The sequence below is a fragment of the Strigops habroptila genome, chromosome 3 (assembly GCF_004027225.2).
Source record: "Strigops habroptila isolate Jane chromosome 3, bStrHab1.2.pri, whole genome shotgun sequence".
NCBI lineage: Eukaryota > Metazoa > Chordata > Aves > Psittaciformes > Psittacidae > Strigops > Strigops habroptila.
The window spans coordinates 6648012-7224727 of NC_044279.2; the positions used below are offsets into that span (position 1 = coordinate 6648012).

General features: G+C 43.7%; 10 protein-coding genes and 3 long non-coding RNA genes across 35 annotated transcripts in view; 7 read left to right on the plus strand and 6 right to left on the minus strand.

Moving 5' to 3' along the window:
• Nucleotides 1-9069: 9069 nt before the first annotated feature.
• UPF2 (UPF2 regulator of nonsense mediated mRNA decay) lies at nucleotides 9070-73899 on the minus strand. Of its 2 annotated transcripts, XM_030480461.1 has the most exons (22): nucleotides 73764-73899; nucleotides 66990-67369; nucleotides 65397-66176; nucleotides 60839-60999; nucleotides 59636-59833; nucleotides 57547-57696; nucleotides 49299-49402; nucleotides 48716-48801; nucleotides 42065-42173; nucleotides 40705-40818; nucleotides 39661-39777; nucleotides 33688-33873; nucleotides 32970-33173; nucleotides 32110-32385; nucleotides 31130-31313; nucleotides 27977-28116; nucleotides 25326-25430; nucleotides 24308-24406; nucleotides 23402-23569; nucleotides 18039-18180; nucleotides 14212-14332; nucleotides 9070-10381 (listed from the first exon to the last, which is right to left on the minus strand). In XM_030480461.1, exons 2-22 carry the CDS (start codon nucleotides 67349-67351, stop codon nucleotides 10372-10374), a joined length of 3816 nt encoding a protein of 1271 aa, XP_030336321.1. In that variant the 5' UTR covers nucleotides 67352-67369; nucleotides 73764-73899; the 3' UTR covers nucleotides 9070-10371. The 2 variants fall into 2 exon arrangements, with proteins under 2 accessions (XP_030336321.1, XP_030336322.1); XM_030480462.1 differs by lacking the exons at nucleotides 9070-10381; nucleotides 14212-14332; nucleotides 18039-18180; ... (1 more) ...; nucleotides 24308-24406; nucleotides 25326-25430 and adding an exon at nucleotides 26729-26836.
• LOC115605677 lies at nucleotides 62529-64408 on the minus strand. Its single transcript, XR_003990686.1, has 2 exons — nucleotides 63461-64408; nucleotides 62529-62999 (listed from the first exon to the last, which is right to left on the minus strand). It is a non-coding gene; the product is annotated as an uncharacterized LOC115605677 (long non-coding RNA).
• A 7009-nt stretch (nucleotides 73900-80908) lies between the features above and the next one.
• DHTKD1 (dehydrogenase E1 and transketolase domain containing 1) lies at nucleotides 80909-98757 on the plus strand. The gene is made up of 17 exons (XM_030480464.1): nucleotides 80909-81086; nucleotides 83658-83813; nucleotides 84636-84847; nucleotides 86647-86841; nucleotides 87150-87419; nucleotides 88203-88374; nucleotides 89074-89272; nucleotides 90102-90414; nucleotides 91589-91673; nucleotides 92351-92490; nucleotides 92878-93028; nucleotides 93951-94057; nucleotides 95023-95187; nucleotides 95562-95644; nucleotides 96729-96898; nucleotides 97406-97491; nucleotides 98218-98757. The coding sequence occupies exons 1-17, from the start codon at nucleotides 80930-80932 to the stop codon at nucleotides 98317-98319; spliced, it is 2763 nt and encodes a 920-aa protein (XP_030336324.1). The 5' UTR covers nucleotides 80909-80929; the 3' UTR covers nucleotides 98320-98757.
• Nucleotides 98758-100320: 1563 nt separating this feature from the next.
• Nucleotides 100321-117453, plus strand: SEC61A2 (SEC61 translocon subunit alpha 2). Of its 5 annotated transcripts, none has more exons than XM_030480466.2 (12): nucleotides 100321-100672; nucleotides 101760-101827; nucleotides 105692-105757; nucleotides 107586-107664; nucleotides 110041-110172; nucleotides 110317-110426; nucleotides 111042-111195; nucleotides 112582-112742; nucleotides 114005-114202; nucleotides 114723-114914; nucleotides 115051-115127; nucleotides 116369-117447. In XM_030480466.2, the coding sequence occupies exons 1-12, from the start codon at nucleotides 100666-100668 to the stop codon at nucleotides 116553-116555; spliced, it is 1431 nt and encodes a 476-aa protein (XP_030336326.1). In that variant the 5' UTR covers nucleotides 100321-100665; the 3' UTR covers nucleotides 116556-117447. The 5 variants fall into 5 exon arrangements, with proteins under 5 accessions (XP_030336326.1, XP_032775720.1, XP_030336325.1 ...); XM_032919829.1 differs by lacking the exon at nucleotides 101760-101827 and adding an exon at nucleotides 101867-101961; XM_030480468.1 differs by lacking the exon at nucleotides 100321-100672 and adding an exon at nucleotides 104681-104823 and having other exon boundaries at nucleotides 101777-101827.
• Nucleotides 117454-118435: 982 nt separating this feature from the next.
• On the minus strand, nucleotides 118436-132311 carry NUDT5 (nudix hydrolase 5). Of its 3 annotated transcripts, XM_030480472.2 has the most exons (11): nucleotides 132162-132311; nucleotides 130351-130452; nucleotides 128103-128211; nucleotides 124123-124190; nucleotides 122954-123006; nucleotides 121856-121963; nucleotides 121227-121322; nucleotides 120194-120295; nucleotides 119781-119789; nucleotides 119024-119077; nucleotides 118436-118758 (listed from the first exon to the last, which is right to left on the minus strand). In XM_030480472.2, exons 3-11 carry the CDS (start codon nucleotides 128163-128165, stop codon nucleotides 118652-118654), a joined length of 660 nt encoding a protein of 219 aa, XP_030336332.1. In that variant the 5' UTR covers nucleotides 128166-128211; nucleotides 130351-130452; nucleotides 132162-132311; the 3' UTR covers nucleotides 118436-118651. The 3 variants fall into 3 exon arrangements, with proteins under 3 accessions (XP_030336332.1, XP_030336333.1, XP_030336334.1); XM_030480473.1 differs by lacking the exons at nucleotides 130351-130452; nucleotides 132162-132311 and having other exon boundaries at nucleotides 128103-128296; XM_030480474.1 differs by lacking the exons at nucleotides 118436-118758; nucleotides 130351-130452; nucleotides 132162-132311 and having other exon boundaries at nucleotides 119050-119077; nucleotides 119727-119789.
• Nucleotides 132312-132331: 20 nt separating this feature from the next.
• On the plus strand, nucleotides 132332-172845 carry CDC123 (cell division cycle 123). Of its 3 annotated transcripts, XM_030480469.1 has the most exons (13): nucleotides 132332-132489; nucleotides 133387-133458; nucleotides 136633-136687; nucleotides 137485-137517; nucleotides 141612-141707; nucleotides 142657-142763; nucleotides 150733-150781; nucleotides 152790-152865; nucleotides 155971-156093; nucleotides 159941-159969; nucleotides 165515-165643; nucleotides 167440-167577; nucleotides 168350-172845. In XM_030480469.1, the coding sequence occupies exons 1-13, from the start codon at nucleotides 132416-132418 to the stop codon at nucleotides 168374-168376; spliced, it is 1008 nt and encodes a 335-aa protein (XP_030336329.1). In that variant the 5' UTR covers nucleotides 132332-132415; the 3' UTR covers nucleotides 168377-172845. The 3 variants fall into 3 exon arrangements, with proteins under 3 accessions (XP_030336329.1, XP_030336331.1, XP_030336330.1); XM_030480471.1 differs by lacking the exon at nucleotides 155971-156093 and having other exon boundaries at nucleotides 132335-132489; XM_030480470.1 differs by lacking the exon at nucleotides 133387-133458 and having other exon boundaries at nucleotides 132337-132489.
• A 4019-nt stretch (nucleotides 172846-176864) lies between these two features.
• Nucleotides 176865-195785, minus strand: LOC115605684. Its single transcript, XR_003990689.1, has 3 exons — nucleotides 195773-195785; nucleotides 195053-195055; nucleotides 176865-176963 (listed from the first exon to the last, which is right to left on the minus strand). It is a non-coding gene; the product is annotated as an uncharacterized LOC115605684 (long non-coding RNA).
• Nucleotides 195786-198579: 2794 nt separating this feature from the next.
• Nucleotides 198580-200337, plus strand: LOC115605683. Its single transcript, XR_003990688.1, has 2 exons — nucleotides 198580-199678; nucleotides 200138-200337. It is a non-coding gene; the product is annotated as an uncharacterized LOC115605683 (long non-coding RNA).
• Nucleotides 200338-200881: 544 nt separating this feature from the next.
• Nucleotides 200882-426092, plus strand: CAMK1D (calcium/calmodulin dependent protein kinase ID). Of its 3 annotated transcripts, none has more exons than XM_030479852.1 (11): nucleotides 200882-201722; nucleotides 298672-298803; nucleotides 336289-336363; nucleotides 378852-378990; nucleotides 382206-382332; nucleotides 390978-391053; nucleotides 400588-400700; nucleotides 402781-402859; nucleotides 412619-412706; nucleotides 414079-414217; nucleotides 417931-426092. In XM_030479852.1, exons 1-11 carry the CDS (start codon nucleotides 201631-201633, stop codon nucleotides 418050-418052), a joined length of 1182 nt encoding a protein of 393 aa, XP_030335712.1. In that variant the 5' UTR covers nucleotides 200882-201630; the 3' UTR covers nucleotides 418053-426092. The 3 variants fall into 3 exon arrangements, with proteins under 3 accessions (XP_030335712.1, XP_030335713.1, XP_030335714.1); XM_030479853.1 differs by having other exon boundaries at nucleotides 200884-201722; nucleotides 422055-426092; XM_030479854.1 differs by having other exon boundaries at nucleotides 200885-201722; nucleotides 422081-426092.
• Nucleotides 426093-443005: 16913 nt separating this feature from the next.
• On the minus strand, nucleotides 443006-483747 carry CCDC3 (coiled-coil domain containing 3). Its single transcript, XM_030480684.1, is given in 5 exon segments — nucleotides 443006-445312; nucleotides 445314-445354; nucleotides 445356-445601; nucleotides 481894-482068; nucleotides 483347-483747. Coding segments are annotated over 5 exon segments (966 nt in total). The 3' UTR covers nucleotides 443006-445209.
• A 27351-nt stretch (nucleotides 483748-511098) lies between these two features.
• OPTN (optineurin) lies at nucleotides 511099-531346 on the plus strand. 10 transcript variants are annotated; one of them, XM_030479999.1, is made up of 14 exons: nucleotides 511099-511362; nucleotides 512140-512319; nucleotides 514104-514306; nucleotides 516944-517102; nucleotides 518467-518543; nucleotides 520646-520780; nucleotides 521900-521981; nucleotides 525551-525666; nucleotides 526320-526469; nucleotides 527508-527601; nucleotides 527915-528073; nucleotides 528768-528898; nucleotides 529822-529901; nucleotides 530140-530350. In XM_030479999.1, exons 2-14 carry the CDS (start codon nucleotides 512154-512156, stop codon nucleotides 530259-530261), a joined length of 1674 nt encoding a protein of 557 aa, XP_030335859.1. In that variant the 5' UTR covers nucleotides 511099-511362; nucleotides 512140-512153; the 3' UTR covers nucleotides 530262-530350. The 10 variants fall into 10 exon arrangements, with proteins under 10 accessions (XP_030335859.1, XP_030335861.1, XP_030335864.1 ...); XM_030480001.1 differs by having other exon boundaries at nucleotides 520649-520780; XM_030480004.1 differs by having other exon boundaries at nucleotides 512140-512307.
• A 4752-nt stretch (nucleotides 531347-536098) lies between these two features.
• MCM10 (minichromosome maintenance 10 replication initiation factor) lies at nucleotides 536099-556058 on the plus strand. Its single transcript, XM_030480498.1, has 20 exons — nucleotides 536099-536144; nucleotides 537644-537695; nucleotides 538443-538766; nucleotides 539547-539651; nucleotides 540227-540361; nucleotides 540852-541026; nucleotides 541802-541967; nucleotides 542802-542969; nucleotides 544352-544468; nucleotides 545807-546006; nucleotides 547000-547100; nucleotides 548112-548213; nucleotides 548318-548435; nucleotides 549371-549602; nucleotides 551123-551282; nucleotides 551894-552012; nucleotides 553000-553113; nucleotides 553860-554005; nucleotides 554191-554233; nucleotides 554605-556058. The coding sequence occupies exons 2-20, from the start codon at nucleotides 537689-537691 to the stop codon at nucleotides 554686-554688; spliced, it is 2616 nt and encodes an 871-aa protein (XP_030336358.1). The 5' UTR covers nucleotides 536099-536144; nucleotides 537644-537688; the 3' UTR covers nucleotides 554689-556058.
• Nucleotides 556059-563084: 7026 nt separating this feature from the next.
• The window catches only part of PHYH (phytanoyl-CoA 2-hydroxylase), a 17585-nt gene continuing 3953 nt past the window's right edge, over nucleotides 563085-576716 (minus strand). Inside the window, exons 1-9 of one of the 3 annotated variants that reach the window (XM_030480163.1) lie at nucleotides 575063-575248; nucleotides 572306-572361; nucleotides 571660-571770; nucleotides 571376-571541; nucleotides 570594-570675; nucleotides 568503-568681; nucleotides 567633-567782; nucleotides 566170-566301; nucleotides 563085-564107 (exon numbers count right to left, since the gene is read on the minus strand). In XM_030480163.1, coding sequence (XP_030336023.1) covers nucleotides 564054-564107; nucleotides 566170-566301; nucleotides 567633-567782; nucleotides 568503-568681; nucleotides 570594-570675; nucleotides 571376-571541; nucleotides 571660-571770; nucleotides 572306-572361; nucleotides 575063-575149 — 1017 coding nt within the window. In that variant the 5' untranslated portion in view covers nucleotides 575150-575248 and the 3' untranslated portion in view covers nucleotides 563085-564053. Of the gene's footprint in view, nucleotides 564108-566169; nucleotides 566302-567632; nucleotides 567783-568499; nucleotides 568682-570593; nucleotides 570676-571375; nucleotides 571542-571659; nucleotides 571771-572305; nucleotides 572362-575062; nucleotides 575284-576716 lie in introns of those variants that run through there. The other 2 variants (XM_030480160.1, XM_030480162.1) reach the window with 2 other exon arrangements.

Here is a 576716-nt window from a genome sequence, read left to right on the forward strand (position 1 = left end):
ACCAGTTAGACGAGAGGAAGCCTTGAATTCATCACTTCTTTGTGCACCGCTCCAGCTGCACAGGGTCTTGCTCCCAGATAGTCCCTGCATCACGTAGAGGCAAAGGCATCTTCATCACATCGTTGACTCCCGACTATAAATATCTTTTCCCCTGAGGTAAGGAGGGTCCTTTGGATGGAGCCAAACCCTTCCAAGGGAACACAAGCTTCTCTTGTGTGTGTTGTTTTTGTTTGGTCTCTTTTTTGTCTCCTCAGAACGGGGATTTCTCTTCCCATGTGAGTGGCTCCTCCCAAAGCAGGAAATGCCTTCCCTGGAAAGTCATCGGCGCATCCCTGGCTTCTTCACCGCATGGTCAGATGTGTCCTTACCTCGAGGGATCCGCAAGAAAGATTAGTTTTGTTAATAGGGATAGTCATTAGTTCTCAGCCTTAGGATTTTACCTGCTGCTACTTGCAATCAGCAAAATAAAGTAACCCAGAAGCAGCTTCAGGATTCAAGAGGCCTGAGGACAGCAGCTAAACCAGCTGTCAGGCTTGAAGGGGCACCTTGGCTTCAATTTCTCTTTTGTTTGTGAGTCTTTGCACCTGCCCCTGAGCTTCAATGAATGTTTCATGAATGATTCAGGAATCCCAAAGTCATCCCGAGAGGTCCCCAAAGCTGCTCAGGTGCTGCTATCGCAGGGTTGGGTGTCTGTATAACAAAGAAATGCAGCAGTTACAGTGTCCTCATGAGGGACAAACAAAGCCCAATTTTTTGGGGGTTTGGATTTTTTCTCCCTCGTTGTTTTTAAAAGAAAAGTATAATTCCTTCTCCAATAAAGAACTCGAGAAAAACAAGTGCGTATGTCGAACATTTGAATTTAAAAGAAACTAAATACACAAAATCCTTTGTGTAACCATTACATGGGGGTGCAGCTCCCAGCTCCAAAGCCTGTGCTACGGCCAGGGAAGGATCCTGTGTCCATCACCGCTATTCACTTTAGCCCCTCCACATGTGACTGCTGCACCCACTGTGGTGTCTCCACCAACCCTGCATCAGTGTCACCTCGGCTGCCCAGCTCTCAAACCAGCCCTTCCACCAGCTCAGCCCCTCCATGTGCGGCAGCAGCACCTCAGCAGCAGCACACCCCATAGTGGAGAAGGCAACAAGTGTCTCACCTTATCTGTTCTGAAATTCTCCTTACTTGCTAGCTGACAGCCCCACTGGGGCTATGAGGAACCTGGTTGGGTCAGGAGGTGCAGCTAAATGGTGTTTTCATTGCATAGAGAATTGCTATCTGCCTTCCACAGCCAGCCCCAAGGCACTGCTGTAATGCAGGAGCCAGAACATCCTTCCTCTCCGCTTCCTGGTCTGCAAGTGGAGTTACTAAAAAAGCATCTGGCCAGGAGACCAAGGAGACAGGGCTGGCAACAGACAAGGGGTGTTTCACTCAGGGACCAGCCAGACCTGGGAGAAGACCAGTTCAGTGGTTACCGCTGAACATCACATACAGAATCACAGACTGGTTTGTGTTGGAAGGGACCTTAAAGCTCACCCAGTTCCAACCCCCTGCCACGGGCAGGGACACCTTCCACTAGAGCAGGTTGCTCCAAGCCCCTGTGTCCAACCTGGCCTTGAACACTGCCAGGGATGGGGCAGCCACAGCTTCTCTGGGCACCCTGTGCCAGCGCCTCAGCACCCTCACAGGGAAGAGCTTCCTTATATCTAACCTAAATCTCCCCTGTTTAAGTTTTCTGTGCATCAATGCACAAAACTATGCCCAAGCTCTCCCACGAAGTGCACATCCACTTCCCAGCATCACCACGCTCCTGTCAAAGCCTCTCATGGACCCCAGAGCAGGTCCCATCTCCTTGATCCATGGCTTCTTCAGCCAGGCAGCAACAAGGAAGCCTTATGTTACTCAGGGCAGCACAAGCATCCTTCATGAACCTGGAGAGCCAGCATGGAGCCACACGGAGCTCCAGAGCTCTGGGCACACTCATGCTCAATGGCAGCTCTCACACCACCCTGCTCTTATCACCACCCATGGTTTCCCGTGCAGGTCGCTTCCCTCTCTGATTCAGCCTCGGAGCTCTCTCCTAACGGGATCACTCATTTCCTCAGAGGTTTGGAGAGGTCGGCGTCACCATCAGATGTTCCTGATGTACTTTTTCCCATCATTCCAGCGGAAGCTCTGCACTCTTAGAGCTGTTGTTATTGTAAGCACCAGAAAACTATGCAACTTTTTATCTGTCCTCTGCTTGCTTACCCATGCCATGAGGAAGGGCAAAGGCTGCGCTTCCCAGCCGGGAACCAAGGACAATGATGTCAAATCAAGTAACAAAGAGCAGCGATGAGCTTGACCTTTGGGCAGCCAGTCTCATGCACTGATCCTGAATCACCCTTCCTCTCCCCACACCACACCTACCGCTCCGGAGCACGCACTTGCCAGCCCAGGAATAAAGCCAGAACCTGGAAGCTCAGACTCACACGTGCAATGAGCTGTTCGTGCTCTGATTGAAGATAAGCCACACGTTGTACTGATGCTGAGGGTGGGATGACACCAGAAGGAAAAGAGATTCAAAGAAGCTGTCACAGCAGGAGGGAGATTATTTCGTCATCTTTAAGCATCTATTAGGAAACAGCTGTCAGCACATCTCTAGTTCCAATATACAAGCCAGCACAAAGGGTAGAGGATCAACAGGGTCTTCAGGCTTCATGACACAAACTTCATTACTGTAGAACATTTCCTGCCTCCTAAATGGATTTAGTTTGCCTGATTAGGTTTCATTTTTATTTATGGCATGAGTTTTCCAGCGTGCTCAATCCCAGAGAATGGCTTCTGCGTGCCCAGCGCAGCGGTTCCTGGTACATCCTGCAATAAACCCCTGGGCTCTTGGCCGTGCCGAGAGCAGCGACCTTCCTCTGCAGCAGTGATGCTTCCTCTGAACCCAAACCTGGTTTGGTTTTACATTAGGCAAGACTCACAGCCAGTAGTAAACCTGCAGTTTCATGGGGCATGGGATTTGGAACCAACCTGAATAATAAACCACAATTATGCCTCTTGGGTGTTACAGTAAGAAAGGGAGAGTTTGTCTAAGTGCTGCTGTTGGGTCCGCTTTCCACTGGAAAGGAAAGGCTGCTGCAGGAGGAATGAGGAACCTGTGTCTGCCTGGAACAGCTCCGGAATTCCCAGACAGAAGTGGCCTGATCCTCCCATCCAGGCCCACTGCTGGGCCTTCCTCCCAGGAGAGGGCTTTTCCTGCCCGGAGCCCGAGGAGGAAGCCGGAGCCGCTGTCGCCACATGAGAAGCTTCTCAAGAGCAGGGATAAGACAAGCCAAAGCCACCTCTGAGCTGCCTGTCACTGCTCTTTTACCTGGGCTTCATTTCCGTCCCTCCAGGGATGCAGTTTAATAACCACTTACTGGATTAATACAGATCAAAAATCAAGCAAAATCAAGTCTCTCATTACCACTGCTTCAGTGTTCCTTCTCCTGCAGCGAGCTGACTGTGGTCAGAGCAACCCAATTCATGTGCTCACGTGTATTTAGAGACATTTCATGCCCCAGCGTACCCTGTCTGAGCCTCTGCTACCACAGAGAAGGGGACAGGTCTGCCCCAAACCCCATATTGTATCTGCCCATCCCACACAGACACTTCGGGTCTCACCTCTACTTGCCTCAGGCACCCAGATGAAGGCACCTGAATTTTGCTGCCATGCACAGATGGGACATGCTGTTCCCACTGCCACAACAGAGACCTCACCCATGACACCCGGGCACAGCAGCTGAACTCACCCTAAAGGAGAGACCTAGAAGCTCCTGAGGCTTCACCGATCCCATCTCCAGCAACTGTAGCTGGACTCGGACGCCTCACACACATCCCAGCCAGTGTCCACACTCAGGCACTCATGAGAGACGAGAAGGAGCACCTGAGCAACTCTGCGTCTCTGTGAGGCTCTCTAGGTACCAGGGAGCTTGTTTTTAGTGGAACCAGCATGACACAACACATCACACTCTGCAGCATCACTCCCTGCCTGGCCACAGCACCTTTGGTGGTGCTGCCATGGAGCTTTCTGCATTTTAAGGTCTTTTTCCAGTTCAAATTCCTATTTTGAGGAAGAGCAGTGCACAGGGGGAGTCTCCTCATGCACACAGAGCTCAAATTCCAGCGTCTGGGAAGGAGATTTGCAGTCTCGACTATGTAAGTGGGAGGATACAAACTCCTACAAGCTCTGTCTGCCCTGAAGTGAGGCTCCTCACCTCTGCCACTGCAGGATGCTGATAGCGATAGAAGAGCAGGGATGACTGATCAACCCTCAGATGGTGCAGCTGGCCTAGGACCAGGCAGCACTAAGAGCTTTAGCAGTACAGCCTCTTAGATGCAAAGATCCCAGCCTGCAGTAGTGCCTGGAAGGGGAGTGCTAGAAATCCCCAAGGATTTCACATCATGTAGATAAACTCCAAGTTCATATTTTTTCCCAAAACTTCAATAACTTACATGAAACGGATGGAGCAGAGCACGCAGCCAGGTCCCTGCCACAGCCATGCGACCCAAAATAGACACCCGCTGGCTTCCTCCTTGTGCTGCTGACATTGGACTTCAGAGGAGAAAAGCATCACTGGCATCCGAGATCATTCCCAGGTCTCTCTCATGAGCATTAGGGCTGTGAAACACATGAATGAGTGGACAACAGGAGTGCCTTTCCCAAGGCAACCCTGAGGTGCTACCACGAAACTGCAAAAAATCCCAAACCAAAACAATTAAAGGGTAAAATACAAGCAAGTTTTCAAGCTCCTGGGCTGCCAACCAGCACTTGCTCCCAGCAGTAAATGTCAAAGAACAACTAAAAGTCGTCAAACCCCAAATTTCTTCCTCCTTTTTAAGTGTCTTGACCATTTTTTAATAGCCTGATGGCTTGGATCCAGGTAATGGAGGGAAGGAAGGAAGGAGTCTTTTAACAAAACACTGTTTGTTCTTCCAACAACGGTCATAAACACAAAGTGTTTTAATGGCACAATCATACCCCAACAATAATAACTTAAAAGCGAAGTTTATAGTCTGAACAATACAAGTAAATGTTTTGACGTTTACTCACTTGTTTGATTCTTGCCCAAATAGTTTCCTACTCCCAGTACGCTGGGATCTCCTCAGGAGGGGCTGGAAAAAGCCTATTTATAGTTGAGTTTGGAGAAGAGACAGTGAAGTGTCGTCTCGGACGAGCATCTTCAGTGCAGCAGAACGGGATGTGGCTGAGGAAAAACCTCAGGGTGGAAAAAGTCTGTGATGAAGCTCAAAAGGAAAGGGAGAAAAAGGGAACAAAATAATGGATTTATTAGGGGGCAAAAGCAGGCTCATGGCATAGTTATTATTGTATTTATTTTGATAATAGTCATTCACCTGGCTGAGGTATGGGGTCTTAAAACTACAGCACCACTGTGGGGGGACTATAGTGATTAGTGAGTTTATTTACTCACTTTTTCATTTCCCTACCTTCAGGTTACCTCCTGGCATTAAAGCACAACAACCATTTTGGTAATGAGTGTGTGGCCACCAGCAGCTCAGTGACACGGGTGGGACAGGGCTTGGAGCAACCTGCTCTAGTGGAAGGTGTCCCTGCCTGTGGGCAGGGGGTTGGAACTAGATGAGCTTTAAGGTCCCTTCCAACCCAAACCACTCTGTGATGCTCTGACCCAGCTCGGGCAGTGCTGACACTGCTGCTGATCCTTCCAGCGCCGCAGGTCTTTCAGGTTGAACATGCACTATGGACTATTAACTGCTCACCCTTGGCCACAGCCCTTCCGAGTCGGATCTGTGGGATGGGCTGGGAAGAGCTGCACTGCCATCCCGCAGAGCCCATCCGGGGCTATTTCCAAAGTCAGCACTTTGGAGCAGCGCTGCATTTACTTAAGGCAAACGTATTCCCATGTAAAGTGAAAGCTGCATCAGCAAACTGCCAGAGCCGAACGCGGCAGCTCCTCACGGCTCTCCCCGTGCTGCTCCACCAAGCACACAGCGCTGGAAAGGGCAAATGAAAGAACATGAAAACTTGAGCAAATCAGGCAATTTCCACAATACAGATGGGGTTTGCTAAGCCTTAATAGACATCAATTTACATTATGAGTGTGTGCTGCAGTGTATGTGCAGCGATGTGTTTGTATATAGTATTTTTAGCTCCATAACAGAAGCAGCACAATGGGCTTCTTTCTCCCAAGGCCTGGAAAGTTAATAAAATTATAGCAAGTGAAAACTCAGCAATTCAGCAAAAAGAGAAAAAGATTTCACGCTTTCTTCTTTAATCACGTTACAGCATTGCAGGGTAGAGGAAGATGGTTGATAGCACCAGCAAGATGTTGCCTGTGAGTGCTGGCATTCCTGGGTCAACTTTCTGATTTCAGAGCTCCCCAGCCACTGCATGCTGGAGCAAGAATGAACACAGTGCCTCAGCCCAAACAGGCTGTCAAATGATGTGCCATAAAATGGTTTGGGTTGGAAGGGACCTTAAAGCTCATCCAGCTCCAACCCCCTGCCACGGGCAGGGACACCTTCCACTAGAGCAGGTTGCTCCAAGCCCCTGTGTCCAACCTGGCCTTGAACACTGCCAGGGATGGGGCACCCACAGCTTCTCTGGGCACCCTGTGCCAGCGCCTCAGCACCCTCACAGGGAAGAATTTCATCCTAATATCAGTCTCCCCTCTTTCAGGTTAAAGCCATTCCTCCTTGTCCTGTCACTACATGTCCTTGTAAAATGTCCCTCTCCAAATTTCTTGTAGGCTGCCTTTAGACACTGGAGCTGCTCTAAGGTCTCACTGGAGCCTTCTCTTCCCCAGGCTGAACCCCAGCTCTCTCTGCCTTTCCTCACAGGAGAGGTGCTCCAGCCTCTGGGATGTCCCAGGGTGCATCTTACCAGATCCCATGGACTTGCATATGTTCAGGTTCCTCAGGTAGTCACAAACGTGATCTCCTACAATGGGAGAGTCTTCATTCCCCCAGTCCCTGCCTTAAACTTGAGAGATACAGAAAGAGATATTACCATCAAAAACTGAAGCAAGAAAATCACTGAGTACAATCATGCAGCACATTCTCTGGTTGTCATCAGGACAGCTCGAGCCTCAGAGCAGTGAAGACGCAATTGCAAATGCCTGGACCTGATTTTAGTCCAAATTCTTTCCAAAGGACGATAAGATAACAGAGATCTTTTATGCAATCAAGGACATGGAACAATTTCTCCTTCATCTATGTACATTTTCCCAGATTTAACTACTTCCATGCAGGCTCAGGAGTGCTGCTTTGGAATTAGTCTTTGCAAGAGTGCCTTGTTTTTGGACTTCAGCCTGAAGTCAGGGAAATCCCCAGCTGACCCCAAACTATTTTCAGCAAATAATTATAATAAAGATATTCCCATTGATCCAAATTCCAGCCAAGGTATTAGACTGACACATACAAAACAGGGATAATGTTTCATTTTTATGCAGTTATTCAATTTGGATAAGTTAAATGCTTTTGAAACTAAGCAGCATATTAAGAAAAGGAAGTTGACTTCAGTTTGAACCCCAATTAGATGCTTAATTCACCATGAGGAATTGGTGAGCATTAATCATCGGGGAAGGGAAATTAGATTTGACTGATGGATAATGGTTGTATTCCTGTAGAAGACATTCCTGGAGCAGCTCAGAGTTACAAATGTGATTAATAAATGTACCAAAGAAATTTAACATGGAAAAAAATGGTATGAAAAGAATCACACAAGACCTGAAACGAAGAGCTGGTCTTCCTATGACATACTGTGCATTCCATAGCCATGGCATGGAGAGTGCCTCCTCCAAGCACAGAGACAACCACACCTGGAGATGGTTGTGGAAACGTGGGGGTTTAGGGATACTCCCTTACAGAATGAGATCTGGCAGAATCCAGAGGAACACATCTACATGTGATGGTTTAAGAGCTTCGAGCCACGCTCTGCAGACTGGAAGGTGTCTACCACCAGCATGAGCAGCAAGATCCTCGGGCAAAACGTGCTCCAGCAATTCCAGTGCTTCTCAATCCCGGGCTGCTGGTACAGCATGGTAACAACAGGAGCAGACAAAGCTGCACCTGCAGTTTTTCCAATCTCAGTGCTCAGTTCTGCGATTAAAGAACACAACTTTAAGTAGGCATCATAGAATCAACTAGGTTTGAAAAGACCTTTAAGATCAAGTCTAACCTTTATGCCAGCACTGCCATTTTTTTAATGCTTTCAGGGATGGTGGCTCCACCACTGCCCTGGGCAGCCTGTTCTCAAAGCCTGATCACCCTCTAGATGAAGCCATTTTTCCCAATATCCAATCTAAACCCTCCCTGGTGCAGCTTAAGGCTGTTTCCTCTTACCTATCACTTATTACCTGGGAGAAAAGACCTGCCACCTCCTCACTCCATCCTCCTTTCAGGTAGTTGTAGAGAGCGGTAAGGTCCCCCCACATTGCTCATGTATGCTCTAAAAGCCTTGACTCCTCTTTGAAGCATCACTCCTTGATTGAACCCCTCATCAGGCCAATTTGCTGGTTCAGTTCACCACATGGCTGCACAACACAAAGGGGGCAACACGAGGCTGTGGCAGATGAGGTGCTGTCGATGTCCCATCTTTCAGAGCCACTGTGTGCATGGAACAGCTTATGTTACAGGAAACAATGATCCCAGTTTCACAACTCCTTGCTAGACATCAAGAAAATCTTGCATTTACTGAGCACGCTTCAACTGTTGGGGCAGGAATCCTCCTGCCATAGAATCACAGAATGGTTTGGGTTGGAAAGGACCTTAAGACCATCCAGTTCCAACCCCCTGCCATGGACAGGGACACCTCACACTAAACCATGTCACCCAAGGCTCTGTCCAACCTGGCCTTGAACACTGCCAGGGATGGAGCATTTAGCACTTCTTTGGGCAACCTGTTCCAGCGCCTCAGCACCCTCATAGTAAAGAACTTCTTCCTTATATCTGTTTTTATGTTGCCTGTATGAAGCACTGTCCAAGCTACAGCCCCACTATAAACCACAAACTCTCCAAATCATCACTACAGAAGACCAACATCAACGTAAAGAGGCAGACACCAGTTGTAAAGTACAACACTTTATTGCAGCATTGGCAAAGGTCAGATTTCTGAAGCTGGTGAAGATCGGGCAGCATTTCTGTATGAAATGTTACAATTTTACAAGTCTCTCTTCCTACATGCAGAAACCAAAAACAGTGGTAAAAAGGATTTTAAAAGAGCTAGAAAAAAAGAATTAGTAACATACAGATGAGCTCCTTAACTCAATTAACTACCTCTACCTGAAAGCAAACAAAAACCTACGCTAATAAATAACAGATTGTCAGAAACAGACCAAGAAACCTCATTTCTACTTAGAAAAAAATAAAAATTCTACTTGTTTCCAGACTTAAATCTTTTTTTTTTTTTTTTTAACTTTTCTTTTTTGTTGTTTGTTTCAATAGACACAGAGGCTTATCAACCCATGAAGATCAACAAAATACCTGGATCCACCCCCTGACATCCTCCTGTTATGCTGACTGGCACGGTTTGGTTTTCAATGATACATACAATGGGCTCAACTACATCCCTGTCCTCAGGCTGGTGTCAGGCTGTTCCAAGCAGTACAAGTCAACACCCTTGTGTTCATCAACTTCATGTTCTATTTTAAACCTCAACAGACATTTTACCTCCTTGGCTCTGAAGTTTTTCACCCCTCCCCACCCCTTCTTTCTTACTCATCTGGCAGCAAAAGACCATTTCTTAACCACCAACTTTCTTGCTGAGGAGTGTTTGATAAGAAGTTTTCCTCCGTGTCAGGGTTTCCTTTTAGACCTTACTGTTTGCTCTATGTTTTTCTACTGTAGCTTTGCAGCCCCCAAAGAAAATCCTTCCAACACAAAGCACTCGATTCGGAGATAACGCAACTTAAGTCAAGTTTAGAACTCTGTTCTCCCACATATTGAGCTGGCAAAAGACCTTTTCAGTTCCAGTGTAATCCAGCTGAATTTCGGGTTGATCTTTGTTTTCACCGAGCTGCTCGCTGGTCAAGTTAACCATCTCCTTCATTTACTTCTGCTCTCATGAGAAGATTAACCCTCAAGGTGGCTCCTGTAACAAAAAGCTTTTTTTGGTTTTTTTTTATATATTTTATTTTTATTTTTGGTAGGCCATGACTGGAAGCTTCCACTTGTTCCATGAGGGTTTGGGGGGGAAGAGGGGAGGCGGTTGTTCTGCCCCACGGCCCCAGCCTGTCCCAGGTTTCGATTCTGAACGCTCTAGACTGACATGCTGAGATGTGTCCACTGCTCTCATTTAATCGCTGGAGGACTCCACTATCCACAACATCAGAGATACAGGACCTAATGAAATGACACTTGCTGCTGGATCAACGTCTCCTAAGAAGAAAAAGGAGAAGAAAAGAAATAGGTTAACATCAGATATCCAGCACCATGTGGGGATCCCTTTCAAACTGGTGTTCTATGATTCTAGAACTCATGACTTCTCTCTTTTGTTTTCGTTTTAAAGAATATGAGAGGTCATTGACAGCTAAAGATTGTGAAAGCTGCACGATGAACTAAGAGATGGATCTGTCACTTCAAGACAGTGCCATGTCAACGCTAAAGAATGTCTAGTTTGAGTAGATGGCAATGACAGTCTACAACAATAAGCCAGACTGAGGCTAACAGAGAAACTGGATTTATGCTGCCCAAGACTTCTGGTGTACCAGTAAAAAGTGAATTCAAAGCTTCAAAATATAATATTGGTCAACACGTCAAGTACATAGCAGGTGATGCATAAAGTGTGTTTGTCCAGTAGCTGAAACAGGAAGTCATGTTAAATTCACATTTTTCCTTATTATCCATACTCTGATTTTCCAGCATTAATGCAATACTCTATTATAAGAATATTTAACTAATAAAATCCTAGCATCCTGTTATTACCTTTCTGCTTCATTTTTCTTTATTAAAAGGGATAAAGAAGTCAGATGCAAATAGGAGAACTAAAATTACCAATTAATTGAGTATGATTTAGTTCGTCAGCTTACATCTATATCCCAATGGGCCTTTTGACGCAGACAGGTCCCTCTTTCTTCACTATGCTTTGAGAACAGCAGTGAGTTTTGAGGTCAGTGCTTTTAACAAGGAGAGCTTTAACAAGATAATGAACTCCTTGGTAAGGCCTGTTCTCCACAGACAGGCTTCTCACTGCAGTTCTTTTTTCTTTCTTGGCAATCAAGGTTTTTAAATAGATTTCATAAAATGTGGTTTCATTTCACTTTATAAGCAAGCCATTTATATCAATGCTCTATAAACAAAGGAAAAACACCTTTTTATGAAGTGAGACGCTGTTCTCCAGGACTGTAAAGAATATTTTCATGTCAATCTCATCACTGAAAAGAATTACTTTTGTGAATGTTGTGTTTCCTGGAGGTATCAGTTTAACAGCTCCACAGCCAAAGTCCTCTGTTAGTGCACAAATGCTACAAAACTGGAAGCAAGAGTGAAAACTGTTGCCTTCCCAGCTCTGTTGAAGCAAATCGAGGAACCCTACTTTTAATGGGCTCACAGTAAGTTATCTTTAAGGCCAATCAGCCTTAAATGTATGAGTCCCAAAAAGAATCTCCTCCTTGCAGGATTAGCAGGTCTTAAAACCTGAGGCTATACAAGCAGGTGATTACAAACAGCAGTAAACTTCATTTTCTGATCCAGCATTTTGCACATGCTAAATAACAAGAAATCTGACCAAGCCTGTAAATCTCCCTGCATGTAATTCAACACAGAAAAAGGACATTAATAGATAAAAAATAAACACTGCAAAAGATTTCTCTCTAGTTTTTTTAACAAAATGCATTCTGTATAGCCACAGCCACTACTTCATTCTTCCACTTATGGTGGGTTTATCATAGGCAAAGGAGGCAACACTTCTGTGGGGTTTTTTGGGGGTTTGTTTTGGTTTAACACCCCATCAGACTAAAACAGAATCACAGAAAACTTTAGGTTCCAAGAGCCCTCTGGAGGTCACAAGGTCCAAATCACAAAGCAAGATGCAGTTGTTCCAAGGCCAAAACCATACAAGAACACAACACTGCCTTCATCACTTTCTGAATCACCTGTTATGATAGGTAGATTTGGATTTAACTTCCTAAAAGATATTTGAAACATGGTGCTTAGGACATGTTTAGCAGCACAAGAGTTGTTGGTTTGTGCATTACAATGGAATCAACTGGGAGATGTAGTTGCTCAGATGATTCCTAACCTCAGGAAATTTAGAATAAAAAGTTGCATACCTTAAAGAAAGTAACATACATCATTACTTCCAATAAGTTTGAGTTACTACTGCGAGAAAACAACATATCTTCTTCATATACAAGGAAGAAACAACACAACACAGCTCACTCATCATATAAGTGATAACACCTGTAATTATACAAACTGGTTCTATCATGTAGGAAAGGGAAAACTTCTCCCAACAGATACTAAAATTAACAGCTCAGTTCCTATTTGCTCTTAGCAAATAGGAAGATACTCTAGTGTCCTCAGAGCCTGTGGGGTAACTTCTTCACTAAAACATAAGGGAAGTCTGGGCAGGGACTGCAGCTCACGCTTCAAAGTCAGAAGACAATCTTCAATATAGCCTGTAAATCAGAAGCTGTAAAATGTAGGTGACAGACAATCCACTCCAGATAAATATTACCTCTGCTAAAATACCTTTCAGAGTTAAGAAAAGTACCATACCCTCAATACAGGCTAAGATGGCTCAACTGAGGCATGACTGCATGCCTGAGCAGTGCAGTATACAACAAATAAATATGCCTGCTAAAACAAACTTCCTGCTCCCTGCTCTAAAGAGCTTACAGATTAAAAGGAACAAAGAGCAAATTACATAAAACAAAACTACATCAGAATTGCAAGCGCATGGCACAGCTATTTGAACAAGCAAACACTACTTAAACTGTTCACTGGACAATGTCTGACCTAGCTTACAGGGAACAGTTTAAGTCAAGTCCTAAATTATATTTCCCCTGAAACATTTGAAAACAAAAAGCTTTCAAAAGAACTGCATTGAAAAAACCAATCTGCAAATATCACATCTAGTGTTCTGGCTGCTGTACATAAGGAGTAACTGCAGTGCTCTCCTTGTACAGGTTACAAGGCTTTTGGGAAAGTCGACATGAAGACAACTGCATAGTTATTTCTGAAACACCTGCAAGTATTACAGCAACTGAGTGTAACTGAATAGTTTGTACTTCTGCAACAGTGGTATGAAAAAGCTAAGTGGACAGCACTCTCATTTTATCGAGTTACATCTGGTTAATACTTATTTTAAACTGCAGAATGTTTTCAAAAGAGGCATTGGTTTTGTTTGTACCCTATGTGTATGGATCTCAGTGGACTGAATGATCATCAGGAAGGTATAAAATGACTATAAGAATGTACCACAAAGTAGTAAAGAAGTTGCCAATGCTACTGTAGCATAGGATTAGCACATTAACTTATTTGTAGTTGACAAAGACAGATCCATTAGTAGGTAAACTCTCCCTTCAGAGCTGCTGCTCCACCTCCAAAATCAACTTGCAAAGAAAAAAGAAACATGAAAGCAGTCTGTGTTCCACCTGAAACCATTTATTCAAATTCGTGCTGCAGGGCTAATTTAATGGTTTATTTGCAAGCTTACTCTGAGTGAGAAGAGACACACAGATATATTAAAGCTGTAGAATGTCTATTAGGCAATCTGGAATGGCTCTTTTCATGTTAATACTGGTTTTGGTATGCTCTTGCACACCATAAATCTAAGGTTCTCCTCCCCCCTCCTCACCTTTACTATATTTACTTTCCATTCAGGGCTTCAAATACAGAGGTACAGCTCTCAAATTCACCAAACTGAAGCAGCACAACGGGAATTTCTCTGGATACTCAAAAATATCCTCTCCCCCTCTCACAGAGAAAGCAGGATTTGCATCTTTTCCTCTATAAAAAGGTTCAGATGCTACCAGCCATTTCACAACTGAAAAAATAATCCTCTGGCTTCCAAACCTCACTCCAGGAGGTATTTACAGACACTGTGTTAGAAGCACAAACCACCGCTCAGTGTTTTAACTGAATGCTTTAGAGAGGAACCTACTAACAACCGCACTTGCACTACACAGATCATTATCGGTTTCCATTATGAAGGTAATTACTTACTTAGAACCAGAATTACCACAGTTAAAGGAAGATTGTCCTACCTCCCACCAGTCTTAAAGATTAGATCCGCATTAGGTGCTCCCTTCGGATGCTGGTACCGAGGCCGCCGTTCACGATTAGTATTTGCTGGAGCTGGACGCTGTGCCAGAGACTGCAACATTTCTGTAATGTCATACAGAACAAAGGGAAATACATTTTCTATGCATGAGGAATTTACACAAGCACATTTCGCTGCCATAAAAAGACACCTTGGTTACCCTTTGCTATGCTTCAGGAATAAACACATATGCTTATGCGGAATAGACACTCCTCAGTTTATTCCACAACAGCTAATTTTGGAAGAGTTACTAAATTGCATAGACAGCTTTGACAAATCCAAACTACCCCATACGATGAACTTGCATTTCCAGGTGTTCTCTGGAACAGAGAGAACTGCCAGTGATGGTTTTCATCACAGGTGCTTAAGAAAGGGGCTGTGACCTTTTCTTTCTAAAGATACCAGCCACCTCTTTCTTTATCAATGATCAGGGACAAAGCTGCTCAGCAGTAAGAGAAACCACAACATTAAACTACCCTGAAATAGTAACACCTGGACAATGTTGCTGCCAAGTAAAGACTCAGCAAGAAACCTGCCCTAAAATTAGGCATTGAGAAGTCAGTTATTTAAGCCTAAGATATCCATAATAGGATCCTGTTGCAGAGAAGGCAGGCATCTGAAGATGTGACTCAGCTGACCTACATTACACTGTCCTATGGATGAGATTTTTCACTTTAGGATCAGTTGGGAAGAAATAGGTGGGTGCAGAAAGAAGCCTACGCTACCCAGTTGAGCTCTGGACATCTAATTTTTGGGCAGTTTAAGCTAGGCAAGTATTGTATTTTGGCATTTAGTAAGACTTCATTTCTAAAATTTGATGTAATGATAAAAATGGTTCTTTATCAGGCCAAGTTACTGGTTATTAAGCACCCCCTGTAATTACAAACACAGCACAGGAACCTCCATGTAACCCTTTGCCCATATGTTAGTGCATCTAATGAAAGTATTTCTGACAGTCCACCTGTGCAAGAATCTACATTACTCAGCAAAGAGACAGATGGAATCAATGAAGAGGAAAAGCAGAATGAACTGTTAAACAGATTACATTTGAAAGTCTGCTCTGTCTGGTTCTCTAATCTCTGGTAATCTCATTGGAGACACATACCCATCATCTGCTAGAAATGAATTCCACTACTCTCACAATGACTTGCAGAACTAGAGACTCCAATGAGATTCTCTGGCCACTTACAAAATGCACACAAAGTTTTTGTAAGTTATCCACCCAATCTTTAAGAAAACTGGGAATCTATGAATGACTTAATAGACAATATTGGTGTCAACAGTTAATAAACAGTGTATTGACGCTCTGTATACTCCCCTTTCAACACCTGGAAAAGGCAAAGCAAGCCCTTCCAACACACTGCCAGTCCAGTTTTGTAAACATCATGAAATACCATCCTTCAAAACAATTCTGTATGCCAGGGGAGATCTCTGTTGGCAATGACAAGACTCAGGAAGAAAATAAGAAGAGTTTACGGTTCATTGCCAGCCAGGTGCAATGAAGCAGTAAGCATGTGCCTGCCTGTCTCCTCTGTTTTCCAGACTGCAGGTGAAAGAAAATAGCAGGGTTTGTGAAAAGTCAGTAACTGAGAAGTTGAGTAATGGAGAAGATAACAGAAGGAAGACACGGCAAGGGAGCACGATGTATTAGCCAGGCTGAAGATACGTCCCCCATCTTTGGTTTTACTGAAGAAAATAATCATCTACACAGAAAAATACTAGTCTAAATAAGTCACTCAGTTTCTAGTATTTCTTTAAACTAAAAATGTTTGCAATGCTAATAAACATTGCTGAAGTATTAAATAACTGATACTACTTTGAGTGAATTTTCACCTATCAGCTACATTGTGCTGATGAAAAGAAACCCCAACCCAAATGTCTGTGCAAATGGTAGGACAACTCTAAGGCATTGTTCCAGAAATTGAGATTTCTTCCTTCCTTTGTAACTTCAAAGCTTTAACCAGAAATTCAAACCCAACTCTTTCTTTCAATGGGTACGTGCCAACTACAGGCAAGCAACAGTGAACTGCACAAAATAGAAATTAAAAACAGTTTCAAAGAGGAATGTAATCTGGCATGTTTAATTTAACCTGATTAAATGGCTCATCTTAGTTTTGTTTTACTGTGTATATTATCCCCATTACTAAAAAACAATCAACAGCTATTTTAAAAATGGATGTCAATGATGGGAAACCCTATTTCTTCCATGTTGATTTTCCTCCTATTTTGATGCTTTAGACGCAGCACCTGGAAAATCTATGAGAAAGTTAAAAAAAAAATCAATGGTTTCTTTGCAAGCTGACTTGTTATCAATTGGGATCAGCTGCCTGATTCACTTCTCTTGGACAAAACCAGTGTGATCCTTTTTTTGGATAAGAAGCACAATTGCTCACAATAAAATCTTATATTAAACGAACTAATTTTAAAGATACCAAAAAGGCAGAAAAACCCAAATGCCCTGACCAGCAGAAGTATCAGAAATATCATTAAATAAGGAAAACCCACAAAAAGCCTGAGAAAAGCACTGAAATGTCTAATTCTAGAGTCTACTATTTCTTTTCCTTTTTCACAAGTGGGCTTTATTAGAGGGGAGTGTCTCAGAAAAAGATGTTTTTAAGCTGATTACGATGTTTAATACTAAGAATATATGGTGTTACCATTTCAGAGCTCTGTAGACACTCTGGAAAAAGACTCCTATTTACAAATACAAGTTTAGTTCTTGTACTATCCAAGTTCTGAAAGGCGTGTTAGATTCCATAGTGGTTTTAGACTTAGAGCTGTTTTAATTTAAATTTCCCATTTCTTGATGAATAATGACCTTTCACTAAATATCTTAAATGAGATTCCTGCTAATGAACTACTTATACTGTAATTGCCACCTGACTGCAACATCTTTACCAAAACACAGAGCAGTATCTTTGGAGATGTTAAATGGAAATGCTAAGGTAAGAGCTGAATACCATCGGTTTTATTGGTCTGGCTTTTGTTTACTATCTGAGTAAGCCAAAGTTGAGACTGAAAAACAGAAAAAAGACAAAACAAACCACCCCACAACCAAACACACCAAGTGCACCAACCAGTTTAGGGCTGTATAATCTGTGGTATTAACTGTTTGCTTCAATCTGTCCAGGTTCCAAAATGCCTGACTTACCTACCTTTAAAAATCAAATTAGGTCACATGAATTTGTATGAAACCTTCATTCTGTTAATATATTCTTGTGCTCCAGATTTGTAGCACTCCTAGAACCTTTAGCAATAGGAAGCAGTGGCAGTTTTTATTTCTCAGGTGAAGGTTACTTCTTAGTATTCGCAAGTCTTACCAAGACTAATGAAGATTCTAAATACTATTAATATCTCAAATACCTATAAGTATCTAAAAAGCAGAGCTTAAGTTGCACAGAATTAATTCCTCTTGTATCCTACTCAATTGTCTTGCAGCAATGGAGACAATGCCACGAACATCAGATTAATTTTGTGTTATCTCATTTTTAAGGTAACAACCTCCCTTTTCCCCCTTTCCCAAAATAAATGGAAATGCTGAAATTTGAGGGCCACTTGAAAACTCAATTTCGTGGAAGAGCTATAAAAACTTTTCAAGTACAGAGACAAGGGTATAAGTAATGAATGACTTAAACTAAACCACAGGTTTTCCATGAAGTATTACAAATCAATAGTCAGAACTTGAACCACTAATTATCACAAATCATATTTTCTGTAGGTCCACAAAAGTTCCTCTGAAAATAAAGACTAAATACTTGGTGATGTTCTTACCCTGGTAGTCCTCTTGTTCTTGCCGTTCATTGATATCCAGAGTGAGCTTTTTCATCCTCATTCTCTCCTCCTGTTCAGCTTGCTGTTGGTTCCAATGGTTTGCAGCGAGTTGGGAAGACATTGGTACATTTAGGATCTTAAACTGCAAGTGGAAATAAGCTTTTAAGTGCCCATCGCATTAAAAAACACAACCACAAAACAATCCAAAATACATGGAGGTTATGGTATTTCCAGGTTATTGTGATGATCAGATCTCAGTTTCTGATAGTACTTTCTACACAAGTTTCTACTGGAAAGCGCGTTGTTTGTTGGTTTAAAACTCTATTTCACATAAGGAAGCACGAGAAAATACAAGATATCCAGCCCCCCGAAAAACACAGAGAACATACAAAAGGCTGATGCACTGCTAAGGCAAAACACTATTATATGCAGTATTTACAGGTAAAAAAGCTAACTTTCACCAGGAACATATAGCTATATGTTTTATTTCTTATATTCATAAAAGCCAATGCCCTCAGAGTGAATTACACTGGTCTTGAGATAAAAGCACCGTAGCTGGTTCAGAAAGTTGCATCACCCTCCAAAGGTCTTTACCTTCCAAAGAGATGAAACCCCTGAGCAGAGTTTCTACCATTAACCCTTGTGATAACAGAGGAGAAGCGTTCCAAGCATTTCAGATATCCCACAGAATTCCTTGGCTGCTAATTTTCCTTTTAGGAATGATTCCATCTCCACAGTGCTTATTAGTCTGGAGATAAGCATGGTGTCAAATTTAACCTTTTTCTCCTCCCCCACACCCAAACATCCACACTATACATTCAACACATTATCTGATTTGCCATAAGCTACATGAAAGGTAAGCCTGGTTCTACTCCTACTCTCTGCAAAACGTAGCTGAGAATTTCAGAGAGGAGTAGGGGAAATGCTTTCTTTTTCCCCAGACTCAGAAAATCCAAGATTTTCTTTCCATAGTATTTTGGCTTTAATTGTTCCAAAAACAAGAAGATAATCTTATTTGCAACTGAAATAAAAGTTTTCAGAACCCCCTTAATGCTAAAGTTAGTGAACACATTTAGAAAAATGCAACTTCTTCCTTCAACTGCATGTCCACTAGAAATAAATATTTCCATGCTCTAAGTAGGGTAATGCATTTAAGGATAATCACTCAATATTCCATGTACTACTCTGAATCCTGCTGCTTGTTCTTCTCATCTGAGATCTATTTCCATTGAAATAAAAGCAGAGCCGATTTCTAAGTGTTCTTTTCTTCTACACTGTCAAAAACTGCAGACAGATACACAAGCAAACCCTCTACTGAGAAGGTTTATAGTAAAAGCAAAATCCTCGCTGCGTATGGTTAGTGTTTAACTCAATGATTAGTAAGAAATTTCAAGGTATCTATTATATAGTAGTGCCCCACTAGCAGCAGATGAATGATGAGCATAAGACACCACTGAAATTCCTAAAAGGAAAATTTCAGACCCACCATCTGAAAAAAAACTGTGTCTGAAACAGTTAAGACAGACTTTTGTGAAGACTTGAGATAACCCTGGGTACAGGAAGCCCTATGAATTAGAAGATTTATCTAGATGAGACAAATCAGGCAAAAGATTAATTTTTTTGGGGGGGGTGTGTATAAAAGCATATTATATTGAACATAAACACAAACTTGTTATTAAGGTGTGCGTGGAAGAATAAAAATGAAAGTTCCTGAAATTCCAACAGGAAAGCAAGCTTTAGTTACTTATTCCTGAGCATTCTATGCATGTTCCCAGATCTTGCCAAATGAGCTTTACACAAGCTACACAAATAACTAACCCATTAGCAGCATTTCATGATAAAAATAATTCCTTAGCTTCACCATGAAGCTCCTAATCCATCTTAATATGTACTTTATATCTGTTCTATGGATTTATCAGCTTAATGGGATTGGTAAGTGTTTTCAGACAGGATGCTTAAAGTAGAAAAAAGAAAGCTGAAATATAGAAGGGTGCACATAAAGAACAGATACAAAACCCAGTGATTAACAATACCACTGAGTCACTACCTCAAGGCAATCGCACAGATACTACTTGAAGTCAAATCGCTGATGACAATTACTGAAGGATGGGATGATTACTGAGCTAATGAAACATTTCTGATTTGCAAATAGTGAAGAGGTATATGAAACCCTCTTACAAAATCTGAGATGGGGACATAAGGACTTCACTTACAAGATGGCAAACTGAAGAAAGATCAAAAATGATCATTCAGATGACTAGATTACAGATTTCATAAACACGTCACAGAGAGAAAGGATTTCATATTCAAGGGCAGACATGACCATTCCATGGATATTACTGGCCTTTCATCAAACGTTGCTAAAAGTCTTTCAAATGAAAGGACATCTTTTGCCTTAGGTATTAACCAAATTTCTTGACACTAGGTGACTTTATTGGCTAAATCTCACCTTAGTTCACACCTACCTCTATTTTCAAAACCATCAAATAGCATGCGACAGACCTCAGCTCTCATCCCTCATGATGGCAGTATTTCTTTATTTCCCCTTGCTCTCTTAGGCTTGTGGATAAATCATGATGCCATAGTCTAATCTCCTGTAACCATATTCAGTTCTACTGCTACTAGTTTTATAAGTTCTGTCATACAACTTCTTTCTATGGGGTGAAAAAACCCAGTTATCTATTGCAAGACACTGGTCTACCCACTGTCCTTCCTACTGCCTGTTTTTGTACATCGCAGTGTGACAAGAAAGATAAAATATGGTGTCCTTGTTGCTATCAGCCTGCAATGACTGTAATTCAGGTTGTATGATGCTGGCAAATAGCAGTCAGTTGTTTTTGTGTTGCTTAAAAGCACTCTAGTTGTCAATGCTCCACTAAAACCTGGCTGAACACTGGCACATGAACCGAGTGCTTAGTGACTGGACCTTAGCTACCTTCCTACCTCTGGAAGGAAGCACAGCATCTTCCATTTGCACCAGTGAGTTCTTTCTTACAGTGAACGTTTCTAGTTTCAGCAGCACCACTGACAAAGCGCACAGAGACCAAACCAATTGCTAACACAGCAAGCTGATGTCATCGTGAGGTGGTGATGCTTATCATTGCAGTGACTCTGCAGATGAGAAGTTCCTTAGAGCCTTCCAGGGTCCTTCTGACTGTTCTTAAAAAGCTGAAAGTTTACAGCTACAGCTTAACAGTGAAGTACGAGTCCATCCCTTCAAACCTCTGCGCACGTTCTGCTCATGCAGATAGAAAATAAAAGTACTTTAAGAAGCAATAATTATTTTCTTTTCAACTCCACCTCTTCTTTCTGCTCATTTTTTTATTAAAACTGACTACTAAGACCTTTTTTTTCCCCTGAATACAGAACTACAGACAAAGAAGCCTTTCACTGACTCAAGAACTGAAGTTGTCTATAAAGCAACTGTTTTCTACATTTCTAGAAACACTGAGAGGAGTTTTGGCAGGAAGAGCCTACTCCCAAAACCAAATATTGGGGGAGGAACAGGGAAAACTCCTGAACAAGTTCTGCTTTCTTTGTAAGCCACATGTTGGCAATATTTTCCCCTCACACAGAAAATGAAGATACTAAAATTCTTGGTAGCTACAGCTACTCCCAGTAAATTATCCTGAAAAAGCTGAACACCTTTTTTGAATAGCATTCTCTCAAATCTCTCCTCAGCCAAACAATAACAGTTAAAATTCCCCACTCAAAACTTCTGTAGAACTTCGTATTCAACATTCAAGTTCCAGGAAAACAGAATAACCTAACAAATAATCATCGCTACTAAATGCAAGCATGTATGTGCCCACTCAAGTAAATATTGCCACTTAACGCTTTCAAAGCTCTTGCTTAGCACAGCACACACTCACTAGTTCAAGTGTTTTGAGATGAGACCATCTCACCTTCTACATGGTATTTTTGAAGCGCCTTTCATGTGCAGGAAGAGAAAGACTCTACTTCATGTTTATACACCTCAACTGTTACACTACTGTCACAATTTAGGCAATACGGCAAACCAAAGTACTGACATGGATCAAAACACTTGAAAGGTACAGATGCAGGGAATGAAACAATTCTTTGGGTTTGCTTTCCATATAAGCTAAATCATTCATTTTCATCACCAATTTATACGACCAAAATGAAAAGGTTTCTTTAAAACACCTAAACCATGAGGAGAAATGCATCTGGAATGCATTAGGTATTGATTTGTATACTATGCATTTGCTGACCTAGGAAAACTCAAATATCTACTGGAGAAAAGAGCCAAGACAAATATATAGCTTGGCTGCATGAAGCAAAGGGCTTATTTGTTTTATCAACATGATTTACATTTGAGTTTCTCTGAGAGATTCACCCAGCGCATTCTGGAATAGTCCCCTAAAAATCTTCAGAAACAACTACTTCCTTTGCAAGTTGAACCAATTCAGCCAAGAGGCAGTTACTTGGGAAATAATGGAATTTACCAAACACCATACAGCTTGACTTGAAGCTGCAAGTGTTTTCAGAAAAATCTGTAGAATTTTAAAGGTTCTGGAATATTCCTTTTTTTCCTCCTACTCTTTTCAACATTCAGTGGCAGTCCAGCAACCGCAGCCAGACATCTTCCACAACTATATTTCAAATCTATGTAAGACATACCTTTGTCCTACTGGTGTAAATGCCAAACATAATTAGTAATAGCATAATTTAACCACAGAACTTTTTCTACATGATTTGTATTAACAACCAAGAATTCCAAGAAACTATATATGGTATTTTCTATTTATCTATTATTATTTATTTATTATCTATATATTTATTTTCTATTTATCAAATCTATTTTCTACATGATTTCTATTAACAACCAAGAATTCCAAGAAACTATATATGGTATTTCTATTTATGCTGTTTTCTATATATTTTGGTATATTCTATTCCAAGAAACTATATATGGTATTTACTATTTATCTATATACGGTATTTTCTATTTATTATTCTATTTATTTATATATAGTATTTTCTATTTATCAATATAAAATATTTTATATTTATTTCTATATTTCTATTTATTTTCTATTTATCTATCGATCATCAAACTATATATGGTATTTTCTATTTATCCAAGAAACTATACATGGTATTTTCTATTTATCTATTTCTATCTATTTCTATTCTATTTATACATGGTATTATCTATTTCTATTTAACTATTATCTATCAAGAAACTATATATGGTATTTTCTATTTATCAAAATTAAGTTGTTTGTATCCCCTCCTGAAAAAAGGACGAAGAAATCAAAAATCCTGTGACTTCCAGTCACAGAGTGTGACTTTCAAAAGAGGTTTTGTTTATTTAAACAATACCTTACGTAAAACCTTACCTGCTGTTTGTTGCCTTTTCTTGTTAACATGACAAATGGCATTGTGTCCCCAGACTCGGACTCTCCTTCCCCACCTCCAAGTGGGGGACCCTTCTTGAGCTGACTTTTCAGATGGAGAGGAATAGCAACATCCAGCTGATGTACTTTAACAGATTCACCACTCCGTTGCTGTTATAAAAAACCAAAAGAAGTAAATTCTATAGATGATCAGATGCTAAACATGCCAGTCAGTCTGGTAACATTCGTGTTTTCATTACTGAGAAAAGGTTTAACCTTCCAGGAAAACAATGTAATATATAAAAACATGTATTTGGCTTTATTACATTTTCCTTTTGTTTCCTTGTTTGTGAAGAAGAAAGTTACAGGGACAGAATACTTCAAATGTTAAAGGAATTTTGGATAATGACCTTTTAAAGAAAGAAACCTAAAGAACTCATTAGACACACTTGAGAATGGACATTCTATATTCAAATGGGGTTTTTGTAGCATTTTATTCATGTATTCCTCATCCAGGGCTTGCTGTACTCAAATATTTACCAGATGCGACTGAAAGAAAACTAAAAGGACTTAAAGGTTATGTGCATTTAAATGCAGCTATAATTTAAACATGTTAAAACCTAGGCATGGATAGTCTAGGTTTTAACATCCAAGCACTGCATAGTATCTGATGCAGTTATTCATCCAGTAAAATATGTCGGCATGTCATATATTCACTGGGCAAATACAATTAACAGCTATTTTACTAAAAGCTACTTATCCAAATATGTCAATTGCAGAGAAGAGGCCACAATTAAGAGAAAAATCCATGTTCTTTAATATGGTAAGATAAGCATTAATCCTTTATTTACTTAAATACAGTTAGCTGGACATCAAATTATATTAACTTAAGAAAATAGGTATTTATACCTGAAGATTTTCCAGCATCATTTTATCCAATGCCTGAATGAAGTCCTCATCTTCTGCACAAGGGACATGCTTAAGTCCTCCTCCTTTAATCATTACCTCCTATTGCAATGGGAAAAAAACCCACTTTTACTACATTAGTTTCAGAAATGAATATTCAGGCTAGAAGTAAGTGGAAAAAATATCCTTATTGCTTCCCTGCCACACATAATCAAAAGCTTGAAACAAAAATTGCTAAAGAAGTAGTTGTCAGCCTGGATTATTTCCTTGAAGAAGTATTTTCTGATGTTTATTGCACCAATTACGACAAAGGCTGGCCACTCATATTTTGATCTACAAGTGTATGTGTATAGAACCATATGTACACATCCTAGATATGGCAACAATGCAAAGAAAAGCCTCTATCCCTACCACGACTAACTTAATTTTTCCATTAAGTTCATAAAGTTAGGTGGTCTTTTCAAGACAAATACTATCCTTCCAGATTTGGAAAGCACAACATGACAATAAAAATGTTTAAACACATTGTTCTATACTTTCATTACTTTTCAACTGCAATTCAGGCTCAACCAGATGGCTTCTTTTGCTACAGATGTTACAATCTGCCAATCCCAAATTCACATTTTAGGAATTCTGCGCTTCTTGGTTTGTCTCCTTTTCAGTTTGAGACCTAGTGGAGTGTAACTAGTTTACCTTGTTGTACCATATCAGTTTGCTACCACTGCTGGCATTGCAAAACCACCATTTATGCAATCTTTTTCCAGCCTAGCTACCTGTGAAAGTGCACAGTCCTGCGAAAACATGTTGTGGTAGAAGTTGACAACATAAATATTTTCAGAAGGTAATAATGGTAGTCTGCAAAACCAAAAATAAGCTCTAAAATGTATTTGAAAGTACAGCAGGGAGTGTTCCCTCTGTGTTTTCCCAGATATGTTATGAGCAGAACTGGCAAAAAATACTCAGTATAAGGAAACCCAAAGATGCAAAATTCAATATGCTTATCCAAAGCTACCACACATACTGTATTCTCCTCATCAGTTTCATTTTCCTTATTGGAGTCTGTAAGATAATCTGTGTTTTCTTCCTCCTCTTCTTCACCTTCTTCTTCCTCATTGTCTGAGCCCTCCTGAAATATTAAATGAACAACTTATGACTATTTTAAACCAGAAAAGACCACTTGCATCCCATTCCTCATACACATTCTCTGTACCTTTCTCCCCGTCCAAACTTGTTTAGTTCGGTTCAGTCTTTGTAAACTTGTTTACGTTTTGTAGTTAATGTTTCAGTCTGACCTCACTGGCCTTTATCTGGCATTTTCACAAACATACAGCAGAAAACTGGGAGTAGTGGCTGATACTCCAGATGGTTGTGCTGCCACTCAGAGGGAACTCAGCAAGCTGGAGGAATGGATTAACAAGAATTCCTGAAATCCTGCATTTGAGGAGCGATATAGCACAGGCTGGAGGCTGCCCATCTGGAAAGCAGTTTGCAGAGAAGAACCTGTGTCCTAGTGGACAACAAACTGACCAAGAACCACCAAGGCACGCTTGCAGCAAAGGCAGCTGACTGCATCCTGCACTGCACTAAGAGTATGTGTTGTTGACAGGTCAAAGGAGGTTACCCTGCCTGCTCAGCACTCAGCACTGGCAAGACACTTCTAGAGTCCTGCACTCAGTTCTGGGTTCCCCAGTACAAGACAGACGTGGACATACTGGAGCAAGTCCAGCCATAGGCCATGAAGATGATTAAGGGATTGGAGCACCTATCACAGGAGGAGGAGCTGAGAGAGATGGCCGCGTTTAGTGTGAGGAACAGAAGGCTCAGGGTGGGGGGAGATCTTCTAAATGTGTATAACACCTGAAGGGAGGGAGCAAAGAAGAGGGAGTTGGTCTCTTCTCAGTGGTGACACAAAGGCAATGGACACAAGTTGAAAAATTTCATTTAAATGTAATTAAAAAAAAGCCTTTTTACTGTGATGGTGGTTTACCACTGCAGCAGATTGCCCAGAAAGGAGCCTCCATCCTCAGAGATATTCAAACCTTGATTGGACTTGGCAACCTGATGTGGATGGCCCTGCTTTGAGCAAGGAAGGCTGGATAACGTGATCTCCAGAGGTCCCTTTTCCACCCCCCAGCATTTATGATTCTAATGATACTATTAATTTGTGGGTAAAGGCTAAAAGCCAGCAAAATTAAGGAACATGAATGCTGAGAAGAACAGACCGGACAAAACCAACCAGCCCAAGCATAAGGAGAAAAAGTGTTTCCTATTTCCTTGATGAACTGATTTTCTCATAACACAACCATTATCGCATCAACTTTGCTGTGTCACAGTGACAAAGTAGAATTTCTATGTACATGTCTTTCTTTTATTGGCTCCAGCATTTCTGATAGAAAATATTATTGGCACAGTAAACAAGGAAGGTTGTTATGCTCCATAAATCTTTTGTTTATTCATATTACACAGGCATACTCTGAATATCTGTTCTTTTTCCTGCACGACTGCTTTGACATCTAGTCAATACATTTGCTCCTACAACAGATAAAGAAAATTACCTGAGTGTTTTCATGCCAAAAAACTGAAGGCATCTCTTTATCGAAAGGCTTAAATGCGTCTATGCAAATGTACGGAGCGTGGGGTACAAACAAGAGGAGTTAGAGACATGTGCCATCTTACTGGCATCATGGAGACATGGTGGGATGGCTCCTATGCCTGGAGTGTGGGAATGGAAGGATACAAGCTCTTCAGGACATACAGAGAAGGAAGACAAGGAAGGAGTGTTTCCCTCTATGCCAATGACCAGCTGGAAGGGATGGAGTTGTGCCTGGGGATGGATAAGGAGCAACCAAGAGTTTATGGGTCAGGATTAACGGGAGGGCAAGGACAGGGGACATAATAGTGAGGCCACCCAACCAGGAAGACTGAGCACATGAGGCCATCTACAGACACATAGGAGCAGCCTCATGCCCAGAAGATGCCACAAAGATCCGCAGAAGGCTGGAGCACCTCTCCTACAAAGACAGGCTGAGAGAGCTGGGCTTGTTCAGCCTGGAGAAGAGAAGGCTCCAGAAAGACCTTAGAGCAGCTACAGTGCCCAGAGGTGGCCTACAAGCAATTTGGAGAGGGGCTTTTTATAAGGGCATGTAGTGACAGAACAAGGGGGAATGGCTTTAAGCTGACTGAGGGGAGATCTAGATGAGGTATTAAGAAGTTCTTCCCTGTGAGGGTGCTGAGGCGCTGGCACAGGGTGCCCAGAGAAGCTGTGGCTGCCCCATCCCTGGCAGTGTTCAAGGCCAGGTTGGACACAGGGGCTTGGAGCAACCTGCTCTAGTGGAAGGTGTCCCTGCCCGTGGTGGGGGGTGGTGGAGCTAGATGAGCTTTGACACTCTTTCCAACCCAAATCATTCTATCATCCCGAGAATCACATTCCCTGAGCAAAGTCGTCAGGTTTAAGCTTCTGACATAAGTTCTAGGGAATAAGCCTCAGATACTCTGTAATCAGTTTTCCATATTTACAAAACTGGGATGGAAATATCCTCAGAGTACTGACTGGGTTGTGCATACCCACATTTCACCTCCTAACTCAGTGACATAAAAGGTATTCAGGAAGTGGTGTTATCAATATTTTGATCACCCATTTTTATGTAAGGCAAGGTAAATGATTAAGTTCACCTCTTCTTCTGGTTCATTTACTTCACTTTCATTTCCAGATTGTTCCTCTGTCTCTGCTCCACCTTCTTCCTCCTCTTCATCCTCTTCCAGATTCTCTCCTTCTGTAATGGAGTCTTTGGAATCTTTGTCATTCACAATTCCTGAAATTTGAAAAACAAGAATTAGAAGAATGAGAACATTAGAACTCACATAACCACTCAAGTTATATGTGGAAGATGACCTCAAAAGTCCATTTTTACTGAACACTAAAACTTCCAATGGTCATAATGTTCGATTCCCTAATGAAATGTTTTCTATATAGTTACCTTACTTGTAAAGGGTAATAATTTCCTTGCCAGAAAAGGAGGAAAACATTCTATAGAATGTTTAAAATCGCCCACAGAACAAGCAGCAAGAAGCTGCTCTGTGTAAACTGCTTCAAAAACATCCCCAAACTAAACGTGCAACCTTACTGACACATGCACTGAAATAGGAGCACTAAACTACAGATGCTTTACAAAACTAGCAGAACTCAGAAGACATCAACCTCCTGCAGTCTTTGTTCTAGTACTTCACGCTGCTGTCAAATAACAGTTTTGAAACCACTATATTCTCAGCCTGTGATGACTTTCTGACTCTTTTCTAACGCTCTAAGGCTACACTTGAACCTCTGAGGATGTAGGTGCCTATATGAAGTCTTTAGGAAATCAGGTTCTATTCCAGAAGTATTATTGAATGTGCTCATCCTACTTGTAGACAGGACTGTCAGTTCTTTCATTGTGCTTTAGTTCATCTTGCAGTCTTCCTTATTGACCTGCTTGCCACCTCTGTCCCTCAAGACATATTAGCTTACTCTGCAAAGTACAAAGTGTAGCTCTCCTAAACCTCTGCTTTTGTTCAGTAAGGTATTCTTCACTAAAACCTTTATCTATCCCATTCACAGAGTAGTGAAAAGTAAGTTTAAGCTTCCTTCAGGGCTTTAGTGTTCAATTTAGTCTCCTAAACACACTTTCTCCTCCATACTCCAGAGGTTTCAAAGCATTGTTTTTACCTCCCCTATTTTAAACACTGTGCACTTCAACATATGTGCTGCTCCACAATTATGCAAGATTCTTTTGAATCATTATATTCTCAGCAGTACAAAATCACCAGAGCAGCACAGGAACCAACAGTCAGTCCCCAGTGCAAGTTCTGCAGGCAACAAACCACTGTTCTGCCTAGAATTACACTTCTGACTGACAAAGAGCAGAGCACATCATGGTCTTTAGCACAATACCTTCTCAGTGTTACCATCCATGGGCCAAGGAACTGTGGGGACAAACTGATCAAGAACTGGGGGTTTCCCAGGGCTTTTGTTGAAGTATTAAACACTTATTTCCTTCAGATATGCTTGTACCTATCATCATAACCTTCAAAGATCAGAAAGGTAGATGAGGATCTTCCCGAGATCACCTTCAAACAGTCCCAATAGGAGGACTAGGAACTATTGCACCTTAAACTGATGTTTGACAGCAAGACAGTAATATCAGTATCAAGAAGAGCAACACACTTGGGGGTGGATGGACATGACACAACCCCCTACAGTAAAGGCTGTACCGTTGATGGGCTTTGCTTGCGCCAAAACACACACAGTAAGATGTTCTCCAACACTTTCTCACATTTAGGAACCACATATCTCCCCCTTAACTACACCAAATCCAACTGCTGTAGTGGTGGTAAAGTTCTTATGATTTGTAGGAAGTGCTGAGATCTTTCAGAAGATTATTACTTCATGTAACCACTTGTAAATTACTTCATTATTATTTTGAGAGCATAAAAGCTACTAATTTATGTCACACCATAAGGAAATTTTAATCTGCATTTGAGTTACTACATAGGTAATTTTAAGGCACGTCAATTAAATGAAGAGCATATTAACAAAATAAATTCCTCCTACACAGAAGTTGCAATGTTTTACCTGGCAATGACGTGTCCTTATCCCACTGGATTAAAGGATTATTCTTAAAAGTTGAACTTGTGTAACTAGCTTAAGTGCTATTAAGGCTCTAATTTACACAAAGTGCAAAATTTACACATAAAATCTTTTCATGAACAAGCTTGTCTTCAAATAAAAATGAAAGCTTAGAAAACAACTCCATTTATTGAGAAATGAGCACAACAGTATCCAAAAATTGGTAAGAACTGGTATGTACAAAACGTTTAAAGGTTAAGATGATAGTACTTTTAGATACACGCTAACCAGCATCTTGTCAACTGAGCTGTCCTGCAACACCAACCTTTTTCCTCCTGAAATTAACTGGTTTTTAACACAGCAAGATATATATATATAAATATATATAAATATATATATGTATATAAAAAAAATCCTGTAATCTTAGCAGGAACTACAAGCCAGCACCCAACCTAGCTGACATATATTTTAAGAAGAAAAACCCCACTTTAATAATCCAACCAAAGCTCTAATTCATAAAAGGTAAATTATCCTCTGGCCGCTACTGAAATGTAAAGCCCATCCAAAATTATTCCAAAGGAAGTGTAAGGCTCTGACAGTAAGCAAAAAGTACCTGACAGTGTTTTAAAAGCAAAACATGTTCCACCTTTTGTTTTAGTCTTACACTAATGCTTACTTTGACACAGCAACTTTAGTCAAGCAGAGCTGGAGAAAGAACACAGAGTTGCAAGCAACTAATCTACCAAAATGACCAAGCTGTTTCTACCAGTACTTACCAACCAACAGGCTGCAGTGACCAAGTGTGCAGATACTCCCTGCTTTTCATATTACAGCATGCTTCCTAAGTTCTTTTGATGAAATATAGTTTTCTTCCTCATCATTTGCACCATACTAATCCATATATTTATATACGCATACACTCCTCTTCAAATACTACTATATTACATGTAAACTATATATATACACCATATACTACTACTACTATATTAATAGTATTCATATTGACTTCTTTTTGAACACTCAATCACTTTAGAGTTATGGAGATTCCATATGACCTCTATGGTGATCAGAAAAATGCAAAGCAGTTACAAAACTCTTTCTGTCATGAGAATAAAAAGATCATATCATGAGAATAGCAACAGTCATCATCATACAAAAGAGAATTTTAAGACATATTTAAGGAATTGTCAAGAAGGCCTCATTGCCTTTGCACATTTTCTTACCTAACTTTATTAAGAATTCTCTTTCCAAGTCTTGCACCTGTCTGACAGCTTCTTCCAGAGAATTGCAGAGCTTTATCTTTGGTCTCAGCAGTTCCAGTGTATCACTGATCATATAGTCTATGTCTATAGGAAACGGGTGGTCTTTTGTCCAAACATCCAGACTTTTTTTCCACCAAACATACCGCTAGAATACAAAATATTCAAATAGATTACACCCACACTGGCATTTATAAACTATTTAACTTAAGAAGTTTGTAATGCCTGGCCATGTTCGTAGTATAGGAAATGCAAAAGACTTTACATTGCTACTCTCCTATTTCATGCAACTATTAGATATTTTAGTATCACTAAACACTGTTTGATAACACTGGGTATCATAAACGAAGAATCTGCTCCTTTCATCATAACAACTGTTAAAAGTATGAAGACGAAGCAAAAAAACCCACTGAAAAGTAAGTACCTTCTAAGGGTAGATGCTTTCTATGAGAGATGAGCACTTCATCAGCCAGCTTCCAATTCAATTTTCAAGAAAATTAATTCCCCCAAAGGCATTTGCTTTTGCTCTAATGGTGCAGAACTTAATGCCATGTTCATAGAGTCCAGGAGTCCCCAGCTCCATTCCTGCAAAGCTGCTTTCTAAGTAGTCAGTGCCAGGCGATTTTGTTGCATGGAGCTTTCTCCATCCCAACTGGAAGACTTGTTACTTATCTTTGCTGGGACTCATAAGGTTTCAGCCCATCTGAGACTCCGTGAAGGGGGGAACCTAAACCCTTCAGTGAATAAACTGCTACCCCAGTGTTCTGCAAGTTAGTTGGAACAACAACATCTACATATAACTGAACATATATATCACTTTAAAAGAAAACTGACAGACAGGATTCTGAAAATTATAGTGCTAGAAAACAATGAGAGAAATATATAACATTGCATTAGCTTCTTAAAGAAATCTACAGAACTACATAAAATTTAGTTCAGAATACCTGAAAATATACAAGGAAGCAATCAAGTTTTCGTTTGCTGGATCCTCTGTCAAAATACTGCCCACAGGTATCGAGGATAGTACACACTAGTCTGATTCTGAAAAGATGCTCTGGAGGGTCCAGTGGACTAGGACTACCATCAGGGTTCACACCAAATGATGTGAAAGAATAGAGAGTTCGAAATATTACAGCCGATTCCACCATTCGATAATTATAAAGCTCCCCCAAGAACTTGGCACTGCTGATCCGCCGCTGGTTAAACTTTGGCTGGTTCACCTTTATCAAAAAAAGGACAAAAAATTCACTTTATCATGCAGACACAACAGAATCTTTGTAACAGGTTTGTTGTTTGGTGAAGAAAAAAGCAGTATAAAAAATTTGGTAGGAATTCATTATAATAAAAGGTGATTATTTATGGCTACATACTTCACACAACTAAAAAGTAGATATGAACGCAGGTCAACTTGTAGTTATTAGAAAGTTCAACTACATTTAGCATAAACTCTTAAACCTGTGATGATTTTTCACTGTCCAGAGAATTCTTGTAACATCTATCAAAATATGGACTAGTCTCCAAAGTTAACTGAAGTTGCATGAATCTGACTGCACTGTGAAAGAATAAATTGTGTGCCCTTACTACGATAAGGGGGGGCAAAACAACTGTCCTAGTAATTTTTACAGTTTGTTGGACTTTGGGGTTTTTTAATTTAAAGTAACCTACATAAAGTAAACAACTGAGGTAGAAAAGTCAGACAAAAATCCAAAATCCTAGGATTCCTTTCTTTCAGCAAGGTTGTTTCACTCTTTTCCTTTCAACATAAGGTGATAAGTACAGCTTAATGAGAAAGTTGGTTGGTTACCTCCATTCCTAGTCGAATATCCTCTAGCACTCCATCCACCACGTGAATTCCAACATCTTCCTGATAAAGGACCAACCCTGCTAAGAGGTTGGCTACACAGTGAATACTATTATATTTCACATTCCAGATGTTGATCATACAGCATATAACATAGTCTTTTACTTCTGTGTCCTGCCAAGGCAACTTGCGCATCTGTCTCAGGACCTAAACCAAATTTAAAGACAAGCAAAATATGAAAACACTCACTGTCATTCCCAGTCTCTCACTGTTGGGATGAAATCCCTGTAAGCACTGGCAAGTAACCTCATTCTCTTTGTCAAGCATTCTCCAGATCTGCAGTAGCTACAGAAAACTTTATATAGGTAACCCAACTACTGTCCTCTAACTACTAATTAAGCTGTCCAAATGCGTTCCATAATTTCCTTGCTCTTACAGGATTTAACTATAGTCTTGTCTCTTACTATGAACACAAGATATTTAGCACAAGACTCTCATTTCATTCCCTATTTATTCAGCACCTAATGCTCTGGAGAATGTAGGCCCATGACTGGAGCTTCCATGCATTACAATAAAAGAAATGAAACTATCTTAACAATCAGGGATACAAAAATGATCCCTCTTCCTTGTAATTAAAACTGATAACTCTCCCCAAACCCTTCAGAAGTTAGTACTACATCATTTCCATCAGATCTGTATTAAAGATTTCAAAAGAATTTACCTTCTCTGTGGTGACCTTGGAGAGATCCTTGTAAAGGAGCTTACGAATATATTCCTGCAAAGGAGGACGTTTTTTCTTCACAGTTTTTTCAGCCGGAGGGGGGTTACAGTAGTAATAGGCATTTTCTACCATTGTAACGTAGCGTGCATCAAGATGCATGGCTTGTTTCTTTCTCATCATTTGTTCCTGGAAATAAATACAAATGATCATTTTAAAATACAGATGCCATACTACATTTTCAAGCCAAAGGCTTTTACAGTTACATCTAGGATAAAGGAAACACGAAAGGTTAGAAAGAAGGAAGTTAAAAGCTTGAGTAGAGAGAAGAAAGGACAAAGCATATGGTTCTGTGTTGCTATTTTCAAGGTCATTTTTCTTTACAACCCCTGTTTTTATAATGGTTCACTTGTGGTGAAAAAGGTTCCAGAAAAGCACTTAAAGTTTAACTTGAAATCTAAATGTTACTGTTTAGATAAATGGTTAATAAGATTACGGGCAACTCTGTTCAAAACAGGATTTTATTTAACTGAAATAGCTGAAATCCTGATGTCTTGACACAAGCATATAGTGAATCATCGCAGGAGCAGCAATCTACTCTTTACATCAGCATGCAACTCCAGAGAGTTTATGTTTTTGTTTCAACATGAATTTTCAGTGGTTTAGGCAATGGCATTTCCCTTATTACATGCTCCATTGTTGCTGTTTACCCAAGCAGAACAGACTGCAGGAAAAATCAGCATTTCAGGAAAAACATCACACAAGTAAAAGGTTACTACATCAACACTAATTACTGTGCTTCATTGTCAGGATTGTCCTAACTTTCCTCATGGAATACAATCTTTTCTCCAGACTTCATTTTGGATATGTACTTTATTATTTTGTGGGTTTTAAAACTGTCTGGTATCTAAAAATGCTGTACAACAGTAGCAGTTTTAAGCTGCTGATTCTTACAGTAAAAAGATGATGAGCTTATAAAAGAATTTTTTATATGCATTTGTGTGTATTCATATAATTCTGTAAATTGCATTAAAACTTTACGTACATCATATGATTCCGTGTCTTCTGAATCAGTTTAAGGTGGTCCAACAGAAAAAGAAACTGCACTGGTTTAGACTTTATTTAATAGAGGTTGGCTACACAGTAATTTACAGCATCAAACAGATGAACAACAGTGACATGGAAGTAATGTTTTATCACTGCACACAAAATGTTAGGATATCATAGAATCACAGAATGGTTTGGGTTGGAAAGGACCTTAAGACCATCCAGTTCCAAACCCCCTGCCATGGGCAGGGACACCTCACAATAAACCATGTTGCCCAAGGCTCTGTCCAACCTGGCCTTAAACATCGCCAGGGATGGAACATTTACAACTTCCTTGGACAACCCATTCCAGTGCTTCACCACCCTCACTGTAAAGAACTTCTTCCTTATATCTAATCTAAACTTCCCCTCTTTAAGTTTGAACCCATTACCCCTTGTTCTATCGCTACAGTCCCTGATGCAGAGTCCCTCTCCAGCATCCTTACAGGCCCCCTTCAGATACCGGAACCTGCTCTGAGGTCTCCACGCAGCTTCTCTTCTCCAGGCTGAACAGCCCCAACTCTCTCAGCCTGACTTCATACAGGAGGCGCTCCAGCCCCTGATCACCCTTGTGGCCTCCTCTGGACTTGCTCCAACAGCTCCATGTCCTTTTTATGTTGAGGACACCAGAACTGTACACAGTGCTCCAAGTGAGGTCTCACAAGAACAGAGTAGAGGGGCAGAATCACCTCCTTCAACCTGCTGGTCACACTTCTTTTAATGCGGCCCAGGATATACGTTCATGCAGTGCAGTAAACTCATGTAAAGTGTCTAAACCTCCGATCACTGGTGAAGCAGCATGATTTTTTCATGCTGGTGGACTTTCACTCAATTTGAATAATTTGAAGTTTCTTTTACAAAGCAGTGGTTCAGCTCAACTGAAATGTAAATGTACTCAAACAGCTCCTGAACCCTGAGTTTCAGCTGCTAATTCAATGACGAAGAGTAGTTTTGTGTAGCATAGTAACCCAACAAATAACGTCATTTTCCTCCTAGATGGCATGAATCTATTACCAGGAAAGTCTCACTCTGACACCAAGCCTAAGGCACTTCATTTTAACCTTTTCCATGACACAAATAGCCTCCCCCTTGATTCCATAACTGAGACTGTTCCTTTCCAAATGGCAAATTTCTGTCAAGTACTAGCGAGTTTACGTACAGGTGCTTAACAGATACACAGCACTTAACAATCGAGTACGTAAATTATTTGATGGGGGGGGGGGAAATCCCAACACAAACAGTTCCAAAAGCTCACCATGTCATATATGTTAATATTGCCTTTGTAAGTTTTACACCTTTTCTAGATGCATCAGGAGAAAATACATCTTTGCTACCCTAGTGACATCATGTTTTACTATAAACTAAGACAATTAAGTGGGGCAAAGTAAAGCATAACAGAATATGGCAAAAGGGCTTGCACGTAAAATTTACCCCCTCTGAAAACTACATAATTCGTATATTTCCCTGTTAAAAGCTGCATGTTATACTGTACATAATGGGTTATAATTACGTTTCTTCCCAGAAGAGACAACATGTACTACCCCAAGACTCAAAATCACTGTAATTTATTATTTTTTGAGCAATCCCAATTATATATCCTAACTCTAAGTAGATGGTACTGGTACTAGTCTTAATCTCCACTAAAAGTCATCAATATTTTAAACAACTGTGTGTATTTCAATCCTTTTTCACTTAAGACATCAAGTAGAGAGGCAGGAAAGAGAAACCATAGCAATAGACTGTCTAGAACAACAAAAACCTTGACACATTTCAGAAGGAAAAAAAGCAAGATTTGCAGTCTAAAGCACTTTAACCTTTAACAACTTTGGGTCTTCATTTTACTAAGCTGAAATGAAGATTCACAAAGGTAAAGCATTACACTTGAAGATTAAGTTTCTGGTTTTCCTTTGATAAAAAGAGATCACAGACAACATTAAAATGTCCAAGTTAAAAAAGTAAAAGGGTTTAGAATCACAGAATGGTTTGGGTTGGAAAAGACCTTAAGATCATCTAGTTCCAACCCCCTGCCATGGGCAGGGACACCTCACAATAGACCATGTCACCCAAGGCTCTGTCCAACCTGGCCTTAACACTGCCAGGGATGGAGCATTCACAACTTCCTTGGGCAACACATTCCAGTGCCTCACCACCCTCAGAGCAAAGAACTTCTTCCTTACATCTAACCTAAACTTCCTGTTTAAATTTGAACCCAAGTTTGTTGATTTGTTTTGTTTTTTCTTGGTAAAAAAAAACTCTCTCAAGTAGCACATACTGCAGATACATCTCATCTGGGGAGAATGAGGAGGTACTCCCCTGGTTAGCACCATTGCTTCCTCCCCCCCACACCAATGTGCATTGCAAGAAATAGAACTTTTGCAAAGCAGCAGAATGTGTTCATTAGATGTTTCTTTACTGCTAAGCTTGAAGCACCTCTTACAGAACTGCTTTACTACTTAATTTTCCCTTAATTACTTTTCAAATGAATTCTTAGCTTTCTTCCACACCAGGAAAAGCAGTATTGTCTCTAATAGGAGACAAAGAGCCTGCTTGGCATCTTATTACATACTATATCATCAGTATGTATTAAGACAAATAATTATTTGGAAGATCAACAGGCCTTAATCGTACCCCTAAGAGTCATTAGTGAGATCAGCTTGACATTTACTTAGATTTGTACTACAAGATCTTAATTAGCTTGCTTTGGGAGCAATCTTTGCTATAGTTCACACTAACTGGTACCATAAGGCTATGATCCAATTGGTGTAAGACTATTTAAGTCAAAATTAATCGCTATAGTTTTTGTAGGGCAACATTAGAAGATGTAGCTATTAAGATGCCTGTAGAATATAAATCTATATAGCCAATTTTACATCTTAACCAATAGATATTCCAAACTTATGTGCCATCTCTCTTCTCCTGGTTCCTCAATGCATAAGAAAAAGACTACTCATACAAAACCTTGTGAAGTTTTAAGCCTCGGTTATCGAAACAGTGGTTGTGGTTTCTCTTGCACTTCACAGTTAAATCATATTTAGTGCTCATCCAGCAGGTTTCAGCAATACAGCAAACAATTGGTGGGTTTGTAGGGCATAGAACCAAAAGCAGCCAGTTACAAAATGCAGCTTTGGTAAAGGTATTTCATTTTTCCTGACTTCTAAAAAGTTTTATCAACTACCAAAAAAAAAAAAGGCAGCAATGAGTAAAGTGTCTTTTAAAGATAATGGAACAGTGTTTTCAGGGGAAAAATACTTGGTTATGGAAAGGAACATATTTAACAAATAAAACCCATCAGCTGGCAAACCTTTAGAAAATTGAGACATTCAAACCTTTCAAGACACAAAGTACACTGCAATGAAAAGCATGAGCCAAGAACTTGCAGTTAATTTGCCCATCTATCTTTCTTCTTGTGACTAAACCACCACAACAAATGCTGTGACATTCAAAGAGGTTCAGAAAGAGACATCATTTTGAAGGAAAGAAATGGTACAACAACATAACCAAGTGCGCAACAACTGCTTCTCCATTAACTCTAGAGCATGTGAAGAAAGACTATAGATTCAAGAGAAAGACCTGTCAGGAGTAAGCCTGTGCTTTGGTAAGAAAGGAGATAAATACAGCAGAGACAGTGATATTTCACAGCTTACGGGCTCTGATTTTAGGAAGAGGTTCTAAACATTTAAATTGCTCCCTTCCAGAAGGGTAAACTATGTCCATCTTCTCCCCCAAATGCACAGACTTTCTTTAGCGCGGACGCAGACATCTCTATTCTTCCCACAGTACGCAGGTTTGAAGGGAACATCAAAACATCTAGTCAGGCTCCTAATACAATAACACAGTCTATTAGTTGGTCTGTTTCTGCTTAAGCTGCTTTTAATCTAATGCCATTTCCTATTGCTAGTATCCATCTTTGAAGGACTTCTTCAATCATGTGGGACTCAGTCTCTTGCCTTGGACACATGAGTTTTAGGCTAGTTTCAAGCCAGTAAACGTATTATTCAGGGCTCAAATTCACACACTAAAAAAGACCCAAAGATAACCCTTGTTATTTTTGAATCTAGACTTACAGATACCACTTCTACTCTTACCTGAATTACCAATCTCTGTTTCTAAAAGCTATTTCTCTAGTGTCTTCATAAACTTCTCCTTCAAATTTGGAACCCCAGATCATTACACAGGGCACAGAAACCGCCTCTTTCACAACTGTCTTCACCTTGAGTTGAAATATCTTATCTCCAGCTCCATTCACTACCATTTTTCCCCTCAAATAGCATTTCAGGCATGTTCAAGTACAGCTATTATATTCTTTCAACCTCATCCTCTAGTTTTGCCCTATCTCCAAATTATTGGTAGTTCAAAAGCAATAGTTTTTTGCTTCAGAGATTTAATTCTTTATATTTTCTTTTAAGTCATGAACAGATTTATAGATCAACTGGAGCTCTCCAGAATACTTTCAAATAGCTGTTCTCACAGGAGGTGCAATCTCAGAGCTGAGACAACCCTGAACAGGCTGTAAATAACGAGATGATACAAGTCCAGAGGATTACAAACAAAAGGCTGATAGCACCAAAGCAGCCTAGGACTTGAACATAGTCCACCAGCCCATCATTCCACAATGAGGAGGTGAGATTTCAGGCTAACCGATTCATTGTCTTCCCATACTTGTCTCTGTTTTTATTAAAGTATCAAGAACTTTATCCTCCCTGAGCACTCAAGATAAAACCTAATGCTAGTTTTCATTACTAGTGCTTGAACATTGTAACTGACAGTTGAGATATTAATCACAATCATCATTATGGTGAGACCACATCACAAAGCCAGAAAATCAAAGTAACCACTGATTTAATTCGGTGCATGACACCGTCCCCCGTAAGATGTCAGGTTTTCTCTTACCAGAAGAACACTGGTTCTTAAGTGAGATTCTGGTGATCTGAAGAGGAATCTTCCACAGGTTTCCAGCAGAGTACATGCCATTTCAATATGGTGATGAGAAAAGTCTGACAGAAGCATCTGGTATATGTTTATATAAAAATACAGCATGTTAAACATCTTTTTCAACTGCAGAAAACAAGGAGTTACATCTACCAGACATTACACTACCATGGTGTTCCATATTCTTTAAGGAAAAAAAGATGCAAATTGGTTTCATTGATCAGATGTTAACAAAAATCTAAGTATTTCTCATTAAAAAAGTATTGTAAGAACGGTCTAGGAGGCAAATTAAGGCTCCAAAAACCTGAAAAGCAGGATGCTTCCTAAGCCTAGCATGAAGAGACCACGATATTAAAACAAACTCTTATCATCTATCTCATACCCCTTCCAACTCTGTCACATCTGCTTTAAAATTCCTGCTGCTAGACTGGAAAACCACCCAATAATACTGCACAAGGACACAATAATCTCAGTGCACATCTAAATTTAGTTGCATTAAGTTAAGCAGAAACTGAAAATTAATAGAGCTTTGCACTTTTCAGTATTTTATAGATGGGAGAAAAACAGACAGATAATCAGATAATCTTTTTAAGAGTTCAGCTTCGATACCTGAGTCAACAAACAGAAACTACTCCCAAAGGAAGTGACCTTAACCCATGAGTCTTCAACCACCTTTATAAAACACGCTTTTATCCTTTAGAACCCATTTTTAATCTGGGACTTGACATCAAAGCTAAGCTTGAATGTTTATCAGCATGCAAATCAAGATGATATGCCTGGAGATTAATGCTTTCCAAAGCTTTGGTTTGTTCCTCAACGAACAAAAGCACCTGCTAAAATGGCATATAAGCCTCTCCTTGCATCACTGAAAAGCTTTCCACCCCTAACGCCTCCCTCTTACTGTTCTGCTCTCTGTAAAAACATTAATTGTAACCAACATAATGAAATCTTTGCAATGTATAGCACATCAGTAAGTAGCAACGTCTCTACCATCACAACACTAACCTTCAAGCAGTGGAGAGTATCGTTTTTGGAGAACATCTTAAACTTGGTAAGCTCACCAATGAATCTCACAGTTTTATTCTTTGTTTCAATGTTGATCTGGTCCTTTTTTCTTACCTAAAAAAAGCATTTAAACTTAGGCTCTTAAAAATACCTACCTCTTAGACATTACTTCAACCCAAATGTGTGTCATAAGCTTAGGGATTCGGCAATGTTTGTTATTTGTTTAGTTCCTTATGCTTTACCTTTAGCTACCACCAGGTTTCCTAAAAGTCTTTCTACAACCTTGTTTCTTCAGAAGCTTTCCAATTTCTTTCCCCATACCCCCACTCCCCCCAAAACCACCCACCACACATCGACCCGGCCAATCCCTTTTACCACAGTGAAGCAGTGGTTATGTATTGTAGATTCTACATTTTTAGAATCATTAAGTAGTCTTTAAATGAATAGGACCACCTAGTCCCTAAGGAAATATTAAACATTGACAGCTTTTGCAAGTCAGGTTTAATAAAGGCCAGACTTCCCCCTAACTCCCCTTTCCTTTTTTTTGCTTTTAAAATTACTGATATCCAGTATAACTTTACTAACAAAGTACAAATCTATGTCTAAACATAACCCACAAAATACAAACCTGTATTTCTCCTCAACAGAAATAGCTTTTCCTGAGTACAGTTAACTTCAGATAGTTAGACTTCAGGCTTTAAGTAAGCAATTCATACACATTTTAAATGTCAATATTAGAAAGAAAATCACCACAGTGATGATTCCTTCACTGGTTTCCAAGTTCTATGGCATGTTTTTATGCCATATAAAACTTGGAAACAGTTTTATATGGCATCATCACTGTGCACCATAACCGATTCGATTAATAAACATAGAACAAAGTGAAAGAAACAACACTGAAAAATACATTTGTGAGGAAAACGTTGGTTGATGAAAACTGTAAAAAATAACTGAATTAAGCACTACATTACAATAGTAAGCACTAGATTACAACAGTAACCTTGTAACGGGGAATGTGTTGTTGGAGTAAGTCAGTTCTCATTTTAAATGCAAGTTATTAATTCACAGAAAACTCTAACACAGCTGGAGCACAGTTTAATTTTTGCTATTTGTTTTAGCTGTTGTACAGCTCATTTTGATATATATACAAATATATATGGTAAGTTGTAAAACAATTTTGTTTTTAAATGGATAAATCCAGTATTTGAGAACAAATCCACTCAGATGATAGAAAAATATTCACCAAATTTCAGAATTAGCACCTCCACAATATCAAATGTTATTTATTCCCCAAAGGATGGCTGTTATCAGACTGTTATCATTAATTTGAATGCAAAACCACTAAATCAACAGAACATACATGAAATCTGAAATCCCCTTTCAGCATGGAACAAAGATCCTCTGCTACATCAGACATACAGGGATGCAATGTGGCGACCAGCCTTGCATAGAACGGTAGCAAATCCAACCTGCAACAAAGGAGATTGTAAGAATAGACAAGTAATTCATAGACAAAACTGTATTTATGGCTGTAAGTATGGTTACCCTTTTACTTGTGAAAGGAATGAATGTGCATATACCAACAGAACTACTACTACATGCAATTTCATGGGCTCACGCTTCCAACTGCAGTATCATGTAAAAACAGCAATACAAGAAGGTAGGTTACCCCATCCTACTGGAATCCTTCACAGCTCATTTCCTTTCAAAACTACTGCCTCGGGTGAAACACCAAACACCATCTCAGCTATGGAATTTGACCTTTAAGAAATTACCAGATACAAACAGAATCCTGATCCCTCTCAATAAGGAAAACGAAGAATTCTTACAGACAACTCCATTTGCTATTGCTTTTATTTCTCTTCTCTGAGTACCAGCAGACATAACCAGGAAGGTAAGAACATCTTTATTTTTAAGGCAGTGAACTTCTAAGTGAATGGAGTAGTTATTAAATAAACCAAAGCTCAGCAGATGTGTTGTGGCAACCCTTTTCCCCAAACCTCAGCTGATACTCCCACAAATTGTAATCTCTCAAAGTTTTCTATAGAACTTCCCTTATTTTCTTTCCTCCTTGCTTGATTACATGCCTTCACACCCATTTCATAGTATCACTTTTCCCTTAGGGAATTTTGGTGGGCAATTTGTGTTCTCCTTAGGTTAGACTTTGTTTCTTTCCATCAAAGACTATCTGGTTGTAGAGATGGGATAAATGCCCTTAAACCCAGTTTGTGGCATCATGTAACAGGACACAGAATATAACACAACTGCTTTGCATAAATGTGCAGGTATTGCTTTTAAATGCAGAGAAACCAACCGCACTCTGAGGCCTCATAATATCATTTAACAAATTGAAGAAGGTGTTTCTGGTTTACTTTCAGAGCCTGAATAAATGCTGTAAACAGATGAACCATAGAACAAGTTTTAAGTGGAGAAAAACGTCTTAAATTTGCATGCTACAAGTGAGAAATTGCCTGTAAGGGAAAAACGGATCTTGAATTTACACTTTATGAAGGATTAAGGTTTTCCTTACTACAAGGGAAAAGAAAATAAGAAAAAAAGGAAAAGAAGAAATCTAAAAGCACAGATTTTAGATTTACATAGATCTTGCTCTGGCACAAAGTAAAACCAGAAAATCAAGTCAAAACCAAAGCACACATGACTGCCTCCCCTCTCCTTTCTACGGCTATGTTACTACAGCAGATTTCCAAGGTCTTTAATATCCACTCACAGCAAGAGGGCTAATTATGTATTTAATTTGCAGATCAGAAGCATCAGAATACACTGCCTGAAAGAGGCACAGCTAAGCAGCCTCCTCATAATCCCTAAAACTCCTGGTAAAACATTACAGGTATCCCAGTTACCTATTTAACCTTTTTCATTCTCTCTTGTTAATCGATAACTGAAGCAGTATTTACATTTTTCAAGGCTGCTGGAACACACAGTCAAGGCTGACTAGCCACAGCAAATTACTATGATGTTATTAAGCATTTAGCCATAAACTTGCGGAGAAGTGAAAGTCTCATTACTTCACACACACAAACAAAAGCTAAACTAGAGCAAGGACTTGGGCTGAATTGAGGGGATTTCTGCACGGCACCTCTTTTAAGACAAGTAGCAGAAAGCTTATGCTGAACAAGTACCTGCCTGCTGAGAGCTAATAATTTCATCTCTGTAAACTGAACATACCCGGGGGGAAATTAAAGTCTTAGAGCACATTGTCGTTATTCCCTCACAGAACACAAAAGGTTTCTTCATGGGGATGAATACTAAGATTGCGTGTTTTGAAATAGGTGAAATATAATAAGGAAAAGCCTTGGGTCAATTACTGTGAAATTGGCAATTGGAGATGGAATCCGTTCCCTTTCACAGGGGAGACAAGAATTCCTGTTCAGAAGTGGAGAGATTGCAGTACCAGTGGCACCATCTACTGGTACCTGCATTACGGCTAATCCATGTTTTCTGTTTTCTCCAAAAGCATTTCTTTTTCTTGAGAAGTGGGGCAGAAATTAACTAAGGCGACCACAAACCCCACAGTGTTGTTTTCTCTTCCTGCTCTTCTATGTTATGAAGCAAGACCTAGGATAACTATCACAGTAAAAGAACATTACTTCTGACCATTGTCATTTTGACCACATACCTTGGGTTGTAATCTAGTCGACTGGATCACACAGACTGCACCTCAGTGAAATATTTAAGAGCACATCTTTTAAAACCCAAAACCCTAAAGCTTAGCTCAGTTAAAATCCTAACTGCAAACTCCCTAGAACGGGTATACCCAAAATTTTATACCTAGGAGTGAAGGAGGCATCTTGGACATTTATTAACTGGGATTCTACCAGAAAGACAGCTTAAAAAATGAGGCAACAGAGCAAGAACTCCTGCCTCACAAGCAAATCCAAATCCAGATAAATGCAGTGTATTCTCTGGGCCTGAACGCGTACAAAGTGCCACCCACACTGCTCAGCGAGAAGAGAATGATGCTGTGGAAGTGGCATGCTACCGGATAAGCACTGTTTGCTTTTGTTTCTTAGCTGTGGCATGAACTCCTTGATCTCAAGCACATCTCTGAGTTTTATCATTGAATGAGACAGGCCACTGAAACACTGGTAAGTTCAGCTGAACAAAAAGGACCTTGGTACGGAGGATTCTCAGGATATAGAGCTGAAAGAAAGTAGCTATATAGGAGGTTTACAACTTCTGAGTTCAAATGCTCAGAATTATTTAACACTCAACAAGCAGCCAATTTCAGAATTAAGAACAACCAATGATAATGCTAAAAATTTCTGCATGATGGACAACAGATCTCTTGCTAAATAAAAGTGCAACTTCACCATAGATGGGGATGGCAAAAAACACATCAGAAGCCACAACAGCCCCTATCTGCTGTTTAGCATTTGTCTAGAATTGTTTAGAATTTAAGGCCTAAGAAGAGATTTTAAACTGCTCATACTGCAGTTGAAAAAATTCAGCAAAATTGCAGTATGCAGCTAAATAGATTTATGTGTATCTGTACAGGAAGATAATGCAGTTCGATAGCAAAGAAAGCTGTGAGCAGTATGGCTTAAATCACTGCCCTGTCACTTCAGTGCAAACTACATAGTCCTGAATTATAAGGCTAACGTTTAGTTTTAAACCAATTTTCCAATGCAAACCTGAAAGCCACTCGTATACTAGCAGTGAAAAAAAATCTTTTTAACAGGCTTTCTGTTGAGTTGGAGGTTTAGATCACAGATGGAGATGTAAATGCAATCCATTCATAAGTATTCAGCAGAGCAGTGCAATGATGTTGTATTCTAACACTAATCCACAGTTGGCTGAGGAAAACACATCCTCTTTTGTCAAATTAAGTTTTCTGTCTCTGTATTTGTTCCAATCAATCCAACTCTAGCGAGAGTAAGAAACTCCCCAGCAATACTGCATGATGATTTTGACTCTACAGTGTCTGCATCACTCCTCAAGCACGAAACCAGTTTTGTACTTTCTTGGTAAAATCGTTGTGCCTCCACATTTCCTAAAACTTTTCTCTCAGGAGAAGAAAGAGAACTTACTCTGTTACTGAAATACCTTATTGCGGCTGGTAACATAATAGCTAGACTTCAACACCATTATCTGATATGCTTGGAGACTAAATGTGTTTGGAAAATGTACTGCTTTATCTATATCCTACAAGGACACTGTTCCTCTGAACGTTTCACAAAAGAACCCCAAAAAAACCTCCTAAAGAACATAACCACAAAAAGCTTTCTTCTCCCATGGTATCCTGGAGAGAGACTGCAGAAACTCCTGGAATTTATAGTAAAAACTAGGATGCAACAACAATAATGGAAGGTAAAGGCACATCATTATGGCTCAGTGAAGAGATACACAAAGCAAACCCGTTGTTAATGCAGAGTATACAAAGCTTAGAAGCAGAGTTTTATAATTTCCTAAATCAATTTGTAGCATTTTATAGCAACCATTAGTACCATGTGCCATATATACACCTGGAGTTTTTCCTACAAGGATTATAAATGGTGATTTCAAGACAGAAAGCAGAACTGCTCCTTTATCAAGTGCAGTAATAAAGCTAATGTAAATATTAGGATAGATTGCCCTTTAAAATCATGTGCATCTATGGGCAATTCAGCTGGTACTTCCATTGCAACTGTTTGTGGCTCAGAACAAGAAGCTCAGTCAACAACCTGCTTCTCCTGCTTAGTAGCCCAGAGATGGGCATTGCTACTGCAGACAAAAGAACAGGCAGATAAATATAACTGAACTTAAGATCTTACACCTGGAAGCTGGAGTATTTACTAGTCCAGTAGGTCTCAGAGCAGAAAAAGATACTAAAAATAGAATTGTACATGAAATATCAATATTTCTTAATAGTAATAATTAATATTTAGAAGAACAACCATGAGCTGAGCCATTCGCTTCAGTATTAGTTCCAACTATTAAGAGAACAGAACTGTCATGAAGACAGTAGCTCCTTGAGCCAGCCACACCATCTATACTAGTCCGAGTTCCTACAGAAAAACTGTTCTAAACTGTTATTCTTCTTAAAACGAATTTGTAGGATAATGGAACTACCATTGGGAAGACAATAAATCAGTGGCAATGTGAAGACTATATGTGTTTCTAGGAACTTACATGTTCCTAGTATAGCCTGATCAAAGACACATCTTTTTATTACTACTACAAAACACTGGGAATTTAACTTTTGCTTTCATGGTATCTGTGAAAAGACACTGCTGAATTTACAAGCCATCACGTTGTTCTTTGAAAGCATCTTTTTTGCTGTGCAGAATGTCAGCAAGTTCCTTCAAGCCATTACCATATAGTACACTTTAGTGGATTACACGAAGAAGATCATGCATCCTCAAAGAGGTTCCAAGAGTTTATGATCAATTTGAACAATCTGGAATCTACAACACCAAGAAGAAATACAGAGCAGTGGTAAAAATATTACTGTATGTTCACAGAGCAGCCAACAAGCCACTTCTATTTTGCAAAATGGAAATCCATGGAAAACTCTCTATTACGGTAGAGATGGAGACAAAAGTCTAAGTCATCTGCTGATTTACATTGCTGTAGATGTTCTAGGCTATGAAAAATGTTCTTAAACTGTGTTTTGATGCATTTCATGATTACCATTTCTATTTATCAGCCTGTTGGTATTTCCTCTACATCATAAGATTGGGCTGAAGAGCACCTTGTTAGATGTAACACAGAAGATACTCAACTGCCTGCCTCCTCTGTCAGTAATTCATATTTCAGGCAAAATCAGGCCTCTGTCAAAGTCTCCAAAGACTGAGGTGTCAAAACCATAATTTTTTAGAGAAAAGAATACATAAAGAGAAAGATTATGTGCACTTCTAGTTGCAAAAGCTAGTATCAACGCAGAGTCAGGTTAATGCATACAGTCAGCAAACAAGCCACCATTTATATTCAGCAAAGAGAGTAAGGTTATTAGCACAGCAGATGCTTATTACAGATGGGATGTAGAAATAAGCTAGATTTAAGGTTGAAAACACAGTGCAAGAAGTGATTAAAAGTAATGAAAACAAAACACCAGAGCCTGTTTATTCTAAGCAGTCTACAGAAGCCTTGAGAAAAAACAGACACTCTAACCATATTTCCCCCCCAGTGTTAAAAGGAATGGAATCAAAGTGGTGTGAACTCTTAACAGGAAATCCAAAATGATGATGAAACACTGAAACTAAAAGCAGCATCAAAACAACCTCTCAGAAGAAACAGGGTAAGGTGGAGCAAGAAAAGCGACTCCCTCATAATTGCATCTATTTAAATGGTGCCTCTTTAAGGTACAAGTTTACCAGTGAGGAAAGAAATATCTTATTCTTCCCATGAATTTAAAAGTTTTATTTCAATATCTGCACTCATTTTTGTAAGCAAGGCTCTTTTCCTAAGTGTAGGGACCTCACACAAAGAGGGACAAGGAGAAATAGCAAAACTCTACACGGACAGATCTACATGGACACAAGAGGACAGGCTGCCGCTCTTGCTTTCTCTAAACCAGCTGGCCTAGAACCAGCTCTGCTCCAGAAGATATGTATTATAATAGCTATGTACTATATCAGAATTAACATATCACAAGAAATCCTCCTTCCTGAACTGCATTGTGCTCTAACTATTCACAGGCTCTTATACAAAAGAAGAGCAAGTTCTCCTGAACAAAATACATCCTCCTCCTTTGCTATAAGGTAAGTTTCGTTGTTGTTTTCATGGTAAAAAAAAGGTCATGAAAAGATTAACTATAAACACACAAGTACCAGATGAGAGAAACTAATTATTAAAAATAGAAATTATTACAGAAAATTTACACTGCTATGGCAGAATATTGTGGGGAATTGCTTGATCATTAATGCTTAAATCACTCCAGAAGTGCACCTCAGAAATGAACAAATGCAACTTGGAATATACACTGGTTTTCAGTAACTTAAACAGTTAAAAACCATATACACACATTAAATAACCAAAGGGTGGATCCAGCTTGTTCTCCTTCAGTTCTTACCTTTGCCTAGGAACTATGAAAAGTGCTCGTACGAGTTTTCTTCTGTTGGCTTTTGTATTCATATTCATGCAAAAATCCATTGCTGCCTGTAAAGAGGAAAGTCGATGGAATACTTCACCTCTCATGCAGTGGGTTTTTATTTAAAGCAATATAGCATGCTTTTGAAAAGCATCTTTTACAGAGCTATTCCTGCTTTATGAACCGCTATAAAGAAAAACCTTCATTTTTGTCTAGAACTGACATAGCTACAAAACAAGTCCAGTTGATTCTTTGGATCAACGCAAGGAAGCAAGCAGCTTCAGACAGATGGGGAGTAATTTGTCAGGGAGTAATGAGAGGAAAATAGGAAAAAGCCAAGTCTACTTCTAAAACAAACTAGCACATAAGAAAACAGGCAAACAAAATCAGTATCACATGGTATTTTGGCAATTACTGATTAAGTGAGGGAAAATAAGGTTTCCTCCAAAGTAATTACTTTAAACATAGTTCAGCTCCTACCAGACTCAAAAGCTTCAAGTCTTTACTTCCAATCTATTTGATCTAGCATTATAATTTTAAGAGTGGATAAAAATGAAAACTATACCTTGTCTATGAGGTCTCTGTTGACACAGTTTGGAAGCTGCTGAAGGAAAGCATCTACTATAAGTTTTAAATGAGATCCAGTACTGGCTTCTTCATCCTCTTGTTCTAACAAAGTGAAATAAACAAGCAGCACACATCTTTAAGCGATGAAATATTATGATTTATGATCATATCCCCCAAATACAGTGCGTTTGTAATGTTTAGTTGTTACATACTTATTCACAGATTCAAACATATATAGAGATATAATAAGGATGAATATAAAATCTCTTTTTTAATGAAAGAATAAAAATCCATTGATTGCCTATGCTGACAAAAGTAAGAAGTATCATCTTTAAAACTTGTCTTCCCATTCAAGAAGTTCCTACCTCCTAATTTATACTGTCAGGAGCAACAACAAATCTATATTCCTAGAAAACGATGGTAATTTCTTTAGATGATAAAAGGAGGACCACAAGAAGACCCAAACATGGGGGAAAACAAACTAAACCACCTTAATGAAACTGTGAATTCTACATTTTCTGTATGTTTGTCCTGCAGGAGAAGCAAAATTTTTGATCAAAAGCATCCATTAAGGCTATTCTTTTAACCAGTGTGTTCTGGACATCTTTTCACTTTAGGCTGTAAAAGCTAGAGGCCGACCCAATTCCTTCAGCAGTGCTGAAACCAGAGCCTAGAACCATGAAGCAACAAGGATGGAGGGCTGATCACGCAGCAATTGCATGGCAAGTGACAACTTGTTTTTCAAGCAGATGCTTCTGTGTAATTTGCAACACAGGAAGCAGCAACAGTGACCTGTATCTACCCATTGAGTCCCTAACAATACTCAAGTAGAAGACGGCAGGACAACTGTACCACTGGAATTCAGCTTTTCTGATGCTAGCTATGAAGACCTCACCAGAGCAATGCCCCTACAGTTATCCTCTAATTGCAAAGTTTGTGCTATACTTAAACAAATTTTCCAGGTTTCCTTGGCCAAAGCAACACAGAAGAATGCTGCTTCCTGAAAAAAGAACATGATGAAGCTTGGTTTTCTTTCAGTTCGAGGATGCCCAGAAGTAACAGGAATAACTAAGAAGCATTTAAAAGGAAAACAGACTTCATGTAGCAGAAATCACACCCAAGCAAACTACAAATAGCCAACACCAGCTAAATTCACTATGTCTTTAAAGGCTGCATGGTAAGATAAACCAGCATGAAGACTGAAGGTCTGTTTTCAAGTTGCTGAAAGGCAAAGAGGTAACTGAGATGCTACACAGCAGGACCAACTTCTTTCTTGGTTTTGGAAACTGCTAGGGGCAGGGGTTGAGCTTAGGTAGAGAAATGCTAAAAACTACTCCAAGAAGCACTGCTAGCTACCCAGCCTTGAAGGTGGTAGAGATCAAAGCAGATGGCATCACCTCTTCCTTCTCTTGCACAGGCAACTAGAAGTCAGAAGAACAAGAGAGAAGGGTTCACTAAGAAAGGAGTGAAAAAAAAAAAGGAGCTGTTCCAGATGCTCAACAAAAGAGGACCATGAAGTTTTAAATGCTTAATGGAACCCTGACTCTCTCATCACCCATATGCTCAGAGCTCACTAGGATGCATACAACAGCTCAAACAAGACAATTTTTAGCAGCAAATCTCATTTTAATACATTCTTCCATTTAGGTATTTACAGCCACACCTTCATGTCTGCCTCTAATGTTCTTCTATCTTCCCCTTTCTTCCTTTACAGCAATTAGTTGTCTCACCTCAATCTTGTATGCAAAATGACTCAATGCTCTTGAAATCAATTTAAAGAAGTCTTTGACATTTCAGTCACTATTTAAGGCAATCTTTCAAGAGTCCCTGCTATCACATTGAATTTCAACAGTTCCCAAATGTATCTCCTCTTTCACTAGTCCTCTCCTTCGCTGAGGGCCAAAGATATTTTCACATTGTATTTCTTTCTCATCACAGTATGTGGATCCTTTGTAAGTGGAAAGGCTGTTTTGTAGTACCTACAGCAGGTACAGGAAATGAAATGGTCAGGGTTTCCAAGCATGCAATTCATGTGAAAAAAATCAGTTAATTTCTTGCTTTGCACTTCAATCCTCTTGAGTTCCAGTCTTTCATCATCAGCACATTTTAAAACTGCATTACCTCTTTTAAAAATTCACTACAAGTAGTAATGTACAACAATTAGTTAGACTATTTGCAATGGTCTATCTGGGTGCAGATCAAATCATGCAGCATAATCACTGTAGGGACTGAAAGAAAAATTACCTTTTCTTTTTAAACACCTTTATATTCACCAGAAATGAAGGCAATGCTGCAGTTTCCAGGGAGCAGAACTGAGAAAGCATCAGAAGACACCAAGGACTTACTGAAGTTGTTCTCCTGCAACAATTGGTGCCAACCATCTTCTGCTTCACCAAAAATAGTTGTTTGTCTTCCCCCCTCCCTACTCACATACCTTCTGTGAAAGCCCTGGCTCCTTTCATGTCAATATCATCTTTTAAATTTTACCAAACTATAACCTTGCAGAAGGCTTTCTCCTGGAAACCCCACTCTGCCTGAAAGTTTCAGTCTATTTTGTATAGTATCACCCAGACAATGGAAATAACCAAAGTGCTTTTGTAATGCCTGGAGCTATTCCTCTGTGAGACGAGGTTCTGAAATGAATTTGATGATGCAGGAGCCCTCACATTCTGATGGTACAAACTAAGACTATGAGCAAATAGTTGACTGGATCCCCCTCTCTGCATAACACTTGGCATAAGCATAGTGTTAAACATCTTGTTGAAGGAAAACCTTCAACATATGTGAAGGTTTGTGTGTTCTGATATGTGTTCAGAATCTAGTCTCACAAGTCAAAAAAAGATTTCTTAATTAATATTTTTAGATCTGCTTTTAAATTCCTGCTCTTCTGATAGGAACTCTGCTAGCTCTGTAAACAGGGTAGCAACATTAACAGGGTTGTCTTCATACTCACTTCTACACATCATTTCTGCTGCTGACCAACCTTACACAAACAGGCACTAGGTATGTATTAACATCAGATGACTCCTGCTCCCGGTACCCTTGATGGCTTCCACCCTGGCCATTCCTTACTTAACATCTTTGTCTCCATTCACACAGCTTCATGTTTCACATTTTATCTTCTCTTTTAAAAACAACCTCAAAACTCACTTCTTTCAGCATGTTTGCGGTGACTATTTGCAGCTCCGGTGCTATCTGCTCCCTCTCTCTTCCCTGAGCATATTGAAAATAAGAAAATTAAGATTCACTCAAAGTTAACACAATAGAGAAACAAAATAAATAACCTTTACCTAAATTCCTCATAAACAAACCTCTTCGACTAACTGTATCATGTAAAACTTTTATATGGCATACCTTAAACTTAGCTGATTATAGTCTCTGACCTTTAAGAACTAAGTGTAGAAACAAGCACTGCACTGCTGTGAAGGATGCTACACCGGGGAGACCTGCTTTGAAAACACACATGTTGGAAAACTGTCTTGTCTCCCTCACACTGGGCTTGTTCAGCCTGGAAAGGAGAAGGCTCCAGGGAGCAGCTTCCAGTGTCTAAAGGGCCAACAAGAAATGTGGAGAGGGACATTTTACAACAACAAGTAGTGACAGGACAAGGGAGAATGGTTTTAAACTGACAGAGGGGAGATTTAGATTAGACATTAGGAAGAAATTCTTTTACTATGAGGGTGCTGGGGTGCTGGCACAGGGTGCCCAGAGAAGCTGTGGCTGCCCCATCCCTGGCAGTGTTCAAGGCCAGGTTGGACACAGGGGCTTGGAGCAACCTGCTCTAGTGGAAGGTGTCCCTGCCTGTGGCAGGGGGTTGGAACTGGATGAGCTTTAAGGCCCCTTCCAACCCAAACCAGTCTGGGATTCTATGATTCTATATTTGGACAGGGAGCAAAGACTGAAGTGACAGAAGGAGATGCAGAAGTTACAAAAGATATGCAGTACCCACTATCTGACTGGATTGTCTACCCTATTTATCCTGTTTCCTGCTCTGTGATTTACTTATTCCCTCTGCCAATGAAATCCACACTACCAAATTATCAATAATAGTTCAAGCTACTTTTCTTCATCTTGGACCTTATGGGCTTTCTGAGCAACTTGATGCAGTTGAAGGCGTCCCTGCTCATTGCAGGGGGGGTTGGACTAGATGAGCTTTAGAAGTCCCTTCCAACTCAAACCATTCTGATTCTGTGATCTAGGTCCCTGCTATACCTCATGCATCCTTCCTTTCTACACTCAAGGTCCATGCCAACCCAGGGACACTCTGTTTTATGTCTGTAATAGTGTCATAATGCAGTGGTTTCGTTCTTCACTGGCTTTGCACAAAACATTACTACTAATTTACCTCAAGCACAGATGCACAAAAAGATCAGTACATATGAAGAAAAGCTAAAGCTATATTTTGTAGCTGAAGGACACCCAGTTTTCCTAATTTCAAACCTAAGGGAATTTTACTTAAGAAAAAGGCTGGAAAAAAGGAAATCTTCCCGTTCATTAGATAGAAACCCATCACAGAACTTGAAACAACACCTAAATTAACATTTTTGTCAATTCTGTGTATCTGGTGTTGCCAACTAGGGCTGTTCAGAATTACACACACCCCAAAACAATCACTGTGTTTCGCTGTATGTTTCAACAAAAGTAATGCTCCCATGCTGCTAATTTACAGCCCAGTTTTCCAGCACGACAAGGAATTACCAATTGTATCTATTTGAATTTCCATCCTTAATTTCTGAAGCTACTTGCCAGTATCAAAGCAATCTGACAAAGGTATAGAATTCTCAAAGACACTAAAGTCTCCACCTGTCCCACAAAAAATAAACTAATGAGCAAAGACAAGCAGGAAGCTTGTCTTTGAAAAAGCCTACAGGGTGAGCCAAATGAAATCACCTTCACAAGGTAGAGAGTAAAAGGGTTTCATAAAGGGCTGGCTGTTTAATGAGACAAAATAAACCTCATTCTGACATATTTTAGATTAACTTTCAGATGAGAGTATGTTTAATGCTTAGTCAACAGCTCATTTAAAACCAGAAACTAGTATTGATTGTTAATATATGATGATGAAACCTTCTACCATCAAGAGCATGACCATCAATGCCCTCTGAGCTACTGTACACACTCAAACTGGTATTGCCTCCCAGTGAGCTACAGCTATAGAGAGGCTGCACCTTCTATGTCTGATCTCATCTCCTGTTACTCCTTCCTCACTCATGCAGGATCTCACTCTCACGTTATTTGCTTTGTCTCTATACTTGGAATAATCTGCATCCTCTTCCCAAGTCAAGAATCCCTTCCAAAAAAATCAAGAAGGAAATACCCCCATTCCTGTAGATGTCTATTGACAAACTTTTTTGGCCTATCTAGCAGGCTGTGAGCAATCCAGAATGAACTGCTCTTTTTCCCTTCGATTCCAAGAGAACATCCATGTGTACTACCCTTACAGATAGCTGGAACCAAGCTCTTTGCTGGTTTTCTCAAGATCTCTGACCAGAGTATAACAACTCACTGAAGGTGAACATCCTGCAATTAAAACTTCACATCTTACCCAGCTGAATGAGCTGATGGTAACTCAGAGAATAAAGTAAATAAATGGAAGGGAAAATTCATTCCAAAGGGGATATGGCTTTTTCCATTCCATGCCTGGATAAACAAAGGAAAAACCTAAGAAAATACGTGATAGCATTATCCTGACTGTTTTCTTTCCAGGACAAGTTTGAAACAGTCTGACTCCAGAGCTCTCTAATTTCTTTGAACTCGTGAGGTGTCACACACCAGCACAGTTCCAAGATTAAGTTCAGCTCAACTAATTTTCAGTACACGAGAATCATCCAATTTGAAGATCCATATGCCCTAACTAATCCCTATGGTCAACTGAGACTGATACATTGAGGATTTGTTCAAGCCACTCAATGCTCAGACCCACAGCTCCATGCATCAGCTTGGTTCAATGAACCCATGCTTTAAACACCAACATAGAGTCTTTGCCAGGGCCTGAGCTTCTTTGCTTTCATATGAACTTCATGGCTTGAAGTTCTGGCTTTAACTTCTTAGCTTTTAAAGCACAATGCTTGAAGCACAAGCAACAGGATTATGCTCACCAAAGAGGAGGGGCTGGTAGGAAATGTGATGTGCAAGGGCAGCTTTAGCTGCAGGGACCATAAAATGCTGGAGTTTTTGATGCTTAGGGCAGTAAGGAAGGCATGCAGCAAGCTCACCACCCCGGATTTCAGGAGAGCAGGCTTTGGTCTCTTCAGGTATCTGCCCGGTAGAGTATCAGGGGATAAAGCCCTGGAGGGAAGAAGGGCCCAAGAAAGCTGGATAATATTCAAGGATCACCTCCTCCAAGCTCAGAAGTGACACAGCTCAACAAAGAGGAAGCCAGGCAAAAATGCCAGGAGGCCTGCATGGATGAACAAGGAGCTCTTGGACAAACTCCAACACAAAAAGGAAGCCTACAGAAGGTGGAAGCCAGGACAGATAGCCTGGGAGGAATACAGAGAAATTGAGCAGACACATCTGGTTAGGAAAGCCAAAGCCCTGACAGAATTAAATCTGGCTAGGAACATCAAGGGCAACAAGAAAAGCTTCTATAGGTGTGTCATTGATAAAAGGAAGACTAGGAGAAATTTGGGCCCTCTCCAGAAGGAAAGAGGACACCTGGATACCTGGGACATGGAGACTGCTGAGGTACTCAACAACCTTTTTGCCTCAGCCTTCACCAACAAGTGATCCAGCCACACCACTCGTGTTGCAGAAGGCAAGGGCAGGGACGGGGAGAATGAAGAACCATCCACTGTAGAAGATCGGGTTCAAGACCATCTAAGGAACCTGAAGGTGCACAAGTCTATGGGATGTGATGAGATGCATCCAGGGGTCCTGAGTGAACTGGCAGATGAAGTGGCTAAGCTGCTATCCACCATATTTGGGAAGTCATGGCAGTCTGGTGAAGTTCCTGCTGACTGGAAAAGGGGAAACATAACCCCCACTTTTAAAAAGGGGAAAAAGGAAGACCTGGGGAACTACAGGCCAGCCAGTCTCATCTTGGTTTCCTCCTGGAAACTAGGCTGAAGTGCATGGAAAATAGGGAAGTGGTTGGTGACAGGCAACATGGCTTCACTAAGGGCAAGTCATGCCTGACAAATCTGGTGGCTTTCTATGATGGGGTTATGGCTTTGGTGGATAAGGGAAGAGCAACTGACATCATCTACCTGGACTTGTGCAAAGCATCTGACACTGTCCCACATGACATCCTTGTCTCTAAACTGAAGAGATGTGGATTTGACGGACAGACCACTAAGGGATAAGGAATAGGCTGGATGATTGACCACTCAAAGAGTTGTGGTCAATGCCTCAATGTCCAAGTGGAGACCAGTGATGAGCAGTGAAAACCATTCAATGATTCTATGATGATGACATCAGGAATTTCCTAGATCAGGCAGTATTTTCAGTTTTAAGCCACAGAATCTCCAGCCGGTGGACTCCAAATGTGACTTTTTTCCCCCACATTCTAGACCCAGAATAAGTTTCCTGCTTCAGAAATGAAAGAAAAGCATCTGCACTGGTCCCTGGAAATGCAAAGCAGCAAAACCACTGTGTATTACAAACTAAGCTCAAAGACAGTGCCTCACTTGCTCCTCTGAATTTGGCTTTTAACACCTGATGCTGCTTTTCCCACTATTCATTACCACTAAAAGAAAAACTTGTGATTCATAAGAATTCTTAAGAAAGATTTTTCTGGTTCCCCTGGTAAAACTAACACAGCCAGATTTCCACAGGTTCTATTTGCAGCCCTTTATGCACAATCAGAGGTCAGAATTCTTAAATCCTGCTCTGTAAAGCCATAAGACAAAGGCAGAGCTGAATCTTGCACTTCAAGAGAAGTTTAAACCAGAAAATATTTTATTAGCACCCTAAGCACATGTGATGAGAAAATCATTTATGCACTGAAGTCTCATTCTTCTTCCTAGTCACTTTTCAGACCTCTGCCTTCACGTGTGATTATCTTTAAAAGCTAAAGGAATCAGTAACTGTCACTACAGAAACCTCCATATAATACTTTTTACTTGTTTCTGAATGTCTTGTTACAAATGCTTTTTTGACCACAATCCTAACAGCTTCTAGCTACTAGTTTCGTAAATAAATCATTCTTCTTCCTGAAGTTTAGCTACTGACTAAAAACCATCAAGCTTAAAAAACAACCCCAAACCAGAAAACAACAAATAATTCCTAAAGCCAATTCTTTTTACCTTGCTCATCAAGAAGCTTTTTTGTAAGATCTTCTGCCTCATCTCCACAGTCTAACTCCAGGGGATCATCATTAATATCCAGGTTCTCCAGTTCCAACTCCAAATCCTCGCTCCCAGGTGCTTCCTTATTATCTTTGGCATCTTTTGAATCTATTTAAAAGGTAAGTAGAAATATTAAATCATTAAATAAATGCAGGCATGATTAGAATACAGGAAGACTCACGTTGCTAAACCTGTGTCTCTACTCTCTTAGTCTTGTTAAAAGGAAACAGGCAAAGAATATCTACTTCTTGAGACCAGACTCTGTCATCTGGTAGGTCTCAGTGGTTTGAGATCTTTCATATAGCTTTACTCCTATACCTGTGTCCTGGGTTCAGCTAAACCACAACAGCCTGAAAACTGCAAACATTTACCTACACCGGGGTCTGTTAAGGATTGCCAAGAATTCTTAGTGCTTTGGTTTGCTCTGAACTATATTTAGTACATCTTCAATGGATGACATTCATACATTCAAATGGAAGAAGATATGCAGAAATGTAGCAATTTAAGTCCAAAAGTGCTTAAAATGGATAGCCAGGCCATCACATGGGAAGTGCAAGCAAAGAGAACTTGCATACTAGGAAGGTCAGATAGAAAAACATAACCTCCAAAATAGTATCACAAATGTTATTCAGAAATTGCCATTTTCAAAGATAAACCCCCTCAGTTAATGTTTGCACTGCATATTCTTCATAGCTCAACTGAAAACAAAACTAACCAAGCACAGCAAACAAAGCTTTTACACAGACTGAGCAAAAAAGGCAAAAAACAGAACAGGAGAAAGATACTGATGAAGTAATGTGTTATATAGAAGGTCAAATAAAAATCCTATTTTCCTTGAAAACTAATAACCTGTGAATCTCTAGATGAAGATTCAGAAAGGAAGAGCTAATGTTTTGCTTGGACCACAATACTGGGCCACCACAGAGCATTTTTTTCAAGAGATTACCATCCACAGCATTTTGTTACTCTTCCAGGCCTCCTTCAAACCTCATTTGCAGACTATGCTTTATTAAAAAATAGCATTTAAGGCAAACAACCTACAAAAATGTGACAACTTCTAAACAGCGCACACATCATATGGAAATAGTAGACTCACAAAGCAGGCAACTTGGTTAGAATCAGAGACTAAGCTGCTCTGGAATGGACCCTGGTGAGGTCTCTAGCTCAATCTTTTGCTCCAAGTGGATGAGCAATGTATTCACACCAAATTTCTGAGGTTTTTTTTTTGCAGTTGTCTTGAAAAATCTATTAAAACAGAGATTCCAATCTCCTGGAGCAAGCTGCTTCAACACCTTCTTATCAGAATTTAGAAATCAGAAAGAAGGCCATGAGCTACAAAGTTTAAATTCCATTCACACCCAACACTGACCTACTGCACATGTAGTAGACAATCGTGTAGCCTGTGTCTTCGTTGGCATTTCCTCAATGCCAAAACACTGCTCTGATGCAAATATGCATCTCCTGTTACACTGAGAGCCAGTGATGGTGAAGGTTATTTTTATCCCACTATAACTAAAGTCTACCAATGCCTGGTTGTGAACCTGTGTCCAAAGTGAGGAACCCTCCAGACCTTTAAATCTATTGGAACTTTACACTGACACACAGTTAGACACCATGAACGGTTTAGTGGAAAACACAGAATGAACACTAATGTCTTTCAAAGATGATAAACTTTCAGGTTTCTCACAGCAAGGTTAATATTTACTCACATTGGTTAATCTCCAATTATTTTAAACTTCAACTTCTATCAATATTAAAATGCACTGACTTTTTGTCTTCTTTAAACTAGCTGTAACCACTGACAATGCACCCTGCACTGATGAAAGCATCAGAAGATAACGTTTGAAATAAGGTGCAAATGCTGTAATTCCTAAAGCAGGTTATATCCCAGACACAATACCTATCCTACAGTTTCTTCCCTAAAAATTCATCCAAACTGGTGTACTGACTTGATCACCACAACTTATTTCACTAGAGACTCATTACTTCCATCAAATTTGCATATCTGTTAGACAAGACATCTTAAATACTCATTGAAGCATCCTACCTCTTGATTCATCTTTGCCAGAATCCTTACTCTGGGAACATTTTTCATTATCCTTAAATAAAATTGCTGGTACAAAAGCCTTTAAGTCGATGAGATTCTCATAGAAGTTTCTGGCATCTTCGTCTTCCCAGATACCCCCTTCCAAGTCATATTCTCCAGGCTTTCCTGGTGTGAAAATATCAATGCCAGGTCCATGTTCTGCAAAAACAGTGAAACCACGAGAAAGTTACTTACACAAATTTCTGATCTTCTAAAGGGAGGCACTTTAAAGATTAAAACTAAAATGCTTTTAGAACCATTTATTACCACCACTAGTTTCAACTGAAATATTGCAATGTGTACTTTAAAATGCTTTTAACTACCCAATTGTAATATTAGATGCATCGATGAGTTATCTTAAAACTGTAAATTTTACATTGGTAGAAAACACAGTATCAGGGTAAAAGTCAAATCAAGTCAGTCAAGCGAACTCTAGCAGCACATTATGTGGCTTTAGAAAGGAAAGCTGTAACAGGCTTTAACCACATTAGCATAGAAAGTAATCACTGAGTGTGATGAACTGCACCCCATGGTATTGTAAGAACAGAAGTTTAAAAATAATAATTTTAAATTCAGGGGCGTTCAAGAAATAAACTTCCTTTTAAGCTCAAGATCACTTCAGACAAAAGGTGCACTCAACAACATCTCTGAATCTAGAATGCGAGAGTTATTAAGGCACTGAACAACTCTGCCAGTTAAAAGCTGCACTTCTCTGGAGGTCTGAGAGCCACCTAGTGATATATCTGGCTTAACAAAATGTTCCTGCTCATAACATCATGACCCAAAGTAACTTCAAACCCATTTTTGAATATCAGATTTTAAAACTCTAACATATACAGGCCTTTAAATATTTAAAAATGCATTAAATTAAATGGAATTGATTAGGCCAAAATAATTTTCCATTTATTCCTATATTACCTGAAACAAATCTAAAGGGATATTATTTAAGTTACTGTAATTACATGGCATATACAAAAGTTATGGTTACATGTTAGGTTTAATTACTTTAAAATAATAATGTAATATTCATTCATTGATATCCTCAAAGGGGAAAGCCTAACTAAAAAGAAACCAATGGAAAGAACACACCAGTAAGAGGGTTTGGTTGGCTTTCCCACCACATCCAAGCCCAGCATTCCCTACTTGCTTTAGAAGATGGCCTACCCTCAGGTGCTGGTTTCTCTTGGGGAAGGTCAGGCATATTTTCATCCAGAAGATCAGCCAGAGATTGAGAGTTTGCCAAGAGCTTCTGATAGGACATTGCAAACTCCTCATATTGCTTGTGTCGATCTTCACTCAGCTCTCCTTTGGAGTGAAGGATGCGCCTACAAAATCAAAGTTACAGTAAGGCAACCTTTCTTCTTAAAATCAACTTGAGTTATGTGGAACTACTACCGATTTCTGTGAGCAGAGCTAACCTTCCCTCTTTGTGAGAATTCTACTTTAGACCACGGTAGCAAAAATTGGAGCAAGACAATTTTGTCTTCCAAACAACCATATTGAATTACTGACTTCAGTACCATTGAATTCAGTACACTTACAGAAGCTCTAACTTCGGTGTCCAACAAGGAAAAAGTAACTTATTTTGCCATGATTATCCCGTAATAGTCCTGCACTATGAAGAGACTTTTCATATTAAAACATTCAACTTAGATGAAAGCTGGATAAAAGTTGCTTGACATCTGTAACAACACATTTCCATCATGTTCGAATGATTCAGTGGGCAGTCATTGCCAGGAGGCTCAGACAACTTGTGTGTTAAAAGCAGCCTGTTCATTCCCCAACAAATCAAGTTATTTCAAGGCTTTCAGTCCAAATGAAGAGCAGTTTGGGGTTTTTTTCCACTTGCTCTGTGTTTTCTTTAATGAAAACATCCATACTTATTTTATATTTCATTTTTAAAAGTGAAATCTGTTCTCAAAAGCAACTTGCATTTGAAGGAACATAATCACTGCTGACACACAATAAAGTACAACTCAGTTTTCTTACCAAACTACAATTAAGGCCATCTTGGATTTTAAACAAAAACATCAAGAACCTTCAGTAGTTTGAACCAAATATACAGAACAAGGTAATCTTTACTAGTACAAAGCCTGCCACAGAAGACTGATTAAAGGCTGTTATCCTTGATTTTGGGATAACTAAGAATAAGCCGGTTGCCCATTACCAATGTTCCAGTTTGTCCTCATCTTGGGCTCCTACTACTGCATAGGTACAAATAAGCTCAGATCAAACATGGGTTTTCAGAAGAGAAAGTTTTTCAAAGGACAGAATGAGCTTGTCTAGCAAGATTCCAATGTGGTTTAGAGTAGCTTGAATAATGCTGGTAACATTGGACTAACCAGCTGTAATGGTTAGTCCACTAATGCACCCTGCACTGAGATGAAAGCATCAGAAGTAGTTTGAAATAGGGTGCAAGTGTCCTAATTCCTAAAGCAGGTTGTATCATTACATTACCTTTAGGCTTTTATTAAGCAATAAGTATACTACCGTGTTCTTGCCAAAAACCCCAAACATTTTATGGCATAAAACTTCCAGATTAGTTTAAGCAATGTGTTGACGGATATCAATCTTGGCTTTTGCCAGTGCCAGGTTGACTGTAAAACAGAAATCATCTTTATACACAACACATTCACAGGGCAAGCAACAAAATCCCTTATACCTGCTCAGAACCAAAACTTGGCACAGATGTGTTGCTAGAGGGCAAGAAGCTAAAGTTCTGTTTCTTGTCCCTCTTACAAAAACACACCTGTGTAACACGTATCACCTGCTCCTGCAAAGTAGAGCAAGAAAAATTAACTAATCAAATAACCCCTGACAATTTCTGAAGCGCAGGAGTTCGGTTTGGATTCAGGAAACATGTAAAGTGCCAATTCACAGCCTTTCCATGGACACAGCTATCCATTGCATACTTACTATGAGTTTAAAATGGAACAGCAGCCTCAAACAGGAGCACTGAAGCTGTGATATTATTAAAAAAAATCAAAAAAGCAAGGTGCTGTAACAACAGTACAAGAGCTTCAGTTCTCAGTTTCGGTTCCCAAAAGACGAGTGGTAACAAATTCAAGGAAGCTAAAGCATCCTGAGCAGATTTGAAAAGCACAATTGATTTTTTAATACGATGAAAAGTACAGCACATGGTACTTGTTTTACTGCCTGTCTCTTCAGAACTCCATGCAGTGTCACAACGCAAGTTCAGCACATTTTAAAAGCATCCTTAATTTAGACCGAAGCAGTTTTCTTTCATATCTAACACTCATTTTTGAAAACTCCCAGAATTTTGGAATTGAGTGGTTCCTTCCAGTGACATAGCCTGCACAGTTTGCTGTGCCCTTCAGCTGTGTAACCAAAAGACCACCAGGTTTTGTCGTCAAAGCATAACTCAAGGTAGTTTCCCCAATTATCCACTTGCAGAAACCCTTGTGTCTAATAATGCTTTTATTTTACCTAAATGATTCAGCAGATAACATAGTACTGAAGCACTGTTGAGGTTAGAATCATATCATAGAACGGTTTGGGTTGGAAGGGACCTTAAAGCTCACCCAGTTCCAACCCCCTGTCACGGGCAGGGACACCTTCCACTAGAGCAGGTTGCTCCAAGCCCCTGTGTCCAACCTGGCCTTGAACACTGCCAGGGATGGGGCAGCCACAGCTTCTCTGGGCACCCTGTGCCAGCGCCTCAGCACCCTTATAGTTAGCATATTAATTTTCAACTAATTCAACCAACCTGTACAGCTTCTTTCACACTCTCCTGACACAGATAAATTCAAGAGGTATTTACTTGACAAAAATATTGTAACCTAAACATATGAAATTGTTGATGCACAGGAAGGAACAGTTTGCTCCCCGTTCACTTCATTAGTTCTGGAATAACAGTGGGAATAAAAGCTGTGGCTATCAAAGTAGATCAGGTTTCAAATATACAGAGGACTCTTTTTTCCCAATAGGATTATCACTTTTTCTTTTCTCTTTTTAAAACAAACAAAACCAACTACCCCAAACAACCAAAAAATAGCCAACAAAGAAACAAAACGCAAGCAACCAATCAAACACACAATCACAGTTTAGGAATATTTCAATAGCATTCACAGACTTCTTACTAGGCAAGTTTCAGCACTGCACTTCCATAGCTGCATATGCCAAGTATCTGTTACAGACATGCTGTAAGCAAATAGAATTAGGCAAGAAATGTTGTTGATATCTTGTTTCTTTAACAAAACTTATTCCCCAACTTTTATTAAACAGTAAACACCTTAGGATTCAGATAAATAATAATAGGATTATCTTAATCCAGTGATAAATGATAGTTCTTCACATTCCTACTCCAAAACGAAGCTTTACACCCAGCTGATAGGGAGAATTCAGATAAGGTGCATGAAGAGGTCTCTAGTCTGATTTGCCCAAAGCAGGCTCAGTGATGAGATCATACTAGGCTCAGGGCTCTATCCAGTCATTTTTATCAAGCGTGCAAGTAAACATTAACATGTATTTCCCTCTCCCAGATCACTTATATTCTTTCTTCATGGTTTCTTAACATTCTTCCTATGTCTTGGAAATCTTTTCCACTTTATTTCCTACTATACAAACTTTGTAACGCTCACTCAATGACATCCCAGCCAGAACCAATACGCCCAGAACCAATCATAATTGTGTATACAAGTATAAAAGTTTCTATTCATTAACTTAAAAAAACACTCCAACCAAACAACTAAGTCAACAACACACTTTAAAGATATTTGCTTCAATATCTTTTATATATGCTTTAATATCAGAAATAATAGTAACTCCCAAGTCAGTTGGTGGTCCTGTGAAATACACCACTTAACTGACTGAGAGCGGACAGGACTGCAGGACAATACCTGTCAGCACAATGGATCTAAGTTCAAAGCCTTGGTTTGGGAACATCAAAAGTTAATGTATTCCACACATACATTTGGCTCTGGATTGATGTTCAGTTTTTTAGTTGAAACCTGGGCCTACACACACAGTAACATGTTCATTTCTATCTGCCTGGAATGCTTCCAAAAGGATTTAAGAATGACCGTGTTTCAAGACCAGCAGTTGGGTTTAGGCTGGCTCCAATGACGACGACTCAGGATGCTTTAAAGAAAGGCAAATGATTATTAAACAATGGCATAACGGTAGAAATTACTCAGATCTCAAAGGTTTGTATACTCATACCCTTCAATATTAGTATTTCATATAGACATTTAAGAGGATTTGAATCAAACTGTCTACAACCCCCAACATTTTAATATATATGAATTTGCCCACACTAAAAGGTAAGGGATACCTAGTTAATCTAACCTCGTTTTGCCTCCATACTGGTACACTAACAAAAACCAAGCTAAAGCCATCGTGGCATATGCTCCGTGTGGGTAGAAAGGGAGAAATCAGATTGTGCCAACTGGGAAAGGACAGTACCAGCTGGGGAAGGTGCGTTATTCTCCAGCTGCTAAGGGAAGATCATGAAATTAATAGAGTTAAGAGAATTAAAGCTAAGGAACAGTCTCCTTTTTCTTTAAAGATATTGAAAGAGTCTCTTTGGGTTTTGCTTTTTAAGTATTCAGAGCAAATTTATAACTTTTTCTTAGATACACTGCAGAATATACTTCTACACACCATTAACAGACTTTGTTTGCAAACACTGCAACAAATCTGGGCATTTCATAAACAAGCTACTTTTTTTCTCCATAAATAAAAAGCAACATTCAAGTGTCACCTGTTTTGTCTTTCAATATTTTGTAGCTCCCTGTGGTCCCTTTTCAGGTGTTTGGTCAAAGATGTAAAGTATTCCTTCAACAAATTCTGGAAGGGCTGTTGTTTCTCTGGGCTAATTATCTCACTAGGAGGAAAGCTCAAGTTAAACTTCTCTGCAACAGTTTTGACCTTCCTTGGTACCAAACCAGCAATGTCATCTCCACAGTGCCGACAAAAGCTGATAACCACAGAAACGTGAGTGTGGGATTCTCGATCAGCATTAATAATGTTTTTAAGCTGCTCATAGATTAAAGACAGACCTTCCTTGTCAGTGAAAATCCCAACTATTGTCAATTCGGCAATGAAACGCAGATCAGTTCTTAACTTGGTAATGTTGGGAGTTTTCTCTTCTTTCCTTGCTTCAAAATGTTTTTTCCAAGCCTGAAGTAACGAAGGAGCAAAATCAGCATAGCGCTGGTGAAAGAGGGAACACAAGTGCACGGCGCAGTTCACGTCTGATATTTTCAGTTTGGCTTCCACAATAGAAGCTACTGCTTCTGCAATGTATTTGCTTAAATTCAGGCTATTAAAGTCATGGGACAAGGAGTCCCTTTGTTGCTCTGTAATGGTTTTGAGCTTCTTAACAAAAGCTGTGTTCTTCTTCAGGCTGGAATCCAGTCTGCTGAAGAAGTTCTCCTCAGGGCGGTTGTCTGGTGCATTCTGGTTTTTGCTGCGAAGCTCTTTCCTCGCCTGATGGCGCTCCCAAGCCTCCTGATGGAGCTGATGGGCTTCCTCTTTTTCTCTAAGAGAAATAAAAGTGAGTCATTTTCATTCCAGAACCTGATTTCAGGTTAAGAGTTCAAAGGAAAAAAAGGCTTAGTTGTAAACCTTCCGGTAGTTCTGAACACAATTTCCCCTTAATAGTCTGGTTTTAAATATTTAACAAGTTAATCCTAGAAAGCTAAAGCACCTGCTAAATAAACTGTTTCATGTTTTTGCTTGTAACAAAGGGAAATTTATCAAGTATTTCTATGCAGAACATATTCATCCCAACAAACTTTAAGATACAAACATAAAACTCCATTTACTCCAGACAAAGATGAAGTTTACAGAAGAGGACAACAACCTTTCTCCAGGTTACTGAATTACGCAGTGAAGGGAAATCTTTTATTCCCAGACTACTGAAAATCTTAAGTAGGTGAAATACATCTGTCCCAGCTGGAATTTGGCTACGACATTGCCTGACTCTTAGAAAATGATGTATTTCAAATGTAAGAATATCCAGAAATTGGCTTTATTGGTCTAAAGATGCTACCTTCAACACTGTAGTACCTTCTGATAACATACTAAGAAACAGTGTCTTGGTAATAGGGTCCCTCCTAACTGGCCTACAGAGATATCTAATCCCCATATTAGAGACCAAAGTAAGACAGGTTAGAGGTGAAAACTCAGAACTATGTGGAAGTCACAAAGCATACTTAGAATTTATGTAGAATTTATAACGCTATATACACTTTATTGTGAGTCAAACAGTTCATCTTTTATAATCCCACCCACAACCCCGACAGCAGGACAACAGCACTGAGCACAATGAAACTGTTAAAAGACAACTTACTTCAGCTGAGCAGCTGCTTCTTCTTGTTTCTTTTTCTCTTCCTCCTCTTGTTTCTTTTTCTCCTCTTCTTCAAGTTTCTTTTTTTCTTCTTCTTCTTTCTTCTTTTGTTCTTCTTCTGCCTTTACTTTATCTTCCTCTTTTTTCTTCCGCTCCTTGTCTTCCTTTTTTCTTTTATCCTCTTCCAGTTTTTTCTTTTTGTCATCAGGAACCTTTAGAGTCTCTCTCTTCATGCCAACCTTGACATCTTCTTTTGGCTTCTCCCTGGTGCTCACTGGTCGCCTTTCAGTAAATTCTTTTTCTTTATTATTTAAGGGAGATTCTTTTTCTTCCATATTTGGGGGCTTTTTGCGCTCAGCTGGCATCGTGTTACCCAGGCAAGCCTGCAGAACCACAGGAAAAGAAGCACTTTTAACTTATTGTTTATATATATTAGTCTCTTCCACAGCCCACTCACTCTCGCTTGGCTCCTAAGATAACTCAAAAATGTCTGACTTAAAAGAATAAAATACAGGTTTCAGGTAAGTTTTCTTGAGCTAAAGAATGGACATGCTTGAGAGGTGGGCTGATACCAACCTTATGAAGTTTAACCAAGCCAAGTGCAAGGTCCTACACCTGGGTCGGGGCAATCCCAGGCACTGCTACAGGTTGGGCGGAGAAGAGATTCAGAGCAGCCCTGCAGAGAAGGACTTGGGGGTGTTGGTTGATGAGAAGCTTAATATGAGTCAGCTTCAGTGTGTGCTTGCAGCCCAGAAAGCCAACCGTATCCTGGGCTGCACCAAAAGAAGAGTGACCAGCAGGTCAAAGGAGGTGATCCTGCCCCTCTACTCTGCTCTCATGAGACCTCACTTGGAGCACTGTGTACAGTTCTGGTGTCCTCAACATAAAAAGGACATGGAGCTGTTGGAGTGAGCCCAGAGGAGGCCACGAGGATGATCAGGGGCTGGAGCACCTCCCGTATGAAGACAGGCTGAGAGAGTTGGGGCTGTTCAGCCTGGAGAAGAGAAGCCACGTGGAGACCTCAAAGCAGCTTCCAGTATTTGAAGGGGACCTATAAGGATGCTGGGGAGGGACTCCTCCTTAGGGACTGTAGAGGTAGGACAAGGGGTAATGGCTTCAAACTTAGGGGAAGTTTAGATTAGATATAAGGAAGTTGTTCTTTACAGTGAGGGTGGTGAGGCACTGGAACGGATTGCCCAAGGAAGCTGGGAATGCTCCATTCCAGGCAGTGTCCAAGGCCAGGTTGGACAGAGCCTTGGACAACATGGTTTAGTGTCAGGTGTCCCTGCCCATGGCAGGGGCGTTGGAACTAGATGATTTTAAGGTCCTTTCCAACCCAAACCATTCTATGATTCTATGACCTAGAACACATAAAAATTAATCATTTTGCCAGTGTTATATTTTCAGCATGAATTGTGACGTAAAAGCACCTGAAGTTTCTACAACCAGGGGAATACAAGATCTCGTGAACAGAATTCCATCTGACAAAATATCCAAGGCTGACGAAAGCATATGCACCTGAACCTCACTGACCTTCCCACACATCTCCTGAGATTGCTCCCCCTTCCATTACCTCTACTTTGGATCACAGGACAGTGCACATTAGACAGGACCTCAAGTGGTTTAACCCCCTGCTGAAAGTAGGGTCAGCCATGAGGTCAGACAAGATTGCTCCAGGCTTGAAAACTGATCTGGTTTCAGCTGAGATAGTGTTAATTTTCCTCCTAGTAGTAGCTGGTACAGTGCTGTGCTTTGATTTAGTCTGAGAATAAAGTGATAACACACCAGTGTTTTAGTTGTTGGTAATTAGTGCTTACTCTAAGTTAAGGACTTTTCAGTCTCTCATGCTCTGCCAGTGAGGAAGAGCAGAAGCTGGGAGGAAGCAGAAACAAGACACCTGACCCAAACTAGCCAAAGGGATATTCCACACCCTGCTTGGGAACGAGCTGGGCACAGGTCAGCAGATGGTGAGCAACTGTACTGAGCATCACTTGCCTCTCTTGGGTTGTATTCCTCTCTATTTTCTTTTATTATGATTATCTTTTATTTTATATCCATTATTAAACTGTTCTTATCTTAACCCACAGGTTTTACCTTTTTTCCCCTGATTCTCCTCCCCATCCCACTGGGAAGAGCGGGGAGTGAGTGAGCAGCTGCCTGGTACTTAGTTGCCAGTTGGGGTTAAATCACAACAGAACTGCCAAGGAAGGAGACTGCAGCACCTCTCCGGCCAACCTGCTCCAGTGCCTGACTCTCCTCACTGTGACAAGGCATCATCTTGATCCCCTCTTTTCTGACCCCTCCCAAGATCTCCCAATCACCTCAAACACTCTTACATACATCCCAAGTACCAGCTGGCAGAGCACACTGTGCTAAGATGTACACAAAAACCTCCCTGCCAGCAGAATGAATGGAAATAAAAGCAGAAAGGCTACAATTATCAGGAGTTATCAAAGGCTCCAGTTTATATCTCTTTCTACTCAACCAATGTTCTTCTGAGAACTTGTAGGAGCTAATTTAGCATCTTTGTGGTTTCTACCCATCTAAGCCTTAGTTTCGTTTGGCTCAGGATATAAATGACAACATAAAGTGACCAACAAAGGGTAGAATCACAGAACAATTTAGATAAATTGAAGGGAACTGTGCAGGTCACCTAGTTCAAGCCCTTGCTCAAAGCAGGCCCAATTAAATCAGGGGTTTGGCTGGCTAAGTTCTGAGTATCTCCAAGGACAGAGATGTAACAGCCCTCTCTGTGCCCCTGTTCCAGAACCTCAATAACCACACTGTGAAAAAACTTTTCCTAATACCATGCTGGTATTTGCTATGCCCCGTCTTGTGTCAGTTTCTTTCCATCTTATCTCTGTACAGCTTTGACCAGAATCCAGCTCCATCCTCTCCATTCTCTCCCATTAGGTTTTTGTAGACAGTAATAAGATCTTCTGCTCTCACGGATTAAGAACCCCAGTTCTCCAAGTCTCCTAATGATCTTGGTGGCCCTCCAATGGACTTCTCCAGCATGTCAATGCCTTTCTCAGAACAGAGAATCCACAACTGGATGTGGTGTCCAGATGTGGGTTTGTAAGTACCAACAGAGGGGAAGACTCACCTTTCCCAACCTGCTGGGTAACTCTGGTTACTACAGCCTAGAATGCAGCTGGCCTTAATGCAAAGGCATTCTGCTGACTCATGTCCAGGACCAGAGAGGGACAGACAGGACTGAAAGAGGCAGTTACCACCACCTAAACCTTATTTACTGAAGGCTAAATCAAGTTCTATTTGTAGAAACCAACCTAATGTAGAGCACTTCTAGGATTATTTTTAACTATTTTGAAAGCTATTTCTAGATAAGACATCACACTAAAGAATATCTCTGTTTCTAAGTATTCTACATTCCCTTCCCTATCTCCCAAGCAATAAAACAGCAGATTCATACACCAACTATTCCATATGGAATGCTGGGTTACAAATTTTAAGATGCTTGTCCAGGTCTTCTGAAGAAAAAACTGTTTGCATAACTTCACAGGATATTCAGATACGGACACTGAGAACTTACCACTGGGAAACCTACTCAGGACTTGGCCTCTGACAGCAATTGGCAACGGCACCAATGAAGAAATGTTTCTGACACTGATTTATGGAAGCAAGACTAATCAAATCAGCATTGCTTAAACAAGCACTGGCAATTTTGGCTCCTTAATGCATGTCTGCAACTAAAAAACTTCACAGCTCAACATCTCAGAACTACTTGGATTTCAAAAACACTGATCTACACCATCTGAAAGCAGTGTTGTTATGCAATCAGTACTTACGGAATTGACAAAACCCAGTAAGCTAAGCAGCTCCCCAAATTCCTTCATATTAAAGGTCTGAACTAATTTTTCTATCTCTGTAGGCCAGTTAGGTGGGACCTGTTCCTCACAGATCCATCTGGGAGGTGCAAATCCTCTACATGTTCTGTTTCAAATTCAACAATAACTATTTATTAGTCTTTTCTCACTACAAATCCACATTGGAAATTCCATCAGTTTGAGATATCTAAACTCTCTTTCCCAGCATTTCTAACAAAATGGGTTTGAAAGGAAAGCTTTTAGCATTCAGAGTATCTTACTAGTAAGATTAAGTCCATGAGAACACTGCATGAGACTCTCTAATAATGGTATTAAAATGTCTTTCACCAAGAAATCTATTAAACAAACAAAAAATTAAGACATTTATTAAAAAACCAATAATTTTAGATTCTAAAAGACAATAAATTGGGAGTAAAGTTCAAAAGAGAAGCAAAGGAGAAAAGGGTTGATGGATTAAAAGAATGCTGGAAAGGCATGTCACAATTCCAATGCTCCAGCTTTTATCTTTGTCCCTCACCTGTTGTTAGTAAGGAAATTCTATTACAATTTGGAAACACCAAAACTAAACCAAATATCCAGCTACACATGTAACTTCTAACAGCATGGTCACTCACTAAAACCATTACAGTACTCAAACTCTTACTATATTTAGGAACTCGGAATTCTGTTTTAAAGACCTATCTGACATTTGCTTGTATAAAAGCAAAACAGAGAAGAGGGGATAAACAGAAAAGGGATGGAGCATAATCGGGTACCTTGTGATTTCCACCACAAGGCAGTATTATCTACGTCTCCCTCATGAACACTGGTGACCAAAACCACCCCAACAGTCTAGTTTATAATAGATTTCTGTCCCGTATCAGAGAATGCCAATGTTACAATGCTGCTCACTACCTGCTACGTACACAGCTCCTTATCTCACAAAGCCTTCTGATAAGGCTGCCAGCTCATTTATGTGTACCCACCACGGATGGCAGGAGGTGCAGTTGCTGCCTCCAAACTATACACAGGCTGGTTCACTGGGCAGCACAGGAGTGTTGGCCAACAGCACGGCCAGAACACAAGTGTCCACTGAACCGACGCCGTCGCCCTTCCCTCAGCAAGAACAGTAACTTAAGCCCTTGGTACTTTGCCTCAGCTGTCAGTTATCATAAGATCTGCAGAACATTTAGACCTTCAAAGCATCTGCTGAATTTGGCTGAAACTGGCTAAAAGGTTCAAAAGTTGTGGGAAGCAGATTAAAATAGGAACAAACAGGCAGCAGGCTTGCCTGGGTCTTACTTCCATAGGCAATAAGGCTGAAGATACACAGTTTGGGCCAGATTAAGGAATGGTAAGGAAACATTAAGAGAAACTTCAGAATTAAGAGAACTTGTATTTAATAGCTAATGTTTATGTGAACGCAATGACAAAAAGGCACAATGATGACATGAACTTCATAAGGCAGTAGAGAGGAAGAAGAGGCACTCACAGCTGAAAACGAGAAAGGACAGAGAAGAGACACAAGACAGGGGTCCATATTCATTTGGACTCTTGGCAGTCCATTTCCATAGTGACATTCAGATGCCTTCACACTCTTATCTTCTTGATTTCATCACTTACACATACTGTTTTCCCAGAGAAAACAGTTTCTCTTGATTTTTCACTATTTGACCTACCTTAACTCAATCTTAGTTAAGAAATCTTTTATTGCTCCTGAATTTCACCTTCTTTGATTTTGAAAAACTGATTGGACTGGGTTAATGAAACTCTAGGCTCAGAAACTTAAGAAACAGGTCTTGCAATACAGGCAATGTTTCAGAGAAAAACCCATCTACGTATTTACTCTAAAAGAAACCAAAGATTCATATGAAGTATTCAGCATTATTAATCTAAACACCATTCAGAATAAAAGGACAACTATCAACACCTTGGCCTGGCATGCTTAAATCCCCTCAAATCAATAAAAACAGCTTATTGTCACAGACAATAAACCAGAATCTCAATCCTTGCAAAAACAAGTATGGGAGGGAGAAATTAAACTAAGCACACTGAGATTTTTCACATTCTTTTTTTACTGCTACTGGAAATTAAATCAATCACATAAACATTCCTTTATATAGCTACAAAAGAGATGAAATAAAGAATGTAGGCAAGATGTCCCACTTCTGACCAGCTGAAAAACCTCAAAGAGCAACAAACTGCTCCATTGCTAGAAACTACACCACTAGAAAAACAAAAATCCCAAGGACTGAAATGCAATTAAGGTTTCTCTTAAAGTAAGGGAAGGAGTATAAGAAAAATACCACGGTCAATCAGCAGTAAACAAACTTAACCACAAGTTTTGAAAGATGAGACACGGAGCAGGGCAGGAAATTATAGTGCAGGGCAAAGAGCCCCCTCTCCACAGTGCCCAACCAGCCAGGCAGTTTTACTTTCGTTACGTCTCAGAGAAGGTGTTTTGCTGTCAAATCCGCAGGAGCACGCTTCCCACTGGGGCAGAGGCCTACAGGCAAATCACTGACTGTATGCGGGGCAAAACACTTCCCAGCTCACAGCTCGCCCCTCATGCCAGCCCGCACCCGCGGGCTCCCCCACAACCCGGGCACCCCCCGGGCTCTGCCCTCCTGGGACAAACAGCCACCGGTCCCTGCCACCGCCTCCCGGTCCGCTGCGGGTACTCCCGCCCTCGCCCGCCTTCCTCCTCCTTCTCCTCCTCCTCACCCTCACGGCCCCTCCGCCCCGGGACGCCTCCGCCCCGCGGCACCCTCGCCCCGCACCGCCCCGCGGCACCCTCGCCCCGCACCGCCTCACGGCCCCCGCCTCCGACAGGCCCCTGCGCCCTTCCCCCGCCTTCCCCGGGCCCTGTTCCCCACAACGCCAGGGCACGGCCCCACCCTCCGGGCCGCCCTCCCCGAGCGGCCGGTGCCCCCCGCCCCAGGCCCGCTACCTGCGCCCGGCGCGGACATGGGCCCGGCCTCCGGGGAGCGACACCTCCTCCGCCCGCCGCGGCCCCTCCCGGCGCGAGAGGCCCCTTCGCTCCTCTCCCCTCACGACGCCCGCCGCGCTCCCTGCCGGGATGCCCGCCGCGCTGCCTGACCGACAGCAGCGCCCCGACCGAGAATGGAACGCTCGCCCCGCGACGCCCAGGCGAGAAAGGAAGAACGGAGATGCTGGACCGCGCTGTCGCTACGGCTCTGGACGGCTCGGAGAGCGGCGCTTCATGACTAGCGGGAGTCAGGCAGCGCAGCAGGCAGCCCGTGCCGGGGTCCTGGCGGCTGGCGGCGCTGCTCGGGTTACCGGGAGGCGGCGGAAGTGGCGGGAGGGGGCGGCTCGGCGCGGGCTGGGGCTGCTCAGGGGCAGCGGGGCGAGGTAGAACCATAAGGTAGAAGGAAAAGACCTTCAAGATCATCGAGTCCAACCGTTCCCCCAACACTGCCAAGTCCACCATTAAACCATGTCCCCAAGCGCCACATCTACATGTCTTTTAAATACCTCCAGGGATGGTGACTCCAGCACTGCCCTGGGCAGCCTGTTCCAATGCCTGGGCACCCTCTCTGTGAAGAAATTCTTCCTAATATCCAGTCTAAACCTCCCCTGGTGCGGCTTGAGGGCATTTCCTCTGGTCCTATCACTTGTTACTTGGGAGAAGAGACCGACCGCACCTCACTCCATCCTCCTTTCAGTTGTAGAGAGCGATAAGGTGCCACCTGAACCTTCTTTTCTCCAGACTAAACCCCCCCAGGTCCCTCAGCCATTCCTCATCACACTTGTGCTCCAGGCCCTGCACCAGCTCCGGTGCCCTTCTCTGGCCCCACTCCAGCACCTCAATGTCTCTCTTGTAGCGAGGGGCCCAGAACACAGTGGCATAATAATGTGTTATACATAATTGGTGATTCAACGGCTGTCAACTGTTGTGTTTTGCCGTGTGAATCTGGTATCTGCGCTTCATTCTGTTCAATCAGTATTCTTGTCGGCAACCAAAGGCATTTTACAATGGTAAATTTAGTTAAAAACCTCATGGTTTATGTGAAGTGCTCACAGCTGGAGCATCCAAGCACGGTGCCAGCTGTTGGGCAGCTCCAGAGCCTCCCAAGTTGGAAAACGCTGTCACAACACAGAATTTCAGAGTGAGAATCTGATATTTATTTTACATTTAGAATCCAGATTCTGGCAGAAGCTCTTTTCTTTGGCATGGGAAGGCATTTATACCCCTCTAGACATACAATGAGCACACATGACTATTTATTTTTAGCAGGGTCTGTTGTGATAGGACAAGGGGTGGTGGTTTTAAACTAAAAGAGGGGAGATTCAGGCTGGATGTGAGGAAAAAATCTTTTACAATGAGGGTGGTAAAACACCGGCACAGGTTGCCCAGAGAGGTGGTGGATGTGCCACCCCTGGAGGCATTCAAGGCCAGGCTGGACGTGGTTCTGAACAACGTGATGTAGTTGAAGATGTCCATGATCATTGCAGGGGGGTTGGACTAGATGAGCTTTGAAGGTCCCTTCCAACCCAAACCATTCTATGGTTCTATGATGAACAGTGACAGCAGGCACCGGGCTGGGTGTGTGTGATGAGATTATTCAGCTGTTGAAGCCATGTTTTCTTCAGAGGCAAGAGTCAGCCCAAATGTAAGACTCTGTTTACTGATGCAGAGTTTTAGGTATTCTCTGCCAACTGGTACAGGACCAGACAGATTTTTTCCTCAGGAAAGCGCTCTCCTCGCTGTTGTTTAATGTCATCACTCATTTTGCCAACACATCCAAAAATCACTTTCTAGAAAAGTTTGAAAGGATGAAGTCATGCTTGTTATTGACACAGATCATTTAGGTGTCCCTACTGCACAAAGATTTCATCTACTTGCCAAAATATATTGAGTCATTGGGCTGATTAAACTGATTCATTAGTGAAGATTCATGTGCTAAACTCATAAAAAGGGGGGTTAAATGGGGAGAGGAACTCCATACTAGTGTTGGTGCTGTATTTTCCAAAGGCACCAGTCCTGCAGCCTGTCAATGGATGCCTTTGACTTATTCTTTTTTGGGGATTGGTTTGAAAAGGTGGGCTCAGCATTATATTAGGCTTAAGTACAAGTTCCGGTGGCATTGTATCAAGAAATACTGGCTTATTTTCTTTTGAAGCATGATACTGCTGCCTTTCCCAATGTGAATAAAATGTGCTACCACTACAGTTTTGAAAGGAAACAAAATCTTCTGTATTTGTACCACGTTAGATATTAGGAAGAAGTTTACTGTGAGGGTGCTGAGGCGCTGGCACAGGGTGCCCAGAGAAGCTGTGGCTGCCCCATCCCTGGCAGTGTTCAAGGCCAGGTTGGACACAGGGGCTTGGAGCAACCTGCTCTAGTGGAAGGTGTCCCCGCCCATGGCAGGAGGTTGGAACTGGATGAGCTTTAATGTCCCTTCCAACCCAAACCATTCTGTGATTCTGTGATTCCCACACAGTATGACTGTGTTGGAACTGCTTTGTAAAGACCATGCAAGTAAACCTTGTTTTACCTTTGTCTGATAGCTTGGAAAACTTTTCCTTAAAGTACCTGTTTCATTTGTGTATGTACCTATTGAGTTTTTCTACCAACATACCAAAATCAAAACCAGGTAGGTCTCACTTCCTCAGTCTTGGTTATAAAGCATGTCTGTCCTTTTTTTAATTCCTGAAGCTCTTCCTCCCAGATTTTTCTGTATGTTTGCTCAAATGCTGGCACCAAACATGCACACAGCATGCAAAGAAGAATCACTGTTGTGCCAAATACTGGCCTAATGTAAAATCTGTAGGTGTTCTCAGTATTTCCTTGTAGCCAAATCCAGAAAATGATCTTTTTTGCAAAGTAAGCTGAAATTCACATCACTTTTTTAGACCAATCTGTTTTATTCCCATGATTTTTGAGATTATTTATAGTCACTGTTTCCTAGAAAGGAGCTACACTTTGATGCATATACTCTTTCAAGGTGCACAACCTTGTGTCTTCCTGTTGCATTTGCTTATATCCAGTCCACATTGACACTCAGACCAAGGTAACCTCCCTTCACCACATAACTCCATCTGACAGACTTTGTCAGGACTTTATCTGTGGGCAGTTTTTTCAGGCTGATGTAACTACTGAAGTGTCAAGGACTATAATCCTTTTAGAAATACTCCCAGCTGATAATGATATTCTATTTAAAATATTCACAAAATCATAGAATCCCAGACTGGTTTGGGTTGGAAGGGACCTTAAAGCTCATCCAGTTCCAACCCCCTGCCATGGACAGAGACACTTTCCACTAGAGCAGGTTGCTCCAAGCCCCTGTGTCCAACCTGGCCTTGAACACTGCCAGGGATTGGGCAGCCACAGCTTCTCTGGGCACCCTGCGCCAGCGCCTCAGCACCCTCACAGGGAAGAGCTTCTTAATACCTAATCTAGATCTCCCCTCTGTCATCTTAAAGCCATTTCCCCTTGTCCTGTCCCTACAGACCCTTGTAAAAAAGCCCCTCTCCAGATTTCTCATCAGCTCCTTTAGGCACTGAAAGCTTCTCTAAGTTCTCCTTGGAGCCTTCTCTTCTCCTGGTTGAACCAGCCCAGCTCTCTCAGCCTGTCTCCAGAGCAGAGCTGCTCCAGCCCCCTGGTTCTTTTCGTGGCCTCTTCTGGACTCGCTCCAACAGCTCCACATCCCTCTTGTGTTGTTGCCCTCAAAGCTGGATGCATAACTGCATGGAGGATCTCACAAGACCAGAGTAGAAGGGGAGAATCCCCTCCCTTCACCTGCTGGTCACACTTCTTGCAATGCAGCCCAGAATATGGTTGGATTTCTGGGCTGCAAGTGCACACTGCTGGGTCCTGTGGAGTATTACAAGTTTAGATCTGCTAGGTAGTCTGCCACATACTATTTAGTAGGTACAACCTTGATTTTGAAGCATATCTTGTTTTTTTCTTAGCCAGAACATCAGGTAATACTGAATCAACCTCACGTGAGAGTCTTGTCTAGGATATACTCTCTGTCCCAGAGGAGTCAGGCCAGGAGAGTCCCCTTGCAGAGCCAGAGCATATGCCCTTAGCAGCGTTGTTTCTGCTGGCACAGGTGCCACTTTCTCACATTTAGACACAAACCAAAGTCAACAAAACCTTTTATTGACCTAGATATAGTTACAGCAAGGCTTTTGCCACGTGTTATCACGTCCTACGCATGATGATTTTTCTGGCAGAAGTCTGAAAAGTACTTTAGATCTTTACTAACTTAATTTTGAATCACAGAAACGAAACCAAGAAGTTGACTTAATGAGATATATATTCTATAAACCCATTCTTAGGCTTGATGAAACTAGTTATTGCACCCGTATATACAAATAGCCCGCTACTACTCTGAGATTCACATTGTGTGACTGAAGCATCTCATTTAGTCCTTTGTGACTTTGGGAGATTTTTAATGTTTAAACCTACTCCTATCAGTGTTAATTGGGAAACATTCAGCTACCTATCTGCTTTAAAGCAAACCCACATTGATACCTGCTATTTGGCTGCTATTTGCTTAAGAGCTTTGGAAATGTATTTCATCATCATGCGATCTGCCTGCAACATTTGTCTTTTTCCCCAAGCACAGAATGGAGATATTTAACTGTAGCACTTTTTCTGCCTCTCTACTGTGAACTCCACAAAATCGTGTAATGTTGCAACTTTCTTTTCAAGGTTCCTTTGCTCTAAAATGCTTTGAAAACAATCAGTGTTTGAAGCCACAGTTCTACTACACTTTATTCTGTTGGCCACGTGTCAACTGTCCTGTATCCTTTTGTTTTCTTTGCAGCATTAAAGGTCATTAACTTTTCTTTTTCTCCCAAATTGACTCTTATAAATATCCATAAAACTGACCATACAGGCCTCAAGGAACACAAGTGGCCCCTCTGCAAGAACTGTGAATATCATAAAATCCCTGGCCAACCGAGTTGTCATAACCAATTCAGTTGTGAAATCCAGTTCTGCCTGTTCCAAAAGCATATAACCATGGTTTGATTTGGAGGAAAAATACTCTTTGAATTCCCTGTTATGAAGGCAGTCTATGAAGTAGGCTCATGAGCACAACCAAGCCTATGGAAAGGCAACTTGCTGATGTTCCTCCTGCTTCTCAGGCCTGCATTCACACGGTTTACAGAACCACAGGATGGTTGGGGTCGGAAGGGTCCTCCAGAAGGCATCTGGTCCAACCCCACTGCTCAAGCAGGGCCACCTACAGCCAGTTGCCCTGGACCATGTCCACACAGCTTTTGAGTATCTCCAAGGATGGAGACTCCACAAACCTCCCCGGGCAACTTGTGCCAGTGCTCGGTCACCCTCACAGTGACAAAGTGTTTCCTGATGTTCAGAGGGAACCTCCAGAGTTTGTGCCCATGGCCTCTATCCTGTCACTGGGCACCAGTGGAAAGAGTGCCCCCTTCATCCTCTTTGTGCCCTCCCTTCAGGTATTTATACACATTGATAAGATCCCCATGAGCCTTCTCTTCTTCAGGCTGAACAGTCCCAGCTCTCCCAACCCTTCCTCATGTGTGAGGTGCTGCAATCTCTTCAGCATCTTCATGGCCCTTCATTGGACTCTCTGCACTATGTCCGTGTCCATCTTTTACTCAGAACTGGATGCAGGTGAAGCAGCTGTGGCCTCACCAGTGCTGAGTAGAGAGGACCTGCTGGCAATACTTTAATGCAGCCCAGGATACCATTTGCCTCCTTTGCATCAAGAGCACATTGCTGGCTCCTGTTCAACCTGGTGTCCACCAGGACCCCCAGCATGTCCTGGTGAATGGGGTTGTTCCTCCCGAGGCACAGGACTTTGCGCTTCTTTTTGAACTCCACGATACTGCTCTTGGCCTATTTCTCCAGCCTGTTGAGATCCTTCTGGATGGCAGCAAGAGGGATACCCTTTCATGTATCAGCCACTCCTCCCAGTTTTGTTTCATCTGCAGACTCTGAGGGTACACTTTGCTCCATCATGCAGATCATTAATGAAGATGTTAAACAGGACTGGACCCACTACAGACCCTTGGGGAACACTGCTAGTTTCTAGCGTCCAACTAGACTTTGCATCACTGATCACCACTCCCTGGGCACAGCCATTCAGCCAGTTTTCAATCCACCTCACTGTTTGCTCATCCAACCCACACCTCCCTAGGTTGTCTATGAGGATCTTATAGGAGACAGTGTCAAAAGTCTTACTGAAGCACAGGTGGCCAATATCCACTGCTCTCCCCTCATCTACCAGGCCAATCACTTTGTTCTAGAAGTTTATCCTTGACCAGTTGGTCAAGCATGGTGAGGCCATGCTGGCTATTCTGGTGACTTTCTGGCCCTTCATGGTCCTCATGGGGTTGTTCAGCCTGGCGAAGGCTCCAGAGACATGTTAGAGCAGCTTCCAGTACCTAAAGTGGCTGACAAGAAACCTGGAGAGAGGCTTTTCTACAAGGGCATGTAGGGATAGGACAAGGTGGAATGGCTTTAACCTGACAAAGGGAGATTTAGATTAGACGTTAGGAAGAAATTCTTTACACCGAGGCACTGGCACAGGTTGCCTCGAGAAGCTGCCCGTGGCAGGGGGTTGGAACTGAATGAGCTTTAAGGTCCCTTCCAACCCAAACCAGTCTGTGATTCTATGACTCAATGACACTGATTCATGTGTTTGGAAATGGTTTGCAGCCACCTGAAATCTTTAAATGGAGCTTTTTGATTTTGTTAAAACTTTGTTTCTCTATAACTCATGTCTCTTTTTGGTAGATTTTCCAGAGAAGGTGAGGTCAATATGTCTTTTCCCAGTCTAACCTCAGCCCAGCATACCATACAGAGAGGATTAAGCTGTGACACATTTCAGGACAGTCTGTTTAATAGAAAGTTGAGACACTTTCAATGGGACATGCTGGAATACGCTCCTGAAGGTGCCGAAAGGCTCCAAGCAGCACCTGCTCAGCCGGAGCTGGAGGACGGGCTCACGGACCGGCCCCTCAGGGGCCACCACAGGCTCCCGCCCGCCCGCGGCCGCCTCGGCCACCTCAGGGTGCGGGCGCGGGGCGGGAAGCGGCGGCCCCACCTCCGGCAGGGGCGGTGGCGGCGGCGGGGCCGGCGGTTGGCGGAGGGCGGCCATGGCGGCGGCGGCGGGGGCTGTGCGGGGCGCTCTGTGGCGGGGCGGCCTGAGGCGCTGGTACCGCACCGAGCGCGGTGTCTACGGCTACAAGCCAAGGAAGGCAGTGAGCAGGCGGTCGGCGGAGCTGCGCGGCGCCGGGGCGAGCGGCAGAGCAGGTCGGACATCCCCCCAGCCCCCTTCCCACCGGGTGCTGCTCGTCCCGCCGCGGCTCGGAGGGAGCTGGGTCCCCGCGGGGCGGTTCGGGTTCCGCTGGGCAGCCCCTTGCTGCCCGCAGAGGCTGAGGGGCCCCAGCTCCGAGGGCGTTGAAGCTTCGGTATGAGGCGCTTTGTACTTCGGGGGGCTGAGGGCGGCGCGGATCTGCTCCGCGAAGCCGCTTGCGGTGGTTCCCCGGGAGGCGGGGTGATGGCGTGCCCAGCGCCAGCGGCTGAAGTGACTGCGAGTGCACCCGCTGCGGAGTTATCTCAGTGATGGGCTCCTGTGGAGCTTAACTGCTCATGGAAGTATCCGTGCCATGCGCCTGTGGTTTTCCTTGTCTATATTAATAGAATCACAGACTGGTTTGGGTTGGAAGGGACCTTAAAGCTCATCCAGTTCCAACCCCTGCCATGAGCAGGGACACCTTCCACTAGAACAGGTTGCTCCAAGCCCCTGTGTCCAACCTGGCCTTGAACGCTGCCAGGGATGGAGCAGCCACAGCTTCTCTGGGCAACCTGTGCCAGTGTCTCACCAACCTCACAGTGAAAAACTTCTTCCTTATATCTAACCTTAATCTCTCCTCTTCCAATTTAAAGCCATTCCCCCTTGTCCTGTCCCTACATGCCCTTGTAAAAAGTCCCTCTCCATCTTTTCTGTCAGCTCCTCTAGGTACTGGAAGCTGCTCCAAGGTCTCCCTGAAGCCTTCCCTTCTCCAGGCTGAACAAGCCCAACTCTCTTAGCCTGTCTCTATAGCAGAGGTGCTCAAGCCATCTGAGGTGCTTTATCTAGCTGAGTACAGCTAACTGTGTCCTGTAGCAATAACTTTGATGCTTTCAGCTCAGTTTTATAGTGCAGAAAAGTGATCTCAAGCAGAAAACTCTCTGAGGTAGGACTGTCATCGCTGCATTAACACCTCAGGATACTCTGGTAGGAATTAAGCCCGTTGCACACAAGTAGGAATGAAACCAGTTTGTTAGCTCCTGGACATCGAGTCCCATCACTAAGCATCTTCTTTGTTAAGCATGGAAAGGGTTAATATATTGTAATATTACTTTTTTTTTTTAATTGCTTTAAAGGGCTTTCTTGCTGAGATGTTAAGGTCTGTTCTTGGCATGTGGGAGATATAAAGTTCCTGTTCTTACGCTGTAGAACCTGTTAGGGAAAAGGACCAGTTTTGAACAGACTGACTGTGTGAATGTAATAGCTGGAGCAGAGTGCCAGCAACCGGAATACGAATATCAGAGAAATAACTTTGTCTCAGAAATTGTATTGGCTTGGAAAATTAAAGTCTTCAGACCCAAATACAGTCAGCGCATATCTTCATCGGCATGCAAAAAACCCCCACATTAGAAATGCTTTATTAACTGGTTCATATCATTGATTTGTAGCAGATTCTTACTATTATTGGTGTACAGTTTATTGATCTGGTCTGTGGCATGTGCTCAGTGACAGCAGTGTTGTGAGCCTGACCTTTCAGCTGGTTGACTTTTGCGTATGTCAGTGGTGTTCTTGACGTTGACGTGAAATGGCTGCAAGTGTGTGTTGCTGGTGTGTGTTGAAAAAGATGTTCACAAGTTAAGAGTTTTTAGTATGTCTGGCTCAGCACATGAATGTGCTGTTGGGTGGTGGCTCCTGCAGACACAGGCTTTTTTTGTTGTTTGAATTCATAGGACCTGACTTATTGTTAAGTCCTTATCCTCCTGTCAGCAAGGAACAGGGAAGCCTAAGTGGTGTGATGGAGTTGCCTGAGGAAAGAAGACTTTGCACACTGGTAGTGTGCCATTCTCCAGTTGGATCTACCTGTTGTAAAGAGATTCAAAGCAAAAGTTTCTTACGGATATTCATATGAAGACAGGCTGAGAGAGCTGGGCTTGTTCAACCTGAAGAAGGGAAGGCTTCAGGGAGACCTTAGAGCAGCTTCCTGTGCCTAAAGGGGCTGACAAGAAATCTGTAGAGGGGCTTTTTACAAGGGCATGTAGAGATGGGACAAGGAGGAATGGCTTTAAACTGGAAGAGGGGAGATCAAGGTTAGATATAAGGAAGTTCTTCCCTGTGAGGGTGCTGAGGCGCTGGCACAGGGTGCCCAGAGAAGCTGTGGCTGCCCCATCCCTGGCAGTGTTCAAGGCCAGGTTGGACACAGGGGCTTGGAGCAACCTGCTCTAGTGGAAGGTGTCCCTGCCCATGGCAGGGGGTTGAAACTGGATGAGCTTTAAGGTCCCTTCCAATCCAAACCACTCAGTGATTCTATGATATGATTCTATGAAAATGGAGTAGTTTTGCATATGTTTACAGGAGCCTAACTATGAGGGAAATCTAGAGTGCACTTGCTTGAAAACTGGATGGGTGAGCAGATTTAGCAGTTTGATGATGGGAGCTGTTGTAGGGTGATAAGGTGAAACCTGCTTAGAAAAACTGTCTTTGCAGCCAGAATCTTGATGATTATCAGTGGACAGAACACTCCTGTGTTGGTGCCATAAATGGATGACATGTGAGCACGTGTGTGGTACTGTTCTGCTTTCTTTTTGTTTCAGTTGACCATGCTCTTGCTCGTTTAATAACCGCATATGCTGAACATGGCCACAAGGCAGCCAAAATAAACCCACTGTTTGCTGGCCAAGCTGTTATGAACACGGTACCCGAAATCCAGGAATTGGCTGATGGTCTTCAGGGGCCTCTCATTACTACAGGTACGTCTGTGGCCTTAGCACAGCAAATTCTCTCCAGGGATGATTTATTGAGAGGCTGTAGCCTCTGCAGAAGAGCCAAATATTGAGTGGTGGTTCAATCAGTAATGAACTGTTGGACTGAAAATTGTTAACTTCAGCTTATTTATATGTTGCAGAAATGGTGTAATGAGTGGCTACCTTCTAGCATCTTTGGAAATCATGAAAATTCTTTCTTGTTCTTACGACTCCTGAGGTTACACATTAATTTCTTGTGTTGCTGTAACTTTCTGTGATTTACCATAATACTTAACACAGTAGTGAAGCTGTTGGGGCTCTGGGGCAGAAGTCAAGACTTGTCTTTTCTTGGCTCTCTTAGACTCTCGCTGTGGCCTTGAACAAAGGAGGGTCTCTTTCTGTGCTTTATTTTCTCCATCTGCAAAACAGGTGCTTATGTCCTTGTGAAGCAGCTGGCTTGGAGCTCATGTCTCTGAGACACTAGATACTGAGTGCTGTACTGACTCACACAAACAGGGACTTTGTGTCATTCATGGTAAACTCTTTCAGAAAGGCATTTTCAGCACTTATAATAATATCTTACTCATAAATAAGCATAATTTAGCTCATAAGTTTGAGTAACTTACTCATAAATAAGCAAAAGACCCTCATCTAAATAACACTGAAATGTGCATATAAAATAATTTGAGTTTTGTTTTTAAATGGAGGAAAGGAGACAAGACCTTAATTTGTACACTCAAAATGTTAATGTCATTGCAGGACAACAGTTAAGGTCTCAGTGCTTCTCCCTCCTTCCCTGAAGAGCTATAAACACTTATTTCTCATCAGGGCTTCTAAACATGGGAAAAGAAGAGGCTTCCCTAGAGGATGTGTTGGCTTACCTGGACCATATATTCTGTGGGCATATTTCCATAGAAACAAGCCAGCTTCCAACTTTGGAAGAGAGAGAATGGTTTGCTAAAAGGTTTGAAGAGCTAAAACAAGAATCATTTACACCTGAAGAGAAGAAACATTTGTGCAAAATGATGTTGGAGTCCCAGGTACCTTGTTCACTACTATTGAATTGTAATAGTTGTGGAGTCTGTCATGAACCCTTTATTGCTCCAGCCATTATTCATGCAGGAAGAGAACAATCACTGTCTTGAAAGGCTTTGACAGTGTGTTCAAGAGGAGAAGTACAAGGTTTTGCTTGGAGAAGTGCTGTACACAAATGCAGGAATCTCAGTGGAGGTTGTTGCTGTAGCTGCTTAGCACCCATTATTGAAACAAGCAGTGACACCTTTTGGTTTGTATTGATTATTTTGGAAATTATTTCTAGGAAAATATTTCCAGCCAGTTCCAAACCCAAAAGGCTTTTAGAACTAATTAGAACATACATTGTGTGTAATATGGATTCTTCTAACATATGGTCTTTATCATCCAGAGACACAAATAATGACCCTCCAAACCCATGAGTAATCAGTCTTCAAAAGCGAGATTCTCTTAGGCTGATGTGACAGCTTATATTAACTGCTACTGCTGGGAAGCGAAGGTTGGGCAGAGCTCTGTGACATTTTGTGCTTTGATGTAGCTGTTCTGTTTTCCTGTCACCCTCATGATGATCTGTTAGACTACCTTTAAAGTCTGATGTCTCTTAAGGTTTTGGGAGAACAAAACAGAGTTGGACTGAGGCGTTAGCCATATAGCACTGGGAAATATGCTGCTTTTCTGCAAAGGAGCAGCCTTTGTTCAATGCATTCTGTAGGGAAGTGAAAGATTTATGTGCTTGCAAAATGTTTAGAGAAAATTTATTCCAATACTTCTGTACTGTGAAAATTTTTCTTCCCCCCCCCCCCCCTTTCCTCCCTGTGTTATCCAGAAGGATGGAAAGGTAGAAGAGCAGGATCTGTGAAGGTGTCCCTGTTTGCAGTTTTCTGAGTGGAAGGAGTGTTAAATGTAATATTTACCAATGACTAAACAGAAGTACATGGCACATTTTGTATTTTTCTTGCCTCTTTGGCAGTTGGAGGAATTTGAGGGTGACGCAGGAGGTTGAAATTGGGATCTTGATGAGCCCTGTTTTGATTTCAGTATGACCAGAACTATACTTAAAGTGTAGAATTTAACCTTGACAGGAAAAACTGCTTCTATGTGTGATTAGTTCTGTATACATTATTCCTTAGAACTAAATGTTGCTTAACTAGAAGGTGTTGAGCAGTTGGCTCACATCTTTGGCTGTGGCTCAGTCTTTGCTTACAGGCTTCGTTTATTTTCAGTCTTCAGTTGCAAAACACTGCAGACACTTCCAGTGCTTCCAAAACTTTGTCACTTAGGGAGCTGTCTAGGGGTAGATGAGTGGAGTGAAGTGAGAGGAAGATGATGTAAACATAGATTGGTTTCTTTTCCTTCTCTCAAGCATTCTTCGACTTGTGTACTAAGGACTGTGTCTAACAGTAATCAAATGGAATGTTGTGCTTCCCAGCACTTTGCATCTCAGGATAGTTAAGGTCTATACTGTAAAAGAACACCATTCCTTAATTTCCACCTAAAATAGGTAAACTATCAAGGAATTTGTAAATTGCTCTGGTGATGTGTTTCTTCATGCATCCCCTTCCGTGTTAGATAGAGAAAGTTTGGTCCTCAATCCGACATTTTTCTGCTCAAGAGGAGAGAAATGCTGATTTCTTGTAGTCATCCTGACTTCTGTTCTTAGGCTGTGTGGGTGGAGAACGAGCTGAGACTTTCTAGGGGAGTGCTTAGGTTTGAATGCCTTAAAGGTACAAACATTAGATTTCAATTTTACAAACAGAGGTCTGCTGCTTAAAATAACCTAATGCTGAATCTCTCCTGGTTTTAATAGGAGTTTGATCACTTCTTAGCCACAAAGTTTGCCACAGTGAAGCGTTACGGTGGTGAAGGAGCAGAGAGCATGATGGGTTTCTTCCACGAGTTGTTCAAGATGTGCGCATACAGCGGGGTGACAGATATCATTCTTGGAATGCCTCATCGTGGAAGACTTAATCTTCTCACAGGTTTGCTTCAGCTTCCACCTGAGGTAAAGATTTATAATCTCATTGGCAGTTGTTTTATGTCTGGTTTATTTGCAATAAAATAAAACTCCAGAAGTTTGTCACGTTTCAAATGCTGGAGCAATAAAAAGGTTACCTGCGTGGAGTGTTTTCCCCTCCTGGCAGCACTTCAGCCAAATGTCTGCAGGAGACTGTTAAAAGAACTCTAATGAAGGGGTTTATGTGCTCTTACCAGAAGCATCCTGCAATTTCAGGAGTAGGTTCTGTAAATGCTTTTCTTTCAGTGTGTCAATGAATCTGAAAAGGCGTTTTAACCAAATTTGTTTCCATGCAGCTCATGTTCCGGAAGATGCGTGGTTTGAGTGAGTTCCCAGAGAATTCAGCAGCCATTGGGGACGTTCTCTCCCACCTGACATCTTCTGTAGATCTTGACTTCGGTTCCCACAGGCCTGTGCACGTCACCTTGCTGCCTAACCCCTCACACTTAGAAGCCATCAATCCAGTGGCCGTGGGCAAGACACGAGGAAGGCAACAGACTCTGCTCGATGGAGATTACTCCCCGGAGAGCTCTGCACAGCCTGGAGACAAAGTTATTTGCCTGCAGGTATTTTACTTACAATTTGTAACTGATCTTTGTAAGACGTGAAAGGAAGTGGTGGATATAGAAATATGAAACAAAAGTGATTTAATGTAGAGTATCAAAAACTGGGATCTTCTTTGTGGAGAAAGAGGGGGGCGAGGAAGATTTCCAGGTGATATATGTGATGACACTGGCATTTAAACAGTTCTAGGTTTTCTGAAGAACTGATTCTGCTACCTTCCTTTATTTTAAGGATACTCTGCATTGAGAGCCACGTGTGCCTTTCCTCACAGACCACTTTTGCATTTAAACCACCACTGTTAACTGCCTTTTAAATTAAATGGGAGAAGAGCTATCAACAGTTGGGAGCAGGTATTAGTCCCAGTTCACCAGCATTTAACTTTCAAGCGAAGCGTGTAGCAAATGCTGTGGTGACTGCCTCCCTTCTGTTCTGTGGTCAGTGACTTGCTACTGACTGCTGCAGCTTTGCTATAGCCGTGATACTTGCAGTCATCTATACACTGGTGGGGCAGTTATAACAGATTATAGGTCAGTTCCAGGCAGGGATTACATCAGGCAGTCATGTACAGATGTTGGCTGCTACGAGCTTGTGTTAGTGATAAGACTAAATAAACTCTCAAATCATTAAAATGGAAGTCTGAAAGGGATTAAGAAGTGCATCCAGCTGAAACTGTGTCTGTTCTACCTACTCAACTTAAAAGGTCTGTCTTCATGAGTTATGGTTTTGATTTTGCTATTCCCCCAGTGTTTTCTAATGAGATATTTCCATCTTCTTCCCTAATGTAGGTTCATGGTGACGCTGCCTTCTCTGGGCAAGGGATTGTTCCTGAAACACTGACCCTCTCTAATCTACCACATTTCAGAGTTGGTGGGAGCATCCACTTGATTGTTAATAACCAGCTGGGCTATACCACTCCTCCAGAGAGAGGAAGATCATCTCTGTACTGTAGTGATATTGGTATGTATCAGAGTCATAGAATCATCATAGAATCCCAGACTGGTTTGGGTTGGAAGGGACCTTAAAGCTCATCCAGTTCCAACCCAGACCTGCCACGGGCAGGGACACCTTCCACTAGAGCAGGTTGCTCCAAGCCCCTGTGTCCACCCTGGCCTTGAACACTGCCAGGGATGGGGCAGCCACAGCTTCTCTGGGTACCCTGTGCCAGCGCCTCAGCACCCTCACAGGGAAGAATTTCTTCCTAATGTCTAATTTAAATCTACCCTCTTCTTGTTTAAAGCCATTCCCCCGTGTCCTATTTCTACATGCCCTTGTCAAAAGTTCCTCTCCAGCTTTGAATTCATAGTAGTGATAGCTTAGGATAAGAAGGAAACAAAACTCCCATTCCCCACATAGTCCGTGCAGATTAATAAGATGCAGGAACTGTGTAGAGAAAGTCCTTGGGGAATTTAGTGCTGGTAAAAAAGTTGTGCTCAAACTATCACAAGTACAACAGTTTGGACTATTTGCACTTTCTCTTGGGGAAGACTCTTACAGCTTATCCTAGCTCTTGTCACAGAGAGCATCTTTTGTAGATTTGTTTGTGTCAAATACAGTCGCATGAGTTGTCAGTAGTTTTTGGCACAGTATGTGTGTGTTTGCTTTCTTTGGAAGGGGTTGGGTGCAACTACTGTTGTTATGTTTTGATTCCCTGGGCAGGTAAAATTGTTGGATGTGCAGTTATCCATGTGAACGGGGATGATCCTGAAGAAGTTGTCCGTGCCACGCGACTGGCTGTCGAGTACCAACGCCAGTTCCGCAGGGACGTGATAGTCGACTTGCTGTGCTACAGGCAGTGGGGCCACAATGAACTTGATGAGCCGTTCTTCACCAACCCCAGCATGTACAGAATCATCAGGTAAGGGCAACACTACCTGATGGGAACCCAAAACTCACCTGTGTCTACACCTGCTACTGCAATAGGAGTCTCTGTAGAATGAAGATCCTTTGCCTTCCTGACAAGTCTTTAGGTGGAGTTACACTGTCAGCAGCCCTTGGCTAAGGTGTGAGTTCTTGAATATGCAGCTTGCTGCCTCTTGGGGAACAGTCTTGCACATAGCCCTTGGATTTCAAATTCATGATCGCTAGTAATCAGAAGGCAAAGATGTCTTGTGTGTGCCATTATCTTCTGTGTAGATAATGTGGAAGAAGGAGCAGGAAGCCAGTATGATGTTTGACTCATCTTCGCCTGGTTCTGCTGGTTCCGATGGGGACTCATCTTTACAAGCATTTAAATGTATTCAGGTTCCATCCTTATCCCCAGAGAAAAATACACATGAAAATTTACTGGCCAATGAATTCTGGTGTTTTAGGTGAAGCATTTATGGGACGGATGGCTTGATTCTCAGCTAATACTGAAATCCTACTATCAATTGTCTGGAGAAAATATGCATAATAGCACAGAGTCAGTCTAACTGGGAGGGTTTGTTTGACTTCCTTTTACCTGTAACTGTGAACTACAGGCACTTTTTAAAATAAAGGACTGTAAAGCACACGCCCAGGAGAGAATTGATATCTTTCTGGAACTGCCAGGAAAGCAGATTTGATGCAAATGAGTATAATGCACCAGGACATACTTTATTTTAGTTTTCCACAGTACATGGCAGTAGTAAGATGGTATTTCCTTGTTCTGCAGCGATGCTGTTTTCGGGCTCAATGTCTATGCAGTTTGCTTCCCTCCCTCACAGATCCCGTAAGAGTATCCCGGACACGTACGCAGAACACCTCATAGCTGCTGGGCTCATGACTGAGGTCGAAGTGTCTGAGATAAAGACTACATACTACTCTAAACTGAATGATCATCTCACCAACACGACTTCGTATAGTCCACCTCCTACCAACCTGCAGGCTGAATGGAAGGGCTTAGTTGAGCCTTCTGCTAAAATCACCACTTGGGACACAGGGATGCCTGTACCTCTGCTGCAGTTTATTGGAGCCAAGTCTGTAGAGGTGCCTGAAGAACTCCAGATGCACAGCCATCTTCTGAAGACCTACGCACAGGTCGGGAGAGCATAATGATGCTTCTAGTCCCAATGCTCAGAAATACAACCTGTTATAGGAAAAACTCTAAACACTGCAAGGCTGCCAGTTGGAGAATAGCATAGTATTCTTTAGGCAAAACAGCTTGCTCTCTTTTTGAAGCTGAGATTATGCCGTTTTCCCTCTGGTTTTGAAGACATACATGTGCTCTCCTCCAGATCTGTCCTTATACTTCTGTTATGTCAACAATATTTGGTTGCAATGAAGAAAAAATCTTATAGAAAACACAGTTTATTATTCTTACAAATAACAGAAACTATTAGGATCAGTTACTATCATTTATATAGTTATCTAGTTCATGTATATAGTTATCTAGTTGAAGATGTCCCTGCTTACTGCAGGGGGGTTGGACTAGATGAACTTTAAAGGTCCCTTCCAACCCAAACCATTCTATGTTGTTATGATTCTCTGATTTTATGATGTACTCTAAGATAATAACGAGTGCTTTGTGAGAGAATGAATCAGGAACTTGGTTATGGTGTACACAGTTTCTAAAGCCAGTAGTGAGTGTTTGTTTTGTATACATAAACATAAGCATAAGCACGTGGCCAAGTTTGACAGGCAGGGTTTGATAGCTTCTCAGTGGGTGTGCAGGAACTGGATTGGTTTGGGGCTGTGAACATTTCCCTTTGATAGGTGCTGACCACATGTAGGTGTCTGGTTGGCAGCCACAGAGAGGCCATGAGTTGGGTATTTCAGACAACTGATGTTCTTACAATTGTGTGCCTGCAGTTCTGCAGGGCAGAACAGGGCAGAATTCTGGAGTCTGAAATACTTAGGCCTGGTGTCTTTCCTCACTGCTAAACAGACAAACCAAAAGTCTGTCAAGAGTATACTCTCTGCTGAGATTTCTGATAGTTTCAAACTAAGATCTCATTTGTCAGTCCACAGTGTGTTGACTGGTGAGTGAACACGGGAGTCATCAATGGCTCTGTGGTCTTCAGGGCAACCTGCTGCAGGATGAGCTGAACTAAGCCTGTGTGTATGCCATTCCTAAGGTGGCTGCAGGAACATAGCATTTCTCCCTATAGGATGTTCTTTCTTTCCTAGCTTCTCATATTGATCTGTGTCACCAGAAGAGCTACAGGTGGAAAAAGGCAATAGAGTAACTTTTGTGTGTTGTTTACTTGTTTAGTCAAGAGTTCAGAAAATGGAGGAAGGAAAAAAGCTGGATTGGGCAACGGCTGAAACTTTAGCGTTTGGATCTCTGCTGTGCCAAGGTAAGAGACATCTAGACAGCAGGCCATAAAATACTTGTGCTTTGGTGTCAGTAAAGCCTAACATTACACTTCTTAGCTTGTTCTAAGTCTAAAGATTGATATGATTGATATAAATTTGGCAATTAGCATTTGCATGGTAGTAAGAGAAGGTAAATATGAATCCTCTATGTCACTAATTATGGATTGAGTACTAAATGTCTTAAAGAATTGTTGCTGTCCCCCCAAAACTCCCCGAAACCATCTATGTGTAGAGCTAAGGACATGAGAAATGCAGCTGACATCAGTGGGGCCTCTCAGATACTTCTAGAGGGTGTTTCATGCTGCTATTTCTTTTCCCTCTGCTCTAGCCTGAATTCTTGTCTCCATTTACGTATGATACAGAATACATACTTTTTGCAGTTTGCTTCAGTAAATTGAACCATTTACCACAAAATAGTTCATGGCTGCAGAGAGGACAAAAGAGAAGTGTCTGAGCATCTCTGTAGGCACACCCCATATCTTGGGAGTTGGAGCTGCTGCTGGATAAGAATTCCATCTCGGATTTGAGGTTGCTGCTGAGGGGAAATCAAACAAGAGACATAGCAAGAGAAGTGATGTTTTAGAAGTGGGGACTTGTTCTGAGTGTTTTCTTTTTACATGACTTGCTAATCCAGTGTTTTGTTTTATTGCTTGGCAAGGGTTTAATGTCAGACTAAGTGGACAAGATGTTGGCAGAGGAACCTTCAGCCAACGCCACGCGATGCTGGTCTGCCAAGAGACAGATGACACCTACATTCCCCTGAATCATATGTCCCCAGACCAGAAAGGTTTCCTAGAGGTAGGTTCTGTGGTCCACATGACAACCTGCTTCAAGTTATGCTGAAAGAGAATGTGTATTTCAAAGCTGCTGAGACATGGGTAGGTAGCCTGTATATTCTGGCAACCCGCAGATAGAGAGAGTAAAAACTGTCAGGTCTCCCCCATTCTTTGTAGTTATCCTCTTCACAAATTTAACAAGAGGTTTTGCTTCTCCTTGGGAGATCAGCTCTTATTCTTTTCCCCTCAGTGTCTTCATACAAAAGCAAAACCAAGAGGTGACCATCAGTTGCCTTTTAGGAGTGCATGTCCTCGGTGTGCCTAGCACTGATGTGCCTGCTTCCAAAGGTTCCTAACCTGGGGTTGTCTTCTTCCTCACCCACCCCTCCCAACAATTTCCTTTTGTTAGGTGAGTAACAGTCCCTTGTCTGAAGAAGCTGTGCTTGGTTTTGAATATGGAATGAGTATTGAGAGCCCTAAGTTACTGCCAATTTGGGAAGCTCAATTTGGAGACTTCTTTAATGGAGCCCAGATAATATTTGACACTTTCATCTCTGGAGGTGAGTGGACAAGGAGCTAATGTATTTAAAAATCATTTATTAAGCACATTTTTAGAAAATCCTTCATCTTTAAAGTAAAAGGGCAACATGTTGAGAAAAGAATTCTGTTTTCTCAAAAAGTCTTGTGAGCTTGTGCGTCCTGACTTCTGTGCAGCTGTTCTCTGAAGACAATCCATCTAAAATGAAAATCACCCACCCTTGGCAGAGACACTCCTTCCAAAAGGACAGTTGATTATACTAACAGCCTTTATTTCCCCCCCCCCCCCCCCCCGCTTTATTTTACTGTGTGTTTATTGTTGGTAGGTTTTTAGGCTGAACCTTTCCTTCAGGAGGCATCTGAAAAATTCCTGAAGCAATACAGAAGGAAAATAGTGATTATTTAAAACAAACCAACCCCACAATAATGCCTTACAACCAGCCTCTGAGTTCGACTCTAGCATGTTTTCTGAGTGCTCAGATAAAAGATCTCTCTGAGCTGGAACATGCTGAGAAGATGCAAAGGTGTTTCTGGAGTGGGATACTTGTACGTAAGTGCCCAGAGTTCTGGCATCTAGCCTCAGATAGGCATCTGCACTCCCTCTGTAATCACAGATGGAAACTCCGAGGGCCTCTTAGCCCGCCCGCCCTCGCCACATGTTTGGGGCTGGGATGAGTTATCTTCTGGGTTTGAGTGTAATCCCTGAAGTAGCTCAGTCTTCTGGAAGCCCAAAGTTACATGATAATTTCAGGTCATCTTATGTGTGCTGTTTCACTGTTGGGAATCCCATGGCAAAATGCCAGCAGCGTGCTTCAGGCTTGTATCTGATGATGTGGAAATTAGCTGTTCTTTTTTCCTGAGTAGTTTATGCAAATTTATGTGTGTTTTGTGGCTGTATGTTCTGTGGAAATCATGTTTTCCTTCCTCCTCATTGTGTGTTTTTAGGTGAGGCCAAATGGCTTCTGCAGAGTGGGATAGTGATTCTTCTTCCCCACGGCTATGATGGTGCAGGCCCTGAGCACTCATCCTGCCGGATGGAACGGTTCCTTCAGGTACCCCACCACAGCTCTCAGGTTCACATATCCCCCATCACAGCACTGGCAATCAATGCTCTGTGAGTCTTGCTGCAAAATGTCCCGTTCCTGATGTATCTGCTGGTGACATCAGAAGGTGGTGGCATACGAGGGTCATACCGTCATGGTGAGATAAGAACAGACTGGGCTGAAAGTGGAGGAACAGGAACTGTGATGGGAAGATGTAGGTCTAGATGTGATGAGGAAGCAGCTTTGGTGTGTTGCAACATGAGGTTTCCTAACATGAGATCTGCATAGTGCTTGCAGAGGTGCTGTGCCCTCTGCAGACAGCCCTAGTGCCACATGTGTCAGTACTGCCCAGTGTCCTTGTTCTAATTGCTGCTCCTCAGCAATGTCACTGTTCCACAGAGTCCCGTAGCAAGACAATTGCTGAACTGCAACCAGCAGACCTCTGATGAGCTCTTCTGATAGAAAACATTCTGGGGGTTGGCATCAGAAACAGGCAGTGACCCTTTTGAGCAACCACTTACAGATCATACAAACAGATGCTGGACACTATTAAATATCAGTCAGTAAACCTGTGGCACATTAAAAAAAAAAGCCCAACTAAATATCCACCGTTGTGCCCTTGTGACTACAGTACCTAAATGAAATCCTTCTCATCTGAGTAATGGCTTAAGGAGGGGTTGAGCATGTTTAGAGGAATGCTGCTGTTCTGAGGAAGAAGTCATGACCTCACCACTGTTATGAAGACTGTCATGCCCTGGTTACAGTGAGCTGGAAGGAGGCAGTTCAGATACAGTTAAATGCTAAAGCCATTTCTTCTCTGAAGTTGTTCTTCCCTTGCAATCAGTGTCTGAGTTGGGATATTTGCTCTTTAACCCTAATGCTAGTCAGTGTGCCTTACGTGCCTGGATTCTCTCTTGTGTATTTGGCTCACTGCTTGCTTCTTGACAAGGTATCGCTGTGTTCCCCTTGTACAGATGTGTGACAGCTCAGAAGAGGGAGTCGATGGGGACCAGGTCAACATGTCAGTTGTGCATCCCACCACCCCAGCACAGTATTTCCATTTACTCCGGCGGCAAATGGTCCGAAACTTCAGGAAACCTCTCATTGTTGCTTCTCCTAAAGTGTTACTCAGGCTTCCTGTAAGCTGAAAACTTTCTTTTAATTTTGTTTTACCTCTTCTCCTTCCTCCTCTTCGGTGTTCTCTTCCATTTTGTTCTCCCTCTGTGTGTTCCCATCTCTGTTTTGGGGTCAGATCAATGGGATTTTGCCTGTTTGGGGCTGGATAGGCTTAGCATTAAAGCTGGGTGGAGGTGAGCCAGAAGTAAGGTTGACTCTAAATCTGATGGTGTTCTTGGGAATCTTATCATCTCACCTTTCATCAGTGGCAATAGGAGGGAGAGGGAAGACACTATCTTTTGTACTTAACAAAACCCTGTCTCGGTATCCTCTCCCCAACTGTGGCCTGAGGGAAAAGGCAGCAAGATTGGGTAACTTCCAGCTCTCCCCCATGCAGGCTGCTGTATCGAGTTTTGAAGAAATGGCTCCGAGGACAACATTCAAACCTGTCATTGGTGACTCCTCAGTAGATCCTAAAAGGTAGCTGTACTTCCGTAGAGGAAAAGCTCAGAAAGGATGTCCTTTCCCTTTGTCCTACCTAACAGCTCAAGTTTGAAGTGCTATGAAAGAGGTGACTTAGGGGGAAAATATTGCTTTACAGGGGGTGACTTAGTTTTACTTGTTTCTCTCCTTTTCTTCTGCTCACTTGTTGGTAGTTACCATATCTGTCTGCACAATAGTAAGGTGTCCTGGCTTTCAGCCCTTGCTGCCGCAGAGTTGTGACCACAGTTCTTAATCAGATGGTGCTGTTCCTTGCCATGTCCATTAGCTGACAGTCACTGGGAACAGCTGTGATGTGAGGAAGAGGTGCAGAATTCTTGTTGTGATGTTGGAATACCCGGGCTGATGAAGTGAAGTGAAGGCAATAATAACGTTTGCCTGTGCATTTCCCTTCAGATATTAGAGAATCCTGTTCACAGTGGGCAGTTGTGGCCTTTGGGCTTTTTTTTACCTCCTAAGGTTCTTACCTGGTCCTTGTCCCAGGTACCCAAGTACCCAAGTCTGACAGCATCCCTCATGTTTGCATCCTCAGCCACAGCCAAAAGGCTGGAAGTGTCTTAGTGTCTTGGGTTTTTTAAGTGGGATGGTGAGGTTTATCTCCTTGCTTTTGTCCAGTAAGGTCAGGCAGCCAGGACCTCTCCCATTGCTGGAGGGTATTGTGTGTCTCCAGCAGGCATGGAAGAGAATTGTCCTCTGGAGATACTTCTCTCCCTCTGGTTTGTTCTCTACAGAGAGCACATAGATGAGTAGCTTGAACTGGGTGGCTAATTTTTAGATTGTTAAAGCTAAGAGAGAGAAATCCCATTGTAAGGTAACTTTCTCAGGATTACTGACAAAACAGGACCTCCAGGCTCTGCCATACTGTGCCCAAAGGTTTGTTGGCCAACTGTTGGAGGGGAGTGGGAGGGAGGGGAAGGCAAAGAAAAGATGGTCTAGGGTAGCAATTTAGTTTCGTAAAGTTGTCTTTAAGGTTTGGCTGGTTGTTTTTATTGATAGAGTGAAACTGTTCTGCATAGAGTATCTGTAAAACGCTAAACTTGGAAACATTCTTACTTCCCTTTAGTGTCACCCGTGTGGTGCTCTGTTCTGGTAAGCACTACTATGCTTTGGTGAAGCAGAGAGAGACACTAGGACAGAAACAGCACAACGTGGCTATTCTGAGACTTGAAGAACTGTGTCCTTTCCCCCTGGAAGCTCTACAGCAAGAGCTGAGGAAATACAGCCGTGCAAAAGGTCAGCCAGGTGGTTACCGTTGTGTTTCTAGACTCTTCGAAGCACTGAACTAAATCTGTTGCCTGCCTTTTAGGATGAAGAGTTGTAGTGGTTCTTACGTCTTTGGTCTTTCCTCCCATACATCTAGCGTTTCTGAACTGAGATAATAGAGATATTTACCACTTGTGCTAAAAATACTTGTCATTATCTTCCATAAAGCACTACCAAAAATCCAGGGGAACGATTTTGGGCAGGTTTCGCATTGGTCTTTGCAATCCAGTCCTTTAAGTAGCTTTTGAAAATGGCAGTAGAAAAGCAGACTATATCCACGCTATACCCTACTGGTGGACTTTTGGTTTGACTTCAGCAAGCTGTGACCTGCAAGGGAATTTAATCTGGCAATCCTTCATTGCAGAGATAGAGCCAAAACAAAAAAGGCAGAGGTGCTACAAAAGACAAAGCTGTTCTTCTTGAGCTGCTCAAAAGATAAATCTGAGTGTTTGTAATGTACCCTCATCCTTCCTTTAGCCTTCATCTGGAGTCAGGAAGAACCAGAGAACATGGGCCCATGGTCCTTTGTGTCACCACGGTTTGAAAAGCAGCTGGGGCTTAAGGTAAGATGTCCCCATGGTGTTTTAGTTTTTAAAAGGAAGTTGGAAGTTCTCCTTGAGTGGAAAATTCTGTGGTGCTTAAACAAAAAAACTAATCCTGATGCCTAAACCAAATGTGTGTTCTAATTTAAGCTACTTCTAGAATCACAGAAGGGTTTGGGTTGAAATGGACCTTAAAGCTCATCCAGTTCCAACCCCTGCCACGGGCAGGGACACCTTCCACTAGAGCAGGTTGCTCCAAGCCCCTGTGTCCAACCTGGCCTTGAGCACTGCCAGGGATGGGGCAGCCACAGCTTCTCTGGGCACCCTGTGCCAGTGCCTCAGCACCCTCACAGGGAAGAACTTCTTTCTAATATCCAATCTAAGTCTCTTCTCTGTCAGTTTACTTATGCTCTTTGTAGCACCATTTAGTGGTGGTGAGCAGGACTGGAGCTTTCCTTTACCTGGTGTTTAGTCAAAGTAGACGGGATGATAAAATATCCCAGGTAGGAAACAACATGCTTGAAATGAGTAGGAGGAGAATCCAAAGCTGCCATTTGCTCTGGCACACTCTGCACTGCAGTGTTCTTGGAGCTATGATCTTTAGGAGATGCAGGAAAACTTCCTACATTACTTCCAGCTGGGACTGCCCAGTATCTGACAGCAGATAGCACCGTAGCATCAGAGGACCTCGAGATGCGATCCAGTGTTTGTGCTTCATTAATCATTCCCTCCCGACTCAAATTGCAGCTCCGCCTGGTGAGCAGACCTCCTTTACCAGCCCCAGCAGTTGGCATTGGAACCCTGCACCACCAGCAGCAGGAAGACATCCTTACAAAGACATTTAACTAAGTCTTCAGTGGGCAGACAACTCCTGTGTCAGTCATGGTTGGTGCCTCCTCTGTGAAGAACAAAAGCCAGACCCTTAAGACTCTTTAGTTCTCCAAAATGCAAAGAAGAAATAGAAGAAGTTTGGTGATAATGAAGCAGTTTTTTCACACAGAGGCAGAGCTAAAGCTGAGAGGTGGTGCCTGTTACTGTAGATACTTCTCTCTCTTGTAGTATTTCCTACAACTATCTTTTGAAAGTTTAAATAAAATACGAATAATCCAGTCCAGGGGGCAGCTGGCTGAGCTTGACTGTAAAACACCTTGTGTCACATTGCTTATTTGCACTTGATGGTTTCCTGGGAAGGTGCATGAGTGGAAACAGTTGCTGTTTCCACAGAAGTGTTAGTGCTGTTTGGTTCAATAAATGCTTCCCCGTGCCTGGGAGTGAGACATTTCTCTAGCAGAGTGTTGTGGATTTTCTCATTTCGTTTCCTGGGGCCCAGGAATGAAATCTGGGCATAGCTGATGGGTGTGCGAGTGGTTGGAGCAGGATTCCTGCGGGGTCGTTGCTGGATGGCTCTGGAAGGCTTCAGGCACCACTGTTTTTCTCACCTGGAGAAGCAGTGCTTTCACATCAAGTTTGCAGGGCTGAAGGCAGGCTGCAGGGATCGTGCCATGTCTTAGAACCATGTTTCGTAGAGGCAAAAGTAGAGGCTTGAAGAGAGACACTACCTCCTATCTGAGAAGTTCTTCACAGCATGGATGTGCCATGGAGCCCCCAGGGATGCCATCGGGAGGGAGAGCTTCAGTGCAGCTCTCCTTGGTGTTGCCGTTGCAGATTGCCTGCAGAACACTGCTCTTCCATGATGGCTAACTGCTACCAGGAGCAAGACAAAGCACGTCCTGAGTTAGGGGTTAACTCTGTTTCTCCCACTCATGTAGGACACGCACGGGGCAGTTTTCTGCCTGTGCACCACGCTCTGCTCTGCATGTGACTGCGCTCTCCCTGCATGAGCGATGAATTACTTGTGCAAAATAGCATTTTTGAAAAGAGAAGCAGAAATTGTGCAAGCTTCAGATGAGAGTGTGCCTGACAATGGGTTCTGTTCCCTGGGTGTGCAGGAAACACCACTGAGGGAAGTGCCAGGCCAAACGGTGCACAAGGTGGGTAAGTGGGTAACTGAGCAGGTCCCAGTCCTTGGACAGGGGAGTTTTGTGGACCATTGGCACAAGCAGAAGTGGAGTTTTACATGCTGTTAGATAGCAGGGAAGCTAACTAGGCAGAGAAGAAGTGTTCCAGCAGTTGTGCAGTGGGGGGTGTCAGGATTTGCAGAGAGACGTGTGAGACTGGAAGAAAAAAAGGGAAGGAATGAGATGTTAGGTTGAGCAGTTCATTAAGGACAGCAGTAACTCTTGGTGATAGGGAGAAAACACATCAGGAAAACAAATTTTTTGTAGCATCCCAGACTGGTTTGTGTTGGAAGGGACCTTAAAGCGCATCCAGTTCCAACCCCCTGCCACGGGCAGGGACACCTTCCACTAGAGCAGGTTGCTCCAAGCCCCTGTGTCCAACCTGGCCTTGAACACTGCGAGGGATGGGCAGCCACAGCTTCTCTGGGCACCCTGTGCCTGTGTCTCAACAACACCAAGGAAATCTACGCAGACCCCCTGAGGACTGATAAGATCCGAGCACGGCTGCAGTTCAGAGTGAGGAGGAGATGGTTTCCTCCTTCCAGACAGCCAAAACGCACCCGGAGTTGGTCGGGCGTGGGTGAGGCGGGGCAGGGGCTGTGTGAGGCGGTGCCGGGCGCTGTGAGGCGGTGCCCGGGCGGTGTGAGGCGGTGCCCGGGCGGTGTGAGGCGGGGCAGGGGCTGTGTGAGGCGGTGCCCGGCGCTGTGAGGCGGTGCCCGGGCGGTGTGAGGCGGGGCAGGGGCTGTGTGAGGCGGTGCCAGGCGCCGTGTGAGGCGGTGCCCGGGCGCTGTGAGGCCGCTCCCCCTCCCCGCTCTCGGAGCACTCTGGGAGCGCTGCCGCCAGCGGGTCCTTCGCCATCGTGGCTGTCCTCCGGCAGCCTGATCCGCCCGGTGCCAGTGATCGCTCCCCCCTCCGCGGGTCCCGCTCCCCTCACCTCGGGGTCCGCAGCGGGGCGGCTCTCGGCGAGCCCGTGCCGGGGGCGATACCGCTTTTCCCCGCCGCACCGGCAGCGCCGTCCCCGCCGGGCAGCGATAGTCGTCCGGAGCGATGCCTGCGCGCCAGGGGGTTGGGCCCTGCGCCGGCGGCACGTGACGGCGCCGGCCGGCGGCGGAGCGGAGCGGAGCAGCGGCGGCCACAGCGGCGCTGACAGCGGAGGGGAGCGGCCGGCCCCGCCGCCATGGGCAGTGAGTACGGGCGGCCCGCGGGAGCCGGCCCCGGCCTGCGCGGCAGCGGCTTTGGGCAGCGGGGACGCTGCCTGCGGGAGGGGAGGACGCGGCCGGCCGCCGGCCCGGCGTGCGTGAGGGGCAGCGGGAGCGGGGCAGCCTCCCCCCGGGCAGGTGTTGTGCTGCCGGGCGCAGGGAGACCAGGGACCGCTCGGTGTGGGTTGGTTTGTCCCTCTGGCCTCCGTGTTTCAGCATGGGAGCCGCCTGCTGCGGGGCGGCGTGCGGGTTGTGATGAGCTGTGCGGCGGCTTGGTGTAAATACAGGAGAAATATATCACCGCGACATGTGAAAGTAAACGTGACATTTGGACTAAAATGTTGATAAATTTGGCTTATAGTATAATAAATGCGTTTTCTTCGAAGATAGGCTGGTGGTTACTTGCTGTGGCTGTCTGAATGTGTTGGGGCTGGGAATAACGTGCCTGTTTTGGAGGACAGATTCCCCACCAAACGCAGGAAAAAGAGCTCGAACTGTTGAGCTTTTCTGTGATGTTAAAGAGCAAACTGTCGGAAGAGATGTACCAAAAATTACAACAAAATCCCCCAGAGACCAGAATAAGAGTTGCAGTGATTTAAATCATGATTCCTAAACATACTTTAGTGATTGAATTATTTTCTCAGCTGAATACTGCTGTATAACACAAGATACTCATCTCTCCATGGATGCTTTTTGATGTCGGTCTGCTTTGCTTCTGTGTTTAACCAGCACAGGCTGATACTGGGTCATTTATTTTTAGGTGGAATACAATTTAGTTCACTTCTGGTGGTGTGTACAGTGCCACATCTGAAATGATTCCAGCTGTGGAAAGAAGAATAGACTAAATTGATTAGAACAAGAATTTTCTTTCAGATTTATTCCCTGTTTTCAGCTGTTTTAAGAAGAAGCCATTAGTTTTCAGACACCGAATTAGAGTGTGTGTTGATGAAATAATTCACTTACTTTATATTTTATCCTAGAAGTTAAATAAAGTAGTATGAAGATTTCTAAATTCATAAAGGTTCATTAATGTATTTTTCTCTCTTTTCTGTGTGTGTGTCTCCTGGAACAGTAAAATTTTTAGAAGTTATTAAGCCGTTCTGTGCAGTGTTACCCGAAATCCAGAAACCGGAGAGAAAAGTGAGTGCCACGTTATGTTCTGCCTTTACTGGTTCACAGATACTGTGATACTCGAGTCCATGCTCCAGTATAAATACAGACAGTGGGCCCTAAAGTAGGACATATTCCTTAGAGGAGGGGAAATCCATGTCAAGGTAAAAGATTACCATGATGAGGAATTCTTAACAGCCTTCTGATAAGTTGTTCCACTTGGTAATTACACTATTTGAAGTCTCATCTCTAGACGGAGTTGTTTAGTTTCAGCTTCATATGTTTAGATCTATTTTAATATACTAGAACACAGTTTTCAAGCTTTTGTTTTTTTTCCTGTGGATGCCACTGTTGGCTTTGAGTACCGGTCACAACTCTGGGCTATATGAACTGGCTTCTGTATTAGTTTGAAAAGGTTTGTGCTGTAATTCAGGAGCCACAGATTTAGTTCTTCCTTTTCCACAGAATATTTTCTACTCCCATAGCCGTGATTCATCCTGATGAAGTGGGGAAGTGATATGTGATATAGTGCAGGTAGTTGCTCCCTGTGCACCTACTGGATGTGACACTTTTCTTGGTTCTGAAATCAGGGAACTGTGTTCACTGGCAGCTGATCTCTGTTCCCTTAGCCCTAGAAATGCCTCCCATTCCTCAGCACATTTTCTAGAGTAAAATTAGTGAATTTCTACAGATCAGAAAGAGACCTGCCTTGTGAAAAAACCCCACCCCATAACCACTGCTCTTTACTTTCAAAACTCAAGCAAGCACGTACCGTTTAGGTGGCAAAGGTTCTCATTGGAGTAACAGATTTGACTGGCATGAAAATTCCTTCAGAGCTAAATGTTGATTTTTATATTCTTGAAAAGAAAATGCACATCTGGGAACGTGGCACCATCTGAGGGAATCTTCTTTGGTGAATGAGAGGTTCCTAAAGGTTAGGACTGGATGCAGAGGTGTTTGTGTCAGTAAGCATAGCTGAGCCTGCTGGATTGAATGGAGAAGATGCAGTTAAAAACTGCTGGTTATTCCCTTCTGGAATTGATTTTTAGAAAGATTGGGATTTATTCCCTGGCTCTTTGCTCCATCTGTCCTTCCTTGTCACTTTCCAGCATCTTTCCCACTTGGGACAGGTTCCCAAACTAATTTTTTAGGTCAAAGTCATCTTCGGAGCCGTAATCTCCAGAGCTAAGATTTGGATGCTCCAGATCTGGGTAGGGGAGGTATCATCTTTGTTTTCTCAGTGATGAACCGTAGTGCAATCTCCTGGTGCTGATTTATGGCCTATCTGGGATTAGCTGATCACATCCATCCCATTTTTGTCTGGTGAAGTGGATGGGAAGAGGAAGCCAAGGCAAATCTGCAGATACTGATGTTTCTGTAAAGCTCACTGACGGTTGTGATTTTTCTCTTGCTTTTGGTTTCTTTTTTCCTCCTCCCTTTCTCTTTGCCAGAGAGGAACAGGGGCTCAATCTGTCCATGTCCTCCAAGAGCAGATGAAGGATGCCCAGAGAGGTGCCAAGATTCTTGTCCTCTCTATTTGGGTCACTTTGTCTTTATTACTATCTAGGTCGCTGTCTGGGCAATGGCTGCCAGTTGCCAGCTTTGTACAGATTTGAAGTGAAATATAACTGGGAGCATCCTTCTGACACTGAAGAGCCCTTTGGGCATCTTAAGTTCTGTTCCTTGCTCACGTGTAGTTTATCAAGGGAGTTAGGTCATTCTATCTGACTAATTCTTTGTTACTTACTGTTTTCTTGCAAGCTGGCACTGGCAGGCATCATTAGGAATGGTTGCAGTGGATTGGTTAAGGCCAGGACAAGAAATGAAGATAAAACAGAAAAAGAAATCTATTTTCTCTACACTGTATCAGTTCTAGGAAGAAAATTAGCTCTATGCCAGCCAACACCAGGGCATTAAGCGAAGGTGGGGTTTTAATTCAGTTGGGCTCTCACTGAGAGATGTTTTCTGTAAGTGGGGGGTGTTGCTTTTGTGTTTTGGCTGACTAGATGAAGAGAAGCAATTGCTACTTTGTAGTTAGTGGTACCAGTTCACATTGCCCTCATAAGCACAGATTTTTCTAAGTAGAACACACTGTTCAGAACACCAAGAAGATGGTGCTTAAGTCCCTTCCATTTCCCAAGTTACAAGAAAAATGTCAGAGGAATAAAATGTCCAAAGAATCTGATCAGATGATGAAATGTACCAGCCCTGTGCTTGTTACCACTTGTGCCTGCAATGTTTTGGTACCAGTCTGTATTTTGTTGTTCCTGGCGTATGGATTCAGCTGCCTCCTGGGTTGTTTTTTTTCCAATCTTTTTGAATCAGAGAGACTGTTTTCCTTGTGAGTAACTGTGATTTGGGTGATGCAGAATCTCTCTAACGCTCATACTCAATGCACTTACAGAGAGAGCCAGGGCAGTTGTAGAGCTTGAATGATGCCCTGGGCGCTGAGGTTAACTGTGGGGCTGCAGAGATCCTTTGGTGAAGTGGTTTTCTTTTTACAAGTCTCTACTTAAAATCTGAATTGTAAAATTCAAACAGCACTTTGTAAAGTGGGTCAGCACTGTGCAAAGTCGAACACAAGATACTGTCTGGGTTTATTTGCTGCTGTCACTATTTGTCTTTTTTTATCTTTGTACTCCTGTATTTTTAGCATCTGGCCTCTTTTAAAAGAGCGAGGCTGTATCAGTAAATAAATTGAATTGGGGGATTATTTTGCTTCAAAGTAAGTGCATGATTTAATTTATCAAGATACTGACTATTACGGGGGTTTCTCTTGCTTTGAGAAGCTGTGCTGCTGCATCAGTTTGCAGTTTCTCATTTGTAGGTGTTCAGCACCAATAAAACCAGGCACTAATCCTTCTTCTTGTTACTTCTCTCCAGGCAGGTTCAGTGGTTGGAGGCAGAAAGCTGCTATTTCTGCTGTGTCTGTCTTACCTGTTAGTTCATGTCACGTTCTAGTAGCTGCTGTACTCTTGCCTCCAGTGAGCACACTTACCCCAGTGTTTCTGGTCCATGGAGGAGAGGTGGGAACTTGAAGATAACGCAGCATCTTAGTGCTCTCTGGTCTCTTCAAGAGCATTTCTTTCCACCTCATGCTTTGAGTAATCCTCTGGTTCACATTTAAATCTTGTGATTCTTCTCTTGCACCCAGCACTAGTTATAGTTGCCTCAAATGTCGTGATCCTGAGATTCTCTTCAATGTATTAATGACTAATGATCCTTGATCTGACATCCTTTTAAAAGTAATATATAATCTGCATCAATAAAAGCATTTTGGAGGGGAAAAAAAGAGTAAAAATGATTTTATGGTCTGTGTTCATGAAGATAATGGTGATTTTAAGCTTCCTCTAACACCCTTTGAAGAACTTAATTCTAAGCATTTTGAATGGCTACCCGAACCTCCTGATTCTTCTGGTTCTTCTCCCTTGTCTTCACAGCAGTTAAATCTCTTCAAAAAATTTATAGTGCTTTAAGTTTAATAACTTCCAGCCTTACAAAGCAGTGCCTCCAACCTGTTGAAGCCTAGAGCACTAATCACAGAACATAAAGGGGGTTTTGCATTAATCTTTCATGCTTTTGTCTGTGTTTTTAGCCATGCTGTTGCTTTTCTGTAAATACCTACTGTATTACAATCCTGTATAAAATACATTCTACTGACTGACTCTCTGTCTGCCAGAGCCCAGGTTTCTCTGGCTACACAGAAGCCCAAGACTGTCTCTATAAAATCTGAAATCATGCTAAATTCTAATGAGGGATGATGCTTCTGGTTCAATAGCTTTGCATTTAATTAAATTAATTTCATTAATGTCATTAATTTCACTGCGCATTGTTTCTGCACAGTGAAAATTCTACATGCAGCGAACACGTTAACCTCTATGATCTGTTCTGTAGATCCAGTTCAGAGAGAAGGTGCTATGGACAGCCATCACGCTCTTCATTTTCTTAGTATGCTGCCAGGTGGGTGTCGATGTTTCCTCTGTTCAGACACTGCGTGTTCTGTACGTATCAGATAGAACACTAAAAGGGTGAGAAGTTCGTGTTTCATGTTTACCTCCTAACGTCAGTTACGTGGTTTTATGATGAAATACATAAAGTTCAGTTAAACCTGATTCTCTGAAATAGTCATTATTATGGATTACGTATGTTTTCACAAACTAATTCTTTCTATTTAGTCTGAAATACATCATGGTTTTTCTTCTTATATGAAGGCTTCTATCAGATGAGGATACTGGCTGCAGGGTCAACAGCCGCGCTGATTACACGCTGAGCAGGATAAGCAAACTGAGCAATTTTATGTCTTTTTTTACCCTCTGCTCATAGCTAAATTGAAATTTTAGCAGTGTTGAGTGAAACAGAATTGGCCTTTTCCCTGATTCCTCTTGAACAAGCAGATGGGTTGCAAAGATTGCAGGAAAATGTTTTTCTGAGGTCTTTAACTTGACATTCAGAACTTGTTTTTTTTGGTGAATGTACTGGCAAAGACATTAGCTAACCCTTCCAAAACAGAGCTCTTTGTAAACATTTGCATGATCTTTATTACTCATAGTTGCAGGAGTTCCTAGAACCTGTACCTGGGTTGTAAACAGATAGTGTTGTTTTGCTGGGTTTTATTCAGAACCTGTGTGTTACTTGATACATAGTTTTTTAGAGCTTGGAGACCTCTTAGACTGAACTGTGTTTTATACTTATATTTTTATACTTAAAATGAACTGTTCATCTTCAGAATCAGGCTCTTCAGGTTATATTTATCAACTTACCCATTCCAGACTCTGGAGCAGTAGTTTAATAAGTATTGTTTACAACGCTAAAGGACTGTTGAAAGGCTAAAACCCAGCTCTTGTACTGACCTATGTTTTTAGAAGGAGGACGTGGGAATGATACCAGAGCTAGAACAACATGTAGTTTATCTGTTTCCTACCTGCTGGAGATGTGCATCATTAAGATTTTGAATGTATACAAAATATTACAGTAATTGAATAAGGGAATTGGATGGTACAGACTAGAGTTTTCAGGAATTAATCTATAAGCTTCCCTGGGTTCCTGGTCTGCTGCTTTTGTGATGCAGAAGAGTTGTAAAGAGCTCAAAATCCCTCAGGATTGACACAGGGAATGTTGGAGGGTTTGTATAAACTTGGCTAACTTTAACAGTTCCGCGTGGGATATTTTAAAACACATCCCCAGCTGTGGAATGTGAATGTTTAAACTTGCTGGAAGAAGGTATTTACGTCGTAATTTATGTTCTATCTTTAATTTGTATGGAAAGTAAATTCTATTTAGGACAGTTTAAAAGAAAGAATTAAAACTCTGCTTGCTTCTGTCATCTCCAAGATGTTTTGCTACAGTTCTCTCTCTCTTTATTTGAAACTCAAATTTGCTGCGAAGATCTGGTGAAATAAGTAATGGACTATTATCTAATGTTTTCCCCTGTTCTGTGGATGATCTGTGGTGGGTAACTGATTTTATGCTTTTTCTGTTCTTTTTGGGAGTGTTAGTATTCCAGAATCATGTCAGGCATTTACATGTTCAACTGCTGGAATCTGGTTTATGGGCACTGATTCTTTCTAGGGGTTTCTGCTTTTTCCTGTAGAAGGGTCTTAGTTTAGTCCTCTGAGTCATACCCCAGTTGGGGGATTAAAATAGATGGTGTCAGTACCTCTGGTTTAATTAAAAAGAATTGAAATAAATGATTCCAAAGAGTGTAGAAGTTGAATTGTTATGCACTAAGAGTTCGGGATTAATGCATGCTGGCTTTGTGTATGTTTAATACTCTTGTGTGCTTTGACAGATACCTTTGTTTGGAATCATGTCATCAGATTCTGCAGATCCATTCTATTGGATGCGAGTCATTCTTGCGTCAAACAGAGGTTAGTAGATTATTCCTTCCTCTCTTTTTATTGCTATAAACAGAGCAGGAGATAAATGGTTGGCTGTTAAATTTCATACAACCCAGATGTCACGTTGAAACTCTTTGTAAAGTTCTTAACAGAGACGTGATTAAAACTGACTGATCCTCGAAGAGTTCTTCATCTTAGGGATGGGGTTTCCTTTGACATGCAGATGAGATTAATCTTGATTCTGAAGTTCTGGGATAATTCTCTTTTGAATTGTAGAGCAGCCTCTTTCTGATTAGTATATGGAATACAGGGAATCTTCTGCCCCACCACTTACAAGCAGCACTAATGTGCAGTATGAGAGTGTGGGCTAGAAAATACCTCGTGTGTGCAAGTCAGTTGTGCCTCGTGGTATTTCGACAGCATTGTATGTGAGTAGTTTTATAGGTGAGAAAGTTAAGGGCAGAGATGGTGAGGCTGATAGTTTAGCAAAGTCAAACTGACTTACTTTAGAATAGACAAGTGATTCTCAACTAAGTGTATAAGAAGTTGTAGACTAATGCTAGAAGTGTAAAGCTCAGATGGGTGATCTCACATGTGACTCTAAATAGGGACACTGACCTCATATGTATCATGGAAATTGCTGGAACTAAGAAAATCAGTGGAACTCCCTAATGTGAAGGTACAAATTATTTAGGAATGGCTAATTTGGTCACACCAGTGAAGATAGCACATGAAGGTAAATAAGTTTACTTGCTTCAAACTCTGCTGCAGAATTTACATATAAAACTCTGTGTCTCACTAGCAGATACTGAATAAGCTGGTCATTACCCAGACAGAAGACTAGAGAGACTGGGAAAGCGCTAAAAGCAGGAGTGGGAAGGTTACTAAGTCAACTGGCTAGATGTCATTGGAGGATGTGAGGTAAAAGCTGAAGTTTTTGACATCCTCATTTTCTTGCTGTTGGAGAAGTTGAGATTTCCTTGAGAGATGACGTGATATTTAAGGTGGTACCGAACAGTGTGTAGGCTCTGGGTGCAAGCAGGAAAGAACCAAACTATAATAATGACTTTAATGGCTTCACATTTTACATTTTGCAAACAGGGAAAACACACATAATAAAAAGAGAGGAAATAATTGTGCAATAATGCTTAAACTTTTGAAAAGATAGAGCTGAAATGAGGACTCTGCCCTGAACTAAAGGTAGTTAGGCAGAAATGAAAAGAAGACTCCAGACTATAGGGGAAACCCCTATTGTTTTGGACAACAAAAACCCCTTTGTTGAATTCAGATGACTTATTAAAGGCTCTTCAGGAAATGAAGCTATTGAGGGATAAGACGGAGGACCTAATGGCTTAAGTGCTGGTTGAAAAGCTCAGAAGAAATGCCCGCACACATCTGTCAAGTGCCACAAACTGAATATTGCACAGTGCTGATCTGCCATGCCTCAAAGGATACAGTGGAACTAAAAAACACTCAGGGAAAGGCATCAGGGAGAATCTGAGGTAGATATTAATCTATAGAAAGAGATCCTAAAAAAAATAAGGATTCTTTGCCATGAAATGTGCGTATCCCAAATGTCTTCATCTCTGGAAAAAAGTGGCTAGGGAATGGATAGTCACTTTTTTCCTTCTACTGTAAGAGGGAAGGGGCAGCCCCTGCTCTTATTAGGCAGCACAAGTCACTCAGTTCCTGAATAAATGACTGGCAGAAGTCACCAGAAGTAGTTTCTGAGTAAATGACTGATCCATAGGAAAAGCCTGATACCTCCTCCCAGAGAAGGGGCCACTTCAGAGGTGGGGTGAGAGGACAGAGAAGCTGCTGAGCTGGTCAGCTGTGCATATACTGTTCCTTGATAGGATATGCCAAAAAGCTGAGCTTCGGTGTACGTTGACCTCTAGTGTTAGCATGGTTCCACAGGAGTATTTGGGGTGAAAAGCTACACAGGTTTTTCATGCTGCCTTCAAAATGACAGATCTTAGCACAGCAGCCTTCTTTTGTGAGGAGATTACAGTCTTTGCTTTGATCATACCTGCGTTGGAATATGTATGTTGGAAACATTATGAAAAATGTTCCTTATAGCTCAGAAACCTTTCACCAGACCTAATATCCTCAGAGTAGAATTCTTCAGGAGAGATGCTTGAATGGCAATTAGAATCATGGAGTCACAGAATCAACTAGGTTGGAAAAGACCTTTAAGATCATCAAGTCCAACCATTACCCCAGGGCTGCCAAGACCAGCACTAAACCTATCACTGTTTTTGAACGCTTCCAGGGACAGTGATTCCACCACTGCCCTGGGCAGCCTGTTCCAATGCCCGACCACCCTCTTGGTGAAGAGATTGTTCCTAATATCCAATTGTGTTAATATCCTAATGTGTAATTGTGTTACTTTTTCCTCTTGTTCAGGTACTTTGATGGAATTAGGTATCTCTCCCATTGTGACATCTGGTTTGATCATGCAGCTGCTGGCTGGAGCGAAGATCATCGAAGTTGGTGACACTCCAAAAGACAGAGCCCTGTTCAACGGAGCTCAGAAGTGTAAGCACTGTTCCAATGAAAAGCTGTGAGCACGTTTTTACTCTGGGGAAAGCAGCCTGCCTAAGGGACGGTAGCTCTGAGATTTCTTTGGTAGGTGATTGCAGCAAAGGATTTTTAAAGGATTTGCTTTCTCTCTTGTTTTAGTATTTGGGATGATTATTACCATTGGGCAAGCCATTGTGTATGTTATGACTGGAATGTATGGAGATCCTGCTGAAATGGGTGCTGGAATTTGTCTTCTTATTATAATTCAGGTTTGTAATGAGCTATTTTGTGTGTAACTGAGACTGGTTGGATACAGTATAGCTGGAAAGAAAAATCCTTTTTATGTCTGGTTGCCTTTTAGTTATTTCTTTTTAAGGCTGTAAACCATCACCCTTTGTACCTATCTGTATATGAGAAATCCTAAATATTCCATAAAGAGGAGAAAGCTGGGATAGTAAATATCAAAACTGTTTCAGATAGGACTGGCTGTTTAATTCAAGGTATAGGAATTAGTAGACTTTGAAGCAGTAGCTGCTGTTCAGTACCATGAAGGACTTCTCACTGAACAGCACAGATGCAGCTTTGAGACGTTACCCTGTAGAGCAAAGCAGTAAATGCCCAAAATTCAGTACTTTTTTGGAAAAGAAGTGCTTTCTGAGTAATCTGTTTGCAAGTGTCTGTGTTGAACAGTCACGGGGACCGTTGCCAGGTGAGATGTGCAGGCGTTTGTACGTGAGAGGGCAGAAATACTGCAGGAATGATGTATAGATGAAAACTTCCTCAGCACTCTCCAACATGATGAAAATACAGAAGCAGGGAGTTAGTACATAATTCTTGACTGGATTTACTCTTCTTTCTGCTCAGTTCTGTTCCTTTTCCCACAGCTATTTGTTGCTGGTTTGATCGTGTTGCTGTTAGATGAGTTGCTACAGAAAGGCTATGGCTTGGGATCTGGTATTTCCCTGTTTATTGCTACCAATATCTGTGAAACCATTGTCTGGAAGGCCTTTAGTCCCACTACCATCAACACTGGCAGAGGTACGTGTGCCATTACAGTTAGTTACAACATGTTTCGGTGGACGTGTACTACGCAGAAACTATCAGGTGTTTTTCTGATGGCTATTACAAAAAAAATGTTTTAATGTATGATGGTGGTTATTAGGCTGAGAGAGCTGGGCTGGTTCAGCCTGGAGAAGAGAAGGCTCTGCAGGGACCTTAGAGCAGCATCCAGTGCCTAAAGGGGCCAACAAAAAAAGCTAAAGAGGGGCTTTTGACAAGGGCAGGTAGTGATAGGACAAGGGGGAATGGCTTTAACTTGCCAGAGGGGAGATTTAGGTTAGACATTAGGAAGAAACTTTTCCCTGTGAGGGTGCTGAGGCGCTGGCACAGGGTGCCCAGAGAAGCTGTGGCTGCCCCATCCCTGGCAGTGTTCAAGGCCAGGTTGGACACAGGGGCTTGGAGCAACCTGCTCTAGTGGAAGGTGTCCCTGCTCGTGGCAGGGGGTTGGAACTGGATGAGCTTTAAGGTCCCTTCCAACCCAAACCAGTCTATGGTTACCTTCTAAAGTCAGTTGTCTAACATTGAAGATCAAAATTGGTCTGACGTATATGAAGATGAATAAACAACCTACAAGTTTTCCTTTGCTGATTGAATTGCAGCAGTTAAAGTGGGACTTGAAGCCCCTTGACTGAAGATTTTTGGATTTCCAAACTGAATTAGTCTTGTTTTAGTATCATTTAGTCCCTAGAAACAGAGAAGATAAGAAATACTGTGTTCAGAGGAGCTGGTTATGACCCAACTGTTGCTTGTGACTATAGTAGACTTTTATATTTGATGCCTCCAAACTACATTGAATTGGTTTGATTCTTCAGACACTACCAGCTCTTCATTCCTCAGCCAGTCATTGTCAGCATCTGGTTGTCCTGAGACCCTGGAAATTAGCAATACCAAGTGAAGATACAGCCTGTCGTATCAAGGAGCTGACTAGTTTAATACATTTGGAATCCCGAGCCATCCTTTGAGTTTGCTTTCATTTTCACCTTAGTAGTTTTGTTGTATTTTATTACTCCTTTTCTAAAGCTATTTTCCTCATTGTTTATTATATCCTTCTAATCATTCTCCTGCCCCAGCAAAGAAAGGAAAAGTGTATTTATTCTTTCATGTGTGTGACTTGGTTTGGTTGGTTGGTTGGTTTGGGGGGTTTGTTTGTTTTAACCAGGAATAATGTTTTGGTAGCTTATTCTACATTCCATAAGCTAAACCAGACTCCTGTATTGTGATATGTTTGTTGAAACAGGATTTATGTCCTATTGTATCTGATTTTACATGTGTCATTGTTAAAATTTCCAAACCAAAGATGCTATTTTTTTAAGGTGTTTTTTAAATTACAGATTAAAATTCCTTTTACTCTTTTGTTTTGCGCAGGGACAGAGTTTGAGGGGGCTGTGATTGCCTTATTTCACCTTCTGGCTACACGAACTGACAAGGTCCGGGCTTTGCGGGAAGCCTTTTACCGACAGAATCTGCCCAATCTGATGAACCTGATTGCTACAGTGTTTGTATTTGCTGTAGTCATCTATTTCCAGGTAAAATGAGCAACTCCTCAGAGTAGCTCTGCAGCTGCAGAGGTGCGAGTGCACAGACCCTAAACACTGGGGGGAAATGCACAAGTTCAAGTCGAGTCTCAGCTTTGAGCAGTGAACTCTCTTTCTTTCAGTACTGTTGTTCAGTAACGTTCCTCTGGGACAGTGCTGCTGTTAAATTCTATAGCCCACATTCCATTAAATGCCATACACACTATGAGGGTATTTTCATTAAGAATGGCTTCTGGAGTTGCAGTAGTTGTGTCACACAAATATGCTTGATACTCATCGGTGACTTGGAAGAATACTCTTGGACAGAGAGTGAAGAACCCTCCTGCTTTGGGGTGGGTATGTATGGATTTACTCTAGAAAACAACCATGTAATCAGTGCAGAGCTGAGTGGTTTTCCCCTCAGTTTCCTGAAATACTTCACTAGCATTAAATTTAGTTCTTTAAAATTTAAGTATTAACTGTTTATGTTTAAGTTTATGTTTAAGTTTATGTTTAAGTTTATGTTTAAGTTTATGTTTAAGTTTATGTTTAAGTTTATGTTTAAGTTTATGTTTAAGTTTATGTTTAAGTTTATGTTTAAGTTTATGTTTAAGTTTATGTTTAAGTTTATGTTTAAGTTTATGTTTAAGTTTATGTTTAAGTTTATGTTTATGTTTAAGTTTATGTTTAAGTTTATGTTTATGTTTAAGTTTATGTTTAAGTTTATGTATCAAGTATTTAAGTATAAACTTAAAAGTGTAAGTATTTACTAAAATGGACACTAAAGCAGGATATGATGATTTGTTTGTGTGTGTGGCTAAAACGTGATTTATTATTCTTCTTTTTAAGCTGTTGAGTCAGTGCTGGCAGGAAAAAAAACTTGGATTATCTGGTTTTCAAACCCATGTGGCTTTTCTTGGGGTCTACTCAGCCAGGAGCCTGCCCCAGAGGAATGGGGCTTACCACACAAATCCTGCTCATCACTGGCTGCTTAAGTTAAAGTCTTTTATCGAGCCCTATTCTATAAAGTGTATGTTAAAGGGATGGCATTTAGCAGGTGAGAGATTATGTACAAAGAACATAATAAAACCAAGCAGTAACACAACTCCTTAAAATTTGGAATCCAGGCTGCAGAAAACCTCTTGAGTTTCACTGTCTCAGACCTTGCACTCCTTGTTTATCCAGCCAGAAGCCTCTGGTCAGGAAGGGCTTTTTGGCACATGAGGAACACCTTCTGTGCTGGAAATAAACCTGCGTTTGTGTTCTTTCCATAGGGCTTTCGTGTTGATTTACCCATCAAGTCTGCACGCTACCGGGGACAGTACAGTAGCTATCCTATCAAGCTCTTCTATACCTCCAACATTCCCATCATTCTGCAGTCTGCCTTAGTTTCAAACCTCTATGTCATTTCCCAGATGTTGTCTGTTCGTTTTAGTGGCAACTTCTTGGTGAACTTACTAGGACAGTGGGCAGTAAGTAATTTACTACTAATTTTAACTGTTTGTACGTATTACTTCATTGTGAAACTGGTGTTTAAGCAGCAGAAAGCTGGAATACTTCGAACATCTGTATATAAAAGCTCTTTCAAACATTGAAGAGGAATTCCTCTGAAGGTACAGGGTAATACTTTACACTGAGTGAGGGGAGATTCAGATTAGATAGGAGGAAGAAGCTCTTCCCTGTGAGGGTGCTGAGGCGCTGGCACAGGGTGCCCAAAGAAGCTGTGGCTGCCCCATCCCTGGCAGTGTTCAAGGCCAGGTTGGACACAGGGGCTTGGAGCAACCTGCTCTAGTGGAAGGTGTCCCTGCCCGTGGCAGGGGGTGGGAACTGGGTGAGCTTTAAGGTCCCTTCCAACCGAAACCATTTAGTGATAGGAATGTCAGAGGTTTGTGAGGAATCTCATAGAATACCAGGTTGGAATGACCTCAAGAATCATCTCTTCCAACCTTTCTTGGCAAAATAACTGATTTCCTGTTTCTTCCCCTCTCACAGGACGTCAGTGGTGGTGGCCCTGCTCGCTCTTACCCTGTTGGTGGCCTCTGCTACTACTTGTCCCCCCCTGAATCCATGGGTGCAATATTTGAGGATCCTGTCCATGTCATAGTTTATATCATATTTATGTTGGGATCCTGCGCGTTCTTCTCCAAGACTTGGATTGAGGTGTCTGGCTCATCAGCGAAAGACGTAGGTGTTGTGATAAACCTGCCGAGATGTCTTCATTTAGACCTGCCTGGCTACTCACTCATCAGTTACTCCTCTGACTAAATATCAGGTGACTATGAAACACTGCAGCACTTCCATAAAACTCTGTTTTTTGCAGGTTGCCAAGCAACTCAAAGAGCAGCAAATGGTGATGAGAGGCCACAGGGACACTTCAATGGTTCATGAGCTGAACAGGTAAGGAAATGGTGACTTCCAACGGGGTGCTCGAGGGTGCTGTCAGCTAGAGCAGGTGGTGTTGGAGACATCAGAGACCTCTTTGCACTGCACTTGTTCAGGTTCTTCCCTTTCAGCTGTTCCGAGTAACACACGTTTATAGCAGTAATAAGAAGTTTACCTGTAGTGCCTCTTATGTCAGTGGCATAATGAGGGAATTTGGCTTGAATCTCTTCTGTGTTTGTACAAGGAACATTCCTTGCATTTTACAGGTGTTTAATTCACCATTGCTGAACTAAGCTGGTGCTACAAAAGTGGTATTTTACACAGTACACAAAGCCTGCAGATCTGTATGGAAATGTAAATGTATCCCTACGTGTTTCAGTCAGAGCAGTTATCCTGCTCCTGTAACCTAGAGGTTACATGGGAATTCTCCATACACATATGCTAGCCTGTGCAGTGAAAAGCTTTGCCAGTGTTCACTTATTCTCACAGGTTTCCTGTTGGTGAATATTTATTTTAGTCTCTACTTTGTGCAACTATGGAAAATGGCTCATGGCAGAGTTCCATTTGCAGTGCTAAATTGCATAGAATCACGGAATGGTTTGGATTGGAAGGGAGCTTAAGATCATCCAGTTCCAACCCCCTGCCATGGGCAGGGACACCTTCCACTAGAGCAGGTTGCTCCAAGCCCCTGTGTCCAACCTGGCCTTGAACACTGCCAGGGATGGGGCAGCCACAGCTTCTCTGGGCACCCTGTGCCAGCGCCTCAGCACCCTCACAGGGAAGAGCTTCTGCCTAATACCTAATCCAAATCTCCCCTCTGCCAGTTCAAAGCCATTCCCCCTTGTCCTATCTCTACATGCACTTGTAAACAGCCCCTCTCCAGGTTTCCTGTAGCCCCTTTAGGCACTGGAGCTGCTCTAAGGTCTCCCCTTAAGGAGCCTTCTCTTCTCCAGGCTGCCCCAGCCCAGCTCTCAGCCTGGCTCCAGAGCAGAGCTGCTCCAGCCCTCGCAGCATCTTCCTGGCCTCCTCTGGACTCGCTCCAACAGCTCCACGTCCTTGTGATGTTGGGAGCCTCAGAGCTGGGCGCAGGACTGCAGGGGGGGTCTCATGAAAGCTGAGCAGAGGAGGAGAATCCCCTCCCTCAACTTTTGTTGCTGAATATTCCAGTTGGTTGGTTTAGTAGCAGATGCATTGTTAGAGCCCTTGGGTGAAGATTTATGATGCTGAATACTTTCTTCTCTTTCCCTGTGGTGCAGGTATATCCCCACAGCTGCTGCATTTGGTGGATTGTGCATTGGTGCCCTTTCAGTACTGGCTGACTTCCTGGGCGCCATCGGCTCGGGCACTGGCATCCTGCTGGCAGTCACTATTATTTATCAGTACTTTGAAATATTTGTAAAAGAACAGGCTGAGGTTGGAGGAGTAGGTGCATTATTTTTCTAGATGTCCAAATATTTCATGGTTCGTGTGGAAAGGGAAAGTATTTTGACAACATTGCATCATTTAATCCAATAATGCTATTTTCTTTTGACTTGTTTTCAAGTGCTGCGTGGCCCATTCCTGCCCATGGGCACCCAGCAACGCCTGTGAGCAGCGTTAGTACCGGCTGCCTTAAGAATCAAGTTTACATTATCTTGTTTAAGTATTATCTAGTGTTGCCTGTGATGCTGGAAATCAATTCATCTACCTTGCTGTCCAGACGCTGCAGTGAGATGCTCAAATGTATCAGTTTGGTGTCAGTAAACACTTTTTGCACACAGCAATCAAATGTTAACTTTATTTCCCTGTCCTTAAGAGGAGGATAAAAAAGAGCTGAATTCAACTTGCCACGAATGTATCTGGAGCTTGTATTTCGTGTTATTTTTTTATACTTTTTTAACTTGCATTTCCCCATCACCGAACTGGGTGCTCCTTCCTTTGCGCTGTCTCCACCCGGGCACCTCTCTCTTAGAGCTCTAAGGGTGGACAATCAGATGTTTTACCAGAGACTGATCCACATCTCACCCGGGAGCCGGTTCTGGGGTGGGTTTGCTGCATCACAGGGCCCCGGGGTGCTGGGTTCCTGCCTTGCTGTGAGGGGGACAGTGTGGTGGCAGCTGCTGTCCCAGCGCTAAGTCAGCCCCGTCGTTTCATTTCAACATGTACTCGTGCGAGCTGTGCCACTGAAACTTCACGTCCACTTTGCTTCCGTGAGTCTAAAGAACAAGGCCTGGTTCCTCAAGCAGTGTTCAGGGGAGGGAAAGGGGGAAGGAGGAGTTCCTGCTGCAGATCTTTGTCGCGCTTTACAGCGGCAATGTACAACTGTAAACGTTAGACAATAAACTTATTTAATTAAGCTCTCTCCTGTGTCTCATCCGTGCGAGATGTGATTCAGCTGCAGGTTCTGATCGCTTCTAACATGCTTTGGTAGTGAGGGGGGGCTGGAAGGCTCCTTTTTTTCCCTCTTCATCCTTGTTCTAGAATATAATTCTGATCGGTTTTTAGCAGCTTTAATTAAAATCAAGCCTCGAGATTCCTCCCCTTCAAATCACTGAGCTTTTCTGCTTGGCTGTAACTAATCCCTTTTTCACTTTGATTTCACATTTTGATTTCTTCTGTCTTCTCTCATACTTAACTTGAAAGTAACTTCATTGTTTGTTATGACAGGAAAAGCTTCAGCAAGTTTTCTGCTTCATTTCTAAGGCAGAAAAGTCTTCCTAATTATGCATGCTCACCCAGCTTCATTTCAGAGCAAGACTTTGATATGAGGATATGTTTATTACAGCTCTTAGATCCTGTCCTTTAAGCAATGGCAGTGGTTTGCCTAACTGGGAGCAGTCAGCTGTGCACAGATGCACTGAAGATTCACCCCGAAGTAATGGGAGGGAATGGGCAGACACATGTGTGTGGCACATAGAGCTGCCAGATGCATAAGTTCATGCCTCAAACAGAGCCCCGTGGCTGGGTCTTGCACCTTGGGATGTTGTGTTGGTGCCAGAGTTGTGATTTTTGTAGCTAAACCAACCAATTTTCTCTTTCTGGATAGTTTAGTTACAACTGGGACAAAGAAGCAACACCCTCAGGTCTAAAGCATAAAAGGAAGCTCCTGAAATGGCAGTTTCAAACACTGCAGCCAGAGTGTGAACCTGTGTCCCCACGCTGATGCTCCTGGCATGGAGGAATCACCAATGGTGGTTTTGCTGCTGGTGTGTGGGGACAAGGGATGAGGAAGATGGGTGCTGTTCCTGCCCCACCTCAGGTTAACAGGGAGTGGTACAACATCAACTACAGTCACTTGAGCACCTTCCTTACGCTGCAGTGACACAGTGAGGGATGAGCTGCTCTGAAAATTAAACAGCATTTTTATTGCCATTATTCAGCCCAGGCCTGAGAGCCTGAGCAGTTAAAGGGACGCTTTTTGTTAGTTACATAATTCCAGATAAAAATACCAGAATCATTCCTACAAATACTTTTGCTCTACGAGTAAAGCAAAGGACCTGTATTACAAGGAGAGTCAGACTTCCGAGCCACCCGAACGGGGCAGCTTCCAACTGCATTTCTCACTTCATAAAAGGGACTTGAAGTGGTTTTTCTGTTGCATGCTTGAGGGCCAATGCATAGGTGTAAACCCTGGCATCCACTGCCAGGTGCTCTTCTGCTACCAGCTCTGGAAAGAAAGAAAAATACAATTATGAGATTGTTTAAACCCCTCCTCTGCAGCAATGCAACTCCTTCACTACAACAAAGCTGTACAGCGTTACAGACATGCGTTCTCCATGCCAGCACCTGATGCTGTCACTAGCTCTGCCCTGGCTGAGTCTCTCACAGCTTTTTAAGACAGAGTTTTCTCAGATGAGAAAGGCCATGAGGAGCTGTGAGGAGGGAAGCTAAAGCTTTCTCAAAGTGCCTTTAACATGTCAGCAAGCTCTTACCATCAATTCTTTGCAGTAGGTCGTTCTTTGGAATTGAAATAACTTCCACAAATTCTAGGAGAGAACAAAAGTGTTACACGCCTTTAAATTCGCAAACAGTACAGGAAGTTACCTCAGTGTCCTGTTCCTTACAGTTTAGAAGGGAAAACCAACTGACTTCATGCTCATCAGCATCCAAAAGCTGTTGAGCCTTTACATATTGCCAAAAGGCTGGTTAAATGGGGGAAGGCAGGGGCTGGGGTCATTAAAAAACAGGTTTGGCAGAAAGAAACTGGGAAAAAGAGTGTAGCTGACAGCCATGGAGGGTCAGAACCCTTCTGAAGGGAGACCTTCTCCCTTCTAGAAATGGGAAACATGCTGCAGTAGATTGTTGTTTGGTTTCTACAGGTACAGCAATGGATTATAGATGCATTTGAAGACCAAAACAGCACAAAGAGTTTGTTCTCAATGAGTATGTGTTGGCTTACTCCTCCCCTGTCCACCTGAATTCACTGTCTTTGGGGCTTCCTCTACACCTACTGTGGATTCAGTAATTTGTATGTCCTGAGATACTGGTGCTATAGGTGCAATGCTTGAGAGAACTGATGCAATAGTGCCGCATGTCTAGGACAAAGTCAGTCTCATGCATGTTTGATTAGGGCCAGGAGATGACCAAGCCCAAATAAAAACCAGTTTTAACTGACATGTTCTCAGTAAAACCTGCCCTACGCAGCTCACTCTTGACCTTGCTGCCAATGGGAGCAGTTACCCAACGTACCTCCATCATCTGCAAGGAAAGTAAGAAAAAGTACTAAGTTAAGGGTTTCAACATACATAGAGCTTACAACTAGAAAGCATTCTGATAGCTGACTGTGAGTGACACTGGAGTTACTTCCAAGGTCAAGCCACAACTAAGAGGAATATCAAGGTTCACAGGTGCTTATGGCCCCCACTGAAGTGTGGCACCCAGATTTCTCATTGTGGGTTTCCCAACACCTGAACATCGAGGCCTCCCCAGGGAGTTCAGCAAAGAAACACAGGTCTGCCTATCTAGACTGCAGGATATGATTTAAAGGCTGTCCAGCATCTACATCAGGTGGGACAGATGTCCCTGCAGTGGTAGGGACAGTTCTTTCAAACCCATCCTTTTGTTACCCTCTTGAATTTTCACACAAATGGCACAAAACTCACCCAGTTTTTGCTTAGGTCTCGTGTTCTCAGCATCATCCCCGTTAATGGTGACGCTCACAATGTGCGTGGTGCTGTTTGACAAACCCGGGTCCAAGCAGAGAGCTGCCAACAAGCACATGCAGAAGTTAAGTTGTCAAAAGCACAAGTCAGGCACCTTGACTTTTTACCAAAAGCTTTCACGGAAGTGCATCTGATACAGTAGGAGAACATGTATTTGGCATATGTTCAGGCTGGAAGGGTTGTGAAAAGTTTGTCTTCACAGGTTTCTGTGCTTTCAGAGCTTTTACAGATCCCTTGTAAGACTTGTTTTCCACAGCTGGGTTTACTTGCCATCCCACAGGCTGCAGGTTAAACTGGGAACTACAATTCCCGTATAGACTTCCTCAGTTGAGTCTAATCTGTCTCCATCTCAGTCCCCAGTGTGTTGTATCTGGTAATCAAGAGCCAAGTCTCAACTATAATGACATTTACTTGAAACCCTAGGGAAGCTGCCTCACCTTTCTACCTTCTTAAGTTTTATTTGTGATCCTCATTTTGTCTTCATTTTGCTTTGGATTGGCAACAATCACATTCCAAAGGATCTCTGGATTTACTCCAATTATTCTCTCCTTTCTGGCTGCAGAACCTGAGCGCTGTCAGCTCCCCACAGCAGCACGAGGTGACCTCCACTCAGGCTGCATCACGTAGCTATTATTTCATACCTAAGTTCACAAAAGCTGTTCACATGAAGTCCAGCAATTTAGACCTTCCTACTAAAATGCTAAATAACAGCTTGAACAATTGGGGTTTGTGTCAAAGATCTTAATTAACAGCAAGGTTTTCCCCTATAGACATCAAACTGTCACTTCAGTCCTGCATGATAACAGGAATCCAGCTACTGCCTCAGCAAGGACCAGCCATGGGATACTGCTCCCTGCTCATCTGTGTAGAGTTTCCTGCTCAGCCCTTTTTCTTTTAGAGCATTGCAGACATTCAGAGTACCCGTCAAAGGCAGAATTAGCTTTGGGTGGGAAATAAAAGAGAAAGCAAAGACCTGGAGTACATTCAATGACCTCCCCCTTGTACCCTGTTTCTTCCTCCAGCTCTCGCAACGCAGCGCTTTCTGCAGTCTCATTTTCCTCAATGAGGCCTGTGAGATAAATAACACACAGGAACAACTGAGAGCAAGCACTTGACCACAACACCCATCCCAGGTCGAATCCAGCCTTAGGGAAGAGGTGAAACATCCTCACTACACTACTTTTACAGAGGGATAAAACTGAAGCATTAGGCAGGATTCCAGCTCCTGGATTCATCAGGCTGCTGCCCACGTCTTCAGCTGATTGTCTACAGAAGCCTTCCCAGGCTGATTATCTGCCACCTTCCCAGGAAACAGCATTAATATCCTCATGAGGGAAAGAAGCCAAATGCTTTGACTCTTAAGGAGTGGAGGGAAATGCAATATTCTACCAGACTGCTGTGCAAAATGTCTCCAATCTGCTAAAACGAGCCCATTTTGCATCCTTCATCACCAAATATTCCTATTTGGGAATAGCACACTGAGCTACAGAGCTCACCACGGTTTTCCAGTTAGAGCTGCTTCATTGAGACTGACACTCCAAGCACATCTAAACACACTTAGCTGTCAGCTTTCTGTGGCATCCTAATGCTCCAACCACTTACCTGCAGGAAATTCCAAGCAATAGCCATTAATTGGGGGCCTGAACTGCTTCACGAGGACAATGCAGTCGTAGTGGAGGGTTCTCTGTAGCACCGCTATCACTGCGACACCTACGAATAGCCACGGAAGACACAAGGACATAGAATGAGAGCACAGCAGAAAGTACTTGGTGCTAGATCTGGAAAGGAGCACAAGCACTGTTACTCTGGGCATTAAACGTTTAGATGCCTGCTCCAGAATGCTGAGCTATGGATTTAACCTCATTCTATCAAGCATGGTGAGAGATAAAAGCCCAAAATGGGATCTTCAAACAGCAAACGAGCCACATGTACCAAGCAAGACTGACTCAGCCCACCAGTACCCAGTGAAGTGCTCTCTTGCCTGCAGATTGTTTGAGAGCCAATGCATGGAACTCCCCTACTCATTCCCTTCATGGCTAAATCATCTCCCAAAAAGAACTGTATCCCAAGCCCCTCACAGCAGGCCCTATTCACCAGGCTGTGAGCTTCTCTCTGCCAGGGCACCCAGGACATCTTTGAAATTGTTCCACTGTTCTAAAGGGAATAAAATGATCTTGGGAAAACACTCCTACCAGTAAGGTTCTGGCTCTTCAACACTGACATTTTTGCATTTCGTTAGCTCAGAGGTATGGCAAACACTGCTCAGCTATTTGTTCCACATCTTCATTCATTCATAGAATTACAGAGTGGTTTGTGTTGGAAGGGACCTGAAAACTCATCCAGTTCCAACCCCTGCCACGGGCAGGGACACCTTCCACTAGAGCAGGTTGCTCCAAGCCCCTGTGTCCAACCTGGCCTTGAACACTGCCAGGGATGGGGCAGCCACAGCTTCTCTGGGCACCCCGTGCCAGCACCTCAGCACCCTCACAGGGAGGAACTTCTTCCTTATATCTAACCTTAATTTCCCCTCTTTCAGTTTAAAGCCATTCCCCCTTGTCCTGTCACTACTTGCCCTTGTAAAAATCCCCCCTCCAGCTTTCTTTTCAGCCCCTTTAAGCACTGGAAGCTGCTTTAAGGTCTGTGAGTTTATCACAAGATCTTTCCCAGGAAAAAATGCAAACAAAAGCACCAATGTCTTACCATCAGCTGAGACCCCCTTTTTGTTGCTAGTACGCTTTACAGTTTCCCAAGTTCTGTTTAACACAGAGGAAAGAACAAATGAATATGTAAGTTGTCTTCTACCCTTGATTGATACTTTCATTTAGAAGCAAAATAAACCATCACACAGTGAGGCCCTATAAGCAAGCAGTCAGCCTTAGGCAGGCCCTGGCACATACTGGCACTGTAAAATGTCTGTAGTATAATTTTGATCAGCCTATTTAAAGGAGGGAGAGAGAAAATAGTTGATTAGGGATTGTTTAAGATCACTAAAAATAAAGGGAAGATATGAGTGATTGTCACAAAACAGGCAAGTCTTGTACAAGTGATCCTGGAAAAGTGCAAAAATAAAGCAATTCATACATAAAACATGTCAGATTTGTAACAAAAGCATGTGCATTTTATCTTTTATCCTGCTTTTACATAAGGTTTATATAGTATAAATATGCTTAGCTTGGTTACGTGAGCGCACAAGGAGCACACAGGCAGGGAAGACCAAAGCTTCTCTCTCAAAGTAAGCGATGGGATGAGCAAAACCCCCCAAATCCACCAGCAATAAAAATCCTTTCACAAACACTCCAATCTTGGCTATTTTTTACAAGGCTTCTGTGCTGATCAATTGGGAGGCACTGGAGAAGTCCAGCAGCAGAGAATCTAACACATCGAGGGATGTAAAACCACATTGTCACACCTAGAAAAATACAGCAGAACTAAGGCATGCCAAAGGATTGGACAGGCATGATAATACATGAGAGGACAGTCATTTGTCAGTAGTACCAGCACCATGAGCAGGAGAAAAGGAGCCTCAGTGAAGAACCAAAAAAGCCATGGGGCAGACTCTGGCCATCACAGTCTAGTTGTGTGGCTAGAACTTGCTTCTGCCCAGTTGCAAGGCACTGGAAATGCCAAGTAAACCAGAGTCCAGTGTGCCCAGAAGGATTTAGGAGGCCAGTTCAATCCCACATGCCAGCACTTCTGCTAGAGTAAGAGGTTTTTTCATCCAAACAGTACAAACTCTAAAGGAATTGGAGAGTGAACAACTCTCATCTTGTGTTGAGTAACAGGTTTGGAATGCTCCTGTTCTCCAGCCTGGGGCTAGGCTGTGTGATTGGGAACAGTACAGGAATCTGAAATGCCAGAGAGGCAGTTACCTGGTTTTACCAAAGGGATCAGTGTAAGTTGTTTCTTCAAGCTTCAACCATTTTCTTTCTGCAATTACCTGAAATACACAATTTTATTTGGTTAAATACATTATAAGATTAATCCCAATTTAGGAACTAAAGGGAGAAACAACGCGTCTATTTTTGGATGCTTTTGAGGACAAACTCTCAGCAGTGGAATACCTGCAGGAACATGCAACAACACTCCTGCAGCTAATCCAGAAACAACACATTTACTCCAAGTTCTTGAATAGGAACAGAAGATAAGCCCAGTAACTTCTCTTAAAGTGACTTTATAAGCAAGTTTCAATGAATTCACTGGGATTTTATGCACTGGAAAGTCCTCATCTTTTTTAGAAGGCCTTTGCAAAGGTCATGTTTCAAATGAAAAAGGGTGACTGGTCTGCACAGACTTCAGCTACGCTGGTGATCATGACTGCCCACTTCTCAGAGAGCATGGCCTATGCCTGAGCATGCAAGACTGAAAACCAAACTGTTCTGAAACGTTTCTTGCTGTGATTTCAGACCGTGGCCTTGTGGAACTGCTGTTTTCTGTAAGCAGTGATGCACACCTGCCCTTTCAGCATTTCTGAGCTGCTGATTGAGAGTTTGGCATTAATGTTATTACAAAGTGTCTTTTCTGAGCTAAATGAGTTTATTTGCCCTGGGTATTAGCCCAGCAAATTACTCCTTTTAATGTAACTTGTATTTTAAGGTTTGCTGAAGGTATGGGCAGACAGGATGGTCTGTAGAATCTTGTATCAAGTTGGCCATAGGTCTGACCACAGAAACCAGAAGGAAACAGGAAGATGAACAAAGCACTTCCCATTATCTAATGAGACACATTGCTGACAGCAACGGGGCAAGTGTAAGCAAGGGGAAACTTCATCAAGTTCAAGAAGGGCAAGTGCAAGGTCCTGCACCGGGGTCAGGGCAATCCCAAGCACAGATACAGGCTGGGCAGAGAATAGACTGAGAGCAGCCACGAGGAGAAGGACTTGGGGGTGCTGGTTGACGAGAAGCTCAACATGACCAACGATGTGCACTTGCAGCCCTGAAACTAACCGTGTCCTGGGCTGCATCCCAAGAAGCGTGAGCAGCAGGTCAAGGGAGGGGATTCTCCCCCTCTACTCTGCTCTCATGAGACCCCTCCTGCAGTCCTGTGCCCAGCAATGAGGCCCCCAAGACAAGAAGGACATGGAGCTGTTGGAGTGAGCCCAGAGGAGGCTCCAGCTGCTCTGAGGGCTGGAGCAGCTCTGCTCTGGAGCCAGGCTGAGAGAGCTGGGCTGGTTCAGCCTGGAGAAGAGAAGGCTCCTTAAGGGGAGACCTTAGAGCAGCTCCAGTGCCTAAAGGGGCTGACAAAAGAGCTGGAGAGGGGCTGTTTACAAAAACTAGTGACAGGATAAGGGGGAATGGCTTTAAACTGACAGAGGGGAGATTCAGATTAGATAGGAGGAAGAAACTTTTCCCTGTGAGGGTGCTGAGGCGCTGGCACAGGGTGCCCAGAGAAGCTGTGGCTGCCCCATCCCTGGCAGTGTTCAAGGCCAGGTTGGACACAGGGGCTTGGAGCAACCTGCTCTAGTGGAAGGTGTCCCTGCCCGTGGCAGGGGTTGGGACTGGATGAGCTTTAAGGTCCCTTCCAACCTAAACTGTTCTATGATTTGATGATTCTATGAAATGAGGATCTGGAAAAAAACCCCAAAACATAAAATTGTAGCAAAGGATGAAGTCTGAGAGGCCATTCACGTGGCTGGCAGACTGGAATGCTCTAGCGCAGGTCAGGAGCTAATAGGGCCTGTGTGGCCATGCAGATCTTGAACTTGAAAGTGAGAGATTCACCAACTGAAAAAAGAATGTAGAGAAACAAAATGTAACCTATGATGCAGCTCTAATTAGGGTGCACAGGCACAGCACAGCACCAGTTGGGAGCAGGAGTCAAACCAGAAGCGATTCAAGTATCCAGGAAATTATAAATGAGCTGGATGAACTCATGTAATGTGCTCTTCGGAAGAACTATTTGCCAGGCAATTGAAGTAACAGTAGCACTCCCATGGTTGCAAACCTGCCACACGTGTTTTACATGTAGGAGTTTTGGCATTTCTTTTGGAAAGCATAATATTTCCATGTAACAGGAATTGGAAAAGGAGAGCTCTGTGTTCTCGAAAAGGCCTACTAATGGCTTTGTGGTCACAAAACCAGCAGGAAAGGAGATAAAAGATATTGTGCTCCTTACAGAGACAAGAAATAATTCAGTTTGGAAGCATTTAGGTGTACTTTAAATAGCTCCTATGTCAGTGCAGAACTAGAGTACAGGAAGATCCAGAAGAAAAATAGATGAAAATCATGTTCCAGTGGTTGTCCAAAGAGAGGAATACACTTCAGTGAAGTAAACACAAATGTTTTGTGTTCATGAATGTCTTTAAACATTGCAGAGAACACAAAGAGATAGATTACAGGTGGTCCCATATCGCTGCAGCATTCAACAGAACTGGAGGATCATTCCCCCTGTCACCAAGTTATTGCTAAGCAGAAAGGGGGAAATGGCTGCAGTCAGAACAACATCATTGTCCCCAGGAATCTTCAGGGAAAAAGCAATCCCTGGTCTGTAAGAAACGAGACCTGTCCACACTCCAAAAAGACAGAAGAAAAATAAAAAGTAGGGTACAAAAGAAGCAACATCAAACAAAATGCCTTGGTTTCAATCAGGTATTCCTAAGTACAGCTTTTAGCCTGCCACAGAGCTCCCAGAAACAGGAAGAACAAAATCAGCTCCACTTTGATGGAAGAAGATATTCCAACATCAGACCATGCAGCTACTGAAGAGTTACAGAACCACTTTCAATACAAGGGCCACTGGCAGAGGCATGGTTAATACTTTCCTGTATTAATTCCACAGAATGACCGAACAAATTAAATAGCTTAAAATAATAAAAGCTAATTCCAAACTTCCAATGACACCAGGGAGTACAACATTCCCAAGGAGAGGAACTAAGAGGCATTATGAAAAAAAGAGGATAAAATTAAAATGTTGCCTGCAAAAACACAGGTCTTTATAGAAAACCCCAAAAGCTTAGAAGGATTAAACCCCTTATGCTTGAGAAATGTTCACATTAAACAACCATCCCATGGGAAGAGCCATAAACAGACTCCAACACCACAAGTCTCTTGTCTCCTGAAAAGTTTTTTACCTTGAAACCTAGAGAAATTACAAGACTGGGTGTTCATTCCAAGGAAGGAATGCTGGATAAAAGAAACTACATTCATGTTACAGCAACAGCGTGATGCTGTTGCCACTTTAACACCAAAGGTTAACTTCTAAGAATCTACTCAAAGGAGAAGAGAAACAAATAGAGGCAGTTTAAATGAGGGTGCTCCTAATAAACACCCAGGATTACCTCCAAATTCCTTCCTTGGGACTTAATATCTTCTGATTCTGTGAAGATGTGAGCACAATATTATTTGAAAGCTCTTACTACCTCCTTACTAATGTCTTTAAAGAGCAATTCTCTAAATTCAAACCCTTGCAGAAAGCATCAAAGAAGGTACAATCCTAAATGTGAAGGCAACTCCTAGTTGCCTTCATCATCTTGAAGGAATGGAAACCAAGGCTGAGCATCATGATCCACCGATGGTACAGTCTCTCAGAGGTATCAGCATTACTACCGAACTCTGCAAACAGCCTGGACAGACAACACAAGAAACAACTGCAAAGTCCCCCCTGAAAAGCAGCTTAAAATAATGCAACACTGTAGATTCCTCTTTCCCCACTGATAATTGTTGATTATTTCAACAAAGAGAAATGCCACCCTCTTTGAAACTCTCTGCCCATCAGGAAGAAGTGTTTTGTCTATTGAACAGATTCTTACAAGCACACAGCATCTATAGCATTTCTTACTCTGCAGTCACCGAACTCTGCTCAGTCTCAAATCGTCATTTAACAACAGAACGTGCCAAAGCCAAGCGTGTTGTACCTCTTCCTTCAGGACGAACTGTCTAGCAGGTTTTGGAACTTCTGTGGATGTCTCAGCTGCCATTTTCAGGAACGTCAGGCCTTTCCCCTCCTGAGCAAAGTCCAGGTTACTATAAAACAAAGTCAATATTTGCTTTCAGAGAAAAGTTAAAAGGTTCTGCATTCTAAATTAACAAATAAAACTTGCTGGAGAAAGTTAGGGACATGTGATGGCAAGTCAGTTCAGTTTTCAGCTCCACCTGATGGTTTCAGAGTCGAATAATTCAAGGAGAAGCAGAAGTTTGGGTCAGGGCCCTGACTTACATAGTTGTAACAGTCCAATCAGCTGCCAAGCGGCTACGCTGGCTGAAGACACCCTGCTTAACTATTCAAAGGTCAGACATACACAGAGATGAAATTGATCCGTTTCAGTCAAATTGTTTCATCCTGATGTGGGTGAAGTGCTCTGTCAAGACAGCACTGCCACAACAGGCCTACGCACTCCACTGTCAAAGTGGGAAAAAACCTTATATCAAGAAGATCTTGGTGGTAAAATCTGTCTGCTATTGAGAAAGGGTCAGAACTAGAGCCTACCTCCACCTTCCACGCATCACAAACACCTAAATGACTCAATCCTTCCCCAAAAAACAAGGTCAAAAAGTCACCTGTGTTGCAAGCCTAGGTGGCACATGCAGTTAGCGTGACCACAGCACGTCAGTCGTGCTTACTGGCGATGATGTGGCTAACACTGTCCAAAAGGCAACTGACCACGTGCCCAAAGCAATGCTCTGCACCTGCAGCTCAGTGCCTCAGCTCTGCAAGAAGATAAGATTGTCCATTCACTCTCCCAACCCAGTTCTAGTTGAAAGCCACATCAGGCAGCACTAAAATACATGCATTAGAGATTCACCATTAGCCCCCGTCTCACTGCGGAGCTGTGGGGCACTTTCAGCACAGAAGCTCTTATTTCAAGGAAGCTCAACTCTGACTTTAAGTTGTAATTCAGAAGTCCTGAAAATCAGCATGAATCCTGAGTAAAAAGACAGGACAAAGAAGTGAAACAGTTTAAACCCCAGGAGAGATGGGCTAATCTTAAAGATCTCTGTAATTCTTAGCACTGATGCTTGTAAAGTTGCCATAAAGTCAACAGGAATCTTTCTGATGACTTCAGACTGGGGTCTTCAGCAATAAACAGTACCAGAAGCAAGTGACCACTCTGTCATACCCAATTATGGCACTTTCATTTCTTACTTCATCTACATCCTTTTCAGATAACATCTACTCCACATTTGTGAAACATTTAAGAGCATGCAGCAACAATCAGCTTTCTTACATATTAGATTTGCTTTTAATTCCACAAAGTAGTTAAAGGGAATAGGTCCTACAAAATAGCTCTGTTTATCAGCAGGATTAAAACTAACGTACATAAATCCATTTCCACAGCATGTCCACAGGGCAGGCTCTTTCTTAAGACAGTCTTGTTGGATAAAGTGGTCTAACGTTCAGGTTGTTTTTATGCAACATAAGTCCTGAAAAGAAACCCTGACCTATTAAACCCAATTCTGTTCTTTCAAAAATATGTTCTATAATCCTTGCTTAAAACAATGAAGCTCCATCTTATAACTATGTAGGTTTTCTATCTACCTTACTACTACTTGTAAGAAAAACTGTTCTAGAACCTCACTTATCATTCAATTTCTACCCCACATTAGTTCAGTTTGCTGTTACCAGTTTGTTCTTGAGCCAGCAAACTCTCTTCACTCAGGATGTAAGAGCTGTAGCTGGACAACAGCCATGTCCCTTGCCGTGGCTCTCAAATACAAGATCAAGCTTTCCACCAAACCTATGCAAAAGAAGTGCATCCCAGCATAGCAGTTCCAAGAGATTCCTCATCATCCAGAGTAAACAGCCAAAGGAGGCTCTGTGTGATGCTGAAAGTTTACAGCTTTAAAAATAGAAACCCCTCATATACCTACCTACAACACCTCCTGTTTGGGAAGAATTAGAGCTTTTTTGATTGACTGTATAAAAATATCGAGAGAGCAGATAGCAAACCATATCCTTGTTAAACTCCTTTTTTTGATAAGGCTCCATAAATCTTCATCTTTTAGTCTCCCCTCACAGGAAATCCTGCTCCATTGATCATCTAATTTTTCTACATAAGTTTGGAAGTATCAGTGCATCTTTCTCAAATGTGGATTAACCCCAATTGTACCCTAAGTCAAACAAGCTGCTACAGTAATGGTTTGTAGAACAGTATTAATACTTACCTGTATCAGTTACAAAACCATACTAGAAGCTCATCTCATGGCAGAAGTTTTCAACACAGTTTTCTCTCTTCTGCAGTGGACAGATTCAAGGGTGGCTTATGACTGAAAACAACAAAAAATTATACAGCTTCAGTGGTTTGAATTATCACTAAAACCTAAACTAGAGAGGAACTCATCTGCAGCTTCTGTGGTTTTGATTTCCTCCACAAGTGGGTGCAATAACTCTATGTTTGAGCGACATCTTAAAAAGTTCCACCAAAAAAGGAATTTTTCCCAAATTCAGTAGACTGAATGCGAGTGAGAATTTCTGCTGTTAGAAAGCTGAAACACCATTTGGTTAAATGAAGGCTGCAATTCTGGTACCTCACATTAGTCACACTGTCAAGGGTGGCAACACCTTTTGTGCATAAACAAAATTAGCTCCAACTGAGAATTAAACTTAACACTACGGTGTTAGGTTTCTAAAGCCCTGTGTTAGGTTTCACAATAGACCCTGTCTTGTAGCCCTCAGGCAGCAAGGTTCTTCTGCTGGCAAATCAGGCTACTTGTTCCATTTATTTCACGTGGGGTCAAACTCAGACCAGGAAAGGGCATACCATTTATAAAAAGTATAACTTTATTCCTATGGCTTTTTACTTTACTGAGTAGCTTCTTTTCAACAAAAGATCTCATCATTCTACAGCTTCCAAATTATCCTTCCCAGGAATTAAAATCTTAAGCCAACTGCAGCCTGTGAATCAGCTTAGAGCGTAGCCAAGCTATGAGGGCTTTACCTTAACCTCTATCCAAGTCATGACAGAGGGATTAGCTTTTCTAAATCACTTTTCAAAAGCTATTCTCTGATCCAAACTCCACAACCCAGCTGACAGCAACCAGGTTTAATGTAAACTCAGCAATGGTGCCCTAAGGCAAGCTAAAGATAAAACAAAATACAGCATTTCTTATAAACAATGAGCAGAAAGCGACACTGGCAGAGCTTTATGCATGATACCAACAGTATGCTGAGGGTAAACATCACAGAAGCTCCTAAGTCACTTTAAACTTGTTACCATCAGTCAGTGCACTGAGATTTCAGCAATATGACTCTAGCAACAAACTCAATTAATTAGTGGAAGTTGATGAGAGAAGGAGAGGAAAATGTGGGGGAAAAAAATGTTTCATCTTTGTCATGGTACTTAGCAATGTGGATGATGCTCTCAGCACCAAAGAGAATATGGAAAAATAACTGGTTCTTGCCCTGCAGAACAGACAACAACAAAAACCATTTTGTATAAGCAGAAGAGGATGAGTGGCATCTCCATATTGTTATCAACCTTCCAGACAACTGATGTGTGAGGGCTTGGGGAGGCAGCTTCAAATGGCAGATGTGAGAGCATGGAAGCAACCCAGCCTTCCACACAGGGGACAACATGCAAAGAGATAACAGCTTAAAAAGAATGCATTATTCAGTCATTACTCGACCCTCCCCAAAACCATAGAATGGTTTGGGTTGGAAGGGACCTTAAAGCTCATCCAGTTCCAACCCCCTGCCATGGGCAGGGACACCTTCCACTAGAGCAGGTTGCTCCAAGCCCCTGTGTCCAACCTGGCCTTGAACACTGCCAGGGATGGGGCATAACAGTAATAAACCAAAACGCAGCCCTGCTTGACGAGAGAAAGGCAGCTCTACCGCTGCAGAGCTCCGTTATAACGCTGCAGAGATAAAACCTTACACAAGCAAACACAAAGCGGGAAAACAAAACCTGCCAGGCAGGAAAAACACCCGCAGCTCCCTTAAAGCCACCCTGGAACCCCCCGCTCGGGCCACGCACCCGTACGAGGCCGGGAGAGCGGCCCGGCTGCTGAGGGGAGCCGGGACCTGGAGCGGGAACAGCACCGGGAGCGGTCAGCGGTGAGGCGGCGCCTGAGGTGAACCGAGGTCACCGCTGAGGCGGAGCCGCGCCGTGTGCACCCGCGATGGCGGCCCGGGTAGCGCCGGGAGCGCCGGGAGAGGTTCCGGGCGGAGCGGGAGCTTCCGGGAGCGGCGGGGAGAAGCGGGCCGGGCCGGTTCGGGTGGAGGGGAAGGATGAAGAAGGAGCAGGTGGTGCACTGCCAGTTCTCCGTGTGGTACCCGCTCTTCCGGGCCGTCACCATCCGCAGGTGAGGGGAGCGAGGGGCGCGCAGTGCGGCTGGGCTGGGCGCAGGCCTAGGCCGGGAGAAGAGCGTGTGGGGTGAAGGTGGGGAGAGGTGTGGGGCTGGTGTCCATTGGGTTGTGTTGGAAATGAGCTTGTGTTGTGGCAGGGTTGGGTGAGATAGAAGGGACCTGTGTGGGGCAGAGCTGGGATGGAGGTGGGGAAGGCTGGATACCCACATCACTGCTGTGCCCGCTGGGTTGCTCAGAGAAACTGAGGCTGAGCACACCCAAACCAAGTGGCTCACTTCGTGTTTCTGTGTATTTCTGGAAGCTGCAGCAAATTCTGCAGTTTCTAAGGTGCTGCTGCAGGTCACGAGATGGTTTTGAGAACTGCCAGTAACTCGGGAAAGTCAAGCTTGAGCTAGTTGGATCAAAAAGTGCTGACAACAGGCTTTTGGTAATCAAAGCACTTAATCTTTTATGGTTTGTAGAGTTTAGCACATGCGTATGTTTGATAAGTTTAGTGATAGTCCTGCACTTTTGAAACATGCGGGTGGTATATGCAAGTTTTGGGTTGCATCTCGGAAGGGAAAGCTTTAGATTGGGCAACATGTTGTCCACTTCTCCACATGCACTCTTTCTTGGAATTCCTTGGGGTTTTGAAGGAGTGTGGCATTTTTGTGCATTTCACTTAAGATTTTTGCCTCTTTCTCCTCTACTTCCCTGGAGGGAAAATGGGCATTGATTTGTGGGAAGGAGTGAGAAGGGAGACAGAGAAATGGGTTTTTTCATAGCGTTAGAGAATAATAAAACACATCTAAATAATGGTATGTTTTAAGACACATTATTTGTATTCAACTCTTATTATTTTAACAAATAATATTCATAATAAGTTATTAAAGAAATTCTCATATTTTTTCTAGTGTTATACTTCCCCTACCAGAGAATGTGAAAGAATATTTGCTGGATGATGGAACGCTTGTGGTTTCGGGAAGGTAAAGAGTGTTTTCCCTCTCCCCTCCGACTAGCAATACTATTTGATATGTTCACAGCACTATTTTGTTTACACGTATCATATCTTGCATAATGAGTTTAAAATTTGACTAGTCTAGCTGCAGTAAAGCTCACACTGTATGAGCATGTGAGCAGGCTGGTGCTGTCAATGAAACGACTTGCTGTGCCTGATGCAGAACCTAAAATCCATGCTATACATTCATTCTAGACCAAGTGGAAACAGTTCTTTCAGTTTTTCTCTGTCTTTCTTTGTGGAGTTTACCAGTCTCTTGGGTGCCCAGCCTGCTGGTTTGCTTTGGTCGCTTTGATATGGTTAACTCAGTTCAGAGTTAACATCTCCTACACCACTAATGTGCCCGCTGCCTTATGCAGAGGTAAAGTGATGTTGCTTGAGTTTAATTGTCAATATAATAGAATCATAGAAAGGTTTGGGTTGGAAGGGGCCCTAAAGCTCATCCAGTTCCAACCCCCTGCCACGGGCAGGGACACCTTCCACTAGAGCAGGTTGCTTCAAGTCCCATCCAGTGTGGCCTTGAACACTGCCAAGAATGGGGCAGCCACAGCTTCTCTGGGCACCCTGTGCCACCACCCTCATAGTAAAGAGTTTCTTCCTAATGTCTAATCTAAATCTCCCCTCTGTCAGCTTGAAGCCATTCTCCCTTATCTTATCCCTACATGGCCTGTAAAAAGTCCCTTTTCAGCTTTGTTGCAGGCACCCTTTAGGGTTCCCTGGAACCTTCTCTTCTCCAGGCTGAACAAGCCCAGCTCTCAGCCTGCCTCCATAGTAGACGTGCTCCAGCCCTCAGATCTTCTTTGTGGCCTCCTCTGGACTTGCTCAAGCAGGTCCATGTCCTTGATGGGGGCCTCAGAGCTGGGCACAGGACTGCAGGAGGAGTCTTATGAGACCAGAGTAGAGGGGGAGAATCACCTCCCTTGACCTGCTGCTCACACTTCTTGCGATGCAGCCCAGGACACGGTTAGTTTCTGGCTGCAAATGCACATTGTTGGTTATGTTGAGCTTCTCGTCAACCAGCACCCCCAAGTCCTTCTCCTCGTGGCTGCTCTCAGTGTATTCTCTGCCCAGCCTGTATCTGTGCTTGGGATTGCCCTGACCCTGGTGCAGGACCTTGCGCTTGCCCTTGTTGGATTTGATGAGGTTTGCACTGGCCCACCTCTCGAGCATATCAAAGTCTGGATGTTATATATAAAATCCTAGTAATTACTGAGTTCATATAATCATTCACATACACATAATCCATGCGTGTGGCAAGGCTGAATGTCGTGTATGTTTGTATCCCTATGCCAAGATTTTGGATGGAGAAGAATGAGGTGGATAGATATTGTAACACTTGGTAAGAACCTAGGCCTTGTTCTTTGTCTTCTGATTAGAATCTCATTGTATGGCTTCCTTGTACAATGATTATTGCGTGCTACACCTTGCTAATGATCAGACCCAGAAACCAGTCCACACTCCATCATTTTCTAACTAGTAGTTTGCCTCTCACAGAGCAACCAATTAGGCTGTGAGGGTAAGGGAGCTGTGTCTAATTTCTCTGGAATCAATTTATTTAAAACTGAAGCTGTTTAAACACCCTGGAAAGATGAAAGGTCTTTTATAATTTATTCCTTTTTTTTTTTAATAAAAGGTATCCAGAAAATTAGAATTGTTTTTAAACCATTTCGTATAAGAAGCATTTCTGTCACCTGCTTCTGCAGAATTGTGCAACTTCTTTAGCAGCAGCTATTTATTTTGTAATAAGCCTTCAGAAAAGCTGCAACTGACTTTACAGCTGTGTTACACAAACATTTTGGGCTCTCTTCAGTCCAATAATGAACAGCTGGAGAATTGACTTAAATTATGCTTTTTAAGATGCTTCCAATTGAAAATCCCTTTTAGAAACCAGTTTTTCTTTGAGTTGAACTTTCTTAGCTACAAGTGAATGTGATATTGCATTCAAGGCCAAGATCGCTTTTAATCTTCAGTGATCCAATATCTGAGCTCTAGATCTCAAAACCTGAATTGATAGTTTAATCCCTATGGAAGTACGTTAAGGGGCTGCAGAGACTTAGCTTGTTGAAGAGTTGACTTTTGACAGAGACCTACGTTTTAACTTAAGCTGTTTTCTATACTGACTTGCTGAATAAGTCTTCAAGAGCTTGGTCTTCTCCTTTAAGATCTTCACACTCAGTTGTACTAGCTAAAAACTTCAAATGTCACCTAAAATTTCGAGGGAATATTTGCAGTCAAGTGCTTTCTTGTTTTGTAGCGCTTGCTTACAACTATCCCATCTGTGTAGAAAAAGGAACTTTTCAGGAAGAAACTAATAACTATGTTAGTAGGATCTTTTTGTTGCGTAGAGTGGGAGGACGTTTTCTTTTCAGACCCAGAAATTCACAGATCAACATCTGAAACTAAAGTTTTATGAATTTTTCCTTGGAAAAGCAGTATGGAGGCAAAGAGAATTTAAATAAAAGTTTAATTTGTGCTGCTGTCAGAGTACAGTGACGTTGGAAAAGAATCATTCATAGGGAGTTGAAAAGCTTCAGTTGCCGCATTTTCAGAACAGAAAGTTCTGAACAGATCTGCTAATTTGAAAGAAGCAAAGTGTTTTGGGTAGGGCGCAAGTCTAATGCCAGGGTGCTTGGTTTTCAGTTTTCTGTACTGGCTTGCTCTGATTTTTCTCTGCCAGGGGTTTTGAGGCTTAATCTTCTTACAAAACCATTTTGAGATCAACAGCTGGTAGATGCTGCCTCAGAGCAACCTTCAATATCTGAAGGGTGCTTACGAGGATGCTGGAGAGGGACTCTGCATCAGGGACTGTTGTAATAGGACAAGGAGTGATGGGCTTAAACTTAAAGAGGGGAAGTTCAGGTTGGATATAAGGAAGAAGTTCTTTACTGTGAGGGTGGTGAGGCGCTGGAACAGGTTGCCCAAAGAAGTGGTAAATGCTTCATCCCTGGCAGTGTTCAAGGCCAGGCTGGACAGAGCCTTGGGTGACATGGTCTGGTGTGAGGCATCCCTGCCCATGGCAGGGGGTTGGAACTGGATGATCTTAAGATCCTTTCCAACCCAAACCATTCTATGACTCTATGAGTGATATGGTCAAGTTAAACTCTAGTGCCTAATTTTTTTTCTGGCTTATTTTTTGTTTCAGAGAAGATCCACCAAGTCATGCTCAGGAGGGGAGTGATGATGCAGAGGAAATACAGGTCAGTATAAAAAACAACTTAATGACAAGTGTCTTGAGCAAAATATGAACGTGTATCCTTTTCTGCATAATTTATAGGTGAGGAGAGTGCTTCACAGAAAGAATAATCATGTGGTAGTTGCCTTGAAAAAAACCTTAAAAACATTATTTATAGTGTCATGGAAGGTTTAAAATGTTTCTGTGCTCTTTCATAAAGACTGCTCTCTTATTATTTCTTGATAATTGTGTTTGTAATAAGGAGCAGAGAATGTTGAAGGATGTTGGAACTGAACTTAATGCTGTTTCACGCCCTGAAAAGACAGGAGTACAACATTTGGAAGAGTTATTTCAAAAAACAATTAAAGCATCTGTCGCCACAGTAGCTCAGAAGTGTATTCCAGAAGAAAAATGCTGAAAAATATAAGTAAAAGTTGACAGAAGGTACAAAATGGGATGAAAAAGAAATATAAGTGAAACTAATGGATCATTTGTCAAAGGATGGAAGTGCTGGAGACAGGCTTTAGACAGGGAAGGCTGTGGCGTTCTGAAATGTCCAAGTTTGTGGTATAAATCACAATTAAAATACACAGGTGTCTTCCTTTATCCATGCTTTAGAATAGTACTTTGCTGAATATACAATATTTTTCCTGTCTTCATTTACAGCTGTATTAACTGAAGGATTGTGATGTTATGCTACTGGAGCTTCAGGGCAGTGATTTGATCCACATGTTTTAGGAAGCTAGATGAATTCTGATGTTCTCATAAATGATAAAGTTGCTCAGAAGACCAGTAACCTTGATTTCTTCTTGTTTTTAACAGTGGTCAGATGATGAGAATACTACAACACTTAAGGTAAGGTGCTAACATGTAGGTTTGCCTTTCTTCAACCTCATGATACAAACTAGTTGCCAGTTAGAGATATCTGTTGCTGTATTTAATGTTCTTCAGACCATTCTAGGCAGATGGCAGTGCGGATATATGTAACTTCAAAAAAGTTTTGCTGGCTTAATTTTGTTTAACTAAAAATAAAATGCTTTTCTTCATCCCCAACAATCACACACTTGTTAGACTATAGGAAATGAACTGGAGTATGGCTCTAAATATAGCTGTCTTTCATTTTCACCACTTTGAATATCTCCCAATTACTTAATCAGACTGGATACAGAAGAAACAAAGCCCCTGCAGCTCAGTTTTCAAATCTGCTCTTACACCTGTGCTGTGCCATTATTTCCTTTCTCTTGCTATCATTTTTTTTTTTCTCCTTCTTTTCCTGTCTTTATGCTCTCCTTACGCTGTGCCTGGCTTAGAATTCAGGATCATGATGGATACCAAGCAGGCATCTTTGATGGTAGAATCCCAGACTGGTTTGGGTTGGAAGGGACCTTAAAGCTCATCCAGTTCCAACCCCCTGCCACAGGCAGAGGCACCTTCCACTAGAGCAGGTTGCTCCAAGCCCCTGTGTCCAACCTGGCCTTGAACACTGCCAGGGATGGGGCAGCCACAGCTTCTCTGGGCACCCTGTGCCACCACCCTCATAGTGAAGAATTTCTTCCTAATGTCTAACCTAAATCTCCCCTCTTTCCCCCTTGTCCTATCCCCACATGCCCTTGTCAAAAGCTCCTCTCCAGGTTTCTTGCAGGCCCCTTTAGGCACTGGGAGCTGCTCTAAGGTCTCCCCAGAACCTTCTCTTCTCCAGGCTGAACAACCCCATCTGTTTTTACATCTTTTTTGAAACTTGCTCTTGCCCTATCATCGTCAGAGTTAATATACTTGTGTCACTTGTCTGCCATTGATACTGTTACTTCACTCCTATCAGCTTCCTCATGTTCAACAGCATTGAATTGCTCACAATGTATTAGGTGCAATATAAACACAGCCCTGATCTGAGTCATGCATATGCTAGCACAGAATTTATAGCCTAGATTATAAAACTATTTCATGCCAGATTTGCACATGCTAATAGCTTCAGTTCAAATATCTAAGCTTTGATAAAGTAGATGCTTTAGATCGTAAATTAGTCAGAACTAGGGTTTTGGTATCCATCTTATCTTTTGCAAATCTCATGCTAGTGCAGCTACAGAAATATCAAACTTTAGAATCAGGTTTCATTACAGTAGACAACACAATAAAGAAATACGTGTATGATACCCATCAGAAGGGTACAGGCCAAGTGGTTTCAGTTTAGCTATGTAAGCATTGTGATGTTTACAGCTAATGTTTTACTGGGGCTGGCTGGGATGGAGTTAACTTTCAGGTGTTGCTGAACACTGCTGGCATAGCATCAAAGCTTTCTCCTTTCCCGCTCTGCCCCATGCCCTTCCCCAGCAGGGCTAAGCAAGAGGAGAGAGGACAGAGCCAGGACAGCTGACCTAAATTGTCTTAAGGGATATTCCATACCATATAGCATCGTGCTCAGCAGTAAAAGCAGGGGTAGAGGAAGAAGAGCAGTGTTTTGGCCTCCAAGGTGGCTCTTGTTCAGAGACTAGCAGGGCTTTGTCTTTCGTCAAACCTGGACCTTTGAAAATGGTTAATAATGAACGTTTTCCAACCTAGTTGATTCTATGGTTTGTGCCCATGGCTAGCTCCTACAAAAATACACCTACATTTGGATAAAGAAAGAGGCTCTTGTAAGTAGAATTTCACAATATGCTCTTTACTATCTTGCAAATTTGATACATGATTGCTCTCATGACTCCAGGCAAATATGCTTTCTCTACCTGAAAACTAGGGACTGTTCTGAGGCCAGTGAGTGAATGGAAATAGTTTTCTGTACTTTTAAGTGTTGACTGTTACCACTTGGAAAGTGATGAAGAGAGTGAAGAAACGACCTGTGCAGAATGCAGAAGGGTGGGGAGCTGCATCTGGATTTACCATAGGAGATGAGAATGGATCAAGTAGATCACTATGTGGGTGCTGAGGCGCTGGCACAGGGTGCCCAGAGAAGCTGTGGCTGCCCCATCCCTGGCAGTGTTCAAGGCCAGGTTGGACACAGGGGCTTGGAGCAACCTGCTCTAGTGGAAGGTGTCCCTGCCCGTGGCAGGGGTTGGAGCTGGATGAGTTTTCAGGTCGCTTCTAGCCCAAACCAGTCTGGGATTCTGTGAAGTAGTGATGCATAAGGTGAACAGGGAGATACCAGGGAACATTAAGTGTAAAGAAGAGTGGGACAGGCTGGAGACTGCTGTTTTCTATTCGCTGTCAGCCTGGGGCATTCATTCATATCTTACTCATGGTAAATCCCAGGTTATATTGGTATTGGTTTCTTGGCTCAGGGAGCAATGCAGTGGTCTGTGGTTGTGATTATTTTGATTTGAAGACCTGCCTGAGGTGCCACATAGAACTTGTTTCCCTGTCTATGTTCTGATGAAGAATTAGCATATGGGATTATAGAAAAATCTTTGTTTAAAAAAATGTGCATTAATATTGATGGTTGCAAAGTTGGGCATTCAGAATTTAAGAAATGTTAAAATCGAGCTTGTTTATGCAGCCTTAGAGCTGTCTTCTTGTGTATATTTCTTCACTTGTATTAATCAAATGACATGATGGTAACATTTCCCCAGGGAAGTTTAGAATGTGCTGTTATTACATATACAGTGTGACTCCTGGCTTGGGTCAAAACGGGAAGAGATTGGGTCAGAATGCAGTGGATGAAGGGTTTTACTTCTTGCAGGAACAATTCCTAGAATTGACTGAAGCTCTAAAGATAAAGTAAAATAAGAGAAGTGCTTTCTCAGTTTTCCAGGGCTAGTTTCCCATGGAGACCAGGTGATGTACTAAGGAAAGGTTCAGAATGTTTGAAGTTCTGCCTAAGTCATTGTGCTAAAATGCAAGAGGGTTTTCTCAAGTGTTTGGATTTGGGGGGGCTGCAGAAAGCAGATGCCAAAGTGTATGAACTTGTTTGGTCACTTGTGTGGCTGTGAGGGCTTTGTTGGTTTAAAGACATCAATTAGCTTTAGCCTAGAAGTTATCTTTGAGTTGAGTTTCAAAACACTCAGGAGAAGCAGTGTTCTTGTATGCTTGTTATAAATCCTATTACATGAAAAATCTTTGACATATACCTGAAATCCTTTCATATTATTTTAAAGGTCGGCAATCTGGGGTTTTTTTCTACTGCACCACATTCAGAGTAGAGTTTATTGCATCCTGAGGAGTTTCTTTTTTCCTCTTGTGTTTACAATATTGACAATGTTCTTTACCAGACAAGATTTTCTAACCCAACCCATACCTTTGCAGTGTGTTCTCTGTTTTGATGCAATATATTGCTAAGGAGCTACTCCAAGACCTAATGTGAGAGCCGATGAGTTAAAGTATTACTAATACCATTTTGTAAAACTAAAGCTTCAATGAAAAGCTGTCACTTATTTATTGACTTATTTACTTTTGCTTTCTTACTGTGTTCCTAAATGCAACTGCAGAACTATTACAAACCAGCAATTATCTCTTTCTACCTTTTAATACTTTGACAGAATGCTACAATATTTGTATTTTAGATTTTTAGAGATGCTTAATTCTAACAAACTTTTTGAAAGCTTTCTTCTTTTAAATCTTCTTGGATGTTATTTGTATACAATAATCAGGTATAAACCAACAGGTAGGTGTTTAAGGTCTGTTTATTTGACTTGCAGCTGTTGCAGCTTTCATGAGGAATGTTAGGAAGTTTTGGGTTTTCCCTTAGATTCATGGAATCTTACCACTAATGAGAGAATTGGAGACATAGTCTCAATTTTCTCTGATTGAATGTCAGTGTTGATTCTTAAGTGATTTATTTCTACAAATACAGTACTTTGGGGTGGTTCTTGGTTCCTGATTTTGGACACATTTATTCCTTCTATAATATGTTTGATTTATTAATATGTTTATAATATTTCTAATGGTATTTGGAAGATGGCTACTCTTCCCTATTAAATATATTGAAGCTGATACTTTTGTTGTTGTTGTTCTTTGTTCAGGCACCTGAATTTCCTGAGTTCACAGCTAAAGTTGAAGAAGCAATAAGTTCCCTGGGTGGTAGTGTTTTTCCTAAACTTAACTGGAGTGCTCCAAGGGTAAGAATGCTGACTCCCAAAACTTGGAACAGATGTTATCATAAGGATTTCTTTGATTATTTGTTTTATCTTAATGCACTGGAAAGTAGAAGAGTGTAGTGACGAAGGAAGAAGTGATAGACAAGATATCAGTGAAGTATGATAGAGCAAATTGTTCTGGTGGATTAGAGCTAGATGGTGCACTGTTTGGTGAGACTGATGCAAGACAGCACTGGCTTTCTTACATAAAGCCCCCTGTCATTGTCACAGATAAGAGTGTGATGGTCAGGCTGTTCTCATTTAGGATACTAGCTGGAAACTCTGCCTGGGATAAAGGTTAAAATCCCCCCATTTTTTAAAAAAAGCAATAAACCAAGGGAAGTTCAGGTTAGATATAAGGAGGAAGTTCTTTACTGTGAGGGTGGTGAGGCGCTGGCACAGGTTGCCCAAAGAAGTGGTAAATGCTCCATCCCTGGCAGTGTTCAAGTCCAGGTTGGACAGAGCCTTGGGTGACATGGTCTAGTGGAAGGTGTCCCTGCCCATGGCAGGGGAGTTGGAACTGGGTGATCTTAAGGTCTTTTCCAACCCAAACCATTCTATGATTCCTTCTAGGTATATTTAGGTACTCTTAACTATACTTTAAGGATAGATGCACCCAAATGCGTTTGTATCATATTCCCAAGGGAAACTTGTGTTCAGTCAGGCATTCCAAGAAAGTGCCTGGAACAGGAAGGCAAAACTTGTTTTTTTTAAATGAATACACTCTGCTTTAAATGGAGTATTCCTAAGAAGAGCAATAACTATTCTGTCTCTTGTAATGTAAACTTCAGCAAATCAAGTTTTCCTCAACATAAAATAAATAATCTTCTGTCTGTATTTCAAATGCTGTATAATAATTAGCTAGATCTGCAGCTTGCATTCCTTCCTGCTGGTGAAGGTGCCGTTTTGGATAATCTCCTTTTTTGTTTAGGATGCCTACTGGATAGCAATGAACAGTTCTTTGAAATGTAAAGCTCTCAGTGACATCTTCCTCCTCTTCAAGAGTTCAGACTTCATCACTCGTGACCTCACTCAGCCGTAAGTAGATTTCTAGCAGTTTTATATATACCCAAACAAAAAACCCCCTCAACTCTCTGAGGGTAACTTTTCAGTTCTTTTGAAAGATCTTACTCTTTACAGCGATGATAAATATCTGATACAAACATACATATTCATGTTTAAAAGTTGTTCAGGTACAGTAGTTTCAGATATGGTAATAAGTTCCTTGTTCTTTGAAGTTCCCCCCACCCTTTCCTTCCTTCTTTGTCTCCCTTCATGGTGCAAAGATTAGTGCCAGTGTGAATTGCAAGGCAATTTAGTCCAATTTAGTGTGGAGAATTGCAAGGCAAATTATCTTCATTGTTACTTGCTGTGAGTGAGTCTCTCCAAGTAAACTAAAATTGTTTACCTAGCTTCAATCAAAAAGAGAGGAGCAGCCTCTGTTTTATTCTATTAGTTCTCTTGATTTTAATATGCAAATTAGTAAAAATCAAAACAAGAAGATGTTAGAACAAGGGGGAATGGCTTTAAAGTGGCAGAGGGGAGATTTAGATTATATATTAGGAGGAAGTTCTTCCTGTGAGGGTGCTGAGGTGCTGGCACAGGGTGCCCAGAGAAGCTGTGGCTGCCCCATCCCTGGCAGTGTTCAAGGCCAGGTTGGACACAGGGGCTTGGAGCAACCTGCTCTAGTGGAAGGTGTCCCTGCCCGTGGCAGGGGTTGGAACCAGAAGAGCTTTAATGTCCCTTCAACCCAAACCATTCTATGATGATATTAAAATAGTTCATGCAAAATGGCACTATGGACTAAGACCATTTTTCTGAGTTGCTTTGCACACGAAGTGATGTTTTAATCTTGGTTATACAGGTTTTTTCTTTCCCACCCCTTTTAGCATTTACTTGTTCCTACCTTATTGTCGCTGCTTCTCATGGTAATACAGCGTGACTTTACCATGTCCCTTTCAAATTTTAAAGCTGTTGAAGTTTGTGTTGTGCTGTTGAATTTGAAGTTGTGGCTGCCTGGAAGATGCCTGAGACTTGTGCAAATGTATTCCTCCAGCTTCTTCTGAACTCAGGTTCTTGTAGCTCTTGAACAAATGCACTCCAGGAACTGTGACTGTGGATAATGGTTACAGTTAAAATAACAAATACATCATGCTTGGGGTTTATTTTGTCTGCTCACATGAGCAGTCTGTAATTGTATAGGAACATATTCCTCCTGGAGAACCTGCATCTGATTCGTGTCACTCATTTCTAAAATGCAGCCTTTTCCTGAAAGAAAATTATTGGAATTTAATGTTCCAATTTCAAAGCAAAATGCCAGTCCATGGCTTGGATTAGATTATTCTCCAGTAATTATTCAATGCTTATTTATATTAGTGCAATATTTAGGAGACTCAATCAAATGCAGGGCCCTTCTAGGTACTTTATAGAATGTGAAGTAGCTTATGATGTGACTTCCTGTGTGAAGTAGCTTATGATGTGATAAGAATTGTCTTGCATAAAATGTGAAACCAGTTGCATTAAATGCGGTGCAACTGCCTTCTTCTTTAATTCCTGCAACTCTAATAACGCTTTCTCCACCCCCCAGTGTGTTGGTACATTAAAGAAATGATAGCTAGCAGCATCCTTATCGTTACCTCTGCATTTATGGAGTGCTAGCAACACTGTCAGGCCAGTTCTGGTGCTAGGCTTTACATTATATCTAACCTATGACATTATGAGGTGCAGGGGAAGAGGCTGAGAAGGAGGGGAGAGGATGCTGGTGTGAAAAGAACCGTACACTTTGTATTATCCCTTTGTGAATATTAAATAATATGGGGTTTGTATTCTACTATCCTCATGTATAAAGAGGTTCAGCAGAAAGTACCCTGAGCTCCTTGGAGAATTCCTATTTGGTTAACGATTTTCTAATCAATTTGGGATACAATCAAGTGTTTAGCAAGCACCACTAGAAGATGTGGCAGCTCTGCATGTGTGTTTGTGCTCTTACTCTATGCCATTTCTATGGGAGAATGAGTTGGTCGAACCACCCTCCCTGAGACTGAAATGAGTGCATTTTCTGATAGGTTTTACCTCACGTCAGGTAAAGTTAGTGCCTCAGCCATTCACCTTGCCCTCTGCAGACAGTGCTGACTTTGTGGTGGAGGCAGTGAATGCATTCTGGCTCCTGTGTTGTGAGATTTCACAGCGTGGGTGTTAACTTGAACCATCAGTAATTTCACCTGAAGTTCACACCAGCATATGAATGGCAGTGGCTGAGCAGCCTGTAGAAGGCATGCTCTCTTCCACTGATCCTGCTGTGGGAGAATAACCTCTAGCAGAAAGACAACACCTCAGATTGCAGTAGCTCAATCCATTTAGACTCCTTTTCCAGGGTGATAAGACCACACACACTGCCAGATAGAACAGCTCAGGTAGCAGGTGGTAAATAAGCAAACCTTGTGACATGATTATGGGCTCATCACCTAATCTAAAGGTTAAATTTCATTTGAGAAGTGTTGAATTTTTTTCCCTTCCTGTAAATTCTAATCTAATGTAGGTATAAATTTGGGTTATGGGGGGTTTTTTTTGACAGGTTTGGTAGGGTAAAGTTAATATGCGCAGTGCAGCCTTGCTGTTTCCATGACTTTGAATAGAAGTTGTGCTTAAGAGTAGGGGAACGTGTGTAATGTGTAAAATCACTTTGGTCTCCGTGTATCTTATATTTTACAAATATGTTGTACTTGATTAAGGCACGTATCATTGGCCAATCTGTGCAGGGTATTTCTAAATTACTAAGTTATTTGTACAAAATGTTCCCCGCCAAAGAGTGAGATGATTGCTGCTGAATCAGAACAGTGCTCTTCCTTAATCATACTATCGATTAGCTGCCAGTTCCCTAGTCCTTAGCAAGCAAGAAAGTAAAAATGTAGCTGGCATAGGAACCTGAAGTGCTGAACAAATGGAAATTAGATATATAATACATCCAAATCCCTTGGAAGGGCTACTCAGAGGGAGGCTAAATGCATTATATTTCATTAATACTCAATATGGTCTAAAAGTTTCTTGCCCTGCATACGTAACAGCTGAGATGCCGTATACCCTTTTGTTGTTGTTTTGTTTTCTGTTCAATTGTATTAGCTTGAAAATTCACTTTATGGATCATACTATGGAAATGGCTTTGCAATAGCCATTTGAAGGTCTGTTTCTTAATCCAGTTTTACCAGTGAAGTGGGACTTCAGGCAAACCACTTTCTTTGCCTCTTCCTTCCTCTCCCATTTCCCATCTGCTTATCTGGTATGGACCTGTGTGTTGCTCAGGTCAGGGAACCACCCTTGCTGTAATTCTCAGCTGTCTCAAGTTCCAAGACAACTTCAGCTATGCAACACTTCAGCAACCGTTTAAAAAACATGGCTTTCATGCAAATACACTGAGCATGACTGGATAAGCTTTGACTATTTAAAATGTTTGGGTTCTGTCATGATTTTGACACTTTATTTGGTTGAAAAGTTCAGAATAATGAGCCAACTTTCCTCCTTGTTAATTTTGTATAAATTAACAAAGCCTTCAGAGCGATGTACTCAATGTACTCAGTGTTGTTTCTGCTTCAAAGTAAGCACTGCATTTTACTTAGCTGAGTTCACAAAAAACCCCCTGTGTGTGGTGTGATCCTTTGCAGGTTTTAATGTAGATGTTCAAAAACTTCATGTTGTGGATATGTGATGAAAAAAACCCCAACTCTTTCTAATGGGATTTCTGTTAAGTGATTGAAACTCCTCTTTTGAACAAAAATCCTTTTAAAGCCCTGTTGAGTGTGTTGGTTTAGAACACAGTTTTCTTCCTTATTGTTAGAATGTGTGGACTGCATTTAATTAAGACATAATTGCCTACCTTGAGACTGGTATAAATATTAGCAGTAGTTCTAATGATGGATAAGTAATAATCTTTCAATGATAACTATATTGTTATATCAGGCTTCTTAATAAAGCTTGGAAATTTAGTCAAACTTCAGAGATTGTTCCTGTTCTGCAGAGCAATACTGGATGTTTTACGTCTGCAGCTGCTACTATTGGGATTTTGAATGCTAAAGTGTTACTTTCCCAGTTGTTTAATAATCACAACTGGACAGGTGAAATAAGTCCTGTAAGTTCAACCTTACTGAAACGCAATCTAATGCAGAGAAGAACTTTTGTGGGAATTGCCCTTTGGCTTACTGTAGAGAGGCAGTATGAGTCGTGCAAGAATGGCTGTTTTCCGATGTGTACTTCATAGAACCATAGAATATCAGGTTGGAACGGACCTCAGGAATCATCTGGTCCAACCTTTCACGGCAGAGCATATCCCAGTTGAATCTTAAGTGTCCAGTGCTGAGGAATCCACCAGTTCCCTGAGGAGATTATTCCAATGGATGATTGTTCTCATTGTGAAAAATTTTCCACTTGTGTCCGGTTGGATTCTCCCCAGAGTAACTTGTGCCCATCACCCCTCATCTTTTCCGTGTGACTCCTTGTAGAAGGGGATTCTCCATCTTCTTTGTGACCACCTTTAAATACTGGAACATGGTGATAAGTTCTCTCCAGGCTGAAGAGACCCAGCTCTCTCAACCTGCCCTCACACGGCTTCCCAGTCCTGGGATCATCTTTTTGGCCCTTCTCTGGACCCTCTCCAGCCTGTCCACACCTTTTCTGTAGAGCAGGGACCAAAACTGAACACAGTATTCCAGGTGTGGCCTGACAAGCACTAAGTGGGATAATGTGTTTAGAGTAGGATAACTTAAGTGCTGTAAATTGACTCAGTGTTTATTGGACCATCTGGTGCTCTGGACCTGTTACTTGCAGAAGTTCATTCCTGGGAACTCTTAGAGAAACTGGTTAGATAGGTGAAGGAAAGAGTCTAAAAGTAGCCCCTCAACCCTGCCTAAGCCCAGGAAACTGAGTGAACACCTATGCCTCTTTTAGTAGGTAAAAAATACCTACTGGGTTAACAGAGCAGGTCAAACAACTCACACTGGGCCAAGGAAAAGTTTCCAAATGTATTAATGTGCAAGATTCAGAGGAACATGAGGGGAGATATATTTTTTGTTGGTTGGTTTTAGGTGTTATAAGAGGGCTTGATTAAAATTTAAGTGCCCGTTTCTGAGAACAGTTGAGAAAGTCTGCTCTTGAGTGAGACTTAGCCTGTCAGGTTCCTAACACATTGTTTAACTTTAAAGCCTAGCAGATGTTCCAAGCCTTTCTGTTTTCAGGCTAGTGTTCTGACTACTTTTTTTGATACCAGACTTAATGCTTCTAAATACTGAATTACAAATGAGGATGTTTTTCCGAGATGTGGAGTAACAAGCTGCATTCTCCTAACAGAACATAGGAGGCAGTGTTGGCTCATAAATGTGTGACTTGGCACTCAGAATGCCTTTATGCAGGAACAGTAGCTGTCAGTTTAGACTGTAGTATAACCTATTTCAAACTAGACAGTTCCACAGTTCCACGTGAGAGCATGTGGAAAATGAGGCCCTTGACTTTTTCTTTTCCCTTGAGGTTTTACTTACATCCCATTTTTCCTAGCGACGTACAGTGTAGTACAAGATCCTTTTCTGAATAGTGCCTGAATTTCCTGTTTAAGTCCTTAATGTTTCAGCAAGGTTCAGAATTCCTACAAACCTTCTGAAATTGCTTTTCTGTGTGTTGAAAACTGAACCACGTAATGGCTTCATGTGGTGTGTCCTGTTGTCAAGTACGTGCACTTGGAGATTAACATGCAGCAGCTATGTATAAAGAGACCTTGATCCTTCTGTTCTTGACGTCTGAGTATAAATCTATAAATAAGCTGTTGACCACAGCCCAAGGCCTATAAACAGTAGGGTTTAATTCCTTGACCCTTAGTAGTATTCCAAATGACAGATTTCAAAGGCTTCAGAAAAGAGAGTGCAGATATGTCTCAATTTTGGGTTCCTAAAGTCTTTCTGATCAAGTACCTCCAAGCCTCAATAGGATGTGTGTTAAAGAAACCCCTCGTAGCCTTCTGCCTCTTACGATTGAAAGGCCATATGCAATACATGAATTCAGCTGGGTCTGAACAATTCATGCTACAATAAATTAATACAAAATATAAAATTACAACTACCTCAGATTCACCAAAAACTACCTCCAAAATTTACCCCTCCAAAAGGGGTGGTAGCTATATCCTTTTGTTGGCAAAACCTCATGATACTATTTAGAAGAAAAATGAGGCTACAAAAGTGTGTCTTTCGCTGCATTTTCCCTTTTTTCCTCATTTGTACTCAGTCCTGTGTCATTAAAGCTCAAGAAAAATAATGTTCTTATGTCTTGCAGTACTTTTGTCTACATTCATCATTTTGCCTGTTTGCTTGATTTGGCAGCAATACTTGAGCAATCCGTGTGGCTTGGGATGACACCCCAGGGTTTCATTTTCTGACTTACAAGGAAAGGAGAAGTATCTTTCCCCGCATAGCTCTCACCCAAAATATTTGAGGGTTAGGAAGGGGAAAGTTGTTTGTTCATAAGGCTTTTTTTTGAGTGCTGGGAAAGATTGCATGTTAATGGAATGAAGCAGATTGCAGGTACCCTGATCTCGGGTATGGAAGTCTGTGAGAGCTGATACAGGTCCTGGTGTGCAGGGACTGTAAAACTTCATGTGCTGGACTTCAGCTGCCTTTTAATATATAGTTTATGGTTGGGTTTGTGTGTAGGGGATATTTTCTTGAGCATGGTAAGCGTGTATGCTAGTAAGGGTGGAATTTTGAGTCTAGCAAGACTGCAAGCTCTCATGGGTTTGTTTCTATTGCCTTGACAGATCTTAAATTGTGGGGAATATAAACTGTAGTTGAAGGATGTTATCTGTTTACATAGGCTTACAGATATATATGATCTGTTTGATTACAGTACTTCTGGAAAGCATGCCTGCTGTCACCCTTCTTTTCTGCCTGTAGTGGTTATTAAAGTCTAAACTAAAACGTGTGACATGCATTTCTGCTGGCAGCATACTGAATGAACTCTTACAATAGCTCTTCACTTCAAACTGAAGGCTGGGCGGCCATGTCTTACAAATGCAATGCTTATATTAGAGATGCTGGACTTTTGGATTGCTTAACCAAGTTCAGTGCCAAAGGAAGACAGTATAAATGTTGCCATTTAAGACTATTGCTCCGCAGTGACCCTTTACACAGTCCTGTGCATCAAAGTAGTTTGCCAATAAGGTCAGGGAGTACACTTAGAAGGAAAACACATGTTCTTTTGCTAGTTCCCTTTGAAAGTTACAGGATTTACTGCAAGGTTTGCTGTAAAATGACAAAAAGGTGCATAGAAATCAGCTTGGGTATAACTGCTTCCATTCTTGATAGCTCCTGAAAGGTGACACGCAGAATCAGCTACTCACAGGGGACAAAACCTTGACATCTGCTTGCAGTTATGGAAATAATTTTGTTTATTCTCACTCTCCAGAGATTTGTAAGAGTATTTCTTAAGGCTCTTAATTTAGAAAGATACCGTGCTGTGGAATCAGAAGTGCGAGTGGTGCTGTTTTGCATCCCTTATTCATGGAAATGAACTGCTCTAAGGCATGATGATGTGTCTCTGTTGTGTGGTTTAGGAAGTTAAACATTAAAAGTACCAGGAAAAACACACTGCAATGAAACTGGATTAGATTGCTCAAGTTTATCTGGTTCTTTGAGGATCCAGTTATGCCAACATAACAACAAAAAGGAAAAGAGCAGTACTGTTGATTCAAAAAGAAGAAAATCAACAGTGAATAAATACATTTTAGCCACATCCCTGTCTAAGTGCTTCTAAATTACACTATATGAAAAGGTTGAATTTTAATTTTTTCTCCCCTCTCCCCCAATAATTGTCAAAAGGAGGTTTGTTATTTATGTATTGGATGTACTTGGTTTATATGTCTTGGAGAGAATTTAACAGTAACTTTTGTGATTCACAGTTTGGGGTTCTTTTTCTCACTATAGCTAAAATCTTATATGTAAAAGCAGATTTTGATGCCCATGCCTTACTTTTCCAGATTTATTCACTGTACTGATGATTCCCCAGATCCTTCCTTGGACTATGAGGTAGGACTCTTTGCATGACTTCTGGTTAGTTTAAAGGACTCTCAGGGTCCTTTAAGGGCAGGGTGCCATTTGTGCTCAGGTATGTGGCTATACAATTTGTTTTGTTTTAACTGTATTGCTTGGGCAAAGTGGGGAACTCTGGTTAAGCACTGCAGGTCATAAGGAATTCATTTAATGACAGATCAGGGGAGCTGAAGTTCAGACTTTAGAAGCTTCCTTGCAATTTCCTTTCGTGCCTGTCAGGTTTTGCCAGGAAGGACAAGTTCAAAAGTCCTATGTGCTTGATAGGGTGCTGCTTGTGAAGATCACAACTGAGGTTACCAGGAGAGAAGCTACCTGTAGTGGCTATGGACATCCTGAACAGAAGTGGTCTGTCATATCTTGTTTCATATGCTCATTACCAGATTAAAATGTTAAGCTAACAATGTAGATGTTAAGAATGCTTTAAACCGTGTGGTGCTATTGCTTTTATGATAGCATCTCGTCGTTTCTCTAACAATACTTTTTATGTAAATACAACATTTGTCATCCTCTTGTGGGCTTAAAGGGCTTTAGAAATGTGAATGAACCTGGTGTTTTTTTAAAGCACTATCTAATGTGCTTTAAAGATACAAGACATCTAAAAGTTGGAACAAAGAGTTTCATGTTTTGTGTTGTCAGTATGAATATCATCTTGGATTACTGAGTTTTTTCTACTACAGTCGATAGGTGTTGGGAGTTTCCAGTATCCTGCAGCAGTACTTGAGGCCTTCAAAATAATGGATTCATCTGAATACTTCAGCTTAGGAAACACAGAAACTTGAGAAAGTGCCAGAGATATGCTTTAATTACCAGGCAGTCTGTCCTGATGACTGTAATAGTTTGGTTACTATTTCTATCCCCATGTACTTATTTTAACTGGTTTGCGCCTTCAAAGGCGTCACAGGATTCTGCTTGGGTGTATACCAAAATAGAGTTTCATTTGGTTAAATTTAATTCTGCTCATCAGCTCTTTTGGCTAGGCAGCAACTTTCTGCCAACTCCATCGCAGATTTTTTTGTGTTCTTCAGCAGGGTTTTTGGTTTCCATGCTGTAACATCAATGTAACTTTGAAGTTGCTTCATAAATACTTTTGCAGTTATAAATGCCATGCCAAGTGGAAGAGCATAAGATAATTAAGGTGGGAAGGGGCCTCAGGAGGACTCTAGTCCAGTCTCATGCTCAAAGCTGGGTAAGCAATGAGATCAAATCTGGTTGCTTGGCATTTTATCAAATGTGGATAGGATTCAGTGGAAGGAGGCTGCGCAACCTCTATGCGTTCCAATGCTTGACAGTCCTCATGGTGAAAAACAGTCTTCTGTTCAGCCTGGAGAAGAGAGCTGCTTGGAAGCCTTATAGCATCCTTCCAGTATTTGAAGGGGGCCTACAAGGATGCCAGAGAGGGACTCTTCAGCATGGACTGTAGTGATAGGACAAGGGGTGATGGGTTCAAACTTAAACACGGGAGGTTTAGGTTGGATATAAGGAAGAAGTTCTTTACCGTGAGGGTGATGAGCCACTGGAACAGGCTGCCCAAGGAAGTTGTGAATGCTCCATCCCTGGCAGTGTTCAAGGCCAGGCTGGACAAGACCTTGAGAAACCTGGTCTAGTGTGAGGCATCCTTGCCCATGGCAGGGGGGTTGGAACTAGATGATCTTTAAGGTCCTTTCCAACTCAAACCTTTCTGTGACTCTATGCCCAGTCTGAACCTTTCTACTTTAAATTAGTTTGGACTAGATAGTCTTTAAAGGTCCCTTCCAACTAAAAGCATTCTGCCATTCTATGAAATGAATATTAAGTCTAATTGCTCTAAAGTATTTGCTAAGGTGATTATGTGAACTGAAGGTTAAGATTGTTTTGTTTTCTTGTATCAGGAATAATTTCAGAGGTCATCTTATTCTTACAGCAAAGCTATAGATCTAGAAGGCATACAAAATATTACCTGTTACCTTTCTGAAACAATGCTTTGTCCTTTGTTTTTCCTATATAGCTTGTTCTTCGCAAATGGTGTGAGCTAATCCCTGGTGCAGAATTCAGATGCTTTGTCAAGGAAAACAAGCTCCTAGGTAAGGATTTGCTAAAAGATAAAATTATCAGGTGAACTTCTGAGGAGTTTCTCTGATTCCTTGAATCGGAGCTAAATCCGAAGACAGTTCTTTATCACACCTCATTTCTGTTATTAATGTTTTCTTCTTTCTGTAATTTGAAATGTGGCATGCCACTGTATTGACAACACAGCATGCTCAGTATTACAGTGGGAATATTCTTAATTCTGATTGCTAATTCTGAAATTTCACCCCAAGGCTGTTTTGTAAGTGATTCTTTTATATCCAGGAATGAATTGCATCATCTCCAACTTGCAGAACGAATACAGAAGCAGTTGGGTATGATGCTGACAAAACATGACCACACGTGGGTATTATATGCAGAAAGTTGGGGAGGTTAGAACACATCCACAGGTGTTTGAGGTGTTTGAGTTCATATTATATTCAGTGTAGCTTAGTCAGAAAACCTGTTGATCTGTAACTCTGGTTCAAAATCTGAGATGTAAAATGTTTCAAGTGACACTGAGCAGCAAGGGTACCCACAGCATGCAAAGAGCTGGTGGGTGCATCACGAGGCCTGAGACAGCACTAGGACTGGCAGCATGTGTTTTAGGCAGCTCTAGGGTAAATTTAGCTGAATTATACTCCTCTAGATGTATCGACTGTTCTCTGCCGCCTGTAGAAGGAGCTTAGATATCTACTGCACATACAGGTGCTTGGATTGAGTGGTTTAATTTTAGGCTAAATACTGTTCTGGAGTTTGAATTCAGTTTTGGTGTGGAATCTTTAAAGACGAACAGAAATGTAAATAGCACAGGACTGGTGCACATTTGTCCTTAACGAGACTGAATCATTCTGCCTAAATTCCTCTAGCAAGGAAATGTTGTAGCAGTGATGTAGCAAAGCTCTAATCCAGACTTTATAGGAAGGAAGGTGATTTTTTGCTTTAAAATAAAACCAAGTTTGCTCATTTTGTGTGTCTCATCCCTACACATTCACAAGCACCAAGGTGCAGATATACAAGTGGTCTGTCCAGGATTCCTTGTGGTGAAATGGAAAGGATATTAGCTGTCTAGTCCTCATTGTTTCTGCTGGCTACTTCTCAGCATGGTGACTATGTGCTTGTTTTGGATGTGCCTTTTTGTACCTGTTAGGTGCTGTCAGCAATTTGGTGCTCCATCCTGTCCCACCTCTGTGAATCGTTAGGGATGTATTCCCTGTACTTTGTTTCCTGATCTGGGTGTAATCCTATGGAGCTGCACATAAATAGTTTTGGGATGTGCTAACCTAGGTGCTGTCAACACATACCATTCTTATAGCCCTTTTATTTGGCTATTCCTCTGGTGCTTTATGCTCATCTTGCCATTCTCTTTCCATTTGTGCCAGTTGCAGGGTTTATTATGGTTCTCTGTAACAGAGTTTATCTTGCTAATAGCAGAGATCCTCCATTAAGTGTGTATTGCTTAGTGGCTGCAGAACATGGCGTTTTGAAGGGAGAAAAGCTAAATCTTGTCCTGTTACATGCTGTTGGAACACCACAACTGCCAGAGATATGCATCACTGTAATAACCTCTAACACATTTGAATGTACGTTTAATATAGAATATATATAGTGATATTTACTTTTAGATACCTCAAAGCGTTAGTACACTGGCTAATTAAACACTCTGTACGATTCATTACTCTGTTTTGAAACCCAATAGAACTACCAGTATTACAGAATGGTTTGGGTTGGAAGGGTCCTTAAAGCTTATCTAGTTCCAATCCCCTGCCACGGACAGGGGCACCTTCCATTAGAGCAGGTTGCTCCAAGCCCTATTCAACAGTATAGGTATTTTGTTGTTCTGCTTGGGTTTTTAGCTATCACTCCAGCTGCATTTCTGAAGGCAGTTTCAAGATTTTTCACCATATGTTCCCATGCTTTTAAAATTAATAAGCCTGTCAGTCAAACTGAAGAGTGGTACTTGCATAGTGTAGCGAATGATTTCCCAGCTACACATCCGTATCCCTTGAGATGCCACCATCTCTTCTTTCTTGCTTTTAGACCTGAGTTAAGCTTTGCAGTGGTATTAATAACTCAAAGTTCCACTGACATCACAAATGTTATATGACTTTTTGAACGAGCACATCTTTGGAGGTGGTCAGCATTGTCCTACAGTAAAACTTAATCTCTGTGTTTTGTGGGTGTATCTGACAGCAAACTGCCATCACTGATACATCTTTCTGGGAGGATTTTGGCTTTTTCTTTCCCTATAGAAATAGCGTGAGTTACTCATTCTGCAGTGATGGGGCAGGTCTTGATTTGACATTTGTCCAGCAGGGTATTGCAGTGGTGATGTTGACACATCCCGTATGAGAACTTCTGTCACTTAAGGTACATGCAAGTGTATAATCCTGTTGACATCACTTGAAACTATTGTCTCGGTGACAAACAAATACCTGAGATTAAGAGCTTGTGATGTAGCTGGGATAGTTTATCTAATATCAGATATGCAAGACAGCTCTTGAGAAGGCAAATGGGAGAAAGAAGACTGCATGCCATCTCACTGATGTTAGGATTGAAGGTTTCACCTGTAGTGAAACACCTTATCAACAAAGTATGTGTTTGGTAACACCTTATGGAAAAGGTATGTGTTACTCTGTGCTTAAAAAATCAGTTGATGAGAATCTTTATGGCGTGCTGGGATCTGTAATCTTTGCTAATGTGCAAGCTTAACCTCTACCCCTTTCATTTCATGGTTCCAAATCCCGGTCCCTACACCCGATGTGCAGAACAGAAAAGGTAACCAGAGGGAATGAAACTGAAAGGCAAAGACAGGAACTGGAAACTTAAACACAAGCAAAGGTTCCCACTGAAGTTCACTTAAAGATAGTCAAAGCATGTACATATAAAATGGGGTTCACAAAATGTAGGACAGAACTGCGTAAGGAAAAGATTCCTAACGGAAGTACATTAAGTGTAGGAGGATAAAGCCAAATGCTGTGTCACTGGTAATGGTTAAAACTTGGGAGAACCTTGTCTTCTGAAATATAAATTACAACATGCATCTCTCTGATAAGTGCATTTTGTCTAGTTGGGTTTTTTGCATCCTAAAGCTCTTCATAATCAACTAACATCATTGACAGGTATATCACAGAGGGACTACACTCAATACTATGATCATATCTCTAAGCAACATGAGGAGATCTGTAGATCAATACAGGAGTTCTTCAAGAAACACATACAGTATAAATTCTTGGATGAAGACTGTAAGTATCTTAAGACTTCAGTTAGCAAGGGGAGCATGGGGTGGGGGGGAAAGAGGATGTTTGTGAAGGTTTTTAAATACTTATTGCATGCATAGGTACAAAGACTTAAAAACAGAAATCAAGGGTTTACCTCTTTGAAGTTCTTTTGCAGCATCCTGGGAGGTTTGAAATTGAAAGGGCTTGGAGGACAAGCTCCTGAAAAACAAGACCTGTCCTCCTGTCCCTTTGCTGTACTGAGCCAGGCCCGTTTCCTCTGCAGCACATTGAGTTACAATGTGCTAAATTCCAATTTACTGCTGGAGATCAGTGTTAAAATGGGTACTTCTTGATAAATAACGGCATCCCCGATATTTTAAGTCTGTGTTTATGCGTCTGTCCTTACCTATTGCTTTCACAGGGCTTGATTCTTTTTAATCTGGGAGAGTCTTATAGCTCTGGTGGCTAGAGCATGCAGAGCAATGTGGTATTTGAATGACTATAAAACTGGCAACAAAAGAACCCTGAAGGAATAGGCTGCAGCTTTTCAGGAAAACACAACAAAGTGAAAGAGTGGAAGATCCTCTCAGAAGCATAATGACTTTTTTCTTTTAAGGCTTTTGCCCTTATACTTGTTTTTAATTAGGAAAGATTCTAAATCTGAGAAGTGAGGTAAGAAATGCTTAACAGAAGGCATTCAGTAGTAAGAAGAATACTGTTTATACAGATGCTGCCAGATGTTTGCTGCTAAATTATTGATGTATTCATCAGAGAAAGGATTTGTAAGCTTCTTTTAAAGAAATTATAGTAATTTCTCCTAGAATATTGGTGCACAGCAGTTCAGCTGCTGAAACTTTTGGATGAAGGCTGGGGTATTTGATATACCAAAGCAGCCTAAGTAAATTGTCTTGTTCTTCAAATGTGGAGTCCTTTGCCAATTTCATTGGATTTAGTTTCCTTGCATGGTTAAGTGAGAATTGGATAGTGTTGTGTTGTGCTGGGTGGTCACGAGTGGTGAAAAATATGATGGAGAAATTTAAATTGGGTCTGGTACGGGCCAAACCCCGGTTTAGTAAAATACATTAATATAAGAATTGTCTGGTAGTTTTATTGTCTTCTATAAAGCTTTGAAAACTCAGCCTTTAGTTTTGAACATGGTGTGAGGCACTGGCACAGGTTGCCCAAAGAGGTGGTGAATGCTCCATCCCTGGCAGTGTTCAAGGCCAGGTTGGACAGAGCCCTGGGTGACATGGTCTAGTGTGAGGTGTCCCTGCCCATGGCAGGGGGTTGGAACTGGATGGTCTTAAGGTCCTTTCCAACCCAAACTATTCTATGATTCTGTGGTTAACTATTTTGCTGAGCCACCAAAGCAATCAAATAGACCTATCCTGACTTTCTGAAAACGATAGTTTCTAATGCCAGTCTCTGTTATCTTAAGATTCTTAATCATTTGGCTCTGCAGGGTTGCTTTATTTCAGTCCTGAGAAGTTCTCAAGGATCACTGCTTGGAGAAGACTAGTCATCTGGAAATCAGTAGATTAATTTAATAGGTCCATATCCCTCATGGATATGGATCAGTCATATAGATCTGACATTCTGATTACTGTCTTTTAATTTTCCTCTGTGTTCCAATGTAATTTTAGCTGGTATGTAATCAACTGCTAGATAAAAATTCAGGGCACTATTTTAGGAAATTGATGCCTAGATTCAGGCACTGAAACTGAAAGGTCTGAACTGTCATCTTACGTAAAGGACATAAAACTATGCCGTCGAGTTACCTCTGGGCAAAGGAGGATTCAGGGTGACCTTCTGGGATGAGGGTTTGTTAACCTTTTCTTTGTGGGCACTAGATGCTGGTGACTTGCCCAGCTGCAGAGAAATGCCATGCAGAAACTGGTTCCTGTTTGTTTGGTGTTTGGTTTGGGTTTTTTACCACCTTTCGTTCATCCCCCGTCATATCCGTTGCTCCACCGTCTGGTAGCATATGTGTTGTTAACAGTAAAAATCTGGGTTTGCTTGTTTGTTTGCTTTTGAAGGCAAGGTATGATAGCTTCTCTTCCTGACTTCTTGTTTCGTTGGGGATTTTGATGCTGTTTGCTCTGCTTTTTCCAGTTGGTCTGGTAGCATCTCCAGATGGAAGAGTTGAGTCAGAGCAGCTGAAGCATTACAGAGTCAGAGCAGTAGGATAACAGATGGGTGAATGCTTTATAAATAGTTCTAAATGATGTTAGAATCTTCTAAATACTTTTCATAAGAGCCCAGTAAGAACAGTGTTCTGGAGGTATCGATATTGTAGAGTCGAGCCTTGGCTTACCCTCCATTTTGAGCTATTGCTGATAAAGTTCTTCTACAGTCTCACTGGCTCATGACACTTCTGCTCTGAGGTGGTCCCTAAGAAGAGGGAACAGTTTGGGTTTTCTCTGTTCAGTGTTTGTGAGTATCCTGAACTGGTCACCAATGTGCAGTCAGTCTTAACAGGGATGCAAATCCCGCTAAATGCCATTAGCCTCAACGATTGCCACATAGCCTTGCTTTAATCAGACAGGCATCGTTTGATAATAGAGCTCAGATGCAAGTATTCCATTAATGGGATATGACTACTGAGAGTACGTGGTACAGGCAACATGTTCAGATAAACAGCTAGAGAAGAAATTTAGGGTTGCTGTGCTCCTCTTTGTGTTGATGACTTAAGGCACTCAGGGCTTGTCTTCTCAAGGAAATACAGCTCTTAATCCCAGAGTGACATTTTAATGTGACGTAACTGAGATTGTGCAAAGAGCTCTGTGGATTTTTAGGCTAGATGGGCAAAAACACTTACGTGACTGGTTGAGTTGTGGTTTGCCCTTAGCCCAGCCAACTTTACAGGAAATGTTAGATTAAATTGCTGAGTAGCCTTACTCATGTGATCAATCACATGGATGTGATCAATCAACATCCCTGTTACTGACAGGCAGCTTCATGAGTAGTCACTGAGGCTCAAGTGTTCTTCAGTCATATCCTGAGTTTAGTTTATCCAGCATGTATTGGGAAATCTCTTAGCTGAAATATTCCTTTCCTTCATAGTGAAGGAAGTGACAGTAGAGCATTTGTCTGAGTTTTTTCTAAATCTGGCTTTTCTTTCTTTCTTTCTGCTAAATGGGTACAAGTTCTGCATGTAGTCGTGCCTGACTGCTTATCTGTCGACTTCCCTAGCTGAATAACCATACAGAACAGAAGCTACTAGAAAGATGCATGTTCAAAGATTCAGGCCTAATTCAGTCAAGGGGAGGGACAACAATAGAGCTACCCAAGGCAGCTTTGCATCAATCACGGGGTAGCAAAGGTTCTTTTTGAAAGAGTTGTTGACAATCAGTAGGTGTGCTGTATCTGCTCTGGGTGACAGTAAACAGCCATTTCACTGCCACCTCCTCCTCAGCACGCCCACCGCCCCCTTTGTTCCTGCAACCTGTTTGTCTTGTTATCTGCTGCAGTCCTAATCTCTGTCAGGCAGGAACTTCCCTTGTTAAATGTTAGCGCGATGTCTGGCACAGTGGAATTGATCCTTCCTTGAAGTTTCTCAGCTTTGCTGTAAAGCAAACAGCACTAATGTCAAAGATAAGCTTCTCCTTGGGCTAAGAGTTTATCAAATGTTCTTCTTTGGGGGGGGAAAACTCAACAGATGAAACCATCATTAAATGGAAAAACCTCTCAGTGCATTAACGGTGGTTCTTGAAATGTTTCAACTCCCTCTTGGAAACAAACCTAATTCTGGCTTGCAGTTCCTTGGGCATATTGACTTTGCAGATTGTGCTTTGTACACAAGTATCTCATAAGATTTAGACATCTTCTGTATATATCTTAATCTTAACTTTTGCTTTTTTCTCCTTTTCAGTTGTGTTTGATGTGTACAGAGACAGCAGGGTAAGTGAACAATAGGTTGTGTATAACTTTATTCTGTGGAAAGCTTTCCTGAAATGCTACAGCGATGAAGGAAATGATAGCTTCATCTGCCTACAAGTGGTCCTTGGGGAAAACAAAAAGTTAAAAACCCAAGAAAACAAAGGAAAAAAACAAACCAAAACCCCTAAGCAAACCTCCCAAAAAAACCCCAAAATACTTGATGTTGTCATTCTGTTCCCCAGGTCCTTTTCTATGTTAAGACACTGTCTACGGTAGGAGGATAATAGGATTAGGAGTGTAAATATGTCTGTGCCAGTGATGTAATTATTTAGTAAATACCTTCCAGAGAAGTAGCCTGTCTGAAAGTACATAACTTTGCTTCAGCTGCAGTTCTGCCAGTTCTATAGATCTAGTGGAGGCAATTTAGTTTTCATTATGACACAGAGAGTCTTTGCTGAAATCATTTAGAACAGAATAGACTATTTCAGATGGAAGGAACCTACAGCGGTCTCTAGTCCGACTGTCTGACCAATTCAGAGCTGACCAAATATTAAAGCATGTTATTAAGGGCATTGTCCAAATGCCTCTTGAACACTGACAGGCTTGAGGCATTTTCTTTTGAGATAGATACTTTATCAGTATTACACAACATTGCTAAATTGCTTTAGCAAAGCACTACCTGTTGCTAAGGTTCCCTTTGCTTAGTGCTTACTCTGGGTACTTTTAATGGAAATGTAGCTGAACATTCAGCCTCAGTGACTGTGTATTTAAAAAAATAAGGTGGGGGTGATATTTTGCTCACTAAAAAATAATCTAGGGGATTATTACAAAATATTTTCACACAACACCCCTGTCCCCCCCGATGTTCTTCCGTATAGTATCTGAACTTACTGAAACTAAGCATTAATATTCCTTCAGATTATCCCCACGAGGTTGGAAAATGATAACTTGTACTTCATATGTGGAAATCTAGGGTACAAAGGGATAGTTGTCTGAAGAGTATATGAATATAACATGCCCAGTGTGTGACAAATGGAAGCTAATCTTTTCTTTTCAAACTGCTCCAGCTGTGGTTTTGAGCGCTCAGCAGATCAGAATCCCAAACATCTGGATAGTAACAGCATGGGGAGAAATGTCCCATCTGAACTTCAGGTGTCAAGATCAGAGTTAGTCACCTTGACCCCTCCTAGTATCAATGGAGAGAAATAGGTCAGATGAACTGTGCTTGAAAGGCACACGTGTATTGTTTTAAAAGCAACCACAACCAAAAATGCGTTATGTAGCTTTAAATCTCAGAACTGGATTTTGGGAATCACAACCTGATTTGGAGAATCACATTAGTGCATGAAAAGTAAGTGTTTTAGCTTAAAGAGTCTCCAAATCCTAACCCAGAAATGTAAAACCAGTGGCTGTATACTTTTGCTCTGTACAATTATGAATCTCACTGTTTGACTTGTTTGCAGTTATGGGATTGGAGAAGGTCTTTATTTCAGTTGAGCTGGGAGTGTTTGTAGTAAGTCCTGGTTCTGACTTTGAATGTTGCTCAAGTATTTTGTAATGGTGTAATAGTAAATCATGCAAAACAGAAACTAAACAGGAATGTGTGTCATGTGGAAAACAACTGTTGTACTGTTACTCAGCATTATTTTTTAACATAGGTACCTAAAATCAGGCTATGGGCTAAAACCAGCTGTGCTGAATGGTAGTGAAAATTATCTGCCCAGGCTCGGGTCGTCAGACTTGAGGGTGCTGTCAGGCAAACTGAGGAGCAACATTTCAGCTTTGAACCAAGTTCTGCCATTGAAGAACAGATTATTTCAGTAGAAGACAGATTATTTAAGTAAAAGGTTTCAGCCTGTGTGATCTCAAATGAACAGTGTTCCTTCACCTGTCAAGATAAAATGTATCTGTTAGTAGATATCTCTCAGTGCCTTCTACGCTCAGGTCTTGTAAACTGCCAGATAGCCCTTTGTGTGTCAGATTCTCCTTTCACACACACTTTTGTGGTTTGTAACTGTATTGTTCATTGTTCCCTTTGTATGTGAGTTATAGGCAGCAAAAGAATATTGAGTGTTGCTGAGTGTGATTAATTTCCAGAGCCCAGGCTCCTCATCAGGCTGGTTGCACAGCAACCTCACCTACAGAAGGAGAGATATGTCCAGTGTCTGCTTATTTTAAATCCTTTCAACTCTAAATATTCAGCTTGGAGAACTTGTTCTTTGATATGGTTGTGAATGAGAGCAATCCCCTCCCCATGCTTGCTTTAGTTACTGGAGAGACTGTACAGAGTAGGGTGCCACAGGTCCTACTCATTGAGTTGGAGTGTGACATAGAAGCAGCAGTGACTTGATTGAAAACAAGCTTTTATGTGTCCACCTTTCCTGTTACACCCTCCTCACCGAGCTCCTCTGAGCTAGTGCCTGACTTTGCAGACAAGTCATCTTTTAAGGAAGAAACACTGTCACATAGTCTTCCATGCTGGATGATCTGGAGACCCAGTCCTGAAGAGGTGGTGTTGCAGGACTAGTAGCCTCTTTTCATTTGGATCCATTTCATTTGGGTTTTGGGGTTTTGGGGGTATTTTTTTGCTGCTAGCAGTTCACAATCATTGTGCAACAGCTGACAAGCCTGAGAATCAGCTCTGCTGTTGCTCTTTGTCTCCCAGGTGTTAACAGCTTCTAACCATGTTCAAGACAAGTCACTGTGGTAAGACAGGGAAATTCAGTGAGTGGCTCCAGACCATGACCAGCTCAGAGCTGCTCTTGTTAATGGGCAAACTACTGCTTGTGTCTCTGCCTTGTGAGCATTGTCACTGTGCATGAAGGTGCAGCTGGAGTCAGGGAGATGTAACACTTCAGTTTGCATTTTATCTATCTTTTAACTTCCTTTAAACAGTCTTTGTCACAGGCACTTCCTTTCAGCAGCATGCTTAATGCTTTAGCAAAACAAAGCGTGAAGCTGACATCATTGGGTAAATCTATCGGTTCCTAGTTTAAGATGAGAAGAAAAATCTGATGTAATACAGGTTGGTGATTTTTTACCCTCCAGATATGCACAACTTTGCTTTCCTGGCTTGTTCATTTCTGTGCTCTCATTTGACAAAGATTACTAGTACCAGAAGATGGCAGATAAATAGCTTTACTTTAGATGCACAGTGCAAGTCATCTGAAACTACATTTAAATCATGACATTGCATGTAAGACTTGAAGGAGCATTTAATCTTAAGAAAAGACTGTTTGCTTACTGAACCAGGGTTATATACGCTCCCTTTAATGAGCCCTGAAAAGGGATATTTAGTTTGTTTTGCCATTTTTCATCAATTTGCAGCTACCAAAGCTCAGTTCAGATTTAAGACCATCCCATGGAAACAGTTGGTGCTGTAGATGGTGTACTGCTGTCTGCAGGGAGGGAGAAATACTGCTGGGTGCTCACAAAAAGCAGGGGTTGCTTTCAGTAGTCTCAAAGCCAGTTTTCAGTTTTTTCCAGGGTACATTTCTTCTCTAGAGAAATGATCCTGAGCTCCTATGAAAAAGCTGTTTCATGTATTTGGGGTGAGGAGGAGTCTGTGCGAAAGCCTTTCATAGAGAAGTCCTTCATTAAGTATAAACATTTCTGATGCAAGAAGAGATTCTCTGAACCGCTGTACAAACTTTGCCAGCCATTGCCTCTGTGTGTGATTAAATTGGTTCATTAGCTTGTTTTTCTAGTGCGGTAGAATAAATCTAAAATTACAGATTCCTCCTCCTGCTGCCTTGGAGCTAACGAGATGTCCCCATTAGCAAAAGTAAAACATTGCTTATAATGAGAATTTGTGACTGCCCTTTGAAGAGGAACCGAGATGGAAATGATAGCAGAGCTTGCCTCTGTCTGCTCTCTGCACCCGTGGTGACAATATTAGTGCAGAGGTGTTGCAACTTAGCCACGTGTATCTGTGCTTCTTCACCCTGCCAAAACAAGTAAGAAACCACTCAGGTGTCCCTGCAATGCAGAGTTTCTCTTGTAGCTGTCTGGTTTCAGTACTGCTCTTGTGGTGCATTGGCTTCTTAAAATCTGTTCTGAGAGCTGTACCCCATGGATCTGTGCTGAGAGGAAGGTATCTATGAAAGCTCAGTGGTTGGGGTGCTGATTCAGTTCCAGTTTACAAGTAAATATCACTGGTTTTTCTGTGGTGGGACTCTCTGCAGCTGCATGAGTAATTCCCTATGGATGGTAGCAGACCAGCCAGAGTGTTTGTATTGTATGAGTATTCTATTGTACAGAGTGTTCTGTATTGTGTGGGTTTCCATGCTTTTCCTATTCTATAGTGCCTGTGGGGGCGATTTAGGTAGTGTGGGTGGGAGAAGACGTTTCCATGTTACTCCATGTAATGGCTATGTTACAAATGCCTCTTAGTTATTCTTTATTTGTCTATGCTTGTGGCTGAAGGCTTCAAAAGCATCTTTGCAAGTTAGAAACCAGATGGCTGTAGTGTAAATCATTGAAGATACTTCTGTTTGTATCAAGATCTTTTAAAGAAAGAAGATCCTTCAGGAATAAGGGAAAGAAAGAGAGAAAGCAAAATAAGTTTTTAGTAGCTACACAGTCTTCAGGTTTGGTTTCCAACACCAGTTGATCTTCACTAAACACAATAAAATGCTTCAGTCCTGCTTCTGTTGCAGCAACCTTTTTCTTTCCATATTTGATAGGTCTGATTTCTTCCAGATGTAATACTTGTTTTGCAAATTCTTACTAGCAGTTGTAGTCATATGTCATTTTAATTTATTACAATGTTTTGCTTTATTTGAGTAGAATATACTGCCGTGGGTAAAAAAAGATGGCCCTGTGTTGGGGGTTGTATCTTGAGATGACACAAGGAATGCAAAACGTTGCTCCCCTGCAGACATCTCTGTTACTTTTAACATGTTTTGTTGGTGTCCCTGCTTTTATTTTTCAGTTGTGCTGTTGTGCATGCTGTTTGGAACACAAACGTGTTAAAGATGAGGCAGGAGAAACTAATCTGGACTCCTAGTAATGGCTATATTGACAATGCCTCTTATTTATTCTTTATCTGTGCAGCACCTTTTGGCTTTCATGATCTCCACTAGCATTTTGCAGACCCTGCTCTGTGTTTTTCCAGTCCTTTCTGAAACCAAGAACAGCAATTCTTGTAGACTGCTGAATGCACAATAGTGTTGAGGTGGCTTTTGATGGAAAGCAAAATCCCTGTTTGGCTGGGTGGGTTGGTTGGTTGTTCCCATTCCTTGTTCATGCTGTCAGAGGGGGACCATGAGGATTAGATAGAACATCCATGGTCTCATGTGAAAGCACCTTGCGTAGAACTGAATTCAGTTTATTTGAGCTTTGTTTGATCTTCTGTTTAAACAAATAAATGAATTAGTAAGTCATGGCTTGATGAATGTTAAAACTGTGTCCAATAGAAAGGATGTTAGAATATTTGAATGGTGATTTCAATTTTGACATCTTTTTACCTAAAGACCAAGCATTCTACAGTAACAGAAGGATGTGTATTCTTTTTTGTTGTTTTAATTCTGTGGCTTGTTTTAATGCTTCCATTGTTCCATTGCAGGGTAAGATTTGGTTAATAGATTTTAACCCATTTGGTGAAGTAACAGACTCTCTGCTGTTTACATGGGAAGAACTGACCTCTGGGAAAAACTTGAAAGGAGACCAGGGAGAAGGGGAAGCAACAGAACAGGTACAGCCCTGTGGTGAGGGAGGGCTAATATCCAAGAGGCGTTATGGCCTTTACTTGTTCTGTCTGTCTGTCTTTGTGATAATCAATTTGTGATGCAAATACCATTGAGGTAAATAGAGGTTCTTAACTCATGAAATGTAAACTCTTTGTAAGTAGAATCTACTGTATTAGACGGTAGTTAATCTCAACATGCATCACATCCTGGTTTTAGATGCCTATAAGGGAAGTTTTAGTTCAAACAGCACAAATCCATCTTGATCCAGCTTTGATCACATTGCGAGGAAGATGCACTGGAAATTGCTTTTATACAGTTTTTATGTGTTCTTTTCAATTTCTCTTAAAATCTATTACTTTTCTATTTAATCACTTAAAGTTCTGCTTTGTTCCCGATATCTGTCATACAGTTTCCCAGAGCTCCAGATTTATGTTTGGGGGTAGGCGAAAAGAAGATTAACTTTTGTCTCTTCCTCATGTCAAATGCCCTCAGGGAAGCCTTGTCCTCTGGTTGAACTCCCTGGACTTGCAGAGCAGGGATTTTCTATCCCTCTTCCAAGCTGCATTGCCTCCATAGAAACAAATAACTTCCCATTAATATAGAGAGGGAGGAATAGTCTTCATTTATTTGTACTCCAGCTTTTTTCTCACTGCATGCTTGAGACCATCTTAACGAGTCCTTGGACAGCTGCATAGAAGATATGAAGTAGCATGCTACTGTATCTTGGGAACACTTGGCAGTTGTCAGAGGAGAGATGCTAGTCAGATAGTGTGAGCTTTTCTTCATCTTGTGGCTGTTAAACTGCATTAGAGGTAACTGGAGTGACAAGCTTTATTGAGCTGATTTTAACGTCGGAGCTTTGCTTTAGTTCTGTCACCCTTTTCACAACACATTGGAAGGGAAATACACCACTCTGTTCATGCTATTTTCTTGTAGTTTCACCGCTTGAAGACCCATTCAATGAACCTTCCTGCTAAAAGCTGTGTTTTTGTTAAACCACACTCCCAATTCTTGAGCTGTCCATGAAATACCTGAATTTTGTTTTGAGGATTTTCTATTTCTCAGTGCCACATGCTTCACCCAATTTACTCTGGTGTAAGTCTGGATGAAAACTAGAATGACTTGTCTTCATGCTTCAGGTTACATCCGATCACAGTCTGGTGTGAAGTAACTGAACTTCTGTCCTCAAAATGAAGCCGCTTATTGCCGTATTGTGGGCAATAGCATTGCATGTCAGTGTGTTGAACTGAAACTTACATTAAGTTACCCAAAACCTGTTGCCACGATTGAGCATTTAGAGATATTTTTGGATATTTTATGGAGCTATAAGTAAGTAAATTGGTTGGAAATCTTAGATCTTAATTTCAGAAAGGTTATATTTGCAAATATGGGTTTAAGCAAGGAACATGTGAAGACAAGTTTAGAGATTCTGTTGTAAAGACTTTTTTTATCCACATATTTATGCAAATACTATTGCCCAAAGTTTCTTATAGCTCCAGCTATAAGAAACAGCACTGTTATAAGCATATGTATATTAAGTGCATTAATAATTGATACATTGTAGAAACTTCAAAGTGAGGGAATAAATGCCTTTAGTTGACTGTTACTAACATTTGACTTTTGGTCTTAAGGGATCAGTTTTTAATAAGAAAACTACAATCCTTAGAAAGCACAGGTTTAATTGAATGAATGCCAAATAAACTCGTTGGCAAAGTGACTCCATCTCACGAAGGAGCTCAGAAACCATTTCTGACTTTATTCACATACACTATTCTTGTCTTATCCAATATGTTTTGCAAAGGACTCTCCAGTTTTCCGTTGTACAAACAGTAAAGTTACTGTCCAGCCTAGTCCGTACCTGAGTTACCGACTGCCGAAAGACTTTGTGGACCTTTCTACAGGAGAGGATGTTCACAAATTAATTGACTTTCTTAAACTGGTAAGAAATAGTGAAAAACATTTAATTCATCTTTGTGAAATAGCAGCATCAAAGTGCCTGGAATTGTTCTTTTGTAATTAACATGGGTTACATAGTAACAGCAGAAGTATTGTATGTGTTGTTGGGTTGATCTTTATGAAGTATGAAGAGCAAGCTTTCATACTGAGCTCGCTTCAGATAATTAATTTTATCTTTATGGGAAGCAGTGAATGCAGTTTGACAAATCTTCCTGAAGAAGCTGTTTTCTTTCTGATTTAAATGTAAATGCAAATGTAGTATAAATGGAAATGTATTTTTTGAATGGCTGAAGCTAATGCTTTTAAGAACTTCTTTAAAAGTTAGAAGTTAAGTATATTAAGAAAAAACAAACACTTGTTCCTTTTTAAGTACAATTTCTTTGTTTCTTAGATGAACAGTGACATGAAAACATGACATCTGTTTAAGCAAGGGAAGGGAGGGCAGGTTGCCTTTGTCTTGACCACTGACTTCTACTACCACTATCATGTTTTCTGGTTCTTATATATTCTGTTTCTGTTGCAAATCTCTTGTTCTTTACTGGAAATAAAATTCTATAGTTTGGGATGGGAGAGAGAGCTGATATTGCTCTGTTCCATTTCCTGGAAACATTATCTCTTATCATTCAAAAAATGGCTTAGAAATGTATTCCCTGTCCAAGACCCACTGTATCTGGGAACACTTGTCATGATTTGTTAGTGCTCTTACTTCAGATACCTGTGTCCTAACATTATGAACTGTCCTGTTCTGTTGACAGAAAAGAAATCAGCAAGATGATGACTGAGGTATCAAGAAGCATTACATTGAATTACAAGCAAGAAATGTGGCAAAAACTCTATTTAGCATAACTATTAAGCTATCAATTTAAAGAAAACCTGCTTTTTATAGTGAATGAAAGCACCAAAGAGCTGTTCATCCTGTGTGGCTGTTGGTTTATGTAAAAGTGTAGAAAGGCTTTTTCAGGGAAACATGAAATGACAGGGTGAGTTCTCACTGGATTCCAGGTTAAATGCAGTTACACCATGGTGCGAGCAAGCAACAATCTGAGTACAACAGAACAACTGCTTTCCTATCTCATAATGTGAAGATTGATGCCATTGAGGTGTGCTCTTGGACTCTTCAGTGATAAATACAACATTTAATGCTTGTGCAGTTAAAATATCAAGCATCCTCTGAATTTAGGCACAGTCTTGCTTAAAATATTGTAGAGTCACAAGGAAAGAAAGGAATGTGTGGGGTTTTTTTCTGTAATAAGCTTTTAAAATTGTAAATTGGCTTTCTTTTGGGAGCACTTCTCATCCTTCCTTTATGTAACAAGAAGTGGAGAAGGCATTTTTTTTCCTGTGCTATGAAGGCTAATTCTTCATTTTGGAGAGCAGCTGTGGTAGGGTACTTAAGGTGTGAAAATTTTGCATTTCAGGAATTTGAAATTCTGAATGCATTTCAAGTAAATAATATTTTCACAATAGCTAAAGCTGTGGACTTTGTTAAACTTCACCACGTTGTATTTCATTTTCATAGTAAAGCTTTCTTGAAACTTTTTTTTTAACATGATTTTGTACTAGACATCATCTGTGGCTTTAATAGAAATAGTTAAACATAACATCCACCTGTAATTTTATATGTGGGCTGGGTCTTGTTTCTTTTGTAGCACATCTTTGAGTTTCTCAAGAAAATGATTATTCTTTCAGCTCTTAAAGATCTGTATTCATTTGGTGGTACTTCATGTTTTTTGTATAAAGGGAAGCTTGGCTAAATTTGGGAACACAGAAGGACTTGTTACCAGTTGCTGTTACTTGGGAGGTGTAGGGAGGACAGTTTCAGGTGAAGTAGCAGCTAACTTTTGGATGTAGGTGTTTGCATGGCCTCAGTAATCTCTTAACAGTGTGCACAATTCCTGTTGAAATGAAAGGATGTTTGGAGGTGCTCATAGCCCCTGGAAACTGGTTCCTATTTCAAACCAGTTATGTGATACCTTCTGTGTGTATATAAAGCTGTTCATGTTTCTTTGCTTTGCTTTTGCTGTCAAATTGATATGGTGCTCAGTTACAATCTGTTCTTAGATGTTAAATCTGAGCTTAGATGTTAAATTATTACTTACTGTCTTTATCTTCAGTTTTGAATGAATACTTACTCTTGTTAAAGATTATGCAGATTAAGAATCCAGTTCTACCAAATACATTGATGAAACGTCACACATTAAAGCTCCTGGAGTCAGAGTACGAGATCTATCCCTACCCTTGAAGCAATGGAATCACCTCTCAGTAGCTTTTTGGACACAAATTAGATTATCATTAACTCAGGGCTGGGCTATAACTAATCCTTCAGGACTTTGGATGCATTTTTCTCACCCTTATCAGAGGGTTTGTGTCTCTAAATCAGGTGGGAACTTCAAAACTTAAAAATCCAACACAGCTTTCCTTTTTCTTTTAACATTTCTAGCCATAACTTAAACTATTGTGATGATCTCACCACACTTCCTTAATAGAGATAACACCCCGGAATTTCCAGCAGACTCATAAATGCTTCTGAACTACAGATATTGTCTTTAAACAATACTGAATCTTGGTTTAAAGCTGCAAGGTACTTTCCTGCATCTTTTTCTGTGGGCTCCACTAATTAATTTACCATTATCACAGCTTACTGTGCTGGATATTCACCACATATATGGCATCAGGACCAGTTTGATGGGACCCTCTGCACTCTAGAGTGTCCCTTTAGGTGAGTAGGCTGGAGTGTGGTGGCCTTTTAACAGTCCTTTGCTTCTTGACGTTGTTATTTACCCTGAAAATGGCATCACCAAGTGAACTGACCGCAATCAGTGCAGAGCTCTTAGACTTGCTGGCAGCTTTCATATGTTTGCAGGAACTGCAGTCTTCTATGGGTGCTCTGCATTTATAGTTGAGTTCTTCCAGGACAAATCGTGGTGGAATCCGACACTGGCCCAGTTCCTGGCTTCCTAAACAGCTTTGCTTGTTGCTAGCCTGTGCTGGTCCTCTACTTAAAGGATGACCATAATAAAGGACCACCATCTGCTGCTCCTATCTCCTGCCTCTGGCACAGCTTACCCCTCCATCCCTCATCACTTTCAACAGCTGTTTAGCATACTCGGACACTTCTCTGTATAGTTGTATGTTGGTGATAAGTGAATTCAAAGTGTGGTTTTCTCCCCTATGATTTAGTAACAGATGACCACTCTGAATTAATGGACTGCTCAGCCAAGCTATCAAACACTGATAATTAACTTTATTTCAGAGTTGCAAGAACTTATGCCACTTCCTCTGGGCTTAATCTTAATGAAGAACTGTAAAAGATAGCAGAGAAAAAATGCTAGTCCCATGTTCAAGGCCTGATACAGAGAAGTCCCCATTATAAAAATCTGTCCTACATAATCGGATTCCCAAAAATATCCTTGCAATTTAAATACATGCTTTATATTTACTTCGTTGCTTTCTCCAACTTCAGGTAACCAGATGTTGGGGTTTGGGTTTTTGTTTTGTCTGCTAGATTAAAGATTGATTCCTCTTCTAAAAGAATTTTCATCCCATATGTCCTTTTGATCTGTGAGGATAATTAACAACCATTCCTCTTGGGGACGTGTGGAAGCTCATGTTGATACATTAAAAATGCTTTAGATCAATTTTAAACTGAATAGTATATGACAATTTTATTTCAGGTCGTCATAAAATCAGTTCCTGCCTGTAGGCATCATACAGAAATGTGAAAATACAAAAATCTACTTGTTCGGGTCCTTGTTCGTGTGGTTCAATGATGTGATCACCATTTGCTGAGTAAGGGCCAGCTATATACTATGTATTCTTAGTTATATGCTTAAAACATTGTATAAAGATACTTGTAATCTCACCTGGATGGCAAACATGAAGCTTGAAGGAAAGGTAGCACACAGTTCTAGAGCCTGGCAAGTATTAACGTCTGTGTAAAGAAGCCTGGCTGTGTCCAATGGCTCCAGTGCAGTGAGGCTCAGTTCTTGGACTGCAGCTCTGCCAGGAGCACCAAAGATAAGTTCACTTTCACAGCCAATGCTTGTGGTATCTGATCTCCCAGATGGATACTGGGGATCAAGATTCCTCTAACCCCTGAAGTAGTAGTTGTTAACATATACTGGTTTACTTCAGGATTTGGAATAATGCTCCTGTACTTCCGGGTTGCAGACTGTCCATTCTGTTTGTACTCCTTTGATTCCTCTTTTTCCAGTGTTCTCCACACTAATCTGATATTTGGGTGAATGTGAAGTTTAGAATAAGCAGCACCATGGATAATACTGGTCTGAATTTTAAACCCTCCCTCTCTGTCCACTTTTCCTTCCCTCTTAGAAAAAGATGGTTTTGAGTGCTTTATAATACCTGGAAAAAAACCCAAACCTAAAAGCGGGTGAATAATAGCCATCTCTGAGTCTCAATAAAATGAATGTCACTTGTTGGATTCTGGTCACAGTGTGTGGCTTGTAGAAATCCTCATAACTGCGTCTGACATCCTTAGCTAGAAAGTTCACCTTCTAATGCACTTGCCTGTTGCTGATGTCCAGGATGCAGTGCTGCCCAGGAAAAAGGTACCCAGTGAGATCAGAGAATCATAGGATGGTTTGGGTTGGAAGGGACCTTAAAGATCATCTATTTCCAACCCCCTGCCACGGGCAGGGACACCTTCCACTAGAGCAGGTTGCTCCAAGTCCCATCCAGCCTGGCCTTGAGCACTACCAGGGATGGGCCATACAGGGAGATACAGTTCAGATGCCCATTTAAGCAACATAGACCATAGACCTAACCATCATGACTTCAGGCTTTTGAGAGAGCGTTGCCAGGCGAAAGGATTCCCAAATAGATCAGTCGTAGTGTGAAGATGGGTAATAGCATGGCACAAACCCTCATAAAAATACTTCTGTTACCTTTGAACACATCTGAGTGAGTTAGTTTAGCTTTCACAAACTGTCCCAAATCTGAGTGTTGGATAGCTGGAGAAGACTGTGGGGTATCTGTCAGTGGTTGTAAACAGGCAAATCAATGTGGTAACTGGTAACTAATTTCAACCTTAAAGGCCAAGAGAATGCAATTCAGGTGGTGTTTGGATAGCAAGTCTGTCACTTCCAGAAATAATGTTGAACTAAAATACATATTTTTGGCTAAGAGAAGATGGGCCTTCAAGTGTAATACAGAACCAGACCATGCTGCTTTTGATTCATGAGGGATACTTGGTAATGCTGATACGCAGAGATTTAATAAATCTGTCTTAACAAATGTTTGCCTGGATGTTGAATTCATCATAGAACGGTTTGAGTTGGAAGAGTCCTTAAAGATCATCTAGTTCCAACCCCCTGCTATGGGCCTTTACTTCTGTTTGAATTCAGTGACCTCTGTAAGAAAAAGTCTCCAACTTGAGGTACAATTACAGTAAGACTTGTTGCCATAAGTGGGGTATTTCTTGCAAACCTGGAGCTTTCTCAAAGATAGGAAGTGCATAAGTAGTAATTTGTTGTAGTAGTAAGAGTGTGGGGGCTTCTAAGGGGTGACCAGCTCTATCTCTGTGTGTGAACTACCATAGCAGTGTACTCCCTGGGTACCAAAAGTGTTTTAGGGTCCCCCTAATAGCTGACCAGGCTTCTTCAATGATGTGTTTAAGCAGGTTGGAGGAAAAGGGTGGTTGGTCAAAAATGCAGAACCTTTCTTACCCTAGTTACAAATAAACTTTCGGGAGAGATTTGTGACTCCTAAACAGCATTTCTAGCCAAGAGAAAAAGAACAAGCAATACGTATTATTTCTAGTCTTTCGGGCTCAAATCCAGATGGTGGAGGGGCTTGAAATTTTCTGTCTTAGCTTCTATGAAACTCTGTGTTCTGCCAGAGTGTTGCACTTCATTGATGTAAATGAGTTAACTGGGACTGTAAGATACAGAAGAGAGAATGAAGCAACATGTCTGTACACCAGTATGAGGAATACACAAGAGGAGCTCAATGTATGTCAAAAAATGGTTGATGGGCATTGCAGAGACTGAGAGATCGACCACAGTACCGGACTGAGACCTGTCATGCAGGAAGGGCTGGAGGTGTGATACTGAACGTAACAGTGTCCATATTTACGAAGCTTGAAAATCATAGAGTCACAAAATGATTTGGGTTTGAAGGGACTTTTAAGGGCATCTAGTCCAAACCTCCTGCCATGGACAGGGGCACCTTCCACTAGAGCAGGTTGCTCCAAGCCCCTGTGTCCAACCTGGCCTTGAACACTGCCAGGGATGGGGCAGCCACAGCTTCTCTGGGCACCCTGTGCCAGTGTCTCACCAACTGCATAATGAAAAATTTCTTCTCTAATGTCAATCTAAACCTTCCCTCTTTCTGTTTAAAACTGTCCTGTCACTACAGGCCTTTGTAAAAGTCTCTCTCCATCTTTCCTAGAAGCCTCCTTTAAGTATGTAAAGGTTGCAGTAAGTTATCCCCGGAGCCTTCTCTTCTCCAGGCTGAACCAGCCCAGCTCTCTCAGCCTGTTTCCAGAGCAGAGCTGCTCCAGCCACCGGAGCATCGGAGCATCTCTGTGGCCTGCTCTGGACTCACTTGAGCAGGTTCACATCCCTCTTGTGTTGTTGCCCCAGAGCTGGACACAGAACTGCAGGGGGGGGTCTCATCAGAGCAGAGTGGAGGGGGAGAAACCCCTCCCTTCCTGCTGGTCCTGCTTCTTGTGATGCAGCCCAGGATACAGTTGGCTTGTCTGGGCTGCAAATGCACACTGCTGGATCATGTCCAGTTCTTCATCCACCAGTATTCTCAATGAAGTCTGATGGAAATGGGAGGTATTCGCTGCTTGGGCGTCTGTTGGGAAAGTACCCAACATGGACAGACTTGAAAAGACAAAGAGTTCATGGACTTTATTTTTTTCCCAGAGGACACAGTTTGTATTTCAGGAGATACAGGGTGTTATTCTAGAGTTGGCTGTTGTGGATTACAGCCACGCTTATTCGAAGTTGTTAAAAATCCTAAAGTCAGAGGTGGTCGTGGAGTTGGCATTTGCTGCTCTTGAGAAAACAGGGAGATGAGAGCAGCCAAAGAAGGACCGCTTATGAAAGGCAGTTTTGGTAAGTGTGGGTACTGATGCCTGGGTCCGTTTGGGAGATGATGGGTGTGATAACTGGAGGGAAGTGCTTTTTTAATGACCCAGTAGCAATCTCCTCATGTGTAGGGAAAATGGCATAGCAAGGACTTGTAAGGATCAATCAAAATGAAACCGCAGAAATTGGAAGGAAAGGCACATGATTAAGTGTGAAAAGATGAGGGGACGGAGAAAAAATGATGGATGATTCAGAGATAACTGATGCATTTGGTGTTTTCTTTGCCTCACTATATCCTTTTTACAAGCAAAAAAAAAAAAAAAAGGAAATCAACTAAATTATCACAACGTAGCAGAAAAATTGCACTTGAAATAGCTATTGGTATGTAGCCAGAGAGGGTATTGTGAGCGAGACCGTGATACATGTTATTGCAGGCCCTGTATTTTTCCATAACTTCATTAATGGCTGGAGCAGGGAAATAAATAGCCTGTATAAAAATCTGCAGTTGTCACTGGCTTGAGAATACACGCAGGCACTTTTGAGGGCTGTATCAGAATTTAAATGGCCGTAACACACAGGGAAAATGGTCTGAAATAACGAGGAGAAATTTGATAAAGGCGAGCGCAAAGTGCTGTAGTTAGGAGGAGAAATCAGACATTCGAGTACAAAATGGGGAGAGAGCTGGCAGAGCAGCAGTACAGTGGGAGTGGGTAAGTTACAGTAGGGACCATTAAATGCAAGGCGATAATAAGCTGGTGGGGGAGGAAAAAGGCAGGTGTTGTTCTGGGCTAGCAGGAGAGAGGGATGGAAGTAATGAGAGATTATTTTGTTTGATGTGGGGATGGTGTACTGAGATGTGTCATTTTAGGCACAGTATTGCGAGAAATATGTTGGTCACTGGAGAGCAGCCAAGCATTGAATCATAGAATCATAGAACTAACTAGGTTGGAAAAGGCCTTTAAAATCAAGTCCAGCCATTACCCACGACTGCCAAGACCACCACTAAACCATGTCACTAAGGGCCTCATATAGTATCTCAGGTTGCAAGGGACTCATAAGCATCATTGAGTCCAACCCCCTGCTCCTCACAGGACTACCTAGAACTAAACCATATGCCTAAAAGCAGGAGGTCCAGACCTTGAATTCTGACAGGCTTGATGCTGTGACCACTTTCCTGGGGAGCCTGTTCCAGTGACTGACCACCCTCTCAGTGAAGAACCTTTTCCTAATGTCCAGTCTGAACTTCCCCTGATGAAGCTCCATTCCATTTCCTCATGTCCTATCACTGGCCACCAGAGAGAGGAGAACACTTTCCCCTCTGCTGCCGCCTATGAGGAAGGTGTCAACTGCAATGAAGGCACCCTTCAGCCTTCTCTTCTCCAAGCTGAACAAGCCAAGTCACCTCAGCCACTCCTCGTGAGTCTTGTCCTTAAGACCTTTCACCACCTTGGTCACCCTCCTCTGCACACACTTTTAATAGTCTGATGTCCTTCTGATATTGGGGCACCCACAACCACACACAGAACTCAAGGAAGGCCACACGAGTACACTGTAGAGTGGACAGTCACCTCCCTTGACCAGCTAGCTACACTGGGTTTGATGCACCACAGGACATGGTTGGCCCTTTGGGCTGCCAGGGCTCACTGTTGGCTTCTATTCAACTTGCCAGTCATATACATTGGTGAGTTCCCCCCTGAGCCTTCTCTTTAGTTTAAACAGTCCCAGCTCTCTCTGCCTCTCCTCACAAGACAGATGCTCCAGTCCCAGACAGACTTCTCCAAGGGGCAACCCAGAGATGGAGGAGAGCTGTGAACTCAAAAAGTTAGCGAAAACTACTGCAGTCGTGAAACGTGGTGTTGTGGTTTAAACCCAGTGGGTAACTCAGCACCACACAACTGCTTGCTCACCTCCTCCTGTTTCCCCACAGCCTTGCTGGGATGGGGAGGAGAATTGAAAGAACGTGAACCCCACAGGTTGAGATAAGAAAGGTTTAATAACTAAAGTATAATATAATACCAATATAAAGTACAATATAATACCAATATAATAACTAAAGTACAATATAATACTACTACTAATAATGATAAGGGAAATAACAAAGGAAGAGAATATAAAACTAAAAGGGGAAAGGGAAAAAACCCCAATAACCAGCAGTGATGCCCAATACAATTGCTCGCCATCTGCTGTCCGATGCCCAGTCTGACCCAAGCAGCGATTGATCCCTTCCGGATAACTCCCCCAGTTTCTATACTGGGCATGATGTGCTGTGGTATGGAATAGCCCTTTGGCTGATTTGGGTCAGGCATCCTGTCTGCTTCCCCCTGGCTTCTTGTGCCCCTCCTCAGGGGCCCTGGGGAGGGAGTGTGGCTTGTGGATGGAGTGCTCAAGCCATGTGCTGGACAGGGTCTCCCTATGACCTATGGAAAGGGGCTCCGCTGGACTCCTCCAGGCTGCGCACAGGCAGCGCTGCCCTCAGCTAAGGAGCTGCTTGTGACACAGCAGGAGAAGCCCCTGGCCAAGGCCATGCTGTGACCTGACTTTGGCCCTGCCGTGGTGACACCAGGACCCTGCTGCACAGGGGCACAGGGAGGGAGACAGGCAGAATGTCCCCGCTGTGCCATGGCCACCAAGGGCAGGGACAGCCCCTGGGCACAGGGACCACCTTGGCCACAGCACCCCAAAGGCCTTCCTCTGGTGTGGCCATCACTGTGACAGAGGGGCCCGGCCACCCCATGTCACAGCGCTGCTTCCTGGCAACGCAGTGCCACCATGCCCGGGCAGGATGGAAGCGGAATTCGTCTGTCCTCCATGTCCAGCCATGGGGCATCAGGACAGGGCTGGCTGGGAGAGGATGTCTTTGAGGGGCCAGTGGGATTAATTGGAGGGGCTGAGGGGGGAAGAGTTGTGGCTGGATGAGGCTGCTGGAGCTTCTCCACTGCAATTCCAGCTCCTGGCAGGGCCATGTTCAACGTTACATCTGCTGGATGGAAATCCTGCTTCATCCTTCCTTCAAGGAACAGAGACAAGCTGTAGGGCGATGAGAAGCACCACAAACACCTGAAGGTGACCAAGGCCTTTTCAGCTGGATAGTTTTGGCAAAAGTTGGCTTGGTGGCTTGCCAAGGCCATGGGAATACGTTCTCAGTGCTTGAGGAGCACCACAGAGCTTGTTGTCATTGCCTGTGGAGCCAGTGCCATTAAGGAATGGGGTGCAAAGACATTACAAGGGGAATCAGTGTTGGTGCCTTCCCCTAGAGCTCTGGAGCACCCACTGGTGTCCTGCCAGGCACGGGAAGGATTCTCACTCCCAAGGTGGATCTTGCCAGGGGGTTTTGCTGCTCTCGGGAGCCCCTGGTATGGCTCAGGGTTGCGGAAGGGAAGAGGCCAGGCACTGGTGGTGTCCCTGTAGGTGTGAGCAACCCAGTGGCTGGCATCGGCTCGTGCTTCCACGCTTAGGGTGCAGCTGATCGCCAGCTCTGGGGTCAGGAAGGAATTTCCCCCCGAGAGCACATTGGCTCTGGTCCCACAGGGGTTTCACCTTCCTTTGCAGCATTGAGCACAGCCCCTTGCCAGGGCTCCCCTGGGCCAGTTTGGGTAAGTTCTTGCTGCTCTTGCAGCAATTAGGTGCTTTTCAGCATGAAGTCATCACCAGTACCCTGGTCTGGGATCAGGAAGGGTTTCTAACCCCCAGAGCAGATTGGCCTTGGTCCCCAGGGGGGTTTTTGCCTTCCTTGGACACATTTAGCACAGCCGTTTGCCACGGCTTCTCTGGGACATTCTAAGTGCCTGCTCCTCTTGCAGCATGAAGACACTGTGGGGGCCCTGGATTCTCCGGAGCTGCCACTTTTCAGCTGTCTTTGCATTCAATAGAAGTGGAGTTTTCTCCTTGATCCACATTCATGTTGTGTTGTGCTGGGCTTATCCTGGGAGTCGTGTCCTCAGCTCTGCTATCAGCAGTGGCTCGTACGCTCACACCATGGGCCTGGCAGAGCCGGGAGAGTTGGTGGGATGCCCAAGCCTAGGTCAAAGTGTCCCAGTAGCCGGAATGCAGGGCATGTTCATCCACTGCCTCCTACCATTCGAGCTCAGCCTCAGGGGTGCGCTGAGAGCTGCCTTTAAGTTGATAGTTTATGGGACAATTTGTTGTTTCCACACAGAAATGTGATTCATTAGAATAGGCAAAACCTGAATCCGTCAATACAGGAAAAGGTGCTGATCTCCATGGTGTTTCTAAAAGAAAACAGCTAATTCACAGCAAAGAAGGGCAGGGAGAGACCTCAGAGGAGAAAATATTCTAATCCCAGCTCTAAGGCAAGCTACAAGGGGAGGCTGGGAACCTGCAGGAATAATATTGCTTACGCTCAGACTTACGTGAGACCCTTCCTCATCCACTTCTTCAAGATGCATTTCTGCCTTATCCAGTGAGACAATCCCCCCTCAAATTGCAGATCTCACCTGTGAGTGCCACGTGTCTTTTCAAAGTTGTATCTGTGCTTGATTTCACCAATTTCAGATGGAAGCCCGTGGTGTTTTCCTATGTGCACGTGGCTGCCACCATCTCTCCTGGGGTTGTGGTAGTTTAGCCCTTCTCAGTGCATGGGAATGAAGAGGAGGGGGAATTCAGCACTGGATTTGGATGTGGGTTTTCTCCCTTTTCCAGGAGATGATGATCCACACCAATGATCCCAGCCAGAGTCTGGGAACAGCAGTTAGTTTCTCATAGAAACGGTTTGATTGGCACCACTGAGCTGCAAACCTAGTGGGCTTGATGATAGATTCTGACTGCCTGAGGATAAGTTCTTCTCTCTAATCTCACAGCAAGGGGCAGAAAGCTCATCTGGCACCTTTTGTACTCGCATACATCTGGGAAAGGGATAGCAGATCTTTTGAAAAGGAGATGCAGAGTGGGACCAGGCATGTAAAAGGGAAGAAAGCGTCATGTTGAAAGTCTCTATCTCAAAGGGTTTACCTTGTGGGATTTGGTGTTCTTTGGAGCAAGAATACCCTTAGTAAGGGACAAACGAAAAAAGCACTAATCCTATTTGCTGGTAAGTTTTAGTTACAGAAAATGATGTGTGATGGAATCATTGCTCAACTCCTCGCCATTTTTAACCCAATTTATCAAGAACTTTCTTAAAAATACTGAATACCATGAGAATAGATGGAGAGATGGGCAAGAGTGAGATGCACTGAAAGAAAGGCTGCAGTAGAGGTTTCTCTACCAGTCAGTAATGAATCAATGAGAAAGGCAGGAAAACCTTTGGTGTGAAGTTTCTTTTATCAGTCCCTGTGGAAACAAACCCCAAACCCTAAGTATGCTCAAGCCTTGCCTGCGTTCTGCTACCTGGCAGATAAATGAGTCTGAGTCAAGAACGTTGGACTAGCGAAGAATTTGGATTAATCTGGGCACTTATGACTTGCTTTTCCATATAGAAGACTTGTAAATAAGTGCTAATGAGTGCTAATTGCTGCTTCTTCACCAGTCAAGCCCAACTGGATCTAAAGAGTAGCTGATGACTCCTCGGAGCACCTGAGATTTATTTACTGGATTAGCCATTAGGGAAGTGACATGGATTTCTAATTACCTTGGCAATCACTGAAAGAACTGCCTTTTACTTCTTGCTCCCTGACCATGCTCAGCATGTTTCCCTGTGGTTTAGGGAGAAGGAGCTTGCCCATGAACATCAGAGCACAGAAAGTGGTATGTAACATTTGGGTGTCTGGTTTTCACTGTTCTTGCTCAACCTGAGATTCTTCTAGGTATGGAAACAGTTACTCCACTTGGTGTTAATTTCCTAAGCAAAAAATTACCTGCTTCTTTTTAATACGGACATGTAATTTCTTCAATTATGTTGTTTTAATACACATAGCAAAGATAATTCTCCTTAATTATTACCTTGAGCACGTGGCTGCAGATGCTGTTTACAGATATATTTTTTTCAGTAGGAAGTCTGCATTAGTCCTAAATATTGAAGTGGTTTTCATTATTGAGGGTGCTAATAAGTTATTCAGCTGCAGCTTTCATGTGTCAGATCAGGGCTGTATTGACTTCATGGTTGCAAAGCCCTCTTTAACGCAGGGGGAAAAACAGGACCCAACCCTTAAGCAAATTAATTGGAGTCATTCCAGACACCTGCAACTGCCACATGCAACCATCAGTCTTGTGGCTGACATTTCCAGGTAGAGAGGTAGGTTTCTGTTTGGAATGGGCATTAACCAGTGACTGGGAACCTCTGAAGCCTGAGAACAGTGTAGTGTGCTGCTGTTGGTGATGTGTTTTCTTCTGAGCAAGAGTCCTTGCTGTGTTTCTTCAGTAAGGACTCTGACCTTGTAATGTCCTCCCTGAGCATGAAGTTCTCCCTCAGCGATGTCCTCCAGCAACAGGAGCCTCCTCAAGTGGTCTTCTCCCACCCATCTCAAGGCTGGAAGGAGAGTGGGGAAGGGGAGGAGGCATGTTGGTAGGATGAGTGTGTTAGACTGAGATTCGGGTCTCCAGGCCTAAAGAGGCTGCAGCAAACCAAGGCAAAACAGTGGCTTTCAGCCTGTCTTAGTTCACAGAAGCTTCTGCAGCAGAAGTGCAGAAGCTCAGATGGGAAATCTGTGCTTCTTGCCTTCATTGCCTCTTACATATGCCTGACTGTGTATCCATGACCTCTGGAGACTTCATGGAGATGGGCTGAAAACTACAGGTATAATCAAGGAGGAGGAGGAGATCTTCCTGAGTGGGATATTCCTTTGTAGCTCACTTTATTCTCTCCTATAATAAACCATGATGGGAGCCAGGACTTTCATCACACACCTTGCACCCACAGCACCCCAAGCTGCGCAGGGAGAGGATATTCATGGGGAAGAACTATGGGACTGAACATCCCTTGTACCTAAAGGACCAAAAGGAGCTGAAGCAGAGCCTAAAACAAATAAACACAATAAATCGTTCTGTAAGCAGTAGGAAAACAAAGTCTGGTTTCCAAAGGCTTCACATCCCCTGTGTCTACACAGATTCCCTTAAGAGTGCATTAAGCGCTCTTCCCTCCTCCTGCTAAGACTTTACTCTTGTGTTCCTCAGCCATGGGCAAGGCCATACACAACTTCTTGGGCTTATTTCGAGCTGTGCCTGGGCTCACCAGCTCACGGGCTATTTGGTTAGCCAGAAGGACAAACAGAACACTGTCACCCTTACACTGTTGCTTATGAGGGAAGGTGCTAAGTTCAAACTCTTCTTGTCCTGTACCCAACCAGTGCTTTTCACAAAACATGCAGTTATTTCATGTCTGATTTTTAGCTGTCAAAGTTGGTAGAAATTGGCCACTGGACCACTTGTGGGGACAGATGGAGAGACAGAGCCATCATGGGGTGTGTTTTGCATCTCAACATCCGTAAATCTTGCTTCCATCCCTGGCTCCTGCTGGCTTTGCATCCATCGTGCTGCTCGCAGTCATGTGTGCACAGAGACTCTGCTCAGCCCATAATATTTCACGATGTTTCTCATAAGCCTCCAACAGCTTGTTAAATGAGATAATCCCAGCTGCATACTTCCTACAAATGTTTCCATTCATAGATCCAGCACTTGCTTCTTTTAATTAAAGGCAATGCTCCCAGTTTGGATATGTATCGTCATCAATGAAGTGAAAGACATCTTTAAATAAGAAACACAAAATACTATTAACATGAGATACTAACACCCCTGGTCATTTTAGAAAGTTGTTTTCCCCCTCTAATTAAAGTGCAACTTATAAAATGTAGCTCTTATACTCTTTTCCTTCCTCTTGTATGATTTTTCTTACAATATCATTCAGGTCTGTTTATTTTTTGTAACTATTTACCCAAGAGCATCATTTGGCAAAAGAAATCTAATGCTTTGGGGGAAAATTAAAACAATGATTTAGGGCTCCCAGTGACTTAAAGCTGAATTTTGTCTAATGTCAGATTTCAGTAAATTCTATTAGTTTGTAATTCAGATGTTGTTTATTAGGTTTGGAAGGGACTGGACAGGAGAAATAGAAAATAAGGGGCAGAACATTACTAGCATGGAATATAGGGGGAAGAATGGAGAGAGGAACAGGAGAGAGATGGTCGCTTTGATCCAACCAATATTTGCACATAGGTTAACCTTGCTCAGGATTTCCATTAAACTGGATCCTGTCGTAGACAATGACACCATGCTCTTTTCGTGATGTATTTGTAGATATTGAGTTGAGCTTTCCAACAGTGAGATTCCTTTCAAGTCAAACACAATCTGAAGTATTCCAGGTCTGTTACTTTGACATAAAATAATTAAAAAGGAAGCATAAATTATGCCTTATTGTTTATATACTTGTAATTATGTATCTCTAGAGTAGTAAGGTGACTGTGTTCCAGCTTAAGTGTTTTAGCTGTGCTTTGGATATGTGGGTGGAGATGCTTTATGAATGTGTGTTTAGCTTCATGCATGGTTATGCAAGAGCATTTGCTTAAATAGAGGAATCCCAGGAAACACAGAGATAGCAGGCTTTGTGCCCTGAAGCACCAGCAATCTCTGCAGAACCCTCACAGCTCCAAGATCCAGCCCCAGGGGAGAATAAGAAGAAGGAGCATATTTACAGGGTACCATGTTGTGCAGCATTAATACCCGTTGCAATAATCCAATTAATTTCCAACAGCTGGAGGGGCTGCCCATGAGATGGCATCATCCAGTCTAAAGACTCCAAGAACTGACCTGTCCTTGATGCTGAGGGAAAACATGCTACAAAGGTGGTTCCTGGTGCAGTGGTCAAAGCAAAACCCAGCATGATGGACCCCCCCAACAGACCGGTCCTTGGAGCTTTTTAAGAGTGTAGGTTATTTTTTTGTATATATAAGCCCCTCTTATCCCCCCCAAAAAACCAAACCCAAAACAAACAACGAAACAACCACCAAAAAAAGCAATCAAACAGAGTTTATTTTCTTACATAAAAATGCATAGAATCACAGACTGGTTTGGGTTGGAAGGAACCTTAAAGCTCATCTAGCTCGAACCCCCTGCCATGGGCAGGGACACCTTCCACTAGAGCAGGTTGCTCAAAGTCCCTTTTCCTTTGGAAAGAGCCCACATTTTCCTAGTGAAGACCAAGACAAAAAACTCATTGAATACCTCAGCCTTCTAAATGTCCCAGGTAACCAGGTCTCCCATTTCATTCAGAAAGAGCCCACATTTCCCCTAGTCTTCCTTTTATCACTGAAGTACCTACAGAAGCTTTTCTTGCTGCCCTTGACATCCCTGGCCAGCTTTAAGTCTGTCAGGGTTTTAGCTTTCCTAGCCTGATCCCTGTCTGCTCAGACAGTTTCTCTGTATTCCTCCCAGGCTACCTGTCCTTGCTTCCACCCTCTGTAGGCTTCCTGTTTGTCAAGGAATTTGTCCAGGAGGTCCTTTTTCATCCTGGTGTTTTTGCCTGACTTACTTACTCTTTGTTCTGATGCATCACATTTTCAGTCTAAATTGATAAGATAAGACGAAGGCATGGATCTGGCTCTCGGAACATCATCTGTGCTTGATTAGATGAATTAGATGTGTGCATAGCCAGCTTCTGCTCTGGACAGTGATGAGAGAGGAAGCAGAAGGAGCCAGAATACCTGATGCTCATGGTACAGTTACGAAGGCCAGCTATGCAATTAGCTGTATCCCATCAGTCTGTCCTGTGCTGGAAGAGGCTGACAAAGAAAGTATACTAAAGGGATGTGTTTTGGACCTCTTTTTGCAGCTTTCAGCAATAGGTGTCAGAGCTCCTGGCGTGGACTGGCTTGGGGGCTGCCTGCAGGGAGGTTTTTTGGGAGAACATCTAAGTGTGGGTCTGACCTTGCTCCACGGTGGAATTGCACTATCATTTTGGACATCTCACATAGGTTTGTCATTCCTATGGAGTCAGGTGTGGGCTGAGCTGCTCAATCTGGGCCGTTGCAGCGTGGCTGCTCACAGTAAAGCAAGGCAAACCATGTCATTCTGGAGTACAGCAGCAGTCTTGGCACAGTCTATTTGTCTGTGGATTCTTCTTCAGCATCAAGCCTGTCTGTGAAGGTCTCAGGTGTCTCAGACCAGCTTTTCACATCTACCATTCCTGCCCCAGCTCCTGGAGCACATTTGGGAGCCAGTAATGTGATACAGATGTGTGTGATTACCCCAAAGAAAATAGGGAAAGCAGATATTCCCTTCTGGCTGTTTCTATGTTTGAAGACTCTGCAAGTCCTTACAACTTCATCTTTAGCGGTTTTCGTGCTCCGAGGCCACACACCTCTCTGCCCTCCTTCCCCCCCTTCCTGCCTTCATTCGTTTCCTTCCACAGAACCATTTCCGTTCTCCAAATGTGAGCTTTATTAAATTGCATTCATAGCTCATTAGGGCCTGCCAATTCATCTAAGGGAGCACAAAGCCAATATTCCTTGTGAAAAGCCATTAAAGCCAGAATGCTGAAGAAGAAAGGCACCCACAGGCCTGCTCACAGGCTTTGTGATGGGCTGCAGCACAGAAGCCTGCCTGAACATGAAAGACTTCTTCATTTAGTAAAGCTATGCTGAATGTATAGGGCTAGATACGGATGTGTCCTGAGCACCAGTCACATGCAGAACTCCTTGAAGCACCTTTACAAAGCCACATCCTTGCTTGCTTTTAAGGGATCTGCCAGTCCATGATGCCAAGGGGGATGACAATGGAGTGTCCTGCTAGAAAACTAGGTTTGGGGCAGCAGAAGGTTACCAGGACCGAGGGCTCAGCTTGGGATACAGTGCCTTATGGGGTCTTCCTTTTTTTTATCCAGAAACTTAAATCTTCATATAAAAAGATGAGTTTGCACTGCCCAAACAGTGGCCTGATGCAGAGGCTTTCAAGAAATAGCTCCCTCCCCTGTCTCCCCTGCTCCAGCTCAAACCCTGAGAGTGAGCAGCAGCCCCAGGCATCCTGCTGGAGCAGTTCTGCCTCAATCTTCCTCTTCCACTCCTCCACAATCCATTTGGTCCAGGATTTCCAACACGGGGACAACCTATACTGTGTTTTCCTGATGTGTCCAGAGCTCACAGTCCCATTTGAGATGGTGCAGGACTGGGGGGACATGGTCTGTGCACCCCTGTTTTGGCAGCTGCATCCTCACCATGGGGAGAAATCACAGCATGGCTCTCACATCAGCAGGCTGTGGAAATGGAGATTTCAGTTCTAGTTCACAAACTTGCTCTCAGCTTTTATAACAGTATGAAGGTTTTCACATGGGTGTGTTTTTTCTGTCTTTGTGGTATAAATGAATATAATGATGTTGTATCATTGCACCACTTGTACTGCTTTTTTCTCTGAGGACTAAATCATTAAAGCAGCCGTAGGTTTTAGATACTCAGAACCTAATAAATTTTTTAATAAAGGCTCTTGGTTATGTAGTTTCTAATATAACAGCTATTCCTGCATCAGTCCTGCTGGAATCTACCTCAGTTACAGTTGAGCTACTAAAGCATCATCATTCCTTAGATATGTTCTAAAACATCCAGAAAGTATGATGGGAGCTAGAAAGAAATGCTGTTCACTGTTGGGCAAAACCCCACCACACTTCCCTGGGGCTGTAGGCACGTCAGTTCCAGAGCTCTCAGCAGCAGCAGCAAGACTTTTTTCCTGCATCATGCTTGATGAGTGCACAGGCAGCTCTGCTGCCACCGGGGAGCAGGTCATGGGGTTTTGTTCTTGTATTGACCCTCCTCTGAGACCTGGGCACTCAGGATGAAGGCAAAAAGGTTTTTTGACTTCTCAGTTGAGAAGGTAGGAAACAAGTAATTAATTAATTAATTCACATTTTCAGTTGTGCTGAGAAAGAGGAAAACCCAATGTTTTCTTATGGTTAGAAGAGTAACTGTTATTTTATGCATTGGGGGAGAGCAGCTAGCAGGCCTTTAGGTTTTCTCCCCAGACAAGAATAGTTGCTCTTTCATTTCAGATTCAAAAGTGGAAACAAATGTGCTTCTTAGTGCATATCTTCTCTCATTCAAAAAAAGAATCCAAACCCAAAGAACTATGTTCTCTGCTGATAGAAATCAGCACAGCTCCAAATTTATACTGTCTGAGATGCTGGCCATGGCTTTACAGGCACAAGTGATTTGAAGAGTAGCACTGCAGCTCTTTTAATGTTAGCTGAAGGCCTGTGGGGAGCAGGGAAGTTGCAGGGAGCAAAGATTTTGGGAAGCAACTCACATTTATCTGTGTGCCACCTGGGGCAGCTCCATGCAAACCAGGGCTTTTGTGTAGAAAGATGTACCTTAGGCCCTCCTACCGATCTACTGAGCAATCTGAAGCAAATCAAACCCTGTGCTGCATTCAGACAACCTGCTTAGCATCCATCCTTCCCCACCCCGGTGATGGAGCTTTGTCTCAGTGCCCAGCTGGCCCTCCATCCCCTCTGCTCATGCTGGTGCCTGGCTGCTTGTGTTTTGGTGCCAAAGGTGATGCTGGGACCATAACTATTTGCTTTTGTTTTCTATCTGTCTGTGTAAAGCTGAACACCCCCCCCCAACCCCTTTATATTATTCATATGCAATACCACCTGCCTTGTAGAAAAAGCCCTTGGTCCCTGACTTTCCTCCTTCTTTTATGTGCTGACCAAAAAGGTGATGTTTTTCCCCCATGGTGTTTCCAGGCTGAGACAGGGGACAGCGGGAGCATGCAGCCAGTTCAGTGAAGATGTCTGAAGCAATCCTGGTTCAGACAAAGCAGACCTCTCCTGCTTTGTCTCAACTGTGAGATTAGGATGATGTTTCTGGTAGCTTTTGCAGCAAAGGTGGCCTGGAGGCAGGATTTGGAGGTGGCTGCCGAATGGGGAATGGTTTTTGGGAGCATCCCTTCTGCAGGAAGGACAAGGTGAAGGAAAGCAAGTGCTTGTTTTCTCATTTCAGCATGGGGCACATCAGATGCACAAATAGGCTGTGTGAGAGCCCTTTGCTGTGAGCTCCTGTGGTTGATATTGATTTAACATGAGTAGCAGGGTGGGAGAACATCCCTAACAAGGCCACACTGCTGAGCAGCAGAGATGCTTCCTTGGCTCCAGATTCATCTTACCAAGGCTGGAAACAGCCCAACCAAAGAAACCCATAACAGTGAAAAAGTGCATTGCTAGAGAAGGGGGAAAACAGGTAGAAAAGTCTTTCTGCTAAAGCCCTTTGCTGCAGTGTCACTTCTGCTCCTGAAGTGCTGAACAGTGGGACTGTGAAGGTGAAAGCCTTTGGGTGTCCATACAGCCACACTTCACCAGCACTGAGCAGCCAGTGATGAAAGGAATGCTGGATTCTGCCCTAAGAATAGTATTTTCTTACTGAATTTTAATTCACAAAATGCCCCTTGCTCCTCACAATGCCAGTAAATAAAAAGTAGATTCTGAATATCTCTACAATTTCCCTTTATTTAGGTCCTTGCACTTCTACACATTCCCCCATGCCAAACTGGGAGTAGCTGTATTTCCACTGGCTTGAATTCACTGCAGTTATACCAGGATCACACCGTGTTGGCTTCAAACTGATGTTGGAGAAGGGATGATGATGGTGACGTGCCACCTTCAGACTTGTCCGTCGCCACTTGGCACTTCGGACACTGAAGCTGGGAACCATCACCCACAGCTGGATGAAATCAGGAATATTTGATATGAAGTTGCCCACTATTAAACTGGCAGGAAAAATGCCTTGGCCACCAGCCTGTGTGCTCTTGTTGCTGCCTTGGCTTTGGGAAGCACATGTCCTGGGCTTGCCATGAAGAAACCTTGTGGATCCATTTCAAGAGAAGTTGGCAGTATAACAGTAAAAGAATATCCATCAGGAACATTGGTTCCTTCATATATTTTTCATTCAAAGCCTCTTTTCCTAGCCAATAACCCCATATCTGTTATAATTACTATATTATATTTATAATATATACCATAAGAACCAGTCTCAAACTGATACCTACAAGATCTATGCCTGCATCAGCAGCTCATGCACCCACTCCTCCCTGACTACAGCAACCCTATGGGTTTTTAAACAAAAATTACTTCCTAAAAGGCAAATACACCCACTCATACACCTGCATGCCCATAGCTATCAGCCTGGGTTTCCAAATTAATCCAGACTTCCATTAAGGGAGAAAGTGGAGGAGACCCTTGATGCTTTTTTTCTTATAGCAGCATGGAGACAGATGGGGGGGGAAATAATAAGAGTAGTAAGGAGAAGAGAGGAAAGGAGACAGCCCTTTTCTCCCCACTGGAACATACTCTGAAAACAGCCACTCTCAGGCAAACAGGAGCTTTTCTTCTGGCTGGCAGGTGCTTTTTAAGGAGAGGAAGGCATCACTTGTGTTAGTGCAGAGGCTTCTCTTGGAGGAAGAAGCAGCACAGAGCTGGGTGACGGGAAGCAGTGGCAGGGCAGATGGGGTTGTTGTGCTGGGTGGTAATGGGAAAAATAAATGAGCCTGTGCTGGGTCGAAAACATCACAGATGTGACTATTACAGGCTTGCTGGTGCAGCGGGTTCCTGGAAGAGAGCTGTTTGTCTGAACAGCCATCCTGTGCACTCTAGCCTGTGACAAACACAGAGCAACCCAGGGTACAAGGAGACCCATGTCACGGTGCTATAATAAGACACATGGCATCAGGAACAGTATTACCCCTTCCAGGAGAATAGCAGGCATTTATGGAACAGCCCTTTTCACTAACTGAAGAAGCTCTTGTTGAAAAAAACCCAAACTGCTGAAATCTTAATTTTCTCATTTGGTGTATAAATTAAGAATCAAGTAGGCTGGGTCAAATAGACTTTTCCCATCCACCTCTTGATGTGAATAATGAAGCCTTTCAAGGAAAAGGCAGTACTGTTCAGGTGTTATCTGATTTAGATCTTTTCTCATTTGTGCTGTGATTTTCAGTTCATTGCCTTCCATAGATCCGCTTTGCTTTAACAGTCTGAAACTGCCTGAGCAGTGGCACTTCTGGGAACCAGCCACTCATCTAACCTGCCCTGATGATGGAGAACAAAAGGACAAGAATCCATTTTGCCTTTCAGATGTGCAGTGAGATGGAAAGCAAAGGAGGATTTAGAATAGGTCATGTCCAATGAAGCGAGGTGCTGAGCCAGCAGCCCTGCTTTGCTTTGCAATGAGAGCTGAGCAATGAGCACCTCCATCACCTTAGTTAAGTGTCTGAGGTGGAGTGGGTGAACCTAAGGAAGACAGCAAGCTCAGATCTGGTGTGTAGTGAAGGCTGGAGGTAGGTGAGGTGAGTCCAGGTCTTTGTCATGGGATTCTAGGGAGAACTACTGGTGCTTTTCCAGGCTTTTCCAGGCCTTCATCCACAGTGTGATTCCCCACTTGAACCACACTGGTAGGGAGCAATGGCCTTGTCTGCGCAGTGGATGCACCCAAACCTAAGGGTGAATGGTGGATACACAATCTCCAAGAATTCCGAATCTTCCTGGACAGACCCTGCAATGCTTGGTGATGTTGGTCTGTTTTCCCAAGTTAGCAGAAAGGTGGAAGCAGCTCTACAAGGGCAGGATGAGCTCACCCTAACTGCAAGGCTTTGCTCACACTGGTGAAGTCATCTGGCCATAAGCCTGTGAATATATGTGCTAAGGTACCTCTGCCAGATAAATGAACTCTTCTGTCACCTCCTGACCATTTGACTCTGGCCCAGGGTTCTTAGTTCAGGCTTATTAAGACTGTAAAAAACATCTGCCTAACATGCCTGTGGTGCACAGAATCCAGCTGGATAAGGAGATATAAAGGGTCTGCACACTGCAGCCTGGTGCATCATTAGTCTTGAAATAAAAAGGATTTGAGCACAGCAGCTTACATGGGAGTTACACTGGTGGACACCATCACTTTATTATTCTTTTTAAACATACAAACCATTGCAATGGCATTGGGTTTGCACAGGTAATCCTGGCAGGTTTGCCCTAATAGTTGTACCTGACAACTGGATTGTTAACATCCCAGACTCAACCTGCTCCTTGACTTCCGAGCATGGGAATAAATCAAGTCAAACTATCATGATGGTTATGGGCTCTGCTACTTTAGGAAGTTGGACAGGTGAGGTTTATGCTTCAGTGTTCCTTAAGAATATCCACAAAGGTCCATTTCAGAAGGGACATTATTGCTCATGTGAAGTCTTACCATGGAGATGGAACCAGGACAGAACTTGCTCTGCAGCAGCCAAGCTCTAAGGTGTGGTTAAAACAGGGATAAAGCAAAAGCCACACAGGACAGAAAGCTTTCTTGTTAAGGGGATTGAATTTGCATGGAAATGCTCAGCGAGGAAGATGGTGGTGCACAATGCAAAACCTCACACTAGCTGCTGTTTTCCTGCCTGCAGAGCCCTGATTAGATCTTATCTGACCATAGTTGGCATAGTCGGCAAGCACTGGAAACACACGAACATGGCAAAACACAGCACAGTCGACTCAAAATGTGACCCATGGGAGCAAAGAACATCTGGATTCCTCTCCAGTGGGAGGCTGGTCAGTGGCTGTGCTGGGAGATGCAGTGTGAGGAGAAAAGGCAAAAGCCACATCTTGATTTGGGAGAGGAAGGTATGAGGTTGCAGCTAGACAGTGCCTCTCGAGAGCATAGCATAGTAAGGTGGCAAGCAAGGTGGTAGGAAAACAGGTTGAATACTTCATCTGGTAGGTACTTCTGGGGCAGTGGCAGCCTGGGGGTTGTGGGGAGCTGGCAGGAGGTTGCTCCTGCCTGATCATACCTGGCTCTTTCCAAATAGTTGCTTTTGTGCTCATTTTCCATGAGCTCTGCCTTGCCTTTCCCATGCAAAGCCAGGTCCCAGCCCAACCGTGGAGCCTCACAGGCATGTCACAGAAACCATGTGGAGATGTGGGGCACCACTACTTAATTTGTCTCTTTGGTCCAAGCTATTATCAAAACTGAGTGAGATTGGAGGAGCAGCTGGTGAAAGATGCACAGCTCCTGAGCTGTTTCTCACACCAGGCTTTTGTTTTAGCTAGAGGCACAGACCTGCACTTAGGGGTTGAGGTTTAGGTGTTTGTGAAGGGTTGTGTTAAGGTGCATGAGTTTCAGTGAGACTCAACACAAAACATGCCAGTGACAGGGATGATCAGACCAATGGCTTCTCTGATCCTCAGTTTCCCCTCTATAACTGCAATGATGGTGATGCTTCTCAAACAGCATGCAGGGAGGAGAAATCAAGACAAGAGCCTTGATGGTAAACAGGACAGGGATCATCATATTCCAGCAGAAATTACTGCAAAGCTGAGGTGAGGAGCCTTTTTTTGTCAGCTGCTGTAGAGCAGACTGTCCGCAGCAGTCACTGCTTATAGCCCTGTACATGTGAGGGAGATGAAGAAGGAAGGGAGATGAGGGAGGGCAAGCCAACAAGAGCCTGAGAAGGCACAGTTCAGCCCATAGTTGGTCTGAAAGTGCATTTGGCAGCTTGATGGTGGAGGGAAAAATGGGTGTTGCTAGATGCAAGGAGCAGAGTTCAATAAAGCACCCCGGCTTTCCTTGCTTTCTATGCCTATGCAAATTTAATTAAGGGAGAGTGTCTAAACCAAGCCATTTAGTTAAATGAGTTTTTAAAGTGCACAAAGTGAACTTCAGTTCCATCAGAGAAAGCCACCTGCATTGTGGCACAAGGCTTAGAGACACTGTTTGATTAAACACCATTTAACAACCTTTGTGTGGCTGTAGCTTTCATATCAATTAGATGAAAGCACATTTTTCCAGCTGAGTTACAGAGCTCTGAAAAAATGACATTCAACCTTTTACTAAAACCCTTTCTCTCACCACCAAACTCTGCATAACTTACCTTCTGGAGATCGTTTCACAGTCTGCTCACATCCCAGCAGACATGAATCTGGACAGCTGGAAGAATTATACTGGCTGACACTGGCCCTGGCATCCTGAAAGTCAGGAATTCCACTAAAACTTTCCAAAAAATGCCTGCTTTTGCTAAACACTGGCAACTTCTGTTTCCAGATCTGGCACTGAAAGAGACTTTTGGCTACAGTTGCAGAATTGGACTCTTCCTTTGCTTGGCAGCTCATGTGGTAATTATGTTGTGTAAATGAAGCAAAGAGAGGAGGGCACTGATTTAGACCTTGGGCAACTTCAGCTCAACCCCATCACTTGTTTGCTGATGGGGACTGTGCAGAGCAAAATAATTTGAAGTCTAGATCCAAAGGATCATCTCACTTTGGTGCCCCACACCAAGTTTCTGGCTACTCCCTGAGTAATGCCTGGTCTTGTGAACAGGATTATCTCCCGCATTAATTGTCCTCTATCAGCCTAACTGGTAGCTTCATGTTCAGGTATCTGCCCTCCACACAAGAAGAGCTGAGTTCAGGGCACAGCCCCAGGCAGGCCTGATGTCTCTGTTCTGGGGTGGCTGCAGTTAATTAGCAAAGCTCCTTCTCTCTTCATTATTCAGCAACATTAATGTCTGCCGAAGGAAAGAACAAGATGAGCCAAGTTCATTTCAGTTCTGTGAGAAACATGGGGCATTTGGCAAACAATATTTGCCAAATGGGAAAGAGAGAAAATGAGGAGATAAGAAAAAAAATTAATTTCCAGCTTCTAAGAGGACTTTACCAGTAACAATATAAAAGATAGCTGAGTGCTCTGCTTAAATGAAAAAAGTGATTACTTCTCAGGCAAGTGAATGGCTTTCCATATCTTCTTCCCCTGCCTGTGTCATTTCATTTTTTTCCTCCACTCTTCACTTATTATGTGACTCCATCAGCGCAGTGAGATGGTGCTGGAGGCTACTGACATATCTCCTCAGTGCAAATGGAGGAGATAGATAGGCAGAATAAGTCACCTCCTTTGGAGAGCAGAACTCTGGCCTGTCACTGCTGGAAGTCAGTTGTGTTGATGCAACATTCATGTGGCTTAGATGAGCACATCAAGCTCAGGAAGATGAAAACTCATAGTAGATGTACAGCTGTACAGTAAATTGCAGTACAGATGTACAGTGAAATTGCTTGAAGCTAAGGAGTTGTGAACCATCCTCAGTGTGAACATGGACCTGGTGCAAGCTTGGGCCAGGCTGGATTGGGAAGAGAGGCTTTTCCACGGTGCCAATCAGCAAAGCTGTGACCACTGGCTGCTTCACAGCTGGTAAGATCTGGCCTCTCTGTGTTATTTGAGGTTCACAAGCCCAGTTCCCTGATGGATATATTCACTGCATGAAAGAGCAGTGTGGTAGGCAGTTAAACCAGTGAAGCCCCACGTCCTACAGACACGTCTCCAGCTACACTTACATAGTTTGCAGGCTCCCTGATGTTCAAGCAAAGCAACCTGTCTTTCAGGGAGGAACAACTGGATCTTTTCTTTCTAATTTGCCTCCTCATTTGAAGAAAACTTTTCTTTTTGGGGCTTCCCTATGGTGGCATCATATGTGGTTGGAATCAGGTATGAGAGTAAAAAGTTACTGGGGGTGGAAGAGATCAACAAGCACATGCATAGAGGTGGTGACGAGAAAGGGTGTTATCAGATAAACCTCCTTCCCTGGGGGTATGGTCTATAAGCCCCAAGTGGGTTGTAAAGTCAAACTCTCACGAGCTGGGAACACCAGAATTAAACAGCCTGCACAGCCACAATTTGGGCCTTTGTGCACATTGAATGTGATGCATCCTTTAATTATCTGATCACCTATCATTTGGGGTTATTTTAATGCAGTGAATTGCTCTAGGCCACATTAACACATGCAGTTCAAGCTGCACACTGAATTCAACATTAATTTCCTTGCGAGCGCCTCTAATGCTTCAGCATCTGATCAATATTAATGCGTTTATCTTCACAGCGCTCCTGCGATATCACCAGCTGGTGATCCGAGGCACAGAGAGATTAAGGCCGAAATGATCAAATGCACTTGTTAATTTTGGGTGCTCAATTTGCAACACCAGGGATCTGATCCTCCAGGGCGCTTGGCATCTCACCACAGTTGGTGTGCCCGAAGCATAACTCCCATTGACTTGTTCCTGTCTCCCAGTGCTAATCCAGACAGAGTGGAAGGAGACTCATAGGGGCAGCTGTTTCACTGCGCAGCTGAATTCCCTATGCTGAGCTGTTCATAGCAAGGGAGAAATCCCAGAGGAAACACAACAAAAAATCAGTAAACCTGTATTGACTGAACATGAGCAGCTTGTGGCCAAGAAGGCCAAGAGCATCCTGGCCTGTATCATAATAGTATGGTCAGCAGGGCCAGGACATTGATGATCCCCCTGTACTTGGCACTGGTGTGGCTGCACCTCGAGTCCTGTGTTCAGTTCTGAGCCCCTCACTACAGGAGAGACATTGAGGTGCTGGAGCGGGACCAGAGAAGGGCACCGGAGCTGGTGCAGGGCCTGGACCACAGGTGTGATGAGGAACGGCTGAGGGACCTGGGGGGTTTAGTCTGGAGAAGAGAAGGCTCAGGGGGGACCTTATCGCTCTCTACAACTGCCTGACAGGAGGATGGAGCGAGGTGGGGGTCGGTCTCTTTTCCCAAGTAATAAGTGATAGAACCAGAGGAAATGGCCTCAAGTTGTGCCAGGGGAGGTTTAGATTGGATGTTAGGAAAAATGTCTTCACCATGAGGGTGGTCAGGCCTTGGAACAGGCTGCCTAGGGCAATGGTGGAGTCACCATCCCTGGAGGTGTTTAGAAGATGTGTACATGTGGTGCTCAGGGACATGGTTTAGTGGTGGACTTGTCAGTGTTGGGTTAACGATAGGACTTGATGATCTTAAAGGTCTTTTCCAACCTAAATGATTCTCTGGTTCTATGGTGTTAAATTAGAAGTCTTCGGGCATTTTATTCATTTTTTTTTTAGTATTTCCACAGGTCTTGAGTCCTTATCTCATCACCTGATGTTCTTTCAATGTCAACTTTGGAGCTGTAATGTCCCAACTCAGTACTCCTCACAAAAACCAAGCATGCAAAGCCATCAGCCAGACCAACTTGAGAAAGAATTAGTTCTCATTTTGACCAAAACTTGGCTCATTGATGAGGCTCAGCCTGTGGGATCTGGAGCCCAGGCCTCCACCTCGGCAGCTCAGGGACTGAGAGAGGAGACGAACGAGCAGGGTCTGTAATAGCCATGCAGCTCCTTAAAGTTATGAGACGTATTCGGCTCCTGCCAGCTCTCCCATTGCTCACATTCATCTTCACCACCGTGTTACTCTCTTCTGCTTTGGCACTGATGATAGTTTTTTTCCTCCCAGAACACTTTTATATGACTGTGATTTACAACCCTGAGTTTAAAGATTTATTGCAATGCACACATGGCACGGCAGACTCCAAATGATGTGTTCAGCCTGGTTATTATTCTCTTAAATCCCATTTTTTCCATAGTGAAACAAGTGGCCTCTGCATCATGTTGTCAAGACTTTTGTCCTCTAACTTCCTAGGTTTATTCAGATAAGAATGAAAACAGAAAAGTCACAACTTCAAGGGGCTGGCTGGCATCTCTGAACCTCACGAGTAATAAAAACACCTGGGAGCTTAACCAAGCACCAGATGGTCTTCAGAGAACTAATTGCAGGCTGAGCATTCACATCTCTATCAGTGCTTGCTTATTCCACTTTACAGACATGGTTAAAAACCCTAGGGTAATTTAAACTCCCTCTTCCCTGTGAGAAAAGCAGCACAGGCAGCAACCATCTATCACCTCCTCTTCCTTGCTTTTGTATGTTTTTGGACAGTGCTTTAACTATCTGAGATGAGCAAGGGCCTTAGGTCGTCTTAAAGAGCTTAAACTGATCAAAGGCTTTAATGTGCTGAAGGGTGGTGTAAGGACATCGATTAAACTTAACCCTAAAAAGAACACAAAACACTGTGTATCTAAGACCCGCAGAAGTCTCTTGTTTGGCACTTTGTTTTCTTCATGTGCATCCTCTTTGAAGTACAGTTCAAATTAAGGTCCCCTGAAGTGACTGAAATGTCTTCAGTTGGCTCAAAGGAGCATTGCTGTTGACATCAGCTGCAGCAGGTTCAGCCTAATTTTGTGGACATCCTTAGAGCCAAGTTTATATTTTCTGTACTGAACTTACAGTGTCAAAACTAATCTGGAAAACATTAAAACCCAACCATAAGCACTAGTTTCATCTGTGGTGAAAAACCCAAACCTGTTGTCCCCTATCAAAGGGCAGCTTCAAACTGTGTTTCTTTTTAATTACTATCCAATGAAAGAAATAGCAGTGAACCACTTTTTTAAGATAAGCAATTTTCTCATTTAAACAAGCATTTCAATATCTCCTTTAAAATAAGCAATTTTCTCTCTCTTTTTTAAGCAAGTAATTCTTATCATAAGTTAATTTTCTTATGACTCAGCATAATACCCAAGAGGATTTCCTCTAAATTTCCAAACAGGTCACCTTGGGTCAAAGGCTGGAGCTACAATACTCCCACTCTTGAAAATGCCAAGAGATGTGTGAATCCATGGAAAAAAACCTGAGTTTGGAGGGAATGTTTAACATGCTGGTCAGACCTGGCCCCTTAAAAAAATCAAGATGGTAACCCGTGCTGCTGAATTTGAAGATCATAGAAACACCAAATCATAGAAGCAACCAGGTTGGAAAAGACCTTCAAGATCATTAAGTCCAACCTTTACCCCAGCACTGCCAAGGCCACCACTAACCCATGTCACAGAGGGCCTCATCTACATGGTTGTTGAACACTTGCAGGGATGGTGACTCCACCACTGCCCTGGGCAGCCTCTTCCAATGACTGAGCACCCCTGCAGTGAAGACATTTCCTAATATCCAGTCTAAACCTCCCCTGGTGCAGCCTGAGGCCGTTTCCTCTTGTCCTATCAAGATGCCTTGCCCCAGGTTTTTATTTCATGTTGGGCTTGTCCTAGAGGCTATGAAGCATCCAAGATGTCATTTTGCTTTGAATTTCTTGCCAAGGTCTATGCTCACTCATGAGTGTTGCTATCAGCATCCATGAGAGCAGACCAGCACCAAATAACCTTGTTCCTGCTGCACTGGAGTTAGCGTGTGTACATACCTATGTGTGTGAAACCAACAATCCACCTTCTCGCTAGAGTTGGCCCCAATTTATAGCGTTGCCACTATCTGAGGTTGCTACACGGTCATAAAGGCAGCAGAGGACAGCTGTGTGCTTCAGTGTTGTTTGCTTTGCATTGAAGCTGTTCCAGCTCTGATGCCGAAGGTCTCTGCCTTGCAAAGTACAGCTTGCACGTGGGGTTTTAACCCCAAGCACGGACATGGACATGTGGGTGCTTATCTGTTGAGCTTGGACCTGGGCATCTGAGCAACAGGCACGCTTCTGACAGTCTTGCAGAAAAGCATCAATAGTGCTGATTTGTAATTGAAAAGGAAGATTATATTGTATGACTCAGAAACAACCATGGGAAAGAGATCCAATATTACAGTATTTAACCAGAAGAAAACCAGCTCGCAAGTGAAAGAGCTTGGAAAACAGACATGACTCCTTTATTTATGCTCATTGTAATGTAGTTTCCACAGTGCCCATGTCAAGGGCCAGCAGTGATTGTGGCCAAGAGCAGCTGTACCATATGTGAGCAACCCCAACATCATCTGAAAGGACCGAAGTGGTGAAGATCTAGTTTTAAATATTACTCCAAAAATCCTATCACTTTACTCTGAAATAAACCATCTCCTATAGAAGTTGATTTTTAATTTCTCCTCTAAATTTCCAGTATTTCCATAGGAGGCTTTATAAAAAAGTTGGAACCTGTACATCTCCAATGTAAGCGTTTGGGGTTTTGTTGCATGGAGTGATTTGGTGCATGTACAGCATGTGTAGCCACTTCAAAAGCACGTCAACCATGTCTGCTCATTAGCAATTTTCTGATCTAACCCTTGGCAGAGCTGCAGAGCATGTCCAGGTAATGAGAGATTGCCACTGTGCTGCTACAGAAAGGGTCCAAATTGATGTTTTATTGCCAGTCTTAATTCTGGCATTTGTGTGTGCTTCATTTTACCACTCTATTAACGTTCTTGTAGTCTAGTTATATGTAATCAAACATTGAAAGCAGCTATACAGAGCCCCATAGGTGCGGCAGGCTCTGCTATACGCAGCAAAGAGAGAACTTTTCATGTAGGATTTTCGTTTTTAAAAAACACTTGTTCTTCAAATAGCTACAATAGCTCTGCAGGTGCTTGTCAGTCAAGCAAGATTACAGACTCCCTAAATTCAGCCTGACATAACAGACTGTAATGACACTGAAGGGGCTGTTGCGGTCTATTGTGCCAATGGTCCCTGCCTAATAGGAGCATCTCGTATACTTCTCATTAAAACTGTAATGGCTCCAGAGATTTCTACATTACCAGTTACTTCACATGAGTTATTTTACCACAAAAAAAGGCATATTCATGTGGTGCTAAAGGTGCAAGTTAGATAAGGAAAAGAAAACTTAGATTTACAGGCTGACATGTACCTTTACCTTGTGCAATTTTGATGCTGAGAAATTGCAGCATTGTCAAGGTTTTGAGCAATTGTAAGTAAATCTTTTGCCTGTTGAAAGTGGGAATGGAAAAGTGGGTGATGCTGTCTGTGCAGTGAGGTTTTAGCTTGATGCTGTAGGGACCAACATGACTTCATAAATAATAGTGGTGGATGGTTTTGGTATGCCATAGCTCCAAGATAAGTTATGGTGCTCATCTTCTGGATGATGAAGCTCTTTGGCCTCTGTAACTCTGGAGGTCATGGCAGACAATCACACTTGCCCTTTCTGGCCTCAAACTCTCTCAATCTTCTCCAGAAGCCAGCAGGTTAGCCCCATTCAGTAAACCCAAATCACAGCATGGCATTTCTGATACCAAGTGGTTAACCTGTGAAAAAGAGAGAAAATATCACGGGGGTGTGGGTTGAAGGGAAACTTGGGTTTGGTGGTCAACAGCATCTATTTAGCTCAGTCATGGCTTTCATTTCGCAGGTATACGCAGTGGCACGGAGAGCCTGCTTGGGGACTCCTGGTGACACTACCACGGAGCAAGTCATAAGGATGCCGCAACAAAGAAAATGCTGAGAGTAGTGAGATGATGGGAATAAATCAGGAGCAGAAGGAAAGCTGTTCAAAATGCACATTGTGACAGCAGGTAAACACAGAAATCCCAAGCTTTTTGCTCTGCCCATGTGGCTGCACAGCCACAAAGCATCAAAATAGAGGGGTGCAGTGCTAAACTGCGGGATCTGGTACACACAAAGCCGAGAGGCTCTGCCCAGCAGAGGGTAGCATTGCCCAGACACCCCAGCCTGTTCTTCAAGTTTACACCTTCGTGCACGTCCAAACTCCCACCTCTGTCACATCCCCTTTGAGCTGGGAGGTACAGCTCAGCCCAGACCCAGGGAAAGCCTCACAGGCTGATAGCTTGTAAATTGTTCTCATAAATTATGAGAAATCTGGAAGATCAGCTTTGAGAGTAGAATTTTAAGGGATCTGCTAAAGGACACCATGCATGTTAAACAGGCGTGTGCATACAATCACATCTGGTTTTATTTATATAATAACATTAAGTAAATGTTATTTAGCTGCTTGGATTAGGATTTATTTCCAGGTACCTAATGTGATGGTCAGGTCTGGAGCTGCCCCCGAGGCACAGGAGTGTCTGCACCTGCCAGCAGCAAGGCCTCTGTTTTACTCACCTAACTTGGGTGTCCCAAAAGAACCGCACTTTTTTAGTGCCCTTACGTATTCGGAAACTGACGACTATGCATTTATAAACTATAAATGTATCGCAGTTAGCCTAAGCTATAATTTCCTCTGATGTTTCTGATGAATCCTGCCCGTCACCCCTCATCAGAGCTCAGCTGATGCCCGATGTGACAACACTAGAGGTCTCAGTGTCGCTGAGAAAAAGCTGTTTTTAGCAATAATCTCAGCGGTGCCACACTCGTGTGTGTGTGCCAGGCCGGTGTTGTGCCCAGCTCAGGACACGGCGCGAGGGTCCAGGCCTCTTGCCGAGGCTACACAGTGCCCATCCACCTGCCTCTGGGCTTGGTGCTGCTCAAGAGGGTGACCCTGGTGTTTGGGTGCCCCTTGCTTCTCTGAGGGTGCTGGGTAAGGGTGGTCCTTGAGAAGGGGCGAGTTTTTGCATCCCAGGAGTGCGTGTGTACGAGGCAGGCTGGCACCATCACCTCCGCGCATCCCGGCGCATCCCTGCGCAGTGCCGCGCAGCGCCGCGCAGCGCCCATCCAGGCAGCGCGGCCGCTTGTGGTGTGGCTTTTTAATTTTTTTTTTTCCCTGCTTTCCCTTTTTTTTTTTTCCCTCTTCGCTTTCCCTCCCCTCCCGTTTGACGTGCGCGGTTTTGGTGCAATGCGAATTATCTTCAGTCATTCAGTCAGGAGGGGCAGCGCCAGGCAGCAGAGCAGCGGCGGGGCTGCCTCCTCCTTCTTCTTCCTCCTCCTCCTCTTCCTTCTTCTTCTTCTCCTCCTCCTCCTCCCATTGCCATAACAACCGCGCACAGCCGCTGCGCCCGCGGTACCGGCGGGGCCGCTCCGCGCCGCTCAGCACCGCTCCGCGCCCGGCAGGCTGAGCATCCCCCGGGGCCCCGCACGGGGGGTGGGGAAGAGAAACAGTGACCTCCCTCCCCCCAAAAAAGAAAGAAAACCCCCCAAAAAGGGACTTTTTCGCGGGGTGGGTCTATCAGGGACCAAAGTGACCCCGAGACAGGCTGCGCGCAGCTGCTGCGCAGGGTGCGGAAAGAGGGAGGGACGGGGGAACCCCGCGAGTGACTCCGCGGGGCGGCGCGGAGGAGGGGAAAGGGGGGATAGAGGAGGGGGGGGACAGAGAAAGTTGGTAGGAAATAGCCCAGGAAAAGTGGCACTCGCAGAGCCCGCCGGAGCGCGGAGGAAATAAAAGCGGCGGCAGGCAGGAAGTGTGAGGAGGAGGAGGAAGGGGAGAAGAAGGAGGAAGAAGAAGAAGAAGAAGAAAGAGCAGCAGCAGCAGCAGTCGCTGCTACCGCGGCAGAAGAGAAAGCAAAAGCCGCGCACGGCTCGGTGCCGCCCGCGCCGGCATCCGCGGGGCTGCGCGGGGCTGCGCTCCGTGGCCATGGCCCGGGAGAACGGGGACGGTGGCGGCTCCTGGAAGAAGCAAGCGGAGGACATCAAGAAGATCTTCGAGTTCAAGGAGACGCTGGGGACGTAAGTGGCGGGGAGCGGCTGCGGGGGGGGAGGAGATCCCTTCCCCGCGGGGATGCGCGCGGTGCCCTGCGGGTGGGTGCGTGTCCGTGTGTCTGTCTGTCTCTGTCTGTCTGTGTGTCTGTATTTTCCCGTGTGCACGCATTGGTGCTGCTCCGTGCACTGCTCATCCATCCGAGCAAGAAGTCGGGGCGATCTGGAAACAGAGACAAAAATATATACACAGTGGGCTAACACCCCTCCTCACCTCCCAAAACAGAGAAAAAAAGAGGGGAAAAAAAGTGTTTTAAAATATTAACCGGGTGAGGAGATGATGAAAAGCTTTTTCTTGGTAGTGCAATTGTAAATAAATGCGGTCTGACTTGCACGCTCTCCCCCAAAGCCGATGGCTGCATCTATTCGTGGACGGACGAGCAGAAATAATCAGAGTGGATTGGATGTCTTAACGGTTGTTGGGGTTTATTTCTGTTATTTATAGTGACGGAGCATAAAGATTAGTAAAACGTTAGAGTTGTGGGGTTTTTTTGTCAGGAGGCTGAGAATAAACACACGCAGATGGTGCAAGGGAGCGGGGTGCTGGCTGGTGCTTTTTTGGCTGAGCAGAGAGTTTTATTTTTGTTAAAACAAATTTTCCCTTATAGGATATTGTAGAGGTAGAGAGCCGGGAGCGCTGGAGGAAGTCAGCATATGGGCTGCTGTACATATCTATGTTGTAATTAAAGTTCAGCTGTATTGGGCGGCCTCCTCGTTGCTGTGTCCCTCCTGCTTTAATTGCAACTTGAAGCACGTCTCAAACCGATGCATTGTTAATCCCGAGTAGTGCTTTTCATACTCTGCGTGCCACTTCCAAAATACAGTTGAACAAGTTTTGACTGTAATATTTTAGTTTCTTTCTGCTTCCAAGGGAGGGCTCCCTATAAACAGAGTATTTCTGGTTCATGGGCTCGCTGATTTCCTATGAACAGGCTATGAGTAAGAATCAGGCTGGTTGTTTAATATGGAGGTGGGTCACGCAACTCTGTTGTGATGACACATCGTGTAGCCCTCAGAAAAACACTGACTTAGCAAATCAAATTCACATCTGCCCAGGTCTTTGGAGAAGAAGAGTGCAGCATAAGAACTGAGTGTTACGGTGTGTTCTCATCGCCTTCATCAAATTTTTGCTGTCAGAATTCCATGCCAGGAGAGATGTGTCCCTGCTTGTCACCTTAGGCATGCAATTCCCTTCCTGAGAGGACTGTTGGGGAGGAAAGTCTTAATGTGATGAGATTTGTTAGAGCAGCAGGACAGTTTGCTGTGGTTTCTATTATTCAACTCTACCAACTTCCTTGTTATTGTGTATGAAGCCATTTGCAAGGGTTAATTTGTGCCACCGAAGAGGTCCAGAAAGAATTAATGTTGTGGCCTCGATCTGTATTCCACTGAAGTTTATAGGAGCAGGTGTAGGTCCCAAGGAAGGTAAAGCTGGTCAGAGTTAATAGCTATGCATATTAGCATGGCTGTTACAAATTAAATTCATTAAATATGGCCAATTAGTGTCTCAAACTATTAACCATTGTCTTAGCCTCACCATTGGGTGAGTAAGTCCTTAGAGCAGAACCTGTGAAGTTTTTAAACTTGACTTAGTCAATCTAGAAAGTTTTAGGAAATTAAACTAACTGGATCACAAACCTGGGCCTGTGTACAGAAAACAGAGCTGTTTTCTCTTCCAGACACAGCCGTATTAATTATGAATGTATGTGCATTTATCAGCCCGCACATCGGTTGTGCATTCCTTAGTTTCAGAGAGCAGGCTGATAATTAGCAGATTTGAATCTGAGTTTTGGTTCTGTCCTTGGCCACCCACCAGCGTAGCACCTGCAGTTCCTACAAGCTCTGGTGTGACTTACCAGGGTGTGAAACTGCTGAAAAATTTAGGCCATCACTGTGCAAATCATTAAAGTACTTGTTCCATTCCCACTGAAGGCAGTGAAGGTCTGTTCGCTGACTCGAGCAGCAGATGTACGGAGTGCAGGAGATGGGACACATTTGGAGTTATTTACAGTAAAGTACTAAAATAGGAGCTAAGCAAAAGTCTAAATACCTTCAAAGCACCTGGATCAAAATGTTTTCCTCTGGCATTATTTAGGAGAAGGGATAAAATCGGCTTTGATTCCTCATGGGCTGTAATGCTGAACCGTGTTGGACAGCCATCGGCTGATCTCACCCTCTAATAGATTTTTGTCTAGCAGGGACGGGTTGGAGTGAAAACCTTGGTGTGTCAGATGAGATGTACTGGATTAGTGTAGTAGCTGTATTTTGCATTTCTCTGCCACCTTCCATTTCAGCATGCCAAAGTGCTAAATGCACTTCTAACAGAAAAGCAGCCCTTCTTCATGCAGTAGTTTTAACTGCCTCAGGTGAAATTGGTTAGAAGAAAGAAAAGCATTAAACCCCCAAATCAGGGAAGAAAGTGAAAGAGAAACTTTAAAAACATATTCTATTTCAAATGCATTGATTTGTGAATGTTAATTCTATGTGTATATTCTATTAATTTGTTCTCTGAGAGGAGTCTTTAATCTGAATAAAAGCTTTTCAGCAGATTTTTAACATGGGAGAGTTGAAATTGCTGGAATTATTAAAAAGATCCTAACTTAGTTAATCATTATATCATTTGGGCTTCAAGGAACCTCTAATGAATACCCAGCTCTCTCTTCCAGAGCTGGAATTAATTATTTACAGGTGCCTGTAAATCATGTCCAGCCACATTGATACTGAAATAGGCATCTTGAATTGGATGTCACCTCCATGTGTAAGAAAACAGCCTTTTCCACTCAAAGAATTGTTTCCTTTGGTGACTGAGGTCTGTGTTGTTTGCTCTGCTCAATGCTCTTGGGCAATAGTGTTTTCCTAAAGCCTTTATCAGCAATGCAGTGGCTGGCTCAGATGGTACCCAGACCTTTATTTACCCTGTTCTTCATTTACACAGTTTCTTAGCATGTGCAATCGTAGTTTGTGGCTGTAATCTCTTGGATACCAGAGTGTCAACAAAATATTTTGGTAATATTAATCAAGAAAATATATTAAAAATATTTTGCATATTATTATGTATAAAATATATAGAATGATCCATTCTTGAGCTGCTTCAGTTAGGTGGTGCCGGTCCATGCAGGACTGCAGTAGCATGGTGATGAACTCTACACGTGCAGGTTCAGTAGGTCTCTCTTCTTGAAATTGGACCTGTTCACTACTGAGCCATTGAAAATGAAATTACAGATCCTGAAAAAGAAGCTAAGAGGAAATTCACAAAGTAAATCAAGGATAAAATGAAATCATAGCAGTGGGCCAGATCCTCAGCTGATGCAGTTTAGAGTCCCTTCCAAGTTGAGCCAGGTGGGCTTGAGGAAAGATTAGGATTTGTCTAACTGTTTATCTTTTTATATATCCACAAACTCACCTGTTGTAGCTCTACTCAGTTTGCAGGCCTGCCTGGAGAGGGGGATTTCTGCCCCAGCCCCTGTGAGATGTGAACTTCCACAATAGCAGGAATCTGCTAAGAGGAGTGACCACTGAAATACATGTTTGTTTTCTCCTTATTTAAATGGTATTTTGTCTAAGGTATTTTAAAACTCAAATTTTGACATTCCAAGAAGTAATAAGATACACCATGTCATCCACCATCTTACAGGTGGTTCTGTTCTTCTCAGGAGCTCTACTGTAATGATTGGTTCATTTGTGTCCTGTGTCTCCTCCATACTCTTACATGATTTGACGTGTTCTTGGTGCTGTTCATGACTCTTCTACACACCCATACGTGCTCGTTCATGCTGTGAAATGAAGTAACTCCATGAACTGCTCTCATATCTCTTTTTTTTCTCACATACACATTGTCACAAACTCTTACGTACTGTCTCCTGTGTTTTTTTCCTCTCACATCCTTCATGGTATCTTTCCCTGCGTGCAGTCTCACAGTAACACTCAGGCATTCATGAGGCGGTCCACCTCATGCTCTCATCTGTTCTTGGTTGCTCAGACCTTCATGGGGACAAGGCTAATGGAGATGACCTACCTCAGGCGAGGCAATCAGCCTGGACTTCCACCATCTAGAAGACACTGGTGGTAGGACAGGTCCTGCTGGAGGTGCCCTATGCATTGAGTTGCTGTGTAGAGAGGAGGTGCTGGGAGGTACCAGGGGGCTTAAGATCTGTATGTTTCTGGTCAAGTCCCTTCTCATCAACTGGGTGTCAAAAGCACTTGTGTTGGATTAAACACAATGAAACATCACTGTTTAGCTGTTTAACTTGAGGCATTATGCAAATTACTCGATTGTTTTTCCCTTCTGATTTTGGAAATTCTCAAGATGTAAAGAAACATGTTGATATCTGTGCTTCCTCTGGCTCCTCACCCCCTGTGAAGATCGAAGAGTCTGTCTGATTTTTGCGTTTCTGCTGACAGTTCCAGCAATTTCTGCCTCTGTTTTACAACACCCCAGTGTGGCAGCAGTGGCTCTGTTAGACTGTTTCATCCTTTCCTCAGTTCAATATTTTTCTTTTTTCTTTTTTTTTTAGTTACATTGAAGAAACACATCATATTAAAAATATCCTCAGGGGAGAAAATACAGTGTCCCACAGGGCACATGTTACAGTTAAAGCACCTATTTTCAGAGGGAAGGTTGATGAACCAGTGGGGCAAACTATGAAGGCAAATGGTTCCCATCTCCTCTGGGATGATTTGCTGGGAGAAATCCTTTTGCCATCTGAAAGCTTTTGGGATTCATGCAGGAGTCACCAGGAAAGAACCTCTTGTTCACGTTTATAGAGGGAGATGTTTCATGGTAATTTCTGACCTTCAGGTCTGTAACTCGGGGAATCTTACCATCAAAACCATGTGGGGTTAGAGATAATTCGTGCTAAGAAGTACATAGTACCTGCAGCACCTCTCTAGCATCTGTGGGAGGAGGAGGGAAAGCTGTTAGGTCCGGTTGTTAATGTTTAACTTAACACTGTGAAACAACTCAGATGTTTTAGTTTGTGCACTTTATATAGGGCACGGAGAAAATTCCTGTTAGGGCTCCTTTCAGGTGACACTTTTGTTTTAAACTAAGTAATCCTGTTTGCTATAATGTGGCATAGTTTACTATTCAGTGTCTTCTTGGAGGCTTAAAAATAATGAGTCTCTACTATCTGCAATGTGAATTGTAGTATCTTGTAACGTAGATTGCTGGTCTTCCTTGAACAGTTACAGAAAATAACAGGTTTGAGCTGTTCAGCTGGAATTGAAATGGGAAAGAAAGAAAAGCAAGATGGCCAATGGATTTAAAGGCTGATGGAGAGGATTGGGAAAAAATCTGCAGCCATTGGTGAGGAGGGATTTTTGACAGCTGTCCAAGTGTGGCTTATGTGTGCGTTTTGGACAGTGCTCATTTGGGGCAACAGTGTAGCATAAAGGTCAGGTTTCTTTCATTGTCTGAAAGTAAGATTGCAAAATACTCAACAATCAAAGGCTTTCAGGTAAACACATAATTTTGGAGACACCCAGTTTGCTGTGTTGCCAGCTCACATATGAGCTCACGCTTCCACCATGAGCCTTATTTTCTACTAGTTTTGATGCCCTACTTTTGCCTTGCTTTATCTCTTTTTTCTATGGCTGTTCTCTTTCAAGCACATCTTTGTACTGTCTGAGCTCCCTGCAGCTGGAGGATACCTGCTTACCTGCATGCCTGTGCAACAAGAAGTGTACTTGACCGGCAAGGTGACAGTAAGATTTTGGGTGGGATTGGAATAGGGAATTTGGGCTTTTTTCCCCCTAATTTTTGCACAGGGCTTAGAAAAATGTGATCCTTGTCTAGGCCAAAACTCAGTATTGCTACTCAGGACCTCAGTATAACCAGTGCTGAGTCCACACTGCTCTTTGTGTAGATGTGAGCTGAGGGCAAAGCATGCATAATAGTACTGATATTTTTTGTCAGCTGCAGAGGTAGCTGACACCCTAAAGCTCACAACAAGCCAAACCCAAAGGGGTCTGAATACCTGGTGGATGGAGTTGAACCCACCTCTTTGGAGTCCTATAGTAATCCTTTAACCAAAAGTCTATTCTTCCCATCACAGCCACAACACAGTGGGTGTGAGAGCCTTCTTTGCCGCCGCTCCCGCCATCTGGAACAGCCTGTCTGCTTCCTTCACCCTCCATCTGCTTTCACATAGGAGCTGAAATATCTCTTTCTGTATTTTTTCCTTCCTTTTTGTCTCTTTTTCTCTCTACCTTGGTGATTGACCTCAATTATTTCTGTTGCCATCCACGCACAATTCTCCTGACTATGTGCAGAATATTAGTTGGAGTTATTTAATCCTTTCAAGCATCCAAGGAGGCAATTAATATTGAATAAAGTTGTATTGTTTTGGTTCGCTTGACAACAGCAAACATTTATAATAGGATTCTGAATTTATTGCCAGTAATGGTATTCACTTAACCTGTGAGTCACAGTTTATATTCATGATTACTTAATAGGACCTAATTTTCTAGTCATTTTAGATAGCATGAAAACAAGTTGGAACTAAACGGGTACTGTTAGTAAACAGGTAATGAGTGAAAAGAGAGATTAAAAGTTCCTTGGGGCAGCGATCTATCATTTTCATTGGAATTCAAACCACCTTGCTTGTCAGCACTTCTCTGTGAATAATAATTAACAATAATAACAATAATTTGCAAACATATGTGTGTGATTGGGCTGCTCCTGAGTGACAAATAGCTTAGGAATGAGGATATTTTTCTTTTCTAGAAATCAAACTATTCCTTAAAACCTTTCTATCAAATCTAACCACTGATTTTTTTTGTTGTCTGACTTGGCGGTTCCTGTAATTTTCCTCTGAATGTTGTGTCAATCATATTTTAAAAAGAAAACTATAAATAGCAGTTTGTTAATAAACTTTTCAAGGCCTTTTGCTGATGTTTTCATGTTGAAATCTGTATATTGAGTTTTATGCCAGAATTACTCACCAAACAGATTGTATGAGGTTCAATTAAAATAATACTCTGTGGCAGAAATTTTTGGCTGAGTAAAAAGCCTTTTTTAATTTGTTTTTTTTTTTTTTAACATTGGATGTGATAAGAGAAAGCTACTGGGAAGCTCTGTTTTGGATCTGATCTGTGTGTAGAACAGCTGAGCACAGGGCTGGAGATCCTCTGTAACAATAGATCACTGATTTTGCTTGCTCTCTTCCTGGGCAATGTCATACGTCACATTTAAAATATCAACATTTTTGGACAAGTGGACTATGTAGCCATGAAGATAGTTCTTAAAATACCTTTTTCAAGAGTTGAAAGGGGAAGAAGTGCGTGAGAGAAAACATGCTGGCTTAGATCTACTGAGGATTGATTTTGATTTTCTTATATTCCCACTGGAGATAAACTAAACAGTTTTGGTCTACTTACAGTTTCCAGGAGGAATGAAAGTGAGGTGCTTTTAATAATGCAAATTAACACAATCATTTACCATCAGCAGCAGTAGGGTGCAGCACCGTGGCATCTCTCTCCTAGACCCTTTGCGTTTGAACTTTTTCTGCTCACTGTGGGTTCTTCTTGTTGTCCTGCTCTCAACCATCTCCCTAATTTAGGTTGAGTATTTGAAGGTATGTTCTTTCAAGCCTGAGCACCCAAAATTTGGGAATTACATCTGATACTCAGTGGTCAGAGTACAGAGGACATAGAAGTTTCATTTGTGGCTGATGGGAGTGAAGCGATGTCAGGAGCCACGCAAAGTCCGAGGTCTGGGAGCCTTTAACCTCTGTGTTTATTTTGGTGAGGGTTAGTGTGGCAGTTTGGAGAGGAAGGAGAGTAGTAGTACATCCTTGTTAATCAGTGGTGGGGTGTGAAGCTTTGCAGGTCTTCTAGGAGCTCCAAAGGAAGGGTTCCTCAGATGTCACAAGTACCACGCTGTGCTGCAGAGTCATTCTGTGATGTTGGCATGCTCTACCTGAGCAGTGTGTTTAAAACCTGCCTGCTGACCTGATGGTAAGTGCACTTGAGAAATGTGGCCGCCCTTCTCCCATCAGCTACATTACTTGTACAATGGGTGGGCTAGTATTACTTGTACAATAGAGGGTAGTACAGAATAAAACAGCATAGCTGCTCATGCCTAAATGTAAAGATTTGCAAAGGCTGAAAAGCTGGTGTGTATTTGAGGGTTGGACACTAGCAAGTGAAATATGAAGGGTCTAAAATATTTGGGGCTTTTATTACTGTGCCTTTTATTAGCCTCAAATGAGATCAGGCACTGTTGAGCTAGGAATATTACAAACACCAGAGTAAAAGGCTGTTTGTACCCAGAAGAACTTATACTCTAAATAAGTGAGACAAAAATGCTAACAGTTTTGTTAAAGACAAGAAAGTGTGTCACTTGTAAACCCAGAACTGAGCCTGAATGCAGTGCTCCAGCCTTATGCAGTGGATTGTCCTCCTGCTTTTAATAGCAGGCACTGTGTCAGCACCACTGTCTTCAAAAAGTATGTATTTATATGTTATTCACCCATGGTCATCACATATAATTAGTTTTCACTAGTTAAGGTTTGAAGATGCAAAGGGCTGTCTGTATGCAGTTGGGAACAGCACGGGCGCTTTATTACTGTGTTGTTTCTTAGGTGCTTGGAGTAATTGAGGTCTTCCAGAGCTGTAAAGAGCTAGAGCAGACCAGGTGGTTCTTGGGGGGATGTAGGATTTCTCCCAGTGGGATCCCATCCTCCAAGCCTGGTTTAAATAATTCAAGGGACCTGGTTTCAGCCGGGCTTCAGCTTTCCAACCAAACTCATTAGGTGTGACCCCGTCACCCACCCTGTTATGGGAAAGGGCTGAAATGAAGTAAACTGTTGGATGAAAAACAGTGGAAAAACTGAAATGACATAGAAAAACACAAACAACATAGAACGGAGCTAAGGGAGGGGGGAAGAAGAGCACTTAGAAGATTTGCAGCCACGTGGAAAACTCCTCTGGGGAAGGCACAGGTTGCTAATCAAATTCATCCGTAGTTAAGAGAGACTGCCAGAGCATCCCTGGATAATCCTTCACTGTTAGGTTGAGTTGGCTTGGAAATTTCCTCCCACTTCTCTTGCCTCTCAGCATAAGTAAATCACTGCAGTGTGCCCAGCCATGAAGCCTGCCGCATTTGGGAGATTTCAGGCACAGCAGAGTGCTTGGTGTGTGCTGTCAACAGCAGAAGATCCTGTGAACATATTAAACTTATTTCATGCTCCCTACCCTATTTTCTTGCAAAGTACGTGAACAAATTCAAAGGCTTTGTCTTTTACTTCAGGACACTTTGTGGCTGGGCCTGAGGTATCGTAAAGACTATCTAAAGCTCTGGGATCATCGTCAGCCTCATGTCTCTGCAACAATGGGATTTCTTGCTGTAGGGGTGTAATTTATTTGTACAAGAGACGCAATGGTTTTTGAGGGGAAAATCTGACACTGTTGAGTTTCTCCGTGGGCTGCTGCTGCTCATCATAAAAACACCACCTTCTTCTCTGAGTCCAGGCCGTGGTGTTTTGAGATACCTTCTCTAGCATAATTACATAGCAACCTGAATATTGCAAAGCAAACAAACTCTCCTTCCCAACAGAAGATGCTCCCAAACATTAAAAAAGCCCACAAAGCAATACAAAAAACCCAACTAGAGGACTGCTGCACTTGTGTGCCTTTCTTTAGGGGCAAAGAGGGAGTCAAACAACATGTGGCTTGATAGCCAAGTTGCTTGATGAACCATGACAAGGTGCTTAGATAAAAACATTTATGGAGCAGAATAATGGTGTGATTTCTGTTGGATGGATGACCCAAGCACTGAGACACAAGAGGAATAACTTAGGAAAAAAGGGAAATGGCTCATGTCAGAGATTTGACTTATGGCTTATGCTTTTTAGGAGACAGGAGGCTATATATTCAGATGTTGGGGGAGAATGTACCAAGAAATAAGCCAAAAAACCACAGAGTTCCCAAAAGCACATACATACGGGACATACAGGTACTGCAGGCTGCAGGGAAGCTTCTGCTTTTGGATGCTTTGAGGTGTATCTGGAGTAATTTTACTGATAAATTTTCCTGGCTGTAGCTACGTAATTCATGTCATGAATGTAAATCTTATGCTCTTGAGAGAGCCTGAAAAAGAATGTTCTTCATAGGCAACTGCATTGAATGAGCTTCTCTGATGAATCTTATATTTTTCATGGGAAGAAAATGAAGTGATTCTAGGATTCCTGAGTCACAACTGAGATGATTTGTGTCCAGAAAGCAAACGTGTGCCCTTCTGGCACTGCTCAAAGAGAACATAATGAGTACTAAAGCTGAGAGCATGCTCGTTCTGCAGGTGAATGGAGCTGCACTGGGGTAAAGCCAAGGGGAGAGGTCTGGGGCAAAGCAGAGCAATGGGATTCAGCTACAGGTGAATGCCAAGACAGACTCATCTAAATAGGGTGCTTTTAGCTTAATTTATTCTAGAGACGGCGAGGTCCCTCTGCTTGTTCATGAGATACACAGCTGCAAGAATTCATAGGCATGGGTCTGTGTTTCTACTCTTGTTCACCAGTCAGTTGTTTTCAATGATGGAAGGGGAATAGTGGCTTTCCCCCAGCCTGTCATCTCTAGCAGGGATGACTTTGGTAGTGCTCCACATCTGGTGAAATAGGTGGTCTTTGACCTTGCTCATTTTCTGACCAGAGACCATGAAAAGCTCTCAGAGGCATTATTGGCTCTGTGATGCCCCAGGTCTCCCATGGCCCTCTAACTCCATTTCTGAGACGCTTCTGATAGGTCCACTCAAACCTCAGAAGGAAAATGCTCACTTTGCCTAATATTTGAACAGGAACTGTTCAGTTAGCTAATGGGGGTGAACCCAGTCAAATAAGAACTTGATGGTCCTTTCTTTTCCTCTTCTCTGCATTCATGTTACATCTGCTACATGGAATCACTGCTTTCCATCTCCTGTCTGAATATGCACAAACCCATCAGTTTTGTGCAGTGCTGTAGTCACATCCTGCAGGTGTGCACATCTGGGAAACACAGCTGGAAGACAGCAAAGCATCTTCCTTTGGGTCAGTTAAAGTCTTTCTTTGTTTAGATAAAGCACCCCTCCTGTGGGAAAATGAAGGTGTGGAGCAGATGGAGCCTGTTAGAGCTTTTTGGGTGCAACCATGACCGCAGCAAGTGCAGAGTGAATTACCTAACATTGTGCAGGGTGTTAGGAGGTCTGTCTTGGATAGCCTGTGAGGGATTTCCCCTCTGTTGGTGGCATGGCTGAAGTATCATCACTGACCACATTTAATTCTGGTCTGCACCACTGCTGGCAGGGCGATGGCAACTGCTTCTGTACTGTTATGGCTTGTGAAGTTGTGTTGATTAAAAACCCACCTTGCTAATGTCATTGTGGTGGTGTACATTAGCTTCCGTAATCAATTCCCTTTTCTGCTGTTATTTAAGCAACACCCCTTGAGACATGACAGTGCTTTGGGTGTTCTGGTACCTTGATGCTAAGGCAAAATATGGAAGATAGATAGAAAGATTGGTAGTAAAAATACTTAAAAGTTTTGCCTTTGGAAGATGCCTGTAAAATGTCTTCCTAGAGGTCTTCTTGTATGTTGGCTTTGTGCTCTGAATAAATCTTCCAGAAGTCAGGGTAGCATACAAGAGCACACCAGGCCTATTTCTCTTCTGATTTTCTCTTAGGTCATTTGTAGCAGTTGAAAATGACTGTAAAATTCTGCCTTTGATGTGCATAGCTTGGAGGTTTTCCTTTGGGAGTCAAGAAAAGCCTATACTACTCAGCAGCATGCTGGAATAGCAGCATTTTATGCTCCTTACGCTCAGGTTTCAAACATCAATATAAAGTTACAAGGCTGTGAAGGAACAGGTTGCATTTCCAGGACAGAAGAGGAAGGGGCTGAGCAAGTCCTGTGGGGCAGTTCTCATCTTCTACCAACCCAGTTGTTTGCAGGGATGTGCTGTGAATTTATTTAATGCAACGATACAGGTTAAAAATAGCCCTTCAAAAAAGGAGGTGGGGGAAGGGGAGGATTGCAAAGTACAAGAAGTTTTATTTCTTTTCATTCCACAGATGCTATAAATCAGCAGGGAAGTCAGTTGCAGTTTTCCTTTTACCATCTTGTGTTGTTAAAAAATCACCAGCCACTGAACTGAAATGGTTTTGCAAGAGCCACTTCACCAGGAACGATTTCTGACTGAGAACAATAAAAAACTGGTAGATGCCAGGTTGAATTCGCGTGTCAGCAGTTGCTGAATTCAACTTAAGAGCTGTAAATGGAACCAATCATCATTTCTTAATGAGATATATGAGAACAAAGAATCACAATGCTTGAATAATCTGTCACATCTCTATCAATGCTGCTTAAGCAATTACTCCGTTTGTTCAATGGTTTGACAAGGTAACATGACAGAATCGATTTACAAAGCAGATTAAATGTAAATATGCAGTGCTTTTTTCCCCACGAATGTCATTCTTAAAGCCTTACGGTTTTCATCCTTACAATCCTTACCCAGTCATCTGTTTTCAGTGGTACTGCTTGGATGAAGTCCTACATGGCCCGCAGTGACATTATTCACCAGATCATTTGTCATTTATCCATCTCTGGTCTAATGAGACTGTCGTCTGGACCTTGGTAAAAACGAATGATGCATTGCTCTGATATACAGTGTGTTTTTCAGTGCTGAGGCTGTATTTTTCCAGGGTCCTTAAAGCCTGGCCCTCAAAGCCTGGCCCTCAGCCCTTATTAACACTTAATGTAAATATTCCTGAATATTTTATTTCTTTAGCAGCAAATGTGGGAGAAACTTGGTATGAGTTCCCCAGGAGCTAAATAACAAGCATTGTACATGGAGGTGATACAATCATCTACTTTAATGCTAGACCTTTCATCATGTTGCAGTGGACTGTAACTGGGATGGTCCCATCCCTATTTGTAGTGATGGGTATCTGAATCAAACTGCTGATAGCAAATTACAAGGACCATCACAGTGGACACCAAATGCCATTTTCAGCAGCAGGTATTCACTTTTCTTCCATAAATGAGTCCCCATGCTTCAAATGTGCTCAAGTAGCATGGTGTAATAAAGCTGTGGCACAGAAGAGATTAATTTCTTTTCCCCCTATGAAATGTTTGCACCTCTCATCTACGTGGGGAACTCAAGGAGGTAAGGTTTTTGTTCCCTGTACAAATAACTGGGATTCCCTCACTCCGTTTGTGTTTTATATAGTATACAAGATGCCACTGATGGACCTGGCTGCGTATCTCATTATGACTTTAACATTGTATGTTACCAGGTTCTCAGCAGAGATGTCATAAACAGCTTTTAGGGAATTGTGAGCACTTTTCTTTTTATTTCAGACAGGGTGACAGGGTTTCCAGCAGCCTTTTAAATATATGTCATGGAAGAGAATAGTGTTTCTTAACTTATCATTGCCATATGACTCCCATTACTATAATTTCTGAGCAAATCACAGTCCTTGCAAAATCTGTGATACTGAAAACTCGTATGCTTATATTTTTGCTACATTTATGCATGACATATGGACTTTCAATATCTGGTTACTCAGTTTCTGCTCAACATCTTGTATTTTTGGTGACTGTTGAAGAATCTGAATACATACTGTATTTCCTTATCTATTATTGGTGTTGCTGCAGTCTGTATCTTGTGGTTTGCTGGCTAACTGTCAAGTACTCATGCCTTCATTAAGAAACAGATGTACAGGTCTACACTTTGTTTTTGTAGCTGCACTTTTGACATACTGTAAATGTCCTTAATTGATTTTGTTCAGGATAATACCATCTGCTGGCATCTGTTTCTGCTGTGGCTCGTGCTGAATACTTGTGTGTATCATGGTCTGTAAGGACAAATTACAGAGTTTCAGCAAGGTATTATGTAGATTTTTTTTCTGAATTAAATGAAAGCAGAGTTTGAACATTGGATGACCTTATATCTACGTAATTTAATATCTAGATTAATGCAGTTTATTCCAAAAGGCATGCTTCAGGCAAAAATCGGGCCCTGTGTCCATATTGGTCTGTCTTTATTCTTGGTGTGTCTGCAAACATATTAGAGCTCCCAGACTGGGAGAAAAGCAGCCTTTGGGTTTATGTTTGGCTGCCCTTAATTATGAAGGGGTGAGGAGTAAAGTTTAGATCTGCCTGAAGCTTTGACATGAAACTCTGTCTAGCAAACAGTCAAGATAAGTCATCTTTAAACATCATTTACTGTATCTGTAAGGTTGATGGACTTCTTGTCAGCTTTTAACATAGCCAAGTGTGTTCTGAAATGAAGCTTTTGGTGGCAAAAGCAGTACTGGGCAGGCACTGAATGAGATGTCTGCCGAGGATGCAACTAGGAAAATATGTGCTGTCTCCTGACAGTCCAGAAAAAAATCCTCCTTTTTGTGTAGCCCATTGTTATGTTGGATTAAGTTCTCCATTCTCAGCTCTGCCCTTTTTATTAGATGGCATCAGGATTCATGGTAGATTTTATTGCAGTTGCCATGTGCATGTCTGAACTGTGAAACTCAATAGAAATTCCATTTCCTGGCACTCTCTGTCTCTTCTCTCTGGCCATGACAAGTGCAGGCAAGTGTCAAAGAGTATCTTGGTTGAGATTTATCTGTAGTGGCCTAACTGCTCCCAATAAAAATAGTGAGAGTTGGCCTTTGATGTCAATGACACAGCATTAAACTAATTTTGAGATGCTTATGAAGCCTTTACCTCTCTCTGCACCAAACGCATGTGGCGGTGACAGGGAGGAGAAGTGGGGTCATGCAGGGAAATGGAACTCCTCCAGATACCACTGAAGACAGGGAGATGAGTGGGCTTAGTTTTTTAATAGAAGTAGGTCACTGGTCTGAAATACCTGGTGTCCCAGCAGGGCTGGATTGTCCTTGAACCAGTGTTGTCTTTGTGGTACTTCATATGGGCAGGATTCAGTAGAAAACTGAAATACAGAGAACCTTCCTGGCTGTGCATGTGTGTTAGGGTGCACATGAAGGTAACTGCAAAAAGCCCGAGTTCTCCTTTTACTTTGCCAACCAGTTTCTTTATCCCAGTGTCCCTGCTGTTACTGTTCTCCCACTGTTGATATCCCCAGTGTTGCTACCCCCATATGGGTACCTGCTCAGGAGCTGGACTTTGTAAAGTCATGCTCTTTGGAGATGATGTGGACTAGTGTTAGAGGCATTTATTGAGTGGAAGAGCACTAGATAACAATTTGGGAGACTTGGGTTTTGCTTCTGACTGTGCCACTGGCCTTTTTTAGGACCTTGGAAAAGTTGTAGCACCTCACTAGCCTGGTTTCTCCATCTGTCAGTCACTGACCTACTTTGTAACTCACTTTGAGATTTAACTGATAAAAGCTTGCTATGCAAGGTGTTCAAAATGTACTGTATAAGGTGGTATTTTTGACATGGTAATATGTTAAGAACCTCCCCTGATGGATCTAAGTATGTTGGGAACTTGGCTGCAATACTGGTGTTTTGGAGATGATGCTTTTTGTGGGGCATGCTTCTGCCAGAACCTGCTCCCTTTCCTAAAAATATCACTGACTCCAAAAAGAGGTGGACAGCCCCATCTCAGAAACACTAGAAATGGGACAAGAGAGTAAACCCTGCTGAAATGCATTTCGTTTTCTGAAACTGCTGTATCTTTCAGTGTGCTGGGAATGCCAGCAAGGCAGAAAGACCTTCTTTGAGCTCTCAACTCCAGCCAGCTGATGGGTTCTCCAGTATTGGTTCACCAGTGGATGGACATTAGGGAGACAACTGGAAGGAACTGTAAAGCTGTGAGGAAGTTTTCCCCTCCTGTGCTATCTAGGTTATAAATGGAACTTGGAAAACAGTGGTTTTAGCACCACACTGCCAACAGAGTGGGATTTGCAGAGCAGTGGATAAGGATTTGTACTTCCCTGAAGAGCCCTGCGGTGATAAGACAATGTGGTCTTGCCTCAAAGATACTTCTGTAGCATTAGTGATGTGCTAGTTATCTGTTAATTATATTTATTTAATGTCTAACAATGTTTGTGCCTCTTAAAAATCAGTAACTGAAATCAGCATGGTGAGTAGCTACGCTGACCCTGAAGCAATAAGCTTTTCGAAACACCTTCAAAACATCATAAAAGCAATTGGAGGAATGTCTTTATTTCCAAGTCTTCACAGGAAAAAAAGTAAGATTCGACAGGAATAGAGTTGTGTTTTCAGTCACCACAGCATTACTGTTTTAAGAAGCCTTTTTGTAAGCAGAGTGCATTCGGGTTATCCCTCTGATTCTAGAAAAAAAAGTAAAGTTAGTGCATAAATTGGAAAAGGGGCTTTCGTTTAAGCTGCATGATTTAGATCTGCTGGTGAAGGCTGCTGCTTTAGAGCATTTGGCATTCATCAGAAAAAAATCTCCAAGTCTAAACAGTTTTATTATGCAAAGTTATATAGTTGGAAGGTAAAACACTCTGTCTTTTTCCACTTCGAAGAACGGTGCCAGCTGATGGGTGTCCTGTCAAATTCCTCATAAGCTTGCAGGGAAGGTGAAGAGCTGTAGGTCTCACTCTTCAATCTGTGGCTGCTGTAAGCAAGGAGCCCTTGGGGAAAAGGGTGATTAGCTGGGCCGTGGGTAGGAGAGCAGCCGTGCTCAAGAAACCACGTGGATATTCTCAAATGAGGTGTTGCACAAAGTGAGAGTTAGCAATCCATTGACATCTTCATGAATTAGGGTCCCAATATTTCGATCTTTCCATTCAAGTTTTATTAGCACAGCTTTATACTTCTTACAAGACGCTTCCGCTGCTCCACTAACGAAGCATACACTCACTACACTTTTACATGAGCGTAGAGATATTCCTAGTGAATTTTTCTTAGTGATTTAGGGAAAATCACTTTTTTTGGTAGGTATGGATTGCTGAAAGGTGACCAAGAACAGGCGTCCTGAGTGATTTTCTTCTGTATTTCTGTACATTTCTACATAATGCAAGGGACCAGGTATATAATACCACACAGTTCATTGCAGCAGCCATAAAAGCCCATGGTTTTGGGCGGGAGACCTCTCTAGTCACTGCAGCTGAGTAGGATGGGAGCTGTGGATCAGACCTTAGCCCTGCCAGGACGCTGATGCCAACTGGAATCACGACTGGTTTGCCCCAACGGGGCAGCCCAGGCCATGGGGATGGTGTTGCAAAAGCAGGCACATCTGGTGGGGATGCCTGGCCCTTGGTGCGCTGCACCCACCCAGCACTGAACCGTAATGAGCATGAATCAGAGCCCTTTTAAGCCATTTTGTAAAACATCACCACACAAGTATCTTGGCAGGGTGAGAAGGAAAAAACTATTTAGCTTAGCACGCTGTTGATGCACCATAAATATTTTCTGGATTCCATAAAAGCTGCAATAAGGAAACACCAGCCTTCATGAAATGCCCTTTAAAATGCAATAAGAAAACTCAGTATATTAATAGGTTCCTATTTAATCAAGCAATTCTTTAAAAATAAAATAAACTCTGAATGCTCCTCCACCACAGGCAAAGGAAATGTGTTGTTTTTGTATTTTTGGATAGCTCTAGCTTTTCTTGGAAGAGGGCTGTAGCAGAAAGAATAACCCAAGACAATAAATTGGGCCTTGAATAAAAACAATTTCTTGCATGTCATTTGGGTTTGTTCTTATCTGAGGCTGTGCTTTAGGTGGGCTGTATAAAATTTGGTGGTCTTTCAAAACCTTGAGGAAATACAAGACAGGACATGTTATCTCTTCACCTTGTGCATTGCTGAATCTGCAGAGATTATGAAAAGTACTGGTTTTTTTCAGACAAATCTGCTGTTTCTGTTCTAAAGGCAGTAAAAAGGCTGGGTGGGGTTCACTACCCCTACAAGGTCTGGGTGCATTTACCTAGATTTAGGCATTCAGTGCCATTTGGGATGTCCCAGGATATGTGAAACAGCCACATGAAGCCGGCAGGGGTGACACTGGGTGTGCTGGAGTCAGGCACCCTGTGGGACCTGAAAGCTGGAAAGGCAGAGAGGGTCCTAAATGGAATTAAATAGCACATAGGGATGGTATACCTATAGGCAGTTCTGTAGCGTCCCTGGACACTGATAGTTGGGTCCTGAGGCAAATGGAAAAGCAGAGTCCTGCATGACTGAGGGGTCTGGTGGAAACACCTCTTCATCTGAAACCAGCCCAAGATTGACATAGGCCAAGAGTGGTTGCTCAAGGCCAGGTTTTACAGGGCTTCGAGCAACCTGGTCTAGTGGGAGGTGCCTCTGCCCATGGCAGGGGGTAGGAACTGAATGATCTTAAAGTCCTTTAAAACCTAAACCATTCTGTGATTCTATGATTCTAACAGGTGTTGCATTAGGGTGGGGGAGCTGATCTACTGGTTTGAGGAGGAGTGAGTTGGGCGAATGCTGTTCGTAATATAAACACTGCCATAAGGGTTTGTTCCTGCTGGTTCATGGTCTTACATGTGAGAGTAAACATTTAATATCTCCGGTGCTCAGCTGCCGTTGATTATTTCATCTGTAATTAGACCAAGGATACCTCGGACTGGGCCACCTTGGTCACCAGCCAGAAAATGCAGGTGTGTGATTTGCCTGTATTCACCCGTGAGAAAACTGGTTGTGGTTCATGTTTCTGATCTTGCAGTAGGTTGCTGGGACTATTGCTAGGCAATTAAATTCATGGCAGTTTAGCTTGTGCAGGATTGGTCCCAGGGATGGGATGGGTGTAACAGCTTCTTCTTTGTCAGATTCAGTCCTTTTACTGCATGTAAAATCTTCCGTTAATTAACACCAGCAAAAGTAAAAATTACTTTGGTTGAGTCTAGTTTTATTCTCTGCACTTTGCTTCATTTGCCAGATTTCCAATTATGTCTGGAAACTTAAGACAACCTTTTTCAGTCTTCCAAGGGTGGTGGTAGCACTGTTCTCCCTCCCCTGGATTTGGCACAAATAAGACATTCCTTTAATGTTGGTCATTTGCAAATAAGCTCTTGCAAAGAAAAAGTAAAACCACACTCATCCCCACTTGTACCACTTGGGCTGTTTTCCTGAAAAACCTCCATTGTGAGATTCTCATATTGGGTTTCTATCCCAGCTGGAAACTTGTGTGATCCCCTGCAAAAGCAGCATCTACCTTAATTAAACATTAACTCTACCTTTGCTTGAAAATAGCTGTCATCATTACTCTTTGCAGTTGTGAGGTATGGTTTTTGTGTGCACGCTGATTATAAGCTTTTAAAGCACATGCCTAATCTTTATCTCGGTCGGCATTTACACTGAAAGGTGATTTGGATCCTGCCATTTCATGTCAATGCAGCCAGTCTGCTTGAAATGACTTCGGGGTCATTATGTAGAAAACCAGGAATATTTTGCTCCTGGATTAGTGGGTGATGGAAGAGCCTATCTGCTGCCTTCATGTGCTATAATGGGCAAGAGTGGAGACTCTGCCGACTGAGCACGGCTTTGGTGGGATGTTCCTTGGGGAAATGTGGGTTGTTGGCAGAGGCACAGGAGAGTGGGAAATGGAAACTCCAGGTCTGTAGTGGGGCTTCCTTCAGCACTATTTTCTCTGAACCATCCTCCAGCTGGCCAAATCTCCCTCCCTCTGCAGTGAGGGGACGGTCAAACGCAGGAGCGATGGCTGGGTTTGGTCACCTGGTGCCCTGTTGTCTTTGAAGTTGTGTTACTCTTGTCCCTCTCTTGCATGAAGCCTTGCTGTGCTGATACTGTGCTGCCTGGGGTTTGTGGAGGGTTGAGGGCCAGAGGGTGAGAACATGCAAGAACTGGAAAAACAACCCCTCAAACCCCCAACTTGAGCCAAATAAAACTAGAGAGGAGTGGGAGAGTGGGGGAAATACAAGTTGTAGCTGGATGTGCTGAGCTTAAATTGCTTCTTAGGAAAACCACTGCGCAAAATGGTTTTGTGGCATGAGAAAAAAAAAAAGGAAAACAAGGAAAAATAAAAAGAAAAAGAGCCAAAACACGAACGAAAAAACAGAAAAGAAAAAAAAAGAAAAGGAAAAAGAAAAAAAATGGAAGAAAAAAGAAAGAAGAAACTAAAAAACCCCCAAGAACCAAAACAACATCAAAAAGGAGAAGTTTGATCATTCTTGGATTGCAGAAAAGTGAGAAGCACTGATCAGCATCCTCATTTCCAGGGCTATGCGAGCTCTGACCATGTCATTAGATGGATTCCAGCTTGGGGCTGGCCAATGTCCAGCTGGCGGGAGCACGGCTGACAGCTCTCCCGTCTGTCTGTGTAGATGCACCGCACTCCTCTCTTTGCGGCACAGCCTGCTCGGTAAACAAGGGAAAAAAGCCATTCTGAAAGATTAGAGGAGAAGCTCTCCCAAAACACAGCATCGGAACCCTGTATCAGAGGTTGTGGTCATGGATCCGTGGGTCCTTCTCTCCACAGGCCAAGCTTGGCCTCCCCCAAAGCGTTTCTTTGAGGAGGTTTAATTCCCATAGCGTGGGGCTGGGAGTGGGAACAGCTCAGGCACGTGCATGTTTTAAGCAGTAGCAGCTGAAACAAAGAAATTAAGTTATTTTCCAGATTCAGCAGTAACTGCTGAGTACATTCCATACCTTCTGCTCCCCTAAGTAGGAAAATTTCCTTTAAGTCTGGGAAACTTGAACAGTGCAAGTGTCATTCCTCATACCCTGGGGAATTTGCGGTGATTTAAGTCCAAAGCAGAGGCTGCTGGTGAAGTGAAGCTGTTGAAGGCTTCCATAACATTTAACGAGGCAGATGTGAAGACACAAACTGGTTTTACAGACATGATGGGATTAGAGGCTTCAAAATCCACCCTGCGCCTGGCTCTCCTGAAATTAGCGAGCGACATGGGAAGAGGATGGGATCTGCATGTATCTTCTGCGTGGCAGTCTGTAGAAAAACACCAGCTGAGTAATTTCCACCATCCATCAGTGCTTGTTTCTTGCCATATTCTGTATTTCTTTCCTGCACAGCTGTGCTGAGCTGTTGTGGGTTGTGGGCCAGCACTTCTGCAGTGATTTGCTGTGCATCTCCCCTTGAACCGGAGACAGCCCTCAGGAGGGCGGTCGCCTTGCTCTGCCGCATTAGAGCCAGAAACATGCTGTGTTTCTGACAGTTTGATGTTTAACCTGACCAGCAACAGCAGGGATTGAATTATCTTCTCAGGGAGAAGGCAGCTTCGTGCACCAGCCATGGTGCAGAGAGCAGCTGTGACTGCCTGACCCCGAGACAACTTAGCTGCGGTGCCTGTGCTGAGAAGTCAGATCTGGTTCATCTGGATCTGGTTGTAGGCTCAGTCTAATTAATCTTTTCTTCAAAGCAGATTAAATTGATTGTTTTGTGGGAAAAATAAAATTCCCCACTGCGTTTTTGTTTTCATTAGCTAGCTGGGAAAAAAAGAGAAAAATTAGGTGGATTCAGATGGTTTTCACTTTTAAATGTTTACTCAAAACCCTCCAATCTATCAGGTATGAATTAAGAGGCTGTAGTATAGACTGTCCCCTCATTTTTAATGATCCTAGCGTGACATGTCCTGCAAAAGGAGAAGCAATAATGGAAATAAGTTTGCTTTACAGCCCAGTAAAAGAAGAGAGGTGACTACAGCTCAGAACCACTCCATACCTGGCAGGCCCTAAACAGACCAACTATAACGAGTTAAAGCACTGCTATTTCCATTTGGGATGTGTGTGCGCACACTCGGCTGTGCTGAGAATATCCTCTGCACCTGGGATGTGATGGATTTACTACACTTGTCTGGAGCTGGGGGTTCACGTGCTGGATGAAGTTGTACATTTTTATTCTTGTATTTAATGTTTGCATGTGAGCCGCGTGCGTGGAGCTCACACTGACCAGGACGTCTGTGGTTTTGGATATCCCAAAGTCTTGCACAAATCGACAGCTCTCTCGTCTTGCACTTAGACAAAATTTCCAGACAGAAAAGAGGATCTCTGTGGGGAACCTCAAGGGGGGGAATAACCTAAAACCAGAGCGGGGATCAATGATTTTGGGCCAGGTGGATGTTTTTGTTAAGCTTTGGTACAGGTAAAATTGCTTTTAAAGTAAAATGTTTCACCTGGTTTGCTGAAGTTCTTTTTTTTTTTTTTTTAAACCTTTTTGAGTGCTGTAAAATGAGAAAGTTGTTTTGAAAAGGGAGAATTCTGTGGATTTTTTTAAAAAACAAGTGATCTTTTTCCTCAAACTGAAACTAATTCTCATGGCCTCCAAACTCTATGGTCTAATGAATCCAATATTCAGTATTTGTTTTTTACTCTGCAACTGTTTTGTACTTTTTCTATTTGAGAGCTGAGGATAAAGAACAGAATATTTCTCTTTTCAAAACTGTTCTGAAATCCACTTTAAAAAACTCCTGGGCAATTGGTGTGTGCTGTTGTTCACTGTAAGGAGGGATTCTGCAGGAGAGCTGCTTGCTATAAACATTTGATTGCAGTTTGTGTTAAGTTTCCATTTCTAGGTAACTTGCAAAGGGTTGATAGATGATTAGCAGATCTTTTGAATAACAAATAAAATAGCCAGGTGGACACTATGTCAACATTGTGCTAGCAGCAGCCAGCTACAACCACCTGTAATCCCTCTTAGAGATGCTTGTGTTGCCATTAATAAAATGTATTGGCCAGACATACTGGCCAGCTCTCCCAGTTCCTCTTGGCCATTTAATTGCAGGAATCAGAGTTTGGCCTTCGCCCATGTCTTCAGCTAATCTGCTGTCCTGCTCTTCCAGCCTGGGTATTCAGATCTGCTTTTTCATGCCGTGCTTCCCCGCTTAAGCTATTTAGGTGGAGTTTGAGTCTGAAAGATGTGTTCATCCATGTGCTGGTTGAGAGATGTCCCCCACTTCCATCCTCCCATGGGTAGGCTACGGAAGTTATCTACATCAATAGGAATATGCATGTGCTATGGAGGTGATCTTCCATCCTGAGAAGTTGGCAAAGACCACTTTTCCCTGTATGGCTGTTTGATCTCTTGTAATACATGTGAGCGTAGTGAGGCAGATCTCTGTCCTCTGTGGTTTGTGCCACCCTCAGCTAACATAAATGGCCCAAGGCAACCAGGTGTTTCCATACTGACAGGGATAGACATATCCAGACATAAAGGGGTGAATTTATTCTCTTATTTATACCTAGATGGTCTACACCTCTGCTACACATGGGTAAATTTGAAATCCAGACTGCAGCTTATGGCTGACCAACTCCTTTTGTGGCACTGCTGGAGCCCCATGTCCCCATGGAGCACCCATTGAGCTGTGTCTGCTCTCAGTGTGACTCTTCCATTACAGCCTGAGAGAAGGCATTAAGGAGCTATTGGACAAGGGTGTGTTCACAGTTCCCTTCTGAAGGCTGGGCTGGGCTGGCTTTTTGGTGGGAGATGAAGCAAAGAGGCATGAAGGACCTTTTGGGTGCTGCAGAGAGCTTTTATTCCCCATGCAGTGACGTTTCATTCACCCAGCACACCCAAGCTTTGCACAACCATCCCCTAACCTAGCACATGGCTCTCCCACTGAGCATTGAGACCGCTGGCATGAGGGTTAATCCTTCCCTGCCAGAGGTCAGGAGTGCTGCTGGCTGCTCCTGGGCCCCCTCAGGGGTACCCCCATGCAAACTCCCTGGGGAAGAAAACATGCCCAGGAGCCAGCATGGGGGTTGTGACAGCTAAAGATAAAAGCTCAAAAGTTCACAGTGGAAAAAGGAGTTCTTGCATGACTAAGGGCTGTCTGCTGCCCATAGTTTCCTATCATGATAACTGCAGGGTGGGCCTATCTGGGGCAGAGGTGGAGGAGGAGATGAGGGGGAATGTAGCAATCAGAGTGGGACCATGACATCATTGTATTTTCTTTCCTTGTGTTGCTTAGAGCATGTGGCTATGTTTATCTGAAAACCTCATCATACCCAATGTAATTTGAGCTTAGTTTTAAGGATTTAGCGTGTTTGGGAAGCCACATATTAAGAATGCAATTTATCCATGTAATGTTTTCCTATTTTTGTGGGACGCAGACAAAAATGTTGGCGCAGGAGCTTCATGTTGAGGGAATAATTCAAATTAATGGAACTATAATTCAAATTAATATAGCTATCTGTAGATTCTGGTAAAAAGTCCTTTTTGTCAGCAGTGCAAACATACTAGCTAAGATGGTGTGCCCTGGCACTTTTTAAGTTCCAGACCTGCATAGGTCCCAAGGAATTTTAATCTCCTGTTTGATTCAGAAAGGATTTTATGAGCCTGTGCTTGCTATTAGGGGTGCACAATGGGGTCTCAGCTGCTCCCCATGCCAGAGAGTGGCTGCATTTCAGATTGGGTAGACATGACCAAGGAGATAATGGGGTGTTGAGTTTAGAGTTGCCTGGGAAACACTTTTGAGGAACGCTGAGAGCTGTGTACCACTGGGCTTGCTGCTGCAGGAGGGACAAATTCTGCTCCTGGTTGCACAGGCATAACTTTGGCAGGTTTCCGAAACATGAGTATCTAATCTCACTGTGGCTTATTGACTTTAATGGAATTTATTCTTTTATTTTTTACAATGGTGTAAGTGAGAGCAGAATTTGGCCAGAAGCCACTATAGTTCTGCATTGGCAAACAGAGCCAGTGAAATGTGCAGGAGCAAACCCACTGCAGGGCGGTTTCAAGTTTTGTGATACCCAAACCCACAGTTACAGATCCAGGTTTCTCATTTTCCAGGATCACTAAAAGGGAGCCATCCCTCCCCGGTGTGGACTCAGCCTGCAAGGCAAAGTGTAGAAGAAGAGTCTGGGGCCTTATTCCCAATTCTCATTCTTGCTTTCATACCAACTGTTTCCTCATCCTGAGCTATGCATGTTGAGTTGATAAGATATGTTGCCAAGCGCTTCTTGACAAGACACATGCTTATTCTATCCAGGATGATAAAGACCAAATGAGAAGGAATGGACAAAGCTGTCATTCCTGTGCAGAAAGCCAGAGCGTGACCGCTGGCTCGTGGTGACACATTCTGACTCCAGCAGGGTAGGCAGCAGTTTGCGCTCAGAAGAGCAGTGGTCTTTGGCAAGAAAAGATTTTCTCCCTGGTGACACCCTCTTAATTTTCCCCTTTTTCATAGAATCACAGACTGGTCTGGGTTGGAAAGGACCTTAAGATCATCTAGTTCCAATCCCCCTGCCATGGGGGGAGATTTAACACAGATCAAAGAGGTTTAAAGAGAGGTTTAAAGATGCGATGAAGTATGAAGTTACGCTTGTAGATGTAGTAGGAAAGAAGCTGTATATGTATGCATGAGCAAGTGAGAGAGGAGGGGAAGGTGAGGACCTGACCATGCACATAATTTCCTAATGATTTCTGTTGCTATTTATGTATTAATTCCATTGCCACTGCAGTCTCAGTAGCACTGTCTCTCCTCTTACCTTGATCCTGGCAGTGGCCTCCACCAAATGCTGTGGAGGGAGTCACAGAAAGCAGATGTGTGGGGTATGATCCCTTCCCAACATACCTTACTGCAGGTGCTTTCGATTGCTTATGCTTGAAAGACTGGCTTAAACCCTGAATGTGACCTTTAATATTCATTCAAAAGATGTTTAATCATTAGCCGTAACTCCGCTTAGTCTTGTTATCTGTATGAATGCCCAGTAGTATCATACAGTACTATCAATTTGGACGTATATTTAATTAGTTCATGCTTTATATTTGATCTGATGAGTTTTAATCCAGCAGATGCTATTAGCTGATTAGTGGTTTTAACTTGGACATGCTCTCCCTCTTTTACTGCAAATAAAATGTGTTTATATTCATTGAACATATTGTAATTCACACATACATGTACAACAAGGATATGCTTTTTGGGTGCACAGCACATGGAGAACAAGGGGAGGCACCTGTAAGAGTGGGCCTTGGCTGCTCTCTGGGCTGTGTTTAAATGGTAGCCATGCACTTGGAAGAGATTTCCTTTATTTGGCAGTCTCTGCTCTTTCATACTGTTCCAATTTGTTTTCAACACAGCCTGAATGTAATTGAGTGGCCTCTTTTATTTCTATGTAAAAAAATGTCTGGTTTACATGCCTCCTGAGGATTAGGCAGTGAATTAAAAGCCAGTGGTTTTAGAAAATCACAAATAATGCTTTAACCTCCCTCCCCACTGAAACCAATGAATGGTTCTCTAAATAAACAGGCTTTCTGTCATATACATTGGGCTTGCATGAGACAAGAGCCCTTCCACCAGCTCCCCCCCTCCAGACTGTGGTTGGACCCCAGTGACATGTGAAAGTTAGTGTGTCTTTACCAGCAGCAGGGTTCATCCTCCCTAGTGATGGGGAGCTGCTGAATTACTTCACACATGGGTCGCCTAGTCATCTAGGTTGGTTTTATCTTAAGTTGCATAAAGAGTTTAGAGCAAGACTGTTCCTCTGTGGCTGTTTGACTATTTTTAGTTAATCTCTGTGACTTCCCTACAGCTCTATTCCCCCTAATGCAGCTTATACTAATAGGCAGAGACATTCGCTGGAGACATTAATGACTTGTCTGTTGAGGTCTGTCACTTGCTGGTGACTTATGTCGTCAGGTTGTTGTTTTTCTCCCCAGAGCGCTTCAAGGACCTTTATCTGAGCCTCCCTCTTGTCTCTTTGGGATTGCTATAGAGATTTTAGTTGCAGGTACACTTCATGGAACATGAAGTGTTCTGCATAGTTTGATAGAGTGTTTCTTTATCTCCTCACGCATGCTTTGTAGAGCCACTTGTTGAGCAGAAGTGAAAAAACAAACCTTGCTCCTCTGATATCCAAGGACTCTGTTAGGAGAGAACCAAGCAGGTCTTGTATCGTGAGGGTTTAAGTCTGTACAGATTATGTGATGGGTGACAAAAATATTGTGAGGAGGAGAGGTGCTGACAGTTTGGATGATGTAAGTCTTGTAGCTCCTGTGTTACTGCATTTCTCTTAAAGGGTCTGTCAACAATGCCCAGACTTCTGGATGATTTCCTTTCAGTCAGGTTTTCCTTTTACATTAACCATCACAATGCGTCGTTTGGGAGAGCATCTTGGGAAGAACTGGAGGATGCTGTAACTCACCCTTAAATGTGCTGGGTTTTCTGAATGGATAATGCTGATTTTGCTTTTATTTTAAATGGAGAAGTCATGGGTGCCTGTCAGAGAGGTTTCCTTCATGTTCGACAGAATTCAGGCGCTTGGTAGATGCTACACAAAATTGTCATGCATGAGCAGACTACTACATAGAGTCTCTCTTTTCAGTCTCTGTTGCCACAGTAACTTATGGTCCTGCTGCCCAGTTAACACTGCTTAATTTGATTGCTAAGACCAAGCCTTCAAGGGGAGACTTTCAGCTGTGCTTATGGGTTGAAACTGGGAGGCAGTTAATGAGAGCTTCCCCTACCATCTGACTCAGCAAGCAGATACTCAGCCTGAGGTCTATAACTACGCTGTATTTTACAACTCTGTAAACCTATAGCAAAGCCAGGTCTCTGCTTTCTGGCTCAGATACTCAGATTAAGTGGCTCCACTTATGGTTCAGCTTTTTTGTGTATTCTGTGTAGTCTGTTCAAGTTGTAGCTGGATGTAGCCTAGTAGTACAAATCATGTAGCTAGTTTCTGTCATATGAGGCCTATTTTTCCTCTCCTCCTGGAAAGACAGTAGAAAAAAAGTTGAACTGATGTAGAATTGATAAAAATGGAGTACAGAGCTGTTGTCTTATACTGCATTTGGCAGCTAAAAATGTAGAGTAATATACCCACTTTGAATTGTCTTCCTTCTTGGATAAGTAGGTTAAGTAGCAATAATGATTTCAAGTCTGTCTGACCTTTAGGGAAATTAGAATATGAATCCAGAACTGGCTTTGAATTAGAAAGTATAGCTCTTCTGTTGGGTCTAAATGTGAATCCAGATCTAAGCCTTGGGACCTTAGTCATGTATCTAACCAAAATGGTTCCTAAGAGATGAAAGAATATAATAATACAAGAAGTAACTGCATAAGAAACCCACAGTGTTGTAATTACAGGGCCGGAGAGGTGAAAAGGGGAGGTCAGTATGGTATTTTGCCTTGCTGCAGGAGCCTTCAGTAGAGCAGGATGCTCTGGTGGCGTGTAGGGGCTTCACCTCTCAGGTGTCACCTCCCCTCCATGTGAGTGTCTTCTTGTACTAACAATGCTCCAATAGCAGAGGTGATCTCTCGGGGTTGGAAGAAGCAAGTGGTGGCAGTGGCAGATGTAGCTGTCAGATGTAGAGGGAGCTGGTGTCTGGGTGAGCTCCTGCTGGATGCAGGGGAGGAGCAGATAGTGCTGGTCCTGGGGGCACTGGGGAGTGTGGGAGGGATGTGCTGTGGGATAAATTCATGTTACTATGTGGGGAATTGACGTCCAGGATCTCCATGGTGGCACTCTCTGAGATACTGCCAGTGCCCCAGGTGAGTCTGGAGAGGCAGGCAAAGATCTGCAGTCTTGGCGCTTGGACAAGGTGGTGTGGAGTCAGTGGTACACTTTGGGTCTTTAGGAACTGGAGAACTTCTGGGGACAGGAAGAACCTGTAGATGGCTCATGTCTTGTCAAAACAAATTAAGGTTCGGAGCAAGGCTGCTGACACTGAAAAATAAAAGGGTCGTAGAGGAGCACTCAAACTGGGAGCTGGAAGAAGGCGCGGAGAAGTGCCTTGCTTGGACTGGCGCAACCTGTGAGCTGGATGTGGTTGATGCTCAGTGCACATTTGGAAAGTCTACAAGGGCTGCACAGAGCAAAACTAAGTGGGAAAAGCAAACCAGACTGCCTGCAAAGCAGTTGAGTGACATGCACAGAATTAGTTGCTGGATTCAAGACAAGTGCTCGTACTCCAGTGCTGGAAGCTGGAGGGGAAGGAGAGGGCTTGGTGTCAAGAGACAACCGTGGTATAGCAAGTTTTCCGGGGACCTGGTGGAAAGGAGATAATTCGAGGGATGCAGTGTTGCCAAGCTACCAGCCTTATAGGAGTGCTGGAGTAGGATGTATAGGCGGAGGAGTGACAGTGCAAGTGAAGGGTAATACAAAGTGCAGCAGTGTAGAACTGTTATGGGAAAAGAGAAGCACTATAGTATCCTTGTGGGTGGAAATCCCAACTCTAATAGTGAGTGTAGTACTAGGATTGTACTACTGACACCCCTTTTCCCCCACCCAGGAAATACTAAGTGAGGTTAAAGAAGCTGCAAATTTAGGGCAGGTATTAATAGCAGGAGATTTCAACTATCCACACACAGATCGGGTCAGTGCCTCATCAGGATGAGATGCAGTGAGAAAGTTTTGGGTGGAGTAAATAGTTGCTTCCTAGAACAATTAATCCCAGATCCTGTAAGAAAAGATGCTGTTCTGGATTTGGCCTGGAGTGGTGCACAGGACCTGGTCCAAGAGGCATTAGTGGCAGAGCTCACTGGTAGTGAGTACAATACAATTAGATTTAACATCACAGCAGGAAAAAGCAGGGCACATAAATCCCATGTGTGGGTATTTGGTTTCAAGAGAGGGACAAGGTAAATATGAGTGAGACTAAAGGAGCAGTTCAGAAACGTAAGAAAGCTGCATGCCTCCTGGAGGCTGTTAATAATATTGTATTAGAAGCTAAGATAAAACATGTGCTGCATCAAAACCAAAGTTGTCTCCCAAGTCTTGTGCAGACTCAGTAGGAAAGTTAAACAGCCTGTTAGAGGAGATGGCTGGCATCTGAGAAATGGAGAGCTTGTTCAAATGAAGAGAATGAGAAGGCCATAATATGTGGCAGGTCAAATATAAACAGGAAATTGTATTTGCAGATGAAGCCAAGCTCCTTTGGGTAGTCAGATGCCACTTGGATGGTGAGGAGCTCCAGAAAGGCCTCATAAAAATGACTAAGTGTCAAAAAGGGGGCAAATGAGCTTCACTGTAGATTTATGTAAGGTAGTCCGCCAAGGGAAAATTAAACCATGCCTGCATGATGCTGAATTCAGGAACTGGGAGTTATAGCTTGGGAAAGAGATCTTGGAGTCACAGTTAGTTGTTTAGAATCACTTGCTCCGAGTGCAGCGACATCCAAAGAAGAAAACAACCCCCTGTGTGTTTTCAGGGAGGGCACTGAGCACAAGATGTAGGGTCTTATATTGCCACTGTAGGAATGTTTGGTGTACCTATGTCAGGCTTGGTGTACCCATGCCAGGGCAATGCTCTGTGCAGTTCAAGATCGTAGAATCATAGAATAGGTAGGTGAAGGTAGAGAAGTTCCAGAGAAGAGCATATAAAATGACTGAAGGAATGGAGCAGCTCCTTATGAGGAGAGACTGCAGGGGCTGGATATTCAGCCATAAAGCAAAGGGAGAGGGCATCTTGGGGGTATGTTGAAACTAGCAGGTAGTTAGATTAATATCCAGTGATTTTAATCCAACTGAAAGGAAAGTATCCAGCTGTAAGTAAGAAAGAAAAGAATGTAATCCAGCTGAAAGAAAGCATATTGTACTTGGCAGGTAGCGAGATTCTGGAGTATGTCGCCCCAGGAAGCAATGAGCCTGCTGATAGCAGCAGGTTCAAAAGGTAATTAGACCAACTCAGTGACAACAGGTCTGTGACACTAGGAGTACACGGATATTCCTGGTAACATTCCTTAACCAAAAAATGCAGGTACTAGAAAAGTAAGAGTGGAAGAGACTGAAGGCAGAGACCAGGCTGACTTGCTCTCCCTGAAGAGCACCTCTGCTGGGGACAGTCCTGGGCTGGATGAACCACTGATCTCACCCAATATGACGTCTTTTATTGTCCTAATGCGAAACCTTTACCTTGATGGCATTTCTGTGTCTGTGTGCTATCTGTGTGCTATCTTCTGCTCTCATAGCTTCTGAAGCTGCATTGTTCCAAGCCAAGGACATCTTTTAGGTATGCAAAAATCTGCTGATTTTAAATGAAAACAATCAGAGGGGCTATGTGGGGAAGTGCATGGAGCTTCTGTAATGTGTGTCCAGCCAGCAGACGGTCTTTATCTAAAAGTCAAACTACTAGATGATGGCAGCTGTTGATGCCTTGCAGCATAATTTGCCTTCTCATCAGCTTTACTTTACACAACGATCCCATGCAAATTAAAATATTGCTGCCCTTATTTCCCTAAAGGACAGAAAGGAAATGAGGGTGGAGGTGGTTGGAGAATGACTGTGAAAAGAGCTCTATTTATCCATGTAAGAAGGACAGATCATCTAGGATAGTCTGGAGGTAAATGCAATGCTCCAGGTATGGTAAAGATAGTGTGTGGAAAGGGTAGAGTGAGAAGTTTGTTCATGAGGAAGGAGTCACAGAGCCTTGATACGGGGCTGACCAGGGGAAAGCAAGAGGTGTGTGTTATGGAGGTAGTTCTACTACATTTGTAGAAGCCGGCATGGTGTGCATTTAGGGCCGTTCACTCCCACACTAGACTATAGTGCATACATACCATATATGTGATTGTGTAGTAAAGAAGCATTAGCTGATTCCTTCATAAATCAGGATTTTGGTACCATGCTGCTGGGTGCTCTAGAGGCTCCTAAACCAAGCTATTTTGATGCTCAGTGAAATCTGAAAAGTAAACATATGAATTCTGCCTAATGCTGAAGCCATTAGAAATCCGCCTACCCTAAAACTAATTTTAATACAGATAGGAAAGCAATTTCCTGACAAGAAAGCTCTTAATAGAGTGTGCTAATAGCAAACAGCAAGGAGAGGACTGTGGGCTCTGGTGCAGCTTAGCAACCAAGCTGGGGAGCAAAAGGAGATCAGTGCTACGAAGGGTTGTCCACAATGGCTAGAGCAGGGATAGCATTTCAGGATGACCAAGACCAAGCTATGGAAGAGACCCATTTGCTTTGCAGCTATGGAGATGGTGGATGGCCACAGTGGTTACTTATCATGTGCACTAGGAGAATAGCAGCACAAGGAGAATGGCCATTGCTGGTGTGATGGTAGGGTCACCTTGGAGGTGCTTGGCCAACCAGTACAAGAGAGAAAGAGTAGGTATGGGTATGGGTGCATTTTTACCAGTGTCAGAACGTTCTGAAATGCCTTTCCAGGCATGAGGCATGTCATTTCCCACTTGTCTATCCCTGGGTTTGATTGGAGGACTTGGGAGTCCAGCAGGCTAAGCAGCTGGTGATGGAAAGCCTCCAGGAAACTCAGCATTTTCCCTTGGCTTCCCCTTGTTTTTGCTTTCATCCTCTTAGTTTGCAGCCATTTGTGTTGGCAGCCCTCACCCTCTGCAAGGGCTGAGGTGCTGAGGTTGGGGATATCCTTGGGTTCTGTAGGAGTCTGAATTTGTTGCTCCCATTTCCACTGAGGGGGCAGGAGGCCTCCTGACTCCCTGTAACCTGCGTGGTATGGCTGACCTCGAGCTCCAGGTCTGTGGTATCTGGCTGCCTGTAGACCTTTGTCAGCTGTCTGGTTTTTGGTGGAAGCCCTCCTGTAAGAGTCAGCTTGCTTATAATAAACTAATGAGTCATGCAAGTGTGGAATTTTACAGGTTGTTGCATAAGCAGACTCCACAACTTTGACCTGATAAGGCTGTGGTTTGCTCTGGCATCTTTTCCTCTGTGGAGACCTTCATTCTTGTGTGCTTTTCTGAGCTGCCCCAAGAAATGTACACAAAAATACAGCTCCCATGGGGGCAGAAGGTATTTGCTCTGCTGTTAGTGGCTCCCACATGGACCTATCCTCTCCGTGCCACCACAGCGCAGCAATGCTGCATTGTGGCTTGCCCCATGTAGCATCTGTGAGTCAATCTGTGTATCGCAGGTGGATGAACCCTGTGGTAAGTGCCTCTTGTCCTGTGATGGAAATGACATCAGGATCCTGCTCTCAAGAATGCGTCATGGTGTCTCTATTTTGGGAAACAGGCGTATGGATGAGGGTTTGAAGAGTATGGTGTGCATCAAATCTAGGACACGTGTTTGGCTCTGGTAGGGGCGTGGAGGCTGGTTTACTTTTCACCATGGGGATGGGGTCCTTTGCTCATCCCTGGAGTTGTTCCCATGCAAAGCCCTCACTTCTGCAGGGGCCACCCCACTGCTGCTCCACAGAGAACTGGAAGCTTTGCTTCAAAAGCAGGGGATGCAACAAATGGTGTAACCCCTTCTCACCATGTCCTAACCATGGAGAAGGATTGTCACCCTCCAGAAAGCAACATGTCATAGTATCTATTTATATAGAGTCTTCCATTTTGGATTCTTCTTACTCATCTAACTTCACTTTTGGAGGCGGTTCTGTCATTACATTTCAGGCCAGGTTTGGATTAACTTAGAGGGTGGTAATGGCTCTGCCATGAATTCATTTGGATACACAGAAAAGCTCTCACAGGACCTAAAATTTCACCTGAGCTCGAAGCACCAACACGAATCCATAGGTTTTGTAGTCTGAAATCCTGCGGGGGATACAGCAAATCTCAGTTTCTTTTTGACTTGGTGCCCAGACTGTGGGCAAATGTACCACCAGAAGTACCAGAAGTGGTACTTCTCGCCCAGGTGCAATGGGCAGGGATAGAGTAGTGGGACTGTTTAATTAATTTGTAATCTCTTCAGGCTACAGAGGAACCACAAGTAGTGACACAGAACTGGAAATGTGATCGTAGGATCCAGAATTGAATCTGATGGGTACACTCATCCCAGACTGTACAGAAGGCTTGCTTTGTCCAGCACAGGAATTCAGCCCAGTGCACTGGAGGCAGATGTTTGACACTGCCCTGCTTATGTCTAGATTGTGGCAAGAGATGAAAACTTGGTTTTCCAATAGAAGAATAAGGAAAGTTTAATTAGCCAAATTATAGTGACCTGAACTTGATTTCCTCAAGTCAGAAGAGGCTGGTGCCAGCCAGTGTAGCACTCCCGTTCCCCGTGGAGCTGAGCAGATCTACACTAAGCCAGAAGCTTGAAATGTGCATTCAGTAGAGAAAGTGTTACATAGGATTTTGGAAGGAAAATATTTTCTGCCCTTTTTAGAAAAAGAAACTCAACTGTTCTGTGCATCACGAGTTGTGCCGTACCCAGCCTGAGCTTTGCTCAGCAGAGCTGGGGCTGTTGTCTCCCCAGCTCTGGAGTTTGCAGTGGAAGATGGGCACAGAGCAAAGTCCCAGAGTGTCCATCACTTAGAATTTGGCTTTGCTGACTGTTTCCTTTGCTGAATCACAACCACTGGTCTGGCAGACCTTCACCTGAATGGTAGTTGATAAGCTTAGGTCCCTAAGGATGGGTGTATTTCATAAATGAAAACACTGCAGTACCTCCAAAGGCAGGAGGATCTCCAGGGATCCCTCTGCCTGTTCATATGAGGTGGGTTTTAATTCCCCCTCCAGCTTGGCCTTGGCTCCCACAGATGAGGTTTCTTTACCTAACCTATTAAAAGCCAGATTAAGATCTCTTGCAGAGGTCATTTAGCAAACAGTGAGACAAATTGTCAGCCCTTCTTTAAGAAATACTTGTTTTCCTCTCATTCCTCAAAACAATCCAGGGAATGCTTTTGGAGTTAGCCTGTTTCTCAACTTAACCCTCTCATCCCCAGCAAATATAGTCCATGTGCTCCCCTCGTGCCTAGGATGGGGCTAGCTGGATCCTAGCCCTGGCTTCCCAAACCGCATTGATTCTCTGGAGCAGAGAGAAGGGTTTGTGTTGTGTGTGTGGGTATGCTGTGATGAGAGGGTGACTAAACCTGATGGGTGTGCAGTTACATAAGTTTGCATCAGCCTGTATGTTGTATGTAAAGCACAGGGATGACTCAAAGGCAGGATCTGCAGTGGCACATAAAGTCTGCCGGCTGGCAGTGATTGACAGCCTGGGTGAAGCTGCCAGGTTGGTGTTGGGTCTCGTTGGGTGTCCCCCTTGTCTGCCATGGGTGCTGGGGGTGCTGGCTTCTGGCCCGTGGAGGTACTAGGGAGAAAGGAGGGCTTAGTATTGAGCCTATGGGGCTGTGAACAACTCAAGCAGTGAGTCAGCATTAGGTGGAAATCCAATATTGTATGTGCGGGCTGTTGAATGCAAAACAGCTGATAGGAAAATGAGCCCCATATTTCCACAGTGGTGCGTCCACCACTGCCCACAGGAGGTGAGATCATGTTTAGATGTAATGATAAAAGATGGGCTACAAGCAGAACGCAGCTGCCAGCCCTGCTGAGCTTAGGATCCAGCCCAAAAGCCTAGAGCAAACCACTTTGGATCACTGTGAGAGATTTTGCTGGTAACACTCCTCTCTATCAAAGAAAAAGAAAAAGAAAAAAAGAGAATGTTTTATGTGGGACTCAGTGCATTCTTTATGGCAATCCTCAAGATTGGGCCTTATGCCTTCAAAACCGCAAGATATAAAAAAAGAAAATCTAAATTTTTAATATTCATATTAATTTTCTAGGTTATGGAACTTAGATTTCTGTGCTTTAATTTTTTCTTTCAGTAGAGGTCAGAAGCTTATATGACAAAAAGAAAAGCAAGCAGCTTTTCCCATCCCACTTTCCCCCACCCAAAAGCCTCACTGGACGGCTCACTCTAGGAGTCAGGGCATTTGGAAAATGACCAGGAATCACAGGACTGGGCAGGGCCGGCGCTGCCTCAAATCCCCTGGTAATAAACACACCGGCTGAACCAGATGGTAAAAGTGCATTTTTATAATGTTTTATGTGGATTAATGATTTCAATAAACATTTTTCTCACTTGTATACATTTGAGGCAGCATTTGCACGTCTGAGACAATTCACTGAGCTCTCCCTGGCTTTCTCAGTGGCTGCACTCGAAGGCTATGTTTGTTTGATCTGCCCCAATCCCCTCTAATATTTGTCATTTGTATTAGCCACAAGACTGCGGTGAGACAGCGGTTGCTGATCCCTGAGGGGTCTGCTTTTCCCTTGATGTGTCTCTAACTCCTTTCATAATAATGAGAGTTATTTGTACATATGGAGGGATTAGTTAATGACCTGTGATGCACAATCCACCAGGGTATGGCTCTCTAGTGACTACTGTTATGTGATATGCTGTGGTGATTTCTTGAGTGCTTTTGCCTTCATTAATTTCCAGTGGTGGTAAAAACAAGTATGACTGCCCTCGCTTCAAGATGGGAAAACTGAGTCATTCCCTGTTTGGTGGACAAATAACATGAGGTGCATCAAAGTAAAGCAATTTACTGTACACATGTCATTCAGCAAGACACCTTTCCTCAGCTGTGCTCTTGTAGGGACCATGGGTGTCCTCTTGATGGGGGCAATTGCTGGAAAATGAGCTTAGCCTGAGAGGAGAGGTGATTAGGTTGGCATAGGTGAGACTACTTGTGCACACATTTCCAATGACTTTGCATATGAGGTTCTTTGTAGCATGAGTGTTTCTAAGCCTCCAGTGTTGGATGTAGGAACTGGCCTGGTGGCACTCTCAGGTCTGTGAGGTTGGGGCTCAAGCGCATGCACATGCCTGTGCTTTCCCCAAACTGTCAGAAATGGTAGGAGCGGTTACCGAGGGAGAGCACGGCAGCATGAAGGCTTTGCTAAAGCCTCATATTGTCAAGGAGTTTTTCTGCTTGTTGTGCAGTGTCTGTGCTGGTACTTATACCTATGGTCACCATATTGCATGTCCTGGGTTCCCATCAGCCTGATGTAAAGTATTCATCCTAGGGTTTACTCTGAGGGTGGTGTACGGTGTCTGGGAATGACTCATACAACCTCTGTATAGCATGTCTGCTCCTGGCCAGATATAAAATTAAACACGCACTTTTAGTGTTATCTTGACCTAAATTAATGTTGCTATTTTGGGCTTTTATGTCAGAGGCACAAAGATCCTGGAAATCATTGATGGAAAAGACCTATGAGATCATCCCTTCCACCCACAGGATTGTTCCCTGCAAAATATTCTCCATCGTTTTGTCCAAAGCAGTCAAAATTCACTCAAGTGAGGGAGATCCTAATGCTTCTCCATGGGGACTCTTACATCTTCCACTGTGCCAGGGAGGACTCGCTCATCCCCAGTCTACAGTCCAAAATTAACTGTACTTTGTTTAAACCTGCCTGTCCAAGTTCAAATCCCCAAGACGCTTCCTGCTCTTCCTGCTGTTTGTATGCAGCATGGCACAAGAAGAGATGACATCCAGTCAGCTGAGCACATCTCCTCCTTCCCTCTGAGACACAGACCTCCCACAGGGCATTTTTTTATTCCCTTGAAATATCTCACTTGCTGCTTTATAGGATATACAGACCTAGACTGATAACCCAGTCATATTTCCTGTCAAAGAAAAAGGCAAAATTCCCACTGAATGGGAGCAGGCTGCAATAAGTGGGTGGTAGCTACTTGATGGACAAGAGCTGAATTGGACCATCTCAATGTGTCCATATGGTGAGGCTCCTGGGCAGGGGTGCTGGGAACACCTACCTTTCCATCAAACTTTATCATGTCTGAGATGCTGCAAGCTATTAACAGCCTTTGCTAAAAGTACTGTAACATCATTGAGAGGTTTGTTTTTAATATAAAATACAGTTGCAAAAAAGAAAGTCCCAAAATAACAGATTTTATAGATATGTTGGAAAAGAAAATAATCTCTGTCTGCAGGGCAGGGATTTGTGTGCCAGGTCCCCGCTTCGGCCCGGCTGTATGCCCCATCTCACCCTCACATCCCCTGGGAGTGGAAATGGAAACCTCTGTGCTGAGCTCTGGCAGTACAAGTGGATACCAGGGAATGTTTTTTGCCAGTACTTTGCAGGAGCCAGCTCTTGCTTCACTGCAGCAGTTAAAAACATCGGTGCACCGAGCCCATACAGCCCTCCTGGCACTGACTGAATAGGTATTTGTGGTTTTGGCGGGGGGTGGTGGTGGTGGGTGGTTTTGCACAGTGGTCATTTTCTTCCTGAGCTTATGAGCACTCATCTGTGAAACATGAAATTGCCTCACCCCGAAGCTCATCCCTGGGTTGGTGATATCCATAAGCTTGCAGTGAACAATATTTCCCCTCCTGTATACATGAAGGAATCTTCAGTCTGCAATCACTCAGCAGCCAGCAATTTTCAGCTGCCTTTCCTTTATGTTTTCAGTGGGATTTGAATGTCTTTGGAAAGTGTAAATTTACAGCCAAGGATGATAAAATGAGGCCCCGCTCTGTCATCTTCCTTGGGCAAGCTTTACGTAGAGACCACAGTTTTCACCTCTGTGATGCTACCATGGCTAAAGGGATGATCTGCAGGACCCATCGAGGATGCCCAGGACGGCTCCAGGCTGCACACAAGGGATACGCCAGATAGTTCAGTACCATAGCGTGTGTGCACACGGAGGGTTCTTGCCTGATTTTAGATATCTCTTGCCTGATAGCAGGTCCTAGGTAAACTGAAATCCCAGAGCTTTGTGCAGGGCTGGTGGAGCCCCTCTCAACCATTACAAGATGCTGATGCACAAGTGCTAGGAAGGAGAAGATCCTTATGTCCATGGACAAGTCTGGTTCATTTAAGCATTTTGCTGAAATCTGCTTGTCCTGCTTCCAATCCCCAGGACTTAGCTCTACGTTCCTCCATGGAACTGCCTCCCACCAGCATTATTCCTGCCTCTCACTCCCATTAATCTTCCCATATTCATCTTTTGCAAGTTGCTCCCCATTTGGCTCGATCCAACTTTTAAAAGTAAAATTAATCCCTGTACCAAAAGAAAATAAACCTCAGTTCACATCAGAGTTTGGCTCTCTAATAACTGAAAAATATAGGAAAAATATGCAAAAGTTCTGTTTTTCTCCATATCAAGCTGAAACACTTGGAGCATATGGGGTCATTTTTCACCACTGCCAGGCTTTACGGTGCCTGCATCCATTTCTTACCACCCACAAAGGCTGCTTTCAGAGAAACCAGGCTTAGTCATTAGTGTCCTTAGCTGTAAATTTTGCTCTTTGAGCTTCAAGCTGCTTCTTTGCGTAGCACATTTGTGCCGATTCACTGAAGCGTGGATCATTTGTTTTATCGATACATCCATGGGACAAAGGACCAAGTCAAAGGGAGCCTGGGGTTTGGGTATCGAACTTTTGCCTCTCTAATCATTGCAGCATGCCCCAGGCTGGCAGGGGACAGCAGCCACCCCAAGCCTATGGCCTTTGTGCAGCGATTTGGAGGTCACAGTTGCCCTTATAGCAGTTGGGTGTCTATGCTGCAAAAAACTCACTGCTGGAGCTGTTAGCATAAGGCCATATGGAAGATGCTTTACTGCAGGTCAACACAGGACCTTGCTTTCCAGGCTAGCAGCAGCATGCCTCTGTGGGAAAACCGGGGCTGGTTCTCTCTCCTGTGCCCTGCGGACAGACTCGCTGCCTGTCTTACAGTGCAGACAGCCTTTTGTGATGGTATTATGAATTCTGGACCAATTATTCTTGCTTCACTCATGCAAAATTCAGAGAAATCGACTGTCGGAGCAAAGCCCTTCCTCATTTCCTGCCTTGCATTTATTTCCAGCTAACAGTGGAACCATGAAGTCTCTTGAGTTTTATTATGAAATTACTAAACACCAAGAGGCTGAACCGTTACTTTAAGTGGAAGCCCCAGTGCAGCCTCAGCGCTGAAGCTGCTCTCCACTTTTGCAATTACCCATTTACAGTAAATAAGAGAATATGATATAATGGACTCACAGAAACATTGCTGTTAATTATTGGCAGTCCTGTAGACTCAACTGATATTTTGCTCTTTTGTTGGAAGTGCTCAGCAGCAGTGAAAACCAGAGTGCTTATGGCTTGAACAAGGTCAGCGGAGTGCCTGGGGAAGACCTCAATGTTCTCCCAAGGCCATTAGTTACATCAGTTTGTGTATAACACAGGAAGGAGTCAACCACAAACCCACTACACTTGTGGGAATGCTGATGCCCCTGGGAGCTCCCATGCTGTAGAGACAATGCCAGCATTTGTGGGGACACAAAGGGAGCAGGGTCTTGATTCTCACAGAATCCTAGAACTGCAGAATGGTTTGGTTAGAAGGGACCTTAAAGCTCATCCAGTTCCAACCGCTGGCCACAGGCAGGGACACCTTCCACTAAAGCAGGTTGGTCCAAGCCCCTGCATCCAACCTGGACTTGATTCTAAAACCATTGTGTTGAGCCCTGATGATTTGTAGGCTCTAAGGGCTTGTCCATGCAACAGACCCAAGTGTTGCAGGGCCACCAGTCTCACCAGCACCCAGACTGGTTGGCTTACAACCCCCAGAAGGGTTTGCCAGGTTGGGTACCCCCCAAGGTGGTTTAACTAAATTGCATATGGAGTAAACTAATTTGGGGTACCTTTGTGTCCTGCATGGCTGGATCCTACACTAGCTCTGGCTCAGACCTCCCTCAGGTCTCCTGAAGAACAGGTCATATTCAGTAGCTCACATGAGTAAAAGTAGTCAAAATTTGGCCTTTAGCCTCAAAGCAGGTGGGTGGTTTTTTCATAGCAGTGATGGAGCTGAGGTGTTGGGGTGCGGATTGGTTGACCCCAGGGATTTGTAGCACCAAATCAAAGATAAACCTGTGCAATTCCTTACCATTCTAAATAGCCAAGATCTCTGAACAGCATTCCCATATCCCATTGTCTGAGTGCAGATAAGGGCCGTAAGTCATGATTCCACAGTGGTATGATCCCTAATTGCTGTTTCACAACCTGGTCTTTTTTGGACAGACTCTGTAGTAGAAGCATTTGTTTGCAGAAGCAAGAGAGCGCTGTCGTTCTGCCACAGACTTTTAATATTCCCCTTTATGAATAGGGGAATAAAGGTATCATCTGGTTGTTTAATGGGAAAAGATTAGAGTATAAGTATAGGCAGAAGAGATGATCAGCCACAGACAGAACGGGGCATTTGCCGTGTAATGCTTTATATAAATAAAATGATCCAGATAGTTCCTGTGAAGCAGTGGCATAAACAGATGATTAATAACAATAACATGCCAGTCCCAGTTGGCAGAAGATGCTCTTTAGCATTGGCACGTAGGTGCTGAGAGCTGAGCAATCGAGTTTTGCATTTTGTGTGGGTACAAAGTCAAGATGTGGTTCTGTGGCTCTGGCAGGAGGGTTATCAGAATGAAACCCATCTTCTTTCTTTTTGCTGCATCATTTAAAGGGGATAGGCATGGATTGGGTGCTAGAAGATGTTAGCTTTACTGCTGTTTCTTGCAATGATTCCTCACGTTCCAATCTCCAAAAAGTATGATTGTTCACCACCTCTATTTCCATGCCAATGAAATGGGGATCACAACATCAGTTATCTCACAGCAGTATTATGAGCTTGAATGAATAACATCTCTGAAGCACTCTGATGGTAGATGCATAGTCTTTTCGCAAGAGCTTATGATTCCAGCTAGAAAACAGTTTTGTGCAGTGAATGCTGAGGTTAGAAAGGTGTGAAGCCAATTTAGCTTCCAAATGCAGTGGGCCTTGGTGCTGCACCAGATAATCTGTGAGTTCAGGTCCTTGATGCTGAGTGGTTCATCAGGATGAGACTCTGCCAGGCACTTGCTGAAACCATTAGGACTATGCGCATAATAATACAACGCAGATCAAAAATCATGGTAGACGCAGGTTCTGTGAATGATTTTTTGTGCACCTCCTAGTCATCTTGAAAGACAAAAATAATTCTTCAAGCTTTTTCTCTGGGAGAACTTCTTATTTGATGATTGGAAGCTTTTTACCCTACGAAGAACATCAGTCTTGTCAGGAGTTGTGGAGTTCATCACAGCGTTAGTGCTGCAGCAGAAGCTATTTTGCTGTTTGAAAGTTGGAGTTCGTCACTGGGACCACGCGTTTATGATGACTAATTTCCCACTCTTATCTATGAGTTACTTAATCTAAGAGTTTGCAGTGGGATAAAGAGAACAGGAATGAGGGTGAAAGTTTGCAGCTGTCAAGGTGAAAAGTGAGAAAATACCCGCATAGTGCACTACGCGGGCTCTTAAAAATGTGCTACCTTTGCCAGGAAAGATAAGGGTCTCTATGTAGCTGCAAATTTCCAAGAAAGATGCATATAAATGTCTTAGTGACACAGGCATAGCCTGCCAGCCTTAGTTCCCTGGGAAAAGCATCAATAAAAGCACGTTCCTATATCCTTTAGGATGCTTTGGCACTGGGCTGGTGGCAGTTGTAGAGATATGCAATGCTGAGGTTATGTGACCATGGATGTTCAAGGATCTAAGACAAGAAGCGTGTTTCTGGGTATTGCTTTTTTCCCTTAAATCCATTGCATCCCACTTGGGAAGAGTAAATGCAACCTACAACTAACTTTGTTTCCCACTCTAAGGGGTGTGAAGATGTGAAAGAGGATGTTACAGCTCCCTAATCAGAGAGTTTCGTGTTAGCTTTGGCCATACTGCGGTGGCCTGGGAAGCTGCAGAGGCTTAGGATGAGATTCATCTGCCCAAGCACGGGTAGATACCCGTGAGAACTAGTCACCTTGGGTTCCCTTTGGGGAAGGTCAGAGGCAGCAGGTCCCTCATGGGTGGGATTTTCCACCCTATCGGGGTAGTTGGGATGGGTAAGATACGTGTCTTGTTCTCTGTTGAACACAACGTGAGCTTAGGGGACATAGCTTCTCACACAGCAGATGTGTCTTGCAGCTGTTATTGGATCAAAACTTTGAGGGTTCATCATCTTCAGGACATGGTGGTTATCCTTAAAACTACTGCTCAACTACCGCTTAATCCCATGGACACTCAAGCTTCTCTTGGTGGACATAAATGAATTATCCCAGGTTCTGCTGTCAGCTAATGAGCTGCTGAAAGCCCTGACTCCAGCAGAATCCCCAGGGGTTCCTGAATTAACTTTTAAATGAAGCAGAAGAATAGGGTCTAATATCGTGCCTATCATTGCTCAGGTTAGACGCCGTCTTCACTCCTGACTCTTTAAAATGGATTGGGACTGTCAAACTTGTGTTCCTGGAGTGACACACGTAAATAACTGTCATTTATGTTGGTATTTAGGGCTGAATGTGGGTTTCTCATTATACAAAGTGAAAAATTTTATCTGAAGAATTATAAAGTGTGGCAGCCTTGAGAACAGCATTAGCTACAAGACTGCTCGGTGTTTCACTGTGTCTCTGGATGTACTTTTATAGAATACCTCATGCTGAAAATTTAATTAATCAGAGCAGGGTTATCACATTACCAGCCTGACTGAATTATTTTATTTTTGGTGAAAAAATGTGTGTTTAAAAGTCTAAATGCTCCTGTTACAATGACTAATTATCTCCAGAAAATTGAAAGCACACAAGAAATTATCGAGAAAGAACATTTAGCCATCATCTGTCTTCCTAAAAACACTTGTCTGAATGTATTAAGAAGAATACTATTGCAGCATAGATGTTGGCCGTTTGGAATATATTTTTTCTGCCTTCTCTTTAAGTGCATTCTTGCTACTATTTTTTTTCATACAGTGTCTGAATGGATTAAAGATTTATTGAATTTTTTAACTGGAATGATTCTCTGGAGAAGATTGATTTTCCTGCTGCCTCAGACTCAGTTTAAATTTTTTTTTACTTATGAAATAATGAGAATATACATCAAAGTAATGGGGAGAAGTGATGGCACAGAGCACAAAATGTGGGTCAACAAGGAGTCTCACCTCTGGTATTTATAAACTGTGACGGTATAGCAGGGATTGCAGTTCTCAGAAGCAAACAGATTGCCAAAGCCAGAACTAGTGGAGCATACACCCAGTCACCTATAAATCTGTGTACTCTTACTTTTTATTAACTGAGGATCAGGGTTTATTAGTCATATAGCACTGGATGATGACATAACTTGTTAAAAAGAAAAGGAGCGTATTGCAAAACTTGATAGCTTTACATTAGGCAAAGTAGAGATGGGGCTTTTACAACCCAGCATGGGTTTAGAAAAGCAAAATTTACACCTGCTCAGGGGGTTTTTACAAACTCAGAGGACCCTTAGGTTTTTAAATGGGAACTCAGCAATGATTTAGCTCTGTGTCAGTCATTTCCAACAGACTGAAAATTGCAGGAGGCAAATAAACAGCATCCAATTCTTTCTTGGGAAATGATGCAAAACCAAAACAAGAGATGGACCAAAGGAACCCCATTAAAAAAGATCAGTTATGTAGATTATACAGGATGCATAGAAAAATCAGCAAACATGTCTTTAATGACCACTGGCCTGGTAGACACAAGGCACAACTGCCACTGTAAACACTACCTGCTGAAAAAAAAGAGCCAAATCCTTGTAGCAGAGGGCATTAGCAGTTTACACCATCACTGGACCAGTGTGGAAGAGAGAGCAAGGGGCTGGAAACAAGTGCTTGAGAAGAGTGCATTTTTTTTAAGGCTTCCAGCTTTGCTCCAGGAGCCACTGTGCCATTGAACTAAACCCTCTGAGCTTTGTAAAACTTCTTTCTACTAAAATCTTTGGCTCATTACACAGGGCTCAATATCATGGTCTGAATTAAATCCATTTATAGTAGCTTTGGAGGAGATCTAGGCTGGGTGGAATGCCTTTAGCAAGGAAACTGAATGTTAATAATCAGCCCAGTGAAGCCTGTGCAAACAGCCAAAGAAAATAACAGCAAAATGAAAAAGAAAGTACCTATTCCTCCTGCCTTTGTACATGCAGCAAGTCCTAGGTTCAGCTCTGCATTGATCCTTATGGTCTCAGAGTCAAGGACCTAAGCCATATGTCTGAGCAGAATAAGAGTAAGTGAAATTTATTCTTAGAATGAATATTATATTTTGTTTTCTAAACATTTCTAAGACTAAGGAAGGGACTTTTTGTTGCTCTCATATAACTTTTGAGCCAGGTGCTCCCCTAGTGTTCTCAATACCTCCATCCAGCATGTTTGGATATGCTTATACATAAAAAATGGAGAGAAGGAAAAAGAAATCAGTGTTCAAACACATTAATGGTCGTACATAAAAGAGTAAGTGACATTGTGAATTATGCTCACATGTTTTTTTTCTAATTGTTAAGAAAGACTTCACTAATGCCAGTAATAAATAAAAACCAACTGAGCACATTTTGAAATTACCGTGGAGCTTTTCATCAACAGAAAAAGCCAAGCCCTGTTGCTGTAATTACATGATGCATAGCAGAGTTATCTCACCCTTCTTTCTCCTTATATGAACAACAACCACTCTGTCATGCTAGCTGTATTAAAACAACTGATATCTCCAAATAATTACTCGGTGCTAATCATGCTCTTAAAGAATATTCCTTCCAAACAGTGGCATCCCTGTATGATTTGTGCTGCAAATGAAGATGCATTAGTTTCTGGAGAGCAGCACCATCAACTTTCATCGTGTCTTCTGGATGTAGTGAGTCCTGACATCCCTAATGTGCTGTGTGAACTTTCATTGAAGGCCTAAACAGGCTTTACAGAGATGCTGCTGTTCTCTATTTTAGTGAGTGAAGAAGGCTCCGTAGCCACAGGTTGCTCTCTCCAAAGCCTTCCTTTCTGAGCAGAGGAGATCTTTTGTCTGATTGTATTTTTACAGTTGCCTGGCACACACAGTCACTGTTTCTTGGTGTTAGTTTTCAGCATCAACAGTTGTAGTTTAACCTCAGTCAGCAACCAAGCCCTACACAGCTACTCACTCACTCCCCGCTGGTGGGATGGGGAAAAGAATAGGAAAAGTGAGAAAACTTGTAGGTTGAGATAAAACCAGTTTAATAGGTTGTCCTGGGTTCAGCTATAGCAGTCATTTTTCTCCTGCTTAGTAGCTGGTGCAGTGCTGTGTTTTTTAACTTTCAGCCTGGGAACAACGCTGATAACACCGATGTTTTTAGTTGTTGCTAAGTAATGTTTATTCCAACCAAGGACTTTCTCAGTCTCATGCTTTGCCAGGGAGGAGGGGAAGCCGGGAGGAAGCAGAGACAGGACACCTGACCCAAATTAGCCAAAGGGGTATTCCATACCACAGCACGTCATGCCCAGTATATAAACCGGGGGGAGTTACCCGGAAGGCCGAGATCACTGCTCGGGTCGGGCTGGGTATCGGTCGGCGGGTGGTGAGCAATTGTATCCTCTCCCCTTGTTATTTCACTAATCGTTATTATCATTGGTGGTAGCAGTAGTGGTTTTGTGTTATACCTTAGTTGCGGGACTGCTCTTATCTCAACCCGTGGGAGTTGCATTCTTCCCATTCTCCTCCCCATCCCTCCGGGAGCGGGGGGAGGAAGAAGGGGGGGGGGGAGTGAGCGAGCGGCTGTGTGGTTCTGAGTTACCGGCTGGGCTCAAACCACGACAGTTCTTTTTGGCGCCCAACGTGGGGCACGAAAGGTTGAGATAACGACAGATCTGACCAGAGTGTGTTTAATCATATTTGTGATAAGCATTCATTGTTACTACTCGTCACAATGGTGATTATTTGGCTCTCAGACGTGTTGCGCTTGATCTCAGAGTTTCAGCATGTTGTACCTTACTTACAGCCACTATTTGCTGTTTTAGCGTTTATCGGCTGGGGGGCCTGGGCTAAGGTTCTTGTTTCACTGTACTTCATGGTAATGACTTGTAATACAATAGACTCATTGATCATGAAACTGGTCTGGTTTGTGCTTCCAGCGTGGCCATCACCACTATACATTGGGAGGTATATAATGAAATATTTTAGCAATTGCATATCTTTTTTTTTCTCCTCGGGGGGTAAACTTACGAAGGAAGCATTCTCTTTCACCCCCCGTTCCCCCACCAGCCTATTTGCAACAGCAGTTGAGAGTTCTGAAGGTTTTAGATGGCCTTTGAGTACCCTTGAAACCTGCCTGCTGATTGTGCTGGGGATCAGCATGTTGGCAAACATACGGAGTGTGTTTTACCCACGCCATCGAAATGACTGGAGAGCCAAGGAGTGATCAGCAGGACCCGCTCACCCTTTAATAGCCCCATATGGCCAGTGCAAAAGTCTAATGGAGAGTGGAGATTAACAGTAGACTATCGTGGCCTGAACGAAGTCACACCACCATTGAGTGCTGCCGTACCGGACATGTTAGAACTTCAGTATGAACTGGAGTCAAAGGCAGCCAAGTGGTATGCCACAATTGACATTGCCAATGCATTTTTCTCAATCCCTTTGGCAGCAGAATGCAGGCCACAGTTTGCTTTCACTTGGAGGGGCGTCCAGTACACTTGGAACCGACTGCCCCAGGGGTGGAAACACAGCCCTACCATCTGCCATGGATTGATCCAGACTGCACTGGAACAGGGGCAAGCTCCAGAACACCTGCAATACATTGATGACATCATCGTGTGGGGTGACACAGCGGAAGAAGTTTTTGAGAAAGGGAGGAAAATAATCCAAATCCTGCTGAAGGCCGGTTTTGCCATAAAACGGAATAAGGTCAAGGGACCTGCACAGGAGATTCAATTTTTGGGAATAAAATGGCAAGATGGACGCCGCCAGATCCCCACAGACGTGATCAACAAGATAACAGCAATGTCTCCACCAACTAACAAGAAAGAAACACAAGCTTTCTTAGGTGTTGTGGGGTTCTGGAGAATGCACATCCCAAATTACAGTCTGATTGTAAGCCCTCTCTACCACGTGACCCGGAAGAAGAATGATTTCAAATGGGGCCCTGAGCAACAACAAGCCTTTGAACAAATTAAACGAGAAATAGTTCATGCAGTAGCCCTTGGACCAGTCCGGGCGGGGCCAGATGTGAAAAATGTGCTCTATACCGCAGCTGGGGAGAATGGTCCTACCTGGAGCCTCTGGCAGAAAGCTCCAGGGGAGACTCGAGGTCGACCCCTTGGCTTTTGGAGTCGGGGATATAAAGGATCCGAGGCCAGCTACACTCCCACTGAAAAAGAGATACTGGCAGCCTATGAAGGGGTTCGAGCTGCCTCAGAAGTGATTGGAACTGAAGCGCAGCTCCTCCTGGCACCCCGGTTGCCTGTGCTGGGCTGGATGTTCAAAGGCAGGGTCTCCTCTACACATCATGCAACTGATGCTACATGGAGTAAGTGGGCCGCACTAATTACACAACGAGCTCGAATAGGAAATCCCAGTCGTCCAGGAATTCTAGAAGTCATCATGGACTGGCCAGAGGGCAAAGATTTTGGGATGTCACCAGAAGAGGAGGTGACGCGTGCTGAAGAGGCCCCACCATATAATGAACTGTCAGAGAGTGAAAAGCAATATGCCTTGTTTACTGATGGGTCCTGCCGTATTGTGGGAAAGCATCGGAGATGGAAGGCAGCTGTGTGGAGTCCCCTGCGACAAGTTTGCAGAAACTGCTGAGGGAGAGGGTGAATCGAGTCAATTTGCAGAGGTGAAAGCCATCCAGCTGGCCTTGGACATTGCTGAACGAGAAAAATGGCCAGTACTTTATCTCTATACTGACTCATGGATGGTGGCAAATGCCCTGTGGGGGTGGTTGCAGCAATGGAAGCAGAGCAACTGGCAACGCAGAAGTAAACCCATCTGGGCTGCTGCATTGTGGCAAGATATCGCTGCTCGGGTGCAGAACCTGGTGGTGAAGGTACGCCACGTAGATGCTCATGTACCCAAGAGTCGGGCCACTGAGGAACACCAGAATAACCAGCAAGTGGATAAAGCTGCTAAGATTAAAGTGGCTCAGATGGACTTGGATTGGCAACATAAGGGTGAATTATTTTTAGCCCGGTGGGCCCATGACACCTCAGGCCATCAAGGCAGAGATGCAACATATAGATGGGCTCGTGATCGAGGGGTGGACTTAACGATGGACACTATTGCCCAGGTTATTCACGAATGTGAAACATGTGCTGCAATTAAGCAAGCCAAGCGGTTAAAGCCTCTCTGGTATGGAGGACGATGGCTGAAGTACAAATATGGGGAGGCCTGGCAGATTGACTATATCACACTCCCACCAACCCGCCAGGGCAAGCGCTATGTGCTTACCATGGTGGAAGCAACCACCGGCTGGCTGGAAACATATGCTGTGTCCCATGCCACTGCCCGGAACACTATCCTGGGCCTTGAGAAACAAGTCTTGTGGCGACACGGCACCCCAGAGAGAATTGAGTCAGACAATGGGACTCATTTCCGGAACAACCTCATAGACACTTGGGCCAAAGAGCATGGCATTGAGTGGGTATACCACATCCCCTACCATGCACCAGCCTCTGGGAAAATCGAACGGTACAATGGGCTGTTAAAAACTACACTGAGAGCAATGGGTGGTGGGACTTTGAAACACTGGGATACACATTTACCAAAAGCCACCTGGTTGGTCAACAGTAGGGGATCTGCCAACAGGGCTGGCCCAGCCCAATCAGAACTTTTACGTACTGTAGACGGGGATAAAGTTCCTGTGGTGCACATAAAGAATTTGTTGGGGAAGACAGTCTGGGTTATTCCTGCTTCAGGTAAAGGCAAACCCACTCGTGCTCAGGGACCTGGATATACTTCCCCCATAATGCGGGAAGATGGGGAAGTCCGATGTGTACCTCAAGGGGATTTGATTTTGGGGGAAAACAGCCAATGAACTCAATTGTACGCTGTTGCCTGCTCTATAACACTTTTATAGCCCACCAGCTAGATATCTTCAGGTCACCAGCCATTGACCCTGACTTCCCTCCGATCATCACCTCAACAAAGAATGAATTTTGAGGAAACCAGACGAGCTCAGCAGTGACCAGATGAGTTTGGCGGTATCATCAGCAGGCCACAACCCAACACTATGTACCGTCCCTCCTGCCCTGAAAGACTATTACAAGAGATGGAACCTGACATCATGGACTGGATGAGTTCAGCAATTTTACAGGGATTGGTCCATGGACTAGGGAACGATATCTTTCTCTGTGTGTGGGTGTGGGTGTATATATATGTGTATATATGGGACAGGGGTGATGGTGTGCTGAGAGATGTGGGATCTGAGCATGACATGAATGGTATGGAATAAGGGGTGGATACTGTCCTGGGTTCAGCTATAGCAGTCATTTTTCTCCTGCTTAGTAGCTGGTGCAGTGCTGTGTTTTTTAACTTTCAGCCTGGGAACAACGCTGATAACACCGATGTTTTTAGTTGTTGCTAAGTAATGTTTATTCCAACCAAGGACTTTCTCAGTCTCATGCTTTGCCAGGGAGGAGGGGAAGCCGGGAGGAAGCAGAGACAGGACACCTGACCCAAATTAGCCAAAGGGGTATTCCATACCACAGCACGTCATGCCCAGTATATAAACCGGGGGGAGTTACCCGGAAGGCCGAGATCACTGCTCGGGTCGGGCTGGGTATCGGTCGGCGGGTGGTGAGCAATTGTATCCTCTCCCCTTGTTATTTCACTAATCGTTATTATCATTGGTGGTAGCAGTAGTGGTTTTGTGTTATACCTTAGTTGCGGGACTGCTCTTATCTCAACCCGTGGGAGTTGCATTCTTCCCATTCTCCTCCCCATCCCTCCGGGAGCGGGGGGAGGAAGAAGGGGGGGGGGGGGAGTGAGCGAGCGGCTGTGTGGTTCTGAGTTACCGGCTGGGCTCAAACCACGACATAGGTAAAGCATAAGCTGCGCAAGCAGAGGAAACCAAGGAATTCACTCAACCCTAGACCCCAGAGAAGGGGCAGAAAAATAATTCACTTTGATACCTGATAGATTGAAGGTGGGAAAGAAAAAAAGACTTTTTTTGGGGAAGATTTGCTCAGACTGGTCCTTGTTTAAGAGGTCTAGTGCTGTGTTTGGTTTAGGACCAAAAACAAGTGGTGCAGCTTTTGGCTTATAACCAGAAGCGGCTGTGTTACCACAGTTCAGTGACTCACTGTTGTCAGCCATATGGTGGCTTCAGGGTTTCTCTGGCTAGTTTCACTTCCCATTGTGGAAAAGTGAGTGCACACAGCTGGTTACTGCAGCTCATCAGCAAGTCCCTTACTTCTGGGTGTACAGCTGTGCCTAGGATTACCATAGGGAAAAACCCAGTTTGGGACTCACCAGATGTCTGTGTCCCCCTAAAACATTGATTAACTCAGAAACCACTAAGGTGGTGTGGGGCTGGAGCATATAGTGTATCAGCAGAAGCTGAGAAGAGTGGTTTTGTTCAGCCTGGAGAAGAGATAAATCAAGGAAGACCGTTTTGCTATCTATAAGCACCTGATGGGAGGGTATAGAGAGTATGGGGCTTGACTCTCTTCAGAGGTGGGTGGTGACACGGACATGTTGTGACATGGGAAATTCCAGCTGAATGCAGGAAAAGCATTTTACCAAATGCTGGAGGAGGTAGTCCAGAGCATCTGCGGGGATCTCCACCTTGGCAATGTTCAGAATTCAGTGGGACATGGCTCTGAGCTGCATGATCTAGTTGGATGTGCTCTGCATGGTGGGGTAGGCTAGAGACAAAAATTACTCCATGATTAGTAACAGATCCTGCTGAAGACTCAAACCTCAGGAGGTGAATAAACTTTTGCCTCTTGTTGGTTGTTCCCCCACCTTCTGTTGTGGGGCTGGGTGCATGATATGGACAGTGCTGTCTAGGTTAGGGTAGATGTGGGTGTCTCAGAGGCAGATGGGAGCCACAAACAGGGTGAGGAACAAGTGACTTGCAAGATGGCACCATACCTGCTATTGGGTAGAACCTTTGGGTTGGAAGCTGGATGGGCTGGGAAGAGGTAGAGGAGCCCTGCTGTGAGCCGGGTGGGACGCAATAGAGGCCACCAGTGATGGGTTTTTACTGGGTATTCAGCAAGCCCAGACCTGGCGTTTCTCACTTCCTTGGAAACTTCACGTAGCTGAAGGATGCTGCGTTTTTGGCTTGTTTTGATCACTGCTCCTTGAGCCCCAGCTCTCAAGCTGGCCTCCAACTGCCACACTGCAGAGCAGCGTGCTGCTTAATGTCACAGTGTTATATTGACACCCCATCAGAGGAGCCACGCGGCTTTTCCAGCCCCTACCATGGAGGCTGCCAGGACCTGTCAGCTGCTCCCCAACACTCCTGCCCATTTCAGCTGCTCCCAAGCTCCTGCCTCTTACGGATGTGGCTTGGTGCAGAGACCTCGGAGCTTGGCACGGAGTGGAGGCATGAGCTAAATTTACTCCCATTAAGTTCAGAGCTTCCTATACCAAAGGTGGAAGTTTCCTCCTTGCTGGAAATGCCACCTTCCGCATCTTGCTATGTACTTGCTAAAAAACAATACTGGAGGTGAAATGGGAGAAGCTCTCAGTGAAGCCTGGAACATCTCTTTGGAGTCAGCATGTTACTTATTTGCTCTCAGACTAAAGAAATACCCTGTGGTTAAAGCAGCACTGAAGTAAGCAGATGTTTTCTGGACAAGCTCTTAAAGACCTTCAAAGGCAGCTAAGCACTAGGGAATAAAGTGAACCAGGCTTGCCTGGAAATCAATATCCACAAGCTGAATTTTCACTTTTTGGAAATGTGATCAGTTCATTTGGGTGCTTAACCATCCACTCCTCCACAGCTGAGTGCTTCAAAACACTGGGCATGTATGTTCTTGTCTACCGGCTTTATGTCTAACTTTTATTATCATCCCTTGCTGCTTCATAGCTGATGTGAAGAAATACACAGCTAGTGTTTTCAAAAAGCGGAAGTATTTACCATTGTGCTTTCTTTCTGGAGTTCTGAAACCTGCTTTATTTAAACATCTCAAACCTAGTATGAGCACCAAACAGTTAAACCTCAAAAAATTTATTTACGATGGGAAAGAGATGTACCTTTAAGTCGAGGTTGTGCATTTGCTTACAATCGAGATCAGCAGGGAAAATAGTGGAAAAAAATTGCTTTGACATTTTTCCTCCCTTTCCACTGCATCAGTGTTTCTTGCCTCTCTCTTTTGAATCCCAAACCCAGTCTTGCTCCCCAACGAATACAAGTCCTATCCTCCCATCTAGCTGTCCTGTGCTTGTGACCACTGCCACGAAGCTCCAGCACAGCAAGGAGCAGAGTGTCCTGACTTTGGGCACATTTCTTCCGCTAACCGAAGGAAGTTTTTCACATTCCCAACTAATTCTCTGGAGCCCTGAAGAGGACCACCCATGGCTCTTACTGAGAGAGAGAAAAAAAACTAGCTTGCTTACTGGTAAAACTGCTACTCAGCAAAACAGCCTTGATCTGAACTCATTAGTTGAGAAGCTCTTGGTTTTCACCTAACCCTAATTTATTCAAGATGCTTTTCCCAGCTTTCTGGACCCACTTTTTCTCAAGACACCTCAGCTGAAAATGTGCTGGGTCTCCCCAAAATGCAAGAGCATTTTCTGAGCCTGACCATGTGCAGTTCAGTATCCCTTCCAAAATGAAGGGGCAGAGGGTTATTTGAGCTGCATAGCACTGAGGGGAGCAGAGGCTGTGGACGTTAAGTGGAGCTTAGAAAAGCAGTTTGGACGAGAGATGGGGTTGGCTAGCAAAGGTCTGGTAGAAAAGCACTCAGGCTTTCTGATAGGCATTAAAGATTCCCAATTTTGTGAACTTTGCTGGAGTCACGCTAGCAAAGTGAAATGCATTTCCTGGTATAACCCAGCAGATTTCAGTTTAAAGGTAAATGTTGGAGCCTGGGCCTGGAGCTGAGGACAGCAAGTTTCCATCTTAGAAAGGCTTCCTGCTCTCTTAAAGTCTGTCTGGAAAAAGAAGACAAATGCTGGTTGTACTTCACTATTGCTATAATAGGAGGATAAAGAAGGAAAGTGGATGAGAACAAGCCAAAAGCAGAGAGGAGTAGGATCAGGGAGTAGCGTGGTGTTAATCATTCTCCCTCTGTCTGGGATGGAGTGAGCCCATTGCCCATAAATCTCAGGGTGCCACAGTACTTTAGTAATAAACTCCATCTCAGGCAGTAAGACAAATGGATTTGAGGAATACTTTAACGCATCCGTGGCTTCATACCAGTGCTTTGGGTAGTTCTGTATTTTCCAGTGTTTCACTGATGGAGGTGGAGAAGATGGCTTCTGGGTAGGCGAAGGCCAAATCCCTGTCTGCCCTGAGTTAATGAGTGACATGGGATGGGAAAGGTTGGTAGGGAGAGGTATATTAGAGCTGATTTCTCCTGTTTTTGGTTTTAAAGTGATGGGAGGGTAGTTTGGGTGCTTGGCAGAAGTTGGATTTAGGTAACATGGTCTGTGATATGAGATTGACCAAAGATCATCCTCCTCCCACTGTTATCTGGAGGGATTGGTAACCAGTATAACACTGGCTAGTTGAGGTGGTGCCTGGCCTTGGGCAAGCATTTGCAAAGGTCTTCCTGTTGGATTCACCCTATGGCTTCAATCAACCTCAGACAGATACATGGCAAACAGGAAAGCTGAACAGGTAGCAGAGTCATGGGGCACGGCTGAAGACCCCATTAGTCACCTGTAAACTTGCTCATGTGGGATCATGATGGTTGATCACAGTCTTCACGCCCTGACAGTGTCATATCCCTACTCATTTGGGGTGAAATGGGATCATTCCTGTTCAGCACGAAGGTCAGTTGGCCTCAGCTGTTATTCAGAAGATTTTGTTGGTTATGGGCTTATTGTTGGTGATAATCCTGGCACAGTGGAACGGCCAGGGAGATGTAGGGTCTGCCAGTAGTATTTTACAGTGGAAAGGGAGAAAAACTATCAGACACATAATTCATGCCTAGTATTACGCTACGAAGCTTTTTTCTGCTTGTTGCCATGTGGTTGTAATTAGTTATGGGATCTCTTTTTCAGATGTAATTACACCGTTAAGCATACTTCACCTCAACCACAAAAATGCATGGTTGGACTCTGTAATTACACCACTTAATGGTGTTACCTAATGCTACGTAAGAGTATATGAAGCAAACAATGTATGGCTCAGACTCTCTCTGACTCGGTGCTGCTTTGATCTTCAAAATGGTCATTGGGAGTGCAAACTCTGCATCCTGTGTCTGTGTGAGTTGAGCTTGGAGAAGCTGTTTTCTGCCCAGAAGCACTTCTCCTGAGTGCAGTAAGGCCATTCAGGTTCATAACTACCTGAAGGATCTGGGCTTAAGTCATTGGCTAAGATGTTTTTAAGTTTGTGGAGGTTATTAGTGGTTTGGTGACTCATCATAGCCCTGTGGCTGTTGGGGTTGGTGTCCTGAAGGAAGGGAGGAGTTTAAGTCAGCCTGGTGAGGGACCAGAAATGTCAATAGATAGTGTGGAGGGGAAGACCAGGAGTGTAACTGCAATGTGAGAACATGGCTTTGGCAGGTTTTTTCATGGGAACTGGACTGGTTGGGGGAAAAGTGTGCTTGTCCCCGGCTGTCTTTGACACCAGTAACTACAGTTCTTGAAGTGGGCAGCACATCAATTTAGAAGGGGTAGCAATTTCAAAGTTGAAGTGTTCAAGGCCAGGTTGGACGGGGCTCGGAGCAACCTACTTTAGTGGAAGGTGTCCTTGCCCGTGGCAGGGGGTTGGAACTAGATGAGCTTTAAGGTCCCTTCCAACCCAAACCAGTGTGTGATTCTGTTTCCTGAATGGCCTCAGTGCCTTTCTTATCAGATGGTGTCACCCATCCATGTGGGGTACTGATGGGGCACTGTTCCTGGTGGTCCCAGCGAGGAAGCCAAGGATGAATGAGGGAGATGTCCCCACAACAGGAGCAGGGTGCCACCAGTAAATAGCAGTGGGTGCTGTGCACTCAACAAAAAGTGCTTCCCCAGTGTTTTTTGTCTGGCTTAGGGACATGGAGGGATAAGGCTGGGATAGAGCCTGCTTGGCATGGCTTTCACCTGTAGCTATCTCTTTCTGGACTAAAATCTCTTGGCTTCCATTTTCAATGTTTTACAGTTTTGTGATTTGTTTTTACTGTTTGTTGGGGGGGGGGGAAGGAAGCAGAATAGTCCTTATTTTGTTTGTTTAGTTAAAAGAATCTAATGATTAGTCCAATCTTAAAAAGAAATCAAACCCAAACATGCGCTGTACAAGTGGCTCACTTCCTCTGGGTTTCTAAAGAAGTACGTGTCCATGAGACATGTTTTTGTTCCCATTTCTTCTATACACAACATTGCGGAAGCTTTAAGTAAAATCTGTCCCTAAATAGGCACCCCTGGGATGTGCAGCTGCCAAAACAAAAATCAGGCAACAAAACTGGGCTCGTGTCCTGCAAACAATTTATCCTGTTATCTTTTTTCTTGCTCTTTAATCCATTCCATTTAGCTTTACTGACACTGTTTTTAAGCAATACTGTGCCTGGCCAGTGTTTCATACTCACTCTTTGGGAGACTGCAGCCATTTCTGTACCAAATCAGGGTTTCTGGCAGCACCCATGTGAGCTGCCCCGGGTAAATGCTCCAGCTGTAGGGGTGGATGGAGGGTTGGACCTCCATGGGACTGACAGCCAAAGTGTAAGTTAGTTTTGTGCTTGTTGGTGACTTACCCTGGTTCTGTCTCACAATTGATCTCATACCTTTTTGGGAAACGGTGCAATGAAGGGCGTGTTTGGGTTCAATGTGATTAAATTGCATGTAGTCTGTGAAAAAACAAAGCTGGAAGTAAAACTTTGCAATGACAACATCAGCTTATTGCATGTCTGCCTTGTTACTGGAAGGACAGTTGAGGAAGTTCTAAATTAGTTGACTCCATCTCCTTCTAAAACCACCTGATTCCCTTCTCTAAGTTACATCACTCTACATTTAGGCATCATGTAATCGTCTGTCCTTCTCACATATGAGCAAAATAAATATCTGCTCAAAGAGGATCACCCTTTTCATTTGAAAGAAAACTTTATCCACTGCTACTATTTAAAGATCTACATCACTTGTCTGTAACAGCATATAGATGTAACAGTCTGTAACAATCTTAAAAGCATAAGAACACTGTTTTTCAACTTTCAAGAAAATATACTTTGTAGAATTGCTTGGATTTAAAGTAGATGTTTACTGAAGCGTATTGCTTTGTTTATCTTGTCAAGGAAAGGATTACACTGCATGCCTCACGTCTCAGAAAGGAGCACATGGTAATGGACTTTTTATAGGCCGAGGAGACACCAATTCTGAATTTAGAGCCAATCTAATATTATTCGTTAGAATGTTTTCTCCATCTGCATTTTTATTGTTGGCTTGGTGGCCTCTCTGTTCTCTATCTGATTCTCTGAAATTGCCTGCAGAATAGTAGTTTATTAAAGACCAGAGCTGCAAGTCTGGCAGCAGGCAAGGACTTGGAGACAGAAGCTGATCTCTGCCATCAACTAAAACACAGACGAGAAGTTTCTTCTGCTTGGAAGAGAAGATGAACGACACAGAGGATTCTGTGCTTCCCCCGCTGGTACCCTCTGAAATGCTGGTGTGGAAGCTGGGACCACTGTTAGTGCAGGTCCCCTTTGGTTGCTGCATGAGTCTGATGGGTTCTTTCCTGTTCCCTGGCAGCAGTGCCAGGATGGATGTGTGTAGTTCATGGTTGTGTATTTGGTTGTGCCTATGGTGAACTGAGAGTCATGTGCAATAAGTAGTGTCAGAGGAAGAAAACTTGGTACAAAACTTGGTACTCTCTGCTGTAATGTATGGCTGCAGCTTGGGAGCTTCTGTCAAAATCCACAATGAACAGTCATTTAGCAGCTTTAGGACACCTCTTTGCATGATTATCACTGAAAAAGGACCAAATTTTATGTGCACTAGCAATACTGACCAGCAGGTTTCCTACTTAGTAATTTAAGCCTGTGAACACTTTGCCTCTGCTTCTGCCTTTTGTACTGCTCCCCATTGATTGCACCGTGCAGTTCATGCCCTGTGTCTGCTGCAAAAAATATTTCTGGAGTCATGACCATTGCATGTAGGATTTTCCCAGGATGTGAATTAAAAGCATGGAATTTATTGCTACAGTTTATCAGATCTCATCTATTTCCAAATAAAATTGAAAACTTCATGCTTTGGCTTGACTCTTTTTGACACTCATAATGCTGCCATGAGAAATACCCAAAGCTGGGCAAAGAAGCAGGGCTGGGAGCAGGAAACCTCCCACATACCCTCCAATCTGGAGGGGAAGGAGGTGGCTGCTGTTTGCCACAGAAGTCATGAGATAAATTCTGTTCTGTGCCTTTGTATGTACCAAAAGTGTGTGGATGAGCATCACATATGACATCTGGAAACACCAGCAGTAACTGGTTTGCTCTGTTAGAGATATATGGCCACAAATCCAGGAGAACAGCACTTTGCTATGGCACTAGTGAAGTTCTGGGATGTCTAAAATCTCATCTTAGTTACACCAGTCATGTAAAATAAAGCAAAAGGAAACTTTAAGCAGGTCTTGGAGCAAGAAGCATTAGTTATATTTACTTTTCTTTTGCGGTAAGTTGCATCCACATTGTCTTTTCTTGGGAATTGAGTTTCCCTCTCTGATGTCCTAAACACCATCTGTAGATGAATGTGCAGATGTGAGCCAGGAGCATGGCATGTAGCCCATAGATTCAGCATGGACAATTATGTCTCTCAGTTATTAAGCTGGATGCTGATCTAAGCATAGCTGATTTTCCAGTAAATGAAAAAATTTAAAGTGCAATCTCTTCCATGTAAGATACCTTTATAGTATCTTTTTCAACGCCCTTCCTCCCCTGCTTATAAATGTGTAATTTCCTGAAAAAATTTCCTGGACACATTTATTTTTAGGCGTGTGTTTGTTTACCAGAATCTGAAGCCTGACTAGATAGCAATTCAATATCCGCTTATTGATTTCCTAGCTCTCATTAGCTTAAATACTTACTCGAAGTAGAGGGTAAGGAGGTCTTCATCTTTTATTTTAAGAGCATTTGGTTTTGAGATGGCCTTTTGTGATCTGTTGTATCTGAATCAATTTTAAAAGGGATCATTTATATTATCGTTCTCTTTAATGTTTACTTTTGGCATTACCATATGGTTGTTTCTGTTTTATAGTACTTTGAAACGGAAACTAAGTTAGATATAGAAATTAATGAGCTCACTGATTGTTTGCCAAAGAAAACATGACAGGGAAGATCCATTTAACAAATTAACCCCAAGATTTCCCTGAGAAATGCCCTTTCCTTTGTAAGAAGTAACAAATGTGGAACAACCTAATGGTTAACAACCTGATGGTTAACAACCTAATGGTTACTATTTTGTTCTTGAGGGGTCACTGTGCTTTTTGTAAGGGAGTATGATTTAAGGCAGCATTAGTAAACCCTGAATGCTGTTCCCACAATTGATCTTAAATGTCCTCTATGAAGTGATTTTCATTTTCTAAACCTCTATTTCTAAGCCTCTATTGTTGCCATCTATTACATCTAAAACTCATCTTTTTCTTATAAAATGCTTTGATCCTCATAGGGAAGTGCTCTAAAAGAGAACATTTGTGTCAGCAGCATGATTTGGGCCAGGCTTCAGCCTTTTGTCTCGTCTTGCATGGGGAACATTCCGCATACAATCTGTATAAGCAATACATTTTATCCTGGTCGGTTGTCATAGCATACTCAGGTCTGGCTTTTCTTACTGCCAAGGCAAGGTTTTAGGGACAAAGACAGTCAATTAACAATGCATTTCTCTAAATGCAGACACTGCTCCCATGTAGGAAGGTCCAAGAAGAAGAATTGGACAATGAATGTGGAGAAAATAAGTAGTACTAGAAAGGCCTCAGACTGAAATGAGGAAAACTTTAAAGGAAGGAAATTAGAAAGAGGATATGAAAGTGCTGCAGTCACCACTTTGCATGGTTTTAGCACAAACCCTTCTAATTTTCTTAGACTTTTTCAATGAAGAAAAAGCATTTTTTCACCGGGGAACACCCAGACTGCAAAAATGTCTTGATCTGCTCTGTAATTTCAGTGGGTCTGACTGGAAGCTGAGGGGTCAGCAAACATGTTCCATTTGCAAACAACCAGCTGGCTAAAGGAAAAGGCTTTTTCTGGGGGCTGTGGGAAAATAAATTATTACACAGTTATAGGAAACATTAGTTATTATTGTACAGATAAATAAATTATTACAGTTCTGAAAACTTGGCTCCACAGGACAGTTTCAAAATCATGTCTCCTCCCCCAGTTTGCCAAAAGACCTAGCTGAATTACTGGGGCTGAGGCAAAAAAACCCCTCGTGCTTACCCTTCATTTGCCCACCTATACCTTTTGATAGTGCAAATGCAATATTTACCAACGCCTAGATGAATGCTTTTAAAAATGGGCTCTTCAGTGCAAATCTAGGGATGTGTGCACGTACTACCAGTATATTTGATCTTCAAACCCCAGAATGCAAATATCTTTACTGCTAGAGCTCTCAGCTTTCTGTCCTTCCCTCCTCTGCCCATATCTATCTGGAAATGATAAGAAATGGGCTGCTCTGTGTCTCCCAGCCTGGGCAGTGCATGGGGTGATACGCAGAGCCTCAGTGATTGACAGGCTATAAAAGGCATCTTAAATATACTGAGAGTTACACCTTTTAGCGAGCCTGAAGCTTTAATATGGACCTAATGGTAGATCAGGAGACATCTTTGGATGGGAGCTTGCAGCATAGATATCTTGTTGGTGTTCAAAAGAAATGTGTTTTCTGTAAAGAACTATAAAAGGCCTGAGGCTCAGGTGTCACCACTCAAGATGCTCGGTCAGTCTATTAGGGAGCTTATATAGCAGCTGTCTTCACTGGCATCTGTTTGCTACAAAGTACAGAGGAAAGGAAAGGTGAGCAGAATGTGAAGGTACTTCTGCATGAGGAGTATGCATATTTTTTTCTGGCATTATGAAAATCACAAAGGTCAGGCTGCAAGTGAGAATAATTTATTACAAAAATTCTGCAGTAAACAGCTAGCCAGAATACATAAAATTTAACTGGGGGAAGATTTATTGAAGCAGCATGGCTTTTACTGGGAGAATATAATTGCAAATAAATGCAGCACTCTATAAAATAGTAGAAGGGCAGCATGGCGTGCTTCCAGCTTTCGGTGCTGAAGTCTGATGAACAAATATTTAAACAGAGAAGGGGGAGGGAAGGGAGAAGAAAAGATCAATAGCATTTGCATGGCCTTGCAGTTGTTATGTTTCAGTGGGGAATCGGTAGTGTCAGTTGTTTAGAAAATGCCGTTGACACAGAAATGTGGGACTTTAAAGAGTAAAACTCGGGTTTGTATCTTGCCAACTCATCTTGTGATGCTGTCAGTCAGCAGCAGCTGAGCAGAGCCTTGCTGAGGATGTTGTTTGCTATGGTTTTATTTTTCATCCTGGAATCCTGCTTTATTTATCTTTATTTCTTTGGCTTCATAGTAAAGAGACGGTCCCCACCCCAAGGTCTAAAGAGACAGAAGATGGATAAATGAATGCTAAGTAACAAAGATGTTGAATAGCAAAAGCAAATAGAGAAGCTGGTTGCCCCAGCCTCCTCTCCACAACCCATTGTCCCAGGAGCTGCCACATGTTATGATTATTTACTTCCTTCTATAGCACTCGTGGTACTTCAAGAAGCACCTGAGCAGGGACTGCCTCAGGCTCCTGGCCCTGCTAGGCTCATTCTAATGTAAATCCTTCCTTCAGAGGAGCTGCTCAAATGAATGGCAGTTATTGATGTGAGGAAAGGCAAAGTCCACCTCTAAACAATGAGAAAGTATAATGCAGCAAGAACAAATCTGTTTATGCAGTTTGCATGAGACAGTCACTGAATTCAAGTCAAACCAAAGAAAAAAGATAATCTGCATATCAGAGACCGGGACCAGCATCAGTTCCTCACGAGTTGCCGGGTGAGCTCCTTCGCTAATGCTCAGCATCTGAGTTTTAGGAAGAGAGATGAAGAGTTTTGCTGCTATGGCACTGCCTTCATGGTGATTAGGAAGCTTCCCAGAGAGGTATGGGTGTGATTCCCTAGAGCTACAGAAATAGGGTATTGGTTTTCCACTGGTTTCTGGTAGTGTCAGTGGTAGGGTGGCCTTCACTCCCCTACTGTAGACATCTCGGTTAGTTGTCAAGTCTAAGCAGGTTGTGTTTATGTAGTCAATGGGGAGAGAGAGGTACCCCCCATGGTTAATTCTTCTATCCTTCCTTAAAATAGGGTGGATTATCTATTTTTCCATGGCATAGACTAGATGCCCAACTTCAGACATCTACACTTGAGAACTGAATCCCAACCTCCATATTAGTATCATGGGTAAAACAGGAGGGAAGGGACCTCAGGTCTCTCATCCAAACTCCTGCTCACATGAAGGTCAATTCTGATCAGGTTGCTCAGGGCTTGATCCAGTTGAATCTTAACATCTGGAGACTGTTCAACCTCTCTGGGCAGCCTGCTTCATCTGAACCTGTACTTCATCTAAGTACTTCCAGTGGTCTGCAGCCCCTTTATAAGACCTGTCTTGAGGCCACCTCTTACCTAAATCACACAGTTCTGTATGCACAGATCAGGGAACTCAGTTTTGGTAGTGGCTCCTCTAGGTATGCCCAGTGGCAGAACCAAGGCAGCAGTTTTTGCCAGGAAATGTAGGTTCAGATGGTATTTCAGGTGGTGAAAGAGGTTAGACGGTGTTTCTTGGATCTTTGCTACTCTGCTACTTAGTCATTGCTGCTCTGTTTGTGTTGCACTTTAAGCACAAAGTGCTACAGTTCAGGAAGTGTTTTGGGGTGAACGGTGATTTTTAAGTGCACAGTTTCAGAGCTGTTTTGTATGTGCCAGCCCTTCAAAGCCTTGCACCATGGACTGCTTGGAGAGTGTTTGCATTTTTTCACACTGACGCAAAGAAGAATTGGGTCTTGTCCAGGGAAAGTGTTCCAGAAAAGAGTCTTTTTGGGTTTTTTGAAAGGGATTTTAATGCTTGGTAAGAATCACCTCTAAATGTCTCCTCTCATGCATATTCGAGGGTGGTGAGGCACTGGAACAGGTTGCCCAAAGAAATGGTGAATGCTCCATCCCTGGCAGTGTTCAAGGCCAGGTTGGACAGGGCTTGCAGCAACCTGGTCTAGTGGAAGGTGTCCCTGCCCATGGCAGGGGGTTGGAATTAGATGAGCTTTAAGGTTCCTTTCAACCTAAACCATTCTATGATTCTATGGTATTCTGTGTGTGCAAAGTTTCAGTGAGTGCAAACTTTGGAGCCCTCCCTGCCTCCCTTACGGATTCTCTGTATAGGAAGAAAAAAGGGAAAGAAATAATGAATTTTAGTTTACAGAGAACTCATCAGGAAACTTAAAAACAAGAATTTGGGCAGATAAATACTGCTCAGATTCTTTCTGTTCACTGCTTGACTTCTGAGCTTTTAAGGTTTGGGATTTCAAAGCTGCTTCTACATTCAATTGAGTAATTGAAAATTTCTGCTTTCCTTCTTTCCTTCCTGAAGCAACAGCACAGCAGGACAGTGTGGAGAAAAATCCATCCCTCCTGAGCCTTAACTAAAGCCCCAGCCCTGCTATTTCATAATGATGAGGCATCCCTCATAGCCTAGTATGCAGCTGCTACAGAGGGCGAAACCTCTGATTTTTAGCAGTTGTAAGCTGTCCACTTGCATCTATCTGTTTCTTCTGTCTTTCCCAGCAAGATATGATAATTTAGGAATGGTGTGGGAGCCTACGGGTGTTATTCTTGACATTGACTTGCTCCCATGGTGGCATTTTGATCTTGTCGCTCAGAGAAAGCTCCATGGCTGCAAAGATTTATTGCTGTGCCAGATCTCAGCTGGATGCAGTGTAATCAGCAGCAGTGCCAGTTCTACCTTCTTCAGGGAGAGAGAGAGCAAAGGAGAGATGCTATTTGGGAAGGAACTGCTTTCAACCTTCAAATCTTCTTTGAGAAATGAGCTTTGGAGTGGGAGATGAAGCTGAAGTACCCAAAAAGCCCCACACAACAAAGCAGTACATGTATCAGGTCAGAGAGTGAAGTGATTGCTGGAGGACTAGGTTCGTGTCTGATGAAGACCTCTTGCCATCTACCTGTCCATTAGGCCGCAGATGAGGCTGAAGTAGTCGCGATGGATGAAGTGGTCATGAGCTAAATGTACCTATGGCAGTTTTGTATTCTTTTGAAATGACTTAGAGTATCTTCCATATAGACATTTTATATCATTACTTTGGTGAGAATGAGTATTTTGAAATACAGCATGTTATTATACAAATCTATAAATCCATGTATGTACATGGTCTGTATATATGTAATCTCGTATTGGAAAACATAAGACAGTGTTAGCTGTTGCAGTGTACCGTCACATCAGGTTGTCTTCTCTTTCTTGCCCTGTATGTTTTATTTCACTGGCCTTGCAATGGGGAGTGCCTGGGCTCTGGAACCATGGCTGTTCCTGGCTGAGACCTGACAAGGACCTAGAGGTGCCCTATGCTCTGGTTCCTGATTTGGACTGTTCTTTGGAAGTCCCATATTTCCAGGTGCGTTTGGAGGTGTTGGATGAGTCCCCGGTAGTTGGGACCTGGAAGAATGTTTGGCTTCAGACATAAGTTTTCTGCAGCTCCAGTTATACGTATTAAGGCCTGCATTTGACTCATGGAGTTCAGTGGAGTGTCCTTTGGTTTGGCTACTGACACATTTTGAACCCGATTGCTTCCAATGTATTTGGTGTCAGGCTTCTGCTTTCTGGAAGGAGCAGTCAGGAGCAGAGATAGGTTTGCAGTACTCGACTACCAGACACCATCATCAGAGCCATTGCAAGCTCTTCTTGCAGGCCACCCTTCAGTCACAGTGATCAAGTCTGGTTTGGATGCTCCTGAACTGCCTTTATAGCAACTAGCTTGGTCCCACTTATGCTGTAGGTGAGCAGACCAGGTCTGATCACTAGGTTCGCAAGTCATTCCATAACCTTGCTCCTCACACAGCCTGTATCTACTCAGCTGCAGTGCTGCGGACATGCCTCTTTTTGCAGGAATAGCCTTAAAGCACGACTCAGTTCCTCTTTGACTTACCTGCATGTGTGCATTGGCTCTGAATAGCCATCTGGTGTGGAGTCCATGGAAAAGCTTCCCTTTCGACCATCACATCCTTTGCTGGATGCAGCCTCTGTGTTTTCACTGTGGCTTAGTGGCATGTGAGGGTTTTGCTTGGGACTGTGCTTTTGGCTCCAGCTGAACTTCCTTCCTCAGGAGAACTATTGAAGAAACCAGCCCACGCATGGGCCTTTATATGAGGGTTTATTGTAATTTGGTTTCAGGACTGACATATCGCAGTGATGGGAAATGATGCCTTTAAAGGGCAGTAAAAACACCACTAAAACCACAGCGAGCGCTTCACCGTGGCAGGCAGATGCAAGAGCCCCAAATGTGGAGGTCATCAGCTCTGAGATGTGGCATTCAAGAAGGAAGCACAGCTTTAGTCTCCCCTAACCACAAGTTTTTGTGATAAATGTCTGGCAGTGGGTTTGGAGACCTGTAATAGCAAATCTTGTCTCCTTTGTATGACTGTAGCAAGCCCAGGGATGTCTGAATTGCTGCAGCGTGATAATAAGGAGCAGCTCTGTACTCGGGAGCCCTGTGCTCTGACATTTCTCTGCTTCGAGCTTTCGGTCCCCCTTGAACTGACAGTTCTGCAGAGGTGAGTGTCACCAAAGTGGCATTTTCTGCAAAGAGCAGGAGGCTGAAAGCTGGTGTCTCATAACTGCAGCCCTATCAAACCTGCACAGCCATGTACAGTAAAATAGGTGCTCAGTTTGCATGCCTTTGGGTGCTGATGTGACTTGCATGCGTTGTAGCAGCCACCACCCCAGAGTCAAGGAAAAGACCCTATGCTCATATCCCAGCATGGTTCCCAATAGGAAATCTACTTTCTTGGGCTTGTGCATGGGGAAGAATTTAGCACTATGTGTTCGTGCAGAGTTTGGTTTCTCATTGGACTCAGTGGAGCGTCCTGGGTGTGGAAAATTATGTGGGGAGGCCATTGGGGATGAGCAATGGCAGCCAGCACGTCAGGCCACACAAGGGGAAGAGGTGTCATGCAGAGAGGGAGAAATGGGCATTTGTGACTGTGTTGAGTAAAAATAACGCAGTCCCAGGGGAGAAGCTGTTCAGCAATCTTTAGGGAAACCAGACTTCTTTGGAAAGCAGAAGCATTGTGGGAAGGTGAATCTAGTGATTTTACTGGGGTTATATGAAGGGAAATCTTGACCTTGGGGCATGAGCCCTTTAGGATGGAAAACACTTTTAACTGCTTGGTGGTAAGGACGGGGAATGTTTTCTAAAACATTCTCAGGTTTTAGGTGAGTTTTTGTTGGAAATGAAGACTAATATGAATTTTTCTCACAAAATTTGTTAAAAGTCTAGTGTGGGTTGGTTTTTTGGGGGTTTTTTTTGTATGTATATATGTGTATATATATTTGTATGTGTGTATGTGTATATATATAGTCAAAATGTTATCAGGAAGTAGCCATTCTTTCATATAAAGGTTTGTGGAAGGTACTCCTAAACTTGTTTCAGTGCTATCCTGCAATAACCTAACCATTTACTTCAGAAGCTCCACTGGTAAATTTCATAGTTACACTAATTTCCCTTCTTAGCTAGCCCTATATTAATTTTAATAACAGGAATATGAATAATAATATGCAGTATCTTACTATTACTCTAGATCTTTCCAGGGCTGATGGAAATAGAGAAATTTGTGCTGGGCATTTTGATGTACGTAGTAGATAGATATTTTTCTTCAAGAATGTAAATGCTCACATAGGTCTGAGCATTGCTATCAAATTTAACTCAAATTAAAGCAGTGTTTGGAGAGCCATGAGAAATGAAAGCCCATTGCTGTAAATACCTGTGAAAAGAGAATCTGTGTCCCAGGAGATTTCAGTGCCAGACCCAGGGTAAACTGTTGAGGTCCTGCTCACAGTCTGTAACACAATAGGATTTGGAGCCAGGTCTCTTGGGATCGGTCTTCCAACCATAAGACCATCCTTTGTTTCCCAACGTGGTGATTTAAAAAGGCCAGTTTTTCCTACGTGCTGAGCATCCAAGAGTTCCCAGTAAGAAGAGGCACTACACGGTCATTCATTTTTTAAATGGGGGAAAAAACCAGTCAACTCTGAATATAACCTTCCTGATGATACTGGATTGATCATTTTCAGCAGTCTTTCTCAGCTACAAGTCAGTGTTTTTTTGTTAATGAAGTACATCTCTCTGTTGCACTTCTATCCCCTTAGAAACTGCTTTTTCTTTTACAAGTTGATCTCTGATATTGTGGCTTTGGGCTATATCCTGCGGACAGGCTCAGACAACGTTCCCCTCCAAGTCATATCACATAATGACTTGTGAATGAAAGATATTTCACATCAAGGAAAACAGGAAAGTTCAGTGCAAAAAAATAATAGCACAGCTCTTACCAATTATTTGCTCTCCAAGGGATTTGTGAAGGAAACTGTTCATTTATGCTTATTCTGCAGATAGGAAACACCCAGAAGGTCCAGAATCACTCAGCAAAGAAAGAGAGAATCAGAACTAGGTTGTGGGTCTCAAATCTCATGGCCAGTCTCTTACCATGCCATTTCCCACAATTATTATTATCTAACAGAAGTTTACATGGTTATTTTTCGTGTGATTTTTTTTTTCTTGAGTGAACAACTGTATATTTTGATAATTTAATTTTCCCATTGAGTTTACCAAAGAGATGTGTTGGAAGATGGGACTTTTTTTAACCAGGGCAACTGGACAAATATCTGTCATCAAGAGGATGTCATTGCTGGAGTGTCAGAGGTAGGGAGAATATTTTACGCATTGGGACAGAATGAAGTATCAGCATCCCACAGCATACTTCATCCACACATGTCCCAAGTATGTCAAAGGGTTCTGCCAAACCGATAAGGCCTGAAAGTTGGCCAGGAAAGCTATTTCATATTATGGATATTGCATAAGAACACATTGCTTCTTGTTTATCTATGTATATGAAATCTGAATTCTGTTCTCTGGCCCATGGTTGTTTAAAGAACTTAGGAGAAAGAAGGTATAAAGCATCCTTTTCTTTCCTTCTGTACTCATTTATCTACAGAAGAGAAGGCATTGCCCCATACGTCCCTTGCATCTACTTTGCTTGGTATTTCTGGGGGTTGTTGGCTGCATGCAGCCCTGAGTGCTTTGCTAATTCTGACAGCACAATCTGTTTAAGATAACGAGTTAAGGAAGCTGGATGTTCATACTTGCACTTGTTTGCTGTGTAGGATAGTAGAAAATAAAAGGGCCATCAGCTGCCAGGTTAACATTCGGTTCTCTTGCTTCTCCATGGCCATGTTTATTGATACACAGGCTGTGTACCTGCAGATGCTGCTCTTAAAACAGGTCTTAACTCTTTTTTCAGGCTTTAGATCATTGCTTATCTCCTTGTAAAACCTGTTCAGTCCCATACAAGTTACTGCTTGGTAGCAAAGGAAGGCAAAGGTGACACCTTTGCCTCAGCTTCTGCAGTCATTCTTCATGTTTTCATCATGTTTATATCGCTGCTAATAGAGAAACATTGGTATCTTCTTCAGCTGTGGGTATTCACTGGTTGAGGGAGTTTTTCCTGATTTGTGCTCCTGTTTCTCCATGAGTATGAAAGGAAGACCAGGATTAAATTCACCACCTGAATTTTCTGAGGAAATTGGTAGCACTGGGTGATTCCAGTTTTGGGCACCCAGGCCTTCATTGGGAGGATGGATAGTTGGGGCCATAGTGGCACAGGGCTTTGTGCATATCTCATGTAGCATGTGATGTGAGAGTTCAGAGTTATCTTTCTTCCTGTTTTTATCTTCCCTTCACCACCTTTCACTATTGCATGCTTTGAAACAGTTGTTCTTACACCATCCAAAGAAAGAGACCTTTGCTAAAGTAATTTTTGAGCTCCTGAAACAGGCTGATCACTGCCAGGGGTCACAACATGCCCGACTTAGAAAGGAGGAAAGTAAAATTAATAACATAGTAGGTGAAAGCTCATTTTTATGCTCAACAGATGATTTACAGGACTCATTGCCCGGAAGAGTCTGACATACCTGCTCAGCTCATCTGAAAGTTATGGTAAATTAGAGAAAAATAGTGTTAGTAACATGGTGAACATGGTCTAAAGCTTGCAGTGGGACTTCAGATTTTCCTCCCAGATTTTTCAGCACATGACATTATGCAAGCTAACTCAAATTAATTTCAAAAGCAGACTGATGCAGAATCATATGTAGAAATTGGTATTATGGTGGGGTTGGAGGGAGCTCTGTGAATATGGTTGGCTTTGCTCTTAGTCACTTCACTAATTTTGAGTAGAATGATCAAATTTGGGTTTATGTTGATTTGGCAGTATCTATCCAGCAATGAAAATTGGCTGAACAGCTAAACCAGTTTGAGAAAGGCAGACCAGGGCATCTTTCCTATGTAATCAAACCATGTGTTATGAGGAATTTGACTCTGGAGAGCCTATTTTACATCTTTCTTTCGTAGGCTCCCAAGGTTGCATTCTTTGTGGGGGAGATGTGTGGAAGTGTCACAGGGAGCGATAGCTTGCTTCAAAATTAATTACAGTGAGATAAGGGTTGTGAAATAGAGCTGTTCCTTTTGGAGCTGTCAGCGTCTCCTTCATGCTTGTTTGATGGTTGTGTTGCTTTTTGTGGATGCTGGCAGCATACACAGTTATTAAAGCCCCTTTTTGATTCATACCATCTATACAGGGTGTGGCGAAATCTTGGTCTACTTGATGGCATTGAGATCTGGTATTTTTGTGCCATGCTGTGAGTTTTTTCTCCATTTTCCTTTTTGTTGGACGTGGTTGAGATCTGACATGTTCTGAATATTATCTGTGAATTTCTCTGGCTGAGGACTCACGGGTTTGTGGATTCCATAGGATAAATCCAGCCAGGATCTCACAAACACGAAAAAATGGTCACCCCAAGACCCAATAGGTCTTGCTGACTTAATCTGTCTGAACGACTGCATTGGAAGAGTTGTTTAACTGAAGTCACTCCTTGATTGCTCCCACATAGGCAGCTGGTTTGAGAGTAGTTACTAAAAGTAACGGGGTGGTGGGAAGAACAATACTTCAATATGACAGATTTGGAAGTTACATAATTTTAATGGTTTGAAGAGTCTGTCACCTATTAACAGTTATCGAATAGCTTAAAAAATAACGTGTTGAGAAAGCTAAAGAGCTAAAGGTTAAAAAGGGTGAAGTTGGTGTCTGTTATTATTTTTATTGTGCAGCCCCATCACCTCAGGCATGAGCCTATCTTCCCTCCTCATGGGGTTCAGTTTCGGGGATTTAGTGTAGCCTCTGGTACTAATATAGGATGTTTGGTCTGTCTGTGCCTCTTTTTCTATCAGATAATGGAATAACGTTTGCCTTCTTTTGAAAAGCTCATTGAGACATGAGGGAAAAAAAGAGAGAAAATCAAAATACTATCAATTATGGTTGTTCTATTTAGTGGTTTATTGATTTAATGCCGCCTTATTGTTAGCTTCAAAGATTGACAGAGTTCCTAGAAATTCAGTATCCAAGAGGAAGAAAATTCAGAGAAGACTATGTAATATGAAAAAGTCTCTGAGATTGAATCTCATTAAAGGAGATGATAGTAAAGAGTCTTACACATATTTCAAAATGTAAATCATACTTTCATACTTACAGGACACATCTGAAGCTAATGCCATTAGAAAAGTAATAATAGCCTCCTTTTCTACTTGACTCCAATAAAACTCTTCATTGGGTGTCCCATTGTACAGATGGAAGAACTGAGTCAAGGGTGAAAGAGATTGTGCTTGTCATCTGTATCCGTGCTGGTATCTGCATAGGATGAACGTGGCTTGGGCTTTTTTCTAGGATTTGGAAAGGAGGAGATGCCTAAGACATGAATCATGTTACCATCCCTCACTAACTGTTGATATCGAGTATATTGTCAAATGGGTGAAAAGCAACTGTATTTGTTGTCAGCCTTTAGGTTTATCCTTTTATGATTCAGATGTGATTTAGTTTCACTTATTAAAGTAAACATTATTTTGACAAATCTAGGCAGTTACAACTCCTCTGTGAAATCAGATGCATTAAATTTTTCATTGAAGCAAATGGAGATGTGAATATGACTGAAATTTGCAAACGCTAGCTGTGCTGTGTGCATATATCAATATATGTGTGTATGCGCACACATTTGCAAAAAAAAAAATGAAGTTGAAAATGCTCTTCTGCTTTTGTGGCCAAGCAACAGTCTCAATTTCTGACATTTGGATTTACACTGAGAGAAGACTGGCTTCTCAAATTAGGCTTCCATGGATTTTGACAGAAGAATCTTTCTTGCTAGGAGTATTTTTCTCACTGTCCTTTAAAAAAGGTGGGTTTTTTGAAAGTAAATGTCCTGTGCAAATATTTCTCTGTTCTGCTGATTTGATGAGCCATTACTTGAGTGACCCACTGAAATGATCTTGTTAAAGTGATGGCTTTAGGTTTTTTCTAGACTTTCAGTTAATAGTTTTGTTGCACTGATTCTGTATGCAGGATGGGAGAACAACAGAATCAATTTTATTCCAAATCTGGCTGCTTTCCCTTTGCCTTCAATATATGGCTTTGAAATCTTCTGTATTACTGGTCTCCTTGGCTGTCTTGTAGGACATCAATTTACATTTAGTATTGTGTGACTAGAGAAATCCTCACCATGTCACAGTTGTTGACTGGATTTGTTTCGGTATGGGAACGTCCAGAGGGCAAAGCTACCATCTCCAGTAGGAGAAATTGCCAGCTCTGTAGGAGGTCTCTGCAAAGGAAATAAGGATTAAGCAGGTAGAAAAAAAATCACTTTTACAGCTGCCAAAAGAGATTTGAGACTCACTGCAGGGGCTGCAAGAAGCTGTTGCTGCCTCTGACCAGTGCTGCAATGGGCTCATAGACCTTGTCTGAGTGCTTGGTCTGGTCCTGGGACCTTGTCATTCCTAAGGCAGCAAGAAGTAAGAGTAGGGATGGGAGGATGACGTTACTGTGCCTTTGTGCCCTGTTTGGAGTGTCTGGCATACAAACCCTATGTGGGTAGTTTGAAAATGATTCCAAATAAAGGATTCAAAAGCATGCTTTAAAAGTTAATTGAGCTCTTTGTTCATCTAACCCAAGACTAGACGTGGAGAGCTTGCTGAGAGCTTTTCAGAGGTGTGCAAGGAATAATAGAGGATTCTTTAGTCTGTCAGACATGTCTCATAGACAATTTCTTGTGATGCTGAAGCTGGAAATATCCTGAAGCAAAATACAGATTTTGACATGGTCATTCATTACTGGACACAAACCAAATAAATAATTTGTTGGATCAGACATGCCCTGAGAGTTGTATGTTCCTTCAATGTGGGATTAATTCAAGAAGGATGTTTCATGTCCAGCCATACAGACCATCTTCTGGTCTTTATATTCATTAATGAATGCTTTTTGTTTAGCTCTGCTGAGGTGACCCTGCATGTTGGAAGATCAAGCATTTTGTGATTTTTCTTTCTGGCTTTCTGGTTTATAGCCCTGTTCATTTACCTAGTTGGCGTTTCCAAGAGTGAGCCCCCCTTTCTGGGTGCGTTTGACCCATCTGGGGTTCCTTGGCTGCAGCTTCTTTCTCTTCCTTCATTCTGTCCCTTGCAAATGCACTCACGCTCATGTTTCTTCCTTCCTAATCAGCTCTATATGGGTGAATTCTGGATCTTATGGTATCTTTCGTTATTCCTGAGAAATCATGCATATGATTTTTCACTAGGATGGAAGAACTCATATACAGCTATCTCTTTCTTAAATAACTGTTTATGAAATAGGATAAGAAGGCAGCAAGGTTGATAATTTCAATTTCTTGTCTGTTCATTTTGGGGTTCACATACATATTGTTTGTTTATTTAGTGGTTACACTCTACAGCTGGTCCAGTCAGCCTGAGGATATGGCAATTTAATTTTGAAATCCTGTTCCTATAGCATGTGTGCATCCCCATGTAGCAGGAGCCTTACAAACATGGAGTATTTGCCTGTCTCTCTTCTGCAGCCTTAATATTATTATTCTTCAGCCTGTCACTTAGTCACTTGCTTTCGTTTTCATCAGTTTTGTTCCCATATATGAGAATGTATCTCAAGATACACCATGTGCACTCTCACATATGAATTTGGCTTTTGGATGTCATGGGCATCCTAAAATCGGAGCAGACATGGCCTGCAGAGAACACCTGTAGTTCTTTATTCTGCTCATATTTGATGTTATTTCTAATTCTGGTTAATTATTTAATCTGTCTATTTGAATCAAGGCAAATGGGTTTAGGAAGCTGTGCTAGCTGCTGTAATTTTTCAGGGCTGTAAAAGGAAGCAGTAGTTTCCATCTGCCAACTGAACAACCCAATGTGATTCTCCTAATCTTTTCACATTTACTGAGAAGTAACTAATTATATCACTCAGTACAAATTAATATTACATCATCATGTTTATCCATCTGTATTTTAGAGTAATGCGTCCTTACAGAAAGAAGGGAATAATGTAATTAAGGATAAGCAAGTACACTAACATGAATTTGCCTTTGGTTGAACGCTCCTTGCTTGAGGTTTAATGAAACTTGTTTAATCTGAAAGTGGCTTATAAAATTAACTGGGGCCAAATTTGTCCCTCAGGTGTATGGTTGCATGGCTAATTGATCCAGCAGGTTAGACTTCAGTGCACACCTGCTAGCACATATTTTTGAGAATACAAGCCAGCATTAAGTCCCTTTTCCATATGGATTTGGTCTCTTTGCTCCAATGTGCAAGCTCTATGGCAAGGAGGGATGGGTCAGCAGCTGTATAAGGATAATCCCCTTGGACCAAGATGTGCCCAGTACCTGGTTTGGGTTTGCAGCCGCTGTGGTCTTGGTGTGCATGTTCATAGTAGGAGCTGTTCTTAAGAAGACTGGGAATGAGATTTTGTTTCTGTGTTTCAAAGAGATTCTCCAAGGGGAGAAATGCGAAAGAAGGAAATAATGTTCACTCGTAAATATAGCAAAGAGAATCAGCCTTATCTAAACGCTGTGAAAATTTCTCTGTGCTGCTGGTGGTTCAGGCAATGCCTATTTCGTATGTTTTTCTTTTCTTTATTGTTACTGTTTCATGTTATTATGTGCTTATTTATGTTATGTGCTATGTTATTTCTGCTGCCATAGCACCTAGAAAACACTATGTTTCTAGGCTCTTTTTTTCTATTACTCTGGCTCTTTCTTCTCCAGAGTAAATGCATTAAAGCAGACATGGTTTTTCCCCCAAGTGCCATGAGGCAGGACCGCACTCACACCAGCTTTTGTCACCTCAGGATGAGAAGCATTCATGCCATCTCTTTGCAGCCTGAGCATACACTGAGGGGTTCGCTCTACTCAGATGGGGTCATAGAATCATAGAATAGTAAGGGTTGGAAAGGACCTTAAGATCATCTAGGTTATGGCTTAAGACCGACCAGAAAGCACGTAGAAAGTCACATATTTTTATCTCAGCTTCTCAGCATATGTGCCCTTTTTCTTTTATAGAGTTTTCTTGGAATTAAAGACTTTTTTTCTAGTTGTGAACATCAATTATCCCACCAGCTTCAGTTAGGAGCTTTGATTTAGACCTATGAGCCTGTTCTCATAACTAATCAAAGCTTTTAATAACATTAGCTATAGTGACGCCCTTGTAACTTTGCTAAAAATTACCTAACACCTGTCAAGAGATTTGTTTTAGTAACTTGAACAGTGGCAGGTTTTATCCAGTCAGTAACCAGTCATTCTCTAAAGAATCATTTCATTTTGGATGCCTACCCATTTTTCAAATGCTTAATGTTTGTATGTTTTTCTCTGTCATTTGGGAGCAACTTTACTGCACATTCTGCACCACAGAAAAATCAAATCGAAGGTCCTTATTGTACAGTGCTTGCAATTAAAATGAGAGGACCAGACATAATGAGAGCTGGCAACAGACCAGGTTATGTGGAGGTTTACGTAGAGAGACAGCACAAGAAGAGACAGTCATTTCTGAGAGAGCATTTTTTTACAACTAGTACAATTTGTGTTGTGCCAGTCTGGATTAAGAGCATTTAATTGCAACCAGTGATGGCATCGAGTGGCCTAAGTGCATATTAACGTGTATATTAACAAGACTATGAACTGAGTGAAAATCTTGATCCTCCAAATTCGACAGGTATTTTGTCCCTACTTCAGTGCAGTCTTTACCACTTTTATGGGGAAGATGATTTTGTCCATGACAGCCTAGTCTGTGCAGCCTGGAGGTTAGACGGATATTCTGGGGCTCTTCTGGAAGGGTGCTACCTCCTGATGTAGAGAAGCAAACACCTCCGAAGCCCAGTGATTGCATCACATTCATTCCAGGGATTAATTACCTTAAATCAGTAATGACTACATCTGGAGTTTGCTCCGTGGACCACTTCATTGTGTATCTTCACCTTTTTGCCATACTGTTGAGATTTTAAGAACTCATGGAGGGGCTGTGTGTTTGTGTGAGGCCCAAAGTGCTTGAGCTCTGGTTTTGGTTGAGCTCTCCAAGTATGATCATACGGTGATTCATCCCCATTGAAGGTTTGTTGTCATGCCATAACCTGCACTGAACTTTGTGGGAGAGCCTTGGTGGAGCTGTGTCTAAATCTGAAATTCCAATTTTTATGAAAATAGATTCTTTTTTTCTTTTTTGTTCCTCTGAAGTTCCTACTATTTGTAGGTGAAGCGAGATCTTGAAAGGTGCTTTTCCATTTCTGAATACTCCCCAAAACATGCAGCATGTACCACTGTGCACGGGAGCACAACCGTCAACCCACACTGCTGGAAAACAGCGCAGTGTTTATTTCTTTTCTGTCTGCAATCACCTTCATATATACCACATACTCCCAATTCATATAAGGGACTTAAAGAGACAGTCTGGCCCAGAGTTTCTCAAGTCAGGGTAAGCTGAGCCTGGATGAAGGACTTTGCATGCTTTGAATGTTTTCTCCTGCATAAATTTTACAGTAGAAATGAAGAAATTAATTCCTGTCTTGTGTGCTTGAAAGTTCATCTCTGCTCACACAGCCAGGGTCAGGTTTGGCACAAGCAGTAATTGGATGTCTTCATGAGTGCTGCCCAAGATGCACCATGGAGCTCTTCTGGAATAAACTGCACTGCAATGTATATTTAATACCTTTACCTTTCAGCTAGGTGTTGAAAGCAATACGTCAAGTTGAAAGGCAAATAAAACCCTTTTTGTAAACACGCCCCAGAGGTAGGTTGATTGAACTGTATATTATTTTTTTATTCCTGGTGTCTTGTGAGAAAAGTCTTTGTTGGGAGAGGTGATGCACTGCTGGATTTTATAACAAGGTTCCAACAGAAATTCTAGCAAAGAAATAAGTGTGGAATGAGGGCTTTTTTCTTGTTTGTTTGTTTCAATTCAGCTCAGGTTCTGTCTTTTAACTACACACTTTCATGTAATAGTTTTATATAAAAGATTCCTGACCAATTCATGTTAGCTTTTAGAAATCTCTCTTTGCTAATGCCCAGCATCTTTCTTAGGTTATCACCAGTGGGTTAAGTGTTGGTGGCAGACTCCCATCTTCCATAGACCCTGACTTTCAACCTAACTATTGATTATGGATTGGATACCAGCACTGTGTTTTTGCTCATTTTATAACTGTATAATTGCTTTAAAATTATGACTGTACATGCAATAATAGATTTTGCCTATTTTTTCTAATTTTTTCTAATTTGTCTAAATGCTCTGCTCAGTTGACCTGAGGCTGTGGTCAGTAGGGGTAGAAGAGTAGAGGGATTTCATTGGTGTTGCCGGCACTGCTCTGGCAGACTGTGTCCTATGAACCAGGGAGATGTTGTCCCCCAAGTGAAAAGGGAAGGAAACAGATCTTGAGCTGTGGACACTTTGCGCTTACATGTTTATTATAAGGATCTGCAGTGAAAAATAAATTCAGATGCTAAATCTCACAATGGAGACAAGTCAAGCCTCAGAGTTAAAAAAAACCCCATCGTCCAGTCTTCCTGGAGTCATAAAATCTCCCTAAAAATAGCAAGATTATGTAAAAATTTCAGTTGGGTTCTTGATTTTGAGCCTTTAGGGTGTACTTGAGCCACACGGCCAAACTGTTCCCTGTAACCCTGAAGGCTAACAGATACCAAAATAAAACAAAATAAAAATGAAAGCTGAGCCACAGCATTACTCATGTCTTTACAAGCTTAAACTTTACAAAAAAAGCTCACAAATACCCAAAGACTGAAGGCAAACTTATGAGACTTGGCAATATCGTTACTGCAGGTAGAGGAAAAGCAAAGAGTGAAGTTGTCTAGAAATTAATGGTGAACTTAGGTTGTCTGGACTGAAATGTGCAAAAAGAAAAGCAAGGGCATTATTAATGGTAAGAAAATGAGTCTCTTACAAATTCTTTATTTTTTTTTTTCCCCTTAAATGTGTATTTTAAGGTGCCATTTGGAACTTAGTAAAGAAGATTTATTTTATTTTTGAAGATATATTCTTCCCAACTTGACAGTGCCCTTTTCAATAATTTGATGAGATTGGTGAGCAGAGAAAAGGAGCTTGTAGTGAGTCAACTTTGCAGCTCTGCGATGAGTGAGTGGCACTGCAGCCTCAACACAGATAATAGAAGGGAGAAAGAAAGAGCAGGGAAGAGAGCCTGAAAAATGAATAAATCTGCTGAAACATTCCTTAGTGACAGACCTATGGAGCAAAGGGAGACGTATTATCTCTCTTTCTCCTTTTGCATGAGGAAATTATGCCTTGAAAGTAGCTGGAAAAGAATTCATCATGTAGAGCGTTACATTTGCCTCTTGGATTTACTTTAATTTTTCTTTGGCAATTTTTCCTGTGGGAAAAATAGGCACCAAACTTCATTTGACCCATGTTCTACTTGGGGTTTTTTTCTGTTCTAAAAGTGTCCTTTCTACTTTCTTCTTCAGAAAATAAGGGAAGGAAAAGCAGCATGTGACCTCAGTTGTTGGTATGAAATATGACAGGGTAAGCAGTGGTACTAAAACAAGAAACTCCCCCTTTTCCCCTTCCAGGCACCAGAAAAAGCTCACATCTTCATGCAAACCGTATATTTTAGGATTATCTCTAATTGGATGTACTGGACTGTGAGGTTTTAACCACAATTCACTGAACTGATCAAAGGGGAGATTTTCACCAGCAAATCCATGTCTCCTGGGCCCATCTCTAATCACATACAGAAAAAGGGCGTTAAAAATAAGAAGCTACTTCTCTCCTCTTGCCCAGCATGGATCAGTGTGGGAACTTGAACTCAGCTCTCCAGCAGCTGACAAAAGTAGGAATGTTGCCCTAAATATTTGCTTTGGGGAAAACCCTTTGGTTTGCTGTTGCGTCCTGCTCTGGGGCAGGTTTATAGGGCTGTATGTAGGTACTGGCTGATCCCATCAGAGCTGCCAGCATGGGAGTACTTTTGGTTAGTGCTGGAGCTTCCCATTCTAAATATTTAATAGCTCTCCTGCTGACCTTACACATCAGAACTGGGGACTGCAGATGGCTTCCCTGATCATAGGGTGGCATAAATGAGAACACTGCTTTTATGTGACAGAGAGCGTGTTTCTCTGGCTTACTCTGGGATGGAGGGCACACTTTCCAGTGAGCACATTAGCATTCCTTGCACATGAATAGAACCTGGAAAGACTTGAAATAGTAGACTCAGTTGTTTCTTGTGTTCATCCCTGATTTGCAGTCTTGAAGCCCTTGCAGAAGCATGGGTGCATCTGGGGTGCTCCGGCCTGACCAGGTGGAAGTGAAAGGATGTCCACGCTGCAGTAATATCCATAATGTTGGAGCTGTAGAGAAAACGTTGGTACCTAAAGCAGTCTGCCTTGTACATGGTGCTTTTCCTTGGTGCTCTTCACATTCTTCCCCATGTTGTCTGCAGGGTTGATACTGGAGGAGCATTGTCAGCCCAGGAAAAAGGGACTCCCTGATCGAGGTCCAGCTGCAATCAGTGCTGTGACTTTGCATGCATTAGGTTGGGATAGCTGAAGGGCAAGTCTTGTTGATTTGTGTTTATCGCATGAACCAAGGATGCTCCATGCAGCTTCTCCTTTCCCATTTCCCCAACCGGTGCTCCGGGCATCTGCCCTCTTCTCACATTTTGTGTCACTTGGGATCAGCTGTATAAAAGGACAAGATAGTTTGAAAGCAGCAGCATTGGTGATTCAGAGCTTGGTATGAGCTGATTTTAACTCCTGCAAAACAAATACTTTTCTAGTTCAGAACTAGCTCAGATATCTCTGCAGTTGCTTTGCTGGTGATGTACAAGAGGGACAAAATTCAGCCCACTCTTGCTTAGTTGGACTGACTATGCAAAGAGAATGGGGGTAAAAATCAGCAAATCCCAATGTTTCAGTTTTTTATTTTTCCCATCCTGGAGATGTTATTTGGGATGCAGAGAATGAGCAGGTCCATGGAATAAGAAGGTACTTTTACAGGTGCTTTTTAAAGAGCTACACTTGAAGTGTTTTGTTTAGGTTTTTAAATGTCAAGTTAGTCCTAGTGGTTAATTGAGATTTAAATATTAAATAGGTTCCTGAACAGGCACAGGCTGTGCAGTGTCATGTCCAATATTAAACCTGTCACTCAGTTACCTGTCCTCTTCCATTTAGATGGCTCAAAATCAAGCATGTGTAAAATTTGGAAGGGTTGTGCTAAAGGGTTGCCTGCATTCCCTCATCTTCTCTCTCTGTTAAGTACTTAATTATTTTTGTTGCCTTCTTACCTATTCATAAGTGGGAACTGCTCTGTGTCTGATGTGGGTAATTTTTCATTGTATTGTGCTTCCAAATTGACATTTATAAATTAAACAGCGGTGTGCCATCCCAGAGAGAGCACCAGTGTGGTACAATTAGAAAGTAATTGCACAGAGTCACCTGGGAGGCAGCTGGGATGGGGAAGGCATCGCAGATATTAGAGACAAGGATAACATACGTAACATCGATGTGCAGAAACGATGATCCCGTTAGGACTGCACTTGTCAGTTTGCTCTCGGGAAGGATGGTGGAAAAGGTATTAGAGAGCTGAGGGCAGGGCCTGCTTTCATTGAACTCTGATGAGATTTTCCTCTTTGACTTCACCCCAAGCAAGATATCGACTCTTAATGTAGAAATCTTAGATGCCTTATGCTAGGTATGGAGAAAACTGGAAAGAGCAATTAATTTCTCTCCTCCTGCATGCTGAGACCTATTACTTGGGCAAGTCCTCGGAGGGGACAGGTTTGTGGGTCCCTGAAGACACACACCGTCACCCCTCCCGGGTGGGATGCTTTCCCAGGCAGCTTCACAAAGGCTAACCTTTCCCATTGAATCAAGTCAGATCCAAGCTTGAAGAGCTTGGTGGGGGAACAGTTTGCTCCCTAAGCAACCCAGAGTTGTGTTTACTTCTCTTTATATCACACAAGTTGGCTCGTGGCCTTCTTTCAGATATGATTATCATTCTAATTGGCCCTAATGAGAACTACACGTGCAGAGGAAAGGGGATAACGTGTGTTCCTTCCCCCAGTCTTGTTCTATCTCCAAATTACAAGTAATAGGAAAAAAGATGTGTGTATCTATTTGTCTACCCACCTACCCACCTATCTATCTATATCCTCTGTATCACTGTTGCTCTCGCCATGACCTTCAGCCCCTGAATGTGCTTAACATGGGATTTTTTAGCTTCTTTAGGCATGTGAGGCTGAAAAAAATAATTATGGGGATACTGGGGGCTGTTTTTCCCTTCCTGAATTGGAGCTAGTACTAAACAGGCAACTCTGGAGACATAAAGCTTCCTGCTGGTGACTGTTCTAGGTCTGTTCCTTGTGCTGCCTGCTCATCAGTCCGGCTCCAAGAGGCAAACCTCCCATGTGAAGACCCCTGGGTGTTTGCAGCTCCCTGGGAGTGCTGCTGTTGGAGGGACTGCTCTTAGTCCGTGCTCGTGGGTTTTGCAGTGTATGACTGGGTCAAATCTATCAGATTTGTTTCTTGCTGGGTAAACACTGCCTCGTGGTAGCGTGCCAGGGACTGCTGACACTGGCTGTGTTTGAACAAGTGACCTCCTGGGGAAAGGGGCCCTCAGCAGTTTTATGATTAACATTTTAATGGCAGGCTATCAGGGAAGTTTTTTTCCCAGGAACAAATACCTGGAAAAACCCATGTCTTGACTGCTTCTCTGGTTAGAGTTGTCACTGCACATTTGTTAGGTGTGCTGGAGGCTGTCCAGGCCCGGGTGAGGGAAGAAGAGGTTTCCTTGGAGCAAGCTGAGGTGCCCCCTTATCACTGGGAAGGGAAAAAACTGCTTGCACGATTATACCTCTCTGTTTTTTGCTTAAATAGAGAAGGTAAGAACTAGATCAATGAACTAGATAAATGAACCAGATAAGTGATGCTCTGGACCATTTATTAATTCTGGCTGTGATTTACTGGATGATGTATGGAGGGCTGTCTCTGGTTTATTTGGCTTACATTGCATTTTGGGGTTGGAATTGGCAGGGCAGTGCACAGCCTGGGCTGTCAGAACAGACCTTGAGCTGCCTGCTATGCTGGGGGGAAATTAGGTGCCATCCTTCATATATACATGCCATGTTGGGAGCAGGGGTCTGATCTAGGTACAGGTGACATACAGACCAGCAGCCAGAGACCATCCCTAGCCCCACCATTTACACTGTGCTGTTCCAAGGCTGAGAAGTGTGAAAATAGATGTGGTGGAGCACGTGCTGGGGGACAGGAGTGGACCTCCCAAAGTCAGGGAGGTCCCTAAACCACCTTCCAGGTAACAGCAGGAGCAGCAAATTGGTAGTTTTCTAAAGGTTCCTGCCCCTCCTCAGGGCAGCAAAATTAAGCCTGGCTTATATTGCCAAGAAGCTTTGAATTGTCTCAGTCCTTAGCTGATGTGACTCAGTGTACCATAAATCAGTATAGCTCCCATCAACACAGTAACTCAGGTAAGTACCAGGAAAGGACCTGGCCCACAGATAACATAGAAGTAATATAGAAAGCCAGGGATGAATAATTTCAGAATACAGATGTAGTCATGGTAGTAGTAATAATAATATTTTCCCTAGTGGGAGAAAAATAGACCTTTCATGGTTGTTGTGCCTGAAGCTATTAAATATGGATGAGACAGATGAAATGCTGCTTCTCCTATTACACAGAAATGAATAAACAGTAATTCTCAATCACTATATGCATCTAGGGCTTAAAAAATCCGCAAAAACAAGTTAAATATGAACACCTGCTAACATTTGTGTGTGCCACTCTGAAGCTTTTGTCAACAAAGAGAAAAGATTTGCTTCTTTATAAAGACTGGTGGCAGCTCAACTGAAGTGTATTTACAGTGCTGAAGTTAGGAAAATAGGTTCACTGTCAAACATGGGGGTCCAATAAACAAGCTTACTGAACTGTTGGAATTACAGGGTTCATGATGCTGTTTTATTGCAGATTTAGTAGCATATAATGTAGAAAGCAGGAAACACTTCTGAAATTCTAAATTTTCATGGCAACATGGGAAGGAACGATGCCAGGTTTTTAGCGAATCTCTTTTCCAGTTTAATATTGGGTGTTGGTCTGGAGTGACCTGGGGTTTGTCTGCTTTATACCCTTCCTGCCCTAGTTCCCACATATCTCATACGTGTGATGGCACTGCCTAATCCCGTAAGGAAACTTGTTGCATGCCATTTAAGATGTTATAACAAAGTCTTGGGATGTGAGCTTTCATTTAATTAGTGGTAGCTACCTTCTAATCCTGCAGTGGCAATAAAAGGCCCATCGCATGATTCACTTAAAGCAAGAATAAAGGAAGACCGGGGTTATATTTATTCCAGAGAGATCAGTCTAAGAAGATCACAAAGGCTGTTTCCTCTATGGGTTTGTGATGCACCTTTCAAAGCTGTGTTTTCTCTGGACATCTCATGATAATTGTCTGCTGGTTTAATTCCTCTGAAGTCAGAGGTTGCCTTTACTACTAGATGTCCTGACTGGGTTACTCAGGTGAAAATACTCTTGTTGGAATTGGACAGTATTTTGCATGCACTTTCCCTTGCTTTTTGCCATGAGTTAACCCTAAAGAAGTTCCTATTTGTCTCAGTGATGGGTTTGGTTCTCCATACATTTTGCATACCCTTTTTTTCCCCATGAGCTGCTGTTGTCTGCTGCTGGCTCCACAGCATTAATCGACCATAGCAACAGCTGGACTAGGTCAGACCAAAAATGCAGCTCAGCCAGTGTCCTGTCCCTGCAGCCAATGCCAGATGTCTGGGGAGGAAAGAACAGGTCAGCGTTTAACAATAATGTAATTATTATAATAGTGTGAGCGCTCCCCTAGCATTCAGTGAGATTTGTGCAGGTGTTTTCTGTGATACAAATGGTGCCTTTAGTAGTCTGAGATTAATTTTATCACCTGTATTTTTCAAGTTGTTTTCTGAATCCTTGCCAGTATCTACTGTGTCCTATGGAAAGAAGCTGGGTGCAGTGTTTTGAAGTGGGTCCATGCTACCCTCAAGTGCTGTTGCCTCATCTTTGCATTGGAAGGGACAGTGACCACCTTCCCTGCTCCACTCTGAGTTCTCTACAATTAATTCCTGAATTGTTCCTTTGAATCCCTTTTTAAAAACTGTGACACATAAGCTCCCTTCTAATTTTTGTATACCCATAAAGCTTTATGGGAGAGACTTCAGCCCATGTTTAGAGCTCTAGTAATTTCACGCCCAAGTTCCCCTAGAATGATTGGGTCAGTCCAGTCTATAATCCCTTCTCCCAGTCTTGTAAAGAAGGTTTCCAGTGTAAGAACCTCCCTGAATCTCTCTGCAGCAAGCATGAATGCCAAAAAGTCTTTTTTTTTTCGCTATAGCCATGTTGGTTTATTCATGCTGCTTCCGTACTTGATTGCTTCCCGCTCTATCAGTGATCCAGCACATTTCTGGCTTCTGATATGTGCAAAAGTCTTTATTGAATTTCCTGCCTGGTGCAATTTGTTCTTCAGATGCTTTTTCCTGCCTGTTGGAGTTTTTATATTTTACCCACTAGAACTTAAAATCCTTTTTTATTTCCCGATTTGGACGCACAACTTCTGATTTTGAGGACACTGTCTTACTTTTCATAGTTTCTCCTGTGCAGCTACTTGGCCTGTCAGGCTTCTCTGTTTCTCGAGCTTCTTTACATGGGGTATATATTTGTTCTGGGTTTGAAGCGTTGATGTTTTTAAGCAGTCCTTATGCTTCCTGCAATTTTTAACTCTCCTGGTTCTGTCTCCTAGGACCTTTTCAGTTCTTGTATAACAAGTTTCCTCATTTTTATACTTCTTTCAGAATTAAACATGACACTGAAGTTGTAGCCTAGTGTAAGAGGTTATCCCTTCTTTCCTAAGAATTTTAGGTTTGTCTCATGTATATCCTACTATAGATCAAGAGCTTCCTGCTATGGAGAATGAAGTGGAATCTAGTTCTTGCAGACCCCTTTTGCTGATTGTTTCTAGCACCACTCTCTAGTCCTGGTTTAAGAAACATTTGTTATATTTGTGATTAAAACCCATTACGTGACATGGGAAAGCACTTGGTTACTTAACATATTTTAAATGTGTTTAACCAGAGAGTTATGAAATGAAATTATTGAGCAGCAAATGTAAAATGAACAAGCAAGAACTGCTTTCTCGTGTAATTTGTACTCAGTGGAGCTCAATTCTACAGGAGACTGTGAAATTTAAAGTGCAAATAGCTCAAAGAAAATGAATTACACAGGTTAGTAGAGGATATTTAGCTAATACGTGATGGGTCAATGCAACTCTCACTTGAATAGAGATCCCTTTTCTGGACCACTGATTGTTGACGGCTAGGGAGATAAATGGAGTAGGAGGGAGTCATATGCTGCATGAACTCCATTTCTTTCACTCTTTCTTTAAATAACTGTTAATGTCTATGACTAATGAAAGAACCCTGGACTGGGGAAACCCTGTTGCTTAACCCAGTTGAGCATTTGTTGTCTCTTCATGTCTTCCTTTAACCAGGTAAAAAGGATACATTTCATGAGCGAGCCATATGAGTTTACATTTCAGGATCCTCAAGTCTCTGTTCTCTTGGAATGAGTTCTTACTCACTTAGAAATGGAAATAGTTTAATGGGGAAAGGGCTTTGTTTCAGAGAGCATAAAGTTTCTAACCAAATTAGGCTCTTACTCATAGCAGAAAGCAAAACTCTTTTCCCCAAGGAAGTATCAAGCTTTTTCTGCTATTTCAGCAGTTTCATGTTCATCCTTTTGACCTGTCATGTTTTAAAGGACTCAAAGCTTATTGCTTCATAGTGAACCTCCCTGTCTGATAATGATGGGGAGAGACACCGTCTTATTTTGATCTATTCCTAAAACGACCCCAAGAATCAACTTGTGCACTTGCTGTCAGAAGTAAGTGTCCAACCCTTCCTCCCCTCCAAGCCCTTTTAGTGACAATAAACAGAAGCTCTCCAGGAAGACAAATTTCTGGAATCTTTCTAACTTTTTTTCTTTAATCAACTTTTAACCTGTTTTGTCTCTTAGATAACCTTTTTAGTCCCTTGGGAGAGATTCCTGTAATCCAGTGTTCCTTATCACTTCATCAGTGTTCTTGTGCAAGCCTTCTGCAGGACTCCCATCTTCTAGGATGCATGCAACCTGGGAGGACAATATGCTGCATCCTTTTTATTCATGTTTGAAATGATGCCACAGCTTCCAAAGAAACACAGAAATTATTGCTGTCGGGTTTGAAGAGCTGTGTCCCCCTCTGCCCACCCTCATGCAGCTCGTTGGGCATGGTATGGTACTGCTCAGCTCTGCTGTCCAAGGCCTGGGCTGGGTTATCTGGACCTGCATGAAGGCTGACAAGCACAGTGGTGGCGATTGTCAGTGTGTGTGTAGCATGTCAACCTGAGATGGAAATGAGTTCTGAGAAATTTCATTTTTATAAATAGGTAGGGAGCGTGGCAGTCATCTCCTAGGAAACTCATCATTGTGTTATGAGACTATAATGTGCTATGATTGCATTTCAGATAAAGGGAATCAGCGTTGCTGTCGGATTGTTTCTGTTGAAGTTTTACAACACAGAAGGACATCCCTATGCAGCAGTTGACTTTGGTTGGTGTTTGTGAGCTGCTTGTGACACTGACATGATTGCTCCTGCGCTGTTGCTTACTGGAGAATAGAAGGGGAGTACTGAGGCATGAGTAGCCCACGACTGGCATGTGCTGGTACTGTGTGCTGAAGCTGCAGGCAGTCAGTCACAGTTCTGGTGAGCCAGGTGAAGCTCAGTAGCAGCAGCTTGCCTAGGCAGATCTGGAGTTCTTCAGTCTTCATCTCCTTATCAGCAGGGTTGGTAAATAGATTACTGATTGTCTTCTATGAAGACTAAACTGGTTGCTGTTAAACCAGGAATCTAAAACCTTTCCTATGAACAATATCAGAGAATCATAGAATGATTTGGGCTGGAAGGGACCTTAAAGCTCATCTAGTTCCAACCCCCTGCCATAGGCAGGGACACTTTCCCCTAGAGCAGGTTGCTCCAAGCCCTGTCCAGCCTGGCCTTGAACACTGCCAGGGATGGGGTAACCTGTGCAGCGCCTCACCACCCTCACAGCGAAGAATTTCTTCCTAATAGCTAATCTAAATCTCCCCTCTCTCAGGTTAAAGCCATCCCCCCTTGTGCTATCACTACCTGCCCCTATAAAAAGTTCCTCTCCAGGTTTTTTGTCAGCCCCTTTAGGCACTGGAAGCTGCACTAAGGTCTCCCTGGAGCCTTCTCTTCTCCAGGCTGAACAGTAAGATTATGGGAGGAAAGTTGTGCTGCATCTATTTTGTGAGTAACCTTAATAGTCTCAACACAGCACCTTAAACATGGAGCCACAGAGAAATTTCTCATCAACAGAAGGTGAAAGGAAAACCCTTTTTGCACTGAGATTTGAGTGAGATTGACTGACGCTTGTCCACCTGCAAAGTCTGTGGCAATTCTTTTTGTAGAAGTGTCCGTGAGTTTCAGAAGTGCCTGGTAACATCTGTGTACAGTTACACTAAAATAATCTTTGCCAAAATGTTTATTTTCAAGCTTGTCAGTTACTAGGCAAACCAGTTTGCTAAGATTTCATAATGTTTCTTAGCTCAGTCATGAAACTGCATGTGGATACATGAGCAAAGAGGCTGGGGAGTAGGAGAGTAAGCACTCTTCTAGTGTTTTAAGAGGTGAGCATTAGAAGTAAGACTGTAGATGGACCTCTGGATATCCTGTGGTGGCTTTTCTTACCAGAGTTCAGTTCTGAGCTATGAAACAATTTATTTTCCATTGTATTGAATTGTGTGTCTCTATCTTTTTTGTTAATTCTAAGCTATGACTTGCAGTGGGCGAGGATACAAAGTACACATCATTTTTAGTCCAAATATTTAAAACAGATATGCAAGAGTGGCTGGCTGGGAAACAACGGGATGAGAACAAGTCAATTAGAGTTTCATAGCAGCACAGAAGAGCTCTTACACAATGGGAATTGTTCAGCTGTGCTTGTGACAGCTCTGAACCCTGTGGCCTCCTCTTTCAGTGGCTGCTCATCATGTTCATGGGGAGCACTTCCTTACTGGGGGCTGTAGATTGGGTCTAAAGGATTAAACTGGAAAAAGCAGATGCCAGAAGATGTGCCTTGGTTTCATGGTCTGGTTAACTAATCTAAATTTGCCCTTAGAATAGGCAGGAGCCATGCTGTGATCATGGGCATAGAAGCATACAACTGCTAATCCTACTTCTGTTTGAAATATGTGGTTATTCTGCATACTCAGGTCCTATTATTTGGCAAGGAGATTTATTTGCCTTAGCCTTCAAAGTGTCCACACTGTAGGTATCTTCATCTTTCCCCCTAGGCTCCCTTTGCTCTCCGCAAAGATCAAGAGATGTATGTGTTTAGGGTGCGACTCATTTGACCAGTGTTAGATAGTTAACCCAGCACTGCTGTATTGGCCATCTCTTGGCCATGGGGGAATAGCTTAGATGTCAACAACCCACTGAGATGTGCTCAGAGAACTTTCATTCTGGGTAGTCAGACTCTGGTTTCTCTGGAAGTAAGGCCAGATCCTAAGGCTGGAAGTCATTTAACTCAATTGCAGCTGTCTGACAGGCATTTTGGTGCTCATGTCTGTGCATCTGAGATGATCTCTTTGACCAGAGCTAGGTGCCAAATGGAACAGGGGATTTTTGGTTGATAGGGTTTAAGGATTCCTACAGAGTCATAGTGTGGTGCCCTCAATATGTTTTTAGATGGGATGTTGTCCTGGGTCCTAATGCTGAACCCAGGACAGATGTAATCGTCTATTGGAGATGCTTCTCTGAGTATAAAAGGAGTGTGACATTTTTAGATTATGCAGAACTCCCAGCTTTTAAAATATCATAGTTAAATAAAAAGAATTGGCCCATGTGGTTCTTGTTCCTCAAGTGCCTCATCTGCAGAATGGGTAATACAGGTCATGAAAGACAGGGTTGGTGTTTGAAAATCATAATCCTTTGCTTATGATCACTGAGGAAGACCACCAGAACTGATGCTTTGGCTTTGTTTTGTAGAGAGATAAATACCACCGGAAGGAATGAGGTGCTGTGCAGACTTCTACAGCTTGGATTTGTGAAGGTGCAGACACCTTTAGGCTGAACTCCTGACTAAATGGGAGTTTACCATTGTTTAGACACAACTTCAAAGTTATTTGATCTTCAGGCAGTTTCTAGTTTAATCTTAATTAAAACCTTCTCTTTAGAAGGAACTTAGGAATTGTTGCGAGCAAAACTATAATGTCTGCACTGGCTTGGCTTTGCTTCAAAAAATGCAATGTCATCTAGTTGTTCCTTAATTGATCCAGCCTCTTGGAGACTGCCATGCTGTGCCAGATCTTTTCTTAAGTTTCTGTGTGGAAGAAGAAACATGCTTTTTCAAATTGGCATAGTCTGCTTTATATGGCCAGATAAGATCTTCAGAAATCAGATGTGTTGTAATAGACCCTGCATATATCAGTGTCAGAACAGGGAAGTGCTTTGAAAAAAATTGTGGAGATCGCATATGCCTCAAGAAAGGTTTGAAGTCATTATTAGAAGAAGAAAGGTTATTTCGGTGGGAGAATGCTGCCATCAGATAAATCCTGGGAGATAATGAGCTCCTTTTGTCTTATAAGATGAAAGTGGAAAAAAGGTATTTAAATACTCACTTTGGAAAGAAAGTGATCATCAGTGGAGAAAATAAACTGCTTAACAGCTCTTTTGTGAAGTGTATAATGGAAGGAAGATCTCTATACAGAAAGCTGTATGTTTTGCTTTTGATTCTGGGTAGCTTTACTGTGATTGCCATTGAGGATGTAATGTAAATGTAATAGGCCTGTAAAGACAATACTTCCCTTTTTAATAGGGGCCAGGATTAATAAGAAAGGAGCAAACAGTCAGGAAAGAAGAGGGCTGTAATAACAAACATGACTGGGGATCTGTGCTGGGCAAGTTTCCCTTTTTAGTATCCATGCATCACTGTCTCAGAACAGACTGCATAGCATCCTATTAAATTAGCATACACCAGGCAGCTAAAACAAATTAGTTCATTTCAGAAAGGGAAGAGCTTCTGCAGAAACTTTTCCTTTTGGCTTAATTTCTGTGCTTTATGTGGTTTATTCATCTTCGAACCTAAGTTTTATGGCACTGAACACTGAATGCCTTGCTCTGCTCTGCACGTAAAGGCTGTTCTTGCCTGAGAGTTTCCTTGGCCATGTGCTTTGGTTCCTTCATCCTGCTGGTGTGTGAGTTGGAGTGCCCCAAGCACTGTGGGATTTCCCATCCCTATGGCTGGAAGCCATCCCAGCAGTGCTCTGCTCTCCTGCCTGCATTGCAATACAGGTCTCAAATGTGACTTTTCCCTGCTGGCCCTTCAAGTGAGAGCTGGGCTGGCTTAGTGGTGGTCAGGGGGAAGTGCTCAGGGTGTAAAGAAGCAGTGTGGCACCTCTGCTGGTGCATCACAACATCGTGCTTGAAGGAGGAGAAGGAAGTTTCTCATTGACAAGGAATGCTGGTGGTGTGTGCCATGCCCTGCTGTGAACTTGAAATTCATCCTGGAGTGAAGAACTAATTTTGACTACAGAATGGTTTAAATGATTTCCAGCAATTTTTGACTTGGGTGGAAATGATTGTTGGCCATTAATGAGGTGATTGTGTTCTGATGGCGGTGGTCCAGAGGAAGAGGTGGGGATGTGAAGGAAACCACCTTGACTATTTTGTTATAAATTCATGCTTTATCATGTGAAACTTTAAATTGATGTTTTCTGTCTTCATAGTAGTCTTTCTCCTCTAAGTAGCTTTCCTTTAAGTAGGTGACATGGATTTTAAATCTTCATTCTAGTTTTTCTGGTGTTTGCTTTTCTTTCTTTTGATTTCTTTTTTCCCCCTGAGAGTATAAAATGTTGAGTAGCTAAAACAGAAGAAATTATAAATCTCAAATTGGCATTAAAATTCTTCCAGCTGACTCTGGTGACAAAAACTGTCAAAACACTAAGCTGTTGTTGTTGTAGATAATAGTACCCCAAAAAATGGAATTTGAATCCAAACACTTTTGGTGACTATGCAAGATGAAAGCTTTGTGCTGCTCATTCTAGCACAGTGAGCACCCTGTAACGGAGAGAGAAAAACAAACTGGGAAGGAAGCTGTAGCTCCAGTATGATATTGTTGGGTGTCTCTCTTATGGTTGTGGTTGTAAGTCCCAGCAGAGATTTGTGTATTGATGTGGTTCCTCTCACCCAACAGTTATGTTAGAGAAGAAGCAGAAAAGGTGGTTGGAGAGATGAGGTCTAGACCTGGGGATGTGCTGCGCATCCCTGGGCATGGTGATTCCTGGGCTTCTCTCACACTGTGGGGAAGTGGCTACTCATCGGAAGACCCCAATGGTCTTAATGCACCTTCTGCCTTGGTCAAAATGCTGAGGGTCATGTCAGTGGTCCAGAAAGATGCTCCTTGCTACAAGGAACACCATCAAAGAGTATTTTTGCCCCTTGTTATTGTCGTTTGAGTGTCCATCAGGCTATAGCATTTTGGCACAGTTTAAGTGCTGTTCATCATCTGTGATGGGTAATAGCAGCCCCAACCCTGGGCATCAGGTGTCTCTGTGGGAATGGGGGACATCATTGTGAGTGGGGATCAGGATCAGTCCTGGTGAGGGAACCAGGGTCAGACAGAGCCATGTCTGGTATTACAGCAGATGCTGTCTGGGCCCCAAGTTAGCAACCAGCGTTTTCAGTAGTGGCTGGGTGGCTTAGTGGAAGTTAAATGAGTGGTGAGGCTAAAAATACCAGTGCTAATACAGCGATCCTGATTGCTCAGCTCTTGCCCAGGCGGAGGAAGCATTCCCATAGAAGGGGCTGCACAGTTGGGACTGTGTGTTTGTTGAATGAAAATAGCTAGAAAAAGCATTTGTCCTCTAAAAAATAGATGCCTTCAACCAGAGTAGGCAGTGTGTGTTTCTCTTCCCGTAATTTTATATTCACCTCTTGGGAATGTGTAGGGATATTTGACTTCTATACCACAAGTAACAGTACTGAAATCCTTCTCTTGGCTGGGTAAAAGCACACTCCACACTTCAGTTTTGTTGACTTTGAATTCGGACATCACTGAGCTATTGAAAAATTTCATTGTAAATTCATTTTCACACAGCTGTCGGACATTCGTGGACATGACTTTGGAGAGAAAAACTTCATTGAGTTTATGTTGGGATGAGCCTGGAATTTGGTATAATGAGGATGTGTGACAGAAATGACTGGGTAGAAAATTTAATTAAAAAATATAGAACATGACTTGTGCAGAAAAATGGTTTTAGTAGAAAACCAGTCTGCAGGACCAGGACCAACCTGGTATGTGCTGGTTATGCAGAGCCTGAGCTCATCCCACAGTTAACTCCTTGAGGCCCATGATAAAAGCTGTGAAATGCCAGAGGAGACTTTTCTTACACACCTGCCTCTGTTTCACAGAATCATGGACTGGTTTGGGCTGGAAGGACCTTAAGATCATCCAGTTCCAACCCCTCTGCCATGAGCGCGAGCACCTTCTGCTAGAGCAGGTTGCTCCAAGTCCCATCCAACCTGGCCTTGAACACTGCCAGGGATGGAGCAGCCACAGCTTCTCTGGGCAAACTGTGGTGCAGTTCAAAGTAACCTTTCTTTGGGGAGTCAAGGAGCAGAATTTGTGTGTGATTACCAAAGCCATGCTACCTGCTTCTTTGACAGTCTCACTTTGATTCAGTCGGTGTTCCATCTCAGGTTGATCTTCACTGTGGACATGGTTTATTTTTCCGATGATGAGTGTTTGCTATTTTTTCACCCATGGTTTGGCTGTGGCAAAGTCCACATAGAAAACCAACTGTATTGTAATTAAGATCATTAGCCATACACAGCCCAAAGACATGAAATCTGTTTGCTGACTATGTCTGTTGATTTAGTATGACAGAGCACCTGCTAATGCAGTGGAAAACTGCTCAACATAGAGGTCTCTGCAAATGGAAAAATTAAGTTTTATCCCTCCATCAAGTCTTTGTCTTCACTTTGTCAATATTTTTGTGACAGCAGTTCTTTTTTATAATAAAAACAGACTTGCTGTCAGTTACGTTGTTCATTGTATTTCAGAAATTAAGTGTTCATATTAAATTATAGTTCAAACAGATGAAAGAAAAAGTTCTTTGTCCTTTATTTTGCTTTGATCTGCAGGATAGCCTAGCCTTACAACCATTGTTTTCTAAAAGAAAATCCAGTCTGTTTAGGTATGAATGCTATTTGTATATAATGTTAATGTTAAAGTCCTAATCTTTAAATCTAGATTAAAGAAAATAACCAGATGAGAAATAACGTAAACCAATTAAAACCATAAAAGATTGGCATGTCATAGGATGTACATGGACCAGATATGTGCAAAGGGTTGAGAAGTCTGAACGTCTTGATCACCCTCTAGAATTTGCTGTTATCTCAATGTCACTCATCAAGTCATTTAACCTCCCTTCCCCCCAACCTTATATTGTTCCTAATCATATAAAAATGATCTAGATCATAAAATTATTACATGCCTTAATTAGAAGTTTGAAAAGAATGGATCCTCTAGAGTAAATGATAACATGGTCAAAACTTGCAGAAATAGGTTGTTATTGCACACGTATCTCAGCAGCTAAAGGTGGTTTGATTTTGCAGAAGTTTCTCACCCATTTTCACGCTGTCCTACTTCCTTAAAACTGTGATGCTTTTTTGTTTGCTATAGTGTCCAGCAAGGACAAGGAGAGTTCCTGAAAGGTGTTGAAGCCCCTCTTTAGAGAGGTAAAGGCTGGATCTACAGGCATGTTGGGAAGGTTGCAATTACCTCTTCGCAGCTGAAGGGAATGAGACATTCCAACCATTGCAGATGCCTTTAAAAATCATAACTTTTAATCACTTAACCTCTTCTCCCTTTTAAAAAAGAAAAGTATCTGTATCACAGTGTGAAAATACTTCTTTTCAACCATATTTTTTGGGGGAGGAGGGAGAATAAAATTCACCAAATATTTTCACAAACACCTTCTCAGTATCTCAGTATTTCACAGAATAAAAAAATACCCCTCTTTGCTTGTGGCCTTCACAGAAATTGTGTTTTTCCCATGCATGAAATTCCAGACAAAACTTCTTGGTTCAAAATACAAGATTAACTAAGAGGTTTCTGAATATCTTTCTGGCTCAGTGCAGTGACCATGGAGATACTGGCATATTGGTTGCAAATAGCAGGTCTTGGGAACATAATATGTTGTAGAGACCATACGGTACTTCCTAGGAGAGGTGGGGTTTTAATCCAGAGCCCTGTCTGAGCTGAAGACATGTAGCATTCTGGTTTTCCAACTTCTCTATATTTTTTCTTTCCTTTTTTTATCATATAACATGGCTTGATGATGCTTAATAGAAGCCATGTCCTTTTCACAAGAAGTCCTACCACTTTGATGGTGTAAAATGCAACATTTTCCAAATCCAAACACCTTTATAGAACTTTGTACACAATTAACGTTTAACCCCCAATAAAGAATCGTAGTAAATTCTTAGAGATAAATTGCTTCCTTCATTTATGTCTTGATTTTAAAGGCCACATGAATTCTTTGGGGGAAAAAGTATTCTTTAACAAGCCTAACAAGTCAGTAGTTCTGGGGAACTTATTTGAGGAGGCAGAGAATTTGCTCATAGCATATTTCTGTTCGCAAGAAAACGAGCAGCGTTGTTTTTCTGACTTTGGTATTTATCTATTCATGCATGAGTCAAGAGGGGTTTAGTGGGGGTTGGATGGGTTCATTAAGGGTGGATGAATTCAGAATTCAGCTGTGTTTTTGAAATATAATAATTGCTTGCCCATCTATTCACTATTTTTTCTGACACTCCCCTGTCTCCAGGAGTGTCTTTGCTGCCTTTTCCTTGCTGATGCTCCCTGCTATCATTTCTTTCTTCCTGCCTTATACCGATGGTTCCTCTCAGTCTGTGTTTAACTCTTTGATCCCTATCTGCATTTGTTCCCTCCCTTCTCTTTCCTTCCAGCATTTCACTTATCTTTTTGACCATTGACTTCTTGCTCCCTCCAACCCTCTTGCTCTGTGGACACAGGAGCACATATACTGCACACGATAGTGCAGACTGCTTGGCATCTCCCTCCTGCCTTCCCGGCAGACCCACCCCAGTGCTCCCACGCCATTGCCTGGGGGTTCTTCCCAGCATCATCAATTTCATGCCATGGCCTCATATAAAATTCGATGTGAAAAAGCACCCTGTCAGTGCTGAGGGTTGACATGTGAGCAAATGCTTTAGCTGAGGTTCAGCTTATTTCATGCTTTAATGAGAAATGTTGTTAAGGAGATATGGAATTGGGTTTTATGAGTATCTTGGAGCTCCTGAAAAAAATGTCATTTAAATTCACAGAGGCTGTTTCCAAGCACTGAACCCCGTGGCTGTCCTGATAAGTGGAGAAAGAAATCCAGCAACACAGTGAAGGCAGCTGAAATAGAGGTGTTTCCCAAAGCTGCCTTTATTGCATAGAGGGATATAAAAGGATTTCCTTTATTTTGTTGTCTGAGAACAGCAATGAAATCCAGATTGGGATGAGAGTTCTCTGTGTTTTTATAATATCGTAAACCCTGGGAGGGTTGTATGATCAGTAAACGACCGGTATGAATATGCAGCTTTTAATGGCATTTAACTGAAGTCAAAAAGCTTGTTCAAGGCACAGCTGGAGTGAAATGCAGTGTTGAAAGCTTAAGCAGATGGGGCTTAAAGGGTTCATGAAATATAGCTGGGAGCAGTCCTGTAAGTTTCTGAGCACCCTGGTCTGCAACCAAAGCTGAATAAGCACTGAGAGGTCTTAGGGCTTTCCAGTAAAAGGATTGTATTGCAGTTATGGTCTGGCTGTCACAAGCATGAGGGTCAGGACAAAAACTCTATTTGATGAATCAAATGACTGGGACTGTTGATAATAGGAAAGCAAAAAATAAGTCTTCAAAAACACTTTGGGTGGCTTGTTTGCACAAGCCATTAGGATGAGTTGCATGGACACTAAGTTGGAGTCCATGATGCTCTGACGTGCTATGGTAGACGATACACAAAGCAGAAAACAGTGAATCATTCCTGTAGTTGAGTGGCATGAATGTGGTCAGAGTCTCTCTTTTTTAGCAGAAATGAGGCAAAATGTTCTTGGTTCAGAGCGTCACTGCCACATGTAGACAAGCTGTCAAACATTCGCCACAACAGTTTGCAAAAGTCTCTTTTCATCCATTCCTAAACTTCCCGTTGCCATTTCCCTATCACTGCTGGCTACAAAGGCGTTTCTGGGTAAACAAGCACTTGCTTTCCAAAGCAGCAGCCTCTTCCTTTTGCTATCCACTTATCCACAGGCTTAATGATTCATTCAGTCGTTTTGCAACTCAGGAACCATTGGTTGAGGTCACAGCTGCTTGGTTGTGTCATCGAAGTGCGTGACTTAAAGAAGAGCCTGGCCAGGAAAGGAAACGCTTCTGTTTATCCACAAGCAGTTGTGGGGAGTGAAAGTCAGAGAAAGTTTGTGGTAGCCAAATAAAGCTGTGATCAAACATTAACATTTTAATGGCGGGCTGGAGTGTGGTTGGGTTTGCTCAGCATGCTCCCCAAGCATTGTTCACAGAGAGCTGTGTGGAAGAGCAAAATAATCTACTGATGGGTGGGAAATAACAAAGGAAAGCTTCCTGCCTCTTTATTTTTGTATAAACAAAATATGAACCTTCAGCTGGTGGATCCTTCATTTGTGATCTGGTTAGACAACTCCTTGTCTCTGGTCACTCTTGGACAAAGCAGGTGCTTCAGGAAGAGGTTTTGGTGAATAGGAGCAAAGATTTGTTGTTCCTCATCAGGCCAATGCTCTGTCTGGCCCAGTACTTTGCTGCTGCACCAGTAATGAGCAGCAGAACATGAGCATGGTCCTAATGTGCCACAACAAAGGTCTGTCCAGACCAACAGTGTCTAAATGATGCTCGAATGCTCAGAAAAAACAGTGTGAGAACAGAAAAAATGTGTATATAGCACTGACTGTAACATTTTCCTGGCCTCTTCTCAGTCAGGTCTAGATGCTTTTAAGGAAGCGATGAAAGTGCAAGAAATAATATGCCATTATGGAATAATCGAATGGAGGAGAGACACTGCCCACTCTTGGCAATTAGTGGCTGGCTGCTGTGATGAAGTTTCTCTATTTGTGTAATTCTCTCTGGGGTAACCATAGGGAGGCTGTTTGGACCTGTGATTTAATCCGATTCTTTGGCTTTAGCGGTTACACACAGCAGTTTGTGTTGTGGAATAACTCAGTACACATAGAGAAGTTCTGACGCTGCTTCCCGGCCTGAGTCAGGGTTGAGCCAATGGTGAGGAGATGCTCTGGCTGCCAGGGAGGGCCAAAGCGAAGGCCCTGACCTCTTGTGGTCGCTGAGGAACCGAGAGTACTCCTGACACTGGTGCGTCATTTAGTCCTAGGCACTTTGTGCTGCTTATCCAAAAACCTCAGAAAGCGGAAAAGTACATCATCCATTAAATAAGCAGCCGGCTCATGATCCATGCCTTTGTGTGCAGAAATGGTACTTCCTGATCTTCAAGCTTTGCTCATACCTCTGCTGGACTATGATCCTTTATTAAAAGCGTTGTATTTGGTAAGCCTTTAGTACTTTGTGTGAATGTGGATGTCTGCATATGTTTGTAAAGGCAAAGATGCTCATAATGCCATTACCGTGATTAGTAAGAGCAGCTTTCAAAAGGCACAAGAAGAACTGTATTCAATGATACATTTCAGTTAACAGCTTCAAAACAAAAGGCACCACTTAAAACCAGGGTTTTTCTTTTCTTCTTTCAGGGGTGCATTCTCTGAAGTTGTTTTGGCTGAAGAGAGAGCAAGTGGGAAACTCTTTGCAGTCAAGTGCATTCCCAAGAAGGCACTGAAAGGAAAGGAAAGCAGCATAGAGAATGAAATTGCAGTTCTGAGAAAGTAAGTATCAGACCTTCATTTCTGCTTCTTCACTTCAATGACTCTATTGCATTTAAGGAGCAGGAACAGTGATTGACAAGTGTGACTGACAGGTTATTCAGCCCATCACAGGCAGACAAGATTGAAGCTGAAAATATAGTGGAAAATGCTCTGGTTATCTTTTGTATTAATACAGCCAGATGACTGCAGAGTGGGAAAGAGGATTTAGGCTGGAGTAAAGCCTATGATGCCATAAAAAGACCTTATCCACTGCTCTTCTCAGCAGCTGGGTTACTGGCTTTGAGGAGAGCAAGAGCAGGGTTATAACCTCCAAGTGCTTAAAACAGTCTCTATACAAATTGCTCTAAAACTGTGGCCTGCTACGAGTTGTTATAGGAGATGGTGGTAGAGGTGATAACCTGTACCATGGAGAGGAACCTCTGTCACTTCTGGAAGGAGGACTTACCAGGATTGTCCACAGTGTGTATTTTTTCCTGACCATGTCTGGAACACACGGATAAGAAAAAGTCAGCTCACGATTCATCTCACTATGAATTCACTGAAGTCATTAGAAGCTTGATCCTTACCTCTTCCTCATCTTATGCCCTAAAGGTGGGATTGATTTCACCGTACTTGAGACATCTGGATCTGAACTCATCACCCTTGACTTTCTTTCCAAGAAATGGAAAGAGGTTGGTTGCATTAGGCTTGGTTCATGTAACTTGTTTAAACTTCTAAAAGTACCTTCTCTTCTGATTGAATTAAAGGAAGGACAAAGGTACAGAAGTTCATGATGGACTGGGGCATTCTGATTCTCACTGCACTCTATCTCTAGTGGGACTTCTTGCCTCAGCTCTTGGTCATGTAGGAGCTGACGGCTGATCATCTAGGCAACATGTGACAAAACTGATCCTAAATCTTTGAAACTAGCTAGATACTTCTGAACTAAATGCTCAGGCAGCCTAAGCCAAAAGAGCAGGTTCAAGGGCAAACTCAGCCATCTCAGTAGGCAAAGGGGATCCTTTTCAGTGGAGGAACATAAGTGGCACTCCAAACAGCTACAAGCATTTATTGCAGTTGCCTGCTCATTGCTGGACTTGTATCAGGTCATTACAATGTAAACCCAGTGATAAATGCATCATGTTGACCTGGCGTGTGGTATTATTGTGAACCTCTTGTAAAGCTCAACCATTGCCATCTCCGTTGCCAGGTAATAATGGCCAATAACTGACAGCTTGAAACAGCCTTTGTATGTGTTTGTACCCTGATATTCATGTGTGGGTATAAGAGCACCAATATTGGCATGCAGTAAGGATTCCTGCAGTTAGATCTACTTGGTCTCTTGTCCTATGCACATTATGACCAAAAGAGAGATTTATGCTTTTTTATCTCCTGATGTCTTCTACTTCACTGTTGCTAATACAAGCTTTGCATGTCATTGTATTTATTCTGAAAATAAACATCTTTGCTAGTAGACATAGTATTGAATGTGTATGTGCCACCAAGGAAACACATAGAAAATAACAAACTGGATCTGCCTACAGTTGAGGGGGGAATATCAACCTGTTTCTCTGATGAATTCTCTGCTTCAAAAGCTGTCAGTAAAAATAGATTTTGGAGAGGTGGAGTGGATCATGAGTGGCTGTTGCTAAGCTCCAAAGGTATCTAAGAGTCCTTGCTTTTGCTTCTCGTAATTTAATTCTGAGTGGGGATTGCTAGTTTGTGTGTGGTCTAAGTAGTGGGTAGGGTGTCAGAGCCCTGGGCTACTCTGTGTGGCTGTGAGGTGCCACAGCCTTGCACCAACTGCCACTTGTGAAGGGAATGTGCACAGAGGATGCCTGGCAGGAGGAACAGGTCCCTGTTCCCTGAGAGAAAGGTGTAGAGCCACAGAGGATGGATGCAAAGCAAATACAAATATGCACATGTTGATCTTCGTCTCACTTTCTGGTTTTGTGTTATGGTAGGTGCTTAAACTCCAATGGGATAAAAGTCCCAAAGGACACCCTGCCTAGCAGAAATCAAGGAAACTCCTTGTGATCCTTTAAAGAAGGATCTCTTGTCTGCCACTAGACTTTCTCCTTCTAAATTCCATCATTCCATCCATTTTTTGTCTTCCTCCTGATGAGCTACTTCCTTTCTAGCCAGACCTCTGCTGAGTGCTGTGAAGTGCAGCTCTTCTTGAGGTTCCCCTGGTTCTAGGTCAAATAGGGTCTACTGGGGAATCCTGAACATACTCTGCGCAGCCTCTGCCAGCTCTCAGGGTTGCTCCTTGTGCCCCTGTGTGTCTTGAGCAGGTTTTTAGGGACAGCCAGAGATTGTACTGGCCATGACCAGGACTGGTACACACAAGTGTCACATACGCTTTGTACCCTCATGCTGCCTTGGTAGAGGTTTGTCCCATGCCAGTCCTTCCAAATCATCTAGATCTGTCAGAACCAATACGGAAAAGGATGAGAGTCATGTTGTGTGTTGCAGTCATATTTAAATTATGTTTTTTAAATTCAGAATTAAAGGTTTGTGCATGGAGTACTGTAGGAAGTAGCACCTGATGATGAAAACATGAATCAAATGACCCTTGGTCCCTTCTCACTTCTGCTGCTGGCTTCCTGTGTGACCTTCTGTCACAGCAGTTACTGTCTGTTTCAATATTTATTGTCTGTGAAGCAGCTTTCAGACTGCTTTCAAATAAAAAGACTTCTGAATGAAAAGTCTTACCTGCAGTTCATTTTGAGGTCATTTCTTGTGCCAGCAAACCCAGGAGAGTATGCGCAAGAAGGGAGATTTCTGGGCTGGGCTTTCAGTGTGAAACAATTGTCAGTCCTTCTGTGTGTCTCAACTAAAAAGCTGTTGGAGCTATTGATCCAATGTTCTGTGTTGGGGAAGGTCAGTGGTCCCCATACGGAGTACATGGAAGGTAGGATATTTTATCTCTCTGTCTGTGGGCTTGGACGCTCTTGCTGCCAAAACAAAATGACACATTTTAGAAGCGATGTTCTGCTAACAGAGGAGCGAGCTGCGAGCCAACTGATCTGCATGTTTGTGTGAGTGCCAGAGTGAATCATGCATACTCCATCATTTTATTTTTCCAGCCGTGGCCAACAAATCTGTTCTTAAAAAAGAAAAAAGGCGGAAGAGCCGTTAAGTCAATATTTACGCCTAGCAACCTTAACAGGGTTCTTCCAATATGGACTCTTTTGTGTCCCGTGGAAATCCATGGCAACATTCCCCAAAGACTCGGATGGGTGGGGATGGAGTGGAAGGAGCTTGCTGTTGAGAGCAGTGCTGGGAGAGACTAAGTCTGCAGCCAAACCTGGAGCCTGAGCCTGACAAAGTGTTTAAGCACATGCCTAATTTTAGATGTTTACTTGTTCCGGTAGGTCAAGCTCACCTTGCTGAGCTCAGGCCTAAAGGGATGCTTCAGAGCAGAAAGTCCCACTAGGCGCCTGGGTTTGGTACCACATAAGGAGGGCAGTTTCCTTAATGTCTTTGATTAGAGCCCAGATGATGTGCTGGTGCACAAGGGTTGCTGTTTCTTCTAATTGTGTGCTGGCTGGCTGTAGGTGAACACAGGGCAAAATACTACATCTCGTCACAAAAGCAGGTGAGAAGCTGAGCTGCAGCATGTTTAGCCATTGAAATTTATTTCTTTTGCGGTGGAAAACATGGTTTAGGTTCTTATGGTTTAGGATATTTTTGAGGAAGAAAACTGGATCTCTAGGACAAGGCTATTGCAGCTTTCATAACTAACTGGCTGTGGGGAACGACAGCATATGTTCACCTTCATGTGGCACAAACCTGACCTGAGAAGCAAGGAGTTTCATAACTTGCTCTGAAAGCAACTGTTTTCTGGCTTTGAGCAGAAAGGTAAATGCAATTCTTTCCATTGTTTGCTGTAGAATAGAGGAAATTTCTTCCACTTATTGTAATTGTGCAAGTGTGAACACGCTGAAAGATGAATTGTCTGTTAGACAGGTTCCTGAAGGCGGTAGGTGGTGCAAAGAGTTGGGCTGCAGAGAAGCACCAGTCTGAGGTTCTAGTTAAACAGAAAGAAAACAAAAACCCAACCTTGGAAGAGTCAGACAGAGAAAAATATGCCTGACTTGGTGGTGGTTGTTTTTTCTTGGCTACGCCACTATTTATCACAAGAAACTTTCTAGCTGCCTGGGTAATACCTGCACAATCATACAGATTCAGTGTTGAGTCAGAGCAAAGCAAGGGAAGAACAATAAACTGTGTGTAGCCCTGCACCCGGGTGTATTGATTACTTAATAGCAGTAATGTGCACAAGTGCCTTGTTAAGCAGATACTGTTCAGCTTACAAATTATACACTGCTTTAGCTAGTTTCTGCTGAACAGGGATTTTAAGCATCGTTTCGTAACTATTTAGTTATGTCCTACCTTTACCTCTCCTCTTTACGCTCCCAGATCCTGTAGAAGCACCATTAAATTCCTTATTACGAATCAGAGCTGTGCCTAATTGCAGACTGAAGCCTCTGTTAAACATCATGATGGAACTGCTTCTAGCAAGTCGGCTAAAATTCTGCAGGTGCTTTCCTTCACATTTCCTTGGAAGAGGGGCACTGGGTGGTCAGGCAGTGACTCATGTGCAGGCGGCTGCCTCGTTCCTTGTATGCCTGCACCTACAGCCAGGAGCTGCTGCTGTAATAAGGAGCAGGGAGAGAGGAGGGGTGTCATCCTCCTGCAAAGTCTGGGAGGTCAGGGCTGTACCCACCTCAAAACTAAACATAAAAGAGCAATGAAAAGTGTTCCTGAAGCAGGTGAAAGTGTGGGAATTCCTGCTCTTCCATACATCAGATGATGGCCAAAGGGGTCCCTTGCTCCATCCCAGGAGGTAGTCCCATTCCTGACATTAGAGAGGACACCCTTCATAACAAATGTGTAAAAATCACCCCTCCTCAAGATTTGCATGAAGGCTAAAAGGGTAATTTAACACATTGTGCCTTTTTGCTCCTTTTCAGTAGCCCATTGACAAACTCCCCCTAAAACCTCTCTGTCCCAGATTCTTGTCTCTGTAAGGCCTCATCCCTCCAGGGCTAACCCAATAGCTTCTAGGAAGACGAATCCAAATTTAGTTTTGAAATCCCATTAGTTACCTCTTATTAAAGTCTTCTGTGCAATTTAACTCAGAATCAAAGGCTACATTAATTCTGAATAAAATTGGCCATGCAGAAGTTTAATGTGCCCTAACATAAATTTGGGCATTTAATTAATTCAGATGAATGTTCCTGAGTGACTCTGTGGGACAGACCTATCTATTCAAGCCATAGCTGTGTCCGAGTCAAAAAATACAGCCCTTTCAGGACTGGATGGTCCGATACTCCAGTTTCCTAGCCTGGAGGCTCTGCCGGTAATGCTCTCCTATGGTGATTATTTTTCTGTGCGAGGTCACACAGCTGGAGTACAGGGCTGGCTGAATTGGAGACACTCAGATTCTGTGTTGATAAGTGCTAACATAAAAGTGATGGTAATTAGATTCTGTAGCTGATGTACAAAAAGCTGTGAGATTGGGGTTTAAGGGGTTAATGACTAATTACCTCTTTACACCCCTGCAGTAAGAGCTCTTTTTCCTGTAAAGGAATGAATGGGATTGTTAGGAAAGGGAAAAATGAGGAAAGCACTTGGTGTCTCTGACTGCCAGGTACCATTATTTCTCTGAAGCTCTGCTTACCCTATAGACAAAACAGGCTTGCTGCTTTTTTCTTTTTCCCCCCCTTTTTTTATCCTCTGTGAATAACAGTGAGAAGATGGGCTGTCTCAGCAAGAATTGAAGAGACAGCTGGTTGTTATATTAAGTAATCACTTCCAGAGAAAGCTTTTATGTAGATTTACTTGTTAAAACCTGGCTTGCTCATGCCACTGCAGTTGTGCTGGGGTGACAGAAGGCTGGCTCTGCCCTCCCCATGCAGCCGTGCTCCAAGCCCTGCCAACTGCAAATCCAGGGCATCCCAAAAGCCGGCTCCCCAGCGGGGCCCTGCAGCCCTGAGGATGGCCTGGGGTGCCTGAGCATGAGGCTACCAGTCAGGGTGTGATATCCAGTGGTACTATTAATGATGTTGATATCAGTGGTGGAAGAGTAGGGCACTTCCAGGAATATATTTTTTGGCATCCCACATGGGTACACTTCATCCTTGGCCCCATGCATCTGCAGGGCTGATCTGGGTGCCCACTGGGACCTTGGTACGGGCCGTTGGAGCCACCCTTACTGCTGGGCACTGCTGCAGGCATCCCTGCTAGGGAGGAAGTGTGGAAAGGAGCCAGGATCTACAGAATGCTTCAGGGTGGGGGGACAGTTGGGCATGCCTGGAGGCTTACATCAGCTTTAGACCATGAGATCACCTCCTGAATCAAGGAGATGCAGTCTGGGCGAATTGCCCTTCTCAGGTTCCTGACCCTATACACGTGGGTATGGCACAGGACAGCTCTGCCTTGGCACTAGCAGGTGACTTCTTGTTAAGGAAATCATTTTGCTGCAAGAATTCATGTGAGTGAAAAAAATGTGAAACCTGAAACAGAGCTGACACTGGTTTTGATCACTGAGATGCTGGAAACTTTGCAGGGGAAGACTTTGTAGCCAGGACTGCCTGGATTGTATTTCATGCTAGATTAGATATAAACAGATGTAGGGAAGCAGATCAAGGCATCTTAAAAATCCCCAAATACATTAAATGAGAGAGAAAATCGTCTCTCAAATAGTAAACACAAACAAAATCCCTTGTATCTACTCTGGTCTTACACAGTTTCACTTACATGCAGTGTGCTCCATAACAGCTTTAGCAGTGGTGTGTGGCATTTGTGTTTCAGCTTGCCTTTGTTCTATGTGTATGCTGACGGTTGTGTTCCTTCAAGTAGGTTACAGTGTGATGAGTCATTTCACTGTCATTGCTGGGTGACACTGCGGCTGTCCTCTCTTCTGGGGGGCGATGGTTTACGAAATCTCCCTTGCATAACTGTTGTTCCTCAAGGTCACTCCATTCCCTGACTGAACTCAAGAAATGGCATATCCATGTTGGGAGGAGGGCGCAGGTCAGAGGGGATGGAAGTACATCAATGCTCAGAGCTCCAGCTTGGAAAATAATTTGATGTGTTATGGAAGAAGCAGCTGCTTTCTGAAATAGTTGCTCTAAGATGCTTTCAAATTACCAGGATGGGTTTTTCAGCCTTAGCTGGAACCTGCTTCTGTGCCACATGTGTTTTGTGTAGACTCTGTCCTGTGCATAGCTGGAATAACAAAGCTTGGGGTCTATTCAGAACCCAGCTGAAGAATGAGAATATATACCCTATTTTTCCAGTATTTATACTCAGGAAGATGGTTACAGTTGTGTTTTAGTGGTACGAGTATCTGATTATATGCTCTGTTGTCTGTTACCTAGGAGGAAAGAATTGTTAAGAAGCATAAAAACTGTTTAATAAGATCTAACAGTTTGACAAATAACTCAGCTTTGTATCTGGATGCATAAGGTCTGTCTTTCTTACACCCACATGTTCAAAGCTAAGACTTCACTAATTTGCAAGCACATGCCTTCTGTAGTAGGGAAAACATTTTCACAAGCAGCCCAGTTCTTCAAGGATGTGTTGGTGCCTAAAAGCTGCTGAAGATGTCCTAGGTGGCTTTGTTAGGCAAAATACTTCCTCTTCTGTTTTTTTCTCACGCGATTTTTCATAAGTAATTGGAATATTTTGTCCAAAACTATACTTTTTTCCCATGAAAGTGATTTCATTTGGAAAAAGTATAAAGGGCTGTTTAAAGGTCTCATGGCATTAGCAAAGTGAAGCTGTCCTTGTCAAAATAGTATCAACATACTGCATTTTCCCTGTCTTCTCTAGTTTAATCTTGAAATATTAACTGGAGGTATTCAGTGTTTTGTGTTAAACTGTTGTGTACTGTTGCGAGCCAGTTATTTTCTAACCACAAGATGAGCATATTTTGATGGCAGGTAAGTTATTTACATGCACAGTCCAAGCACCTCAATGGATATTCCTTTATCTTACTTTCATGCTATTAAAATCCATGGCATTAACTTATAAAACACTGGAGTATCTGAGTGGTGAATGAGAATTATAATTTGGGAAGCACTGCATAAAGGAAAACAAGTAAATGCAAGGTAGGATTCGTTTGGCCAGCTGGAAGCATCCTAAAGGTACACGGCTGCATCTGGGCTCAAACCTCACTTTCTGTGGAAATCATCAAATATGCATTTCTAAGTGGATCAGAATGTACAGGGAGGAAAAACAAGTATTCCAAAAATGTCAGTTCCAGAAGGTAGAAACAGAAATCTTATCAGAAATGACAGGTTTCGTGAGCACTCCTTGTCCAAAGCAGTTGTTTGCTCTTAGTTGCATGCTAAAATGCTTCATGAATACAAGTTGCAGTATTTTTGGACTCCATTACATGAAATTAGATCAGTAATCTTATTGGTGGGCAAGTTTTTGTGATGTGTGACCCAAGTGTGATTTTAAAACAACTCCATTGGCAACTTCTACTGTCATTATAGAAAATGAATCACAATTACATTTTGTGTCTCATTAAGGTCATGATTCTAGGTGTCTTGATCCACAGTTTGGCTGAGCAGGACTGAATCTGACCATAATAAAATGGGAAAATATTTGTACTCCATCCCACTTCCAACTGCACCTGGTTAAACCTAACAGCGACCTCTGTGTTTGGAATATATCCAACATACCGTGTACTGAAAGCTGCATAAATTAATTGGTATTTGGCCAACTAAGTCTGCAGTTGTCATCTGTAATACATAATACATGTTGATTCACTCTGATAATGCTTACTCATACAACACTTTGTTTGTGTTCAGTAGGAGTTTTGAAGGAAAAAAATCTGTAGGTACAGACTTTGTCTTTTGACAAAGACAGACATGCAAGTCACTCACTTCATCTGTGGGCTGACCTAGTGCTCAGATTGACTGAGGAAATAATGATGACGATTTTTTTTCCAAATTAAACATTGATTTTATTTTTTTTTTAATCAGAAATCCTTTTTTTTTTAATTGTGCCTTATATTCACAAGGGATGAGCTTAATCAGAATAGTTTTCATTCTGAATTAAGAGTGGCCATACTGCGGGGCTGCGCTTCTGCAGCTATAGGACTTTAAATCTAGTAATCAAATTAATTTTCAAAAAGTAAAGCCTTATTTCCTTGATTGCATATTTCTATGTGTCTGACTACCAGAGACATCTGGCTGTATTGCACAGTTCTTAAATCTTTATAAGTGCAGACACCTGTGGGTTAGTTTTAATATTGACAATTTGTATTTGTAAGTGGACTATGAAATCATTTCCCTAAGAATATGTGACAGCTAGCTTTTACTTTGCCAGATATTTTATCAAATTTAGATTATGGAGCCTTATATTAAACAGGGATGTTATTGACTCCTTTACTTCCCCATTTAATTTTCTTTTTCCAGGAGAGTAGGCATAGGTGAATTCAAGCTTTCTTAGAGACAATACATGCTTTTTGGAAGGCACTTAAAAATATAAATAGCACAATTGATTTATTTTTCTTAAAAGTTTGTTCAATAACTTTGAGAAGGGATATTAGCAAGAAGTTTTAGCAAATAATCTGATATATATTATAGCTCCATGCTGAATCAAAACCAACTGACAAACTGAGCAGTGAAGTGTGTCAGGTATATGTTATACACCAGCACTGACTCCTTCTGAGATTAATCCAAAATTTCTATATATAATCTGTTTGGTTCTCACCAAATAGAGTGACAGCCTGCTTCAAATATCTTCATACCTTTGTGATATCTCCTGTCTTGACTGACGCACTAGGGATTAAACTGGAACATTTTTGGACTTATATATCTTTATTGCCTCAGCTAAGCAGCCGTTCCCTGCAGGCAACTGGAATGGGTTCAGACGTTGGTGGACTGGGCACTGAGTGCAGTAGTTAACTCATGCTGAAATACTCGTTTGAAAAGTACACATCAGTGTGGGGTTGTTTTTCAGCCATTTTAAACTTTTTTAGGTGTTTAGGACTTTTTTCCTGTCCACCAGAAGCAGAAGAGTCCACATGCAGCAGCGATATTGGCATAATACATTTTGTCAAGAAGCATGTCTCCAAAGCAAAGCAATCTGATCACCCCCATGTCTGCTGTAAACTTGATAATTAGAACAGAAAACAGTGGCTGTTCACAACCTTGCTCTTAAAATGATAATAGGGGATTTCTAACTGGAAACAAAGAGGAAGGGGCTTTTCCATTATTTTTTAAATGCTCTCTTATGTGAGTCACAACAAATATGTGGATACGGCACCATCCACAAAGATGTAACCTTTATTGGCATTTATATAGAAATACCAGTTCTTCCCTTTCTATGTTACTGTACTGCCAATGGCTCTCTGCTTTTATATTTACTACAGTTGGTTGGTAGGAGGGAAGTTGAAATCTTTGGTGAAGTTTGAAACTTTTCCTCTGTGTTTTTTTTGGGCACATGAGAAAATTGCCATTGAGTGAAGCTGCTGCGTGTCCTGCAGTGTTTATGTCTTGAAGGCATCTCCTTGCCATTTATGGTGTACAGAACACGCGTCCAAGCCATGTGGCATCAGCATGGGTAGATGAGCACTCGTCATTAACAAATAGACATGGGTAATATGATCTAATGCTATTCTGGTCAATAGGAAAATTCAAAGTCGTTGAACTCGGTTACATGACTCTTTGAGGCTCCCTTGAGAATTTCAGCCCAAAGCAAAAGTGGAAAGAAAGCTTGAGCTGAAGTCACCCATGAGAGTTGCAGGGCTTTGTCTTGTACAGTTATGAAGTGTAGACTTGATGCTTTACCCCTAGTAGATGTGCTGCACAGCCTCCTTTCCTTGTTTCCAGTGCCTCCTGAATTGCTATATTGCCACAGCCCATATATATGGCTTTACTGTTCCAAAGGTAGTTACTTCATTTTCACACCCTTGTAACTCAGGCATAACTAAGCCAACCCAAGATCATGGCTTTCCTGTAGGGATAACTCTCTGCCATCTCTGGATGATGGGTAGGAACAGTGGGTGTTTTATGGTGTTACTGCTCATTTAGGCTGCCATGGCTGAGGACAGACTTCACCCTGCAGACAGGGAGTCTGCCAGAGACTGGCCATGTCGCCTACCCTCCTTCCATGTAGCCGTAGAGCTGGAACAAGGAAATCCAAAAGGCCGCTTCTGTGAGAGGATAGGGATAGTGGTCTGCATCTCACAAAGTCGGGATTTCTGCTGCTAGGTCTTGCTGCTGGCATTAAGTTGGTTTTCCTTCTAGAAACTGAAAGACCAGGCACAGACTTCTCCACCAAGCTTCACCCCAAAACGATGCAGTTGGCACACAGAGATTTTCTCCCCTCTTGACTCTGATTTACTATTTAGGCCTTGAATTGCTGACTTTGTTTAAAATTCCTTCTTTCATTAGAAGCATATGCTTCTGATTTTCTTTCTTATGATGACATAGTTTGCACTCTTATCCGAGAGCTGTTTTCTTAATAGGACCAACTATATTTGGAGTCAGTCTGAATTGCTCTTGGAGTGGAAGATTGATGTCAGTATTTCTGGCAATTTTTCACTATTTTTCTTTCCCTGAAGTTGAGTATTAAATAACTGTTCAAGCTGGGAACACTGACACCACTTTATTTTAACATAATTTGATTTGTTTTATTTTAGGTCTGTATATACTCCTCGAGTAGCTGATACAGGTAAACATACTAGCAGGATGATTTGTGGAAGATTTAGGAAATAACAAAAAGGGTATGACAGTGAGCATGGAGGGTTGTGCTTTGCATCAGTTTACACACAAGGAAATCTTACAAGGTTTAGAGACCTCATCCTGTGTTGACTCTGTCACATCCATGTCTTAGATAGACTTGAGTGGCATTTTTAGAGCATCTGCACAGAAGTGGCATCTGGATCCCATTGAAATCCCATATCCAGGGGATGTTAGAAGACCTCATGGGTTTTGTTAGTCAGCTATATAATTTACTATGTCATGATTATGCCTACAGTATCCATGTGAGAGATGACTGCTTTCTGCTCTTTGGAGCTGGTCATATGTAGTCTATCACTGTCCTTACAGTCCTTCACTGCCTTGGACTACAAATCAAAAAATGTCAGTCCTATCTCCCTGGACCTAGATTCTGAGTCTGTCTTCGTTAGCACTTTGATCCCTCTCAGCATCAGCCACAGCTTTCTTCTCACTTGAAGGCAGCAGGTTAGAAATAATGCATACTTTGGAGCATCTCAAAATATAGGGTTTACACTCTCTTTAGTACAGATTAAATTTTTAATCCAATTTACATGTCAGGACAGTTTTGATTGGGGTAAGAGTAAGGGTGAACTGAAAAATAATGGTAGCAAGTTTGGTTTAGTTAACAGCAGAAGCAGGTACTTTAGTCAGCACATGGCCATATGCACCTCAGGAACCCATGTTACATGTGTTGGGTCTTCTTCACCCAGTGGAGCAGTTTATGTCCAGTGGGTAAGGTGTATCTTCAGCACAAGGGTGGCCATCGTGCCATCCATCATGCATCTCCCATCCTTTCAAGAGAGACATGTCTGGTGTGAGTGGGAGCACTCAACTCAATATGCTGCTGGTCTTGGTCTTGCACCATTTTGGAAATGTCTTTAAGATTCTCTCGTAAAAAAGCAATATACCTTTTCCAAGCAAAAAATAGAACCTGAACTCCCCAAAAGTTTGAGCTCATTTTGGACTATACTTGGGGTTTGGGCAAGCCCTCTTTTAAAATTCTCTTTAATTCTGGAAAGAGAAAGTCACTCACCTGATCTGACCTTCTGCGTCAAGTGGGCTGTGTTATTTCATCTGTTTATGCTATGTAGTTCCTGATAACTGGATTTGACTAATGCAAAGCAGTTAGAAAGGCAGCCAGACTTTGTGGACTCTCCTACCTATTCACTAGAACTGTAAAATCATCCCCTACACTCCTTCCAAAAAAATACTCAATTATTGCCATGTGTCTGGGAAGTTATCTGAGTTTAACTTTGATTTACTTGTGGGTGTGTTTCTTGATGTGTTAAAAAATCTGGTGTTTCTTTAATTTTCTGCCTATATAGATACTTGTTTTGTATAATCTGTTATTAATAAGCAGAAATGAGTAGGGTTCTTTATAGACACCCTTTGGCACTTGGAGAATATTTGGGTCATTTCTTATGTGTACTCTGTAGCTAGAAATGTTCCCATGGCATGTAGTGATTTATTGGGAGCATGGTGGGATTAAAAAAAAGCATTTTCAGAGTCGGGTAATCCTGGAAAGAGTGCTTGATTTGGTAATAGTCCTGGTGATAATCCAGATTTTATCTTCATTTATTAAGTAACAGCCCTTGTGAGGTTAGGTTAATTGAGAGGTAGGACGAGCACACCGATGCCATGGGGGTGAGACATGGCGGGACATGAAATAAATAGATAAAAATAGATTAAAATGGGGCAAAAGGAGGGGTTTTGGTGGGGGAATCCAAACTGCTGTTTGTACAGCTGATGGCTGTAGGTGATTCGGTTCTTGGTTTTAGGAAAATGAAAGAGCATAAACCCAAGAGCTTATTCTGGAAATGGCTTTATAGTAATGGTTTTCAGCCGTTTGAGGAGGCAGGTACTTTAATTTTTTCCAGTGGCTGGGCCAGCTCCTGTGCAGCAATTTAATTGGAAACTCATGGATGATGGATTTACTTTTTTAGCTATCCTTTACAGACCCTGTGAAGCCAACAGATTCCCAAGAGTCTGCACTCCCCAGGGTGGAAACTACCCCTCTGAAGCATGGAAGAATGAAAAGAAAGCAGAAGCTAACTGTAGCAGGTTAAAACTAATACAGAGAAGCCTTGCTGAGGGCCTCCAGTAGCAGTACATTGTGAAGGGGTTAATAATCAGATATGGTTTTCAGGAAATCCTTGCATGTTAACTTTTTTTCCCCCTAGTAATTACTTGAGCTCACAGCATTTTTAATAGGCCTCACAGGAATCTCAGCGAGTCCTTGCCCATTGCTGTGTTCTGGCCACTCTACAAGGGAGAAGATGGTATCAAGGGGTGTTGGTGTCACCGAGAGTGTTGGTGTTTGTGTTTTTGTTCTTCGTCCTGGCCACGGTTTCCTTTCTCCAATGTGGATTTTTCTGAGCCTATTCCAGGCTAAACTTTTCATTTGAGGGTCCTAAAAGAGCATTTCTTCCCCAAACCTCCTCCTGCAGCCACACGCGCCCCAGGGTTTGTTGGGTGATGGCAGAGCCCCACTGAAATAACGTTTTTGAAGCAAAATCATAACTGTTGCTGAGTTACATAAATATCAGTACTTGGCACTGTTATACAGAGCCAGAAGTATTGCTGGGAGAAAGCAGTTAATTAAAAACTGCTTTGCAGTGCTGTGCTTTTCCTTGTATTAAAAATAAAGTGCAGCATCGTGAGCGGTTGGTCTTGCTGTTTTGTAAACAGTTTTCCCCACATTTTCTCCTCTTTGCTTTTGATGATTTGAGGAATTATATTGCTGATCAAAGAAGCTGTAGAGGAGTCTACTCTGGTGGCACCAGAAGCTTTTCCATACCTATGCCAATAGGACTTATTTGTCCTATAACATAGCAAAAATGCTTCTTGCTTGGAACCGTTACATTTGTAGTAATCCACCCTTCCCTAGGAAGCATAACACATGCACATTACTCTAAATAGAAAATAAATATATTTAAACATGACACATGGCCACATGGATGCTTTTATGATTGAGTAATCTGGGAGAAAGGGGGAATGGAGGAGATATGCTCCATCCCTGGTGGTGTTCAAGGCCAGGTTGGACAGAGCCTTGGACCATGTGGTTTAGGGCAAGGTGTCCCTGCCCATGGCAGGGGGGTTGGAACTAGATGATCTTAACGTCCTTTCCAACCCTTACTATTATATGATTCTATGATTCTATATGAGAGCAAGGCAAAAAGATTCAAGAAAGAGGTTCCACCAACGTAGGTGCTGAAAGAGTTTCCCAAACAGTTACTTCCTGCTCTATTTTTCTGCTCCTCACTTAAAATGGGAAAAACCTGTAAGTGTTCTCAAATGCTGGGAACATGAATAGGAACTGTGAACCCCCTTGCAAACTTGCAGCTTGTTTGAATTGCCTTTAGTATTTCATAGACAGTGGAATTTTAGAGGTAATCTCTAAAAGCTATAAAAAGCCAAGTGAAAATACGTGCCAGATCATTCTTGCTCTCAAGGAAGCGGTTTCCAAATGTCATTGGAGATGCATCCCTATGGCTGAGACTCAAACCTCCCCAGTGTTTATTGCCTGAGTCAAAATAAAATCAAATGGGGATCAATAAGCACTCAGGGCTGCACGGTACCAGGTGCTGGTACCACAGGCAAACCCAAGTCTATTTTACTCGATGTGCATGATGCTGGGATGGCAAAGTGTTGCTTGAACCAGCACTTCCTGTTCCTCCTGGTTCTGCAGGGAGATGCCCACGAGGATTTGGGTCAATCCGAGAAAGCTAGTTTTGTGTGTAAGTTGTCTTGTACAGAGCACAGTGTGCAGCATGTATTACAAAATAGATTTGTCTGTAAACGATGCTGACCTTTACTGTGGTGTGGTCTGCTTGAAAAGAACGCCCTAAGGAGACACAGTCCACCGAGTAGACAACACTGTGATTCCTTTAATTCGTGTGTGGTATTTCTGACTTAGGAAAGGCTAAGCCATTCCAGTGCTGTCACTTCCCACCAGATACTTTAACACCTTCTTGTCCAGGCTCTGGCTGGTAATTCCGCTCTACACCAGATTATTTTAATAGGGATGGATGTAGTTGTCCCACAAGAACTCCAATATTTTTACTGTTTCCTGTGGTTGGAGTTAGTGGGGTTCCTCACAGAACTGACTTGTCTGCTGTGAGCAGAAAGGCCACATGCAAGCTATCATTCATGTGATGTGCATTGCAGTATGGACTGTATTATAAACCCATTTTTATGTGCATCTCTTATCCCCAAAGGAATATCTTTAACCATCATGGTTCATAGCTGTCTCTCACCATGGTATTTTGGAACTGTGTTTGCAACACTGCAAACAATGAAGTACAAAAAGAATCCTTCTCTGCCTGTGAAGAGGTGGAAGCATTTTATTAAGGTCTGTGGGAAAAGCATTCATGAGGAAACAGGTCTTTCAGCAGGTATAATGGTGGCAAGGACATGGGTATTGGTAGAACTCGTTTGGATTGTAGTGGTGCTTGAGGATCCATCCTGGACAAAAATCCTTTAATAGTAATTCCTGTAGAAAACCAAAATATTAATTTGCCTGGTCACATGTTGTATTCCCTTCTTCAGGAAGGTCTTCCAGGGTGTTGGGTCAAACCTGTTGTGTCTGGCTATCGTTGTGGAAATAACTGAGTTGGTAGAAAGGTGGATGCTCCCTGGGATAGCATAGACTTAACTTACAGAGCAGGGAACTAGCACAGGCTGAAATACTATAGTGTGGTGCAGCACACGGGTGTTTAATTGACCCACAGTGAGAATGAAACTAGGCAGCGAGCCCAGTTTCTTTGTGAACTCTTTGGTCAGAGATGGGCAAGGCAAATTGCTCACTGGGAGTCAAGGTCGTGATCAAGGCTTTTTGTTTCCTCTCTGGGAACTGGAAATGGTCCCACCTCTCACAAGACATCATTACAGTAGGATGCTTGCCTTCGAATGGTTAAGTGCTGAGGCTTGTCTGAGATATTTCCCTCTTCTAGGGAATGTGTTAAGCACTAAATGATGCATGAGCCCTGTTGGAGGGAAGCGTTACATTCTGTATGAAACTGTACACAGACTATTTATTTTCCACTGATGATTTTATTCTGGTAGGCAGGTGTGGTTCCAGGCTAACTTGACATGCTAAGCAGGCCCCGAAGCAAAGCAGTAATTTGCGTTCCTCTAAACAAATACATCCTCTAATTACCATTTTAAAGGTGATCTCACATAGGAAGAAGCAATAGCAAATAACTGGATAGGGTGGGACACATGTCAAACTGGCACTGGAGTGAAAAAATGTCTTGAAGTTGTAATAACTTGTCTTTACACTTGGCATGCTGCTTCGCTTGCCCCAAATTTAGTAAGATCTTGTGTGTGATATTTCCTGGGTGAAATTGTTATCTTAGGGATCAGTGTCTGTCCAAATTGCAAAAAAAGATACTTTTCCTTGGTTTATGTTTTTGCTTTTATTATTTGCATTTCCCCATGTATATTTTAACAGGTGAGCACTTGTAATGTCAGCTGGGGACTGAACAGGGCTCTCCTGTGGTAAAGACAGAAGGTGCTATAGCCTAAGTTCAAAGAGCCCATCTCTCCACGAAGGGTTCTAATAGGCTCTTAACTACACACGGGGTACAAAGAGGGATCCAGAACATGCAGTCATCAAAGAGCTCTATCTTGAGGAATGTGCAATCAAGACAAGCCAAAATCTCTTAGTAATTAAGATTGCAGTCAACTTTGATTACGAAGCCCAACTTTTGATCCTCTCTTCTCCCCCTGGTCATGGCTTGCAAAATTTAATTGCTGTCGAAGATGACATGTTTATTTTCAAATAGGCTGCTTTGATTTCTGCAGAGTGGAAAGGAAATTAATCCAACTCAGTTTTAGTGACAGACCACTAGACAAGTTGGCATTTGCTGAGCACCTGTGCGTGTTCTTCTGAAGTTGCCATCCCCTACCTTCACTGTGCCACAAGCAGTGATGCTGGGCGACTTATGGGCCCTGGGCAACATCATTCTCTGCTCTCCTCCATGAGGTATAATAATGACAACAGCTTAAATTTGAGCTTACTTTGTTATTCTATGTGTTGACTAGCAGAGTTAGAATATCTCCCATACAGCATGTTGGAGATATAATTACTCTATATTATTTATTAAGTATCTGTAAGAATTCCCCAAATGCCCTTTATACTTTCACTTTTTTAAAAATCTGAAACGATGTAATTAAAAATCAGTTAGATTATTAAATGAAATTCCCTTCCAGTTATCTAGGTTAAGGTTGTTTTCCTCTTATTTGTATGAATGTTTTCTGTCATTTCTGTTATGCGTGTTGTGTATTATAAAACCCTCTTCTTCACACTCCGAGAGGAAAACAACATCCTTGGAAAAGCAAAGTGTTAGAAAACATCCCAACATTCAAGATCTCTGCAGTATGTATCAGTAACAGAGAGAATAAAGATTTCATCAAAAATCCCTGTCATCTGACTGTTATCCCACATTTCAACAAAGCACATGTAATATTACCACTGACTGCAGCCACAACTTGTCATGGCAGTGTGTCCAGGAAAGGCCCACATGTACCAGCATTTGAGATAACAACCCAGACAGGTATTCAGCAAAGAGTGCAGGAATATGAAGAACAGAGAAGGGGAACTAAGGCTTTTTTAGCTGAACTGCATTGTATGGATCAGTAGAGTTCACTGCCAGAAACCTGTTTAAATTTCAGAAAACAAACACGTGTTTAAACAATTTCCTCCCATTAGAATTCAGTCAGAGGCTTCTTTTTTCAGACTCTTGTGAGATGGTTATTAATTCCTCATCCAAAACCGTGTTAGATTTGTCAGAGTGAACTGTAGCATGCTTCAGCTAGCAATAGCTTGAGTTTGCACAGTAAAATGTTGCAGCCTCTGTGTTGGCAATAAACGGTGACTTGAACAGATGCATGTTTCCTTTTCTAAGTGATACAGCAAGAATTGTGTGCAGACTGAGGGATGTAGTTGTTGTTTGCATGAATATCATGCACAGCTGAGTTTACATATTTGATACGATCCTGTCTGACTCCAAGGAGATAAATGAAATTAAGTTCTCAGAAGGGAAGTAATTAGACCGTGAAACAATGGCAGAGATATGGCACTATGGGAGAAAATGTCCTTGAATACACAGAGGTTGGAGGGGCTCTTAGTGGAGAATACAGGTTTTCTTAGCTCTCAGCAGATTAACAAAGCTAAGACTTCTCAAAATTAAAATGAGAACCAAAGGGGCTGCTACAGACCTGACAATCCTGGCTTTGGGGACAGAAGGGACAGGTTGGTTGAGGAATGGTATTGTCAAGAAATCTCCATCAGAGGGAGATGCTGGGAGGAAGGTCTTCAAGGTGGATTGATCCAGGCGTCAGCCTTTTCTCTTGCTTGCCACAGACTTTTGGGGAAATAGTGAGGGTGTTTCCTACAGTCAGTAGCCACAGAAAAACAGGCTGAAGTAGAGGGACCATCTGTGTGAAGATGTCAGGAAAGTAAGGAGACTGCTCGTCAGAGTTGTGGTGCAAGAGGGATTATCCAACAGCCTTCAACCCAGAGAGATGTGGGAGAAGGGAAAGAAGTGTTTGGCAAAGTGTGCTGGCTGTTGACATGAATTTGTTTCCTCTAAAATTGAGCAAATTCCCAGCCCTGAATCTGCCTTTATAGTGACTGAGGCAACAGATCTTTTATTATTTCGCCTGACCTTTAGTTAAACAAATAATAAATGCTACCACAAGGAAATACCGGCTCACCTTCCTTTTAAATTATCTAATAGTGCAACTTGTTTGTTTGAAGAATCAGGCACTAAAACTCTTTTTAGTTAGGTTTACATTTGTTTAATTGTTTTTTACTTCACCAAGATTGTTTCAGAATTAAAAACTAGCTGGATGTAATCAGCTATTAGCATGAGCAGCTTGCAAACACTGCCAGTGGGATGCTGAAGGTTTTTTATATGGATCAGCCAGAGCATTTGGAAACTCATGATTGTGAGAAGCAATGACATATTTTAGGCACAAATGCCTGAAAGTAGCTGTTGTATGATCTTGTCAGGTTCACATGAGTCATGGATCCCTAAAGAGGTGGATATTGCTTGGTTTTCCATTGGATAAAAGAGGGCATCACGGTTGGCACTTTGCATGGCAGGGATCCTCTTTATCAGTGTATTTAATCATAATGAATCCTTACAAGTTATTTAATGTGTATCTTAGTCTTAAAAATGAATTAATCCTGTGTAACAGTCCCCATTTCTAGGGGAATCACCTGGAAATCATGGGGCCCAGTATTAGAAATCCATGAGTATTTGACTAAAAGAAATCAGGCTGAGAGTGAGATTTTTCTCAAGATAGTTGGGAGCAGATGGTCATGCCAAGGGACAGGGAAGTAGGCACTTCTGCATGAATTCTGGTCCATGTTTTGAATCTCAATAAATAGCATGGCCTCTTGATTTCAGCTGCTGGCCTCACTCCCTGCTGTGGATAGATGCTTCACCCACAGCACCACTCAGCCTATTTGTGAAATGATGAAGAGTAAATCCCATTTGAAATGGAGGATTAATGTAGTCAAGGGGCTGCAGTCAGCAGTGAGGGTGTACACACATCTGTCCTCTTGTTTAATACTGCAAACCATCACCATGATGTCTGAGTAATGCATTCCAGATTAGGAATTACTAGGTCTCTGGCAAACTTAATGGAGGTGTTAATCACCTTGCTTTTGGGGTTATAAAATACAGTTCATACACATACCTGCTTGATGTTTGGTAACTAGCTTTAGTTTCCTATGTTTGAAAGTTCTCGGGGTTTCTGTGAGAGAGAAGGAAAGGAGCTGTGCTTGCTGTGCAGAGTCAGCATATCCTCAGATTGCTCTGCTTAAGCCCTGTTCCCAGCTGGCATATCTTTGTCAATGGGTGCTGAGAGAGGTCTCAGTTCATTTCCAGGCCTGCAGTCCTCTCCCTTGGTGAATATTTCCATTTTCAAGGGCCATTTCTACTTTAATAAACTGAAAGTTGAGTTCCTTTGAACCATTAGACATCTGTGCTCTTCCTCCCGAGAGGACTGTTCCTCTGGCAAAAAAAAAAAAGAGATGGAGGTTGTTTATCTGCAGAGCTCTGGCCAAGTCCCACCTTCAAACTGTAGCATTGTTATTTGGAAGGAAAAGGAAACACTGAGAGCCAGGGTAGGATGCAGATTGCCTTAATGCGATCCAAAACCTGTGGAAATGATCCATGGGGAGAGCTGGGAGCCTTGAGAGCAGCCCTCCAGAAAGTCAAAATGTTGGATGGAGATTTGCCTAGAAATAGGCAAAGGCAATGCCTGAGCTCCTATCCGTCTCCAGAGCTTGGAGACCTACCTCTGAGCAGCGCATTAGCTGCCTTCGTTCATCCTGGAGCCAGACCCTACAGCCCTTTCTGGAGATGGGTGTCCATCTGAGAGGGTCTTACTGCTTGTGATTGTATGCTCTCTTCCTGGTGGGGATACATGGGCAGGTGATAAGACACAAGTCCCATCTCCTGGGTGGCTTTGCTGCCTGAACCTCCTGGGTTTAGGTGTTTTCACCCCTTCCTGATGAAAGTGGTGGTGGAAGTGCAGGATTCACGGGTCAGAAGGAGACCAGGCCATAGTGTGATCACCTAGTTGGGACTTGGAGCAAGGAGATCCTTGTTCTGCTCTGCTCCATGGCTATGTCCTCTGACTTACAGAGATTGGATTAGCAGCAGAAAGATTCCTGATAACTAAAAGCTGTTCAAGTGTGGTGCGAAAGAGTTCACACCATCACAGGGGAACATGTTGTATGAGAGAGAGATGCAGGCATTTGAGAGAGCGCAAAGAATCAGGAAGAACATTAGAATCAGCATGGTTTGGGTTGAAAGGGACCTTTAAAATCATCTAGTCCAACCCCCTGCTGTGGACAGCTACATACAAGACTGGCCAATGCATCTTGTCACCTTTAGGACAGACTTCTAGGAGCCTAGAAGGGTTGTGAGGAGGGCTTTGGTATTGGTGACCCCAAAGATAAGGAGCAGCTCCAAAATGTATGGGCATCCAGTGCGTGTAACAGGCAGCATAAAGGTACTTGGTTGAAAATCTAGTTCTTTTCTTGATTAGCGTCACCACCTTGTTAGAGGTGAGAAATGAGTGTTCAGTATGATAGGTAAGATGGGGATAGACTAAGTCCTTAAAGATGGAGATTAATGTGTTATGTTTCAGGGAATAGATAGTGTAAGAGCCGATGCATAGCGCATAGATGTGCACAGTTGAAAACATAGCCTAGGAAATGTGCTTCGCTGGAGTATGAGTGAATGAAAAAGGCCAGAGAGGAGGAGATTACAGGAACCGAAACATGCATGATTGGGACTCTTCCGTTCCCTTTGTCTTATTCCTGATTGTTCCCCTGAGCAGGGTCTCACAGACAGCACAAATAAAAAAGCACAAGCCTTTGGAAACTGTGTGTGACCTGCTGTCATTAAACGGCATGGCTGGCACAGATAGCAGCCGCAGAGATAACTTGTATATGCGAGATAGCCTGCCATGGAGAAGAAAAGAGCTTTCCACCTTCAGGGGGGCTTCTGACAAAGAATAAATGGATGGGAGGAGGCAGCCGAAGCCAGGGGAGAAAATAAGATGTAAAAACAAAACCAAAAATACAAACAAACAAAAAAAAAAAACTCAGGAGACACTGAGTAACAATTAAACTAATGTGAGTTTAATTTTCAGTGTTTTAACCATTCATGCTGAGTGATTAAGTGCTGCGAGATTTGACGACTCTGATTATCTTCTCAGAAGTGTATTTATACCTGTCAAAAGCAAAATGATGTGTTTGAAACACAGCCTCACCTTCCCCACCTGTATCTGGTACGGAGTTTGTAAAGCATTATTCAACAGTGTGTTAATCAAAATGATAAGTGAATTTGGTCTGAATTAAGCACATGCATGACTGATGCAATACTAATTGCTCAGCAGATTTTGTACATGGGATTATGACTATGTGACTTTACCGGTATTGTAGACCTGGTTTCAGGTTGCTGAAACCTGTCTACCCCTTGGGGAATCTGCTTCTCCCTTGCCTTGTACGTTATGGTGTCATCAGAACCAGCTCAGATGAACCACGCCAGCATGGTGTGGGCCAAGTCGGGTGTGAATGAGGACACAAGGTTTGGTTATCCTATCATCTACCTTTAGATATCTAGAAGTGTATGTCCTTGGAGTAAGAACTGCCATTCTTCTGCCCATTCCAACTGACCGGTTCCACTTGGTTATCTTTTTCAGTAAGATATATAAGGTGACAAAGAGACATTCCTCAGTGTCTGGTGTCTCTGGAGGTTTCTTGCTGGTTTCTTGGCAGTAAGTTTGTGCCTCTCAATGTGCCTGTTAGTTGGCATGAAGTCACACATCGAAGCCCAAACATATTTTGGAAATGTGGATTCATGATTTTTTTTCCCCCTAAATATTTCCAAACTATTTTTCATAACATTTGCTGGTAGCTTGTGCCAGCCTGAAGCCTGAGCACGTCTGGCTCCCTTTGAAATGCTCATAGCGTCTTAAACAAATTCCACTGGCTTTGCAAGCTTTCATTTTTGGTCCTAGCTCAAAGGTGAATGTTTTAAAAGTGTGAGAACAGTGTTTCCAGTCCCACTTCAGAGCTCTGTGCGTGGGGAGAAATGTACTTTTTTTCCGTATGCTTGGTTTGAAGGTCATAATTTCATAATGAAAAGTGTGAAGTTAGGAGGTTAATGGAAACTCAGAGCAGAAGCATTAACTCAGCAGGTAGCTTCCTCTCTCTTACGGTTCTATTGAGAACGCACAAATGTCCTCCTGGCTGGAGGAAGTAATTATTTGCATCGAATATGTTGTTATTTTAAAATCCCACCAGAGCACAGAGTAACATGGTAATGCAGTAATATACAAGTTGAAGTGTAACTAGGTGGATATAGCAATAAAACAGGGCATAAAGAGTAGGACAGGATGCCTGTCAAGATGCAATTTGGAGTTAAACTTCAAGGGGCATTGCGAAGGAGAGTGCGAAATGTGAGAAGACACGTAATTGACATGGACCTGTGCAATTCTAGGTTCTAAGCTTAAGCACAAATTAGAAATTGTATAGGAACATCTGTGCCTGTATCTGTGTTGCATTTGGAATTGAGATGTTCTGTAAATTTTATTCCAAATCCAGCTCTTGAGGGATCACCAGATCACAGATGATAAGACCCATGAGCATGTGTACATTCATCTAGAAATGAACTTCTAACCTCTTAAGTTTGTGATGCCAATCGCATCACCGAATACTTTCCCTGCAGTTTTTCTCATGTGCTTAGCATCTATGAAGCGCTAATACACTTGCAGCTTGTGGCAACACACCGAATTTTATTGATGCCACAGAAAGCTGAAGTAATGATAAAAAAGAGGTAGGTTTGATGACTGTTTCATGATGTGTCATAAATGAATGCATTGCTCCAGTTAAGCAAACAATAGGCAGGAATGAATGCTATAAAATCGCACCCCTGGCTTTGTAGCTCCTTTTTTCTTGTGGGAGAAGCCAAGCATTGAGTAGCCTCAAAGGCTGAGCTGCAGAACGCCTTCTTCCCAAACATGTGCTCCACCCAGCTCAAAATTGATGCACCTCTTGTAAAGCAAGATTTGTCGTATTAGGGATCCTCTAGCGTCATTCTGACAAGCTCTATTGGCAGATTCTGCTTTAAAGAAGATACAGCTTAAATGTATTAAATTAAATGTATTAAATTCAGTATTATTTGTGGTGAGCAACACAGCTTTTAGCACTGCAGAGGGGAGGGTGATGTTACCAGAATGCCCTGTGTCCATCAGCGCTAAGGCTGCATTTAGTACCATTTATTTTAGACTTCATCTAATAGCTACCTTTCATTCTAAATACCTTGAATTAATTAGATGTATTGCTTAGGAAAAAATGAGTCACTATGTGTGACTTGTATGTGTGACTTGGCTGCATAAAATATTAGAAATCTATAGCACCGTAGTTTATAAGTCAGTTGGTTAGAAAACATTCTCTTAAATGCCATGAAACAACCCACTTTTTCATAGTTATTTCTTCTTAGTTGAGTGAATGAAACCCAGGAATTGACAAAGAGAAATCTGCTATCATTGTCCTTTGAAATACAGTTAGGAACTCTTGTTTTCATGTATTTTCATGGCCGTTTCTGCTTCATCATGACATGCAAAAGGTCTATAAGCAGTGGTAAAACCTAGAATGATGGAAAAATAGCCACATGTTGTTGCAATACTGCTCTTTTGCCCTTCTGTTCTTACAGTTAGACATGCATTTATTTTACATCAAGGATTTGTTGTCTTTTAACATTAATTACTGCTTATGACATTAATATTCTTCTTGTTAATGTCTGAAGTAAGTATTGGTGTTGTCTCTGCCAATGCTCTGGAGCAGGATAGTGCCACAGCGACATATTTAAAAACCATAAATTCCATCTGCAGTGGTTATTAGGGGTTTAAAACTATGGAAAGATTTCAGTCTTCCAGCCCTTTAGTGCTTATATCACGTTTAGAAATAATCTAGAGTTATATTTTTAAGATATTTAGCTATCTGAAGATACCCAGGAGGATGCTTGAAAGCGCTTTGATGCTTAGTTTCTGTAGGAAGTTAGTTGCATCGTAAGGTACCTAATAATCTTTAGAAGTCTGCTCCTTGACTACTAAGTGGGTGTTTTTAGAAATTACACTTCCATGACATGGGAAAAGAGGGAACTGCAATTCAAAGTACTGACAAGTGGCTGCAAGTACAGACCTGGCTTCTGGTATAAACTCCTCTGTTGCCTCCTCAAAGGTGCTCTGGGGACGTTTATGAATCCAGGTTTCTCTCTCCTAAAAATAGAAACCTATACATAGGGTCCCTGTGCTCCACAGTAATACAAGTAGCAGGAATAAATGAACTTCAACACTATTTAATTTTTAATTAGAACCCCTTCATCATATCCTTTGTAAAACTGGGGAGATTAAGTTTCTCAAACTTATTCTCACCTGGTTAAAAACCAATTAACTGCTACACACAAGCCAAATGTGTGCTTATTAGCAAGAATTTCTGCTAATTAGCTTGTTCTGGTTAAGTGACTTTTCTGCCACTTGGTGTGTCAAGTTCAGGTCTACTTTGGACTCTACAGCCATGCTGCCAAATTTGAATCCAGCCGAGTGAGACCCCCAGTGGTCCTCCATCATTAAAGATGTCAGGATTTGACACAGCTGAATTATGCCATGATTAATTCTGCCCATTGCTGGGAGTTTTCTCACTCTTCCTGAAGACCACATGCAAATCAAGCCTGATAGCAGTGGAAGATGTATTTTTACCTCCAGTATCTGGGAAGATTGAAAATAAAACAAGTTTAAACATCAGTAGCCTTCCCTTAAGCTATAAAGTGGCAGGTTCAGTTATGGAGGACTGAAGCTGTATTTTCCTCTATCATTACCAATTGTGCAGAGGAGTGGCTCCAGGACATTCAACAGTCCTACTGCTTTCACACAGGTGTCAGGAGAAGTGAATCTGCCTTCGAGTTTGGCTTTCTGTACTGTGTGGCTGAGGACAGTAACTCATAGTGAACACAGAGTGGTATGGTTGTCCTCCGAGATCAATCCCCCGCTGCGCAGAGCTTTCCCACTTACTCTTTCATGGTATAGGGTGTACATGACTCACCCGAGGGCTATTGACACTTCCCACAGGCAACTGGGGGAGCAGTCTTCTGTGTAGGAGTGTCCTAATACAGTGATGATGAAACGTGGAAACCTGCCTAGCCTCTTCCTTATCCGTCTGTCTTTCTCAATAAATAAAATAGACTGGCTTCCCAGTAGCTTGGTGGGAAGGAGGGGGTTTTCTGGCAGGTTGCTGATGATGAGTTTGTCATGTGGCTTGTCCCTGCAGACCGAGCGTTTGAGTCAGACTGCTGCCGAGATGCCAGCTAAGGATTGCACAGGAGCCCCGAGGGAGCTGTGCTCCAGCATCCTGGTCTGCAGGGCATCAATGCTGCCTGGGCATGTGGCCCTGGGCCAGCCAGCTGAGCAGGCCGCAGGCAGGCACAGCTGATGCACAGTAGCCCTAATGACACAAGCACAAGACGACCATGAGGATGAACACAGGGCTGGAGCACCTCTCTTATGAAGACAGGCTGGGAGACCTGTGGTTCTAAGGAGACCTTAGAGCTGCTTCCAGTGTTTAAAGGGGCCTACAGGAAATCTGGAGAGGTACTTTTTACAAAGGCAGGTAGTGACAGGACAAGGGGAATGGCTTTAAACTGGCAGAGCGGAGATTTAGATTAGATGCAAGGAAGAAATTCTTTTACTGTGAGGGTGGTGAGGCGCTGGCAAAGGTTGACCAGAGAAGCTGTGGCTGCCCCATTCCTGGCAGTGTTCAAGGCCAGGTTGGACACAGGGGCTTGGAGCAACCTGCTCTAGTGGAAGGTGTCCCTGCCCGTGGCAAGGGGTTGGAACTAGATGAGCTTTAAGGTCCCTTCCAACACAAACTATTCTGTGATTCTGTGACCCAGTCAAAGCTTGTGATTTTCTGGGCTGCCCAGCAATAATATGTAGTGGCCTGATCTGCAGAGCTGAGCGTGCAAAGGGCTTGTCAACTTTATCGGGGGGCAAAAGGTTTATGCTCAGGATGTCTTTTGTGCTTGGTTGCCCATTTGCTTTTCTGCTTCTCTTGTGGAGCAAATGCAGTTTTGAGGGATGCAGCTCTTTGGATAGGACTGTAGAGCATAGCCCTGATTCATGCTTTGGTTACATTGCTGTTCTCTGAGTACATAAACAATCTCCACCTTTGTACTGCTACTTGTCCTTATCATCAGCAGTATGGGTCCTCCTCACACATATGCACTACCTTTTAGGGTAACCCAAGAACTGAAGATCCTGTACAAGCCGCAGCAGGGAGTACCAGCTCTGTCACATCTCCTGGGTGATAGTTGCATTAATTTCCTGTATCGTGGCATGAGCTATCTAGTTTTGTTACATCTTTCAATCCTATGCTTGTCCAAATAGGCAGTTACCCATGTTTTTGTGTAACTTACTTATACAGGTGCATGACTGGTGTAGCATTCACCATTCATTAGTATGTATTCAAACCAATGAAGGAGATAATAGTAGACAGCAATATCCCTGTGTCTGTGTCAAATGGGTGTTTCACAGATGGCAGAGCTTTCTTTTGAAAAGTGTAGTATCTGCTGCCAGGTTTCAGATATAACTGGCTGTATGTGTACATACTGCACTCATTTGAGAACTAGGAGGCTACAAAAAGAGTATTATACTCGTTACTTGGCTCTTCATTCACTGTAAACTAATAAGATCTTCTTATTTTGTGAGGCAAGGTACAGGGATAGTTGCTTTGCTTGCAGTCAGGTCACGCTTCCAAGAATGTCAGTCTTCCTCTTTAGGACAATGGTTTTCAAGGGTTTTTCAAACAGACCCTCCTTTTTCTGTTCATCTGTCATTGCATGAAACACCTTTAGCGCAACCCACCTCAGCCCAGGAGCTGTTCATCACCTTTAACTGCATGTAGCTCCTCACGTCTCTCAGGCAAGAGAGTGGGAATCAGCTATAATTACTGGCTGCACATGTAAATCCACACTCCTCCACACTAGGAAAACAGGGCTGCTGCCAGCAACTAGAAGATGGTTCAGTGCTTTTGGCTGAAAGAAATCCTTGCAGCCACTGCTTTTATCTTTTTCACCTTTAATGATTAATTCATCATTAATATTTGTTTTGATGTGTTTCAAATTAAACAGTCTGGAGGGTTTTGCTCAAGCTTTGCAAGCCTTTTTGAATGCTGCCAATTGGGATCCACCACTTGGAAACCATCATTCTGATGGCTTGGTCTGCTTTTGGTGGAAATTAGGGATATTCCTGAAATCAGGGCTGGCACTGGCACATAGATGTTCCTGTTGCCTTAAATGGGCTGCAGGTCCTACTGTAGGAATCCAAGCATTTCAGAAGGTTTTTTGGTCGTAATCTTCCCACTAGAGCTGTGAGTTATTGTAATAGAAGACCCAGAGCCTGAATTTCTTTTTCTTGAAAGGCTACTGAGCGTTCACATGAAAATGCTGGAGACAAGTGAACATAAGGTCAGCACCTAACTCCGGGTGTGCAATCTAGGAATCTCTCATTTGTATTCTTAAAGTGCCTGTATTAATTTGTTATGTTTGTGTGGTGCCTAGTGAAAAACCAGGCATCTCTGCTGGAGATGTTCAGTCTTTGTCTGAGCTCTGTTGTGATCCAGATTCAAGGCAGAAGAGAGCATAACCTCAGCCTGTGTCCTGGGGAAGCAATGAGACTGTGGCTTCACTTGTTGCATGCTTGATGGACCCAGCAGCATGCCTGGCACAATAGCTGGAGTCAGCTATTGTTTCAGAAATGATAGGATGCTGCCTCCAGCATCCCTTTTGCGCCATGTCTGATGGCTAGAAAGTCCCACAGGAGGAAATTACGTGTCCTCTGGGCTTGAGGAGGTTCATACTTCTCTTTCCCCTTCCCAATAGGGAATCAAGCTATCTTTTAAGATGAGAAAACAGCTTCTTCAAGCTGCCCTACTGTGCGGTGCAGAAGGCAGAGTGTCACACCGAGTACAAATGCCCCTGGCAGTGAAGGAGCCAGACCAGTCTCTGTTCACAGGACCTGGAGAAATTAGAAATGAAGAGAAGGATTACACTGCTAGGGAGTATAAAATGAGGTAGAGCATGGATCAGAAGTTGTGAGGTGTATGTGGGTAGGTTTTGTCACAGCCGGTTAGTGTTTCAGCTGCTTAACTACACAGCTCAGGTTTCCAGCTGTGAAATGTCTCCAACTTGACATTAACACCGTGAAATCTCATGAGAATATTTTATAAACATGATATGTAGTGCTGGCATTTCACAATAGAATACATGCAGTGTTGGGAAAGGAAGGCCATTGAAATGGTTGGGAAGATTTCTGTGTCTTCACCCTTGAGTAACAGGAGATCACAGGGGTGGTGGGTAGGATATGAAAGATGAAATGGAGAGAGGTCAAGTTGTATACGGATGAGACAAGGTCTTCCGACACCTCCCCATCCTTTCTTCTTCATGTGGTGGGTTATACCACCATGTAGGTTCCAGAGGAGGAAGTGGCATTGATAGCAGAATCATTCAGCATCCTGCTGGGACACCGGCTCAGGGCAAGTCCCATCCTGGCTCATTTCTTTGCATTTAGAAAATTACATGGAAGTTGAAGTGTTAAATCCTGAAATAACTAAACTGGCAAAAATTGTTAATTTTAAAATTAACTTAATCTCTCTCCTGAATTTTGGCTGCTCCAGCTTCCTTTGAACGCCTGCTCTGAGCCACTTGCTGCTTGCTACCAGTGCTGGGGCTTTTTATCACAGTCTCCACTTCAGTCACAGCTAGAGGAGTGTATATGAACTGATTCATCCCTCCCCATTTGCCTTTGTGTCCCATCTTCTAGGGCATCTTGGATCTTTCTCTTGTAGCTGGTTTTCAAAGCAGACAGGACTGTATGATGATGTTTCCTACCCACTCCAATTAACCTGGCAGGAGCACAGGGATCTTAAAAGATATTAGTAAAGACACTAATTTCCTTCATGTGTTGTGAGCAGTCTGACCCCAAAGTTCAACTCCTTGGCCTTCCAGCCACAGAGATTTAGCTAATCTGTCCAGACAATCAATATATGGGCACTGAACCATCTGGCGTTAAGCTGGAATTAGCTCTTCCTTGCCCAGTCATTAGATCAAACAAGGTGAGATGGGCCACGTGGGTTCGAACAAAAGGTATCGTGGTGGTAGGAGATCAGAGGAGGTCAAAAATCCTGTCTGGCTGGGAGATGTAGCACCATTTCTGTCTTTCTGCTCATAAATACAAGTTCTCTTTCATTTGTAGTGAAAGAGAATATTCAATACTGAATCCAGTAAACTTCCTCCAGCTCCTTGCAATAAGCAAATTAAGGATATAACTTCAAAACAAAACAAAACAAACCCCAGCAATCTAAATGCAGCAGGAGAGAAAAAGCAGATGTTTTGGCTTTGCAAACTCTGTAGAGCCACCTGCGCTAAGAGCAACTGACATCTGCCTGGTTTTGTTCACATCTCTGCTCTTTGTCTAGTTGAGGTTTCATTAACTTTCACATTATTTGCATCTGTGTTTGTGAGTGAGAGAAAGGGAGACTGCTGATCTGAGATGGTGTATACAAAGCCCTTTCTGCAGCCGCAGAAGCTGCAGTACCATGTGCTTGTTGGCTGCAGGGGAGAGGAACAGTTCGTGGGATATGAAGTAGTAGAAATTAATCTCAGTGCCATTAAACCTTTCACTTTTTATCTAAAGCTGTCTCCAAAAATGTCTGTTTCAGGGGAGGGTGGTTGACTTAGTGATGTGAATTTGGTAGCCTTTTATTTACTACGGGCTGCCAAACCCTTGGGTGAAACTAGTCCAGAGGTACAATCCCTATGTTGGTGTGAGCATTTTAAATTGTATGATTTTCCAACCTGGAACTTCACTTTGTGTGCAAAAGAAAAGGAAATCAACCAGCCTGCTTTTTTCCCCTCTGCAGAATTTACTGCAAGAAGCCCCAACCTATGCAGCTCGTGCTTGCTTCTTGTGAACTGCCTGGAGCCACTTCTCGTGGCTGCTTGGAGTCACCATACAGTGCTGTCAGTAGACTATTTGCTGACTGTGCAATGGCCAATGGCATAAAAGGCATTCCTGTTTTGTGGCCTAAAATCATCAAGGAGAGAAAAAGGTTTCAATCTGAGATATAAAATCCCACAAGGTAATTTGTGCCCTGTTTGTGAGAGAAAGGTCTGCCATAAAGTCACCTTTTACAACATACAAGATATGATAGTTGATAACTGAGAAAGGCCTGATAAATACCAACTGTGCAAAAAGAAAAGGCTTGGACAGGAGCTTACATTTCTTCTTTTCACACTAGAAAGTCCACGTGGGAGGGAAACCTGGATGATGGGAGAAGTGTCATGCTGAACTCTGCTCATGCAAGTATCAGTGAAGCTGTATGGGGAATATTCGTATAAAATACCTGTTTGGGGGCTGTGGGATAAGAAAGGGAGGGGGCTAGAGTTAGAGATATAGTACCTCGTGTCGTACATGTCCAGTTGATTTTTCAAATGTCCAAATTACAAGAGACCTTGCATCAAGGTAAGGCAACGCAAGTCTGATGGGCAGCATCAGCATTTGAAGGTTTTTCCAGACCATGAGAGGGGGGAAGAGCTCTGCTGCAGTCAGTCAGCCATTTCCAGGACTGCAATAAGTTTCCTTCTCTGTACCAACCATTGCCATCTCACTTACCCTGTTCCTGTCTTAGCAGACTTGTCACATTTTCCCCTTGGGAGCAGGCCAAAAGTTCCCATGTGTTCTCACATCATTACGAGCCATCCTGAAGAGTTTTTGATAGTTTTTGTTCATGTGGAAAGCAATCTGATATGATCACTCCATGTGTGAGACTATCCTAATATCTGTTGAAATTATTGACTCATTTCAACTGAATAAGAGAGCTGAGCAGAGGCAAGTTTCTAGTGTCCTCCAGAGCAGGAACTGCGAGTTAAACAATTCCCTTGGCCAACTGGTGAATTCATCAAGCCCAGTAACCCTCATGCTGCTGGCAAAACTCTCTGCAGGGTATGTGTAGAAATAATGGAACATTTATTCGCAAAGACATTTGGTTTCTCAAAGCCACAAATCCTTACAGACTCAGGCTTTGTTAGTTCTGGCTCACAAAATTGTTTGTGCTTTCTTGTGGCATTTTATCTGTGACACGTGCTGTTCATGGAGGTGCAGCATTAAATGTCATGTCTTGCAGATGTAACACTTTGGCTCGGAAAGAGTTGTTATAGAGGGAACCTGCCCTACTTAAATAGCTCTCGTGTTTGCCCAAGGTTTTTTGTACAGTATTCTTCTAACTGATTCTAGTTTTCAGCGTTAAATATGATAGATTTTAATGTAAGTGATTCAATTGTAGTTTATAGCATGCCTTTGCAGCTGGAGTACTTAACGTGCTCTCCTGGCAGCTCAGCAGCCAAAGCAACCTCAAAATCTGGTCCTCGGCTTTTATCTTTGCAGAATGCTACCCTTCTAATTAATGATCCATGGCAATATGCAACAAGTTTACTTTCAGCTTTTGGCCTCTGGGGTGATCAGGAGCCAACAGAGATGTACAGGGAGCTCAGTCATTAAAGGATTTAGTTTCCCTTATTGTATGTCAACTTTAATCCTTTGCTTCGTAAAAGCAATCTGAAGCCAAAGCCCATGGAATATATTGATTTTATTTATTTATGTATTTATCTATTTAAATTTTATGAATGTTGAAGTGCGTTTTGCCAGTTAGGACTAGGTCTGGACTTATGGGGCTTGTGCCTTTCTGGTGGTAGTGAGTAGGACGTGGCAGCTCTGTGAAGGCCAGATTTAGCATCACTGGCGAAGGTGGATTTAGCATCACTGGAGAGCCACGCCATGTACTCATCACTACTCCGGTGCCACAGCACACCCAGTTGGGCGTGATGGAAACTGTCATGCAGGGCAAATGCCACTCCTGGTCAAGTTGGGTCTTGTTTCGGGGATGGGTTTCAGCTCCTTTAGAGGCAGACGTTTCTGTGCTTCCACAGCACTGAATGCTGTGGCAGTCAGGTTAAAATGACAATGCCCCTATCAATGTTTTTGTACAGTAACTGCTCAGCAAGCAAAGGGGACCAGCCTGTGCTTAGGGCTCTGAAGCAGATCAAATGCTCTCCTGTCAGCCCTTGTTTGCACAGCTGCCATGCTTGGAAAAGTCACCTGAAGTCAGTTGCCCAGTTCAGTTTGCTCCTCTATTAAGTCTTGACTAGCAATTTGCTCCTATATTAAAATATTGCTCAGGTGCAAAACTGCCTCCATTCATTTGTGTTGTTTACACCTTTGTAACAGCTCGTGGGCAGAATCATAGACCTGGAAGACTGGAGGGGAAACTTGGTAATTTTGCATGGTTGCATTAAGCCTTGTGTCTTGTGTCTGCCTGCAGCACGGCATCAAAACCAGTGCTGCTCTGAAAATGGTGAATCCATCCTTTCTTTTCATAGTTTCTTAACAGGATTAATCACTCTTCATCTTTTTTTTTTTTTTTTTTTTTTAAATATACTTAAATTTCCCTGATTCTCACTTCTAGATTTATTTTCCTCTTCTTTGTCCCCTGGACTGCAGCATCTCATGGGCCTGGTAGGGTGAAGAGTCCTGAGTGAATTGATTAGAGTATAAGCCTGTCTTTATTTGTATATTTATTTCTAGACAACTTCTTTCTGTCAAATGGCCTCAGAATATTCTTGAAAGCAAACAAAGTAGCAGTGGTTGAAGGTGGCACCATGTCACAGATGAGGGGATTTGTAGGGACATATCAGGGTGTAGAGATGTGAGCAGCCCCTGGGGTTTGCCAGGAAGGAAGGAGAAAGTCATGGAAAACAGCAAATATGAGGAATGGGTGATTAAAAGAGTGGTCAGCGAGATTTCCTTAGCTGGATGTTTCATGTTCATAATTCATAACGATTTACATAATTTAATTTAATCTGCTTTAACCAAGACCACGTTTTGATAATACTTTGGGGTTGGGGGATCTGGTTTCTTGGACCCCTCTGCATTCCCTCTCATGTGATTACAGAAGAACATCTAGCTTTTCTGCACACCGCTTCCCCTTTTGTGAAATGAGAGCAGCACCTTTTAAAACATAAACCACAGCAGGTCTTGAGGAGATCAGGTAGTCCAGTGAGTATTTCTGCTAAGCAAGATCACCGGTGAGGCTGAGTGGAGGCATTTGGAGGCTTAGCAGAATGAATCCTCTGAACCTTTGAGATTCATTTGGTGCTTCTAGAGGGGGATAAAAGTGGACTTAATTAAGCCATTCCCAAATCCCTCCTGATCCATGACCATTTCCTCAGCTCTTGAAGTACCCGAGCATCTGTGCAAGCCAGAAGTGTCTGTTTGGCTGTACCAGCCTGCCTGGCATTGCCGATCTGCTCGCAGGGGAGTGGTGCAAACTTGTCCTGATCCCCGCTGGCCTTTGTGGTATTGATAAATGCTGTGACGGTGCCGGATGCGATATCCTGAACCCCAGGCTGTTATTGTAATGAATAGCATTCAGCCTTGAAGGGTCAGTTATTGTGTATTAGGGCTGTCGGCGATTGCTCGGTCATGCTTTGAAGTGAAGAAAGGAGCACATGAATTTGGCAGTGGAGCGGCTGCTGCTGGCTGCAGTGACCTCTGCTGGGAAGCCCACGGCTGCTCCAGTCCAGCTTCAGCAACACAACCCACAACTTGATCTAAACCACAGGTTTCTCCCCAAGTGATTCCCATTATTTTTTTGTTTCATTTGTTAACTCCATTTTCCTTTAAATAGCTTGTCGTTTGATAGTCCATCTGAGTAGAGAAATGCTGTGTGGGACAAGTCACTTCATTTACAGGTGTGCGATGGGCACTGCACCAGGAATATTGAGTGCTGTGTAACTCCATGATTAAGGCCTTGTTGGTCCTGGGGAGGCTGAGGGAAAGTGGATAAAAATGCCTCCTTCCCGTCTCAGCAAGCCCCTTCAGTGCAGCAGCCACCAGCGGCTGGGGTGGCTGGTGTGCACAGGCATCACCTCCCAGAGGGACACATCATCTTCCAAATACCCTCATCTCTATGTGGGATTGTTCCCTTTGTGCTTTAGGGGTGATTCTGCTTTTTCTGCTGCCTTCCTCCAGATTACACTTAATATTTGCTGTTTCCCTGAATCCCACGTGCTCACATCCTGCATCTGGTTTCAAATCAGGTTGGCTCAATACAGAGGACCCCGCAGTGGTGGGACTAAACCTTTTCTCTCCCCTTCACTTTAAAACTGAGCGAGTTTACTGTCCTCCAGAGAGCAGAGCTGTGCAGTGCCCATTTGGCTTGCAAATCAGGAAGGGGTGAGGGTCTTGTGGCAACCCTCAGCACGCAGCGTTGCATGTCTGATGAGCTCTTTTCTGGCCTCTGCCTCCCTGGCTGCTTGTCTTTGTGGGTAACCCCCCCATTAGCCATGTGTGTGACAGTTAGGTGTTGCTGGCAGCTGTCTCAGAGGGTGTTAGGTTAGTTTGGAGACCTCTGAGGTTCTCAAAAATAGAAATGCAAAGCATTACTATGTGCATTAATATGGTAAAAACCGTACCGCAGGTGAAGTTGGAGGCTTTAAACAGATAACACTGTGGCAGATTATTTGTGTTAAAACTGACTTGATCATGATGGTAGGAGGTGCACAAATGATCATGTGAATGTGCATAAAGGAAAATGGATAAATACATGTAATAATTTTCATTAAAAGTGACTATTTGCTTGAAATGTCATCTGTAGTATACCTTCAACTAACTCAAACAAGGCAAAACTGCCCTTGTCCTAACCGTAACCCTTAAGGGACAGGCACTAAATCTGCACAACAAAATGAATGCTTTTAAACATGTGCTGTGTAAAGCCAAGTGGGCAATGTATTGGTTTCCTGTTGTCAATATGAAGAACTTAATTTGTGATGCAGCCTACCTGGAAATTTTGCTAAAATATCATGGGGTTTTCCCAGTATTTATATAGAGTGAGGAGCCTGCTCATGTATTTGTTGCTCTGACATCCTGTAGTGTATTATATTTGAGTTCACTTATTGTTGATGTTAAATTTCCTGTGTGTGAAGGTCCTTATATGAATGCAGCTTTTGATGACTGATTACGGGCGTAAATTCAGGTCAGTCGTAATCTTTCCAGTGAATTCAGAGGAAATTGGATTAGTCTGCATTCTTACGGGAAAGATCCTGCCAGGCACAGGGGACCTTCTGCTCTTAGCATCACGTAGACTTGAGGGCACTTAGAACAATTGAGGATGAGGTCGTGACACATGATTAAGAATCTTAATTAAGCTACTTGAACCTTGAAACATGTAGAGTTTTGCATTTGCTGACAATGCACTTTTACTTTCTTTCTGAATGTGTCCATATGTTGTTTAATGAGTGGTCTCTGCTTGGCATTTCCCAGCTTTCTCTCGCTCTTAAAATGACTGTCTGCAATTTGTGTAATTAATATTCTGCCCCTGGAGTTGTACTGGTAGTCTCTTTAGGATTTGAATAAGTTAAGTGTATCCATTGGAAATTATTTGTAAGCAGTTAAGGAACAAACCCAGAGAGGCATTGCTCTAGTAGTTAATTAGATGTATGCTTGTAGAGGTGATCTTTCTAGCATTTTGACAAGAGGCTTGGTAGGAATGATCAGCGGGAATGGTGAGGGTGTAGAAAGCCCGTGAAGGTGCTTGGAGCCGTTGCTCATGGTGCTTAATAACCCTGCAGGGAAATTTGGGTGTCCAGACCAGGTGTGACATCAGATCAGGGTGAATTTGGTGGGAAGGAGTATGGGGCTGTTTTATGGCTGCTGCCTCCCTGTGCCAGCTTCTTCATGGGGGCAAATCTCTGCCTTCTCCCTGCCAGCCTGCACCCTGACCCCACATTCTCTCGCATCTTCCTTTGTTGCTGTCCTGAGATTTCAACCTCCAACCACCATTTTCATTCATCCAACAAAGGAACTATAAACCTCTAACACCCCAGATACTTAACCCTTAAACATTTTGGCTTCAGAGAGGATTGAAGGAATTTTCTGCGCGTAGTAACAGCATTCTGGACTGTGAAGCACTCTGTTTACTTTGGTCAAAATTGTATTTTATGGTGTTGGATGAAGCACTGACAAGTAGCGTCTAACTGGAAATAGCTTTATGTTTTACAGCCACTTAACAAAATAAAAATCACTATTTCACCTTACCCCATCTTGTGGTTTTTTTCAGGATCAAGCATGAAAATATAGTTGCCCTGGAAGACATCTATGAAAGTCCAAACCATTTATATCTGGTCATGCAATTGTAAGTACTGAACCTAATGAAGTTTTTGTGTCAAAATTGCCAACTCTTCTTCTTCTGGTTTTGTTCTTTAACCCAAAAGATGGGATACGTGAGAGGTATTTGTGTGCTAGAGTCTGCGAAATCCCTGACAGGTGGTTAGAAATGAATCTCCAGGTGTGATGGGCTGTGTTGTTGTGAAATTGGGAATTAATGTATTTTGTGGATAGTCTCACCCAAATCAAATCGGTGCGAAGAGATGTCAAAGGCATCAGAACTGGCTCTGTACATACGGAGTTGTCATGGTTAAGTTCTCTGACTCAGCAGATAGCTGCTCTGTAATGAGCAAGAGGTGACCCAAGATGCCACCATGAGTATGGGTATATGGGTGCTGGATTTGCAAGAAAGTGTCATCCTTGTCTTAGCAGGAGCAGTAGCTCATACCATTGTTCTTGACATGTCTCTCTCACGAGAGCCTCTTTTCTTCCCCATTTCTCCCCTCTGAGGCTAAAAAGATCAGGAACCCATCAGGTATATGGCTGTGACCTGGTCGCATCCACCTGGCAGGGAGGAGGGAAGTGACAGGCAGATGCTCATATGCTTCCCCCCCATTGTCCCCCTTCTGAAGTAAGATTTCCAGCTCTGGTTTCTCTCTTTTTCAGTTATGAGGTCACCTCAAATAAGAGCAGAGCAGACAGGCAGCGCAGAGAGATAAATCACAGCTGGGAAGAGCCAGATGTGCCATAGGGAAGCCTGGAGCATCTGAGAGAGGCAGCTCAGAGGTTAAATACACCACATGAAGTCCTTGGGAGACTATGCCAGTCCCTTGTTGGTAATACCCAGGCATGGAGATGGCATCAGGAGCTGTTCTGCTGGCAGTGTTGGAAGAACAGTGCCCTGTTTTTGTAGGCCTACATTTCAGCCCAGAGTGCTGCAAAAGGACTTGCACAGGAACATCAGTGTGGTACAAATTCCAACGAACCAGCTGGCTTGTAGGAAGTACCAATTTCACAATCAGTTGATTAACAAATCCTTATTTCTGTTTAATCTCTTTAGGAAAAAAAGAGATCAATATTATTCACACTTAAGTTGTTTAATGTAATGTAACCCTCACTTTTCTAAATTTCTTACATCCACATCAATGGCTTATCTGAAATATAGGTCTGTAATCATAGGCGACACCAAATATATATTAGTATAAATTTCTACATGCTCACAATTCAACACTCACTAGGGAATTACCCTTTCTGTTATAGCTGTATTTGTAAACCCAGCCAACTAATTTTCCAAGGGCTAAGCATTTAGCTGTTCCCAAGGGACACAGCTTCACTGATGTCCACCAGGATGAGATGCCTGGCTGAAGTCAGCAGCCAGGAACCCATCCGCAATGCTCAGGGTGGCAGCTCTGAGCATTCCCAAGCCCTGGCATAGAGCTGTGCCCTGTGTTACAATGCAGACCAAGACATCCTGTGTACATCTGCATTGAACTGAGTCTGCTGGGGAGCAGGATCAATGTTTTTTACCATTCCTATTAAGAAAAAGCAGGAAAAATCCTCAAAATCATTGTTCTAGTCTAATATGGGCACACACTTGGGTGCAATCAAGTGATAGCACTGTAACAAACTCCCACTCACACAGAGAGCCCGGGTGATGAACCTCATGTGTGTGCATGCTCTTAATCTGCCTCAGCTACGGAGTACAACACGTTAGCTTAAGCTTATTTCATTAAAGTCATTTGATGTGCCAAGCTGTTGCTGTTAGCCCTCCTTGTTGCTGTGAATCAGACAAGGCCATGCTGTCCTTTGCTCTGCACAGAGTATTTCAGGGAACAACCTTTCCGTGCTTTCTTGGAAAAGGGTTGTATTATCCCAAGGTGGAGAGGACACGATGACCACGTACTCACCCTCATTGATGTGGATGTTGTATTAAGGATGGTGCAACCTCTGCGCTGCCTTTGAATTTTCATCAGTAGTTGGAATTGGGATTGATTGGCATCAAAAGTTGGGTGGCAACTCTGTGAAGTCCAGAAGACTCAAAACCACTTCTGCATGCCTCCTTTCCTGATTTCTGTCTGGGAGGAGGCATGCATGGATAATCTCTTGTTTCCAAGGTAACACTAACTTCATACAATAGCTGTGAACCATTGCACGGCATGAGGTATCTATTTGTTTACATCTCTGCCCTATTTATCATTAGATTCTACATGGGGTTTTTTAGCTTCTCATTTTTGTGTGTTTCTCCTAAACAAGACAGCAGTTGCCTACATTTAAAACTGGGGTTTGATGTGAAGTGGAAGGGGTTCTGATCAAGCAGCTTTAAGGAAGCAGCATTTAGCTTTAAAAAAGGGGGGGATAAAATTAGGGCCACTAATCCTATCCTAGGTCCACTAATCCCAGATCAGTATCATGGGCACAACAAATCTCAAACACATATGCCCTTATCCCTGGCTCATTGCTTGCTAAGTGGGCAGTAACTAATGTTTCCCAAAGGGGATTTTTTGATTGCATGGATGGCATTTTCATCACCAGCCTTTAGAGCACTCCTTGTGGAAAATCCACGTTACAGCCCCTGAGCATCTCACAGCACCAATGTGGGAGAAGGCGTTTGGAGGTAGACCAAGCCTTCCTGTTTATGTTTGCCCTCTGGTACATGCTTGATAGCAGGCCAACCTAAAGGATAAATATTGCACCTCGTTTATTCTGTCAAAGATATGGGCAAGCATGGGTGCCAGTGTCTGTGCTGGAGTTGGTAGGAAGGGAGGTGAAGAGGCAGCTGTGTCTACTTGACAGTTAATTTATTCCTGACAGTCCCTCTGGGAGCTTTCCCAGGGATATATAGCTGTTGGTGAATCTGTCCTGTTCCCTTGCCACGTTCATGGGGAAATCAGGTCTCTGGCTTTGATTTCACCACCTTGTTTTCACATACATTGTATGAAAGCCGCCATAAAACTGTTCAAACTGGGACAACCCTCTTAGCGCAAGGTAGACCAGAAGTCCATCTTGGAGATGCCCAGATTTGACAACTCGTAATTTCATGTGCTGTCTCAAAGCATTGACCTGTTCCTTAGAAATGGCTGGGCCATTTTTTCTTTATTTTCCCCAAATAAATACAGAATATTGCAACCTAGTGCCTCTTAAGTTTGGCAAGGTTATGAACAACTCTGTGTAGCCTTTTGCACCAAGCAGTATTGCTCCGCTTTGGTATGAGGTGGAGTTACCAGTGCAGTTACAAAACAGAATACAGGCGTAGGATAATCTCTGTCTCTCCTATGATGATTTTGCTAAACTTTTGCAGGTACTATAGAAAAGTACTGTGGAACATTTAGATTTTGTCATATTTCCATTAGGATGATGTGCTTTCAAACCAAGAAAACGCCTTGCAAAATTCTTTCCAAGCCTGGATTTCCTATACAACCGTTAAGGCCTACACAGGCAACAAAGACAAACATTAGAATATTCTGAAAGATTCATTCTTTCTGGATGGTGGGTGAGATTTGCACAAGGAAATTGTAGAAGACAGGGGGAAATAAAGTGCTTTCAGAAATAGACATTTTATTAAACTATGTCTTGGTATGATAGTAAGCTTTGTTGATGAGCAGCTACAGGATTTTTGGTTGTTATTCATAAGAATTACCCTACTGTATCTTCTAAGCTATCTGCCTCACTTCATGGCGTCAGTATAGGGAAATATCCTGTTAACCTGTTGTGGTTAGTATTGTCAGATATTAATATTTCATTAGCATAATCAGCCTCGTTGGGTATTGATGATTCATTTTCTGCCTGCTGGAAAACGATGCATAAGATTAGGTTTACATAATGTCGTGGTTTAAGGTGAACCCAGGACACATAAACACATAGAATCATAGAATTGTTTAGGTTGGAAAAGATCTTTAAGATCCTCAAGTCCAACCGTTAACCTGACACTGCCAAGTCCACCACTAAACCATGTCCCTAAGGGCCACATCTACATGTCTTTTAAACATCTCCAGGGATGGTGACTCCATCACTGCCCTGGGCAACCTGTTCGAATGCGTGACAACCCTCGTCGTGAAGGCATTTTCCCAATATCCAGTCTAAACCTCCCCTGGCACAACTTGAGGCCATTTCCTCTTGTCCTGTTGTTTGTTGCGTGGGAGAAGAGACTAAGCCAGCGAACAGCACACCCATCCAAGCAATGACCAGCCAGTTTCTCCAGGAGAATGCTGTAGGAAACGGTGTTAAAGGCTTTACTGAAGTCCAGGTAGACAACATCCACAGCCCTTCCCTCATCCACTGAGCAGGTCACCTTGTCATAGAAGGAGACCAGGTTAGTCAAGCAGGACCTGCCTTTCATTAACCCATGTTGACTTGGCCTGATCATCTGGTTGTCCTGTATGTGCAGTGCGATGGCACCTGAGGTGATCTGCTCCATCACCTTACCTGGCACCAAGGTCAGATGGACAGACCTGTAGTGTTTGTAACAGTCTGAGTGTTACAGGATCGTTTGCAAATGCTGTTTCTAAATGTGCTGTCTGGGGAGGCCAAAGTAGATTTCCAAAGCTCAACTCTGACTTCATCTATATTGTTCTCCTGCATCGAAGCGTGAAGCAGCAAAGTTTGGTTCCTGCAGATCTGTGTGTACCCTGTGCTAGTGAAAGCCGCAGGAAATGGTGCTGTTGCCTCCCTGAAAGGATATAGGGCCACATTAAAAATCAGTGAAGACATTAATTCCCTTGTTCTCTTTTATTCGTCCATAGTTGCTTAAAATATGTAGGAACTTAATATTTTTGCTATCTCTACTCTTCTGTCAAAGTTGGTCAAAGTTCACTCAGTGGGTCAGAAATTACTAAGGGCTGGCAAACTGGGATGGAGACCCATTGCCTCAGTGCTTTTGGAAAACAGGCGAAGAACATGTCTAAAATGCACCTCCAAAACTTATGGAACTCATCTGCCTATCTCAAGGCAGGATATGCTGCTTGTGCCTTAGCAGATGTTCTACTAACCTGTTGTTAAAAATCTCTAGTCACACTCTCCCCAGGGAATTGACACCATTGCTTAACATCCTTATGGGTATGGAGCATTTCCTAATAACTAAGTCTTCCAGGCTGCAATTTTAACCTGCTGTGCTGGAAGCCTTATTTCTGTAATTCCTCCTGAAGGTGACAAAACTATTCAAATGGAGAAAGATTACAGGAGCAGGCCTGGAAAGCACGTAGCTGAGTAACTAGTGATTGAATTTGAACACCCACCTCTGAGTTTCTCTGCACTTTTTTTTTCACAGTCAAGGATAGTGCCAAATCCAGAGGAATTCCTGTTCATACCAGGATCTACTTAAAGAAAGTGGAAACCCTGCTGCCAGTCTGGCATAGCTTTCCACCTCTTTGGAGGGTTGTGGTCCCAAAGAGTGGGTCTGATCCTCTCATAAGAGGGCTGCTTTACCCATATCCTGTCAGCTGGTGTTTCTGATTCTCCAGGCAAACCGGAGGATTTCCCCTCTGTGAGGTCTTTTGATGCTTTGATGTCTCTGCTGAGAACAAGCTTTTAGGGTTGGCTGCCCTGTTCAGCCAACCCTGACATGCTTCTCCCTACCTTTGCAAAAAAACCCAGCCCAAAATGAGCCTAAACCCCTGATCTTGGGGGGTTTTGCCATCTTAACTCTGCTGAATCACGCAGATGATTTCTATCTCAGAAAAGCCAGGATGACGTGGGCTCCTTCCTGCCAGGTGCAAGTCATGCACCGAGGAGAGAAGTTTGCAGGCTCAGAGTCCCAGTGCCCCATTCCTGCTATTTATCAGCTCTCCACCACCACATACATCTGCCTTATAATCCTGTAATGTCTTGAGAGGTAGCTCAAACAGCAGGTACCTACCTGTGGCAAAATCTGTGGAAACTTTTATTACCTGAACTACATTGCTTGTGATTTTGCTTTTCAACTGTATGTTTTGCAAACAAGTAAGCGGAGCGCTAAGCCCTAATTAAGTGCTGATTTCCCTGTGTTTTTTGAAAGCCCAATGCCTGAGCACACTCCAAGAGCAGCTGAGCATGGACGGGGCATGCAAGTGACATTTCAGTGAAAATACTTAGCCTCCAAGAAAAACAACAGACAATGGAGGGAAGTGCCGTGTTTGCCAGGTTCCTTAAGGAGTCTAGCAAGGACGCACAGCGTTACAAAACAGTGATCCACACACCAAGCCACTGTCACATCAGGATGCTAATAAAGCAAAACATAGATCTGCTGCACTACATTCCTTAGGTGAGATTTATTCCCGTATTTGTGGGGTTTGTGCCTTTAAAGCATCATGCAAAAGACAAGGAAATATCTCTGCATTCACAATGGGATTTACATGAATTATAAAAACAAGCTAGGTTCTTTAGCAGCACAAAATACTTATGTTCAAGCATCTGAGAGAAGCCCCCCAGCATCACCTTTTTCTGCAGATGGTGTGTTTGTTATCGTTTTTAGTAATAATAGTAATGGTAACAGGAGAAACACCTCCAGTAATGAAGAACACTGGAGCTGATGACTGTGGGCCAGGGGATTCAGTTTGGTTTGTGGTACAGTATGGGAGATAAGCTGCACACCCACAGACTCTGTTCTTCCTTATTTTCAGTATTCCTGCCTTGGATGAGGGCCAACCTGAATTAGTGCTCAGTACCTATTGAAAATTTGTATTGAAATTACACTGGGTCAATGTGAGAAGCCTTGGATCCCATGCTTCCTGCACCTCCTCATGCTGCAGAGGATTCAGATGTGTGGTAATGTATGTGGCAGATGGATCTCATAGGGTTTATGACTAGGACATTAATGGATGGGCCAGGAAAGACATGTTCCCAATTCCTGGTCAAAAAATATACATGAATTTTATATTAATCGGTATTGGACAAATCGTTCACTTGGTTTTTGGGTTTGCTTTTTTGAGCAAATGCTACATAAGAACTACAGCACCAAGAGGGCTGGTGCACATCTGGGCATGCCAGGAAGGAGCTTGTGAGGTGTCAAGGGAGCTTTGCTTGGATTTTGACACAGCTGAGCAGAGACTTAAGGGCTTTACTTGGGCGAGACTTCATTTCCTCACAGCTTGAGGAGTGAAACAGCAGTGATTCAGGCAAAGAAGCCTTTGTGAGTCTTCAGGGGAACAATAAATGGCAGTAACTACACCTGTGGCTGAAAAAAAAAAGTCTTTTGCTGCTTCTATGGACAAGAGATTTTTGAAATGGGCACAGGGTGCTTTAGAAGGCACAGCTAGTGAAGGAAAGCAAAGTGGGACAGCAGCAACAAGGTTGAATATGTGCGACACGACAGGGAGCATCAGACCATGATTGTGGGAGAAGTGCTCAGGAAAATTAACCTTGGGCCCATCACAGCCTTCAATGTGAACATATTGCAGACGTGGGCCCAAACTGCAGAGCTGGGATGTCAGATTTTGAAACTGCACATTGGGCATGTGCAATACTGGTTTTAGTTCCAGTCCATTTCTAGTGCTTAATGCAGTCAGTGTGTGGTCTATCAGTATAACTGATAGATAAAAAATATCTTTAAAAAAAAATCATGCCCTATCAAAGCCTGTGAAGGCATATTGACTGAACAACCCTGTTAAAAGGCTAAAGGATTTAATCCCACTGTACTTCAGTACTTTCCCACTAGAGCTTTGCAAGCTGCTGACCACACAATAAACTGACCCTGGCACATGCCCTGGGAACTGGGTAGTAGCTATTAATCCAGCATCAATTTCTTTGGGGAGAAAAGATTATTATATCAGCTGGGTTATGCTGGTGAGTGTTCAATACGAAGGAGTATCTCCACTTTTCCAGTGGCGGAGAGGTTATGAGCAGAGTAGGAAAGATTAATGTTGGAGTAGAGATCGGGGCATGGGTAGATTTGTTGGCAATGGATTAATAGGCCACAGAGTGATCACCAACATGACTTCAGACACCTTTAATTGTGTGGATAGTGTATGACCCTGAAAGTGTGAATGTGCTCATCAGATGGTCCTAACTGCCTTTAGCACTTTGGTTTTTCTTCTTCTTTTCTGGCTATGGCAGGACTTTCGGCAGCTCCTGCTCCTGCGTCCCCTCCAAAAACAGCACCTTCTCCTGGGACCAGCACCGAACAGCAACCCTTATGCTTTCTTGTGCTGTTTTATGTGTAAGGGCTTCATCTGTGGCTAGAAGGAGGTGTTTTAGAGTCCATGGGCATCAGTCCAGCCTTCCTACAGCAGCACAGGAATGGTGAGGATCTTCTTCATCTTAGGAACTATAAAAGACTTCTATGATGATTTCCAAATCCACTTGTAGGCAGTTACCTTCATTAGGTGTAGACAATTGTCAGCATCCCTGCTCCAAATCTTGCACCCATTATTGTTAGCTTAGTCTGAAGTATCCCAGTATGAACTCATTAGGAAGGCAACACTGCGGGTTGTTTTTTTTTTCAATCAAAGTGCTATGGCTACATCTGATAGAGTGATTTTTTTTTTCCCCTGTAGCTTTGGGAATGAAGAGATAATGGAGACACATTTCCACATTTTCATTGAACAGACACATTATCATGTTGTTTGTTTTTACAGAAATGTGAACAGTTGAGATGAAAATGGATTGTTTCTTTAAGATATCTATTATTGCAAATCTGCTGTTGTCAATAAGGAAAACAAGAGGTTTTGCCAAAATTCCAAAGAAAACTTGTTCTAAGGTATTATTTTTTAAAGTTACAGAAAAATTTGAAGGTCTCATAAATCAGACAAGTAGATCTCATTATTTTCCTATTCTGATGAGTACAGTAAGCAAGTACCTTCTGAGGGTTATTTAATGTAATGTCTGGTTCCCAGCAAGGGCCGGTACCAAATCCTTAGGGTGAGAGTATGTGCCTTGATTGTTTTTTTACAGGAGTAAATTTTGACAGCATCAATGTGAATTTCTTCCTTAAGCCCACCAGCAGTTCTCTTGCTAAGTCCTCAGTTAGGGCTCCCTGTTACAGCTGGGCGCAGGGCTGTGTCTGCGTGTGTTGTATAGCTTGGTCTGGTGTAGGCATTTCACAGGGCAGCACTGTAGATCTGCCAGTAATCCTGTGGAATGTCACTGTTCCCTCAGAGGAGGAGTGAAGCCTTTCTCTCCAAACAGCAGGCAGGTGGCTATTTAGAGCCCTAGCAATTTTCTCTCCATTTTGTTGGCTTTGGATAACCATCACCTTCCTTTTATGCTTTGCCCAGAAGTTTCATTGCTGGTTACTTGATGTTGGCATAGTCACTGAATCACTTTTACATTTAGTTCTGCATCTCTCAGTACCTGGTAATTTACACTGTGGTGCACTCAAATCAATTAAATAGCTGGTGTTTAATTCAGGAGGAAGGAGGTTTGCAGCAAGGCGAATAATAAATGTTAAATCCATATATGCCACAGTATGAGAATTCATTATGATACAGTAGGATCCCTCTCAGGCACGATGTGGAGGCATTCTGATTAAATGGTTACACTCATTTAAACAGAAAAGGACTTTCATAACAACCTAGAAAGCTTTGAAGTGAAATAACATGTTATTGAAGCAAGATGCAAAATTAACATTGGTGTTCACACGTCCATTCTTTTACATGGTGAAACCATTATTAAAAGTTGGTTTTCGCTCTGGAATTTTCTTCTGGAGGAAAGTTGTGCAGACTGTCGTGAAGGGGACAGTAGTAGGCTCACGAGTTTTACATATCAGTGTGTAACAGAAGACAGGTAATGATTTTGTGGCAAAAAGATAGGCTCAAATTCCCACGCATTCTCATATCTCAGCTCCAACCTCTGTTCTAGTAGTATAGTCAGGTAGGCTTCTCTTGGTCAAGAGTCTGTAAGTGACTCCAGAGTCAGTGTTGGGCTAATTTGCAGTTATATTTGTATTGTATTATCCAGAGGCTCCATGTATAACTTGTAGAAGAAGAACCCATTAAGCAAGGTGATGGGAAGCATTACTGTTCCATTCATATTCATGCTGAAAGAAAAGATCTTGGTTTATGTTTTATCTTGTTCCTGCTCCAGAAATCTACATAGGGCATATTTTTAAAGCCAGGGAGATTCATACAGTGGCTGGGCTGAGGTCAGGGCCCTGAACAGGATTGTGGTTAAAGCCTGGAATTTTTAATGGCAATACAGGTTGCTGTTTGAAATCCTGTTTTGTCTTCCTTTTATAGTGCTGTGGTTACCTCTTCTTACAGAAACTCTTTTCATAGGACTGCAGAAGTCTTGCCATAGTTTTCTGCTTCAAACGTTCTCCCTGGAAAAATTATTCAATGGAAAAGAAATGTGGAGGGGTTGGTTTTTTCCTTTTTTCTGAAGCAGTGGTTAGCTGTGTTGTAGCCAAACTTACTTTTTTAAGCATTTTATAGAAAAAGAAAGTACTGCTGCTGGTGAAGCCTTTCTTTGATGCATTTATAGAACATGTGCTCATTTTATTCTGATTCATGCCGCATGGTTGTATCTTAGCCTGTAAAGGCCATTTTCCCCCCTTAGATTGAAGGAAAAGTGTGTTCAGAGACCCAAATGCTTACATCATTCTTTTTCCCTTCTCCAAGACAAAATTCCCATTTGGGGCTGTGTGATCCTGGCTTAGCTGAAAAAGGCTTTCTTTGCTAGAGTACCGAAGATGGTTTGGAGGAGTTTGGTGTTTATTCTGTCTGATTATTCTGTTGGTTAGTAGCATTTAACTGCTCTTTAATTCTATTTCTTCATCCCTCATTGATGATACTCTAAGGAGCACTGACATCCTTAGACACAGTGGAGCCTTTAGATGTCTATATGTCCCTGAGGAAAGAAGGTACCCCTCTCCAAAAAGCATTGTAATGAAAGAGAAATCAGAAATACAATTTGAAATGCACTGACAGAGAGCTGATATTTTTAAGACCTGTGTAAGCATACAAAGAGGCACCACTCCTAAAAACTGGGGTTGGCATTCTTAATATTAAGAGCTAGTTAACAAACTAAAATTTATGCAACTATTTATTTCTGCCTTAGGGTTTTTGCCATTAAAAACTCTGCTGTGAGTGTTTACAGCTCCATAAAAGGGGTTATTCGTTTAGGAGAAAGCAAGGCCAAGCATCCATACCTGCCATCCCTTACAAAGCTCCTTGTCATGACGGTGGGTCTTAGCTATACTCAGTGCTAAAGATCATGGTCACTGTGTTGTAAAATGTTACCCCAGTGCCACTGGACAAGGAGTGTAAATATAATTAAGTGATACTGAGCAGAGGGAAATTACCCTGGCTGGTTGCTCACCAGGCCTTGTCTATGGTGATATTTATCTCACCACAGGCCAGGGTCTTTTCCATTGATTAATGCTTGTTTCTCTGGAAGCATGGGCAGGACCATGTGCAGAAAGTGCTTCTGACGTTTTGCTTCTTGGGGCCTGGGAACCCTCTGTCGGAAGCTTTTAAATCTGCTCTTTGCAGATGGTTTTGTAGCTGGATTTGCTGTGTAGAGGTTTTGCTTTTACACTGATGCTATCTTGCCTAGTTTGAAGGGTTGTCAGGATAGGCTAGATTTCTGCTACTGAAGACGGGGTCCTAATTTAGACAAATTTCCTGGGGAAAGGCATTTTATCTTCCACCCTCTTCCTCAAGAGCTTAACATGGTTGTAGTTGGAGTCCCTTTCCTCCCTATTGAGATGTGGCCACTCTTAAGAGACCCCAGCAGCTCCTGTAAACAGCATATGGGAACATTCTGGGGCGGGGAACCATTCCTCTGCTGTGTATGGGCATTTACTTTATAATGGAGTGGGAGTGAGGAGTGCTGCGAGCAGGCAGGGCTGCTGCCCACAGCACTTCCCACGGAGCTGGAGAGATGTCTTTTGAACACTCTGTCCTTTAATCCTGGCCTGACCTGGGCTGAATTAACTCAAGAAATATGCTAGTGTATCCATGGCTGTGTATGTGCAGAAGTTTAGTGCAAAAAAGGCAACTGTTTGCACAACAGCACAGGCAAAAAAAAAGTGAGGAAAAGAAAAAAAGAAAGAAATAGAAAAAAGCATTTAGCTGAAAGTCTAGAGCTGCTCTCTAGCCTGAATATCCTTTTCCTTGGAGTATGCTGTTAGATGTGACCAGATGGTAGTCATATAGTAGGTTATCACCTATGGCTGAGCTTCATTCCTGATTGCATGTCTGCTCTCAGCCTGCTCCCCTTGGCCATATCTTGCCACACGGTTGGACATACTGCTCTCCAAAACTGCAGCAGCACAGGGAGACAGAGATGTACCAGAGGGGATTGTACTTGATACTCATCTCATATTCTGCTATAGGTCACCTAAAGCCAGTCTGTATGTTACAACCTCTGGATGCCAGCGGGAGGCAGGCACAGGTATATTTTGTTCCTTGGTTGATTTTCCTGGTGCATGACAGCCTCTGGCAAGGCAAATGATGTTGTGAAGGACCACTGCAAATGCCCCTCAGCTGTTAATGAGTCAGGAAGGATTGTCTGGCTCTAATTCTCAGTACACCACTGTGAGCACTGCAGGCACAGCTCCTGGAGCAGGGGCTCCTGATGGCAACCAACAGGGACATGTGGCAGAGGAGACAGCTCACAGCTTGGGAGAGGAGGAGGGGAAAAGCAGGAGCTGAGCCATATGGTAGAAAAAGTAGAAGCAACACAGAATCTCAGTGGTAGGTGCTCATTAAACTGTCTCTCGTGAGCTGGGGAAACTGAGTGTATTCTGCTAATGGAATGGCAATGTTTTTCTGTAAGCTAAAATATGTAGGCAGTGCAGAGTAGGTAAGGGACACGTCTCTTTTCTATTAGAAAAATATTCTAGCCTGTTTACCAATAATATGTAACAGGAACCAGAGCTGCTGCTCTCCAGAGTCTTGCAAAGATGTTATTGTGGTTAGAGCACACAGGTCTGAAAATCTTGAGCTCTTGTCTACTCATCATTGATTTACATTGTGATCTCAGATGATTCTGGTCTTGTAGTTTCTCTGCCCACAGAAAAATACTTTCCTAATTAATTCTCAGGAAGATTAAGTGGTTGGGGTTTGTTTGGTTGGTTGGTTTTGGTTCTTTTTTTTCAAATCAGTGCTGCTCTTCATGCAGTAAGTTGTTAAAAGAAATAGGAGTACTGGAGCCTGGTCTCTAGCGTTGTCCACCGAGAAGCACTGGTTGGTGCATCGGGGAATGAGTAAAAGTGAACGGGCTGTCTGCTTGTCTTGACCTATTTTGAAAAACATATTCAAGTATGCCTTAATCCTCTTCAGTGTTTCCCTAGGGCACCCCATGCTGTACAAGTATCTGTGCAGTGATTTTATCGCTCTCACGATCTGTAACAGAAACCTGTACAGAAAATCTGTACAGAAACAGAAGATAATCCAGGCTGCTTGGTGACTCAGTGTAACAGCATGACTGGTGATGGCCATCATTATTGCATACATTTATTTATCCTTATAGCACAGATATGTGGAAATCTAAAGCAGCAAAGGTATGACATCCTAAGTTAAATATCCACTACGTAAAGCCAGGATTTCACCTACTGTGGCAGGGTAAACGTGAAATGCAACAAATGCATCATACCAGGCAATGGAGGAGGAACAAAAGAGGCATCAATTAAGCTTTGGTATTGGGAGAGCTATAACAGCAGTTTTTAAACCCAGGCTGAATAAAAAATGAACAACAGTACCCTTGATTTTAATAATCCACTTCTTTATGCTACATCGTAGGTGGATAATGGTTATTGCATATATGGGATGAAGGAGGCAATGTGCCAAAGCACACGCGCACAGCAGGCCTGGCTCCATCACCTCCCTCACTTTGGCAACCATGACCGTGCTCCATCTTTGTGCAGCAGGAAGCACAGTGTGCCTGGGATCTCCAATGGGGGCCAAGGTTGGGGTGGGTGATTTGGGAAATACCCCAGTGGTGCTCCAGGTCCCCCCAAGCCCAGAAAAAAAAGGCATGCTGGGTCTCTTCTCTATCGCTCTCTTGTTCACATGCAAAGGAGTGAGCTCAAAGTGATGGATGCTCCAGGATGCATTGCAATAACTAACTAGTAATGAGCTCTATGGTTGAAATACTTATTGGCCTCAATAATAAACACCAGAAAGAGCCTTTGTAGGAGGATTCTTGGGGACATGAGAGTCTTAGACTTGATATATAAGGCTTCAAACCCACCGACCCTCCTAGGAAAGTTGTCTGGATGTGCTTGGACATCTTATTGCCACTCTGCATCCTTCACTCTATGAAGGACCTTTTTGACTACATCTATGGCACGGGAGTTGGAACTAGATGATCTTAAGGTCCTTTCCAATCTGAACTATTCTATGATTCTGTGATTCTATACCAGCAAATAAAAAATATCTGTATCAGTGTTATCCACTGAGCTGGCCAGGAGGATGGGTGGCTCATGGTGAACCCAGGGGAGCATGCCAGCAGCCCTGACAGCATGGAGGATCCTGTTCCTGTTCAGGGACAGACCAGGCACAGCCTCTGAGCCTCTGCCCCTCTGGGAAGTGGAAATAAGAGCCCTTTCTGCCACATGTGAATGCTGTGAGGATAAACATGTTAAATTCTATGAAGTTTTGAGACAATATCAGTTTAGGCATGTAAGTGCCTCGGACAAATATATTGTGCAAACACCAAGTGATTTAAAGTACAACTTCTGGCACAGCTATATTGCTTAAAGGGTAGTTTAGTTTGATTTCAAGGGGTTTCTCAAAATAACTAGTCTGAACCCTGTTCCCTCTGCAAAAATATGAACATTGTCACCAAAAATCCATTAAAAAAGAAAAGCAGAGCAGCTAAAAGATTTCTTCTCCTCGTTTGATTTTTTAGATTTCAGAGCGGGACACGTCAGTTCATCCATTAAGTGTTCTTGGTCTGGCAGTGGTACCACTGTCCATCACCCTGCAGCGCAAATCACTGCTCAAAAGCTTCCTTTTCAGAGCTTTTTGGCACAATTCAAACTTCAGCCTGTCCACAGTTTCACCACTGGCATGAACACCAAGGGGTTTAGAAGTAGCTTGCAGGGTTATACTCTCTGAACAACTTCCCAGCTGGGGATGTCACCCCTTATTTAGCCACAGGTACATGGTGATCAGGTGTCTCCTTAATACAGGACAAGGAGAAGAAGAAATGGGAGAGGGAAACTGAGCTAGCAGCAGGAGAATTGACTCTATGGCAGAAGAATTGATGCTGCCTTCAAGACACTCTCTTGTGTACTCTCAGTCATGCATACCCCATGCCCTGGGGCTGTTAATGCAAAATCTACTTTCTTGCTGTTTACGTAATCTATAGCCTCTTGGTGGTAAATTATATTCATGGCCTCTGGGTCCTGGTCCTGCTAAATAGTTATTCACAAGGCAAAGGGAATACATACTGTTTTTATTCTGGTTGGACTTTGAATGCATAAAATAGTCATTTTTTTTCATTCTGAACACGCCTGTGCCCTTTAGAATGCAAATATTAACATTGCTTTCAGAAAACATATTTTCTTTCCAATGCATTACTTCTCATGTAATGACCCACCTTAGAGAATTTGGTATTGTTTATATTCTTCAGAGAAATTCCTAAACCAAAAGCTATCCTACTTTCCTTCATATTGAATTCTCACTCAGTAGATAGAATGAGATTCCAGTGCAGATCTGTCTTGTACAATTAACCTGTGAAGCCTTTGCCTTGTAAAACTCACTGGCTTGTCAGGTTCTACTGGCCACATATTTAGAATTTTGTTTGAAAATTCTAGAACTTTATTTTCTGATAAATCATAGAATCAAAGAAGGATTTGGGTCAGAAGGGACCTTTTAAAGATCTAGTCCAACTCTCCTGCCATTGGGCAGGTATATATTTCACTAGACCAGGTTGCTCCAAGCCCCATCCAACCTGGCCTTGAACACTGCCAGGGATGGGGCAGCCACAGCTTCTCTGGGCAAGGTGTGCCAGTGTCTTACCACCCTGACAGGGAAGAACTTCTTCTTCATTTTCAATCTAAACCTACCCTCTTTCAGTTTAAAACTGTTGCCCCTTGTCTTGTTACAACTGACCCTGGTAAAAAAATCTCCATCTTTCTTACAAACCCTCTTTATGTATTGAAAGGCCTCAGTAAGTTGTCTCTGAAGTTTTCTCTTCTCCAGGCTGAACAAGCCCAGCTCTCCCAGCCTGTCTCCATAGCAGAAGTGCTCCAGCCCTCTGTTCATCTTCATGGTCTTCCTCTGGACCTACTCCAACAGCTCCATGTCTTTCCTGTACTGAGGACCCCAGAGCTGGACGCAGTACTCCAGGTGGGGTCTCACAAGAGTGGAGTAAAGGGGGAGAATCCCCTCCCTTGACCTGCTGGTCCTGCTTCTTGTGATGCAGCCCAGGATACAGTTGGCTTTCTGGCTGCAGTCACACACTGCCAGGTCATGTTGAGCTTTTCATTCACTGGTATTCCCAAGTCCATCTGTATTGGTGAGCAGCAGGTCCAGTAACACTTCTCCTCTGGTTGCACCATCTATCACCTGGATTAAAAAAGTATCCTCAATGCACTCCGAGAGTCTCCTGGACTGCTCATAGCTTTCTGGCTGCTTTGCAGCAGATGTCAGGGTGGTTGAAGTCCCTCAGCAGGAGCAGAGCTTGACATACTGTAGTTGAAATAAGGACGCTTCATCAGCATCCCCCTCTGGATCAGTCAGTCCGTAGTAAACACGAACCATGAGATTTCCCTTGTTGACTTGGTCTGTTCATTGCTGTTTTTCAGAGACAGCTCTGTACAATCACTCCATATTTTTTTTTTACGTAGAGGGCAACCCCACTCCCACTCCTTCCTTGCCTTTCTCTATATATATAAATAATGGATAATAACATTTGCAATAGAAATGTGCTGTTTTGGACACAAAGAACCAAAGTTTAACCAGCACCAGCAGCTAAATTTGACATAATGAGATTTGTCCAAACTTCCCTCACCAGTTATTTCCTTTACTGGAGTGAGCCTTTGCACCCTGGCTAGGCCATGGGATCTGGCTGTTCTTGGAGTTCCTCTGACATACATGACACAGACAAGACTTCCCTTTTAAGCCCAGTCTCTTAATTATTTGGCTGGGTGTGTGGTGGGGACTTTGCCTTGGCTCCCACGGAAAGACAATGTGATGGTGTCAGGCCACACAGGGTGTTCCAGCCAGGCTTCTGCACATGAATCATCTGAAGGACTGTTTCTGAAAGATTGGGCTCTTACATTTGGTTCACTCTCCTTGGCGAGCTGAAAATAGTGTGCATTGTTCTCATAATCCTTAGCAACTTGAAAACTGACATAAATTGAATACTTTTTAATCTTTACCTACAGCAAGAAAATAGGCTAATTCAGTTATTTCTGCAGTTACTTAGTTAATGCTAATTAACTGAGATTTTGATGGCTTTGGTTTTTTCAGCAGTTTTCTAAACATTTCACTTATCATTTCAATGAGTCCTTTACAAATCTGAGGCATAGTGAATAGACTTGTTTCTACTGTGTCGTTATTAAGTCAAAGCAACATGTAAAAATATAACTATCCAGGAAAAAATCTCCCACAATCTCATAAATCATAGATTATCAAGATTTGTAATAACCTGGATATGTTTCTTTTTGCAGGGCAGTTGTTTCTAGTCATGTCATAGGACAAAAATAAATTAAGGTGATGTTGAGAATGGTATTGCACTTTGGTGGTGCTACACATTGGTAGAGTTGTAGGGTACACCAGACAGAGACTGTAGGCCTATCAGACCAAACAGTAGTGCCCAAAACTGATCTGGAGGACTGTGAATTCCAGCTTTGGACATTCTGAGTACTATTTTGAGCAGCACTTGCTTTATTTCCCCTGAAATTGGGTGGGTTACAAGCAATTTGGTGAATGGCTTATGTGTAGTCAGATACATTGGTTGAAAGCTGTATGTAGATAACTTCAGTCTGATACTAATCGCTTAAAAGTTTAAAGGCTGTAGAGCATCTAGGAAGATCATGTCTCAAATGACCAGCACAAGTGACCATACACGTTGTGTAATGCAGAAGAAGCCCCATGTATGTGTCTGCATAATGGCAGATTTTGCTCTCAAAAAATAGGGAGTGATGGTTGTGTATGGCTATTCTGTGGCTATGATGATCCAGTGCTTACCACTAGTTTGAGGAGGGGTTACAGTTGTATCTTGAAACCCTGTTAACCCAGTGATTTCTGCCCTGGCCCGGCTCCTGGGCTCAACTGCATTGAGCAAAGGCTTGCCTCTCATATCAGAACTGCATTAAGCAATGGACTGATGAAAATTAACAACCATCAAACCATCTGGGACCATTAGATAATCTCATTCCACATTCAATAAGGAATGCCCTCCTACTTTTACTATATAAACAGAATGCCTCAAAGGGATCTTCAAGGACTGTGTGGAAGGGCTGGAAACAAGACAGAGAACAAACAGGACTAGTGGGATGAGGATGGCATGAGCAGCACTGATCTGCTTTCTATGCCCAGCTGAGGAGTAGGTGTCGGTTCTGACACTCTTTGGGGCTTTCTCTAGCCTGAGGAGTGCAGAGAGTGTGTGTCCATGCTCACATCTAGGGGCACAACATGCTGTTCCTGCGTTCAGCTATAACTTTTCTGCTAACTTTTATAGGATCGGTCCCATAGGTGAAAGATGAGGTTTTGCCTCTGGATAAAGCTGTAATTATTAAAAAAAAAAAAAAAAAGTGAGCATTGCATGGGATTGTAGAGTGCTTGTGATGAGCTAGGGAAGAAGAAAATACTTTGGCAAATAAAACACATGGATAAAATAGCTAAAGGGTGAGAATGGACCAAACCTGATGTTCACGGCAAAGAATTCTTGTTCATGACCCCTGGGCCAAGTGTCTAGGATAGACTTAGACTTACCCTGCTTATGACCGGTGTGCTCTGCATGTCAGGTACATCCACACCACAGAGCATTTGGCCCTTGGACTCCTGGAGGCCCTAGATGGTGCCATGATGGCCCTCACATGTGATCAATGTGCTGCTTGTCTTTTCTCAGTTCAGTGACTCGTAGGATGTGAAGGACCATGTTGCAGTCCATCACAACAGTGCTTTTACAGCGTGACACTGAAGGTGTGAATTGCATGACCTGGTGGCCAGGGTGGGAAGCTGGAGGTGCTAGAGATCTCATTGTAGTGATCCGAAACAGAGCCAAGGTGTGAGCTAGGGGGAATCCATGGACATCACCCATTCGCTGCTTAAATGAGTGCTTAAGCTCATTTCCTGGCCTTAGTTTAGTTGACATCTTTCACAGAAGGAGACCCCCAAATCCTGAAATTGGATCTGCATGGTCAGCTCCTCAAGCAAATCCACAATCTCCTTAAGATGACCAGCATGCCTCCCATTCCAGCCAATTTCAAGATCAGGGAGGGGGGGTCTCAGGGCTGGTCTTGGTGCCTCTGGTCCTAGAGGCTGTGCTGGTTGCTACCCTACCCGGGCAGAGAGCCCCTTTGCCGATCCCAAGTGAAGTGTAGCATCTGCTGGGTAGGAGTCAGTGCTAAGGCAGCATCCTGTGCTTCCCTGGTGGTGTGAATTGCTGCTCAGTAGTGAGGGAGGGAGAAGGGAGTATGTTGGGAGGAAGCTGTCACGGATCTGCCTCGCATTGCTGCTCGCAGTCCTACGCTGGCTGAGTCAGAGCTGGCGGGAAAGGCGAGACACGCGGGTGGTCTCTGGGAGAAGTCCTCACTCAAAAACAGGTTTATGAGGAAGAGAGAACCAACAGGACCCTGAGCTAAGGGCTGCAAACTTGAAGGGCTGTGCCTGGTGGTGCAAAGTGGGATAAGGGCTGATGAAGGACTATGCTGGAAGGCTGTGGTGGGGTAGGTTTTGTGTGCTGTCCACACCCCAGGCACTCTGATTTTGGTTGGCCATTTAGGAGGATCACCTTCAGCATAGGCAGAGAAAGTTGAGGCTGTTCAGCCTGGAGAAGAGAAGCTGCGTGGAGACCTCAGAGCAGCTTCCAGTGTCTGAAGGGGAGTTCTACAAGGATGCTGGAGAGGGACTCTTGCATCAGGGACTGTAAGTGGTAGGGACAAGCGGGTAATGGCTTCAAACTTTAATAACAGGGGAAGTTTAGGTTAATAAAAGGAAGAAGTTCTTTACTGTGAGAGTGGTGAGGCACTGGAATGGGTTGCCCAAGGAAGTTGTGAATGCTCCATCCCTGGCAGTGTCAAGGCCAGGTAGGACAGTCTTGGTGACATGGTTTAGTGTGTGGTGTCCCTGCCCATGGCAGGGAGGTTGGAACTTAGATGATCTAAAGTCCTTTCCAACCCAACTATTCTATGATTCTATCGACCAATGCATCACATTCATGCTACTGAGAACAAACAGAGCAAAATGGTGCGATCTCCAACACAGCATCCAATGAGTTTCCCTTCCTTGCTGCCCCTTCAGCCCTTGTGTTGCGGGCTCATCAACACTCACATGGCCATCCCAGCACATACAAACCTGCTCTCATCAATAACACTTCTAAAAAGTTCTCCAGGAGCTACTTAAAATGTTTTATGTCATTCTTGGCTCAGATGTACAAAGCCAAACAGGGTGAGCTTTGAGATCAAGCTTATGCTCGGCAATAATCCAGAGAAGAATTAGCAAAGACTTCAAAGTTAAATTAGCCAAGATAGCATGTCAAGCTATGAGTTTCAGTTAGCAGCGTGCCAAAATATCTCAAGATGTCTCTTATGATGTATTTCAATTGTTCCTTATAATATGAGTAGTAGAAAAGTGATTAAAAATAAGACTGCATCCTTCTCTTTCTTTTTGATATACTGTCTAAAAATTCAAGATGTTTAAAAGGTATATATACTCATACATTTAGGCTTCTGCAGTCATTTATTTTTACTATGCAGTTTGAAAGTGATTCAGTTAGGTAATTAAGGTTCTAAACTAAATTGTCAACTACAAAAACGGATATTTGCAAATGTTACTTTATGGCATCCCTTTCAAGCTGATTTCCCAGAGAGAAACATGGTCTTTCTGTTTCTTCCACTCATCTTTCCTAATAATTTTTGGAAACACTGGCTAATTTGAGATGTATCTGATGGAGGAGTAGAGTTCTTGAATTTAAGTGGATCCCTATGAGTTTTCTGGCAACATCTCCCTGATAAAGAGAGAGCCTACAAGTGCCTTAAACAGAGGGAAATACACAATCTTGTGAGTTTTGAAAGTGGTATCATGTGCCCCATAAACAGCTCAGCATTTCACAGTGGCTGAAACAGAGAGGTGTTTCCTTTTCTAAGTATAGAATGGTTATTTTGAGGGCTTGACAGGGGAATGTAGAGTTTCATGCATCACCCACGATGTTTGAAAAAGCATTAAGATATTGAGACTCTCTGCGACAAGAAGTACAAAAATGATTTAAGAGGCTGGCAGAAATGCCTGGGAAGAGTTTAAAAGAGCTCAAGAGGTTAGTTTGACCAAGTGATGATTAATATGGGATGTGTTATGCACAGTATCTGGTGGATGCAGGCTGCTAAAGGAGGAAGACTGGTTGCTGTTTGAAAACTGTGACAGACCTTTTCTGATTGCTCATGCTGACTGCAGGTGTAAAAAAGCCGGGAGATCTGTTTCTGCATCTCTGTTAACCTGCAATAGCAAGTACAGATCTGTAAACCTCTATCTTTCTGGAGAAGACACATCAGCAAGAACCCAGTCTAGGATAAACTATGCTCTGGAAGGATGTTTAGGCTAATAGCTGGCATGTGCATGTGGGACGTTGCTCAGAACCACTAAGTCACTGTGAGTTTTTCCATATGCTTAGTGAGCCGTGATTCAGGCTTTTGCTGAGGTGGGGAGAAGGATGTATCCACTTTTTTTCAGGGAAAAGCAAATACAGTCTGCAGAAACTTCTGTTCAGCAAGAAATTCCAAAGAGAACTTTGGAGCTCATCTCTCCTGTGACATTAAGTTATGGTAATTTTAACATATCTTCTGAATTTTAACAGGGGAGTAACATGTGCTCCATAAACAGCTCAGTGTTTCCCAGTGGCAGAGAAAAGAGGTGTTTGTGATTTTGGTACTAGTGTTGGAGTTTCCATACACCCTCAGAAGGAGGAGAAGGAGGTTCTGACAGGGTTTATGTTACAGCAGCAGTGCTGATTCCAGTGAGAGCTCACAGAGGATGAACAGGAGAATTTGGGAAGAGTCCCACTGGGTGCAAGGCCTTAGAAAACAGCCACCCAAAGGATGTCAAAGCTGAGGCTTCCATGGTGGTGCTGGTGTTGAGACATCTGCCTCAGAGAGGGTAGCAATGGCGTGACAGTAAGAAAAGAATGAAAGAACAGGAGATTTTTATGGTAAGTATGAGGACACACTTCCCTAACAGTTGAAGATACTCTCTGAATGAAGTGTGAACAGCTCTGGCACTCAAAGCTGAACAGGACAGAAGTGGGGTGCAATCCTGCAGCTTCAGAGGAAACAATCAAAAGGTTGATGGACAAAATGGTGCAAGAGTTTTTCTCCCCAATTCTGTCTTCTGCAATTTGAAATTGCCTCTAGTGCCCAGAAAATTAGAACAGAAACTGGCCAATATTGCAGATGCTTTGGGTGTGATTGCCTGTGATCAGTAATGGGCAATATAATGAATTTCCTCCTGAAATTTTGCAGAGCACATTCTATATTTTAGTGAGGAATAGCTGGGCTCCAGTTTACTCTTCTCTGAAAAGCAAGAATTTTCTGAGTTACATTTATCTTCAGGTTCTACCACATTTTATAAATGGCTTTTTTTCTGTTTTCCCAAATAGGAAAATTCACTCTGTAAAAGAAAATTCTTTCAGGATCTGATTCTGAATATAGAAATTACTTTTGTGCAAATTTAAATATAAACTTAAGAGACAAACCTCTTGAGGGTATTACATCAATCTCAAAGTTAATAAGCTGGAAGAGAATGCATTTTAGATTTTATATTAACTTCCTTCAGACTGAAAGCCATTCTTCCTTGCACATCAGCTTCCATCTCATTAATTTATTAATAATTAAACACGTGAAAAATAACAGATCTGTTATTTCTTATGTAACGACAGTCTATAGATTTCTAATTAACCAGCCTTAGAGCAGCAAGAAGCAGTTCCTCCAGCAACTGTTGCTACTACCAGGAAATTTTAGTGGCAGAAATAGAGTTTAACTGTTTTTCCATGACGGAACGGAGACCAGAGGACAACTGAGATTTTTCTTAGCACATGAGCCATATCTAAGAGGGGACCCTGGGGAGCATCTCCCAGCATCCTGGGCCCATGTATGCGCTCCAGGTGGATCCTGGCTTGCGGGGCAATGCAACCCATCCTCTCCTGGTTGGAAAGCCTGCAGGCATGGATTGGGAAGGATCTGTGTCTGCTCCCAGACTGGCTATGGAGGATGCTACGATGCTCTGTGCTGGGTTAGCAATGGCACAGATACATTGGTCTAGCCTTGGAGATCTCATAAGTCCTGGAGCTCATAGATAAGACAAACAGCAGAAGGCAACATGAAAGCTTTCAGACGGGAAAAACATGCTTTAGGGCACAGAAGGAGCCTGTGGTGGTGTCAAAAAATGCACAATTTTCGAAACCTAGTTTTGCCTGTTTCCAGGATGAAGCTGTCTTACCAGCCACTCTCCAACACATAAGCAACCTCCTGTGGTTTGCTGGCAAGTAAGTTGTTAAAGGTATATTTCATCTCGTGATCCTGAAAACACTTTCTGATGTAACTTTGCCTCCATAAATAATCCCCTACACAGGGAATTGAGAATCACATTCTCAGATTATAGCTCCCAGTGCACCAAGTGCCTCTGACTAAAAAGATTTTAGTCCATGAAAAACATCCCTAGAAACTCTTTGCAGATTGATCAGTATGCTCTTTTAGAGTCATTTAAGAAAAATATTTCCTGGCTAACAGCTGAAAGGACAGCCGTAAATATAGGGTGAAACTGCAAAAGCTCTTTGGCGATCTCAGATTCTGCCTGCTAGAGCGGTACTGAGGCTCCTCCTGTGGGGATCACAGAGAAATACAAATGATGAAAATACTGGAAGCAAGTAGAAGTGGCTGGGGAGCAGGAGGAATATCACCAACTGACTGGTGAGGAATGAAAGTCTTAGCAATGAATCATACAACGTCCCTGACAAAAGTATAGAACAAAACCAGTATCTGTCCTCTCCTTGCTACGAAGCTTCAGAAACTGCTGGTTTGTTTCTGAGTAACTTTTCTCTTATGTGCTTTTTGTTGGAAGTGGTGGCACCAATGCAGGCTGAAATCAGGATTCTGTGGGTTTGGGGTTTTGTTCAGGGAAACCCAGGCAGGTTAACAATGCTGTTTGAGCTCTAGGAGAGTGCTGACATCCCAGCGTTCAGGCTTTGCTGCCTTCCAGAGAGCAGCACAGCACCACCTTTCTGAGGATCAGGTGTAACTCCTGCCACCTTTTCTGGGAATGGCACCTACTCTGGCCTTCTGGAGAGGACATACTGCCTTGTCATGATTTTTCTCTGCTCTTAATTAAGACTTCTCCGTAGTCCAGGGTGAGGCTTGCGTAGTTACCGTTGGGACCTATGCAGTGAAGCTCTGCAAAATTGGCTTTTCCTGGCACAGTCAAAAAACAAAAGCACATGTGTTTGTTTGTCAGATAAACCCAGTGGTGACTCTGCTCCAGGCTGGGATTGATCATGAAAATAGATTTTTCATGGGAGTGGAATTACACAGCCAATCTGGCCTTGCCTGATCTTCTGTTTAGAAGGTTCAGATCTGGCAATAAAACTTGCAGAGGCATGTCTATGCAGGGATGGAGGGATAAAGGCCAAATGCCAAGAGAGACTTGGGCATCCAAAATTACACCTAGCTGGAATATGAATCCAAAGTTGCCATAATGAAGACTTTCACTCAGCTGCTGCCATCCCTGAAGGTGGGAAGAGCTTCTTAAGTTGCCTGTTTATATTTGCTCCAGCCTCTGAACAGCAATGAGCAACTCGGTACTAACCTAATTAGCCACATTATCAAGTTCCTTTTCTGCGGAGCCCTGGAGGAGCTCAGCTTGGCAGCCAGACCCTGGCACACTTAACACGCACCAACATGGTTGGGTCCAACAGCAAATTGAGTTGCAGCTTCTGCTCATTTCAGATCTCTGCTCCAGCAGATGGTGCCAGGCTGTGACCTCCACCTTCTCCATAGCAGCTTCGAGGTTGGGTACCCTTCCAGAAACTGGTGATGGGGCTTTGATTCCTTCCTAGAAAAGATGCCAGGGGAATGCCTTAACCAGCAGTAATGCTTAGTTCCAGCATCTGCTTTTTACTTCTTTTCTTTTTGTTTACTGTATTTCCAAAGCCACAGATACAGTTCTCTTTCAAAATATATGAAGTCATGGGGGAAAATGGTGAAGCTTTCTAAGAATCAAAACATCAATTCCATAGAAATGCAACGTGAACTTACTTAATACTTTGCTCTTGTTTTTCCATCATAGGAGGGATTTTTTTGTGAAACTTTATTCCACTTCTAAACTTGTAAAAAAGAAATGAGACAGTAAATGCATCATTCGTCTTTGTGAGCAGCTCACTTTTACAAAGCAATGACAAAATTTTCTCTGGAATTCCGTATACTCAAATTTTACTTTCACACATCTTATGATGCTTAATTTCTCTTCATTTATGCTCTGGACAAGCCAATTTAGCTCAGCATCAAAGGAAGTCAAGAGCCCAAGAGACGAATTTTAATTAGAAGGCAATCAAGCCACCAGATGGCTCTCTGATGTCTTAAATCTCCACTTGGGTGAAATAAATTGACTTTTCTCGAAAACAGTGCTAGAGTAAATATTAAACAATGCCCCCAAGCTGAAACATAAAGTAGCTTTTGCATAGTTGTGAGAATAATTTGTTGACTCTGAGGCATTTGTCGGAGTGTTTTATTTGTTTAATAAAAAGCATTAATGTCTGAATCACTGCTTGCTTTCGCACTCTGCCCCGTGAGCTGTTCTCAGCATGGCTTTTGTTTAAAAGTATTTTTAGTGTTTGGGTTTAGTTGTACCAAATTACAGACAGTAGAAAAATAAATTAATTCTTCCCAATTCTCAGTTTTGGTGTTGTGTCCCTTATGAGAGCAGTGGCAGTTTGTGGTCTTAACGCCCTCCAGCACAGCTGAATGTGGGATGAGTATTTCCCAAGTAGGATGATGAGGGCAGGGGGATAAGGTGACCTCGCAGAATCAGTTATGAGCAGAGGTGGAATATGGTACAGAAGCAGGGTTGTGAGATACACTCTGAGCATCATCAGTACCCTAAACCAGGAGAGGCCAGAAGGAGAAACCTCCATCAGAGTGAAAAGGGGAGAGCAGCATGGCAGAGAGGAGACCTGGGAAGTCTGTCACACCCAATTCACTGTACTGGGACCTGCTGAAATCACTCGTGTATTTTTTCTAGGTGGTTGCAATCGTCTTTCGCTGCAGCTGGGGTCCTTTGCTGAGTATCTGTGGGATTGTGTCTATCCCATGTCCCATCTGTTGCTTGAGGACCTTAGGGCCAAATTCAAAGCCTGTTTGTAGTCAGGGGAGAAAATGCCTGTTGACTGCAGGGATTCAGCATTCAGCATCTTGTGCTCTTCTCAGTGTGGATTTTGAAACTTGCCATCTTGCCTTGGTTGGTGGTTGTGGACCAGGCGCCAGCAGAACTGCATCCTTCCGCCCCAGAGCTGCTGCCCTGCAGGGTTTGCATCTGCTGCTGCAGGAGAGAATATCCTAAACCATGGCTGACTGTTAGGCAGTGAGTTCAGCTGCTGTATCTCTTTTGGCAGCTCACTCTGAGTTTCTAAATGATCTACATTTTTGTGCCTATAAATAACAACGGCAGCAAAAATCGTGACTATTGTTGTGCCGTCTGTCTCTGGAGCAAGCCCAGTCTTGTGATCTAACTGCCTCACCAAGGAGCTGCTGCTTTTTTTGCATGATTTCTGTATATTTCATATCAACCTCATCTTGTGCCTGTGCTACTGGGAGGTCCTGGTGTCAAGGTGACCAAGAGGGACACTGCAGAAAGCTGTGGATCCCAGGGGGATCCTACACTGGAGGGACAACCTGCTTGCAGCTGCAATGCCATTGCCCCTTCCACATGGCTGGGGCAGGTTTGTGGTGGTGTTTGCAGCATCTAAAGTGGTGTCTGCATCATCTGTATAGGACATGCACACCGTGGTCATGCAACGGATATGTCAGACTGTCTGAGACCCAACACCTGGAGTCTCTTGTACTAGACCCTGGGGAGCTGGGAGGTCTGTTCTTGCAAACTGAGGTGTTTTCAGCTATGTTTATTATTCTACAACAATATTGCCAGTCCATTATATTGCCAATACCTGCTTGAATCTGGAGACACTGCTGTTTGTGGGATGTGTTTCTTTTGGGTCTGTGTCCTTAAGGAAGCTGAACCACAGAAAAAAATGTGATAACGCAGCTTGGTTTTGCATCTTCAAACATGGCTTTGGTCAGCTCTGAAAGTCAAGTTAAGCGGGTTTCGTGTCTGAGCTTGGGAGCACTGGCATAACTATTCTATGATTCTATGATCAGGCATTCCCTTGCAGGAGGGTTGGGCACTTCCAGTCTCAGCATTCAGGTGGCAACAATGAACATGGGAACATAAGGTAGGACATAGCAGCACAACAACAACAATTATAACAAAAAACCCCAAATCATAAAAATATGAGCTCCATTTTCTCAATAAATAGTTTATTTTAATGGAGTATTATACAGAGGTGCTTTTAACATACTGGAATAGCACTTTAACAAAAAGCACTTTAACAAGTGGTTTCAGCCTGGTGCTTAACAGCTACAAGGAGGGGGGAAACATTTGGCATTTCTGTTTTCCTAACCTCCTGAGAACACACCAGCAAGATTCCTCTTAATTGAACCCTTAAACTTTTAATGCAGTCTCTGGACTGATATGCATTTGCCATATGTTTTACTTAGCTGTTAAATGGTTGACTAAGGCCTTTACTTGGCCTGTTAAACTGAATTGATGACATTTTAATATTGCACAGGGAATACCACAGCCAAATAGAAAACAGACATCTGTGGTGCTGGGATGGGTCAATCCTGGTGCTGGGCTGAGCAGCTGGACCAGGGAGCTGAGTTCTTCCAACCGGAGCAGCATAAATAACACAGCAAGAGCAGGAGAGCATTTTCAGCAGTGGCTTTGGATGTTCATACCTGGTTATAACTCATTATTTAAGAGCTGTCTTAAAGCACTTTATAAATCATCAGCGTGAAATCTGTTTTCCATACTGGTCTGTAACAAACAGCTAAAGTGAATGGCTTCTTCTACTGCATAAATACACCTGGTTGCCTGTTGGAGAGGCAGACAAATTCAGCTTGGTGATTTTCCAGTTAGTTATGGAAGATATGGGCTAAGATTACTATCTAGTAAAAGCAGGATGAACATATTTCTTGAAGAGATGAATCTGGCTCCCTCCAAAGGTTAAGGGAACAATTGACATTCATTTTAATGGACCTCTTTACTACTCCATGACATTAGCATCCATAAGGCAGTCACGGTGCTGAGTAAGTGTTTCGGCGCTGAGGGAGTCTCGAGTTATTTTTTGAGAGGTGGAACATTTTCAGAAGGAAGTATAGAAAACACCCTGTGGTTTAGGGTACTTTCCAAGAGTTGGAGCTATTGACTTGAATCCCCCTCTCCTCTCTTCCAGCTGGAGTAGAGAGTGAGGTTTGTGTCCCACATCCTGGGAACTTTCCTGCTGGCAGTTGACTGCATGGAGAGTCTTGACCTCTTGGCAGCAGCAATAATGGGTTATCTGAACCATACATTTGATTATAGATACCTAATTCCCTCTCAAGGGACTTAGGTCCCTTTTGAGATTCACCCTTCAGTGACTTGCCCAAGGTTGCAGAGGAAATCGCTTGTAGAGCTAAGGTTAAACACAGCTCCCCACAGCTGAAGCTCTTGCCTTGGCCATGCTTTTGTGTTTTCAGGGGAGTGCAATGATCCTGCATGTCTCACACCTCCCTGACACACACCGACATGAGGGTCCTGGGGAGAATGATGGGGTTATATGGTAGCACTTGTATCAGATGTAATTACTGCAGTAATATTAATTTCTTATAAATTTCTTTGCCATGGTTGGTGTTAGTGAAACCTTGCTTGGTATGCAGGCAACCAAAGATATCCTCATCAGGTCTGAAAGAGGTCAGACTACCTAGCTGTGGATATTTATCCTCTTAGCACTTTTCTTTGGTCTCTTCCTTTGGACCAGCATAATAGCAGTTTACTGACTTGAATTCATTGGCTTAGGGAGACTCGGTGCCTCCCTGGCAGCACCTGAATGGAGGGCACTGAGTTTTGATACCATTTCCTCTATTTTCAAATTGCAGAATCACTCCCATGCAGATAATCAGTTGCTCAGATAATTTTGCCCTAATATTTGTGCATCAGCGTGCAGACTCCAAGGTGCTGGGAGGCAACTGCTTGCCAAAAGCAGGGATCCTGCAAAAGCTGTCTGGTGTTATATGCACATACAAAGCACAGACTCTTTAAAAGCTAAAATAAGGCATTCTTCAGCTAAGTGCATTGGGCAGGCTCCGTGCTGCTCAGATCTCATATGTACTGGATAGTGACTGGAGTAGCTACTATAGATAAGTTTCCTATAAATGTGGTCTGAGCCAAAATAAAAGTCACTTCAAGCAAATTGCTCTGCTATACAGATTGCATCACCACCTTGCCATGTGCTTCTTCATAATCTTAGGTGATTGTGGCCTTGCTTCCTTGTCAAACCCCAAATTAACTCCATTTGGGTGAAATCCTTCCTGCTGTAATCAGTGCAACACCACTGGCATGTCCAGGTCTGTCCCACTTGGTATTTGCCCATTGCTTGTCAGATGCTATCGCCAAATGCAGGACACTTGGAATGTCTGGGCAGGGCTTGTGAGCCCTGTAGCCAAAGTCTGTGTTTCATTTTTGTTCATGAGTTTTTGCAATGTGTTTTGACTACCATATTAGCAAAAATCTGAAGTGTCTGGCTGTTTTCTAAACTCCCTGCTATCCTTGGTGTATAAATCACACAGCCCAGGAGTACAGTGAGGGTTACATTTACTAGATTATTTTTTGGGTTTGATCTAATCATCACTTTTGCTTTGGGATGGAGGAGGAGTTTTAGTTTTCACATAACTCTGCTTATAACGTATGGAACAGATGCTGAGGAGCCAGGATTGGCAATTAGGAGTAGCCCTATAAAATGTAAAAGGAAGACTAAAACATAATTTTTTAAATCATAGCTGAATCCATGAAGTTTCAAGGTCATGTTTTGTCAGCAGGAATGTCCATGATCTTACTAGATCCTATACTGGCCAAATTAAGCAGACAGTGATTAAATGGTAGTGCCAGGGGTTCCCTATGGGATATGCTGAGCTGATATGGTGGCATTTCAGACCAGCTCAGCATTGCACCCATCAGCACAACTCTTTGCATCCCCCAGGAGTGGGATAAGGTCCCAAACCATGTGTGCTGGTTTACACCTCACCCGTGGCCAGCGGGCCTGGCAGAAAGCATGCTCTTGCAGTGATGTCCTGCCATGGGCCTCCCCAAGAGCAGCCAGGCTGAGCTGTGAGGACCAGTTTGATGGCTGTAATCTGAAGCTGGTGCAGTTTTACAGCTTGTATTTGTGCTGTTGCTTGGGGCTTGCTCATGAATGGGGGTTTATAGGGCAGTTTAAGTATGAAATGCGAAGCATGGGGGAATTACATCCCTTATGGCCCCCAGGAGGTAGAGCTCAAGGAAGAACTGTGCACAGCACGTGGCAAATAGTAGGAAGCAGCAAGTTTGTGTTGAGGCTTCAGGATAGTCCTGTTGGATGCTTTGGCTTGAGGGAGATGAGGACCATGTCCTCACTCTTTGCCCACTCTGCTTTGGGGTGGTGCTTCCCAGGAGCTGCCTTTGGGGTGCCACTGCTGGGAGGGGGATTTTTGTGGGATGGACAGGAGTGTCGCTGTGCCCTGCCCCAGCACCACCACCATCCACACACCGATGGTCCAACTTTGAGAACATGACCAAGGAGTTTGCTGTGAGATAGGGAAGAGTCTTTGAACTGTGCCGTACTGAGCTTTTGGTGCTGGATGTAGCTCCCACAGATTACAGCATCTGACACAATCTGGTTCATCCTTTCTCCATTGTTCCAGCTAACTTTGATTATTTGTTGTATCAATCATGGTTTTGCTTTTTTCAAACACCAGCTTTTATAGTTTGTTACTAATTCACCTATTAAAAGATTACGGAAGTGGACACAGTGATGGTAACACAAACTCATAAAATATTGAGCATGAACTGTAAGGGTTTGCTTGTTGGCATTGGTTTGCTCTTCTGCGTTGAAAATAAAATTCCCATGGAGCTACTTGGGTTGATTAACGAAGAATTAGCTACAGACTTTGGTATTCTGTGTCAAGGCAACTGCATAAAGTGCTAGAATAGACAGCAGCCTTGGAGAAATAATGTATAAGTGGATATTGAAAATCTCCCCCAAGGCCATGGGTCGCTCCCAGTAAAAACCAGAATGCCTGGCAGTCGGCCAGCCTGGTTTGTTAAGACACAAGAGCAAATAGCTACCTTTAAAAATAACAGATGCATAAAATCTTCCCTCTTTTGCTGGAGTCCTCATTATTAGCATGAACATGTGTCTGTTTTCATCTGTGTGATTAGATTCTTGGAAGTCATCTCCGTGATGAATTGATGATTTCCATTAGAAACATCTCAATGGCCTGGGCTAACTCAGCCACCAGTAAGGCAATAATTGAAGAATTATTATAATAAGCCCCGGGGCACATTTGTTTTATGTAGGACATTCTGGAAACTTTCTCTTCTGTGTACTATGCTCCTACTATGTCTTTTAACAAATACTTTCCCTCCAGGAAGGGTGGGTTTTGTTTCTTTCAAAAGGCAGTAAATTCAGCTATTGCGTAGAATAGAACCAGTAAATCTGTGGCTGCGGTACCTGATTTTGGTGCTGGACAGCCAACATGGATTGAGCAAGCACAGGGCATCATCAGGATTGCTCTTTCTGCTCTCTCCATGCCCAGCTGGTTTCACTCATGGCTTCCAAGCATTTTTGGAGGCCATCCTTTCTGCTGGCCAGTTTTGCCTGGTCACTTCATTGGCTGCTGATGGCACCCCATTCTTCCCATCTCTCATGGGGATGCCATGGACAGCATCTCCTTGAGAAGCTCATCCCACAGTAGTTGAAGAGCAAAAATCACATGAGCCTTGGCGCTTCACATGCCCAGCTTCTGGGGGTTTTGGAGAATATCAGGAATTAGGACCAGATGCCTTTTGTACATCATAAATCTTCCCTCAAGGCCGTGAGAGAATATCTGTGCTGCCACCCTCCAGCCAAACCACAATAAATCAGAGGGTCCTCCTGGTCCCTGCTGTGCCTTATCTGTGCAGAGGGTGCAGCTTGGAAATTAGCTGTTGCTAACAGGAGAAGGCAGCTGGTGATCTGCAAATAAACACAAAGTTTTAGCTGGGAGTGCTGTTGCTGGCCTGTCAGCAGTGCACAAGCAGCATCATGAATCATGTCCACTCACAGTCATCATGCACAGAGCTGGAAAAGGGTGGGTAATGTGAAGAACTGCAATTAATAGAGTGAGAGAGAAGTCTCAGGTGGGACATAGCAAGGTGTGCTCAGCATCATGGATAGCAGTGGGATTTAGACCACTGTGTTTGCGATAAACTGCTTTTAACAGCTTTGGTCTGATTATGTATGCTGCTCATCCTCACTCACCATGGCCAGTGTCCCTCTTTAAAGATGACTGGGCAAGAGATTAATCAAGTTGTGTACAATCCTGAGGTTTCCAAATTCAATACCTGTTCCTCCTGGTTCTTTCTATTGCATTACAAGTGCCCTTGCAGCTCCTGTTGAAACTGAGTTTACTACTTAAAGATATAATATTGCTCTAAACAGTCACATGCATTGTATTTAGCTATGTTTGCATCCAAGTTGTAAGAATTCAGTTTGATGTCTCTCTACACTGCTCAAAATTGGAGGAATTCTCACTCTACTGTGCAAAATGGGGGTAGTTTGATTGAACAGTGGTGAGATAAGAATCATCAGATGTAGTAGAGTGAACAAATGATGTTCAGAAGAGAGTGGTAATTGGAAACTCCATATTCTATATATTATATTTGATTCAGTATTGAAATTCAGATACTTAGCACTGGTCTGTATCCTGCCCAGGATTGGCCAGATCATTACTGATGCAGATGTGAGTGAAGATACTTAACATGGTAATTTAAGTTTCCAAATGGAAACCTGGAAATGAGCATCACTCTATATGCACTCAGCTTCTAGTTAGCTCTTAACAGAGGCCGTGAAAGTAGCTGTTGAATATCATTTTTATTTGAGAGAGAAAAATAGAAGATAGAAACAGGAAAAATGAAGTTACCAAAACCTAAAAAGAGTAAGGTTGCTTTATTACAGCTAAAGAGTCTGCAGGTGGTGTTGAAAGGGACCCAATGATGGGACATCAGAAATTATCATTGGAAAAAAGCTCAATGTAATTAGTCAGTGTGTGTAATTAACCATTGGACAAAGCAGACAAGGGATTAGTGGTATCTTCTAAGTCAAGCCCGGCTACACTACTAAGCGATAGTCTTTTGTCCAGCCAGGAGCTATGGATCTGAGGCAGAAATTGTACAGTCTTTGTTTTGTCTGGGGTCAGATTAGATTATCAGACTGGCTTTAAAATCTATGAATCTGTCATATTTGATTTTAAGTGAATGAATCAAAATATTCCCTTACTATAGGTATGCACATTCAGATCAGAGTTGAGTAATTCAATAATTAATTTGATGAGCACGAACAGAAGAACATGAGCACTGTTTCATTGGGTCGTACCAAAGATTCCTCTGTTCCAGGATTGCTCCTTAGATGACAAAGGCTTTTGTTTTAAATCCACCACCTGCTAATTCCACAAGGTCCCTCATTTCTCATCTGTGGTGTGAAATAATTCTTCAATTTCTCTTTCCATGCTCCATCCTTTCATGACTTTGTAGAGTGCTTTCGTATCTCCTCTGTCATCTCTTTTATTTGCAAATGGGATCTCTCTTTTCATGGAGAAGCTCTCTGGCCCTGCTTGCTTTACTTCTTTCCACTTTCCTAAGTTTGACTATACTTTTGGCCAAAGTGTCTTCGGATCATCAAGTTGGGATTTGTCCGAATGAACATAGAAATGGATGTTTCTATTCCTCACACCCTGAAATGTGCCCTTAGCAGCATCATACCATAGAAATGCTTCCTTCCTTGTGTTGCCTGAACAAGATGGGGACGGTAACTCTCATACAGGTGCTTATTCTGTAGACTTGCAAGACTGGGTGAGATGAACTTTGTCAAGAATGAAGTTGTAAGTGTACCATGGATGTTTAGGGGGACATAGTTTTCTCCTTTGCGCTCAGTTTTCACCCAAACCTTCTGATTGCTTTTTCATGGCCACAGAGCATTTCAGGGAACTGTCCTTGATAACTCCAATACTTATTTCCTCATTTTTTTAGATTTTTTATGTTCTAAAATTGTGCATGTACCATAAAATGGGCTTTTCCTTGTATTTACTTTAGTTACTTCAGGAATATTTCATTATAAGCAACTAGAATTTTGTTTTTTCTGTATCAATTCTCTGCAAGTTTCTCCATACTTTCTCAAAAGTTGAAGAGCACATTAATGGCTTTTTAAATATAAATATAGTTGTAACTTCAGAGCTCTTTCTGCACTGAGGCAAGTGTTACTCAATATGATCTTAACACTGGCTATTTCCATGATGACATCTGCCTGCAAACTTACTTGTGAGAAAGCATGTGGAAATCAGACTCAGAAAAAGGAATATGCACACAACAGCAAATTTCTATTAAGTGTTATTCACAGAAAAACTGGGCTGTTTAAGCTCCAGCTGAGACTGACTTTACTGTACTTTTCTGTACTCCTTTGTGATATTTAGGTCAATTCTTAGTGCTGCATTCATCTTATATTTCATAGTTGTTTACTATACATCGCTAATTTACAGTCTCCGCCTTCCATTACATTGGTTTTCATTATTTTTGGGTCTGTTCTTCCTAGTTAATGCTGGCAGGACATTGAGGTTGGTTTCCATTGGAAAACAAGTCATAAGGAAAACAAACCCAGCCTATTAGTCCCAAAACATGACCTACTTTTAAATTGCTGTCAGGTGAGGAATCTCCTCCAGATTTTAACTATCCACTTATTTTATGGAGAGCTGGAGGAATATGACAGCAGTTAGGAAATACATTGTTCCAGCCTTCAGATACTGGAAAATGGATTTTATGTGGTGGTTTGTCTAACAGAGCTCTGTTTTCTAGAAGCAAAGTGAGAAAGGTTGAGGCAACAAAATCACATATATTTAAATATATATATTTATATATATACAATGAGCAAGTGATTGCACTGATTTGCTGAGATCTCAAATAAGGAGATTAATAAATCAGAGAGCAATTACCTCTTTAAAACTAAACTTTTGAGTTGTTTAATGCATACCGCGCATATTTTAATTACTTTTTTTAATGGTCTCTTTTTCACAGTGAAACCTGTGGTGAATCCATTGTATGGATAGATTCACATGTGGTGACATCAAACTGTTGACTGACATGGTTGGCACAGTTGAAAGACACGATTGCTGAGCTCCAGCATTGCCTTTTCATTTAATGCAAAGCAATGAAATAAAACAGGCAACAGGCTGAATGGCCAACATATATGTTATAGAATCAGAGAATGGCTTGGGTCAGAAGGGACCTTAAAGCTCATCCAGTTCCAACCCCCTGCCACGGGCAGGGACACCTTCCACTAGAGCAGGTTTCTCAGGATCCTATCCAACCTGGCCTTGAACACTGCCAGGGATGGGGCAGCCACAGCTTCTCTGGGCAACCTGTTCCTCTGTTTTCACCACACTCCATAGGTCTTTTTTAAAATGGCAAGGAGCACACTTGAATGTGATCACACTGCTAATAACTGATGATTCCTTGGCTCCTGTGGAGGTGCCAATCAAACTGTAAGAGCTCAGAAGAGTGGAAAAGATGTGCCCATCTTCTGCCCATCATTGTGTTTAGAGACCTCAGCTGAGTGCTAGAGATGTGAAAGTTTGATACAGTATTCCTTAGGATTTGATTGCATGGTGGGTTATGAGTGCAGGTTACTTTACTAGAGATATGTGCCCCATAAATAGTGACGGCAGCACTGTGGGAGTGTTGTTGTAGCTGGCAGGTCCTAGGTCTCCTCCACACATGGCTGCCTGGGGGAACAAGCATAGATGGAGGCAAATGGACTGCTGGCATTTGAAGGGCTGTCATAAGCTGTCAGTCAGTAACATTTAGTCACAAAAGGCTTAAAAACCTCATGTCCTTTGTCATTTTGTTGCAATTAGTTCTGTCACACTATTTATAGCTGATGGAACCAGGGGAAATTTTGAATACAATATCAGATATTTGAATATGGAATAAAGTTTTGAATAAAACAAGACAGCATCAAACTAAGAAAATCATGGACCTTGAAAGACCTCCGCAGTAGGGATTCTGTGAAGGAAAATGTGGTTTCCAAAGATTTTAACTGCCAAACTACATTATATCCCTGAGCTGAGCTTTCCAGAGACTTAATGGTCTTGTCCTAGTGGAAACAGAGGTCTGTTCACCAAAGCACAGCATCATTACAGCTGCTCAGCAAATGTCATATGGCACTTCTGGTGCAGGGAAGGAGCTGTTCTGGTTTGCCCAATTTGGTTCTGAGAGATGACCACACCATTTTTGCCCAAACTTTTCCAGAACAACCCCTCAGGGTGGGGAGCGTCCTTCTGGTGCAGCCACCATTACAGTGGTGATGAAGGGCTGAGGAACCATCAGCCCCCCAGAATAAATCCCACAGCAATGTTGCATTGAACAGCACTATCAAAGGAGCGGGTGCTAACACCCATCCATCCCTCTCTATCACAGGCACACACTTGTGTTCTAGAAAAGTAAGCCAAAATTAATCCTGCTTTCTTTCTTTGGTGGCCTTGGAGATGTATGTTACCATTGGATTTAAAAGTGGGTGATTTAAAGCTATAATAACAAGGAAAGTCCTTGCCTTGTTCAAGCTGTATATTTTATGATGTGCTGCAAATGAGAAAGCCAATGCAGTTTGCTGATATGTATACTGAATAAGGAAAGTCTCTGTAGGATATGCAGTATTTCTATAGCAATATCTGTCCCTGCCTGATTAACACCTTAGATTATTGGCACAAGGAGAATTTTAATCACGTACTTCTATTTGCAAGCGGTCAGGCTGAATAATCATAATGTTCCTTTCTGGGTCTGAAATCTATTAATCTGTTTACTCGTTTTCTTTTCATGTGCTACGTCGTTTGAATAGTGAGATGAGGGCAGCCAGTTTCTCTTTCCTTTTGAACAGGGAGCTGGCCAGATTTGCTTGCTGGTTCTCATGCATTTTCACAATGAAGAGGAAATCTAAAGCCAAACAAAAAAGCTCCCCATTAAAAACAAAATAAATTTAAAAAATTGAGATACTTGTATTAATATGAATTGCTTCATTAGAGAAAATACTCAAAGCCAGGACTTCCCAGGAATGGTCCCTTCAGTCTTTCTTATCTCACCTTACACTTCCAGCTTCATGCCCCGGTGGCTGAGTTATGTGCTTTTTCTGATTTATATTATAGGAAACTATGAATGTGTAACTCCTGATCAGGAAGCTGTTCACAGTTGTAGGGTAATGCTCATACTCAACTTTTTTTTCATATTGGCCTGGGATGCCTCCTGCTCCAAATTTCTGAAATCAGCCGTCTTTTCATTAGGCATCCCTAATCTGCAGGTTTTAACAGTATTAGTGTGTCTCTGGAGACATCTCTGCCTTTCCGTGCTGATTCTTCTAACCCAACATGGTGGTGCTTTGATGACTTATCCAATGGAGGCTGGATGATGGCTTGCACTGCAGTGAAGCATCTGCTGAACTTCTTCACGCACTTCTGGAGGGAAAAGCCTGCAAGCTCTGGATACCTTTGATGGGATTCTTTGCGTAAATCCATCACTGATGAGTTCATCAATAAGGCTTTTGATAAAAAGCAGTTAAACTGTCAAGCAGTAAATAATCCAGAGCAATTCCAGGCTGTACTCCAAAAGAGACAGAAAAGGAAAACATCAGTGTTTTGCGAAATGGCAAAGAAGTCAAAAGATAATTCAGAGGGTGTTATTTTTCAAGGTCAAGCAGAAAGGTTCCAACACTTGGTAACAGTGAGAGATGCAGGAGTGAATATATTCTGTACACACAGGTGGTACTAGCAAGAGACAGAAAGGGTAACATGAATACATTAATATCAATACATGACTAACATCTTTTTAATTCCAGCATTTATTTGTTCTTTTATTCATGTATTTATTTACCTGAAGGCTAACATATGTAGGGATGTTCCCTGCCGGGCAGCCCCACCATGGTGATGGTTTGGTAGTGACCTGCAATATGTGGGTACAGATTTCACACCTCAGGCAAAAACATCAGAAATCCAGAGAGACTGGCTCTTGGTTTGTGTTTATGAGTTTAGGAGCCTTAAATTACAAGGGAGTTCGTGTTTGGTGCTCATCTTTCATCAAAGTGTGCCTCTGAAACTTTGCACGTTCTGCTTTCCTGGTGGTACTGCAAAGGAATTGGTCCCGTCAGGAAAAGATTGATCATGTCCTTTCTCCATACCTGCAGTAGGGGTTGTTTCGTCAGTTTGGCTCTTTCTTGATGAACTTCATGGGGAAATGGGTTAATGTAAAGTAAAGGTGTAATACTAATGCTGAAATATTTCCTCATCTCTCCCAAGTTTTGGCCGTAAATTAGAAATTGCAAAAATATAGAAATTTGTGTAGTGACAAGGACTGACACAACCCTTAAACAGAGCCTTAATAATGATTAAGACACAGTTAGAGTGACATCTCCTTTGCCTGTAATGAGGATTGCGAGCTCCTTCTCCAAGTGCTGGGCTTTCCCCATGCTGCTTGGTGAAGCAGGGGAGAGCCACTGTTTGGTGGCCAAGCAATGGCCAAGTGATGGAGCCACACACACATTGCAGGCGATCGATCCCATCAGGCATCCATACCAAAGATGCAGCTGCAGCTGCTTTGCTCATTTTTACCCAGCTCTGAGTCCCTGGGCAGGGCAAATGCTTCTCAGGATCATGACATGACACTTGGGCTGTTCCCAGGGCTAAATGCTTTTCAAGTAACTGCACTTGGCTACTCCTCCTTTGACTTTTCCTTTGCCGGGAACCAAGACTGAAATCAGCAGGGAAAAAGGTTCCTTGTGCTGTTGTTTGGGGCAGTGTGTCCAGCTCTGTGAGCCAGTGCCAGCTGCAAGACAGGAGCAGCCCTCTTCCACTAATGAGAAATTCCTCCTACCCTCTCTTAACGGTCAGAAAATGTCTTAAATTTCTTGAAGACAAAGACCTAATTCTGCTCTTACTGACTGAAGTTTCAACTCTGCCTCCTGTTCACTGCTCACAATTGCCATAGAGAGAGCAAAGCTGGTGCTGCCATCAAAAAAATTAATAATAATCCCAGAATAATGAAAATTGGAACAAACAAATTGCTTTGTGAGTGCCCAGGTCTGCTCAGAGCAGGATGCCAAGTCCTGTCTCAGCAGGGTAGAGGGGGCTGGGATCAAGACCAGCTTTACACAAACAGGCCACATCTCCACCATGAGTTTAGAGCTCAAATGCTCTCCCACAGCTGCCCTCACTGGTCTGCTCCTGGAACAGCACTGATTTACGTCAATCCTTGGGCACCATACAGGGAACAGCATTCCCAATGACATTATGGTTGAGTTAACCCTATTTTGGAGGAGAAAAGCCATATGGACATAAGCTCCATATGGAAAGTAGCCATGGCCTTGGGTGCTGAGTTGCAGAGCATCCCTGGGAGGTGAACCCCAGCCATGACTCTTGCCCGCAGCAGGGAGGCTCTATGGGTGAGCGCAAACATGCAGTGCAAATCCCATGTACCACAACACAAAGTCACCACATGAATAAATAGGAGCACAGGACCCTTGATTCTCTGCGTGTACCTGGGATTCTGTGTCAATCTGAATAAGCAAGTGGCTGGAAACTGGCCGGCTGTTCCTCCTGAGTCCTTGGATTAAGCTCTGGTTTGCAATGCATCATTTAAGAGGTTGCAAATATTTTCCGTGTGTTGAAATAAAATTATAAACAGATTGAGCCTGGGTACAGTAGAGCCACTGGACTAAATTTGACTGAGAAAAGCTTTTGATTAAAGAATGAGGCTTAAGGGGGATGTGAGCGGGCATGGGGGGAAATTCTGTCATTTTAATGAAAAGTAATTTGTGGAAGTGTATTCTGCAAACATTGAAGGAGTCCTGTGCAGGAAAGCACATGATGTAAATCAGTATCTGCTAAAGCAGTGCATCTCTTGAATACAACAAAAGTAAGTGTATGAAATTGCAAACCAGCACACACTGCATTTTCATGGGGAAATGTGCTGTATTCAGTCAAGTTAATGACCGCGTGGGCTCCATTTTCAGTGCAATCAATCCATGGGAAACAAAAGGGCTGCAGGGGAAATATAAAGACAGTCAGCTAATAGGAGCCAGATTCAATAAAACTGTATCTGCCTTCAGTGAATGGCGAGGCAGAGTTGTGTCTGTTGCCTTTGCCCTTGGCAAGGCACGCAATGGGTTGGGCCCAGGGTGTAGGGCCGGGACGGGCTTGGAGCAGTACCCTGTGTATACACATATCTGTGAGAAATACAACTCCTGTTGTGAGAATCTAGGGAATAAAGGGTTCTAATTCAAGTTTTTCTGTGCAGTGTTCATCTCGGAGCAGGTTGTTGTGTGATGGCACTTCTGCCAGTGTAGCCTCTACCTGCCATGCTTCCTTCCCTGCTGTGCCATAAGTCATGGGCTCTTCAGATCAATATGTTACCAGGGGCTTTCTCTTGCCCCACTATCATCCCACTGCTTCTGCTCCAGCCTCTCTCTGCCAGCAGCAAGCAGCAATCACCAGGGTTGCTGGCACAGCCAGGGGTCTCCCAGATGGACTTCAGACCCTGGGTGAACTTCACGTTTGCTGCAGAAATTCAGTTTAATGCCAATGTTTCAGCAAGCTGTTTGGTTTGTTTGCCTAGCACTTAATAGGAGGATTATCTGGTTTATTATTTCTTCTTGCAAGGTTGCTTTTAATTTTCAAAGTTGAATGTGTTCATTTTCAGCTGTAGCCTTCTCTCCCATTCAGGCTCCAAACTTCCCTAGGAAGTGACTTCATGTCATTATTCCAGCAGATTAGTTCTTGGAGCGGCTGAATTACCCAGTGTTCATATAATTGCAAGGTCCCAGTCCATATGTATTTAGTGACTGTAATCATTTATTATTTTCCTTTTATGAGGTTTGTTTTTAAAGAAAGTTTTACTGTGCTATTTATGATATGCTAAGTGGTGCAACTTGCTGAAAAAAACCGTATCACATACGTTTTATTTTTTAATAGGTTTTGCTTGTTAAAATGGAAATGTTTTATTTACCCTAGTAGGGCAGCTTTTTGCTGACAGTTTTATTATTTCAATTACTCAGACATTTCTTTTCTCTTTTGTTTCCCCAGATACTCCTCCAGGGAGTTTTAATGTGTCCATTCTTTATTTAAGATTGGGTTTAGAATGTGTTATTTCTACCGGGGCAGAGGAAAAGTGTAATATAGCAGACATTAAATAGTGGGATGTCAAGGTTTTCTTTTCTTTCCTCTTTTGAGTTGTGGAATCCTTTCCCCATTTGTGTCATCTGGTGATTAATTGCACTGATAATCTGTGCTCCCTCATCAATAACTGTCTCTTACCAGTGCGGGCAGAGACTGTGCTCTGCCTGAAGAGTTTGTGGCTGCTGATAAATGAACATAGATGTAAGAGTAAAGGGAGGGCACCTCTGAGAGCATTTAAAATTGCCGGAGAAGCAGAATCCTTTAATAAACTAATGCTTTATAGGTTCTGGCAGTAACTACCGTATACATTTCACTCACCAGTGAAAAGGGGAAAAGGAGAATCATACAATCGTAGAATGGTTTGGGTTGGAAGGGACTTTAAAGCTTATCCAGTTCCAACCCTTCATGCAATGAGCAGGGACATCTTCAACTAGACCAGGTTGCTCAAAGCCCCATCCAACCTGGCCTTTCTCCAGGACAAAACCCAAGCCTTGATTGGTAGAGTGAAAAGTGAACCCCAAGGGATCATACTAGTAGGGAGCCTTACAACCTCCGTGGGCCAGCACCAGTGGGAAGGGCAGACTAAATTCATCTATACAGTGTAGGAACCAGTGTGTGCTCTTCTGGCTCTTGCTAGGATAGAGTTGTGACTTCCCTCTTCAAGTGCTAGTGAGTCTTTGACCACTCTCTGGTGTGCAATGGATTTTATTTTCCATTATAGCATGACCAGTCCTTGGACTATCGGAAAACCAAAACCGAATGCTTGTTGGGACAGTGGGGAGCACCCAGAGCTCCAGACAGATGCGTGCTCAGACTACCTGTAGCCAGTGCATGGCCTTGACCACGCTTTGGCAAGGTAGAAAGCACATGGCAAAGCATATCCTCACACTTCTGCATCCCATCATGTTTTCCAGAGTGTCTGGGGGTGAACTTTTTGACCGCATTGTGGAGAAAGGGTTCTACACCGAGAAGGATGCCAGCACCCTGATCCGGCAGGTCCTGGATGCTGTCTACTACCTGCACCGAATGGGCATCGTGCACAGGGACCTCAAGGTAAGACCACAGTGTGACTCAGTCCTCTGGGAAGTGTTAATGAAGGTTGTATCATTACATGAGTCTAAGACATTAAGTCCAGCCTCCCCTGGGACTGGCTATTTCAGGAAGGTTTTGCAGTAAGAGAGATGCTCTGAAGCCTCCCCACTTAATTGGTTTTAATGAGGACTTTGCAATCAGTGCTGTTACAATGGGAGTTCTGCACAGATGGGTGTGGGGAAAAAGTCATTCATTAAGACTTGAGATGTTACATTGAGGCAAGGAAACTCAGCTGGGATGTAAGTGTTTACTGCTGTAAAATATCTTGCAGATCTGCTGGGCTATATTTACTTTTACTTAAAAATAATTAGGAACAATAAACAGTGTGGGGAAGTTGAATGATTTCCTATTGTGCTATTTGGACCAGTGTTTTTGAAGACACTGTTAACAGCAAGGATTCTTCTAAGGAACAGCGTGTGTGAATGTGATTTTTAGATAATTTTCCTTTCAGCTGTACCATGTTATCACATCAAAAAAACCCAATCCAAATAAAAAGATTATTTCTGTATTGTTTCCTTCTTAAACTGTCATTAAGATAAGCAGAAAGGCTCAGATTTCATAGCACACAGCTAAGCCTCCCCATCTTTAGTATCTTAAATGATAAATTAGCAGAAAACATTAGAAAAAGATTCAAATGTCAGACAAAAACTGTGGGTTCAGTTCCTGAGCTGTTTAATTCTACCAAAATTTACTGCCAGAAATGAACAATTCAGTGAATGAAATAACCTCTGGTTGTGTTATGGAGGGATGTTCCAAACAAGAATTTCCTTGGATGTTAACACTGTGGCCTTCAGATATTCTGTTGTACAAGCTCTTAATAACATTCCTGTCTTTGTAATTTAAAGGGAAGCTGTAGCTCTCACTTTAAAACAGATTAATCTTATTAAAAAGTTCCTATAGTAAAATATGAGGTCTGGTAATTGGGAAGTGGACTCATCCACAAATTATTTTCAGAATTTATGTAAGGACATGCTGAATTTAGATCAAACCAACCTTCTTCAGGGATATTTTGGGGCAAAGACTAGCTTTTGTTCTCTCTCTTTCTTTTGTTTGCAAGTCTTTGTCAGTACCTTATCAGTTCTTAAAATGGCTCATAAAATACGGTATATGAGGAACACCTGCAGTGAATTTCTGTTAGCACAAGCATACTGTGATGGCAAAAATAGGGAAAAAATACCAAGATAAGCGTAAGTTTCAAATTGTGATCCTTAAAATGAAATTCTGGGAAAGAATCCACTCTATAAAAATACAACCCATGAAACATCTATAACAATTATTTATTGTAATTATGTGTTATTCAGACACCAAAATAGTACTTGCTGTAGCTGGGAAGAGCAGATCTCGGCTCCAAGTCTCAAATCTAAGTAACACAGCAGCAGATAACAAGAGATGGAAGCAGATGAGGTCCAGGGAAGTCCAGGATGTACAAAATGACTAAAAGGTTCAAGCAGCTCCTCTTGATACAGAGCCACTTCATTAATGCTTTTTAAATTAATGAGCTGGAAGGACCAGAGGGTTTTTAAAGCAGTTTTAAACAAGTTTAAGTTTTTAATGGGTAGGTTTCTTAGCCTTACTATATATGAATAAGTGGGAACCTGAGGTGAGTTAGCAAAAATTGCTGGGAAATAATTGTCTTTCCCTTAATACCAGCTCCGCCAACCCCTCAGCAGCTCAGAAGTACACTAGTAAAAGTCAGGAGTAACTTCAACCAAGGGCAGACCATGGCATAAAACTGATTCATGTGGTGCCTGAAAAAAGTGTCAGCATTATAACAGCCAGTTAAAGCACTGAACTTAGGAGGTATCATGAGAAAGAAACATAAATGGTACAACTTCATAATTATTTTTATGAACAGGAATGTTTCCCTGTTATCCTCAGTCCCAGCTAGCTCACAGCTGTGGGTGCAGTTTGTAGATCCTCTCATGGTCATTGTGTCCCATGGATAAAGCCATCACTACGTGGGTTCACCATGCAGCAGCTGGAGAGCCAGCGAGTGCTTTAACCTCCACTTGAAGCTGAATGGGAACCTCAGAGTAGAATAGGGGCAACGTCAATTCCAGTACTTCTTTGTCTCCCCTTTTCCCAGAGCAGGGGGTTGTGGCGATGGAGGAGGGAAGACAGATGCTGGTGCTGTTGCATTGCAATTGTTCCTCCTTACAAATCCAAGCTTGGATGTGTCCCAAGGAGTTTGATGATGCTATGTGGCTGCAGCTGGAGCACACAGCAGGCTGATAGACAAAAAGTGTTGCATGCCAATGTGCATTTTTACCAGCTTCTGGACAAAATTCTGCACCAGGGTTATGTCAAAACATTGGGTATCCATCACTTCTATAGATGAAGACCCCAAGGTCTGGGTGGTGCAATGGCACCCCATTACCACCAGGCTGTCAGAGTGCCACAGATGCTGGACCTTTTTGTGAGCCTGGATAGTAAGTAGGGGAAGAAGTGTGCTCTCACAACACCTAGCGAGAGCTTTACAGTGTAGCAGTAGCATTACAGGTGGAGGACTACGGTGCAGCAAATGGAGGCTGGTTGGGCTCTCCAACCTCGCTGACACTGGTATAAAGTCACAGGGGTTTGTGGAGTGATTCTTGTTTTCTCTCAGCATAAACAAGTTGCTGTACTTAGTGCTGTAGCATTTTTTCCTAATTGGCTTTAGCTAAAACATCTTTGCTATAAGTCTGTTAACTGTAAAGGCATTTCCTCTCTCATAACAGTTTATTTCCAGTGGAGAAGATAGAAGCATTCCTTAATATCTACTGTTTTCCTTTACTTACATGCTGTATAAACCAATTTCACTACATTATCTGGATTTACCATATTTACCTGCTTTCAAATGAATCCTTCTGTTTTATCATTATGAAACAATAATATGTCAGACATCTCACAAGTAAGGCACAAGACTTAGTTCTTACTTGAGGTGCCAAAGGAGAAGTTTGTTATCCCAGGAAAGTTACTCAAAGCCCAAGGAATCAGCTTCTTCCGTTAGTTGCCATACAGAAGTCGTGAGAGAATGTCCATGTAAGTTGTAAGAGGAGGTCTATAGGATTTAGGGGAACCAATTTATATTAGTGTACGATGTAACTAAGGATTCTATTAAATGCAACACATAAGCCAACAGATGTTGTTACTGAACGCACATATTCAAAACCCATTTTGCTTGTTCTCTTTTCTAGCCTGAGAACCTGCTTTACTACAGCCAGGATGAAGAGTCAAAAATCATGATCAGTGACTTCGGATTGTCAAAGATGGAGGGTAAAGGAGATGTGATGTCCACAGCCTGCGGGACTCCTGGCTATGTTGGTAAGAGGTTTGGTTATATTGTCTGTCCACTCCTCTCAGCTGCAGTACAGACACATAGTGAAAAGGAAATAATACTTGTTTTCTAGTGCCACTACTTAATGTAAACGAGGTTTTACAGATGTTCATTAGATATCAAAAGTTGCTGGTGTTCCGTCTTGTGTGCTTTTCTCCTTAGGGTCTCAATCCTGCAATCCTGCTCTGGGTTTCTGGGGTTGACTTCCATGATTTTTATCCATTGCAGAATGCATCTTCTCAAAGGCACTACCTGTAGCTAAGTCAGGACACGTGAGGAATAACCTCAAATGTATTGATTCTGCAAGCACCTTTAAGACCAAGAAGCTTTACCTAATGTAAATATTATTTTTAACATAAAGGATAGCATTTTCCAGATTCCTCTGATAGAAGACATTAAAATGTAAAAGCTACATTTCATAGAATCACAGAATGTTTTGGACCATCCAGTTCCAACCCCCTGCCATGCACAGGGACACCTTCCACTAGAGCAGGTTGCTCCAAGTTCTGTCCAACCTGGCCTTGAATACTGCCAAGGATGGGGCAGCCACAGCTTCTTGGGGCAACCTGTTGCAGTGTCTCACCACCCTCGCAGTAAAGAACTTCTTCCTAATACCTAATCCAAATCTATCCTCTTTCAGTTTATTCAGGCATGTTTTATGTCCTAACTCTTTGCTCTTTGCTAATTCTTTGCTCTTTCATGCATTCAGCAGTGATTGTACCAGGCTGCTGATTAGCAGTGTGTTTACCAGCATCCTTTTAAAAAGTTAAAGTAAATGAATGTGAGAAGGGTCTGTTTGAGCAAACACTATTTAAAAGGCTCGTTTTGGGAACAAGACATCCAGAAAGCCTGTGTCTCCTACGATACCGAGCTAGTCAGCTGAGACGGTAAAATGAATCTCTGGGGTATCCATGAAATGTATGAAACTAAAATTACAGTGGCTTCCCCAGGGATAGATCTGTCTCATATCTTTCCAGCAGGAAAAGCAATGTTATCCAGCAGTCAGAGGCTCCCTTTGCTTTTCAGCTGCCACCTCACCTGTTTTCACAGCTCTGATGGTACAATGGTACGAGAACTCTAAAAGATTATGTAGTTATGACACAGTGATACAAATCTGTCCCAGGAATACCTTTTTCTGGGCATTATCTTCACACTGCACAGGCACACTCTAGAACATCAGGAAATGGAACAGTTTTCTCTAGTTTCCCATTTTATGAAGCCATCAGCCCATCATTTTATTTTAAGCCATGTGAGTCAGGATGCACGCTGTAAAGCCTGAATAAGTGTCTTGTGTAATCACACCAGACTGGAAAGCTTCTTCCAAAGCACTGGAAGGAATTGAGCTGAGGCAGCAATTTTCAGAATTTTAGCTCTCAGCTCTTCTGTCTTTAATTAACACGTTTTATTTTGTTCTGAAATGGGCACTGACTAGAATAAGTCTGCGAGACACAGGGAAGCTCAGATGATATCTGCTGATGAAAAGGAGGGAGCACAGCTCTGCTTGGGCACTGTGTGATCTCATGTGGCCTCTCTGCGTAGCCATCTACATAAGAAAACTTGCTATTTTGGAAAGGAAGCTCTCGGAGCATGTGACACAAATTGTAGTGCTTTGAGAGAGGTTTGAGAGCTCCCATTACTCATGGTCTGGTCGCTGATAGCTACAGAAGTGCCTCCAGGCCTGTTGTTACCTTACTGAACACAGGATTTTATTCACCATGGTTCAAGAGGTCACAGACGCTTATTTCTGAAGTGCTGACAGGAGTTTTTCCCCTCTCTCACAAAGGAAACCTCTTTAAATATTTGTTCTATTTCTTTTTTGCACAGGAGACAGCTCCGCTTTAGTACTGCCTTTATTATTTATTTATTTTTTAATATATATAATCGGTTGCCCAGACAACATTTTCCAAACACAGAAAATTTTTGTTGCTGGTCACTGTGGTGATGCCCACAAATGTGATTCTTGGTGATATGGCTTCTGCATACATGATCTGCAGTTTGTCCACATCCGAAAGCTTTTGTGCCTTCTAGCATCACTCCGATTTGCAGCACCTAATGCCCCAAATAAATGTAAGAGTCCTTCCTCCTAATGGCAGAACATGAACACATGTCCTCATCTGGATGGGGGCACATGCCACAGTGCTGGACCATGCAGTGTCCTGTCTGCCACATTTGTGTGGATATGTTTTCAAGCCATTTTACGTAGGGTGGAAGTATCACTCAGGGATCCATCACTTACAGCGCATTTCCGGATGCTTTTCTTTACAGATACGTAGAACACCCATTTTCTAAGATTTCATGAGGCATTAATTATTTTTGTCAGTTTAACCACTTTGCTTTTAGACGCCTTAAGGTCCTGTCTAACTCTAACTATTCTGTGATTCCGTGACTTGGAAAAAAGTAGGCACGTATCACATGTCAAAGGCACCCAGGGCTCTGTTAGGAAGTCATTAGTATCTGCTACTATTTATATTTCATCTCCACAAATGGATCCAGTCAGATCCAACTATGCAAAGTGCTGGACAAGCTTCTTTGCTTGTCCTGTTCTTAACTCATGTCTGCTGACCAAGTATTTGCAAGTGTGTAAACCCTCCTGTCATTTCTATCTGATTTCCCTAAATAGGATATACTTTCAACTTTGTATTTCAGATTTTAACTCAACTTTTCTTGGTTTCACCTCCAAAGAATAGTGGTACCCAAGTCACTAAATTCCTGTTTATGTGGTTCAGAAATTCATTGAGTAAGGGAGGGTGTATTTATAGTTAAACTTCTTAATAAGTATCACTTTCTGAAGACAAAATTATTATTTATCAAATGAGAATATATCTATCATGTGCATAACCAGTAGTTCATTAGCACATTAGCTTTTAAAGCTCTGCCTTACAGATTAAATTACTGTCAACAGTTCAGAGATCTTATTCCTTCAGGAGTTTCATCAGAGATTTTGGTCCTATGGTGATGGTTAGGATAATTTTACACAATTAGTTGAGCCACTTTTGTTAAGATGCCAATCTAAATGTTTACTCACTGAAGAGAAAGTCTGATAATTCAGCTTCTTATACTGAAAAGGTCTTCCATTTTCTTATCTACTTACTACTCTTATCTCTCTCTCCATTTCTTATGGAAGGAGTCTAGGTGATGAGCTGGGACTAGACACCCAACTTTTAGATAGCACCTAAATTGGGCTAAAGGTGAGACAGCTTGTGTGGCTCATTTAATTGCAGATTAGGTGTGTGGAGTGGCTTGCATGGATCCCACCCCATCATTTAAACTGGAGAAGTGGTGTTTTCAAAACCCCAAGTGACCTGTGTGAGTAAGAGCGAGATCTGTATAAGCCATGAATGATTTATCAGTTTGAACATTATAGATTTGGGCTGTTCAGCTTGAGGCCCTTTATAAGAACTCGATTAAGAAGGAGGTGTTCAAAACTGCCCGAAAATGAGTTCAGCCTTGAGGTGTATCAAGTTGAGCACTCATCAGGAGGTGAGTCCAGTCACTCAGCAAATTACTCAAAAGAGATTTTGCTGTTTGGGAATTAGGTCTCACTGACTGGTCTCTCAAAACCTTCAGTTACTTCTGTAGATGGGGCTTAGACTTGCAACACATTTAGGAGCATTGAAAAAATTGGAAAAGATATTAGAAAGCCTGTCTTGGACAGCCTGATCTCCTTTGCAGAAATGCTGAACTGTGTGTTTTTGGCTGGCTGATATCTTAATCCTACTGAGATTTAAAATTCTTGCTCTGACTCCCAACCCAACTTCAAGTAAAATATTCTTGTATTTCGCTGTCGTAGGAATTGGGCTGGACCCTGGCTGTGTGGTTGGTCCCTGAGGACTCCACCTCACTCACTGTTTTTATTTTCTGCAGTGCTTTTATGAAAGGTCATTCCACAACTTTCAGCTCTGACAGAACTCCAGTAGCAATTTCAGAACATATCAAAGCCATACGTTCCTCTTAGCCCTGTGCAAGACCAAAGCATTTAGATTCCCATGTTGAATTTTAACTTGGTATACTTTGAGTCAATGGTTTGAAAATATTTAATAAGCCTTTGGAATATTCTTATTAGCCAAAAGCAACCCCAGGAGTTGTTTAGGCAGTAACATGAGTAATAAAGTAAAAATAAAGCATGGGAACTGCTCTCACCAGGGTTTGCTCAGGCGCAAGCTCATGACAGTGCAATTGCTCAGCTCCATTGCCATATCCTGGAAGAAAGTTTGTGTGCATGTGGTTGTAGCAGCATTATGGTCCATGAAACCTATCTAAATCTGACTCAGCAACATGAAATAGGGACAATAGGAACACAAGAAGCCAGCAACTTCAGGCTGCACTGAAACTGCTGTCCTTCAGGAACAGCCTCAAACTTCAAAATCTTGGCCAACCAGAACAGGATGAACAATGGAGAACTTTGTGAAAAAGGGAAAGAAGTCATTTTCATCTCCGGAGTCAGTGAAAGAGGGACTCTGGTCTGGTGGTGAAGCTGCTTTATATGCTTCTTAGTGGGTTTGCAACTGTGAGGAAGACACTTTGTGTTGTGGTGGAGGAGCTCACACTGCTCTTGCACCATCTTTGGCTTCAGGAGAGGGGCTGGGTTGGCCTTCCATACATCCAACCAGCTTCTCAATGGTTGTTCCTCTCTGCCTGTCTTCTTGAGGTGGTACCTTAGAGTCCTAAGCCACGAGGCTGGCACCATCTCCCTTTGCTGTCCCTTACAAACTCTGCCTGTTTCTCACCTTCCCTCATGTTTCCCCGTCTTTACTTACAGGATGTGCCTACGTGATGGAAAGTGGCACTAAAATAGTTACCAGCTGAACCCCAGTCCTGGCTTGCACCAGGCCACTTTGTGTGGCCAGCTGAGCTATGTGCCTGCTCATTTTAACCCTATTTAGATCTTTATATTCCTCCTATGTTTACGGTAGCCCGCTGATATGTAACTCCTAGGGGATCATCAAAACCTTCACCCTTTTTTCAAATCCGTCGTTCCTTCTGGCATGCAGCTTGTGGGAAGCCATATAAACCACAGAAAATAGCATTAGACTGAGTTCTTTTGAGACAGCAGAATCTGCTGGGAATAGCACCATCCTGGGAGTGAAGGAGAATCACTTCTAAGTATAAGGCTGGTATGAAGAACAGGCACCCTCATGACTTGTACAGTTTGTTCAGCAGGCTTAAAGTATCAGAGCAATCCCCACCACTTGAGCTTTTTGCAAGAACATGGATTGCTGGTTTTGGCATCCAGCAGCTGCATTTTTAGGGAGCTTATTAGCATAGCTGTGCTCATTGAGGGTAATGGCACAGTGCTCTGAAAGGTTTCCAAAGGTCCCTGTTCTGTACTTTTTCTTAAAACCTCCATTTGAAACAAGCCTTTTAGTTTTTTTTCTTGTATTAAAAGCAAAACATAACTAAACAAATAAATATCAAAAATAATATTATAATATCTATAAAAACAATATAATAAATATAAGAATAGTATAATATATATAAAAATATAAATAACAAAAAAAATAAATATCTAACTGTAAAACACCACATCATTTGGCTTGGGAAGCATGTCTTCATGTACCTGCAGGTGGGATGAGGCCCTGGGACCATTATCTAACATTTTACGTGCCACAGGTTGCTAGTAGCAATGCTGATTTAGCCTGAAACACAGTTCCTGGAGGAAGGGTCCAGGCTTGCTTCATTGGCTTCCCTGTCTTCTGGATGACCATTGGGTAGCATTTGAGCCCACAGTCATTCCCTGGGGAGGTGCGATACTGGAAGCCTTTGCTCAGCTGGCATCACCCCAGCGCCAGAAATGGGAGCTTTGACTTTCCCCTTCTCCTTTACTGATGTTTTGCCTCCTCAGCCATCTGTGTTGATCCTTTAATGTTGTCAGATCTTGCATTTTTTTCACTGCATCTTCTGCTTTTGCCTTTTGGCACTGATCTACTGTCATTTCTGAGAGCTCCTTTGACTTGTTTTTCAGCTCATTAAATATTTCTGTCTCCATATATCAGAGACAGATGATGCTTAGTTATGTTCTCCTGTTCCTGTTGCATGTCTGCTCCTTGGAACAAAAATCAAAAGCAGACATTTGGCCTTAAAATAATTATTTAAACCTCCTGCTTTTTTTTCCATTTTAGTTTACCAAAGGGGAGGCAGAAGCCTCTTGTTTGCTTCGGGCTTGATCCTGTGGTGTTCTTAGCTGCCTCACAGCTACCATCCACAGCAGCAACTGTCTTAGTGCTCTTCACTCCTTTAAAACTGAGAGAAATGCCCCAGCTCAGCTTTGATGTTTTAAGAGGGAGAATCTTTATATGGTTCACACCCCCTCATCTCAGATTTGTTTTCTGTTATGGTAATGTGGCCTATCTGTATAATGTCAGAGCTCACGAGGATCCGTGGTGCTCTGGAGCCATTTGCATAATATTTTCTTTGGGGATATGAGATGTATAATGTTTACCAGTCTTGAAAATGGTGCAAACAAGAGCAGACAGTCAAAGGTGTAAGAGATATGTGAATAAAATATTAGGAACTCGGCAAGAGTGGAGAGTTCAAAGACATCTAATCACCTAAGGATGGGGGAAATTTAACTCCCTTCTTCTGCATATTTTGTCACAAAATTCAGTCATAAGGGATAGAACAAAAAAGGAAGCAGAGTCTCACAAACCCTGTTTGATGTACACTTTGAAAAAAGGTTCTTTTTAGAGGAAAACTTGGTGGCAAATTTTGATGAATCAGGAAGGAAAGAGTCAGATTAAGGGACACAAGAGCTGTCTGGGAAGGTCATTTTGAGCAACTTCGAGGAACAACTATTTTATGAAAGAGAAATGTAAATTTGGCAGACTCCCAGCTTGTCCCAGGTTATCTACAGTGCTTTACTCTTTTATCCCAAGTTTGTCCTCAAATTCAGCCCCGCCAGACTGGCTAGCACCAAGCTGACACACAGACCCTGACCCAGCCGTTGGGAAAGGCGTTACATTTTGGGCACCAGCATTTTGAGTGCCAACTGTAGATGCCTTTTATATTTCCACAGCTCTGTCTCCTATTGTAGCAAGAACATTTTAACCTGTATCTTCATACACTACAGCAGCATACAAGTGTTCTGGAAGGAGTCAGGGGCTTAGAAATTGGGGTGCAGGTTTCTGCCACTGAGGGCCAGGTTAGGAGCCTTTCATGCTAGGTACAGTGGAAAGAAACCTCCTTTGGCATGTAGTGGGTAGGTGTTGGAGTATTCACACATTGCAACAGGGGTTTAAGATTAACAATAGATGAACAGAACCATCATTTTAACTTCTTATACATGTAGTTTAACTTCTTATACATCCAGTTTGCTGGATGACTTGAAGACTGGGGTCATATATAACCTGTGCTGCAGATTGGGGCATGTCACAATTTTCAAGAGCCTCCACAATCTGTCTGCCAGTTAAATTTTTATCCACATTCCCCTGTGTTTTCTTCTTTTTTACAATGTGTGCCCAGTGTGACTTCATCCTTTCCATCATTCTGCTTCTTCTGGAAATGCAGCCTAGATGCCCTCATCTGCCTTGTGCACTATGTTCCCTTCAATCTCCTTTATACATTCTTATGCCCACGCACCAGAAAGTCTTTGCTGTTTCTCATTATTGCTTCCTGTTCCCTTACTTGCAGGCAGTTTTGACCTTAGTTTTGTTGCTTGTCTAGCTTAAGAGGATAACTCTTTGAAGAGTCCTTACCAGTACACCAAAGCATATGTAGCAACTAAATCTGAGGCTTAAGTTTTAATACATTTATGTGCTTCGCAATTCTGTTTTGCAGTTCTTCGAGTAACTAACTGCTTTGATGTTGGCAGGACTCCTAGCAGAGAAAGGTGTAACCCCAAAGGAATATTTTTGCCGGGACTTGCCCCTTCGTGATTTTTTTGCACCATTTGAACTCCAATGTACTCAGAGGAAACGCTGTGCTTTTTAAAACCCAGTGTGGCAAGTCTGCATTAGGAATGCCACAGTCAGTGATTTCTTGCATTGTTGTGGACATTTTGCTTTGAAAAAAGCAAAAGCTTCTTTACATGAAAAAGATTATAGAGTCACAGGGTTTTAAAATTTAGGTTTAAGCATTTGCACTGAAAGTTCCCAGTAGGGAAAACATAATACTCCAGTCTCCCAAACAAAAAAAAATGCACCTTTTTAACTCTCACTGGTGTGAGATAAGAAAGCAGACCCACAGAGAGTTTTAATAAATGCCCATGCTCTCACTTCTAGGAAAATTCAGGCTATGGTGGCTGAAATCTACAGAGGCAGAAGGCTCAGTTCCTTTGAGAGGTGTCCATGTTCCCAGAGGCAGAGGACAAATGATTCCCTCTGAGTCTGACATGCATCAGGCTTTGGAAGGCAGCTGTTGGAAAGTATGGTGACAGCTCTCCTTCCTCTCCTGCAGATGTAGCTTATCCGTTTTGCTTTCTGTCCTTGGAGTCAGAAAATGGGGAATTTTCTCTACTTCAGGAGTCATCCTTGTGAGATTTTGAGCTTCAGAAACTTCAGGATATTTACAAATGCAAGGGCTGTATGTGGAGGGCAACACTCAGTCTCAGGGAGCTTCAAGGTTTAGGGTCCTACCTCTTGACCACGTTCAAATGCTTGGTCTTGTAACGTGTGCTCATTTGGCTTTGTGTTTTCAGCTCCTGAAGTGCTGGCCCAGAAACCCTACAGCAAAGCCGTGGACTGCTGGTCCATTGGGGTCATCGCATACATCCTGTGAGTATCTGTTGGGTTTTCAATCATAGGCAACATGCTCTCCCACCATGTTATTACCCTCTTAATCTGGTCCAAAAAAGTTAATCTCTGACACTTGTGACCCAGGATAAGATGAACCCTGGACACTTCTCAGTTACACAAAGGCTGAAATTGGAGCAGAAGTGGTAGGAAATGACAAGGACCCTTCGAAAGCTTAACTACACCATGTCCAATAGTATGGTCTTGTCCAGGTTGTGACATTAATGAAGTTATTACATCCCCAGCTCAGATGAGTTTTGACAAGATGCAAATTGGGCTGTGTCCAGAGCACAGCATTATGCCTGCAGGCTTATACTGAAGGGCCACCTCTCTCAAGGCATCACCATAATGGCTTTCTGTTCCCTGGGGAGGGCACAGAGGAACATAAGTGGGGAAGAGCTTTTCATGTACTGCAGTGAATTATTCTCATCAAAACATCTCATCAAAGTATTGAGATTTTTTTATTGAAAAGTAGGGATTGTTTTCCTTAACACAGCCAACCATCAGGTCCCATAGGAGAGGATGAGCTGATTTGTGCCCTATCAGTTCTATCACTCTTCTATCAAGTCATTAAGCCTCCTCATTCTTGGCTGAGATTTGCTCCTCTAATGGGGCTAATTGCTGCTCAGAGAAGTGGGGACTGGTTGCTTGAGAAAGCTACAGGACCAGGACTTTTGAGCCTTCTCCAAAGTGGTGGATAGGTCTCAGAACTCATGTTTATGGAGATTTAATGCCTGTCCTCATGCAGTACCTGCCACCTTTCTTCAGAAAGGGTTAATAGGATAATTTAGGTTGAAGGGAACCTCAGGAAGTCCTGTCCTTGAAGTCAGACTAGGTTGTCTAGGGCTTTATCCAGTTGGGTCTTGAAATCCTCCGAAGACAGAGACTGAACAAGGTCAGTGGGAAACCTGTTCCACTGCTTGACTGCCCTCATGGGGAAAAGGTTTTTCCTTATATCCAGACTTGTCTCCATAAAAAGGGCAGCCTTTAGTACTTGAGCCATGGAAGCAGGTAAGCCACCTCCTGCACCAGCAACAACACTTGGAAGGATTGAAGATGTGTCCTGGCCACTGTGGTCACAGGGATACCAAGGTATCACCTAGTACCAAGGGTCATTCGTGCTGTCCAGAGAAGGGTGCCCATAACATTTCTGGGCACAATCACCTGAATCCAGTTTTGTGTGCATGAGTATATGAAATCACTGTTAGTATTTGGGTTGAGAAGGAAATGCAGAACTTGCTGCCTGTGAACCTGTCTTGATGGGGTAGTCTGTGCTCAGGGCTCGGATCTGTGAGTCCATGCATGTGATTCAGTTACATAGGTTGCATCTGCACAGCCTTGCAGACTTTGAAGCAGGAGCTATTCATGTGGGTCTTTGAGAGGAGGTCAGGCCTTTGCCATGGGCTGACTCAGGGTGACCGCACAGTGCGCAAGAAGCCTGTTCCTTTTGTGCAAGAGAGCACAGAGCTGCTGTGTAGCTGTTGACTGCCACAAAAACAAATGTCTTTTCATGCCAGCATTACCAGTGCTTTCACTTTTTTCTGTTTTTCCCTTTTACACAACTGTCACAGTTACACAAGACTGGAGGAAAAAGCAGCTCCAATGAGGCACAGCATCAAAGCATTCCTACTTTGTTCCCTTTCTCCTTATGCAAACATTTTGTGGCTTGTCAACATGAATAGCTTTTTGATGGTGTAGTGGAACTATTTTTGCTAGGACAAACCTCATTGCTCTATTATCCACTCTGTGCAATGTTCATTCTTTACACTTTCGTTTAGTCTTGAGCATAAGTTACATGCTTTCCAAAACAGCTTTTTTTCTATGTTAAGATAGCATAGGAAGGCTTCATTTATTTGCATGTATGTTTGTTTATTTAAAACAAAGTCCTGCCTAAAAACATCAGCTTTATGATTGGCTTTTCAATCTACATGAATATTTGAAAACTTGTTGAGTACAAAACTTTGCGAGGGGATGGATTTATCTTGGAGCAACCATGAAAAGCAGGATGCAAAAAGCTTTTGCTAAACAAAGCAAAAATCAACAGTGCTGATTCTGACTTTGCGGCAAAGCCCAGCGGGACATGCTACAGCTGGGAGGAAGACAGCAGGAATGCCAAAATATCTTGGAGGCTGCTTCACACAACATTCCCGAGTGCTCTTTTGGAGGATGATGTGTGCTGACCCAAACTTACCATTTCCCACAAGCAAACCTGAGCATGGAAGGCCAAAGGGTTGGTTATTACTTTTTGGTCCTTGTAAGCCATGGCAGGACAATCACAGAGAGTCACTGGTGTTGCTTTTGTAGTACTTTGCTGACTAGCTTCAGAGAGCGTGAAGAAGGAGGGTGCAGGTGAAGACAGCAGTATGCTGCCTTGCTTCCAGGCTCAACCACTGCCTAGATTCCATTTATTGTCAAATATCCGCATGAAAAAAATGCCTCCATCTGGCAGCCCACAGGAGGGCTGTGAACTGTTGCGTCCTGGTTGCCTGGAGGTAAACTTGGCCCTGCTTTCTTCCAAGTTTTCAGTCCCATTCAACCACAGCTCATGTAGCAGAGGTCTTTTTTGCTGGCAGACTTCTTGTTATTTCATTTGTTGTTTGCATGTGTCTTGCTGAGGAATATGGGTGAGACAGTGCTAAGTAATGTGTCCTCCACACCCAGTTTATGAACACATCTTTGATCGGTGGAGGGCTTCAATCTCATCTTTCTGCATGGTTCAGCTCAGTCTTTTCCTGCTCTGTTTTCTAAATCAGTGTGTGCTGGGGTTGTCAGGCAAGGCATACTGACTCCTCAAATCTAAATTCCCCCTTTGCTGTACAGGGAATTCCCAACCCAAAAGGCTTAAATCAGTTTAATAGAATGAGTCCCTATGAATTCCTGTTTGCAGGACAAGGAGAGCTTTTCAGGGTTTCTGTGCTTCATGTAATAAGGACTTGATTTGTATTATATACACTCAAAATGAATGGTAATAATGTGTTGCAGTGCAAGGAGCATGGTAATGTGTTTGCCAGACTGTTACTGCTTGGGTGGGATTGGGTCTGAGATCAAACTACTTCCCTAAACATTTCTGCATGTGAGCTACATCCTTCAGCTCCACTAACAGTCAGTGGCACTCCAAGGCTCTCTTTGGATACCCTAACGTAGGTACTTAGTGCTGTTTGAGTCACATACAGTGTCCTACCTGGTCTCAAACTGTAGCTGAGGAACAGTTCAGCCCTACATAGCCCCTTGGCATATCTGCCAGCTGGGGACAGGGGTCCTGTGCACTCAACAGCTTCTCCAGTGGCACTGGGCTCTACATGTGGGCACCTCAACCCACCATGGGTCAATGCAAGCAGTCATTTTACTGTCATATGCCATTCAGTTACCTAAACTTACATTTAGGTAACTTACATTTAGTGCTATGCTGGGGTGTTTGGGACAGCCACATAGATTTGGCAAGTGTACCCCATTGCAGAGACCTTCCTTCTGGAGTGGCAGATGGGAGGCCAAGTGGGAGACAATGGGCTCTGTCGAATAGCACCAGATGCCCATGCTGAGGCTACTGGATCACACCCTGCTTCATACCCTGCCTTCACAGCATGGTTTCATCTGCTTTATGGTACATGTGCATCACTCTCCACTCTTCATTGATTCCATCTCTGTTGACTGCAATGGGAGCTTAGAAACCCAGCCAACATCTCACATGCCCTAATCTTGAACTGGATCTCATCCTGCTTCCAGGAATAGCCAGAAACTGCAGATGTGGCCTCATAAGAAAGTGGATGTCAGGGGTACAGTAAATACAGAGAGGAAGAGTGATGTTTCCCTAAGCTGGAAGGAAGTAGCCCTGCTGGGGTGTCTGATACCACCAGTGATGGGCACAGGTTTAACATCTAAGTTTGCTGTCTCAGGATGCTGGAGGTAGCAGAGCCAGCATACTCACAGTGCAGCACAGTGCTGAGTGCCACAAGCACCAGCAGCATAGCCATCCTGGTGCAATGCTGGTGGTCAATTCTGCTCTGAGCAGGAGTTATTAATTCCAATATAACACCACACCCATCTGGAGATACCATTTCCAGCTCCACAGCCAGCACAGTTGGAGCTACTTGCACTTGTCCAAAACAGTTGGAGACGTATTTATGCATAGGGCAATCCAAGCACATCATCCTGCATCACCTCCTCACCTCTCCCACAGATCCTCACAGCCACTCTGAACAAACTGTTGTCATTTAAGAAGATGGAAACTCAAGGGAACGTAACACAGAAGCCAGGCATAAATTAAAGATGCTTTGAGCTATTATTGCTGCAGGTGGTTTGAGTGCCTTCAGACACAAGCTCAGTTTCACATGAGAGCCTGCAGTTTATGACACTGGAAGAACAAACTGTTTCTGTGGCACTGACTTTCTAGACAAATATTTGTTGCTGTGATGTGCGAGGTGAAGGATGTCTTAGGAAGGAATACCTTTGTTTCAGTGCCAGTCTCTAATGCTTCTCATTAATGACAGCCAGATTGCAGAGGCTGCACCAGCAGAGTTTTTATCAAACCCTGTTTTGCATGAGAAGTCATTATTCACACAAACTAATTTTAGCAGCCTGAGATTTCCTGTTATTCCAGTTGCAGTATTTCTCAATTTGAAACAGCCTCACTGTTGAGCTTGGTTTACTTCTTATCACAAGCTAGTTCTGATAATGTGTTCAGCTTGAAAATACAAAGCATAAGAAGAGCAAGAAACATCACTGGATTTCCAGCAGATGGATTTTGGACCTGTCTGGATCACATGGTGGGGGAGCTTAAATACTGATCTCATGCACACCTGATACAAAGAAGATCATTAATTTGTGCAAAAAATAGAAAATCGTATTCCAAAGCTGGAGTGTGGAACATTCCACATAATGTTGTTCCTTAGCCCCTGGTTATTCATTGTCAGCACTTCCTGCCTCTTCTGGACTAGGCTGACCACATTTTGCCCTGCATTTTCTCCTGATTTTGCTCACTGGCCGGACCAGAGAACTACTGGTTTGTTATTTATGAGTCATGAGTATCTGGAGATAAAACTTGGATCATAGTTTCACACTTTGCGTCCGAGTTGCTTTTGATTTTCGAGTAGATGTGCATGAATCATCAATGTTGTTGTATGGAAGGATTAACTCGGGGCAGTGCAAAGTGTGTTATGCCAGAAGTTTACACCATCATCCTGGAGTCATACTTTGGAACAAGCTGGTCGGTCATCTTGCCTGCTCGGCATCACACACAAGCCTAAGCAAGAAAGTGAGGAATAACTTACCTGTTTGGTACTAGAAGGAGAACTAGTGGTGGCAAAATGTACATGGGCATGTTGAATTGCTCAGGAGAACTCAGACACTGGGAAAACAACCCCAAATGATTGCTCCTCATTGCTTGCTGCTTAGTATATTTTCTGTTCCCCATGCTAATATGTCCTTGTCCACAGCTTCATGAGGGCACCAGTGTCAGCCAGTATGAAGGTTTGTTCCTAAAATAAGAAGAAATACATGTTTTTACCCCTATGAATAGCACTTGGATGACTTCCCACACCACACATCTGAGGTCTTTGGGCACTTACTGAATTCTTTGCTCTAATCTCACTATAAAATTGTATATAAAACTAACCCCAATGCCTCTTACATTACAGGCTGTACACTGACCATGCAAATGAGTTATTTAGCCTTTAGTATCACACCAAATATGTAACGAGAACTTGCAGGGGTTTTCTTTGTCTGGTGAGGAGAAGCTGTTTTTTGTATTCCTCTTGTGCTCTCCTTGATGGCTTCTAGAAATGACTCCTGGCAATATCTTTCTTTTGTACATCCACCTGTGTTTTTCTTATCTGAATCCCATTCTTTTTAAGGCAGGACTGGGAATAGGAGGTTAAAGGAAAATCTGTTGCTGATGTGATAAGGTTGCAAAATAATCCTGAAAAGCTTTTATTTGGAGAAACTGCGAGAAAATGATGACAACCAAGAGCTGCCTGAAGCTCCCCCAGGACAACACAGGATTTTTTCACATTGAAGACAGAAGGGTTATTTTTGTATTTCTGCATATCTGAAGAAAAGCAGCAGAACCTTTGATAGTGAGGTCATTTTTTTCACACAGAAATGTCCCAGCAGATGGAAATGAGGTCGGTGGGATTTCGATTCAGAAAGAATTAAATAAAGACTTATTATGGACTTTGGAACGTGGCCCAGTTGCTGGAAGTCCAGCAAGATTTCCTCCAGCCATAAATTGCATGATAGGGTAATTTACTGGGGCTTTCCCATGCATTACTGCAAAGCCAGTAACATTAGAACATTAAAGTAAGTAACTTTAAAACTTCTGCGTCTTCCTGAACTCTGGTTTTAAGGGAAAGGACAGCAAAAATGCCTATGTTGTGGCTCCCAACCCCTCCCTGTGACAGGATGCGCTGGTGTTCCCCTTCTGCATTCCACCTCCTCTGTCCTAGGGAGCTTGCTCCCTTCTCACATGCTTTCTAGTGTAAGTCCTCAGTGATTTGCCTCCTGGAGGAACATACTTGGGTCCCCTTATGCAGGAGGTTCATCCCCATCATGGCCAAGCCAGGATCACTGTGCTCTCAGGCAGGGGCTGGTTTGGAGGGATGTCCCTGCCCATGACCTGTAATAGCAACTAACACTTCTCAAGCTCTCCCTAGCAAGGGAAAAGCTGTGTCCAAAGAGGCTGTTTTCTGCCCTGTGCCCAGCTCCCAGCATTATGGGTACCCTCCTGCATGATGCTGGCTCTCCTTATGTTTCAGCCCTCTCAGCAAACACCCCTGTGATAGGCTCCAGTGACCTCCCGGGCACAGAGATGGGTACACCAGACGTGTAGATACTCAAGCCATACAGAGGAGCAGGGGAAGAGCTGATTGCCTGCAGGAAAAGGATTCAAAGGCTCTGGAGAGGCTGGGGCTCTTGCTGGGGTTCATGTTCCGCTGCTCCCCCCCAGCATGGTTGTAGCCCTGCAGCTCTGTGCCGCTCAGCAGTTTGCTCCTACCTCTTGCTGCCATGAGCGTGTATAAATCACAGCAGCCCTAACTTGTGCTCTTGTACCTTTGCCAAGGTAATTAGTACAGCGCACATATTAAGAGAGTTATTTCTCTCTCTGGAGCAGCCTGCCAGTGCCTCGGCGTGCACAGCACTGTCTGCTTGCCTTGAAGTGCTTTATCAGAGCAGTTTGTGTTTGTTTAAGGAAAGTGCTGAGGAAGGCAAGAAATTAATGAAGGGCTGTCAGGCTTCTTATACAGAGCGCCTTGAGTTCCCCAGGGAAGAGAGGCAGGCTCCCAGTGCATTTGGAGGAGCTGTTGTCCTCCAGCCATGGCATCTCTACCCCAGTGGCCATCCTAACAGTTGCAGTGCTGTCAACTCCAGCATTTCCAAACCCCTCAGTAAAGCACCCAAAATTTTGAGGGTTGTGGCAAAAGAAGAGGAAGGTGAAAATCAGTTTGTGTGCATCACCCCACAAGACTGTAGGGCTGACATTAAAGCGGGTCATATAAATGTTCTTCATAGATATCTGTAGAGCTGGATTCTGGTTGTGGATGCAGTATCTCTGTTAGGTTGCCAGGTGTTTCTCCTTCATTATCCAGACGTATAGTGGCTTTTTGCTTAAATACACCATTTTTAATGGCCCTTCTTATACACCACTTCCACCACTGGGTTTCATGTAGGAGTTGCTGCATCGAGCCCCATACACAAGCTTGTGCCCACTAAGTAGGCATGCAGTCCTGCTCTGAATGTAAATGATTGTCTGGCATGAGGTTATCTTACTTTGTTTTGATCATGGCAGTCATCCAGAGTGACCCAAATGAGGACTGGCTCGTCCTCTTTGCAAGAAAAAGAGAGATTTCTGATTCACTTGAATCACACTGGTTTCATCATAACACTGCAGATTTCAGTAGAGTTCTTCCAAGTCAATATGGACCTGACACAGATCAGCATCTCAGTATTCAAATTATTTATCAATCAAGCACAGTGGCTCTTCAGGGCTAACAAAACATTGCTCCTTTCACCCTCAAGTGTTGAGTCGGTTCAAATAACCTCCAGGGCAGCTGGCTGGCTTTGGGTTATAAATAACTTAAGTATTTCATTTCTTACAGTTCTCCCCCTTTGCTCTGTTGTTGCTACAGTGTAGTTTTTCAGCTAGATCTTCAGTCTGTTTATAATGGCTGGCTCTTTCCACTGAAATACTTTATTGAGGTTGATTAATTCAAGGTTTAAGAAAACTGTAGTGGAAAATCATTTCAATATCAGTGAAGTATGTGAAAGAATAAGTTACACCATGGACTAGAGATAAGGAAAAAAAATGCATCATCTCTATATGAGACAATCAAGGCAGAAAGGCCTGTTAACTGTGAGCAGGATGGGTTTGCTAAAACCTTGGACCAGCCTCAGAGGTAAATCTGGCACTTATCAAGATTGATATTAAAGCTTGAGGAAGGGGTATCTTTGCTGGCGTGTCTGTACAGAGAAGGACAGGCTACTGTATGCAGCACCAGCTGAGCATGAGGGATCTCCAACACACGAGTTTTATGGCTGTGTTTGCTTAACGCAGTGCTGGATCTGGTTTTCCCATGACTGGAGGAGCCCTGCGTTGGCCAAGTGATTATCCTGCTCTCTACAGCACTGAGAGGATGCATCCTGAGTGTTCTAGCTCAAACTTGGCAAATGCTCAATGTCCTTGTCCTGGGTCTAGGTGTCCCGAGAAATCTGATGATAAATGCTGAAAACCAGGACAGGACTGATGTTAGCCCCAAGCAAGATAGGCAATTAGATGTGGGCAGCAAAATCACTTGCAGAAGTGAGAAAGGCAGAGGTTCTCCTTGTGTCTCTGCAGCAGTGGCAGGTCCATGTGCAGCCCATGAAGGCTCTGCTGCAGAGGTGAGTGACTCCCAGACATCATCCTTGTTGTGCCTGGGAATGCAGAGCCCAGTGAAACCTGCAGATGCGTCCTGCCCTCTGCCTGGTAGCTCTGGGAGGCTCCTTGTCCTGCTTTGCACCAGCTATTCCTCCCCAACAAGTCCATTCAGGTGTCCGGTGGCTCCCCAGTTGCCCAACAAACCTTCCTATACAGCTATGGTCTCTTGCACAATGTTGAGACGATGGGTTGTACTTAAAGCCAGCCTGATGCCGCTGGTGCTCTGCGGATGTAGGGTGTAGCTCATGAAAGCTTCTCTTACCACATGTATAGGAGATGCTCAATGGGCTGCTGGCTATGTAATAAAGCTGTTCCTCTGGTTAAACACCCAAAAGCATGCAGAGGGAGGCTGGAATATCTGCATGAGTCAGTGTAGGATCAACAGCACCAGGTTTCCATGCAGAATTCCTCTTTGTCCAGGATAGTGCCAATCTTCAGAAGTGGGTTTACACATCCCTGAACAAAACTCTCTCATGGTAGGGCTTGCCTGCTTGAAAACTTATAGGGGCAAGTCTTAAGAGTTTCTCTTTCTTCTCCCTCCCCTTTTCTCACCTTTTTGGCAGAGACAGGTCCAAGGGTCACATCTGTCTTTTCTTGTTCTCTGTTAGGCTGTGTGGGTATCCCCCTTTCTACGATGAAAATGACTCCAAACTCTTCGAGCAGATCCTAAAGGCAGAGTATGAGTTTGACTCTCCATATTGGGATGACATCTCTGAGTCTGGTAAGAAGCTACTGCTCATTTAATTGCAACAACCATGCATGCATGTATGCCTGTTACAGATATCCTCCTCTGGGCAAGAGAATGCACCATCCATCATCTGTGGAGCTCCTTTTAACTGAAAACCATTGGGAAGGTGCATTTCTTTCAGCTCATATAGTTTTGCAGGAGAACAAATTAAGTACCATTTTGTCCAGCCACACACAAAGCACTAAATGTAGCTGGAATAGAAGATGAAGATAGCAGAAGACTGCCAAGAAGACAAAGCAGTTTAATTTCTCCATCATATCCAAATAAAAACCAGGTGGTTTATGTGTCATTAATAATATTGTGGCAAACTGGTCTGAATCTGTTACTGACACTGCACTGCAGTGTATACAGCAAAGAACCCAAGAAATTAATGGCTTTCAAATTAGGCAGGTAAGTAGATTCAGAAACTGGAAGTGCTGTCTGCATGGTTGGATCCAAATAGCTGCCCGTATGCTTGCCTAGTTCCCCACCCAGTGCAGAAGACATGTAGCCAATACCTTAAGGGAGCCAACAAGAAATCTGGAGAGGGACTTTTTACAAGGGTGTGTAGTGACTGGACTAGGGCAAAGGCTTTAAACTGAAAGAGGGGGGGTTTAGATTAGATATTAGGAAGAAATTCTCCACTATGAGGGTGGTGAGGCACTGGCACAGGGTGCCCGGAGGAGCTGCCCCATCCCTGGCAGTGTTCAGGGCCAGGCTGGATGGGGCTTGGAGTAACCTGGTCTAGTGGAACGTGTCCCTGAAGGCGTCCCTGAAGGCAGAGGGCTGGAACCGGATGAGCTTTAAGGTCCCTTCCAACCCAAACCAGTCTATGATTCTATGAACCTATAGTGCCTACCTGTCCTGCCTCTAGTAGTCTGTCGGAGAGGCAGATATACCAACCTGTTACAGGCAAATGTGCCTATACAAGCTTCTGGCTCCAGCATGGCTCATGGTCTGCCAGCATCACTGTCTGTAAGTGGCAGCAGGGGCATGTTCAGCATTGCACCCTGCATGTGCCACTGACATGTTGTGTGGTCTCCAAGAGGTCACGCAAGCTCAGTGTCCTTGTGTTGTCCAACCCGTGGGAATGTCTGCCATTTCATGCAGGAGAAGAAATGAATTCTAGGAATATTTTATCATGCAGAAATATCTATAAAAATGAAGTTTTCTGATGCATTAGTACTACTGATTAAGGCAGAGGAGATAGATATAAAAATAAGTGTTTCATTTTAAAGAAGGTTATATATCCTGTTATCTCTGCATAGAACAACATTTCATGCTGCTTACATCTGTTGTCCAGATATCGCTGTGATGGATTGCTTAAAATTATATGTGATGAGAAGTGTTTTCAAGCCCATAAGGGGTTTCAGAGAAAATATGAAGGTCTGCTGGCAGACCCCTTTGCATTTTGGGGCAAAGTCCATCACCTTAATCAGCACAAAGATTTTCCTCCCATATTTGGCTTTGCTGTGGCTCCTTCAGCTACTCTCTCCTAAAAGTACTGGATGCATGCCATGCTGCAGTCTCCCTTCCTTCCATTACAGTGTCGATTAAAAACACACTACCTTATGCTCAAGGGAGTCCATTTTCCTCAGTAACTTGTTTTTCAATCTGCATCATGTCCTTGCAGCTGCCAATGCATGTGATTGCTTGGAGTGAGCAATGAGAAATGCCTCTTATTGTGGCATTCTCCTTGCCTTTCTCACTCTAGTTTACCAGCATTTCCAACAGCTGTGGCCATATTCAGACCACAAAGGTGGCCAGAGGTAATTGGCTGAGCTGGGAGCTGGCAGACTTGTGCTCTGCTGACTGTGAATTATCCATCCCACTCCTAAATATATCTGCAGGAGTAGATGCCTTCAGCTTTTATCTGCCATACTAAAGAGCTTGGATTTTGTCCTAAGTCACTTTGGTTAAATCTATGCTAATAAAAGACAAATGACCCAGGGCTATTTCCTGGTGCTGTGGCCAGGTGGCACTTGGTAGCCTGATCAGTGCTGTTGGCTGCTCATATGGCAGCAGAACTGGGCATCAAATCTATTGCTTTAAATTATTATCTCTTTTTTTACAGCTAAAGACTTCATTCGGAATTTGATGGAGAAAGACCCTAATAAAAGATACACCTGTGAGCAAGCAGCACGGCACCCTTGGTAAGCAATAGTCTGCTGCGTGAAACCCTCTGAGCAGAGAGCATCGTTCTGCATTCATGGGTGAAAGTGTTTTTTCTGTCATGTAGTATGATAACCTCCACTAAATAACTGTGTTTTTATTCTTATGACCCCCACCTTTGTCCTCCAGATTTTCCTGGAAAACCATGATGGATTTTAATCTCAAGCACCAACCTGTTGAGTCTCAGTGAAATGCTGAATTATGTATGTTGACTGTAGCGGAGCAGTGGGATATGCCAAAATGATTGAACCCAGGAATCATAGTTTGGAGCAAAAGGTCAAATTATGCAGACATGCAGCAAGCTGGGTATCATGAGGTCCTTGCTAAAGTAGTATCAGAGCACTTAAGAGCACCCCATGAAGTAGGAAGTCCTCATCTGTGCTTCACAGATGATAGTCCACCTCCTCCTTGCAGTAAGGGGCTGGTTTCACATTCTGTTATCCTCTCCTGTTGAATGGGAGAGATAGTAAACCCTAAGGAGGGATAAGCTGAGTCTGAATTGGGTATAGCAATGCTATCTCTCTGCAGTGACTACAGAAAAGTACCTGGTCTGACTGTATTTGTAATTTAGACCTCAGCTAAGTGCTTTAAATTAGATGATGCCTTTGCACATGGATGACTTCACCAACATTACCCAAGGATTATGTAGTTGAAGCAAGAGTGGCTCATGTACTTTTGACCAACCCTGAGTGACTGAGTATCACCCCACACTACCAGCTGCACCCACAAGTGGGCTCTGGATGTAAGTCCTTTAGGGAGGGATCATTATACATGAAGCAAGATATTATTTTGGTTGTTATAATAATGGCAACATAAAGGAATCAATGGCATGACATTTTCACCCCAGGTGTGCATTAGATTGTGTTTTTATGTTATCACAATTACCACAAATACCATTTCCTTTTTGCAGCTTCTGGAGCACTGGCTGGATAAGAGCATTAGGCTATGCATTTGCAGGGCAACAGGTTTTCTTTAGTGTCCATAGCCCTTCAGAAAAGCAACTGGACCAGAGTCATAACTAGCTGAACAGCTTGATGGACCTCAAAACCGTCTTGGTGATGCAATGTGAGCCCAGGGATCAGCCTCAAGTAGTGTGGTTGCGTATAAAGCGCATGGTAAGAAAAGCACAGGCATAGTTATCTAAGGTTAGCACTGCTTTGTGCTGGGATTTGGAGACACTCGTTTGGAGGATGGAGTCTGCATCCCTTTGAGGCTGGGGACGTGTATCAGCAGGGCTCTGATCATCTCTGCTTCCTTAGCAGACATGAGTTTTGGATACATTCCTCAACCTTTCTGTCCATAAAGGGACAGAACTTGGTACCCAGTTTAAAATTGTCTTAAGTTTCAAAGCAGAGTAAAACTTAATGGCTGTAGCTCTAAAACAGATACTTAGATTTGGCTTTCAAAGGGGTTTATGCTTCTCTCTCTGACACTTACTCATTTGTTTTGTCTCATTGCTGTTTTCAGTCCTGGGACTAGATATAAAGTAGATCCTTTCACAGGCTTTAACCATTCTGGCTTGCTGATGAATTACCCCATCATTAATTAATGATTTGGTACTCATGAAGGCGTTCAGTAAGTAATGACTACACAAGTGGTAGAAATGCAGTGAAATGGCACTGATTTCTTCATAGTGGGAATGATGTACCACTGTCTGACTGCAGACTGTTGCTGTGACTACAAATTAGGCTGAAGATAAGATCAGTGCTCAGCCTTTACAATTAAAAAGTTTTAGGAAAGGCTTGGGATGCAGAAGGAAATGTAAATCATTGAGAAAAGCAAGGTTCTTGCTTTTCATTCCCCATGAGAATGACAATGAGAAACAAAAAAGATGTTTTTTAGCAGCATCAGTGCCTGCCATCAATACATATGAGAGATGAGAAGTTAAGACCTGGGCCTGCCCTTTTCCAATGTCCCATCAATAACAGCGTTGTCTGCGTGACAAAAAGGAAATCTGGGAAATGAAATCCAGCTTTCATGAGATGAAACAAAAAAAACCCAACCCAAAACAACTAAAACCATTTCTAAATGATACTGACCCAAGCCTCAGGAAATTAAACAAGTTACAGAAGTCAGTATTAGAAATACAGAATAAACAATGGGAATGCAACTCGCAGCAGAGAATGAGGTGACCATTTGTAGAACTCGGAGGCAGATTTTCCAAAGCCTTACATCCAAGATACACAAAACATTAAGCATCTAGCTCTTGGCCCCGCTATGCCTGTGTTGGTTGCTGGAGTGCAACAAAGAAACGTGGCACATGGCTTCTGGGCCCTCCTAAAGGAACAAAATGATAAAAAGTGTTTTCATTCCCCTTTTTTCTTCTTTTCATTTGCATATCATGGCCAGGGGCCAATGGAAACTCACACACTGCTCCGTAATTCTTTATATTTTCTACAAAATCTAATCTTCTATTTGAAAACAACCCCCTAAAAAAGGGTTTTCCCCCATTTCTGTGGCAGGGGGTCATCTTCTGCCAGGCTGACTTTGCAAGGCAAAGGTCTACCTCCCAGCCATGCAAAGCGTGGGTCAGCCTTTGAAGTGTCAGACATGCAAATGGCACTGCCAGTAGGGAGCCTTAAAATATTCATCATGTCTCCACCTCACATCCCAAATCCACCTCCCTTCAACACAGAGACAGTATGTGCCAGTGGATTACAGAAGGACAGTTGTCCAGTGAAAGCAAAGCGTGGAGGTTTCCAAAGATATCGCTTCAGATCTGCCTCTGTCCTCCCTAGCATGCCCTTGAAAAAAACTCAATGTCTCATTCCCCCTTGCTCTGAAAGGCTTCCTAGAACATCAGTGTTGTAGTTATGGACTTCTCTGGAAAGTGGTGCAGTGATTTTATGAAGGGTTTGGATCCTATAGTGATAAATGCCTTTTTGGATAATCAGGGCTACTCACGTGGATATTATCTGTTGCTTTAGAGTTAGTGGTAGGATCTCCTTTTGCCAAGCCATTGCTCAAGAGGCATTTTCCGCCCAGATTGCTTATGCCAGGAAATAATGAGGGTTTTACTGCTTCTGTCTCATTCTAGCCATTTCATCTGTTGCAATGGCATTCTTCTGCTTGAAGGAGAGGAAAGCCTTTTCAGTGGAGGAGAAGAAGAGCTCTGTGCTTCCTCTCAGTGGTCAGCTACAGTGTCAAGTAACCCTTAATGGCATCTCATTGAGGTGTCTGCACAAACTCGTGTCTGTAGATCAATGTAAACTGGAGAAGCATCTTTGAACCCTAGAGTTGGCATGAAGTGAAATCCTGATTCCACTGAGGTTAATGGGAGTTTTGCCACTGAGTTTGGGATTGTCTCCCTGTGTCACCACCAGAACAGAGAACATTTACCCAAGTCATTGGTGCTGTGCAAATGGTAGATAATCACAGAATCCTGTAGAATGGTTTGGGTTGGAAAGGACCTTAAAGCTCATCCAGTTCCAACCCCTCTGCCATGGGACACCTTCCACTAGACCAGGTTGCTCAAGGCGACGTCCAGCCTGGCCTTGAACACTGCCAGGGATGTATATGGTGAAGTGGCTCTGTGTAGTGACATTTTCCAGCTTTCCCTTTTTCTTCCTCCTGTGAAATCTGCCCCTGCTGGTCACTGGGATAAGCCACAAATTAGGAAGAAATCTATCAAATCATGAATACTTAACAATACATGTTAATCACAATCTTATTGTGATAAAAATAGTTAACTGCATGAGATTTTGTTATTTCAATATGTAACATTTGTGAAAAACAAACTGATTCCAAAATATACCTCTTATTTTAATTACCATGTTTCTATTAAAAACTTCCAAACAAGGCTTGCAAGAACTGGATTTTGCAAGACGTTACATTTGTGCCTTTAAGGTTAATAATCTCTTTGAATTTCGGGAAACTGCTCTGGAATAGCCAGCTATTCACATGAGGAAATGTTTGTACAGGATCAGACCCTAAAAAAAGTAAATACTCCTTCCCAATGGCCCACTTTTCTGTGCTGTATCTGCTCCCCACATGCCTGCATTTACGCGACGTTTTGCTATTTATAATCAAAAGGCCTTGGCAGGGGGACGGTATGTTAAACTTGGAGTTGGCAGAAAAGGAGGCTAATAATTGCGGTGAAGTATTGTAGTGGAAACAGTACAATGTGTAAGACTTGTTGGTATAATGATTACACCCCGGCCTGTACAATCTGTCCATTTATACAGATTTCTCCAGTTGAATATACAGGTGACTTATGCTTTCCATTGGAAAAGTTATTTACTTTATAGCATATCTTTCACTGATGTTTGCACTGTTTATGGTGTGTTGCAAAGGTGCAATGTTCTGCTTAGTTGTTCCACTGTGACTTTTCAAAAAGGACATGGAAAATGAAGGCAACAAAAGAGTGGGGTAATTTTGCTGCAGCTTGATACATTTTAATGTTTCCCTAGCTCATATTAATGACAGCAATTAAGTTTATTAAATATATTGCCATGTCAGAACCCACATCCTGTTTAGGGCAGTCGCTCAGGCTGCAGTGATTAAGGGCGAGCAGCAGAAACCTGGGGACCTGTTTTTTCCATAGCTATAGGATCACACTGTGCTCCCTGTCAGGTCAAGCTGGGTCCTACAGCCCCAAATTCAGCTTCCAGGCTTGTGTCAGAGGGAGAGAAAACAGTTGTCAGAGAGCAAGGGGAAGGTCCAACAGTTAGGAAGCCAGTGTAGGAATTAGGAGGTGTTCCATGAATTTATTTGCTCTGTCATGCATTACCCAAGTGACCTTAAATAGGATTTAGAGCTGCGTGCTGAAGCTCGTTATGTCATTGAAGGCAACTTGGGACATCTAAGTTAAAGGGTGATGTATGTATTGTATCCCTGTACAGACTGTATAGGGGAAAAGGAGATTGTGGCACCTAAATTAGACGCTTGTGTTCACAGGTATGAGTGTGGCCTTCCCCTCTCCCCACTGCTTGTGCAGAGGGAGAGCAGATACTTGGGACGTGCCGATATCCATCCCGCCTACGCCAAAGAATCACAAAGCTTTGGCAAGGATTGAGCCTCTGAAAATTGTGACCATGACCCTGAGTGTTTATTATGTGCCAGAGAGCATGAGCCAGATAATAATTTCCACCCAGGGAAAGGACATGGTTTACAAAGAGCTCAGTTCTCAGACGATGTTGTTTGAAGTGTGAAAAGGGCTTCCTGAAGGGAACTGCTGATGTTTACAACATTAAATCAAACTCTTATCGAGCTTGTCCCTGCACTCTATTTATTTTGGAGCATTGCTGATAGAGTATGTGTGTGTGTATATTTATACGCATGCATGTGGGGTGGGTGTGTGTGTGTGTATATATGTGTGTGTGTATGTATAGAAGAGTTACGATGCTTTGGCATCATCAATTACAGTTAACTCCATGTTTCCTGTCATTGTGCTCAAGAGTATTTCCGAGCACTGTTTGGCCAGCACAGCATTTGAGTTTGCTGCCTTCAGTACGAAGGTTCAGAAAATAATGGTAGAAGAGGGCTTTGTTGGAGGTTCCTCTCAAAGTTGAGAAGTGGTATGGCCAGATAAATTGCTGTGGTTGTTTGAACCCAGATAGAATGTTTCAATAAATTATATACTATGAAATAATATTTGATCATTATATTAGATGCCTCTCACGCGCAGGGCTAGATTTCTTATGGTTATTCATGAGAAGTACTCTTCTTAGCTTCAGCAGAAGTATTTGCGATAGACAATTGTTAGATTGTGGCTCTTGATAACCAATTCTGTGTGTTGAGACACATATATGTTTACAACTGGATGTAGGACCAGCTTCAACATGAAGTTTCCCAAACCGTTGTTAAGATGTAGCTACTTTCATGTGCTGCAAAATGAGGATCCCAAGAGAAAAAACAGGTTCCAGTTGGGCTTATCAACCCTTGCTTGGTTCTGGGTGATGCTCAGCATGATAACAGATCATGCATTATTCTGATCTGTTTAGTTTTATGTTTGTATATGTGTGTGGTAGGTAGAAGTAATATCTTTTACTGGCCTACTGGTATAATTGGTAAAATAAAGCTTCCATGCTGACACAGTTAACTTTGAAGTTAATTGGAAGGCCAAGAACTATTGCTCAGGGTTTGACTAGATATGCATCAGTTTGATCATCTCTGAAACAGAAGTTGGCTGTTGCTGAGGAAAAATGGAGCTGATTCCTGAAGGAGAAGGGTATGTTGTCCAGGGCAGGGAGGAAAAAAGAAAGATGCTAAGGGGTTTTTTTGCCCTGAAAGGAAAATCAAGATGGTTTATAGCCTGTGGACTTGGAGAATTAGGGAAAGGTGGAAGGCTGATTGTAACGTGCTCTAAAACCAGTATCTCTATTAAATTTCATGCATTATCTTCTCAGCATGAGATCTGAAGTTCCTGATTAAATACTTTCAGTATAGATGTGATAATCAGATGTGATACCCACCTTGGGGTAGGTTTGTGTGCTCAAAAGCTTATCTCATTTTTCAAACTCTACCAGTTGATCGTATAAAAGATATGACTTCTACCTGCTCACCTCCACCTCTCTTGCCTGTGTCCTTAAAGCACCACATCTCCAGCAAAACATCAACGGCAAATGAATGTTAACATTTCTTTTGTTAGCAAAACTACACTATAAACACAATAACACTGCAAGTACTTTATATAAGTTTCAAGATCCTCCAAGTGCAAAATACAGTATAAAAGCACAGTCTTCATGATACAGCATTGCACCATCAACAGGATAGTTCTTCATAGGTGGCTTGGAGAACAATCCCACACCTAGCTTTGGCAGCCAGGGCTGTGTTTTAAGCCACACTGTTTGTCATACCAGCATGTATTTGAATGGATCCTGCTGCACTAAATCAGCCCCAACACTGATGTTATTTTGCTCTGATTGAAAACTAGCATCTGCAAGGTGCTAATGCTGCTTAAGAGATATTAGGTGTAGGATGTTCCCCACCACTGTAGCATCTGAGGGCTTCACAGGACATCTGTCCATCTCATTCTGAAGTAAACAAGTACTGTTCTGCCTATTTGGGAAACACCAAGACTTTTTTTCTGGAATTATGAGACCTGCATAGTGAACATAGAGTTAGTGGTGGTAGAAGACAGTTTGTGAACCACTGGAACCTGCAGTTTCTTATAGAAACCATCAGCATTTCAGAAAATGATCCCTAAAACATATAGCCTGTATTTGAGCTACACACCCAATGAAAAGTTTCATATAGCAAAAATGCATTTGCAAGTCCTTACGGAGACTGGCAAGAAAGATCTTCTGGAAGAGCTGGCAAGGGTATCATGCCCCAAGAACTTATTCCGTCCATGTTTCCAAAATAGAATTTGACAAGTGGGAAACTTGATCTGTGCTTATACAGCTTGTTAGCCAACTTGTTATAAAGCAAAATGCTTCATTAGCTTTGAAGGAAAAATGTTCTTTGCTAATGTAAGTAGATTTTCTCTTTGCAGTTGGTCTCTTTGATCAGTTACTGAATGGATACTTTGGCTTGTAGCTATGCACATATTAAGTGTTCGGCTTAGTTCTCATCTGCAGATCTGTAGTATGATGGTCAGTGCTCCCAGATGGTATGTGCTGAGGGCACCTGTCTTCACTAAGGAGGTGTTCTTGGGCAGACCAGAGTGTTCATGGCGTTTTGGAATGACTCTGACTATCAGACTGCATTCCCGCTGGGGAACTCTGCTAGGGCTTGTCTGCAGGAAACGTGATGCTTAACCTAGATGCTGCTCACAAGATTTTAGCTGCCTGGCTCCAGTGGGAAACCCAGACCAATTTACCTTACTGTCAGTTAGAGAGGAGATCAGAAGGAATCCTTTTTGGAGTAAGAACTGAAGATCTTCCAGTTTTCAGTCAAACACCTCCCCATCTCCATCAACAGCATAGGGACCCAAGAGAGGATGTCAAGTGCCATTTGGGAGCCATGCTTTGCTCATCAGGCCAGTTCTTCTGTTTATTTGAGATAGAGGTTATGTAGCAGTGGCGGTCAAACAAACAGTTAGAGGTGGGCTACCCTGAATGAGAAACCTTGCTCCTTCCAGTCCACAATCCTGCTGGCTCCAGTACTCTTGAATAACTTAATACTCAGTTGCAACAGGATGGGATTAGTGGCTCTCCGCTCCTGGGAGATGGCAGTTCAGTCCCTCACCTTCTTCCCAAGAGCAAGTAGTTCCTCTCATCTCTCTGGCATCCTGGCTGAGTTTTGCCATCAGGAAGGAAGAGAGCAATTTGAGAAGACTGGTCCCAGAGACCAGTTCTTAGACGTGCCATTGACACGAAGGTGGAAAAAGCTGCATGTCCTTTGAAGAACAGAGTTACAATTTGGAGTGATCTGGGCAAAATGAAAGGAATGCCTCCAATTCAGGGGACACATAAACGGAAACGGCAGGCTGTGGTATGTAAGCAAGGTTTCATCTTTGAAGAAACACAAAGCAATGCTGCCATTCTGCTGCCTTAGTTGGAAAACAGTGAACAGTTTGGGTACGGCCCTCTAAGGAAGATGTGGACTAGCTGGAGAAAGTCCAGAGAAGCTCGCTAGATCAGAGGATTAGGAAATATGAGTTATGAAGAAACAGTGGAAGACTCAGTTTGTTTAGTCTAGAGAAGAGAAGACGGACAGAAGACATGATAACAGTCTTCAAATATGTGAAAGGATGCTTCAAAGACAAAGAATAAATGATTTTCCATGTCTTCTGGGAGATAGTGGGGCACTGGAATGGGTTGCCTGAGGAGTCTCCATCTTTTAGATCTTTAAGGACTAGTTGGGCAAATATTTGTCAAAATTATTTTGACAGAGCTGGGGTGGGGAGAGGGGGAAGAACTAAATGACCACTGTGTCCCCCAGATCCTCTGATTGTTTTATTTTTGGTCCCCAGACTGGGAGGCTCTGGCCTTAATGGATTATTCAATTTCTTATAGTTTTTTATTGCTAATGGACATTGGTTTTCTACACTGTGGCTAAAAAATTGATTTCTGAAAACGTCACATACAACATGGAATGTAATCTTTATTCCTGGCACCACCCAAGTGAGATAGCATTACCCTAGCACATGGTGTAACATCAGTTCACTATGGTGCCTACTCTTCCAACAGATCTCATGCCCTGAGGAGTTAAATGAATCAATAAAATTCCCTTGAAATAATCAGGTTAGTGGAGATTTGAATGTGTCTTTATCTGTTAAAGAAACTACACAAGATCAGTCAAGTTTTTAGGTCGAGTGTTGTTCACCTTAAGCTATTTGTGCAGCCTGTGCTGCTGTAGTGACCGTCCATGTATCTGCTTTACTGTAAATCTACATTAATCATGATGAATGGCTATGTATGTTGCAGGGTGACGGGAAAATCTCCAGTGCAAACAGAAATCAGACAGGTTGGAGTGGCTCTGGAAGCTGCTGCATGGCTGAGGCTAAAAGTAGTCTCAGCCTGTTGATGTTAAATCTTCAGATGTAAAGAAAAAAACAGGTAGAATGTTTTCATCTAGGGCTGTAATGGTGATAGAAAGCAGCCACGCACCAACAGAATAAGGTCGTACCTCTTTGTAGCTGCCAGACCTACAAGCCTTATCTGTGCTTGGTTTTATTGCCCCAGATTTTCCACCACGGCTGCCAGCAGAGACAGTGGTGGGAAGTTTGAGTCCTCCTGTGAATGAAATCATCATTCCTGCAGGAGAAATCACAATTATGACTACCGGCCTTCTCGGTAGAGGAGAAGAAAGAGAGCAAAAGATGTCTTATAGTTTGTCTGGTCTGTCCATTTCAGGATCGCTGGGGATACAGCGCTCAACAAAAACATCCACGAGTCGGTCAGCGCTCAGATCCGGAAGAACTTTGCAAAAAGCAAATGGAGAGTAAGTAACATGTCCTCCATCCAAGTAAGGATGACTTAGACACATAACTCTGCTAATGTGGAGGCCATACGGCCACCTCTTCGGAATGCTGATGTGTTTGTGGCCCAAAATTTTGGTCAAAAGACTGAGGTTACATGGTCCTCCAGGGGATAAGAAAGATGAGGAGAGACTTTTTAGCAGGGCTTTTTGTGGTAGGACAAAGGGTGGTGGTTTTAAACTAAAAGAGGGGAGATTCAAGTTGGACATGAGGAAGAAATTCTTTACAACAAGGGTGGTAAAATACTGGCACAGCTTGCCCAAAGAGGTGGTGGATGCACCATCCATGAGACATTCAAAGCCAGGCTGGATGTGGTTCTAGGCAACCTGATCTAGTTGAAGATGTCCCTAGTCCAACAGAGTTGGACTAGAAGCTGGACTAGATGACCTTTGAAGGTTCCTTCCAACCTAACCTATTCTGTGATTCTATATAAAGATAATGAGTTTGAGATATGGGGCTGGGGCTGCTCGTAGCTAAAGCGCTCATGGTTATATGTGAAGTTGGGGTCAGCACCACAGTGGATGTGAAGCAATGCAGACCCCCGCCATGTGCTGGTGCGGGGAAGAATATGTTGAATATGACTTGACTTGTAGGCAGCAGCATCCCAACTGAGTGCTAGAAGGGATGACAGGGAGCAGAACCAGAGCAGAAATGCATATAGTTTGATATTGCTGTTTCTAGCTTAGACACTAGAAATTGAGAAAAGTTTAAAAGGTAGAGTAATAGAATCACAGACTGGTTTGGGCTGGAAGGGACCTTAAAGCTCATCCAGTTCCAACCCCCTGCCACAGGCAGGGACACCTTCCACTAGAGCAGGTTGCTCCAAGCCCCTGTGTCCAACCTGGCCTTGAACACTGCCAGGAATGGGGCAGCCAACAGCTTCTCTGGGCAACCTGTACCAGCACCTCACCACCCTCACAGGGAAGAGTTTCATCCTAACATCTAACCTAAATCTCCCCTCTGTCAGTTTAAAGCCATTCCCCCTTGTCCTATCACTACATGCCATTGTAAAAAGTCCCTCTCTAGATTTCTTGTAGGCCTCCTTTAGGTATTAGAAGACTGTTAGAAGGTCTCCCTGGAGCCTTCTCTTCTCCAGGCTGAACAAGCCAAGCTCTCTCAGCCTGTCTCCATAGCAGAGGTGCTCCAGTCCACTGAGCATCTGCATGGCCTTCTCTGGACTCACTCAAGCAGGTCCACATCCTTCTTGTGTTGGGGGCCATTAAAATTATCAGATGATGTGCTTATTCTCTTCTGACAACCTGAACAGCCAGAAGAGGAGCAGAAGCAGCCCTTCCACTTCCCATTTTGTTATCCTTTCTCTCTTGTTCTCTCCAGCAAGCGTTTAATGCCACAGCTGTCGTGCGGCACATGAGGCGGTTACACCTCGGCAGCAGCCTTGACAGCGCGAGCGCCAGTGTGTCCAGCACCCTCAGCCTCGCCGCGCCGCTCCCCGACGCAGCCACGCGGAAAGATTGTGAGTAACCAGCATCCCAGGAAAGCTCCCAAGAAAATTCACTGAATCCCTGTTTTCCTCCTTGACCCCCAGGCTGCAGTCCTCACTGCCAGTAGGTGCGGCTTTGCGCAAGCAGGTGTTTAAAACAGGGACTGAAAAGGAACTGAGGCTGTCAATTTTAGCTGGCCAGAAGTTTATGCACTAGAAAAAAATAAGGTTTTAGCTGCTTGCAGTTTTTAGAGAAAAACGCTGTTTCTTGTGAAGAAAAAAGGCTTTCATTTGGGAAAAAGACCCAGACCCCCACAGCAAAAGTTTTGTATTTGGCTGAAAACTGACAAAGTTTACTCAAACTGTTTATGTTTGAGTTTCCAGTATTATGATAAGACATTTTTCTGTAAAGATTGGCTCACTTTCCATTTCTATTTACTATGGAGGAGACTGATCCTGCCAGGCTGACCCAGCTTAAGCTCCTGTACGAAGAGGCTCATTTGTCTGAGCAGGACTCAGGCTCTGTACACCACAACAGGACTTGGCCTGCTGCCTTGTTTGTTATATGCTGTAATTGAGATGTGCAAGCTGCCCGATGGACTCAGATGCTTGGGATATATATTTTTTCTGGATGCCAGGGAAGGAGACATAAGGGATCATGTGAAAGGCAGAAATATGTCCTTTGCAATGAAGCCTGTATAATCTCTGGCTTCTGAGCATTTCTTTTATTCCCTTCCATCCATCTGTAGACATTTTTATATTAAGAAATGGAGCGATGTGGACTTTACAATTAGAGGAGATTATTTTACAGTGCAGCACCAAAAGGGAATGCTAATAGATTATGGTATTGCAAGTCAGTGCTTGCTTCACTGGGGACTGAAGTGGTCATTTCTTTACTATACCCTGCACTGTTCTGGAGCTGAAAGCACCTACTATTTGGGAAAGAGTTTGGATGGTGCTGCCTCTGCCACCCCTGCTTGCCAGTCTCTGCTCCTTGACAAGAACACGCCACCAGCTGCAGTCCCCACAGCTCTGTATGGAAGCTGTGGTTTCTCTTCCTGTCACAGGTACAGTTTGCCCCACGCTGAGGTGGGATCTGCCTTCTGGGTGCTGCACAAGATGTTTTTGCCAGCCTGTGCTGTAGCTGAGCCAGAAGAGAGCCCCTTCCCTCTGCATCCCGGGCCTGATGAGGATTCATACCCAGTGCCAAATCCTACAGCTGCTGCCAAAAAATCATCACTGTGCTCCTGGCATACATGTGGCACCTGCAAAGGAGTGATGCAGTGCTGACCAGCCACAAAGCACTTCCAACCATGCACTGGCAATGCAGCGATGTAGAAAACCCCTTACAGGAGAGAAATATGCCTTTATTTTAGTTCCTGCTGCAGTATGGCTAAGCCATACTGTTAGGTATAGAGCATCTGATGGCATGCTTTGCTGTTAGACTAGTGGGTGATTAATGGTCATCTATCCATTTAATTAATTTCAAATGGTGTAAATTAATAGCACTGAGTAGTCTGAAGAGTAATGGAAAAACATCTGTGAAGAAGAAGGGTAAGAACAGAACAAAGTGTGTTGAACCACTACAGAATCCAGCAGCTCCCTGTACGGAATCCAACCATATTTTGCATTGATGGAGCAAGCACAGAAAGGGTAAAACGAAATGTGTTAAGTTTTTTCATGTCAGAAACATGAGGCAGAAAAATATTGAAAGATTTCCAAGCATCCCAGGTTAAGACCAGCTTGGCAGACAATACAGAAGAGCTGCCCTTCCTCAAAGTAATCAATTAAAGAGTTATGAGATGCTGGAGCCCCAGAGAACCGGTGAGGAGAGCTAGCAGCAAATACAGGAGTGACATTAAGAGGGAGCTGACATATCAAATGCAGTCCGCCAAGTACCTTTTGTTGGGAAGAAACCTCTGAGGTCTCTGTCCTGACTCTTTCTTTCTCAGTGGTTTTCTCTGGGGACAGATTTCTTGCACGAGGAAGATCCCATGCAGCAAGTTGCACAGAACAGCTGTGCCACCATTACAAAATATAATGCTGCCTAATGTTATTAATAGGCATTTAATGAGCTCTCCAAATCGTTTCAGATGCAGCAATTTCACATCATTGAAGACAATTAAATACAGCTTTCGCCTGAGAGTAGGTTGTGTCAGGCTGCATCCTAATTCTGCTCTCTGTATTAGGGCAGAGCAAAGATGATGCATTAGGCTGGATTATGCTACCTGTCAGGAAAGTCTAAGTGAATCAGTCAGGAATTCTTAAGTGTATTGGCCTAATTCTCTGCCTGTGCCTGGTTTATTCTGTTAAGACATGATTGGACTGCCTAGGTCAATTACAGGACCTAGATCTCTGTATCTTTAAGGTAATAGGTAAATTGCAACCCGAAGCCATGTTGTCAAATGTCAGAACTGCTGGGAAACAGGATGTGGCTGAGTGTAGGTACCACATAGTCAGCCCTGAGGTCAAAATGCAACCGTGAAGCATGGAAAAGTAGTTAAAAGTCATAACAAGCATCAAAAAGACCTTAAGTAGTCAAGGGGCCGTATCAAACTCCAGTCCAAGAATATATTAATGTACTTTTCATCTGCCCTTTATTCACCAGGAAAAATGAACTGTATTTCTAATCAATCTGAGCCTGCACCTTGTCAGAGCAAGGTGACTGTGCCAGGTCCCCCGTTCAGCAGCTTTTCTTGCACCAGAGCTACTTTTGCACATCAGTGCCTTGAAGGCTGCCAAGCTGCATGAAGAGCTGCATGTGCCAGCAAAGTCTAAGGATCATCTCTGTAGGGTCTCAACAGCTGCTGGGAGAGGGGCAGCTCGTCTGCAGGAAGCTCTAGCAGTGATGTATTTTATTTCTCTTCATTAATGCTGACATGCCGGAATAGCAGGATCTTGAATCTGTCATTCAAAACCCAGCCTCCTCTGGGTTTTCAGAGGTTATGCTTTGTAGGGGCTTGGTGTTTAGAGCTGTGGCGAGGGGTTCACTGGAAGCAGACACTTTCTATAAATATTTGAATTTTGCTAAAACCCTTCTTCTTTTCATAAAAAATATCTGTAAGAAGTCTTTGATGGGTTCAAAAGGAACTGCTTGGGCAAATTACAAGTCCAGATACTCAACCTACATCAACTTACATCTCTTAGCTGGAAATCCTGGAGAAACACCAGCAAAATCTGGAGCGACATAAGCTGTCGCTAGAATAATGCCCAGGTCCCACAAATTTACATTCCCTCTAGGTTTACTTTTTCTCAGCAATGAATTTGACCCACTGTACCTTTTTATCAGCAGCTTTCCAGGATGCCTGGGCAATTTTCTTTAGTCCAGGTGCACATTCTGTTCGTTTAGCTAGATGGCCATGATGGGAAGTTTAATCATCTTTAGCATGCCCACGAGGAAAATTATTCTGAGCAGTACAATGCCGGAGGGATTTCTGAATCCCACAACTCTTTGTCTTCAGCCCCAGAAATGTGGAATCAGTCTGGATGAACACATACCAAAGCTGGACATTTATTCATTGCGACATGCGTACAACTGCTGGTGGTGGCAGTAGGCGAATGGCCATGGGGCTAAGGAGGGGAGAAGATGCCCCATGGATGTACCCAGCCAACCCACCTCTGCAGGAAGAGCAGGAGCGCTGTCTCCAGCTGCGGTCCCCTCCGCTCTGTAGCATGCTACGAAAGAAACTCAGCTTTCCCACCTCCAACGATAACATTTCTAACTGTGTTTCTGGCTTTCCTTTTAGGTATGTCTCCATCCACTCTCTGTAGTTTTGTTTCATCTGCTTCTTCAGGCGTTTCTGCGGTAGGAGGGGACCGGAGACCCAGACCCACCACAGTGACCACAGTGCACACAGGGAGCAAGTGAGAGCCGGGGCAGCGAGGAGCAGGCAGGCGGCGGGGCTGGCAGGTTGCCCCTGCACGTCCCACCCCGCAGTGCTCGCTCAGCGAAGGACTAGAAGAAAGAAGATTTTTTATGGCCATATTTTATACTGCAAATTCTAAAATGTTTCATTTATCACAAACTGCAATGACTCCAGGGGGAACGGATCTAACAGTCTCTGGTGCTGTACATACATATACATATATATATATAAATATATATATGTGAGTCTAGCGATGTTCTAACCAATGAACACTCATTCTTCTCCCCAGTGATTTACTCTTTTTCTCAGTGTAGGTAACAATATATGTTGTATTTTTTTTCCATTAACTACAAACATCTCAACTGGATTATTTAAATAGAGATACTTTTCTGAGCATTATATATATATTTTTCTTTTAAAAAGTACTTCCAGTAATGTCCCTCCTTCCAGTTTGCTGGGGGATAGGCTATTTCTGTAGGTAGGAATTGACGTTACCTTTGCAACATGGGAGGATTTCAATGGCATGCCATTTCTTGGTCTTCAAATTGGAGTGCAAGTCTGTCTGGCTTTAGCAGGGCTGTTACTGTTCAGATTAAAGAACTGCTGCTTTCCCTCCCCTCCTCCTCCTTGAAAGCCATGGTGAGAGTTAAATTGCCACCAGCTGGGAGCCAGCTCATGTTTGGCCTCATTCCTGTAGTGCTGGTGATCTGCAGCACCCTTGTTTCAGAGGAGAGGCGGATAGACGGTGCTGGTCAGGAGCTGACCAGAGCTGAGCAAAAGAAATGCAGAGCACAGTCTCATCCTGCAGCTCCTCTCTTCTCCGAGTCACTGTGTGTTATGAGCAGGGTGAAAGAAAAGGAAGATGTGGGGCTAAGAGCCATATTCATCCCCTGCCGGTAACTCATTTGCCCTCCAGCAAGACATTTAATTCACCAGCCTCCTCCCAGCCTGGCCTCTGGTATGGGGCACATCCAGTCTGCGGGCTCAACGCCAGAGGTGCTGAGCACCTGCAGCTCGTCAGGGCTTTGCCTGGCGTTGCCGATGCTCAGCACCTCCCAGAGAGGCCAAAACTGGATATTGAAACCAAACAGAAAAGTTTGGACCTTAATCTCTGCATGCCTGGTTTCACCCCCAGGCGAGGGGTGATGCTTGCACCCCTCTGTGAAGCACTGGCAGGTTCTTGGGTGCAAAGTGCAAGATAAGGTGTAGCGTTGCTCCATCACACCTAGCTCTGAGAGCTGGCAAGGAGCACTGAGCATGACCTCACCAAAAGGCATGAGCACATGCAGGGACAGTGGTGGCACTGCCTCCTCCTCCTCCCTAAAAGCTCATAGACAAAAGCAACCTCAATTTCCCTGTTAATTACTAGGTACATGCACTTCCCAGGCTCCGTGTGCTGGTGCATCGGTCAGGAACAGCCACTGTAACTGTTGTGCAGCCGCGCATTAAAGCAGCATGAAACAGAGAGGAGAGAAAATCTGCCTAGAAGGGTTCCAGGTTACTTCTGTGCCATTCCCAGCTGTGATTTTCCTTCAAGGAGGAGAGAAGAGAGGCAGGCAGCAGAGGCAGGCGCCTTTCCCTAGCTGCTGTGAGCCTCTCGCACCCGAGACAGGTCTAATCCCTGCCATTCCCTGCAGCATGCTCTTACTGCCATGCTTGCCTCATTTATCCTGCACAAGAAATTGAGAAAGTTAACCACAGACGCAGCTGAATACATCAGACAATAGTGACCATGCTGGGAAAAGCTGTAAGATACGCATTTTTCATCAAGACTTCAAAATCCTGCTTCATCTTCTGTCAGTTGGCTTCAACTGGCAGAGCCAGGATTTCATCTATCATACTTTGAGTGCTAAAAGCTGGAAAAGCAGGTTGCAGTGAGCACTGACTCTGTTTGAAATAGCCATTCCTTTTGTGCCACTTAGACCTGTTATACCAATTAGATCTCTAATTTCCTCAGTATTAAGCTGCTCCCCATTTTTGGAGGGCTGTGGCATATCTGAGTGAGCCTCTGGGAGCCCTGGGTTCCCCCCACCATGTTGCAGATGGCATGGATGCTCATGCAGAAAGGTTGCAGCTTCAACTTCTTCACCTCAGAGCAGCCTTCCAATATCTGAAGGGGGCCTATAAGGATGCTGGAGAGAGACTTCATCAGGGACTGTAGCGATAGGACAAGGGAGGATGGGTTTAAACTTACACAGGGGAGATTCAGGTTAGATATAAGGAAGAAATTCTTCCCTGTGAGGGTGCGGAGGCGCTGGCACAGGGTGCCCAGAGAAGCTGTGGCTGCCCCATCCCTGGCAGTGTTCAAGGCCAGGTTGGACACAGGGGCTTGGAGCAATCTGCTCTAGTGGAAGGTGTCCCTGCCTGTGGCAGGAGGGTTGGAACTGGATGAGCTTTAAGGTCCCTTCCAACCCAAACCAGTTTGGGATTCTATGATTTTAGGAAAGATGCCACATGTTGGTCTCTTGGGGGTTGGTAGCAAAACTCTATACAATATAAATTCCCTGGTGAGGACTTCTGACCAAGATTCGGTCACACTGAAGGGCAGGGGATCTTCTTGCTGCAAGTCTCACTCCTTGTCCCCATCCCCTGGCCATTGCCACCATATACTCTTGCCCCACTGACAAGGAGTAGGAAGAGCTTGGTTGGTATTTACCCTTGGAGCTCCTTACATCTTGCTGCAAGGTGTCTGAAAAGAATATAGTACAATTTAAACTCATTCTAAGGTGACTTCATTTTGCCAGCCTCAGTAGGGAAGCTTCAGTTTAGGAGAGTCTCCTATCCCAAGAAATTCAAGTTATTTTGAACCCACATGATTTCATAAGCCCAGCTGGCCCTATTTGCTCCAGTTGCAGGGATGTGAATAGGCAGTCTCCCAGTTTAGCATCAGTGGAGTTCCCTATGTTTACACATGTGCAACCAAAAGCAGGATTTGGTTAGGGAATAATTTGTCAATGTTGAGTGGTTTTAAAGGTTTGGGTTCAAGCATTTCCTCTTTGCTTTCTCATCTGAAACCTGAGGTTTGAACTTGACGCAGTTGCTGAGGCCACTAACCAAAATACAGCCTCCAAATGTATCTTGCAGAAAAAAGGAAAGCGAATGGATTTCCATCTGCAAAACAAAGAGCAGTGGTGGAAGCAAAGGCAGACATGCTGTCCTGCAGATGGGGAGGGGTTGTTCCCACATGCTATGCTGCCCCTCCTTGCTGGATGCTTCCCTTGTTTTTTTGTTGGGAGGGGTATTCTTTCCTTCCACGCTTGGAATTAGGGTGATTTGTTTTCCCTCCTGCAAGTAATATTCTGCCTTAGTTGTGTAATATATCATCATTCCCTTTGGCTTACTATCAACTGCTGGGATCTTAAGACAAGAAACAGAAGCACTTAAAAGCAAAATTGTTTCTTTCTGCTACAGTTCGGGTGGTGGGAAGCTCTGCTTTTGTATCAGTGAAACACAGCTGGAATCCTGACTGGGCTTCACCACATGCTTAGAGATCTCTCCAGTCATTGAGTCCTGAAGTATCTCTTGGTTAAAACTTCTTAGTTTAAGTCTGGGTAAATCTGTTAACTGCACCCACGCCACATTTATGGAGGGGGCATAGCCTGGTACAGCAAACACTCCAGCATTGCTTGACAGGGATGCTCCAGTGCTGCTGCATGTCCTTCTCCTGCCATAATCCACCTCTGCTCAGCCGCTCTCACACGTGAATGCAAAGCCAGGGGTAAATAATGTGTGCATGTGGGGAAAAGGCTAAAGCCCCAAAGTAGAATATTCAAAACAAATCCCCAACTGGCCTTGCCATGGAGGTGTAGGTAGAAAAATCCCTCTGGGCTCTTTCCCAATGGACTATCCTACTAAACAATGTGTGATTTGCTTCTCACGTGAGGACTTCAGCCTGGACTCACCTGTCTGTCACCCTTCCCTGCTTTACTTTACTGGTACCAATGTGCTTTTCCTTTGTAACTTCTTTTCCTCAGCTCCTTCCCCTTCTTTTTCTTTGCTTGCAGCTTTGATTGTTGATTTTTACCTCCAGAGTCACAGAGGCCATCTCTGATGCCAACAGCAGTGCACTTGCTGGGAAAGCAAACAAGCAAACCAAAATCCAGAAAACCTCCAGCTGGCCCCTTAGCCTGCAGAAGAAGTTGTGAGGACAGGCTGCCCGTGTGAACTCTGCGAGCTGAAAGTCAGTATTGTAGTGGCAGGGGCTTCTGCTGCTGATTTTGCATGTGACTTCATTCCCAGTACATCCTAATTTTCTGCTGGATCACCCCTTCTGCAGCACGAAATGGATATTGGCCCTGCGGCACGGCTAAGTGGGGAAGTAGGAGTATAGGGAAAACCTGTCAGTGATGCTTTCCTGAGACTGTGTTACTCTGCTGGTGATGTTCTCTTCTGTCCTGGTTGCTATCGTAGAGGTTCCATTAGAGTAGTAGGTACAGAAAAAAACAAGTAGGATTTTACCTATGCCTTGTGTGTCTGTTATGGTTGTGGTGCTGAAATAAAACCAAGCAGTGATAGAGGTTCATTCTTGAAATGAATAAAACAACAGAAAGGGGTGTCAGCCCACTGGCAGACATCTCCACATAGTTCTGCAGTAGGCAGCATTAGTGGTTTCCACTGTGTATGTGTCCTGCATACCTCCACAGCGATTGACAGTATTCTTATTATACCCACTTCTCCCCTGACGGGCCCTGAGGGACTTTGGGGCTTATCCAAAGCTTTTCCCAGCCCCAGGAGCCAACACAGCCCTTGATCTCTGGCTTTTCTCCCCAAATCCTCTGCAAACCAGAACACGGACCTCCATGGTGCCCTGGAAATGCAGTGGCAGCTGACCCTGAGGCTGCCCCTTCCTTAAGTGTGACCATATTTTTAGGGAAACAAATCCCCAGGGAAAGCCAGATAGCTTCCAGCCATTGGCAGCCAGCGAGAATGTTGTCCTTTGATCTGAACTTGGCATTGACTAGATCAGATATGGGGAAACCTGTGCTGTTATTTCCCCCTGTGGTAACAGCTCCAGCCCTGAGCAGAACTGGGTGAGCACTGCATAAAAACACCAGATTGACTTTGCCAACAAGATCACGCAGACTGTAATCTGTTGCTTTTGCTCTTTCGAAAGAGCCAGGGGATTCATCTACTGGCAAAATAACAGTTTCTAGACTGAACCCTGAGGTGCAGAAGTAGCTTTCTTTCAGCATATGGAAAGTCTCATTTAATGGGATTAGTTGCGTTCTTTATCCCATGCGTATTTATCCATCTGAATTGGGGCCTGAATGCATCCCAAAAATTATTCATGGGAAGGGAGTTTTGCCTTTGTTATCATGCTTATTTGCACCAGAAACTTGATGCTAAGTGTTATACTCATTCAAGCAAAAAGTGGAAACACACAGAGAGACGGTGGTATCCAAGGAAAACAGCATCAAAACCAAGTGCAGAAGATTAGTTGGCAGATCCCTGCCAGCAATGGCTGAGTGAGGAAACAGCAACCTGCTCATAAACATTGCATGAACAGTTTCCCCTGGTAAATCAGGCATTCCTTATTTCTGGCCCAGCAGCAAGTTTTACACAATCCCTATAATTTTCCCCTGCATCCCCGCAGCTGAGTCCTGCCTTCCCATCCTGTCTGCTGGGGTGGTCTGGTCTCTGTGACACACTGAGTGCAGCATGTATGTGTGTGTGTGTGCGTGTTGTGGCCCCAGGCATGACAGATCCCACCGGTGGAACTGGTTCAGGGTTTTTGGTCTGACTTTGCACGGTTGGGTCAAAGCTGTGTAAATAGTGTTTGTAATGCAGGATAAAGGCTCTTTAGCCCAGACTCTGGTTTTCAAGACCTCTTCCCACCACGAACTGTGTCACTGGTTTGTTCAGGTAGATATTTTTTCCACCTCTTCATAAATGATAAGGTCAGAAGAGTGGCTCTTACATTTTTTCCATGCTCCAGAGTGGAGTCAGGGCATGTACGCTCGCAAGCGTTGTGAAAAAAATCACTGCTGAACTAACGATGACATCAAATGTCCAATAAATGCATGATACTGCACTGCATGTATTAATCTGCTGTTCACTGTTTCTGTATTTCCCAAGCTTTTTCTTTATTCACGTTCAACCCAACCTTTTCTTCAAGGGGTTTACTTCTACGTTTTGCTTTTAAATGACTCAATGTATCTGTAACTCTAAATCCATTGTTAAGTTTGAGTAAATGCAAAAGCTGATGTTTTGTAAACAAGATATTGCAAAGCCTGGTAATGTATTTTGTCTTTCTGTTGAATGCTCTGCAGCATGTACAGGAAGAGTCACCATCCAGAGCAGCTTAAAACTATGCAGCAGTCATGTACACACGTCTAGAAACAGGGAGTCGGGGAGGGGAGGTTCCCTTTTTGGATACAATGCTTACAAATTTGATTTGCATCAAAAATTCCTTCCCTGGGCTGCTAATGCTCAGGATTACCAAGCAGCATGTTGGTGTGTCTCTTTGTTTCCTCTTTTTTCCTTTGGTTTGTTTTTCTTAGTCAAAATTTAGACTGGTCCACTCAATTCTCAGTATATTTTCTCTTCCTGCAAGATATTTCTTTCTCACCTGTTGCAGAATGAACTGCATTTTGGGGACCAAGATGCTGTGATCTTTTGCCTGCACAAAATAGGGCAGAGAGCTGAGCTAATTATCCCATCTTTTCCAAAGCATCACCACTGAGACACTAGCATTTGATCCTTGAACCTCTACGTAGTACCACCATTTATCCGTGGAAGAGTTTGGGATGGTATTTTTCTTTCTTCCACATGGTAATCATGCCGTTGCCTCCTCTTCCCTTAATCATTGACACATTTTCATTTGTGCTGGTCTTCCTAAGGCAGGGTACAGGATGGCCACATGGTACTTATAGTAGCTCTGGCTCAATCCTCTTGTGGGCATCAGGAGGGCATGGGTCCCAGTTCGTGAGTGGTTGCTGTGTTAGTGTGGGAGAGGATAAAGTTCCCAATACTCAAAGCAGAGTCATCTGAAAGGGCTGGGAAATTGCTCTGGATTCTTGGCAATGACATGCCAAGCAGCAGGGCTGGAGAGAAAGCGCCTATGCTGGTGGCATAGGGAGCAAGTATCAGTCCTTGGAAATAACGCAAGGGGCTGCTCCATGGTGGCTGAAAGCACCAAGAAGCCTTGAGCCCACCTTCAAGGCTGGTGCTCAGCCAAGATGCTGTGCCATTGCAGAAGCACTACATGGCAGCATGAAAATCATCATTAATAATGGCTGTAAATCAGCCTGATTTACAATCTGAGTTCAGATTGCTGAGGCAGCACGTGGTGCAAGGCTCCATGAAGAGGTGGACATGTGCTGTGGTTCTGGGTGGGTGGGAGCTCCAAGGGGGGTGCTCAGAGCAGCTCTGAGCTTTTCCATCTGTCATCTGCATCCCCTGAGTCAGCACAGCATCACATATGCTGTGTCTTACTAGATCAAGCTGTAGCATGACCCCCAAAGTGAGGAGCATGAAAGGTTGTTAGCTCAGTGGGAGATATGGTGACCAGACTCATGTTTCTGGTCAACACAATGTCAGTGTCCTGTTGTACACTGGCCTCTAGTTAAGAAACAGCATTTTGGTCAGTTTGGACATTTTTTAGACAGATATTTGATTTAGGTCAGCAAACAATGAGAAAAAGCCTGCTCTGCCCAGAGTAGTGACTCCCCAGATATCCCCAACAACAAAACATCTTGATTTCACTTAATGAAAACACAAGCATGTTTTCTACAGAGGCTTAAATCTTAATCAAGGAATGTCAGTGTGCCTAATATTGCAGGTCTTGTGATTGATACAAGTTCATAACAGCATCCATGTCCAAAAAGAAGGGAGAATATGTATTTACTCCATGCATGTTTTAAGGCATCACAAAAGTTTTATCTGCGTAATGAGTTTGCAATACTGCAAATTGTTAATGGGGCTACGTCGCAAGTGGTTCTCTGCCTTGACAATCATGTATACATATCGAGATTTCTATCATGATGACAATTTAAAGGGATGACTAATTGTTTTCCTCCAATAAATCCAATTAAATCACCCTGATGTGAAGTCTGATCTTTTTGAGTGCCTGAGTTTCTATCCACATGCAAGAAAGGGAGTGAATCATTTCTGTGGCTGCTCCACTGCTCCATTGTATTTTATGCAACAATGTCCCTTTATATCCCAAAGGACCATAGTGAGATTTTTTTTCCTCCTCAATTCAGTCCATAGGGAAATGGATAAAACAGATGATTTTTCCCTTCAGGTGTTTCCTAAAGCTGCTGTTGGAAATGATGCTGAGTGTCAACATATGGAGACGTGGTTGTCTCCTGGGCATTAAGAGTATCTGTGTGGGGCTAGGGAAAGGAGATGCAGTTGTTGGAAACTGCTGCGCCTTTGAGGTGGTCATGATGACTTACACAGCCTGTGGTGGGAATCATGAAAGGAGGCAGGATGTTTGCCAGTGTTACCAAGCCCCTTTGCATTCAGCAGTGGGCTCCCAAGGCTGTTGTGTGTGCATCATCATGGGCTTCATTTTCCTCCAGACCATGTTCCCAGTGTGTTATGACTTGCTTTTTTATTTTTACCTCTTATTTTAATTTTCCCCACTTTTATTTCTGCTTTTCTGGCTGTCACTCACTGGAACACAGGAATTCCTTCCCCTTTAAAAATAGCTGGAAAAATCACTACACCCAGATGAGTGGTGTTGGGCACCCAGCAGGGAGGTGGGCCCGTGCTTGAGGTCAAAGCCAGGTGGTTTTAGACATCTGGTTCAATAACAGAGCTGAAACAAGCAACAGTGATAATGGGCAACTCAAAGCAGTATAAAGAGAAAGGGAAATTACTTCTATAGTTTTTTATATTGTGAATGAAGATGCAACCACCAGAACCAATCTGATTGCTATTTCAGAGCTGTGGTATGCAGCTGCGGCCACAGAACTAAGATTAGATTCTGGGCTGTACCAGAAGAGATGAGATGACCCCCCATTTTGCTCTGGAAAAACACAACCATGGGAAGCTACATATTTGGAAAAGTACATCCACAAAAACACTGGCAGGGAGAGTGTTGGAGGTGGAGTGTAACACTGAGGAACAGACACATGATTTGCAGCGTCAGGAGGGGCAGAGGATCCTGTAGAAAGACACTACAGTCTTCCCATATGACACAAGCTTGAACTCTGACCACCCCTTCATATTCAGGACCACGCTCTCACCTGTGTAAGTCAGTTTGGTTCAAATTCTCCCAGTTTGGCTCAAGTTCTGCAGACGTATGGTAGTTGAAGGTCTATCCCACATTTCACCGTGAAGTTAAAATCTCAGCCAAGAAAACCTTCTCATGTCCTGGTTTTACAATCAGAGCTTCTTCTGTAGGCTCAGTGGTCACCCAGTGTGCACTAAGCTTTTTCTAGCTCCCAGTGAGACAGGGCAGAAGATCACCACAGGACCAATGAAATCCTGATGCTGTGAAATGGGCTCTTGATGTCATGTTCAGTATTTACTTGATCTTTGTATGTTTTCTTCATTGTTACAGGCTCAGCAACAAATGAGATATAGAACATCAGTACAGAGAAGCCAAAGGGACAAGACCAAGATGCAGCTATAGTAAACACACTTGCAACCTCACCAAGATCCACAGCCATGTTTGCACTGAAGGGAAGGGGACTGTCCTTATTTTGAAGGTTTTCTGGGTGCTGGTATACACTGAGGGTCTCGCTTATGCCGTACCTCAGTCTTTCCTCATGCCATACCAAGCCTATTTCTCAGCTCCTTTGCTCTTCAGCACTATCCCCTAGCAGAACCAGGGCTCCACTGAGCATCATTAGGCTATGGGCAGCTCTTCTTTTGCAGTCAAGAGTTTTGCATGAGTGATAGCTGTTGAAGAAGAGGATTTGCAGATGCCCAACTTCAAAGATCATCCAACCTGAAAAGGCATAGGCCCCCTCTGGTTTAGGGCCCTCATGGCCAGGTGATGCTGGGGAGGAGACATTCTGTACAGGGCTTTCAGCCACCAGCACTTGTTTCCTTGCAGTGGACACAATCCTACTCTTTGTATCAATCCTACACTGAATTTTGTCCTTAAAGCCAAGTCTATTTCCCACCTTGTCTGTGCATCCACAACTGTATTTTCAAGTATGAGTTTGTGAGGATCCCTTTAGGGACTCCATGAGGAGAGAACATGGGCCTGCACTGCCCCAGAGCAATCCCAGGACACCGTAAGCTGCCACAAGGACAAGGGGATATGCTATTCCTATTGTATTACTCTTCCTCCCAGCTCTGGACATTCCTCGGGCGCATATCCACCTTCATCACTGTGGGTATGTATGCACCCTGCCCAGCACATCTGAGTCCCTGTTTTGGTGGGGCCTCTCAACAATGCTGAATTACCGTGATGATAACCATTTCTTATAGCTGTGGGGGTGGGCAAGAAGGACCATCTGGATCAGCACTGCAAGTATTCAATTGAGTATTTCCAGATTGTTTGGCATTTGGGCTCTCTGGATTACACTGGGATAAATTCCTGACTTCCAAACTCTGTTTACTTATCCTGAATTCAAAAGTTTCCTTTCCTTTTTTTTCATCCTTGCATTTTTTCATTTTATACTTGAAATACTCTGATAAAATTGTGGTCAATTAATGATTCATTTACCTTCTTCATGAAAGTGTTTTCTTTAAGGAAACTAATAATAATAGCAGAACTGAGAGGCAATTTGATGTTCCCATCAAACTCATGAGCTTTGTGCTTTTGTATGTTTTTCATTTGCTTTCTTTAGGGCAGAAGGAAGAGCTGTGTTCACACCCATGCCTCAGCTTGCAGTCTAGCACTGACCAGAAATGCATAATACATTTCAAACAAACACTTCCTGTTAGATGCCAGCTAGGCAGGTATCCTCCATACTGGAGGGTCACAGATCACAGTTACAGCAGAGCTACTTCAAGTTTGCTTTTGCTCAAAGTAGCATCTGAAATGTAACTTTCCCTCCCAGTCCAGTGTAGCACCTAAGTGAAGGTCAGTATGGATTTACCATGATTAACTTTGGTGGCACAGTTTTTCCCCATGGTGGATCAGGGATCTGATCCACTTAGGTGCTATGCTGAGCTGCAGTGGATCAGAGACTGGGAGGGAAAGCATAACTTTGGTGATGGGAGTTGATGGATAAACTCCTGTTCTCAACAGATAGAACACAGGTGTGTGATGGACACATACTGAAGTTGTAATATATGTAATACAATACAATGCCATTTACTAGTATAATATATATTATACTGTATTCTATTATTATAATGTCTCTGTCAGACGAAAACATAGGGACAACATGGCAGAAACTGAAGATTTGGGACTAGGCTACTATGTCTTTTCAGTACTCAAATGGTAGGATTTGATCATGTATTTCAAGTGTGGAAAGAAGAAAGAGGACAAGTTTTCAGGTACTTTTTGGTCACAATATTTAGAGACGGAATTCAGCTGTGATCAGGCTAGGACTGAATTCTTAAGACCATGTTTAACTTCACTGCCACCAAACACGTCAACCCCAGAGCCCGCTGCTGAATCAACTTACTCTCTGGTCATGGGCTTCACCAGCCCAAGGCAACATTTACCAAGCCTTTGCTACAAAGTCCAGATAATGTACAAGTTAGTTAAATATCCCAGGGAACAAAAGAGAAATTCAGATTTTCCTTTCAACCTTCATCCTCTGTTTTCCTTTTTTTTTTTTTTCATGGAGAAAATGAGCATCTGTGCAAATATGTGTTGATAAGGTCAGTAGTCTAAATGCTTTCCTGAAGGACAACTTGCCACGCTGCTGGCTAGAGCATCATTTGGTGTAGAAAAGTCACATTATGCAGCAGGTGCCATGTGCTCGAGTTTATCAATGATTCGCATTAAACCTACAGACAGATCCAAGTGTTCAGCAATTCCACTGGAAGAAAGACAAACGCCTTCAAGCTGGGGTTAAGAAGGATTTGTTAGCAGGTCACCGCAGGGCTTTACTTACCTGTGCAAAGGAGGTGGTGACAGACCGATGAGATGATTTAGCTCCAAATGTGGCTGAACAGATGGACAAGGTCCTGACACTTGTGTTTGGAAGTCACCATGTCCAGGGCTACATACAGCTACCACATGGCCTGGGAGGGCTGTTTTGCTGTGCACACAAGCAATGTTCCCCAGCAGGCTGACGGATCTGTACCAGCCTGGGCCCATCACCACAAAGTTGGTTCTAATAAGATGAGCTGGGGACGTCAGTTGGAAAGTATTTCATTCTTGAAGTTCTCCTGTGGCAATTTTAATACAGTAATTCTGTTTAGCATCAGCCTCATAACTTGTTTTGATTATCTATGGCCTTATGGTGGTGATTTAAACCTACTGATTTATTGATTCAGTCTTAATTGGGTCCTGAACTGGGTCATTGCATCATTCTATCTTTAATTGCTTTAATGAAAGTCTAGCAAATTAGTCTGGTAATATGATTGCTTAGAGGGATTTTCGCCTGTTCGTGCTTCTTAATGAAATCCATAAAAAGTGAAAAGGGAATGAGCTTATCCTACTGAATTGCCACTTGTATCATGGAGTCTGACTGAAACTGAGAAAATCAATCTGCAGTATCTTTTTTTCTTCCTCCAAATATATGGCTCAGAAAGAGAAAACTTAGCACATCAACAAAGAGAAAAGGAATGGATGGATGAAAACAGCAAAATGTGAAGCTAAAACCTGGGTTCCAGTTCCTGCTTTTGACGTTTCCTTTGACTTTTCATGCAAGTCATTTAGGAGACAACCTAAAAACCTGCTTAGATCCCAAAAATGAACTTCAGCCCAGTGCTAGATCACTACCTGAGAATCCTTCCTGTTCTGGTAGCCCAAATCTCTGTGGGTTTTGAGGTCTTTCATCATGTCTCAAAAAGTTTGCCTCTTTTCTTTCCCAGCAGCCTGGTGCCCAGATGAACATTTCGGGCACAGGACTTAGCAGTACCTGTGAAAATGGTCATTTTCCCCCTACTGTCCTGCCTGTTGCCTGCACAGGTCCTTACCACCTTTTCCCCACTGGATTTCCAGCAAGGCTGCTGCATCTGCAATGCATTTCCCACCCACTGGGATAATGAGCTCTGTGTTGCCAAAGCTGCCTGTAACTTCTTAATGTCCCCCTGGTTTATGGCTGGAAATATGCTGCTTCCTCCCACTCCTTGCTCATCAGCAAAGACTGTACACCACGTCTCGCTTGACCCTGGCTCCTGCTGCAGAGAAAATATCATTACTTATCAGCAGTGTGGAGCCCCCCACCAGCCCTGCTCATATACCCCGAAGCCTATTTCTATAAAGAACACAAAGAATCTGTTTTGAAGATGAAGTTTTGAAACCAAAGAAAATCTGCAGTCAATTAAAAATGAGAATTAAGCATACAGCAGATGAGGAATATAAAGTTCAGATCAGCTTGATCCGCAGCGTGACAATGCATTCTATTTTATCCCTTTAGCAGAACAGGGATTTTTGTCTCTGCATGGGCTGTAATGATGGGGCTGGAAAGCTTCCATTGTCTGTAATTAAAACAGTGTGATTACCTTTTCCTTCTTCCAGCCCATTCAGCCCCTTATTCAGTTCACAGAACTAGGTACCTGTCATGGGTGCTCTGAGTGCAGCCCAAACCTCATTGCATTGAGTAGGGCTGGATCTGGAACCTCAATAGCCTGTCCCTGGGCTGCCCACAGGTCTAGCTGCAGTGCCATGTAGTCTTAGCTTCCTCAGTACAACTCAGCTGTCTGCATCTGAATTCACAATATGCATTTTAAGACAGTTGCAGCTGATTTAAAAAGCCTCCTACCTGTTAGACCCACCAGATCAGAAGGAGGTATGTTATATTTGCAAAGCCAACACAGTGCATGGTCATTTAGTTTTACCTGGAAAACAACGTGGGCAAGTTTTGTGTCCACTGCATGATGGCTTCATATTTGTGTGATGGATTTTGTGCCTTACTGAATGTGTTTTGGGAGCTGTGTGAACAGATTGTAGTGATAGGACAAGGAACAATGGATTTAAACTTAAACAGGGGAAATTCAGGTTAGATGTAAGGAAGAAGTTCTTTACTGTGAGGGTGGTGAGGCACTGGAACAGATTGCCCAGAGAAGTGGTAAATGCTCCATCCCTGGTAGTGTTCAAGGCCAGGCTGGACGGGGCTTGGAGCAATCTGGTCTTGTCGAAGGTGTCCCTGTCCATGGGATGGGGTTGGAATTGGATGATCCTAAGGTCCTTTCTAACTCAAACCATTCTATGATTTTATGATGATTCTATGAGTAAATGAAGGGAGGATGCTTTTGCTCCATGACTGCAATAGCAGGTAGTTGAGACAATGTGCTGGCCTCTCATAGCAAGCAGCATCCATGCTAGTGGTGTTTGGGGTGGGACCTGGATGTCATGTGAGTCATATGTAGCTGCAAGGCTGGACTTGTATGATTGCACTTGGAAGGATGGGCCAGCCAAGAGATGTCTGAGGTCTTGGGAAGTTGCCTGTTGCCTGGCATCCTGGGGCCGGTCACGAAGCAAAGGTGCTCGAAGCTGGGGTTTCACCTGCATGCCAAGGCACTGGCGAGGCTTTGCTGGAGGTGTGAAGGACCACTGCCTGCATGAGCATGAACCAGATGGATTCAGTGTAAGAGTTTGTGTGAAAATTGTTTGCCTCCTCATATACCCTACCCTGGACAACCTGGGTGCCCCTGCACCAAGCATTGAAGGTTCACTAGGTCCATGTCAAGCCACTATCAATGTTTCATCTCCTCCTTACACTCATCTAAGTAATTGCGCAGAGGCTGTGAAGGCTCCTGGCAGATGTCAAACACCTCATTAGTGGTGCTGATGTCTTCTGCCTCAGGCTGTATCTCAACAGGTTGGGTATTTGTTGTCTGTACTTGCCCAGCATATCCTGAGTATAGATACCTGCTGAAGCGTTCATACATGTTGCAGCGCATCAGTGTATGTTATCCTCCAGGTCTGGCACCTTCAGGATTTTCATTTAAATATGTGCATTCATGTGGAAGCTGCCAGTCCTGAGCCTGGGTGTTGCTCATTCCCCTTAATATTAAATTGTTCTTGGATAAAAACACAAGATGAGCACTTTAATCAGGCTTTGGTGTGAAGATTTCCCCCTGCTTTGGTCAGTGTCGGTGCCATCAGGCTTCAAAGCTGTGTTCCCCACAGCTTTGGTCCAGGTTTGGGTGGATGGTCACTTCCCAGCCTGGGGCTTCAGCCGCAGTTGACTGCTTGGTGAGAAGGATGGGTGCTGAGGAGGGTGTTGAACCATGGTTTCTAGCTTCCCATGGTCCATGTGTGCACAATCATGTGCTAAACTGTGAATTAGATCACATATAAGAGCAGGCCCTGTCACCAAGATGGGAGAATTGGCTGGCTCCAACCTTGGGATTTTTTAAAGCTACCTACATTGTTATCAATTTAGTTGCAAATTATTTTACTACTACTGATTGTAATTTTGTTTTATTATTATCTTACTTTTTACTGTTATTATCATTTATTCTACTTTTATTTAATAGTATTTATTTACCATTTTATTTCCTTGGGTACCCACCAAAATACAGGAACTGCCCAGTTATCTGGGATGTCCCCTTGTCCCAGAGAGCTGCTGTGCATCTATAGGTACCACATGTGGCAGCTGCCTCTGTGTGTGCACACCCATACCAGCTGTGCCCTCTACATGGTCTCAATGAAAGCACTTGGTGATGACTGGGGCATCATCCCAACAATGCTCTGCTGGAAGGCAGGGTTTAGTCCAGCAGCTCAATCTGGCTCTGCAGGGTCTTGTCTCCCCCCAAGATGACTCCCAATTTCGGACGACCTTTATAGCCAGCAATTCAGTGCCTGCACCAACCATCTAACATTGCCCAGCCCCTGATGAAACCCTAACACTCTTCATCAGAGTCCCTATAGCTTTTCTGTAGGGTTTGCAATCTGCTCCCATAACCAGCTACTGGTCTCCAATCAGTGGAAATCCTTTCTTATTTCTTGTCTTCAATGACCTTGCTGCTGCAGTGGTTGTTAAACAGCTCTCCTGTTCCAGATGTGCCTGCATGGCTGGGCTTTAGTGATAGTTATCAAACGTAATGGAGGACTGAAGGAACAGTGGAAACATAAGATTGTATCATATCATAAGCTATGCATCCCTTAGTGCGCTCAGCAGCTCAGCGTGTACCTGCTATCAACGTGGCAACTGCTATTGCAACGGGGCCCAGAGAGACGATATCATTGTTGCCTTGTGGAGATGAGATGCTGGAAGGGATGTATGTAATTCCGAGTCTTGGATGGATTTGCTATACTCATGAGGTCTGAGTGATGCTCCAGACCTTGTCATGACAAATCTGGTCCATGTGCTTTATTGGAGACATCTGTCATGGGGGATTAAAGGTTATTCTCCCCAGCTGCTCTTACCAATTTGTCTGTCTTGTTGACATCACCTTTATCTGTCCTCCTGCTGCCCCATCCAGCAGCTCCCTTCTTGATGGAGGAGATGAATTCCTTTATTTCATCTCAGCCACTCTCTGGCTCACAGCCCTGTTTCTTGGCAGGCCATTTAAGTGCAGTGTGGCTATAGCACTGAGTGCATGGTGGTTCATGCTTGGTGCAACCATGACCTGCTTGGTCCTACATGGATTATTTAGGAAAGCATCTCAAACAATAGGGCTGTGATCAAAAGCAGCTGATACTGCCACGCCTTCTCTTGCCACAGGGACACTAGAGAACAGGAGGTGGGTTTTTGAGTGAGGTGAGGTTTTCTGGTGTTGCAGGCTCCCAGGCTTTGAAAACAGCCTTGTTCCCTTAAATCTCAATGGAAATGAGGCTAGGACCGTTGGGTTTTGACCAGACTCTCCATCTTGGAGCAATTCCAGATCTGTGGTGATTTTCATCTCCCATAGGATGAGGTACCAAGTGTGTGGCCATAGGAGGAGCTTCCCTAGTGCTATAAGGATGCATCTACAAGCAATACTCTCTGGCAGAGACTTTTAGCAAGTGGCACCTCTTGGACCATCGTATTTCACTGTATTTCTGAGCTGTGGTACAATGCCGGGGATCCCACCAGTGACCAGTACTAGTGTGGTCCATAAGACTGGGACAGTGAAGCTGGGTAAGAGGGAGACTTGGCTGAGTGTCTGCAGCTGAAGAACTCTTAACCATTCATTATAACCTGCCTGAATCGGTGTGGATTTTCCACAGAAATAATAGACTTGACGTAAAAATATCCTCACCAGGCTCCAGCTCTTTGCTCCAAAGATGGAGATGGTAAAAAAATCAGCAAAAATATTTAGAGGAAAATAAAATGTTTTTCAGTTGCAGACAGCCCCAGTGATGGTTGACAGTTTGGAAACAACTTTTTCCATGCACTGAGGCAGAGATCGGCACCAGCACGGAAACTTTCAACCTGAACTGTGTAAATACAGCTACTGGAAGTGTTGTAAAATCACAGCTGTCCTGCTCTCCTGGCAAGCAGTGCTGCTTCCAGCTGCAATTATAAGATTCATTTCTTGAGGCAGGAATTAGCTCTTCATCTTGTGTTTGTGGGGAGCAAAGCAAAGCCCTCATTTTGTGATGGTGAAGAAGAACAGATTGTAATCCTAACACTAGCCTGAACCACCTACGTATGCACAAGAGAAAAGCTATCAGGTTATGAGATGTTTTCTTTTACTACAGAAAAGGTTTTCATTGCTGCCAGCTTCCAACTAACATGCTATGCCTATCGGTGCGCACAGCAATTTCTAACATCTCCGAAACAAATAATTTGAAGAGAGCATAACCCAAGATCTGTTTTCCTCCAGCAAGGGCTGCTTTTTCTGGCATCAAGAAATGGGAAAAATAATTTATTGACAACAGCCTGTGACATTTCCTCTTCCTTATCTCTCGAGGCCAAGTCTCCAGCTAGCAGGGCATTTCAGAAATAATCATAAAAGAAATATTAAAAAGAAGAAACCAAAACAGTTGCCCCGTTCCCATGGAAATGCATGGGAACAGTTCAAGCGAACACCCCTTTGTGATGTGATCATGTGTTTGTCCTCAAACGGTGAGCAGAGATCAGGCATCCCATCCCATCCGTTGTCTGCCTGAGCTTTACTGGCATGGCAGATCAAATAAATCCCTTCTGCCTTGGAGGCTCTCTGCTTTTCTCTGGGCAGGGGAAGTGGAACAGAAATGTCATCTGAAACATAAATAAGTGGTTGGGACAACTTGCTGATCTGCACTTTCCTCCTCCCTTCTTAGCTGGTCCAGCCCTTCCCTTGTGTGCCCTGGTGAGGGTCCCTCTCTCCTCTTTGCAAGCCACCAGTGACCCCATGGGAGCACCTCTGGCCATCAGACCCACTCTTACCTCCTGGGTGAGAAAGAGATGAAGAAATGGGGCTGTGAAGGTTAAAAGAAGTGTGGCCAGCAGGTTGAGGGAGGGGATTATCTCTTCTACTCAGATGTCCTGGCGCCCCACCTGGACTACTGCATACAGCTCTGGGCACCCCAGCATAAGGCATGGATCTGTTCGAGTGGGTCCAAAGGAGGGCCATAAAAATGATCAGGGGGATGGAGCATCTTCCTTATGAGGACAGGCTGAAAGAGTTTGGGTTGTTTAGCCTAGAGAAGAGAAGGCTCCAGGAAAACCTCATAGCAGCCTTCCAGTATTTAAAGAGGGCTTATAGGTAAGATGGGGGTGGACTCTTCATCAGGGAGTTTAGTGACAGGACAAGAGGGAATAGCTTGAAACTGGAAGAGGGGAGATTAAGGTTAGATATAAGGAAGCTCTTCTCTGTGAGGGTGCTGAGGCGCTGGCACAGGGTGCCCAGAGAAGCTGTGGCTGCCCCACCCCTGGCAGTGTTCAAGGCCAGGTTGGACACAGGGGCTTGGAGCAACCTGCTCTAGTGGGAGGTGTCCCTGCCAGTGGCAGGGGGTTGGAACTGGGTGAGCTTTAATGTCCCTTCCAATCCAAACTAGTCTGTGATTCTATGAACAACCTGAAATACTTTTCAATCAGGCTGCTGCTCCCCTCCTACTCTGTGAATTCATGAGACAACCCACAAGCTCCCTTGTTGCTCTGTGGGAAGCTAATGAAACTTCTCTGATGGCATTTTTCTGCCCAAGGCCTCATACCCACGGAGCAGATTTGCTTTACTGAGCAACCAGCAGGTCCAGGGCTGAGAGGGAGGCTGTAGGCAGAGAGGAAAATCCAGGCTCCAGCACTGACTCAGCTGAGCAAAGCCCTGGCAGAAGCAAACTTTCCCTTTGGAGCCTGTGGGATGTGTGCATGGGCAGGGGGAACAGGGCAGATGACGGGGCAAATACTTACAAACTTCAGAGGCAGCATTCGACTGAGTCCTGCAAAAATTATGGCTTGGATTATGGCCTATCTGCTGAAGTAAACAAAACCGAATAGGGAAAAAAAGAAGTGTCAAAACTCCTCTCTGCTCTGCAAAGAGCATGTTTACTCTGCAAGGAAACACTGAGAAGAAGCAGTGGGTTTCCAGCCTCTGCTTGTATGGGGAGCACTGGGAGAGCTGTTGGGGGAGATACTGCAGGTGATGGATTACCTGCCCAAGAGCTAGTGGTCCTCTGTGCATGGGTCCAGCAAAGGGATGATGTTCTGGTGGTTCCTATCATGATGGATTCCCCAGTTCGCCTTCTGCCAGGCAGCCTGGCCATATGAGAAGTGCCAAATTATGGCAGTATCCCGAAAGACCTGGGTTCTGTGTGGGGACTGTGTAAAGATTTTCAATAGTTGAAGGCTGTTGAAAGAGTTCTTGCTGCTGAGGACCAGAAGAGACCTCCTTGGGCTTCGCTCCATCAAGGAGTACATTAGTCCCATTGCTTTTGTTCAGGTAGGTGTGTTCCTGTCTGAAAAAGAGATCTGAATTTTGGCACCTAATGCAGACCACTCTGGTTCATCCTCTGCAAGGAGCTGTGTCCCCTCACCGATGCGCTGGCATCTCCCCTCCCTGTCCCACTTGAGCAGTCGGCAATTCTAGAAACTAGAGCAGGGGCCAAAAGTCAAGGGTCCCTGAATTTTCTTAGGCAGACCTGCCATTGAACTGCTGCATGAGTTAAGTGATTTATATGTGTCTTGGTGCCTTTGCTTCACTTAGAGTGGATCATGATTTTAAGCATTTTAAGGAGTCGAGGTAGTCAGTGGAAAGGTGAAGTATTCAGTTGCATTTGTTCCCAGACTGTGATCTATGGGCTGCACTTTGGCAGCTGGTGGCCCTCCAAAACCATGTGGTTTTGGGTTTCCTTTCTACTGCCTTTCTTGCAGAAAAGATCCCAAGAGTCTGTCAGAGCAATTAGAAATGGAGAAAAGGAGCCAGGCCACTTTGTGTGCTCTGGATGCTGACAGCGATGGGTCGAGGTCACCTCTACTCTTCACCGTGCTGCCAAGTTGCCAACTGAAAGCAATGCCTCCAGGTCAGCAGCAAGCTTGCTTGGGTTGCTCCACCATGGAAGTGACCACTTCTTTATTGCTGTCCGTGCGGGTGCTTTACCTAGGTCTAGATCTGGAGCTATGCAGCTCCTGGCCATCTGCTTATACAAAACACATGTACGATAGAGGGGTTTTTGCCCAGGGCTGCAGATGAGCTGGACCTTCCCCATTCTCTGCCAATCCTCTCTTGCTGGTTTTTAAGCAAATACCTCCTCTTGCCTCAGTGGAATGTCACTGACACAACTGAGCCCTCACCAGTGAGGGCCTTTGGGCTCCCCTGTGCAGACCCTGGATGGACAGTGTATAGTAAATGACTCTCTTTCTTCCAGGAGTCCCATCCAGGCACTGGTGTAAGACCAGTTCTGGCCCTATGACTGCTCCAGTTCCAGTTTTTCTCCTGTAGCTACTCCTTGTCTCCTTTCTGAGCTCACTGGAGCACCCTTGTCCTTATGGCACCTCTCTGCATGCACAGACCAGCATATGCCCCAGCCCCAGGGCACTGCAGAGGCCTCCTGGAGCTGGAGATACGATAAAAAGGTGGTTTTATCTGCTGTGGCATGGGCTATCTGTGCTGCAGTCTGTGGCAGCTCGGCTGTCCTGTTGGAATGATGACCCTGGACAGGCTCAGAAACCTTCATTTAAGGGCATTTGCTGTGGTTTTAGCCATGAAGCGCTGCAAAGCTTTGGTGAGCATGTGTGCATGGCAAAATCAAGACATTTCAGAGGCCTCCTGCAAGTTTTTGTTGGGGCAGGAGGGTATAAGGGTGCGAACAGACTTCTGCCGAATTTTGTCGTGACTCCAAAGTAGGAGCCTGCCAAAGAAAATGTTGCTTCCCGGATTATATTTTAATGTTGCAAAACAATTATTCAACACCAGAACCACCACCTTGTTCTGAGAAATGGCTCCTTGTTTCTGAAAAACTTCAATAGAAAGAAAAAAACCCCATTATTCATAGGCAGGTAACCAGAGTGGGAGATGTCATTGTGCACAATTAGCATTAACCAAAGCAGGAAGCAATTGCTAGGACACTGTCATCAGAAGAAATCGGGCACCTCAGCAAAGGTGTGATGCCACCAAGCCCATCTAATGGAAAACCAACCAAGTCATAGAATTATAGAATCATTTAGGCTGGAAAAGACCTTTAAGATCATTGACTCCAATGCTTAACCCAACACTGCCAAGTCCACTAAACCATGTCCTAAGCGCCACATCTACACGTCTTTTAAACACCTCCAGGGATGGTGACTCCACCACTGCTCTGGGCAGCCTGTTCCAATGCTTGACAACCCTTGTGGTGCAGACATTTTTCCTGACATCCAGTCTAAACTTCCCCTGGCCCTGCTTGAGGCCATTTCCTCTGGTCCTATCGCTTGTTACTTGGGAGATGAGACGAACCTCACCTCGCTCCATCCTCCTGTCAGGCAGTTGTAGAGGGCGATAAGGTCCCCCCTGAGCCTTCTCTTCTCCACACTAAACCCCCCCAGGTCTCTCAGCCATTCCTCATAACACTTGTGCTCCAGGCCCTGCACCAGCTCCGGTGCCCTTCTCTGGCCCCGCTCCAGCACCTCAATATCTCTCTTGTAGTGAGGGGCCAGAACTGAACACAGGATTCGAGGTGCCCAGCACAGTGCCCAGCACAGGGGGATGATCACTGCCCTGGCCCTGCTGGCTACACTATCGCTGATACAGGCCAGGATGCTCTTGGCTTTCTTGGCTGCCTGGGCACAAGCTGCTCGTGTTCAGCTCCATCAACCAGCACCCCCAGGTCCTTTTCCGCTGAGCAGCTTTACAGCCATTCTTCCCCAAGGCTGTGGTGTTCCATGGGGTTGTTGTGACCCAAGTGCAGGACCCGGCACTTTGCCTTGTTAAACCTCTTACTGTTGGCCACAGCCCATTGATCCAGCCTGTCCAGATCCCTCTGCAGAGCCTCCCTATCCTCCAGCAGATCAACACTCCCGCCCAGCTTGGTATCATCTACACCAAATCTTGACCTACCAAGACAGCATCACTCCTACCCCACTACTTCTGTGTTGTGCCCACTTCCCCAGGCATTAGTCCCAATGCCGCTTGGGAAGTCCCTATTGGGATGACTTGGCCTGGTTTCCTGATGGTGCAGCGAGAGACTATGAGCCCTCCTAGCAGTGCCACGTATGCTGGGATGTGCTGTCCTGCTCTCTGTGTTTGTTTTAGGGGATTAGAAACATGCCTAAAACCAAGAGCCTGTTGGAAACGATGTTTCACACGCAAAGCAGTCTGGTTTGGAGGGAAATAGCAACGTTTCTGTGATTAAATGAAAATAATTGGGGTTAAATCGGAAGGAAAATGAATTTTCCTTGCAATTACTTGGATTTATTATAAGAAAGAATGACATATCTTGTCAGTTTTATCTGCTCTCCACAATTAATTTGGGGTCCTTTGCCTCATTAATGAGAGATTTAAAGTTTTGAGTATTAGAAATGGGCTTTACTGATACAGCTCGGAAACACAAATGTGCTCTTCTGTTCCAAAAATCCCTCCTGCTCAAACCCAAACAGAATAACATGGCTATTCCCCTGAATTATTGTTCAAACATATGGAAGTCATTCTCTTCTCAATGGTTTTGGTGTTAAGGAGCAAAGAAAGCTACTAACATTGTCTGCTCTCCATAAACCTTCCTTTAGTATATGGCTCTTCCTGAACTACCCAGGTAGGGTTGTTAAATCAAGACAGTGCTTGAGATGTAAGAGAAAATTATACAGCTTATTTGAAGCACTTTGCTCTATGAACATCGACTTTCAAAAAACACATTAAAACCTATTGTAAAGTTTAAGGATAGAAGGTATTTTTTTAGGTACAGATGAGCATCTGAATTATGCACTTCAGCTCTGGTGAGACACACAAACCTTGCAAAAGTTTAACCGGTGACTGAAGCAGCACAACAGAGGCATGTGGTGGTGCTGAAAAGAGGACAATCCGCAAATTTCCCCTCCTGTTTCACCTCTGCCATTCTCCTCTTTCTCCTCCAGCCCAAAGTCCTGGAAAATATGGTCATTTGTCATATGAAGCTACTTTAGTTTTTGGATTTCCCTTGTTGCCTCTCACTATACATTTCCTATTAAACACCTTTTTTGGAGACAGGCAATAACTGCACTCTGCATTCCAGAAGTGGGCATCCCTCATACTTAGCAGTGTAATTATGGTCTCTAGCCCTTGCTGAACAATTTCTACCACTTCAACTACAGCTTTGATTGCAACTAAGTATTGAGCCAATGTTTTCATAGAATATGGTGTAACCTCTCTATCATCATGATACTAGATTGATCCAATTTGTTGACTAATTTACCACTAATTATATACAATGATATTAGCTGTCTGGTGCCAGCTCAGAGCATCTCCTTTCATGTGAAAAGATAGGACTGTTTTTCTTTTGGCCTGTTAATATCTTTTTATGTTACCTACATTGCATTTCACTTGTTTTTGTTGTCAGTCATTCACCCAGCATCACTCAGCTAAGTCTACTCTTTGTTACTGTACATACCTTTTTGCTCTCTGTCCTTGCAATTTGTTACTATTCATTTTGCTCTTTCTCTTCTTGTCATCTTCTGGATCCATCAGGAAAAACTGATTCATCCATCAGAGCATCCCTGAATTCGTCCACAGTGAACACAGCTGCCAAAACCCCTCTCCTTGCCTTTGTTTCTGGCTTTGTCTGCTCTGGGAACCCCTAGCACTGGCCCTGAAGACATTCTGGCAGCCTTCAAGCTCCTGATGTGTTTGCAGAAGCAGATGTTGTTAATTTGTAAAGCATCTTTAATTTTGCCTGGGAGGCTGCCACATTTGGTGTTGCTTCTAACCAATTGCCTTCCTCATCTATACACTTCTGATTACTTTTTAATTTTTGTCTTATTTTTCCCTTTTTCCAGGATTTTTGGGGGGTTTCTATACCATCCCTTACCAACCTATCTAGCTATGCCAACCTCCTCTGCATTTCTGCATCCCAGTCTCTCTTATGTAACTCTTCAAAAGGAATATGCTCCATCATGCCTTTCACATTGATTTGTAAAATGGCATGAAATTCTGCCCTTTTTGTGGGTTTCCAGATTAGCTGGTCCCTGAAGTTGACACAGAATGGGTCTAAACAACATTCAAGTATGTTTATGTGACATGTAGCAACCTGGATGAACAGAACGAAATTCCTCTTCCCATTCCTGTTTCCTGTCCATACAGCCTCCCTGGTCACTCTCTGGATACTACCAACAGGGAGAGGCAGTCAGTGGTGACACTTTAATAGCAATTTATTTGGGCTTGGCATCCCTTGTTCCTTGTGGAGAGGGTTAACTTGTGATCTGATCCAACTGCTAGTCCTTATCTCTGGAAATGATCCAAACCCAAGAAGGAATGAAATGAAAAAAAAACTCACAAGGAAACTATTTTTCGGGTTTATACCCAAAGGCAACATTCTGGGTTGCATTTCAATTTTGCTTTTGGGTTTTTTTGTTTCCTTTGCAAAGTAACAAAAGTCTCACAAAACTGACGAGGAGAACAAACTGGTTTACTTTTTTTAAGCTAAAGGAAGGGGGGAGTAGGGGAAAATCCCAATCATTTCATCAAGAGACAGAAGTATCAGCCAAAAGAAAAGGATTTTCAACACTGTGTGTGGAAAATCTGTAAGAATAGCAAAGCTATGGCTATATTAACTATACTTTCTCAGCTTTATACAAGCATTTATAAAACATGAATGAATACCAGAGGGAATAGTTTTATTAACAAAAAAAAAAAAATCAAAACACAAGCTTTTAATACATATACGAGGAAAAACAGTTCATTTATTTAAACAGCAGTTTAGAAATCAGAAACAAACAAACAAAAAAGTAGTTACTTTCCTATGGATTTAAATTTTGGAGTTAAAATCTCTCGATGGCTTCTAGGGAAGCCTTGGGTCTGTAGTAATGGTCAGGAAACAGCATTGCTGACTACAGCACAAAACAACTCAAATTGTGCTGATTTGGTAGGCAAAGCCTTTGAAGCCAGTGGAGCTTGTGGAGGAGTCAGAATCTTAAGAAATGCCAATATTATTTCAAAGAAGGTTGGGGAAAGCTCTATTTCCAAAAGGAGTGAAAGGAAGGTAATTAAACTCAGCAGCACCCTAGAAGCCAACATGAGGCTTAACTTCTGAGTTCAGCTCGGCCTGAAGCTTAAGGCTGAAAGCTGATACGGGCTTTTCCTAGTGCAGGGATAGTTAAAGCGTGGTCCAGCAGGGCTGTGGCCTGGGTATACTCTAATCTTGAGTGCTGGGGCACAGCGGGTAGACCATGCAGTGACCTGGTAAGTGTGGAGAGTTAGGAGCAGAGTGGTGGTTTGCACACTGTTATTGCTGAGGGCCTCGTCTCTATGGTAAAGATCATCTGTATCAGTCCACCTTGTATGAATCGGGCTTAGCCCTGGCATATTGTCAGTGTTGCCAGGGGCAGAGCAAGGACTGGCTGCCCCTGAAGCATATCTGCACTTGGGTCTCATGCTTGGAGTAAGAAAAACTATTTTGAGAAAGGAAGAAAACCACAAAACCTCTTTTTCTACCTTTCTCTCCTTATGGGGCACTGTTATGGAGGAAGTTTGATTGAGTACCAAGACCCAAGACATGCTTTGGTATATTAACACAGCTGACAATGTTATCAGCCACAGATACTGATTCCTTAACCTATGCTGCTTGAGCACAAGTCAGTTTGTAAATGTTGAATAAAGGACATGATGGACTTCTTTTTAATGAGATAACCAAGAAACGGGATTTACTTCATATTTTAAGAAATTAGACTATATATCAAATGTGTAATAAAAATATTTTCTATAGGTTTTTAAAATATATACATATATAAACTACCTTAATTTTTAATGCCCTGTTGATATTGATGTGGTCTCTACAGTACCTAAGTGTAACTAAGTGAGGCTGCCCAGCAACCTCCATTATACCTCAAACAGTGATTACAAAACTTGAAGCCTTGACCACACTGTAAATGAAACCTGCTTGAAAATGGGACCTGAAACTGCCTGCTGGGCCTGATCCCACACCCACTAATAGTCAGGCTAAGTCCACTCCTGACTGTTGGAGCTGGATTAGGTCCTAGATAGATACAATCCCAAAATAATGTGTTTCCAACCCTTGTTGGCTGGGCAATGATAAAGGCACCTGAAGGAGTTGAGGCACCTGAGGCACCTGAGACCCTTGAAGCACTTCCTGGTAAAATAGAAAACACTAGGTATTTTTATTTAGAATATTTAGGGACATTTATAAACAATCTTAAGACAATTTGGGCACATCTATACTTCATATTGAAGAGGGGCCCAAATTGACTGTATCCCGGACATAGCCTTTGCTCAGACACTGGGTGTAGAATTTAGTCAAGCTTAAGTGAGGTTTAGACCTTGGGCGTGATGATGGAGAAAAGAGCATTCATGCCTGCATTCTTCCTATAGCATCTATGTCCATATATCCCCAGGCCTTGCTTGCCAAGCCCATGTGAGGAGTTGGCAAGAAGAGCTCCTGCAAATGGAGTGCTTGCAATGGCCCATGGGGCTGAATTGCCACGTTCATCAAAGACAACCCGAATCTGGTGACAGAGGTGGGAGGGGGTGATGGTGGAGAAGCACAGATTACTGTCTGGTCCATTGAGGACAGTGAGGATGTGGGGTTTGGGCTGCGCCTTCAACACACAGCCAAATCCGGTTTGCATTCCTGTTTAATCTAGCTCTGTGTCTAAAGGAAGTTCAGATTTGTTTTCCATGCAAGGTTTGAAGCAGTTTAGACAAGGCGTGAGGGCCAGATCCTGATCTAATGCAGGCAAAATTCACCATTATCATTGGCCTGAGCACTTATTCTTGCTTTATACTTTAAGGTAGGTAGCATGAGAGTTCTCCTGCTTCAAAGAGTTAATATAGGGGATTTGACCACCGGCAGAGGAAAGTTTCTCACTGAGCTTTCGATTCATCTGCTCCATGTGCCTGGTGTTTTTCCTGGCTTGCCGGAGAGACCTCTTGACTTTCTTCACCCGATCCCTCAGCTGCTTGTTCCGCTTCTCCAGCGTCGCCACTTTCTGCTGCAGCTTCTTCACTCTGTCCTCCTCCTCAAACAGCGCTTTCTGCACCGAGGAGCACATGAGCTGAGGGGACAGCAGAAACAACACAAAAACGAGTAAACTTCACACAAAAGTTTATTAAAGCAAGAGGTTCCTTGAAACACCCCACAGCTCTACAGAAGCAGAATGCTTTTTTTGGAAGTTCTATACTATTTTTATACCTTTTTCAGTAAAATCCTCTCTTTCACTTCTGTATTCATAAAACACCAACACTTGCAGATCTTAATGACACTAGTGATTCACAATTACTTATATGAACTGTTTTGACAGACCACTGAAGCAACATTGAACTTATGGAGGAAAGCTGCCCTATTTCTGGTATGAAATGAGTTTGGGCCAAGGAGTGTCACTTTAGGAAAACTCTAGATTTGAGTAGGCTTAGCAGCCCTTCAGAAACCCCAGATTTTGATGTAAGCCTGCCCTTTGTTCTTTATGTCAACATGTGAAATAAGGACAGCACCTGCAAAACACAGACTGGTTGGTTCTGCTTTTTCAAGAACTGAGTTGTCTTAAGTATCTCATTATATTGACTTCTTTCAGACAAAACCTTAAATGGTAAAATCTCATCAGTCTCTAGGAGCATTCAAGATCCCGTAACTTTAACAGAAGTGATTTTTTGAGGGGGTCATTGGCTGAAAATTACCCCTCCCATTCTGCCCCCTACCAACCTATTGCAATATTGCCCCCAGGAGGGACATCAAACTCTTGATGTCCACTCATGTCTTTGGCTCTTAGGTAGGCAAAACAAAAAGGATTCAGCTTCAAAGCTGCTGCACCCAAGGCACCACTAGAAGAGCAGCTCACAAGGCATCTTCAAATTCACTGCATTGGATGATGGTCCAAATGTAAAACATCTGTTTGATAATTGTTCTTCCTCTACCACCTCATCCTAGAGGTCTATCTCAGCTACATATGATTACCATGTTTACAGTCTCCTATTTCTGACTTGCTTCCCATTTGTAGGTGCAGCAATAGGAATGGGATGAGAAACACCTGCTACAAAGGCTGCTGGCTAGTTTCAATGCAAAGGAGTTGTGTTCCTGATGGACAATGACACTTGGGATGGGGTTCAGCTGCCTTCTCTTAAGCAGCTAAAAGTGGGAATTGTGTCTGGGCTCCTCTCTTTTGGTTCCCCCTGAAATGTTTGCAGGGAGGGACACCCTTCAAGAGGGTGGAATTAAGTGGGAGGAATCACCCTCTGAACACAACTCCCTCTTTTCACTGACTACAAAGGCACCAGGTTCAATGGGTGGCATTTTACAAGCAGGAAAAGAGGAGGCACCTGGGACTCAAAGACAGCTCCACCATTAAGGTTCTGATCTATAGGAGCCACCATCATAACCTATTTCTGCCTGGGGTGATGTGCCTCCTTCCTTCTTTTCCTACAAAAAGCATCCTGAAATATTTTATTGTGTAAGTGGGTCTTTCAGCTGATTCCTGCACTGGTACACAGTGGGGAGAGGCAGAGTCTTCTGCCGCATTTATCTCCTATATACATCTAGATTATTTTCTTTATGTGTGTCAAGCACTCCTGGAGCCTGGATGGGCTTTCTCTGGCAGAACATTTGGAACAGACAGGGAATCTAAATAAACAAGTAAATCCTCACTGTGATGATGAAGGATTACATGTTTCTTTCCATCTTACTTTGTAGTATTTTCAACAACTGAAAGTAGGGGAGGGAGCCCGCCTTGATGAATAACATTTCATTTGCTTTGGAAACCCCCAGCAGCTGAGAACCCTGGCCAGTCAACACAAACACAGCAACTGCTTCCAGTCCCCATAAGCCCTTGTTTCTGGTGCTAAAGCACTGCAGGACTTTGCTAAAAGGCAAATGCTTGTCCTGACCATCTTCTCATGAGGGTTCTTTTATAAATACATACAAGGGAGACTGGGAGCTCACAGATAGAGGGCCAGAAATTGCACTGAAGAGGAGGGAGTTTGGTTTTGATCCCAGCTCATTCCAAGTGCTGTTTGAAAACAGCCAGCACATCTTGGCTTTTGTGTTTGCCAAACCCTTGCAAAACTTCAAGCAGAACACTTCTTTAATTTAAATCTCTGCAAAGGAGAGCACTGAGTTAGGAAAAGACATTAGTTGGGAAGGCAGGAGGTGGAAACTCTACTTCATGAGGGATTTCTTGCCTTTTCCATCGATGCAGTGATAGGCATGGCATATGATAGAGTCCAATGCAGAGGAACAAACAATTCATGCAGCTGAAGTGTGAGGTTGTGTGAACCCAACTGTGTCTCATCTGTCTGGGCTGACTGGTGGGGGAATGGTAATGTCTGATATCAGACACCAGGGATGGCATTGGCCTCATCCCAGAGGCACTCCCAGACTTTTCGAGGTTCATCCTTTGTCAGCAGAGCTAGCCCAGCTCTACAGAGCCACTCAGAAACTTCCCAAACACCATCCACAGCTAGCCAGATCATTTGCTTATGCACTCCCTCTCCAGCCTGAAACCCACCATTTAGTGCTTCAATCATCTGGATATATCCAAAGAGATCACTGAAACAACACAGTTATAAAACACAGAGGTACCGCCGGATAGGCACAGCTTTGTTTACCAACAGGATAGGTGATAGGAAGAGCCCAGCTTGACAGTTGGATGCCTGCCTGCAATCGCAGGACTACCAGCTGAAAAATAAACTCTTTGCTCCTTCTACATGGGGAAAAATAACAAGGTGGAGTCCTCACATTCTCACTGTGTGGTTACAAACAGCAGTTGCCATGGGGCTCTGCAGTGAGGATGATGTTTAAATGCGAGTGCTGTCCTACCCTTGCGGTTACTGCTAGGGCTGCTGTTCACATGGGTGCAACCAAGGTGCTGAGAACTGTGTAACTACAACACCTAGGAGCTCAGCACATCCGGTTTAACTAATCCAGCTGCTGAACACATAGGTGAGGAGTTAACTATCCCTCAATCCATGTTGCCATTTGAATACTTGCTGTTTGCAGCCAGATGAGATATCCCAGCATTGCACAATCTTTCCTATGGAGCCTATCTACAGAAAAGAATTTCACACCCCGTTTTGGCTGGTCTCATGCACAGTTTGCATTGATGACCATCCAGATCAAACCTTATCCCAAAGGCATTTCTGGGACTGGCCTGCGCTGCTATTGCTTATCACAGCTTGCCATGAGAGGTACACTAGAAGGTGGTGGGGCTGTTTATCCAATGTGTAAGGGACAATGAAATCTCCATCAAGCAAGGTAAGCCACCGAGGAGCCAGTTCCAATTAGTACCACTGAAGGAAGGGATGGATAGCTCACAACTCCTATTCCCACAAGGTATCAACAGCAGCAGTTAAGCAATGGCATACATGCCCTCAGACATGAGAAACAAAGAGAAGGACCATGAAATAGCTCCTGAGAAAAACTTGTGGGTTATTCTTCTAAGTTGCCTTTAAGTTACATTCTCTAGTGACGCACAGTTCAGAAGAGTTGTTTGTTGTAGAGAACTCTGTCTGCACATCTGCTTGTTCCACAGTTTTTGTTAGCAAGGCCTCCTCAGCAGTGGTTAACTCGAGTCCAGAGCAGTATCAATAGATGTCACAAGAAAGGTAGCACAACAAGAAACACATAGAGCCTTAGAATTTATCCCAGATAGCCTACAGCTGTGAAGCTACAAATTAAATATATTTGAGTATTTATCTGAAACATCCTGTCACAAATATACCCTGTTTTGAGTTTCACCCCATCCAGATGATTTACAAAATCTGTCCATCTGCCAAACAGATCAGCACTGTAAAAAATAAAACTGATTTTCGGAGCGTCACATTACAGGCACGTGAGCCCTTTATCAAACACCCTGAACTGACGTATCTATACATTTGCCTGATTGACAGACACATATATCTGCCTTCTATAAGCTTCATTTGAATGGGACAATGGCTAGGAAAGGCATGATGGCAGTGTTCATCCACCACAAATTGTCCTTAAATGGCTGAAGTTAGTGTTACAGAGCTCAAATCACACAAAACCCAGCAGTGGCACCTAAGTCTTCCCTTTCATCTACCAAAGGGAGAGGAGTTGAATTCTTGCTAGTTCCTCAGGTATGGTTCCTCGGGGCAGCACTGATAAAAAGCACTGGAGCTCCACTACCTAAAGGTCTTTCACTTCAGATATCTTGAAAATATATTTCACATCAGACAGTCCTTTTAGACATTTAGATATAGGGTGTCACCAGGCAAGATGACTGTAGGAATGTCCTTAAATGTGTGACAGTAAGACTAATCTGTGCATGGACATGACATGGGTTTAGAAGACCTGGGCATGGGTCACTAGTTTCTTGCCCTCAAATCTTCCCCCTGACCCCTGCACTGGAGCAGTGTCTAGCCAGGATACTCCTTCAACACCCCAGGCTGAGCATTACCCCTGCACAACCTATTGGGTGGAGGAAATGAGACTGGAAACACAGCCCAAGCACTGCAGCTCCTGCAGTGGGAAGCGCAGTGGAAGCGCAGCTCCTGCTCTGCTACTGAGCCTCCTCTGCACTGCATCCCAGCGAGCTCACCCAACCCCACACCGCTGGCCTCTTGCTTTTCCCTGCTATAAATCTGCTCTGCAGAAAAGGTAAAAGCTGCATTTGCTGCATATTGACTTGTTGCTTTGTGCTTTAGTGCTGTTCGAGTTATATAAAACATCTTAAACCAAAACCTTACGCAGCATGAAGTGCGTACCTCCAGCTCTGTTTGTCTCAGCACAGCAATAACTCATGAACTCTCTCTCAAGGGGCTCAGTAGCCAAACATAGCTCTTTATTTTTCTTTAACTCCACCAGGATTCATTTCCCTAACCCCTCTGTGCTGTTAGCAAGAGGAAGGGCTCTGTGCCCTGAGGAAGATCATAAAGATACAGTACTGCTCACAGAGACGATCTTCACTTCTCCTGGCCAGGGAGGTCCTCTTTGAGCCCTGCCTTGCCATGGCCTCATTTCAGACCCTGAGCATCACTTTCTCCTTTTGTTCAGCCTCTTTGAGCAGGCTACATGGGAGTGAGCATGTTGGGTAGAAAGACGACAGTGTGGCAAAGGATAGCAGGAGGAGTTTGGCAGCAGAGGGCATTGGGTTTGGAATGGAGTGACTTAACCTCCAGTTATTGGAACCTTTCAGCCAAGACTAACACTCCTGCAGAAGTGTGGAAAAGCCCCTGTCAGCACTGTTAAACCATCCTGTTTGGTCAAGTGGTGGGGGCATGGCAGTGCTGGGTTAAATCACCTCTGCTTGCTGCAAGAGTGCACCTTTCAGAGGTACCAAATTGGGGTCCAAAGGCCAGATCCAGCATCACTGGCATTAATGGAGACGAGCTGGGCTTTCACCCTGGGACCTCCTATGAATCACCAAGATACATAAGAATGGATGGAGAAAGAAATGATTGTGGCTGTTCTTACCTTACCTTACTGAATGCTGGGTCAGCATCTGCCACGGGAGGTGTAAGGCTTGTGGCCCAAGTGTCCACTTCATTTGAAATACTAGAGATGGGGGCTTCACTGAGGTATAAAGCATTGCCTGCAGAAGCCTCTACCAGGCCTCACCCGCCCCAAGGTGTCTCAGCACTGAGCGATGCTTTTCTTCCCATTTCACTGCTCTCTTATGGCAGATTTTCACTTTAAACTCCTAAGATGCAGCCAGTCAAGTCACCTTTCCCAGCCGTCATTGGAGAGGAACCAAGGGGAGACTTCTTGCCTACCTTAGACACTTGTCTCAAGTGGACCACTTTTGGGGACCTCTCTCCATTGCCTTAATAGTTCAGACTGAGATGGATCCCACCCCAACTCCCACTAAATGTCAGCTGGCTTCTCTATCTGCCTGGGGCAGGCTGCAAGGGCAGCATACAGATAGTGTTCGTAAAGTTTGAAGAACCTTGCCCTGGAAACAGACCCAAATCCATGTCCATGGGCAACCATGAGTCTTTAAAAACGGCCTTGTTTGTTCCAATCTACATCAAACCACTGCTTGATGGAAAACCATCCTAAATACTGTTGGAAGCCTTGCCAGGGGCAGCTCTTGGACAGCCTTTTGGCAGGTCTCTTGGGTGATACTTGGCACTGACATCCCCATGAGCAGCTGAGAAAGGCCCACGTACCTGGAAGATGTGAATGGTGTTTACAAGCTGTGACATAAGGCCTGAGTGCCAGCAGCTCCACCAAGACACCAGCTCAGCACAGAGGATGGTTTTCTCACAGGAAGTTGCTCACAAGGAAAACCACAACCTATTCTTCTGTTTAAATGATGATCTTCAGCTGAACAACAGATTTTTTTGAAGAAAATCTATTCCCCTGTGACTAAATGCTTTGCAAACCCAGACCTTCCTCTCTGACAAGGTGTCTGAATTGCTGGTGGCTCTCATCTGCAGTGAGTGTTGGAGGCACCTGTTTCAAAACCCTACCCTTTGCCTTTGAACTCACAGCCCTTGCAGCCCTGCTCCCAGGCTGGGGGTAGTCTTAGAGGACACAGGATTAGGAGGCACTTGAGGGTTGCTGAAACCATGGATGCACCTAGAGAGAGGTTCCTGGCCCCCAAACCATGTCTAGAGCATGTCCTGGGACATTGGTTTCCCCAGACACTTTGAAACGCTGCTGAGCAGGGGGGTGCAAAGATACCAGGGGACAGTCACAGACAATCCTCTCTGCCAAGGCTGGGGATGGAGGTGGAAATGTGTCTTCACTGCACTTGGACTGGCCACTGCCAGTACCCAGGAAGGGATCAACACCTTATTCCCTATACTTGCAAAGCAAAAAAGGCGATGGTTTAACGAGAATAGAAACCACACTCATCAAGAAGACAGGAAAGAGAAAAAACAAAAGGTGTAGGATATAAGCCAGGCTGCCTACCACAGGCACCTCACTTGTGCCAAGTGAGCAGATAAGTCAGTCCTGACAGTAAATCCCTAAACTCCCTGCCCAGGCAGTGGGAGACAGAAGGTCTCCAGGAAGAGAAAAATAAATCAAGAGGGTAGAACTTCACTCTGGGGCACCTCCAAGTCCCTTTCCACTCCTCGCTGACTGTGCAGGCAGCAAGGGAGGCACACCAAGAGCCAGCCGGCTGCTTTTCCCGTCACTCCGAGGCGGAGGAGCTCTGCTCTCGCCTTGTTTCCTTTGAAAATGTTCCTCCGAGCGATTCGCCCAAGATGCCACAGGAATGTGGTGGTGGATCTGGGAAGGGAGCGGCAGTCAAGTCTCGTGTCTAAGTGGTTTAGCAGGAGCAGCCGTCCTCCTGCTTGCCTGGCTGCAGCCATGGAGCATTGGGCTCAGTGCTCAGCCCCACCAGCCCCACACCTTGTGCTTTCTGCCTTCCCAAGAGCTTCCCAGCCGTCAGCACCACTGGGGAAGTGTTTACCCTTTGAGATGGGTCAGGGCTGGTGGGAAGCAGAGGGTCTTACAGACATCCCAGGGATTTAGCCCCCAGGGACAGGCAGTGCCACCCTGCCAGTCTCTTTGCTGAGACCCATGTCACCCCCCTCTGATTCCCTCCATCTCGAGGTGGCCAGTGAAAAAATGCACCATGGGGCAGCACATGCCTCCATAGCATGCAAAAAGCAGGGACAGCAGCCAGGACACACTACTCCTGGCTCTCTGCCCCTCTTACAGGGGATGTACAGAGCTCACTGCAAGGGTAGATAGCTCGTGGGCTTTGCAACACAGCTATCTGCAAGATACAGATTGCAAAGACAATCCAAGGTAATGCAGCATCAGCTCTAGTTCCTTCTAGGTACCATGCATGGATGGGAGATATTCTTGATACACCTCTGTCCTGTTCCAGGAGAATACATGGATTAAGATTAAGGTAAAAGACACTGAAAGTTAAAGTGCACTACCCAGCTCAACCATGCTGAGCTTAAAGGAAAATGTTTTCAGTAAAGAAAAACAAAATCTTTCCTCTGTTGCTAGAAGCAATTCAGGTGCTGAGAACAAATGTAGTTTTAAGTCTACCTTATGAGACAGGCTTCATAGATTTCTGCATTTTGCTCTGCCTGAATGCTGAAAATGACTGAGTTACTGAGTTACTGCTTTTGCTTTTCCTTTTTTTTCCTCCCTTTTTATTTTGGTCCCAGAGCTAGAGATGCAGCTTCAGTTGGGCTTTAAAAGTCTCTGTAAGAGGCTTTTCTTCTATAACGTGTACAAAAAGTTTCCATTTCCACAGCTACCAAACTTTCCAAACCTTGCTATCCACTTTAATTTCCAGCTCAGCTTTTCCCCCACCTAGTGTTATTATTCTCACAATAAACCTAATTATGTCTGATATGCCTTAAATTACTTTGCCAATATACCTAACCTCAAGTGTATTGTACTCCAACTCAGAGTTGCTGTGTGACCGCGTCTCCAAGCTAAACTTGTTTTACTTGGCTGGTATTTCAATAGGATTAGGTCACAATTCCCCCCACACATACACACAGCAAATTAATTAAATACCAAGAAAGGGATAAAACCAGCAAGACCTCGAAACAGAGTGTATTGTGTTCTTGTGTCCTTTCCTCTCACTGATGGGAACACAGGGAAATGAGAAATTGCTGATCAGAACAGCACGGCATCTTAAGCTTTGCTGCTATTTATTGAAATGTCAGTGTTGACTTTTGAATGAGCTGACTTATACTTTATGTTACAACACCTCCCTGAACCTTCATTTAATTTAATGGTCCTGGTTAATAGAAAGGATACACCCTATAGTAGGGTAGCAGTGAAGGAAGTAAGTATGATATATTCAAATATACCATCCCCAGATGCAGCTGAAACTTAAAACCAGCATCAGCTGGTGAGGAAAAGTATTTTTCTTTACCAATAGTAATTTATGTGAGAATAATATTAGTTTAAACCAGGGTTATACCTGGTTTGGGGTGTTTAAGTATGGTTTACTTCAGACTAATGTATTACAACTCTTAGGAGTTCCCTGGGGTTCCTAACAGTGGTGGTTGGTGCTTTAGTGTGACAGGTGCTGTATGGGTGTCTGTAAACTGAGGTTTGGATTAAACATAGCTGTTCGGGGCAAAAAAGTACTAAGTGGGAGACATGGGGCACATGGAAAAAGGGAAAGAAGATTGATTAAGGGCTTAATGAATTCAAAACCTACTGTTGTCAAGGCAATGACAGGCCTGAATCCTCAATAGGTTCAGAGCGCAAGCGCTCAGTGCCCACATCTACCTTGCCAAGAAGGGAACGGAGGGACTGAGATTAGTAAATATAAAATAAAATATAGTTTATATAATATAAAAAAGCCTTTGCTTCTCTGTCATCTCTAAGTCAAGATGAGGAAAGAGAGAAGCAGAGCAAATCCCAGCAGGCTGGAGGGGAGGGTACTGGCAAATGGCCACAGTGCGACTGTAATGCATTAAAAGCTGCCTCTCAAGAAAGCACAGAAACAGGGACATTCACCTTAAGTGGAGTCCATGTCTCCTCCCCAGCAAATATATCATACCTAGGGGAAGTTTTATGCACAAGAGGAGAACCCGTGCTGAGAAAGGCAAATGTTTAAAGTCAATGCAACATCTATAAAAGTCATGTTCCCCTATAAATCCCTCCGCTCTGGATGTCTTGGCTTTATACTTCACATACGCTGCTGCAGCTCAGCTGCCTTTACAAACAGATAGGATTTCCTTGGCTGCAGGCTCGGCTGGAAGCCCTGGGCATGCACTGCTGCTGTGCACAGCTTCTGGAGTTCAAAGAGCAAATGAAGGTGCCCTGGGGCAACCTGCTGTCCTCCGGTGCCACTGAGGCGTCTACATCTCTCTTGAGCATCCATAGAAACTGCTGGAGCCATTCTACCTCATTTGCTAAGTCCACTTAGCTGAAGAAAAGCAGGAGGAGTGAAAAGGACACACTCAGACCTGTATTTATCTGTGCTTGGTGGGTCTCTTGGGGTCATCTTTGCACCACCCTTCTTAACGTATCTAACCTAGATCCTGGGTAGGAAACACTGGCTTTCTGGGCTCTTTCTACAGTCAATGGAGAGATAAAAATTCCTCTGGAGGATGAGTCAGAGAAACTAATTTAGAGCAGGGAGCAGGCACTCAAACAGAGCTGAGTCGTATGGAAACAACTGCAACACCATACTTATGCACACAGCCGGAGATGCCCCTGGCATGGCAGGAGCAGGACAAGAGGTTCAAGCCTTTCACTGCAAGCAATAAGGGACCTGTGAAACCTTTGGGGTTTGCTCTCTGCTCTCGTGAGACCCCACTTGGACTACTGCATACAGTTCTGGTGTCTTCAACATAAGGACATGGAGCTGTTGGATCAAGTCCAGAGGAGGCCACGAGGATGATCAGGGGCTGGAGCATCTCCCGTATGAAGACAGGCTGAGAAAGTTGGGGCTGTTCAGCCTGGAGAAGAGAAGCTGCGTGGAGACCTCAGAGCAGCTTCCAGTGTCTGAAGGGGGCCTACAACGATGCTGGAGAGGGACTCTTCATCAGGGACTGTAGTGGTAGGACAAGGGGTAATGGGTTCAAGCTTACATGGGAGATATTTGGGTTAAATATAAGGAAGAAATTCTTCTCTATGAGGGTGGTAAGACACTGACACAGGTTGTTCAGAGAAGCTGTGGCTGCCCCATCCCTGACAGTGTTCAAAGACAGGTTGGACAGGGCTTGGAGCAACCTGCTCTAGTGGAAGGTGTCCCTGCCCGTGGCAGGGGGTCGGAACTGGATGAGTTTTGAGGTCTCTTCCAACCCCAAACATTCTATGATTCTGAATTATGGCATTGAAATCAGACTGGATGAAGCACAGGGGCTTGATGAAGGGCATCTGCTCCCGAGCTGCTCTGCAAGCCCAGCGCAAAGAGGAGACCTCAGCAAGAAGCTGTTTGCTGTGCCCAGTGGAAGCAGCCTCAAGAGAGGTAAATGAGCAAGCAGTGACAAACAGGCATAAGCACAGCAGAGGACCAGGTTCAGCCCTTATTCAAGCACGGAAATGCCACAGGTTGCCACAGCGGTGAAGTGGAAAAGCTTTGTGAGGTTGAAGAACGAAAGACAAAAGGGATGGAAAAACAAACATCTGTGATCTGCAGGCACTGTCTGGCTAACGTCAGGAACCAAAGAGGCAAAATGCCCAAGAGACTAATCAGCAGCTCTGAATAACAAGCTCCAAGCACTAACATCTGGCTGACGGGAGCTAACTGCTACTCACAGATATTCCTGTCCCACCAGGCAGCTCAGAGCAGTCTGTCCACAACTCCAGCCGCTGTGTAGGCTGTAAATTTTGAAAGGGCTCCAGACCACCCTGGATGCAATAAATGGGCAACAGGCTACTCTGAGCATGGCAGAGTTTGGCAAATAACCAGTCTTCAAGGTGCAGAGACGTGGTATTTAGGAGGCCACCCTCCTGCTTGCCTATGCTCAAATGGTCCCAAGAATTCCGGGCATTAAAGGCTGTTGCCATAGAATCAAAAGCTGCTGTTTCACTTGAGTACAATCCCTCAGGTAGGGTCCTGTTCCAGAGCCAGGATTTCAATGCTCGGTAGAAATTCTGGAGTGAAATACAGAGTTATGTTTGAAATCCTGCATCATGTTTAATGGCCAAAGTCTCTCCCTGCTGCTTTGCTGTGCTTCATAGAGACTCAGAAGCATCAGAAACTCCCAACACATCCTGCACAACTTACTGCCTTATACAGAGAAAAGCTTTGCACTCAGGTCCGGTTACAATGTCCATGGAAAATAGGGTCTAAAGGTAAAGGTGAGCCAGATCTCCTCATTCACACAAGCTTGGAGCCCTTTTTCCAGCCCAATTGCAGGAGAAGGAGGATTGCAGCCACAGCTAAACTGGACAAAATGCCCACAGGACTGATGGATGTCCTGTGGTAAACTCTTCCCTGCAGGCATCTAAATTATAGAGCACACACTCTACTGCTGGTTAATGTTACAATGGTAGCTCTCAGCTGTTAAATCCTAATAATTGTGTTGGAGCAAGATAATTACATAGCAAATGCCACACCACCACATAGCGAGCGCATGGAGATACCTCTGAGCTACAATACAATCATGCACTATGGTTTTTGGCTCTTTTCTGAATAACTACCCTGTGGTTTGCAAAACGTTGTAAAATCCTGCTGTTATGTGCACTTACCTGTAAAATCTGCTATTGTTCCTGGCGAAATATTGAGGAACAGGTATCAAATACATCTCCTGTAAGTCTGTGTTACTGTTTGTATATGCGAGTGCTTACGAGGGCTTTAAATCTGATTATGACGTTAATTTTCTCTATCAGTCCAAAATTCTTCTGTGTATATTCATTTTGCTTTTCTCACATTTCCCTGACACAGAAGTTATCTATGCTTTCACCAGCTTTGTATTGCATCACTTTAGCTACAGCAGAAGCCAGGCTCTGGACAGCTCCAAAGAGCAGATAATCTGAATTGCCCCAGCCCTCCTGTAGTAATAATCACAGTATCATAGAATCATAGAATGGACGGAGCACTCACAACTTCCTTGGGCAACCTGTTCCAGCACCTCACCACCCTCACAGTAAAGAACTTCTTCCTTATATCTAACCTGAACTTCCCTTGTTTAAGTTTAACCCCATTACCTCTTGTGCTACTGCTACAGTCCCTGATGAAGAGTCCCTCTCCGGCATCCTTGTAGGCCCCCTTCAGATCCACACCAGGCACCATCTGTACAACCCCACAAGAATTGCCTAACATCATAGCAATAAATGAAAAAAAGACAATAAAACCCCAAAACCCACTGTGAGGAAGCCAGGACCTGGCCTCCAGTCTAGTCCCTTAACTAGGACACTTTCTTTGTCCTTTGGCAATGGTAATTTTGGAAGAGCAAAATCACAATTATTTTGAGCTGCATTATCTGAACAGCTTGTTCTCATTAAGCAACATGTGCACTTCACACCTAAACGAAGAGGGACTGTAAAATGAATGTCCTAATCAGAGGAAAGGAACTGGATGTCCCCACTACAGGCAGGGCAATAATCAGTTAAGGGAAAAGTAGTCCCAGTGAGAAGTATTTCTCTGTGCTTCAATTCCCTATCTACAAAAAAGGGGATTAAAGGACATCTGTGGTTTGCAGAATTTTCTGAGCCATTATAGTCCATACCAGAAAGTTCTATATTAAAAGTCTGGATAGTGTGGGGACAGGACCAATAGCGGAGCCAAGACCTATGGTCAGATACTTCATTGCCATGCAGAATGGTCTCAGTGCTTCTCTGTGCACATTCAAAGTATCAGTCCAGAAACAAGATTTTTCCATGAATGGTACTGCTAGGCATTGCCTACCACTGCAGCCTTCTCTGGCAATCTGGAAACACATTTTCCAGTAAGGATCCTGGATAAATTGCCTGTCACTGGAGCACATAACTGGTTGTGCTTACAATAATGAGGGGTTTATTCAAGAAAAGTTTGTAATTTAAAAGTTGGATCTTTCTTTGTCACAGATCAAGGCATTGAAGTCCATGGGGAAAATCCTGGCTATGTGAATCCTTGGCTTAGATACATGAGCAATGTCCATGGGATTTCAGTGTGTGCTGTGTTGCATTCATAGAGTCATAGAATTATTCAGGTTGGAAAACACTTTTTCAAGGTCTTTTCAAGGTTTCAAGCATGACTAAAGGGACAACTTCCAGCAACTGTGTTCATCGGGATACAGAATACAAAACCAACCCTTCTTCAGGCATCATTCACCTATGGGGACGAAATGGGTGCAAGCAACAACATGCCAATGGTCACACCTCTTGCTCTTCTGGACCTAAGAGCCGATAAACCAGCAGGAAAACCAGCAGAAGAATACACAAGGAATTTTTACAGGAAGAAAAGGCAACATTTATTCTCACTCATCATCTAAGATAGAATTTAACAGGAGTTTGAGGTAATGTGGGAGAGCACAGCAAGAATATGGCACTAAGCCTCTGGAGAGATTGGCAAAGACCTTTTCTTACAGGTATTTGAGGCCTCTCCCCATCAACCAGATGTGATTTAGGGTTAATATATGTCAACTGCAACACAAACTCAGCTGGAAAGACTGGATGACCAGTTTGTTTAATCTGATTCCCATCCAGACTGATCTCTCTGTTCAGCCTCAGTCTGTTTAATCCTGTTAATAAGTACATCACTATACTGGCATACAGGATCTACACTTCTCATGGAAGCCAGTGTCACTGTAAGACAATCAAACTGGTGATCTACACTGCTCCCTTGGGATATTTGTGAGGCATTTCAAGTGAAAAAGCATAAAAAAATCAAAACATTGCACATTTCAAGTGTTCTTTCCTTCCATATTCTCCCCACCCTAGAGATCCTGCCACTTACTAAATGTTTATTTAATCCCTTCCTAAAATAACCTTTTACCATTGAGAACTTTGCAAGTGTTTGGGAGGGGGAGGAGTTGTTTGCTGTTTTGATGGAAGGAGAGAAACTAAATTATTTCCTGGCTGAGATTTATGTGTCAAGCTTTAGCTCACAGCCAGATTTTTTTAGCCAAGCTATAAAATCTGAAGATAATTCCAACTCTCCTCCTCAGTGACTTTTATGAAGCAATTCCTCATATGTGCAAAATAAAAGGAGACTCCGCACCACGGAGGTTTTCAATGGAAATGGGGAGATCCATTTCTGCACACAAGGGCAGGAACATATGTCAGTCTAAGCAGAGCTGTCAGAAAGCAGAAACTCAGCCCCAGCTTACCAAAAACTGGTGAACATGTTAATGAACCCATGTCTCTTACATGTTTTGGATGCAAACTGAGAGCAAGGAAGTGGTTGCACTTGGCCACGGACAAAATAAAGCTGAGTTTTGCTTAAGGCATCAGGCTTTTTGGGAACTTAAGAGCAAATGCCTTGATGTGATACCTTAAAGATGCTCCTCGTCTGATGAGCCTATTCAGTTTGATATTGATCAGCTGGAAGGTGTTATGCTCATGTCTTCCAGCAAAAGACACAGAAATCCCTCACTAAGCATGTGCAATGTTGTACTCCTCCATCGCTTCTGCCACATTTGCTATGCCAGACCCAACGCAATGGTAATGACCTGACCCATGCCTGAGCAATAAGGTGGCTGGAGCAGCTGCCTGTGGACTGGCTCAAAGTGAAGAGGAAAGAGTCAGCAGAGATGAGTAACTATCAGCAGAGATGAGTAACTACACGTGCCAGAAACCCACAGTGAGACTTGAGTGCCTGAAACTCAAAGTCTCAGGTGAGACATTGTGAAAAGGCTGGGGCTGTTGGTTACATCCATATCAGCAAATCAGTTGGAGCAAGAGGAACATACCTGCACAATGAAGCTCTAGATGTGTTTGGGGTGAGCAAATATACAGGGAAAAAGGATTAGAAAGTGTATGAAGGAACATCAATGGATATCTTGTGTTCCCATTAGAAGTTAGTGCATGTGTTCCCGTTAGAAGTTGGTGCACACAAACAGGCACCTGGAGCAGCTGGCTGAGTTTTCCCCAGGAGGAATCTACTCAGTGGGCACCAAAACCTCCCTATGAACTGAACCAACATTTGCCAAGCAAAACTACATGTCTCCTACTCACCAGGCTCATTCCCTGTCATGAAGGAGATTGCAGTGATTTGACACATCTTCTTGTTGACAAGCCTGTAACAGCTGCTGTTCCCACAGGTGTTTTGCCTGAGCTCTGTGGCTTGGGAAACCTTCAAACAGTAGACCATACAACCACCGCATAGCCTGCAATGCAACTGGTTTCACATTTGCCTCCCGTCCTTCCTGATGGGCCGGCTCCAGCCTCTGTAGGTCTCAGCACTGGTCTGGTCCTTGCAACTCAGTTGAGGACATGAGGTGGTCATGAACGTGCAGAGCTGCTCCAGGACTGTGTAATACAACTGCAACTCAGAAATAGCTCCCCAAAGAGCAATCTACTACCAGAGCTCAATACATTTCTCTCCCTGAAGTTTCACTTGAATGCTCAAGCAAAGAGGAGGGCTGGCTTGGCTCTAAAACAACCCGCCTATTTCCCTCTACTTGACACATTGCAAATCCTTCCTGGTGCTGACATCTACGCTCTCCCAAACTCCCACATTTTTTAAGAACAGTTAAACCAACAAGTGCTGGGAAAACACGGAGCCTGTGAAGCCACCCTGGCTGTGTTTTAATGCCTTCTGGAAAGATCCTAATGCAAGACAGACGGTCATGGTATGTTTGCACTTGTAACTAAGGACTGGCTACACTTGAACTTGGCTGTAATGAGCTCTCCCCAAAACACCACACATGAAATACAGGCAAAGAGACAGGGATATTGGTTCAGACTCATGTATGATGGAAGGCGGAAGTCTAGCAGCAAGAAGTCAGTAGATAGGATTCCCATATTACCTCCCAGCTCTGCTGATGACTGTCCATGTCTTAAAGCCAGCTCAAAATCATTTTGATACTCCAGTTCTGAAGTGAGTCACTCAGATACAACTAGAACAACCATGAGGTTGGAGGTGGACTAAGTTTAGTAAAAGCCACAGATGTTCAGATTTACTAAAAAATGCCAAAAAAATGAGTTTGCCCCAAACTTTTGCGTTATATGAGGGGCTAGAGAGTGACAGATCAGAGGAGATGCTTTGCTATAGACTCAAGCAAAGGAGTTGCCTACGTGACCAGGAAGCAATTTGGATAAGGTGACAAAAAGGAGATCAAAAATAATGTGATAGCGCCTAAAGAAACTGCCATTTGCCCAACAGCCATATGTCAGTTTACACATTCCTTTTGAAGTCAGTGGTGTCATTGCGGGGTAGGTGTAAACTCATCTCTTAGGTCACTTATTTGAATACTTAAATTTAGTGGAGACTATCAAAAATGCATGTCACATCCTTGCGTACGCCTTTGATTGCTGAGGAAATATTTCCCAGGCATTTCAAAGCTTAATTATTCAAAGACCTTTTCAGAAAATTAGACTAGAACTGGTGCATATGTAAAAATAACCAAGAAACAACAAAGTTGTACAGATAATCCAACAAAAGCACCAGTTGATTGAATTATTGGGCTTAACCCCAAAGTTCAGGCTCCTCCTTGTTTTTGAAGACAGCCTTTTGCCTCTTCGTTTGGCCAACCCCATCAATAAGTCTATTCTGGACAGTGGTGAAAGACGAGCTCACAAAGCAATGTTCCACCTCTACTGCTTATCAAAGTAAACCAATGGCCCAAACTAACAAAGCCACTTTTATCCAAAAAATTCTGAAAGTGGCTTGAGATGTCAAACTCATTTATTAGGTTTATTAGGTTTTTTGTACTAATATGACTAATAGTTCATGAGGACTACACAAATTCACATACAAGGGAAATAAATTCTACATTACCTGAAAAGATAGGTAAATATCTTCTAGGAACAACTCCCCTCGTGTTAAATCACAAGAGAGGGTTATATGCAGTTATATCTAATCAGTTCTGAGCTGAGTTTTGAATCTTGGATGGTAACACACTTGGGTTGCCTGGACTTTGGACAGGTTGCCCAAAGAAGTGATAAATGCTCCATCCCTGGCAGTGTTCAAGGCCAGGCTGGACAGAGTCTTGGGTGACATAGTCTAGTGTGAGGTGCCCCTGCCAATGGCAGGGGATTGGAACTAGATGATCTTAAGGTCTTTTCCAACCCAAACCATTCTGTGATTCTATGACTTTAAAAATCCTGGTTAAGACACAGTGAAGTGACAGTAATGTCCATGAAGAAGTATCTCTGTGACAACCACAGATGAGTTGTCTTCGTCCTGTGCGTGTGTTACACGTTAAGCCATAGGCATTACAGCTCACGAATAATTCCCACACAGCATCTGTGAGGCTTGCTGAAGCTCAGAGGAAGAGGGCACTGCTCTGCTCAGCTCTGGCAAATTACAATCAATTCACTGTTACAGATTTTCCATGTTTTCAAGGGCAATATGGTTTTACAGGGCATTTTTCCTCCTTGTAGCCAGCAGAGTCAAAAGCTTCCTGAAGGCTACCTCAAAAAACCATCTCCCTATTTCTATCAGCACCCAAAAGAATCCCCCATAGCAGCTGTGAGCAGATGTTATTCCAAATCCCTTTCAACAGCTGCTGGACACCTCCGAGTGAGGGGCTGCACTGGCAGGACCAGTGTGATCCATCACCACATCCCCAGGCCGGTGGCAGGTCAGTGGTGTGCTGCAGACCTCAATCTCCTTCCTGCTCCTTTCTTAAGCTTCACGGTGTCAGCCGAGTTGAACCAGTTTTCTGGATGCTTTCCCATTTCCTTAATACTTCAGCAAACAGCACTAAGAGTGAGAAAGGGCTCAGTGCACATTTTTAAAGGAACCAAAGCACTCCCGGGCTGTCAGTGTTGTGATGGAGATGTATAGGCCCTTGCTTTCTCCACGTTTTTAAAGCTGCTCTACAGCATGTTTTATTGCACTTGATGGGGAGCTTAAAAAAGCTCTTGTTGTGAAGTGATTCTAGAAGACAGCCTCGGTATAGCAATGCTTTTTATCACCCTGGCTCTTCAGCTGTAGCCAAGCTTGGTAAAATGGTGCCTTGGACACCTTCTGACCTTGCTTTCAGGGCTGCTTCTTGTTCACCCCTGGAGTTGAGATTTCCTTGTTATCATGGCTTTACAATGTTTTCTGTGCCTCACAGGGACAAAAATCCCTAAGGATGGGCTTTGGGGCTATTGGTGTATAGCCCCAAACCCCACATTTTCTGTTAGCCAAACTAGAAAATAATATTTTGAAAGTTCAGGTCCAGTATGGGGTAATGAGGGCGACAAGAACCAGTTCTGTTTAAACCAGATTAGATCTGACTTCCTGTATCAAACTGTTGAAGTCATCCCTTATGCTCTCCAAATGACTTCAGCAGGTGCATATCATTCCCACAAAAAAGATCCGACCCCTCTTGCAGTGATGGAGAGTCCATCATGACCCCTGGCAAACCAAAGATCAATGATCTACTCCAGTTTAAAAACACCCTGTATTTAAGCTGGGTTATATGGCTGTATTTTACTACCAGTTTCCAGTTGCAGGTCAAAACCCAAAGATTTAAGGCAAAACATTTCTGCTCTGATTTCCAAGTCAGGAAATCCTCACTGTAATTGCAGTCTCCCAGGTAAGTCACGCTCCCACCCACACCACATCCAGGTGTTTAAGGAGGTCCTACTTTCCCCTCCAGAGAAGCACAGTGGCCTCTAGCAATGGCTAATTAGCACTTTGCTGATTGACAAAGCGCCAAAGAGCGTTTGGTTCTATATCATTGCTGACTCCTTAACCAGTCATTACATTTTTGTCAGGCTGCCAGGGGCCTCACACACACCTGCACGCTGCCCACACGGCTGTTAGGAAGAGATTTACAATAATTAATTGTAACATTCCTATCACACATCTCCCCACCCGTTTCCAGCAGCGGCATGTAAGCCCGACGACAGGCATGTCTAATTTCCCCTCCTTGTTAAGCGGGTTCACAGCGTTAGAATAAAGTTAGTTAAAAGCACCTTCTGTTTGCATCCTTTGAAGCTTTGATTCATTTTTAATTAATATCTTTATTTAATTCTAGGTAAGGAATCACACTTTCTTTTCTTCTTCTTCTATCTTCCTCTGGTTATTTGTTCATGCTTTCCTGACTAGTCTAGACAGCCCTACCACTTAGGATTTTCCTGAGATGGACACTTTCCAAACTGCATGGCTCTCCTCCCACAGAACGTGGGCCAAGCTTCACAAAACCAAACCTCTTCTCATAGATCACCATTTCCCTGGCTAGCAATTAACTTCCAGAGCTGAAGATATGGGAAATAAAGGCTGTGCAAAATATTCATCACCTCCAGGACAACTTCCCAGTTTCCGAAGTCATCCACTGTCTATGTAGCATTCCACCAAGCTGCATCCCTCATGCTGATATTCCTATACCCTCTCTACTTCATGCTCACCCTTGGAACCTCCCAAGCTGCTCTCCTTTACTGGGCTTCATGCTGCCTTTCTTTGGGAAAGCAGAAAGCCCCACTGAAATTTTCCTTCCCCCTGATTTGTTTCTAATCTGGTTTGCATTTTAGTCTGTCTGTCTTTCTTTTTCTTTCTTTCTTTCTTCCTTCCTTCCTTCTTTCTTTCTTTCTTTCTTTCTTTCTTTCTTTCTCTTTCTTTCCTTCTTTCCTTCTTTCCTTCTTTCCTTCTTTCTTTCTTTCTTTCTTTCTTTCTTTCTTCCTTCCTTCCTTCCTTCCTTCCTTCCTTCCTTCCTTCCTTCCTTCCTTCCTTCCTTCCTTCCTTCCTTCCTTCCTTCCTTCCTTCCTTCCTTCCTTCCTTCCTTCCTTCCTTCCTTCCTTCCTTCCTTCCTTCCTTCCTTCCTTCCTTCCTTCCTTCCTTCCTTCCTTCCTTCCTTCCTTCCTTCCTTCCTTCCTTCCTTCCTTCCTTCCTTCCTTCCTTCCTTCCTTCCTTCCTTCCTTCCTTCCTTCCTTCCTTCCTTCCTTCCTTCCTTCCTTCCTTCCTTCCTTCCTTCCTTCCTTCCTTCCTTTCTTCCTTCCTTTCTTCCTTTCTTCCTTTCTTCCTTTCTTCCTTCCTTTCTTCCTTTCCTTTCTTTCTTTTCTTTCTTTTCTTTCTTTTCTTTCTTTTCTTTCCCCCCTGCACCATGTTCTAGTTTTACATCCTTCTCAGTTTTCACTTTCTCTCACAGGTTGTTGGCACTATTGACATCCATCTGCACTTAATCTTTTTGGGGTTAAGTCTTACACACAAATATTTGCTTCCCCTGTTGGCACTTCCAGCAGTCTAGGCAAAACTCTGAAATTTCCCTGTGGCAATAGCAGTGGGAGGTCCCAGACAGTCAGGAAAGGGCCTTTACTCCTCTTTTCTCATGGACTTGCATCGCAGAGCATTTGTGGTAGCTGATTCCCATCCAGGATAGGACAGAAACAACCTTCGTTGAGGCTCAGACATCAGGCACGGTCTTTAACCTTGAGTCCTGTGCTAGGAGAGGATATAGGATAGAGGTCTACACAGTCAAAAGTGCCATGGAGGGAGTAAATAGAAACTGACAGCATCTTCCAGCAAAAGAACTGGGGTATCAGATGATACAGTTGGAACCAGGTTCAAGACAATCAAAAAGTGGTAATTCTCAAAAGGAGGCTGGACAGCTTCACGGAAGATAAATCCACTGAAAGTCACTGAATATACAGAAAAACTAAATATATGGAAATTACCACAGAGAGTCCTTCACCTGAAAACACTGGAGTCTGGGAGAGCATCAGAAGAACCATATGTCATCACCTTCCTGCACTCTTCCCTGAGGTAGATATCTGCTGGTATGCTGTGGGTCTTGAGGGGCAAGGGGAGAATGCAGTCTCCTACTGTATGCAAAAATAACTAGTGCAACTAGTTCATTTCAGTTCTTTCCTAGCCAAGCTGTTGGCAAGGAACATTTCAGCTCTGAAGCTCATCTTTGCCTGGTATTCTCCTGGGTCACCACCTAACAAGTATAGATGCCAGATGTAGGCAACCTGATTTTCACATCATGCTTGTTTTTCTCAGTCCACAGACTTTGTGTCCTTCCTCCTTACTTCATTCTTCTTTGCCATCAATAGGAAATAGCTTATTTCTAGTTTTAGAAGGCAACACTATTTCCTGCCTTTTTCCTTTTCCAGAAATGGAGAGTTCTCCACAAAAGCTCATCTCCTCGTCTGGCATGGGGCAATCCTCTATGCAAACCCCAGAACAGAAGCAACATTGTGGTTGGCTTGGCTGGTTCTTCTGCACGGCATCTTTAGTTTCCTCCAGCCCAAAAGAGACCAAAGTTCCTCACATGCACTTCTTCCATCACAAACACAGATCACACACTTCTTAGATCATAGGCACAAACTCAGGAGGAGGAGAAAGTGGACTATATTCCTTAACACATGATTCCTTTTCCTTTAAAGTCAGCAGGAGTTTCAGCAGAAATGGGACGAGTTGGAAGTACTTAGTGTACTTCCTCTAAGTAGACAATACAAAGCGCAATATATTTAGCTATTTAGTGGATTGCTTACTTGGATATAATTTGATTTCCATTTCAAACTTTTAAAATCAAACCAGCACATATCTTTTACACTTCTTTTGTAGCCCCAAATTGTATTCTCCACTTTTTCCTCAGAAGACCACTATTTTGCACCAGTTCACGGCTTCTGATATTGAAGCACCTGTCAAAAGGACTCCTGTACTCCACTCTGCTGTTGGCTGCAGCACTTTAGAGCCTTGTATGCAATTAAATGCAATATTTCCTCACACTTTGCAAGCAATGCTGAAGTAGACAAGCTCCCTAACTCCTTCCAACTACTACTTAAAAAAATCCAACCAAGAATCCAATCCCAACCCGGAATATTTATACATAAAATGCATGGAAAAATTATGTTCAGAGTCCCATCTAGAGTGTATACTTGGAGACCAAATAGACAAAGCCCTGAAGTCAATGTTCATGTAATCCAAAAAGCACCGTGTAAAAAGGTCATCTTACATGATTGTTCCAACAATGTTGTCTGGATTAGAAAGCTTATTCTAATTGTTACTGCAAGCTTTTGACTCTAAGGCTTTCTACGGTCAGAAACATTGTTCCCTTTCGATGGAGTATTGATAACACATGTGCGTTTCTTTTTTCTTTCCTTCACACCATTTTGAAAAATGCTTTTAGTTTCACTTACACATCTCTCACCATTTCCTAAATCATTCTTTAATTGACCACAAGCATTTTAAAAAAAGGGGGCCAGGAGTTTTGGAATTTCAAAACACAAGGAATTACTTTAAAGCAATTTTGAAGATTGGATTTAAATCCACAAAATAAGATTGAATGTCTAACATGCATTCAGCAAATCCTATCCAAAAGGGTTTATAAGCTGGAAGATAAAGCTCCAAAATGCATCATAAGCTCCAGCCAAATTCAAGCCACCTGCTCCACACAGCAATAGATATGGAAGGAGGACCCCAGGCAAGCTGCAGTGCTTGTTTCAAGCTCTGGACTGTTCCAGAATCCTCTGAATCTAAGCCCAGAACCACTATATCCAGGAAAAGCAGACAGTGAGACAGAGCCATAGTCATGGTCAAGATGTTGTAGCAAACATGGTCCAGGACCACAAGTACAGGAAAGACATGGACCCATTGGAGTGGGTCCAGAGGTTGCAAAAGTGATCAGAAGGATGGAACAATTCTCCTGTGAGGAAGGGGGCTTATAAGAAAGATGGGGGGAAATGTTTTAGCAGTGCATGCAACAATAGAACACGGGGTAATGGTTTTAAACTAAAAAGGGTAGATTCAGACTAGATACAAGGTAGAAATCTTTTATGATGAGAGTGGTGAAACTCCCAGAGAGGTGGTAGATGCCCCATTCCTGGAAACATTCCAGGTCAAACTGGAGGGGGGTTTGAACAATCTGACCTAGTTGAAGATGTTCCTGCTTATTGCAGGGGGGATTCGACTAAATGAGCTTTAAAGGTCCCTTCCAACCCAAAACCATTCTGTGATTCTGTGATTCCCACTCAGGGGTGGGACTACCAGTGACACCAAGTCAGCTCATCTCTGAAATTTCTGGGCTTGAAGGAAAAACAACTTAATTTTTGTTCTTTTAGTGTTTTTCCTTGTTAGAAAAAGGCATTTCAGTAGGCATACACTAACTGAAAGCACATTTGTAAGACGCTGAATAGGAAAACACTGTATTTGAACAGCTTGGTGCTGGTGACTTCCTAGTGCAGGCAAAGATTAACCCCTCGCTGAGAACACAAGACAAGTCTGCAACAATGTCTATTCTGCTCTTGGGGTCCTAAATTGCTCTGAATCCTGTTTAGCTAGGTTGAGAACCTACCTCCCCTCCCTCCATCCATTGTCTGCCTGTATTGCTGCCCGCAAGGACTGCCTGCAACTTTCTAAGATATATAAAAAGAAAGAAAGAAAGAAAGAACATTCAATTCCCTAAGATTTGTAAAGGAAGAGACAAGATGCTTCCCCTGATACATGCTGAGAGTAAACATGAACACTGCAACAGTCAAGTTTCTAGCTAAATATTTGTGTGGTTGAGACCAACCTTGGACACTGCCAATGTCTATGTTAATGTTTAAAGATACATGTGGGTTTAGGAGCAGGTTGGACTACACAGCCCTGGGCAAGCCTGAGATCTCCACCCTTTCAAAACATAGGGAATGCTGTAAATATCATAGCAAATGCAATTACCAGAGAGTGATAAACACCTCTTCATTAGCAGGTACCATGGCAGGCTTCTCCTGTTTCAGATGTTCCTGACAATGAGCAGGAACCAGAGGTCGATCCAGAAGTCTGGACACAGCACAGGCAGGCAAATGCCTCAGGGATGGCTCCAGCCTGAGATTTTGTTTTTAGCCTTTCTCTGTCCTGATGCTGTGATAGAAGGAGCCTGCTCCTTCACATCCTCAACATCTGTAATGTGTTTCTTCAGCAATGTCCATCCGTAAGGAGCGGGATGCATTCCAGTGGCTCCAGAGTGCCATGGAAGCACTTAGAAGCTCCAGGACATTTCCCAACAGTATTTCAGCTGCTTCTAGACACGGGTTAAATATAAGAGGGTTTTGTCACTGGTTGTGGTTTTGAGCCATTTTTATTGCAGTGGGAAATATTCGAGCATAAAATATTATTTCCAGGACACATTTAATCTACAGTTCCGCACCTTTGGGAAAAGAACCAAGAATCACATTTGTTCCCCTGCCTTTTGAAATCGAGACTTAGGAAAACACAGGCTCAATTAGGATTTCAAGGGACAGATCATGAAGTGTTCACTGAGCTCAGACAAAACATGCCTGAGCCTAAAACATGTAAAAGGGCAGAAACCAAATCACTGAGGGCAGTAACAACCCTTCCCTGGGGTCTTCTTAAAACTGCTTGTTTCCAATCCACAGGCTTTTCCCAACATCAGCATTCATGTCCAGCATAGCTATAACTGTCTGAAGCACCCAAGGAACTTGCAAGTGGTTTTTAGAGGAATTCACCTTCAGGTTGTCTTTCTGAATCCAGCTGATGAAGGTGGGTTTTGGATGCTGTCTGGTACCTCCTGAAGCTGCTCAGCCACAGCATGGGGGATATAAACCCTCTCCGTAGGGAGCAAATCACTATTGTCACAACAGCCATCCAGTCTGAGGAATAAGAAGTGGACAGGGATAGAGAGCTCTGAAACCCTACACAGTCCTTCCCAGAGCCATGTCAGGACCCTTGCAGTGGATCTTCCTCCACAAGCAGGCAGCAAAAGGAGAATGTCTTCTGACACCACAATCTTCCAGCTTGACACAAGCCTTGTAAATGATGGAGATTTCACCACAACAATTGGCTACACATTTTGGTGGGTTATTTTCTCATCTCCTATTTCCATGGGTATTTTTTATTTTCTCTCATTTAAATCTGTTATTCTTTCTTTGTCTCTACTTACAGACACCTCCCCAACAGAGGTACTTACAGACCAAGAATAAGCTGCCTGTTTCCTTCCCACAGATAAGCCACATACACAGAGATTCTCACTTTAGAGCATCTTTTATAGGCCACGAATAAACTCTCTCCCACCCTTCTGGGACCTCAGAGCTCTTTTAAAGCATGGGCTGGCATCTGGCAGAGGTCCCTCAGCTAAGCCGCTGCCTCATTATCCCTCCTCTTCCATACTCCAAAATGATGCTTTTAAGGTGGAAAAGAGCTTTCCTGCTCTGCAATGAAATTGAGGATTTCAAGTGGATGTGGCTGCTGTGTTCATGCTTCAAAGGCTCTAAATAGGAGCTCTTTCCCCATGTAATGAAATGGGGACTTAGAGCGTCTGAATTTCTTTTTCTGTCCTCAGCCAATGCCAGTACAAGCTGTTCCTCTACTTTGACTTTCCTTCCTTTCTCTCCCCAACAACCATCCAGTTAAGCAACTGATTGAATTTTTTCCACAATAAAATACATAACCAAAAGCATCCAGAAGAACAGAATTGTGTTCAAGCCCTGTCTAAAGGCTCTGGAAAGACAAAAAGCAAACCAAACAAATGAACATGCTCTGAAAGGAGATGCTCTGAAAGGAGTATAATGTGAAGACAAATAGAGGTGATAAACTCACTTTGAGGCACTAAGGAGGATATATGTCACCATCCACTTGAAGAAGGAAGCCAGCCTTCATACCACCAGCATGCTTTGGTTTGAATAAACAACCAAACCCCAATTGCTTACGTGTCACCCATCTGGCCATATCTCCTCACTCAAAGTACAGCACTGCCTGTGCAACAGAGCTGGAAGTTACAGAGGGCGAAGGGGAAGGGCACAGGATTTAGACAAATAAGTTTACAGGCAGAAAAAGTGTTCAGACAGTTGTTTCTAATCCTAGTGGGGATAAATCCTGGGTCAAAGAGAATCGTCTCCACTGACTGGGATACAGAGCCTAACACACAAGAGCCAAGACGGCTCCTACCATCTGCAGAATGAGAATAGCTCTCCTGCTACCCTTGCATGGTAATAAAGATGAGTCAGTTTGAGGACTTACATACTAGCTTGGACGTTAGTCCCACATCTTGTCTCAATACAAAACACTGCACTGACATTCCCCCTTCCAGCAGCTAGTACTTCTACTGGTTCTCGTAGGAAATGCAGAAATTCTGCAGAACAAGCCCATGAAGTGCGTTCAGATCTCAGGAAATATTTTTTTGCTTGCTTGCTTTTAAGTTTCTTGGGCAGAAACTCAGACCTGGCATTTTAGCTGTGTTATTTCCCCTTCACATTATACAATGTCATGGAAATTTGCTTCTCCCTCAGTATATTTTTCCCCTGCTGTCACTCACTTTACAGATAACTGGACTAACAGTCGTAGCAGCATCCTTCCAACATAAACCCGCAAAGTGGGGCAGCAAAAGGAGGCAGTCACTGCCTCAGCTGCCAGAGGCACCTGCAACGATTTGAGCAGCAACCAGCTGAAATTGGTCACATCAAAACCATTCACTCCAGGTTCCTCCAAACCAGACGCTCTGGTTTGTCAGTTCACATCAGCTGCTGAAGGGGCTGCTCGCTTCCAGGGCTGGTGGCAAAGCCAAGCCTGGCACTGCATAGTCTAGGGGAATTTGGAAAGGCGTTTGGCTGGCAGAGGCAGGACGGGCTTTAAGAGACTCTGTCTGCAGCTTCCATTAGGGATTTGAACTACCACTGCCTCAGAGCCAACTTGGCTTGCTGTTAGCAAAAATAAACATCGAAATGCATGGGCTGGGAGAAAATATGTCCCAGATTGAAAGATCTCATCTCCCTTCAAGCTGCAGTGCTGATTGAGTTACAGGCAGCATTACAGGGGTCCCGTCTGCCAGCTGCCAGATGGATTGTGGTGGCTGTTGATTTTAATAAACACTTTGCTCCATCTTTTCCTGTATCCATCTCACAGGTGGGTCAGGACAGAGAGAGAAGTGGAAAGAAAACTTTTCCCTTGGTTCAAGGTTGACTGGGGCCAGCAATGAAACCAAAGTCTAGATCTGCTCAGAGTGCCTGTAGAAGCAGTGTGTGCATCAAGGACAGATCCTGGCTCAGGACTGCTGGTCGACAAGAATCATCCTTCCCAACTGCTGATCAATACAAAGCATGGATTTGCACACACAGAAACACCTAATACATCTACAGACTCACAGATTTACAGGGGATGCCAGGAGTCATATTTGAGCATCTTCCGGCAGCTCTCAGGCTAAGCCAGTACCTCTACTCTTGAGGTTGAAAAATGGTATCAATAATAAGCGTGACTGGATCAGAAAACACCCATGATCTGCTTCTTTGTGCTGCACGTTTTGTTTTGCCTTGGGCTAGTGAGATAAACCATCCACCTTACAAGAACACCAGCCTCAACTCCTTGGAGGCCAGGTCCCAGATACCTGGGGGAGCACCTTGAGTACAAGGAGCTGCTTTGAGGAAGGTGATTTGGCTGTGGACACAAGCAGTTTCCAGCACATGTCACCCTGCACCACTTAATTTCTCAGCTCCACTGACTGCCCAGGTCCCGACCAGCTGCCTCCCCTTGTGAACCAGTGCTTTCACCCTTTGCAGTCTATGTGCAGTGGGATGTCCTCTCTCCCCTTCCCACACTGGAGAGGCCATGAATGGGAAGGCAGGGCATAAAAGCAGAGGAATTATCAGATTGCTCACATACAGGGAAGGAGACAAGGGACTGAAGTTGGCCTCCTCGTGTCTTGTTGCTACTTTTCCCATGTCATTTTTAGACAGTGTCATCTCCAGAGGGTATGGACAAGAAGCCCATTTCTCATTACAGTGCTGCAATTCCCAGCCCACCTTCATATACTAATGCTACAGGGGGTAGCTTCAAACTTTCTACTGCCCTCCCCAGAGGGATGTATCTCCCACCTCAGCCACCTCTGTGGCTAACACAGACAGAATGTGACCAGCTCTATGAAAGTCCTGTCTCTCCTACCTACCCTGAGACAACAGCAGCAACATCCTACCTATGTTGCACGCTATGGAGTTAGTCCCAGACATGTAGCTGCATCTTTCCAGCATGACTGGGAAAAAATAGTGCCTTGGCCCTAGGCTAAGAGTGAGTGGTCAGGGGCTTCCAAATAAAACTTGGAAGCTAAGCAAGCACTGCAGCAGGATCTGTGCTTGGCGGCACCACCACCTCTTTTAACCACCTCTGGGCTGGAAACCCAAAGGGTTCAGCACCCCTCCAGGCAGCCTTGGGTTTGAAACACAGGAGGGACACCAGCATCCCTTCAGCCCCATCTTTGTGTCTCTTTATGTGCAGAGCTCAGCCCACAACCACCAACTGCCTCTGTGGCCACCAGCAGTTTCGCACCCCTGTGGTGGTGGAAGAAGCCAGATGGAGAGCTGAAAAGGTGTCCTGGAGCTGGGGTCAGATCCCTGCTCACCACCAAGTCCATGTACAGCAGCAGATAGCTTCATGCCATGAAATCCAGACTGATTTAGTGTGTTTGGCAGAACTTCTTTAAAGTGTGGCTCTGGATAATTAAAAGCAGCCGGGAGCCATGTGGGTCTTCATTCATTGCCAATTCCTGGAAGCATTCCTGTTTCACCCTTCAGAGGAGGCAGCCGTGTACATATACACACATACCCATGTGTGTGTATGGCTGTCTAGGCATTTCCTTGCTCAGCAGGCTGAAAACCGGATATTTTTAAGGATATAATGTACTTGGATGTGCCTGAGGCATAGTCAGAGAGAGCTGTGCTCCAAAGTAATCTGCATTGCTTGATAGGGAACAAGTCGGTCCAGACTCATTCACTAGGAGCCGGGACTCCCTTCATCTCATCCTGCACCCATGTTGGTACCAGGAGGGTGCTAAGTGGGGGCCTCGTCTCAGCAGCTCCCTACCAGTCATAGCTGCCAGTGGGGAAAAGAGTTCAGATGGGTGAGGAAAAGGTCCTTATTCAACTCTGAATTCAGACTGTTCACAACCAATATCGAATTCAAGGCTCCCATGCTACCTCAGGTCACCCCTCTGTATTGCACATGGCAGTCAGCCAATCTGCCTGCCAGTACAGAAATAAGGTGCCTCTAAGACACACACCTAAAACCAGAGGAATTCTCCCATTTTTCTCCTGGGAAGTGCTCAGGACACCTTCTGGGTGCTATAAATATGATAAAGACCATACGCAATGGAACCATGCTGTGGGTAAGACTATCGTGTACTTCTTTGTCATCTTTTATTCTACATTTTAGCAGCTTGTGTGCATGTGAGAAGACAGAAAACTGATAGGGAGATGCCAATCAGACCTCTAAAAGTCCTCTACCACAGCCTGGGTGGGAAGATTTGGAAACAAGTCAATGTCATTTCCATGCCAAAAGACTCTCGGGGATGTTACCCAAACGTATCAACTGTCTCGTGGTCTCCCCTCATCCCAGACACTTGTCAGCAGTTCTCCATTTCATCTAATATTGCTTACACGTATTCAAATTAAACACAGACCGTAGGGAGGGGGTACGCTCTGGGTGGGTTTCTGGGAGGAAAACAACGGCGCTGTAAATCACTATTAAAACAACCCAGAAGTGATGCACACTTTCCATCATGTTAGTTGAGCAACAATCCTTCTAATAACTGGTAAATAAAGGGCAAAAACTGAATGTAAGCCAAGATTTTCAAATGTGTAGATATCAGACCTTATTTTCATCTTTTTTGAGATCTTTCTGCCCTGCCCTTGCCACGTAGCGCTGTTTTGAACTGAGGATATTTTCTATTTTCCTAGTGACTTAGGACCAGAGAAGGGAGGATCCTTTACGCAGCTCATGCCACAAGCAAACACAAAAGACCAGTACATGGGAATTAAACAAAACTGTCTTAACCAAGCCAGGCTGCTGCCTGCTCATTTTCTGACCAGTCCTTCTCCTAAAATTGCTGGTCCTGGACTCCACGACCAGTGTTTTCCAGTCCTTCAATTCATCTCCCAGCACTTGGAGCAGAGAGCAAACTGCTCAACAGCAGTAAATTCTTAACTTTTAAAAGAGAAAAAGCAAGTTGCTTTTTCATTTATCTCAGTGGATACCACGGATGAAATTTCAGCTGAAATCCATTACAGTCATCAGCTTTTTTTCCTACTGGCTTTGCATAATTCACATAGTGGATTCATCTTCAGCATCACCAGATGACCAGATGAATCATCAGATGTCCATCTCAGGCACAGCAGGAAGAGCTCTGGTACCTCCATCCAAGGCAGCTCGGGCTCTCTCCAGAGATGTCACAGGCAGGTATCTAGCCAGGATACTATTTAATCACTGTCCAGACTCAAAATCAGGATGGTCAGAAAAATCATTTTTCCTTCTTCTTACCCAACTTTCCTTCTTCTTTTCCCCTCTCTGGGAGCATGTTGCCTGGGAGATGGATCAAAACAGGTCCCCACAGTAAATACCAGGTGAGCAAGCCCTTCTCTGGTAGCCCAAAAAGCTTCTGTGTAAGCAGATATTTCTCTGTGATTTAAGCCCTCAAGGACCTTGAAGCGTGAAGTGTTCAGTGAAGTGTTGCTGAATGAGACCCAGTACATCCACCCAGTTGAGAGCATCAGGGAAGAGACAAGACCGTTGCTGAGCAAATGCACTGCTGCCCACAGATGGGTTCAGGGAATGATCCAACCTGCTGGCTCATGCACACAGCCATTGCTAAAATACAAATAGTTCTGAAACTATTTCCTTTACTTCCGCAGAGGAAGAATGCCATTTAATCTAATTTTTGCTTTGCATAATAATGGTAAGGCCATTTATGCAATTACATTGCTTTTTCTTATCCGGTTCCCTTCTCAGCTGCTCCAGTGCCTTGCAGGTGTCCTAAGTGGGTTAACAGGTTGTTACAGCAGCCAAAGTACCACCGAAGGAGAGGACCCAGACCCAAAGATGCTCAGCAGATATTTGTAGACTGCCCTGCTAACCCACTGATTGCCTTGATTTTTACTTGGGACACTGATTACTCTCATAAAATCTTTATTATTACCAAGATAAATCTCTGGAGGTCTCTCACAAGGCAAGTCCATTCATCTAAATCAATTGAAGTAACAACGTAGTTGTGGCTCTGATGCTTGAGAGAAGAGGCAATGCAAGGAGAGAGGCTTAATATAAGATGTAATTTTCCCTTGCAATCTCCCTGAGCTTTATTAAAGTTATTTGACTCCTTCATTTCCACAGGCTTTTTCACAGGGCTGGTGCTCCCACAGTTGCTTATGATCGGTTTGACATGCTGCTGGTATTCCCTTGTTATTATTCACAGGGGGTCACTTTGCAAATCTCCCACCTGAATAAAAGGGGAGGCCAAAACACCACATTTCCCTATCAACATGTTGACAAAACCAGGAGTTAGAGCCTCTCTGAATGATAAACAACTACCAGCACTCTTAGACCTTTCTATAGAGCTTATTACCACCAGACCTCAAGTCACTATGGTGTAATCTCTCTAGTGCAAACAAGGCAACAAGGTCTTCTTTGTAAGGCCACACAACCCTGCAGAAGGCCAAACCAGGAGGAGCATCTAGCTTTGCACTAAAATGGTAAAACTCTGCAGGGGAGAAAGATTTCAATCCCAACCCACTGCATCATCCCCAGGCTTAGCAGGAGGCACTGTGAGAGGGGGAGTCTGCAAGGACGATTCCCACTTCACAGCTTGAGCGAGAAGAAATCAACCCCCTGCATGTAAAAAAGTGGCATTTATCACTTAGCCATAAGAAAAATTGTCATGAGAAAGAGGTATTGGCAAAAAAGATGCTCTCTGGGCCTTCAGGATTTTTCCATTCCCTTCTCCACCCGTGGAGGAGGATGCTGGCTGCACCACCAAATGCTCATCCCTATCTCCACACAGTCTGACCCCTTGGACTCCTTCTGAGCGAGAAAAGCTCGACATGAGATGTGTAAAAACATGGAGCTTTCAAGAATTTTAGTTAGGTTTTTATTACTTCTTAATTGTTCCTTTCTTTAGTAAAAGCCCCTTATTGAAAGAAACTGCTGTGACTGCAAGATTCCTTGGATAGGTGAATACTGCACTTCTCCCAGTGGCAGAGGCTGGGAAGAATTGACTAAAACTGTAATTCCAAAAGGGAAAAGGAGGTGTCCCTGTGTTGTTATCTCCACCAACATCAGCTCTGGGACTGGGCCAAAGCTGGGACCCAGATACCTGCAATGTGCTGCAAGAAGGGGCCCCTTGCGTTTTACAAACCCAGCTCCAACCCCAAGCCTGGTGGGAACTTGGGGCTTGAGGAACATCCTTTGGAAATCACTGCGACAGCAACCTGGAGTAAAGCAGGAGGTCTGCAAATATAACTAGGGGGCTGTGAGAAACATCAAGTTGAAGCCCAATTTATTACTGGCTCTGGAAACATGGAACCAAAGTTTAAGTGCCTAAAGAAGTGAATGCCGGAGCTGCTGGAGCTACTGTTGCTCTCCAGAGTGGCCAGAACGAGCACCTGAGTGAATTTATGAGACTGTGGGGTTATTGGGAAACTATGGAAAGCAGCATCTGGCCCTCAGCCCAGGCTGAAAGGAGCTTGAAAACTCAGCTGGAATTAGCTCACAGCGACTGCAGCAGGTCCAGCATGAGGAACATATGTCCCCAGTGAGATGTGCCTTGGGTCTGGCCTCCATTCACCATGCACCGTGGAGCTTTCTGAAGATTAGAAGGGTTTTCCCATGATGGAAAAGGCAGGCAGCACATCCCAGTGCGTCATATAATCATGGAATGGTTTGGGTTGGAGAGGACCTTAAGATCATCCAGCTCCAACCCCCTGCCATGGGCAGGGACACCTTCCACTAAAGCAGGTTGCTCCAAGCCCCTGTGTCCAACCTGGCCTTGAACACTGCCAGGGATGGGGCAGCCACAGCTTCTCTGGGCACCCTGTGCCAGTGCCTCAGCACCCTCACAGGGAAGAGCTTCTTCCTTGTACCTAACCTAAACCTCCCCTGTTCAAATTTGAACCCAAGAAGTTCCTGCACATCTCTCTGCCTCTTTTGCACCATCAGACAGTTGCTGGGAGGAGGAGAAGGAGCTATCAGGCTTCCTTTGCTTCACCCATTGGGACAGCCCAGAGGAGGCTGCCTGCATGCAAGGAGCACTGCACAGAGAAGAGGGCAAGCAGGAGGACAGTGTGTCAGTGGTCACCTTTGGGTCCCCCTCTCCATGGCTGGCTCAGGCAGACCCTGCAGAAGGGACCTCTTGCTGGGAGCAGCATTACATGAGGCAAAAGATGTTCACCCATCATGGGGCTCTCACCTTGTGGCTGAGCACCTCAGAGCTGCAAACACAAATTATTCATTGTAAATGCTTCCAGCACCAAACTCTCCCTTAAAATGTCCACCCCAGAAATATATCAAGAGTAGGACCAAGAGCCATAAGCAAAGCTAGAGATGCAAAAAGTTTTTTGGAGTACGGGATACAGCTGTAAACAGGAGATTTCATCACTCCTTTACTCCAGACTTACTCGGGCACACTGTTTTTGACAGAGCCTCTTTTTAAGACGTCCCTGCACACAGCAATGCCAAGACCCAGAGGCAGAATCTTTCCTACTAACTCCTGGAACCCTTCTCCCCAGCTGCCTTTTGCTTTGAGGATCTCACTATCTACATCTCTTCCCTCTGATTGCACGGAACATCTGTGATGGATTTTAACTATCAACTTACGTCAGTGTGCAGCAGAATGAGCCTCATCTGAAGCCCCTGCCTCTCTATCCAAGCTCTCCACAACTTGACACTATCTCAGAAGCCCCCCTTGGGTATCCCCAGGGTCCCAAAGAGCCTCTTTTCCAAAAAGCTTCAAGGATAATGCTCCAAGCAATGCTTACTTTGTGTGCCACAAAGCTGGCACACGTCACAGGCTTTGGCTCTGGAGCCAGCACAGGGCAGCTCCGCCAAGTGTGTTTGGAGATAGAAATTGCTCGCCCTGTCATGGGATGTGAGCAGACAAAGTGGCAATTGGGAAAGTCACCAGCAAGGGAAAGAGGGGAGCAAAATGCACCCTGGACATGGGCACCTGCACTGGGAAGAGCTGGGGAACAAATTCCAAGTACCATGGCAGCCAGAAACACCATCCTCTTCCCAGGCTGGGGTTCGCAGGCGCCGGGAACCAGCACTTGTCTGCGCAAACACAGATGCAGGAGCTGAATGGGAGCACAGTCAGCCCGAACTATTTTTAACTGGTGCAGAGGAAGCTTTTACTTTTCATTACGAAGGAGAGACAAAGTGTCCGTCAGTTGTGCTGAATTCATTCACTCAATGGCAGGGTGTTGACGTATGTAAAGCCTCCAGCCCTGGTCTGTGCGACCAGCAGCTCTAATCCCCCCTGTTCTGCTCACAGCTGTGTGGGGTCAAAGAGCACAACAGCTGAAATGCACTTTTGATACACATGCTTTCGGTTGCCCCAACTTACCCTGGGGGTTTCTGCCTTGTGGTTGCCGTTAAAGCCAACTGGAGAGGTTCACTGCTGGCGTGAATGAGCACCAACCCATCAAGATCCCCTACATCTAGCTGAGCATGGCTAAATAAACAGCACAGAAGCATCACAAGCAGACACTGGGAGTTGGATCTAGTGGTCCCCCAATTCCACTTTGCTTCCCCAGAGCAAAATCAGTGGATTTGGCAGCGGCAGTACCTTTACGTGCCAAATATGTTGGCTGGGGCACTGGAGGGCCTGGGGGCTGGCAGGGAGGAGGCAGGGCCAGGACCAGGGCTCTCTGCCTCCCCCTTCTTGCCCAGCCGGGGTTATGGCTCTGCAATCTAATTGTAAGATGATTCATTTTCTCTTCAACATCAATTCCTGTTGCTGTTCCCAAACACAAACATCACGGTTCCTTCCTCCCTCCCCAAAATATGAGCAGTGGAAAACTCTCATGTGGCATTCCAAGGAGCAGGTTGTGTCACTGGCCACACAGCCATGCAGCAGCTCAAGCTTTATATGCTGGTGGTCAGGCAGCGGGTGAAAGCGAAGGGCTCAGCCAGCTACCAACCTCCTTCCATCCATCTCCCAAACAATCCACTAGTGCATCTGCTGCCATATGTAAATATTGTGCCTTAGATGGATCCACAGAAGACACAAGTGATGACACATGTCCTGTTCATCCTGACCTAAAGGGATGCTTAAAATGTTCTCGGCCACCGATAGAAACCACCAGCCTCATAAAACAAGATTTGGCAGTAAAACAGCTCACCAAGTTCCACTTTTGCAAATGTATATGCCCATCCAGAACACACATAACTGCAGGTTGCTCCTCTCTGCCCAGGGAGTATTTATTAAAATCCTGCATTTATTACACACACTACAGCCCCATAAAGGCGCTCAAAAGCCACTAACAATGGGCATCATTGGACTTTCCATACCAAAATGTACTTTGTTAAGGGAGGATCGCCTAAAGGGTGAGCTACTTGCTGTGGCCCCCCTTGAGAGGAGAAAGAGGCATTTCATTCAGCTCCTTCAGAAGTAAGCGCTGGCATTGGTCAGACAAACCCTGCCCTCATCACTCAGACGAAACATGCCCTCAAGAGTCTATTTTTCCCCAGCCACTACAAAGACAGCTTAGGGCGATTAGTTCAGTAGATGTTATGTGGAGTTAGGCAAGAATAATCCCTTACAGTCTGTCATGGTCCAGGCACTGCTCTCCCTACATGAGATGAACACAGAAGTATAAACGCAAAGCTCTGCTCCTGAACAATTCAACTGTAGCTAAAGTACAGGGTCTAGAGACAGCCAGCCCAGGAACGACCTGGATGGAGTACGACAGGATCACAAACAATAATGGTTTCCAGCCTATTGTTCTTGAACAGGTTGATACCAAGCTTTGCTCAGGTCCACGAGAAGCTAAAGAGCTAACACAGAGGTCAGCTTTGAAAGCAGAGTTTAACATCACCCCACCAGTGTGTTACTTTACTTTGCCAGTGATCCCACCAAAGGACCAGGAAAATTGGGGATCTGCTGCTCTGCATTCGTATGTATATATGTTTCCAAACTACATGGGAATGCCAGTGCCCGCAAGCACTGGAGAGCAAATAAATCCCTTACCCGGTTGTCCTCTTGAATCTCCCAGTCACTGGAGAAGCTCAACACGTGCTGTGCCTGCGAGCAGTTAGAAAACTGGAAAAGGCTGGCAAACATCCTTCTGTTCTCCATGGTGTCCGGGAAAATCGCCTCCTGGAAGTTGACTCCGTGCGGCAGGAGGATGTAGTTCTCATCCATTCTGAAACACAAATTGCATGGGCAGCCCACGGTGAGGCTGAGCAGCACTTCCTCTCCCACAGAAGTCACCCGTCACACTTTAGCCTGGCTCAACAAGTGCCACCAAAGTCACTCAAATGGACTCTTAGCAGGCATGTGGCGCTCAGCTCTCCTGGGACTTAGTTGCTAAGACAGGGGACTGGACCAGGCAGCGGCAGTAAAGACTTAAATAGGCTCCTACCACCCTGCAGACATCAATGGACCCCCATGCATGAGGCGAATCTATATTTTAGCTCATGGTTCCTGCTGAATTTCCATCGCTTTGCCCTTGATCCCAGAGTTTAAGTACTTCTTCAAGCAGTCATAGAATCATATCATAGAATAACAGAATGGTTTGGGTTGGAAGGGACCTTAAAGCTCATCCAGTTCCAATCCTCTGCCACGGGCAGGGACACCTTCCACTAGAGCAGGTTGCTCCAAGCCCCTGTGTCCAACCCGGCCTTGAACACTGCCAGGTATTGGGAGTCTTGAAGAGGTGCACGGAAAACATCTCCCTACCCTACAAAAACGATCTATAGCTGCAAAAACACTAAGACTTTGTAACCCCACACTTATGAAGACTTCCAAGCCGAATACTTCTGCCCTGTAATTATTAGTTACACTAACAAGGTCCTGAGCACCTCAGCTACACCAGGTCTCTCCTGAACCAAGTGTTGTATAACCAGGAAAGTCAATAAATAACTTCTGTAAAACATGTTTAAAGATATTGCTGCAGGCAAAGGACTAGGCAGCATCAAGTTGTGATTCATTACGCACCCAGTGCAAGAATACACCAAGTATTTCAAAACAAGCCACTCAATAGTATTTCGCAAACACTCTTGGATTGAAAGGTCACAGCAATGGCTCTGCTCCCACATTGTGGTTTGTTCTCTTATTCTTTCGATGAACCCAACGTCGGGATTTGGCTGGGGGTTGGGAGAGCCAGGAGGAAGCTATCGGGTGAGTATTCAGGGATGGGTTTTAAAGTTCCAAACTTCGGCAAACAGGCGCTGGCCTCTCTCCAGTCCCATCGTAAAAACAAAAGCAGCAGCACCCAGGAGCTACTCAACAGCAGCTCCCTGATTGATGGAATATTATGGGTTTAGGATTGGCGGCTGTTTTTTTCCCGATGAAACTGTGAGTGGAAGCGCCAAGCGCTGCAGGGAGAGCGGGATGGAGCAAACCCTCCCGAGTGCAGAGATACCCCGGAGCCGGGATACCGACACCCCCCCCTCCAGATACCCCGTATCCCGGTACTCACCGGAGGAAGAAGAAATAAGCGTAGCCCTGCATGACGGTGTGCGAGTGGCAGGAGAAGTATCCGAGGCCGGTGAGGTTGAGGCGGGAGCCGGCGGGCACCTCCAGCATGCTGCCCCACGCCTGGTCGCACAGCAGCTCGATCTCGGCGGAATAGAATAACCCCTCCGCTGCCTGCTGCGGGCCGCCGGGGGGGTCCCTTTGCCAGGGCAGGTAGTTGTATGCTCCGTAGGGGTCGGGGTGCAGCGCCAGCACCTTGGCGTACACGATGATCGCGGCCAGCTCGGCGCGGCAGCCCTCGCTGAGCGGCCGCCACTCTGCCGGTAGCTGGCAACCCCCCCCGCCGCCTGCCCGGCCCCCCAGCGCCAGCCCCAGAGCCAGCAGCGGCAGCAGCCGCGGCGGCATCGCGGGACGGGGCAAAGAGGGGCAAAGGGGTTGGAGAGGGATAGAGGAGAGGGGGACACACACGGGGGGCTGTGGGGCTGGGGGAGAGGTGAGGAAGGGCCGCGGTGGAGGAGGCAGGGAGGGAGCGAGGCGGGGATGCGAAGGGGCAAAGAAGGGAAAGAGCGGGGGGGTAAAGGGAAAGGGGCGGGGAGTGGAGGGTGCCAGGAGTTCAGATGCCCAAAGGGCTGAGATCCGAGCGGGCAAGGGCGCGGAGATGCGAAGGGTCGGGGGTAGGGAGTGTGCAGGGGCAGAGATGCGAGGAGCAGAGATGGGGAAAGGCAGAGATGCGAAGGGGGCAGAGAGGCAAAGGGGAGGGTTGTAAATGAGAGAGGTGCAAAGGGGGAGGTGAAAAGGGAGGGATACAAAGGGGAGGGATGCAAAAGCAGAGTTGCAAAGAGGAGGAATGCGAAGGGAAGAGGTGGACGGGACGGAGAGTGCAAAGAGGCAAGATGGAAAAGAGCAAAGAGGAGAAGGGCAAAGCACACCCCGGGGCGGGCACTGGTGGCACCCAGGGCTGCGGGAGGTGAAGGGGTGGCTCGTAGGGTGCTGGCAGTGCAAGGGTCCCAGGGGAGCTCCTGCTGGGAAAGAAGAGCCTGGGAAACCGAAGATATATGTGTGTTGAGAAGTTCGTAACCCTGGTCACCCACTTCTCCCACTTGAAATGAGGATGGAAAAACTTGCAAGCGGAGGAGAGCAGCTCTTCCCAGCAGCCTGCAACTGTTTCTCAAAATACATCTGGTGAGCAAGGTAAAAATGAAAAGCCAGGTCTCGATATATTTTGCTTCCCACTGTTTCCTCCTAGAACTGGCTGAGGCAGCTTTGGGCTTCTCCAGGTTTTTGGCACATGGCTCCGAGACTGACCTTATCCCTGCATACAAACTGCTGTGGAGCATCCCCGGGGGCCCCATACCACTCACAGCCCAAAACAGCCTCTTTCTATTTCAGTATTCTCCTTTTCCCACATCTGATCTCACTGGGGATAAGAGAATCAGGAATGGGCATGGGATGCTTAAAAACTTCTGTTAGATAGGAATATCATGGACATATGGTCCCAGTTAAATCTCTCCCTAGCTGTGATGGTTACTAAAAGTTTGACAGCATGTCCTGGCTGGTTCCTTTAATCTCATCCTCTCTCTGTCTCCATCTGGGAGCAGAAGGTGCCTTTTTGTTCCATGGTTGTGCTGTGCCTGGTTTAGGGGGTTCCTCGTGCATGGCTGGTGTGCAAAATAATGTGCAAAAGAAAGAATCATCAGTAAAATAATGCTGAGCCAACCTCATAACAGTGAGACAAGACTTCTGCTGTGACAAGTGTCTCCCTCTGGAGTAGTTTCATCAGACTCAGCTGCGTGCTGGAGAGTTTAACAAAGGTAATAGTCATACTTCATGGTGGCATGGTCCTACAGCGTGTTTCATCACAGCTTTATGCAAGAACAGCGAAGCTGGTTTGGCCAGATTTGGGGGTTTTTTTGTCTCCCTAACAAAAACTCCAGAGAGCTTTTCTAACTTTTTTGATATATATAACCTATTTCTTGAAGATCAACAAATTGCTTCCAACTTTCAGGAAAAAAGCTTTAAAGACAATCCTGAAAAGAATTTTTCAAAGCAAATATCCCCAGGAAATCCCAACAGACCAACGGCCTCAATGTTTTTTTCATGTTAACCACCAGCAAAAACTGCTTTTTTTTGGAAACTGAAGACATTAAACTGCAGCAGAGAAGGTTTCAGAGCCTCATTCAGTAGTGTTTCGACACATAAATGAGAACTAAGGAGAAAAAACAAAAAGTGAGGCTGATGTTGACCCCAGACAAAGCAGGGGCAATTCTAGAGGTATTTTGTGCAATGCAGTTGTACATGGAAGCCTTGGTACGAACTTCAGGTTTCTGTTGAGAAATGGTGTTTTGAGATGTTGTAAAACACATGGGGGTCATGTGAAGAAAGAGGGAAGTGCTGCAAGCGATGGGAAAGATGTTCAGCCCATCCAAGGTGGTCTCTCCATGCCCCTCCATGGTCTCTCTAAGGGGAATGACTGGTGTCAAAGCCCGGCAGCTTCAGTAACATGAATTCCATGTTAGGTGTGGGCAGCAATACACAGGTGTGTTATTACTCCAGCACTGCTGCTGAGGAAGCAGAGCCCCAAGAAGCTGATGTTTGTGACCATAGGTTGGTTGGTTTTGTCCTGGGAACCAAATTCTTAGCTTGTGTGAAACACAATTGCTGTTTCTTCTGTGTATACATACAAGATTGATATCTCCTGGGCAGAAGAGCCTCATATTTAAGCTTCATCTCTGTTTACTGCATGTTGCAAGTGAATAATGGTCAACTGTTCTCAAACCACTTTGGAAATATCTCATGTGATCTGTTCTGCTATTTCTCACATTTTGGTGATTCCGCCACATTAACAGCTGGGAAGGGGAACAGGGTGAGAAAGCAAGAGACATGAGCAGCTCACACCCAAAATATGGATCTGTCTGTCCTTAATGCTACCACTATTAGTCTACCTTATAATGCTTATATTTGACCAGACCGTTCAAATCAGCGAGCCACCTCAGAAAACACAGCAGCATTGTGTATGCTGGCACTGGCTTATGCTCTCCAATTCACTTTTTGGTGGTAATCAACAGAGTGTGGAAGTGAGTAACTAATGTTCTGTGGAATTCCTCTATCATTCTACAGAGTGGCTTTGTAGGCATTTTGAAGATACAGCAGGAGTCCATGGAGCTGACTTCAGAACTGAATGAGCTGCAAGGAGGTCTTGGCCATAACCCTGGAGCAGACGCAGTAGGTACACAAGTCTCCACATAAAAACACCTCTTGCTTCAAAGTGCCCAATTTCCTTGTTCTCTCACATTTATGTTTGCTGATGCTGTGCCCAGTGTCATTGTAAGGGCTTGGGGTGGCCCATCTTCTCCTTTGCCCTCTGCAAGATGTCCCCAGATGAGAACTCTCCCTGTCGGGAGGCTCTCCATAGATTCATTGATGTGGAACCTTCCCTCCCGATCCTGACAAGCTGGTCCCTTGGGCTGTTTGAGTTCACCAGCAACTTTCAGATCAGTATTTTAGTAAAGAATTAGAACTGTCTACATTCAGATCACAGTGATCAACATGATTTTGCTCCTAAATTTCTCTCCACAGAAGCACCATCAATTTTCTTCTCTCTTCCTTCATCTCTGAGGTAGTGAAAAGTAGTGGGAGCATCTGAACCCGTTCCAAGAGTCCTTTCTCTTCCAGCTTTGAACAACAAGGAATTAGTGACACGAAATAAGGATTTTAAACCCCTCCCTGGAGACCCCATCCTTCAGATCTGTGTTTGCTGTTTCTCAGCAGGGATCCACCGGCTGATCTGAGACGTTCTCCAGTGCAGCGTGAATACTTTAGTGCTGTGAACTCAGCGTGGGTCTGATGAGTGCTGTAGCCAAAACCAGCTAATCAGAGGAGCACCAATAGAGCCAATTACTGCTCAGGCTGCACTTTCAGCCACTCATGCATGTGCCACAGTTATTCATTCACTTCCTCCACTTAGATAGTCTTGTAGACTTTGAGACAGACCTGTGGCTTTCCCAGGCAGGAGCTCTTCCTTTTCTTCCACTCATCTTTACAGATATTTAAACCAAAGGTTTCTCCCTCCAGGCCATGTCATTTTCTTTGCTGTTTCTGTGGTGATGCAAGTGATTTAAGCCTTTTAATAAAACATAGCTCTGCTCTGTCTCTCTCTTTGCCTTTAAAGCATTGACAGAGTTGAGCATTAGTTCAGGTATCAAACGAGAGCACGGTGCTCGGAGTCTGGCTGTCTTTCTAATGGGTGTAGGTGATCTGAAACCTCAGCCCAGCTGTCTTTTATATATATATATCCACAGTGATTCCTTTGTAGTCCAGGGTACAAAATATCAAACCCAGATTTCTTTCCCACCCCTCTTTAAACTGGGTGACCTACAAATAGGAATATTTGGCAGTGTTAGTGTCCCCACAGGAAGAGATGTTTTCATTAGCTCCTTCTGTCTATGCTTCTCTAATGTGAGTCTTTCTTCTCACCATTTGACATTTGGTCCATCATACTTAACTGTTTTTGAAGCAATTTCTGGACTGGGTGATGCCTATTTAAAAACAATCATATTCCCTGGGCAAAAGTTCCCTGTAGTTCTTTATGGCTCTTTGTTTTGAAGAGGACTCATGACCATGAAGAAACAGGATCTGTCTTTGGGGATCAGCCGGGAGCACACTGCTGTCTCAAAGAGTTTGTAAAGATTTACTGTATGCATCGCAGTAAAAAGACTTTCTGTAATACCGTTTAGAATTTGAATGGAAAAGTGAGTAGAAGAATCAAAGAGTTAGTGTGGATGGAGATCTTTTCCTACACCTTTGTTGTATCTTTCTGCCCTTTCTTGGGGTCCCTTCAGCTTTTACCCATCCCCACTGTCCATCTTCCCCATCCTGCCCTCACTGTGCCCACAGGACCCTGCTCTCCTCTCCCTCTGCCCCAATCTCTGACAAATCTCACCCATTTAAATGCAATTTTCTTCGGATATGCACACATCCTGTGTCCTGTTAACTGTGTCCTCCTACCAAAACTCCTGTCTCAGCCTTGCTCCCCAACATCTGAGGACATCTGACCCTCATCTCAGACCCATCATGGCTGAAGGGCAACTGTTACTCTCATTCCAAATGACCCTTTTTCCTTTTATCGATCACTGGCACTATCACCTCCTCTTATCCATCACTTGGGCTTACAACCTGGGCGTCATCTTCACCTTTGACTTTCCTCTGTGTTTGCAAAGTTGTGCAGACACTTCCCCTATAGCTTCTCCCAAACATGCCTTTCCTACCATCCACACAACAAAGATGCTGTGCAGGCTCTTTCCTCTCATGTTTTGAGTCCTGCAGCACCTTTTCCTGGGCAAACCCAGCCTTGGTCCACCACTGTGTATCCAACTTATTGCTACACACACTGTTTTTGTAGCTCGTCACTACTGACCACTTTCGCCACCCATCTTTTCCCTGTGGCTACCCACACTCACTCCTTCCTTCATGCCAGGCTCTTGCAGAAGAGCTCTGAGGCAAGGACCTCCTTGGCTCTGCATTTCTGCAGCATCTGGTTCTTGAGCCATGACTGCAGGTCCAAGATTAAGAATAGCAACAATGTGCAAGCTGATTCCAGCCCAAGTCAGCGGAGGCCAGAAGCTGCTGTGCTCAGAAGTCTGTTCATAAATCAATGTGAAATGTGCTGTCTGAGCATAGCTCCCAGTAGACACACATCTGCATAACACATACCACTGACACAACTGGCGATGGGAAAAATAGCTAAACACATCATTCCCACAGCTGTGGAGGAATGAATAAAGATGTCTAATTCCCCTGTCCCTGGGGTGAACCCTGGTCCAGGTAAAGGCACTTTTTATAAATCTGAGGGTTTAAAGGCAGAGGGACCAGTAGGAAAGTCTAATCTGACCACACTGGCTAGAAGATTTCACCCAGGGACTCCTCTGTCAAGATCATAACTGAATTTAGAAGAAGAAAGAGGAAGAAAGACATCCAACCCTCACTTTACAATCTCAGATGGTGGAGAAGCAAGCTTATCCCTTGGTGAGTTGTTTCAGTGCTAAAATGTGATGCTTTTTCGCATTCTGGATTTGCCTGGCTTCAGCTTTCAGCCACAGGATCATGTTGTGCTGTTGTCTGCTATGTGAAAAATAAAAGAACCATCTTATCAGAAATCCTCACTCAGTTTTGTCATTTATAATCTAACAACCAAGCACTCCCTTGAATAAACTGAATACAGTTCCTTTTGGTGGCAGGATGACCAGACTATCACTCACTGTTGCAGCTTGGTTGGCCCAGATTTTCAACATCCTTTTCTCCTGCAAAGACTAGAGATGAGCTCCGGATTGCAGAGCCTAGTCTTCAAAAAGCGATGAAGAGGACAGCACCACCACTTCTATTTGGCTTTCTGCTCCTTTAGCCAAGAACCACATTTATTCTGGTGGCCAGCATCATTACACACGTATGCAGCTATTTCCACTGGTCACTCCTGAAGATAAATTGTATTTGGCAAAGCACAATTTGCACTTCAATCCTAGCTCAGTCAAGTCAAGGCAATCCTGGCCTGGTTTTGAGCCACAACAGTCATCCCTCCAGCACCCAGTCACTCACACTGGGTCTCTCCAGGTGCAGGATCACAGGGGAGCAATGATGAAAAAGGGATGCTGTACATGTCCAAGTCCTAATGCAGCAGTGATATTGCAGGATTTTGGCTTCTTGTCTAGAAATAAAAGGATGGAGATGTGAAATGTCTTGTCTTTGCTTTAACAGCTCAAGTTGTCTGGATTTATACCCTCTCCCTCCTATGTTTTAACTTTTGAATCACAGCTGGAGGTAACATGTTTGACACTGTCTTCTTCTAAAATGAATTTAGTGCTGCTGAATGATAATGGATTGCCAGGGCTGACCTCTCTCTGTGTCCCCAGCACAAGAGCAGCAGGAGAAACCTGAGCTGGGGAATAGGTTGCCTTTCAAAAGGGACAAGATGCTCCTACACCAAAGTCCATTCTGTCTCTGCTGAGTGCAGAGATGATGTGCTTCCAGACCCAGCAGAGGCAGGTCATCAGAGACAACATTCCTGTGCAGCATTCCAGTCTGTGGGAACCACCTTTCCCTTCCTTCATCCCTCAGAAACCAGCATCTGACCTCAGATGATCTTTTTTAGAGCCCATATGGTAATGAGAATCATGATTTTCATGCTATTACATGGTCTAGTGTGAGCTGTCCCTGCCCATGGCAGCGGGTTGGAACTAGACAATCTTAAGGTCCTTTCCAACCCAAACCATTCTGTGATCACTGACTGAGCAGGAATGGGCATGTGTGTCCAAGAGGTTGCAGAGCCCTGGCTTGGGATGGTCCCATGCAGACCAACCTTTCTTCTTGCAGTCTGCCTGGATAAAAAGCAAAGAGGAGAAAGACATTTTATAATGAGTGACCTTGGCACCATGTATAGTTAATGCAATTGAACTCACACTCTGCTCAGTTTTCACAACTGGGTTCTTACTTTGATGAGTTAATTCCTTTTGATGTCCCTTCTGTCCCTCCCCCGCTTTTGCTGAGTCTAAAATAACCCAACTGTCCATCTTGCTTAGGGAATTACTGAAGTTTTAAGAGAACACAAAGTGCTCTCACATGAGGATTTGGGATTAAACCTCTCTTGTTTATGTTAAACATAACATCTTAATTCTTCCACTGCTGGAGGGCAAATGAGTCTCCATAACCCCAAAGAAACCTGCTTTTAAGCCCTATCACAAAGGTCAGTGTGATTTGTTTCTCATTACAGACGTTCTTTCCAGTAAAGTTGCCTCATGGTATATGACAGTTCTCTTATAAAACACCTTTATGCAATTTCAAGCATTTTAACTTACAGTGTTTTCCACTGTAAGACAACGTATGCTTCATTTGCAGCACATTTCTCTCGAATCAGTGGAGTACCTGACTTTTTCCCAGGGATGTGGTAAGGAACACAACCACTGCCATCCATGTCTTATCCAACACCCAAGGAGCTTTGGATTTGGAGGGGGGAATCCCACTGAATCTAGCAGTTCCCTGAACCGGGTTTGGCTCCAGCCTCCTGGCTCTAGGGTGTATGTGTACCTTGTGTACAGATGTGCGTGCACATCTGGAGGGGGAGACTTGTGGGAAAGAGGGGCAAGGTAGCACAGATTACTGAGTGGCAGATCACTGTAGACTAATACAGGGGTGAGAAGTGCCCCTGCACCCCATGAAGTCCCACAAATGAAAGGAATATACATGAGAGCTGAGACAAACACAGGGATGCAGAGCCCAAAAGAAAGCTAGAAACGGTGGGGCAAAGGCAAAGAAAGTGGAAGGAAAAGCAGGAAAATACTCAGGACAGGAGGGAAGGGGCAGTGAGGGAAGCAGCTGGTCAAGGAAGGTTTTAGGCAAAGAAGGAGTGAATGAAGGAATTAAGAAGATAACATTGAACATCATATGGTAAAACTATAGAAACAGGGACAAGACAGGGGAAAAAGGAGCAACTAGAATCCTGCCTGATTTCTTATGCAGTCACTGACTGAAGATTTTCAGTACAAACACCATCAGACACACCTGCATTTCCCCACAGGAGCTGCCAGCCCTTCTGTAAAACCAGCTTTTGCCACCAGGCAGCAAGTTTCTCTCTTTAACTGCTACCAAAATGGTGTCAAACCACCTAGACAATCCTCACTAAATGGTTCAAGGCCCTGCTCCATTAGCATTGGGTTCTGTATGTTTCTGCCTTGAATAGGGCTTTCCAGGTCTTTGACACAGTCTCTTTGTTCCCAGAGCAGCTGATAACATGAAAGCACATCCCCTCTGCCATTGTGCAGGAGGTTTATTTGGATTTTAGGAATTGCCCTCAGCAGCACTGAACTGAGTGAGTTAACCCAAGCACGTGGCCAAGGTAGTGAAGTGGGCTCTGATCCAGCTCCCTCACTGGAGATTGCTCTCTCCCCTCATGGCAATCTGCTGGCTTGCTGCTGAGCAAAACTGACCCCCTCACTCAGGGGAATTTCTTCCTCCAGCAGCTGGTTAGCAATGCCACCAGTGTTCACAAGGAAATTCATCACTGGTGATGAGGGCTATGCTACTGATGGGTAACTCTTGGTCATTTAGTCCTGCTCCTGACTTCCTTGTCAATGAGATGCTCCCACATAGAATCACAGAATCATAGAACAGTTAGGGCTGGAATGGACCTTAAGATCATTCAGTTCCAACCCCCCTGCCATAGGCAAAGACACGTCACATTAAACCATATCGCCCAAGGCTCTGTCCAGCCTGGCCTTGAACACTGCCAGGGTTGGAGCATTAACCACTTATCTGGGCAACCTGTGCCAGAGCCTCACCACCCTCACAGCAAAGAACTTCTTCCTTATTTCTAACCTAAACTTTGCCTGTTTCAGTTTGAACCCATCGGCCCTTTTCCTGCCACTACAGTGCCTGATGAAGAGTCCCTCCCCAGCATCCTTGTAGGCCCCCTTCAGATACTGGAAGCTGCTCTGAGGTCTCCACGCAGCTTCTCTTCTCCAGGCTGAAGAAGACATACCATCAGCATTGCCAAGGAGGAAACAGCTCTAGCTCTGAACCTGCCTTTGCTAAATGAAATGCATCCACGCAGCTTGCTGATAGCCCATTGGGAGAGGCTGACGGCTCTGCTGCTGTGCGGTAGGTCGGTGCATTGACACACACACAGCAGCCAGCATAAGGCCACGTCTCAAGGACTGGACAGCTGTCCCCTGGCCACCACTTCAGGCTGGATGACACATGTACCAAGCAGGTGGTGCTGGAGCCAGCGAAGGCTGTAAAATCCAGCAGCACCAGCCGAAGCAAATGATTTGCTGGCTTATATTCCCTGGGTCTTCCTTGGATTGCATTAAGTGTTCAGGCTGAAACATCACATTTTACATGTTTATCTTTGGTAGATTTCTATGGAGAAAATGTTTCAATGGTCTCTTCACCAGGAAAGGCTAAAGAGTAATGTCTTGTTTTGCTTGTGTTGAATACTGTGTTCCTACGAGTAGAGGCAAGACCTTTGTATCTGGCTGAAAGGTGGGAATGGAGAAGGAGATTGACTGGAAGGACAAGATTCAGGAACCAAAGAGACAAGCCAGTAGGTCACATAGGTACCAGATTCTTACTACATAAAGGGATTGTGAATTCACATCCATTAACATAATTTCTGCCTCTTAAATCCTTAATGACTTAAATCCTTAAGGACAGGGGACTTCAGGACATTTTCACACTAAGCAGTGATGATAAAGCATAACTGCCTTCCAGGAGGGCAGAGCCCTCTTGCTCAGGGTTCACCACCCTGGCTTAGGAGACAGCAGGCATTCTTGCGTTACTAAAGATTTACTATTACTCATTTGTGTTTGTGTGCATGTGGCACTTGTGGAGACACCAGGAGAGACCTTTTCTGCCCTTCCCATCTCCAATGCAATAGGTAGAAAAGAGTCGCCTTCTGCAGACACCCTGCTAAACACCCTGCAGTGCAGAGGCTTGCTGGAGCTGGGCACAGGCACAGCCTGAGGTCTTGCAGGGGTCTGGAACACTTAGGAGGAGCTTTCACAATGCAGACAGCCCAAAGAAGTTGTCTGTGCCAGGAAGGCCAGTCCATTGCAGAAGTTACTGGGAATTACAGCACAAAGTCGCTTGCTCATAGCCTTCCCATTGCAGCCCCTCCATCCTCTTGCCATGTTCAGCTCCAAGCCTTGTCTGCTGCACCAGTGATAACATAACCACAGCGGGGAGGAGAACGTCTCTTTCACAGAGATGCATGTTAATCTCCAGTTCTGATTAAATATATCCCAGCCGCTAGGAACAGCTGTGAAAGGTATTTTTTCCTTGCTGTTTTCAAGTGTGAAGCATTCCACCTCTTTACCATCCCCTCGTGAAGGAGGGGGGGAAGAAAAGTGACGGATAAAAGCCTTGCTCCAGGGCAAGAAAAGATCCAAACTGCAGCTTTGCATAAATCTGTCACTTTGATTCCCCTGAGAACAACTGCAAACTTGAAAAATGGCAGAGTGAAGCAGGCCACAGGTGTTAACTCCTCTTTATTTAATGGGTAAAAAAACACAGGGAGAAAAAAGTTGCTGCGAACAGCCCCCTGAACATGCTTTCTTTCACTCAGCTTTGTGCTTCATTAGCTCTTCCACGACTATCTCTGTGTCAACAAAGTCTTATTTCTAAACCAGAAAGGAAATGGGGATATTGTCCTATATCAGTATCTGCTGCAAAATCTACATTAACCACCCTTTGTTGCTTCTCCTATTTTATTCCCTCCCTAGAACAATCTATGAGGGGGTTTTTGCTCTCTCTCTCACACTTAATTGCTAATGCATTGAAGGTTTGCTGGCTTTGGCTCAGGGGTGGGAAGGCAGCCTCTGAGGATGTTCAGTGATGTCTTTCACCCCAGGGTCAGCTTTGCATCCTGCATTAAACTTGGCTCTTTTACCCGAAACAAAGAAACATTGTTGTTACAAACACTTCTTAATCCATTCACTTCCATCCCCAAACGCTTCGGCAGCAAGTGGCCAAATTTGCTGGGGCGATAAAAGGCAGCCATGGGGGCTGAGATCATCTTTGGTGGGGCCCATCATGGAGATGCCCTGGTTGCACTCCAGAAGGACTGACAGCACCAGGGGATCCTGGAGGCAGGGACTGCCCTGAGGTGGGTGTAAGGAAGGTGAACCACCCGCATCAGGGGTGTGCAGGACCCAACACACCGACAGGGATACAGCACAGACACCCCCTGCCGTGCCTGGGGCTCCCCCAGCCACCCAGTGCAGACCCCTGGCTGGCTGCACCCCAGCTCCACACCCCTACCCTTGTCCCTTAATCGTTCATGCTCTCATTAAGCAGGAGGGGTTTTAGTTAAGGCTCCATTGTAAAGAAGGAAATTGCTTTTGCCACTGCAGTTCCAAGGGCTGTGCATTTCTCAGGCAATTAGACCTTTATCAGGCTCTTGCTGCAGAGATAAGGTTTGCTGAATATGTGTTGGCTGACACAGACTGATGCAGACAATAGTGTACGTTAAATGCTTTGAAGTCCTCTTTTTTTAGTGTTTGTTTTTTGTTTGTTTGTTTGTTCATTGGTGAAACTACATTTGCAGTAAATGAAGTGAAAATATTTCGGATGGTGTTGGCCACCACTAGTCACAGTGCCTAAGCCTGGCAAGCTGCTCTTTCCAGGCTTGATGGATTTGGTGACCACTTCTCTCCTGTGACTCCCTTGGGAGCACAACTGATGGGACAGGAGAGCCCAACAGATTGCTCACTGCTTTCTCACACTGAACCACCCTCACAGTGCTGAGCCTGGAGACCCAGCTCTCACTCTGACACCAGCGTAAGCTGCCCACACCAGGACAAGAACACTGCATCACTGAATCACAGACTGGTTGTGGTTGAAAGGGACCATGGGAGGTGATCTGGTCCAGCCTCTGCTCAAGCAGGGTCATTTCCAGCTCATTGCTCAGGATTATGTCCAGATGGCTCTTGAATACCTCCAGGAAAGAAGACTGAACAACCTCGCAGGGCAACCTATTCAGTGCTCTGCTACCCTCACAGTAAAGAAGCTCTTCCTCATGTTTGGGTGGAAAACAGTTTTAATCCTACTTAGCTACAACATGGCAGTATATGGAAAACAGTTTACCCATCAAGGCAGTTTTGCATTTCAGTGCTGTGCTGCTTGTGCTGGAAGCCAAATTAATAAGGTTTGGCCAAGTTCTGCATAGGTTGAAACATGACTTTTGGCTCAGCTTCTGTCTGACAAAGGGCAAGATTTCGGCATCCCCATCAGCAGCTTTGCTTCTGGGGCTGTCATTCCCATTCCAGCAAACAAGACATGGGTGGCTTGCCTCCAGATTGAGGATACCTGTGGGTCTTGTGAGTTGTGGCAGAAGGCTTACATGGGGTTGGGTTTAAAGAGATGAAGAGTCAGAATTCATGACATCTTTGCAGCCTATGCAATTAATTGGTAACGACAGAGCTAGTGTGAATTCCACCACCGCAGTGCATGGCTGTGCCTGGGGACATGCAGAAGTTCAAGCTAATGCACAGCTCTGCCCATTGCATGGTGATTGATGGATCACACTGAATCATTCCAAGAGTTGTGCTGCATTGTGCTTGGAGTTTCTCGTCTCAATAATCTACCAACCCTCACTGAAATCAACAGGAGGCTGAAACTGAGGTTTTTAATGTGAGTTGGGTGTTGAAACCTAACATTATTTGAGGTCAGCTCTCTTACATTCTTCCCCTGAGATCCAAGAAATTTACTACGGACAAGTGCTATCATATGTAGATATGATGAATATATGATATGATTAATACTCCACAGTTCAGATCAGAGTTCAGATCTCTTTTTATCGAAAGATCTTTTTTTCTATTCAATATCCAGAATTGCTAGAACACAATTTCCTGAGAGGAGTCCTTGGTTCTTAAAATCACTTTCCTCTGGGTTCACCTTTCCTTAAAGGCATTTGAGAAAGTGAGGAGTCCTTCATGGATTGGAAATTGCAGAACATTGTCTGAAAGGCAACAGAAATGCACTGGAAGACATAAAACCAATCTGGCCCAGTTGGGATTTGGACTCAGGACACCAGAGTGCAATTCCTTTTTCTGCCACTGGCCTCCTGTGACACTTTGGGCTTAAAATACTTAAAAACATGAGTTCCATTGAATCCCAGATTCATGTGTAACTAAGGATAACAGCATTTTCTTTGATCACAGTGGTGTGGTGAAGCAGAGATCCTGGAGTATCACAGTACTACAGTAATGGGGACTACATGAATAACGCTCATGTTTAGGAAAGACTATGAACAAAGAATTTATAACTAGCAGATCGAGGAGAAGAAATACAGCAGTGAAGGGTTCAGAACTGCTAACTGTGTGTTTAAAGGTTTGGGAAAATGCCTAGAGCTGCAAGTAGGTGCCAGAGAAATTAATTATAATAATAAAACTTCTGGGATGGGGTGGAAATGCTGGAATGATCAAATCATGTGTAATTACGGGGAACATTTTATGTCTTTTTGGTAACACAGAGCTGCAAGGAATGTGTATGTTGCCTCCAGAAATGTTAGGGGCCAGGATATCATTCTTTAAGAAACAAAACAGATAAGAACTGAAAGAGGGAAAAAAGGGGATGGGGGGGAAGAAAATAAAAGCCAAACCACACAAATGCCTCACAGGTCACAAAGCAGGCAGAGCTTTGAAAGGTGGCCAGGGGAAATCCCCTGGGAAGCTTCCCTCTACTCAGGTAGGAATTCCTCTCCCCTAACCTTTGTTTGGGATCAGCTGAATCATGTTATATGGTCTTATTTGTCACCTCAGCCATACACCTCCAGTCTGCACACACCTGAGTGGGATATCTCTGCTCTTCCCTTCTTTCCTCTGGCCCTCATGTTCATGGTTGGAGCTCCTTTTCCACCCTCTGCTGGAGCCACTTTGGCCTCAGAGGGTGGTGGGCAGAGCCTATGAGACCAGAAGTGCTCGCTGCATTGGAAAGCCATGCAGTTGCTCCTTCACTCACATATTTAAAAGCAATATTTGGCAAACTGCTCCTCATTGCAAAAAAAAACCCCAAAATTACCCATAAAATCCCAGCCCTGATGGCAAGTTGGCAGCGCAATTACTTAAACTCTCTGCATAGAAGCTCCAGGTCACTGGTGACTGTTTAAGGCTGTGCTGTTTCAAGATGAATTAATTGCCTCCTGGGTTTCCCCTGGCTCTGCAGGGCTGTTCCTGGATTCACACATACTGCCAGCTGCTGCACAGAGAGCCAGAGAGGAAAGACAGGGCTGGGAGAGGAGATACAGACAGGCCCTGCGCAGCAAAGCTTTTGTTGGCTTCTGAACATCACGATCTCTTCGTGCTGCAGCTCTTGTTGCGCTGCAGGCCATCGAAAGTCATGAAAATGAAGGCTTTGATCTTGCTTTGCTGTTTGGGAGAAAGGCTGCAAACTCCACCCTGCTGAAACGCAGCATTAGCTGAGCCTGCTGGAAACTCTCTCTTACAGGCTTCCTTCAAACTACAAACTGGGTGTACAACTGCAGCTCGTGTTGTCCCTTTAAAGGAAGCTTTGATACGCAGTGGTGGGATTCCTGCACACCCCGTTACAGAGGTTTTCTTGATTCTCTTATAGAAATGACATGTAATTCTTTTCCCTTATAGAAACGGCACACAATTCTTAATGGAATAATTGTTTTGGTGCATCAAATGGCTTGTCCTCAACATACCACCCAAAAGTGCTGACACAATGAATGTTCAGCATCATCCCAGAGCACTGTCCTGGTGGATGCTCCCATCGCTTGGCAGTATTTAAACACCTTTAAATGAGGCTGTCTGCGTCCTCACACTACTTAGGATTCAGAGCACTTTTCCTAGACACTCTGCAGAAGGATCCCTGGAGACCCCATGAAGGAAAGAAAATCTTTACATTGCATTTTGTGTCTGTTGGCTCCACAGTGATGTTATCATGTATCTTCTGGATTGCTGACATCTTGGCATTAATCCTCATTGGATTTCTTTGCTGGCTATATCCTGATGTCTCAGATATGATTTATGCCTTTACTGACAAGTCTATCAGTAGACAGTTCACCCCATTAAAACATTACTAACCTCTCAGAGAAGCCCCCTGTTCTCAATATTTATAAGTGGGTTTGAGAATCTCTATCTCAAACCCAGTACTTTTAAAGAATACATCAACTTCCATCTGCAAACAGCAAAAGCCACTGGGGTAGTATGACAACCCGACACACCATCCTACTGCACCCCTTCCCAATGGTTTACTGGGAGTAAGAGACCCTCTCTCTTAACCACTGTGTGATTTCACCAGGGGTATTAGAAGTTTATTGCAGTCTTTTCCACAGATGACAGCATTCCAGTGAGGGCATGCTGTGGAACATCATATTCTAGTTTCAAGAGTATCTAAATGCCCTTCAGAAATGCCTCCAGCAATGTGTTTATTGCCTTTTTTTTTTCACTCCCCAAGTTAAAAGCTGTTCTTTGTCAGGCTGTTTTCTTCTTCATGTACTTTATATGATCAGCTCTCAATAAGTGCATCATTTAAGCTTTAGGATGAAAACTGGAAATAGCACTCAGACCCCTGGAGAGTTCATTCCTACGAACTAACGATGCTTTCAAACCATTCTGCCTGATTGCACCCCAATACTGAACGATTCAAGAGAGGAACCCTTATTCACTTCTGATGCTCTTTTGGTGAGAGCAATGACAGCACAGCACAGAGAGGGAGCAGGCTGTTTGGCTTTTCTTATTTATTTATTTGGGTGGTTTTATCCCATTTTCCACCTCAGCCTGTGCCTAATTCTCAGCTGTGTTAGCTCAAGCTAGGAAGTAACTGCTCTGATTTCAAGTGAGATGGGGTTTACTCAGCTAGCTGCCTGCTTTGTTCAATTATTAATGTTGGAGCACTATTGATTTCGCCTCCCTGAGCTTAGTCACAAACAAACGCTGAAAAATGGAAGTGGCAAGCAAAGGAACAAAGAGAAAACAGCATCTGTTTCCAACACAGTTCAGTCATTTGAAATCCAAGTGGCCCATGAATTACGTTAACCTGTGAAAAGTCATTCCCACAGAAGTTATTTTTCCCTTCTCAAATTCCTCTAGTTACTTTCACTCAACATATTCTTAGTTTCCTGGGTTCAAGAATGAGGTGTTTTGGGGTAAGAGCTTTGGGCAAATGGTGCCTTTACATGAGCTGCCTGTAATCTAGGAAGCTCTTTGAGATTTGGTACATAGATATCGCACTGAAGTGCTTACAGGCAAAACATGTTACAAAACCAAAGTAATGCATTAGCCCAGCCCTCACTCTCAAACACGTTCTTCTCCCCCCAGTCCCAAAATCTACTTTACTGGGTACAGTCTCAGGCAGTCCAAAATCTTAGATGATTGCTTGCTTCCAAAGAATGAAGCAGAGAAAATGCCTCTTAAGACATTTACCTTCATGAGTTCTCCCTGCACTAGCCACCCCCCAGCTTAGATATCCTACACAAAAATCCTCCAGAACCCTAAAGTACCCTCCAACACGGTCTCTCTGCTCTGGGATACACTACTACTGCCAAAACCCACGGTGTCCAGCTAGGACTCCATCAGCAGCTGTGTTAGAGCTCAGTTTTGGCCTTGAGGAGGAACTACTGGGGCTTTTAAAGAGATTTGTACTAAATCTCCACCCAGAGCACAGCATATAAACTAAAAGTTACCAGCTCAAGGAAAAATCTTTGCAGAAGTCAGATCAATAGGTTCTGACCACGACATCAGGGGGAGCCCAGATCCTATAGTGCTGCACTGCAGAAAAAACTGCAAGTAGAAGCAATCCCTTAAACAGAAACCCTGTTGGCAATGGTGCAGGTCTTGGTGATATTTGGTGCTGGGCTTAATTCGGATTTTGTCACAGGTCCCTTTCCTGGGGAAGAACAGGATAAACCAAAGCAATGAGACCTGGATATGAACTCTGTCATTTGAACCCTCCTCTGACATGCCATGTTAATAAATGCATAAGGTAAAAATAATATGTCAAACCAACAAGATCTTAAACGAGTATCCAAACCCTTCAGCAAGCGCAGATCCCTAAAAATCACTACATTTCCTTCCCCTTTCAGTGTCTCCTGCATAAATAACCCCCTTTTAGTAGACAGAAACTATGATGTAATGCAATCAAACATAAGGCTGACTTTTCTTTCTCTGCAGTGCACACAGTTGAGGCCAGGTACCCCTTCTCCTTTGCACCCTCCTGCTTAATGGCAAGCCAGAAGAATCGGGCACCGAGGGAGAAAGAGACTAAAAGAGATGGCTGCAAGTGAAACAGTGAGCGCCACAGGAATGGCCACAAAGAAGCTGCCTGGGGTCCAGTTCGGGTCTGTATCATGTCTTGTGCAACTCTGTTCACCTCGGGGGAGCTGAGCAAACAGAAGTAAACCCTCTGTACACTATGTTCTCCAATAATCTACCCAAAGAAAACAATATTTCTTTAGACAAGAAAGCAAGGGAACAAGTAAGTGAAGAAAAGGGGAGGAATAAAGCAAGCATCAGCTTTGAGGCTACAATCTATGGGTTAACAAGATCTTTTAATAGGTTGTTTCTCTGTCCTCACGGAAATCAGCATGTCTGGAAACACATTTTTTTATAGCTGCCTTTCCATAACATCAGCTTGTTCTCATCTCTGTAACTAGCTTACTGCAGCTATGATAATAATTGATCAACTTGTAAACCTGATTATAAAGTCTGCTCCCTCATCTGCTTTGTTCCTTGGCTGGCTCTCGCTTTTGAAAGCAGCAGGGATTTAGAGTGGTGGCTGTCTGTGGCATCCATCCCCTTCCTGGCTTGCCATTAACAGGGAAGCACAGTCTGGCTCCAGTGGAGTGGCTGAGGACGTCTGGTTACAGACCCTCCAGCCATTAACCCTACCTGGATCTGGTCCTAGCTGAACAGAGAATATCAACATTGTGGAGGGAATCAGGAAGGCTGGCAGAAGGGACAAAATGCCTCTGTCTCGTGTTCTACCATCTCACAGTCCTCATGGGTCACACTTGTGAGATACTAAACTGCACAGAAGTGGGTGCCCTTCAAACAGCTCTCTGGATTTGATTGTTATGATGCTGCCCAGGGCACCTGAAGGCCAAAGATAGATAATATAGTAAGTAGGAGATATCTGAGATATCTGTAGCATCCACCCTTGAGAAATCCAGTCTGAATCACCCCCAGCAAGGTTGACAGGCAGAAACAGGATTCAGAGAAGAGGCTGGCATCAGGGTATCAGTCTGCCTCACAGCAAGAAGCTGGACCTGATTTCTGCATGCACCAAAGTTTCTCCCTTTAATATCCAGGTACATCCTTCTGTGGAGAAAACAGATGGTTACTGTGCTGCCTGGCTGTGCTGTGAGGAACTTACATGTTGCCAAAGCCATCTTTTATCTCACTGGAAATGCTGACATGGGTTGGGAATTCCAGGTTATAAGTACTGGGAAATTCTGTTTTCTCAGTGAAGAGAGCATTGGACAGGAATGAAATGCTTTGCCATTTCTCTGCAGCACTCTGCTTCAGCCCTCAGTGGGGACCCCATGGAGTCAGGTAGCTCAGGAACCAAGGCCTGTGCTCAGGGGTGAAAGGGAAATCCCACCTAAAGGCCCCAAGGTCATTATGGAACACAAAGGGAAGACATTTGTTCCATGACACATTGTAGTCTTAGATGCCAAGGCACCTAAACAAAGCAATTGAGGTAGCCCATTCCATGCCATGAGGCTCTGCACAGCTCAAGTTAGGAAGCATTGTTACAGCCACATTGTCATACACAAACCCTGAATTAAGATGGGGGAATTCACCATGCACACACGTACCTAACAGAGAAGAGCTACATGCCCGATGTCAACTGGCCTTGCAAGTAACAGGTACTTTAATTCAATTACCAGTTCTTGAAAACCCAAATCAAAGTCTCTGTGGATGCAAAACATGGCAATTGACTGACATAAAAATCCTTAACTTTCTAAGCCAAGATGTCCCTCTAGAGCTGAAACAAGTATAGACATCATTGCCATGATAACTAGGCTAATCTTTCTTTTTGTGGGCATGAGGTACCCAACTAAGCAAGATTTTAGTAGCAGTAATTACTTGACTTCGATAAACTAAGTGTACATATTAAGCGTATTTCAGCTAAATGTACTGATTTTCAGTCATACGACTAGTGGTAATAATAGCAGTTAACAAATCAGAAGCATTGTTTCATGTCCTGAGGAGCTTCAGAAGCACTAAGGAATTAAGAATATTTTACTAAAGAGTGGTGAACAAACACGAATCATGGAAGGACTTTAAGAAGTTTGAATAAGATACACAAATCAATGGAAGATAAATGAGAACCCAGAGAAATCTGCTTTATATTAAAAATCCCTAAAAACAATAGTGTAACATGGTCTAGGTGAAATGAGGTCAAAGTGTCCCTTTCCAGAACTGAATAGACGTGCCCACAACACAGAACCCACCACAAGAGAGGTTCTTTTCTCAGGAAATTCAGGATAGGTATAGATGGTGATTCTGAAAAGGTGCCAAGAAGCAGATCCCAAAGATCAGGATAAAACCAGGATGAGACAAAACTGCAAGAAGATGGTCAAGACACAAATATTCAGGTATATTAGGCTAATGTCTTTCTCCATTCTTCTACTTTTATGGAGGTACTTGAAATTGCAAGGAATAAATAAACCCCTGCTGCTTCAGAAGGGGAAATCCGTGATCAAAGAGATCTTTTAAGGTGCCATTAAAATTAAGGCACTAAATTTATGCTTGTACTGAAGCACATAAGCAGCTATTTAACCAGCTCTGGGCCTTTTATTCGTCAGTTGTTGGCAATGTTAGAGCCTAAGCCCCTGTCCAGGCTTTGCTCACGAGCAGCACTACCTTTGATGCAAGCATTAGTGCATCAGTGTTGTATGAAAGCTCAAACACCAACTTCACTCAAAAAGCGCTGAGCGCCCTCAGCTGTCTGAAAAGCAGCTTGTTTTCTGCCAGAATGTCAAGTCTATGTTTACCGCCTTGAATAGCATCGGAAAAAACCTCCTTCTCTTCTTTTTCCTTACAAACCAGATTCTTCCCAGTATCCGCCACCCTCCCAGTGACAGTGCAATGGCAGGCCCTGGATTTCTGGCCTGTTTTGCAGAGGATGACTGCTGTTTTGCCCCTGTTGTGCCCAGGAAACAGAGCAGAAGTGCTGAGCAGCCAGGGCTGACACTCCTTTGGGATCTAGGAATCACTGAGAGCTGCGTACCCCACTGTGGTCTGCAGAGCAGATGTCCATTGAAGGCCTCTGACCTTGAGCCTCTGTGATGGTAACATCCTTTCTTGATTCCATGTGTTCTCTCTGCCTTGGGATTCAAGGTTCTCCAACACTGTAGTTTCATGCAGAGTTTATGCTGGCATAAGCTAACACAGCTGCTGATAGAATCAGCCCTTCTATCTGAGAACCACAGAATGGGTTGTGTTGGAAGAGGCCTTTGAAGATTACCTAGTCCAAGCCCCCTGCCACAGGAAGGGACACCTTCAACTAGAGCGGGTTGCTCCAAGTCCCGTCCAACATGGCCTTGAACACTGCCAGGGATGGGGCAGCTGCAACTTCTGTAGACAAACTGTTTCGGTGCCTCATCACCCTCATAGTAAAGAATTTCTTCCTCATATCCAATCTAAAACCACCCTCTTTTAGTTTAAAACTGTTGCCCCTTGTCCTATCACTACAGGTCCTGGTAAAAAGTCCCTCTCCATCTTTTTTATACAACCCTCCCTTTAGCACTGGAAGCTGCTCTAAGGTCTTCCTGAAGCCTTTTCTTCTCCAGGCTGAACAATCCCAGCTCCCTCAGCCTTTCCTCATAGGAAAGATGTTCCAGCCTTCTGATATCACGACCCTCCTCTGTGCTGGTCCAACCAGTCCAAAAGCCATTTACAGTCTCCCACCAAAGCTGTGCGAGGATGTGGTGAGCCAGCACAACGGAAACTGATTTAGGCAAAAACTGATCCAGCTTAAAATCTCTGCTCTCATTCACTCTGATCTGGCTGTGTGCATGTCCCCACCTGCACTTTCAATGGCAGTGCTATCTTACACAGGCTTAAACACCACACTCCAAACTTCCCTGGAGGAGGTGCACTCCTGAGTATGCCAGGGTATTCCTGCAGTCACCACAGAGATAAGCCAAGGCTGCAACATGAGAAGATCCCCGAAGTGATCAGACAAAGACTGCAGTTTGAAATGTGCATGCAAGCCTCATTTCCACTCAGTAGCAGCCACAGCATCTCAAGAGCAGGATGAGGATATGGTCCCATGCCCTCTGGAGTACGGTTCATGGTTTCTAGAGCCAGAAGATGCCCTAGATCACACCATGAGGGTGTCTCATTGGGAAACTCTGTACTGTCACAACCTCCATAACATTGCTGTTATTGTTCCCTTAGTGGTTTGTAACACCTGACATGGTCTTTGCTGAATCCTATCAAAAATGCCAGTGCAGCTCAATTCATGATGAATTCAGTATTTCCCTCCTCCAGATTGTGTAAAAAGGGAACTAGTGCTGAGTGCACTTACACAACCCACCAGAAGTGATATTTCCCATACTTAGTAGGAAAGCAGCTTGTGGAGTCAAAGAGCCCTTCAACCAAAAATCATAGCAAGACATTTGAGATAAAAACAAAACAAGAGGCATGTAAAACTAAAAATATTAGATGGGGATTTTCAAAAGGATTAAGTAGTAAAATTCATGAAGAATCCACTTGCCTCCAGGCTTTATTGAGAGTTATGCCTTTTAAAATAGTGTTATGCTTCTACCCAAGTGTTTTTGTTTTGACCATCGCTTTGCAGTCAGGAAGCAATGTTTCCTTTATGTTATAATGCACGACGGGAGCCTGGCTCATCTCTGCCCATGGCCCATATGGTGCCACAGAGCTGCAGACTCTGTTCTCTTTTAACGACGAACACGGGTGCATTTGAGGATAAAGAAAACAGTATTATCTGCGAGAGATTTTTGCCATGGTGATTTCAGAATAGAGGCGTCCTCAGCCCCATTCTGGCTTAATTTCCTCTTGCAACTTTATAGAAGCACTGCAGATCTCCCCTACATGGAAACATTGAGGAGTCCCTTCTTCCAAGGGGACTATGCTTCACTGGACAGACCACTGCTCTCCCTTAGCAAGGTGGACTGTCATTGCTCATTGGCTATCCAAGACTTGCTATCTGACCTAGAATCCTCATGTTTCATTCTCCTCTCTCCATGGTTCTCCAATTCCTTCTCAATAATTCCCTAAAATAGTCCCACTTTTACTTCTGACCATCCTTGGGCAAAAGTAAACCTCCCTTCCCTGAACTCCTGGGTCACATTTGCTCGTTGATCTGCCTGTGTTTTCCCGGCATGGCTGTACTTGGCAGCAGTGACACATTCCAAGGGCTTCAGACATTTTCTCAGTCTGCTGCCTTCTTGGTCCAAATTTCACACTCAGAAAGAGCAAAAGAAAAGGGCAAAGATGCCAGGGTTTTTAAACAACTTGTGGTATTCTGGAGCTCCTGACCTGTTTGACCAACAAAGATCTGGAAAGAGAATTGGTGCCATCTGTTGGAAAGAGAAAACAAGGGCAGTCGTCAGTCTGGCTTTTAGCTTTTCTGCATATCCATTTGATTTTTTCCTTCCCCTTTATCATGAAGGGTGTAAGTACAGAAAGAGCAGCACCTGCTGGCATGGCAGCTCTTGAGTGAAATGTACTGCTTCCTCAGTGGACACCAGTGTACTTCGAGCAGTGAAGAAAGGAGAAGACAGCCTGAACAAGAATCCTACAGTACCAGCAGTAGCAGTTATTCTGCAGTCATAAGTGAGTTCATCTCTTCTGAACTGCCAGACACAGAATCACAAAACCACCAGACTTCTGGTTAATATTTTGCTCTTCTTCTCAGCAAAAAGTCTAAAGCATCTTACTGACAGGCACAAAAGCACTTTGTCATGGAATCATAGAATCCCAGACTGGTTTGGGTTGGAAGGGACCTTAAAGCTCATCCAGTTCCAACCCCTGCCACGGGCAGGGACACCTTCCACTAGAGCAGGTTGCTCCAAGCCCCTGTGTCCAACCTGGCCTTGAACACTGCCAGGAATGGGGCAGCCACAGCTTCTCTGGGCACCCTGTGCCAGCGCCTCAGCACCCTCACAGGGAAGAACTTCTTCCTAATGTCTAATCTAAATCATCAGGGCTCCCAACACAGGTACCTAGAGGTAATAATATGGAGTACTTTTCATGGCTGCTGCTCTTGCTAGACTGACAATAAGTGAGGCCATTTTTGCCAGTTTGACTCCAATCACTACATTTATTAGAAAATAAAAGATTACAGATGATATTTTTGACTGATGATGGAATGAATTTGTTTCAAGAAAGAAATCAGAGTTCCTGGTGAGGAATTCTAGCAACTCAGCACAATCAAACTGCAACTCTTTTTGAGGAAGGTAAAATCTGAAAAGGAAAACCATCACATTACAATCTCTCTGCATAGAAGCAAGCTCCAAATTAGATCATCTAAAAGCTGCACTAGAGCTTCTTCATGTCATTGCATATGTTAGATAATTGCAGATGTAAAATATCCATTCAGCTGTACATTGGAGGGAAAATGACACACCATATTAAACTGTGCAGTATAGGCCATAACCAATTAGTTAGATACATTCTTTGGCACTACCTTTGCTTCACATCATGCCCACAACAGGGTTATCAGGCTGAAAACATGATCTTGGGTCACTTTTTTTCTGCTATTTTATTTCTGTAATAAGTTGGTTTCCTGGACTTCACATTTGATAATTCTCCCTTTCAAGGTAACGACAGTATCAATACCAGTAGGTTCAATACTGGACTGATAATCAAAAATCCATGATGATCCCAGATTTAACATATCACACCATCTGTAAATGGCAGATAAGCATTCAGATTATACATTTACTTTCATGCTCTTTGTAGTTGTTTTACTGTAGATGACAATCTAAGACCTGACACTGCTTAATGTAAATTTTACCAGCTGGATCTGAGCCCTCTCCAGGCCATGGTAGCATTTAACTGCTGGAAGACAAGAATACATTTCATTATCTTCTCTCTAGGTTACGGTGACATTCATCACACAGTACTGCTGACTGCAGAAGTTGGATGCACTTCATAACATCCTCTCTCCCCCGCTTAAGCCTGCAAAGAACACATCTTTATGGTGTTTTCGAATTACATATCACCTGGAAATTAAGCTTAATCAGCAAATCTGAAGCCACAGCAAACACTCCAGCATCTATGTTGGCAAGAAGCCTGGGTATTAATTAAGGGTAGTAGACCTTCCTCGGACCTGTAGATACCTCTGTGGACAGAACAGTCTCTTTAGGAACCTGAGCTGCTCAGAGGAAGCAATCCGGACTGGTGTAGTGTATATGCATAGTGTCCTGAGAGAGAAGTCAGTCTTCGGACTATGTCTGTACAGTATCTACGGGATCCTGGCCAAAATCAGGAGTTTCCAGCAGCTACCACAGCAACAGGCAGAAACAAGAAAGCAACGCAGAGACTAGAAAGACAGGAAGAACAGGGCCAACATAAGAGAGTCAAAGGCAGCATGAGTTCCACATAATATAAGACAGATAGACAGATGGATAAAACATAAGCCCTATGTGTATATACATAGAGATATACACAAAGAGAGGTCCTTCATATCAAAGCTTTCTGAAGTTCAAGCCTTTGTCCCAGCTTTGTTTGATTCTCAGGGTTCAGCTGCTGGACAACTGCAAAAACAGGATCCAAGCTGTTAGCCCAGGGCGATGTGAAGATAATTCAGCACAACTCTCCATCATTTCAGACTAAGCTAAGCTGCAATATGTCACATTCACTAGGGAGTAAGGGTGTACACAAAGACTGTTTTCATGGCTCAGCTGCTGCAAGGGAATTTCTTAAGTAATTTGACTGAATCCGAGCCCTCAGACCTCAGTCTATTTTTGCAAACAAATGTTAGGGAGTGGCTTGGGGAAAGCTAGACACATTTATACCTCTTACCTCCAAATATTTACCATCTGTGCAGTACAGCATAGATAGATGAGCTACTCATAACTCAGCCCAGCAGCTCAAACCACTCACCAGGAGAGTTAGAACAGAAGTCTCCTTCCTTCACTGAGCCAACACACTCCACCCCTCCATGGACAAACCAGATTCATCACATGAGAGAAAAAAAAGGGATCTGAATAAATTAGGTGGGCCCAAACAATTGTTTTCTCTGTTGTATTCCCACAGGGCTCATGTGTAACAAGAGTTTTGTGTGGACACTTTAAAGTTCCTTAGACAGAAGCAATTTTTCCTTTTATGTAATTGTCTATTTTAGGTTTTGGTTATTTCTCTCCCTCTCCCAGCTACAAGGATTTCACTTTTTCTTTGGCTTTTAAAAAGCCAACTGTTTCATTACGATTAGAATCAGATACATCAGTTTTGGTTCCCTCCATTTCACAACTGCAAGCAAGGACTGTTGTTGCATTTGGACCTCTTCAAAGAATTGTGAGATACATAGAGTTTACTGGCAGTGAGGCAGGCATCAAAATGCTGAATTGCTCCCCCAGAACTTGGATATTTGCTGTCTAAATAAGATCTGTTCTCAAAAATTCATTCTGGGTACTTAAAGCAGATCTGGAATGACACTGGGAGCAAACAGCTACCAGAAGTGTAATAAAAGAGCAAATGTTTCTTTAAATTCCTCTGACAAGTAAAACAGTGTTGATCTTTGTTGCTATTCTTTTGCCTGTGCAGCACATGCAGTAAGGTCCTGCAGCTTGCAAGAACTGAGCTCAGAGCTCAAGTAAAAAGCCATGATGAGCTGCTAGTGTTTCTGTTCCTCGTTCTCACAGAAGCTCCCTTTATTGCCCTTCTAACTCCCATACACTCCTGACTAACACACTGGCCACAGATGCAGTGATGGGAGACGACAGTAATTCAGAGATCACACTCCCTCAAGCAAAGATCTCAGTGTACCTACAAGAGTCAGATTCCATTTGCTAGCAGTGTAAGCAGAAAGCACATGGATTATGGGCTCATCATGCATAAATATGTTATCAGACCTGTTGCCTACCACACAGGTGGTTTTATTTCTAAGGAGATTTGTAACCTGCACCTTCAGATTGGATGCTGAAGATCTTCAGCTGTGAAAGGATTGCTCCCTGCCAGCATCCACTGTGAATCTCTCTTCTCCCTGTGGCTGCAGTGCTTGGAGGGCAGCTGGGAACACCGGTCCTCAGAAAGGTACGATTCTATCAAATAGCAGACAGTTTGATATCACAGCATCTTCAAATGAAAAGGGTTTATCTTCAAGCCGTGCTGTTGTTTAATGAAAGATTGGTATTTTCTGCATGGGAAACTGACATTTTAGCTAAATGGCATTTTTTCCATTGAAAATAAAGGAATAAAAATATCATAGTTGGCCTTATTACCTAAGAACAGGTACTGTGAGGTACTTCCAGCCCAGCATCCTGTGGAGGACAGTCACCAAGCGCTGGGACTGTGCAGCATGAACTGCCCCAACTAACCCCATCCCTGGGAACCAGGCATTTAAAGACTTCCTGGGCCAGAGACCTCATTCAACCATGTTGCTTGATAGGCATTAATGGGTTACATCCCCAGAACGTGACTAACTCCATCCTAATGGATTTGATCCTGTGACAATAATCAGTAAAACATCATTATTGTTCAGCCTGGAGAAAGCTCTGGGGAGACCTGAGAGCAGCTTCCAGTGCCTAAAGGGGCTACAAGAAATCTGGAGAGGTTATGTAGTGGCAGGACAAGGGGAAATGGCTTTAAACTGACAGAGGGGAGATTGAGATGAGCTCTTAGGCAGAAGTTCTTCCCTGTGAGGGTGCTGAGGTGCTGGCACAGGGTGCCCAAAGAAGCTGTGGCTGCCCCATCCCTGGCAGTGTTCAAGGCCAGGTTGGACACAGGGGCTTGGAGCAACCTGCTCTAGTGGAAGGTGTCCCTGCCCGTGGCAGGGGTTGGAACTGGATGAGCTTTAAGGTCCCTTCCAACACAAACCACTCCATGACTATGCCCTGTGTGAAAAGGGCTCCCTTTCATTTGCCTCAAACCCTCCACCTGATCCCATCTTTAAGCCTTGTGCAATAAGAAGCCTTTCCCAATCATCCCTCTTGACACAGCTCTTCTCCACCATACCCTCTAATCTTTCTTCTCCTGTGGAAACACGATTTTACTCCTGATAGTAGCATGCTCCCACAGTACCAAGCACTACACAAGGACCAGCGACCTTGCTTCTCCTTGGAGGGTTCTGCCTCCTCTCCCGCTCCCGTGGGCGGGTGTGAGGGAAGGGAGACGCCGTGTGCCCGGGGGAGGGCGAGTGCCGGGAGGCCGGCACCCTGAGGGAGGAACGCCCGCAGCGGGCCCGGCGGTGCCAGGAAACTCGGGAAGTCCCCGCGGAGGAGGAGGAGGAGGAGGAGGAGGAGGAGGCGGGGACGGGCAGTCAGCTGGGCCGGGCCGCCGCCGCTGCTGCCGCCATGGGCGCGCCGTGACGGGGGTGAGCGGGGAGACGCTCGGTGGGCGGCGGGGGCAGCCCCTCAGGCGGGCGGCTGCTGGTTCCCCTCACGGTCCCGCTATGGGCGGGCTCGCCCGGTGACTCGGCGGATCTGGGGTGGGCCTGAGGGAGGGCGAGCGGGGAGACGCGGCTCCCGGGGGTACACGGGGGACGATGGAGCAGCCGCGACTGGGTAGGGGCGGGCGCCTCAGCTGCCGCCGGTACCGCGGCGGGTGAGCGGTGGTGGAGAAAGGAAAAGGGGCCAAGAAAGCGAAAATGAAAGTTAAAAATGAGCGGAAATCGCATTTCGGCGTCGGGGAGAGGGGGGGCGGCGGCGGCACAGGCCCTCTTAGGGCCGGGGGGGTGTCGGAGCCCGGTCTCCTCAGGGTGCCGGCTCCCGACATACTGCCAGGGTGCGCGTCCAGGGCTGCTGAGGGGAACAGGGGCAGTGGGGGAGATGGGGGTTCTCCTTGTCTCATTCCCAGGGAAAGGAACTCCCGAGGAAGGGTTGGTTAGCCCAGGATCAGTTGCTTTAGTTGTCCTGCCCTTAATGGGTTATGGAGGCTCATGAATACTCTGGTGTTAACGGGGTCAGAGGGATTGGAAGGTGCCTGTGTGTTATGACAAGATGTGTGGCTTGCTTAATAAAATGAAGGACTCATAGAATGGTTTGAGTTGGAAGGGGCTTTAAAGCTCGTCTAATTCCAACCCCCCTGCCACAGGCAGGGACACCTTCTATTGGGCAAGACATTAAGAGTTTTCTCTTTGTAAACCTTATAGTAGATGCTTCAGAGATGTCCAGCAAGTTGAAGAGCCGTCCTGCTGAAAATGGAGAGCATCCCAAGAGAAAAATGGAAAATGGGACAGACAGCGTGGCTGCCCCTGCCCTTAGCACCTACACCCCAGAGGAGATGGTACAACAAATGAAAGAACTAATCACTGAGAACAGTGAGTTAAAAGGTGAAGGTTCATGTGAACTGGTCTTGAAATGCAAAAGCCCTGAGTTTCTTCTGTGGGTGTTATTTTTGTCCTACGAGTATGAATTCTGTGTTCATTTGCCCTTGCTGGGTAACATTTTCTACCTGGGTAGCATTTGCCGTATAAACAACTCTGTAAATGGCAAGGCTAATTGATAGGACACATCAAATTGAATCAGTATGGAAGATTAGGAGAACAGCCCAATGTATGGATGACTGCCTTGCTTTAGAATTATATATATAAGCAGTATAGCACTGTCTATTTTAGGAGGCGAGGAGAAAAATCTCTTGCTATGATACGCTCTTTGCACATCAACCTCTAAAAGCTTTTTTGGTTTGTATTTTAGGACTGTTGGGCAGCTCCATTGCAGACAGACTAATACTTTGCCATAGCTGTGTCAGGAGGGCTGGGTACTGTGCAGTGTCCAGAAAAAGCCTGGGTTAGGATGCTGTCTGAAAGGAGCTGCATCCTTTTGGGCAGAGCAGGCAATTGGAGCAGGCTGACCTGCACTGTGTGTCGTAACAACCGTGAACATTTAGATGTGGCAGCACCTTCTGTACTTCAAAAGGAAGTGGCGGCCATGGCAGGGTCTATCTGGGAGAAAACAATAGGTTTCCTTGAAAATGCCTGATAATTTGAGTCTTTGAGGTGAGAGCGATTTGTTTCCGGATCCCTGGAGTTTAGGTGTCACATAGGAATATTTTTTTTAAATGGATAGACCCCAAGGGATCTGGGAATTTTCTGTGTAAAAGACAGAGATACCTCCCTGTTTATATGGAAGCAAAGCATAAAGTCACATATCTTGTGTATTGTGTTTTTACACTAGTGTTTAAATTCCACCTGAGTCATTTTTGGCCCTGGTCCATGTTTTCTGCCTTAGAGTCCCATGGGTATCTGGCAGGAGAGTTGGTTCTAGAGCTATCTCTGGTATTTTGCTGAAAGGTCCTGTATCGTATGAGATAATGTTTTGGGACTATATTTACAGCTGCTGTAACTCATGCTTTGCAGAATCATTCTCCTGAGCTACGCTTATTTACATAACCTGAAGGATTTCTTGGCAGTGTATAATACGACATTGGGACATAATGGAAGTTAGTGGAAAATACAGTGTATAAGAGATGTTCACATAGCTGGCTTTGAGTTTATTGCCTTAAAAAAAGCAAGTCTGAAATACTTGCATTAACTCTTCCTAAGAATCTTGTAAGCATTTTGCAATACTGACTTTGTTCCCAGCCAGGGAGAACTGACTTTGCTGTAAGTTGCTTGGTATATTTTTTACCTTAACCAAATTTTATCTTAACTAAATGTTCAAGTAGAGCATTGTTGGGCATACTTTGAGACGCTTGATTTGATAGCATCTGTTCCCATGCAGTAATTTACCAGTCTAGGATGTCTGCTATCCCTTCCAAGTCTCAGTAGTTTCAGAATCTCAGTTCAGTGGTTTCATTTGGGTTGATCATATAAATGACCAAGTTTCTCTTGTGAATAATACTACTTCGTTTAGGAATAAGTCAAGAAGGGAGAGAATTCTGGGCTTGTGATTTTAGCAGTGGATTTAATGCTATTTATCATAGTGCTAATAGAATATAAGAAGTTTAATTCTGGTTTGGCATTTAAGGTACACAAGAAGGAGGTTTGCATTTCATACCAAATCATTGCTAACCCATTTGATACTGAGGAATGCTGAGCTCAGTGCAGTGGAAATCTGCTGTTTCATTGACAGAGGATTAATGTGAATCCATGTCTCGTCTCTGGGTATCTTTTAGAAGCCATGAAGTTGCATAACCAAGCTATGAAGGACCGGTATGAGGAGCTTTCCATCTGGCGAGAGAAGCAGAAAGAAGAAAGAGAATTTTTTGAGTTGAAGTTTAAGGAGGCTAAGCAGTGCTTGCTAGCCAAGTGCATTGAAAATGAACAGCTACAGCAACAGCTTCAGAGCTTAAAGGAAAAAGAAGAAGGAGCTGCAATGGTAAATAAGGAATTGGTCGGATTGACACGCTTTTGAATTGAAAGTCTGGAGTGTTCAGGCCCTGCATCACACTGGGAGGTTTGGAGATTTGTTAACGTCTCCACTTTTATCCTGATGCTCTAACAAGAGGTCGTGGCCTGACTTAGCAAGGGAGGCTTCTCAGAGTGTAGTAACAGAAAATTGTGCCACATGTGAGACAATTTACATTTCCATTAACATTTAATAATAATAATTAAAATTCTTGACAGAAGAAATAAGAAACTATCATTTTCCTAACTTTTCATGCTTTATTTTGTTTTCTCTTGGGTACCTCTTGACTTTATCCCTCCTTTTGCCCATTAGATTATCTGTCTGTCATGATTGTTTAATTATATTTGTGTTTCCAGGAAGAACTTTACATTTAAGGAAAAGAAAAAGATAATAATGACCTTCCTTCTATTTTTATTATATTATTCTACTCTGATGAAAGCTCTTTTGCTGGGGTCAGCTTAGAGCTGTACTTCTGCTGCCTCATTTGATTCTGAGCTTTCTCCCTCTGCCTTACCTCTGGCTCTGTAACACGTTATTTCTAATGTTGCAGGTAATTACTTAGTAGCCAGGCAGCATTTTTCTGATAGTACAGAAGATATCTGTGGACAAAGCCTATTAAACCAAAACCTGCTTTGTGTCCCACATGGTCATGCGAAGAGATGTTTAACAAGACGTTTCATGCAGAGGCAAACCAAGGTATCCTGGTATCTGGTACCTTCAAACCCATGTGGTTTCTCTGTTGCTTGATGAAGGATGAGTGTATAAGCCTTTTTCTCAATGCAGGCACTAGTAGATTCTCCTTTCCTCTCCTGACTGCCTGTTTTATGGAACTCTGTAAGAATGTTTTCAGCATGCAACTCAAAATTGGCCAGTAAGTTCAGAAGTTACAAGGAGGAAGAAAGTAATGTATAAATAGTGTGGTTGTGTAAATATTACACAATCTTTACTTCATAGGCTATAAGTTGTGCTTCAGGATTGTCAAGGAAACTCAGAATTTCGTAAATCTGGAATAGGTTTTAAGAGGAAATAGAGGATTTATTCTGCCTTTACCTGTTTTAGAACTTCTTGTGCTTTCAATGCTTAAAGCATGTTACTGACATAGTGATCCGACCTGCTTGAGTAATCCAACATCCAGAAAAGTAAAAATAAATCTCTTTTAATGATCTCATTCCAAGAGCTTCACAGGGTAAACCCTGGTTCTTCTATGATTCTTTGCAGTTTTACCAGCCAGCGGTAACTGTAATTTAAACAGCAACACTTTCAATTCTGATTGTGATTTTTCAGGCTGACAGTGTCATTTAAGCCCAAAATTACTTTCTCTCTTGAGTGCCTTAGTTTCACTTTCTTTTTTATTGTTTAGAAAGAGCATAGAAAACATCCTCCCACAGGAAGACATTTAAAATTAGTCTGATTTCTCTACCTCTGTGTTTTATTGTTAGCTGAGAGAGTCTATAGTCCATTGCTGCCTTTAAGTGACATGTCTGTCTCACTCAAAGTAAATCACAGATATGTTGTGTTGTCTCCCTTAGTGATAAACCATCATTCATAGGAGGTTTTCTCTCAAAACTGTACCTCTGTTAGCCCAGGTTGCTGCAAAGCTCTCTCTTCTTCACTGGAGCTGACTCTCACTGCATCCTCTTACAGCATAAGCACAAAATCAGAGCGAGCAGCAACTGAGGTGGGTAGGGTAGTACTGTGGGATGAGAGACACTGAGAGCAGAGCAAGAGTTTGGAGATTTGGCATGAATGATGGCTTAGAATGTAATTCAGACTCCAGGAATTGTCCAGAATTTACACTGATGATACGTGGTGTAATAAAGGCAGTACAAGGAAGTGGAAGGTTCAGGTTACAAAATGAGGAAGAAATAAACTCACAGGGAAAGTTTCATGATGGGGAGAGGTATTTAAAGGCGGGGGGGGCGGAAATGAGGCTTCCTGGTTATGCAGAGGCTTAAGAGAGAGTCGAGGATTCTGGGGAAAGGGAAGAGGCAGAAGGTGAAGGAGACAGTCATGGTTGGAAGAAGATACTAGGTTTGGGGAGATTCTCTGAGGGACTTTGTGGAAGAGGCTTTGTGGAAGCAATATAAGACTGTGTGGGAAGGTCAGGGAGACAGGGAGAGATTTATATGTGGAGGTGGGATACAGAGAAGCTGTATAGTGGGGAAAGGCTGAAAGTGGGGTGTGTGGAAAAGCTCTCTGCCCACTGGTCTTTTCTCCCTAGAATTTTAGATAGACTTGAGAAAAGAGGAATAAGGATATGGGTGGAAAAATACAGTAACTCTCGACAGTAATTCTGTAGGTTGGCTGAGATCCTATGTGGTAGTGAGAGGCATAAATTTAGCAAAGGTTTACATCCTAATTGTCTGTGCATTCAGAGAACCAGGCCTATGTTTTCCAGAACCATGATGCTCATCATTGGATTAACTTGGTTTCACAGTTCAGACTTCTTGCTGTCTAGTGGGCCAAAACATAGGCATCTGTACGATGGGCTTTTCCAGGCAAACCTAAACAGAGAAGGGATGCTGGACACCCTTGTTATGTTCAGGCTCTGTGCTCCTCGGCTGGTGTTCCCTTTCGGTTGGCTAATGCAGGGTTTGTTTATCCCAGGAGGGCTGCACGGCTCTCGAGAAGGAAGCAACTCAGCTGAAGTCCCAGTTGCAGCGGCTCCAGGCTGAGAAGGCAGATCTGCTGGCTATCATTTCAGAACTGCATATCAAGCTGAACATGGCCTCAGCAGAGGATTCCTTTGTGCAGATTGCAATGAATGTAAGTGAAGGGAGGAAGAAGAACACAGGGAGAGAAACAGAACACACAGAAAGAAACTTGGGTTCCAGCTTGGTCCTCCTTTTTTTGCAGACTTAATCGTCTTCTCATACCTGTCCAAAGGATGAGGAAGTCAGGTCTGAGTCTAATTAGACTGACAAAGTTTACTTAATGGAATTCCACAGTGAGGTGTTTAGCACCCTGTCTTCCTTTAATGGAAAGAGCGAATCTATACCCATGTCAATGAAAAGTCTTTATGCCTGTTTGAGAGGGAACAGGAAACTTCCAGCAACAGCAGTAACACAAGATCCAGACCTGGTGGATTTGGGAGAAGAGTTGCATGGTTGGATTCCATGATCTTAAAGGTCTTTTCCAGCCTATATGATTTTATGGTCTCTTAGATTACCTGGCATGGAGGACTTGTGTCTTACAAGATGTAGTGCTGAAGGACTTGGAGTTTACTTTTTGTCCTTCCGCTTGCATGTACAAAGTAAATTAATTTCATAGATAGCCTAAAATATTCCCTGGAAAAATGAACATGGTCCAGCAGGTGACTTTGGACTAATTAGAAATGTTAAGAGTTTATCTTAATTGGCATTCCTGAGTTTTGTAAAGAGGCAACACCTCTGCACAGAGGGGGGTGTTCTCTTTTGAGAACAGGGCTCCCTTTCTACTGACAGATACGGAGAGATGCAGGCAAACAAAACCAAGGGCAAGATTATTTTTTCTACTGTTCTTGTATCTGAAAAATCTTCGCAGGCAAAATGTGAAAATGTGGGTCTCTGCTGTGCCCGTAACAGCAGATCCCCCTCTGGGAAGTACAAATGCAACAAGAAAGTAAGATTTAATTAAAACTTGTTTGGAGTTGTGGAAGAAAACTTCAGCCTGCAGGAAACCTTCAAGGATGCATTCTCCCTTTTTTTGCTACAAAGATTCTCCTTTGGTCTGCAAAGATCAATGAGTGGGTTTTGTAGTGGGAAAGAAGAGTGGCTCTTTTGGAGGCAAGAGAGTGGGTTTTAGGCTTATATTTAAAGTCGCCTGCAGTGATGCTGGCTGTTGCTGTGTGGTGTCTGATCATCTTTATACGGGAGAGTGGCCACGGAAGTTGCTGAAGAAAGGAAAAAGCCAAATCCCATTGTTGTTTCTCTTCCCTGATCAGTCTGAAGAGATACAGGGAAAGGCATGTGAAGTATTTAAGTTAAGAATTTCCAAACATGAAACTGATGTGGAGGAGTTTTGTGGTTTTATTTCTTTTTATTGCCATGATAGCAGTTTTCCCAGGTTTTTTTTTTCCTTCCTTAACTCAATAAAACAGTGTCCTCCTTAGTCCAAATAGCAAGCTAATAGTGGTTTGGTTTTTTTCCTAGGAAGAAGAAATGAAAAGAACTGCAAAGGAACATCAAGAGAATAGTGATGAAGTGACCAGTAATGTTGCTGTCTACATGTACGTAGGTTCTTGTGGGATGTGTGTGATTCAGACTCCTGCAGTGTGTTTTGTTTGCAATGCAAGGGAACTTTTTTCTATGAGGAATGCACTAGAAAGTCCTTTTTCCCTGCGGCCTTGCATCCCTCCATTGCAGTAGCTCTACCTCCCTACCGTGTCAGGAAGCCTCCCAGCTCTCTGACATTTTTCCTTCCAGTTTTCACTAGCTGACAAGAGGGAGCGTATATTCTGGCTGGTTGGCCAGGCTTTATGTATGTGTTGGCTTGCCAACTTCTCAGGCTTTTAAAAGCCAGACAGGAGGCCAAACAAACAAGGTAAAGATAGAGGCTGCAGGGACTCCCTCCCTCTAGTCATTGGAGACCATCTAATAGAGTATCTGTCCTCTGTCCGATTATAAAGATGTTGGTAAGAATCATTGTTGTCTTTCAGATCTGAACCCGTCCTGTTTCGGTGTGGTTGGTATAAAGTGTATCATGGTGGGGTGGACAGGCAGTGCAAGAACATAGTCCTTATTTTTCAGGTTACTGGGCTTAAGGTACCAGCATTCTGGTTAGGTTACTTCTCAAAATTTGATCTTTACATCACCTCCACGGCACAAGGGACTTTCTTGCCCCTGGCTGAACCCTTGTCCTTCTCATGGACACAGACAGCTGATCCTATTTAACTTTCCATTTTGGATACTGCCCAGTTTAGTAGCTACATGGTTGTGGCTGAACTCTCTTACTTACTTTGTGGCCTTTGCTTTTGGAAGGAAAGGATATAGAAAATGCCAAGGGCATAGCAGGCCAGAAGACTGTGCTCCATGTACAGGTTATCTCTACGTCACTGCAAGGGAGAATGGCCTTTTAGTGTGATGACATAGAAAACTTGTCCCTCAGGGGGTAGTTAAGCTGAAGGTGGTGAGGAGGTGTCATGGCTGAAACTGAGACAGTTGCTGACCACAGACCAGGCTGCAAGTATTAAGCTTGTCCTTAGCAGTGGCTTGTGAGAACATTCTGGTTACGAGAAGACATTCTCTGTGGGACTTGCTTACCTTTTGCTGAGCGTCTGGGCCATATCTACAAGAACAGGGGGTATATGTACCTCTTAAAATATTCCCTGTGTCACCACATGTCTTTGTCCAGCATTGAAACTTTACACTGGTGCTGTTAACAGGTTCAAAGAAATGCGATCCACTCAGGACAGGTTTATTTCTGTAACAGTAGAACCGTGCACTAAAAATCTCCTGATAAAAGTTATTTACTTATAATATCCTGGCTGAACACTGTCTTTGGGGTATTGAATTTTGCTCAGCAAAGATTTCTAGCTGTCAGGAGCACGCAGAAGACTGTGTTTTACTTTATGTTCCCAACTACAAAAGCAAAGTTTTAAACACATGCTGGTTTACAGCAGAGCTTCTGAAGCTTACAAAGTACATAACATGCTGATCTTACCATATAGTTAAGGGATTTTGACCTTCTGTCTAGATGGGCATAAAAATGGAGGGAATGAAATGAAGTATTTTATCATCAGAAAATTAACTTACCTTATTTTGCAGCTAGTTTTGTGTTTCTTTTTTGTTCACTTCTACAGTAGCATGATGCAATTTTGAGAAGAGCTGTAGAATGTGAGGGAGGTGAAACACTGAAAGGATTTTTTCTGAGAAAGAAAGCAATTTCTGATGGCCATTTTTAGCAGAACGTGCTTTCTTTTCCTGGAAAGGAATGAGACAGAGATAAGAAATGTTTCATGTTTCATTGGGGAAAAAAGTGTTATTTTGGGAACAGACAGCAGCACTTTGCAGGAGGGGCTGCGGAGTAGGTCAGAAGAAATGCACTGGGGTTTGTATTGTTTTGACTGCTTTTGTTGGCTTTGCTTAAGTACTAGATTGTTCCCCCAGCTTGAAAGGGACTGTCTGAGCAGGGCACAAAGCCAGGGTTGCATTTGCACACACAGGGACTGTGATTTGCAGTCTTGGTTCTTGGGAATGAGCCCTTCGCTTAGAATGTTGGTTTTCAACACTGTGTGAAATGGTGGCCTCAGATTGGATCCCACAGTTAGGGATAAGGGAGTGTTCTAGTAAAATCATACCTGTTGTTATTTACATCTGGTTTGGTTTAAAGCAGAAGCAAATCTGCAGATGAATCTAAGAATTTGGAGTCTGAGGAGCTAACGGTGAGCCAGCTGCTCTGCTGCCTTAGAAATGAAACTCAGAAGAGGGAAAAACTTGAGAAGGACCTGCAGGATCACAAGGAGAGGTATGAAGTAGGTGCACTGTAACATTTGGAGCTATTTTCTTTCAGGGCTGCTGCAGTTACCAAGCCTGTGGCTGATCCAGAGACAAGGTGAAATGTCAGTGTGACCTCGATGGGGAATTCCCTGAGCACTCAGTAGTAATAGCTTATTTTTGTGGTAGTCCTTAATAGGGATAAACCACAGGTTCTTTTCCATGGGCAAAAGAGTTTCCATGGTTTATTATTATTTCCTATAGCACCACAGATCTAGACAAATTACCAATTTCATCTTGGCTTCAAACTTTCCCCGGGTTATGTCAGAGTGATATGATGACTAGTTGAGGCCATTCTCCCCTCTCACTCCTCCATAGTTACTTGGCTTTGTATGAGTCATCTGCGTGTGGGGCCTTAAGCAAATCACTATGTATAAAACAGGGATTACAGTCCTCTTCGTGATACTGGCAGGCTACATTTAGAAATGTGTGAGCTTGCAAAAGCTCCTTGGAAATGTCTAAAAGAAGCTTAATTCCAAACTTGTCTAAGAGAGAGCTTTTCCAGTGAGACCTGTATGAGGGTCTGTCTCAGCTTAGTTATATTGGTATAAATTGTTATGACTGTTCAGGTGGGGAAAATTGCCCGAGCAGTAGCTTTGCAGAGACAGAGTAAGACTTTATAGTGGACATTATCTACTAGGAAAAGTTGGTATCACAGTAATTGCTTCTACATGGTCTTCCTAGAAGAGGAAATGAGCCACAGCCAAATGGTTCTTAGACATCTCAGCCTCTGAAAATATCTAAGGAAAATAGAGACAATATTAATCACTGGATTTCGTGAACAGACTGACCCATTTCCAAAGAGTTAGTGGGTTTGGACTGTACCAAAAAGGGACCACTGTGGACTGAATGTCACTGCTCTTCACCTCACCTACAGACTTACACTTAAATATACATGCTGGTGTCCTGTGTTCTTCAGGAACCCCCATGATTTTGCAGGCTTTCCTGTATGTCTGTGCATTCAATTCTGCCTCTCGTTTGTGGCTGTGATGTTATAAGAAGTTTCACCTTGCATGAAATCCTCAAATAGCCACAGTCTCACTCTAAATAAAGGCCAAATCTGTGATTATCAGCTCCTTCTGTTTTCCAGACTGTCAAAGCTGGAGAAGGAAAGCAGCAACTGCCTGGAGAGTGGGACACAAACTGAACAGGAAGAGGAGAGTTCAGAGGCTGTAAGTACCTGTCCTCCTGAGCTGAGGTGGAACACCATACAGCTTACTTGTTGAGGCCAACAATCTCAGGGCCTAGATTTCTACTTGCACTCAGGGAGCAAGGGGCAATTACTCTGCAGAGGGTATGGAATTGCATTTTGAACTCTCCAATCCGTATCTCAGAGGTGGTTCCAGACTACACCAGCCACCAAGAAGAGGTGAGATTGGTGGCCAAGAATTGGGGAAGCATGGCATAATTGCAGGTATACCTCACTGTCCTGGCTATGCCCGCTAAACAGAGAGAGATGCTGTTATTTCTAGCTCCAGAAAGTCTTCTAGACTGGGTGAATTCCTCCCTGCTGGGTAGGTCAGCTTTTGGATCAGAATCCAATGACAGCTTACTGCAAAATAGACTTCAGATGTGGAATTTATATCGTACCTGGTTTGGTTTGGGGTTTTTTCATGGTTTTGGTGGGATGTATTACAATGGTGGGGGATAACCATCTTGGATTGAGATGCAATTCCAGGCAAACTCAGTCCTCATGTCTTCAATTAAGGGTTTGGGTGGATGGTGGGGTTGGGATTCAGCTCCAGATTCAGACACCTAAATTCACGTGCCTACAGTTGTAAGCCTGTCTGTGTGAGGGAAGCATGTAAGCCCCCGTAGCAGTGGACATCATTAAGGTTCAGTGTAACTGCATAATACAGGCAACTAAGGTCGTGTGGATGTTCTGAGGTGCTGCATGGGGCCAGTAAATACATTATGGGATCTGCTGGAGACCTTCACCTTTCTGAAGGCCAGGTCAAGTATTTAGGACAAGGCAGGCTTGGTTAAACAAGGCCAGTTTGCAGTCAGGCCAAGAGACAGCCTTTCTGGGGAAAGCAGATGATGTCTCAGTTAATTCTTTCCAGTATTTTTATCTCAACTTTGCCTGAGTTACAGCTTGAGCCAGATGCTCCTCATCCAAGCACTGATATTGAGGTCAGCACAGTGACATGCTTGCGATGACAGTCACTTCCATTTATATGCTGTTGGGTTTCCTCAGAGGGCTCGTGTCAGTGGGGCTCATGTTACCTGGCCCTATTGTAAAATGTAGATGTTCAATGAAACAATGTGGGGGTGCAGCAGGGACCATTTTTGATGGCTCTGCACTTGAAGACATCCTGGGAGAAAGGGAAGAGTTCTTCAAACCTGCTTTGGCTCTGTTTAGAGGAGTGGCTGGGGGAGAAGAGGCTAGAGCAGACAGCAGCTGGACACTAACCTCAGCCAGCTCTTCCAAGAGGAGTCATCTTAAAGCAGCTACTGCTCTGCCTTCCCTGAGGCTGCTGTGAGCTTCCCAGAAGCAGAGATCAAGGAGGCTATGATTTAGGTGTTGCGCCTTTCCTGGGCAGGGTAAGAAATAGGTGTTGGAGAGAGACAGGCTATACTGTGGGATGGGATTTTTTGAATCAGGGTAGCCTTTTCAGCGAGGCTGCCACACTTGCTTCCCAGAAGCGTGGATCAATTATGTTCCAAGTAAGTAAAATACCTTGAATTATGATGGCTTTCACCAGAGACCAAGAATTCACAGTCCAGCTTTATCAGAAGTCAGACTCTTGCCAGTGATACATGGTTTCATTTGTTGAGACGTTTTCTGTTAAAGGAATTTCTACTGATGTCTAGTTTTCTGCAACTTGAAATGTCATCAGCTTACAAAAATCAGTACCTTCATCTGTGAGTGTGATTACGTTAGTTGGATTGCTGCATGCAGCCATGATGGTAGAACAATCTGCTTCTGAGATAGGAAAAGCTTAGTGCAATGTGCTGTGTGAGTGTTCACCCGTTATGTTCAGAGGCTGGTGACTGATATTAGTTTGGGCAGCTTGTGGAAGGTGTCCTCAACAACAACATCTGTCAGTAGATGGCTGTGATCCGGACTTCTGCTCTGAGATGAAAGCTGGACGTCATCATGGATGAACAACTTCTATTGCTTCAGTTGCTGGGGAAGTGATGGACTTTCCCTGTTAGAAAACTGGAGCTTTCCTTCAAGGAAACAGGACAGCAGCATGCTCTTGACACACCAGGGATCTTTCTAGCCACAGCCAACCAGCTTATTCCCAAGCTGAACTGCAGACTTTCCATGCATTTGATAAGACATTATCAATGAAGATTACAATGCTAAGGACAACTGAAGTGATGCTAGTGTGATGCTGAGAGTGAGAAGTTTCTTTAGGAAAGCTCAGGGTATATCTCCAGAAGCTCCAAACCAGCAGCAGTCAAAGGTTTCACACCTTCTGCAGTGTGGGGCTATATTTTAAGAATTAAAACTGTGAGGTGTTCTTCGAGCCTTGGGTTAGAGGAGAATCCAGCTTCTGTTTCTTTCTTCCCCTTGTTTTCTGCCTGTCTTCAGGATCCTTCAGTAACATTCCTGTGGTCTGAAGGCCAAATGAAAAGGCCAGAAACTCACAACAAAACTGATTACAATTTTACTAGAAATCATCTCCTTTGTTTGCAAACTTGAATTTGAATGCATGGCAATGGAATTACCATTTAGGGTTGTATTTTTTCCTTCAAAACATCAAGAACTGAAGTCTTCCAGACCTAGGGTTCTCATTTGTGTGGTGTGGGAGAGGCTGGTTTGCGTCGGGAGAGCGCCAGTTGGCTGGATGGGTTTCATGTGTAATCTAAATTACAATGCATAAAACCTTCTGTGTTCTCTGCTTTCTGCCCGAAACAAGAATGGAGGAAACTGGAATGGAAAGGATAATACCAGTATATAACTGGGAGGAGAAAGTCTAAGCTTTGAGTCTGCCTCATTTGCTTCTCTACTTCCAAACTGCTGCTTCTGCTCTACAACTGTTGTCACAGCTCTTTCTAAAGAGCACACTGATGCAGCAGCCTACCTAGGGATAGATCTTTTAGGTTTCTTTGAAGGACAGCAACTGTTGCTCAGAGGAGTGGCAGTAATCACAAAGCCTCTCTGCTTTTCTCATGTGTTTTAAATTGTCAACTCTTGAGAAAGAAAATGTAGATGATGGTAGAGGGACTCTTCATCAGGAACTGTAGCGATAGGACAAGGGCTGATGGGTTCAAGCTGAAACAGGGGAAGTTCAGGTTAGATATAAGGAAGAAGTTCTTTGCTGTGAGGGTGGTGAGGCTCTGGAATGGGCTGCCCAGAGAAGTGGTAAATGCTCCATCCCTGGCAGTGTTCAAGGCCAGGTTGGACAGAGCCTTGGGTGACATGGTCTAGTGTGAGGTGTCCCTGCCCATGGCAGGGGGGTTGGAACTGGATGACCTTAAGGTCCTTTCCAATCCAAACCATTCCATGATTCTATGTGTTTCCCATCTGCATGAGGTGTATTCTAGCCAATGTTAAAAAGTCAGTGCTAGTGTTGTCTTTGAAACTGTTAAGTCAAAATGGGGTTCTGCCATTTTTAGGAATAACTGCTAATTGTGAAGCCTTGTGGACTTGTTATTATCCAGTGTAATGGTGCACACTGACTTCTGCTCTTTCCTCTAGAGAAAGAACGCTATTCCTGCTTAGATCTCTTAGCCTGCAGCTTTGCTATCTGGAATGGTCCATATGTAATTTTCCTTTTTTCTCTAAAAGGTTGGCAGTGAAGTAGAAGCTCTGAATTTGCAAGTTTGTGCTCTGTTTAAAGAGCTTCAGGAAGCCCATGAGAAGTTAAAAGAAGCAGAATTGATTCAGAAGAAGCTTCAAGAAAAGTAAGGTTCAGAAGGTTCTGCTGTGACACCTGGTATATATTTGTATGACAACTCCCAGCTTGGGAAACTCACCAGCCCTACAAATACCAACTGAAATATCTGTTTCATAGAAATGCTGTAAAAGATTGCTCCTTCTTTGTAAGTAGAGTTGAAAGGAATACAGTATTTGTCAGAAAGTCTGAGCTGCCAACCTAGTTCTACAAATAGAACCCCAGTGCCTTGAATGTTAAGATTTGGGTTTTAAACTTTCCTGATATAAAGGGAAATCTTTCCTGTTTTCTGCTTCACATAATCAATCCCTGTTCTAGTCTCAGGGGAAGAAGCTGAAGGACCTCATTATGACCCTTTCCACATGAACTGTCTGTGCTTTTGAAGCCCAGTTGTGTAGGTTATAACAAGTGGTTACAAGACCCTCACTTTCATGGCTTAGTTTTCTGTCAAATTCCAGTTCTTTGAGATTCATAATAGTAAGAAAGTATTAGTTTCAATAGCTTTGGTTTTTGATGGTTGTGTAGATTAATTTTTGTCTTTCCTTGTTCTTCATCAAAATAAGCCTTTAAAGTGAACCACACAAAGATTCTTACAATATGCCTGGCGTGGCAAATCCCTCAGGAAAAGGTGAACAGGAGAGATGAACCTTTTTTCCTTTTCAGGTGCCAAGTACTGGAAAGAAAGAGCTCGGCTGCTGCAGCAGAATTGGAGGAGAAGCATCAGCTAATATACACCGTCAAGAAGCTGGAACTTCAGGTGGAGAGCATGCAGGCAGAGGTCAAGCTGGAACAAGCCAAGACACATGAGGAGAAGTGAGTATGACTTGGTTTTATATTCCAGGGAGGTGGTGTCAGTGAGGAAGGGGAAGTCCAAGGGAAACTGGCCAAAGGGGAATTGAATCTGAAATACTAGTTTTGTGTTCTGCACCCTTTGAAACCATGTTATATTTGTAGAATCTGAACTAGAAACCTGTGTTCGCCTCAGTGTCTGTGTCACTTTGAATCTGGAGTCTCCACATTAGGCCCCAGCTGTATTCTTTCACCTACTGAACCCTCACTTAGGAAAATTTGAGCTGTAAGCTCTGACTTCTGTCTTCCTCTTGTCCTAAAGTCAAAGGAGGAATAGGGTCAGGTATAACATACAAGTAGAGGAAGCAGAAAAGTGACATAAGCTGTCCTGCTGACTCGCAGGGGTAAATGCATCCACATGTTTGAGGGCAGGGACAAGTCAGGTGGTGACAGGGATGGGAAAGTGACATACATGAAGAGGTCTGCAGCCCCTACAATGTGTTTTTAGCTAGGAGAAGTAAGTGTGCAGTCAAGCTGAGCTGAAGAGACTCGCTCTTTGCTCTGGCTCCCTGCTCCCTTTCCTATGCAGTCTGTTTAAGGAGTGTGAAACTGTCAGTCCAAGCTGCACAGAGAGGCTGAACTTCCTGAAGGACCCATCTTCAGCTGCTCATTATCTTTGGAGTCTGTGTCTGGTTCTTCTCCTGATGAATTCTCCTTCACTTGAAGTCTCTGAGTCAAGACTTGGATGTCTTCCTAAGAAAGGTGTTACATTTTGAACAGCATTTGTGAGCTCGATAAAAATACTGGTGTGATGGATTCTTCAATATGAAATGCAGATGATCAGTAAGGACGTTTCTTTGGACTTAGTCCATGGATAGAGCAGCACACAGCTCGCTGGAAGAGGGATGTTGAGACACGGAGCATGATTTTTCTCTCATCAGAAATGCAGATTGAGTTGCAAGGAGCTGGTGGTGGCTTTTTTCCTAAATTCGAACAGATTGTTTAGATTTCAAAGAGTTTTGAAGTGTTTCAAACTTTCACCTCTCTTCTTGTCTTCAACAGGGTAAGGTACAGCAGCTTGCAGGATGCATATAGCAAAGTCCTTCCTGAACTCACTGAGGCAATGAGAACAATCGATCAGATGAAACTCAAAGAGGTAAACTCATCACAAGAAGAAATCAGAATTAACTAGGGGGGAGCAGGTAGGGATGGGAGGATGTATCTGGGAACAAATTTGGGCAGTGGGAAACTCCTTTAGGGAGTTCTTTTAACTTGATACAACGTAGTTTGAAAACTCAGACCTAATCTTTAAAATGAAATATTGATCACTCCTGCTGTCTTAGTCCAACTTCCTTTGATGTCCAAAGTTGGAAGCTTTTCCAAGGGCAGGAGGATTAAGAAGCAAACTTCCACTTCAAGCCGGGTTGTATTCTGAGTTCGTCTCATAATCAGAGTTCTTTTCCTTGCAGCTGGACAGAGTGGATAAAGTGGTGGTGGAGCAACTAACTGCAAAGGTGGAGTTGGCAGAACAAGCCCTTGCTGCAAAGCAGCTCCAGATAGATGAAATGAAGCAGATAATTGCTAAGCAAGAGGAAGACCTTGAAACCATGGCTGTGCTCCGTGCTCAGGTATCCCTCAGCACTTCTGCAGGAATTGGGTAGTTCCCCCACCCAATATTCAGGAACCAGAAGGAGATATTTAATGGCCCACTCTGGAATACTGAATACTTCTCAATTCTGAAGCATGATTCCCTTACTCGGCCTGCCTTGCAAATCCCTGCAGAGCCTGTTCCACCATACCCTACAGTTCTGTAGGAGGAACTGTGTATGCTGGAGTCTGGCACAACAAACAAAAGTTGCAAATAGATGGGTGTTTAAAACCACAGTCTTAAGAATCACTGCATATGTTTTAGGGATGGTTTTCCTCAAACCAGTGTGTATAAACAGTGACTAAAAAGGGTCTGCCTAACCTTTAAAGCACAAAACTGGCATCTTGGCCCGGTTCCACTGCCTGTGCCACAGATTTGTCTTGTTATGGGTCAAGTCACCTCCTCACTGCTTGTCTGTGCCGCATTTCTGGCTCTGTACAGCAGAGGGCAATAGCACTGTCCCAGATAAGACACATGAGGTATGTTATCCAGAATCCACTGAGTCTTCCTCACCTTGTAAGTAGTGCAGATCTTCACTTTGCAGAGTGTAAATGCTGTAGGAGTGTTTTGAGTAGATGCAGGCTATGATACAGATCTGCTATTTTGACATACCATCTATGACTGTGGTTCATCCAAGTTACAAGTCCTCAGCAGGGTTTTGTTTTTCTGATCAGATGGAGGTTTATTGTTCTGATTTCCATGCTGAGAGGGCAGCAAGAGAGAAGATCCATGAGGAGAAGGAGCAGTTGGCTGTCCAGTTGGCGTACCTGCTGAAAGAGCAGCAAAACCTTGAAGATCTTAGCCGGTGAGAACAGATTTTGGCTGAGCTGCCTTTGGACTTGTCTTGTTGAGTCCAAACAAGAAGAGTTTGGACTGTTGTTGCTAGCATCTCAGTAGAATGGCAAACAACTTCACAGACATTTATTTCTTGGTTAATTTGAATTTTAAAATTGCCTGAGTTCTCATTTTAGTTTTGTGATAGAATCTCTGAAAGGTGTGTTGGTTCTTACTTGGGTGCTTTAGCAAGTTTTCACTTGGGATGATTCACGCTTGGTAAATTCTCCCTGCTGGTTTCATGTGAGTTTCTTTGGGGTCTGGCCTCAGTTTTAGTGGTGAATCTGCAGCTAAGTTTGCTGCATGTGTGCCAGGGATAGCTGCTGCTTCTCCAGGTGGCAGTGGTGAGTACCCATAGTTTCCAGTACTGTGATACCCTGGAATTGCACCATTTTAGCACTCTTAAGCTGCAAAAGAGACAAAAGGAAACATAACCATTTGTCCTCCATTCATTTGTGGAAGCCATGGGTACAAGAGTGCCCAGAATCTGAAGAATCAAGTTACATTTCACATAAACTGTACGCTGAACCCTTTTTCTGGTATAACTTGCTTTTCTACTTTAATCAAATGTGCAGTTTGCCCTGAAGAGCTGAGTCCTTGGAGGTTTCCAGAGGAGCAAGCCCCAGATCGCTGGGTGTGTAGCTGCCCAAATCCTGGTGGTATCAGTTGCATGACCCTGATCTCAGCAGGATCCTGGCACAATCTCACAAAGCAGCAGCGTTTCTAGGTTCTGTTTCTGAGCAGCAGTTGTGAACTAAATGCAGGACCAGTTGACATGATTTACTTGGAAATCCTTTGATTTATTTTGAATCCTTTCACCTTTTCTGGGGACAAAGGGAAGATACCTTTTGCCGAGTCTTTTTTCAGAGCCTCTGACTTACTGATTCTCCACAGAAACTCTTTGGCGGAGATGCAGAGTCGTCACGGAGCCAGGGCACCGGATCGGGAGCACTCACCTCGCCTTGTCCAAAGAGGTACCACAAGCATTCTCCAGCTCACGGGGCCAGGCCCTGCTGTGTGCAGTTTAAAACAGCTTTGCTTGGCTGCAAGCAGCTCCCCAGCTCCCCTGTGGCTATTCTGGCAAGTGGGTAGCTGGGAAGAGCATGATTCTCTGGTTGCTAGGAGCAAGCCAGACCTCTTTCAACCACTCCACAAAAAGAGTGGAAAACTCAAGTAATATAACAGGGAATCACTTATCTGCTCTGCTTGCAGGAACTGCTAGTCAAGACTGGCCAGAGCAACGGAATATTTCAATATATTCATGTCCCAAATGTGAAGAAATTCTACCTGATCTGGACACGCTGCAGATTCATGTTATGGACTGCATTAACTGAGTGATGCCCTCCAATTCTTCATCTTCTGGAATTTCACCTGCCAGATACATCCTGCTCGAATAAAGCTCAACTCTACATCCCACGAAGGAGGTTTTCAGGGTTTTTCTCATGAATTCAATGGGAAAGGGTAAAATTCCTACCCTGCTCTTTACTCACTAATCTTGTTTTAATCTGCTTTAGGAAAAGAATTTTTATAGGTTAACATGGATGTGTTAAAGCAGTGTGTCTGCTGCTATGAAATCTTTAAGGAACATTCCCCTGATGTGCTCTGCTCTCACGGCTATCCTGCAGAATGGGGCTGAATCACTGAAGTTAGAAGAGAGAGGATAGAGTTGCTGAGCAATTAAAAGAACTGTGAGGCTGTAAATACTTCACCTCTCCTATACTATGTATCACGAAACTAATACGTTTAAAAAGCTGGTAGAGAAGCTTTTGGCAAAATGGAGTAGTGCTGCGTTCCTTGAGCATTTGAAATGAACCCCACTCTTTCTCCAGATGGCAGGTTTACTGCTGCCCTTGTGACCATACTAATCATAGAATCCCAGACTGGTTTGGGCTGGAAGGGACCTTAAAGCTCATCCAGTTCCAACCCCCTGCCACGGGCAGGGACACCTTCCACTAGAGCAGGTTGCTCCAAGCCCCTGTGTCCAACCTGGCCTTGAACACTGCCAGGGATGGGGCAGCCACAGCTTCTCTGGGCACCCTGTGCCAGCACCTCACCAACCACCTAGTGAAGAGTTTTTTCCTAATATCTTCTCTAACTCTCCCCTCTTTCAGCTGATGTTAATCTGATGTTAAATTTCTGATGGTTTATGTAACTTCTTGCTTTAGCCAGATGTGGGTAAGGTTTAAAACAGATCATTTATGTCTGATATATGTAGCTCCAGGTGTACCTAAGTCACTTGGTTTTATAGAACTGTTCATTTTTAAGGTGTTGTCTTGATTTTTCTTTCTTATAACAATAATTCATTTGCACCTGTACAGTATTGTGCTCGAAAGCGCTGAGATGGATGTAACCTTATTTAATAAGAGAAGTATAATGGATTTTCACATCTCAAAATAAATCTATTGCAAGTATAAAATTATCTATGCCTGTGAATACTTTGGAGGCTGAAAGAGGACTACAAATACCTATGGCTCAAAGCTTGTGTAGAAAGAACTATAATGTGTTAGTTCTGTTCTTACCATCCCTGGTGTTTTTATCATACCAAAACCCAGTTATTAACTTGCCATTGCATAAGGGAGGAAAATACACAACTCTTTAACAAATATGAACCAGCATGAACGGTAGGAAACAACTGGAGCAAACTGCTGGGATCAATGCAAATGAGAAGTTTCATCTCTTGTGAACAGCCGACGTTTGCACTGCTGGGAACTGGCAGAGAGGGGAAGTAAAAGATGCAGGAAAACCTTCACTGAGATGGGTCTCTTTATGGCATCATCCTCCTGCTGAAGAAAGCGGTGGTCCCTTGGGCACTGCCCAACTGGAAGGAAGCCTCCACATGGTTCTGGACTGATCTGACAACCTTGAGGTAGGGAAAGATCTTTATTTTTTAACTCCTCAGTTCACAACTTGATTTCTGGAAGCAAACATGCCAGCACTCATTACAACCCAGTAGTTACACCTGTGCCAGCTTGCTCTGCACTAGGTCTGTTAGGCTCAGCGAGGGGCAGCAGCAAGGTTTGCTTGTGCCCAGTCTGCTTCATTCTGGTTGCCAGAATTGAGCTGGGTGTTCAGAATGAGCAGGGTGGGATGATCACACAACCTCAAGATGGAAGTTCAATTTATTACTTCTTGGCTCACCCTTCTGTTTCAAAGCTCACGTTATAACAAGCCTGAATGTTTCCTGAGTTGACGTTTTGCACACAAGTCTCAGAGGTGTTGGGTTGCCTGAATCCTTCTTCATGTACAGGCAATGTGGTCTGTAGAAATGGAACACTTAGAAGATAAAATGCAAGAGAAACTGTATTTATAACACAGCCCCTGTACTTGAGGAGGTTTATAGGGCAAAACTATAACAAAATGCAACTGTAATTAGTTTTTGCTTTTACAGTTGTAATGGCTTTAACAAAAGATGGAGTGCTCTGATCCCAAAAACCTTACCCTAACCATTGGGTGTGCTTCTCTGAGGGACTCGGTGGTTAAGAAGTTGTTCAGAATAAAGGCAAGCAAGCAGGAATTTGTGTCTCTGGATTTCAGGTAACTGCATATTCCTAATGCAGAAAGAACTGAGCAGAAGGGAAAAGGTGAGGGAAATGTCTCATGTGGAGATGGTCACCTAAAACCTCATTGAAGGACTGCGTGGACCATGAGCTTCCCACAGAACTAGCGTGAGTGAAAGCGTACGACCAACAGCAGCTGGTCCATGGCCTTTACTAGTGACTTATTTCAGAGGCCTTGCACTTCCATAAATGCTGGATTCCAATTTTAAGAGAGATTAGCTAAAAGAAGTATGAATTTTTGTCATTGTTTGTCCTCTCTCCACTGTGCTCACAGGGTATATGTGTAGATCCTAGTGCCTGGTGAGGAGAAGGCATATTCAGGCACCTGGAAGAGGGGTTCTGCTTTGAGGGTGGCTGTTCTAGCATAACAGGGTACATGGAAAACTCCAATGAGCCTCAGCTTCAGACCATTATCAAGGAAAAGAAGTGAAGCCATGGCACAAAGCCCAAGCATTACTGCTGTTAGTGATGGCTAATGCAGAGCAGCGTGGCATTCCAGGTACAGGGGCAGGAATGCTTTTCTTCCAAACAAAGGTGGGGATCAGGCTGATCATCATCCTTCTGTACTCTGAAGTTCTGAACATTAAAAGATGGTACAACCTGTGAGAGAGATGCTTGTGCAGTGAAATGTAGAGATATATATAGCTTATGTCATCTTGTGATGTTGAGCTAAGGAGAATGGAACAGCTTTGGAGGAGAAAGCCTTTAGGGATGTTGGATACCACAACTGAATGGGCAGAGTTACAGCAGGTATTTTGTACTTGTAGATGACAAATTGTCCTGTCAACCTACTTCCATAAATAATTGCTTCTCCAATTTGTGGTGTGGATGAAGATCCAAATCACGCAGGAGAAAGCACACTGAGCAGATCAATAGTGGAATTAGAAATACCTTGGGTGACTCAGTATTTTACTCAAAATTATTGCTTCAAACCTGAAATGGAAACTATTCTAGAGCTGATTAATTCAAAATTAATTCAAGACAAATCAATAGTGTCAGGCTTATGTTTCACTCTCAGCAGGTGAACATTCTTAAAATATACACAAGAAAAATACCTGTAGATGTTTCTTGGGGCAAAGAAAATCTTCCTTCAGTGTGTTTTTCATGCTGTGAATTCTCAGCTACCAATACCAGGAGAAACAATCCCTTTTTTTTCTCTTTATAATTAAAGCAAAGAGTTGTTTTGTTTTGCTGGGCATCACTGTTGTTCCAATTACCTCTTGCAGACTCTGGATTCTTGTTTTCTGTAAGCTGTAGCTCATGTTCTCGCACAGCTTCATCCATAATTTCAGGTAATGCAAGAGCTGACTGAAATCTGTTGTGAAGAGGAATTCATCAGCTTGGTTGCAACCTTCATCAATCACAAGTACTCCCAGCAGATGCAATCTCTTATTGGCTTTTAATTGGTTCCCTGCAACAGTAGGATTTATGGGCTTTTTTCCCTGAATCCAATTTTATTACAGGAGCTTTGTGATGGTTATGGATACTGCAATGATCAAAATCTGATGGAAACACTACTAGGCCAAAATCAAACTAATAGAATGATAATAAAGCAGATTTCATCTGAGGACCATTAACTTTAATGAAAATACAGAAAATCGATGTGAAAGGCCAAGGGAGGAATTCCTTCTGCATGTCCATTTTAAGAGGCTTCAGAAAGAGGGGGAGCCTCAGCACAGTAATACTACTGGGCATTAGCTGAAGCAGGTCTTCACAGAAAGGTAAGATACTACATCTGATAGTGCAAATCAGGAGGGACAAGGAACTGCAAAGAATAAAACCAGAAACCTCTTCATGCAACAGGGAGGATTATTTTCCTGCTGTTGTCATCCTGAACTGCAGTCCAGAGGGCAGATGAGCTATCGTGACAGGCGGCCATGGCCAGCAGATGCTCTTTAGCACATGTTCAAGAGTACATCCCCTTTGTTTTCTCTTAAATGAAAGGTAAGATCAAATGTATTTGTGTTTTAACGTACTAAATACTACATGTCCATGAAATAGTACCTGTCCATATATCTCTATTTTTAACAAAAGACATCTTTAAGGTCCTATCCATCCAAAACCATTCTGTGATTCTACAGTTCTTGGTGTAGGAGTGTGTCCCATGATCGTGACTCAGTGTGGAACAGGAGCCAAAAGCATTTTATTCCACTTCAGATTTAAAATCCAGACTGGGAAGGGGCCAGAACAGTGCTGTGGGGTGGGCTTGAGACTGGTGAGCAGCAAAGTATCACTGGCTTTGCAAACTTCAAGTCACAGGAGTGCACAAGCCATCATTACTCCAGTTAGATAGAGAGTAGGAGGACTTGGTGATGCTCTGTGATTAACCTGGGTCTCACTGGCAATTATCAGCCAGAGGGAGGGAAATCACAGCATCCTGATGCCTGCCCACAGTTCTGCACCCATGCCAAGGTGGATAAAAAGTGTTTTCCCACTTCCATCATGGGTGAGCAGCAATACAGAGAAGCATCCAGAATGAGTTAGTCCAGCATGCCTGGGCTAGGCATGTGGTTTTGGGGTGAAAACCCAAAACCAAGAGAGTCTAACATGACACGCTCTGGACAGCTCGGTTGACAACTGTTCAGCAGAGCATTTATCTCTTAGTTGTTTCCTGCCATCTGCTGGAACTCCTTCTTGATTCCTTCAGCTCCCACAGAATTTCTGTCCTTAATTTCTCTTTCCTAACCCAAACGGGTACTGTTGCCCTTTGGATACCAAAGACATCCCATCTTTCTCTGTGTACTGTCTTGCAGGGTGGGTTTAGTGCAAAAGCCTTGGGATCTGAGCTCAAACCCTTCTGGTTTGGGAGTAATTTCTGCATATAACTGATGCACAGAGAAAGGAATTAGAGCAACAAGCTTGTATATATTCAGATGTATTATTTTTCACAGAATCATAGTTGCTTATACCAAAGAAATACTGAACCAGGCTACACAATCCTGCCAGTTGCAGATGGACTTGGCAGTCCTGGGTTGGACTTGATGATCTTAAAGGTCTTTTCAAATCTAGTTGATTCTATGACAATACCTGGGTTTGAATTTGCTGGATTAACTCAAGTACAGAGACTATGTAGATTCTTTACTAAAGGAAGCTCTTCCCTGTGAGGGTGCTGAGGCGCTGGCACAGGGTGCCCAGAGAAGCTGTGGCTGCCCCATCCCTGGCAGTGTTCAAGGCCAGGTTGGACACAGGGGCTTGGAGCAACCTGCTCTAGTGGAAGGTGTCCCTGCCCGTGCAGGGGTTTGGAGCTGGATGAGCTTTAAGGTCCCTTCCAACAGAAATCAGTCTGTGATTCTATGGCTATACCTGGTCAGCTATGTGGAGAACTGACCAGATGCAGGCAGTTCTCAGCCAGAGCAGCCTCACCCAGCACTGTATAGACACACACCTCACGCCATGGGGCTATCCCAGGGGACAGTCCATGGCACCTCACACCGCCCCACCGAGGTGTCCAACAGTGCCCTGACACCGCCACCTCACAGCGGCACAGCGCCGAACCCCACCTGCCACCACCACCTCCCCCTTTGCCCGCCCACAACCAAGATGGCGCCGGGCGGCTCCCCGCTGCCAGCACCAGCGCTGGCGCTCACGCCGCGGCCGCGCCTGCGCGGGGCGGAGCCGGGTTGGAGTTTTGGCGGGTCCCGGTGAAGCGCGGGCATGGCGGTGAGTGGGGCCGTGAGGGGAGAGCCGGGCGTGAGGGGTCCGGGACCCCCGGTCGGGGTTCCCCACGGGGAGGCGGCCGAGCGGGGAGGGGAAGGAGGTCCCTGATTAGGGGGGGCGGCCCCATGGGAGAGCCGGGTGTGCGCTGCGGGCGGCGGTGGCGATCCCGCGGCTGCTGCCGGCGGCGGGCGCGGTACAGCCGGGCCTCGGTACGCCGGGGCTGGCCCGGCCCGGTGAGCGGGGTGTGTGTCCCCGGGTCAGTGCCACCGGCGGGGCAGCGGGAGCCCCGGGCTCTGTGGTGGTCCCTAAGCCAGTCCTGCTCGTGTATGCGCTTGGGTTGTGTTTTGTTACTTGCTGAAAATGAATATCCTGGAGCAAGAGAAAAAAGAGAACTATTAAAAGTGGAGTTTATGGGTGAAATAAAAGTCTCTGCAGCAGGAAGACCTGTAACACACAGTAAGAGTTTGGGTTTAATAATAATAAGAAGGGTCATAGAATCAACCAGGCTGGAAAAGACCTTTAAGGTCATGAAGTCCAACCATTCCCCAGCGCTGCCCTGGCCACCACTAACCCATGTCACTGAGGGCCTCGTCTACATGGTGGTTGAACACTTCCAGGGACAGTGACTCCAGCACTGCCCTGGGCAGCCTGTTCCAATGCCTGAGCACCCTCTTGGTCAAGAAACCTTTGCTAATATCCAACCTAAACCTCTCCTGGCACAGCTTAAGGCTGTTTCCTCTTGTCCTATTACTTGTTACTTGGGAGAAGAGACTGACCTCCATCTCACTACAACCTGCTTTCATCCTCAGTGGATTTCCCTTCTTCGTATCCAGCCTTCTGTTGGCCATTTTTGTCTACCTGTGCTCACTAATTTTTCATGGCCACGCGTCCATGAAGTGGAGGACCTATGACAGATGCAGAACATAAGCTTTTAAGAGTAATTGCTTCCCTGTGAGGGTGCTGAGGCGCTGGCACAGGGTGCCCAGAGAAGCTGTGGCTGCCCCATCCCTGGCAGTGTTCAACGCCAGGGTGGACACAGGGGCTTGGAGCAACCTGCTCTAGTGGAAGGAGTCCCTGCCCGTGGCAGGGGGTTGGAACTGGATGAGCTTTAAGGTCCCTTCCAACCCAAACCATTCCATGATTCTATGAACTGTTAAATGTTAATAATCAATTAAATGCTAATTATGATTATGGCAGGATGATGAGGTGAAAGTGGTTACTACTGTGAGAATGGGGCTGGTATTCCGTAAAATCTGTGTCTGATATGGGCTTTTTTTCCTATAAGTACAGCCCTTACACTGCAGGGAGTTCAGCAAAGGTGAGACTTTAGATGTAAAAGACATACATGAGTGGTTTAAATTTAGTGGAGTCCTCATCTGCAGCTGTGACCAAAGACAAGCTGGTGGTTTGCAGATCATCAAATAAGGAGCCTGAACACAATATGTGTTTCTAGATGAGCTATATCTACTTTAACATTATCACTGTTGTTCTCTCCATAACAGAGAATATTTTTCCTTGAGGACTGCTGAAGAAATCCTGGTGAAATCATGGATGGTAAGGGGGGAAAGTACTCTTACTTTCAGTGGGAAAGTTGTCTTCTCATCAGTATGTAGTTAGTAAGTTCAAGTGTTCAAAAAACTTGATAAATCTCTTAGCAAAGGAAATTATGTTACACTGATTTCACTTGCAGAGGCATTTGAGGTTCATTATTGTCACCTTTCTGTGAGGCTGCTTTGTCCCTTCCCTGGTTTTGTGTTTTCTTCAGTAGCAAAAGCTAATGAAATTTCTTGTCTTGTTCTGATCTTCAGTTATGCTCTGTCTGTCCCATTCCTCTCTCTGTACTTGATTTTCTTTTTTCCATTATTTTTCCCTTTGGACCATATTTCTTTGTCCTCTTCCTTGAGCAAACCATATCTGAGAACATGCTTTCTTGCCTGCCTTGCATCTTCCTCTTCACCTTCCAGTGGCAAAAGCCACATGTGTGTCTCTGTAGAGCTCCTGGCTCCACCTTTACAGGTCCCCAGGCTTTTCTTTATACAAGCAGCTGCATAGGAGAGAAAGCCAGTGCTAATAGTCTGCAAGTTTTCTGCTGACTGGCCAGCCTGAATCGCAAGCTGAGAGTGTCTGCAACCACATTCCCATCCAACCAGACAGTAGGAACCTGCTCTATTTTCCTTTAGCCAAAGCTAAATGCTACTTGCTGCTCTGCTTTAGTGTTGGTTGTCATTAGCTTATAATTAGAGTATCTTGGATGTTTTATTCCATGGCAGCTTTAACACTTGAGTTTCATTTTTACCTTAGCTGATGATGACTTGGATCTATTGGCCTCCCTCCTGGAAGAAAGTGAGGCAACTGAGGAGAGGAATTCTCCTGAGGAGGAAGATGCTCCAGAGGATGAGGGAGGAGAACCAGATGAATATGATGAGCTCTTTGATGCAGAAGACGATGCGTCCTACACGGAGGAGGTGGATGCTGAGGACAGCCTGATTGATGAGCAGAAGGAGAACCTGGCTATGCTGTTTGGAGATGTAGATGACCTGCTGGAAGAGGAGGAGGCAGCAGAGGAAACTGCCTCCACTTCAGCTCACAGTCAGGCAAAAGAGAAAACCAACGAAGAACTACAAGGTTTCTGTAACAGCATATTTTATCTGTTCTGTTGTATACATCTTGTCCTAGAGAGCTAATGGATGGAAGGCAGGGCCTGCTGCTCCTCAGTTTAAGGTGGTGCCAGAGTGGGAATGCAGAAAGTCCTTGTGAAAGTTTCTAAGTCCAGTTTTTGGTGCTCAATGGCCAAACTCACCAAACGTGTTTTCCCAAGAGAAAGACAGAGAGGACTTACATAAGCCAGGGAGTCCAAGTTAGCTCTGCTGAGCAGGATAGGGAAGGTGCCTGTGTACCTGTGCCTTACCAAATAAAGAACAATGTTGCTTGGATGCTCAGGGCTGTCATCCTGGCATCTTTCACCATCACAGCAATCCCTTTCCCTTCAGGACTTACTGGCAGGAGGTTCTCCCATACCAGTCAGCATGGAAGCAGAGCTGGCCACTGAGCTTGCCTGTGTCCAAGCCACATATTTGGTTATATCAGAAGCATTTCTTTATGCTAAGGAGTGCTATCATAAGCCATTTAAATTGTAGGAAAGTTACATGCAACATGGCAAGGAACTTACCACGATTAAGTAAAATATTTATATGAGAGAAGTCAGCTCCAGGCTGTATGGAAAAGTGTCCCTGCAGTGTGAGCTTCACAGAACCAAGTAAACCTGTACTGTGGCTCGAGTCTTTGTTTTCTAAGTTCCTGTGATGTAGTAAAGCTGCCAGACTTCCAGGGATCTCATAAATCCCTCTCTGCAATGGCTTCCTGCTGTCTTCATTATTATCCTTTTTCTTCTCCTTTCTTTCCTAGCTGAGCTGAGAAAATTGCAAGAACAGATGAAGACGTTACAGGAGCAGTTGCAAAACGCTACTATTGGGCAGCAATCCAGTTCAGGCCCTGAGAAGAAAACCCCTGGTAATAAGACTAATTAAATGGGTTTAGGATTTGTTGTCTTACCAATGTGGAATTTATAGGCAAGATGGAGTCTTGGAAATAATCCTAAAGTGGCCACTTCAGGAGCAGCAAGGAGGAATGATGCCCTGGTGTATTCTCACCCAGATTGTTTCCTGCAGCTTTGGTACCTGCATTATGGATTGACTCTGCATGGGGCAGCTTTCATGAAGAGCCCCAGGGTGTTCTGGAAGTGTCCCTTCTTACTGGCAGATGTTGTAACACACAGAAAATACAGCTGTGTTTGTTGCTGTAGCACACTTGTAATGAAACTACAGGAGAAAATTGAAAAGCAAGGGGATGCTCCTACTTTGCACATCTTTATGGTTTCAGTGATATTCAAAGTTTTAGGTCATCATGGGGAAGAGTCTTTGGGGCTTTTCCAGCTCTTGCATTTCAGATGCTGGCAACTTAGCTGAAGGGCTTCCATGTGGGACCGTGACTTGGATTTGTTATCCAGAGATTTAATTAGTTTGGAGCAATTCTTAATGTTTGAGTCCAGATTCTGAGGTGTCACATTATTTTGTTTTCTTGGCCAGGTAAATCTCCCTGTTCACCCTTAAAGGAAAGGAATGTTCAGAAGCTGCAAGAGTCACCGTGTTTCTCAGCCCAGCTGGGCAATCCTTTACCTCCAGCCAAGCGAGGAAACCAGAAATCAAAAGCATCCTCAGCAGGTACCACTCTCAGTCTGCCTTCTCATTGGAACACACTGGGCTGTTTTGGGAAGCTCATCTAGTTCACAGCAGCAGTATAGACACATCCAGGATAGTTTCACACAGTAGCAGTCTAGTTACAGCAGAACAGAGCTTATTACAGAGTTAGTGTATTCTTTGCAATAGGTGCTGTGCTCTGTGCTGCTGTGGTTAACTTGGGCACTGACACTACACTGTGTATCCTACAGTTTAGCTTGCCTGGAAAATGAGAGCTGCTCTGGAAGCTCCTCACCAGACAGTTATATTTGCTTGAGTTACATGTGACTGGTCTGGAGCTGTCAGTTAGTTCCCAGTGAGACCAGTTCAGTATAAATGAGACAGTTTCACACCTTTTTCTTGAGTGTGTTCTATTAGACTCGTGTCTGTGGTCAGGTGTAAGTTAGTGTTATTTTTAGTTAGAAGTTTTCTTTCGTGATCAAGAGTTTTTTCCTTGTGTTTTTTCCTGCTAAAGAGAATAAGGCTCCTCCTCCACGGCAAGTCCTCAGTCTGGCATTCCAGCCTCTCCAATCTGCTGCGGGGAACGCACCCAGTAAGGTGACCAGAGAGAAGACTCCTCACACACCTACATGCTCCAGTGCAACAACTCAGCCAGTGTCTGTGGAAACCTTCTCAGGACTGAGGTTAAGGTGAGCAGCCCAGCACTGGGCTCCGTCTGGGAACACCACCCTCCAGTAATGGGAGTGAAAATGCAATCAGTCCCATGTCCCGCAGTGCTGGTCACACAAGGGATGTGCAGGGGACTGGATTTCTGATTTGCTGTATCATTTAACCATGTCACATCAGTCAGTTGTCATTAGGTGATGTAACACAAAGCCATAGCTGGGCGATTGGTAAAGAGGAAACACTGACTTTTGGGGTAGTACCATGTATCTATTTCTATTTCTCTGCTCTTTTCTAACAACAACAACGAAAAAACCCATCATTTTATTAGCACTGCCTTCCTTGGGATGTCCTCAGTGGCGGAGGAGAGCAGTGGGCATGTGCAAAGCCCAGCTGTGCTCTGGTTGAGCACATTCTCCACACTGAGAAGCCTCGCAATCCCCATACTAGATGTGGCCACAAGAGGTCTCTGAATACTCACGGTGTGTTTCCTCAGCGGAAACCATGCTGGGTTTCCAAACTCTGCTCAGTCAGTTGTATTCACTCATTCCTGAAATGAGCAGAGTTAATGCAGGCTCGGGGCTAAGTTGCAGTGCAGCTATTTGGACAACAAACAGCGTGATCAGTACCTATCTGGTGTTCGTACAGTGTCCTGAACAGAGGGGTTTTGTTTCAAGTGACCTCTGGGTGAAACAAGGCACAGAGGCATTCTGCAGCAAGACATAGTGTCCCCAGGAGAATGCCGGATGAGTTTCATTGTCCATTTATGCCAACGGATGTGTTCTCTTTTATATGATCCAGAAAACCCCGGGTGTCTTCAGCTGAAATGGACAGGAAAATGGCTAACAGGAAGCTCATCCGACTGTCCCAGCTGAAGAGCAAACTTGCTGTAGAAAACCTGGAGGAAATAGACTGGGTAACGTTTGGAGTCATAGTGAAGAAGGTCACTCCTCAGAGCACAAATAACGTAAGTAACTTTGTTGTATCCCTTGCTCGATTCTACATGGAGTTAATGAAAAGCTCCTCTATTAAACATCTTGGCTTGCCTGCTTTCATGCAGTAATGCTGCTTTTAGTCCTTGGGATAAGTCCTTAGCTTACCAGTTGTCCCAGACAGTAGCATTGGCTAATGTAACCATAGCATCAGCCTGTCTTGACAGTGTTAATTATATGTTAAATGCCAATACAAAAAAAAATAGGACTGTGACCCTCAGTCTTTGTAGACAGCCCTCTTGTTTTAAGTGTGCCAACGCATTCTGCTTCCATTACTTCCCTAGAGGTCATTCTCTCCTAGATGGTGTACATGTCCTACAGAAAGTCATTAATGAAATATAGATATGCCTTGGGTTTGTTTGTTCAGTGAGGTAAAAACCTCTTTATTCAGCAAGCAAGGGTGCTGTCCAGCTTTACTGGCAGGAACATTGGTAGCAGTGCTATTATTGTGCTAGTTTAGCCTTTAAGAACCCCAAAACTGGCTGTGTGGTATGGCTGGAGGTGGTGTATCTAACCTCTTACTAAGGTTACAAATTGTGCTTTTCTAAATGCTCCATCCCTGGCGTGTTCAAGGCCAGGTTGGACACAAGGGCTTGGAGCAACCTGCTCTACTGGAAGGTGTCCCTGCCCGTGGCAGGGGGTTGGAACTAGATGAGCTTTAAGGTCCCTTCCAACCCAAACCAATCTGGGATTCTGTGAAGTCAGAAAAACACTGGGCAGGGGGTGGGAATCAGAATAACTCTCTAAAAGCAACAGGGGCTGTAGTCAGTGTCCTTGTACTGAGAGCTGAAAGTGAACGTCTGTTCCAGGGCAGAACCTTCAGTATCTGGCGGCTGAACGACCTACGGGATCTCAATCAGTGTGTCTCACTCTTCTTGTTTGGTGATGTCCACAAAGAGCACTGGAAGACAGACCAAGGCACAGTCATCGGGCTGCTTAATGCCAATCCTATGAAGCCTAAAGAAGGCTCAGATGAGGTGAGAGGATTTTTTTACTTGCCCATAGCTGAACTTTCTTATATCTGCTTGAGAATTAGCTTTATAGCGCATAGTAAGGCTGAAATTACAGCAGTCTGCCTACACAGTTTAAATCGTATTCAGATATTTGCATGGTGTGTATTTGCTCCCAGCCTTCTAGAAGATTGAACTTCCAGTCCTATTAAGAAGCAAGAAGTCCTATTAAGCATCTAAAACCAGAGTTTATTCAAGTGTTTAATCTGCTCACAGTTGCAGTCGGCTCAGGCACTGATGTACAGAGTGTGTTTTCACTTCAGTTTATTCAGCTGCTTCAGTGCAATGTCTATTTCAGCCTAGAGGTCTCTCAAAGCTGAAAAAGGTGAGGAAGCTCATTTCTCTCTTCTAATTTGAGCAGGAGATGTCATTGCAAAATGTTTCCTGGTTCCAAAATCATGACTGAGATGGAGCAACATCTGATTTATTAAACAAATGCTATATTACGTATAGTAAGTTGATAAAGAGTAGTTGGCTTGTTTAATCGGTTACTTCTAAATGCAGAACATGCTGAATTACTTTGCTGTAGGTATCAAAACATTTAAGGTGGCTTCATTTTGCTAATAAATTAATTTTTGTTTAATATGTTTTTAATGGCACTGGAATGGAAACCATTTTTACTGGCTTCTGTAAAGCAGAATTTCAGGCTAGCAGCTGGTGATGTACTGTTCTGCATCTTAAATTCTCCAAATGGAAAAATGAAGAATCTCATTAACTGTCTATTAAGCCATTTAATTGCTTAAATTAACAGGAATAAGCAGTAGAAAATCCTGTTGGTGAGTAGAAAGGCACAGCAGAGCAGGGCTGTATTTAACTGTGAAGAATTGTTCTTAGCTAAAATGTACATATTCAGAACTACACTAAAATTGACTTCTCAAAGTGTTTCTTACCTACAGACACAATTCCTAGTGTCTTTGGTTATGTGAAGTAGGCACTCTTCTTGCATAGCATCAGTTCTGATTTGATCTAGATATATGGAGAGGGACAGAGAGCTCTAGTACCTCTGCTCTTCCCATCCACTGCTGAATGTGGGTGCTGTGGTGGTGTCAGAGCTGAGCTGTACAGGACCATCATTCATTCACAACTAGATCTGCCTTTGCTGGTCTTTGGTTTCCTGAGGCTCAGCATAGAAATACAACATCTTTATCTCTTTGTAAGAAAGAAATTCACTTATTTTCACCAAGCCTTTTCTCAGCCTGAACAGGACGTGTGGTTTTCTTAAACTGGGCCTGCATTTAAAGCTGCACTGTTAATACCAGAGGTACCAACCTGGACCAGAGCCAAACCAGTGGCATCTAGAGAGAAACCCATCCAGTTCCTCCTCAAGACATCCCCTGATTGCTTTCTAGGTGTGTTTGTCTGTTGACCATCCACAGAAGATCCTTCTCATGGGTGAAGCTCTGGACATGGGCACCTGCAAAGCCAGGAAGAAGAATGGTGATCCCTGTGCACAGATTGTGAACCTGGTCTGTATCTCAGTAGTTTGGAAGGACAGCCTTATGGCTGGCTGCTGCTTTTGTTCTGATGTTCTGACTCTTTGACTTGTAACTAAAGTATGTGGAGGAATTGAGAAATGAAACCCAGAGGAGCTGCTTCTGTGCTGGCATGGTAGTTCCCTAAATGCAAAGCAGTGAAAAGAGATAGTCTTGACCCATGAGCACCACCATCTCCATACCCTTTCACTCTCCTTTGCACCAGTGCAAGCTTACATGCACTGCACTAGGGAACTCATCCAAGGTAAAACAACAGCAGGTTTTCTTGGGAATGGTTGTGTTTTTCAGAGATGGTTTTAACCCAATGAGTTCCTTGGTCCAGCGTACCTGCAGCATATTTATACCTAAATGTGGGGGGCACTGGAGATGAGAGGAAAAAGGTGTTGGGATTCTTCTTTTAGGAACAGTACTGACCTGTACTGGTTTAAAGGACTTGTGGATAATGTCACTTCATGGCTGTGGTGATGTTATGATACCTGAAAGATACCTGTCTAAGTTGGAAGGGTTACAGGTAGTAGGGTAACACTTAGAAGGAGGAGAGAAAATGAAGGAGTGAAGAACTGGGGGGGAACTCAAAGTGTGTGGAGAGGGAAGAAGACAAATACAGAAGGTAGTTGCAGCAAAACACGGCTGTGATTGCAGACCCACTCCAGGAGGTGGCTGCACACAAGGCTCTCGGTGCCAGTGAGATGTTCCAGTGCCACCTGGAACAAGCTGTAGATGGAGGCTGTCTGCCACAAGAACCTCAGGAGGGATTTGGCTGTCTGTTTAATGGGTGACAAAAAATGTTTTATTGCGGGTAATTGTAGTTACACAAATCTGGGGCAGATGAACATCAATGAGAACTGGGAGGGAGATGTGGGAGGAAGGTAAGAACACCCTGAGTGAGTGCCTTTATGGCACTGCTGTCTCTCACTGGCAGCTCCTTATCTTCAGTTCTAAACATCCTGGACTGACACTGACCCATTAGTTTTCCTTTGTGTTCATACCTGTAAGAAAATTAAATACAGTTTAGAGTCAAGAGTACAGACTCTGGGGAAGAGGACCTGGGACATCAATTGACTTGAGCCAAGGAATAACCTTAAAATTCCTTAACACACAGGTCTTTTTCCAGTGTTTCATATGGACAATTGGAGTTTTGTTTTATATTGCTGCAGTGTGGGCATAAGTTTGTTGAACTGATCAAATGCTGCAGCAGTACAATAGAGCTGCTCCTTCAGTTCAGCCACAGAAGGATGCATGTGGGTGAGAGGAATGAAGTACATTGTACTTGCTAGTGTTCTGCAACAGGCTTCTCCCATTTCTTTTCAGAATGACTGTGAATATTGCCAGTATCACATCCAATCCCAGTACAAGAAGCTCAGCTCCAAGCGGGCAGATCTTCAGTCCACCTTCTCTGGTGGCCGCATTCCCAAAAAGGTTGGCCGGAGGAATCCCACTTTGAAGGAGAGGCTCTGTCAGGATGGGTTTTACTACGGAGGAGTCTCTTCAACAGCATATGCAGCCTCAGTGTAAGAGAAACTACTTATTTCCCTTGCTTTGCAACAGGATTTCTCTCCCTTACAAGGAGCCTGAGGCTCTAAGGGGTTCTATTTAGTCAGTGATCCCTTTGCCATAACTACATTCACCAGATAGGAAGAAATGCCCCACGTTTGGTGTAATCCTGGTCCCATGGGATGACAGAGCTGCTGTTTGATAGGAGAATGTTTTAACAGCACAAAGCTGTGGTAAAGGGTGGTTTTACCTCTAAATTAATACAGTGGTGTGCAGCCAGGCAGCATTGTGTTTCAGTAGGTGAAATGAACTTTATCATGAGATCACAAGCATCTGGTGAGTCTCCAAGATGAGTATTTTTCAGAGGCATTCCCTTACTGTATCTAGTTATGGCTCATGGCATTTAATCCCACATTAATTACACATATTGTGTAATTAATACACAATATAGTGTCGTCTGTATTTCCTCCTCCTCTCTTCCTTGACTGGAATAACACAGGATCACTGTGTGGCAATGAAGAGACAGTAGCACACCCTGCTTATTATCAAGTGATCAGTGTGCATCAGGGGCCAGGTCCTCCATCCAAATTCCCCTGAAGACAGCTGTGGAAAGATGAGTCACAGCTGGATCAAGCCCTGTGCTTGCACATGCCTTTCATTCCCTTACCACTGCCCTCTGATAACTGGTGTGACTGCACAGTAATGAAGCAATTCCAGCTTCCTCTCTGTCCCTGGAACTATCTCTGAGCAAAGCTTAACCATTACCTATGTTTAGTTTTCTCTCCATGCATAGGAAATACATATCTCAACCCAGGCAGAAATGGGAGATCCTAAACACTGTGCTAGAATTTGGATTTAGCTGCACATCATTCCCAAAGTCAGACAGGTGACACGAGAGGCACCCTTGAAGGAAGCTGGAGTTTTGTTGAAGCACTGGGCTAACATTTGAGCTCCTGTCCTTCCTCTAAGAATGGGAAAACTGATGCTCTGCTTTTGTTTCCTCTTTCTAGTGCAGCAGCTGCAGTGCCCAAAAGGAAGATTCAAACCACTCTCTCCAATCTGGTCGTGAGAGGAGTTGATGCAATTGTCCAGGAAACCAAGCAGAAAATTGGTACCTAATTACCCATGTAGTCTCTTCACCTTCCCGATATTCCCAGCTGGATGTGTACATGTGTCCCAGGACCCTGCTACTCACTGAATGAACCTGGCAATTGCTTTGCTACAGAGATAGCCATTTGCAGGCTGCTTTCTCCATTGATCCAAACCCCTCTTCCCTCTTGAGATCGTAGCTGCAAGGCAAATGTAACTAAGCAACGGGGTAGCTCCATGCATCTGGTTTTCATCAGTGCCCCTGAGTTAAGTTTCCTGTTCTGTCTTTGGACAGTGGCAGAAGATCTCTGCCACATTACGGCGAATGAAAGTTTTAAGAACTTTGAACCAGAGAATTTATTTTCTTTGATTAAAGTAAATGACTTCTGTCAATCTTGCAACCTTCCAAGGAACACTAAGTATAAATCAGAGTCAGGTCTGCAGTGAATGGCACCTCCTGAGTACCCAACCTGTTCTTAGTGCTTTTCTTTTGTGATCTTCAGGGCATATTCCTTCCATAGTCTTTGGGATGTCACCAATCTTCTCTGCCTCCATTCTGTTTCTGTAAAGCACTTAATATTGCATCCTCCTTATGCTCAGTGGAGAGCAGATAATGGATGATTTGAACTGTCTGCTCTGTGTGCCACTTAGAAATCTTGTTCACATCTTTCAGTTGCCTCCATTGCAGACAGCACAGCATGTGTCCCTGTCTCTAGCTCTTCATTTTCCAGGGATAAGATGTGGTGACTTCAGGGCTTTCAAGCATTCTAAAAATGGGAATGGTGGGAGTACCGCAGGCAGCCAAGGCTGCTGAGGAGCTGCCTGACTGATGGGCTTGCTGAAGGGATAGAAATGTCTTCATGATGTGCTTTGTGAGCACAAGGCCTTGGGGAACCAAATATAACGTAGAAGTTGGCCTTGCTTTGGGAGGGTCCTCACGCAGGTGACCTACAGGGGTTTCTTCCAACCTAAAACCAGGCCTGCTTCCCTTGCTGGCTCCAGATCTGTTCTATTTCTGCCTCTTCTGCTCCAGGTGCAGGAAAGAGACCCATGCAGTGTTCAGAGGAATTCAAGGAACTACTGGCACAGCCAACTTTTGGAGCACGAAACCTCTGCAAGCACTGGACCAAAGCAGGTATTGTCCTTTTGCCTGAAGGAAAACCCACTCCTGCAATCACTCACCCTCCTTCTGAGCAAACATTAGTGGCTTTTTATTTTGGTTTGGCTTTTTTTTCCCAGATGTTCAGAAGAAGCAAGAGCCCAATATCCAGCCTGTCTCTGCTTCTGCACTGCTCAAGCAACAGAAACAGAAGTTGCTGGAGGCCAGAAGGAAGCGATCTGAAGAGATTCAGAGGAGGTAAAATACACACTGACCTGCACAGGAAGAGTTCTGCTATATATATATATAAATTTTATATATATATATATATAAAATAAATATATATATAGTGGCCCTACTATAACTGTGGGAGGTGTTTTGCTGTTTTAATGAAAACTTCACTGAAATAGAAATACCCCAGTATTCAGTGGAGAACCAAATGTTCCAGCACAGTGCCCAGCATGATGGGAGGAGGCTGATTAGAGTAGAAAACTGGGGCCAGGAGTCCTGGTTCTGTTCATTGCCAGCTTCCAAGGGTCTTCTGAACCTCAGGATTGCCAAGTGTTTTGTGCAGATCTTGTTAACAAACCTAAGAACCACCTCAGAAGAGCCACCCTGGGTGAGACTGAGATTGATGTAGCCTCAGAAGGCTCAGCAGGAGCCAAAACAGAACCTGAAGGAGAATAAGACCAGGCACGATCATGGTGATATTGTCCCCAGATTCTCTCCCAGTTTACAACAGTGTGTATTTTAGGGACTTCCCAAGCCAAGGGTGGTGTCTGTGACAGTATCTCTGAAGGGATTTCCCCCACAAGCCCCATGAACCTGTCATTTATGTGACTTCTGTGACAAGGAGTCCCCCTGCTTAACTACCTGTCCTGCAAAGAAGCCCATTTTTCCATGTGCTTTTGGTTCCCACTTCCCAGCTTCACTTGATGCTTCTCTCTGGTTTTAGTTTTGAAAGCAATTGGTTGTTCACTCCTTCTGGTGACTTCAAGTCACTCTTGATATCAGTGAGTTCCTCACCAGTCTTATTCCACTCTCCTAAATGCCTCAATTGCTGCATGGTTTTCTGGCAATAGAAGGCAAATTAGTGAAAAATCACAGTCTGCATCCCTTCCAGTCCTGTTCTCAAACCTTTCTGTCTCTTTGACTTGTGTCCCTATGTTAATGGATTATTCTTGTCTTACAAGGTTTCTTCAGAGCACAAGTAAAGCCGGCAGCCCCGCTCCCCTGTCCTCCTCCAGACAGTCCTCGCTCCATTCCCCAATGCCTGGGGCAGAGTTTCCCAAAGCTGCCAAAATGTCAATTCCTCAAAGGCCCAGGCTGGGCACAGGCTTCTCAGAAGGAGAAGATATCCTCTTCTTTGATGGGGCTCCTCCTGCTCCAAAACCAAAGCTAGACAGCTTGGCAGAAGCCAAAAAGGTAACAGCTCTTTGAATCTTCTAAGTATTAAGAAGGGGAGGTTAAGAGAAGTTTGGTTTGTGGTAGGAGAGGAGTCTTTGATCAGATATGGGCCAGCTCTGAAGTTTCTGATGTGTGGGATCAGACTGGCCTACTGCAGTACATACGAAATCTGTGCTCCTGACAGCTCGTAGTACCCAGGTCCATGCTACCATCGTGCCTGTAGTCAACCTCCAGAGCAGTGGAACAGCAGCTAAACAGGGGCTTCTGCGTGTGATGTTTGGCCACTGGAGCTGGTTCCTCTTGCTTGTTCAAAATCCACCTGAATTGGTCAGAAGTGAATTGTTATGATCTGTCTCCTGTGTGTGATGCTCATGAGCTCACTCTTGATCTTCCCTCAAGGCAAGCACCACTGAAGCCACTGACACCACTGGCTATTGCAGCAAATGCCAATGTGGGACAGAACAGCTTCTTGGGATGGGGCTGGGGAAGAAGGGATGGGGAGATAGGGCATCTCATTTAAGTCATGAACCTGATGCTAAGCTTTTTGCTGAAGAAACACTTCTTCATGCATGCTGGCAGCTTCTCTGAGCAGAACTGACTCTGTTCTTCATGACCTGACATAGTTTGTCACCCCTGGGGCAAATTACCTTTGGAGAGCAGTCTGGAGCAGCCCCGTGGCTGTCCTTGTACTCTGTTTTTCATGCAAGTGGGATGGAGCTTCTCTGTCCACCACTGGCTGCTCTCTCTGCTCTTGTGTTTTGGGGGTTTGGGACATCAGATGGTGGACAGGTCCTGGATCAGGATGGGAGGTGCTGAAGTGATTTTTACAGAAGAAAGCAGAGCAAAGCCTGTTGCTATTGACTATTTTACAAGCATGAAAACCCTGAAGTGCTGGGAAGGGACATGGGATTTGTGCTGAAAACCCCTGGAAAGCTAACCTGCATGTCTGTTCTTTGGCACTGCTAGTGCACTGTACTGTGTTTTCTGTTTGCCAGGTAAGCAACAGTGAACAAAACTAGTTCAGCTGTGCCATGAGTTTGGATAATTTTGGTTTCTAGCCAGAACAGACTGCATCTTTCCTTGGTACAAATGTGTTCACATGTTTGTCAGGGAAACTTCTCTCTTCCAGCAAGAAAGAAAGAGTCTTAGCATTCTGGGAGCATGGCAAGGGATAGTTGTACACAAGCTTCTCTTAGTTCCCAATTATTACCAGTTTATGTGGAAATCCCAACTGATTTGATTCCTCTGAAAAGGAACTGATTTGAGAAGCAGTTAAAGCACAGCTGCAGCATTATCAAGCCTGGCAACACCACTTGGAGGAGTGATTTTACGGTTTAGGAAGTCACAAGAGATTGGGTATGTGGTGAATTACATGTGCAGCAGAGCTGGGAGTTTGGTTGGGCCTCTCTTTGGCCAGCTCCATGCTCAGTGGATCTTCATCTCCTCCATTCAACAGACTGCCTGTGCTGCTTCTGGAAGTAGGAACATGGGAGCCAGATTGGTCACCAACACATTCACTGCTGTTCTCTTGTTTCTAGCTGGCTGCAATACACCGACTACGAGCAAAAGGGCAGGTTCTTGCTAAAACTGACCCAAACAACGTCAAGAGGAAACGAGCTGATGATGCTGATGTCCTAGAAATCATTGACAGAGTTGAGAAGAACGTTGCTCAGCCACAAGGTACAGAAGCAGAGAATGGTACGTAATGTTAGCTTCTAGGAGAGAAAAATCATGCTTATGTCCTGCTGAACACTTACTGAGTTAAAACCAAAGAGAGGCCAAGTTAAGTCTGTTTAGAACCTCAAGGGTTTGTGCAAAGGCTGAACCATCTCTAGCCCTGTGGAGAGAGTGTGAGATGTAACCTCTGAGAGCTCCCTGTCCTCATCTCTGTTCTCTTTCTTCTGGCACTTGAGCATGGCTCACTTAACCAAGGGAAACCAAACAGTCCCCCCTGGGAAGGTATCTGAATTTTCTGTAGGAACTTGAGTTTGCTTGCTGGTGATTTACTGTGTGATCTTGGATGAACTGCTTCATTCCCTTTAATGCCTCTCCAGCAGTGAGGGAGGCAGCGCTGCTCACTCCCTGCAAGTAATGTGGAAATTCCTGCTACAGCTTTGAGAGAAGATGCAATGTTATTAAATAGAGAAAGCTTTTTGTTCTGAAACCCTATTCATGTTCCTGCTGTTTGACCTGAACATCTGCTTGAGAGACCTTGAGACTCCAAAACCTCCTGCAGTGATCATGCTTAGAGCTCACAACCTTGGTTTTGAACTTGGTCCCTGTAGGACTCAGCCTTTTTGTCTCCCTAGATATGAATGAACTGGAGCCTGCCCAAAAGAAACGGCGTGAGCAGCTGGCCTATCTGGAGTCAGAAGAGTTCCAGAAAATCCTGAATGCCAAGTCCAAGCACACAGATGTCCTCAAAGAGGTATGGCCTCAATCCAGCCATGACTGAGAGCTCACAACTAGGGAGCTGTCTGCACTTCTCATGATTTCAGCAAGAAACAGGCACCCAAATGTGTAACAGGCACCAAATCATCCTGGTGGCTTCAAGGCCAGGTTGGACAGAGCCTTGGGTGACATGGTCTAGTGTGAGGTGTCCCTGCCCATGGCAGGGGGTTGGAACTGCGTGATCTTAAGGTTCTTTCCAACCCAAACCATTCTGATTCTATGAGCAGGGTCAGGGATCTCTGAGCACACAGGCTCCAAATCAGCATTATTGCCATAGCCAGGGGAAGGTCAAGTTGCCATCAGGGTTTTTTGCTGTGTTTGGAAGAGTCAGTGAAGTTTCCTGGTTAGTGGATGAACAAAGAAATCCTGCCTTAAAACCAAGTGAGCCACATGCCTATTTGGTCCCTCATTTGTTGACATCTTGGCCACATAAGGACAGCTTCCACCTTCATCTGGCACTCACAAGTTGTGCGGCCTGTGAAATGCCAGCAGTTGCCCTGAAGAGCTCAGAGGTTGGGTTTCTCCCATCAGGGTCTTTGCTGAGCATGTTCCCAGGGATACAGCCCCTCCAGTGGCACAGGGCTCTTGTCTTGGACACATTATATTGCTATGAAGTCCCAGCTGGTTTAAGGTCTTCTGAAGAGTAATAGTTTGGCTAAGAACCAACCCTATTTATTCCATCTGCCTACCTGACCTCTCCCTGCATTGTCCTTGTAGGTATGTGCTTATGCTGCTGTTAAACCCTCCCACTCATACATCTCAGAGGTGGCTTGTTTCAGTGTTGGTGATCACAGCATGTTCACTACATGGGTTTCTTTTGGAAGCACATCATATTTGGTGTTTCTCTGGCTCCCAGACTGCAGTCTCCTTCAAAGAGACCCAGCAGTAATTCACCCTAATGCTGTTTATGGAATGGCTTCTCCCATCTTTATCTTCCCACAACGTTTTGTGTGTGCCCCCACAGGTTGAGGCTGAACTGCAGGAGCAATACTTTCAGCCACTGGTGAAAAAGGAAGAATTGGAAGAGAAGATGAGGAGCATTAAAGAAGTGAAATGTCGAGTTGTGACGTGTAAAACGGTGAGTGAAGGCGAGCCAGGGTAACAGCAGTGCAGTGGAACATGGATTGTACAGAATGGTGCTGGACCATCCTGCAGACTCTCATCTGTTACTCTCTTGGCCATAGTCCAGAGCAGGGATTAAATGGAGACGGGTTCTGTTCCTTATGCCTATTGCTGAGAACAAGCCATGCACTGAGACATGGAGACACTGGCAGGGCAGGCTTTAGTGCTGTGCTGAACACCCCAACTTGGTGTTTATGCCAGTGGGTGTTGGTGTCCTGAAAATATTTATCAGTTTCTTCCCTGAAGTGCTTTATAGCAGGACCCTCAGTTCCCCATATTACAAGACAAAGTGAAGTGAGAACACAACACTGGGTGGGATTCCTCTATCTGCACTTCCAGGGACTTCGCCCTCAGGAAGAGGAGTGGAGTTTTGTTACAATCCCAAATAGAGAGGAAGGGAGGAGTTGCCTCCCATTCCCAGAGCTTCAGCCACTGCTGGACTTTCCCTCTCACTGCCTTTCCTGTTTTGGGACTGCACAGAGGCCACTGTGTGCCTCACGAGGTGCTGGGAGCAGGGTGGTGGCAGAGGGAGGGATGGTGGTAGAAGGAGCAGTGACAAGCCTGGGGTGATGATCTCAGACTGGTGGGCTCCTCAGGATGGGAGAAGACAGATGCTTTCAATGTTCAGCTGTTTCCAGCCCACAAATAGGTCTCATGCTGGTTCACTCAGAAGTTCACAGCTCTCCCTCTCCTCCCTGACAGTGTAATTACACCTATTTCAAGCCTCTGGAGACGTGTGTCCAGGATAACCATGACTACCACTTCCATGATGCTGTCAAGCGCTTTTTCAAATGTCCTTGTGGAAGCCGAGCTATTTCCCTTCACAGGCTCCCAAAAAAGCCCTGCAGGTAAGAAATGAGCCTTGGGAAATACTGACTGGGGCTTTTGTCCTGTCATTCACCAGTAACGTGCTGGGAGTCACATAACCATGTCCTAAGATGGGAACGTTAGCAGTGTGGGGCTACTTTTGGCCCCCCTAATACTGTGCAAACACCCACCAGAGCGGTCCTCACTTGTCTTCTTCATCTTTCAGTACCTGTGGCCTCTTCAAGTGGGAGCGGGACGGGATGCTGAAGGTAAGTGGGAGCCAGCAGCTGCTGAGCACCTCAGCACTCTGCCTGCTTCTCTTGGTGCTTTTGCCCCACGCTTTGCTTCAGGGCCCTTACAAGCTTGCAGCAAAACCAGGCAGCTCTGTTTAGTCAGGTCCATACAGGTAACCACAGGCTGTATTTTAGTGGATTTCCTCTTCTTGAAGCTTTGTTTCATTTAACTGGGGGGAATTTGCTTTTGACCAAAGTTTGGTCAGATTGGTCAGAACTCAGATTGTCAAGGTTCTTAGGGTGTCAATATTTAATCACATAATATAGCCCCACCACCACTTCTGTCAAAGAAATGGGGGGGAGACATTTCACCTTTAACTTCTTTTCTCCATGGTTCACGTTTCTAGGAGAAAAAGGGTCCGAAGATTGGTGGAGAAACACTTCTACCACGAGGGGAGGAACACCCAAAATTCCTCAGTAGTCTTAAGTGACCTGAAGTTGATTGTTTTTTCCACACCCTAAGGCTGGATTTCTGTGCCTAAGACATACACTTCTTTACTGGAATGCTGAGAGGATTCTGGTTTTAGGGCTGAATGAGCTGGGGAATCAATTCCTGATGAGGAGGACATCCACAAAGTCTCTACCAGGCCACTGGGTGGATATTCAGCTTTGATCTTTTTAAAACTGAATCAGGCTCCATCTGAAACACACATTGTGCCTGTTCTTTCTCACTCACAACTTGTTCCCAGGATTTAACCTAGGAAATAGACATCTAGAGTGGAATTTGTACCAAGAAATCCCTGTCAATCCCACAAGTTATGCTGAATGGCTGGTGTAGAGTGACCTCGCTAGAATGTGAAGTGACAAATCATCATGAACTGGGAGGACTGTAGGTTCCATGAGCACTTGTGTGGTTAATACTGTGGCGTGTAAATGCCAGCCTGTCACAGTTGTTCAATTGTTGGCCAAAAAGGGGTGTGAGAGGGTTGTAGGCACAGAGCAGTCTTCATTGGCTCCAAAATTACTCTCTTTGAACCCTTAAGAGCAGATATCAAACAGTTCCCAAGAGGTCTCCTTGGTTTATGTGTTAAAACCCCCTCCAGTGGCTTTGGCATTGCCACCCAGTGGTGTTTACACTGCAGACTAGTGGGAGCTCTTTGGAAACCCCTTTCCCTATCACACAGCCCATAGTGAGTCTCCACCACCATCCACACTACAGCATCTTCATGGCTGAAACTTGCAGCTCCCACTTTGGAAAGCATTTTAATGACTCTGGCCCTGGTTTGTGAGTGGTTTTAAAGAGCTGAGCAATTACATTTAATACCTTTTACCTGGGTTTTGGCATTTTAAATTGTCCTGAAATCTTTCCAGTCATGGCCAAAGGGTGGCTCCTGAGAAGGGTTGTCTTCATACAGGTGTTCTTCTGCAAGCACATCACTGTAAGGATGGAGACCTGGGGTGTTTGGCTTGTCTTGGACCTGATCCTTCTGCTGCCCCATAGGATCATAGGGTATTTTTTAGAGCCTAAAACCAGGAGTACCTCAGTGATTTGGTGAAACTGCCACCAACAGTCTCACATGTCCCAGTGGCCTTGTTGGTACCTCTTCTGTTTGCTTCCACAGCAGCTGAAGAGAAATAAGTTGCTTTATTTGAAGCAGCTGAACAGGTTTACCTCAGTGTTCTGGTGCTTCTGCTGGGCACCCTGGCCCAGCACATTGCATTCATGTCACTACCAGTTGGTGAGTGGGGTGTCACTGGTAGGTGACTTAACACGTAACTGTGGCATTGCTTGGCAATGGCTCCTGTTGATTCCTCATTCAGAATAAACAGAGCGCGCAATAAAAGGCTCCCTGGGTTTGCATGGTGTCATTTCTCTGAGGAAGAGTTGCTCAACATCTTCATTTGCCCAAGAGCTTGGTGCTGGATCACCAGAAGGAAGTGGTTTGTAGTCAGTATCTGGCTGCCACACAATATTCTCATTCATAGAATCACGGAATGGTTTGGGTTGGAAAGGACCTTAAGATCATCCAGTTCCAACCCCCTGACATGGGCAGGGACACCTCACACTAGACCATGTCACCCAAGGCTCTGTCCAACCTGGCCTTGAACACTGCCAGGGATGGAGCATTTATCACTTCTTTGGGCAACCTGTGTGAGTGCCTCAGCACCCTCACAGTAAAGAACTTCTTCCTTATACTCAGACCAACAGGAATTCTCACCTGGCATCCACAAACCCACCATGAAATTCCACATCAGGATCAGCCTTCACCTGGCATGTTGAAGCCTTTGGGCTTTCTCCAGTTCCTGTCTCTGTCCGATGGAAAGGAGATTTCTGCAGAGATTTAAGCATTACCCTACCTTTGACAACTTATCTTCAGAAATGCCCACAGGAGTGTGATACGTAGGAAAGGCACGTGCCTCCTTGGGAGCAAAGGAACGAAAGCAATACTCTTGATTCATCCTTGTGTGCAAAAACAGGACAAAGAAACGACGACCCTAACCCCAGCAGCAAACCAGGAGTGGGGGACATTGATGTACTGGGTTTTATGTGCCTCAATCTAGTTTAAGAGAGACTTTCTTGTGCCAGAGTGACCTGACAGACCCAGCTGGCTCTACGCTGTCACTGGAGCTGGCCCATGACACAAAGAGCTGCAGCCTCTCAAAGAAGCAGCCCAACCACACGCCAGGCTGTGTTAGGGAGGAGCAGCCAGAAGGTTGAGGGATGTGAGTCTGCCCTAACACCACCACTGAGTGCAAGTCAACTGGATTAGCGTGACAGAAACCTCCACCACCACCATTAGCATTGCTGGTTGCTGAAGCTGCCCCTAAACAGTTAAACAAAGTCCCATTGGAAATACAAATGCTGAACATGCATTCTCAGGGCCATCATTAAGATTTAAGCAGAGGAGTAAGCTGATACATCAGCCCTTTTCCCCAGCCAGGAAATGTTCTGGCTGCAAGGTTGTTCCTCCAGCTACGAAGCCCCCTGTGTATGTATGAAAATGGGCAGGAAGATACCCAGCTTCTCATAATAACCTATGAAATCAAGTTTGGGTTTTAGATACATTAAGCATCTTCTTAGATACTGCAGAAATTTAAAGCATCTTGCCCCACTGCCACAAATGAGCTTTCCTTGGATTTTATAACCACTTTGAGGAAAAATTAAACCTTCAGCACTTTCTCCCTCTGCACTAACTAGTTTGGGTTTAATAACTCTCAAGTAAAATCAGCTCAGTGAAAACAATACCCTTTCACAATAAACACACCACTCGGTTTTCCAGGGCAGAGCTTCTGCAGTGGTCTCTTGGGCCACCACATGCAGCTCTCTTGGCCAGCTGGACTCACTCAACCATTTCACATCATTTCATCTTCCCCAACCCACTTGCTGCCTGGTTGTCTTCCCCTCCAAAAATTCAGTACCTGTGCGACAAGAGTGCAGGCCAAACTTTGCTCCTTTTAGTCTCATTTCCAATGCAAAGCTGTGTTGCAGAGCCCCTTTGGTGAGGTGACAGCTTATTTCTGCGTGGGGAAATAGGGCATCACTTACTAACAAACACATCGATTACAAAGGGCTGGTGGAAAAGAGCTCATGCATCTCATGGATTGTGGGCACACATGACCTAAAGCAATACTTCACCTTGACCTGCCATTACCAGCAACCACAGCAGCAATCAGAGCAGATCTGTGTGTTCATTAGGATTCTTACTCTGCATTCACACACATCATAGAATCAGCTAGGTTGGAAAACACCTTTAAGATCATCAAGTCCAACCAACCCACTTGTTTTGTAATCAGTTCCTAGTTAAGACTTTGATGGTGTTCAGCAGCTAAAGAAATACTGACAGCTGTATCTAAAGGTGGTTTCCTACCTTTTGGAAACCTGATGTCTTGTTTGTTCTGGAGCCATGAATAAGCAGGGTGTGGAAGAACACCGTGTCTCCCTTCTCCATGACAACGTGATCTCTGGGACTCTTATCATAATCCAGCAGCCCCTGGAAAAGTTTGATCGCCAGACTCCAAAAACCAAGGAAGAGAGGAAAGAGGTCAGTCAAATCAGAACACTCAGTGTAGGAGATGCAAAGGAGGTTACTCGTTTTCCTTCTTGAGGGTAGTACATTCAATATACCCAATAAAGAGTCTGCATGTTCACCTACAAGCCTTGCTAATCACTTGTAAAGACTCCTTTATAAAGAACCAGAGTCATCCACTCTGCTTCCTACATCTTCTTCCCACAGAAGGCTCAGCTTCCCCAGTTGCACCTCATAGAATCACGGAATGGTTTGGGTTGGAAGGGACCATAAAGCTCATCCAGTCCCAACCCCCTGCCACAGGCAGGGACACCTTCCACTAGAGCAGGTTGCTCCAAGCCCCTGTGTCCAACCTGGCCTTGAACACTGCCAGGGATGGGGCAGCCGCAGCTTCTCTGGGCAATCCTATCACATACACATATGATAGGATTTCTCTGCTCTCTGACCTGCAAACCTCTATGAGAAATTCCCATCTCACAACTAAAATGTTCTTCATCCGCTTTCTAAAGTTGAATTCAAACAATTAAGAACTTCACTAGAGAGAATGGAGAAGAGCATCAGGGATCCCCACAAGAGTTGCCTGATGGCTCATCTGGCCACTCCAAGCACAGCCATCACCAGCCCTGGGCCAGGTCAGGATGCAGCCTTGCTTAGGAGGAAAGTACTGCTTGAAATTAAAAAGTCTGGTCAATTGTTTGTCACCCAGTTTTCTTCTGCAGGAAAGCAAACACATTTGCTGGGCAGGAATGAGTTCAGAGAAGAAGAAAGTGTCTTCAGACTTGGCAGGAATAGAGAAAAACAGTGTGAACAAAGACCAATTTGTAACAGACAGCTTCCCAGACACAGGCTGTGTTAGGATGTACCCACCAGCCAAAATGTGCTCCCCACATGCACACCCTTCCCACCCCCTGTCCTGCTCTACCTCTCACTGTGCATATCCATGAGGCTTCAGGGGCTCCTTGTGCATCCCTGGCTGCACGACCAGGTTGTCCCTCTCCATTGTGGTCCAGGACCACACAATGTGGTCCACAGGCTGGAAGGGGAAACAGTGTAAGTCCTGATGGATGGGGTGGTAAGAACTCCAGTTACCTGGAGGACATGGAATGCGGGTGGCTGCACTGCAATGACTCTTCATGCACTTTAGATATGATATGGCATTGTCCTGGGGAACATCACCCTGGTAATGTGTCCCAGGAGGCTGCTCCAAAGCTGCAGGTGAAGCTCTGGCTCTAAGCACGCTCCTTGCTGGCACTCAGTTCTGAGGCCAAATGAGTTTAAATCTCACTCTATGGCACAGTGAGACCCCAAACATGGTTCTTGGGCCCATAGCTGCTCTGCAGAGTTGTTGGGAATGGCATGAACAAACTGAAGGAGAACTCAATGTACGCTGTGTCCACGCAGAAGCTGGACACCTGAGTAGGAAACAGCGCAAGTCCCAGCTCTGCTGAACTGCAGAAGCTGATGAAAAGTCAAATCAACCTTGCAAAAACTGTGGTTAATTAAACTTCCTCCCCCCCCATTCCACTTGTATGAAGTAAGACTTTGATCTGCAGCACGAGAAGCCAAAGCCAGGTTCAAAATCCTTTCCTTTGGCATCTATTCAAGCGTCTTCCCATCAAAGCACTGAGCATGCAACCGCTGTCAGCAAGGGCAGGAGTCAGCCTGGATTTGACATCTCTGAACTATTAGTCTGGAAAACAGCACAAAAACTCCAAGCAGAGGATCTTTTCTGTATTTATAGTCTTTTACCAAGCTCCAGGAAGCGCTTGTTTTCAACACATTTGCAATGTCAAGCCTAAAGAATGTGTCTGAAACAGTGGGGCTTCATGCACGTGCAGGTGGCTGGATAAGCAGCTGAATATGGGGGCTGATGGTTTTATGTGTGTTTTTGGAACTTGCATGCTGCTTATTAAAAAATGAATACTTGAGGGACAGGTAACATGGTGCAGAGACCTGAACTGGAGAAACAGACCTGAGCAACCTGCTCTAGTGGAAGGTGTCCCTGCCTATGGCAGGGGGTTGGAACTGGATGAGCTTTAAGGTCCCTTCAACCCAAACCAGTCTGGGATTCTATGATTAAATCAGTTGTAAAGGATGTTTTAGGTGTAACAAGTAGTTGGATATAACAGCACTTCAGTTTAGAAGGCATAGATGTACCTCTCATGTGTGAGCATGAACATCTACACCGAACAGTAAGAAATGTATCCCATAGAACCAGGGCTAAACTTAAACACACTGTTCCCAAAATCAGGTATTTTCAGATCTGCCTTCTATTCTATTCTATTCTATTCTATTCTATTCTATTCTATTCTATTCTATTCTATTCTATTCTATTCTATTCTATATTCAATTCAATCCAAGCAACCTTTCTAACAGGTTACGTGCTGCTGCAGTTAAATGCGCAGCACTTGGGCACACCAACAGCTCCTGCATGTCCCGTTCCCTGGAGCTCTGCTTACCGGGATCTGGAAGTTTATTTATCAGCATTGTCTGCATGGCCGTTACGTTTGGTCCTGTGAAGTATTCCACAGCTTTGAGGATCTACAGAGGAAAAAGCAATAGGAAAGAAAATGTGGTTTATGCAACATATTGCAAGCACATTCCATTGGGTGACATGGTCTAGAGTGAGGTGTCCCTGCCCATGGCGGGGGGTTGGAACTAGATGATCTTAAGGTCCTTTCCAACCCAAACCATTCTGTGATTCTATGATTCCAAAAAAGCTCGGCAGATTTACATTATAAACTAACTGCTGAGAGGGTTGTTCATGAGGGTTGACCTATTACCAGTAGTTTTATCTGAACTACAAACCAAGCACAGACAAACCACCTATAGGTGCTGCCACAGGAGCGATGCTCACCACAGAATCCCTTGTCTGATGGAAACAGCTTGATGCTTTGGGGCTGCAAAAACCATTGAGGGGTGCGCAGCATGTTTGGGTTCCTGCACTTGTCCTCCATGGGGCTGCAGCACACTGGGCAGGTTTCCTCCCAGAACAATAAGGTGACCTGGTTAATCATTGCTTTTCCTCTCCTCCTCCCCTGCCTGCTGCCGTGGTGGTAATTCAGAGGGAGTTTGGACCCAACGGCTGGTTAAGACCTTGCAGCTCTCCTGTGGCTGCAGCTCCCTCTGCAGTCACCTCCCTGACGTGACCCACCCAGCTGCAGGAAACCAAACCCTACGAGATACACGGTTGTGGTTTGGGATTTTGCCTGGAAAACCAGGTGCTGGAGACTGAGGTGAGTTTCTAGCCGTGAATTCCCACTGGTGGGGTGTGTGCCTTGGAAACCTGTGACTGCAGAACCTCTGCTGGCTGGGATGGCTGGGAACAGGACCAGGAAAGCACTTACCAGGTAGATCCTTTACATGTCTGTTTACATGGATCGATGAAGCATCCTTTGGACTCCATCCCTTGCTCAAACATCCTGTGAAGAAGTGCTTGTAATTCCTTGCGGACACGGTCCTGCACCCATGAGCAAGTAGCTGTACTGGGAAGCAGCCAAGAAGCTCTGCTGGATCTGGCTCTGCCCATGGTCGTTTCAGAGGGCAGGGACCAGGCTCCTTGGCATTGCTAGGATGCACTGAGCTGGCCTTGCACACAGCCAAGGAGAGCTTGCCCAAGCTTAGTCCTCCCCAGGCTCTGGAGTACTCAACCTGTTGTTGTAGGAGGAGTAAGGACTTGAGTCTCTCATCAGATGGGACGACTGCTGAGTTTAGATGTTTGATGGGTTTGTTCTTCTGAAAGAGGAAATTTAAGCCTAAATCCATAGGCAGCGCTGCACAAACTTTTAAAACAAAGATAAAGTTCTTCCTTTCCTTCCCTCTCCCAGCCATAGTAAAAGAATCACAGAATCAACTTGGAAAAGACCTTTAAGATCACCCAACCATAATGCAGAGTCTGGAAACTGTGCATCTTATGGACACCTGTAGCTCTTGTTTGTGGCCACAGCTCCCTCTGCAGTCAACCCAGCTACACCGGTAACAGCAGGCAGGGAAGTCTCCACAAACCCTGTGTTGTGAACCAGACGGGATACTCCAAGTCCTCACAGAACTCCCAAGGAGAGCACCAGCCAGGCTGTGAGCTCAGCAAAGGCAGCAAAGGGGCCCCCAACCCACTGCACATCATTCACTTGAGCCCACGCAGCAAGCAGAGACCAGGTGAGAAGGTCCAAGTCTGGAGAGGCATCATGGAACATCTCCCCAGGAGCAGGATCAGTGCAAGGGTTATATGGAGGGGGCATGGCAAGGGATGCAGGAACCGGGATACTCAAGGTCACTCAGTGAGCAGGGCTGGGGGCCTGTCCTAAAGTCTCCCCCTCATCAGACTTCTCAGTGTTGGGGTCAAAACAGAGGCTACTGAGAGGCTGGGTCTGGTTCCAGGTGGGAAGCGCAGCCCAGGCACCTCATCCCATCACCAGGGGTTTAGGACCAACGCAATAGCCGTGCCCAAACCTCACCTTGATTGAAAAGCATTCAAACCAACAACAAAACCTGTAGACACTGCAGGAAGAGGAAGAAGGACAAAACCCTGCTCTGCATCATGTTATCATGCATGAAATGACTGCAACGGCTTTGACTTGCAGCTGCTTGTCCAAGCAGTTCTCCAGGGGAGAAGATTTTGAGCCTTGTGGGTCGTGGACAGGACTGCGCCTGATCTGTCTCAACCAAGTGACTTCCTGAGCTGTGGGATAACAGAAGGAGCCCTGAGAGCCCATCGGTGCAGCCTCTGGTGCTGTTTTGGCACCTTCTTCAGTTGGAAGGGGTAGTGTAAAAGAGCTGAGGGTTGACATTTTGCACTGGGGTATTCAATGGCGCACCCGCTGCCAGAACAACCGAGCAGCAGAAATGACACAACGCAGCCCTGGAACACAGCTTTGCTCTGATTTAATCTGTATTTCGGAAAATAGATTCTGAAAACAAAAGAATCACCCAGAAAGCAAGAAAAAGCATTGTGAGAGGCAAGAGGATCACGTCAGTGCACGTCGCTCTGCCCTACACCAGTGCATCCCGAGCAGCATCCAACCACTTCCCCAACCTGGTGGCACCAAAAGGCACCTTTTCCCAGACTCAAAGGACTCCCCCCTCATTTCACACAGCCTTGGATCCGCAGTAAGGCCAACAAGAGGCTGCTTTGCTGGCCCTGTAACTCCCAGCCCTGTCAGTCTTGCCTTTCACTTGTGCCAGCACTGCTTGGTAAGAGGCGATGCCAACACCAGGTCATGGCTGAGGAACCCAAATAGCAACCATGTTCCAGCCCATCAATCCCATCTTTCTATATGAGTAGTTGCTGCTTCCCCTTTATCTAGTTTCTTCTCCTTGTCCAGTTCTTACAGGTTGATTCTGCTGGTACAAATATGCCCATCTCCATCAGCTGTACTAATAACTTCCCATGTGAGCTCATTCTGAGGGCTTGCATGAAACTCTGATTCATTTTATTTTACTTTTGCATAGAAAAGGAGGTTGGAAATGCTGGAAATTCTTGCATAAAATGTTAGGTTAATCTAGCATCATTCCAGAGGGATGTCAGTGAGAAACTTCTAAAAACCAGGAATAAAAACATCAAGGAAATCAAAGTGTTCTTTCAAGACCTTATTTCTTTGATTTTCTACGATAACCACAGCAAACCCAGTTTTCTAGGTCAGGTTTCCCTTGGCATCAGCTGTTCAACCTCAGTGCAATTATTTCTTATTAGCATTACATGATTTTGTGAAGCAGGATTTGGCCACGGTACCAATACAGAGGTCAACAAAGCACAGGCAGGGTCTGCACCCTCCGATCAGAGAAGCTCCTTCTCAGGCCCGTGGTTTCCATCCTGCTCTTCAGGGGTTGTTCTACAGATTAACTCTTTCCCCTTGCACAAGCCGTGCCCGGAAGTTCCAAATATCCTTCAAAACAAAAATGGGACAAAGGAATAAACCTTAAGAGCCAGCAAAAACAGGATTCCAGTTTACAGAGATGGAAACAGATACAGATACAGCTGCCTCTCCATAAAAACACACCAGGACATTCACTGAATAGCATTCCAAATCCTAAATATCAGGAACAAAACCACAGCCCAAACTAAGGAAGAGGTGCAACCTCCACCCCGAGAAGACAGGTTGTTTGCAAGGTTGTTGGAAGGCAAGATGCCCATGGTTCAGTTCTGGAGGGTGTCAGAAGAGGAAACACGAGCAGCACAGAGAACATCCCCCTTGCAGAAGTCACAGCGCGCCTTGTGCGCCTTTGGGTGGTCAGAAAAGCTCCTCAACTGACTACACCTCGCGCAATGCAGCCCATGAGCAAGTGATCTTTGTGCAGCAGGAACCAAGTCATGGATATGAATCCATAAGCAAGCCCTCAGCTAGAAGTCAGGTACTGGGCAGGCATTGCTGTAAAGCAAAGACCACTCTTTGCTTCAGATTTGATGAATCTTGGGCAAGCTCCTCACTCAGTTTCTCTGGGTGAGGATTACTTTGTCCTTATCATTAGTCTTTTGAAGGTGAAATGTAAGAGCTCCTGTGGAGCTCTCCTAAGGGTGAAAGCTCCAACTGTGATTAAAAGCTTAAAGCTACATGAAAACAGACTCCTCTGAGGCTTGTATGGGCACAACCGCATTTCCACGCAGGAGAAGGCAAGAGCCTCACTGCGCTCACTTCGGGTTTCACTGCATACCTCAATAGCTCCAGGAATCCAGAGTCAAGCAAGCTGTAACTTTACAGACAACATGCAAGAACAGGATTGCAAAACGCAGCTGAACACCCCACCAGACCCAGGCACAGCATGGGGAAAACACTAAAACACAACAACCCCAAAGCTGAACAAGAAAGTTCTCTCCTCCTGAATGCTCTTGATATTGGAATAGCTGTAAACTATGTACATTTAAAAATCACTGCCTGTTACCTCCAGACTTCACTGCCTCGATACCAGCTGTGCCTGTGTTTGGGAACTGCTGCTGCTGAAGAAATTCAGCACATTTCCACCCCAATAACAAGGTTTATTATTCTTTCAATGGCTGAATCCCTGAAGAATTGAGATGTGCTCTCCATTTCACACAGTGGTTTCAGCTTTTCAGCACTACCTCGCAGTCAGGTTCTTTTGAGGCAGATGGATATTGCTGCCAACATACCTGCTGCAGCCTCAAGTGTAAACAACTGGTGTGGGATTATGTTTAATCAAACAAATTTGGCCTGCTACTGCAGTCAGATGTGGCTACTTGATTTAAAGGGAGAATCTACCATTTGGAGGGGAAACTGTAAGAACTGTGGACACAGAAGCTGTGATGAGCATGGAGTTTATTACACCTTCTTCTACTTGCAATTTCAGGGCAAGAGATGATCAAATCTTCTTATTTACATCGTGCAGTCCAAATATAACTGCAGGGGGCTCTGGTTCACACAACTGTGAACCAGGAGATGCAGTGAAGGGCAAAGCTTGCATGGACTTCACCCTATTCCTGCCTTGCCATTTTAGCCCACCCCAGTGCACATGGAGAAAGCCAGACCCCCTCCAGTGCTGTAAGAAGGGCACCTGAGGAGCCCCAGAGCTGAGCCATCACGAGAGCAGAGTCTGCAGCTCCTCCTCGCTTATGCTGCGACATCAGTCTCAGCCACATAACAAAGTGCTGATCTAAACTCCACTAGCTCAGCCAGCACTGGAAGGGATCCAGGCACGCTCACAAACCCCGCTGTGACAAGTAGAGCTGGAGGAGGAACTTGTAGAGCTCAAGGTGCTGCCTAGAGAGCAAAGCCACTTCTCTATCATAGTGAGAAGCAGCAGAAAGGCCCCCAAAAAGCCTACTGGTTTCCCTCTGAACATCAGGTCTTTTGTTCTGCCAAATCCCTCTGTATCAAACAGCTTGATGTGCCAAAGTGGGCATAGCAAAAAGCACAAATCTGTCACAAAAGGGATTGTCCCTTATGAAAGGGAACAGAGCTGGATTGTAACAAAGGACATAAAGCCAAGTCTTACCTTGAGTTCTACAGAAGTCATGTTGTACTTCTTGCGAACCATTTCTGCCAGTTCTTTCTCCAGATGCTCTTGGATCGTGTTCTTGACATCAATGTAGTAGCACTCTGAGCTGGCAAAGTGGCAGCTTATGCTCTGTGTGAGGAAATGGGGCATCACTCACTACCACATCGAGTATGAATGGCTGGTGGAAACAAACCTCATGCATCCCAGATCATGGACACCCTACCCCTTATCATGTCAGCAAATTCCTTCCTCCTTTCTGAGCACTCCTGCTCTCCTGAGGGTTTCCCCTTGGAGAAATACTCTTGCTGGGGAAATAATCCTGCTTTCTGGCATGCTCTTCTTCCTTCCCTTCTCTCCCAAATGTTCCTCCAGCACGAACTGTACTACTTGATCCAAGGGCATGTACTGATAGGACAAGGGGGAATGGCTTTAAACTGAGAGGGTGGGTTTTTATTTTCTGCACCCAGACAGTCACATAAACCACTTCATTTTGTAACCAGTTCTTGCTTAAGCAGAGTCTAGAAGAAATAAACAGAAAAGCCCCACTGGAAAAGCTCTTGTTACATGAGCTATGCCAGCTGCAGGTGAGAGAATGCCAAATCTCAAAGGGAGCTGGACCATAACCTGGCCCAGAGAGCTCCAGGATACTCACTGGTTTACCCCAAAGGCAGAGAGATGTTGGGATTTGGCACAGTTATGAGGAAGCTCTTGTGTTTCTGTGGGATACTACACAGGACTATTGCTCCACTAGCCAGGAAAGAGCCAGCAGATGAGACTCCGTACCTGATGTTCTCTCTGCTTTCAGTATTGAAGGAGGAAGGAATTCCACACCAGCAAACTGTGACAGGGGCTAAAGGAATGGGCCATCTAAGTAGTCAACGCAGGCAAAACCCAAAAACAGAGCAGTGCATGGGGGGAAATTTCTGCATTGCTATTAGTGGCTGCAGTAGAAGCCACAGTTCCCTAACATGCCTGGATAAATCCCCTTCTGTTGAAGGATCAGGCCTCCAAAGGAGGGCACTTTTGCCTGTTTCAGTTAAATAATCATGATGCAAAACAAATAGATGATGTGTAATCAAATTTTAACAGAAAAATGGATTGTGGTATCATCTAAATCAATATTATATATTGGACGATGGAGGCTCCTGCTATCCAGAGAGGAGATACCAAGCAAGCAGGGGAATAAAGTTAGAGAAGTTCCTGATATTTGGGACAGCTCAAAGGGAACTATTGGCAAAGCAAATACAGCCAGCCAGGCTTCAAACATAGGTTCAACATCCAGTTTCTCCTCCTGTTCTGTTTTTCCCAAGCAGCCCCACAGCATGCGCTTATCCCAAAAGACAGAGAGTGTAAAAGTGTATTAGTAAGATAAAAACTCATTTAAAAATCATCCACATACTCCTGAGCTTTGAAAAAAAACCCAGAAATATCACAAGCTCTATCAAGAGATGGTTCCCTACCTTTCGGAAACCTGTTGTCTTGTTTATCCCGGAGCCATGGATGAGCAGGGGGTGGAAGAACACCGTGTCTCCCTGCTCCATGACGAGGTGAACCTTGGGAATCTTCTCATCCTCATCAAGCAGCCCATGGAAAAGTTTGTTGCCCGCACCCTAGACAAGAAGGCTGAGCTGAAATCACTCAGTTAAAATCACAGTGATTTTAATTCCCTAAAATCACAGTTCTCAATGCAAGGGACAGCCACTGCTCTGCCTTCCTCTGGGCAGTGTATTCAGCATGCCCACCTAGAAGCCTGCCCACTTGCCTTTAAGTCTTCCTACTTCAAACCTGTGCTACAGTGAAATAACACTTTTTCCATGTTCTGAAGCTGGATTCGGACAATTAAGAACATTTCTTGGCTGGAGACAACAGGGAAGAATCCCACAAGCGTGGCCTGATGCCACCGCTGGGTCCAGCCTTCTGCTCCCACTATAACCATCACCAACACTAGGCCAGGGCAGGAAACATCCATTCTTGGGAGGAAGATGCAGCTTGATATTTAATTGCATCCAGTTGTTCACTACCCAATTTCTCCCATTTAGGACCATGCACGTGTTCACCAGGCAGGAACAAATTCACAGGAGGATAAAGAGTCCTCAGACTTGTGTGTGTTTATGCCCTTATGCCACGACACACATGAAGCAGAGGCAAATCTACCCAGGTTACATGGAGTGAGGCCAACCACGCAACTCACTCCCAATGCAACAAGTCAGTGTTTGCATACACAGAAACCCCATCACTAAAAGCCCCAGCTTTGACCATCACCGCCCCATGGTGAGCTCTCCCCAGCCCCTCACGCACACCCTCCCCTACCCCTTGTGCTGCTGTACCTCCTGCTTTGGATAGCCGTGAGGCTTCAGGGGCATCTTGTGTGTCCCTGGCTGCACGACCAGGCAGCCGTTGTTCTGGTCAGCCCTCTCCATGGCGGTCCAGGAGCAGACGATGCGGGCTGCGGGCCGGAAGGGGAAGTAATGCAAGTCCTGATGCATGGGGTGGAGAAAAGTCTGTTTATCTGCAACACAGGTTCAAAACCTTCAACCTCATCAAATGTGACACAGCCTTTTCCTTCCCATTAAACTATTGTTGTAACGTGTCCTAAGAAGCTGCTGCTTGACACTGGAGAGGCTTTGAGTACTCACTCTCTGCTCCAGCCCACCTTGGAAGCCAAATGGGTTAGTTTGCACCCATCCCAAGGACCAGGAGCATAGTGGTGGCTCTTGGGACAGCAATGGGGACACAGTGGATGCCAGGAGGCTGCACGATCCCTCAGAAGACTCCTGTTGCCGGCCTTAACCGCAACCTTGCCAAGTGTTCACCATTCCCTTTGGCTGCTCCCCAGCTTTGTGAACTTTAACCAGCAGTGTTGCACAAACCTTTCCAGCACAAAGACTTCCAAACAGTCGTTGCTGTCTGCAGTCACTTGATCTATGGCTGTGTTGCAAGCAGAACCAGCCCTGTCTCTGCTGCACCCAACACATGTTTATTTAGCCTTCATTTAAGAAAATAAATCTCAATTTATGGACTGCAGCCTCCCCAGACAGTCTACCAGCAATCCATTAGCCTTTGCTCTAGAGGCTTTGTTCTGTGAAGTCTGAACAAGCATAAATATTTGTGAAAGTCTTTTTGTTACTTCTTTTCCCTCTGTGGAAATGGAAACATATCACCCACACCAAAACAGCCTTTTATAGCTATTATTTACATATTTATTTTGCCATTGAGCTTGCTCCTCAAATAGATATAGTAAGGATGTTTCCACTGGCCTCATTTGCCGTATTATTCAGCCTCAAAAACTCTCCAGAGATCTGCACCTCTCCTAAAGTACTCCTCAAAGATATTGGATGGAGACCTCGTAAATATGGAGCAGCTTCCCATTTCTTGTCCATTAATTCTTTGCTTTTACATTAAAAATCCATGGTCTCCTGTTGAACTTCCAAGCCAAAACGACAGAGCTTTCTGTGGAGCATTCAAGACGCCAAGTGGAGATGACTTGAATAAAGTCAGTGTTTTAATAACTCAGTGTTATGCATCTGCTCAGAAGCTGCACACCTTAATCTAAGAATAAGAAACACCTTAAGAACAATGACCTGAGGCTCAGGTCTCAACTTTGCTAAACTGAAGCAGCTTATGCAGAGCCAAAGCTCCTTTGAAGAGCTGTAACATGGTCAGTCCTGTTCTCTTCCTCTCCCTTCCCACCACCCCTGCATGAATTATGATGTTAGTTTTCAGCAGCAGGAGCTTGGCTTCAAACTCCTTCTTTTGGCACCTACTCAAGTATCCTCCTATCGAAGTGCTGAGCTTGCAACCACTGTCAGTGAGATCAAGAGTGTACAAACTCCAAGCAAAGGATGATCTCTGCAGTTATTGCCTTTCACCAAGGTCCACAGGAGCTCTCATCTTCAACACATTGGAAAAGTCGAGCTTAACAAACGTCATGTTTTAAACCCTGAGCCAGCTGTGCTTGCATAAAGGCCAAATAGGGAGCCTGCTTGCTCACTTTGAACACGTGAGTATTCAAAGATAACCAAGACAAGCACCATCTTCTGCAAACAAACATCCACTGAACATTGAAAGACAAGAAACTTTATCTCATTAAGCCATGGTAAATGCTCCATCCCTGGCAGTGTTCAAGGCCGGGCTGGACAGAGCCTTGGGTAACGTGGTCCAGTGTGAGGCATCCCTGCCCATGGCAGGGGGTTGGAACTAGATGATCTTAAGGTCCTTTCCAACCCAAACCATTCTGTGCTTCTGTGGTTACAAGAAAACAAACTATTAACAAAGTGGCCTTGCAAATATTCAGAGTTATCTGGTTTTGATTTGTCTCATTCATTTTTTCAAACAGCTTTTCCAAAACACTAACCCTAAATCTTGGCTGAATAGACAGCACAATAGTGCCTCTATTTTCCTCTTATCCAAGTTTTCCTTACCAGAATCTGGAAGTTTATTTATCAGCATGGTGTGCATTGCCATGATGTTTGGCCCTGTGAAGCACTCAACATATTTGAGGACCTACAGGCAAGAAAACATTAAAAATATATACAAATCTATATATACACACACATATTAGAAACATAAAAATAAGAGGAATAAGAGGAAAGATTGCTGAGGAAGCACTAGGACTTGGATGTTTGACTGAGAACTAGGGTATAGGAGGAGGCTGGGATGGAGGGATGCAGGATCTGGCACAGCACACAAATGGGCATGGTAGGAGGCCAAGATGGAAGATGGTGCAGCAGGCTGCTGGGTGGGCTTGAAGAGATGGGGAAGGTCATACTTCCACAAAGCTACAGTGGCTGTCTGCCACAACATGAACATTGCCTGCAAAGCTGGACCTGCCCAGAGAGCCGGTGCTTTGCCTGGATAAAAGACATTTAGAAAGTGTTGCTGGTCTGTCCGTAGCATGGCACTGTTTGGGTTAGTCACATTCCTGACTGGCGCTGCACCATAGGAACTGAGGAGCACTGCTTTAAATATGCCCTTAGCACCATCCATCCATCCCGTGCTCATGCAGAACACTCTTAAAAGATGGAATGATATTCCCTCCTCGCATAGGTACTTATGGGAGTGACATAGAGGGGCTCTAAGAGATAAAGGATATAGCTTTAGCGGAACCAGAATCAGCTTCTTCGCACAGGCATTAGAACACCGACACATCCATACAGGCTCTTCCACCACCATACACCTTTTTGTGGTTACTTTCTAGTTTTACCTCTGGCAGAGTACAGTATCTGAACAACTCTTCATCCTCCTGGAAGTCCTGCACTTTATTAACTACTCTTTCAGATTGACCATACTGGGATCTCAGGGACTCATCTTTCATAATCATAGCTCCTGGTGGATTCACCTCCCTTCTACAAATCCTCATGAACTCCTTCCTGCAAAGCAGAGGGAATGTCCATGATGGGAGAGTTCAGCTTCTTCCAGCTTCCCAGAGCTCCCTCGGGATGCTGCTGCACACAGGAACCCCCAGCACCTTCAGCGAGCGCCCCGTACCTGAAGCGCTCAATGTCTTCATCAGAAACAAGCTTCTTAATGAGCAGATACCCATTGTCTTCATAGAACTGCCTTTGCTCTGTGGTGAGGACATCATTGTCCAGGGTATAGCTGAGAAACAAAGGAGAAACACATTAGTAGGGCCTGGTAGAACAAGAGCAACGTTGGTGAGACCTGGCAGGAAGACGGTGACATGGGGGGGATGAGAAGCCGGTGGGGAGAATCGGTGGGAAACCCTCCCCATCTGCATGTCCACTCAGCTCTGCAGCATTCCCTATGTCCCGGTATGGTGGTTCCATGGCTGTGCAGCATCCCTGCACACAGCCTCCCACTACTTCTGTGTTAGGGTTCAAAGCATCCCCTGTGTGCCCTCCCAAAGTGGAGAAGTTGAGCTCGGTCCTCAGTAGCCTTTACTCTGAACAGAGATTCTGAAGCACATGGGAACAGTCTCTGGAGTCACGCTGTCCATGCAGACATTTCCAAGATGCATGGTTATGCTTTTTTATTAAACAAAGGAGATTATACCCTTGCAATATATAAAAGGCTACACAATGTCTGCTGATCAACATGTGCTGGGGTGGAAAAAATAATTGAGTTCTGCAGGTTATATTTCTTTTTAATCTCTACAAAGGAAGATCCAGCTTACCAAAACCTCCCTGGTTGAGGAACAGCACTCACTTGGGCTGACGTAGGAATGCTTGTCTGGGATGGAAATTAAGGAATATACATTCAAGTACAATAGAGCAGAAAAACATCTAAACACATGCATCCTGACTCCTACAACGCGGTTCATCTTAAAGATAAGTGCTGTGCTGTACATTCGATTCATGTTCTTGTTTATTTTGCTTCTAAATAAGTCTTTCCCACCTTTGGGAGCAGCAGGTCTGGCACAGAAGCATGAAGTAACAGCATAGTAGTCTTGTCCACACATAAAGAAAAGCCAGTATAAAATGCCTGAGGCTCCAGAGTACTCCACATGCCTCAATGCATCTCCCAGAACACCAAGACACTCAATGAGATGCTCAGTGGAGAACTTTACTTGCCCAATGTCTCTCCCTATGCTCTGGAGAGCAGCCAGACCTACCCAAAACGTGCACTGCCTGCCTCTGCATCTCTCCCCTACTAGCATAAGAGCCAGAAGCCACATGGGATGCACCTGGGACTTCACATTCCCATGGGATGGTGCAAACCCTTCCATTCCACATAGGGTGGTGCAAACCCTCACCTTCCCTTCACTTACTGCAGAGATTAAGTCCCTCCCAGACTTAACATGAACAGCACTAAGAGAAGGAGAGCTATGGGCTTGTCCTCTACTTCATTTCATCAGGTTTACATGAACACAGTTGTGTTCTCCTGTGCAAAGAGATGCACTCTCATCGACAGAGCAATTAAATCCCACTTGCTAATGAAGCCTCACAAGAGGTTTGTGCATGGTGTTGAAGCATCGCCGAGGGACAAGGACAAAAGAAGAGCATTTCCAGACACATGCATGTTTGGAGACCTCTGTGATTCGGGGGTTTATGTAAACCAAAGACTTTCCTCTACTGCTCACCACTACCTTTTAAGTGTGCCATAAAGCAGGCATGCTTCTGGAATAAGAAAGAGGTTTTATCACAACAGTTGTGTCTGTGGTTCCTACACCGACAAGCTTAAACATTGGCTGGTCAGGAGTCACATACAGTGGGAGAAGAAACACAACACACAGTGTAGCAAAAATGATGAGCCAGAGGGAGGAAAAGCTGCTGACAACTGGATTCAAAAGAGCAGGAAGGAAAAGGACATGGTGAGACAATGTGGAAACCACCACAGTGAGCCCCAGAGCAAGGGATTCCCCAACTGAGGGCACTGCTGCTCCACACACCACATTTCAGGTCCAGTTTCAGTGCAAAAGGGACTCCTGGCCATCCAGGCTCCTAAATGTCCACAGGCAGTGGATGGAGACACAGGCACTGGCTGAACCTCAGCTGCAGTTCAATCTCCACCTCCCTGAAGTGGGATATAGCAGACAAGTCCACCAAGAGCTGGACTCCATCTGAACACGTTCCTCCCGGTCTTTGCAGCACCTCTTCGTCTCACTGGTTTTGCTCTTGCCACCTTGCAACACCCCAAGGACGAGTTTGGGATGCTTGCACAACTGAAAACAAGAGGTACACAGGCTGGGAAGGAGCTGCCACCTCTGGCAGCTCATTTTGGTAAAGATAAAACCAGTGCACTGATGTAACATACATCAAATAAATCTATTCTTATTAGATTCTGCCACTTACTTTATCCAAATCCCTTTCTTGCTCCAGCCCAGCTTAGTCGTACTCTTGTCCAAAGCTCTTTGCATCAGGACTATCGCAGCTGGATTTAAAACCAAAGCAGCTTGTGCAGCGCCTCTCCTTACTTACTTTCTCTTTACAACAAGTCTGTGTGGTACTTAGTTGCCAGCTGGGGTTAAACCACAACATTTTCCTAGCATTTATTTCCAATTTTGTGCTCCCACTTGCACCTTTGCCTCACAGCAGCCTGAGTCACCGCTATCCATCTGTCTCCTACATCCTGTTTGATCACATCCTCTTTGCCAATTTGGTATAATTCAGATGAAACTTGTCAACATTCAGCTCCCACTGAGAATCAGCAGCATTTAAACATATTTTATATTTAAAAACCAGCAAGATTTAAGGCAGAAGCTTTAAAAATACCACCAGCGGCTTTAAAAATACCACCTGCATGCAGCCCTCGTTTAACTTGTGGACACATGGGACAGACCAACATGAAAACTTATTTCTGTCCTGGTTTCCTTTCTCTGGTCTATCATAAAGCCACCAGCCTCCAACATTTCCACCTCATTTCCCACTCACAAAGCAAACCCTGAAATTTTTCCTGCTGCTGGTCTACCAGTCAAACCCATACCTCCCAACAAAGGCTGAGACTTGCTGTTCAGTTGCTAAGCCTTGTGGAGTCTATCTCCCCAAACCCCAAACCTCCAGGAGGATGGTTCTCTGCAGGTAACCCCCCTGCCCCGTGCTGGGGCAGATGTGCCATAAGGGGTTCATCAGATGCAATTCCCAGCACCCAGCGGGCTGCAGTGCTGAAGCTGAAGGAGAAAGCAGCAGGTTTTTGGGGTGGGATGCGTGCTGACCCCAAAGCACCAGTCGGGGGTGCTGGGGAAGCACTGCCTTAGTGCATCCCTGCTTACCGAGGGGCTGTGTGGCACATGGCCCCCCTGCACCGCTCTACAGACAGGACACAGGGCAGGGACTCTGCCTGTGTGTCCCTGCAGGACAAACCATGGAACCTCTCCTTGCACACACAAGCACACAGAGTGCGGGGAGCAATGGGGCAAAGCTCACCGGGGCTGGGGCCGCAGAGCCCTGACCCCCAACATCCCCCCGCCCCGATCGCACCCCATAAAGGATACAGGAGCAGGAGCTGCTCCCACCCGCGGGGAGAGGTGCCGGAGGATGGCAACCAGCCGGGCCGCCGACCGCTCCCCGACCTGCTCCATGGCGCCGGGGCCGCCCCAGCTCTGACCCTACGGGCGCAGCCGGGCCGGGTCCGCGTCCTTGGGCCTCGGCCGCACATGCGCCGGCAGCCGTGCTGAGCCGGCAAGGGCGGGCACGGGTTGCGGATGGGAGGGCCTGTGGAGTACGTGGGGAAGGCTCAGCGCATGCTTTAACGCCGCCTCCCATCGCTGTGTTATTCCCGTTCTATGCCAGCAGTTCCTGAGCTTGGGAGGATTTCATCAGCCCTGTGCAGAGGCGCTCTCATGGGCACAGAGCACGGCCGAGGCCCACATATCTCTTTATCTCCTGTCTCTAAGGAGGCTGTCAGAGCTTGCCTCATCCCTTCATGAATCACTTTAGAGAGATGACTGTGGCCCCACTGTCACCCTGGTGGGGTGGCAGAGCGTGTTTTGCACTGACAGAGATCTGGGATTAAATCGGGGTGTTGTGCTGGGTGGCATTTGTGTCCAGCCTTCTGGGACAGCTCTGGGGCTTTCCAGTGAGAAAAGAGAAGGGGCAAAAGGAGGCAGGAGTTGCAGTGCACTAGGAAGGTGGGAGGAGAGGGGAGAAAAAGCTCAGGGGTGGAAAACCCGCTGTAAGGAGAATGGGAAGAAGCATAAAAAATGGGGAGCTGCAAATAGGCATTGAAATAAGCTTTAGAGGCTTCCTCTGAAGCTGGAATACACTTAAAAGTGGCATATTCAATATATGCTGTCCTTAGCACACTCTCATCTGCCTTAATTAACTCTGTGAGTGCATCAACTGACACACACGAGGAGAAGAATATTAAGGGACTGAAAACAACCCCAGGGTCTGCAGCATAGTTCAGAAGATGGTTTTGATCATCTCTGCACGTGTCCCTGTTGCTGCTGCACCACAGAGCTCCCCCACTTCTGCAAAGTGGCCTTCAGGCCCCCTGTGTCACGGTTCAGGCTGGCTTGTGTTGGTGGTGGGATGGTCAACTCATCCCCTCCAGCCCTGTGCAAAGCAGATGCTGCTGGAGGTGGGGTATCTCCTGATGGAATTTGCTGTCCTTTATCTTTCCCTGGGCCAGGGGGATTCATCTCTGACCAGGACAGAGCAGGGAGGTGGGGACAGAGGTAACAGCTGTGAGGAGGGTGAAGGTGGGAGGAAGGCAGTGTGTTGGCTGCTCCAGGTCCAGCCTTGCAGGCTGCTCTCCCACCTTACTCTCGCAGGAGATGGAGAAGTTGGGGATCTCCATGAGAAAAGAGAGGTAAACTGAGAGCAACAAATCCAGTAAGAAATACCCTATAATACAAGATAAGCTGGAGAGCAGCATCAGGACTGGAGGGGAGTTATGCTGAGAATCTGCATTATTTTGCCAACCCAACATATGCACATAGATCCTCACAGTTTGTTCATAAACCCCTTGCTCCCGAGTGATCCAGCCAGGCCCTGTTCCCAGAGATGCACCACAAAGAGCAAATCCCCTGCTGCTCCAGGCAGCCTGATGATGACACGGTGTGCACCAGATCTTTACATCACAGATAATTCAGGAAGCTTAACTCCATTTTGCAGCAGGTTTTTCTGGAACCCAAGGCCACGTGT

Bases quoted from the DNA above. Each gene is read 5' to 3' on its own strand.
- UPF2 (XM_030480461.1), bottom strand. From the start codon at position 67,351: ATGCCAGCTGAGCGCAAAAAGCCCCCAAATATGGAAGAAAAAGAATCT. The intron at 49,403-57,546 runs GTAAAAAGAATT...TCACTTTGTTAG, and splicing joins AAAGCTTCTTGATGAGCAAG to AACAAGAGGATGAAGAAGCC. The intron at 25,431-27,976 runs GTGAACTTAATC...TTAATATTTCAG, and splicing joins TAAATGAACCAGAAGAAGAG to GAGGGCTCAGACAATGAGGA.
- DHTKD1 (XM_030480464.1), top strand. From the start codon at position 80,930: ATGGCGGCGGCGGCGGGGGCTGTGCGGGGCGCTCTGTGGCGGGGCGGC. The intron at 84,848-86,646 runs GTACCTTGTTCA...TGGTTTTAATAG, and splicing joins AAATGATGTTGGAGTCCCAG to GAGTTTGATCACTTCTTAGC. The intron at 86,842-87,149 runs GTAAAGATTTAT...GTTTCCATGCAG, and splicing joins TGCTTCAGCTTCCACCTGAG to CTCATGTTCCGGAAGATGCG.
- MCM10 (XM_030480498.1), top strand. The intron at 539,652-540,226 runs GTAATAAGACTA...TTTCTTGGCCAG, and splicing joins CCCTGAGAAGAAAACCCCTG to GTAAATCTCCCTGTTCACCC. The intron at 547,101-548,111 runs GTACCTAATTAC...CTTCTGCTCCAG, and splicing joins GGAAACCAAGCAGAAAATTG to GTGCAGGAAAGAGACCCATG.
- SEC61A2 (XM_030480465.1), top strand. From the start codon at position 101,717: ATGTATTTTTCTCTCTTTTCTGTGTGTGTGTCTCCTGGAACAGTAAAA. The intron at 105,758-107,585 runs GTGGGTGTCGAT...GTGCTTTGACAG, and splicing joins TTTTCTTAGTATGCTGCCAG to ATACCTTTGTTTGGAATCAT. The intron at 112,743-114,004 runs GTAAAATGAGCA...TTCTTTCCATAG, and splicing joins CTGTAGTCATCTATTTCCAG to GGCTTTCGTGTTGATTTACC.
- CDC123 (XM_030480469.1), top strand. From the start codon at position 132,416: ATGAAGAAGGAGCAGGTGGTGCACTGCCAGTTCTCCGTGTGGTACCCG. The intron at 141,708-142,656 runs GTAAGAATGCTG...TTTTTTGTTTAG, and splicing joins TTAACTGGAGTGCTCCAAGG to GATGCCTACTGGATAGCAAT. The intron at 142,764-150,732 runs GTAAGTAGATTT...TTACTTTTCCAG, and splicing joins ACTCGTGACCTCACTCAGCC to ATTTATTCACTGTACTGATG.
- NUDT5 (XM_030480472.2), bottom strand. From the start codon at position 128,165: ATGGCAGCTGAGACATCCACAGAAGTTCCAAAACCTGCTAGACAGTTC. The intron at 121,323-121,855 runs GTAAGTGGTTGG...TTTATCTCACAG, and splicing joins TTGCTTGGAATTTCCTGCAG to GCCTCATTGAGGAAAATGAG. The intron at 118,759-119,023 runs GTAAGAGCTTGC...CTTTCTTTCCAG, and splicing joins CCTACTGCAAAGAATTGATG to AGCTGGTAGCAGAAGAGCAC.
- CAMK1D (XM_030479852.1), top strand. From the start codon at position 201,631: ATGGCCCGGGAGAACGGGGACGGTGGCGGCTCCTGGAAGAAGCAAGCG. The intron at 298,804-336,288 runs GTAAGTATCAGA...GGTTTTTTTCAG, and splicing joins GAAATTGCAGTTCTGAGAAA to GATCAAGCATGAAAATATAG. The intron at 378,991-382,205 runs GTAAGACCACAG...TCTCTTTTCTAG, and splicing joins TCGTGCACAGGGACCTCAAG to CCTGAGAACCTGCTTTACTA.
- OPTN (XM_030479994.1), top strand. The intron at 514,307-516,943 runs GTAAATAAGGAA...TGTTTATCCCAG, and splicing joins AAGAAGAAGGAGCTGCAATG to GAGGGCTGCACGGCTCTCGA. The intron at 517,103-518,466 runs GTAAGTGAAGGG...TTTTTTTCCTAG, and splicing joins TTGTGCAGATTGCAATGAAT to GAAGAAGAAATGAAAAGAAC.